Here is a 569,199-nt window from a genome sequence, read left to right as displayed (position 1 = left end):
CCACAGCTGACCCCGCAGGGACATGAAAACGGAGAAAATGTTTGCTTTGGCAGGTCCTGGTCCAGGCAAGAGAGTGGGGAGGGGGCCGAGGTCCCGGCACCAGCAGATGGTGGGGGGCGGGGGTGCCAGCAGAAAGGAGCACCCTCGTGGGTGGGGCCAAGCGAAAGAGGTAAAGCCCACCACGTGCAACCTGGGGGGGGGGGGGGGGGGGGGGGGCGGGTCAGGGGCCGGCAGGGGGGAACCCTGGGTGGGGTGGCGGGGAATCCTCGGTACCCTCCCGCACCGCTTCCAGGAAGCCTGAGTCACAAGAGGGGCCGCGGGGCCAGCAAAGTGGCTGGGAGCACCAGTCCCATGGGAAGGGGCCAGGGCAGGGCCTCCACCGGCTGGACCAGCCCGGGCTCTGGGGTCTCTGCGGCCAGGCAGGCCGTGGGAACGGGCCTCCGCAGCTCCCAGGAGGGGCCGTGGGGACAGAGGCGCTGGAGAGGGCAGCTCAGAGCCCCCCATCTGTGGAAGGGGAAACTGAGACCCCAAAGGAGAACTGGCCCGAAGCCAGGCAGCCAGTGACCCGTCGTGGACTAAGTGTGCTCTGGGCAGCGGTGCCCGGACGCGGAGGCCCAAGGCAGCGCTCACCCTGACGTCCTCGGCTTAGAGCCCCGTCCAGCACATCAGCCCCCAGCCACGCAGCCGAGACCCCAGACCCCCATGGCTGGAGCCGTTCCCCTGACGCTCCCACTTCTAGGCCCATACCTCAGGGACGTCAGCCCTCCAGGCTCTGCTCATCCCACCACCCCTGCTCCAGAACACGCCACAGCTCCCCAGAATCTGAGTCAGGCTGCAGTCTCGGGCTCCCAACCCTCCATCCGCCCGTATTGGCAATGGTGCTTCCTGCCTGGAGGCATCAGAACCTCCTGAGGGACACGTATGAGCCCCTCGAGGAGCACAAAGCCCGGGGGGGTAACTGCATGGTTGGCGATCACTGATCCTGTCCAGCTCTCATTTGCCGGTAGACTCTGGCAACAACGCCCACCCCAAGGGCCACCCAGCAGGACAGCAGGAGCCCGAAGCCCCCTTCTTGGCCCTGCGCCTCCCCCAGCAGGCCGCCCCCGAGCACAGGACACAGGGCCCTCCTCCTTGCTGGCCTGCGGTGACCTTCCACCGTCCCGCACCCTGAGCAGGACCCCGCCAAGCTCGGGCCGGGCACACAGGAGGAGCACAGTACCCACGGGCCGGAAGACCCAGGACAGAGTGAGGTCAGAGGCTGGAGGCCTGGGCACCTGCAGCGGGAGACGGGCAGGGCGGGCACAGGTCTGACGGCTGACAGGTCCCACTGGACCCCTCCAGGGCCAGACCCTCACCCCAGCCATCCCTGCAGATGGTCGCCTCAGAGAGGGGGATGCTCCAGCCACCTCCGTGCCCACCAAGCCCTCATGTCCAGAGGTGCCCACCACCTGCTGCCTGCCTGGGGACAGGCGCCCAGCTTCTCCTTCCTGTTCCCGGGGCTGCCCGCTGAGGCTGGCAGAGAGGGCGACAGAGAGGTTGCAGCGGCAGGAGCGGGGCCCGGCTGAGGCACTTCCCCCCAACCCCACCGGGGCCAGCCTTCCAATTCACCCACAGGAGCAGCTCCCGGCCTACCTGGGGCCTCGGTCATCGGGTCACAGGGTCAGACAGCAAGGGCGTCCCTCCTGGAGCCGCTGGAACCTGAAGGCCACGTGACCTTGGGAAGCGAGGAGCCCTGCGGAGCCCCAGCCTTTTGCTGTAGGACAGGTGGACAGTGCTCCCACCACCCCGAACACCAGCACCGAAGGCAGAGTCCACCAGAGCAGGGCCACGCATGTCCAGATGCCCGTCCTCGGTGCCACATGCCCCAGCTGGCACAGAAGAACCTGGACACACCCCAGGCCTGCCCTCGGCCCCCTCAGCCACCTGCACCGCTGGCCCAAGCCAGAGAAGGGTCTGATGAGACAGGGACACGCCCACGGGGGCTCAGCCACACGGCCTCCCCTGGGCCGTCCTCCCCACCACCTGCCAGCCCCCCACCCCAGCCCATCGTTTCCTGGCACATTTGCCACTTGCACACATGTGAGCTCCCGGGCCATCTCCTTGCACCTGACCGCCAGCTCCAGAGCAGTCCTGTGCACCGCCTGTCAGGGCCCGGCACACAGTAGGCTCTTCAGTTGGCTGGCGCACTGAGAACAGAAGGTCCGCCTGGCTGCTCAGAGCCAGATCCCAAACCACCTTGCCACCTTAAAGGTGCCCGGCCCGCTGAGGACCACCGCGCAGATGGCGAGAACCCTCCCAGGCCCCAGCAAGGAGGCTCGGCACCGTGGCCATGGTCCAGGTTGGAAGGCGGGACGTCGTGTTTCCCGCACACCTTCAGGGTGCCAAGGAGGTGTCCGCCCACGCGCCTGACCCCACACCCTGCTGCTCCCATTTCACAGATGCAGAAACTGAGGGCCAAGGCACGAGGAAGCCGGCAAGAAACTCGAAACCCAGGCCCTCTTGACTCTAGCTCAGCCTCACCTGTTGTACCTGGCGGCACTGGGAAAAGCCCCCGGGGACCACGAGGGGTGCCAGGGACTGAAGAGAGGAAGTGACAGCGAGGGGAGCCAGGAGGAAGCTGGGCAGCTCGAAAACAGTGCCCTGGGGTGGTCTAGGTGGGCTTCGTGTAGGAGGTGACCCCACCAGGCGGCTGGTGGGGAGGCCCGCCCCTCGGAGGGCACAGGCCAGGGCTGGCCGGCAGGGAGGAACCGCAGCGCACCGTCTGGTTACAGCCTGCAGTTAGGCCTGGAGCCCCCGTAACGGGCAAGGCCAAGGTCTCGGGGGGCGGTATCAGCTCCCCCGGCAGCCCCCGGCTCTGCCCCTCCAGCCAGATGCTGCCTGGAGATGCCCGTACCCTTTCTACATGAGCCCCCCCTTGCTGGGGCCGGCCAGCCAGTGAGGCGCCAGTGTTCCCCATCTGGGTGGGAGCCCCCAAGACCCTAGCACAGGACAGCCCACCGGGCAGCAGGGCGGGCTCCCAGCAGCTCCGGCTGACCGCATGCGCCTCCTCCCAATGCCGTGGGCATGAAGTCACACTGGCCAATGCTTCAAGCCAGCACCTGATGGGCACTTCCCAGCACCCGCTGCCCAGTTCCCTGACGGCACTGTTGGGGTTCCCAACCCTGACACCTCCAGGACCCCCTCACCTTCCAACCTGCAGACTCATCTAGAAAAGGAGCCTGGCCACCCAGCGTTCCCCCGTCCAGCCCGGCCACGCCGCTGACTCCGCGTTGGCCAGCCACCCTGGGCCAGGGCCTAAGCCGGCATTGAGGAGACAGAAGGGATGAGCTGGGGCCCCCAGCCCCATCCTGGTGGCCAGAGAAGGTGTCCTGGAGAAGAGCAAGAGCAAGGAGACAGCCTGGAGGTCCCATCCGTTCACCACCTGCCTCCTCTCCCACTGCACTGACCCCACCCTGCGGGTGGGGGGCGGCCCACAACCTGCCCTGCCGCGCTCCAGCCAGTGGGCTCCTGAGGCTGCCCCTCACCCCCACCCCCGATTCCAGCACAGGGCCTGGCACACAGAAGGGCTTGGCAACCGCTATGGGCTGTGTTGGGGGTGGGCAGCTCCTCACAGGGACGTCTGAGGGGCAGCCTCTCCCCCTGAACAGAGGCCATGAGGGTGGAGAGACACCCACACCCGCCTCAGGTTAGGCCCCCCAGGATCAGTGCCTCTGCTGTTTGCTCCCTACTACAGTGCGCTGGGTGGGGCAAATAGCACCCACTCCACAGATGGGCAAACCGAGGCTCTGGTTAGATCTGCAGGTGAGGCGCACCTGACTCCACGTGCCTGGGCCTCCTCACAGCCAAGCGGGTTTTCCCCCTCCCATCACCTCATGGGAGGATCTGAGGTCAGTGAAGCATGGTCTCCTGCAGGGAGCTCTGAAGGGGCCCCTGGACAAGAGGACTACAGGTACCCCCACCCACCCACCTGGTCCACACCCCACCTGCTCCGGCCCAGGTGCACAGCCCCCTGAGTCCACACTGATGCCGGGAACCGCTATCACAGGCAGAGCCGACCGCAGAGCCGGAGGCCAGGAGACCAGGTGCAGCGCAGGCCTCGCGGCCAGGGCTGGGGTGCCCGTGGGCGCTGTGACCTGCTGGCCTGGACGCCCTGCCGCCCTCAGGCCTGCTGTCACGAGTGGGCAGCCTCACCCCCGTGGCCAGGCACGGCCTGAGAGGTCACCCGCCCACACGGGGGCGCGCTCGGCCAGCCTGCAGCGAGCGGCCGCCCTTCCCCACCAGCTGCCCAGCGGAGCCGGGGCGTGCGCACAGCCACCTGTTCATCGCCGCGACACCTGGCTCCGCAGCCGGGCTAGGGCTCGGACAGGTGGCAGCGCCAGGCTTCCAGCCCTGCCAAGGGTGCGAGCCGCGCCGCGCCGGGTCCGGGACCCGAGCTCAGGTCAGCCCTGTCCTCCCGCAGGACCGGGACGCCCGTGGGGTTACAGCGGCAGAGACCAAGTCCCCCCAAACTGTGCCGATGGGGAACGGGGCGCCGACTGGGGCGCAAGACCCAGGGGCACCGGACCCTCGGGGGGAGGAGCTGGGGACGGGGTCACCGCGCCCCAGGCTCGGGAGCGGGCTCCGTCCTTCCAGCCTCCCGGCCGAGCCCCTGCACGTGGCCGCGCCCAGGCCCGCGTTCCCGTTCCCGCAGGAGCCACGGCGGCGACCAGGCCGGGCGCGGGGTCCCGGGTCGCGGCCCGCGCAGGAGGCGGCCGCGCGGAGAGCTGCGCGCCCCCGGCCCCGCGCGCCCCCGCCGCGCGCCCCCAGCCCGAGCGCGCGCCGAGGAGACTGACCTGGCGGTCCCGGCGCCGGCTCCGCGGGCGGGGGCAGCGGCGCGCGCGCGTGCACGGGGGTCGGCGCGCGCAGCCTGCGGGCGCGCGGCCGGGGCTGCTGGGTCACGTGGGTGGCGCGGCCCAATAGGAGCGCTCCCCACCGCGGCCGCGTGCGCGCGCGCGCGCCCCGGAGGCCCCGCCCGGGAGAGAAGGGGCGTGGCACGGGGGCGGGCCCAGGGGTCCGACCTCGGCCCCGGCGCGGGTGGGCCAGCTGCGGGGTGGGCTTCGGTCGCTCGGGGGCCGCCGGGGCCGCTGAGTGAGGATGCGGAGGGCGGGGGCCAAGAGTCCTATGAAACCTGTGGGTGCCTCGACCTCCCCACTTGTCCGCGGGGCTGCGCGCCAGCTGCAGGCGGAGTGCTGGGAGGACGCGGCTGCAGAGCCGCCACCCCCCGCCGCGTTGGGGTCGCACAGGGTTCGGGTTCGAGGCCCCGGGAGCAGGCGCCTGGAGGGGGTCCTCAGGGCGGGGGCCTGGCGCCCCCGGGGGCGGGCGCACGCGCAGAGGTGCCCGTAGAAGCAGGCCCAGCGCCGTTGCTCTGTGCCTCGTGGGCCTGCCGTGCCGGGTGCCCCGTGCAGCCCCAGCCAGCCTCGGGGGAGGTTTTAGGGGGCCCCCGCCGGGGCTGGTGGGGAGCCCCTTGGGGATGGGCACTTCCCCGGAAGCTCGTGGCCACAGGTGGCTGTGGAGGAGGCCCAGGACAGGGGGACCAGCGAGGTGGGCACGGAAACGCCAGTGTCCCCCCACGCCAGTCCATGGATGCCCCCTGGCCCCCCACCCCCAGCAAATGCCCAGCCTCTCCTCCCAGTTGGAGGCTCGCCCTGGCGCTGCCTCCACTGCCCGTTGGGCCACCCACCCTCGGCAGCCACGGTGACCCTGGAAGGCAGGAGTCAGAGCCCTCCCCGCTCTATGCAGAACCCTTCGTGGTGGTGCTTCACCGTCCCAAGGCCATCTGATGGGGCCAGGGCTTGCTCCTTTAGGCTCCCTCCACTTGCTGCTGTCCTGCTGCGGCCTCCAACACGGGCCTGCTCTTCCTCCAGCAGTCAGGGGCCATCCCACCCCAGGGCCTTTGCACCTGCTATTCCTTCTGCATGGAAACTTGCCCTGGACAATCCCTGAGCTTCCTCTTTCACACCTTGTCCCCGCCAGCTGCCTGGCTCCCCTGAGAGCTCAGTCTCCCCTGGCCGTCCCCCCACTCAGCTCTGCTGTCCTCTTAGCTCTACCAGAAACTCCCCCCAGGCAGTTAGGCTCAACGCTGATGGTGGTGTGGGTGAGGACCCCACCTGTGTCCCCCGCGACATTCCCAGCATTCACACCAGCACCTATGCCTGTGGGAGTGATCCGATGGTGCCCAGAGAACCCCGGTTCCTCCCCTAGAGTCAGCAGGGGGCCAGAGGACCTGAGTTCTAATCTCTGCTCACCAGCTCCTCTACTGCCCACACAGCCCCATGAGGTGGCAACTGTCGTTCTCCCTATTTTGTAGATGAGACGTGGGGTGGGGGATCTAACAACTTCCAAAGACCACACAGTAGGTCAGGACTAGACCTTTTCCAGACCTCCCACCTTTAACCACACAGCTGGGGCTCCCTGTCCTTGGTGTAACATCTGGGGTACATTCCAGGCTTGAGGTCCTGGCAAAAAGTACTCCCACTCCGCGGGGGTCTCGGCATCCACCGAGGCAGCCCGTTGCCCCGTCACTGTGGGACTCTCGGGTTAATCTGCTTCTAACGTTTAGCTTGACGCAGGAGCACAGCACCTGTACCCCCCCAGCCCTGACTTGTTTCAGACTCTTCCTCCTCCCCTGCCCGAACTCTCACGGTGGGTCTCTCTCTCCAAGCCCCCTTTGCGGGGGGACAGGGGTGTGGCCTCCCCTGTGGGCTCCCGGGCCCGGGGTCTCAGTCATCTCCTGGTGCCTGGCACCAGGGCGGGCAGGGAGGAGGAGCTGGGGCAGCTCCATCCCCAGACGCTGGTTGAGTGCTGACCCCGGCCAGGGCCTCTAGGGGTGGCCGCACACCGTGCCCCTCAGAGGAAGGACCAGTGTGGCAGTTAGGGCATCGAACTCAGTTACGGCAGAGTCGGGGTTTTAACCCGGGTCTGGGGAGCCCGGGGCGCACACACGGTGATGGGTGGGATGCAGGGGTGAGACGGGGCGTGAGAAGAATCCTGATTTCTCGGTGGGACTGGGCTGGCTCAGAACCGACCTCATTGTGATGCGGGAGAAGAGGTGATGGCCAAGCATGGGACAGAGAGAGTCCGAATCCAGGCCTGAGCTGCAGATGCCCAGACCCCCCGGGATTGAGGGAAGCTGCATGGGAAAGACCCCATCCCCACCACCCCGTCCCCCAAGCTTGGTGAGAGGAGCCCCCCAGCTGGGGAGGGGCACGCACGGGGGTGGATTAGGAGCTGCCAGACAGCACAGGCCCCTGGGGCGGGCAGGATTAGCAGATTAGCTTGGAGCAGGACAAAGATGAGGTCAGTGCTAAGTGGATTTCCAGAAAGCAGCCTCCAGGGCCCTAGGCCTGGCTGTCCCCAGACCCCAGAAGCAGCAGGGCCGCAGGAGGGGCCGCGAGGCCGCCCCGGGGACCACAGGTGGGCTGCAGGTGGCGGCCTCTTCTTCTGAGCCTCCACCGGCAGGCTGTATGCCGTAACCCGTTCTTGCCTCGGTTTCCCTGTCCAGAGAGCGGGCCCATCGTGCTTGCCCCAGCCTCAGAGGGTAAGACGGTGCTCAGTCCGCCATCCTGCGACTGTCCTCTGAGGGTCATCCCCAGAAAGCTTGTTGTTTAGTGTCACGTCCGCGCAGGTACAAATGTACCCGTGACACTGGAGAAGAGCCTTGGGGGCTGACGCCCTGCTGGCCGTGTCCCAGCCCCGCCCCTGCCGCTCAGCCACAGCGACAGCAGCCTGTCTGAGCACCCCCGAACCCTCCTCACCCTGATGCGCCTGACGTGACCCCAGTGTGCACTGAGCCTCGAAGCTGTTAGCCCCCCAGGACAGGCCTCTGTGGGGGCTTCGGGGCCCTTCCCAGGAGGCCCTGGGAGCACTGAGGCACCTCCATAACACCTGTGCGAGTCGGCTGTCCCGGCCGCTCCCTCACCTGGTGTCACCTCTGGTACAACCCGGCACCCAGGGCCCCACCACACGCTCCGCCGCCAGGGCAAGTGAACGAGCAGCCGTGTTCCAAACAGAAGAGCTCGAGCAGCGGCGGGGCGGTCCTGGGGTCCCAGCTCAGGCTTTCAGGTGAGCAGCAGTCACAGCTGGGGGCGAGAGGACCTGCTTCCGGGCTGGCTCCCCATCCCGGCTGGGCCACTGTGCTGGCTGGTGCACCCTGGGCCCTCGCTGTGCCGGGAACCCTCACATGCCGTGGCCGGCTCCCCCAGGTTGAGCAGCTCCGGGAGTCACATGCAGCCATCTCCTGTCGGTCACGGGCCAGCCCTGAGTCCGTGTGGGAAGAGCAGGGCCGCTGACCAGGGGGCAAGGGCAGGACGGGCTCAGGTCCCTGCGGGGGAGACAGAGGGTCTCCCCCCTACCCCGTGCCAGGGTGGGAGCCCTGGGGGGGCATGTGAGCTGGAGTCCCTGCTTGGGGGACGGTCCCCAGCTAAGCCGGGGAGTTCCAGCTGTTTCACCCTATGCTGCCTTAAAATCCTGGCTCTGACCAACACGTGGTGAGTCCTTGTGCCAGGCTGCCTTGGGGGCTGCACACTGCAGCCAGGGAGCCCGCCCACAGCTCCCCAGGGACAACGGGGAGCCCCTGGGGGAGGCCCACCGGGTCTGGGAATCGGGAAGGGTGTGTCCCGAGCATCAGAATTTCAGGGAGGCTGCACCCCGAGCAGATGTCCGCCCAGTGAGACAGGAGTGTTCCAGTGTGTGCAGAGGCCAGGTGTGCCCGCCACCCAACCCTGCAGCCCGGGCCCGCCTGCACCTCCTGCTGCTGCACCTGACAGATTCCAGTTCCCAAGCGAGAGCCCCCCCCCCCCCCCCGCGGGTGGGCCTCTCTGGGATCCAGCACGCCTCGCGGACGCCCTCTCGTGGTGTCTGTGGGAAGAGCGTGGGTGTGAGACCTGGCCGGTGGGGAACACTTCCTGGAAACCCTGGGTCCCGGCCAGGGAACTCTGATGGCCTGAGGGTCCCTGACCACCCTCACCCACGGGAAAGGGCCCGTGGGGGCCACTGCCCGGCCGGCCCAAGCCAGAAGACACCCATCCTCCACGTGTGTGTGTGTGTGTCTGTCTGTCTGTCTGTCTGTCTTCTCCACGGGGCCCATGGTCCCCTCGCTGCCGGGATCCCCGGTATCCCCAACGAAGAGGACCTCAGGGACGCGAGGACAGGGGCCCACAGACGTCGGAGACCTCGGGAGCTCCGGCACTTCCAGGGCTCGGCCACCAGGGGGCAGCATGGCTTGTGGAATCGCCAGCTCCAGGCGGCCCCCCTGCAGAGGTGGGCACCCCATGGCTCATCACACCCACCACCCACAGCGCCTCGGGCCGCTGACCCCTCGCTCCCCGCAGGAGACTGTAGGGGGGCTGAACCCCCATTCCCGGGACGCTGCCGCAGCTGCAAGCAGGGCCTAACAATGTAGTGAGTTCCCTGCCACAGGAGCGTCCAAACATTCAACGACAAACACAGTTCACCAGTCTGCACCCCGACCACCACGTACCAGGGGCATCCACGTGGACATTGGGTGCAGCTCCCTGGCCTGGAAGAGTGCCCACCATCCGCCGGGCACACGCCCCCAGCGGCCCGGGTCCCCGGGTCACCATCTGTAGGCTCTGCAGCCATGGGCCCTGCCCTCCAGGGGAGGCCGACACTCGGGGTCTGGGGGACATTAGGGTGGGGGCTTGCGGGGTGCCGGCAGCAGCCCAGACGGGGGGATGGCACTCACACAGGTAGAGGTGTGCAAGTGCACGGCTCGTTGGGAGCATGTGGGGAGCACGTTGGGATCCCAGCACCACCAGGATCGGAACATGCAACTTGCTGTCCCCGGCGGCAAAGGGCCTCAGGGGTCACGCCGACAGCTGCACTCTGTGCTGCGGGGTGTCATCCAAGGGCTCAGGCCACGGATCCCCAGGCGTGGTTCTGGGGTGGCCGCGGGCAGCTACAAAGTTCTCGGCAGGCCCTGCACCAGGCCGGCTTCCCACCGCGTCCCCTTGTCCCCATTCAGCAGTGGAGCAAACCCAGCCTCAGCGGAGGGTGGAATCTGCCCGACGTGAACAGCAGAGAAATGGAGGAGCCGGGGCACCCGAACCCCCCGGCCTGCTGCTCTTAGCCTCCTCACCTGCTGGCAAGGACACATTCTGGGCGCGCCCCATGAGAGGGGCAGTGGCCCAAGGTAGCGAAGATCCGAGTGAGTCCGGGATGGGGTGCTGGGGTGGGAGACCCCCCATTCCCCTAAGGCTCAGAGAAGAGTGGCGCGTGGACCCCACGCTTGGCGAGGTGGCGAGCACCCTGCTCTTGGAGGTAAGCGAGCCCAGCCTCCAGGGTGGGGAGAAGGCCCCCCCCCCAGAGGAGGCCAGCCTAGAGCCCAGGGCACTGCGGCTCAAAACTGCCCTTGGAGAATTTTCTTCAGAGCAGGTTTACAGGGAAGAGGGGGTCCAGGTGCTGTCCACCTCGCTGGTGCCCCAAGGCGGGTGCCCTCGCCCGGCTCCCAGCAGGGGGAGAGGGGTAGACAGCCGACACCACCTGGGCCCGGGCCCGTTGGGAACAGTCCTCACAGCTCTAAAGTTCTTGAGCAGCAGCAGGTTTCCTCTTGCAAAGGGAACACCCCAGGGGGGCCCAAGCTGTGGCTCCAAATGTGTTCACGGTTCAGGGAGCGTCAGTGGGGCACCCGCGTGTGCCAGGCCTGTGCGCCCCCTGCCCCCGTGGAGGAGACGGGACAGGAAGGTGCCAGGGAGCTCGGCGCGCACAGCTGGAGAGCGCACAACACACCTCACCTCAGACACACCCCGATTACACCCCCACTTCCCCGCAGCGGAGGAGAAGCACAGATCCACTGATGCAGAGAATAACCGTACAGGGCCCCCCAGTGTACAGGAGCCCCCCTAGTGCACGGGAGCCCCCCAGTGTAAGGGAGCCCCTCAGTGTTCGGGAGCCCCTAAATTAAACCTTCTCCCAGGTCCGTGCGTACACAGGGCACAGGGCACGGGACATGCGGGGTCCAGCATGTGCCCAGGTTCCGGCGCCCGTTGGGCCTGGGTCTGACTTAGGACCAAGCTCGGGGATTAAGTGCGGCCACTACCATGAGGGGAGGGTGACACGTGCGCCGCAATCGCACCCAGGCCTGTGCTTGCTCTCAGGGCATGTTGTCTGCACTGGCCCTGTTTCCATGAGGACATGAGAGGATGACATGCCCTGGTGACCAGAGGACGGGAGGCGAGGACGAGCGCCGTCCGCCTGGGGGCCACCGCCTGCACGGGCGACAGAGCCATGCGGGGCGCCACCGAGGTGAGGTATGCGCCCCGGAGCCCGACGGCAGGGCGCCCGCCAGGCCTGCCCACGCCCGCCCAAGTGAGTGCCGCCCCGGGGTCGTTGGTGAGGAAAGGGGACGCGAAGGCGCCCGCAGGGCTGGGGGGGTCCTTTAGGGGTGATGGCTGTCCTGTAACTAGGGAGGGTGGTGGCCTCCAGCGCCTTGAGGGCACCAAGTGTCTCCTGAATGAAAACAGGGCGACGATGCGGGCAGGGTGGGAGAGCTGCCGCTAGCACGGAGGCCCGGGAGCACCCTGGCGGGGGCCACCAAGCATAACTCCTCCCTCCCAGCCTGGGGGTCCTCGTCCCACCCCCGGGGGAAGACGCATGCCCGGTGTGTTCAGGGGCCGTTGGGGAGCCAGTGCGGGTGGGCCCGAGGCCATGGCGGGAGACGCCTGCCCCTCTCGTCAGAGGCACAAAGGGAGGGTGGCTCCAGGCGCCGACCAGACCATCAGGGCTCGTGGGGACTCCCTGAGATCCTCCACCCGCCGTGCTCCGTGGCTTCCCTCCTGCTCATGGAAGGGCTCCCTGGGTACGAGGGCCGGGAGGCAGCATAGACCCCCAGGCCGCCCCAGTGCCCGTCCCTGGCCTGCATCAGCATCCCACGCCCGCCCCATCCCGATCCCACGCTGGCTGAGAGGGAGGGCGGGGGATTTCTGATGGGTCGGGGGGGGGGGGCATGAAACCCCCACCCCGACCCGGCCATGCAGAGCCTGTCGCCCTGGCCCTGCTCAGTCACCCGCCACGGCTCCCACCTGCGCCCCCAGGTGAGGACCTGAGCAGTTGGCACCACCGCTCCCCCCACCCTACAGGCGAGGAAACAGTGCATGTGCCCACAGCGGCCGAGCAGCGGGACGTGGTGGAGTCTGAATCCTCACCAGGCCGCCCCCAGGGCCCCCCGCGCCTCCCTCACCGCCCGCACTCTGGCCGCACCCCTCCATGGACGGCACTGGCCGCTGTCTTCTGCTGGTAATGCCCTTCCCTCCACCACGCACCCGTTCCCTCCTCAGTCTTCACAGTCCCGATTCAGACGTCACCTCCTCCGAGAAGCCTTCCTGGGCTCCTCCTGGGGGCGGGGTGGGGTCAGTGGGGACCTGGAAGCCTGGGGCCGTGTCTCAGGTCTGCCTCTGGCCTGCAGGGTCCCCTCTGAGCCTCAGAGGAAATAATCTGAGGACTCCCCTGTGACGTGCAGATGGTGACGGGGCGGGGACGGTGCAGCCTGAGACCCGTGCGGAGGGCCCGATGGCCGCGCGGGACCCCCCCGCCCCCACCCCCGTCTGAACAGAATAAACTCAGAGGCTTTCCTCCCACACCTGCAGTTTCCGCTGACAGCCCCACTGTAAACACACGGAGGCGGCGGGAGAAGTGTCAGCCGGACTTAAACAAACCTGCGCGCCGGAGACGAGGTGCAGGCCGCGCCGTGGGGGCTCTGGCTGGAAGGGCTGAAGCGGGGTTTAAACAGGATTTGATTTACAGACGGGAAAATAGTTATCTACAAGAGCTTGGACAAAGTAAAGTCCATTTGTTTTGAAGGGATGGGAGGATGGAGGGACAGAGGGATGGAGGGACAGAGAGATGGAAGGACAGAGAGATGGAGGATGGAGGGACAGAGGGATGGAGGTGGAGGCACAGAGGGATGGAGGATGGAGGGACAGAGGGATGGAGGTGGAGGGACAGAGGGATGGAGGTGGAGGCACAGAGGGATGGAGGATGGAGGGACAGAGGGATGGAGGTGGAGGGACAGAGGGATGGAGGTGGAGGCACAGAGGGATGGAGGATGGAGGGACAGAGGGATGGAGGTGGAGGCACAGAGGGATGGAGGATGGAGGGACAGAGGGATGGAGGTGGAGGCACAGAGGGATGGAGGATGGAGGGACAGAGGGATGGAGGTGGAGGGACAGAGGGATGGAGGTGGAGGCACAGAGGGATGGAGGTGGAGGCACAGAGGGATGGAGGATGGAGGGACAGAGGGATGGAGGTGGAGGCACAGAGGGATGGAGGATGGAGGGACAGAGGGATGGAGGTGGAGGGACAGAGGGATGGAGGTGGAGGCACAGAGGGATGGAGGTGGAGGCACAGAGGGATGGAGGATGGAGGGACAGAGGGATGGAGGTGGAGGGACAGAGGGATGGGGATGGAGGGACAGAGGGATGGGGATGGAGGGACAGAGGGATGGAGGTGGAGGGACAGAGGGATGGAGGTGGAGGGACAGAGGGATGGAGGTGGAGGCACAGAGGGATGGAGGTGGAGGGACAGAGGGATGGGGATGGAGGGACAGAGGGATGGGGATGGAGGGACAGAGGGATGGAGAATGGAGGGACAGAGGGATGGAGGTGGAGGGACAGAGGGATGGGGATGGAGGGACAGAGGGATGGGGATGGAGGCACAGAGGGATGGAGGATGGAGGGACAGAGGGATGGAGGTGGAGGGACAGAGGGATGGGGATGGAGGGACAGAGGGATGGGGATGGAGGGACAGAGGGATGGAGGTGGAGGGACAGAGGGATGGGGATGGAGGGACAGAGGGATGGAGGTGGAGGGACAGAGGGATGGAGGTGGAGGCACAGAGGGATGGAGGTGGAGGCACAGAGGGATGGGGATGGAGGGACAGAGGGATGGGGATGGAGGGACAGAGGGATGGGGATGGAGGGACAGAGGGATGGAGGTGGAGGGACAGAGGGATGGGGATGGAGGGACAGAGGGATGGGGATGGAGGGACAGAGGGATGGGGATGGAGGGACAGAGGGATGGGGATGGAGGGACAGAGGGATGGGGATGGAGGGACAGAGGGATGGGGATGGAGGGACAGAGGGATGGAGGTGGAGGGGCAGAGGGATGGGGATGGAGGGACAGAGGGATGGAGGTGGAGGGGCAGAGGGATGGAGGGTGGAGGCTGGAGGGACAGGGGTGACACCCGCCTGAGACCAAGGTGAGGCAGTAACTGAGGTGGCAGGCCCGGGTGGGACCGGGCTCCCAGCTGACACCCGTGTCCCATCCAGCGTGGCAGTGCTGGCAGCCCCAAGGAGCACCCGGTGACAGTGACCGGCTACAGGATGCCTGGGGAGGCCTTGGGTGACGCTGCTCCCAGGTCCCGCCCACTCTCCGGGGTAGAGGCTCTGAGTTTGACCAAAGCTCCCAGGTGACGGTGCTGCCCACCTGTGCCCTCGCCCCCCCCCCGCGGCCGGGAGCCGCACCCCAAGACGTGTCTGTTTTCTCACTCGCTCCTCGCTGCAGCGCCTAGCCTTACTTCCTCATCATACGGAGGCGGGGAAACTGAGGCACGGGGAGGCTAAGTGACTTGCGCGGGACAGGAGGCAGCAGGGCCAGGATTGGAGTCAGTCTGTCATCCTAAAATGTCCCCATCACCCTATGCAAGCCCCACCCCAGTGTCTCCAACCTCCAAGAGACCAGGCTGGACACAGAGATTGCCCTGGAAGGAGGGCCCGGGGTGCGGGGGCAGAGACGCCCCCTGGAGCAGCAGTCAGCCTGGCCTGGCCCTGACCCCGCCCCCGCGTGTGACAGGGGGCAGGAGCGTGCCCCGCCTCTAACCTGCACGGGCTTAGAGACCCTCACGACCCAAACAGGATCTTGCACTCAAATTCTGGGGGCCACAGCCCCACTTCAAGCACCCAGCGCCCCGGATCCAGGCCCTGAATGAGACGACGCTGGGCAGGCCTCCCAGCTAAAAGAATGGAAGATTCTAGAGCTTTCTCCTGTGGCGATTGCTTTTGAATTCCCCGGCGGGCCGCCTGCCCCCACACCAGGAGCCCGGTGCAGGCAGAGGTGGGCCAGGGGCCGGGACCCAGGGGTCCTTCCTGAGGCCTGAGAGCCACACTCGCTGCCCCCCAGGCCATGCCCCCCCCCCGCTGCTGTCCTGGACACGCACACGCAGAACAGAGCAGCACCTGCTTCTGCACCTGCCACCTACCTGAGCCGCCCCCCTCGGCGTCAGGAGGCCCCCCCCAGAGCTGGCCCCCAGCTGTGACTCCTGCCTGAGCACGAGCCCTGCTCCTCCCTCGCCTGCCTCACCAGCGGGGTCTCCCCCCAGCGTGCCTTGGAGGAAGCCCCCGCCATGGGGCAGCCCGGGGTCCGCGGCCGGTGGGGGTGCAGAGGCTGGGAGGGGCTCTGCAGGGCTGTGCTGGGTCCCCAGCAGTGACTGCATCCCGTCTCCCAGGGCCTGCAGGGCACCCCTCTTCTGTTCTGTGCAGTGGGGTCCGTCCGTGGGGCAGTGGGGTCCGTCCACGGGGCAGTTTCCTCCGACGAACACCCTGATGCCGGGCTTTGGGGGTTGTGGATCCCCTGCCCCTGGGGGCGTCAGATCCAGCTCCCGAGCCCATGCAGGGCTCCAAGAAGAGCTGCTCGGGACTTGGGCGAGGTCCCAGCCCTGCCCCGGGGTAACCCTCATTCCCCCACGCTCCATCCAGCCACCCCCGGGCCACCCCCCCGCACCGCCGCTGCCAGCACACACTTTGCGCAGTGTTAGCGGCCCTGGTGCTGCAGGTGCTTGGGGGGTGGGGGGGGGGGCTGTGCCCGGAGCCGCCCCCCATCGCCGTCCCCGCTGCCACCATCACCACCACGCCCACCCCTGTCCACACACCCAATGACCCATCTCCCAGCCGGATCCAAGGCTCCATGCCCCCGCCCCAGAGAAAAGCCTGGAGCGGGGACGGGATCGGCACCCCCTGGGCAGGACGCGCGGCTCACTCCCGAGAGCAGACAGGGACGGGCCGGCACCCAAGTCGCCCCAGCAGCCCGACCGCCGTTCCCTCCGCTGAGCGGCCCCGTCGCCCCCGCGGACGCAGAACCATGCTGCTGGCCGTGGACGCGCACCCTTGACCCGGGCAGCCATCCCCACAGCCTGCAAACAGGGCTTGGCCCGGCCCAGTCTCCCCTCTGCCCCAGGCCTCTACCCTCTCCAGCCCTCCTGCCCACCCGCGTACCTTCCAGCACTGGGCTCTGTCCCCGCAGGCCCCCTACGGTCCGTCCCAGGTGCCAGCAGCTCATGGGAGAAACAGCACAGCTCGGGAAGGGCCTCGGGGGGGCCTCCAGCACCTCCCTGTTCCCCACCAGGAGGAAAGGCCTCCCTGAGGCAGGGGCCGGGCAGGGCACAGAGGCACCAGGCAGTGGTGATGTGTGACATCCTTCCTTAAGAGGTGCCAGAGTCAGATGGTAGCACAGCACATGTCCAGGCTGGATAGTACCCTGACTGCTGACTCCCACCAGAGAATGAGCCCCAGTCACACACTGAGCCTGGATCCTGGTCACACACTGAGCTTTGATCCTGATCACAGGCTGAGCCTAGATCCTGGTCACATGCTGAGTCTCGATCCTGGTCACATGCTGAGCCTTGATCCTGGTCACACGCTGAGCTTTGATCCTGGTCACACGCTGAGCCTTGATCCTGGTCACACGCTGAGCTTTGATCCTGGTCACACGCTGAGCCTTGATCCTGGTCACACATTGAGCCTTGATCCTGATCACATGCTGAGCCTCGATCCTGGCCACATGCTGAACCTTGATCCTCTTCACAGACGGAATCTTATCCTTGTCACACCAAGCTCTGACTCTGGTCACCACCTAGCCTTGATCCAGGTCCCACTCTGAGCCCTGACCCCCCTCCACGGCCCCGTGAGCTTGGCAGGACTGAGGGATCTTGTCTCCTGCACTAGGTGAGCAGGCTGAGCCCAGGCCATGAGGCCCCCGCCCAGGCTCCCACAGCTGGTCAGTTCCCAAACTGGGACCTGAGTCACCGAGGCTTCTGAGGACCTGACCAGGGCCCTGGAGGGGCCACACGAGAGAGAAGGCAGCGTCTCCTGGGCAAGTGCGGGGGTGCCGGGGCAGGGAGGGCCCGTCCCCATCCCCGACAGAGGGCTGCGCCTGGCAGGGGTGAGGCGGCTTACCTCCCCGGGAGGCCTCTGGGCAAACAGCTCAACAGAACAGAGTGATGGGGGGAACAGCTTCTTCCTTGGTGGTGAATGACCCCACCCGCACCCTGTCACCAAGGCTGCGGATCCTGGTCTGGTGGGGACCAGACATCCAGCCCCCAGGACGGGCCCCACCAACCGCAGCTCGCTTCCCCTAAGATGCGGGACACAATCGGATCCGCAGCTGCTTCTGTGTAACCTGCCGGGGCTCCCGCATCCCCGGGGCATATTTTTCAAAGACAATAGACGTATAAGCTGTACATCTGCCAAATACCCCGTGGGGCCGGGGCGGCCCCCTCCACCCAACACACCCGTCGCTCCACCGTGAGCGGTCCCGGGATCACACGAGTGGGAGTCCCCGGCTTCCAAACACCCTTGGGCTGGCTCCGGTCCACGGACATGGGACCGACACACTTTCCCATCTCAGGGCCATTGGGATTCCGGGATCCCGTGGCGGGTGGGTGGCCGAGGCGGCAGTGGGGTCTGGCCTGCTCCCTGACCCTCGGCGCCCGCCAGCCCAGAGAACTGGCACCAGCTTTCCAGAAAGCCACCGTCCTGGCCAACAGAAACAGCATCCCTGCCCATTCCCACCAGCTGCCTGCCCCTCAGGGTCCACCCAGGCTCCTGCCATCCACACCCTGTGCCTGTCAGTGCCGGGGGGGGGGGCTCTGTGCAGAGAAATGGGGCCCCCACCCCGCAGGGCCTTGTTCACATCCTGGCTGCACCTCCTGGTAGCCGGGTGGCCTCGGCTCCTGCCCTCGCTGAGCCTTGGCTCCTCCGATGACGAGAAGGGCGTCGCACCCCACCCTGTGCCCTTCACCAACCAAGAGGAGGCGGCCTGGCCCTTCAGAGGGGAGGGCGGGGTGAGCAGCCCCAACACCCAGCAAGACGAGACCAAGCTGCAGCAGGAGAGAGTGTGGTTAGACACTAGGAAGAAGGGGTAGCGAGGGCGAGACTCTACGCCGCATACAGGACAGGCATACAGCACCCAGGAAGCTCTCTGGGGAACCCCGTGACGGCGAGAGGCCCAAGCGCCCATGATGGGGCCCTGGTAGCCGGAAGCCCTGCCCTGCCTGCCCCACTTTTAAATGAGTGAACATTTATTGAGCTCCTACTGTATACCCGCACAAGTGCTGCGTGTCCGACGGGGAGAAACGAGCAAACTTCTGGCCCTGCCCAGGAGGAATTAACTGAACTTCTAGCTTGAAACAGACCTGCGGGTGATGCGGGTCCACGCTGCTCCCGGAAGGCAGGCTGGCTGAGGGAAGGCAGGTGGTCTTCGGGGAAGAGGCGGCCCTGAAGCGAGGGTGGACTTGGGTCTAGAAAGACGTGGGAGGACGTTCAGGGCGGAGACCCGTTGAGGGGAAGGGACTCGGTCTCCGCGGGCGTGAGGAAGAGGAAATGCCACTGGGTCTGATTCTCCATCTGTGGATGCGAGCGGAGCCGGCGGCCCTGGGCTCTTAGAAGGGACAACATCTTGGAATCATGTGGAATCGTGGAATCTTAGAACCAGTGACATTTAGAGCCTGGGATCTCTGTGTCCCACACCTCGGAGGCCACGAGTCCTCCTGCCCACCCAGCACCAGCGCCCACGCAGCGGCTCTGGGCCGGGCCATCTGGGCTCTGCTCGGAGCATGGATAGTGACAGGGAGCTCACCACCTCGGGCGAGGGAAGGTGGACAGGCTCGTCCTAGAGCCCCGGCTGCTGCCGCAGCGTCCCTGGCGGACACAGCCCCCTCGCTGGCCCGAGGTAAGCCTGGGCGTCCCGGCCGCCCCACCGAGGCCTGCTGAACAGACACAGACAGACAGGGCAGTTCCGGTCCCACGGGGCCGTCCAGAGGCCAGGAAGGCTGAAATATAAAGCAGGTCCCGAGGCCCCGCGGGGGACGCGACCGGCTTCTGGCTTGGTGAGCCCGTCTGGCTCTGCCCGGGGAGCCATGTCCCCCCACCCCCCCCCACGCCCCGGCCCCGTGCCCCCAGAACCTGGGCGTCCAGGGTCTTGGGACAGCACTGTCTGAGTGCGGGGGGGGGGGGTGGCGGGGCGCCTTCTCCCCATGCCCAGGGTGGGTTCCTGAAGCTTCGGGGCTCAGGCTCTGAGGGCCTGGCCCAGCCCCACCGTCCCCCACCGAACTTGTGACCTGGGGCAGGTGACCTCACTGGTCCTCTCTGTCCAACAGGGATGGCGACAAGGGTGCCCCCCGCCGGGGGCTGTTGGTGGACTCCCGAAGTGCCTCAGACCGCGCAAGCCTGGCACACGGCAACCGCTCCTCCATACACGGCAGCCTCGGCCACCGCCGCCTGCTGAGCCACTGACCCCTGGGCCACTCTCTCCAAACCACAGGTCATGCCCCAGCCGTGGGTCAACTGAGCGGGGCCCCAAGTGGCACTGAGCCACCTGGCAGTGCCCAGGACTCAGTAGGGATAAGCAGGGACCCCCCATACGTCCCCAGGCCACAGGAGGCTGTGGGGAGGTGCCAGGGCTCAGGCCCCGGAAGGGACTCCCTACACCTGTCCCCGCATCGCCCCACAGCCCCTGCACTGGACAGGCCCAGAGGTTGGTTCTGCTCTCTCCTCAGCCCCAGGCCCGGAAGGTCCCCATCCTGAGACCTCAGAGAGCCGTGGAGCCCAGGGGAGGTGAGGGGCCCGGCCTTCCTGCCCTGCAGGGATGGGGCAGATGAAATGAGCCGTGCAGGCACAGGCTGTGGCGGGGCACCCGGGTGGCCCCCGGGCAAACCGTCCTCTCTGCCCCCAGGGGGAGACCTGCCACCCTCCCAGCATCTCTGGAGCTGGCCCTGGATGGGCTCTGTGGGCCCGGAAGCCGCCAGTATGCACCCCCACCCCGACTGGCCAGTGGCAGGTGAGGGGCCAGGCCACCAGGGGAGCACCTGCCTGGACACGGGGAGGCCGAGGGGCGGAGGCCACGTCTGAGGCTGGAGAGCAGGGCCCCACTCCTGGCCTTGGTTTGCTCCCCTGTAAGAGGCGAGGCCAACACCGTGGGCTCCACGGTCAAGGCTGAGCCACGTGTGAACCATGGGATGCCCGTGGGTCCCCTGAGGAGCTGCTGCCCTCGGGTAGGCCAGATCTGGCTCAGGGGAGACTCGGTGACCCCGAGCCATCTCCTCCTGCTTCGAGGTGCCCCTTCCACCCAGTGCCATGGCCCAGCTGGATGAATGGGAGGGGCTGGCGTGGGCTCCCAAGAGGACTCGATGTTGGCTGGAGAGCAGCGTGCATGCGCATCTGTGTGTGCACATCTGTGTGTCACATGTGTGCATGCACACGGGGGCTGAAGCGGGGTGAGACTCCTCCAGCAAGCCCTCCTGGATTGGACCCTCCCCTTGCAGACCCGGGCCCCCACCTCAGCCCAGCGCCTCTGTACCTCCTTGCCATTCCTCCGGGCCTCAGGACCTCTGCCAGCACCAAAGCCCCCCAGCCCCACGTCCCACCCTAGGCCCACCAAGAACCAGGCCCACAGTCTCACGAACCCACAAGGCAGGCTGTTCTCACAGTCCCAGAAGTTGAGTTTAACGGGAGGTCGGAACAACCCTGGCCTGGCCCCTCAGAGGGCTATGGGCCCAAGAGTCGGGGCTGCCTTGTGGCTGCTGAGGGTGGCCTGGAAGCCCCGGCCGGGTCCCCACCGGCATCTGCAGTGACCCATTCGCTGTGTGGCTTTGGGCAGGTCTCTAGCCCTCCCCGGACTTCAGTTTCTCCACCTCTAAAAAATCAAAGGTGGGACAAGATGAGCTCTGAGGCCCCTGGGCGACAAACATGGCATAGAGAGTGGTCCAGGGACTTGGGGGGTAATACCCAGGGTGGTGGTCCCAGGAGTCATCTCCGGGATGGCCCCAGAGCTGTGTAGCACGTTCCCAAGGTCACTATGCACTAGGCCCTTGCTAAGTGCCCAGACGCCTCTCCCTCCACGAGGGGGGACGAGGTGGCCGAGGTCTAGTTCTGCAGCCCAAGTCAGCCCCACCCCTTCTGGAGTGTCTCCCAGCCCACCCGTCCTCACGCTCTTGTAGACTCTGCCTCACCTGAGCCTCATTCCCTCTAGAGGGCCTGCCCTGGTGTCTCCAGGTATTCCACTCTGCTGGGAATGCTGGGATGCTGGTGTTGCCGGGGATGCTGGGGTTGCCGGGGATGCTGGGGATACTGGGGATGCTGGTGTTGCCGGGGATGCTGGGGATACTGGGGATGCTGGGGTTGCTGGGGATGCTGGGGATGCCGGGGTTGCTGGGGATACTGGGGATGCTGGGGATGCTGGAGATGCTGGGTTTGCCAGGGATGCTGGAGTTGCTGGGGTTGCCGGGGATGCTGGGGATGCTGGGGATACTGGTGTTGCCGGGGATGCTGGGGTTGCCAGGGATGCCGGGGTTGCCGGGGATACTGGGGTTGCTGGGGATACTGGTGTTGCCGGAGATGCTGGGGTTGCCGGGGATACTGGGGATGCTGGGGATGCTGGAGATGCTGGGGTTGCCAGGGATACTGGGGATGCTGGGGTTGCCAGGGATGCTGGAGTTGCTGGGGATACTGGTGTTGCCAGGGATGCTGGGGTTGCTGGGGATGCTGGGGATGCTGGGGATACTGGTGTTGCCGGGGATGCTGGGGTTGCCAGGGATGCCGGGGTTGCCGGGGATACTGGTGTTGCCGGGGATGCTGGGGTTGCCGGGGATACTGGAGATGCTGGGGATGCTGGAGATGAGCATCCCTGTGACACAGGACCAAGTGCTTCCTGAGAGAAGGGGCACCTGGCCCGGGGCCTTCCACCGGCTGTGTTGTCCCCACTTTCTGGGAATACACGAAGGGCCATGGTCCCTGGCCCCTATAAGCGACTGGTCCAGCCAGGCTCAAAGCCAGGGCTGCCCAGGGGCCTCCCCCTTCCCAGCCTCCCAACACCCCCGCCTGGGACGCTCCTCCCTCGAGGCCACCTTTCCCAGAGAGGGAGAAAGGCCCCACCCACCCTGCCCTCACTGTGGATGACTTGCCCCCCACCAGCGGGTCCAGAGCATGGAAGGGACACGTGGCCAATGACCCCTTAGGAGCCCCTCAGCTCCTGTTCCTGTCTTCCCCAGGTGATCTCCAGGGACACCCCCCGCGCTCCCAGCAGCTCGGGTCCTCCTGCAGAGCTGGCCTGCGGCCCCCACCCTAGCCGCTCACCCCAGGCAGCCTGCAGGACACGCTGCCAGGGCCCCAGCGCTGTTTACACCCTCGAGTGACACCAAGACAAGGGCCACTGGGGACGATGAATGAGGTCTGGAGCCGCAGGCACCAGCACGGTGACGGGACCTGCCTGGCTGTCACTGAGTGTCCCCTGCCTGCCCCCCAGCCCCCCCTCAGTGGCTCGGCTGCTATTTGTGGCTGAATCGCTCCTAATGGCAGACTCTGGTCCCTGTGGCAGAACAAGCCGCGCATGGTGAGGATCGCTGTGAGCCCTGGGGACAGCGCTATAGGAGTTCACAGTGCAGCTGAGAGAGTGGGGGGCTCCTGCGGGCTCAGGGAGGGGCTCCAGGAGGGGTGGCCATGCCCTGACCGCAGCCAGGGACAGCCTGGCCTGAGCCAACCCGTGGAGGTGACTGTGCCTGAACTCCGGTCTCCCCTGAGGGCTATGGGGGGGTCCCCGGAGCCTCATGGGCTCCAGCGCCTTCCCGCCACCGCCCCCAGGAGCCCTGGGCCTCCAGAGAGGAGCCTCCCTGGGGGAGGGGTCCCGGAAGCCCACCCTGGCTGCTCCCCAGGCAGCCCGTGGGCGTGTGTTTTGCTCTAGAGGGTCCCCCCAGGATGTCTTTGGGAACCAGCCTGTGCCTGGCCGGCCTGCCCGTGACTCAGCGGCAGGCTCTAGCTCATAAAATTCGAGCCTCCACTGGCTCAGCCCTCCGGCCCCCGCCCACATCCTGGCGGCTCCAGGCTGCCCTGTACAGAAACAACAGGGCCTGGACACTCCCTCGGCAAGATCCTGGGTGCCCCGCCTTGCTAGCCTGGGGCCGGGCCGCCCTGGGCCAGAGACTCCATCGCCTTCCTGGGCCCCGCTTCCCCTCCCAAGACACAGAGCACAGGCTTCTAAGAAGAGCAATGGTAGCCTGTGGGCTGGGCCCCGAAATAGCAGGGAAGCTGCTCCGGGAACCACCCTCCCCCAGAATCTTCGATGGCTCCCCACTGCCCTCAGGCCCAGTCCACCACTCTGGTTCCCACAGGGCAGCTAAGCCCCGGAGTGGACGGGCTCAGGTCACTCCCTGCTCCACTGCGTATCCCCGCCCTCTGGTCCGGGGACCCTGACCTGTCGGCCCTCTGCCCACCTTGCCCTCCCGGCCGCACCCTTCCCCAGCTGGTTGTTGGCTGCCCTGGTGGCCCCCCCAGACTAAGATCTCAGGGCCCGGGGCCTGGTCTCAGGCAGCAGCGTCTCTGTTCTCAGTGCCCAGCACGCACCAGCTCAGTCGGTGCCTGGGGGAGGGTGCTGGGTGCCCCCCCCCCCGCCCGCATGAGTGAGGAGCAGCACGGGGATGGGAGACTGGACAGGGCACTCCTGGAGAGGGGACAGCCCAGAGCCACCCCTGAGCTCCCCCTGCCCCGCACGCGGCCCCCCTCCAACCGCGAAACCCCGACTGGCCCAGGCTGCCCACGGGCCGCCACCCTGTCCCTCCCGGCCACCACTCCCAGATCAGGCCTGGCTACCGAGATTTTCAACCCGCTGCCCCATCCCGGGGGCCCTGGTCACCTCCAGGTCTTTCCCATGCACCCGACCCCACATGTCCCCACGGGGTGGTAGCGCTTGCAAGGGTCACAGCAGGTCCCGTAGGGGCCCCGGGCTGGTGCTGGCCCCACCAACACACCCGGCATGCTTGCGCCCCTGGGAAGCCACATCCGCCCCAGGGACATGCGGGAGGGGCACCCACAGGGGCCAGATGCTAGGGTGCGGGCCCAGGTCCCGGGTGCACAGACACACCCAGGCTCAGAACACGCCAAACACAGAAAACCCAGAGAGCAGTTCACGAGCCCGCAGAGCCACGGTGGGCAGACGTGGGAGGAACAGTCCCCCTCCCCTGTCACACGGGAGCGCCCTGCACTCTGGGGGGGGCCTGCATCCTCCCCCAGACCGGGCACTAGGAGGACCCAGAGCCAGCCCCAGCTCGGCGCCCCCCAACCCGGGTGCTGCAGCTTTGGCTCTGCGCCCCCGTGCCTCAGTTTCCTCTTCTGTCTGAGCGGGGGCGAGCTGCCCGCTGCTGCCCCTGGCTCCCTCCCCCAGGCCTTGGAAACAGGCTCCTCCAGGGGGCCGGCCCGGGAAAGGAGCCCGCCCCGCCCCCACCCCGCCCCCACCCCTCCGCTTTGCCCAAAAGGAGCCCCGGCGCGGGCCTGACGTCAGGCCCCAGGAAGGCGGGTCGGGCGCGGACCGAGTGGCCCGCAGAGCTGCCCCGAGGAGGTCGCCGGGCTCAGCTGCGCCGCCTCTGTCTCCAGCCGCGGAGCAGGCGAAGGTGCGGTGAGTCCCCCGAGAGCCTGACGGTGCCCGAGCGTCCTCAGTCCCCAGCAGGGCAGGCAGCACAGGGGCCGCGGGGGCCGAGGGGCTGAGGACCTGCCCCCGGACCTGGGGAGGGGGGAGGCCAGAGCCTGAGAGGGGCCTCGAGGTCGCACCCCGCAGGGGGCCATTGTACAGATGGAAAAACCGAGACCGGAGGGCGCGGGCGAGGTGGCTGCTGGCAGCTGGCCGGGCTGGGTGGAGAGAGGGGAGCGGGGGCTCCGGGGGGCTGTGGGGACCTCCCTCCTGACCCCAGAACCCCACCCGTGCTGCTCCCACGCCCCCTTCCCTGGATTTCATTCATCCGCGCGCTCATTCATTCAGCATCTCGCTGCTGGGCCACGGGCGCCCAAAGCTGTGCCTCAGTTTTCACACCTGTCGAGGCACAGGGGGCGGCGGAGGCCAGGCCCCGGGAGGCCCGGTGCTGAGCAGCATTGGGCCGCTGGCCTCCGGGGCTGGGGCAGGGCAGGGGTGCGGCTTCGAGGGCTCGGGCTCCCCGTGGGGAACCTGAGGCCCGGGGCAGCTGGCCCCCCGTCCCCCGCGTAAGCCCCGGAGCTGGCACTGCCCCTGCCTGGCTCGGGCCGCGGCAAGCGCCCTGGGAGAAGGGCTGCGGGAACAGGGTCCCGAGGGGGGCGGGCGGGTTGGGAACTGGCCTGTGGCCAGGGTGCCGGAGGGACAGACAAGGAGCAGCTGTGCAACCTCGGCACGCCGGGGCTGGAGGGCTGGAGGGGTGGTGGGGGAGCTCGCGGCCCTCGGGCGGCGGCTGGGCCTGCCCACTGGCCCCCGCGTGGCCACCCCCAGCTGGTGGGGTGCCTGGGGTGCCCCCTCCCCTCTGACGGCTTCCCCGCCCAGTGGCCGTGGGCAAGTCGCCGCCCCTCTCTGAGCCTTGGCAAAAACAGGGGTGGGGGGTGGGGGGGCTGCTGCCCCTGGAGCCCTGGTGTGTGTGGGAGGGGGGTTCTCCGAGCACCTGCACGTGGCTCTCGGCCGTCCCAGGGCACCTGATGTGAGGGGGTGCGTCTCCACACGCCCACTTCACGGGAGACAGAACCAAGGCCCAAAGGGGCCATCGGGTCATGCAGCCAGCCCAGGCCCTGCCCTCCTGGGACCGCCAGCCCCGCAGGGGAAGACGGGACACAGGAAAGGGAATGACAGCCAGCCGCCAGGTGGTGGGAGGGCAGCGGAAAGACAAAGCAAGGCGGACAGAGAAGGTGGCTGGGGGGGCTGGGCGATCTGGGAGGGCTTCCCTGTGGAGGTGCCCTGAGGTAGGAGGATGAGGATGCCCCTGAGGACACCCCGGCTGAGCCCACTGGCCCCGCCCCGCCCCCCCCACCCCCCGCCAGGGTGCTGCCCTGCAGCGAGCGGAGCCCAAGCTGACCCTCGGGCCTCTCGAGGGTCCCGGCTCCTCCACTGCCCCGAAGCCCTGCTCCCCAGGTCCTCTGGGGCCCCTCCTGCGCCCGTCACTCCCAAGCCACTTTCTTACCCACACCCCCAACCTCATCCCCAGCCGGAGCTCCGTATGGTGGAGCCAGCCCCGCCTGGGATCCTCTGTGCCCTCTGCACCTGCTCCACTGGGGCTTCGAGGTCAGGTGTGACCCCCCACCCCAAAGCTCAGGGTCCTACCCGCAAGTTGGACCCCGATGCAGGGCTGTGGGGCCTGGGGCGAGCTGCTGGCCCCCCAACCCGGGGCTCCAATCCCCCGTCTGCACAGGGGGCTGCAGTCAGCCTTTGGTGGCCTGGGGTAGGCAGGAGGCTCCACGGAGCACAGCTCAAATCGCAGCCTCTCCACCCCCACCCCACCCCCGAGTGACCCGGACACACCGCCTACCATCCTGGAAACCAGCGTCCTCACCAGCAACAGCAACGGCAACGCAGAACAGGAGCATCTCGGGAGGAGTCAGCAGGAGCCTAGGAGGAACTAGGAGGAGTGGTCTGGGGGGGGAGCCCTGAACTGCGGGATCACAGCTCTCCCTCACTGGAGGGGAGTGCAGGGGCTGAGGGAGGACCCTGTGAGCTGGGGACCAGGGGCCTGCAGCAGGTGACACGGGCAGAGACACTTGCTGGGCAGAGGGAAGAGCAGGTGCAAGGGCCACGAGTGCCCGCCTGAGGATCTGCCCCCAGGGAAGCAGGAGTGGTTCACGCCGCTGTGGGCACCCCAGGGTTGTGAGCACCGGCGGGACCTCCACGGGCAGCCCGGCCTGGAGCCGCCCCTCCCAGAGAGACCACGCAGATGGTGGCCTGTGAGCAGGGTCAGGTCCGATGGCGACCAGGTGCCCTTCTCAACAGCGCTCCACCCACCCCCTCCAGTGACCCCTGTCCCTGAGCCGGGTGGAGGAAGCCAGGCCCGGATAGGAACCTAGATTCCGGCTGCTGCCGCCACCTGGGACCTGCTAGGGGACCCAGGGCCAGGCTGGCCCCTGTCGGGGACCTCAGTGGGGACCCAGCAGTCCCTGGATGGAATAAGCAGAGAGGCTCAGACCAGCCAAAAACAGCAGGCGATGTTCTAAAGCAGATGCCGTGAAACCAAGAATAATCGTAAAAATAAACAGGCAGATGGTTCCCCCAATAATGGCTATTTTGGCCTCGGGAGGCTATGAGGGTCACCCCCCAGCAGCATGGGCATGCACAGGTACGTACGCCCCGGCAGTGCCCTGGTGCACAAGCCCCAGGTCCACAGATGCCAGCCGCCGACCCTGGTCCCTCTCCTGCCTGCACCCGAAGCAGTGGACCTGGGTTTGATTCCCAGCTCCGCCAACTTTATGCTGTGCGACCCAGGGCACGTTGCTCACTTCTCGGGGCCTCTGCTCCCTCATCTGTAAGCTGCTGAGTGGCTTTCAGGCATCCTGAAGGTGCCTGGGCCACCACAGATGCTCTTGGCACCTCGGTCAGGGACAGACTGGGCCTGCCCTCCATGCCTGCCCCTCTCCCCCTGACCCCGCACAGACCAAGCTCCGGGCTGCCACCTGCCCCCGTGCCCTACATGGCCGGCCGCAGGCAGTGGGCTGCAGGGTTGCTGTCCCCAGGGGTCAAGGGCAGCCTGGGCAGGAGCCAAGATGGCAGGACACGCCCACCTTGGCCAAGGAGGGGACCCCCTGGGGTCCGCGGGCAGGTCCCAGCTCCTGACCTTGCATGCGTGTGGGGCACGGGGCACAGACCAGCGAGCTGAGAGCCGAAGCAGGGGAGTGCAGCCCCCGCCGCTTGGTGCGGCCACCAGGCTGGGTGGGGAGGACAGAGGCAAAGGACTCCCTGCTCTGGAAGATTCCCAGGGTACGAGAGCGAGCATCACAGAGGCTCTGAGAAGCCAGGCTCTGAGCACCCTGGATGACCCTTCAGGTGGGGACCCAGGTGCCTCGGCGCTAGACAGAGATGACACCCAGCATCTCCGGTGAGGAAACCGCTCCACAACTCTAGCTAAGCCCTGTTTGACCAGCACCAGGGGCGGGGTGACAGGGACGGGCCCAGACCCACCAGGGTAACTGGGTGGGCTCCCTGGAGGAGGGGACAGCCCTTCCTGGCTGGGAGGACCGGTGGAAACCGATTCCAGGTTGGCGCCCAGAACACCGGGTGGGTTGCGAGGGCCCAGGTCAGGGGTGGGATAGGCAGGCGCTGCAGGCCAGGGTGAGAGGCGGCCTCACCCTGCAGGCCTTGGCAGGGCTCGGTGACGTTCCCTCAGCCCCCAGAGAGATGGATGAGGCTCTGTGCTGGGCTGTCGGGTGGTGCCGGAGGCGCAGATGGGAGCGCAGCCCACACTCCCCCTGCAGCCCCACCCCTGCCCTGCAGCCCCACCCCTCCCTCCAGAGGAGCCCCCACCCTCCACCCTCCCCTCCAGGAGGGTTTCCTGTGGAGGGCTGGCCCAAAGTCCCAAAGATGGGAGGGCAGGGAAGCCTTCCAGGTGGAGGAGTAGCTTGGGCAAAAGCAAGAGGTCAGAGGGTACACAGAGGGCCATCAGACTGTTGGGGTGCTGGAGGACTGGAGAGGGGGCCCCCTACCCATCGGGGGCCTCAGGTCCCTCCTGGGAAGGGCCCCGACCACGCGGGCTTCTCCTGGAGCATCTCAACCAAGCTCTGGGAGGCCTGTGATGCCCGGCTGGGGGGGGGAGGGGCCTCCCCACCTGCAGGGGTCAGGGAGGTTGGGGTCAGAAGGAAACACTGCCCTCACCACGCTCCCCCTCCTGCCCCCCTCCCGTCCACCTCTGGCCACACCTGCACCAGGTGCTCTGGGGCGGAGCCCTCCTCCAAGGCTGGCTGGGGCAGGAAGTGGTGCAGGAAGGAGACCTACGAGGTCACCCCTGCCCAGGAGCCTGCCGCCCTTGGGCCGGATCCGGTCCCGGCACCTTGCACAGTGTTCAAGGCCCTGTGAGGGTGGCTCCTGGCCTCAGCCTCCTAGGCTGCTCACCCAGGCTTCCACACCTCGAGTCCGCTGTCTCCTCCAGGAAGCCTTCCCTGATCCCACGGCCCTGTGGCTCCCAGCCACCATGCCAGCTGGAGGCCCATCTACTCCACCCAACGCACCCTGCAGGTGTCAGGGGAACCCTGGGGTGATGGGGGGGTTGTCAGGCCTGGCTCTAAATCGGACCCTGTCCCCCCCACCAAGGCATCAAGTTCTCACCTGGAAAATGGAAGGCCTGGCATAGGGGAGGGAACCCCGGGGCCCCCCACGGAAACACCCCAAGGGCTCTCTGCATGAGAAAGGTTGCCTTCAGGGTCACCCGTGGGGTGGCAAGCCCCAAGGCCCAGCTGGGTGACCCCAGCTTAGTTGCTGAACCCCCCGTCTCTGTGTCCTGTGTCCTACTGTGCTCAGTCCCCGTCCCGATATTGTACCTGCTGTTGCAGGAAGCCAGATGTCCTTTCCACTTGCTCCCCTCTCGCTTCCGGGGGCAGGCGGTGACAGTCAGCAGGTGGGGCCAAGCGGAGGGGCCAGAGGCCCTAGGCTGGGCTCGCGGGGAGCCAGTCTGCACTGCAATAGAGGAAGACTTTGTCTTCCGAGCAGCTGAACAGGCAGCAGGCTAACCGGGTGCGAGCTCCCTGTTCTCGAGGAGAGCAAGCTAAGCTCTCAGGAATCCACTGCTCATCCCCTCGAGGGTTCTGAATGTCTCTGCAATCCTCTCCTCTGCAGAAATTCACGGACGGGCAGGGAAACCAGGCAAGTGGCCAGGCAATGACAGAGCCACGGTGCTCCAAGGGCCCAAAAGAGGCCACAAATGTACTTAGGGCAACCAGGGAGGGCTCCCTGAAGGAAGAGGCATCTGAACAGAAGAGATCCTGTGTGGATCAGAGTGTATTGGTAGGATTATTTCAGCCACAAGCTATGGAAACTCAGTTCAGAGTAATGTAGGCCAAAGAGGGGGAGGATAGTTTCATTTAACCAACAAGCCCCAGGATGCCAGCTTCAGGCAGGGCTGGATCCAGGCACCAGAGCCATCTCCTCAGGACTTGGTCTCTGCGCTTGGTCCTGGTGGCCGTCAGCACCTTGAGTCTCACCTCCGACCGGTGGGCCACCCCAGGGAGGAGAGAGCTGTGGGTGAAAGTCCCCGGGGGACTGGCCACCACAGCCCTGGGCAGCTCATCCCTGGGCTCAGCGCTGCATGGGCCCAAGAACAAGGCTGAGGATGGAGCAGGACCAAGCCACAAACGGGGAAGGGAGGCTAAGCCATCCTGCCCAGGGCCCCAGGAGGCCCCCATCCCTCCTCTGCCCTGCTCCCTGGAGGAGCCGTCTGGAGCACTCCTGAGACACGGACGTGTCCAAGCCCTGGAGCACTTCAGAGGTGCAGGTGCCCACTGTGCGGATGGCAAGACAAGTGTGCGGGGGGGGGGGGAGACCTGGGAGGGTCCTCCCAATGAGACCCCACACTTCCACGAGACAGGCAGGAGCGGGAAGAGGGGAGGAAGGAAAGAGGCGGGGAGGGAGAGGCCCCTGCAGAGCTGGAGCCGGTGAGGGGGAGGAAAGCCCACCAGAACCGGGACTCACACCTGGGGGCCCAATGACGGGCAGAGAGCCTGCTACCGAAGGGGCCCCCTCTTCCTAGCGCTCACCTGTGTCCGCACGTGGCCCTGCCCCCGCCCACCAGGACCCCTCCGGGCCCTGCCCTGCTGCCTCCTGACTCACCGCCTGGGCCCACTTACAGGTGAGGGCACTGGGGTCTGTTCTAAGAAGAACCAGGTTTAGGACGGGTGACGGCCCCCGCGCCCACCCTGCCGAGTCCTTCCCGACTGACCCCAAGCCCCGGAGAGCAGCCTGCCTCCCTCTGTTCCGCCTGGAGAAGCACCTGACGTGCGCCGGCGGAGCCAGCGGGGCAGTGGGCAGGCCAGGGGCTGCGAGCCCAGGACGGTTGCCCTACAAGTTTCTAGGCCCCGGGCCGGCACCGTGCCAAGCACTACGAGGATGTGGCCTCTGCCCACGGGGCTCCAGCCAGCTGGCCCGGCTCTGAGGTCTGCTCCACCTCAGCCAGGCCCAGGACACCTGCCAGGAAGGGGGAGGGGACAGGGCTGTGCCACCGCTGTCAGACTGGCTCCCAGGACAGCCGTGCCTCCCCCCTCAGGCAGTGGAAGGCACTAGTGACCCCACTTAGCAGATGAAGGGAGCCAGGCTCGCGGGCAGGGCCGAGGACAGCCGGAGGTTGCTGGGCCGGGCGTGCCTCGCCCCACTGGAACCCGGGCCCCTGGGCCTCTGCTCGCTCACCGCCCGGGCCCGTCGAGGGCCAGGTCTGTGCCTCTGCCCTCCGCCTGGGCGGGCAGGCCCGGGGCCAGGCTGTCCCCACAGAGGAGCAGAACCTTCTCTCCTTTCCCCTCATTCCAGGCTATATTTAGAGGCCAAGCGGAGAGCGAGGCACGTGGGGAGTGGGTGCCATGGGCCTGCCGGCGGAGGGGGCCACTAGCCTGGGTGCCCCCGTCCTCCCTGAGGACCGGGGGGCTGGCTGTGGGCTCGCCCCAGGCAGACCCCGGTTCGAGTCCTGGCCTGTCCCTCCCTGAGCTTTGGTTGCCCTGAGAGTGAGCACAGGAGGCGCAGAGGCCAGGACAGTTACCCGGCACGGTGAATCCGCTCAGAATCAGTGGGAGGAAGGCTCTGCTCAGAGAGGCTCATTCGCAACCCCAGAGTGGCGGGTGGTATGCGGGACCAACCTCTGCTGGCCACGGCTACTGTGCAAACACTCCCACTACACGACGGCTCTGGCCACCGCCCGCTGGGACACCTCCCACTGCCCTGACTCCCATCTTCCTGTGGGAGCATGCATAGGCCCTGGCCGGCAGGCAGGGTGGGGGCCCTGTGTGGGCACCGTGGGAGAGCGGGCAGGGGGAGGCAAGGGGGAGCCGCAGGCCTGGGTGGCAGGAGCACAGGGGTGCTGGCCATGTGTCAGGTGGAGCGGGACTCTTGGCTGAGGGTCACATCCTTGACCAGAACAGATTCGGGGGTTGGCAGGGGAAGCCACCTCAATGAGGTGTCAAGGAGTCGTGGGGAGGCCAACAGGGAAACTGAAGCCCAGAGAGTGTAAGTCCTTCCTGAGGCCGTGTGGGGGAACGGGGAGAGGGGGCTGCTCAGCCCAGAAGCTCCCAGCCCAGTTCCTCCCTGCCCCAGAGAGGGGTGGGCCGGGTGCCGTGGGGCAGGATCAGGAGACCATCAGCGGGCCACTGCCCGGGGGACCACTTCCACAGACCAAACACGGGGTCAAGAGTCCTACAGTTGAGCTCCTCATTGTTCAAAGCAGAGTGAACAGATGCTCTGGAGAGGGGTCGTTACATAAGAATGGTACATAGAGGTGAGGCAGGGGGGTGGGCTGTGCTGGGGGCAGGGGGTCTAACAGAGGCAGAGACAGAGACAGCCAGACTCAGAGAGAGAACAAGAGACGAGATGGTGCATGTAGAAAGTCAGGGATGAGGGCTCAGGCTGTGACCAGGGTCAGGGCTCAGTGTGTGACCAGGGTCGGGGCTCAGTGTGTGACCAGGATCAGGGCTCAGGGTGTGACCAGGGTCAGGAGTCAGTTTGTGACCAGGATCAGGGCTCAGAGTGTGACCAGGGTCGGGGCTCAGTGTGTGACCAGGATCAGGGCTCAGGGTGTGACCAGGGTCAGGGCTCAGTGTGTGACCAGGGTCGGGGCTCAGTGTGTGACCAGGATCAGGGCTCAGGGTGTGACCAGGGTCAGGAGTCAGTTTGTGACCAGGGTCAGGGCTCAGAGTGTGACCAGGGTTAGGGTCAGGGTGTGACCAGGATCAGGGCTCAGTGTGTGACCAGGGTCAGGGGTCAGTTTGTGACCAGGGTCAGGGCTCAGGGTGTGACCAGGGTCAGGGCTCAGAGTGTGACCAGGGTCAGGGGTCAGTTTGTGACCAGGGTCAGGGCTCAGGCTGCGACCAGGATCAGGGCTCAGTAAGTGACAGGATCAGGGTTTGGTATGTGCCCAAGAACAGAACTCAGAGTCCGATCTGGATCAGGGCTCAGTGTACAGCAGGATTGAGGTTCCTCATATTACTGGGATCAGGGCTCAGCTTTGTTTGGGATCAGGGTTCAGACTGCATGGACACCTCCATCTCTCCTCACCTGTCAGGTCCTGGGGCGTCCTGAGCACCCTGCCCACCGCCCCCCCAGGCCGAGCACCCTGGCAGCCCTGGCCTGGACCCTCGGGCATCTTGAGCCGGCCGCTGGCCAGCGTGTGAGGCAGGCCCGGGGGAGTTTCCTGGAAGGGCAGGATCCCCGGGGCCGGCGTCATCCTGGGACTGTCTCCCAGAGGAAACGTTCTGTAATGTTTATTATTTGTCTCTCCCTGTGACACTGAGTCGAACCTACTGCAGACACATTGGAAAACCAAAAAGCATGTGGAAGGAAATCCAGAACGCTGCTCGCCGTGCGTCCCTGGAGCCAGCGCCCAGCGCTCCTCCAGGCTTTGCCAAGGCTCATTTATTTTCTCGCGGTAGAGAGACAGGCTGGGAGGCATCCGTCGCCTCCACGGGGGCAATCCTGGGGCCCCCCATGGCCCGAGCCTCCGGGTTCCCAGCCTGGTGGCCTCCGGCTCCTGCTCAGTCCCTGGAAGATCTCTCCCCACCCGGACGCCCCTCGGGCCTCCCCGTCTGCCTGAGGCAGCATCCACACACACGGCCAGCGGCCCCGCGTGTTCGGGTCCACACAGAGCCCAGCCCGGCCCAGAAGGACGGGGCGGGGGGCTGAGCCCAGGGCCCCCATGGGGCAGGTGTGGCCTGGGCCCTGGGCAGCTGGGGGCCCAGAGGCAGAGCTGATGGCCTCAGCAGGTGCTGACGTCTCTGAGCCCAAGGGCAGAGGCGCCATCTGACCCCCCAGCCCGCACCTCCTCCAGGCCAGGCGGGAGCCCGAGCCTCAGGCAGCAAGGACTCCTCCGCTGCGCCTCCCCCCCAGGCTGCCCACTTGGTGCCCCCCTCACCCCCAGGAGAACTCAGGATCCCCAGTCCCGGGGCAGAGCTGCCACAGTGAGCCTGCTCCCCGAGGCCGGCGGGCAGCTGGGGGGACTGTGGGCAGTGTCCGGTCTGCTCACAGCTACGGCCCACGGCCACCGGGCCAGGGGGCTGGGGTGGGGGGTCTTCCTTTCCCCTGGCAGGTGGGGGGAGGGCACACTGCGGCCAGGATGCCCCGCTAGGCACCCTTCCTCCCTGCTTCTCAGCTCCTTTCTCCTGAAAAAGTCAGAAATGTCCTTATTTGGAGCATCAGCCTGGCCAGGGTGGGGGCGGGGGGCCTGTTAACCCTTCACTTATAAATAGAGATAAATCTCGGCAAGTTAAACACGCAGCGCAGGAACATAAACAGGGGGGCGGGCCTTGCGCCGCAGGGAGCGCAGCGTTTATTTAACTCACACCCGCCCCACTGCTGCAGGGCAGGGGCTCCGGGGCTCCGGGCTCCCAGCGGGCAGGGGGTGGGGGAGCAGGTGCTTGGACCCCGGGCCGGGCACTGACCCGCCACCAGCCTCAGAGGAGGCGAGGACAGATGGCTGGCCTGGAGGACGGGGTCTGACGCGTGGGGGTGGGGGCGGCCAGGCGGGGCCATCACGACCCAGTTGATCCCTCAGCAGCTCACACTGGGGTTTCTCCAGCGCTGCTGGGCTCGGCAGATCCTCCTGGCGGCTCCCAACCCCAGCCATACAGGTTAGGAAGGAGCCCAGAGAGGTTAAGCGACTTGCCTGAGGCTGCACAGCAAGTATGGGAGGAACCAGGACTGGAGCCTGGGTCCAAACCCCGAACAGGTGGAGTCTCCGAACAGACAATGTGTCTCTACAGCTTACCTGTGCCACCCCCTCATCCTCCCCAGCAGTCGTGGGCCGGGGCTGCACAGCAAGGGCCTTTTCCCTTTTTTAAAGATTTTATCTATTTATTCATGAGAGACACAGAGAAAGGCAGAGACAGAGGCAGAGGGAGAAGCAGGCTCCCCACGGGGGGGCCCAATGCGGGACTTGATCCCGGGACCCCGGGGTCACGCCCTGAGCCAAAGGCCCCCCAGGCGTCCCCAGCGCGGGGCTTTACTTCCTAATACACTGAGGAGTGAGGAGCACGGCTCAGGACACTCACATTCTGCTGAAGCTCCACCCCGGCAAGTGCAAGGGGGGTGGGTCCCGCGGAGGGCAGAGGGCAGAGGGCAGAGGGCAGGCATTTTAGGGCCCCAGCGGGGCAAAGGCCCAACGATGGGAATGCTGGGGACTCGGTGAGCAGGTAAGCAGGCCCAGCTCTGACATCCGGAGGTGACCCGTCTCCTTCCTTCCAGGCCCACGCCGCGTGCCGGCCACCGTCATGTCCTCTGCGTCTCCCGTGGGGTCTTGGGCCCCGGCGGCCCCCAACGCCACGGCGGTGGCCAACAGCAGCGAGCCGGAGAATCCCCTGTTCCAGCAGTTCGCCCGGCTGGACGAGGAGCTGCACGCCGCCTTCCCGGGGCTGTGGCTGGTGCTGATGGCCGTGCACGGCGTCATCTTCCTGGCGGGGCTGGTGCTCAACGGGCTGGCGCTGTACGTCTTCTGCTGCCGCACCCAGGCCAAGACGCCATCGGTCATCTACACCATCAACCTGGTTGTGACCGACCTGCTGGTGGGGCTGTCCCTGCCCACGCGCTTCGCCGTCTTCTATGGCACGCGCGGCTGCCTGCGATGCGCCTTCCCGCACGTTTTCGGCTACTTCCTCAACATGCACTGCTCCGTCCTCTTCCTCACCTGCATCTGTGTGGACCGCTACCTGGCCATCGTGCAGCCCGACGGCTCCCGCCGCTGGCGCCAGCCCGCCTGCGCCAGGGCCACGTGCGCCTTCGTGTGGCTGGCGGCGGGGGCCGTGACCCTGTCGGTGCTGGGCGTGGCGGCGGGCGGCAGGCCTTGCTGCCGCGTCCTCGCGCTCACCGTCCTGGAGTTCCTGCTGCCGCTGCTGGTCATCAGCGTGTTCACGGGCCGCATCGTGTGCGCCCTGTCGCGGCAGGGCCTGCTGCGCCAGGGCCGCCAGCGCCGCGTGCGGGCCATGCAGCTGCTGCTCACCGTGCTCGTCATCTTCCTCGTCTGCTTCACGCCCTTCCACGCCCGCCAGGTGGCCGTGGCACTGTGGCCGGATGTGCCGCACCACGCCAGCCTCGTGGCCTACCACGTGGCCGTGACCCTCAGCAGCCTCAACAGCTGCATGGACCCCATCGTCTACTGCTTTGTCACCAGCGGCTTCCAGGCCACCGTCCGCGGCCTCTTCCGCCGGCATGGAGCCGGGTACGAGCCCAATAGCAGCAACATGGTCAGCATGCACAAGAGCTCCCGGGGCTCGGGCCACAACCACATCCTCGGCGCCGGCCCCAGCGCCTTCACGCAGGACCTGGCCGACGGGCCTGGCGCTTAGTGGGCCAGTCGCCGCAAGGGGACCAGAGGCCGGGGCTGGCCAGGCCAGGGCAAGGGCAGCGGAGACATCAGTTCTGCCCAGGAGGGCGGGCGGGCCGGGTTCCCCCAGATGGATGGGTGACGGCCCCCCGGGGCACCGCAGGGAGGGTTCGAGGCCACACGGCGCGCGTGAGCAGCACCGTCTGCCGCGGGCTTCTCGTGGACGTGGCTGTCTGACGGTGGATGCCGACCATCCGGGGGCATGGTCCGTGTCCAGCCAAAACTCAGAGGGACGGCAGGGGTGCTGCTTCTCCCCTGGCCCCTCCTCACCCTGCAAGGGATTCCCCAGAAACAGGGACAGAGGTCTTTTTAGGTCCTAGGGGATCCCACAGAGGCTCCCACCCCCCCCCACTCCCCGGGCCCCCACCCCGGGCCCCAGAGAGACCCAGGACCGAAGGGGAACGTGGGGATCACACATGTCACTTGAGCAGACAGACGGGGGCGGGGGCTCCGCGCCTCTGGAAGACAGGGCTTGGGGCCCGTGATTACAAGTGAGACGGGGGTGCGTGACTGGTGCCCAGACCCGCGGCACCTCCCGCAGGGGGAGGCTGTGCTCTGACCATCCAGTGCGGGAGGGGTCGAGCAGCAGGTGCAGGTGCCGCTGCGGGGGGAGCCTGGATCGAAAACCCCCTGGAGGCAGCTCTGACCTTCCCGAAGTCCCCACCCCAGGAATGCCCGGGGACGGTGGGGCTCACGGCCCCATACTGTGGATGAGACAACCAAGTGCAAGGACCTTGGGCAACAAAGCCAGGCCTACCAGCGGCCCGCAGACAGAGCCCCTCCTCATCCTCGGGGCCAGAGCGCTCTGACCCTGCTCTTGCCTAGCTCATTCCGCTCCTGCCCTTCCTGGGGCGGGGGGGTCCTGACTTGGGTCTCTGATGGCCTCCTCTGAGCTGGACTCTGGGATGGCCTCCACATGCCTTCTGCTGAGAGCCAAGCTCCCTGAGCCCTTTGTAGACGGCCGTAGGGTCAGGGGCAGGCTGGGGGAGAGGGGCCTCGAGGCTTCCAGGCAGCAGGCCCCGTCCCTGAACAGGGTGCGATGGAATCCGGCCTCAGACCTGCCCACCCCGGCAGAGAAAAGTCCTGCAAGCCACGCTCAGTGGCTCCGGACTGAGTGCCCCGTCCTCCACGCTTGGGGCCCTGGAGGGAGGCCCTCCCGGGAGGCAGGGAGACCGTGCCCATGCTCCAGTGAGGAAGCTGAGCCCAGAGAGGAACGTCCCAGCCAGGGTCACAGCGAGCACCGGGCACTGCGGGGCCAGCGCTGTCTCTGCCACCAGCCCCACCCGGAGCCCCACGTCAGTGGCTCCTCCGACCCCAGGACATGTCGGCCCAAGGCCTCCCTGCTGGAGACCGAGGGGGTCCACGGCTCACTCACAGGGTGCTGGCGCTGCCGGGCCCCCACTGGGCTGCCCCCTGGGCCTGGAGGCCTAGCGCTCAGCATCGCCAGCATCCACGTCCCGGGCCCGGACCACGGCCAGGCTCCGTGCCGCAGCCTCTCCCCGGCCTCGCTCAGTGCAGGCCTGGGGCTCACTGGGGACCCAGAGCTGCCCGACGTGGAGGGGGCACCTGGGAGCTGCCTGGGTGCCAGGAAGCGCATGGCAACAGGGATGCCAAGCCAAGGGCCAGCGGGCACTAGGGGTGGGTTTTGGGGCCGGGAAGCTCCCACAGAGCCCCACCCGCTGTCCTGGCCCCGCATCTGGCCGCCGGGGGTCACTCGGCGCAGGAGGGAGGGCTCTCGTCCTCCACAGTCAGCCGCCCCTGGTTCTCACGCTCATCCACGCTCAGGAGTGAGTGTGTGACACCCACCGGCTGCTGTGTTTGGTGGTGGAGGGGTTGCAATTTTTCTGGAACAATCCCTTCCTCTGGAGGAGGGGTCCCTGTGGTAGGTGAGCCAGTGCAGATCTGGGTCCAGGACCGGGGTCTGTCCCTTCCTGCTTCCGGCTGTCGCCTCCATAAGCCCCAGCAGTAGGAGGGAAGAGCCGCAGGCAGCGCTGGGGTCCACGCCCAGGATGGCACCCTCGGCCCCGGCCCTCGGCCCTGAGCCGGAAATCCCAACATCCAAGCTGGGCGTCTCAGGGCCCCCCGGGTGCAGGGGGAGGCTCCCACCACCCGAGCTGGAGACGGAGCCCACCTGTCCCCTGAGCTGGGCGGGAACTGGGGGCAGACCTCGCTCCTCTGAAATCGCCCCCCCCCCACAGAGCTCTCTCCAGGTGGCCTCAGCTGCTCCCTCCTCTCCTTGGCATCGCAGCTGGAGGTTAGGGGGCGGGGGGGGGACACCCCACAGCCCCCTCGGAGGCCTGCTCCCACCTCTTGAGGTCTGGCTCCCTCCTACCCTGGCCTCGTGGGGACCGCAGGGCTCCCTGAAGCTGACCCCGCCTGGCCTTGCTCCCATTGGGGCCAGGACGGAGGTCTCTGCACCCCCTCCCCGTGGCCTCTCTTCCCCGATTTTTCGAAAAGCCCAAGTGACATGACAGAGCGAGTGTATTTATATCTGATGTAAACAATCTCCTTAGCGAGAAGTCCTCATCCTGAATTAAACCTGTTTATTCCCTCCGTGCCCTCAATTCCGGGAGCCCAGGGCAGCAGGGGTGGCCGTGGGGCACTGAGCCGGCCAGGAGCCCACGCAGTCCTCCAGCCCTGTCACCGTCCCGTGGGCAGCCCGGCTGTGTGGTTTCAGCAGCCCCACCCGACCTGGGCTTAGGGGATGGAGCCCTGCCCCCCAAGGAGGGCGGGGGGGGGGGCGGTGAGGAGCAGGGGCGGCAGAGCTGTGGGCAGGGTGTGGGTGCAGCACCGGGGTCGGGGCACGGAGAGCAGGACGGGTCATCGCCCCATCTCTGTCCCAGCCCTGCCCGCCCGGGGAGAGGACGTGGGTGACATGGGTCAGCTGGTGGGGGTGGGGGGGCAGCACTACCCCTGGGCCTGCAGAGTGCAACCCCGGTGTCCTGTTCTCTGAACCTGCCCAGACCCCGGGGAGGTGGGCATCGTCCTCTCCGTTTCCAGGTGGGGAAGGGGGGCTCTGGGGATGCAGGATGGCCCAAGCCCTGGGGCGCGGGTCCTGGTCCTCCAGCCTCTGCCCCAGCCCTGGGGGGAAGGGGTGTGCCTGGAGGCGGCTCATCACTCTGCTGTCTGGCGCCCTCTGAGGCCGGAGGCAGCCGGAGGTAAATATTAGGGCCTGTTTAGATTAAACTCCATTAATAGCAGAAAATGTCACGGCGGCGCCCGTCCCAGCTTCCTGGGGGCCTCTGGTGCCTGGGGCAGGCGTGGAGGGCCCTGTGGGAGACGGATGTCCCCCCTGATGCCCTGGATCCGACTCCACACCCCCCCCCCGTTCCCTCTCCCTCAGGAGGCTCTGTGTCCCCCCACCCAGCCCGCCAGGAGCCCAGGAGGCAGGTGCCAAGGAGGTGAGGACACTCCACCGGCCAGGGGTGCCCCCACACAGTTCACAGAGGAGCGCACCGAGGCCCAGAGGTGTGAGGGGACCCCCGCAAGGCTGCCCAATGCCACCCAGGAGGAGCATCGTCCAGCCAGACCTCCTGGTCCCAAGGCCAAGGCCACCTCCACCCCGACCAAGGCAGGAGCCAGGGAGGCTGGGAGGGAGGGGGCGGCCCAGGGAGAGGGGAACGGATCCCCCAGCCTCGACCCCTGCTGCTCCCTGGCTGTGTCATTCCCCTGCCCCCATTTCCACATGACCCCTGCCCCGTGGAGCACCCCCACCTCCCCTGCCCTGGAGCCCCTCTCCTACCCTCCACACCCCCTCCACACGCCTTCCCTTCCCAATCTCTGCCCTGTACCTGCCCCAACTGTCCACCGCTCGGGTCCTCTCCCTCCCTCTGGGCCCAGGGCCCGCCTGCCGGAGTCCTTCCCACCCAGGACCAGCCCCCACCTGACCACTGGGCTTGGTCCCTTGCTGAGCCCTCGGGGACCCTGCAGGAGAACCCCCAGGAGTCCGAAGCCCGGTGGCACAGCTGGGGTGCTCAGGGTCCCGTGCTACGCCAAACAGGACCAGCCAGGCAAGGGCATCGGGGGGCTTCCTGGAACGGGAGGCTGGAGGCCCTTCCCTCCGGGTCCTCACCGCGCCCACCTGGCTCACCGCCCCCTCCCCGCTGGGCCTCTCCCCAAGGCTTCAAACATCGAGGGGGGCCCCGGAGCCTGGGCAGGCTGGCAGGGCCAGGACGCTCCACCCCCGTATTGCAGATGAAGAACGGGAGGCCCGGTGGGTGAGGGGCCCCGGGGGCCACGCATATTCCCCAAAGCCACTAGCTCTGGGCCCCCTCCGAGCCTCAGCCCCCCCGTCTATGAGCAGGAGCTCACAGCCTGGTCCTGCTCCCCAGGACTGACACAGCCCCAGTCCCCTGCAAAGGCGATGGAGGGGGGACAGCGGAACCTGGCAAGCGGAGTCCCTGCAAGGGGCCCTGAGACCTCGGCTGCATCCTGCCCCTCCAGGCCTGGTGCTTCAGCTGTAACCCCGAGTTCAGACCCAGTGTCTTGCCAGCGCGAGGCTAGATCCTGGGGTTCAGCTGACAGAAAGGACTTAAATGGGAGAAGCAGTGTCTGTTTATAAACTGGCCTGAGCCTCTGCTCCCTCCCCCTCCCGCTGCCCCTCAGCTCCCACTGCTTTAGCTGGGGGAGGGGTGCCTGGGCAGGGAGGGGCACTCACAAGGCAGGGTGCCCCCAGGCACACCCCAGGCCGGGCAGGCCTTCCCAGGGTGCTGTGCACCAGAGTGGGGGCTCCGGACGGGGTCCCACAGGAAGAGGGGTGGGGCGTGAGCGTGATGGGAGGATTGGGCCAGGTGCACGGTCACCTGCCCTGCACTGACCCAGGCATCGGTACGTCCCCAGGGTGTCACAGGGTGCCCCAGACCCTCACATCCAGGGACTACGGGAGCCGAAGGGCATCTGGCCCCTGCGTGCCCCAACTGTCCAGACGGCACCAGGGGCCTTTGGGACCTGCTTCATGGAGAGTCCTGGGGCGCAGGAGGGCCTTTCTACCCCGCCCACCCGGGTACCTCTCCTTGTGGCCTGCTTCGGGGGGCAGGGGATGTCGAAGGTCAAGCTCTAGTCTCTGGGACTGAGGTCCAGGGGTCTGACCCCAGCTCCAACCTGTCCTCTCCAGACCAAAGCCATGGGGGAAGGTGTGGGAGCAGCTCCGGGACCCACAGAGAGGGCGTCATGGCCCAGCCCAGCCCAGGGTGTGCCTCCAGGGACAGAGTCCAGGGAGGTAACGGGTGTCCCGCCCAGGCCAGGTCCCTTCTCCAACCCGAGTGAGTCACCTGCCGCTTCTGGGCCTCTGTTCCCTCTTCCGTCAAGGGGGGGTCTTTGACAGCCTCCGCCTTTAGGTGCAGTGTGAGAATTGTGTGCATGTGTGTGCGCATGTGTGCGATGTGTAGTCCCGTGCATTTATGGTGTCATGTTACATGTGTGGTGCACTTCACATGTGCGTGTTTGGTGTGTGTACGTATGATGTATGTGAGCATGTTGTGTGAATGCATGTGCCTGTGTGTGCGTATCTGTGTGTGCTGTACGTGTATGCATGTGCATGTACTTGTCGTGTGTGTATGCATATGTACATGTGCCTTGTGTGCGGCATGCATGTGTGCTTTGTACATGTGTGTGTACATGTGTGTGTGCTGGGTGTGCATATGTGTGTGACTGTGTATCTTGTGTGCATTTGTTGCGCGCAAGTGTGCATGTGTGTGTCGTGTACTTGCATGTGTGTTGCATGAGCACATGTGGTGTGTGCATGTGTGTATGACATGTGTCGCACCCCCGCACCCCGTGCCGGGGACTGAAACCCCGCGGGTTAAGCCCTACCGAGCTTCCCGGGCACCCGCACACGCCGTGGGGCGGGCAGCAGTGAGAAAGGCTCAGGCCCGGTGGGGGGGGGCAGGAGTCCCGGGCATTTTCAGGGAACCCCCCAGACCTGCCCAGCTCCTGCCCCGGCCGGGGAGGCCTGCCGGACAACGGCGTCCGTCCGGGGCTGGGGCCACCAGGTGGCGCTGCTGGCCCAGGAGAGGCCGCCAGGGTGCCGGGCACCTGCAGGACTAGGCCTGGGCGGGACGACCCCGGCGGGTGGGCGACCCTGGGAGGCTCAGAGGAGCCTGTCTGGCCCCCCGGGGGGCAGCGTGGCCCCGAGGCAGGGCCCCCCCGCCCTGCCCTGCAGCACAGGCTGCACTGCACGGGTCACTCGGGGAGCTGAAGGCCCCGAAGGCCACACGGGGTTCCCGGGTTAGAGCCTCATTCCCTCTCCTGACCCTGAGGGGGTCGGACAGCGGCCAGGCCGTGGGGCCGTGCATGGCTGGAGAGAGCAACACAGCCGGGCTGCGATGTCCTGGCGCGTCCCCAGCGCCAGCGCCAGCACCTGCCGCAGAGCCGGCAGCCAGGAAGCCGGGCGCCCGCACCGGACGAAGACACAGCACACAGCGGCCTGGCCGCGAGCCCCTCGGGGGTCCGGGCCCTGCAGTCGGCCGAGGGACAGGCCCGTCTGTACTGGCCGGGGTTGGCCTGTACCCAGCTGTCCCCTCTATCCCTGGAACCCGTTTATCTGCGTGGTCAACCGTCGCACTTAGTCAACACTCTCGCTGACGTGTGAGTGGTTGTAAGTTGGAGGCCTGTCCCCTTTCCCTGCACTTTCCTCACAACCACCTGAGAAGTTAGCTTCTCGGTGCGTCACTCATCATTGATCAGTCACTCGACAAGCATTCACGGAGCACCCGCTCTGCTGCTTGGCATTAAACAGGAGGATGCGGGGATGCATGAGGCGCAGTCCCCGTCCCAGAGAGCCCACTGCTCTAATCTGGGGGGGGCGAGGTCCTGCAGAGGAAGTGATGTGGAGCTGGGTTTTGAAGGATGAATAGGAGTTTGCGTCTCGGAGAAACAAGAAGGGACATCTCCAGCAGCAGACACCGCGGGGGTCGGGGCTCAGAGGTGTGGAGGGGAGGCCAGGTTATGGTGAGCACAGGGGGGCCAAAAGCCTGGTGGGATGGCACAGGGACCTCAGGCGGGGTCACTTCTCTCTCTGGGCCTCGGTTCCCTTGTCTATAAAATGAGGATGAAAACACCACCTCCCTGATGCGCTGATGGCTGTGGAAAGTGCCAGGCGAATGCTAATGTTCCCTATTTAATTTTCCATGCTCTTTTTTGAGGCCAGGGTTATTTCTGTCCACACTTAGCTATTTCCAGGCCCAGAGCTCGTCCTTTCCCACAGAGGACTCCCCGCTCCCAGGCCACAGTGGGAGGGCAAGGGTGGGGGCATGAGGGCCAGACACCGAGCCTCTTCCAGGAAGAGCCGCAGACCCCATCAATGGGGCAGAAGCAGGCTGGGCACCACCACCCCATGTCCCGGGGAGCCCAGGGCACCACCGGCCCAGCCTGAGAACCCCCAGGGCACGCAGCTCCAGTCCCGAGCCCCTTTCCCAGATAAGGTGGGACCGAGGCCCAAAAGATGTCAGGGGAAGGGGACAAGAAGCATTTACCAACATGAATGATCTCATCGCCGCCTGCCCGGAAACCGCCCTGCTGCGGCCTGGCCTGCAGATGAGCCTCCCTGTTGCCATGGTGACCCCCTGGTGGGCCCAGCCCCTCCCCCCTGGCCACCCTCAGTCCATTACAGGTCCAGATCCGGATCTGGATCCGGGGGGACTGACCCAGGGGCGTCAATCCCGGAAGGATGAGGTGGGCACGTAAGGGAGGGGCTGGAGTGCAGGGTGCCACTCCTCCTGCGAACCGGCAGCCTGGGGTCTTCCCGGCACCAGAGAGGGCCCACGGGTTTTCTGCTGCTGGCCCAGCGCCCTGGACAGTCTGGGCGACCTCTCCCAGCCCCCGCCACTTGTCCCTACTCTGAGACCCTGCTGGCCCTCCTGGGAGGACATCCCTTGGGCTCCCTCCCTGCAGGACCATCTCCATAGGGTCCTCCCTCCACATCCCTGGGGGTCCCTCCCTGCAGGACTATCTCCATAGGGTCCTCCCTCCACATCCCTGGGGGGTCCCTCCCTGCAGGATCTCCCTGCAGGTCCCTCCCTCCAGGCCCCTTCCTAGCTGTCCAGAGGCCTTGCTGGGGGCAGGGTTGGGGGTGGCAGGAAAGATCTAGGCCCCCTGGGGTTGGCCAGGAGGGAGCAGGGAAGGGCCTGTGGGTGTGCAGAGGGATGCAGAATGAGAGGCCAGGAGGGAGGGAGGACTTGGCAGGAGTAGGGCCGTTTGCACAAGGCGGGGCCCACGGACCTCAGCACAAGGCCCTTGCAGGGGCACTGGGGATGCTGCAGCCCTAATAGTGATGTTTGCAGTTGGGGTGCATGGGGCAGGGACATGTATCCTGCTCAGAACTCTGTCTCCGGGAGCTGGGAGCTTCAAGAATCTTCAGACCCTCCAGTTCTGAGAACTTGGAATTGTGGAACTTGCCAATTTGGGAACATCAGGCAGGAAGGTCCCCTGCAGAATAGCTCATGAGCTCCTGCAGCCTGCAGGGACCGGACACATCCCTGGCTGACCCCTCCCCGGCCCAGCCTGCTAGGGGACTGGGAGCCACCAAGGCCAGGCCCCCAGGCCCACAGGGAGGACAGGCCTGGAGCAGAGAGGGGTTCAGGAGAGAGCTCGGCAAGAACCCCAGAAAGACGGGCTCCAACCCACACGGCTCTGGGCTCCTGGCCGGCCGCTCCGCCCTCTGCTCCAGGACCCCCTACCTGACCACCCGGAGCAGCCACAGACCAAGGCAGCCCAAAGGTCCAAGGCAGCCCAAGGCAGCAGACGGGTGGATACACAGCCACGAAGGAGAGCATCCCCCGACCCGCAGAGGGATGAAGCCCGGGTACCTGGGTCACAGGCCCAGGGCGTGTGATCCCCTTCACAGGAAGCATCCAGAGCAGAAACAGCCACAGAGACGGGGGACCTGTGAAGGGGGCGGCCAGGCGCTGCGGGGTGGCCTGGGTGGTCGCTTAGTGGGCGTGGGGCTTCCTTTCGGGATGATGGAAATGTTCTGGAAGGAGATGGAGGTGGTGGCTGCACAGCATCAGGAGTGTGCCAATCGCCACTGAATTGTTCACTTTAACATGATTGATTCTATGTTACCTGAATCTCAATTATAAAACAAAACAAAACAAAACAAAACCTATTTGGGACACCCGGGTGGCTCAGCACTTGACTGCCTGCCTTCAGCCCAGGGTGTGATCCTGGAGTCCGGGGATGGAGTCCCGCATCAGGCTCCCCACAGGGAACCTGCTTCTCCCTCTGCCTCTGTCTCTCTCTGTGTGTCTCTCATAAGTAAATACATAAAATCTTAAAAAAAAAAAAAAAAACTAAGAAGACCTCCTGAGGGTGCCTGGCTGGCTCAGTTGGTAAAGCGTGTGACCCTTGATCTTAGGGTCTTGGGCTTGAGCCCTGCATTGGGTGTAGAGATTACTTAAAATTTCATTTAACGTTTTTATTTTGATTGATTTTTTTAAAGATTTATTTATTTATGATAGACATAGAGAGAGAGAGAGATCTCAGGATCCCGAGATCATGACCTGAGCCAAAGGCAGGTGCTCAACCACTGACCACCCAGGTGCCCCCTTAAATAAAAAGATCTTATCTAATAAACAGGGCTAAGGCTACCCCACAGGATTGCTGAAGGGACTAAGCAGGTGTGAAGCAGCCAGCCCTGCCCCCCACCAAGGGCAGAGGAACAAGGGTCACCATGGGAAAATGCAATCACAAGGACCCTCACTGCTGGTTCTGAATGCTTCCAGGGAAATCCTTTAAAAAAAAAAAGATTTTATTTATTTATTCATGAAAGACACACACAGAGAGAGAGAGAGGCAGACACAGGCAGAGGAAGAAGCAGGCTCCCTGCAGGGAGCCTGACATGGGACTCGATCTCAGGTCTCCAGGATCACACCCTGGGCTGACGGCAGGTGCCAAACTGCTGAGCCACACAGGGATCCCCTTTCCAGGGAAATCCTAAAGGATCCTAGAGACTGGCCGGTAGACTCAGCCACTTGCTGCATCCCCCCCCCACCCTTGCCATCCCCCAGGGACCCCCACGCCACTTGGGTTGGGAGTGCCACAGCAATTTGCCTTAGAAGAGCGTGGGTGCAGCCTGGGGGGTCGGGGGTCACAGGCCTGTGTGCCAGCCTGAGCCCAAGCCCACCCATCTCGATTGGCCATACTGTGGGTGGGGGCCAGCCAAGGGCTCCTAGTGACCACCACTGAGGGTCCTAGAACCGGCCTGACCCTGCGCTGCCACCTAGCCCAGCGCCTCGGCTGGCCTCTGGCCCCAGAAAACCTGCCTAAGTCTCCTGGCCGCTCCAGAACAGATTTAGTGGCTTAAAACTACACACATTTACTGCGTCCCGGCCTGGAGGTCAAAAGTCCTAAGATCAAGGTGGAACCAGGGCTGCCTTCCCCGGAGCCTCCAGGGACAGTCCCTGCCCCTCCACGGCGCCTTCTGCTCCTTCCAGCGGGGAAGCTCCGGCCTCCCCGGGGCCCACCCCGGGCCCCATCACTCAGGGAGTCCCCCTCCCTCCCTGCCCCCTCGGCATACTGCTGCTCCCTGAGCGATGCTCGGAGGGGCCACACTCCCCGGGCCCACGGCTGCACACGGGTCTGGCGCCCGGCACACGGGACGGACGTCAAGCAGGTGCCTGCCAGGGAGTGTCCTCAGTGTCCTCTCCGCACCCACCCTGCCTCCCTGGGCCCCGCCTTGGCAAGCCTTCCCGTGTTCCAAGGCCTTGGGCACGCCAACCACTCAAATAAATTAATGTTCCCATGGCCGCTGACTCACGGGTGAGAACACCAAGGCCCTGCCAAGGGCTGCCGGCCCCCCGCCCACCAGGAGCAGCCCCCCGCCCGGGAGCAGTGGGCCGTGGGCTGAGAAGCCCCAGCTGCCTGCACCAGGGCCCGCCCGTGAGTCTAGGGGTTCCGCACCCAGGCCTGGGGTTGGGGGGGGACTCCTGTCTCGGGGATGAGGACACAGGCTGATCGGGGGAGAGACCCCAGAGTCTGCGTCCTCCCCCCGCTGTGCCACCCCAGGAGCCAGGCCCCGGCTGCTAACCGGAAGCTGCCCCCTGCCTCCACCCGTCCCCACTCACACCCCTCTCACTCACGTCCCATCCCCTCCTTGGAAGAGAAGCTTCAGCTCACACTTCTGGGCCTGGGGTGCCCTCGAGGACTGCTGTGGTTCCTTAGCTTAGAGGCGCCCAGAAGAGGGGTGCCTGGGGGGCTCAGCCAGGATCCCGGGGTCCTGGGATGGAGCCCATCATCATCACCATCACCATCGGGCTCCCTGCTCAGCAGGGACCCTGCTTCTCCCTCTCTCTCTGCCCCTCCATGCTCTCTCTCTTTGTCTCTCTCTCTCAGATAAATAAATAAAATCTTTAAAAATATTTTTCTTTAAAAAGAGCCCAGGAGGGGCAGCCCCGGTGGCTCAGCAGTTTAGTACCCCTTCAGCCCAGGGCGTGATCCTGGAGACCGGGGATCGAGTCCCACGTCAGGCTCCCTGCATGGAGCCTGCTTCTCTATGCCTGTGTCTCTGCCTCCCTACATGCCCCCCCCCGTGTCTCTAATAAATAAACAAAATCTTTAAAAATAAAAAATAAAATTAAAAAGAGCCCAGGAGAGAACCAGCCCCCAATCCCCCCAAGTCAGGGGGACCTTGGGGACCCCAGGGTCAGGAGACTGAGACCCACACAAGGAAAATGGGAGGGAGGTAGAGAGTCCCCGGGGGGCACAGCCCCCAGGCTCCGTTGCCCCCCCCCACTGCCCATGGGCCTTGCAGGGGGGCTGCCTGCACCTCAGCCCTACCTGGGCGGGAGGGGGGAGAGCCGTGGGAGCGGAAGGCCCAGCACCATGCAAGACACAAGGCTGTGCCCAGCTGTGGCAGGGGTGGGGCTTGCTGGGGCAGGGAGCAGGGGGATCTCGGGGTGCGGTTGGCAGCCGGTCTGCAGCTCAGACCCTGCTCTGGGCCTCGGCAGGGACCACACGGAGCCTGCACCTCCCCGTCTGTAAAACAGGCCGAGCCGAAGCGTGCACCCGGGGCTCCCAGGGCCGGTGGGGGACAACCACTGCCCCAGGACCTTGGCCCCTCGCGGGCAGAAGCCCTGATCCAGCAGGTCAGCTCCGAAGGTGCAGCTCAGGGACTGCAACCCAGCTCTGGCTGGCCCCACAGCCCCCACCGCCTCTCCCCACCTGGGCGTGGAGCTGGGAGACGCATCACGCTCCCCAGGCCACCCAGACCAGGGCCCAGGGACCTGGGTCTTTCTGGACGTTTGGCAGACGAGGTTTTTAAAAGACTAGATTTTTAAAAATTCATATTCTGTGGAACTCTTCGGGACGTGCCCCCCGTTTTCCCCAGTGTTGGAGAGCTGCAGGAGTTCACCGACCTCCGCAGTGCCGGCCGGGGTTATTTTCAGCAGACCTCGGTGTGGTCACCGTTTGGATTAAAGGTTCCCGGGGCGTCGGGATTCGGGGCGCAGAAACGGTGGGACGCAGAGAGGGCGGGGAGTGGTGTCTCCCTCCTAATCAAGGTGTGACTCGGGACACAACAGCTCCTACAGCCCGGAGGAGAGTGGACAAACCGGGAGGGGAGAGGCTGAGACGGGAAGCGATGTTATCGGGGCTGCCGAGATGGTAATTACAGACCTCTCCATTGTTCACAGATCTCAGGGCGCTTTTTATCTCACTCTGCTCACCTCTGCTCTGCCCAGGCAAGCCTGGCTCACGGGGCAGGATGGGGGCTGTTGTCTAGCTGCGAACTGTGCGCAAACAGGCACCGGGACGCGTGGGCCTCAGGAAATCCTGCCAAGGACCAGCTGGACTCTGGGGCCTGGGAGTCCCTGCCCTCCGTTTCAAAAACAAATATCTTGGGGGCAGGGGAGGGGTTCCCAGAAGCCCCCAGAGCGCGAATGGGGTCACCGTGACACCCCAGAGGGCTGTGCTCGGGCGCTCTGAGAGGTGCGAGCCTGGAGCCCGCGGTACCAGGCATCACCTCGACCAAGTGGCCACTGCCTTAAGGCTGAAGAAAGATCGGGAATGCGGCCTCCTGGGGTCTCGCTGAGCTTCCTCTGCTGCGTGACCTAGGGTGCCCGCCCTAGGCTCAGCTCTCTCCCTGCAGAGAATGAGTAGGCCCTGGGGAAGAGTGTAGTCGGCCACTTGCAGCAGGGACCCAGGCCCTTCCCCGCGGGGCTGGGGCCAGTGCAGGGGGGGGCGGGGGGCTGCCTGCCTGATGCACCCCTTCCTGATCTCCGCCCCCCACGCTCGACCCCAATCGCCTCCCACCTCCACACCATGCCTTTGCACTCGCTGTTCCCGCTGCCTCCCATGACTTTCCCTTGATGAGCTCTTCATCCTTGGAGACGCAGCTTGGCTGCCACCCTATCCGGGAAGCTTTCTCCCACTCTGGGCCTCTCCGAGCACACGGCTCCCGTGTCCCAAGCAATCCCGGCACCTTGTCCTCATCTCCATAATTTTGGCCATGCTGGACGGCCACCATGCAGGTTCACCCTCATGTCTCCCAGAGCCCTGTGAGCCCACAGCTGTGGGTCTCGCTCCCACGAGCTGACACAGGGCCCGCCCAGAGGAGCTATTTGTGAAGGCTCCGGGACAGAATGTGGAAGCCTGTAGGATGGGCTCCCAGGAGGAGGGCCCACAAGCAGGGATGTGGGTTCAGACTGTGGACGGTGCGGACACCATTCCCAGGTTGATCTTTGATCATCCACACCAGACCCCCAGGGAGAGGTTATTCTCTATCCCATGCTATAAATGGGGAAACTGAAGCCCGGGGGTGAAGGGTGATGTGACACCAAGGTCACATCAGGTGTCAGTAGTCATGCCCAGTACAGACCATGGGACTACAGGCCACAGGATACATCACAGGCTCTCCTGACCCTGCTCCCCAGCACCACGCTGCTGACAAATGGCTCACTTTGGCAGAGGACCACTGTCCCCCCCGATTCCTCCGACTCCACAGTGCTGCAGCTCTGGTCTCTCGATGCCCAAGTTGGTGTGAGTGCTCAGGTACACGTGTGCACACGTGCACATGCTCCTTGGGTCCCCCGGACACCCTCTCCAGCTGGGTCTGCCCACATCGCGGCCCAGGTGTGTGTGCAAGGGCTGGGATTGGGGAGGCAGCCACAGGACCTGTAGGTTGGGCTGGGTCACAGTCAGGGACGTGGGCCAGACGGCTGACAGAGTGCAAAGGGTTCTGACTTTGAGCAAGAACTTGTGCCCAGATCCCTGCCAGCAAGAGCTTACAAACACGGGTACGAGGAAGACACCCCACGCGTGGCTGGCCCTGCTCTCTGGGTCTCGGGCAGCGTGCACCCACGGAGGTGAAGAGTTGGTTCCAGGCCACCGTGTGCCACCTGGAGATGACTGCGCTGAGACATCTAGCTTTAGGTAGTGCTCTGATGTGTCACTTGCTGAGCCCTGACCCTGGCCACACACCGACCCTGATCCTGGTGCACAACGAATCCTCATGGTGGTCACATACTGAGCCCCAATTCCACTCGCACGTTGGCTATGATCTTGGTATACAATGAATCCTGATCCCTGTCACACGCTGACCCTTGATCCCAGCTGCAGGCTAAGCTTCCATCCTGGTCCTATACTGAGCCATGATCCTGATCATACTCTGAGTCCTGACCTTGCTCACAAACCTGCTGGCCAGACCCAGTCATGTGTCCCAGCCAGTTCAGGGATGAGGGAGGGATTAGGGGAAATGCAATCCTTCTGGACCTAGAAAAGAACAGAACTGGTTCTCTTCTGCGGGGTCGTGTCTGTGAGCCCGAGGACCTGTATCTGCTCCGAGGAGCCTGTTCTAATACACATGGAGGGCTCTAAATCTCGGGGTGGGCCCCGGCACAGCCTCCCAAATGCCCAGGACCTCACTTTGGCCCTCCCAGAACACCACTCCCTGCTCTGTGCCCCCACTGCTAGAAGTGAACATAAAGGCTAGTGCAACGATTTATCATCAACCTAAATAAACAGGTTCCAGACTCTGGCAGGATTTCCCCACTGAATCCTCACAACTTATTTTGTAATTATATCTCAGTAATCCATTTAATAGGGGAGGACACGGAGACTCGGAGAGGTGAAGGAACTCGCCTGAGGAAACACAGCCCATTCACGGCAGAGCACAGCTTGAATTCAGGATCATGGGACCCCAAGAGCAGCCTCCCTCCCCATCCACCCCAGCTGCCTGGCTAATCCGCTCATTCAGCCCCTTCCAGGGTCCTACTGCCCCTGCCAGGGTTGGGGTGGGAGTTCTAAAGATGAATCAGGGTCCTCCCCACCCCATAAGCATGTAGGCTGGTTTCCATACTGTTTCTGCCACCCAGGAGCTCAGTGACTTTGGGCAAGTTATCTAACCTTGCCCTGAGCTACTATTCCTAGTCTGTAAATGGGCTATTAAGAAGATTTATTTTCTGCATAAATAAGAGATCATGCCAAAAAAAAAAAAAAAAAACCCGAAACCTCAGCACAAAGCCTGCTACACAGGACATCCTTAATAATTGTCAGCTGCTGGCAGTGTCTCATAAATGTTTGCTCAACACTGAAAAAGCCAGGAGTGTTACAGGATCAAAACTGTGTGACCCCAATGATGGGGTTTCAGGTACTGAGCTTTCATTTGGAGAAGGGAGCCCTATGAAGGCCCCTGAGGCCCATGTCAGGGCCCCTCACTGTCTGGTAGGTTACTGGGAAGCTGGTTAAGGAGATTATGGGGCCCTCAAGACCAGTCTCCCTCTTCTCACCCTATTAGAACAAGTGTTGTCCTCTGCTCAGGGAATTGATAACAAACTCTCATTTCTGCTAAGCGCTGGCCTGTCTCCAGAACCTGGGATGTGACCATCATCGCAGCTGCATGAGCCCTCTTATATCAGAGTCCTGAGGACAGGAGCAGGTGCTAGCTCAGAGCCCACCACTTGTCCCTCATCTTGCCTCCACTGCCTGTTTTGTCCCCATGCCCGGTCCTTGGCCACAGAGCCCCTTCATACGGACCCGGAACCCACACTTGAAGACTGAGCTAGTTTGGCTCCGCAGCATGGGTGCTGTTCTCCCCGTGTAGCAAGTGGGGAAATGAGGCTCAGAGGGGGAAGGAAGTGATGGGGGCCACCGAGGTACGGAAGGGAGGGCCTGTGGGGCTCCTTCTTCTTCCCTAAACTTTCAGCCCGGCCTGCCTGTGCCCACCGTCCAGCTGCAGCAGGGCCTTGGCGGGAGCCCCATCCCCGCCTCCGGATCAAACGCTGCCCATGCAGACTGAGCAAATGCTTCCTCCTGGGCGGTGGATCCATCCTCCTCTCTCTCCTCCACAGGCCCAGTCAGGCAGCAGGCAGCCAGGATAGGGGCGTGCAAGCGGAATACAGTCTGATGCATTTGAAATGGGGAGCAAAGATCCCAGTCCCCAGAGCTTGGGCAGGGCACACGGCGGGGAAAACGAGGTACAGCCCTGGTGCACCCCTGGACGCCCCACTATGCACCGGCCAAGTGCACGAATCCCGACGTGCAGCATGAATTCTGTAACTCGAGGTGGGCAGCTAGTCCTGGGGTACAACTCCCAGCGCACCTGCCGCCCAGGTGCCCACCTGGACTTTGGCTCCTCCCTCCACCACTCACCTGTGCCCAGCAGGTGATTCCAACCCCCCCTTCCCCTAACTTAATTCTCACCGAGCAAATAAAAGAATAAGGCATATGGACAGTCAGCGGACACCAGAGAGGGCGCTCAGGTGCACGGCCACCGTGGGCGACCCGTAACTCAGCAGCCGGTGCCGCCGCGGAGAGGCTGCGCTGCCTGCGGGCAGGACCCCGGCGCCGCGCATGCGCAGAGGGCACGCCGCCCGCGGGCGGGGCTCCCGGGGCCGGGCATGCGCAGAGGACGCACCGCCCGCAGGCCGGGCTCCCGGGGCCAGGCATGCGCAGAGGGTGCACCGCCTGCGGGCGGGGCTCACGGGCTGAGCATGCGCAGGGCCTCTCCCAGACCCGCCAACCGTGGGGGGGGCGGCCGAGCCCCGGGGGGAGCGGGGTCGCGGGAGCGGAGCCCCCGGGGGCGGTCAGCGAGCCCCCCGCGCCCGGCCGGCCTGGCGGCACACCTGGCGGCACACCGGGGGGTTCAGTGCGTGCAGCAACCACCCACTTCTCTTTCCCGCGCCTCCGCGCCTGTGCGAGCTCCGTCCCGGGGCCAGGCTGATCCTGCAGACCTGCACACCCCCCCACGCCCCGGTTCCGTCCTCTGCCTCGGGCTCCCGTTGCTCCTGCAGGAGACCAACGTCCCCCCACCCCAGGAGGCTTGCAGGCAGTGTCCTGCCCCTGTCCCCAGCCTCCCGTCACAGCCCAGCACCTGCTACAGGACATTTGCACTGGCTGCTCCATTCCCCCCAACACACACTGCTACGTGCTTCCCCAGGCTTCCCCTAGCCCTTCGTCCCTCCACTCTTTGCCCTCCTGATGCCAACCAGCTCCGAAGGCCTGGGCGCTCCGTCTAAGGGATTAATGGCTCCTCCAGGAAAGCTCTTGTCCCTTCTGTTCCCAGCTACACCCCCCAGTGCCTCAGCTGGTGCCTGGCAGGCAGCAGGTGCTCAGTCGATACTAGTGGAGGCCAGGGGGCCGCGGAGATGGACATCCGGGGGTCAGTCCCTGTGGACAGTCCTGGCGGCCGAGTTGCAGGACCTGGAGGGCTTACTCAGAGGAAAGATGAACAAGGGGCCTGATGAGTTCTGGGAGTTGAGCTCAGGGAGAGGACTCCGTGCATCAGAAACTTCTCAGAACGTGGCCATCGTTAGCTGTCCTGTGGGGACGGACACGCACACACATGAGCCCCCCCGAGTTCTCACCCTGGCCCACGAGAGAAGCGACTCAGTGCCCCCATTTCACAGCGAAGCGGCTGGAGGCTGGAGGCTCGGGGAGGCGGATGCCTCACCTCGGCCACGCAGCTAGGATGCTCTGCGGCCCCGAGCCCGGGGCAGGGGTCTGGGCTGCAGAGGAAGCAGGCCTGCTAGCTTGCTTTCATGTCCCCTGAGAGCTCCAGCTATCTCACGGAGCAGCCCTGGTGCACCCCTGGACCCCAGTGTGACCCAGGTGGGACCCAGGTGCAGGCGCTCCCGGCCCCTGAGGCTCGCCTCCTGCAGCTGCTGGGGGCTGTCCTGGCTGAGCGCCCATCGGCGTGTGAAGTGCTTCCCGAGGACTCCCCGGGGAAGCCCCCGCCAGACGCCTGCTGTGCAGTGCATCAAGGAGGAGGCCTTCCTTCCGGGCTCCTCCGCCAGGGCCTCAGGGGTCAGGCCTCGGGTCACCCTCCAGCTGGGACAGGAAGCCTCACATTAGTCTGGAGTCTGGGGTGGGCAGAGGCCGCAGGGCTGAGGACACTAGTTGTCTGTGCTGACTATGACACCAACTGGAGCAGCTCTGCTACGCTGCGACCTGCCCCAGGGACACTTGGCGCTGCCTTCTGTGCAAGCTGGGACCGGCCATTCCAAGTCCCTCCAGTGCCCCGCCTGGGCTGGCACCTGGAGGGGGAGCCCTGGGCCTGCCACAGCTCTCACCAGGGAGACAGAGGCCTCCCGCCAGCCTCCCCACCTCCACTGCAATCCCCACACCTGTGCTGTCCGGGTCAGGGTGGCCGCTGGCCCCTTGTGAGCTCTGCAAGTGCCGCTGGTCCAATTTGAGATGCAATGTATGAAACACGTAGCGGGATCTCCAAGTCCCAAGTATGAAAAAAATAATGTAAAATATCTCAATATTTTTTGTATTAAGGACATTTTGAATAATATTTTGGATATATTTAGTTAAATAAAATATATCATTAAAATAAATTGCACCAGGGTTCCTGGGTTGAGCCTCCAACTCTTGATTATGGCTCAGGTCATGATCTCGGGGTCATGAGATCAAGCCCTGCATCCGGCTCTGTGCTCAGCAGGGAGTCAGCTCCACAGCTTGAGATTCTCTGTCTCTGTCCCTCTCTCCCTCTCCCTCTCCCTCTCACTCTTGCTCTCCCTCTGCTCCTAATCTCTCTCAAAAATAAACAAATCTTTAAAAAAAAATTGCACCCATTTCTTTTTTCTTTTTATAACATGACCAACCAGAGACTTTAAGGTGACTCCTGTGGAGCTGCCTGGGTGACTCAGTCAGTGAAGCGTCTCCTACGGCTCATGATCGCGGGGTCCTAGGATCAAGCCCCTTGTAGGGCTCCCTGCTTAGCTGGAGTCTGCTTCTCCCTCCGCCTCTCCTCCTGCTTGTGCACGCGCTCTCTCTCTCTCCCCCTCTTATTGTCGAATAAATAAAGTCTTAAAAATAAAGAAAATAAAAAATAAAGTGAATTCTGTGGCTCGCATCCAATCCCCAGCGGGGAACACAGTTGACTGAGCTTTCCAAATCTAAATCAGCTCCCTACCTCTCCTGCTCAAAGTCCCTCATGCCCATGGATTGTGGTCCTGACCCAGTGTCATTTCTCATGCTCGCCCCACCTCACGCGCCCATCCCCTCGCCCCTGAGACTTTGCACAAGCCACTCCCTTTGTCCGAATGCCCTTCCAGATTCCCCCTTTGGAGTGTCCCCTCTTCCTCAACACTCCGCTGGCCACCTCCCCCAGCCAGCCCCAGGACCCCTGATGCACCCCGCAGCCCTGGGCTTGAGGAGGTTTGGTAGGAGGCACCAAGGTATGGAGGTCACAGAGGCAGCCACCCCTGGGAACAGAGCAGTGAATTTAGAACCGTTTCCAGAGCCCGAGCCTTGTGCTGAGCTCAGATCCTGCCTGTGCCTCTGTCTGGACTCCTAACCCCGGGCTGCCCAGGGCTCCCTGCCCAGCCGCGCGGGGCCCCGTGAGGGCTGCTTCCCCAGCTGCGGCACCCTGGGTCGTGGCAGTTGTTTTATTTTGCCAAGAATGTGATGTGCTTTTTAATATTAATGCAATCGCCCACACTGAGTGAGGCCCGCATCTGCCAACTGTGCCTGGCACTTCATTACTTGAATCTAAATGATCTGAACAGCCGCCCGTATTAGTTTGCTCGGGCTGCTGTAACAAGCACCACAGGCGGGGCAGCACCCAGGGTTTCCTGTCCCCTGTTGGGGGCGGATCCAGATCCAAGGTCAGTGCCCGGCAGGCCAGCTCCTTGTGAGGCCCTGAGGGAGAGCCCGGTCCAAGCCTGTCCCCTTGGCTAGTGGACAGACAGCCGTCCCCACGTCCACACAGCGGCCCCCCGGCACACCTGCACCCGCATGTCCCGTCTTCCAAGGACACCAGTCAAGGCGGACCAGCACCCCCCCTCCGCAGGAGCTCACTAATACGGTCACCTCTATAAAGGCCACGTCCCCAAATACGGTTCCGCCCCGGGCTCCTGGGGGCTGGGACTTCAGTCTATGAATCTGAGGATGGAGATACAATTTGAGCCATGACACTCCCAGGAGGAAAGCCTCAGCACCCTATGTCACAGCCGAGGAAGGCCTCAGTGGTCAAGAAGTGGGCCAGGTCCCCATGAGGCGCTGCAGGGTCACCTTCAGGGAGGGAGGCTTCGGGCTCCAGAAAAGGCAGATCCCCGGCTGTGGGTGAATCGAGTTCATTAGGGTGGTTGTCATAGTCAAATTTCAAAATCCGGGCCCTTGCAACAGCCTCCTCTTCCTCCTCCCTCTCCTCCTCCTCCTCGTCTAATTGGCTGTGGGTGCCCAGGGTGGTATCGGTTTCTTCCCCAGGTCCCGGGTGACACCTCCCACAGATGGGCGCAGGGCCAGCCCTGCCCGCGGAGCAGTCTTAGCACCTGTCTTCCCGACCGCCCCACCCCGGGGCCACGATGCTCTTTCCCTCCAGGCTCGGGTCCCCAAAGTCCCCATCAGGAACACAGGCTGAGAGGAGGACTGAGCTGGTGCCCCCGGCGCGTGTGGAGCCGGAATCTCGGCAGGAAGTGGCCCGAGGAGCTCTGTGCGGAGCCCGCGGCTGGGAAGCCGCAGTCTTGGGGCTCTGCTGACCTCGGCCCCTCTCTCCGCGGGGGCAGAGGGGCTGGCTGGCTGCCTCGGACAGAGGAGCAGGCTCAGGGCCGGGCAGAGAAGGGCAGAGCCGGGCTGGGCTGCAGGCCCCACCCCAAGTCCCCCTCCCAGCCCCCCAGTTTCAGGTCACCTCTCTCGGGAGCTCCCTGGGCCAGCGAGCATATTTTCACGCTGGTCCCAAACACTGCTCTTGGTCTTGGTGGTGGCGAGGGAAGCCTTTGTGAGTGAGGTTGCGTCTTGGCTTAGTTGGGCCGGCGGGGAGAGCTGGGCCGGGCTGGGTGGCATCCGGCAGGAGATTCTGGCCTGTGAAGCAGCTGGGAGGGTGGCCAAGTGTGGACTGCGGCCCCTCCAGGGCCCCCCCCCACTCCGCACCCCCACCACACCCCACTCAGGCTCCCTCCCTCCCAGGGGGCTGCCTGTCCTTGAGCAGGACTCCAGGCCTCAGTGCCCTTGCACCTGCAGTTCCTTCTGCGGGGACGCTTTCTGCGCCCACTGATGCAGCGGCCCTTCCGTACCCAGGCTCGCCCACTCCCTGAGCCCTGGTCCTCATCACACAAACTGCAGCGTGCTCTGGCCACACCCTCGCCCGCAAGCCACAACCCTGCCCCGTCTCACAGAGGAGGAAGCTGAGTCACGGAGATCGGAGAGCCCACGGGAGCTCAGTCAAGGCCCCAGTGCTGTTCTCTCTGAGTTCTCCACCTCCTGCCGGGAGGGTGGGAGGGTCCGTGGGGCCCACGGGAGGGAGTGCTGGTCAGTGGCAGGTCCCACGCTGCCACATGAGGCTCTGAGCCAGGTGGTGGCGGCCGAGGTGGGGCCGAGGCAGCCAGCTCAGCCGCAGACCTCATGCCTCGTGACCTGGGGGCTCTGGGGCTCCGATCTGGGGCCGCTGTCCTTCCCTCTTGGCTTTTCAGAGTGCAGCGCTGCGGGCCTCCCCAGGTGTGGCCCTAGACCCCATCCTGCCCCCAGGAGCCCGGAGTGAGGCCCCGCACTGGCCACCCCTCCACCCCTGTGGCTCCGGAGGGTGGGACGCTGCAGAGCCCCGGTGCACAATGCTTGAACCTTGAATCAGCCGCAGGGAGTCTGAGAAGCTTCTGGAAGGAGCCTGTGTCTCAGCGGGGGGATGAAGAGTGTAGGTCTCATCCTGGTCTCTGTTACCGTCTTCCTTCAGTGAAGGCGTTCCTTTTCTGTTTTGTTTGGTTGTTTTGTTCTCTTGTTTCTTTTTTTTTTTTAATTTTTATTTATTTATTTATTTATTTATTTATTTATTTATTTATTTATTTATTTATTTATTTATTTATTTATGATAGTCACAGAGAGAGAGAGAGAGGCAGAGACACAGGCAGAGGGAGAAGCAGGCTCCATGCACCGGAAGCCCGATGTGGGATTCGATCCCAGGTCTCCAGGATCGCGCCCTGGGCCAAAGGCAGGCGCCAAACCGCTGCGCCACCCAGGGATCCCCTGTTCTCTTGTTTCTTTGTAGGGTTTTGTTTTTGTTTTTTTAATTTAAACTCAATTAATTTACATAGAGTGTATTATTCGTTTCAGAGGTAGTTTAGTGATTCATCGGTCTTCAACTACACCCGGTGCTCATCCCATCGCATGCCCTGCTCCATGCCCGTCGCCCAGGGACCCCGTCCCCCACCCCCCTCCCCTCCAGCCCCCCTCAGTGTGTTCCCCAGAGTTCAGAGTCTCTCATGGTTTGTCTCCCTCTCTGATTTTGTCTTCTGTCGACGGCCGTACCACCCTGAACGCGCCCCATCTCGTCGGATCTCGGACGGTGAGCAGGGTCGGGCCTGGTTAGCACTTGGATGGGAGTGAAGGTCATTCCGTGAACAACCTCGTACACCCTCCCCTCGGGTCCTGTGGCCCAGGTGGGAGCCAATGTCTCAGGGTGGTAAGTGTCAGACCAGGATTCCAGGTGGTCAAAGGGGCCTGAGGCCGGGCACCCCCTGCAGAGGAGCAGCCTGGTGCCCCAAAAGGAGGGGCCCTGGAGACCCCCCCGAGGGCTGCCTCCAGGCCCAGGGGTCCACAGGGTGCTAGCAGCAGGCAAACCGAGCATCAGCCTGCCAGCAGCTGGCACCCTGTGGGTTTGGGGTGAGGTGGCCTCAGCTTGTGGGGGCCCCCACTGGGGCCCAGGAAGGAGGGCTCCGGTTCCTCTGGAGCTGCCCAAACCCCCGGCCCCAGGGCTGAGTCTCAGGAGACATGAACTCCAGAAGCAGGCCCCCAGAAACGGGGCTGAGGACAGAAAGGCAAAGCCAAGTAAGTGCCGTGCCAGCTCTGAGGTGTGCCTGGGGACTCGGGTGTGGAAGACCTGAGAGGCTGTGCGTGTGAGCGAAGGCCAGGACAGGCGTGCGCACCCTGTGTGGGACGGGAGGCTGCAGGTGCTCCCAGAGGCGCACGGCATCGGCGCTGGAGCTGTGGGCACGTGTAGGTGCGTGTGCGTGGTGGCTGAGGATGGCGCGTGGGTGTGCACATGCTTGTGCATGCACGTGTGTGTTTACCCGCGGGTCTGAGGGCAGAGTGTGCGCATGTGAACAGGGATCCCTATCACGTGCCCTGGGGGACCCCCGACGAGGCACCGGGCTCTCTCCACGGCATCAGAGAATTGAACGCTCCCCACCATCCATGTGAGTGCCACATACCGTGACGGTGGGGAAACCAAGGCACGGAGAGGGAAGCAGGTTGTCCAACTCACGGCCAGCAGAGTGTGGAAGGGACGTGAACAAACGTCTGCACCTGATGTCAGCCCGCGCCCTTTGACCCCCACCCAGAAGTGGGGAGCGAAGGCCCACTGAGGCCAGGTGCTAGCCGGCCCTCACCCCGGTCTCCTGCCAGGCTTCTCGGACGGACGCTCATTGCCTAACGTAGCAGGTGTGGAAACCAAAACACTGGGCAGCGATGTGACCTGTCTACATCGCAGTCGGGGCCGTCTGCACCCCTAGTGGGGCTGCCTCGGGGCTGTGCGGGCCCTGCGCTCCCATCACTGAACACCTGTGCTCACCTACGGGGCTGGCAGCTTGAAGCCCTGCCCAGCTTCTCGAACCTGCGCCCCTCCGGACACCGAGGAGGGTCCCACGGCCCCACATCCACGGTGGCCACGGCGGTGGCCTCAGCAGACTCTGACAGTCCCTGCTCTCGGAGACAGCCATTGGAGAGGGCGGAGAGGGCGGCGGGCAGGCTCCCCAGGCGTGGGGCACTGGCAGGGCCAAACCAACCCAGCAGGTTGGGCGGGAACTGGGTGGGCCTCGTTCCATCCTGCCCCACCCCTGCAGGAGGTGGTAACCCTATTCCTGGCCCTGAGGACAGCCTGGGGCGACGAACAGAGGGGTCAGGGATCTGCTGTCACCACCGCAGAGAGACCAGGCGCCGGCACCACGGCTCCCAACCTTCCTTCCGTATCAGTCGGTGATCAGAACGTGGTCCCCAGACGGCAGGGCCCTGAGGCAGGGATGAAAAGGGCTTAGCACAGAGTAAATGCTCAATAAACGCCAGCTGTTAGATCGGGCTCGGGTGACACTGTGAGAGTGACAGGTCACACTGGTGTGAGGTCCCCAGCAGGAGTGGGGGCAGCAAGCAAGGCCCTCTGGGGGCCTGACAGCGTGCTGGGGGGTGCCCCCTCCATTGCCCAGCCGCCGCTGAATTCACACGTGGGCCCTCCCACCCCCATCCGTCGCCTTGAGCGGCACTAGCTCCATTCTAGGCCCTGGCAGCTCCTGAGCTTCGGAGCTCGGACACTGGGTTCACCGGCCTAGACAGCAGCGCTGGCTCTGGCCACTGGCTGGGCTGCTCTGGGTCACGGCTTCCTCACATGAGCAAAGGGAGGAATGGTCGCCCGGTCCAACAAAATGGTTTCTTGGAGGATGGAACAGGGGTTGTAGTTGTGTGGCCCTGGCCTAAAGTACCCCCATCCTGACTGCACCCCTGGCCTCCCTGCCCTGTCTGCAGGCTCAGGCCTCCCCCTCTGAGCCCTCTGCCTCCCTGCACCCCACCCTGCCTGCACCCCTGGCCTCCCTGCCCTGTCTGCAGGCTCAGGCCTCCCCCTCTGAGCCCTCTGCCTCCCTGCACCCCACCCTGCCTGCACTCCCGACCTCCCTGCTGTTGGGCCTCCAGATCTCCCCCTCCCCTCCGGTCCACAGCCTGGGAAGCAGCCCCTACCCCTCTGCCAACCTGCCTGTCACTCCCAGAGCCCACCTCCCCAGGGGCTGCCTGAGGTAGGACAGGGAACAGTAGAATGGCAGGGGGCTATGCAGGGCCAGGACCTGGTCCCATCGTGCTCCAGGAAGGTGACACTCCAGCTCTGCCAAGGGCGCTGTGAAGTGGGCTGGACCAATGCCAGAGCCGAGGTCTGGGGCCAGGGACCCTGCACACGCCTGCTCTGGGCTGGGGCACAGCAGAGGGACCCCTGCCAGCTTGAGGTGGGGGCGGGGTGCTGGAGGCCAGTGGGTCAAGCGCTCAGACACGGAGCCCTATCGTGTCCCGGGTCCCCACCGCAGGGCCTTTGCTGACTGTGGCCTTCTCGGGCTGGCCGTGCCCTCACCCACTCTATGCCCTGGCCTCCACCCACCCTCCCTCGCCCATCAGCCACGCTTGTCACCTCCAGCACTCATTCCTTCCCCGTGTCTGCTGCATCTGGTCCTCCCAAGGTGGGTGTCCTCCGGGGCAGGGAGTGCTCGCCAAAGCAGTTCTCTGTCACCTGGCGGGAACCGGCTGGGGCCGCCTCCAGGCCATGCGCCGTGACTCCCTGCCCCCATGAGGCTGGCCCGAAATGCTCCCGTGCTATGGCCTGACGCTGGCCAGTGCTCACTTTGGCCGCCTGACCCCTGCGCTCTTGGCCCCCCAGCCCCCCAGCCTCCACTGGAATGGAACCCGGCTCAAAGCCTTCTCCAGTAAGCCTCTACTCCTGGGGCAGAAATATGTCCTGGTCCTTCCTGGGGACTGTCTTGTACAACGGGGACTTGACTGAACCAACTAGGTCGTAGGAGGAGGTCCCTTCAGGGCCAGGACTGCAGCTGACGGAGCCTTGAGTCCGAAGCGTCTAGAACACAGAGCACGTGATTCGTGAATGAAAAGAGAGAGAAAGATGAATGGGGCTAAACTGCAGAGAAGAGACTCATGAGCCCTGAGCTCACCGCAGGCTTAGAGCTGCCCCACCCGTCTAAGAGCTCCAGCCCCCTGCTGAGTCCTGATCCCACCCACAGACTGACCCCTGATCACGCTGAGCTCGGAGTTCTAGTGACACACTGAGCTTTGATCCCCGTCCCAGAACGAACCCTCACCTTGTTCACAGACTGAGGCTTGACCCTTGACACAAACTGCGTCTTGATCTCTATCACACACTGAACCTTGACCCTGGTCACACAGAGTCCTGATCCTATTTACATACTGAGCCCTAGTCCTGGTCACACACTGTAACCTGATCCTGGCCACACACGGATGTTGACTCTGACCACACTCTGAGCCCTCTTATTGGTCACACTCTGAGTCCTGATCCTAGTCACACACTGACTGAGCCCTGATCCTAGTCACATACTGAGCCCTGACCCTAATCATATGCTGAGCCCTGATCCCCATCACACACAGAGCCCCAATCCTGATTACACACTGATGTTGTCTGCACTGTCCCCCACTCTGCTGTCCTGGCCTCCACCCACCCTCTCTCTCCCATCAGCTCCCTTCCCATCAGCCATGCTGGTTAGCCTCAAGCACTCATTCTAACCCTAATCACACTCTGAGACTTGATTCTGGTCATACTCTGAGCCCTGATCCTACTCACACACTGAGCCCTGAGCCCTGTTCACATTTAGAGGTATAACCTCGGTCAGGCACTGAATCCTGACCCTTGTCACATATTAAGCCTCAACCCTACCGTCAATTTCTCACTGGCTCTAGTTTTACTGACCGAACGCTGACCGTTTGCTCCGTGACTGAGCCTGGCCCCGTGCACTAGTCGTGTCATGACCCCCTTATATCTGTCTGCCCCACCCCTTCCTTACCAAGCAGCCTGAAGAAAGAGGTCTCAGCCGAGTTCCACCCTGGCCCCCAGCTCTGAACCCAGATCGGAGGTGGGCCTGGGAGTGGTTCCCCAGGACGACAGGTTAGGGAGAGGCTGAGCCATGCATCTCTCCCTGGCACCTGCTGCCTCCCTCCACCCTTCCCAGCTGGCCCGGCTGCCCCTCCTGCTCCCTCCTCACCTCCAGCGTGCTGTTAGGGGGATGACCCTGGGAACATGGCCCAAACACTCAGAGCTCCTTGGAGCTGGAGGAGTCAGTGAACACCATGGAAAACAGGCCTCCTGGCACCACTGCCTTGCAAAATGGGGTCAGGCCTCTGTGCAGCCTGCCGCTCTTGGCTCTGGACTCTGGTTACCCCCAGCAACCTTGCCTGGACTTTCCCACCTCAAGGTCAGACAATACCTACCCTGCCACAGGCAGCCGCCCAACACCTTGATTCAAATGACATTCCATTAGCACTTCATTGCTTTTGGCTTCAGGATTATTCCCTCCCACTTTTTTTTTTTTTTTTTTAAAGAAACCACAGTTTGTGCAGCACCTATTACGAGCCCAGCCCAGTGCGAGTACTGAGGGGGCCACAGCAAGGCTGCCTGCGTGACCGGAGGTGGACTCCCCACCCATGCTTTCTGGGGTTTCTCATCAGCGCCTGGGCACTGGGGTCCGAGCACCCCATTTCAAAGCTGAGAAAACTGAGGCTGAAGGAGGTTTAGACACACCTTCATGGCGAGTAATGACTCCGCTGCCCTGTCCCATCCCGCAGTCAGCCTGTGGCTTGGGTGTTGATGTAGAATCGAGCCACTGCCCGGCTCACCGTCACCTATGGGGGCCCCCTGCACTGTCACCGAAGCACCCTGGGGGCTCCCTGCCCTGCTTCCCCCCTGCAAAGTTTGCTGTGCTCCTCCGCGGCCCAGACCCCCCTAACCCCACTCGGGGGGCCTTCCTGCGGCTCGGCTGTGGGTGGCAGCTCCCCTCCCCGCCCCTCCTTGGCTTTTTCTTGCTGGTGTTTGGAGCCATCACCGTTGGTTGCTAGGTCTCCCCACCAGAATGGAAGCCCCCGGAGAGTGAGGACTCGGTGTGTGTGCACCACACACACCCGGTGAGACCTGTGCACCTCACGGACAGCCTGTACTATTTGCTGGAAGAACGACCATGTGGATGCACGCGCAGGTGTGTGCGCCCACAGGAGGGCAGCGGGGCCAGGGTGTGCGCATTGGGCTCATTTCTAAAGGGTGGCTCTAGGGATCCCTGGGTGGCGCAGCGGTTTGGCGTCTGCCTTTGGCCCAGTGCACGATCCTGGAGACCCGGGATCGAGTCCCACGTCGGGCTCCCAGTGCATGGAGCCTGCTTCTCCCTCTGCCTGTGTCTCTGCCTCTCTCTCTCTCTCTCTGTGTGACTATCATAAATAAATAAAAATTAAAAAAAAAAAAGGGGTGGCTCTAACTGGTGTGGCCTGGGGGGGGGGGCTGCTTCCTGAAAAGCATCTGAACCCTGCACCCCGGCAAAGGGGCATCTGTCAACAGGGCCGGCATCTGCCCCCTGCCCCCATATCCCCTCGTTCCCTGATCCTGCATTGTGCCAGGCTCAGCCCTGGCAACCCTGGGCCCCGGGGACCAACGAAGCAGGACAGAGACCATCCTGCATGGCCGAGAGGGGTGCAGGATTGGTGGCCGGGGGGAGGGCGAGGGCCCAGCAGGCAGGGCCGGGGAGAGCTGCAGCGGGGGGCCTCCTCGGGGCATGTTCAGGGTGGGGGCAGAGGGGCATGGCCCGGACCCCCATGGGAGACAGTCTGGCTTCGGGGTGGACATCCTTGGGGCTGTCCCTTCCCTCCTTCAGGTTTCTCCAAGTCCCCTCACCTGCGATCTTGCCTGATGCCCCCCTCAGGCTTCCCCCCACTTCTTGGTCTGCACAGAACCTGTCACCACCTCGACTCACCACCTGACTTGCCCTGCATGGTCTCTTCTCCCTAGGACGCGGCTTGCAGGAGGAGGGACTGTGTTGGTCTGTTTTCTCGGTGCTGCTGGCACAGCATCTGTGTCGGCGGCCGGCACAGAGTAGGTGCTCAGTCAATGGTTATTGAGTAAACAACTGTGTGGAAACACAGGGCAGCCCTTGGCACCCAGGCAGTTTTCGGGAAGGGTTGGCATGGGGGCAACTGCACCCTCGTGTGAACTCACACCCTCCCCTTGCCTCCTGGGTCCCCATCTGCAAAACGGGAACAAAACTCATCTGACCCCATTAGGGTTCCTGTGAGGTTCAGTGAGACATGGACAGAAAAATACTTTGTGAAGTGTACACTGCTCTGTAAATGGTGATTCAAGGCACAATCAAAGCCCGGCTTTATTTTTGGTGTGCGCTGGGGGAGAGGCAGGAATTACCATGCTCTTGTGTGGTCTGGAAGGCTTCCTGGAGGAGGTGCCCCAAGGAGGAGAAACGACACTGCTGGAAAGAGGAACAGTGTGAGCAAAGGCAGGAGGTCAGAGGGTTGGCCCAGGGGGCGCTGCCGTCCAAGCAGGAGTGCCAGGGAGAGTCCTGAGTCGAGGCCGGGCTGAGGGCTGCCACTGAGCTGGAGCAGCCCAGGGGCCCACTGTGCACTATTGTCAGCAGGTGGGGCCTATGCCTTGGGCCGTGGGTGGGGTGGCCCCATGCATCACCTGCTTTCACCCTTCACTCCGAGAAGTTCTGCTAGACGCCCCACCCTGCCACCTGCCAGGGCAGCTGGCTCCCTGCCTCGTCTCCAGGTCATCTGGTTCCCGGCTGGGCTGAAGGGAGCCTGGCTCTGCCCCCCTCCCTCCCTCACTGCGCTGGCAGGTGCACTCACAGTGCAGAGCAGATGCCGCAGCGCCTCCCCACTCTGATGGGCCAGGAGCTCCTCGCAAGCCCTCAACCTTGGGCAGAGGGCACAAGAACGCAGAGCCAGGCAGCCTGGGTTCAAGTCCCAGCTTGGTTACTTACCTGCCGTATGACAGCAGGCCTGCCACCTGACATCTCTGCGCTTCAGCTTCCTCTTCCAGCAGAAGTGCACCCAAGTGCCGTGGGCAGGGCTTGGTCGGTGCTCCGTCCCTTACAGTGCCATCCCTCATGCCCCGGGCTCTTGAGTCAAGCCAGACCTGAACTTGTGCACCCATTTTGCAGATGAGGAAACCAAGGCACAGAGCAGCAAAGAGACTCATTGGCAGCTGGGCTCAGCTGCATAATTTTTAAGCCCAGCGTCAGATGAAGAAACGGGGATCCTGGTCCATCAATAAGCTCTTAGTGATTACAAAACAGCATTTGGCAGAGCATTAAACCAAATGTGGGGCCCTTCTGAGTGAGGCGCCCCATGTGCAGCCGGCAAGGAAGGGATGAAGCTGGGGCTTGAGCCCAAGGAGGCTGGCCCCCAGCTGTCCCCACTCCAGGACTCCTGGGTCCCCTCTAAAGGAGGCCGGTGGGCCCAGGAGCCACTTCCTCCAGGAACTGCAGGTAGCATATAAGACAAACACAGAGAAGGCACAGCACAGAGACTTACCATGTGCCCTCTCCTCAGACCCTGGACGGTGGGGTGGCAGGGGGGAACCTGCTGTCCCCTGCAGCCCATCCCAACCTGAGGCCTTCCCCCGCCTGACCCTCCTCATCTGGTCCCGGACAAGCTGGCCAGGCATTCCCTGGCACCTGCTGCTCCCAGGCTGGAAGGCCCTCCCCCATTCTGCGTGGAAACCCTGCAGGTCTGCCCCGGCTGGGAAGGTCAGTGCTGTGCTGAGGGCCACAGCTGGTCTCCCCAGGGTCACAGCCACTCACTGAGCACGGCCTGGCCTGGGTGCCCGCAAGGCCTCTATGCAACCCTTCCTCATGCTCCTCACCACCCTGTCTCCCAGGCACAGATGTCCTGTCCACCGCACAGATAAGGACACGAAGGCTGGGAGGGGGTGGGGTCACCCAGGACACTGGGGATGTAGGATGGCCTAGAAGAAGCCTGAACCTCTTCTTTTTTTTTTTTTTAACGATTTATTTATTTATTTTATGATAGACAGAGAGAGAGAGAGAGAGAGAGAGAGAGAGAAGCAGAGACACAGGAGGAGGGAGAAGCAGGCTCCATGCCGGGAGCCCGATGTGGGACTCGATCCTGGGACTCCAAAGGCAGGCGCTAAACTGCTGAGCCACCCAGGGATCCCCGCCTGAACCTCTTCTGAAGACACACAGTGGCCCCAGTGTCCACATGACCCAGGTAGTTGTATCACCCTAGGTGGACATACGACCCTAGGGCGCCCTATGACCAGGCAGCCATATGACACCAGGTGATTGTATCACTCCAAGAAGCCCTATGACCATAAGAAGCCATAATGACCCCAAGAAGCCATATGACCCTGGTAAGCTGTATGACCTTGGGCAGCCATATAACTCCAGGTAACCAGAAGACCTCGAGAAACCATACCTTAGAAAGCTGTATGACCCTGCATAGGCATATGACGCCAGGAAGCTGCACGACCTCGGGAAGCTGCATGACCTGGAACCTCTGTAGGAGCTCAGGTGGCTGCACGACCTGGACAGCTGTATGACCCTGCATGACAGTACGTCCCCAGGTATCTTTACGATTCTGGGGTGCTGTATGACCCCAGACATCTCTATGGCTCTGGGTAGCCACAGACCCCCGAGAAGCTGTGGGACCCCAGGCACTTCTACGCCCCACGCAGCCTGCTGCTCTCTTGCCAATTCCAGTGCCTGGAGGTCCTGTCATAGACTTGTCCCCCTGGAACTGAGGCTATTCTGAAGGCCACTCACTGCTCAGGACACCTGGGCAGGCTTGGTCCTTTCAGGCCTCACGTCCCATCATGGGCACCTGGGGTGCTCGGCCTTGCTCTAAGGTCTGGGACCTATAGGACCCTGTGTCTCAGGAAGTCTGCACTCCACTCTGGGGGGCCCATCTTCTCCATTTTGCCTGGGGACTCACAGAGATGAGGTATTTCCCCCAAGGCCACACTGCGGGAAGTGGCAGGGCTGGAAATCTGCCCCTGGGCTCTCTGCTCTCTCCATCACACCTAAACTCCCAAGAAAGTGGGGAGCAGGGAAGGAGGGCACCGTCAGGTAGACCGGGAGAACGAGTGGAATCAGGCCCGGCTCAGAATACCTGCTGATAACTGAGCATGCTAATTGAAATACTGGGTTTTGCAAGAGTTTGTTTTAGAAAGTGTTATTGCTCAGGGGTGCCTGGGCGGCACAGTCGGTGAAGCATCCAACTCTTGGTTTCCAGGTCGTGATCTCAGGGTCATAAGATCGAGCCCCACGCTGAGCCCCTTGGGCTCTGCACCCAGGGCAGAGTCTGCTTCAGACTCTCCTGTCCCTCTGCCCCCCCACCCCAAGCCATGCTCTCTTTCTCTCTATGAAATAAATTTTTTTTGTAAAAAAAAAAAAGATTTTATTTATTTATTTCAGAGAGAGAGAACAAGCATGAGCAGGGGGAGGGGTAGAGGGAGAAGCAGGCTCCCTGTAGGGCAGGGAGCCCAACGTGGGGCTCCATCCCGGGACCCTGAAATCCTGACCTGAGCTGAAGGCAGACGCTTCACTGACTGAGCCACCCAGGTGCCTGTCACATAAATAAATCTTAAAAAAAAAAAAAAAGTGTTATTGCTTAAAAAGGAAGGAGAGCTTTGCAAAGGATGGGAGGAAGCATCCCCTGAGGACCGCAGTCTTGGCTTCTACACTCGCTTCTGTCCGCAGGCTGCACTGGCCTCACCCCTGGGGTACACACTGCAGCCTCAGCGGAGGGCTCAGGTCAGATCTCTGAAGGGACTGGCGAGGCCTAGGAGGGGCCTGGTGCACAGTAGGCCCTCGGTGACGAGCCGGGATGCTGTTGGTAACCACAGTGAAGCTGAGTGGTCCCAGGTAGCTGAGTTCCACACATGCCACCTCCTGCCCTGTCCAGCCCTGGGAACTTGAAGGTCACTGCTTATTGGCCACTTAGATGGCGCTCACGGCCTCTACAGATGCAAACTCATCCATTTCCAGTAACAGCCCAGTGAGGCAGGTGCTCTCCCTCTGCCCTTCAGGGGGCTAAGGACACCCAGGTCCAGTGAGCCGAGGTGACCCATCCAAGGTCACCAGGCTGGTGAGTGCCGGGGCCAGGATGTCAGCCCAGGCTGGCAGGGGCATGTCTGTGCTCACAACTGCCACCCTCTCCAGGTAAGGTCCATTCCACTTCATAGGCTGAGGCTTATTTACAGCGAGGTCAAAGTTCAAACCCAGGCCCTGTGACCCCCGGCCCCAAACCTTTCTGCTGATTCCCTTCCATTTCCCCAACCCTGACCTGCCCCAAATCCTGCCCTTCCAGGCTAGCACTCGTGTCCTCTCTGCCTCCTGGTGCCAGGGTCCGGGGTGCCAAAGGTTACAGGGCCCTCGTGCCTTCTGCAGGTGTCCTCAACCTGGTGGGGTCACACGATGACCACGAAAGCTCTGGAGCCATAGAGGCGTGGGACTGCGGGGAACCCCTAGAGTGCTGGGTCCGGCGTCCAGCAAGTGCCTGGCCAAGGTGGCTTCACATGGTTTCAGGATTCTGTGGACGCTGCAGTGGTTCTCCAGGGGCCCTCGTTAAGAGGTGCCTTTTCTCTCTTTCTGTCCCCGCTACCTGCAAACGTGTCTGCAGCCCCACTGTGGGCCACCCTGGGGCACAGCAATGGACCTGACCTGGTGCCAGCCCTGTGGGCAGGGCTTGCAGACTACCAGAGGGACGGACAGACGTGCCCAATTACAGTCAGGAATGATCTATGAAGGGGCAGAGTGCCTCAGAGCTCCTGGGAGGGAGCCACTCACTCCTGTAAGGCGGGCTTCCTGGAGGGGGAAAATCCTGGCAAGTCTCTGAAAATGGTCAAGGTTACAATTTTATCAGTTCTTAGGCCCCAGGGGTCCACGGATGAGAAGGACACAACTCTGCTCCAAGGGACCCCAGGTGAGGTAGGGACAAGACAAGGTCGCAGAAGGGATGGAGATGTCATGCCCTGGCTTCTGGCTTCCCTCGAGTGTCCCAGGGGTCACTGTGCTGACAAATGAGGATACAGGATGGGCTCCATAATTTGTTAGAAATTAAGAATTTTTAAAGGGACACCCCGGTGGCTTAGTGGTTGAGCGTCTGCGCCTTTGGCTCAGGGCATGATCCCGGGGTCCTGGGATGGAATCCCACATCCGGCTCCCCACAGGGAGCCTGCTTCTCCCTCTGCCTGTGTCTCTGTCTCTCTGTGTCTCTCATGAATATAAATAAATACAATCTTTAAAATATGAAAATTAAAAAAAAGATTTATGTATTTTTTCAGAGAGAGAAAGGGAGAGAGAGACGGTGTACTTGAGCGGGGGGTGGGGGTGGATGGGCAGAGGGAGAAGGGAAGCAGACTCTCCACTGAGCAGGAGCCCACACATGGGGGGGTCCATCCCCCAGATCATGACCTGAGCTGAAACCAAGAGTCAGATGCTCAACGGACTGAGCCACCCAGGTGCCCCAGAAATTATTAAGAATTTAAAGACAGGACAGCCTGGGTGGCTCAGCAGTTCAGTGCCACCTTCAGCCTGGGGCGTGACCCTGGAGACCCAGGATCCAGTCCCACATCGGGCTCCCTGCATGGAGCCTGCTTCTCCCTCCGCCTGTGTCTCTGCCTCTCTCTCTCTCTCTCTCGCTCTCTGTCTCTCATAAATAAATAAAATCTTAAAAAAAAAAAGAATTTAAAGACAGTCACAGCAGAGCTTTCAACCAGTCACAGAGTGCTTCTGAGGTTGCACACCTGTGACAGGTATGGGCCCAGGCACGCCCTGCTCTGGAGCCAGGCCAGAGTCCAGGTCTTTCTGAGTCTGGGGCAAGGGGGCTTCCTACAGGTCAAGCTCTGTCCTCAAAGGATTGGGTGGGGGGGGGGGTCTGTGGTTAAGGAGGGAGTGAGGAGAAACTGTAGGGCTTTGCAGCCTGCCCCTCCTCCCCAACCCCCGGCGGTTGGAGGGAAGTGGGCACCAGCTACAGACATATTTTACCCTCAGGCTGCTGTGGCAAGACTACGCAGACCAGGCAGCTCAAACATTCGACACTTAGTTCTCACACTTCTGGATGCTGGGAAATCCTAGATCAGGGTGCCCGCGTGCTTGGGTCCTGGGGACGGCCTCCTCATCCAGCCTTCCTTGGTGCAGGCAAATAAAAGGATAGGAAAGGAGCTTTCTCTTGTTTCTTCTTCTTTTATAGAATTATTTATTTATTCACGAGATAGAGACACAGGCAGAGGGAGAAGCAGGCTCCACGCAGGGAACCCGAAGCTGGACTCGATCCCGGGACCCCAGGATGACGCCCTGAGCCGAAGGCAGACGCTCAACCGCTGAGCCACCCAGATGTCCCTCTCTTGTCTCTTCTTATAAGGGTCCTAATCCATCAGTAGGATTCCAGACTCATAAACTAATAACTCCCCAAAGGTCCCCACCTCCAAATGTCAGCTCCTGACATTTGGGTGAGAGCTTCTCCATGAGTTTTAGTGGAACACAAACATGCCTTCTACAACCGACACCCTTCTTGGTAGTGGCAGCGGGACAAGGGCCCCAGCTGGCGAGGCCAGGAGGGATCTCTGGCAGAGTGGCCCTGCCCCACCCACCCTCATGCACATGTGCACGCGTGCGTGCACACAGGCATACATACCTGCGCACGCACATGTGTGGTGACCTTGCTCTCTGCCCATTCTCTGTGTCGACCTCCAGATTGTAGAAGTAAATTAATCTGATGTTTAAATTTTATTCACATGAAAGCTTGTGCAGACACCTGTGTACACGCATTTGTTTGCTTTTTCAGAAACACTGACCTCGGGATCCCTGGGTGGCGCAGTGGTTTGGCGCCTGCCTTTGGCCCAGGGCGCGATCCTGGAGACCCGGGATCGAATCCCACATCGGGCTCCCGGTGCATGGAGCCTGCTTCTCCCTCTGCCTGTGTCTCTGCCTCTCTCTCTCTCTCTCTCTGTGTGTGTGTAACTATCATAAATAAAGATAAAAAAAAAAAAAAGAAACACTGACCTCCGAGGAGCAGATCCTGTGCTGGGCTCCCCTGCAGCAGCCGCCAGCAAGCATTCCTTTATCATCTGTGCTTCCCGTTCTGCTGTAAGGATCCCTGAGATGGGAGGGTGGATGCTCTAGTCCCAGCATCTGGCAGGGCACATGGCACACAGTAGGCACTCGGTAGTCGGTTGCTGAATGAAAGAAAATAAAGTAGATTTGGTAAGTAGCAGCATTTGATGTGTAGGGAATAACTAAAGTTCTTAAGTCCTTACTCTGTACTCCTTACTGTACCAAGTTTTTAAAAAACGAGTCATTTAATCTCCATGACAACTTGGTGACCTAGGTGTTATTAGAAGGCTCATTTACAAATGAAGGCTCTCACAGATTAATAAAAGATGCCCAACGTCACAGCATCTCTGGGATCGCCTCTGCCTCCATCCTCAGGCCATAGGAGCCAAAAACGCAACAGAGGAGGTAGATAGTTATGAGGCACACACCACGTCTCGGGGGCCACGCTGGACTCTTTATGCACAGCCACTGATGTTCTTATTAACCCCTCGCTGAAGTATGACATGCACACCCATGTAACCAACCCCCACATGAAGAAATGGCATCTTAAGCACCCCAGACGCTCTTGGCTTCCCCTTCCTGGCTCTGGCACATCTCCCTTTAATGTTAACCAGTATCCTGACTTCTATATGAACATCTACCACTTTACATACATGGAACCCTACATGCTTTGGGGTCTGGCTTTTCTTTCTTCAAAATCATAGGTGAGAGTCACCCGTGCTGTATGTGGGTGTAGATTAGCCACAGCCATGCGGTCGTTCACTGCACCAACAGGAGAACGCAATCCAGATATCTGTTCTATGGTCGATGGCCATTTGGGTCCCAGCCCACGTTGGGTTATTACCAACAGTGCTGCTCCGAACAGAAGGAGGATCACACAGGCACCCATCTCGGAAGGGGCACTGCGAGGACCCGGGGTTTGCACGCCCCCGGGAGCGCTTGTGCACAGACTTCAGCAGAGGCATCATCCTGCACCCCCACCAGCGGTGTGAGAGAGTTCCAGTTGCTCCACTTCCTCACCAACACTTGATATCGTCGGATTTTCCCATCCTGAGTGTTCTGGAAGGTGTGCGGCGCTCCCTACACCTCTAGATCCCTCCAGCGGCCCCTGGGGACGGATCCGTGCGTTGCTCTCAGAGGTGCGGTGGTTGGTTCGCAGCCGCTGGCACCCTGGCGAGGAGGGCACAGGGCTGAGGCCCATTAAATCATCGGCGTGTGCGGGTCAGGCTGCCTCCCTCGACCTCGGCTCCCCGCCTCCGGGCTGGGGGCGGGGGCGGGGGCGGGGGCGGGGCCCATCCTTGGGCCTGTAGCCATCGCGCACGAGGAGCGCGGCGGGATCGGTGTCCCGGGCTGGCCTGGGTCCTGCCCCGCTCCCTAGAGGGGGCGCAGGGGGCGCGGGATGGGGTGCGGGGGGACGGCCCACCGCCTGGCAGGGGTTCCAGGAGGGAGACCCGCCGCGGGAGGCCGGGAAGGCGTCCTCCGCAGCACCTGGGGGCGGAGCCCCCCGCCCCCCTCCGGCTCGGAGCGGGCGGGGAGGAGCGGGCTCCGGGAGGGGCGAGGCTGCCGGGGGCCGTCGGCCGGGAGGTGAGCGGGGGAGGGGCGCGGGCGGCGGCGCGGGGAGCCGGGGCTGGGGGCGCGCGGACGCCCCTCCCCCTAGCAGGGAGGCGGGACGCGGCGAGGGGCGGGGCCGGGGGCGGGGCCGGGCCGGCGGGGGCGGGGCCGCGCGGTGGGCGGGGCGCGCGGCGGCCAATGGGCGCGCGCGCGGCCGGCCCCGCCCCCGCCTCCCGCGGCGGCTGCTGCATAGTCATGAGCGCAGGCCGGCGCTGCGTCAGCGGAAGCGGCGCGCGGCGGCTGTTTCCGACCCGATAAAGCGGCGTTGTCCCCGCGCGCCGGCCGCAGCCTCGCAGCGCCCCGTCCGCGCCCGCGTCGCCCGCTCCCTGCCCGCCCGCCCGGCCGGCCGGCCGACCGCAGCCGCCGCCGGGCCCCGCCGCCGCCCCGCCGTCCCGCCGCCGCCCCCGCGCCCGGGGCCCCGCGCCCCCGCCGCCTCCGCCCGGCCCGGCCCGGCCGCCCCGCCGCGCCGCCGCCCCCGCGGCCCCGGCCGGAGGAGACAGGTGAGCGGCCGCCTCGCCCGCCCGGGCCCCACCTGGGCGCCCGCACCTGCCGCCTCCCGCCCCCGCGCGGCCCGGCCTCCAGCTCCCCGCCCGCTCCGCGCCTGCCCGCCCGGGCACCTCGTCCCCGGAGGGACCCCCCTCCTCTGCCCTTCCTCCTCCTCCTCCTCCTCCTCCTCTTCCCCACCCGCCGGCCCCCCCCTCCCCGGGCTGCACCTGCCGGAGCCTCCCGGCCGCCCCCCCCACTCCCCGCTCGCTCACGCTTCTCTGCCCGGAGGGGAGCCTCGCGCCCTTGCCCCGGCCCTGCCCCCGCCCCCGCCCCGCCGGCCTGACCTCCATCCATCCGTCCATCCGTCCATCCGTCCATCCCGACTTCTGAGAGTCCAGCCCGGCCCCTCTGCCTCGGCCTCCCCCCCCCCGCCCCCCTGCACACGCACACCCTCAGCTCGCCCATCCAGTACTGCACACCTCGGCTCCGAGCTGCCCCCCCGCGCCGTGCCTGTGTGTCTGTCTTACGGGCATGGCCCCCAGTCCGTCGCTGTGAAGGCACCTTGAGCCCCCGTGGCCAGGCTGGTGCCTGCAGGACACGGGCCAGTGCATCCGTGCATCCAGGTTGGAGCCCCTGCCCTGCACCTTTCTCTGCATCTCAGCCCCGTTTTCCCTTTACCACCCCCCACCCTCCCAGCAGAGCAGCTCCTCCTCCTGGAGCTCTCGAATTTAACCCATTCCTCCCTAAGGTGTGTTGCTCTTGACCGGGTTATTGGTGAGCACTTTGGCCTTTCCAAGGGAGACCTATCAGAATATGGGGGGCGGGCGGGTGGTTTGGAAAAAGCCCAGGCCTCTCGGTGAGATTATCTGTAAAGATTCTACAAAGTGGTGGGGTGCGGGGGGGAGGGGCAGGGTTGCTAGGGAGAAGTAGGAAGGGGCCCTGGGATCTCCTGGGGAGTGTTTTGTTTTTCCAATGGGGGCGCTGATGGGTCAGACTGAGCCACCCAGCCCCTTCGGGTACCTCCACCAACTCCTGCAAAAGGGGCCTTGGTGCTTGTGGTTATTGGGGCGTCTCCTCGCCCTAGGCTCTGGGAAGGGAGGGGGGTTTGGAGGATGAGTGACTGAAGCAGTTGTTGTGGGGTTAAGTGATTGTGAGAACCGAAGCCTGTTTCTGCTGGAGAAACCCAGGTCGGATCTTGCCAGGGGTCTGTGTATGTGCCCCGCACTTACCTTCTCTACGACCGTCTCACTCCCCGGCCACGGACAGACAGACAGACAGGTAGGGCGTGGGTCAATCTGTCCTCTCTATCATTTTGTGCTTGGAGAGAAAAGGGAAGAAAATGAAAAGCCGGAAGGATCGGTTTATTGATTAAGAGATGTAGTAAGTGGTTGGGTATCAGAAACTGTAATCCCTGACCTCCTTTAAAAAATATGAATAATTTCCTTGCTCTTCTTCTAGATCCGAATTAAGTATGAAAAGAGTTTATTTAAGGCTTGGGGAGGAGATTTTTACAGAATCCGCCTGAAGTTGAGTAGTGGCAGCGTCTGTAGCCTGGAGCTCTGCAGGCCCCAGGTGGAAAGACCCAGGCTTGATCAAGATCTGAAGTGCTCTCGGGTGAGAGGGTGGGGAAATAGATTGTCTTAAAAATCAGGAATTTCAGTAGCATTCAGGCTAATTGTTTTTATGGGCAGCAGCTGTAAAGGAAAGGCGTGGATCTTTTGAGATGCATTTGGAATGCATATTAGGTATTTAGTGGTGGTTTTTCATGGCCAGGGTGCCCCCCCAGGGGAGGCTGCCCACCCGCTCGGTGGGGGTGGTGGTGGCGAGCAAAGTGCCTGCTTCCGTTGCAGACCGGAGTGTTGCAGCCTTGGCCCCTGTCGCATCGTGGGGAAAGCGGAGCAGAGATTGGACTGGGTGAGCTCCAAGGTGGCTTGCAGCTTTCAACATCCTGGGGCTCTTTCTGTTCTTCAACTTTGCTTATTGGAGAGGAGGGGAGCTGGGAAGGGGCAGGAGGAGCCTGGGAAAGGGGCCCTGCCCTCTCCGAGCCCAGAGATCCCTCCCTGCAGGTCTGCAGGGGAGGAGGGGCTGCGGCAGCGGCAGCTCCCCCATCCCTGGTGGAGGAAAGGAGTCCAGGAAGGTATTTTGGTCAGCGATTAGGCTGCTTGATGCCGGACTGGTTTTATCTGTGTTGTCAGAGGGATGGCGGGGAGAAGCGCGGGGGGCTGCGCCGGGGTCTGGGCTCTGTTGTTTCTCCCCGTCTCCGGGGTCCCTGTTCGTCCCTGTCCCCCATCTGCACCCTGTGCCCCGTCTCCCGTCTGCTTGGCCCTCGAGCCCCTGGAGCCCAGCCCCCGCAGAGCCGTTAGGGGCGCTTCTCGCGGCCTGGCGCGGGGTGAGGCGGCTGGCGAGCGCCGTAGGTGGCAGACAGCCCCAAATTGCCGGTGCCCTCCTCGGGAACACCCCTAGCAGAGCCCCGTCTGTGATTTGTGGAGCTGGAATGCGCTGGAAGCCGTGTTCCCGGGGAGGGTGCTGCTCCGCGGCTGTAGCCTCTGGCTCCCCAGATTTCTGTCACAACACACTTGTGTTGATGAAGGTGCATTCAGTGAAGCCCCATTAGGAGGGCTGCCTCCGCCCCGAGCCAGGAAACCTGAGAGCGTTTCGCTTTGCGGAGTGGAAATCTGACCAGAGGGAAAACGCCGCCCAGATGCAGAGCAGCCACATGGAAAGGAGGGGGTGGGAGAGGACCCCGCAGCCCCAGCAGCCAGTGTCCGGGGGGGGGGGGGGGGGGGGGGGGGGGGGAGTGCTCACCGGCGGAGGCCTGGCCCGTCGCACCTCCCCCACGGGCGCCCACACAAGGCCCCCTTGTTTAGATTAGCTTAATCACCCCACCAAAATCAATGAACAAGGATCTTTTTAAACGTGGAACTTTCAAAATGTGCTTCGAGTGGCTTTTTTTTTTTTTTTTTTCATTAAAGGTATCAAATGCTAAGCCTTTGTGAAATACTGCAGTTGGAGGGAACTGGGGGATTGTGGATCTTTTCACTGCGTGTAAAGGAAGCTTCCCGGCCCTAAATCGGGAGGAGGCTTGCCAAAAGTCCAACTTGACCAGTCTGCACGAGAGAGAGTTCCTTCCAACCCGCTGCCGGTGGGGTAGCGGTGACACTGGAAACATTTAGTGGGGGCCTAACGGCATCTGTGAGCCTCCTTCCCTGGCAAGTGACTTTTAGAGGAGACATTTTAAGAAGATTAAAACGTCCACAGACTTCGATGGCAACAGCGTAATCCACTTAGTGTTTTCATGTCACGAATGGAGCTCCTTTGAAGCCCGGAGTTACTGCAGGGGCCCTCGACCGCAGCCCGGGACGGGGGGGACTGGGGGACCGGGGGACCGGTGGCGTTCCCACCTTTGCTGGTGGGCAGGCAGCGTGAGGGAGGCTGTGGGAAAGGACACAGACCCACGGAGTTGGGACAAGGGGGCTCAGAGCTCTGTTGTGCTGATTTGGGGCCTCAGGTGAGTGGTGGACTCTAGGGGACCCCCAGGAGGGTGCGCCTTGGGCTAGGCCTGGGGGTGCCGCTCCCCTCCCCAGGTGGGGTGCCACCGCCCCTGCCACTGGAGGGGTTTGCAGAGCCCTTTCTAGTTACCGAGAGCAGGGCTCCCTTGCCCTCCCACCTCTGCTTGGCCCGAAGCCCAGGTGAGGGAAGCATTGTTCAGACCGAGGTCGTTGGGGTTTTCATCCTCCCAAACCTGTTGAAGGATTTTGCTGGCGGGAGAGGAAAACTGCATTCCTGAACCTGTGCCTGGGGGGTGCTTGCTTTTGCTGCATTCAAAAAAGTACCTCCTGACCTGGGGTTCCACGTTGTGGCTGCTTCTCCGCGGTTTTGCTTTTGAGGGGGGGTTGCCTGAGGGTCTCTCCCCGGGGTTCTGCCTCTGAATCTGGAGCCAGATGAATTGGCCACCGAATGCTTCTCATTGTAAAGACAGGATACAGAGCAGACCCTCAGACCAGCCGACCAGGAGGAGGAGCTGGGACAGCGTGGTTTATGTAGTCCAGATGTGTAGTGGTCACTGTACTTGACATAAAATCTTATCTCCGTTTTGAGCGATCGGTTGGACATTGCAAGGCCAGAAAGCAGCAAATACTCTGCCTCTTGTTGCCAACATTTTAGTCATCGTTGTAGGAAAATCTATTTATCCAAAAGAGTATGATTTTTGCTTTAAAATGGGAAGGAAATATTTTCCCACCAATTATTTTGAGGGAGGGGTTTTGCTGGTTTTACACCAAGACTCTTGATCCAGGGTTCGCTGGACATAATAAGGCAGGGGGCAGGGAGCACATTCTTCATCTCGACTAGTTAGATGATGGGTCTTTGAGAGTTTTATTGCCTAGATCTTCAGGCGTTTCTGCTCTTGTTCTGTAAAATGACTCTGGAAACTGGGTGCATTTCTAAGCGGACATTGAGCTTATTGCTGATTTTAAGTAGCTGAGAATTAGATGTAATTTCTGGTTTAGTGTACACGTGGACATAGACGTTCACGATTAGACCGCTCTTGTAAAGGATCCAGTTCAAGTAAGTACACTACTGATTCGATAATCCACTAATCACCCTTTGAAAAATGAGCATGTTAACGGTTGTAACATGTGCATCTTTTTTTTTTTTTCCTTCAACTTCTATTGCTCCATTTTCCCCTCTTGGACTTTTAGCCTAACATCACACGCCTTTACACGTCAGAGTCTTTCAATGATCTTCACACTCGTGACACAAGTGTGTATAAATCGGAATTTAAGCCGTTTCTGTGGTCATAAGGCTGGCTGTGTTAGCCCCATCCAGAAGCACTTTGTGTCGTTGTAATTATCAATACAAAATTGATCACAGAAGCATGCGTGTGTCTTTGATCTTCATGATTACTAAATGCACAAAATAAAAATACGTTGGAGCGGCATGTCTTAAAGAGCTGAGTGGGGGCGCAGTTAAAGGAATTAGGGATCTGCCCTTGCTGCTGGAACATTCCCTGAGAGGAATGCCTCCTGCTGGTGGGGCCGGAAGGGAAAATGAAGGCTGAGGCTTCCCCCACTGGCCACAGCTCAGCCAGTCGTGTCTGGGACCTAGAGATCTAGAAATTCGGTCTCTCAAAGTCATCCCACCTGGAAACCCACCCCAAAAGTGCTTCTGCTGAGTTGTGTCACTGCGCCCAGTGGGTGGAGCCGTAAAGAGCATTTGCCACTTCGTTAAATTATGACATTAAATGCTGACCCAGGTTTACTATTTAATTGCATGTTTCCTAGACTTAGGTGGTTAAAGGTCAGAAGATGATGCATCTCAGGAACATGTATGTTTCAGCCAGGGGGCATTGACTTTTTATTTGGTCGGATTAAAATTTAAGCCCATGGTATTGTGCCTTGAGTTACATTTTAATTTTCCAGAAAGATGTGTTAGAAGCAGAAAAGACTGCTTGGCTGGGTGTTGGATTCCGAAGAGGTTTTTGTCAAGCAGGAATCCGGTGAGCCTGCTGTGCTGGTCTCCTTTCTGGAAGCTTTTTCGAAGCAATAGTCAGTGTGTTCTGGGAGGAGGAGAAGGGTGTGTTGTTGGCTTTCCTCTACCAGGGTGAGGGCTCTTGGGGTGGGTGAGAGGCTCCTGGGCTTGCAGAGGCGCCTGGGGTTTGCAGAGGTGGGGCCTCTCTCCCTGAGAAGCCTGGATGTGTACCCGAGAACTTCCTCAGACTCGGACTGTTTGAAAGCCCTGGGCTGGTCCTCTCTCAGGCGAGCTGGAGATGCTCTCAAAGCATAAGCGTTTACTGTTGTCAGCCCAGAAACAGAAAGTGCCTTGGATGGAGAACTGTAGAACTTTGTATTACCCGGTGGATTTATGATGCACAGGGAGGCTGCAAGTAACAAGGGGTCTCTGGCTTCATCCAGCTTCATAGGGGAAGAAGGGAAGCCACTGGCCCAGCTCCTGGGATTTTGGTAATGTGTGCTGACCCCAAGTTTTATCTGTTTTCTGTCCTCGGGGCCGGCTGTGAAAGAATGCACTTAAGAATGTCTCACCACGAATTTGGATTTGTAAATATTTGGGGACAAGTCAGGTCCTTAGATTGTGAGGCACTACCTTTGTTCCTAGAGTTAGGTAGAGATAGGAGCTAGTTCCAAGATCAGGTTCTAGGAGCCCTGTGGTTTCCCCTGACCCACCCTGGTGGGGAACAGGGTGGGACAGACCTCCTGTGGACTCAAGCACAGACCCTTGTTGACACTTTATTAACATTTGGGGCCTTGATACTGGAATCAAGCTTTCAGGCTCCTAAAGCAAAGGCTTGGGCTGCTGAAGGTGAACAGGGGCACCCAGGTGACCCCGCACAGAGGGGTTCAGTTCTAGAAACCCTGCAATCACCTGGGGCCCGACTCAGATGCCAGTCTGCTCCCAGGTGGTCACACTGTGCAGAGCTGGAATAACAGGCACTGGTAGTGGTTCTTCGAGTGCCTTCTCTAAAACCCTTTGCAGTAGAAGTTCAGAGGACAAAATCCTCCCCATCAGGCCCTGCACACCACCACCCTCTGCTGGATGGAGCCCGAGCTTCTGGGCGGCCTCTCCGTCGTCCTTCAGCACTCCAGTGTGAGGGAGCTCAGATCTGGTGCGGGATGGATTCTAGAAGTGAAGCCATGGGGTATGGAGTTGCAGCCTGAAGCCGCCTGGTTGTTTGCTTTACCAGCATGGGCCCTGGCGAGCTTAGTGGGACAGGGAAGCTGAACGAAAGCTCAGAACTGTTTCAGACGTGTCTAGCTCATCCTTGAATTATTCAGATGTCTAAAGTGTTTTTTTAATTCTTAAGGGGGAAGGGAGGGGCCCTGCACCTTTTATTCCGCAGAAATGTCGTAGAGCCTGGCGTCCTGTGGGGTGCAGGGACCATTTACATCCCCGGCTGGGCCATCCCTGGCTTTGTGACCTTGGCCCAGAAGCAACCCGCTGCTCTGAGCTTCAATTTCTGTGTTATAATCTGGGAAGCATAATGAGTATTTGTTCCTGGCAAGTAGCAGACCCTGAGAAATGATCCAGGAGGCCAAGTCCTGTGCAGAACACTCAGCCTCATTCTCTGCACAACCCAGTGATGACTGCCTGTTATTACCTGCCTTTTACAGGGAGGAAAAGGAGGCACGGAGACGTTAACTAACTTACTTGTCCAAAGCCACACACAGTACGTGGCTGAGCCTGGAGGTGAGCCCTGGGACCCACACATGGGGCACCGGGCCCCAGAGGTGTGGCACGCCTCCACCCGTATGGAAAGCTGGGCTTACAGGTGTGTCGAGAGTCTCTGTTTTTGCAGTTTGGGGTATCAGTGTTTTGTCTTGGCTTAGTGCATATGAAATATCGGTGATGATGTTTAACAGAAATCAGATGTAAAATGAAATTGGGACCGTGTATTCAAGTGAACTAGTCGCTTGAACTAAGTAAGAAGAGACCGTGCTTTCTGCAGTATCCCGGAAGACGCAGGTGAATAGAAGCTTCCAAAGGGGGGGGGGGAGCAGTTACCAGTCCTCGGTTAATTCCTGACTGTTTGAGCAACCTCTGCAGAAGTGAGGCTGTGTGTGCACCGATAAGAGTCCTGCCAATGGTGTCAGTTTGTGGCTGCAAAGTTCAAATAGGTTTTTGATGAAATCTTGTGGCTCTGTGGGAGAGAGGGAGCCAAGTAGATGCAGGCCGTGGTTTCTGCCTGCGTTTGATATGGTTTTGGAAAAGGCTTGACAATTTTAATATGGATTTCCTCGTGATCCCCTCAGAACCTTGTCTTCCTGGCGTTTTATTCTTGCCCACAGTTCTGCCTCGGCTGAGAGCCCTTCGGATGTGGACTGGGATCGCAGGCCTGCCTCCCCGCAGCACTGCCCGCTCCCCGCCAGATGGCTGGCTGTGAGGCTGCGGGCTGGTCCTCGCCGCTCTGCGGCATCCCTTCCCTGTGCGGTGGGGGTCTGGGGTGCCCTTGGCTTGAATAACCCAGTTGGGGGCAGGGAACAGCTGTGATGTTCACACTTTGTAAAACACCAAATGGATTGTACGGGGAAGAATCTGGACTTACTGAGGCCATCGCTGAGCAGAGCATGTTTCCAGTAGAGTGTGGTAAGCATGGGGGGGGGGTCCTATCTGGTGAACTGAGTCACCATTAGACCCCAGAGGCCCCGCACTGTGAGTGCTGTCGGGCTGGGCCTCCTCTGGCCTCTCTGGGTGTTGGTGGAGTCTTCATAGCCCCATGGCAATCCCGCGGGTGTCTTGGTCTCAGATGGGCACCTGCTGCGAGTAGGAGCCATGGGCCAGGTTCTGTTGTCAGGTGCCACCATGATTCAGAGTTGACTTCTGGATTTCTCTGACCGCTCTGCATGGAAGCAGTGGTACCCACATTTTATAGGTGAGAAAATCGGTGCCTGGAGGTCTTCTGGTCCCTGCCTGGGATTTTCTGACTGAATGCTCTGCTAGGAGACATACGAGGGACAGTGGGAGATGCTTAAGGAGTTTTAGCCTTAGCAGAGAGGGGCCAGCTGAAGATTAGTATGTAGACAAGAGTGATGATGCTCTTCCAACGCGAAAGATAACTAGTACCATCCATCCTCAGGCAGGACTGCTCAGGGAGGGCTTCTTGGAAGTGGAGTCCCATTTAACTGGCTTAGGGAGAAACAAACCTCGATCCCGGGGCCTGAGGATGTGGTTCCTGCTTTGGCCTTGACGGGCTGGTGGCCTGCACTGTCAGGGAGTGGTAAGGCCTTGGGGCCAGGGCTGGACTGTGAGGGCCCCCGATGCCCTGCTGGTTGGTGTGGAGTCCTTGGACCTCTCTCAGAGCCGTTCAGTTTAGGAGATGCGTCCCAGCTCAGTGCCTAGGCTGTGGTGAGTGGCACCCGCGTGAGTGCCCTGGCAGCTTGTGGCTTGCTCGGTAGGGCGAAGACTTCCTTCTGCGCTTCCTACACCAAGGTACACGTGGCTGCAGGTAGACCGTTGCCAGTGTGTGCCCTGCCCTGGCCTGCCCAGCCGCTTTCCCAGCCTCACGGGGGAGAGGGCCTGTGGAGCTGCTGTGGCTGGTCGAAGCCTGTGCAGCACCCACCCTTCTGGACACCTGCGTGGCTACTGATGGAGATGGGTGGTCTGGACCAGCTGTTTTTGCATTCCGCTGCAAGATAACAGGTGGAAGGGGCCCAAGGAAGTGTTCCATTGGGCCTGACTTCTGAGCGTCCTGTAGTTTTCACACACGGCTTCTGATAACCGCAGAGCTGTTTTAAGTTTAAATGTTATCTCCATTTTTAAAACGAGATCTTCTTGTCTTTATTGATGGGATCAAGGGACTGGCTGCTGGTCATACACTTGGAAGGCTGTGCCCCTAGGAATTCGGGCTATGTGCCCTTGGACCGCACCTACCAGCTGGTTTGCGGGGGAGCAGCTGAGGCCAGGAGCAGCAAGGAGGCCAGGGCCACCGGAGACTGGACCCTGAGGGCTGCCTCCCTCAGGCACTCTGCGCCTTGAGAATCACTCATTAACCTGTGAGCCCCAGGACCTCCACCCAGAAACAGGAAGAGGGTCATGGGCCTGTGTCCTAGGCTGCCGGAAGACCAGAGGGTCTTGGAGCGTCTGAAAGCCCTGTGAGCACCTGCATGCCTCCCATAGCAGGTTCACAGTCCGTGGCCCAAGTTTCCTGGCACTTTGTGGGGGTGCAGTAACCAGGTCACTGTCTTCACAGTGCGCAGCTCATTCGCATTAGCCCAGACCCACATTTCCAGTTGACATGGGGGGGGTGCCTTTGGGTTCCATTTCCTTTGCATTGTCCCCAAGGAACTGCGTATACGGGTGTCTCCTACCCATTTCGGTGACTCCTAGGTAGTTGGGGCCCTTAGGGCGTCCAGGCCTCTGGTCTGGAGTGTCTGGAATCCGCTTACCCATCTTACCTTGCCTCTGAGAATCCCTTTTGGGACCGATGGTTCTCATCTTGATTTGATAACTCGAGAATCACCTTCTTAAAGAGTCACTCCTTTATAACTCTGCAGAGGTTTTGGGGTTACTGTTGCCAGCTTCTGCCCCTGTTATGACTGCGCATGTGTGTCCACGACATGGAGGGACATCGGCCACTGTATGTATCATGTCCTGTTTGCAGGAAGAAGATGGGCATCGCAACTAGAATGGTGACTGTTAGGGCCAAACAGGGGTGGGCAGGTTAAGGACACCAGCAAGAAAGGTGACACCCCATGCTGGGCCCAGGGGCTTGTGAGAGAGGGGGGCTGCAGGAGAGAGGGATGGCCTTCTGTCGAGGGGCCTGGTCAACTAGTGGTGAGCCTGGGAGGCCAGGGCCTGCTTTTCACTGCACTTGTCCCTGTGTCCTGCTTGGTTGCGGTGGTGGAGGGGGCATGGATGTGTAACCTGGCCCCGGGCATGGTTCCCTGCTTCGTGGGAGCTGATGCCTATGGGTTTATAGTAACTTGGGATCTTGGTAAGGGGGGTGGAAGGAAGGAACTCGGGTTGGCCAGCTTAGCTGAGAAACCCAGGCCGAGTGGGCTTTGGTAGGTCCAGAGGCTGCTGTGACCATGCTGCCTGGGCCACGTTCTCTTTTCCTGGGCTTGGCTGGTTTCCCGTTGTCTGCCGGGTGGCCTTGAAGCAACTTGAGGGCAGTCTGGACCTCTCTGTGTGGTACAGGGGGAGCACAGTGAGCAGATGGATGAGGGAGGAGGGCCCTGGTTAGATGGGGTGTCTGTGAACTGTGGTCCCACTGCCCAGTGTCTGGTGACACTGGCAGCTAGCTCTCAAGCCAGACACAGCGGAAGGAGCACAGCTGTTGTGCTCTGGATCTGAGGGAGAGAGGTGATGCCCAGACCCCTAGTCTAACTGCAACATGCATGTGATCCATGCAGATCAAATGAAGGTTTTATCTGGAGCCTGGCTCATGTTTTGGTTATGAAACGTGAGAGCGGTGGTTCTGCTTGCTGGCCTGGTTTACCTTGTCCAGTCTTTACCTGGCTCTGTCTGTCCTGGGTTACTTTTCAGGATGAATGAGCTAACACTGTATACGGGAGGTTCAAAACAAGCTCATCATCACCCTCACGAGCCAAGTACATAACATTTATTTATCCAGGACTCCCCACTCCAGACACTGTGGCCTGACTGTTGGAGAGAATGACAGCCGTTTTACTTGCAATGGTTCATACTTTTGTCCATTCCTTTAGGATCGGTTCTAGAAATTGTGGTTTGGCCTTTCTGATGTCCCCAAATGTTGGATGAGCTCTAGAAAATTCTCAGCTCTGGCCCTTACAGTTTTTTCCTAAATTTGGAATTTGTCTGTCTAGTTTTGTTTCTATCTGCCCTTGTCCTCCCCACTTGTATGAACCTAAACTGTCCAACTGAATTCTGAAGGAAACTCTAAAAGGGAGGGCTGGCTTTTAAAAATCAGGAAAAGCTGATGCAGTAACTGTCACAGCAAAAATATTTTTAACCAGCTGTATGACCATGGATACTTCCCATTTCTAACTGGGGTAGTGCTTAACCTTTTTTGGGTCAGGGATTCCTTCAAAAACCTGAAAGTTGGACCTTTCCCACAAAAATGCCAAAAGACACCATTTAGTGTATACTTTCTGGGTCTCCACACCCATCCTGGGATGAGCCTTCTCCGCACCCCATCTCTGGACCTCAGCTACCGAAGCCCCGTTCTGGAGCCAGGGCTGCAGACTCTGCAGGGTGGGTCTGAAATCCCGAGGGGGCGCCGCTTGGCCAGCCATCCGCCTGAGACCTGCATTTGTTGGCTCCGGAAGCAGGCAGGATGGTGCAGGCCTTGGGCTGGTCTCTCCCCCTGAGGAGTGTGCTAGAGATAACCCCCAGGAGTGGTAGTTGGATGTGTTGTGACGAGTGGCAGCACCCGGGGACTCTGAGCACGGTCTCGTGCACTCTTGAGTGTCTGAGGTCCTCTGAGGTCCGGTATGGCATTCGGCCCCCCGGAGTGGCTGTTGGAATCTGTTCTGATGGTGACATTGGGATGCTCCAGTTTACTTTGTGGGGAAATATAGGGTAGTTAAAATTAGCAGCGAGAGAGTCAAGTCAAGGTTGTCTAAAAGAATTAAGCAATGTCACATTGCGATAAGACTGGGGAGCGGCTGGGTGGGATTCCTCACCCCAGGCCGAGCCCCGGTGGAAGGGTCAGGCTTGCAACAGCATGTGGAACCTGGGAGAGGAGCCACCCACTTAGACCTCTGCGTTCACCCCATGGCCAGCTGCGCACTGTGGCATAGAGAGCGCCCTGGACTTAAAAATACAAATTCATTGGACGTCTTATGATATTGGGTTATAATGTAGTATATACACTCTAATTATCAGGTAAAGTTACAACGTTTGTTTTTATTTAACTATATGATACAACGTACTCTGTATAATGTCATGGGGTGCTGTTGTGTCTGATGCATTGTAATACTGTATCATACAGCATAAGGTCTCATAACCTAGATTTTGCTTAATGAAAGTTCTTGGTGGGGAGGACATCTGGCTGCCTGGGTTCAAGTCCTCCACTAGCTCATTTTCTTTTTTCTTTCTTTCTCCCTCGCTCTCACTCTCCCAGATCTTTAAAAAGAGAGAGAGGGATCCCCCCTGGGTGTCCAAGCGGTTTAGTGCCTGCCTTTGGCCCAGGGCGTGATCCTGGAGTCCCGGGATGGAGTCCCACATCGGGCTCCTGGCATGGAGCCTGCTTCTCCCTCCTCCTGTGTCTCTGCCTCTCTCTCTATGTCTATCATGAATAAATAAATAAAATCTTAAAAAAAAATCTAAAAAAAATAAATAAAATAAAGATTGCTTTAAAAAAAAAAAAAGAATGAATGGGGGAGGGGCAGAGGGAGAGGTTGCAGCAGACTCCCCACTAAGGGAGCCTGACATGCCGCTCCATCCCAGGACTCAGACGGTGACCCGAGCGGAAGGCAGATACTTCACCACACAACTAGCTCATTTTCATTGACGTCAGGGACAGTGTGGTTCACAGGAGGACTGTGATCCAGAGTCTGAGCCTGCACCACCAGGAATTCTCAAGACCCTTCCTTGTGCCCTGGGCCTGGTGGGCAGAGAAGGTTCTTGGCTGGCTCCTGGTTGACAGGAGTTCTGGGGTCAGTGAAGGGCCTGGTTTGCCCTGACTCCCTGCTGGGCTGGAATACCCAGGTCTGATGGTTTTCTCTGCAGAGGCCACAGCCACTGGGGGCCCTGCAAAGCTCTAGCACGTGGCCACTCTCCTCTCCTCCGTGTTTTCTCTCTCCCATGGCGGCAGCCAGCCTCTTGGCAGAACAGGCTATCTTTTTTTTTTTTTTTTTTTAAGATTTTAAAAATTTATTTATGAGAGAGACAGTGAATGAGAGGCAGAGACTTAGAGGGAGAAGGAGGCTCCATGCAGGGAGCCCGATGTGGGATTTGATCCTGGAACTCTTGAGATCATGCCCTGGGCTGAAGGTAAACTACGCTCAACTGCTGAGCTACCCAGGCATCCCAGGCTAGCTCTTCTAAGCTGGGAAGAGCCCAGAGTCCCAACTGTTTGTAAAATCAAGGTTTCGTATGCTTTAATCAAATAAGGAGAATGTGGCTTTAGTATGATCAGTTACTGATCATAGCAATCTGCTAACCCCATCTGTGGCCCTAAAGATTAGAATCCTATCTTAATGGGAAGCCACAAGTCAAATGTCATGTGTGTGACTTTACACATTACTCTAATGGTCATGTATTATATATGGGAGGTGAAGTGAAGGATTCTTTTACTGATTTATTTTTTATGTATTTACTTTTTTTTTTAAATTTTATCTATTTATGATAGTCACACACACACATGCACAGAGCGAGAGAGAGAGAGAGGCAGAGACACAGGCAGAGGGAGAAGCAGGCTCCATGCACCGGGAGCCCGACGTGGGATTCGATCCCGGGTCTCCAGGATCGTGCCCTGGGCCAAAGGCAGGAGCCAAACCGCTGCACCACCCAGGGATCCCTGTATTTACTTTTTAAAAAGTAATCTCTGCACCCAACTTTGGGCTTGAACTCCCCACCCCGAAATTACGAGTCCCAAGCCCTAGCCCTACCCAAGCCCTAGCCCTACCGACTGACCCAATCAGGTGCCCCAGGAAGGATTGTTTATTTTTTCTTAGGGAGCTTGCCTGGGGCCTGGGGGGGGGGAGGGGAGGAAGGGGCAGAGGGCAGAGGGAGAGAGACTTAAGCAGGCTCCGCGCTGAGCCCAGAGACCTCACGACCCTGAGATCATGACCTGAGCCAAAATCAGGCATTGGACGCTTAACTGAGCCAGCCAGGCGCCCCAGTAAAGGCCTGTGTTAAACTGTTTTTGTTCAGGCCCGGTTTTAATTTCTTGAGTTAAACAAACACGATCCTCTCTAGAGCCACACCTCTTACCGACAGCTGCTCTGCCCCTTCCAGGTGTGTGTGCGTGCCCCGGTGTGTGCAGGTGCCCCCGTGTGTACGCGTGCTCCTTCCCTCGGGTCAGCGCAGCCCCGGCTGCATCTCCAGGCTGCGGACCCCGATGTCTCACGTGGCCAGGCAGTTCTGGGTGCCCGTGTTGAGCTGCTGACCTCACGGCTCTGTTGGGACGGGGAGGGTTTCCTCTAGAAGTGAAGACCAGGACGGGGCTCCTGCATGTCCTCTGATCCCTCCGCCTTTCCCAGCCTGGCAGTGACCTGTCACTGGGAGGAAGCGCCATGTCTGCTGCGTGCCGGCCACGCTTCCAGTCCCGCATCCTCTGCGCTGGACTTGGTGCTGCGGTTCCCCCTTCTGTAAGTGGGGCTAATGCTAGGATCCCCTGTGTCGGGGTGTTGGAGGGTTTGGTGCGTGTGTGAGCGTGCGCATGTAGCATCTGGAGTCGGGATCGGCTCCTGGAAGGACTCTCAGACTTGCAGCTAGTGAAGCCCCCACGCGAAGCCGTTTGAAGGTGACGGTCTGCAGAGAGACTCTGCGGTTCCTGGGGAAAAAGGGGGTGAGACCACGGGGGGTGGGGAGACTGGAGGCAGCCCACTCCTGTGCTGGAGGGGCAGGGCCAGGCTGGGCTGCGGGAGGCTGCTTGTCCTGGCAGGTGCAGCGGGATCAGGAGGGTGGTGAACAGACGAGGCCGTGCGAGAGCCCGAGGTTCTGGTGGCCATGGTCTCTGCATGTCAGCTCCTCCTGTGGGCGAGCCGGGCCCCTCACGCTGTGGGGCACTAGCTCGGGGTTAGGGACTTGCCTGGGAGAGGGAGTCAGGATCCGGTTGGGGGAGTTGGAATTGTGGGTGCAGCGGGTGGGGTGGTGGTCAGAAAGGAGCTGCTGAGGTAGCCTCGGCTTGGAGTAGCCTCGGTGGTGGAGCCCCATGTGAGCAGGAGAGGGGGAGAGAATCCTGGGGGTCGGGGCCTTGGCATCTGTGTCCTGGGAGGCCCGAGCGCACAGGCTGGCCCAGCCTAGGGACTGCTGTGCCTGCAGGACCCCTGAGGAGGGCAGTGGGGCCAAAGAGGGCACAGTGGCCCCTTTGTGGCCTAGGCGTTTCTGTTAATAGACCTAGCAGGTGCCTCAGGACAACCTCTTTAAATACATCGGTGTTTAAATTAAAATACATCAGTAACTTTGATATTTGTAGTTAACTGCCCTTAACCGGCTGTTCAGCCAGGTAGGCCGCAAGGCCAGCATCCTGGCTGGCTGTGGGGTGTTCCCTGGGGGGGACATTTGAAATCCAGAGGTGCCATGAAATGTTCACGGGGGGGGGGGGGGGGCTTCGAAGGACCTGGAGGAGGGGGGCTGGGGGCATTCGCGGCGGGCTCTCCTTGCCCTGTGCGGAGTTGTGGGCTGTTGCCTTGTGGAAACACCAGCGAGCATCCAGGTGACCTCACCTGTCAGGCAGTCGGGGCAGCTGAGTCATGCTGCTGTAAATTATATCCGCAAGGAAAGGTTTGTTAGCTGCGGTTATGTCTTCTCCCTGTTAAAATTAGCCTTGAAGACAGAGTGAGGTGTGTTGAGTTTATAGCGCGTCTATTACAGGCTTCCTGCCGGCCCTGCGGGCCTTTCTCCTGTGATGATAGCGCCCTTGGTGTGTGGTTTTAAATCGTAGAATCGAAGCTCGTGGAGCGCAGGAGAAGGGACAGGTGCTTGGTTCACGCCCGGCCTTTTTAAGGCTGGTGGCCTGGAGAGGTTCGTGACTTGGTCAGGGTCATGCGGTGCCTGATGCTCGTAGTGTCTGCTGATGAAACACTAAGGGGGGAGCCCTGTGGCTGACCGTGAGCACCCCGCTCCCTCGACCTCAGACTTTGCATTAACTTGGCTGCTCCCTGGAGGTGTGAGCAGCTCCTTCTCGTTTGCCCCATAGTCTTGAACTGACTTGGGGAAGGTGTGGACGAGCTAGAATGCAGTGGTGTGGGTGCAGGGGGGGGGGGGCTCCGGAGAGCCTCCTGGCACCCTGGAGAGAAGGGGTCGTGCTCCCTTGGGGCGGGCTTCTGAAGACCCAGCTCTCAGGCACGAACGAACGCAGTGTGTTTTCAATGTGCCTTGATGGTGAAACACTTGCTTTTGAACTGTAACTGTTACTCCCTGTACGCTCCTTCGCCTTATTCTGGAAAAGATTTAAGACGCTTTAAGTAGACAACCGATTTAAGAGGCACTTGTAAAGATACTAGAAAGATGTGTTTGCAAGCTTGCCGCGTGCTTCCCTGGCTGTGCTTTGGCCTGTTCTCACATGTGCGCGCACACAGCTGCCTCTAGACTGTGCTACCTGGGCCGCAGAGGGAGGGCCTCGGTAAGGGCTGGCTGACGGGCTGTAAACCACCGCCGCTGCTCCTTCTCTGACCCTAAGTCCCTTCTTTCTGGAGGGATCATGAGCTGAAACCCCCACCCCCTTGGGAGCCCGGTAGGGCACAGGTAGAGATGTTGGGGGCCCCAGTGCAGAGGCTCCCCAAGGGCTGGAGAAGGAGGATGTGATTGGGGCTCCCCAGTGAGCGGCAGCTCACCCAAGCCAGCACGGGTGCCTCCCCAGGATACGGTGTGTGTAGTCAGTGACAGAGGATCACCGTGGACTCCGGCGTCACTGGCCTGAGTGACTCCCTCTGGGACCCTCCCCTCATGCTGATGGCCTTAGTGCTTTCCTGAGAAAGAGTGTCTTGCAGATGCCCAGCTTCAGGACTTATGTCAAAGGGGTGTCTCCAGAAGTGTTGTAGGTGCTCCATCTAGAATTCTTGCTAAAATTCATTATTTAGCATCTTTAAGACCTCTGCACAAAGACTAAATCTCAAGTTTGCACCCATCCTGGGGCTGAGAAGCTACCCGGGCAGGGGGCAGGGAGCAGAGGTGGGCCCAGAAGTGTGCAAATCCCTGTGCAGGGCTGCTCCTTCCTCTGCCTCCGGGCTTCCATGTTCTGTATCGGCCTCTGATGGGTTTTCTGCCTCTGTCTGGTCTTGTCGGTCCTTGTTTCTGGGGCATTCTTTTGTACCCAGGATGTGCACACCCTTGGGAAAGGCCTTACAGGAAGGTGGGCATGGATGTGCAGTGACTGGAGCGTGGGCCTCACCGTCTGAAAGAGTGATCCGACTGAGGCAGGCTGCTTTGGTGGGGTTCATGCTCCGGTCTTCTGAAACAGGTGCTTCTGCAGATCAGTGGGGACACTACTGGCCTGGGCCGGGCACAAGGCCTGTCTCTCCCCTGTGGGGACTCGGCACTGGGGGCACTGGGGAGAGGGCAGTGGGGGCTGCCTGAGTCCCAGCACAGGCGAGGGCTGACTGTGGCATGAGGTCCCAGCTCTGCGCTCGAGACCTGGAGGCTATTGGGGTGCCGTGACCCGAGGAAGGCCTGCTGACCTGTTGAGTGGGGGTCCTTGCTTAGTGGCGGCCAGGACAGCAGAGGGGGCCGCGTGGGGCGGGGGAGCTGCTGGCTCCTTCCCACGGCCCAGGCCATGCTGGAAGCCACCCTGGAAGCCGCAGGGTGCAGGCAGGCCTGGAGGGAGCCTTCCTGCGGTGGGGAGTCCTGAGCCCCACACTCAGCCCTGATTCTGGGTCTGCGCAGGCCTTTGCGGATCGCTCACTGCCTTGGAGCCGGCCTTGCTGGGTCGTGGGGGCCGGGGGGGGGTGCTTTTCTCCCACGTGAGGCCACGCTGGGGACAGAGAAGAGTCCCTGGGGTGGGGAGGGGGCTGGCACCCCGAGGACCCGGCTGGGGTGTGAGAAGCGCCTGTGGCCCCGCCCTCCCTACAGAACTCAGACAAACACGGGCCCACTTGGTGTATTGGATTAGGCTTTTATCCCCCAGGAGAGTAACCAAATAAACAGAATAGAGTTTCTTTGGGCTCCTGGCCAAATGAGAAATATTTTGGATCTGGTGACCTTTTTCTTTGGGTCACTATTCACTGTGGAAGGTTTCGACCCGTATTGCATTTCAGAATAGGAAGAACGGCTTATTTTGCCGAGTGGCAAATAAGGAAAAGAATGAAAGTCTCTTGGAGTCTCTGCTTCCAGAGGCTCCCCTGGGAGGAACATTTTTATAGACACCAGACGTCCTCCCCAGCTCCGGCCAACTTTCCATGCCGCTGGCGGGGGCGCGCCGAGGGCCGGCCCCTCCTCCTGAGCCGGCGGCCTGGGTGTGCAGCCTGGGTGTGCAGAGCCTGCACGGCCCGCGGAGCCAGGGTCCTTCCCCCGCAGCCACAGCACCACCGCCCCCTTGTCCCCAGGCCCTGGCCCCTGGCTGCCCAGCTTCCCCTGGGCTTGCGGGCTCTCCCCTAGAACCCTTCCCTCATGGATCGCAGGCCTGTGTTTCCACAGTTGCGTTACAGCAGGTCACCTAATCGAGGGTCGCGGTCCTAATTGAATTGCAGGGTAAAGTGCTTACAGCCGTAGTTAAAAGCCAGTGAAGAAAATCAGACTTAAACCATTGGTTTCGTTTTGTTGTTTAAAGATTAATTAATTAATTACTTTGAGAGGGGGCAGAGACAGAGGCAGAGAGAATCTCTGACGGACACCCCTCCCCCCAGTGCGGAGCCCGACGTGGGGCTCTATCCCATGACCTGGAGATCATGATCTGAGCGGAAAGTGAGTCGGACGCTTAACCAGCTGAGCCACCCCGGTGCCCCAACTTAAGCCATTGTTAAAGCAAGTCCATACTGTTCAGATCAGCATGAAAACATCCTGTCTGACTTTTTCTGTTGTTGTTAAGTGGCATGTGCCGCAAAGGAGTGTGTTTGTGAGGTGCAGCCGAGGCTCCGGCCCAGCAGCAGGTGTGCAGGGCTGGGGTGCACGGACACCCTCTGAACTACTGATATTGGAGGCTGCCCTCTTCCAGTGCCACCCGCCTTCCGTTGCGGGGACTCAGGTTTGCACATGCGGTGCCATGGGTCCTCTGTGGAGTGCAGTGCACGCAGGACTTGGCCTGTGTCTCTGTTGCCACCTGTCCCCTTCGCCTTCCAGTCGCAGAGCCGCCACTGCAGGGAGATCCTCGAAGCCCTGGGTGGGGGTGGGTGATCGCTGAGTGAGCGCAGCCCTGCTCGTGCCCCTGGTCTGGTGGGCCCCTGGCACCGCCCTGAAAGTTCAGGCGGAGCTGGAGCTGATGCGGATGCCTGGGATGTCTGGAACGGTTGAGACATTCTAGGCTGCAGTGTCCAGGGCTTCCTCCTGTGCTCTCCACTCTGCCTTCCTCTCCTGCCTCTCCCAGGGCCTATAGAGCTTTCAGGTGGACAGGAAATCCAGAGAAGAGCTCAGTGCCCCCAGCTTCTCCCAGCACACAGGCCCTTTGGTAGCCGTGGGACACCTTAGGCTTAACTTCTGAGCGGCTTTGCACAGGCCCAAGACGTGGGGTGTCATTTGGTGACGAGGTTGTGGGTTAGGGATAGTGGTGACTTTGGATGGATTTTGGATACAGCCAGTGGTAAAATAACAGCCATCCCAAGGGTGGTTGGGATTGATGCTTCCTACACCCGTGCCTTTGGCCATAAAACACCTGCTGGCCACCTGGCGTTGGGTATGAGGCAGAGGTGGGCCGGTAGCTCTGTGGGTTGTGCCCGTGCCAGCCTGCCCTGCTGGACTGGGTGTCAGGCTCCTGCACCTCTAGTTCCTATCTCATCCAGCTTGTCCCACTTGGAGACACCCAGGTGAGAAGTAATCCTTGGAGCTTTAGGAAGAAAGGATGCTAGGTCAGGCCCCAAGACCGAGGGCCGCTCATTCCGGCACCAGGGGAACACAGCAGACTCTTGTGGCCTTGTCCTGGACTTCAGAAGCGTTGCCATCTGCAGGGGGAACCTGGCTGATGTCGGGGGTGGGTGGGAGGTTGTGGTTTGCAGTCAGGGCCTTGGACGCACAAGGACTTGTGTGGGTTTGCTGTGCTTGAGGGGTGAGGAGGGCGAGAACAGAGGGAGCTGAAGGGGAAGGGGTGAAGGGCGGCTAGCAGGAGGGGCCAACCTGGGACAGAATGTCCTGGCCATACCTCGTGCTGGGGACAAGGCAGCAGGGAGCACCGAGTGGCGCAAACACAGTACAGGGGGTGCATCCAGTGGGGGCTGGACTCCAGGAGGAGGGAGGGGTGGCCTGGAGAGAGGGGCCAGCAGCTGAAAGGGAGCGCTGTCACCGGCCACTGGCAACCGGGCTGCCGTGCACCGTGCAGGCGAGTTCCTCTCGTTAACGTGGTCCGGCAGCCCTGCCGTGGACATGTGGCCAGTTCTCAGGAAGGTCGAGGAAGCCGTGGCAAGGGGGGCACCTGGGAGGGCAGAAGTAGTGTCAGCACTGGCTCTGCTCAGTGTCTTGGTCATCGATGGATCCCTGGGCCATCCTTGGGCCGGGGCCGTTTCTCCTCTGAGGTTCGGGCGGGGCTGGACCATCCCTGAGGGTCTTACCACCGCTGCTGCCCTTTGACCTGCAGCCTGTTATGTTCCCGGATGCTTGCTCTGTTGCCAAAGGAGTTTCAAAAGTGTTCTCTTATTTGTCCCTTGAAGCCCCCTCGGCTGACCTAGGTCACATTTCTACCTGTGCTGGTGGCCCCCTACCCGAGCGCCTGGCCCTCCTGCCGTCGTCTGCTGCAGGCCTGGACAGCATGTCTCCGCTCCCAGGCTCCCCTGCCGATGGTCAGTGCTGGTCCTTTGAGGGCGTCTCCCTGGGCTGAGCCCCTGCAGGGCAGGTCCTGCTGTCGCAGAATGCCCAGCACCTAGCACCGTCCAGGGTGGAGTGAGCCAGCTGTCCTGCTCCTGTGGAAAATCAGGTCTAAAACCCCGCGCCCTGCACTACCCCTGGACCTCTGAGTGCAGCCACCCCCTGGGTTGTCTGGGCCTGCCTGCTGCCCTCTGTTGTCATGTGGGCTGCCTCCCCACCTCTGACACCCTGGGAGGGGTGGGGCGAGGAGGAGTGGAGGGGGTCAGGAGGTTTCACTGACTGGCCTTTAGGTGACGCAGCTTCTCTCCACTCCCCCCACCCTGTTTGTAGGTTCCATGAAGGAGGGACCCTGTCCTAGACCAGCAGTGGTTTCTTTGTGTCCAGTAGCCTGCCTGCTCCACAGGTGACCCAGAGGGGGTAGTCCTGGTGACCTTGTGAACCTCTGGCCTCAGTGGTCGGTGTTCTCAAGCTGTGGAAGGTCCTGGGCCCTCGTGGTGTTCTAGACCTAACCTGTGTACCTGCCTTGACCGCGAAATCGCCAGCTATGCTTACTTTCTGATAGCTGAGTGGAACCACTTCTTAACCTAGATTTTTGTTTTTCCAACAAAGAATTTTTCCCTTTTAAGACAACTGTAGGTAGAAGTTCCCATGAAACCAGTGGTATTGTCATGATTTGATTACTCTTATTCTTCAAGCCGTTCAAACAAAAATTAGACCATGCTTGGTAACTAAAATTCTGAGATGGTTCTCTTTTTGTGATTGATCTCTTTTAGGGCTGTGTATCTGAGTGCCACACTGTGATGTAGGTTGAACAAAGGATTTGGTTTACACAGAGAGCTTTCTTGCTTTCTTCCTTTCTACACAGAGGTAGAGGGAGAAGCAGGCTCCCTTGGGGAGCCCGATGCGGGACTCAACCCCAGGACCCCAGGATCATACCCTGAGCTGAAGGCAGACGCCCAACCACTAAGCCATTCAGGCGTTTTAGGAGTTTTCTTTTTCTTTCTTTCTTTCTTTCTTTTCTTTCTTTCTTTCTTTTTTAAGATTTTATTTGCATAACAGAGAAAGGGAGAGACAGAGCAGGAGCAGAGGGGAATGAGCAGAGACAGGGAGAAGCCGACACAGAACTCGATCCCAGGACCCCAGGATCATGACCTGAGCTGAAGGCATAGGCTTAACAGACTCAGCCACCCAGGCGGCCCCACCCAGGAAGTTTTCAAGACTATCTTATCCAGACATAGGCATAGGCAACCATTGTCCTACTGCAGAGGGTTGAGGGTGGTGGCAGCTGCTCCCTTTGCCGAGAACCTGCAGGGTTTGGGCTCCGTGGTGATCCTCGTACTACCTGGTCCTCTGCATGATCTGGAGGTGTCATTCCCATTGTAGACGGGGACATGAGGGCTGAACGTCTGAGTGCAGTCACGAGCGACCCAGTTAGTGATTGAGGACCTCAGTGATTGGGGACATCGCACGGCCCGTCACTCCACCCCGCTGTCTGCAGGCCTGGGAGAAAGCAGAACTTGTTTTGAGCAGCATTACACGCTGCTCTGTTTCAGAGGAGTGCGAGAACCGAGGGTGGCCTTGAAAGATTAAGGGGGTGGGAGTCAAGGTCCAGAGCCCAGGGCCTGTGGTGGCCAAGGCTGCGATCCACAGGTGCTCAGTCCCTCCCGCCCACCTGGCTCCGCAGAGCCCCACACCCAGCGGTCTCCCTGAGCGGTCTCTTGCTGGGGGGAAAGACTTGTGTGTCACCCGCGTGTCACCTATGTGGTGGCTGGCTTTGTTCTGACTTTGCTTCCAGCTCCTATTGAGTTGCAAGCTACTGTGTTAAAATAAAAAGCCCCCCCCCCCACAGGTGAAGGGTAAGTGACATCTTACTCAGATGTCCGCTGGGGTATTGGCAGCACAAACATGCCGCTTGCCCACCCAGCCTGGCACCTGGGGGCCAGCTGCTGATGGCAGGGCCCGCTATCCCCTGGCTTTCTACAGTAGGCTACCCAGCCGACGTAACTGTCTTTCAGGAAATTAAGTTTAAATCCGATTGAAGTTATGATGCTCCTTGTTCTTTTCCATCCCAACAATTATCTTAAAATCTCTCCTTTTAATTAACTCTATTTTCCAGGTCTTTCTGTATGCCAAGTGGTTTGTTTGTGGAGTGCCTGGCGCTGTGCCCTCGATCTGGAGACAGAGCTGCAGCCCTGCCCTCCTAGGCGGCCCCGGGACGGGTGGGGTACCAGGGGCTTGGCCGCCCTGCCTTGGCACAGCGCTCAACGGTGCAGGGCAAGGGCCCAGTCTCCTTCCCATCAGCCACGGGCAGCTTGCTACCCTGCCCTCTGGCTGAAGCCGCTCTTTTTTTTTTTTTTTTTTTTTAGAACTGCTTCTTTGGCAGCTTTCACTTCTCCTGTAGGCAAGTCTCAAGCTAATATTTATCCTGCAAAGTATCTTAAAAATGCTGGAGGGCGAGTATTTGTGGAGAACTCTATCAATCCCTGAAAGAGTGTTATTGTTGCTTTGATAAACTGAGGCACTGTTTACAATAGCCAGATTGTGTTTGAACTTGCAACCTTTAATTCAACAGTTAGTTTTTGTTAACAGATGGAATTGTTTTGGCTGTCTTCGCAAAGAGATCTTTTATCCCTGTGGTTTTTGTTTTTTACTGGCGGTCCTTTGGCCCCTGCTGGGGGAGGGGAGACCTGGGCGGCTCAGGCTGTAATACATTCAGGTGTTAACTCATTTTATGGCTGGCAGGCTTTTCAGGAATGTGGACCTTTGCTTGGAGCCCGCCCTGCCTCTTTATGAGTTGTCTCTTTAAAACTGGGGGTGCCTCCTTCCACAGGGAACACTGGCCTCACCCGGAGAACAAGCGAGGTAGATGTAGCCAGAACGGGTCGCGGTATTGTTCGCCTGCTCAGGAGATCTCAGGTCTGAGGGAGAACACGGAGAGTGAAACTTCTTCCTTAAAAAATGAAGTAAAATCTTTCCTGTGGGGGTTACTTTTCAATAAAAGGAGCTGCATCCCGGATCCCTCCAGAGCCTGTTTCCTCCTCCCGCAGCCCTCTCTGACTCTGGAGTGGTAAGCACCTGCTGCTGCCCTGGGGGCCAAGGGGACCAGTGCCGGGCCGGGTGGGCTTGGGCAGGAGGCGGGAGGAGCGGTGCCGGAGAAGTCCGGGTCCTGCGGAGTGTCACAGTGCTTCCGCCATGGCCGGCAGCCTGTCCCCGGGGCTGAGGGCGCCCAGGGCGGGGTGTCAGGCCGGTTGGGGCTGGTGCACCTGGCCTTGTGCGGGGGCAGAGGGGCCAGGGTGGGCTGCCCCCGGGGTGGGGGGGTGACATGTACGATGGGCGCCTAGCAGAGGTCACACGGGCGCCCGGGAAGGCCCGGGGCCTGACTCTTGGCGCCTGCGGAGTCCTGTGTGTGCCCCGGGGGGAACATTGGGGAACATAGGGACCAGTACTTCCTCCTCCATCGGCTGACTCATTCTGTCCTGCTGACTTGCTCTTCTCTGCCGGGCTCCGGCTGCCTGTGTCTCTGTCTCTGTGTGTACGTGTGTCTCTGCCTGCCTCCCTCCTGATTCATGCCCTGAGTGGGAACTGCCGGCGGTGGCAGCAGTGCTGGGGGGCAGGGTGTCCTGGGACTCCTGCCGCGCCCGTGAAGCCCAGACATTGGTGGCTGGCCGAATTGTTTGGGGGTGTGCTCTGAGGCCCTACAGGGACAGGAAGCCCACTTCCTTGCTAGTATGACTTCCCAGATCATTTTCTAGATGTGTTCTTCATGTTGCATTATTGTCCTTTTATTTTTGGCAAAATACACCTAATAGAATTTACCACCGTAACCATTGTTGAGGGTACAGTGGTGTGGCCTGAGCGCACATTCACAACGTAGTGCACCGTCAGCACCATCCATCTCCAGAACCTCTTTGTCTTCCCAGGGGGAAATGGTCCTAAGCAGGAAGGTCCTGGGTTGGTGCTGTCACCATCCAGGACTCTGGCTGTGGGAATAGAAGTCCCCCAAGGTCCGAGGGAGATGCAGGGCTGGGTTGCAGTGTAGCTGATCTCGGAGGGAAAGTGACTGTTTTGTGCATTGTCATTTATCTCCAGTAGATGTACAGTCTAATCTGTTTTACCCCATTCGTTTCACACACATGGTGTCTGCCTGTGGGAGCACACCCGGGTCCTCCTCTCGGGCTGAGTTTACATAAAGCAAAATACCATCAGTTTATGTATCTGAGTGAGAAGTCCATTGTGCCCAGAGTAGCTTTTTTTTTTTTTTTTTAAGATTTATCCATTTATTCATGAGAGAGAGAGAGACTGAGACAGAGACACAGGCAGAGGGAGGAGGAGAAGCAGGCTCTTCGAAGGAGCCTGATGTGGGACTCAGTCCTGGGTCCCGGGATCACGACCTGAGCTGAAGGCAGCCGCCCAACCGCTGAGCCACCCAGGGGACCCTGGAGTAGCTTCGTTTTAATGACATTCCTGGGGCTTCAGTTTCACGAGCTCCTGACCAGCCCAGTGGCCAGGTATTCGCCTCTGGGGAAAGGCGTTGGGGATTCTCTCTGCCTCCTCAGTCGAACATTCCAGTGGTTATCTGACTTGAGTCAGCTTTAGGGGGAGCCTGCCCCTCTGCCAGAGTGGTGCAGGGGAGGCGAGGGCCACGTTGGACTTCCTGCGCGTGGATCTGCACTGTCTGCGAGGGAAGATGGTACGCTTGGCCCCGCTGGCGCGCACCTGCATGGCAGGCATCTGGGGAATCTGGGCTTTCCCATCGCTCAGGGAGGCCCGGGCTTGATCCCGCTGCTGTTCTTGGCCACGTTCTCTGCACTGGCTGGAGGCAGCCTTCTGCTGGCTCGCAGACGATAATCCAGTCCCAGAGGGCAGTGCTGAGAGGCCGGGGGACGTCAGCACCCACAGATTGATGAGTGGGAGAGGTGCTTCTTGGTGCTGTCAGCTGAGAAACACACACGAGGCCTGTGGCCTCCGGAGCCCAGTGCTGACTGGGTCGCAGGCAGGGAAGGATGCTCTACATCACCTGGACAAGATCAGAGATTCTTAACCCCACAAGGGCCTATTTCAGACCTTGACACAGGACTTCTCTGTCTTGCCTCTCACCTCAGAAGAGGAAAGAGCAGTCGACGCCTTTCTCCTTGATGGGCGCAGGGCCTGGTAGGCCGGCTGACCCAGGAGCACCCTGAAACACAGAATCTGTGCTGACCAGAGCAGGTGGCTGTGTTGGTAAGGGTGGATGCTTGGCTTGAGTCCGGTGGGGAGAAGGCTAAGTCGGCAGTGAATAGGAGTTGCAGGGAGGGGTAAAGTAGGTGCTGTGTGGACTGGAAAGCCATGGGAATGTGTTAGGAAATGGCGGGGTAGGTGCTCGTGGCAGAGCCAGCCAGGGGAACGGTAGGAACGGATGGTCTCCATGCAACCAAACATGTGAGGGGTCTGCTGCTCGCCTGGGTGGGGTTAGAGCGCAGTCTGCGTCTTTGATGTCGAGAGCAGACTGGGAGAAGCTCTGAGCTGGTTCCTGGTAATTAGCTTTGAATCTGTACTAATTAAGTGGACCTGCCAGTAGCTCTGCATCCATAGGCGGCTCTTCAGACCTGCCTCTGTTGGCACCGCCTGGGCCTTTTGAGATTTGACTTTGGTTGCAAAACAAACACTCCTGAATGTCCCGCCACACGGCAAGGTCTTATTCTGCATTTGGAGAGGACAACCAGAAAATCCATTTTTAAAAGTAATTTACCTTATGTTTGTTGTTTTTTTTTTTTATTGTTGTTCTTTTAAAGATTTCTTTATTTAAGAGAGAGCATGTGCAAGTGGTGGTGGGGGTGGAGAGCGAGGAGCAGAGGGGGAGAGAGAGAAACCCCAGCCAACTCCTGGACTCCTGGTGAGCCCGATGTGGGGCTCCATCATCCCGACCCTGAGACTATGACCTGAACCAAAATCAGGAGTTGGGCATTCAATCGACTGAGCCACCCAGGTGCCCTGTTTCTTTTTAAATTAAAAATACAATTAGGTCCCACAGAAGCAGAAAGACTGTAACTGTAAATCACCCTGAAGTGACTCCTTTTTCTGTGCTTCTGTACCTTTTTAAAAAAACTTAATTATGATCATAATGTGTACTTGATTTATAATCTGCTTTTTGCACTTGATATTAGGTCTATTTCCATCTCAGCAAAGAGTCACGCAGCGTGATTTGTGTGTGGGTGCACCACACTTTATTAATGGATGCTTCAGGTTTCCTAGTGGTGTGATCAGCATGCCTGTGCCTTTGTAGCCTTATGATGAGTTCCGAAGAGGGAGCTACAGGCTCAAAGGGTATTCACATTGTCAGACTTTGGATACGAAGTGACCACAGCTTCAGTTTTTCAGAAGTCTTTTTTTTTTTTTTAATTTTTTATTTATTTATGATAGTCACAGAGAGAGAGAGAGAGAGGCAGAGACACAGGCAGAGGGAGAAGCAGGCTCCATGCACTGGGAGCCCGATGTGGGATTCGATCCTGGGTCTCCAGGATCGCGCCCTGGGCCAAAGGCAGGTGCCAAACTGCTGCGCCACCCAGGGATCCCCAGAAGTCCTTTTAATGGTGCCAGGACCATCATCAGTAATTGCATGGGGATAATCCTTAGGTTGAGCACTTGAGCTGGGGGGAGTCCCAAGGAAGCCCTGGTTCCAAATAGTGGACTTCTCCAGACAGCACAACGGGTAGTCACTTAGATACCAGCCTGGGTTTCTTCGTCACAGAAAATTGGGGGACTTCCAGGTTAAGGGGTCATTCATGTCTGTAGAGGTAGAGTCTGATTTACGCTGTAGAGGAACTGGGGGGAGGCTCCCGTCCCCCCTCCCTGCTTCTCTGAGAGCTTGTCTCTGCTCCCAGCCACTTCCCTGAGCAGGGACTGGAGGGGCAGGGGAAGTGGCTGCCGGGCCCTCCCTGCCCCTGGCCCTCCCACCCCCAGCCCCCGGCCCTCCCTTCCTCTGCTTGTGCCTTCCCTGGGCCTCTGAACTGGAGCCTGGGACCATGTTTTCCTTGATGTAAAACCAACTAGGTGCTGCAAAGGGGTTCAAAGATGGAGGGGTTTATGAAGCGCCTAGACGCTCAAAAGACCATGTTTTTAGTGCCTCAGCAACACATGCGGTCTCATGAATGGTGCATACGCGACCCATCCCATCTGTATACCTGCTGACTTGCATCTCTGGCCTCAGGTGGGGGGACAGAATGCTGGTTTTGTAGCTGTCCTTTTACTTCTTAGGAAATGCGGGTACATTTAACCTCAGGCCACAATAAAGCACATGTAAGGGATCCCCGGGTGGCTCAGCGGTTTGGCGCCTGCCTTCAGCCCAGGGTGTGATCCTGGAGACCCCGGATCGAGTCTCACATCAGGCTCCTGCATGGAGCCTGCTTCTCCTCTGTCTGTGTCTCTGCCTCTCTCTTTCTCTCTCTCTGACTCTCATGAATAAATAAAATCTTTTTTAAAAAAGAAAAGCACATGTAAGTTCTACTCATTAAGGAAAACTTCACCTATTTAAAGAAAGCTAGTGTTCATTTTACTGCTTCTCAAATATGCTGGCCTTTTAGGTTCACCTCCCCTGGCCCATAATTTAAGTAATTCCATGCTGTTAGACAGTCGCTTCCCGGTCACTCCCGTGGCCCTGCCTCCTTTTTTGCCCAAGGATGACTGCAGAACCCGGAGACGCTTTGGTTTGGTGTTAATATAAATGCCACCGGAAGGTTTCATCGCTGCTTGGCAGCTGTAGTGGTGGTGCTCCTTCATTGTGCCTGTCTCTGAGGTCAGTCCTTAATTACATGTATGTAATGGGAGGAGCTTATATTTTTCATTTTTTTTCAAGACCGTTTGGTGCTTACGAGTGTCCGAGGCAGCCCGCGGCCTGCCTGCCTCTCATTTTGCCATGGCCTGGAGAAGAGTTCCTTCATGCCTGGCTCAGCCCTTAGCCGAAGACGGCGCAGATTCAGAGAAATACTACGGGCCTTGGCAGTGGTTGCCCTCCTGGCATTTCAGGCGGCTGGAGGCCGGCTTGCCCTGCGCTCACCAGGGTCCCGGAGCCGCGCGGTGGACGCACGCTTTCGTTGCCATGGCAGCCAGAGCTGCTGGACTCCAGCGGCTCGCCAGGCACACTTAGGAGGAGGGCAGGGGGAAGGAAACCACTTGCGGCTTTTTAATTGAAAAACAAAACCCATCCTGCTGAGTTGATGATGCAAATCTGGGGAAACGGATATAAAAGGTCAGAGGTAAAAAGTCACCTGAGAAAGTCACTGCAGTTTAGCATAAGGCAAATGTCGTGGGGAGTATTATCTGCCTACTGCTGGGGGCAGCCTGTCCTCATTTCAGCGTAATCTCCTAAACGGACCTGTGCTTGCTTTCTGAGGGTTGGATGCTGGCTGTGTTCTTCACGTTAGGTAACAGCTTGTTTTATTTTATTTTTTTTAACAGCTTGATAGTGCAAGATACAGAGGGATTCGGTTTAGAGAGGGGCTTGATGTGGATCCTAATGCCTTGCCCCTTAAAATTTAGGAAGAATAAGTACTTTGATTTGATCCAACATTGAAAATACAGTCACGCAGACTGTTGGTCGAGTCTGCCCATTTAGCTCTAGTGTATCGTCCTGCTGATTCACTCCGGGGGCCTGTGCTGGGAGATGGTGCAGGGTGGCCGCTGCCCCGAGGGAGGAGGTCCTGTTGGGACACACTGCCCTCGGTGGTGCTGGGTTCAGGCACACCAGGGCTTTCCCCAGCAGCACCCTCTCCCCCTACCATGCGCGGCTCCTGGAAATGGGGTCAGGAGGGAGTTAAAGGGGTGCTTGCTGTTTGCTCCCATTTGATTCACTCCAGCATCCTGCTGTGTCTTACTTAAGAGATGTGGGGCCTGGATACCGAGGCAGGCCAGCAACCTGAGGAACCTGTAGCTGTGCCCTGGTGCCGCGGCCCTACAGAGTGGCTTCTGGAATTGGGTGTGCTCAGCAAAAGAGCTCTGGGACCCCGTGAGTAGATAGTGTTTGTCATGTGGCTCAGCAGCTTTTCCGTCAGTACCTTGTGCTGCATCTGGAAGGTCTGTGCCCTGCCAGGAGGACTCTGCTCCTGCTGTCTTGCCCTGCCAACATGTGCATGGTTACACCAGCATGCAGGGTGACGACGGCCGTGAGTCATGGTGCTGTTTGAACCTTTTGTAGGGAGGGCTGCATTTGGGGCCTCTGATTTAGCGCAGAGCCTGAGATGACTTCGCCTGTCCCCTTGCTGTGTCCCCTCGTCCCGATCCCCGCCTACCCTTGGGGGTCACAAATCTTGTGATGGGCCGGAGAGCCCAGTGCAGGAGGCTGCTTCTAGCCACAGTGGAGCTCGGGTTGGGGCAGTGGGAGCCAGCAGTGGCTTGCCTGCTTCTCACAGGGGGACCGGGGAGCCCCTGTGCTGGGAAGGCTTTTTGGTGCCTATGATCTGCTAAGAATGCAGGCCCAGCTGGGAGGCCTCCGCTGGGCTGGGATGAGTCTGCCAGACTGCACGGGCATCAGGCTCAGCCCTGAGAAGCCCCGGCAGGTGGCGGGGTGGTGGTCTGGAGGATGCTGCATGTGAATTGTGGCCGTGCGGTGTTTTATGCTCTGGGAGCCCCTGGACTTGTGCCGTTTCATTAAAGCATAGGAATTCCTGAGAAGTTCCACCTACGTGTGAAATTGTGAGCTGCTGCGATTTCTTTGGAGGGTGTGGTGCTTTTTGTAGAAAAAAAATAACACCTTAAGTAGTGTGTACATTTGAAAGTTTACTTGAATTGCAATATGCCAGTTTTAAGGCATTAAAATCATCTCGACTATTCATTAGCATTGACACACTGGTTTCTGCTTCCTATTCAGAAGGGAGAGGGATTTGCTTTGAGCTCTGCACTTAGCTTGCTCTTTTCTCTAAAAGGGAAGCATTACTAAAAATTGGTTTTCTTTATTTAATGGAGTAATTATAGGTTGGTCTGGTCCTCTCCCTCTAGTGCTCATGAATTCATTTCTTTCCAGCCACTTGAGTGCCTGCACTGGCTAGGTGCTGGGCCACCCAGTGGTGATCTGAGCCATCCTGCCCTCGGGTGGGTGCCTCCTGCCTGCTGTGTGCTCAGGCTGCCTGCCTCCAGGAGGAAATGCTCCTCCCCGGACCAGGGTGCCACAGTGGGGAGAAGGGTCCCAGACTGATGGGAGCTGAAGGAAAAGCAGAGGGGCCTGGCCAGCCCAGAGGACATCGTGCCACCAGGGTCCTGGAAGCAGGGAGCTCTGAGTCCTGCAGGTGGACATGAAAGTAGATGGGCAGCTGGGAACTGTCCCCACCTCTGGGAGCATGCAGTGGGGGTGGGGTCGTGATGTTGAACAGTCAGATGTCCTGGGTGCCTGCGGAGGGAGCATCCTGACCTGGGCTTCTACTGGAGGTGTACGGGAGGGGGGTAGGTGTGTGTTCGAGTTGTATAGGGCCAGGCAATATGGTCCACACAGGAGTGGTCCCGGAGGAATGCTGGAGGTCCAGGGATCGGCCCCTCCTGCTTGCTCTGGGATGGGAATCCATTGAGAAACACTTTAATTAGACTGACTTGTTAACAGTGTAGCAATATTTTCATCCCCTTAGCTCCCAGGGGGGCCTCTTTCCACATTTCCTTTGCTTGAGTCTGTTAATACTTAGAAAAGTGTGTACACACACATCTCTCTCCTCTCCTCCCCCTTGACCGACATCAAGTCACAGCAAGCTGATCAAAAGGAGTCAAATAAAAATTGATGTCCGGTCTGACGTGTGTTGTGTTTGGTCTCAGAAGTGTCCTCAACTGGGTCTTGTGACACAAGACACTCAAAGGCTGGGTTATGAAAAGGTTTTAAGTCCTAGTGAAACTTTTGATCATTTGTCTCCAGAGTGGCAAGGCGCTGCCCAGACCTGGACACTCGAGTGAAAAGGGATGCAGTTAATGACTGTGCCGCATACCCCAGCCGTGGTCCTCGGGCCCACTGAGAGTGTCACACTTGGCTGTCCTGTGAGTGTGTGTCGTAGTGCAGAGTCCTGGGTCCCTCTCCAGAGAACTGGTTCTGTGGACCAGGTGGAGGCCTGCATCGACATTTGTAAATGAGCCCCCCAGGGTGGCCTGATTCCCACTGATGCGTGTGGTCTTGGCCACTGGGGCAGCCTACCAACCCCACAGGCTGCGGTGTCCTCAACAGTGGGCACTTACTCCCTGAGGTTCTGGTGGCTGGGAAGTCCAGCCCAAGGTGCTGGCAGATTGACCACTTGTCTGTCTTCGGGGCCTGCTTCCTGGTTCATACACGTTTTCTTGCTGTGTCATCAACTTGGAAGGAGCCAGAGAGCCATGGGGTGTCTCTTGTGAGGACACTGATCCCATTTATGAGGGCTCCACCCTCATGACCTGATCCCTTTCAGAGGCCCCAGCTCCTGATCCAGTAGCATGGGAGTTTGTTGGGGGTCACAGCAGCCACAGAGGCTGTGTGTTCTTTGGGGATAACCACAACGTCACAAGCCTTATTTATTTATTTTTTAAAATATTTTATTTATTTGGGGGTGGGGAGCACGAGCCAAGGGGAGGGGCAGAGGGAGAAGCAGATGCCACGGGAGAGCAGGGACCACCCTCCCTACGCGAGGCTGGATCCCAGGTCTCGGATCATGACCCCATCTGAAGGCAGACACTTAATGGACTGAGCCATGCAGGTACCCTCCCTCCCCATTTTCAATATATCTTAATTTTATTATCCTTGAGCTCACATTTCCTAGACCATAGAGGCACATTGATTCAGAGGAGACCAGGCTGGGTTTCTGCAGGTGACACCATAATACCTAGAGGAAGGTAATTTCACACATAAGAAAGTAATTCCCCAAGCCGGCACATTCGGGATGACCACCTCTGGAACCCTTTCTTGTCAGATATTTTTGTTTTGTTTTGTTTTGTTTTTTAATGGAAAGGACACTTACTTTTTATTCGTAAACTATTTTTCAGCTTACTGCCAAGTGAGCATAGAGGATGGTGTTCTGCATACCCTCATCCTCCTGCACAGCCAGCCTCCCCCATTATCCACCTCCCCCAGCAGAGTGGGGCGTGTGTTAGAGCTGGTGAACCTGTGCTGATGTGTCCTCACCACCCCGGGTCCATGGTTTAGGGCTCACCCCTGCTCTTGGATAATCTTTGGTTTTGACAGGTGTGTAGCAACGTGTGTCCCCCATTATGGTACCCTCCAGAGTAGTTTCACTGCCCCCAAATCCCTCTGCTCCCCCCCCCCCCGATCTCCACTCCACCCCACTTTACTCCCCATCTTTTTACTGTCTCTATAGTGTTGCCTTTTCCAGAATGTCCTGTGGTTGGAATCCTACAGGGAGCAGCCCTTTGGGATTGGCTTCTTCCACTTAATGATATGATATGTGTTTAAGGTTCTTGCTTGTCTTTTCCTGGCTTGAGAGCTCATGTCTTCTTAGCACTAAATAACATTCCGTTGGGCAGACCACAGAGGATTTAAACATCTACCTGCTGAAGGACGCCGTGGTTGCTTCCAGGTTTTGGCAAGTAATAATAAAACTAGACATCCACATGCAGGTTCTTGTGTGGAGATAAGGTGTTACCTCCTTAGGGTAAGTACCAGGGAACAGGACTGCTGGATCACCTGGGAAGAGCGTGTCTAGATGGTGAGAAACCGCCACACTGTCTTCCCAAGTGGCTGCGCCATCCTGCACTCCCGTGAGCGAGCAGCCCTGTTGCTCCACGTCCTCGCCGGCATCTGGTGGCTGTGCCCTGATTTTGGCCATCCTCATAGGGGTGTAGTGGGATGTAGCTGTAGTTTACGGGTGTCTGATGCCACGTGGCGTGGAGCATCTCTCCACGTGATTCCTTGCTGTCGTGCATCTTTCCTGAGCGGTCTCTTTGGGTGCCTTGTCTTCATTTTCTTACTGTCGCGTGTGCTGTGTGTTCTGGAGAACAGTCCTTTAGCAGATGTGCCTTTTGCAAATATTTTCTCTCAATCTGTGTCATGTCTGTCTCTTGATAGAACATTGATTTTATGTTGGAAGTCCGTGGGATTTCTTAAATGCTTTTCAGGAAATAACCTTACAAACAGATTCGCTGGAATGCTTCTTTCTTACCAGGGATACTTTGAACTTGCTTGATCGATTTTACGTCATTTTAGACTCTTGCTCTAAAAGCTGATGCTGGCCTTCGTTTGGCTTCCCCTGGTTTCTGTGTCGTGTGTCAGGTAGCGTTCTGGGCCGTGGTCGTCTGGTGAGAGGGAGGCGTGCTGCTGGTGGTGATGGAGAGCACTGTGCCCGTCGCTATTCGGCACGCACGTCGGAGGTTAACAATTGATGACGTTGCAAGAGGAATGTTGGTAGTTGCAGTGGATTTTCTCGAGGGTGTGGATGCCTGGTTTTAGATGGGTGCACAAAACAAACAGCTGTGGCCATGAAGCAGCCACCGTCTCGGATTCGCTGTGCGCCCGGTGCCCAGGTGCTGCCAGGGCGCACACGTGTGCCTTTGTGCATTGGGGGGTGTGGAGGCAGCTGGGACGTGTTCGAGGCGTGTCGCAAGCGCGCATTAACGCCTCTCTGACCGATTTCCAGGAGATGGATAGAACCTCAAAGTTGAACTGAAGCTGGTGGGGCCTGAGATTGCTCCGCAGTTAACTTTTTGATGGCATTCCGTTAACAGCCGGCTTTCCACAGAGCAAATTGTAGGAAGTCACATGTTCTGGCATCGGTTACCCTTAAATTAGAAACAGGACAATAGAGGAAGTTGTTGATTGGAACAATGGTAGTTTCACTGGTCTAAGTGCATCTGCAAATCCTACCCAGGTCCTTGTCCCTGAACGTGGCGACAGTCCCCGCGGAGGGAAGCGCGTTTTCTCTGCTAGGGGAAAACCTGTCTGAAATGTGTTTCTGGTCTTCCAGTTGGATAATGCTGGAATAAGTCATGGCTTAAGCTTCACGTTTTTCAACAGCTCCAGAGGAGGCTCTTTGCAGCACATCCTTGCCCGTGCTTTGGGGAAGGAGCAAACCAGTCTTTTCTCCTGAAGCTGTTTCAGTGTATTTGTCAGGGTTTAGCGTGGCCTCATAAGTTAGGTCCTTCAAAAGAATGTTCATAAGATGTTTTATTGTAATGGTTTAGTTATTTTGGTTAATGTTCTACCGTTTACGTAAAATAGCTTCCTCAAAGAAAACAGTCTGCCTGCAATAGGAGCTTTGTGGACAGTGGAAACCTGGTTTGACATCGTCTGATTGCCTTCCTCGGGGATGATGCACCCTCACCCTGGCGCTTGGCTGATGGGAGAGCCGCCCTGTGCACCTGCCCCCTGTGCTCCTGCCTTTTCTTCTCAGCTGCTGCTGCTGCTTCTTCTTCTTCTTCTTCTTCTTCTTCTTCTTCTTCTTTTTTTTTTCCTCAGCTTCTTTCATTTCCTTGTCTTGTGGAGTCTCCATGGAAAGGGCACTAGAAATAGAACAAGTGTGGGGAGACCATCTCAGGTTTGGTACCCAGGACAGGTGCAGCCGTATGCCACATGGGTCCTTGTGCCTCGCTCCAGAACAAGTGCTGTGATTGAGTTCAGTTCACACCGGGAGGGACCCTGGGTTCTGTCTCCGAGGAGCCGATGATCAGGTTCCAAGCAATGCACACGTGAACTTTGGAACATAATCCTGTGTTAGCCCAAGCTGGGGATTATACGTCGCTTGGTAATGGTTGGTAGGTTTGTCGTTAACTCGGTGATAGCCTTTTTGTCCATTCGCAGGCACTTAAAGAATTAGATCACCAAATTAAAATGTAAAGATCATTAGCCTTAATTGCAGGGGAAGGGACACTCGGGGACTTGCCAGAGTACTGGAAATGGTCTGTGTCGATATAAATTTGTCAGAATCGATAGAACGTGGCACGTTTTCACTGCATGTAAGTTACAGCTGAGCAAATGAACAAACAATGCCTACTGGTCTGCTTGTAGGCTTACTAAACAGTTGGAATATAAGGGAAAAGAAAATCCCATATACAGTGGCCACAAATAAAAAGATAAAACCGTTAGGAAGAAACTTAACTAGAAATGTGCAAAATCTGTAAAAAGGAGCATGAAATTTCTTGAGAGACACTGAGGTAGTGTGGGACAAAGAGAGAGCCCTCCTTCCCGGATTGGTGACCCCGCAGTCTATGATGGCAGCTCCCCCAGCTAACCCTCACAATTAATGGAATCACAGTAAGAATAGCAACAGGTGCGCCTTGGTGGCTCAGTCGGTTGAGCACCTACCTCTGGCTCAGATCATGATCCTGGGGTCCTGGGATCCAGTCAGGCCCCCTGTTCAGCATGGAGCCTGCTTCTCTCTCCCCCTGCTTATGTGCATGCTCTCTCTGTCAAATGAGTGAAATTAAAAACAAAACAAAACAGCAAAAAAAATATCTTTTTTCCTGAGCTAGTCTAGCTCTTAGAGCTCATATGCTTATAAACAAACATGCAAGAATAAACAGGGAGATGCTAGGGAATGAAGCAGTGAGAGGGTATGACCTCAGCAGAGTCTAGAACCTCCTGCGCACTTTGTTCTTAGAGCAGTGGGTTACTGGGCGTGAGCAGACAGGCGCGCTGGCCGGACATAATAGGAAGCTGGGAAACAGACCCAAGTACTGATGGAAATTTGATGTATGACAAAGAGGAGTCTCAGTGCTGGGAGTGAACTTAACCAATAAATCCTATTGACATGATCCGATGGCCACTGTGAAAAGAGAACAGTGCGTCCTGACGTCCGACAGCACACACGAGAATATGGATCTGAGACGTGAAAGGTACCCACTAGGTTTTTCACTGGGAATGAATGGCCGAGTTGGCCATCCTATAGCCTGTGTGCATAGCCTGACCTCTCAGTATCAGAGTTGGCTGGTACACCTTCCCGGTTCCATGGACCCCTCGACTGTGGCTTTTTTTTTTTTTTTTTTTTTTTTTTAATGATTGAACTTCAGAGAGAGCACCTGTGAGCATGAGCAGAAGGGGCAGAGGGAGAGGAAGAGAGGATCCCCAAAGTATCTTCTATCATTCCCTAAAAATCTTGTAAACCACCCCCCCCCCGGATTTGCATAGTGTTTGGAAACTGTCTCCACCCAGTGTAAGCTGCTGCTGAGCAGTTGGGTGTTGTCTTCAAGGTGCCTGACTGTAAACCAGGTTAGTCCGATCTTTGGGGAACCCCAGTGTCCTCTAACAGGAGTAGGTTTTGTTAGTTCAGTCTCGTTTCTAAGTTAGTGGTTGGAAAGCGGCTTCCGCTCTGGGAGTTTGTGCTGACTTCTGTGGGCATTCCTGCCGTGGCTTCAGAACGCGAACGTGGGTGAGTCCGTAGAGCTGCGAGATGTCGATGGACTTGTATTTACTAACTGCTACCTAGAGTCAAGCTAACTGAAGATGCTAACGCTATTTGTCATTTTCATCAATATAGATGACAGTGAAGTTGCCTGTGTAAAACCTATTCACTGCGTTTGCACGGCTTGAGGAAGGGAAGCCAGCTGTGTTAATGCCTAGCCTCCTTGAATGACAGGTAAACCCCACGCCACGCTCATGCCATTTCATGCGGGCTTCCCTGCAGCCTGACCCCGGTAGCCGGCCGCCCAGCTTCCCTGGGTGTGACTCTTCGAGAGAGCTTGGCACGGGTGGGGGGTGGCTTTCCAGCGCACACAGCCCCTGGTACATTCTGGTCAGCACGTTAGCTGGCTGTCATTCATTCATTCATGTATTCATTCACTCTTTCTGCGATCTGCCCCGGGCTCCCACCGTGGGGCCGGGGGAGCACAGGTGGTGGCCCCTGCCGTGGGAGCTTCTCCCTGCCCGGGCCAGGGTCGTGTTACCAGGTACGGTCACTGCACGGCCGCAGCGCATCTTCCGGGGAGGGCTGGGCTGCAGAGGGGTCTTCAGACTGGACCCACCAGAACTCGGTGCAGGAGGCTGTGGCAGCGAGCTGGGGGTCTCTGTGGGGCTCCCCAGAGGAAATAGCCGGCACCTTTCTTCTTCCTGCCACAAACCGGAGCCCGGAGGCCACCTCCTCCTGCGCTGGGAGACGGTGGCGTGAGCCCATCTGCATTTTCCTGTCCGCTTTGAGCAACGCCTGGTTTTGGTTCCACAAAGAGGCAGTGATGTGGAATTTGCCACATCTGGCCCAGTTGATGGATTCAAAACGTAATCATGTAAAATGTAGTGTTTCAGCATTTCTGGAGAAGACTTTTTCACATTTATTTAATAATAACCTTCGAGCAGAGTGTTTCGACTTCGACACAGTTGATACTTGCGGCCAGATCATTTTCTACCACGGTGCCGTACTTAGCAGCGTCCCTGGACTCCACCCAAGGAAGTGACAACCAGAAATGTGTCCAGATGCTGCCTGGTGTCCTCGGAGGTGCAGAATTGCCCCCGGTGGAGAACCAGTGCCTTAGGAACAGCTCCAGTGTACTTAGTACCGAGCTCGGCCGCCTGATTCCTGGCTGCTGCTGAGATGGCCTTGGCCTGGGCCTGCCGTTTTTCAGGTGTGGGTGTCGGGACGGCTGCAGCTGTGGGTCGGGGGCGCTGGGACGGAGCTCGAGGGTTGTGTGTGCCCCATAAGTGGGTCACCAGGATTCTTAGAAGAAAATGACTGTCATTCCTGCCCCCCAAGCCCCTGGTCATCAGCATGGGTGTTGGAAACCTGTCTGGATACACGTCCTTCACGTAAAAATGACCCATCTTATTTGGTGGAAGAAAGCATTTAAAATCATGAACCCATATTGTGGTTTGACAGGTTGACAGTTTTCTTCTCTTTTATTTTCTTAGGACAGGAATCACTCCGAACATAGGGATGGAGTGAGAGTGCAGATGTTGGTAATTGTTAATGCTGATTGATTTTGTTTTTAGATACTGTTTTATTTTGTAGGTTACAAGTTGTTTCATAATATGTTTTCTAAAAAGATTTAAGGTTAGAAACCCTGGTTGTTTTTTGTTTTGTTTTTGTCCTGTGGTTCTGAGAGAGAGCCAGAGCGAGCGAGCTGGGGGAGGGTCAGGGGGAGAATCTCCAGTAGGCTCCACACCCAGTGTGGAGCCCAATTCTAGGCCTGATCCCATGAAACTAAGATCATGACCTGAGCTGAAATCAAGAGTCAGACTCTTAACTGACCAAACCACCCAGGTGCCCCCAAACCCCATGTTTTAATTGAGATGTTATATGGTAGGGGCCACTTGGAAAGTTGGAGAGCAGTCTCGAGGACAGGGATTGTCAGTGAAGTGTCGCAACATTGGGGAACATGAGAAGCACCTGTGCAGGCAGGATGCAGACTTGCTGGCCTCAGGGATGCTCGTTGCAGCAAGAAGGGGCCCTGAGGGAGCCCTGGAATGGTGACGTGGTGAGGGAAGGAAGGACCTGCTTTGCCTGAGGCTGGGGCTCCCTGTGGGGGTGCTCTGTGGGAAGGCTGCCCTTGGTTGCCCATCCCTGGGGTGGGGGAGGGAGAAGGAGCTAATTAAGATCTTGTTTGGTCCAGTGACTGTTAACTAGAAATATTTTTGTTTAAACCAGTTGTTGAAAATCCGGTGAGATTGCACTTCACAGGCCTACCTTAGAATAAGTAAGATGGGAACACCATTTGTGTGATTTTCAGGTCCCCTTGTCTAATGCACTTGGGATTGAGGAGAACCCCAGTGCCTGGAGGCCTGAGTCCAGCCGAGTGCATGGGCAGACCTGCATCCTTAGTCCTATCTTGCGTTTTCCTAAAACCTTCTTACGGGGAAATGTCTAGTTAGTTGCAAGGCAGTGGACGCTTTATTGTGATGTGTTCCTCTGGGTAGAGAATGCATCACAGAGCCCAGGACAGTGGAAATGTGGGTTGAGGAGTTCCACCCACCAGGAATGCTGTATGTGGGTCAGGAGCTTGTGAGCCCCTGGACGGGATATTCAGTTTGCGGTGCAGGTACCTTTCCCCTGGAGAGGGGCTGTGATTTTCATTTGATGATCAGAAAGAGTTATAGTTATAACCTGCCAAGGTCAAAGATCATCCCTGTAGATAGCCCGCACGCTCGTACTTGGCTGCTTTTGGGGGGACTTTCAACATCCTTCCCCCACCCCCTTTAGGGTGGCAAGTCACCCCATTCTTGCTCTACCCATCCTCCCACTTCCCACTTCCCAGGCAGCATCCCTGCTCCTTTGTCCAGCCTCCCTGCCTCCCCAGCCTCTCCATCCCCACTCCCAGGAGGCTGACAGCTCTGCTCTTTGCTGGTTCTCGCCGGCTCAAGAGCAGAAGCTGAGCTCTCTCCAGCTGTCTGGCCGTCATCTCTCTGGCTTCCCACCATGGTGTTGTCTTTACCCCCCTGCCCCAGGGTTAGCTCTCTACAAGAAGCCATCTCCAGGAATTAGTGTCTTGTCCACAGCTGACCCCGAGTAAGCACCAGAGAGCCGCGGCGGTCTGAGGTCAGGGTCTCCAGGTGGCCGAGGACCCGTCCATGGAGCGCCTGGACAGCCTGGGGAGGGGGGGGGGTTGGCCACATGGCGGCCGCCCCCGACTGACTCTGCTGGGTTGTTTTCCTCTTTTGCAGATCAACCAGTCACTCGATGGGGAGCAACGGTGGACCTCCTTTTTGTGTCACCTTCCCACCTCTCTGTAGCAAGAAAAGTAACTTCAGCACCTCTTCAATAATAATGATGAAACTGGTATTAACTGAATGGCAATTATGGATTTTTAACTCTAATTCACAGTAAACCAGCAAGCCATATGTTTAAAATCCAACCAAAAATCCTTTTGTTTTGCTGCGTGTCTCACCCGATTGTGAGAAGTTGCGAGATCTCTATTTGTACAAAGAGGGATATAAGCGTTACTTGCCGGAGGAACCCAACTGAAGCAGAAAGAGAAGGCGTTCTAATTTATCCTTAAAGATACACGATAGTAATTATTTATATAGGTAGAGGAAATATATATATATACACACACGTGTATATATATATATATATATATATATATATATACACATATATACACACACACGCACACATATACATATATGCTTTTGGTGGTAATGAGAATGGCCCCGCAAAACGCCGACTCGGAATCTATGCAAGTTCAGGAGTTGCCTGTCCCCCTGCCGGACCTGCAGAAGCCTGGAAGCGCGGACACCCACGATGAGACCATCAGCGAGGGGTCCATAGACCGGATCCCTGTGCGCCTGTGGGTGATGCACGGGGCCGTGATGTTTGGCAGGGAGTTCTGTTACGCCATGGAGACGGCGTTGGTCACGCCGATCCTCCTGCAGATTGGTAAGTGCCCGGTCCTTAGCACTGAGCATCAGTGTTCGTGGTGTGAACTCCCGAGTGGACGTCAGCACACGGAGCTCGTCACTGGCTGGAAAGTGTCAAGAACCTTGGGAACCAGCAACCTGGTCTTTGCTCCCCACAACCTACTCTGGCCATTTTTTTCCCTCTCATTCTGAAGCAGGGCTGGGGAGGCGGGTGGTCCTTGGATGTTGACCAGGTTGCACCTGCTGTGGCGAGTGGTCACGGAGCACTGGTGTGTGTGTAGTCAGCTTTGATATGTGCTAATCCCGGTGTGCCGGGAACCTCCTGCCCTGTTCCTGCTTCCTGGACATGGTCACCAGCCGTGTCCTCCTGCCCTGTTCCTGCCTCCTGGACACGGTCAGCCGCCATGTCCTCCTGGGCAGGCCAGCGAACCTCCCTGACTGTCCCTCAGCTTCCTTCCCCAGAAAGGGGGGATGGTCTGTGATTGCAGACCACCCCCTGGCTGGGCACAAGGAGAGTGCTTGGAACGAGGCCTGGCCTAGAAAACCCTGAATAACATGGTTCTATATTACCAGCTTCTCGTTGTTGAGCACTTAAATCTGAGTTTTCGTGTGGACTTCGGTGGCTGAATGATGAGCACATCGAGAAGTCCTGGAGTGCACAGAGTTACCTTCAGCGGTAGAAGCCCAGTGTGAGAACACACTGACGTGCTAACTTCGGCCCTAAGCATTCTGTCCATGTTTCATTTTCCCTGTTGTTTAAGGAAGTTTGAAAATCTAATTTTCCAGCTGCTGGAAAATTACCCCTGGATAAGGGGCTGAGCGATTTAAAATACTCTGTTTCGTTCAAGGATTCCACAGGTGTGTTGTTTCTGCTTATTTTGGTTGTTTTAGGAATGTTTCCTTCTCCAAACATAATGTTTCCTGTTGCGGTGAACGCTAACTAGGCCCTGTCTGGGGATCGGTTAGTGAAGCCCAGGGGTCCTTCAATTAGGATCAGAACCGCACCGTCACCGTGTTGGGAGGAGACTTCATTTCCCGTCTCAGCAGTGGCAGGTGTCTGGTGGTGGCAGGTGTCCGGCGGTACTGCTGAAGCTCGGGCTTATTTCCGAGTTACAGGAGGCCCTGCGCCCCTGCGTCTTCTTAGCACCTTGATTGGTGCTCTCTGCACTGAGTTACTGTCATGCCACATGTTTTTCTCTCCGCTTTATTTTTCATCTTTAAAAACATCCTTAGAAGGATTCACAAGACCTCAGACAAGGTTAAGAGCATTTTAGGAGAGTTGGGGATGGTGGAGCATGAGCCACATAGGTCACTCTTGTTCTTTCACCCTCCGTATTTGTCATCTCTGCAGTTAAGCTCTTTACAGCCCGTGGGTGCCCACCGCATGCCAGGGCACTGAGGGGGGACAGGACGTCGCGGCTCTGCTCGCACAGCTTGCCCCTGGTGCGGAGGCGGGGCAGCGGCCAGACAAGCGAGAGCCGCTTGGGCACCGTGAGCAGGAGGGAGTAGGGGGGCTGCAGACCCTCCGAGGGAGACTGGGCTGCTTGGGAGGCCTGTCAGTGCGGGGGGCTCTGGGCTGACCTGGTGGAGAGCGAGCTGAGGGCACTCGGGGAATCGGGCTCAGGGAGCTCAAGAAACTGGAAGCCTGGCTTTGTGGCCAGACCTCGGGAGTCTGGTGGCAGTTAACTTTACCAGACGTTTATTTATTTTGTCCCTTCAACATATAAGGACTTGGGTTTGGCACCATGGTTGAGGTCATTACAAAAGCAGTCATAACTAAGTGGGGTGGTTACAATTAGAAATAGGGTGCTATTAGCCAGTTTCTAGACCACTTTGTGGTTAGGATGACAAATGTAGAGTTCAGGAGCTCTGGTTACTGAGAAATAAGTTGTTCTAGAAGTACAGTTTTGGGAGCTGTTATTCCCAAATTTTCGTCATGGTGGGTTATGTGTGTTTTGGCTTAAAACCCTGGCACTAAAGACTCCTTGGAATGTGTCACTTTATAGGTTGGGAGTCTCAACTTCTATACAGCTCAGCACATTTCATTGTTTGGGTGTGAGTGTTTAATATACTACGTGAGACTCGTATCAATTTCGGGTAATCTGGGATCACAAGCACGTAGCCTGTGTTCTACTATAGAACACGAAGGCATGTGCTGTGTGTTCACAGTAGCTTTGGGAAGTCGTGTGTGTGTGTGCTGCATGGGGACCTCCGGAAGTGCTGACTGTGGAGTAGGGGAGGGTGTTGCCCCCCGACTGGGGGGAGCGGAGTGTACTCCTAGAGGAATGGTTCTTCAGGAGAGCCGCGCTCATGTGGCCTGGCGCCGGGTCCAGAAGCCGAAGGCCAGTTTGTTTCCCAGGGTTGGGCTTCACACTCAGGGGTGACATAGTGACTAAAATTTCCTCTGAGTGGAGTCTGACTTCTCAGCAGAGTCAGAGGCACGGTGTTGATCAGTGAGTTTTGTGTATCAGTAGTTACTGAAGCCGATACTGAGACCAGACCATCAGGTTCTTCCTTCAGTCCACCTGATTCGTGTCTGCAGTGACTGCATGTGTTCCTGGCACAGGTGAGGCCGGGTGTGTTCTTGTCACCCCCTAGTGACCCCCCCCATGCAGGGCCCCCCAGCCACCACCAGCCTGCCTTGGTCAGTTGTGCCCTTTTTGGAGTCCCATATAAATGGAATCAGGGTGTGCGCTCCGCTGTGTTTCAGTTAGCATAACGCCCTTGTGATTGATTCGTTTCTCTTCCACACGAATCAGTACTTTGTCCCCTGAATGGACACACCGTCCTGTCTGTCCCCTCATCAGCTGATGGATTTTGGGTTGTTTCCATTTAGAGGCGATTATAAATAAAGCTGCTCTGAGCATCTGCCTGCAAGTCTTTGGATGGACGTGCATTTCATCTCCCGTGCAGGCCTTGGCGTGGGATAGCTGGGTTGAATGGCGGGCGCAGGTTTGCTTCTGTGGGAAGAGACCGGTCCCTCCAGCAGGTGCAGGGGTCCTGTTTTCTACAGCTCCTGGATAGCATTTGAGTTTCCCAAATGAACACTGATGTTAAATGAGTTTTGATGGGCTTATTGGGGTATTCGTTTATCTTCTTAGGTGAAGTCCGTGTGTTAAAACGCTTGGCTGTTACTTTAGTTGGGTTGTCTCATTGTGTTGCAAGAGTTCTTTATATATTCTTGATGAAAGTCCTTTTTCAGGCAGGTATTTGCAGATGTTCTGCCAGAGTCTGTGGTTTCTCTTTTGTGTGTGTGTGTGTGTGTGTGTGTGTGTGTGTGTGTGTGTTAAGATTTATTTATTTATTTGAGACAGCTCCTTGTATGGACGAGGGAAGGGGCAGAGGGAGAGTGAAAAATCCAAGCAGACTCTCTGCTGAGCCCTTGTTTTGGCTTTTGTGGATCTATCACATTTCCTTATAAATTTTGTTTTTATTTTTGTGAGATTTTATATATTCTTGAGGGTCAGAGAGAGGCAGAGACACATAGGCAGAGGGAGAAGCAGGCTTCATGCAGGGATCCCGAAGTGGGACTCGATCCCAGGACCCTGGGATCACATCCTGGGCCGAAGGCAGACGCTCAACCACTGAGTCACCCAGGCATCCCTAAAAGCATTTTTATATTGCGTTAGTGACCATAGAAAAGTTGGTCACTTACTAGTTGGGTAGCTCTTAATGTCTGTAAGGTCTGTAGTGATGTTCTTTTCTGTCTGATAATGGTAATTTGTATTCTCTTTAGTTCTTGGTTACTTTGGTTAAAGATCTATCAATTTTATCTTTTCAGAAAGTTAGCTTTATTTAATTTCTCTGTTGTTTGTCCATTTCTTATTTTAATGGTTTATGCTCTTTTTTTCTTCTGCCTACTTTGGTTTTTAATTTACTTTTTCTGGTTTCTTCAGGTCAAGCTTAGAACATTGGTTTTTGAAGTTCTCCATCCCAATAAAATCATTTCTTAAGAAGTCACTTATTAGAAATGACCTTATTTATGATAAAATTACCATTGCATAGAGGGGTCTGGAGGAGAGTAAATGGGATCCAGAGCCCTGGGTTACCTGCTGTGGTCAGCAGCCTCTGAAATGGCCCCCAGGGACCCCTGCCATCTGGTTTTCTTGGCCCCGTGTAATCTCCTCCTCTTGAGTGTTTTCTTTTAACAAATAGACTATGGCAATAATGAATGGATGTCACCTTTGTGACTAGATTATAAAAGAATGTGGTTTCTCTCTTGTCAGAAGACTGACTCTCATGCCCTGTTGGCTTCTATACTTTGATGAATCATGCTGTGTTCTTGGGGAGATTTATGTGGCCGGGAACTGAGGGAGCCTCCAGCCAAGAGCCAGTGAGGCTCACTGCCTATGAACCTACAAGAAACAGAATCCTTGCGTCAATCAAGTGGGTGAACATGGCTCCAGATCTCCCCTGCCCACCCTCTGAAGCCATGAAACAACTAGAGCTCTGGGAGAGACCCTGAGCCAGACCACCCAGCCAAGCCCCGCCCAGGTTCCTGCTCCACAGAAACTGAAAGACAGTAAATGTTCTAAGCCACTATATGGCACGTGATTTGTTACACGCCAGTAGATAACTAATGCGTGTGCTCTGTGAGGTAGAGTTTCTGACTGCACTAGTCCACTACTTTCAGTTAGAGCATTTAGTATTTTTCTTTTTTCTTTTTTTTTAAGATTTAATTTTTAAGTAATTTCTACATGATTGTGGGGATGGAACTCAGAACCATGAGATCAGGAGTCAGGCGCTTCACCGCCTGATGCAGCTAGGTTCCCCTAGAGCATTTGGTATTTTTCCCACTGCCTAAAATACTTCTCATGTTAGAAGGTATGTAAATGCTCAGCATAAAAGTTTATGTTTTAAGTTGTGTTTGAAGATATCAATGGTAGAGATCTTTCATAAAGTTGATTTTTCTCCAACGAAAACCCCCTTGAAATTCAGTAAACTGAAAGCTACGAAAAAAGTAAGTTAGTTCAAGCTCTGCTATCACAGAGATTAGGAAGAAAGTCATTTTTCTTTTTCTTTTTTCTTTTTTTTTTGTAAGTTTTTATTTATTCATGAGAGATAGAGGCAGAGACCCAGGCAGAGGGAGAAACAGGTTCCCTGTGAGGAGCCCAGTGCAGGACTGCACCCCGGGACCCCGGAATCAAGGCTTGAGCCAAAGGCAGACGCTCAATTCTGAGCCACCCAGGTGTCCCAGAAAGTCATTTTTCATCCAGGAGTAGGTAGCTAATTGAGAATGTGCTCTCTGAAGCTATTAAAGCAGTGTTGTCCTGTTTTGAGTGTGCCTGTGCTCATCGGTGTGTCATCTCCCGTCCTTAGAATGTGAGCAGTGATGGCCTAACTGAAGACACAGCCTGGCATGTGGCCCAGGAGCGGCGATGGCCCCCAGGGAAGAAATCCCTGCTGTTCGCTGTCCCTTGTCTCGTGGCCATCCTGGGGCTCAGTGGCTGTTGACCCGGCCCACAGACCGAGCTGCTATGCACAAGAAGGGCCCTCCACTCCTGGCTGTTGGTGGGCATCCTGAACAGCCGGGTTAGCCTACCTGGTCTAAGGCTGGTTCTCAGGTCCCTCCTCCCAGCTGGCCTCCCTGGAGCTCCTTGAAAGTGCTCTGGGGTTCTGCCGTTCCTCCATAAAATACCAGCCTGCATTACACAAGGGTCTGGGCCTTGCAGCCCAGTGTCCTCTGAATTGTCTACCTTTGGTGCCTCAGCTGTGCAGAGACTGGATGCTCCAGAATTCAGAGGCTACTGCCTGTGCCAGCCCCCAGGAAGGCAAGAAGTGAGGGGCTCAGGGAAGCTAGCTCTAGGCCTCGGCTGTGGGGACATGACCACCTGGTTGCTCTTGTGCTTCATGTGGGCCAACTTTGGTGCTAATGATGGTTTTAGTTCATGGGGCACAGATTTCCTGACCTTTGTGGTGTTGGGTGGGGGAGTTGGGGGGCAGGGCCAGCCTCCCAACCAAGTGTTGGCTGTTGGAGAAGCCTACACTGCTGTTCTGCATCTCTGTAGCCTTATGTGTATCTCTGGGTACCAGCACCTCTTTCTCTCTGAATACAGCTGATGGGGATGAAGCACAGGGATCCAAGCCTGCATGTCTGAGGCCCTAACCTCGGCCTGCTGTTGTCCTGTCCACAACAGCCTGAGCCCCCTCAGCCTCCAGCTCCACCTGCCGGGTGATGCCATCATGCCGGACCACTCCCGGACGTATCATACTCACTTGTGAAGTGGGAGGCAGTGTAGATGTGTCTGGGCCAGGCTTGTAGATCAACTGCTTAGAGTTCATATCTGCAGGGGACGCGAGGCTCTCCTCAGACTCACTGCGGGCAGCCCAATCACATCTCCACAACCAGGATGCTCCTAGGAGTGTCGCTCCATTGCTTGTCCCCACAGGTCACCCCGTCCCCATCCCTGTCATCGTGATTCCCATCGGGGCAGGTTCTCACTCACAGTTGGACCTGGTGTCCAAGGAGACGCTCACCTTGTGTTTGGTGAAGAGGGGAAGCTGACGTGGCTCACACGCCTGCCATGGCCACCTGCTCCGGTCTAAACCCGCGGCCTGGCCCCCTGTGTGTGTGTTGCACAGGTGAAATCACAGGACTCCCTGGGGAAGAGGCCTTTAAGATTGAGATACTACAGTTAGCAGTACCCCAAATGGAGCTTCCTGGTGGCCCTAGGGTGTCCTGGGTATGCCCACTTCAGTCGGGAGCTCACTAGGATGGAGAAGGGACTGAAAGTCTCCAATAGCCCAGTTGGCCTGCTAGGGAGGGAGATGGACATCGTTAAAACGTGGGACGTGTCCAGCAACACTTTTGGGTACATACCCTCGGGGCTGAGCCGTTTGGTCGTCCTGGCAGGTGGAGCAGTGGATTTTGCCACAGTCTTGCCTGGTGTGTGGTCCTAAAGCCATCCATTACCACAGGGGCTCTTCCGTTCTCTTTACTGTGGCTGCTGGGCTGTGTGCCATGCAGAGCCGAGAGGTGGCCTGCGATGGCAGCTTCTGGTGTCGATGGCAGCTTCTGGTGTCGTGTCTCCCCTTTGCCCTGGTCTCTAAATCTGAGCCTGGCCCTCCCTCTCTCTCTGGCATCGCAGGTGTTAGATGGCTGTCTCTGGACAGGGAAGGAAGACCTAATGTTCCCCATCCCACAGCCTCTCAGCAGGGAGGACAGATGGGGCAAGGGTGGCTGTGCTGAGGGTGGACTGAGTGTGCAAGGCCCCAGGGGAATAACGACCCTGATAACTGCGATAAGTTTGCCTGGGGTCCCTAATAGCATGGACACAGCTCATCTCTTCCGTGATGGCTGTGTCCACCATGCAGAAGTCCGTCTTGGTAGATAGGGAGAGAGCCCTGGAGTCCTCTCAGGGAGGTGACACACCGCGATGAGGGGTGAACTACCGTGTGGTCTTGGCACACACACCGCGATGAGGGGTGAGCTACCGTGTGGTCTTGGCACACACACACACGCTAAGGAGCAAGCTGAGCTTTGGCCATCTCTGGGGAGCCGTGCCCCATCCAGGGGCCACCAGAGCATGCCTCAGCAGCCAGCGGCTGCCCCGATGTGCCCCATCTCCCCGTCTCGGGCACCCTGCCTTAACCTTCCTGGGTCTCTCAGGATTGGCATAATTTTGTGGCATACTGAAGAGTAGTGGCTTTATTTTTTAATTTTTAAAAATATTTATTTATTCATTAGAGAGAGGCAGAGACACAGGCAGAGGGAGAAGCAGGCTCCATGCAAGGGAACCTGACGTGGGACTTGATCCCGGGTCTCCAGGATCAGGCCCTGGGCTCAAGGCAATGCTAAACTGCTGAGCCACCCAGGCTGCCCAAGTAGTGGCTTTAAAAAAAAACAAACAAACAAAAAAAAAACTTTCTGTTAGGTTGAGACAGTTATTTCCTAGTGTTCCAGTAGAATCTATACAGCTTCTGCAAGCCAGCCAGCCAGCCAGCTGTGCTTGGCCAATGGGAGGTGCTTCAGGAGACTGTCCAACAAGGACTAGTGTCCTCTCTCGGGAGAGGTTCCCATTGCCTGGTCTGGGACCTAGGCAGCCTGCTGTATACACTCTCTGTGGCCATGTTTTAGGGTACGTTAAGCAATGGCAGTGGGGACCCAGGTTTAGGTTGAAAGCCCCCTTTTAGGCATGGATCTGTGTCCACACAGCTCTGGGATGGTAGTGGCCAGGCCGCACAGATTCCAGGGGAAGGCCGTGTCACCAGCCTTCCTGACTATCTTGTGAGCTGAGTGGGTTTGACTTCATGGGTCAGCAGATGGGTGGCCCCAAAACAGGCCAGGTGCCCTGTCACCTGGGACATCTGACACCACACCATGGATCTCCAGCAAGTGACCAACCAGCTTTTATTTTTATGAGAATCTCACGTTCTCTTCCCGGCTCCTGGTATGGTAGAGTGAGGGGCTCAGTTCTTGATGGTTGGTCCCACAACTATGGTTGCAACTCCCCCCCCCCCCCCGGCCCCACTTCTCAGATTATTTATTTATTTGAGCGAGCATATGAGTGGAGAAGGGGCGTGGGGGGGCAGGGAGAGAATATCCAAGCAGACTTCCCACTGAGCTGGGAGCCCCACTCAGGGCCTGATCTCATGACCCCAAGATCATGACCTGAGCTGTAACCAAGAGTCAGGCGCTGACCCAACCGCACCCCCAGGCGTCCCATGTAGCCTTTTCTTATGTGGACGAGCTTTGTAGGCACGCAGTGTGGAAATCCCCTGACCACTAGCAGCCCCCTCGTGGTGCATGGGGAGGTCAGCGGGGCCGGCCCATTGCAGGCCTAGGTTGGAGAAATCAGAAAGATAATAATAACTCCAGTATGTACTTTGTTTTAGTCCTTAACTTCTGTTTGTTGCTCAAGCTGGGCCCTAAGGAAGAACCCAGGTATTTGGTTGTCCTCCTGCTTGTGATTCTTAGCCACGTGGGCTGGTTTTCCTCTCACAGGAAACCGGGGTCTTGGGGAGTCTTACATTGGGTTGCACGCTGTCTCCCGTGACCCTCAGCCAAGTGCACATGTGACAACAGTGAGACTTGGCAGGATTGGTGTTTCCATGCTTTGGGGATGACGGAGCCCATCTGTCTTCACGTCACTCTGGCAAGGATGGAGTCTCATGTCCCCTTTCTTCTCTGACTCTGGAGCCGCACATTGCTGTCCACTTGGGCTCTTGCTCTGCGGGATCTGTCGGTGTTGCGTTGTGAAGGTTGTTCTTTAAGAGGTGAAAGAAAAATTTGGGGGAAGTGCCAGTTTAAATCCAGTCTAAGCTGTGTGTGTGTGTGTGTGTGTGTGTGGCACTCGAGTGAAGCATGTGCTCCCTGATGCCCAGTAAGCGTAAGGAGTGCCACAGCACCCCTGGCCATCCTCCCCACAGGAAGCTCTGCCACAGGAAAGCTGTCGTCCCTGCTTTACCTGGCCAGGTAGGGACCTGTTGTCAGGCGCCTTGATCCCAAGTGACCACCTCTTTTTTTGAAAGGAGCCTTTAGACTAGAAGCGAGTGTCATTCCTTTGGTAAGAATGCTGCCGAATTTGCCAGGCCCAGGAGGTGGGGGAGGTGGCAGGGCCAGCCCCCTCCTTCCTTCCCGCGGCTCTGGCTGGCAGTGGAGGGGCAGGACGTTGGCACGGAAGGGACACCAGTTCTCCATGGAAGATGCCAGCCAGCAGCCCCTGAGCAGTGTCCTTGGAGCAGGCCCAGCTTAGCCCAGAGCACACGCCCACCGTCTGCCCTCCTCACTCACAGGGGACGCTGGCTTTAAATTTACGATAGAGTTTTCTTCATTGGTAGCATTTCCACCAAGGTCAGAATTCAAAAGTTCTGATCATTCAAACGGTGAGATTTCTATCCCTCTTCTGCCCACAATTTACAGATTCATCCCTAGAGGCAGCCAGTTTCTTGGATCTCCTTCTAGAGACTTCTACAGGGGGGAAGACCCAAGACAAGTGCCTCTGTGACTTGTCACTGTCCCCATCAGCAGCTCCTGCCAAGCGTCCCAAGCAGATAAGGATCCCGATTTCAGGTCAAAGCAAAAAGCCTGTTTGTCCTGGCGTCTCTGGTGCCTGCGGGCTGGTCCCAACTGCGCGCTTGTAGCCTGTCCCCTGTGGCTTCAGAGTCCCTGCCATCCCTTCCTCACCTGTCTGAGGGGCCGCGTTTCTTAAGCACCAGATCCCCATCCCACTTACTGAACAGGTCAGCTTTTGGAGAAGACTTTGAAAACTGCATTCTTAAGCCCCAGGCTTGAAGATTCAAGTCAAAGAGATGTAGGCGGCAACTCCAGGTCCAGGTTCCAGGTTTTTTTTTTTTTTTTTTTTTTTTTTTTGTAGTAGTGCCAAGGCTGCTTCAGCCCTTTCCAAAGAAGATGCTTCCTGGGAGCACCCACCTCAGTGGTCTGAGGGCAGAGGAGGGGCGCCCAGCCCTGGAGGTGAGCTGCCCGTCAGGGCTGTGTGCATGGGTCTGTGCACCTGGTGGATCTGGCGATGGTGAGGATCAAGCAGAAGTAATATGGTCACTCTTGAAGGGCTGGGCAAACACCTGCCCCCGAGCCCTGGAGCAGCCCTTCCTACAAAGCAGGCACCTCTCCTGGGCCTATTCCCCATCCAGCACCCTTTGCTTGGGAAAAGTCTGTGCGTTCCCCTGCCCCTCCTTGGTCCCATGTGTATTCTCCAAGGAGAAAGAGAAGGAAAGCCATATTAAAGAAAAGAGGCTATTTTGTTGAGGTCTTCCAATTTAACGGATTAGAACTGGGTTATCTTTTTTTTTTTTTTTTTTAAGATTTTATTTATTCATGAAAAAGAGAGAAAGTGGTGGAGACACAGGCAGGGAGCCCAAAGTGGGACTTGATCCTGGGACTCCAGGATCACGACCTGAGCCAAAGGCAGATGCTCAACCACTGAGCCACCCAGGCATTCCAGAACTGGGTTATCTTTACAAGCTCCTAATTCATGGGGAAGATTAGATTTCAGCTTGTCTGACTGCTTCATCCAGGATGTGGGGCCAAGCTTGTGTGCATTCCGTGTAGGTCTATTAAGAAAACCCCAGACTTTTCCTCATCCATCGCAGCTCAGCGTGAACCAGGATTTCTGGGCTGATGCGTTGTTACTGGAAGCTCACCTGTTCCTTCTGCGGGAAGAGCCTACCTTTGGGCAGCCTGCCTTAGAGAACAAAGGGCCTGAAGTGCTCGTCACCGGGCTGTGCTGCCTGGATTGTTGGTGGAGGGGTGACATTTGCAGGCGGCTCTGGCAGGGGCAGCAGTGGGACTGCACCCCACAGGCGGCCTGGTGGTGAATTGTGTGGGCTCAGGGCCCTCGGGAGGGCGGGCTCGCTGTCCGGGCCCTCGCCCTGCAGCCAATACCTGCTCCTGCAGCTGACTCTCCATTAGTGGAAATGCATCTGGTGACTCTGCGTGTGCCTGAGAGAGCGTGGGTGGTGTTGACATGGTGGCCTGTTGTGTGGTCAAGTTACTGTTTTTCCTGCAAGATGCTTCTAACTTGGAGCTTCTAGCAGGTGTGTTGGAAGCTGGGCAGCAAGTACAGTGTTACTGTAACTACTCTTGCCTGGGAGGTAGCAGATTATGTTAACTGTACTTTCTGCAATTCACACGCTCTTACAGCCTTTCTTGGAGTCCCCTTACGTATAATGACACAGTCTAAAGGGTCTAGAGAAACCTTTGTATTTTGTCTGAAGTTACTGGTGTTCCCCGGGCCTTCTGCAGATAACACTTGGTTGGTTTTCTTGTTTTGAAAAAGCAGACCCAGCAGCTGGCTACCCTGTTTCCTCAGTACAGGCGGCATTCCTGAGACACACCTGCCCGTGTCGACGCAGGCCCCATGGCACCTCTGTCACAGCATCTGTGGTGCTGAAACAGCCCCTACAGAAATCGACCCAGATGCTTGAACCCAGGGACATGACATGAGTCGCCTCTGGTGCCTTGGTGCTGGCCTGGACTCTTGCTTCTGCTGAGGCATGGCTACCTGGGTTTGCAGAATGTGCACACGGACTGGGACAGGAAGGAAGTGGTGTCATGTAAGGGCTATTTCAAAGAATCAGGTGGCCCTGTTAGCCTGAGGAAGCCAGAGCTCAGGGAGGCCGCGGCCGTGGTCTCTGAATGCCTGGCAAACGGGCAGGTGGCAGAGGTGGGAGCTGTGCCTGGGGCTCAGAGCCCAGAGCAGGAGACAGATGTCGCAGCTCACACCTGACTGCGCACCTGCTCCCCTAGCTGCAGGGATGTCCTCCAGGCCCGTCCCTCAGGCAGCATGAGGACCCTCAGCATCACAGGGGCCAGGAAGCCCCTTCCTTGAACAGAGGGGTCGTTGTCTGGGAGTTTTTGGATTTTTAATTCTGCATTCCATTCTCCTGTTATTATTCTCTGGCAGCTGAACATCAGGCCGGGCGTGGCTGTCTCCTGCAGGCCGTTGAGGCTCATTATCTAACAGTTCTTCCCAGATCAGTGGAAACTGAGGCTGTACAAGTCTGGGGGAATTTTATCAGGCTCTCTTGGGTGGGACCCCAGGACCCCACCCATCCTTCCTGCCACTTGGCTCAGCTCTTGGCTGATCATTGGTCGCTTATCTGCAAGGCCCTGGGGCAGGGGCAGGTCTTCCGTGTTCCCCTGAACCCCTTGACTATTGCATCCTGCGTGTGCACCCAGCATCTAGCCTCAGGCCTGGTTTGGGGGAGGTGTGCTCAGGCTGCATCCAGCTGGAATGTGGGGCACGATTGTTCAGTAGCTGATGTTATCCCCGGGTGGGGAACGCTGGACTCCGTGCCTTTCCCCTACTGTAGGGGCTCCATAGGGTGTAGAGGCAGGTGTACTCCGCATGAGGGGTAGGGTGGGTCGCGGGGCTGGGCCTCCAGGCTGGAGGTCCTGAGGAGCAGGGGCATGGTCGGTGCCCGAAATCAGACGGACCCTCCAACACACTAGTCTCAGTGAGACAATCCAGGTGCAAAATGACAAATCCTGTATGATTCCACTTTGAGCGACCCAGAGGAGTCAAGTTCCTAGAGACCCAAAGTGGAGTGGTGGGAGCCGGGGAGGACAGGGACGAGTGTTTATTGGGGACAGCTTGAGCTTTGCCAGAGGAAAGTATCCTGGGTGGATCCTGGTGACGGCTGTGCAGCAACGTGAATGTCACCAAAATGTACACTTAAAAATGGTTATAGTGGCCAATTTTAGCTTATGTATATTTTGCCACAATTTTTAAAATGTGAAAAAAAAAAAAAAGGACGGGCCCCACAGACTATCCACCTAAACATTGGATTTCCTGCTGACTCGAGACTAAGGAAGCCCGAGGGGTGCCACGTGGCCCAGGCTTGGACACAGCAGACTGCCCGCCCTTGTCCGGCGGGAGAGGCTTCCATGGCCCGCGGGCCTGGTGTCCTTGCCTGGAGTCCCGATAGGAAAGCCCACCGGGGTCAGAGGACCCTCATGGTGCCCTCAGAACACCGCAAAATGGGCTCTGGAGGACAAGCAGCATGCCAGGAGGACAGGCGCACGTTAAGGCAGGAGAGGTGGTCATAATCTCCTGAATTTTGAGCAAAATAATTGAAAAGGTTTGTGTGAGACTGTTTTGTTTGGACTGGGAAGTCTGGATTTCCTTGTGTTTCAGATCATTGTATTTTAAAAACAATGACCTGTCAGCTGTAGTCCTTTTTCCCAAGGAATTATGAAGCCTGTTTTTCTTCCATCAGGCACTGAGGGAGCACCTACCTGCTAGGTGCTGGGCATGGTGCCAGAGTTCAGGTGGAGACGCGACATGTGACCAGGACAGTTGGCTGGGTGAGGTCATGGGTGGGGAGTCTGGGAGTGCGGGAGCCTTTGAACCAGGGATCTAGCGATTCTTCATCTTCATCAGGGAAGGCCCGCGGGAGCTTATCTGTTCCACGAGCCGGCCCGAGGGCGTGCCCGAGCCGGGTGCCCTCCCAGGGCCCAGCTGAAGGTTGTGATTGATGGTCTGGAGAAGCAAGATTACGAGGACAGTTAGGTACTAGCTGCTGGCTGCTGTTGCAGGCGAGCACGGGAACAGCAGACAAGGCTCCCCACCTGGGTGCGGGGAGGGCATGACGGGAAGTCAGGAGGCTGTGTGGAGGAGGGCACAATGGGCTTCCTGTTGCAAAGAGTAAGTAGATGTCCAAAGTGAAGCAACGGTGAGTCAGCGCAATCTAGGCTGTGATGTAGCCGGGAGAGGTGTAGGGTATGGTGCGGCTTGGCCAGTGGCAGAGGGCAGGAGCTCACCACAGTGGTGTGAGTGGAGATCCGGCCTCTGGTAGGAGGGATGGATCACAAGGGGTGTTACATGCCGCTCTAAGGAGGTGATTCCGAGAGAAACGTGGACACAGAGAAACCTTTTTTCAAATTGAGCAAATGAGCATTGGTACAGCAACGGGTTTTTAGAAGCCTTGATAGTAAGCAGTGTATTGTAATAGTTTCCAGACTTCCCAGATCGGTCTTCAAAACTGTGGTGACAAAACATGAAGCTGCTTTCCTCTAAGTTCCTTTTAGACTGTCACCTGCTTACATCTTGCAGTCTTTTATTTTTTTTTTAAGATTTTAAAATTTTTATTTATTTTTTAAATTTTTATTTATTTTTAATTTTATTTATTCATTCATGAGAGACACAGAGAGAAGCAGAGACCCAGGCAAAGGGAGAAGCAGGCTCCATGCAGGGAGCTTGATGTGGGACTTGATCCTGGATCCCGGGATCATGCCCTGAGCCAAAGGCAGATGCCCAACCACTGAGCCACCCAGGCGTCCCTAAAGATTTTTTTTTTTTAAAGAATTTGTTTATTCATGAGAGACAGGTGGGGGGGGGCGCAGAGGGAGAAGCAGGTTCCATGCAGGGAGCCCAATGTGGGACTCATCCGATCCTGGGTCTCCAGGGTCATGCCCTGGGCCAAAGGCAGGTGCTAAACCGCTGAGCCACCGAGGGATCCCTCTTGCTGTCTTAAACGCTTGTCTAAGGAGAGTTGCTGCCTGTGTTGATGGTGATTGTGTTCACCAGCAGCAGCAATTTCATGTTGTGCTCCGCACACTTCCTCTTCCGCCCGTCCCTGGGGAGGCCTGAGCTCAGAACCCTTCCCCGTTCTCATTCTTACCCGTTCTCCTTCTCACCCGAGCCCCTGCCGCCTGGGGCCTTCTGCGGGCGGCCCCGTATTCTCACCTCTGCTAGAAGATGACAGCAGGGCCGACTTGAACCACAGCCAAGCTGGCTTTGCGGGCTGTGTAGGCACAGCTGCGTTGTGGCTTTGAGGGGCTGTTCTCTGCACCACTGACTTCACACTCAGGATCTTTGTTTATTTTTTTCAAAAATTGTTGTTGTTAAAGGTCTTATTTATTTACTTGACAGAGAGCACGAGCAGGGGGAGCGGGAGCAGCAGACTCCCACTGAGCAGGGAGCCCAAGGCGGGGTTCCATCCCAGGATCCCTGGGGCATGGCCTGAGCTGCAGGCAGACGTGTAACCGACTCAGCCACCCGGGCACCCCGACACCCAGGGTTTTACATGGGGCTCCTGTGCATCTGCTGTGTCTTACTCATTCTCCTGCGCCAAGAGGGGAGAGGTGTCTGAGCAGAGGAGGTCAGAGGGGGTCATTGCTGTTGACAGGTGTGGGGCAGGACCCTGGGCCGAGCCCGGTCTTCACCTCCGGGGGTCAGAGTGTGAGGAGCCGGAGTGTGCAGGTCCCCTGTGTCGGCCCAAGCACTTCCCCTTCCTGGGAGGCAAGGCAACATGAGCCCTCCTGTCCTCAGGGAGGCCGGCACTTAGAGGAGGGGACACACACTCAAACAGCGAGTCCCACGGCTGCTGGGAGGAGCACCTGAGTGGAACCCGTTGTGGTGAGTGGGTCAAGGAGTGCCAGCTCTCCTGGGGCAGCACAGAGGTGCTCTGTCAGTGTCAGGGCAGTCACTCGGGTCCTAGTCATGGCCACGTGGAGGGGCATTTTCTGGAGGTAAGCCATTGGTCTGATCGGGACCAAGGGGCCATGTAGAGTGGGCACATTCCCCAACTACTTCTAGAAGCCTTTCATGGTGAACGGCAGGTGCTTGTGGGGAGGCTGGGCTCCGTGGGATGCAGAAGATAATGTCACAACGGGGAGGCCCTCGGACCAGAGCCTGCCTTGCATGCTGGCCCCAGGCCTCACCTGCCACCTTGGCGTCTCCCGAAGGTCCTGAGCTAGGCTGCCCTGTGTGGGATGCAGTTTCCTTTGGTCCTTGACTTCAAAGCAGGCTGCCTCCTGCCTGGGCTGGGCCCAGCAGACCTGAGGCTGCGGGAGGTCAGGAAGTAGGGGTCGGGGCCTGGTGGCCAGGGCCGCACAGGGCTCATCAGCCACGATCCGGGCCTCGAGCCTGGCGTGTGCACCTGTGAGCACAGCTGTGAGCACACCTGTAATGGCTGTGTGTGCCCTTAGCGGGATGCTCGCGGTGGCCTTTGGGGGGTTTGTCCGCCTCCTTTGAGCTGCACTTTGTCCTTCACTGGCCAGCCTCTCTTCACCGTCGTCGGGATGGTCTCTGGGAGCTGTGCTGAGCCGCGTCAGTCTGTGACTCGAGGTCCTGTGGGAGCATGGGCCCCGCCAGCCGGTGCCTGCATCTCCGAGGGCCTGAGCGCCGGGCTGTGTACCTTCCCGATGAGGGCAGGATGCTCTCCGGGCCCGTGTTTTCTGAGTGGCCGCAGCACACGGGAGCTTCCTGGCCCAGAGACCGAGGGTTGTGCTCCTTCCCCCTGACAGAGCCAGACGGCATACGCTCGGCACTGTGCAGAGGCCAGCGAGCCGCCTTTCTCATGCCCCGTTGGCTGGGAGCAGGTGGGCTCCTGGAGAACTTGCTTCTGAGCATGTCCTTGGGCTCTCGGGTTGGCCTCCCACCGTTTTAAACTCCCTGCCCACAGAAAGCTTGATGGCATGATGGCCCCAGTGACACAGGGAGGGAGGCTCGTGTCTTCTAATGGAATCTGCAGAGGCCTCCCCCCGTCCCTGTGTCCCAGTGGGTAGGGTAGGACATCCTAGGCCGGGTGTTGGGAGCTGTGGGGGCTTCTGAGTCCAGGACCTCTACTCACTGAGGGTTTTAGGAGGCTGCAGGCTGGTGGGTGGTGGGGAGGCCCGGGGAAGCGGAGGACCTTTGGGAAGCTTTGCACTCAGAGAGAAAATCCTGCCTGCAAAGTGGTGCCATTGGAAGCTGTGGGAGGGCCCAGGGGAGTTGGAGGCCCTGGGAAGAAGAGGGCCCACCTGAGGAGTGGTTGGGGAGGAGGGGCCTACACTGCTGGGCTCTGGGGCCGCTGGGGTGGCTTCCACCAGCATCATTGGGTGGATGGTGGCCCTTTCTCTGAGTTAGGGGACCCTCAAAGGGATCTCGATTTGGAGCAGCAGATCAGGATATGGGTTCCGCACATGTTGAATTTGAAGAATCGTTAGCCTCCATCTGGGCCTGGTCTTCTTGGTGGGTGCTGTTGGCTTCTGGAAGCCACGAAGCTGTGAAAGGTGACAGCAACTTGCACCTGTCCTGACCCAGGAGCTGAGGCCTGGCTGCAGGATTGGCTATGCGTTTTGTGCACTCCAGGAAGCTTCTGGAATCTTAGGCTGAGCATCTCGTGATTTCTTGTACAACTAAGGTATCGAGCCTATGCCGTCATGAAGACGCTTGTTGCAGTATGTATTTTGGAGCTGTGGGGTGGGTGTTTGTGCTGGTAGGTAGTTGGGGTGAGAGCAGCTGGTGCTCCAGCTGGCTGCCGGCCGTGCTCCCAAGACGCTTCCCGGAAGGAAGGAGCCTGCAGCAGCTGGGCGCCAGGACAGTGGGAGGTTCGCACCCCTGGCTTTGCAGAGGCGCGGTGTCCCACCAAGTGCATCCAACCGGGCTGCTGCGTCTCCTCCGTGGTTCACATAGGACCGGCACCCCCTGCAGAGGCATCGGGCGCCCCTGGTGGGGGCTGCTGGGGGCTGTCTGTGCACATTATGCGCTGGAGACTGCCCCTCTCCAGGGGCCTGCGCGGGCCTGGGGGTGCTTGTTTTCCCAGAAGAAAGACCACTTGGAATCCACCAGAATCGAGTGGGGCCCTCAGTAAGCTTGAAGGACACCATTTCTAAACTGCTCCCCTGTGACGTGGCGCAGGGAGCCCCTGAGAACCTCTTGGGCAAACTTCTTCATGATCCACCCGCAGAGAGCATGGAACGATCCAGCTGACAGCTTTCCCCTCTGTCCCTGACCTCAGGGGGACCCGTGGCCCCCACGGCCCACCCAGGCTGGGGCTGCAGCTCCTGGGTGTCTGAGCCCACTCTTTAACGCTGGGATGGAGGATACACGGGAGCGCCGCCGGGGTGCAGGGTCGCCTCTGAGAGCAGGCCCAGCTGGTGGGGGGGCGTCTGGATCCCTGGGAAGGGCCTGTGTGTACACACGCACGTCCTGTTCCTTGTCACCTGAAAACGCCACTTGCTCCCTTCCCAGGGCTCTGGGGTTCTAGAACATTCTGTGCGGCCCAGTGTAGACCCTCCGTGTGCGGGGCCGCCTTTCCTCCGTGGGGCCTGTGCTCTTGAGCCCGCAGCCCCTACCCGTGCCTCGGGTGCCCGGGGCTTTCCCAGGGACCCCACGGGGCTCGCTGACTTCGGTTCCTCAGAGGGCATTTCCCACAGAGGGCTGGTTCTCACGAGTCGAGCATTATCGTGGAATACTTGTCTGAGAATACAAACATATCTTGATGTGGAAGGCTTTGTCTATTGAGAGAAAGAATGTACGTTCCTATTCCCGGTTCAGATCTTTTGTTAAACATTTATAGGCCGCTTTCCCGCCCCCCCACCCCCCCTTCCCCCGCCAGCCCGTTTGTTGAATGGGAGCCGTGGCGCGTGAGCAGCGTGGCCGCCACCGCCGTGACCTCACGCGGCCTCCGCCGAGGCTGACACACTGAGCATTTCCTGTGAACAGGGAGCCTTCCTGGTCCCACCATTGTTGTCCACTTCTGCCCGGGAGAAAACAAAAATTATTTACTACGTGCGGCGTGGTGTGTGTTGCTCGCCGTGCTGGGAAATGCGCTGCTGGAGGGGTCCCAGCGCGGCTCGAGGCAGCGGGGACACGGGACACTGGGGACACCAGGGACGCCGGGCTCGCTGGCCCTGGGGGCTGCTCGGGGGCACGACGGCACATGCTGGTCCTCCCCCCTGCGTGCGGGGCAAAGATCGCCGCCCCCTTGCCCAGCTCGGGGCCCCCACCCCAGCCGGTCGGGGCGCAGCCTGGGGTCCCGTGTTCCCGAGGCTGCAAGAGTGACCCTGGGCTGGCCCGGCTGCCTGGCCCTTGGGCTCACCCTGCGCTCATCCTGCACTTTCCCACCTTCCCGGGCCTCTGCTCTGTGGGCCCCCCTGTCCCTGTGGGCAGTGTGTCCGCGGGTAGACACTTGGGGTGCCCAGTGAGAGGGGGACTGATGAGGACCCAAAGCCCAGGAGCCGACGGGCCTGGCGAGTCACTCTGCCAGATGCGTGACGCGGCAGGATCCGGCCCAGCCTCCCCACCCCAAGTGCTCAGCTCGGGGATCCCGGCTGAGGCGTCCGAGCACAGGGCTGCAGGCCTGGGGTGTGTCGAGGAGAGCGCCCTGGATGGTGGGCCGGGAGGGAGGTGGGTAGTGGGGTCAGGGACAAGGTGGGAGGCCTGCCCGCGGCCTGGGGTTGGGGTTGGCAGCACAGAAGGGGAGGCAGGGCTGTGCTGGGGCAGGGGGAGCTCCAGGTCCATAGGGATTTGGGGGGGTCACAGTGCAGATCATGGAGGAGGCGGGGCCCCCCAGGGAAGAGAGCCAGCCCCCTGGCCTGAGGTGTGCTCAGGCCCTGGAGTCGGGCTCCAGGCACTGCTGCCCAGCAGCGCCTCCATCCAGCACGTGGTTTTGGCGCCCACTGTATGCACCAGGCGTGTGATGCCAGCACTCTGGCTTTGTGGCTGAGTTGAACACATGAGGGCCCACTCGGTGGGCAAGCAGGTGACATTGGTGGTTTGTGCCAGGGCGGATCTGGGGGAGCTGTGGGGGTAGGCCGGACTGCAGCAGTGGAGGGGTGAGCCCAGGGCAGGGGCAGGGGCAGCCGGTCGGGATTGGCGCTATGGGGAGAGGACGCCCAGCCCTCTGCAGGGCAATGCGTTTTGTCTAGGCACGTGGGTCCCGAACCCCCCTGGAGGGTGGGGTGGCTCCCCACCAGCCCGTTGTCTCTTGGGGACCAGCCTCCTCCTTCCTCGGGCTGCCCAGCGCCCTGTGTGACTAGGACCCCGGCCGGGGCGCGGTGGGGGGAGCTGCTGACCGGTGTCCGCTGGAGCGGTTTCCTTGTGTGTTTCTAAGATTTGGGTCTGAGTTACACGAACGTTCGGTCTCGGTCCCGTGCCTGTTCTCAGAAGGGAGCGACCACATCGTGGTGCTTGTCTGACCCGGTTCTTGGCCACCACACCCGTGTTGTCGGAGCATCTATGGGGCCGTGTCCAGAGCGGGGCCCCCACAAGCTCCAGGGGGGCCTCAGAAAGGCTGCTTCAGCCCACCTGGCACAGGAGACGGCTCACCCGGAGGAAGCCTTGGGGGGCAGAGTCAGTCGGGTGAGCTCAACTGGGGGCTGGGGCAGGTGCACCCTGGCTGCACTCCTCCCATGTGCTGGCCCGTGCCAGGGACAGCACGGGAGCACCAGGGCCCCCAGGGGCGTACACGCCACTTCCCGGCTCATCCAGCCATGGGCCTGTCCCAGACACTGAGGGGCGGTACTGGCCGGAGCATGAGCCTGAGCACACCTTTGGGCGCATCTGCCACCATGCGCCCCCGCCCCCCCGCCCAAATTTCTGGGCATCTGTGGGCACAGGCACCTGTCGGGGGCAGTGCAGGCTTCTGTCCATGCTTTTGGTCCTTCCACGTAGGGGCAAGAAGCCTTGTTTTCCAGAGGGCACCTTCGCTGGAGTGGCTTCCCTGCCTGTCCCCTCGACAGGCCGCTTCTCTGCCCACGTCTGTGTCGTAGCCCGTGCTGGGGAAGGGCACAGGCTTTGTGTCCGCCGGACCCTGCTGTGTCTCACCCTTGCTGGCCTCGAGGAATTCGTGGGGATGCTGTCCCGGCCTCCCATCAGCCAGGGGCGGGTGGGCAGTGGGTTAGCTGACGTGGGTCGGGGTCAGGGCATGCCTCCCACCCAGCAGGCATTCACTGCCCAGGTGGTGGTCTGCACTCCGCAGCCGGTCTTCAGATACTCGTGTCTGCGTGAAGCTGTGCACCTCGGAGATGCTTAAGGATGCCTGTTTAAGTTCAGGAGGGATAATGTGCAAACAGTTCTCTTGTGACCAGCCCGGTGGCCTCTTGGCTCTTGGTCACAGCTCTGGAAATGACTGAGCATGGCCAGAAGGAAGTGCTGGGCTACTGCTTATCCCTCCCCGCCTGAGGCCAAGTCTTTAAGGAACTGCTTTTACTCCCAGCTTCCTCTCTGCCTGTTGGCTGATGCCCGAGTGTGGTGCCCAACATTAAAGACCCATCAGGGGGGCGTGCACAACCATCTCCACTCGCAGGGTGGCTGCCTCCTGGTGCCCTGGGGGTGGTACATGTTGCCACGCATGTGTGCTGGAGCTCTGTACCTGCCCTCCATGTACCCCTCATTCTGCTCTCTTCCTCTGAACCCTGGCTTCCTACCCTGAGGCCCCCACACCCTGCAGGTGCAGCTGGTCACCAGGACCTGGGGGGAGTCGGCCTCCTCCCGTGTGGGGCTGCTTTGCTGCTGGCGCTCTGGCTGGCCATGACCCATGACCCGACTGGAGGCTGTTTGTGCCCAACAGAGTTGTCAGTGTGGCAGCAGGAGGATGTGGGCTCTGGTGACAGTGCCAAGTTCAGGCTTCAGTGTGTCACTTGCCTTCCATCCAGGCAGTTCCCCTCTGAGCGTTGAGTTGAGTCCCTCACCAGTAGAACGAGTTCAGTGGTACAAAGCTCTCTGGCTGCCTGTGAGTATAACTGTGACGCGGCTGTGCTCTGTAAATTGTCACGAGGTTGTGGTCATCAGTGGGACATGAGGAAAATGGGGTGGCCTTGGGGCCCTCAGGACATCGGGAGCTGTCCCCCGCACCAGTCAGCTACCAGCCCCCCAGCTAGACTGCCTGGGCTGTGCTGGTAGCAGTAGCTCACCCACCCACCCATCACTTAGCCCCTGGGCCATTGGTCCCTCTGTCATCCTGCACAGTTGGCCCCTCTCACAGGAGCTCGGGCTGTGGAAGTCCTGGCAGTTCCTGAATGACACCCTTTCTTCAGTAAATAGTGACTGAGGCAGAGCACACCCGGTCCCTTTCGTCACAGGGCTTACCATGCAGGGAAGCCGGCCACAGCTCGGGGTGCGGTAAAGGCACTACTTGGCCTCACAGAGCTGTGCAAGGATCAAATGAAATGCTAGAACTCGACATTACTCATTTTGAAAGCCAAGCAGAAGGAGCGCGGTGACTCGCATCAGAACAACTGTTCTGCCGTTAACAGAATTTCTGGACCAAATGTGAAAGCAGCTCCCCGAAGCCGCTGGAACATTGGGAAACAGAAGGGAACAGTGCTGGACGAGCTCTCGTCGTTTACAGCCTTCACCCTACAGACGGGCCTTGTTTGATGCCACACGGCAGCGAGGTCGGCTGGACGTGTGCCCTGTTGCTGGAAGGACTCGGATAAAGTTTGGAACAGAGTTTGAGTGGGGTACCTTCTGCAGCCAGGGGAACCCAGGGGACTCTGGGGACATCTCTGCTCGTATCTCTGGCTGATTTTTTTTTTTTTTAATTTTTATTTATTTATGATAGTCACAGAGAGAGAGAGAGGGGCAGAGACACAGGCAGAGGGAGAAGCAGGCTCCATGCACCGGGAGCCCGATGTGGGATTCGATCCCGGGTCTCCAGGATCGCGCCCTGGGCCAAAGGCAGGCGCCAAACCGCTGCGCCACCCAGGGATCCCTGATTTTTTTTTTTTTTTTAAGTTTTATTTATCCGTTTTAGAGAGAAGACAGGCAGCTGGGAGGAGCAGAGGGTAAAGAGTTTTGGGCAGGCTCCACATTGAGCACATAGCCTGATGAAGGGCTTCATCCCATGACCCCGAGTTCATGACCTCAGCCAAAACCAAGAGTCAGAGACTCAACTGACTGAGCTACCAGGCGCCCCTCTGATGACTGGTTCTTGAAATGTGGATTTATGGGCCAGATTCCAAGCAGCTCAGTGAAAAGAAGGGAACAGATTTCCTCTGTCTCCTGTTGCAGGGGAAAGTTTTGAGTTTGAGTCCAGCCAAGTTGGTTGTTAAAATGAGAATATCAACACCCTTCAAAGGAATGTAGCAGAATGTAGAGTCTCTACAGTATGTCCTTCATAATGTCTAGGGTACAGCTTGGTATTCTTGGAGATAAGAAACAGGGAAGATGAAAACGTGACCCTTAGTCCAGTTTAAAGGTGGCGGTGGAGACTCATCCCAAGGTAGTGACTCACCTGGGAATCATCAGGCTAGTGTAAGAGTGCTCAAGGACGTGAAGGAAGACCTCCTGGTGGGAAGTAGGAGATCTCAACAGAGAAACTATTGGAGAAAAAGAAGAACCAGATGGAAATTTCTAGAACTGAAAAATATAACACCTGAAAAAATCAGGAGCTGGGGTAGGACGAGACAACATACTGAAAGCTTGTTGGGCAGAAATGATGGAAGAACAGGGAGGACCGAGTTGGAGAACAGGAACGAGTGGGGACAGAGGCAGCGGGTCTGTCCCACCTGTGTTTGGGGTCCCAGAGGATGGGGCGCAGCAGATTGGGAGAACTAACAAAATTTCCCAAGCATGCTGAAAGGTGAACGTGTACAGGCTCAGGGAGCTCAGCAGAGGCCAAGCAGGAGAAAGGAAAAAGAAAACTTTGCTTAGGCTCATCATAGTCCAACTGCTGAAAACCAAACCAGATCGAGAAAATCTTAAGCACCCAGAGGAGAGGAAGACATTTCACATCTCCAGTCACATGAAATGTCACCGCCTTCTCTGCAGACACAGGGGAACAACCTCCTCACAGCTCCTGAGGGCGATGCGGGAGGAGTTACCCCAGAATTCTTTATCCAGCAAAAATACCCTTTAAGAATAAAAGTGAGAGAGATTTTAGAGAGTACTTGCCGTCAGCAGATTGCTGGAAGAAATGCTGAAGAGACTAAAGACAGTCCTTGAGGCAGAAGGGACGTGGTGCCACTTGAGCACTCAGGTCTTCAGGAGGGAAGAAAAAGATGTTGAATAGGAGGTAGAAATAAAAGGTTTCCTTTTAATTCCCTTAAAATAAGCAGGGCTGTTTAAAACGAACAGCACAGCGCAGAATGAGGTTTACACAGTCTGCGGGTATGACGCATGTAGCACCTGTAGCCGGAGGAGGCTTGGGGACAAAGACACAGCCGAGAGGTTCTTGCTTACGTGCTGGGCTTATCATCCACTAGACTGAGGAGTCGGCGTGTGATGAAATCTCTAGAGCAGCTACTCAGGATAATGCTGAAAAGGCGCGTGGACGTGAAGGTGGAAGGCAACACGGGATTCAGTTAGCTTGGCCCAGAGTAGGCAGGAACGAGAGGTGCAGAGAAAGCAAGGAATCCCCTCAGCCAGGTAAGGAATCCCGCTGCGCGCAAGGGGACACGATAGTCCAGGAGAAGGACCAGCAGAGCGATGAGGAGCCGCTGATGTGCGGAGGGCCACACGCTTGGAATATGCCGCGGGGCCGATCGATCTGCCGTGCAGGTGGGAAGCCTGAGCCCCGGGGAAGTCACACTAGCATCCAGGTGGACTCCTGGTAAAGACGGGCGTGGCCTGCAGAAAGGTCAGTGAGATGGGGCACGGGCACAGGGATGCGTGTGCTCCTGACACCGCGCTTGGGGATCCCGAACACAAAGGTGAGCAGGATCCAGGATTTTGCTGCCACAGCCCCGGGGCAGGCCCAGCAGGTCAGGGGTGCGTCGTGTGCTGAGGCGGGGCCTCGAAATGTGGTGCCAGGCTGCGGTGCAGCAGGTGGGCAAGGCCCTTTGCATCTCGCTGGAGGCCGTGAGCTTGTCGGAACTCTGGAAGGGCTTGCCGTCACGGGGTAGATGGATGCAGGCCTGGTAGGGAGGGCGTCCCGGGCCGGAGGGGGCCAGCCACAGCCAAGGACTGGGCCGCAGGGGGGTGGGTGGGCTGACCTCTGCAGCCCAAGCATGGGTTAGTAGAGGGTCGGTGGTCAGGGTCTTCTCGCTGGTCCTATAGGCGCATCTCAGGGTTTGGTGCAGTTGCACAAACATGAGCCCCTCGGCGAGTCTCCTACCACGCGGGGACAAATAAACCAGGGACCACCGTCAGGAATGCATGCTTTGGGGGAATACATACAGGTGGTTAGGACTTGTGGAAACCGAGCAGTGGTGGTACTCGGGCCTTGGGGGCCTCCGGAAGGTGCTCCCCGCCGGAGCTGCAGACGGTGGGAGGTGTGCAGCAAGGCCAGGCCCGGGGAGGGAGGGCAGGTGTGGTCAGGTCCCCCGGTGTGCATGCGTGAGCGTGAACTCTGCCGGGAGCCACGTGTCTATAGGCCGGCCAGTGTTTGTTAGTCACGTTGTGCCCTGTTAAAACCCCAACCAAAGTAAGAGTCCGTGTGCCCTGAAGTAAGGCCGCGTCCCATCCTCTGAGATAGTGACCAGGTCGGGTCACACACGTGGGGTAGGTTTGCCGGCAGTCGTCTCTGAGGATCAGGGCACGGCCACGGGCTCCCGCACGGGGCAGTGCCGGCCTAGCCTGTGCGGTCCGTGTTGCCCCCCTCACCCGCCTGGCCCAGGCCTGCCGTGGCAGCCGTAGCACACCCAGGGACACGCTCGGCACGCCGCTCATTTCCTGGGACATCCGTACGGTCTGCAGACTTGACTAGGAACAGCGCTCCCCCTCCCTAAAGCTCTGTGCTGTGGAGGCCAGAGCAGACGGCTGCGCTGCAGACCGCATCGCTGCAGGGTCCTTCCCTGCCAGGCGCGTGTGGATGATGTGCTGGCCGGCACCCCATGTCCCGGGGCCTGTGGGGTGCGGAGCCCTAGCCGGGGATCGCTGGCCTGCCGAAGCCCTCTCATGCAAGTTAACTTCATTGAAGTACGATGCAGGTGCGTGATGGGCGCCTGGAGTGAGGTGACCTGTCAGCAGTGGCCCGTCCAGATAAAGAACAGAACACATTGGCCCCGGAGCCCCTGCCCCCAAGGTCAATGACAGCCTATGAGCCTTTGTGGCCTTCACACGCATGGAACCCAGTGTGCGCTCCTGTGGCTGCATGTGTGGGTGCAGCCTGCCCCTCCCCCCAGCTGCTGCGTCTTGCTCTGGGGTGTGGGTGTGCCGTTCCACCCGTGATGGGCACGGGGTGTGTGTGATAGGGTGGCAGCATGTAGGCTGAAAGGGATCCTTGCTTCTCACTGTGCATCTCGTGCAGAGTCCCTAACTTCTCTGAGCTTCAGATTCCTCACCTGGAAAATGGGCGCACAGCGATCCCCGCCTCCCTGGGCGGGCAGGGGGTCAGATCAGAGTGTCTCCTGCCAGTAGACACCTTGGCTCCAGCTGAACGCCTTATGATGCCTTCCCTTCTCGTGGGGCCCTCAGTGGTGCCTCGGAAGGCCGCTGCTGTGGGCGTTTAGGACGCCCGTGGCTAGGTGGCCCCTCAGAGGCCCTCCGGGGATATGTTCTGGCCAGTGAGGCCCAGAGTGGCTCCAGTGCAGGTCCTCACTACTCCTGATTACTCCCCTGGTCGCGGGCTGATGCGGGCCTGGTGTCTGCTGCCTGTGGGGTGGCGGTAAGCACTAGTGCAGGAGAGGGCCGTGTGCCACTGGCCCCACGGGGCCTGGTCTCTGCATGTGCGTGGCCAGTCCAGGCTCTGCTTGTCACACCGGGCGCCCGGGTGTGGGTGCACCTGCAACAGGTCCGAGGGGCTGACCCCACAGGGCCTGGTCTCTACTGTGTGTGGCCGGTTCAGGCTCTGTTCGTCACACCGGGTGCCCGGATGCACCTGCAGCAGGTCCCAGGGGCTGGCCCCACGGGGCCTGGTCTCCACGTGTGTGTGGCCAGTCCAGGCTCTGCTCGTCACACCAGGTGCCTGGGTGTGGGTGCACCTGCAGCAGGTCCCAGGTGCTGGCCCCAGGCTGCCTGATGCTTCTCATGGGGCTGTGGTTGGTTCCCAATCTCTCCGCTTCCGAGGGAGGCACTGGGACCCCGCAGCGTCTCCTGCACCCAGATGTGTGTGCCCACGTGCATGCATGCCTGTGCCGGCGGCGCCCATCCCCGGGGTGCGGGGTCTGTGTGTGCCCGACAGCCGCCTGTGTCTGCCGCAGGCCTCCCGGAGCAGTACTACAGCCTTACCTGGTTCCTGAGCCCCGTCCTCGGCCTCTTCTTCACGCCCATCATCGGCTCAGCCAGTGACCGCTGCACCCTGAGCTGGGGCCGCCGGCGGCCCTTCATCCTCGCCCTGTGCGTCGGCGTGCTCTTCGGCATGGCGCTCTTCCTGAACGGCTCTGCCATCGGTGAGTGTCCCCGCGCCCCGAGAGCCCCGCGGGGGGCAGCCTGGCGGCAGCGGCTGCCCTAAGGCTTCCGGGCCCCACGTGGGAACGCAGTGGGGACCTGTTCGCAGGGAAGCCCTTCCTGTTGTGACCCGCTTGTTTTCCTTGCGTATCTGACAGCACGTCCTGTTTCCAGCCTTGCTGCAAAAATTCCCTCTCCGTTTTTCTCCGTTTCTCAGACTTGGTATTGAAAGCGTCCAGACCCAGTTCCATACTTTTTTTTTGTTTCACGTACTCATGGTTTGTTCTGCCTTTGTTGTTGTTGTTGTTGTTTGGTGTTTAATTAAAGCAGCTCTTTGTGGGAAAATAGTTTTTGCCCTGAGGGAGCCCATCAAAACTGCTAAAAACAAAACCTTATTTTCTGGCAATGACTGTTTAAGGCGGAGCCTTCATCTGTGATCTGATGTAAGCGGGCATGCCCCACGTCTGCGACAAGTGAGGTGGAAGCCAGTGATGTGGGAGCACTCACAAGGCGCCCCAGAAACCCTCTGTTTCCCCGAGGCCCCTGCTCCCTGCCGGCCCGGAGTCCAGGCCCCTGTGGGCTGGGGCCGCAGGCTCTCTCAGGTGGTCACTTCCAACCTAGGGGCCCGGCGTCCCCTCCCAACACAAGGACCCAGAGGGAAAGCTGTGGCCTCGAAGGCTGCGCCTGCGCAGGTGGTCCTGCTGGAACGTGGCCTCAAGGGGCAGGGACGAGTGGGCTACGGCCCCCCCCGACGCCCTCTCTTGGGCAGCTCACGCTTCTCCTGGGCTTCTCCCCCACACCTCCTGTGCTGCCGCGAATCTGCTCGGGGCTCCCGTCCCGTTCTGTACCCGCTGCCACCTGCACGTGCGTGGGGACAGGATGCCAGCAGAGCTCAAGCACCCGGCCGTAGCTCAACCATCAGGGTACCGGGTTGCTTTCTGGGTTCAGGGCATACTCGGTGAGACGTGGCTGTGCTCGGAGCTGCTTTGAGTGCTTCCAGCCCACTGAGGGAGGAATGGTGCTTGAGCAGGGCCGTTCACGTCGCTCCTCAGGGCCACGCGTTTCTGGCACCCAGGCCCTTCCTAGAAGGTGCTTGACCGGCCCTGGGGGTGGAGGTGGGTGTCGTGAGTACTTCCCATGGTGTCTCACCTGCGGTCTGACCCTGGCCCTCAGGACAGCTCGCCCGTGGTTCTGGCCGGTGCCTTGCGTGCCGTCTGCCTTAGGAAATGTTCTCAGTGTTGGCCTTAAAATGTTAACTCTTCTTAAAGCAAATTAGAAAATAAACCCGGGGTCACCGTGTAGTGTCAGTTAGACGGATTCAGTCTTTTTTTGTGTGAAACCACAGCGGATGAATAGGGACGTGTGTGTGGATGACCGGGGAGACCCACTGAGGGGGCGCCCCTGCAGGCACTGGGCCAGGTGGGTGCACACGCTCCCCCCCAGGCCCTGGCTGGCAGCTGATCCTGAACCCTGGCAGTGCGTGCACCTCAGGGTGTCACCCATCACCTCTTCTCACTGGTGCTCAGTTAATGCTCCCAACACGGCCCTGCTTCCCCTGTGAGGGTTGGGGAGGAAGGACCATTTTCCCTCTTTAGCTACAAAAGGTAAAGATAAGCGAGCTCCTTGAGGTTCACCCAATAGCTCACGTGACTGGAGAAAGAATAATCCTACAAGCAACAGAAATAGAAAAAACCAAAGCCCATCTTCTGTCCTAGAGTCTGTCCCAAGGGACGCGCCCCTTTCTGACCTTGGCCAGAGCGTCCCCACCTCCCCTTTGGTGGCCGTCCTCTCCTAGGAGCTGAGGCCTGACTGCCCCCGTGTGTTTGTTCAGGCCTGTCCCTCGGTGATGTCCCCAACCGGCAACCCATCGGCATTGTCCTCACAGTGCTGGGGGTGGTCATCCTGGATTTCAGCGCCGATGCGACTGAGGGCCCCATCCGTGCCTACCTATTGGATGTGGTGGACAGCGAGGAGCAGGACATGGCCCTTAACATCCACGCCTTCTCTGCTGGTGAGAGCATGCCCCCAGCCCTTACCCGGTTCATCCCGGGAGGACCAGCGTGGGGAAGGCTGTTCCCGTGGCCCCCTCCTCCCCACCTCGGGGTGGGGGTGCTGGATGGCTGCTGGTGGGCGAGGTGGTGAGCAGGCCGCTGCTAACCTGTCCCTGCACTCGGGCTCTGTTGACATCCGTTGGGAACAGCAGCTTCCTGAGCTTAGGGCTACGCGGTCAGGACTGCCCGGAGTCGAGGGCAGCTATCCATTTCCTTTCCTGGCAGAGAGCTGCTCCCTATTCCTTAGGCAGGAGTCTGTTAATCTCCAAACCTAGGGTCAGCTGTAGTTTCTCGTCTTGTTTTTCCTACCGTTTTCTCATTTTCCATCCCCAAAACTCATCCTGACTCAGGACGTAGCTATGAGTGGTGGCCCTGGTCCAGGATTAAGGGTAGAGGCTCTTCTAGACCTTTCCTAGCTTCTCCTCCTCAGGGAGGGAGTGTCGAGGTGCCCTGCACCACTCACGGGCTCCCTCTGTCTCTCCCACCCAATCAGGCCTCGGCGGGGCCATCGGCTACGTGCTGGGGGGCCTGGACTGGACCCAGACCTTCTTGGGCGCCTGGTTCCGGACACAGAACCAGGTGCTCTTCTTCTTCGCGGCCATCATCTTCGTGGTGTCGGTGACCCTGCACCTGTTCAGCATCGAGGAGGAGCAGTACAGCCCCCAGCAGGAGCGGGGCGGGGAGGTGGCCGACGCCCTGGCCCCCGCCACCCGCGTGCACGTCCTGGACGGTGGCGTGGCCCTGTTCCCTGAGGAGGTGCAGTCAGAGCACGAGCTCACCCTGGACTACCTGAGTGTGGACATGGTACGGAGCAAGAGCGACTCCGTGCTGCACGTGCCTGACGCCGCCCTGGACCTGGAGCCCGAGCTGCCCTTCCTGCCCGACATCGAGCCCTCCATCTTCCACGACGGCTCGTACCCCGGCACCCCCCGCAGCACCAGCCAGGAGCTCGCCAGAGCCAGGCCGGCCCGCCTAGCCTCACTGCTCAGGGAAACCGCGAAGGAGGATGAGACGCTGCTCGATAATCACTTGAATGAAGCCAAAGTCCCCAATGGGAGCGGCTCTCCCCCGAAAGACGGCCTGGTCGGCTACACCAGGGTGGACACGAAGCCCTCGGCCGCGTCCAGCTCCATGAGGCGGCGAAGGCACATGTTCCGCCGCCAGGCCTCCAGCACCTTCTCCTACTACGGCAAGATCGGTTCCCACCGCTACCGCTATCGGCGGGCCAACGCCGTGGTCCTCATCAAGCCGTCGCGCAGCATGAGCGACCTGTACGACCTGCAGAAGCGGCAGCGGCAGCGCTGCCGGCACCGGAACCAGAGTGGGGCCACCACGTCCAGTGGGGACACGGAGAGCGAGGAGGGGGAGGGCGAGACCACCGTGCGGCTGCTGTGGCTGTCCATGCTGAAGATGCCCAAGGAGCTGATGCGGCTGTGCCTCTGCCACCTGCTCACCTGGTTCTCCGTCATCGCCGAGGCCGTGTTCTACACTGACTTCATGGGCCAGGTCATCTTTGAAGGGGACCCCAAGGTGAGAGCCCGGGCCCTCGCTTTTGGCAGCTGGAGGGGTGGTGGCTGGGGGGTGTGTGGCAGCAGGAGGGATGGTGGGCGGGGGCTCAGCGGCGGACGGGCTGCTCCCGAGACAGCATCTGCTGCCCGGTGCCTGTGTGGTGCAGGGAGAAGGCAGACTGGGGGCAGCTGGCCACGTGCACCCCAGATTCTGTGGTTAGGGGTATGCGGTGATGAGCTGGAGAGGCATGAAGGGAGGCGGTGCCCCGCCGCTCCGCACCCACCTGCCCTTTGCTGCTCGGGAGTGCGGGGGTGGGGGAACCCGTGTTCCCTGCGGCCCGGCTTGCCTGGGACCTGCTTCTGTTGCTGTGGCATCAGCTGCCTCACACCTGTGGCCTGAGCACAGACCCGGCCTCCCTCCCCTCCAGGCAGGCCTCCCTCCAACTCCGGCGCAGGGCAGGGGTGAGGCTGTGGGGGCTTAAAACTGCCCGGAGACCAGCCGTCCTGTGGCTGAGGCTCCTGTCCCGTGTAGCACTCAGCACTGTAAACAGCCTGCCCTCGGTTGAGATGGGAAGTAACTTCCTTCGCCCAAAGGGTGTGGCACATGGTCCCTGCCCGCCCCGAACCTCAGTCTCTCCTTTTTGGAACAGGCTCCCTCCAACTCGACTGCCTGGCAGGCCTACAACGCCGGTGTGAAGATGGGCTGCTGGGGCCTGGTCATTTACGCGGCCACCGGCGCAATTTGCTCAGGTAAGTGGTCCTCGGGGCCGGCAGTGGCGTTCCCTGGGAGATGCTGTGGGTTGGGAAGTGGGGCCGAGGTCAAGGTCATCCTGCTCTGAAGGTGGGCCTGACTCTGAACGCGGCTGTGGCTCAAGGGCAGAGGCGTGGAGACTGGTGTGTCTAGAATTGTGCCTCCCGAGCCCCCACGCAGGCTGGTGCTGTGAGCTGGTTCCTGCCCGGCGGCTCCTCCGAGGGAGGCTGGCTAGGGTCGGGCCCAGGGGGATGGCAGGACTGCCCAAGCTGTGCCGGCGAGCCCGCAGAAGGCTCCGTGCATCTTAGCCAGGAACACAGGGAGTGGGGTGCCAATCCCACAGCGGGCGTGAGGTCATGAGGTGTGTTCAGGTTCTGCACTGTCGGGGGGCAGGGGCTGGAAGTGCGGTTTTATCATCGAGGATGGGGGTCCAGGTGCCAAGCCCTAGTCTTGGGAGCAGCCTTCCAGAAATGGGGCTCAGCCAGGGCACGGGGTCTCCTAAACAAGTCTGGTCTGGGTCCTGCCCCGTCTCTACACGAACCATAGAAGGGGAAGGTCAACGTGGTGTCAGCCTGGCCTGGACTTGAGGGTGGCTAAGGTCCAGGCCACCAGACAGCGGGAAGCCAGCCTGACTGGCTGTGTTTGGCAGAGATGTTTCCGGGGGGAGGTGATATTAAGCCGCTGGGTAGAAAGGAGGAGTGGGAGTCTGTCCCTCATTTACTCCTGAGGAAACCAGCTACCCCTGGAGATCCTAAGTCTCGACCAGGTGTGGGCGTGGCCTGGTGGGAAGGTTCTGGGCTGGGGTGGGCTGCAGGGCGGGGAGGGTCCAGGGAGCTGCACGATGGGACCAGGCTCCCGACGGGACCAGGCTCCCGACGCTGGGACCCGGAGGGCTGACTTTTCCCCAAAAGTGCTGGAGCCCCTGGGAGTTGAGCGAGGGAGGCATGGTGAGCTGCAGGTGTGTGGGGGTCGGGGCAGCAGTGCGGCGGCAGGTGGTCAGGTGGTCACGGGGAAGGGCCTCCGTGCCGCAGAGGCTACAAGGGGTAGGAGAGGTGGGCACGCGGCTCAGGGCCTTGTCAGTCACTGTCCTGTGGCCTCGCTCTCTCTGCAGCCCTGTTACAGAAGTACTTGGACAACTACGACCTGAGCATCAGGGTCATCTATGTGCTGGGGACGCTGGGCTTCTCCATTGGCACGGCTGTGATGGCCATGTTTGCCAACGTCTACGTCGCCATGATCATGATCAGCACCATGGGCATAGTCTCCATGAGCATCTCCTACTGCCCCTATGCCCTGCTTGGGCAGTACCACGACATCAAGGAGGTGCGTCCATGGCTGCGGGGGGCAGGGGGGCATGTGAGGGGGGACACCGGGGGGGGGCAGTGGAGGAGGGGCTGGGGTACGAGGTCACCAGCCTGAAATGCATGTCAGGTCAGATCATCAGGCTCCAAAGCCCATACTCATTCTCTGCTCATCTCTAGGCAGAGCTCCACGCCTTCCATGGGGGATACCTGGGGTGCAGACCACCCCCCCTAGGTCTTTGGTTCTGAAGGGACCAACAGAGCCGCCTGCCCGGGTCAGTCCAAGGCACAGGTTTCCTGCCTCCAAAGGCCCTGCTCCTCCCATGGCCTGGCAACTGGCACCCCTGCCCTCTGGCACCTGCCTGGACGCTTCAGTTGCATCTTAGGGATTTTGTTTGGGTGCCCGGGGGGCTGGCTGCCCCTTAATAATCCCTTCACAGGCCCCCGACGAGGGGAGCGTGACCAGCACTGTCCTGTCCAATAGAGCATGTGCCGTCTAGGTCAGGCTACACTTTTGAGTAGCTACCTTTAAATTGGGGTTTAGACCTATAAAATCCCTTTAATGGCATATTCTGCTTATCGCAGCACATTCAAAATACCATTATTTCAAGACACACTCAGTATAAACTATTGATTGATGTGTCCAAGCCTTGAAATGCTGTGGGTATTTCACACCCGTGGTACCTCTCGACTCAGACCGGCCACCTTGCCAAGTGCTCAGCAGCCACAGTGCAGGTGTAGACCGTGGTTCTCAAGCTTCCAACACAGACCCTCGAGATACGAGAAAGCTCGTATTTCTTTCTTCCTACACCTAATCTATGTTTAATCTTCTCTTGTGCAATTACAGAAGCAAAGTAAATCCTGTGTGATTAGGTGCCTACCATACAGCAAACTATTGAAAACCAAAATAAAAGCATTATTTCTCAACAAAGAATAATAACTTTAATAATAATAACTTTTCAGTTAAAGTATAACACGACTACAGGAAAGTACCCAAACTATAAAGGAACAGCTTAGCGGATTTTTCGCAAACGAACGAGAAATTAATGCAGGCCAAGAAACCATAGAAGAGTGGTGCTGGTACTAAGCTCTAGCTCCGTGTAGTCATCTTGCCAATGTTTGAACCTTATGTGATTGGAATGTGTCTGCTTTGACTTCACGCCTGTGCTTCCCTCCTGTGCTTGCAGAGGGCGGTTCTTCATTCCCTTTCGTATTTCACCGTATGGCCACAGTTTATTGCTCCATTCTGCTGGCGGTGGCATTGGGTGGCGCCTTGTCCTGTGCGCGCTTGCAGTCCACCTGGGATACATTGTGCGTGTGTGTGGTTTGAGGTAGAAGAGCGTGACTTTATCATTTTCCCACGGACGGGTAGCTGCGTGACCCAGTGCCACTCACTGTTAAGGGCCACGAGGTCTCCGGCTGCACTGCGGTGCGGGCCCTGTCGGAGTTGGGTGCCCGCGTGTGGGGGTGGTGTTTCCGGTCCCTCGATACTCTTCTCCACTGGCTGGCCGGTCTGTCCTCAGACAAGCGTTCCACTGTTTTGTAATAAGACTCAAAACCTGATGCTGTACGTCCTTCAGCTTTGTTCTTCTGTAAGATTGTCTTGGGTATTCTTGACCTTTTACTTTTCCATCTAAATGTTAGATCAGTTTCTGGGCTTTTTAATTGAAAATGCACTGATTATATAGATCAATTTGGGGAGAGTTAAAAACTTTGTAGTCTTGAGCCTCTCTACCCATAAACGTGGTGTACTCTTCTGTTAATTCTTAGAGCATATCTGTAGATTCTTTTGGACGTCATACACAATCCCATCATCCGTGTATAATGAGATTTATTTTTTTCTTTTCCAATCCTTAATACATTTTATTTATTTTCCTTGCCTTATTGCAATGGCCAGAGTCTCCAATACAATGTTGAATAGAAGTGGGACGGGGTCGGGGAGACAGGCTGAGTGGTCGCCAAGCAGCTGAGTGGAAGGCAAGTTTTGTTTCCAGACTTCTGAGCTAATATTCAAACCACGGGAATGTTGACCGATGGTTTAACTTGCCCTCACAACCCTCACTCTTGTGCTCTCTTCTCTTGCAGTACGTGCACCACAGCCCCGGGAGCTCCAAGCGTGGCTTTGGCATAGACTGCGCCATCCTCTCCTGCCAGGTGTACATCTCCCAGATCCTGGTGGCGTCTGCCCTTGGGGGCGTGGTGGACGCCGTTGGGACCGTGCGCGTCATCCCCATGGTGGCCTCCGTGGGCTCCTTCTTGGGCTTCCTGACAGCCACATTCCTGGTGATCTACCCAGAGGTGTCGGAAGAGGCCAAGGAGGAGCAGAGAGGCCTGTCTTCCCAGCCGACGGGTGACGGGGATGGCGGCGAGAAACCCACCGTCCTGACGCTGTCCCGGAAGGAAGGCCTGCAGGGGCTGGTGGAGACAGAGTCGATGGTCTGAGCCTCATCCCGGTGCACACACATTCCAGGGGGGGTGGCCGGGGGGGGCACGGGTGGCAGGCAGGTTGGTCACTATTGGCTTTGGTGGCAGCACAAACCAGAGTTCTTCACAACACGGTGGGGATGCAGTAGCTGTAGGGTAGGGCTGAGCCACTAGGCAAAAACACCACACTAATTACTTTTTCCACGATTAAAAAAATCATTTGAAATTTTTTTTTAATTGAAAAAGATCTTCTAATTTCAACTTGTATTCTGCAGGTGTATTATTCTGCATGTTTTAAAATTATAAGCCAGATTTACAATCGAGACAAGCAATTTAGAGAAAAATAAGATGTTCATTTCCCAAGGTCATAACCAAACACGAAAGTACTTGCTGTCGTCCGCTGTGTGTGCCCTGCGTACGTCCCGCGGACAGCAGCGTGTAGCCCGTGACTGAGCCCTTTCGTCACCTCTCCGGATGCCCACACGGTCGGGTCGTGCTGTCAGGTGTCCTCACATTCTGTTGGTGCTGCAGTTATTGGAGAGTATTGTTCTTTACCGTTATTTTAGAAAAAATTTTTTCTCTCAAAACTGGTTTTCTTAGAAGAAAACAGCATCACATATTTTCCTCAGATTCTGACAGATGGCGCGTGGGGCAGGCCTGCCTCTGGGCAGCGGTGGGGGGCAGCGGGGGGCGTGGTGACAGGGCCCCCCACCGGGCAGGAGAGGGCGATCTGAGTGCGCCCCACGGGGGCAGCGCCCCGCCAGCAGGTGGGCCCCAGCAGGTGCGCACACGTCCATCCCCGGCCCCCCGACCCCGTCGTTTTCATCCTGAGCTTCCCGGAGAGGTCGTCGACTCCTTCGTTGCACTTTGACTCGTGTTTAAACCATTTGTTGGGGAAATCATGAGGGCAGAGCCCAGGCGCGGCCTTGCCCCCTGGGTTCTGCCGCCAGGCCTACCTCGGGTGTGTGGGACTCGCCCCGGCATGTGGGGACTCCGCGCACCGGGACTCCTCTGACCTCTTCTGACCTCGTCGCCTGCTCACCCCGCTCGACGCTGGAGTCCAAGCAGTGGCAAAGTGAAGCAAGTGTCTGGGACCCAAGGAAGGTCCGCTCCCTGGAGGACTGCAGCGTTTCTGCTTTCAGCGTCTAAGCGAAACTCGGACTTTGGGGAAGCGCAGTCACGAGATGCTGCAGCTGCGTGGGAATGCTCTTCAAAACCACAGTCTCTATAACTGAGCAGTTTCTGCTTTTCTTTTGGAATGGTCAGTCCAAGCTTCCTGATGTCACCTGGACACAGACGATGGTATAACTTCGCTGCCTCAAGTTGTGTCTTTTTTTTTTTTTAAATAAAGAACTTAAGATGCATGAACAATCATGCTGCAATATGATCATTCTAAAGCAAATATATACACATATATGTAATATATATATGTATATATATTTCAAGATGAGACTAAGCAGTTTTTAAATAAATTACTTGAATTTTCTGTGTATTCAAAGGACTGGCTGTCTAGCGTACTTGGCCGGCCTCTGGTCGCGCCGTGTCCCCCAGCCGCTGGTGGCACCGGGCAGGTCGTGTTTCGTGTCCGAGGAGCAGCGGTGCCTGCCCGCAGCGGCCCCCCTTGCACTCAGGAGCCCGGGACCTCCGAGAACCGGCGCCAGGACGTGAGCGTTTTCTGTGTGTTGACCCGTGAGGCGGCCTAGGGAATGTCGAGCTCGGACAGGGACAGTCCTCCTGCTGCTGGAAGCGCTGCTGGCCTCAGTGCAAAGCCCCAGCCTCCTGTGCGAGCTGGGCCGGGCCCCCTCGGCAGGCCCCGGATCCGGTGCGGCCCGTCCCCCTGATGGCTTTGTGACCCTGGGTCCTCCCACTTTGGTTCCCAGGACCCTAGTTGGGTTGGGTCCTCCAGGTCACAGCCTGCCCAGCTGGGGTTACCAGGAAAGGAGATGACAGGAGAGTAGAGGATTTGGGGTGGGGGTGGATCGGTCCCGAATTGAGATACGATGTGAACCGAACACAGGCCTCCAGCAGGAGGGCCGCGGCTCCCTGGGCCCTTCTGTGCCCGGTGCCCCCAGACCTGGAGCCCGACGGCTGCGTGTGCGGGACGCGCGGGGCCCAGGCTGGCGCGAGGGGCTTCCAGCGGGACCACCACCAAAGAAGCATGTCAGCCCTTGCAGCCCTAGCCTCACGCTTCCCCGTGATCTGAAACGACAAGGCCCCGGAGGACACTGTGAGGCCCCTCTTAGGGTCATGACGCCCTGCACCGTGAAAGCAGCCCGGGACGGGGCTGCAGATGCCGGTGGCTGTGCAGGTGTGTGCAGGGCGTGCAGCCCGGTGGATGCTGACGACCGCTCTTTCTTACTCTGTGGGCCTGGTCAGTGTGCAGACCTGCGAGGAGAGGGAGGTGCCTTGTGGTTGGGGTCAGAGTCGTCCGCAGCTGCCGCCTTGGGCTCTTGGTCCGGGTGCGAGCGCGGAGGTGCACCCCAGCCCGCCCCTGCGGCGAGGGGGTTTCAGGATTGTTCAGGGTCGCACTGACTCAAGACCCTCGAGTGTCTTCACCTGTGTCTTAAGAGGTGCAAGGAGGAGCTGGCTGTTTGCAGAACGTGGTTGTGGTCTGTGGCTCAAGTGGGGTTCCCAACGCTGTAGCTCAGTGGGGATGCAGCAGATGGTCCCAGGGCCGTCCGTGTGCAGCCTGGTGACCGACAGGCCCCTGGGTGGCCTTGGGCTTCGTGGGCACAGCTCAGTGGGCTGGGAGCACGGCCGGCGGGCATGCTGTTGGGTGCATGGCTGTGTAGCATTAAATGGGCTTGTCACCAAAATAGGCTAACGGTCTGATTTGCCCTTTTGTTCCCCATAAGTCAGCAAAGTAAAGAATCTGGCAAAGAAATGACCCAAACACATGCAGTTGAAGTCTGGGTTGTGCTGGAGCCTGCGTGTGGGGAGGAGGTGGGGTGCTGTCCGCGTCAGGCCAGGCCCCCGCTCTGTGCCCTTTCGCCCCTGATGTGTTGGCCGAGGGCTGTCATGACCGTGCGGTGGCAGTGGGGGCAGGAGGCTCAGCAGCAGCTTCACACCTGCTGAGCGAGGCGGCCGCTGCGCACTGCCCGACACCCAGCCTTGGGTTCCTGGAGCCCTCGGGAGGGCCAGGCCAGGCGCAGGCAGGGAGGCAGGGTGACCAGGGCCCCCCTCAGGTGTTCACGTGAGTGTCTGAGGTACCAAAGTGTGGGGAAGCAGGTCCCTGACACCCCCCCCCATCCCCAAAGTGGAGCCTGTGTGCCGGGCCGCAGGCAGCAGGATGTGGAGAAAGCCGAGCGTGGGCTAAGGGGCAGGGCAAGCTGGTAAAACAGCTAGTTCACACCGGATCCAAACCCACGTTGGAAAAGACCCACCAAACGTTCCTTTCCCCCACCCGCCCTCCTTGGAGCTCTGCCCACCTCCGGGGGAGGGAGGGAAGCAGGGCCCCGGAGCTGCTGGAACCCCCCCTGCCCTCCTCATGCATCCACAAGCAGCTGCTCTGCAGGCCCAGCATCCGCCGGGCTGCCCTGGAGGCCCCTCCGTGGGGCGCTTGGCCTGGTGGGTCCCATCGGCACAGCGCTGGACACTCGTCACGTTTGGGGGCCCAGCCGGAAAGCCGCCCATTACCTCCTCACCGAAGCCAGCCGCCGCTGTCCTGGCCTGAGCCCCGAGCTGGGCCGCTCCGCCGTGACCTCAGGGTGGCCCGGTGCCCCCTCCCCCGGGCTGCCAGGGCCACCCTCCCTCGTGCTGTGGACTGAGACGCGCTCTTGGGGGCAGAAGGACCCATTTGTTGGAAATGCCTCTTGTTACCAGACTCCCCAGGCATCTCGGAACAACACTATTTAGTTCCATTGTGAACTGGCCACAGGACAACTTTTTTTTATCAACTTATTAAGTTGGGGCAGTATAATAGCTCTTGCTGATTTTAGCAACGATATAAGTGTGTGTTAAACACATAATGTTTTATGAGGAGAAGGGACTATAAAGAAGAGTAATATCGCACATTAACTTTTTTTATTAGGTGGTGAAAAGTGGCCTGGTGTCTGTCCGCAGAGCCCGTGGTTCTGTGGTTTCCCAGGTGACCTTGCCTGCATGTCTGCTGCATTTCTGTCCCTTACTCCGAGGCCAACCTGGCCTCCCCCCAGGGCCTCCCTGGGTCTGTTTTGCTGTAAGTCTGTGGTTAAATCTTAATAAACCTTTCCCTACCAGGTGACCACGTGGGTGTGTCTGAGTCACTTCCCCCCGAGGCCCCTCCCTGTGCCTTCCTGTGCTGGGCTGGGGTGGCCTGGGTGGGTGGGGTGGGGGAGGGCGGCTGCGGACTGGCAGGGGCTCCTGTGGTCTCCCCAGATCTCCCTCCCGACCCTGCAGCCTGTAGTCCCCCCTTCCCAGCCGGTCGGAACCAGCACAGGCCACCTTCAGCGAGGCCCCTCCCGACGCCCCCGGCCCAGGGTGCCGAGGTCATGCTCTGCCCACCTCCCGGTGCCCACGTGGGAGCTCAGCCAGGCTGAGCGGGTGGGGGTGTGGGAGGTGACGCCCAGCCGCCCAGCCGGTAGCCTGTCCCCCTGGTTCAGGGTGGCCACAGAGGGGGAGCTGCTCAGAGGTGGGGCTGCACCTCTGGCCATGCATGTAAAGCAGCTGCAGCCTGAGGCCTGGGGTGCAGGGGTGCTGCGAGGGCCTCGTGCTCGAGGGGCCCTGGAGGCGGAAGCTGCTACCACCCGGGGACTGGAGGAAGCCCAGAGGCCAAGGGGGTTGGTAGGGGCCACGGGCTGGTGACCTCGGAATGGGGAGGGCTGCTCATGGGGAGGGCTGCTCGTTTTGGAGTTTGGAGGCTCCACTGGCTCCACTGGCCCTGGGGCACGGGATGTGGGGGTGGCGAGGGGAGGGACGGGGTGGAGGGAGGAGCCCACGGCAGCGGGGGGGGGGGGGGGGGGGATGGGATGGGGGTGGGGGAGGTGGGGGTGGGAGCTGTGTGGGCACCTTCTGCAGCCTTGGAGCCACAGCGCCCCCTGCCGCCCGCCTGCCCTCCGCCAGCCTCACCTGGGCTCAGCTCACCTGGGGCAGGTGCCACTGGCCAGGTGGGGGTGGGGCAGCAAACTAGGGGCCCCAGCCTGCTAGACCCTCTCCCCTCTCCCCCCCCCCCCGGGCTGACACAGAAACCATGTTTTTTTTTTGTTTTTGTTGGTTTTTTTTTTTTTTTTTTTTTTTACAAAAACGGAACTGCACATGGATGGGTTTGCAATCTGCATGTTTAGCAAAATATTTTTTTTTTTGGAGATTTTATTTATTTGAGAGACAGAGAACATGAGCAGAGGGAGAAGCGGACTCCCCCCGCGGAGCAGGGAGCCCGATGCAGGGCTCGATGCCAGGACCCTGGGACCATGACCTGACCCGAAGGCAGCTGCTTCACCGACTGAGCCACCCTGGTGCCCCAAAATATGTGATCACCATATTCGCAGGTAGAGGTCTCCTACGTCCTTTCAACAAGATGGACAGAGGCTTTCTGTTGGGGGTTTTTCTGTTTCTGTTAGCGAAGTTTGTATCTGTCTACTGTGTAGATCTCATCTATCTTTCTAAAAATGCAGCACTAATTTAATTTTTCTGGATGATGCACGTTAGGATTTTCCTGGGAAGGGTGGGACACCTCAGGTAGGACATAGGTGGACAAAAACTATTTATTTGTTTAAACTCTTCAGGAGAGCTCCCACCTCTGGCCTGTAGCTCAGTCTGGAGAACGCACTGGTGGTAATTACCCGTCTCTTATTTGCTTCCACTGGTTCTTTTACATCATTGTGTTACTTGGTTCTTCCAACAAAATGGAGAGAAGGAGACTGTATTATAATCTTAGATCGGGAAACTACTCTGAGAGGTACCAGAAGGTGGACACATGGTGTTCTATTCCAGGTCCTTAGAAATGATAGGAAACACACACACACACACACACACACACACACACACCCTCGGACAAGAGGAGGGATCCTGGAACGATGGAAACCCGACAATCAGGCTGAAGACGAACCGATCTGAAATGCTCACAGGGTACCTTTGCACAGGGCAGGGCCAGAGGTTCCCTGCGGAGGGGGTTTGGGGCGTCGCACATGTCCCATCCCTGCCTGGAGGAAGGTGAGGCTCTGGGAGGGAAGCCCGTCCCATCGCAGCTTCTTGAATATCAGGCCCAGGAGGCTTTGGACTTGGCCGGCTCCACACAGTACAACGTCGGCAGAGCTCAAGCATCATCTCGATCGGAACACTACATCGGTAAAGTGTGTAATTCCCGATTAATCATGATTTGTTCAATTTCAATTTTTTTAAAAGATTTTATTTATTCATGAGAGACACAGAGAGAGAGAGGCAGAGACACAGGCAGAGGGAGAAGCAGGCTCCCTGCGGGGAGCCCGACGTGGGACTCGATTCCGGGTCTCCAGGATCACGCCCTGGACTGAAGGTGGCGCTAAACCGCTGAGCCACCTGGGCTGCCCTCATCCTTTTTCATTATTGTTGGATTTGAACTTCTAAAATGTCGTTAAAGGGATCCCTGGGTGGTGCAGTGGTTTAGCGCCTGCCTTTGGCCCAGGGCGCGATCCTGGAGACCCGGGATCTAATCTCACATCGGGCTCCCGGTACATGGAGCCTGCTTCTCCCTCTGCCTGTGTCTCTGCCTCTCTCTCTCTCTCTCTTTCTCTGTGTAACTATCATAAATAAATAAAAAAATTAAAAAATTAAAAAATAAAATGTCGTTAAAGATTTTAATGTTTATATTTATGAAGGGAAATAGTATCATATTGTTTTGTTTTTCCTTGGTAATGTCTGGCTTTGGTCGCAAGGTACTATTGGTATCAAAAAATGAGATAGGGAAGCGTTTACTCCTTACTTTTAGGAAAAAAAATTACTGTATAACTTATGCTTTTTCCTTGTATGTTCAGAAGAGTTCATCAGTGAATTTTTTTTAAAGATTTACTTATGAATTTTAGAGAACCGGTGAGTGGGGGGGAAGGGCACGGAGCAGAGGGAGAGAGAGAATCCCAAGCAGGCTCCACGCACAGCATGAGCCCAACGCGGGGGCCCGTCCCCTGACCCTGAGATCAAAATCAGGAGCTGGGCGCTCACCAGACGGAGCCACCCAGAGCCACCCAGACGTCCCCACTGGTGAATTCTATGCGAAATTGTCTTTATGCAAAGGTTCTAAACCATGGGTTGTCTCTTGAATAGAAATGAGGCTGTTGAGGCTGTTTCTTCTGGAAAGAGCTTTGATACTTTGTGCCTTTCAAATAGTGCTTCCGTTCCAGCCAGATGTCAACTTTATTGGCATCAAGTTCAAAATATTTCTTTATTATCTTTTTCAACAGCTGTTGGATCTGTAGTGATTTTTTTTGTTGTTCTGGTTTTTAATTGAGGTGAATTTACATATGGCGACAGGCAGTGTGCATGTCTCTGGGTTTTGACATACGCACCCTCCTCACACAGTCTGTGTAGAACATCTTCACTCCAGAAGGTCCCCCCTTGAGGCCTTCCAATTCAATCCCATTTATGTTGATTAGATATTGGGCAATCACTGGTATGAACTCGGTCACTATGGATTGGTTTTTGTGTGTTTGGGACTAAATATGAGTGGAAACAGAGTCTGTGGCCTTCCCGCCTGGCTGCTTTCACTCAGCTCACTGCCTCTGAGTTGTGCACACTGCTGTGTGCGTGGCCGGCCAGTGTCTTCTCACTGATGTGGAGTGAGGACTCCATTGTGAGGACGCGCCACATCCGCTCTCTGGATGATGGTGTTGCCAATACACGGTTATTACAAATAAAGATGCTGAGCATACTCGGTTTTCATTCCTCTCAGTCGGTTAAGCATCCCACTCCTGATTTCGGGTCAGGACATGATCTCAGGGTCGTCAGATTGAGCCTCACATGGGGATCCCCGTTCAGCGGGGAGTCTGCTTGGGGTTGTCTCTCTCTCCCTCTAAAATAAATAAATCTTTTTTTTTTTTTTTTAAGATTTATTTGTTTATTCATTCAGGGAGAGCGAAGAGAGAGGCAGAGACACAGGCAGAGGGAGAAGCAGGCTCCGTGCAGGAAGCCCGATGTGGGACTCGATCCCGGGTCTCCAGGATCACACCCCGGGCTGCAGGCAGCGCTAAACCGCTGCACCACCGGGACTGCCCTAAAATAAATAAATCTTAAAAAAAAAAAAAAACATAAAACAAAACAAAACAAAACAAAACAAAAAAAAAAAAACCACGAAGTGTAATTAAGTAACTGGCAAGCAGTTCTCCCAAAGTGGTTATGCTGCTTTTATCCAGCAGTGGGCGACTGCTGTCTTGGTCGGTCCATTCCATTGGTTTCATATCCTCACCTATGTTCACTATCGTGACCCTTTAATATTAGCCATTCTAGTGACGATCAGATGGTATTTCATGGTGGCTTAATGTCTTTCCTAAATGACTATTTTAAGCATCTTTTCAAATTGGCCATCCATATACCTTCATTGGGAAAGTATCCTTTACCCATTTTTTAATCGAGCTGTTTGTATTGATTTGTGGAAGCTCTTTATATGTCATGGGTATAAGTCTTTGTCAGGTACAGCAGTGTAAATATTTACTCCCAGGTTTTTCTTGTTTTGTTTTGTTTTTTACTTTCTTAATGTATTTTAATGAGGTCCAATTTATCAATTTTTTCCTACTTAGCTATTATTGTGTTCTCTTTAGGACATTGTTATCTGTACCAAGGTTGCAAAGATATTCTACGCTTGTTTCTAGAACTTGTAGCTTTACATCTAGGTGAACCACCTTGAATTAAATTTCTTGAAGTGAGATTAAGGTTGAGCTTCTTCCTTTTTCCATATATTGGTCCAGTCGTTGCAGCACTATCTGTGGAAAAAAAATTTCCTTAATGAATTGTCCTGGAATCTTTGTTGAATCCCAGCTGACTATATCCTTATGTATCTAGATCCTACATTCTGTTCCATTGATTTATGCTGCATCCCATGCTCTTACCTTCCTAATCACTGCAGCTCTGGGGGGAAGCTTTAAATCACATAGTGTCCGTTCTCTAGCTTTGATCTTTTCCGAGGTTATCTTGACTAGTCAACTCTGCATTTCCATGTATATGTGCATGTGTGCATGCGTGCCTATCACACTGTCAACATACTTTTTAAAAAAAATTTATTTATTCATTCAGAGAGAGTGAGAGAGAGGCAGAGACACAGGCAGAGAGAGAAGCAGGCTCCATGCAGGAAGCCCGATGTCGGACTCGATCCCGGGTCTCCAGGATCACACCCCGGGCTGTAGGCGGCGCTAAACTGCTGCGCCACCAGGGCTGCCCAACATACATATTCTTAAATTGTGTTGGGGGACACCTGGGTGGCTCAGCATTTGAACATCTGCCTTCAGCTCAGGGCGTGATCCCGGGTCCCACATTGGGTTCCTAATGTGATAGGCATTAAATCAGTACTTTGAAGACTACGCTAGTGTTTGATTTTTAATAATTTTTTTAATCGCTGACTTACTGATATAGTTTTCCATATATTTGGGTAATTATCAAGTAATCTGAAACATTTGGCTGAAAAATACAACACTTTTGGCTTAAAAATTATCAACAGTTGCCACAGTAATTCTTACACTATAACCAAAGACCAGTTTTTAAAAGGAAACACCTTTCCAGAAACCTATTCCTGGGTTATTTTTGGTACTACTTTTTCTGTCTTACCTGGAAATAATTTACAAAAATAACTTAACTGAAATTGGCACTAAAGAACAAAAGTGGAGAGGAGTCAGAAACAGGATAAGAAGAGGTATGATTGGGGACCCCTGGGTGGCTCAGCGGTTTAGCGCCACCTTCAGCCCAGGCCGCGACCCCACAGTTCCCGGATCGAATCCCACATCGGGCTCCCTACAGAGCCTGCTTCTCCCTCTGCCTGTGTCTCTGCTTCTCTCTCTGTGTCTCTCATGAATGAATAAATAAAATTTAAACAAAAATCGCATTGGGATTTGATTTAGAATTACATTGAATCTACTGGGTTGACTTGCAGAGAACTAACATCTTTATAGTATTTCATCTAATCCATAAACATAGTATCTTTTTTCATTAGGCCTTTCAAAGTTTCCCTCAGCGGTGTTTCTGAGTTCTCAGTGTACAGGTCTAGCACATCTTTTTCATTAAGTGTATTCCTCTTTGATATGCTTTTAATGCTCCTGAGTCCTATTGTTACACTTTCCAATTGTTTCCTGTTAAAATACAGAAATGCAATGATTATCCTATATTGACCTTGTATCCCACAATCTTGCTGAATATGCTTGCTCTGGTACTTCCTTAAATAGATTCTTTAGGATTTATGTAATCAGTAATGCTGGCGTGAATAAAGGTAGTTTGTCCTTCTAGTTCAATCTTTTCATTATTTATTGTTGCCTTCGTGCTGTGGCCAGGACCTGCAGCGTGGTCTTGAGTGGGGGGGGGGGTGAATGTGAGTGTGCCCGCCCTGTTCCCGCCCCAGCGGGGAGCAGCCAGAGTGCCGTGCACCAGGACTGTGGGTTCCTGGAGGTGCTCTGTGTCAGTGTGAGGAAGCTCCCTTCTCAGTTTGCCAGGATATTTATCTTGAATGATTATTTTATTGTTTTTTTCCTGCATCTGTGGAGGTAACTACTGTGGCTTTTCTCCTTTATTCTGTTAATAAGTGGAATTTGCAGGTTGATTTTCAAATGTTAATTAACCTTGCATTCCTGGGACAAGCCCCACAGGGCCACAGTCTTATCCTTTTAAAATGTTGTGGGATTCAATTGGCTAATACTTTGGTCAGGAATTTCACATCTATGTTCACAAAGGGAACCGATGTGTAATTTTATTATCCTGTAAGATCTTGGTCAGATTTTAGGACAGCATCATGCCCGTCTCCAAAAGGCTTCAGGAAGCGCCCTCTATCCTCCTGAAAGACTTCTATGACTCTTGTAATCCATCCCCAAGAGTTTGTTAGAACTCAGTAATGCAGTCCACAGGGCCTGGGGGTTTGTGTGGGAAGGTTTTTGACTAAAGTCAGTTTCCTTGACAGATGTAGAACTGTAAGACTTTCTATTTCTTTTTTTTTTTTTAAGATTTTATTTATTTATTCATGAGACACACAGAGAGAGGCAGAGACACAGACAGAGGGAGAAGCAGGCTCCATGCAGGGAGCCCGAGGTGGGACTCAATCCCAGGACCCTGGGATCACACCCTGAGCTGAAGGTGGCACTAAACCGCTGAGCCACCCAGGGATCCCCAAGATTTTCTATTTCTTCTTGCATTGGTTTCATAAAGTTGTTTCCCAAGAAAGCTGTACATTTCATCAAATTTATTGCCATGAATTTGTCCACCTGCTGTTTTGGTGTCTAGAAGATTTCAGCCTTTCTGTTTCTGATATTGGTAATTTGTGTTCGCCCCTTTTCTCTTGATTGCTTTTACTAGAGTTTACCAATTACTTTACAGAACCAACTTTTGGCTTTGATTGCTTTCCATTTCATTGATTTTGGTCCTATCTTTATTATTTCCCTCCTTTACATATTTTGGATTAAATATACTTTTTTATTTTTTAAAGATTTTATTTATTTATTCATGAGAGACACACACAGAGAGAGGCAGAGACCCAGGCAGAGGGAGAAGCAGGCTCCATGCTTCGCCACCCAGGCTGCCCCTAAATATGCTTTTATTTTCTTGTATTCTTATGACAGAAGTTTAATTTTAAACCCTTCTTCTAATAGAGGCATTTAAAGCAATAACTTTTCTTCTAATCACTGCTTTAAACTACATCCCACAAATTTTCTAGTTCACAATTTCCTTTTTGATATTTTTATTCGACCTATATGTTATTTAGAAGTAATGTTTAATTTCCAACATTTTTACTTGGGGATTTTGAGGTAATTATTGCTATTGATTGCTGATTTAAGTTTGGTGTAGTCTGTTCACACTCATTTTATGGCCCAGCACACAATCTGGCTTGATGTACACCTCACGGACACGTGGAAAGAAGGGGTATCCTGCTGTGGGGTGTAATGTTCTGTGATGCCAGGTCACGCTGGTGGATGGTGTTGAACCTTTTATGTCATTGGTTTTTGTTTACTGCTTCTATCAGTTACTGAGACAAGGGTGTGAAAATCTCCCAACGACCAGCGTGGGCTTGTGTTTCCTCCTACAGCTCTACCCTGCTGGCTTCACGTACCTTGAATGTCTACTAAGCGCATATCCGTAGAGGATTATTACGTCTTGTGAATTAACAACAGTCTCACCAGGAACTGACTTGCCTCTTTAGCGTGACGCACACCCATCAGTGCCTCGAGTCGGGGTCTGCTTTGTCCGACCCAAACAGCGACGGCGTGACTGCGCCGATGGCATGGTGTGCTTATTTCACCCCTGGGGTTGGTGTACGTAAAGTGCGTCCCCTGTACATGTGTGTGTGTCTGCGTCTTCTCAGGACACCTGTCATTGTGTTTAGGGCCCGCCCTCACCCAGGATGACCTCCTCTCCAGAACTCCGGGGCCACACCACAGGCTCTGGGGTCAGGACTCGGACTTGCCTTTCCGAGGGCACTGCAGCCACGGTCACGAGTTTACAGGCTCTGAGTATGTTCACGAGCGTCCCACAAAGCAGCCTGGCTGGCCTACTCTCCGGGCTGTTCCTGGGCCCAGCAGTCGAGGGCCCTTCTTAGTCACTAGCCCAGTCCAGGGCTTCACAGGCAAGGCCTGGACCAGGGCCCCGGTCCTTGGGCCTCACCCTGGGCCTCGGGCCACCTCTGTTCCACGGCACAGAAACCCAGAGCTCTGGAGTCCTGTGAGTGCTCGGGGTCGCCCTAGAGCTGAGCAGTAGCAGCACAGTGAGAAACTAGTTTCCGAGTGTCTGAGCCTCTCCCCTCCAGGCGATCCCATGGCTTTGCTGCAAGAAATCCAAACAATTCCGGGCAGCAGAGGCAGCAGGGCAACTCTGCCTGGCTTTCTATCCACGCCCTCCCCAGCCATGCAGAGAAAGCGCCCCTTTATCTTCCTAAGGAATCTTCTAGAAATAGAAGCCATCCACTTTTAATTCAGATGCTACAATCACATCTGATTGCAAGGTTGTCCTCTGAGAGCAGCTGATGTGTCCATATCTTCAGAAAGCAAATCCTAAAGATGGTACCAGGCGATCATCTGTGCGACTTCCGCAGTAACAGGAGCGGGGCGAGCTCTGGATTGGTGTTGAGAGCCGAGCCCGCACCCCAAAGCACGCTTTCTCGTCTCTTGTTTGAAATACAGCCGGAGAGCTGAAATCATATTAAAGTAGATTGGCTTCTCGTTCAAGATAAATGCTTTTTTTTTTTTCTGTACCAACTTAATCCAGGTTTCTGAAGCCAAGGCAGGGAAGGCACCGTCTGTCTAATGAATTCCAGCTCATCTGGGGCTTTCCCGTGACAAATCGTTCATCACGGAACCTCTTCAAAGCACAGAGGAAACACCAAAGGCATAAAGCGCCCTTTCCACTCTAACCACCCCCGCTGGCCACTCTATCACCGTCAAGTAAGACCTTGGAAATAATCACCACGAATAAAGGGAACGAAAAGTGCACATTAAAATAACTCGATGGGCGCTGAGAGGGCGTCAAGAGCAAACCCAGCATGTTCCCGTGCTATTCTGCAGCTCTCCCTCCCCTTAATGTGGGTAAAGTAAGAGACAGGACAGCGTTTAATAAACAAAGGAGTTTATTATTGATGAGGTGAAAATACCTGGTTATGTGTGGACTGACATTAAATAATTTATGAGTATTTTTGACAGGATTGACTGTAGTTGTTCATGTGTTTACAAAAGCAGAATTCAACGTCTGTCCTTTGCTGCGGCTGAGTCCTCCTCCTGGAAGTCAGGGACACGCCCTCTGTAGGCACCTGAGGCCGCCTGGCTGTCCCCGGCACCGCACCCCCAGAACACCCCAACATCTGGGTCCGTGATCTGGACCTTGCAGATGCAGACCAAGGTCTGGTCGAAGCTTTCATCTGGGGGTTCCAGGTGCTACTGAAACCTCACTCGGCCCTGTCTCGGGGTGAGTGAGGTCTGGTGCGGCGTCTGTGTTCCGGCAGCCGCCCCCATGCGGCTGAGCTCTGCTGGGTCCTTCGGGGACAGGCCGCAGGCCCGCACACGCTGCTGTGAGGCGGATGCTCCCTCCACATCCGGGAACTATGCCAAAGCCTTTCTCGCTGGACACCGAGGGAGTGAATCTCAATATTGTAGTAAAAATGTGTAAGAGGTTCTTTTTTTCCCCAAATGTTTACTTTAGCGAGTAGGATCGTCTTCAGTTCAATAATACAGCACCATCTATGGAGACACACGGTGCACACAAGCTGCGGACGGTGGAAATGACGTCCCTGTGAGCGGCAGTGACTTCTAGAACACTCGATTATACATTCTGCTATTTTAGGTGGAGCTACAGATGAAACTGTGATCTTTGGGAGAGCCAGGAAAGTCTCCCTGGGTTTCTTCGTCATAAAAACTTGTCATTAAAGGAAAAAAAAAACCAACACAGAGCTTGCCTCAGCTAGCCCAGCCCTGTCCCCTCTGTCCCCTCCGCGGGCCCCTGCTCGGCATGGGCACAGCGAGAGGAGGCACGGATGTGTTCAAGCACAAAGTGGTCATTTAAACACACCTCCTCTTACAGCTTTGCTGGGAACGAGGTCAGCTTAAGGCTGTGGGTCGCCCCTAAACCCGACGCTTACTCTACTTGTGCTGAATGAAGTAGAGGAAACGCAAACCAGCGGCCTGAGGCTAGCGGGTCATAGGTGGTGCTTTGGTTAAACCGTTCCCTGCCCTGGTGCTGGCCCCTGCTCGTGGGCTCCGGAAGGTTCTAGACAGCACGCACCGCAACTTCATAGCAACCTGACCCTGCTGCCTGCCTGCGAAGCACCAGCCCGAAACGCTGTGGGTACAGTTCAACCGGGACAGTAGAGAGCCATGCAGCCACACACCCCCACCCCCCTGGGGCCCCGACTGGCTCCCCGGCCCACCTTTTGGGGGAGCACGGGTGGGGGGGGCAGGAGGGCGGGGCCCGCAGAGCACAGCCCCACTCGGCCCGTCTGCCCCCCGTTTACTCGACCTTCCAGATGGCAATCTTCCCCTCGCCCCCGCCCGACCCGCTCAGCACGTATCTGTCCTCCGCCGAGCAGAGCGTTGTCACCCTGTCTATGTGGGCCACCAGCTCCTTTGCCACCGTCTTCCTCTCGGCGTCAATCACGTAGATTTTCCCTCTGGCCAGGCCCTGGGACAGGCCAGTGCCGCCTACCCAGATCTGCCAAGGACAAACGAGGGTGGTAGGGAAGGGAGGCCCCTGGAGGTGCGCTTGGGGACGCTGGGGGTGCTTGCCTTACCTGCTGCTTCACTCTGATCATGCAGCTGACCTCGGAGCAGTCCTGAAGGGGGACCCGGTGAGGAGGCTGCGTCAGGTCCGCCAGGCTCCAGATGTAGATGCTGGCCAGTCCGGCGCACGCCACCCAGAGCTGCTCCTGCTGAAACACAAGTCACCGTGAGGCTGCTGGCGGCCACGGCACCCGAGCCGTCTTGGACGGTGCTGCCGGGACAGGTACCTGGGGGAGGAGCTGGAAACCCACGAAGGACGTGCTCATCTCCTTGAAGTTCTCGCTGACCTTCAGTTCTTGACAGAGGAGCCCGCTGGTCATCATGGCCACGATACTGGTCCCTGTACCTGTAGACGGAAGGAGCCAGCGTGGGGGACGGGGACGCCCGGGCACAGGGACGAAGCAGTTGGAGCCATCGTCCTGTGCTGGCGCTGGCCCAGCGCTCCCAGCAACCTCGGTGACTGTCAGCCCCACCCTTGCCCCTGACGGGGGCCACCGCCCGCAGCCCCACCGCGGACCCAGCGAGGGCCCGGGGAACCGTCTTGCCCGGTTTGGGATCTCCTCTCCCCGAAGCCACAGCCAGTTCTCCCGCGTTGGGGATGAAGGCGACTGCGCCACATGCCCCTCAGCGCTTCTGTTTTCTCTGAATCCCTCTAAGAAAACGTCTCCTTGTGAACTAAGAGTCGCCATGGTGCCGGGGCTGCAGGTCTGGGGACAGTGGCACGGGGCGGGAAGCCAGGCCGCGGGGCGGACCAGGGGCACACTCAGGCCCAGGCCGGGTGTGTGGGGCTGTCTCCCTCCTGCACTCCCTGCACGGGCCCCCTGCCCCCAGCTGAACCCACCCCGTGTGCCGGCATCGGGGAGACAGGAGGGGCCGGGAGGGCGCAGGCCCACCTCTGGGAGCACCAGCCAGATGCAGAGGGCGGCTCTGACCCCGGGACCTGGGGAGACACCAGTCAGAACCTGCTGCTCTGGCTTCCTGCAGCGGGCGAGCGGCCTGCGGGTCACCCTCTGGCCCCCGGCCACGCCACAGGGGCCCCTTGCCCGCGGCCGCTGGGGTTTCAGTCCTGGACTGTGACAGCTGCCGGCCAGGTACGCCTTCATCCACTTGGGCGAACTGGTGAGGCCCTTGCGATGCTGCCACTGGTTCGGGAAACACGGGCCGCCCTGGGGAGAGTGTCCTGCCCTGGGACCCTCCTCAGCGCACCCGACACGCAGCCCCAGGAAGTGGCCCCAGCAGGAGGGGATGCGGGACAGGGCAGGGCTCGAGGGCGGGAGCTGCAGAGCAGGGCCATGGTGCCCCACGCGCGGCCCTCTGAGAATGACGGCACTTTGCCTCTCGCATCTCGCGGCCGTTAGCGAGCCCGCGGGGAAGGCCCGTAGTCTATCTCACTTTTCAAAGACCGACTCCAAGGGACCAGCCGTCCGGCGACAAAGCCTGGATTTGAACCTGCATGCAGCCACCTGAAGGCCGCAGCCTGGGCCCTGGGGCGTGGGCCGGGGGTGGTGGGCTCCCTCCTGGAAGATGACCCGCACGCAGGCACGGGGGACCCGAGGGAAGACACGGAGGACCGAGGCAGCGCTGCTGGACCAGAGCGGGAGGTTGCGGCCCCTCAGTCAGGCCCTGCCTCCGTGCACAGACGTCCTGCTCTGAGACCTGACCTGGTCCCCACCTCTGCGCTGGGGACATCTGACCAAGGACCGGGTTTTCCGCTTGTTGCTCTCGTTCAAAAAGAGACTCATGACAACACTTCTCGGGCACCTGCTCTTGGTTTTCTAGAGAAACCCCACCTTTCTCGTGATTGTTAAATAGGAGACTACTCAGTGTATGAAGTTAACTTAGAAAATAAACAGGGTTCTGTGCTCTGTCCTCTCCCTCACTGTATGCAACGGGCACCATCCCGCCGGACACACACACCTGACAGCCTGACCGCCCCTCGAGACCGACCAAGCCTGAGGCACGCGGTCCTTGAAAGGAGAGAGGTAAACTTGCAACCTGCACACACTCCCAGGGCTTCCCCAGGGCGCCCCCGGTTCTCACTGACGCTGCAGTCAGTGCCCCCGCTTGAGGGTACGGTGTGGGGCTGCCAATGCACCTGGAAAGAGGAAATACCCCAAAATGAGGGAGCCCACAAATGCACGTATGGATTCTCAGATCCTAGTCTGGCTCCTAAACTGTATAAAGAGCAGAAAGCAGAGTTGTGGCTCCCCAAGCCAGAGAGGCTTCGTATAAAGCCCATGTGTTCCTGGAGGGTGATTACAGCCAGAACAGGTGTTACGTGCTCCAAGACTAAGGTCACAAGTGAAGTGCATTTACCCCACAAAAGCCTAAAACCAAGCCTCTGCACAGGGTTAAAATGACTGGCCAGTAAGTCATTTAATGACCATCTAGAACGAGCCCTAATGGTCTTTACAGAAGGACATGACCCACGTCTCTCCTTGCTGTGTCATCAACAACACCCCGGACACAATAAACTCCATCATGTCAAACGTGAGGGAATGACTAAAGCCCGACGGAAAGAGCAGTGCACACAAGCAGACTCACAGATGAGCCAGGACCCCGCAGAGAAGGGCTTTAGACCAAAACTACGAGTAAGTTAAAAAACTTACAGGAAAAAAAAAAAAACTTACAGGAAGATGCGGAGAGGATGGTGGACATGAAGAATGCAGGAGAGAAATCAGAAATTCTCGGGCTGAAATGAAAATCTGGACAGGTGCAGCCGCAGACAGAGGGAGGAAGGAAGGAAGGAAGGAAGGAAGGAAGGAAGGAAGGAAGGAAGGAAGGGCCTTCACCAAGGTGAAGCAGAGGAGGAGGAGGAGGAAAAATTCTAGCCATGCCTGAGATCTCTGGGACAGTATCAAATAGCCTCCTGTATATATTAGAATATCATTATATTATTTGTTTATATTATAATATTACATAATTCTAGAATAAATACGTATGCATTTATATGTACATACACACATGTACGTGTATATATATAATGAAAATCCCAGAAGATACAAGGGAAAAATGGATGACAGAAATACTAGGAGTGGGGCCCCGGGTGGCTCAGCGGTTGAGGATCTGCCTTTGGCCCAGGGCGTGACCTCGGGCTCCCCGTGTGGAGCCTGCTTCTCCCTCTGCCTGTGTCTCTGCCTCTCTCTGTGTCTCTCATGAATAAATGAATAAAATCTTTAAAAGATTCTCTCCTGCCTTCTAGACTAACAAGAGGACAGGTGGGAGGGAGAAGGAGGTAAGGACGGTGGGCTCGTGCCCACACCTGTCGTAACGGCGCTAGAGCGCTAGAGAGGGGTGAGCAGACCGACGCACAGACATTTCTGCAGACACAGGGACGGGACGGCCACCAGGCCACCATGCGATGCCACCGCACACGGCCACCAGGGCGCTGACGGCTAAAACCAGAACAGGTTTTGGTGAAACAGTGCGGCAGCTTCGGAGGAGAATCTGAGGGTATCTCAGGGTGAACACGGGGTTAACCCCCGGATGACCACGGACCACGAGCTCTGAGACCTCCGCAGCAGGAGCGACTGCAGGCAACATCACGGATGCTCCTGAGCACGGGGGGCTCCCTGAACACCAAGGGCCCCTGCCGCGGGGTCCATGCAGGGAAGGTTCGGGAATGGGCAGCTCCCCCCGCTGCCCCAGCCCCTGATGGGCGCAGCCTTCTGCTGAGATGGAGACATGCCTTGTCTGGGTCGGTGGCTGGTTATGTGGCGTGCACCTTGTCACCAGCCAACAAACACCCACGACTGTGCACCTGGCCATGGGTAAAATACGCTTCCAGTTGAAAACCCTGCCTTCGCGACTATCCCCCTGGTGTCTGGCATGTGCCGGGGAAGAGTCACAGTGCGGGCCACGCTCGTGCCCCAGGACACTCAGAGATGCAGGACATGCACCACCAGGCATAGCCTCCGCGCCTCCTGTCACACCCCGGGCAAATGCCTGGCCTGGGGCCCGTGGTGACGCGGCCCTGCCCCACCTGCGCACCGCTGGGGGACGTGGGCCGCACACCCCATGCCAGGGCCGTGGCTGGAAGGGGCACGATGATTCCCGGGAGCATGAGGGCCAGGTTCACGCTCCCAGCAGGGTCCAGCGAGCGCAGGAGGCTGTGGAGGAGGGGAGCCCTGGAGGAGGGGAGCCCCGGGGAGCTGAACACAGGAGGGGAGCGGGAGCCAGCGAGCACAGCAGGGGCTGGAAGGCTGGGAACGTGCTCAGCGGAGGGAACAGGCCGCCACCTCCCGGGGAGCCTCCTCTGCCGAGAGCGGGGCCCGGGTGGACGCGAGGGCCGGGACTTACAGCACCACAGGCAGCCGTCATGCAGGCTGATGGACGAGAGCCCGCCGCCCGGCAGCTGGAACCTGCTGGTCACGCGCAGGGTGCTCACGTTCCACGCCAGGACCATCCCGTCCGCGCTGCACGAGTACACCTTGCTGGTGGTGCAAACAGACAAGTGTGAGTCAGGCTTCTAAACCCCTTAACCCAGACGAGCGTGACGCTGCTGCGACAGAAAGAGCCACAGCAGGGATGATAAGTGACGCCCAAGAAAGACGATCCATGCCGCCAGAGAGCACATGGCTCCGACAAGACCGACCCGGCAGGAGAAGACAGTGTCCCGGGGATGCCTGGCCTTGCCCCTCAGCGTCTGCCGCCGTCTGTGCAGAACCGTAACAGGGCCGCGGAGCCGAATCGAGCCCCGACCCAGGGCGAGGCCCAGCCGGGCGCCGTCCCCGCCCAAGGTCACCATCAGCACCCCGTGGGCTGCCCACGGCTGCAGGAGGGGGTGGGCGCTACCCGGGGTTGGGTTAACTTTCAGGTTAGCGCCTTATGTTCTGAGCCGGGCCCGACTGCAGACGACAGCGCCCCCAAACCCCGGGGATGAGGTGGCGGGGAGGGTTGACGGAGGGGACAGCGGAGCCGGGGCACCCATGCCCCAGGCCGGGCTGCCTGCATGAAGTTGGCGACCCGCACGGGTCATATGCTCACTGAGCCTCCGCCCCCTTCACCGAAGGAGGGGACCCTCCTCGTTCTCGTGTCTCCCCTGGGCACCTCCCGGGTGCCAGGCCCTGTCCTGACTCGGGACACACAGCAGAGAGAACAGACCGGGTGCCTGCCTTTGAGCGGACGTTCCTCGTACAGTGAAGATGGGGAAGGAAGCAAACACGCCTACGGGCTGAACCACAGCCCCCAAAAAGGTACGCTGGAGTCCTCCCCACCCCAGGCCCTCAGGATTGGAAGGAGGCCTCCACGGGGGCGCCCAAGTTCACGTGCACAGGGAGACCCTAACCCACATGACCAGCGTCCTTACAGGAAGGAAGTCTGGACACAGGAAGCGCTGTGTGGAGACACCACGGGAGTGAGGTGTCTGAAGCCACAGATCTCGGGCGGAGCACAGACGCCAAGAACAGGCGAGGAAGGCCACGTGCCACCTGCCACCGAGCACCAGGCCTTCCCCGGAGCTGGCCTACAGGACAGACCCGCTGCTCTGTGCTCGGGACCAGAACGAACAGGAACATCCTGACTTGGCTCACACAGACCTGGCCCTGTCGGCAGGCGCCCACAGCAACGTCCCGCTAGGGCCCCCGACCCACCCGGGACCGAGCGGCCCCTTCTCCCTGCACAGCCTGGCCGTACCTGGGTGTTCCGTTCTGAGCAACCAGGTCCGTGACACTGGAGCGGTGGTCGGTGAGCTGCTTGTTGCAGGACATGCTGTGGATGTTGATGATGTAGATGACCGAGTCCTCCGAGCCAACCCACACCTGGTTCTGCTCTGCCATCACCATGCAGTTCTGATGGCAGGACAGGAAGAAACGGGAGGTCACAGTGGTCCTAACCCATCGAGTCCCTGCAGACACGGCGCCTCCGCTCTGGGGGACACTCTGGGGGGACACGCACCAGGCTGCTGGAGCCCCGGGCACATGCTGTCCACTGACCCGCACATAAACTCGTCGTGTGTTTACCACTCCATCTGGAAGGCCCGACAGTGCACGGCAGCGCAGCTCCCTGCTGGGGGCCTCTCTTAGCAGCAGAAATCACCAGGAAACCGCAAAAAGGCAACAACCACTAAATAGGCCGTGAGGACACTTGTCTAAGGTATGAGCTGAAACGGGGCAGCAGGGCCACAGCTGGTTGGACCTCCGCTGGGAGCGTGCACTTCCGACGGCCCGTCTCCCCGCGGTGACGGGTGTGCGTGGATGGCCCTGCACGCACCCTGTTTGTTCAGTTACAGGGTAACCTTCAAGCTGCAGAACTTGCCCGCGCGGAGTCTGCAAATAACCAGGACCGTTTAGGAGCTACAAGCAGAACCGCTCCGCAGCCGGGAGGGCTCCGGAGGACTTGGCTTGGCAAGGCCCGCCACCAACGGTCGCACGAAGGCTGTCGGCAACTCGACACCCAGGACACCCAGGACCCAGACGCCGAGAGCGCCGGGCCCGGCACGGAACGCATGGGGCGCAGCCGCCTGTGCGTGAGGGTCGCAGCGTGTGTGGCCGCGTCCCCGACGGATGCTCCTGGCACCTTCCTTCCTGCCAGCTTCCCGCTGCCTCACTTCCTGGTTTATGAGCCACTTTCCCTTCTCCGTCCTCCTGACGTGCTACGCGGCCCTGGTAGCTGAACAAACGTCGGAGATTTTCAAACACAAGTGGATTTCAAAGAGTAAAGCCTGCGTCATGTCGCGGGGTGAGGAGGAGGTCTGCCCGCTGACAATCACGCAGGGGCGGCCGAGGGCTGCTCCTCGTCAGGTCAGGAGACAGAGCTTTGTAGAAATTGGTAGTTTATTTATTTATTTTCAAATATTTTATTTATTGCAGAGAGAGCGTGCGCGTGAGCCAGGGGAGGGGCAGAGAGGGCAGCACACCCCCGCTGAGCGGGGAGCCCGATGCGGCTCGACCCCAGGACCCTGAGATCATGACCCGAGTCAGACAGACGCTTAACCCACTGAGCCCCCCAGGCGCCCTGAAAATCGACAGTTTTAATTTTACCAATGAAATTTTTTCCGATAACCATTCCCGCAAGTTAGGAAAGGATGCTAGCTTACTAATTTCAGTTAGTCACTTGAAAACACCCTCTCTGGGGCGCCTGGGGGGCTCACTGGTTCAGCGTCTGCCTTCGGCTCAGGTGACGATCTCGGGGTCCCGGGCTCCAGTCCCAGGCTCCCTGCTCGGTGGGGTGTCTGCTTCCCTCTGCCTCTGCCCCTCCCCCGGCTTGTGCTCACTCTCACATGTGCACTGTGTCTCTCTCACACAATAAAATCTTTTTTTTTTTTTAATGATTTTGGTTTTTTTTATTTATTTTTAAGATTTATTCATGATAGACAGAGAGAGAGAGAGAGAGAGAGAGAGAGAGAGAAGCAGGCTCCATGCCGGGAGCCCGATGCGGGACTTGATCCCGAGACTCCAGGATCGCGCCCTGGGCCAAAGGCAGGCACTAAACCACTGAGCCACCCAGGGATCCCCTCACACAATAAAATCTTAAAAAAAAAAAAAAGTTTACTTGTTTGGTATAAAAAAATACTAAAAGCAAAAAGCCCTTTCTTTTGAGGCATCTACCTGAGAACTGGTATGATTCTAGTAAAATGTCTTTCTTTAGTGGCCCAAAGATCGCTTAGATGAGCTACTTTGAACTTCCACTTTCAGAGGCGGCGGCGTTTTCTTGAGATAATGACCCCAGCGTCTTCCTTGTCAAACAGTACGGGGAATCTCGGGGAGACGAGCACGAAGGTGTTTTCACACACCCCCGGGATAACTTCCTGCTCTCCCTAACCGTTGCCCAGCCTAGCTGGGGGCAGCAGAGGTCGCCGCACCACGCAGCCTTTGGATTTTCCGTTATTCGGTTATGAGAAAATCTTTGAAACGCATACGACTAAGATTCAACCGGAAAAACATAAAATTTAGCACAAAAACGATTTCCTCCGTTTCTCCTCGTGCTCGGTCTCAAGCATTATTAGACCGTAGTGAATACGGTATCTTGGGTCCTGTCACTTTACCACCTGGGGCTTGCCGCATGGACCCGGGGGCGGGGGGGGGGGTGTAATTCAGTGACCGCTTACTGCCTTGCTCACAGGAGGCTCGCCATTCACGCAGCGGAGGATGAGCCCAGCCCCCCAGCAACACCTGCATCTGAATTCACAGTATTTCTGTTGTTCACAGCGGTTCTGGAAGCCCAGTCTGTGCCTCAGATTGCCACATTATTTTGAAAGGATGGAACGTGGCCACCCAACCTGATACCTGGTGGTGCTGACCATGGAGGCGCCAAACTCCCACGTTAATGGAGGCGGGAGGGCATGAGGACTTCTAGCACTGCCTCTTGCAGCAGCAGCTGCTTTTCTAACCTCGGAGCAGTGGTGGTGGGGGTGGGGGGGCGGGGGGTCACTGAGCTGGACACCAGGAGGAGCCCTGGAGCAGCAGCGCCTCCCCACCTGCAAACTCCGGTGCCCGTGACATGTTCCCACCGTGCAGCTCGCCCCCCTGGCGGCTACAGGCCTCACACAGGACCTTGGGCCGAGGGGCGGGGGGGTGGGGGGTGCTGTTCTGCACAAGCTGATGTAATCAACTTCATTTAAATGAAAAAGTCATCAGTCTAAAAGCTCAAGCCTCCGTATCCTGCCCATATGGTTCGACCTGTTGTTGGTTTCCAACCCCAAATGCGTTAGGATAATGCGTGTGTCTGCCCGGGGTCAGAGATGTACGCGCGAGCTACGACCCTGCCCTCCGCGTCCCTGGAATCCAGCTTCAGATTCCAGGCTAGGGGTGGCAGGAGCCACCATCTGGTCACATAAATAAGAACATTTAGAGGACGGGACAAGTTCACATTTAGTTGAAAACCTCACGATGCCGTGCAATGACACGCATCCCGCTGCCGCGTGCAGTGGACATTTCCATCCTTCCAGAATCCACAACCTGATGTGGGCAGTGGCCTCGTCCGATGGCCCTCTGCTTACTCACCAACTTGGAGGCGCCCACTTTGAAGCACTGCTGGTGAATCGTCCAAGAGGAAGCGTCAAACACGGTCACCTTGCCTTCGTCCAGAGCACACCATAACTTGGGGTGGGCGTCCTCTACTTTTTCTGCTGGGTCTAGATGCCCTGAGGAAGTAAGAAAGCCACACATGTTGTTAGAGGGAAACCCTCTGATGCGCAGCCCGACGGGCGCCCTTCCTCGGGCACCTCTGAGCACCTGCCGAGGGCCGGGCACCAAGCTGGTGCCGGGGCCAGGAGGGGGAGCACATCCTGAACTACCGTGCCCCCGGGAGGAGATGAGCTGGCTTCAGTCAGAGGACCACACAGACGATGACTGCTGACCGGGGACCCGGCCAGGGTGGCTTTGTGGACCCGGGGTCTGGGGGATGGGTGAGCCTCGGGAAGACCAGCGCCCCCAGCAGAGCAGCAGAAGCAGGTGTGGGCCAGGGACAGGGGCCGGCGGGGAGGGTGGGGGCAGAGTGGGGCAGGAGCCCCTGAGCCGTCCCAGGGCACCCCCTCCAAGGGCGCACCAGACTTCCTCTTGCTCCACATCCGCACCCACACTCGGTGGTGACAGTCCTTCATTTGGGCCACTCTGATGGTGCAGATATTCGGGCTTTTGGACCGTGGCTGATTTGGGTTTCCCTGATGGCACATCTGGCTGACGGCCCTGACGGCCACGTGGAGGAGATCTTCGTGGCGAGCTGTTAGGTCCCTTGCTGTGTTTGATCTGGGTGGTGCTATTTTTGATCTGTAGCCATTCTGTACGCGTCCTGGACGCGAGCCCGCCTTGGTTCTGCTGTGCTGCCAGCACCCTGTCCAAGTCTGGGCCTACCCTGTTCACGCTCGGGAAAGTATCTTTTTGAAAAGATTGTATTAGTTACTTGAGCGAGCAAGACAGCAGGGGTGGTGTGTGTGTCAGGGGCGCGCAGGGGGAGAAGCAGCCTCCCCACTGAGCAGGGAGCCCAACACGGGGCTCGATCCCAGGACCCCGGGATCATGACCTGGGCCGAAGGCAGATGCTTCACCCACTGAGGCACCCAGACGCCCCAAAAGTGTCTTCTTAAAGCCCGTAATCTCAATAGTCAAATCCACCAACCTCTTCCTTCATGGCTCGTGCTGCTGTAGGCTTCCTCCTTCACCCCAAGGTCATGTTCCTCTACGTCAGCTACTAGAAGCTTGACTGCTTTTGCCATTTATGTTTGTTCGTGGTTTCCATCGACTTGGAACTGACTGCGTGTGACCTGAGGTGCGGCAAGCTTCGCGTTTTCCATATGGATGCACGACGTCCCAACCGATGTCATGTAGGGTGAGGACTGTCTTTCCCTCGAACCCCCACTCCGTCAGTCACCTCTGTCACAAGTCAAGGAAGCACAAAGGTGTCGATCTCTCTGGGACAGTCACTCCACTGGCTTCCTGGGCCTTGGGGAGATACCGCCCTACACACTCCTCAAGCCCACCAGGCACTGGGATGCTACGAGGCTGGGCTTCGGGGCCGGGGGCTGGCTCCTTATTGTTCGGGGAACCCTTGGAGCCTGGAGCCACCACGAACGGGTTTACCAGCGCTCCCCTTCTCAGCAGGTCCTGAGCACTTTGTCCCTCTCTCTCGTCAGCGCTGCCCAAAGCTCTGCTCCGTTCCTCAGGCACCACTGCCAGGGCTGGCAGACGCTCCACAGGACAAAGGGGGTCTGTCGTTCTTCATGGCGGTTTTCTACGTTGGCCCTTCTAGATGTTCTCGGAGGGAAGTTGGTCTGAGCTACCTAGTCGATCACGACAGGAGGCCCGGGGTCCAGGTAGCGTTCACGTACAGGAAACCAACTTAGGTCTAGAGATACTCATTTATCCGGACACCACGATGAAACTGGTCTGTGGTGTCGCAGTCAACGGGAGCCTTGACCGGATCAATCTGTACGTCTCCAGCGGAGTGGGGCCGCCTATGCTGTCCTCCTTCACACTCAGTCTGTCACTGTGCAGGGTCTTCGGGACGATGGGTGAAGAGAGAAAATGCTGCCCTCCTGCTGGAACACGGCTTTGCCAGCAAGCTGCCCATGTGGGACCAGGTGGCCTGGGGCACAGCTGCGGAGTCAGAGACACGAAGGGCACCCCATGGCGCTCACTGGCTCACCTCACGTCCCAGTGAGTTGAAGCAAAGCTCCCGACTGTAAGGTTCTTTTCTGCCCAGAACGAAGTCCTTTATTTTCCACCTGGGGAGCCCTGCGAGCGACCTTCCCGCCGCAATTCTTTACAAGTCAGGCCTTAAATAAAAACATCTTGGTTCACGCTTAGACCCGCGGCCGCGCTCACTGTCTGTACTTCATCCTGCCGCGGCCTGGAGGGAGCCGGGAGGTCTGCGTGTGGGAGGAGGGATGCGCAGCCGCACCAGATGGACAGGAACCGTGTCGTCACTTGTCCAGATGTGCAAACCCACGCACCTACAATTCCTAAGACAAGATCCCGGGTGCAACCGCTTATGGTAATAGGCCCAGGATAAATGCCCCCAAAGGAGAGGGTATGAGTACGAGCACTTTCTAGACTATAAAGTGCTGTGCAATGTGAGGAACAGCTGGGTTGGAGCTGAGTCTCCATGGAATGTGTGCCCCATAGGAGTCCCTGCAGGCTCCCCCCGGCTCCGGCCTCCACGATGTGGGGTCTCCGTGGGCTCCCCACGGCTCCGGCCTCCACGATGCGGGGTCTCCGTGGGCTCCCCCAGCTCTGGTCTTCACGAGGTAGAGTCTGCAAGTGGCTCCCCAGCTTCCACTCCTCACTCAGGGCTCCGCCTCAACAAGCAGCAGCCCGCCTGGCCCCCACTGGCCGTACATCACATCTGTCCCCTTCACGTGGGGACTGGCCTGGAACACAAACCCAAACTCCCCAAGCGCTGAAGAGAGCAGCAGGAAGCCAGCAGCCCCTCACCTGGAGTATACAGCAGGACGTCCACGGCGTGTGGGCAAGTCTCTCCCGCTGAGGGGTTTATCTTGTGCTTCAGGGTTTCCGAGGTCGTCCTGGGAACTGGTGTGGACACTGAAATGCAAGGCACTGTTAGTGTCACGACCCGGGGACACCGGCATTCTCCCACAGCTGACGCCCCACCTTCCCCAGAATGTTAGTTTTGGGGGAGAGCCTTGTAGGCTTGAAACCAGACCCTACAGTGAGGCCTCCCGCCCTCGCAGTGTGTGCAGATGGCGGGCGAGCAGGACACGGCTCCCTCCCCAGCAGGAGGCTGTGTGGTCTGACTCGTCCACACTCGGCCGGACCTAAGACACTCCTCAGTGACCAAATACTCTCAAGACAAAAGCGAGAGAACTCGCCCACGAGTGGTCTCCCAGCCTGGGCGTGTGGACGTGTCGGGCCACTGCTGTGGCTGCTGTGGGGACAGCGGGCAGCGTCCCTGGCCTCACCCGCAGGTGCCCGCAGCGCCCTGCACAGCCACCACTGTCCCCGGCGTTCCCAAGTGCCTCCCCCAGGGATGGCGTGTGGGATTTCACAGAGTTTCATTTTTAAACCTCCCATCCTGGGAGCTACTGAGGCCCGGGAGCAGCGCTGTTCCCTCACAAGCTCTGCACACCAGAGAGCAGTTCCTCGTGGTCACAAGGGGTCAGGACACCGAGCCTAGGGAGCCGGCCTTTGCCACATGGAACAGGGTGCACAGCGAGAGGAAGTGGGCACGTGTCGGCTGCCACCACGGCGACAGTCGCCCGTTTACGAAGGAGTCGGCTTGTGCGTAAACTCCCGATGAAGATGAGGCGTGTGTGTGGACGGAGACAAACAACTGAACGGTGAGCGACAAAGAGCAAAACAGGCCGAAGCGAATAAACCCGGAACTGAGATTCTGGAGCAACGTATTGAGAACCGAGTCTCCAGCTGTGCACCCTGGAGAGGTGACAGCCCGTTTGCAGCGGCATTACTCACGACAGCCAAATGGTGCAACAGCCCAACCGGTCAGCCGACGACACATAAACAACGGTCCACCCACACGATGGACAGTATTCAGAGAGGAGTGACACAGGCCCCGGCGTCGGGGGCAGACCCGAAAGCCCCGTCCCAAATGAAAGCAGCCACCCACGGGAGGACACGTGTTGTGGGATCCGTGTCTGTCAGCTGCCCAGATCAGGCAAATCCAGACAGGGTGGATCTGGGGGCCCGGGGGCTGGCGGGCGGCTGCTAAATGCTACGGGGTTTCTTGCTGGGGTGATGAGGATGTTCTCAGGTTCACTCTGCAGCTCCTGCCGCACAAGCCCGTGAATACGCCACCGTCATGAGCGCGGCACGTAAATTCTCTCCCGGTAAAGCCCTGATGTAAGGACCACGCACCCAAACAGGACTAGAGACGGTCTTAAACACACCCCTGTGTTCTTCGCCTGCGTGTCATGAACGTGACGCTGCTGGCTGACCCAGCACAGGGCGAATGTGGCTCCAAGGGGTGGTGACAGGTGAGCTGGCCTCTGTTTTTTTCTCCTTTATGCAAACTGCAAAACCGTTGGCTTTAGATCATTTAGAAGTTAAAATGGAGGGAAGTAGCTAAAATAATAAACTTATTCTTACCCATTCGCTATTTCCTAGACTTGAAAAATCCACCCCCCACCCCCCGCCCCATATGGCTCCCAGCATGTGAGAGCCAGATTCAAACCTACGTGCAGGTGACCTGAGAATTCCCGTCTGGGGAAAACTGAGCACACCGGGGGCCTCCACGCGGGCACCAGCGTGCACGCCGGCCGCGCACATGGGTCCTGCAAGCTGTCCTGGGGGCGCGTCCCAACTGCAGAGTTCTGCGAGCTCGCCGCCACCCAGGAGCCACTCCGCCGCCGTCCGCGGACCCCGACTCCACTTAAGCAGCCAGCGGAGATCTGTTGCTGGCGACCAGGAAGCCCGACAAACAGCACCGAGCGTGCAGGGGGTGTCACATGTTGGGCAGGAACAGGAAAGCAGAACGGGTGCTACTCAAAAACAAACTTGAAAGCATAAAAGGGAAGAAGGGGGACGTGGCGGACGCATTCTAAGGTCAAGCAGATACAAGCCCGAGGGCGCGCTCAGGACACCACGGCCCCGTCACACACACTTCCCTTACTTTCGTTCTTCATCCTGTCAAAGTGAGACAACTTGGAGGCAGCGTAGATGGCAGCGGGCGACTGCAGCGTGCCGACCACGGCGTCCATCAGCAGGACGTGCGTCAGCGCCTGCTGGATGTACTGCGGGTCCTGCGGGGGAAGGGGCTCCTTTCAACATGGGCTCGGTGCGTCCCCGTTCAGGGCCACACGGGCAGGGTACACTCGGAGTTGGAACCTCCGTTGCCCATCACAGTTAAACACCGGTTGGTCCTACCGGGGGCCGCAGGCGTGTGCCGCAAGGGGCAGGCAGCTGACCCCCAGGCTCTGCGGACCTGTCACCCCTGTGGCAGCCACTCGCCCTGCAGCCGGGGCTTAGCGAGAGGCGCTGCATGGCCCGTGGGCTTTAGTCTGTATGGGGTGGTGCTGAACAAAGCCGCGGCTGTAAAGTCAGAGCGTACCTGGCCCTGGACGGGGTGGCCGCCCTTGCAGCGGTGGTCTGGGCCCCGGGGCCTGGGGACGCTCCCCGCGTTGCCCCCGTGGACCGTGGGCTGCTCCCCCTTCACGGCCCCTGCACTACCCCATGTGAGCCCCACCCACGCTCTGGTCGTGGCTTCGCTGTCCTGTCCTGCCACTTACACCGGACAGACGCCTCGCCCCAAGGGGCCTCCGTGCGTCCATCCGTGGTGTGCCCTTCATGACCATGAAATCTTAACTCCATGCACTCAGAGCCACAGCACGGCCAAGTAAGCGAAGGCACACGGATCGCGAGGCTGTAAAGCTGCCTCGGGGAGGACGCCAACTGCCCCCTGCCACGACCCTGGTCCTGCGGAGCGTTGGAGGACTCGCCTGGAGCAGGGTGTGCCCGGGAGACCCAACTCAGACCTGAGTCCAGCCCCGTCCCTCCGCGGTGTCCCCAAGCACCACCGGCCACCCGCTGGGTCACGCGAACCACATCGCCTCCGGGGCCGCTGGCAGCACCTCTAGCCCGACCCAGGCTCTCGGAACCAAGCCTGAGCCCCCGAGCTCACGAGAGCTGCGCGGGAAGAGGGAGCCGTGGGCTGGGATGAGCAGGTGCCATGTCCCGGACCTTGTGGTCATCGGCCAGCTTCTTCCCGGCCCACATCTCCTTCACCATCAGGTGCCACAGGTCACACTCTGTTTTCAGATTAGCTTCGAACACTTCCTTCTTGGACACCACTTTAATTTTTAGAGTCGGAATTCTCAGAAGCAGAAACGTGACCGTGGTGCTTCTCACTTCCTGGGGAGACACAACAAGCGGAGGCCGGTCAGTGCCACAGGCCCTGGCAGAGACTCGGGGTCCGTGACAGGAGGCAGCAGGCCCGAGGTTGGGCAGCGGCAGCTACCGTGACAGCAGGGCCTCGGGGCGGAGGGCCCCCGTCACGGGAAGGCAGGCCCGGGAGACAGGGGTGGAGCCGGCTGGCCAGGCTGCGGGCCCGGTCCCGGGCGGGAGGAGACAGACGGCCAGAGAGCGAGGACTCTGTGCCACCCTGCTGTTGGCACAGGTCACAGCAGGTCGGGGACCCAGGCGCGTCCCCTAACTGGTGGGCCGTAGCGGCACCCGTTAGCTCATCAACACATCCCCACGGGGCGATGTCCGCGGGACTCAAACAGGGTCCCTCTGCCTCCTGAGACACCTCTCCCTGGAATTCCAGGAGGGAGTCTGGGGTGGAGGACGGGGTGGGAGACCTGCCGGCCGCCCCCGCCCCCCCACCTCCCCGAGCGTTCAGAGCTGGGCTAACTCGTGTAACCAGCCTGTTGAACGTGAGGCGTGAGGCAAGGACGCAGCAGCATCCCACCAGCACCCCAGGGCAGGAGGGGCGCCCCCAGGCAGCAGGCAGTGCAGGCGGCGCTCACCTCGATGTTCCTGAAGGTGGAGATCTCCACGTAGCCCGGCCTCCCTTCCGTCAGTAGGAACAGGCGCTTCTGGGTCATGGCGATCTTGCCCACGCCGCGGTTGGTCTTCACGGAGCTGGACAGCTTGTACACGCACTCGTTCTTATCCAGATGCTCCGTCACCGACAGCGGCAGGCTGACCTCCTGGGCCTCGGCCTCAGCCTCCTTCCAGCAGTTGTAGAAATCCTTGAATGTTTCCGGGTCAATCTGTTTCTGGTGTCCTGGATTTTGTAAAAAAAAAAAAAAAAAAAAAAAGAGATTTCTTAGGGCCCCGACACAGTGGCCAGCGGAGGATGGCCAGCTCCCCTGGACTGCGCTGTCCGCACTGGCCAGCAGGTGGCGCCAGCACTCAGCGCCCCCCCCCCCCCAGCACCCTCCCTGCTCCCCCTGCACTCTCTCCCCTCTCCCCCAGGGTGGCCACTCCCTCCGGGGGATGGGGACAGGATGGGGACATCCGTGACCTGAGCCCAGCAGCCCCTGCAGCTCCTGGGTCACGCTTGTTATGGTGACCATGCCCCGGGTCACCACTAGACCTGGTGGGAGGCATCCTGGGGCCACGAGGGGAGCAAGTCCTCAGATGAAGCTGATGCTAAAGAGAACAGCCCCTGGGTGGCCCTCCTACATCCCTGGATCGAGCCTTGCCTGAAGCCAGCCCTAAGCGAGCCCTATCTACATATTCTTTGGTCACGTGAGCAAGTGAGTCTTACCACTTGTCACCAAGGCGACCTCAGCAGATACGACAACCTTTCTAAATGCCCAGCGGTCACGGGCTCTGGCGCCAGAGACCTAGGTCCAAAGGCCAGCTCTGCTGGTTAGCGCTGTAACACCCAGGAAGCCGTGTAATGAACCTGCGTGCTGATCCGCAGAGCGCAGATGGGCCCCCGCCTCGCCCCCGACTGCCGAGACGTCTGGCCGTTCTAACCCCACCTTGGCCGGGTTCTGCCTTGGCCCGCATCCTGACTGGCGTGTCCCTCTCCCTGCCCCCCTTACGTCCCACACAGCCCGGCCTTCGGAGCCGCCCGCCCCCACGGCCTGCCGCACCGGGCGCCAGAAGGCCCCAGATACAAGTAGGAGCTCCCACTCTCTCGTTCTAACACTTCAGGGCTCCTCATCTACACCCAGCCCCGAGTTCCCCGGGACTGAGCCCCTCATCCCTCCACACCCCACGTTCCAGTCGTACCACGGAGACTCTGAAACAGACTCTACGTGCTTCTGCACGCACTGGTCCAGAAAACTCCTACGCATCCTTCAAGACCCACATAAAACATTCCTGTGCTCCCTTCCCGGCCAAGCCAGTCGTCCTGGCCAGGCAGCTGCCAAGCCGCACACACGTTTCAGGCCGGCACCGCCACGCTGTGCGACACATGCGCCACCTTACACGGATCCGTCTTGATCCTCCCGCCCCCCTCAGGACGCCGGCTGTTCACAGATCAGGAAACCGAGGCACAGGGAGGGAAGCCCTTGCGGGCAGGGTGAGTGTGGAGCCGAGCCCCGTGGCCGGGCTGATGCTGCAGTGTGCGGGGGGCTGTGCCTTCCTGCCGGTGCCCCGGGAGCGCGGGAGCCCTGTCCTCCCAGCCGGCCTCGCGGGAGGCTGACCCGAGAGGGACGGGCAGCCTAGGCCAGAGTCCTCCCGAGCGGCAGCGGAACCCAACGGCGCACATCCGAGAGCTCCACGCGCCCATGGGGGCTCACTGGTCCCCAACTCTGCACAGAAACGCCGACTGTTCCGTCCCGCACCGTCACCCCGTCACGTGGCAGAGGCGGTGTCACCGCAGTCCCAGGCCCCGCGGCCACGCAGCACACACCCCGGCCCCGCGGCCGCACAAGCAGCCACTTCAGTCTGTCCCACGATGGGAGCATTGAGCTTCGACTCCTCTAACGCGCAGCTGTTAGGCCGGAACGTGCGCGTCAGGAGCTGCCCTGCAGCAGCTTGCACATCCCAGCCCCAGGACTACTCGCTGGTGGCGTTTGCGAAGTGAAGGGGACCAAAGCGACAACAGGAGGTCAACGGCCCCGTCCGCGTCGCCCACGCCCACGGATGCCCTCGGGGCGTCCTCCGCGTCCCTGCTGGGGGGCGTCCTCCGCATCCCTGCTGGCACGAGCCCGGGAGTGCTGGGCACTGGCCACGCGTCCAGCCGTAAAACCATGTTCCCTAGGCGGCCATGTGCTGCGGGACACACCTCTGGCCGCGGGAGCGGGACCGACCCTGCTCCTTCTGCAGGGGAACAGCGCTGTCTGGGGCCCTTGGTGTCTCGTGCCACGGGGCAGCCGTCAGAGCGCGGGCCTCTCGCTCCCCAGTGGCTGGACCCCGCCCCCCTCGGGCCTTCTGCTGACTGGCTGCCCCACATCCTTCCCCACAAAGGGAAGGGGCAGGGGCTCCCCTAAGAGGCGCGTCATGGGGGGTCTGCACTCCCCCTGCCTGGCTGCCCGAGGCTCTCTGTCCCCCTGGACGCGGCTCATCCACCCACACTGTCCGCCCCACGGGTGCCCCCTGGGTGCCCAGCCCGACGAGCTCCACTGCACCCTGCCCGGGCCAAGGCGGTGTCACATCTCTGCAGGGAGGTGACGGGGCCGGGCTGCCTGCACCTGGGTCAGACCGACGGCCTGGGACCGTGGACAAGCCTCCGCTGTGGGAGAAGCAGCACACGTGTGCATGAACAGGGGGGCACGGCCAAGCCCAGGGGAGACGCTGCCAGGCCCACGTTCCACAGAGGACGCGTCTGCCGAGGACACAAGGTGGCCCCACTGTTCTAAGGAGAAGACGACGATCCTGAGACAGAAATGGACAGAAGATGCCGGGACGGCTCCCAGATGCTCGTCCAACCCACAGAACACAAGAGGCAGCACCCAGCGTGGCGCGGGGCGGCGGGAAGTGGGCGTCTTACAGGTGGTGCAGCCCCCGAGGGCGAGGGCAGCTCTCAGGATGGGGGCACCAGCCCCGGGGAGACCCGTCCACAGTCACCTGGGGAAGCGGCTGCGGCACAGGTCACCAAGGCTTCTGACAGGCCACCGATGGCCAAACAGGCAAGCGCACCGTGCTCTGCCCCTGCCGTGCCCTTGGGAACCCAGCTCCATAAGCCAGATGCGCAGGTGAGGGGTGAGACATGATGCTGAATGTCACCGAGGTGCACCGACACGGCAGGACACAAGTCCACGTCACTCGAGACCACACGGACCTACATACCACCTTGGGACACGCCCATTTAGCAAACACAAAAGGACACGGTCAGAAGGGCATGCTCGCGTTGGGGTCGGTGGTCCCCGAGGAGGGAGGGGCAGAAGGTCCCCAAGGGACCAGGCCATGGGGGACGACACGGCATTCTGGTCGTGCCGCTGGCTGCGCGGGAAGCGGTCCCAGTGCGGGAGGGACGGCGCGCGGGGAGCAGGTGCCCCGGGGGGGCACAGAGCCTGCAGCGGCTTCAGGGTCTCCGGCCGCACTCCCCACACCCTCGGGCGGCCCCTCCGTGGACTGGTCCCACGTACCGACACTCCACAGCAGGGCCACAGCTGCCTCTTACCCACGGTCAGCGCCTCGAACAGCCGGTGGATGGTGTTGGTGTCCTTCACGATGCCCGACTCCTGCACCCTCTTCACGAAGTCATCCAGCTGCATGTGCTTCTTGGGCAGCTCGAAGTTCTTCACGCGGTCGTCCGGCTTGGGGGCCTCTCCAGGCTTGTCCACCACCTCGCTGATGAGCCGCCGCAGCTCAGGCACCCGCTCGGCCTGGGCGCGCTGGGGACCCGACAGGGACCCCACCGTCCTCCGAACGAGATCGGCAGGAAAGATTCTGATGTCCGTCTTGTACAGGCTCTGAAAGTCCAGCAGGGCGTCCAGCAGCTGCCCCTGCATCAGGTGCACGGCCCCGCGGAGGTAGTAATACCTCGCCAGGAGCACGGAGCTGTCGGGAGCCAGGAGCCCCATGGCCTTGCTCAGCAGGGCGACGCAGTCGGAGTAGTAGGCCTGCACGCACTGGCTCACCAGCGGGAAGTGGATCTCCGGGATCTTGAACGTGTAGGTCGACGGAGGAGTCACGTTCAGGACTAGAGGGGAAACACACACACCGTCAGCTGACCCTAAATCCCCCCCGCCCTGTGTCCCCGTCATCTAGTCTGGCTCTACGTTTCTGCGCCCCGGGGGCCACGTGAGGTCAGAACCTCTGAGCCTCTTCCAGGAAGCTCCACGTGCCTTGAGCTGGATGAGGGCCCCCTGAGTCCCCCACTTTGCTTCCACGGCACCCTAGGATAATCGTGTCTGCTAAGACATCAGTGCTAAATGGAAACATCTGGTAGCAAGTCTTCAGGGGAGGGTCACGTGGACAACCTAGGCCGGGGAGCGCGGCCGGCCAGCGTGAAGCCCCGTACGCTGGCGGCTTCGTTTGGCTTGACGGCCACACTGAGACACGGCCACCACCGTCGACCAGCCTCACGCATGCGCATGCTGCGGCCTTGCTCGTCCCAGGCGCAGCACTGCTACGTGCCGGAGCCGACCAACTGAGCCATGTCTCATGGATTCCGTCCACGTCACCTAAGGGCCCCCCAGGAGGCCAGGGGGCCAGGCCAGGCCTGGAGGAGGGCCACCCCCCACCCCAGGGAGGTGGCATCTCGGCCGTGAAGCCTGGAAGGGCTGGGGGGCTGTAGATGAAGGTTCAGAGGGCAGAGAGGGCACAGCGCCCGCCCACAGGGCAGTGAGACAGTGACAGGCACCCCTGGCTCGCGGGAGAGCAAATACAGGCCCGGAGGCGAAGTCCCCTGCCCAGGGCACACGGCCTGCACATGCTGTGGGGGGCCCAGACCCAGCAAGTGCTGCCTGGACGCCTGCTCTGACATGGGACCTTCGTCTAGAACACACTGCCACCCCTGAGGCCCCCTGGGTGTGCCTTCCTTAGGAGGCACCCCTGGGACCTGGTGCCTTGGCCCGGGCAGCAGCCACAGGGTCCTCTGGCTCACGGTGCCTGGCCTCGCCCCTGGCCACTGTGGATGGAGCGTGACTCCTGAGGGTAGACACCTGAGGCACACGCGGCACGCGCTGCTGCAGCTTACATGCAAACGAGACACGGGCCTGCACGCGTGCACACGTGCTGTGGAGCGGCTTCACGCCAAGGAAACTGTGCACACAGACCTGCCTCTGAGACGGAGCTGCAGCCCAGGACGGTGGTGACAGGCCCATGCTGTCCCTCCACCTGCCGTCTGCCACCGGAGGGGGAGGGGGGCCTGGCCTCACTATCCCCACTGTCTCTGCTGAAATGCGGCTCCCACACCCAAACCCTATCAGCAGCCCTGATGCTGCTTCCCCCGTGCCAGCAGGGCGCCCACCCGACGCTCAGGCTCTGACTTCCTGCCGGGAGCGTGGCTCCACGAGGGCCGGGGACACTGGGGCCTTTGTACCCCCGGGAGCCAGAGATGGCGCGGCACCCACTGGGGCCTAATGGTTGTCGCGTCCACGTGTAAACATGCATCTTGCACGTCCTTGCGTGTGCCCAGACACCAAAACCCTGTAGAGCGCTGTCTACAGCAGCGTGACCGACGGTTGGAAAATGCAGGTAAGAAATCATTTTCCATAATGAACATAATTTGCAATGTAAATACTCTAAAAATACTTCAAACAACTAAACTGCTAAAAAAAAAAAAAAAAAAAAAAACCCGCCCCACTCCCCTGCACCGAGACAGGCTCAGCCGCGGTCAGCGACATCGGAGCCGGGTGACGGGAGACAGCGCCCCGGATGGGGGCCGGTGTATCACCTACGCTCCCGCAGCCCGTGGAGTCGACTTTCCTCAGCGACGAGTTCCGGGCCAGCAGCTCGGGAACCGCTATGTCCTGCAGGTTGGGCATGCTGACCACCATCCGCCTGTGGACGGCGTGCAGGGCCGAGGATTTCCGCGAGGCCATTTTCTCAATGGTTGGTCTTCTTGGACTTGCCAGCATCCCATTTAACCTGGGGTTAGAGAAAAGCAACACCTTATAGATCCGAGTACGGCCGGAGACCACGTCCCAGCCCCTGAGCGTCCTCTCCGACGCGGCACCCGGAGCCAGATGTGGACACACTTGAGTGGAAAACAGGGCGGGAGCACTGTGTGTGGGTGTCCCCAGGCGCAGCGAGCGGCTGTGTCCCCACAGGAACGAGTCCAACGTGTTATATGTTCCTAAATGTGAGATTTTCTGGTCGAATGTATCATTCATCCACCCAAATAAATCCACACTCCTGGGGCGTCTGGGTCCCCAGAGTCCCGCGCCCCCATCGGTGGCAGCACCTGTCCTCCTCGGACTGCGTGTTGAGGTCCATCTGGGCGAAGGCATCCATCCTCCTGCTGAGCCGGGCTTTAAGGAAAGCGTGAAACATGTAGGTGTCCAACACCTGAAACAGACCACGGGAGGCCAGTTACCGCCGCGCTCTGTGGCCAGAGCGCCCACAGCGCTGCCCGGCTCCCACCCCCACCCTGACCCCCACCCCGGCCGCGGTCTCTCCTTGGACACAGGTTCCTAAGCCAGTAGCTGTCTTTACTGTACCCTCCACATCCTCTCCGAACACTCGGCATTTGAAAAATCACCAGAAGTTCAAAAGCTCAACCACCTTCCCCTGGTGACAACGAAGGCTGGCGCACACCTGTGGCTGGCGCACACCTGTGGCTCCCATGACCCAGCTGCTGGTCTCTTGAGGGAAAAGGCAACCCCAGCTGCCGGAGCTTGTCCCTACCCTGCTCCCTGCTGCAGGCCAACAGCCCGCGGGGGACAGGGCTCAGGCCCAAAGGCCACTGCCCAGCCGAGGGCCGGTCGGCCGACGTGAACGACTGCCATGTGGCCCTGAGGCACGAGAGCCGCAGCTCCGCAGCAAGGCTCGGACGCCCCTCTGGCCACCAGCTGGACAGGGCGCCACCGAGGCAGGCAGCCCAGCTTCCCGCCTGGAGCTCGGGGCTGAGGCAGCTCTGCAAAGGGTTCTAGAAGCCAGCACGGGACGCCCTCTGCCTGGGCTGGGCGCTGCCCTGGACGGGGAAGCCAGTGGAATGAGGCGGAGCAGGAGTGGGGCCGGGGACGCACTGCAGGAGGCCTGCGTGGGGGAGCCCTGCTGGAGGGGGAGCCTGGCCCCCGGGGAGAGGCTGCTCGACACAGCGGCTTGAAACAGACGAGAACGGAAGCGTCCCATGTGCCTGTTAACACATGGACAGAAACACAGGGCCGCCTGCCGCGCCCGACGGAAAGGCCCCGCCTCGATCCCAAGGAGGCGGCTCGAGGCGCACACGTCCCCCTGAACGCATCACCCACGACACTTAAAATGTGTGTCTCATGACACATGACACATACGTTACACTCCAAGGAGCTGACCCCAAAACGGAGGGAGGGCCAAGGGGTCAGAAGGAACCGCGCCACAACTAACTTTCTGGAAACACTAGTCCTTAATAAGATACTAACCGATGCCGAAGAAACTTACCTTGAACCTCGTAAGGACAGAAACGCCCGCGGGACAGAAGACGCGCACACGAGCCCACGCCCTCCTCACCTGTCTGTAAAACTGCTGGTCCCCCGGAGCTCTGGTTTTGAGAAATTCCTCGCTATTAAACACCCTGTGTTCATAATTTAAGTGATTCTTCACGTCCCTGGTGAAGAGAAAGATGGTCGCAGGGCTGAGATATTTTTAAATACAGGAGAAAGTCGTCCGTCTTTGGCGACACACACGACAGGAAGTACACACTCTGCCAGCCCGGGCCTGGACAAAGGGGACCCGGATCCCAGGGGGCTGGGGCTGGGCGCGCCCGCTGCTCTGGCTGCTCCACGACGCAGCCTGGCTTTTCTGTCCCAGGAGGGACATCAGGGCTCTTCCCCGTCCAGACCCGACTTCCTCCCGCAGAGGACGCGGCCGCCACGAACGGTTCTCACTGTTCGCACACAGCGGGCTTGCGGGGGCGACCCCATGGGGCAGGCGGACGCTCGGAGCGTGAACCCACGCGACCGCCTCTAACGGGCTCATGGGCCACGTTCCCTGCGTAGGACACTCAACGTTTTCCACTGTCAGGGGAAAACTATCGAAGGGACATAGAGTCTGATAATCTGTATTTTTGTATTGTCTGCTTCTTTACAAATTTGTCAAAGCTTATAAGGTCTTCAAAAAAACAACCCAAAAAATAAAAAATAAAAAATAAATAAATAAATAAAAATAAATAAAAAACAAACCTGGGACGCCTCGGGGGCTCAGTGGTTGAGCATCTGCCTTCGGCTCAGGGTGTGACCCCGGGGTCCCGGGTTCGAGTCCCACATCGGGCTCCCTGCATGGAGCCTGCTTCTCCCTCTGCCTGTGTCTCTGCCTCTCTCTCTGTCTCTCTCATGAATAAATAAGTAAAATATTTTTAAAAAGAAAAAAATATATTTAAAAAAATAAGTAAAATATTCTTAAAAAAGAAAAAAAAAACCCAACCTTGTTCATAAAAGATTTAATTTCAAAAGGACAAAATAAAAATAACATATTAGCGTCCATACTGATTATACTGCCCTGAGTGGTGGCAGCGTGACCTGCCTATGCTGCCCTTCCCATGTTTTTCCTGGTAAGTTATTTGTTTTAGGGAAACATGTACATCTGGAGTCACTGAATAATCACGAAGAGCGTACTCAAGTCCACAGGCCCCGCTCTCAACCCGGCAGGTCCAGAGGCAAAGCGATCAAGGAGAGAGTGGGGGAAAAAAATCCAGCCTGAAGGCTCTTTCGCTAAAAATAACCCTTCATAGACTTGCGATATAATCTAGGCACATACGTATCGTACACGCCTCGGACGACCACACATTCGGGCCAGAAATAGAGCAATCCCCGTGCTGCACGGCTTCCCGGTGCGCCTGGCCGCCTCTGGCCCCCGGGATGGTGCGGGGGGCACACACAGAAATGAGGACAAAGAGCAAGACCATGTGATGGGGACAGATCCCAAGTGCCGCCACGGGGAGGGCGGACTTCGTTCCCAAAGTGACCCGAGGGTCCCCAGCTGGAGCGATACCCCCACCCCTGCCCTGAGGCCGGAGGGGCGAGGATTCTAGCCGCATCCGCGTGGGGCCAGCGGCACCTCCCACAGACATGGTCTCCGGTACCTGAAGATGCTGAAGAGCAGCTGCAAGGCCACTTGCTGCACTTGGCAGTTGAGCCTCCGCTGCCAGGCCCGCCGGCGGGCACGCCCCTCGTTCAGGTCCGTGCTGGCACCCAGGTGGGCGAGGTCCAGCTCGTGGTGCAGCTGCAGGCTCTGGACCCTGGAAGGGACAGACGGATGCTGACCGCCGTGCACGCCGCGCTCCGGAGGCCTTGGGGGCTGGGGGAGAACCGGCCGGCCGGGGGCCGCCCTCTCAGGCGCAGGAACACTCAGGATGCACAGAAGACAGGTGGGGCGGTCATAAATGCACAGACCTGGAGAGTCGCTCCATACAAACAGCTCATCCGTGCACGACCCACAGAGGCCTCACCTGTGACCATGCATGTTGCACCCAAGTTGTGCCCGCCAGGCGAGGGCACGCACTCCCCAACCCAGGAAGGCCACAGGGTTTCCCGCACCGGCTGCCTCCTGGCGGCAGCTTCCCACCACCACGCCCCGTCCGAGAGGATCGGATGCACCCGACGTCCTGTGTGTCACGGCCCTCACCACCCAGAGGGGCGTCCAACCACGCTGGCCTCCCTGGCACTTTGGAAACCAACCAGCAAGCATGTGGTTTACATGCAAAATACACCAACGCATGCCCACCCCACCCATGCCTCCAGGGCACCTCCTGCACACCAGGCACCGTGTGGGTATGGACTGTGTGGTGACCACAGGCAAAGCTCCAGGATGGGGCTCACGTTCAGGTGGGAAGAAACAGAAGCGCACACCCCAGATAGGAGGTCGTGGGGAGGGGGAGGCGAGGAGGGCGTCAGAGACGGGACAGCTGGAAGACAGCCTGGCTGGTGGCTGAAGAGAACCCCTCGAGGACCTCGGGCCTGAAAGGTGAGGAGCAGACGGACACGGACAGCCCTGAGCGGGTAGGGAGAGCCCAGCTGCCAGAGGCCCCACGGGAGGGCCCCAGGGGTCGGTGGGGCCGGCGAGCACCCTGGATTTGCCCCACGGGTGACAAGAAGCCACTGCTGGACCCAGGCGTCCCAGCCGCGCCGACCCTGGCTGACCTGTTCAGGGCACCGCCACCTGGAAGGGACGGAGTGCGCCCCGCAGAACGAGTCGGTACAGTGCCTGTGGCAGCGGTCCCCTCCCTGCGTCCTGTGCTGGGACAAGCCCTCTGCTGGAGCAGAAGGCTGTCCCTCTTACCTGAGTGCTCAGCGAGTCCACCTGTGAGAGTGGGGGTCCCTGTGCTGCCCTGGGAGGTTGGGGGCAGGGGTGACTGGGGGTGGGGTCTCGGGGGGAAGGGCGCTGCTTCCTGTCCCGCCCCAGCAAAGGCCCCAGGGGACAGCCGAGCACTCCAGGACCCGGGGGACACAGACCACCATGGCCCGGCATGGCCCTCCAGATGTGCGTTAGCGCACGTGGCTGAGACCGAAGGATGGCGCATCCCACCCTCTGAGGGTCCAGCCGAGCAGAGATCCAAGCCGCTGTGTCTATTCTAGAATCCTGATGCCACCACCCAGACAAGGGCAAGAGCCCCATCCCCGGGGATGCTCCACCCATGCACAGCTGAGACCGCACCCGACACTAGCGCCCACCGTGCTACGTCAGATTCTGACCGTCGTCAGGGGACAGGACTTTTGCTCATCAGAAAGTGAACTAGAAACGTAGGTGGTTTACCTCCTAGGTTCTCACAGGGCGCTGCCCCAGCAGGACACTGCTCAGGGCCCCTTCACACGCCCAGCAGTTGCCACAGATCAGCCCTGAGGGCGCCAGGGCGCTGCCCCACCAGGACGGCCAGACGCCCCCCACCAGGACCGCACCACCGTCTGGCAGATGGTGACAGCTCCTCCACCCTCCCCAGAAGCAGCAGGTAAGAAAGTCCCCGCCTCCAGGACGGAGGCTGCAAAGCCTAACGTGGCCCTTCTGGGGAGAAGATGCTGCCTGACGGAGGCCAAGGTGGGGGGGCGGGAGGGGGGCAGAGTTGCAAAGACCATGCAAGGGGCAGCAAGGAGGCAGCCAGGGCGCTGAGGGGGGCGGGGGCAGGCGCCCTCCTGTGAGCTGCTCAGCGGGACACATACCTGCCAACCTGCCCTGTGTGGGGCATCCCTGGGGTCTGAATACATGTTTGCGGGGGGGGGGGGGGGGGGGGAGGAGAAGAAGGAGAGAGGAGGGGAGGAAGAAGGGAGAGAAGGGGAAGGAGAAGGGAGAGAGGAAAGGGAGGAGAGAAGGGAGAGAAGGGGAAGGAGGGGAGGGGAGGGGAGGGGGAGGAGGGAGGCAGGAGGTGGAGGAGCTCAAAAGCTCACAGGCACAGGGCAACGCCACAAGGGCTGGGGGGGGGCACTTGACCTCCTGGGACCACGACTCGACTGGTACGTGGACAGACGACTGTCATCCTAAGACGTTCACAGATCACTCGCGAACCCTAAGACAGGAGCACGGACCTCACAGAACGGCAGGAAGACGCTGGGGACGGGCAAGCGCAGAAGTGGGGCAGCAGGAGCCCCCCTTACCTCTGAATAAACGTCTGTGCCGCCAGCAGGGGGACGTCAGGGAGGTCGACGTCCTCATCGTTAGAGCAGGTGATGGTCCCGTTATCGATGTTTATCAGGACCAGGCCGTCCGCCTCCTATAAGTTGGTAAAGATTGGTGTGAGTCTGATTCACGGACACCTTTGAAAACACAGGAAGATGCACTTGCGCTGCCCAAGGCAGTGTCGCCACGGACGGAGTCCCCGTATCTAACAGGCCGTCCCTACCACACGTGCAGCGCACGCTGCGAGTCATGTTAACGAGCCGGGTGGCTCAAATCCGCCGGGTCTGGTCAGGATTCCACTCGGGCCAGGCTCTCAGCTGCCCTGGTACACACCCTGCCGGCCACTTCAGGGGGCCGGGACAGAAGGTTCCAGAACTCCACCCCTCCTGCAAGTGTGGCTGGGGCCCTGGGCTCGGTGAGCACGCACTTAGGATTTCTGACCTACGTGCCCAGGTTACTCGTACAGCCTGATGCGTGACGTGTGACAGACACTGAGGCCGCACCCAGCGGTCCCGGGAATGTGGCTGGGCCCCCGGCTCTCCCTCTGGACGCCAGCTCTGACGTGCTCCAGGCAGCACGGGAAGCGTGCACATGCCGTCTTCTGGCACAAACGCACGGCACTGACTGGGGAGGTGAGCCGGGCCGCACGCTTGTGAGCCGCAGCACGCGTGCTGTAGGACCGCATCCCGGGCCCCGGGCCCCACGGAGGAAAACACAGGCTGCAGCCTGTCCCGGAATCTTCCAGAACAGGTAAATCCCTGCACAGGCTTCCTTCACGACATCGGACGTGAGCTGTCAGGTGAATGTGCCGGCAAATTCCCCAGGGAAAGGACTGAAACAAGAGGGACTTTTCCCAAATGATGAACAAGAGACACACGTTTTCAATGTCAGAGGATGGGTGGCGCGTTCTTCCTCGTTTGCAAGGCAGACTGGGAGTCGCTTTCGTTCTGAACGTCCTTTCCCCAAAGTGTGTTTGTCACTTGGTGAGTCACTGGCTTTGGCAAGAAGGCGGATGGAACCCGGCTCCTCCCCGGGATGGCCGGGTGGGTCAGGGCCCCTGGAACCTTCCCGGGCACCTTCCCGGGATCCGCTCTGAAACCCTCCAGGCCCCGCACAGCAGCTGGGCTGCAGCCGACGGGCGCCGAGGGCAGGAAGGAGCACCCGGCGTGTCCGCACACTCAGAATGGCCACGGCAGGAGGCGCCCCACCCTGAGCGACGCCGGGAAGCACGTGCGAGGGCACTCAGGTGTTAGCCCCCGGGGAAACCACTGGGATCCACGGTAAGACGCCGCGCTCGCCGGGACGGCCAGCCCGGCAGGGACACACAGGGACGATGCTGGCAGGGAGGGGAGAATCGGAGCTGCCGGCGGCCCGAAGGCCACCGTCTCCCGCGGTGTGGACCCGCGGTAAGGGAAAGCCCAGTCCACGCGGAGCCCGCACGCCCACGCGGGCCCACAACTGCACTGCTCACGGGGGCCAAATGTCCACACAACTCAGAGGTCCATCAACCAACGAAAGGACAAATGAACCATGGCACGGTCCCTCGACGGGATCCTGTGCCGCAGCAGAAGCACGGCTACGTGGCTGGTTGACGCAGACAAACCGAGAGGACGCTGTGCCGAGTGACGGCAGCCACGAGAGGTCGGCTGCCGCCACAGAACCACGTGGATGCAACGGGCAAAGCCACGGGGAGACACAGGGCTGTGGGGCGGCCAGAGGCAGGCGGAGGGCAGCGCGGGGGACGCTGACGCACATGGGGCTTCTGTGTCGGGTGCCGGGAATGTCTGGTTAAGGTGCACAACTCTGCAAAGTCACAGAGAGCCGCTGAGGTGCACGTCGTAATCCGGTGAACTCCGTGGTCTACGTGTTTTCTGTGAACAGAGGCGTCTTATAAAAGCCAAACCCGCTGTGGCCGCTGATGGTCCCATGTTTCCGGCCCATCCACAACGTCGGCTCACCATCCGAACGCAAGTCACGAAGCACTTACGGGATGCCCGGTGCTGCACTAACGGCCCTTTGACCTTTGCTGCGACCGCGGGGCCGGGAGGCCGGCTCACGTGCAGGTGTTACAGGTTTGTGTCCGCGCTGTCCACGGGTCTTGGTGGCGCCACTTCCGAGGAGGAAGACGAAGAATCGTGGGTGGCAGGCAAGGCTTGCTGAGCCGCAGTAACAAGGCTGCCAGACGGGGAGGGGACCCCAGGGGCTGCCACTTTGCCATTCAAATCGGGGGCCTTCACCAGCTCTTCCAGGAGCCGCCCTGAGCATGCCGAGCCGGGGCCCCTGTGGACTGGGATGGCGTGCCCGTCAGGGCTTTGGTCGTGCACCCGCCTACCTGCCGTGTTGAGGGTCTTGTGGTGACATCCAGAGGCGCTCTGCTCAACCTGTGCCAGTGACCCAGGTCCTACAGCTCATTATTCTGCATCCTCATATTCTGCATCAGGATATTTTGTGAAAGTCACTCCTGCAGAGGCTGCTACACAGGATGCACCTGTGGTCTCGTCTGCGTGGCCGAACAGGATGCTGGTGCGGTTGTCCTCGCCATCCCGGCTCCCCTTCTCTCCTGGGGGCCCCCGGCCCTCACTGCCTAAGCGTCCCGTTACCCTCCAACACAGTCTTTTACGACCAGGACACATGAGGACCTAACGCTGCTGCGGGTCCGGCACCGCAAGTAACTGGTCACCGCACATGGCAAGGCCCCCGCCCCCACCAACGCTGAACGACACGCTGCGTGGAGAGGCATCTTCCAGCAGGAGGTCCACGGCATTCCTGAACAACAGAAGCTTCACCGGAGAAGCACAGGATCTGGAGCGGGGGCACCGGTCACCGCGGCCTGTGGAGCCCTGTCATGCACTGGCGGGTGCGGGGTGGCCCCTGCTTGGAGCCCTGCCCGGGAGGATGTGCCCGCTTCTGAGGCAAGCACGCCGAGGTTGGCAATGGCTGGCACCCCACGCGAGCCCACGAAACCAGAAAGTGGCCAAGGCCGGGCCGGACAGTGGGCTCCACTGGCACCGACACCCACACTCTCCTTGCCGGAGCTGCGGGAAGCCCCAGGGAATTACGTGGACTGGAAGTGACACCAGGTCCCGGCACCCAGAGCACCATGGCCTCGAACACGCCCGAAGGCCACAGTGGGCCGTGGAGACGAGTGACAGCCCCGGTGCATGTGTATGTGTGTGCGGCACCCAGAGCACCAGCCCCAGGGCCGCAGTGGCTGCCCTCCCCTGGGGCCGGGGCGCGCAGCCCTCCCTCATGGTCCTTTCAAAGCCACTTCCCACCAGTCCCCGCGGGAATCACGAGGACCCAATGTTCAAGCTGACAGTCGAGGCCTCACCTTGCTGACTTCTTCAAAGTAGTCGAGGTGGCAGCCCATGAGGAAAGACGTCGGCGCCATGACGAAGTCCAGCATCTGGCCCGACAGGACGGGCACGAACGTGTGCTGCCACTGCAGGGGGTGCAGGTAGGCCATGAAGCACTCGGCGACCAGTGGCAGCAGCGCCCAGTTGGAGGAGAAGAACACGATCCGCTGCTCCGTGAGGAGGCACGTCAGGATCTGGGGGGAATCCACACCGTGTGCACACCTCCGGCCGCGCGCCAGGCGCTCGACTCGCGTGTACGTGCGCCACCGGAACCAGATGGGGCCCGGGTCCACGGGATTCCCTGCTCCGTTTGCCAAAGCCAAAGCCCCTTTCACCCTCCGAAAAGCACGCGTCGTGAGCAGCGTGCACTCCCTGCATGCCTCTGCTTGGAGCGGGAAGCGTGGAGGCACGCCGTGGGACAGCAGCGACCACGGCTTGGACAACCCCTAAGCCAGCCTGCCCGGGACGCCGCGGGGCCGAGGCACGCTTACCTGCAGCACCTTCTCAGGCCTGAAGCACAGCAAGGGCAGGTGGAGGTCCAAGTCGATGACAGGGCTCTCGGGGTCCGCGCGCGAGGGGAACACGATCTGGAGCGGCTTCATGTTAAATACCTATGACGACCAAGGTCCACAGTGAGTTCAGGGAGCAGCTCCCAGCAGAGGCCGAAATGCACCGAAACTCTCCATTTAGGATACGTTTTTGAAGACTCGCACTGTCGCCCCGTATGTCCCCGAACAAAACGGCCTCGAGACACACGGCACTGCTGAGAAAGGCTCACGCGTGAATCAGGTTGGGAACGTCGTCATCAGCCAGACCTCTCTAAACTCTTTACTTAATTAGCAAAGCGCCCGTCGGCACAGATAAGCTGACACCGGGACGCCTGTCCCGACCAAGCACGTTCCGGTCAGCCTTTGCTACAACACGTACTGCATGTTACGAATTCTCAGCATTTTCAACCTAACTGTCAAAGTTCCTTAAAGATGTGGAATTCAAGATGCTGCTGAGAAAGATTTGCTTTTCCAAAGTGGGGGATCCCTGGGTGCCTCAGCAGTTTAGCACCTCCCTTCAGCCCAGGGTGTGATCCTGGAGACCCGGGATCGAGTCCCATGTCGGGCTCCCTGCATGGAGCCTACTTTTCCCTCTGCCTGGGTCTCTGCCTCTCTCTCTGTGTGTGTCTCTCATGAATAAAATCTTTAAAAAAATTATATTTTTCTAAAGGATATTATTTTAAAATAACACTTCAAATTCAGCATCTGCAGACTGCCCCTTCTGTGGACAGAGGGGGACGGACAGGGGCTGTCCAGCTCGATGGCAAGTTCGCAGCTGACTGCAGGTGTCAGCCTCGTGGGGGGTGCCCAGAAGCAGCCCCGGAGCCCCGCGGACGAGCAGAACGGGGTGACCCGAGGGTGAGCAGCGCCGGGCAGAAACCACAGAGAGAAGCAACGACTCTGAGGACAGAGAAGCTCCCGCCAGGAAACGCGTGGAAGGGGGAGAGACGCGGAGGATGGGGCGGGCAAGGTCCCGGGACAGATGCTCGCCATCCACGCCTCCTCACGTCATCACTGCTCTCCGGGCCCCCTCGTGTAAAAGAAACCTGACTGTGCCGGGGACGCATCTTGTCACCCCGGGCTGCCCTCTTGTCACCGACTGGCCCACAGAAGCCGGACTCGGCTGAGACCAGGTGGATTTGCTTGTGTGGACAACGACATCCCTTCTGTTTATGACAAAACAAGGTAGAGCGGAGTCAAATGCTCCAGCTGGTGATGAACCACCAGCAACTGTAAAGTTGATGAGAAAAACTCCCCTCGATGTTTCCACACAGTACACGTGTCAACCCGCTTCCCAACTACAGATAAAAACGAGACACAAATGCCGGTCACCCGCCCGGTGAGCCCACAGGACGCGTCGGCCACGGCGCCAGGTCCTCAGGTCCTTCACCCCACCTCGCAGGTGAAGGCTCTGAGCAGGGACACCCCTCAGGTGAACACGTCCCAATTCCAGCTTGACTGCGGCCCCAGGGAAACAACAGGGACCGCAGCACAAAAGAGAGTCAGGCCGAGTGGGAGGGAAACGCACATCTCACCGTGCACACCCAGGAACGCCCAGGCCCCGAAACACGGACACTCAGACCCGCTGGCAGGCCCGGGATGCGGGGTGTCTGCTGCCCTCGGGCCGAGGTCCAGGCTGGGCGCCACCTCCCCTGGCACAGACCGGAGACGAGCCACCGGCACCCACACACTTGGCTCCCCAAGTCCCCACCTCCAGCCACACGGCCTCTGCATCGACATCCATTTGCAGTGGGTTCTGGAAATTCCTGCCGAACCAGCTCCTGGGTTAGAGGAGGACCTTGGCCCCAACCGGAAGCTCGCGTTTTCTCCAAAACACTCCCGAAGACAGGTGGGTCGGGGCCACGTATCAACGGGGGCCCAGAGCCAGTGAGGCCGCACAGGGGACGAGCGCGACGGCAAGCCTGACCCAGGCTCGGCTCCCTCGGACAAACGCACGAGAACCAAGCCGCAGGCCCCACTCTGTGAACACGACGAGCTAGGGAAACACGGCCCATCGTTCACTCATTCGCGGCTGTTGGAGCAGCAAGTGCAGGGCAGCCGTGGTAACGGCCCCGGATATGCAGCTCTAAACGGGGCCTCTGCCCTCATGCAGCTTGGAGGCCGATGGAGAAGATGGATGTTGAACAAAACACACACGTGTGCAAACCCCAACCGCAGACCGTGCTGGGCTCTGCAGGAAGGGCGATGGGCACAGAGAGAGGCGGGGTGGGAGGTCACTCAGAGGCCGTCCCCAAGAACCTGACTTCTAGGAACAGCACGTGCAAGGGCCCTGGGGCAACACCAGCGAGGGACTGAGGGAAACCCAGTGAGGCTGGACAAGAGCAAGCTAGGGGGTGAGGACACAGAGCAGGACAGTGACTCGGGCCAGGGCCGTAGGACAGGCCACAGGTTCACAGCAAGAAGCCACTGTTGGTTCTAAGCACAAAAGGAGAGCCCAGTGTATAGACTTTAACAGTCTTTGCCGCCACTGTGCAAAGGACGAACTGAATGAAGGGTGAAGAGTGGACATGGACAGACCAGCGGCTCCTCAACCCGCGCAGGTGGGAGACGCCGTGGCCCAGAGTGGGATGGCGGCCGTGGCCGTGGGCACCTGGAGACATGCCGGGAGCTGGGTGGTCACAGGTGAATGATGGATTGAATGCAGGCGTGAAGAGAAGAGGCCCCCAGAACGACCCCCATAAACCTTCCCACAGGGTGGTCAGAGTGGAAGAACCAAATATTGATGAATCCAGGATTCCAAGGCACAGAAAATCGGTCAGGGACCATGCGTGCGTTACTCATGTTCGAAGGCAGAACCATAACACACACGGTTGACCCTCAAACTGTCCTGAACTCCCTCCGGTTCACTGCTTAGCCGGTCCTTATACTTGCAGAGTGAACACGGCAAGAACATATGCTTTGATGACTCTGCTGAACCATAAAAAAAAAATACCAATTATCCACATAATAAAGATGAGGGCCTCGCACAAAACAAGTACCAGATAAATGTCCCTGCAAAAGTTCTGGGGGTGGAACCGAGGTACCCGGCCAACCTGCTCTGTCTCCCGGCCTGGAATGCACGTGGCAGGAGTCCCCACCCCACAGACTGTAGGCCGATTATTAAAAATATACATTTTGGGGATCCCTGGGTGGTGCAGCAGTTTGGCGCCTGCCTTTGGCCCAGGGCGCGATCCTGGAGACCCGGGATGGAATCCCACGTTGGGCTCCCGGTGCGTGGAGCCTGCTTCTCCCTCTGCCTGTGTCTCTGCCTCTCTCTCTCTCTCTCACTGTGTGCCTATCATAAATTAAAAAAAAAAAAATACATTTTGGGGCAGCCCGGGTGGCTCAGCGGTTTAGCGCCGCCTTCGGCCCAGGGCGTGATCCTGGAAACCCGGGATCAAGTCCCACATAGGGCTCCCTGCACGGAGCCTACTTCTCCCTCTGCCTGTGTCTCTGCCTCTCTCTTTCCCTGTGTCTCTCATGAATAAATAAATATCTTTTTTTTAATTTTTTAAAATTTATTTATGATAGTCACACACACAGAGAGAGAGAGAGAGGCAGAGACACAGGCAGAGGGAGAAGCAGGCTCCACACACCAGGAGCCCGACGTGGGATTCGATCCCGGGTCTCCAGGATCGCGCCCTGGGCCGAAGGCAGGCGCCAAACTGCTGCGCCACCCAGGGATCCCAATAATATCTTTATATATATGTATATATATACACATTTAAAGTTCATAATCACACGTCTCCCGGGAAATAAAATTAATTTTTCAACTGTGAATAGTAATCCACACGTAGAGAACCCAGATCTCTATGATCTCCCAGGAGGGACTGCCTGGCACAGGGTGGACATTTATACTAATTTGACGGGTGCCTGTTGCAGAACAAGGAAGAGCCCGGTGGTTGTGTCAGTCTGGAAAACGCTGAACCAGACAGGTGTCGTCACGGCTCAGCCGTCCGGCCTGTTACTCGGCCAAAGGGGAATGTGGGCCGCCTTCCTCCCACCGTCCTTGCCTGAAACCCTGGGGGGATGAAAGAGCCAGCAACGTTGTCAGGATGCATGTGCCAGGGAACCCAGATCCGCGGAAGCGCCTGGCCATTCGTTCAACACGGTGGCACCGGGGAAAAAACAAAACAGGGCAGCCCGGGTGGCTCAGCGGTTTAGCACCGCCTTCCGCCCAGGGTGTGATCCTGGAGACCCAGGATCGAGTCCCATGTCGGGCTCCCTGCATGGAGCCTGCTTCTCCCTCTGCCTACGTCTCTCTCTCTCTCTGTGTGTGTCTCTCCTGAATAAATAAATAAAATCTTTAAAAAAAAAAAAAAGAAGAAGAAGAAAAAAAAAAATACGAAGCCAGGTACTTTTCATGAATCGCCCTGGACAGGACAAAACATGAACACATTTAATACAATACCCAATATTCCAGACAGATAAACCAAAGGGAAATTCATAATTTAAGTAAATTCTCTGTGTTTTCTGCAGAGCAAGTAATGAACCCGTGTCTTAGGCGCTAAGGGGGCCGGCCCACCACCAGCTCCACGGTTTTTATCACGGGCCGCCCGGCAAACTCCCCATTAGAAGCAGATGACTCTGTAAGGACCTTGAGAAGCATAACTTAAACATACTAGAACGTAAGAGAGAGCGTAAGACGTTAGAACCATCGTTGTCATGATACTCTTACTATTTGCAAACACAAGACAAAAAAGTCCAGATTCAATTACCAAATGAAGTGGTCCAGGCGGTGGGCTAGGTATCAAGGACAGTTTTGCAGCAAAATCTTTTATGTGATTGTCAACTTCAAAATCTTTACAAAGCTTCAGATGAGTCAATAAGCTAAAATTAAAAAAAAAAAATCAAATCAGAAAATAAGTGAGCATCCGTTTGTCATCCTCGGCATTTCTAATCCAAGCTGGAGTGTATGTGGGCGGCGGCAGCTCCAGGGCCGTCAGAGGGCAGGGCAGGGCTGCCTGGGTTGGGGGTGGTTGGGGGGCTCTGGGTGGGGGGCTGGTCACACGGCCGGGATTCCTGCCGTTTTCTGCATGTGTCGTACTTCAGCAGGGAGTAAACATCTCAGGGGTCCCCACACGCTATATTCTTACAATAATGTAAGCCAGAGAAAAGAAAAGGCCTTTGAGGAAATCCTAAGGAAGAGAAAATACATTTACAGGACTATTGCATTTGTCGAAGAAAATCCATGTGTACGCGGCACCCACACAGTTCAAACCGTGCTGTTCCAGGCACCGCTGCACGTGATTTATCTGTTTATTTATTTATTAAGAGATTTTATTTATTTATTCATGAGAGACACAGAGACACAGGCAGAGACACAGGCAGAGGGAGAAGCAGGCTCCATGCAGGGAGCCCAACGTGGGACTCGATCCGGGGTCTCCAGGATCCCGCCCTGGGCTGAAGGCAGGTGCTGAACCGCTGAGCCACCCGGGCTGCCTGCTGTATGTGATTTAAATGCAGAACAGTGGGACACCCGGGGGGCTCAGTGATTGAGCATCTGCCTTTGACTCAGGGCATCACCCCGGGGTCCCAGGATCCAGTCCTGCATCAGGCTCCCTGCAGGGAGCCTGCTTCTCCCTCTGCCTGTGTCTCTGCCTCTCTCTGTGTGTGTCTCCCATGAATAAATAAATAAAATCTTAAAAATTAAATAAACGTACGACAGACCAGCAGCACCCGGGGGCAGTGGGGCTGGGAAGCGAGCACAGGGCACCTTGAGGGAACCTTGGGGGTGGTGACAGTGTTCTCTATCTTAACAGCATTGATGGTGATGTGGAGTCTATATTCAGCAAAATTCAGCCAAGTGCCCCGGACACCCCGCTGCGGGGCCCTGGGGCGGACCCGGCCTCGCCCACCACAGCAGGGCCTGTGCTTACGTTCTTACTCTAAGTAACAAATCATAGCTCTTCCTGGAGTGAGTCGGGGCACCCAGGATGGTGCACTGGGTTAAGCGTCCAACTCTGGATTTCGGCTCAGGTCATGACCTCAGGGTCATGAGATCGAGCTCCCAGCTCAGCGTGGAGTGGAGACCGCCTGAGATTCTCTCTCCCTCTCCTTCTGCCCCTCCTCCTTGCGCGCTCTCTCTCTCAAAATAATAAATAAACCCATCTTTAAAAATAATAATAGCTCTTCGTGGAGTCAGCGTCATGATTTGGAGATAATTCAATGTTCCTCCATAGTTTATTTACTATAAAAGTAACAGTATCAAATTAAAGGAAAAAAAAAAAAACAAAAAAGAAAGACTTTCCATAACCTAATTCCGCAGACACCACCAGGTAGTCTCTCCCAATTTCGGTCCACACAGAGGCACGGTTGACCTGCTACCATCGCAGCAGAGAAACAGATTTTAAAAATCTATGAATCCGTGTTTATAAGCTGCCTTTTGGATTTCTGTCACTTGTTTTTCTCCGTATTTTATAGTTCCGGTCGTTCAGCAACGACCATTGAGAGCCGACCTCGAGAAGCATGGACACTGGACGCATATTTCAAGGCAAACGCAGGTTTGCCTCAGTGTCCAGGAGGACGGTATCTGCTGCCAGTGACACCGCGAAGGTCCCCTGCTGAATGAACACACATAACGAAGGCCAAGAAGGTACAGCAGGCGCCGCCCGAACCTGCCCCCCGGAGGAAGGGTGGGATCGCCATCCCAGCTTCCCGGAAGCGCACACCGAAGGTGGCTGGGAAAAGCCATCTACCTTCAAGCGCTGAAGATGATCCACAAATTAATAAAAAGGGACCTGCCCTAATTTCTCCTTCCATCGCTGCCCGTGCCCGTTAACGAAGGCGCATACGCCTCACTCAGGCGGTCCTGGAAGGAGCCCGAGCGAGCGGCGCTCTGTTCTGCTCCACGAGGGGGTCCCTCTCTGCGGGGGTGAGACCCAAACTACGTGCAAGGACCCACCATGTTGTGAAAACTCAAATGCTGGGGTGCTGGGACCTGAGTCCTGAAGCTCGTGAGGCTGGCCGGGATGGATTCCTGCCCGTCGCCCCGCTGACCACGGTGTGAGAACCAAAATGACGGTCTTTGCAGAAGCCTGTGACTTGCCAGGGGTGGCTGGTGGGTATTATGACATTGTGGGGAAACCTCTGTTGACCGCCTCTATCTTTAAGCAAACCACCGCGAATTCCGAGGCTACGATTTTGTGAGAATGAAAACAAGGCGGCCAGCGTGCGTGTGGCCGGGGATGGACCGCGTCCACAGGCCACCATCACCCCTGACAGCAGGCGGCCGGCCAGTGCGTTTGACCCAATGCTCTCTGGATTTTTCAAAACTTCTCGACGTGCTCAGGCTAAAAAAATGCTCAGTACCAGCATTGAGGCACTTGAAGATTCCACCCAAAAAAAAAAGAGGATTTGTTAACGGTCCGTGAACCCAACAGGAACGACGGCAGGGGTGGCCTCCGCTAGCCGGGAGGAGCACGCGTTCTCGTGGACGTCTTTGTTAAAAGAACCAGACAAACAACATCCTCCCTACTAATTTTACTTCCCACAGTTTGGCTTCCTCCTCTCCAGCCGGGCGACCTCCCCACACGCTACGGCCGCGGGAAGGATCTGGGCCAAGCCAGGGCCGGCCCCCCCCGCCCCCCCCCCGGGCCCCCGGGCTCACCAGGACAGGCAGTCCTTGAGGGCGTTGTAATAGGGCAGCTTGGAGACCACGCACACCGCAAAGGGCACGAAGCAGCCAGCCGCGCCCGCGGTCGGCCAGGACGGCTCCCAGTGCGCCTTGCCGTTGTAGAAGCAGGACTCGTCCTGGAGAGGAAACAACAGGCCCGGGTCACCTCCCGCCCGCCGGTCCCCACACTTCGACCCTCAGCGAGCGGTGGGAGCACCGCAGCAGCAGCAAGGGGGCAGGGGCCCGGCCAGCATCCTGCTCCCCAACAGCCCTCCAATGTCCCTGCCAGGCCCCCCACGGTGCCTGCTGTCTGTGACCTGCGAGGTGGCACAGACGCTGAGACGCGTCCCAGCCCGGGAGCAGCTCGCCACCCGGCAGGAAGGGGCGCGCGGTAAGAACATGGTAGATGCAGACGGGGCCACGGGCTCTGCTTAGGAGGGAAGAGAACTGCAGCATCTGAGCACGTGTGTGTGTGTGTGTCTCACAGCTGGAGGAGGCACGTGGAGCCGGGATTCCAGAAGCCAAGTTGCTGGGAGCCACGGTCTGGCCCCAGTGCAGGGCTGTCGGGGTTTTTCAACAGGGACAGAAGCTGCGAGAACAGTGTCACACAGGGACGCTGCAGACGTGAGGGTCATGCAAGGCAGGTACGGGGAGGGCCCTGCAAGCGGTGGGCAGGCCGTCTGTGTCACCCCAATGCTGAATCTACACCCACTACTCTCAAATCAGTGTGCCGGGGGCCCCCAGGCGGGTCACCGTCCTCTCTGTGCCACCGTCTGCCTCCTCATCTGTCAAGGGGGGTGACACTGATAGCTCCCTACTTCGCTCATTGTCATGTGGGTGAAACAACCCCGCGGGAGGGTCATGCCCAGCACTGGGCTGCGCACACATGGGCGGCTGGCCTGGGACAGCCATGTGCCGTCTGCACCCCAGGAAGGGCCCAGTCCACGGGCAGACAGGAGTGCGGGGCAGGGCCTGGGTGGTCACTGGACACACGGGGAGGGAGGGGAGGCCGGCATGTGGGGCCCGGGGCACCCCGAAAACACTCAGGCGTGAGTAAACCCCATAGGATGTATTTAACGTAAGCGCCTCTCCTAAGGGTCGCTTCACAGACGAGCTCCCAGAGCACCTTCCTGAATGATCCAGCCACTCATCGTGTCGCTGCTGGAAGTGCCGGCCAGGGAGGGCTGGGGCTCGGCTCCCTCCTCGTCTCCCACCTCTACCTAACCCAGCCGGGCAGGCCGTCAACGCCATGGCACGGCCTCGAGGGGGGCCTCCCTGAGCTGCCACCGCCTGCCCCGGGACCCTGGTCCAGAGGCCGAGGTCGTGCACTCAGACGTCAGCGGAAGGCTGGGCTCCCACGTATTTCTGAAGCCCATCAGGCGTGTCTGTGCCACCCCACAGGCACGAGGGGTCAGAGCCCGTCCAGTTGCGCCTTATGCCCCCCGACACTCAGGGTGACAGCCGTGAGGATAACTGCCCCAGCCTCTGACAGCAGAGTGGGGAGGGAAGTCCGGGCAGCCACCTCCCCTCGCCATGGATTCACAGACGTCCCTGGACAAAGCACCTTCTGCTTCTGGAAACCCTGTGGGCGCCTCTTAAGGTGCGCGGGGGCCCCGTGAGCTCCGCAGAGGCCGGCCAGCTCACACGTGGCCCTGCCTGGGTGGATGAGGGCCGGGTCCCGCTCGCGAGGCCCAAGCCTGTCACCCCACACAGAAGGTGAGGGGCGAAAACCCCCCGGGCCCCTCGGCGGATGCGTGGGTGGGCAAGCCGGGGCGCACACACACCGCACGGTACGACCCGGCCATAAGGATGGAGGCTCTGCTACCCCACAGGGCGAACTCTGAACGCGGCCCATGGAGCGGGGGCAGCCAGACACCGAGGCTGCCCGCAGGCTGGTCCACTGGCAGCAGGCGTCCAGCGCAGGCAATCAGTGGGGGCAGAAGGCAGACGAATGGGGCCGGGGGGCTGGACTTTCAGGGTGACGCATGCCTCTGGACCAGACATGGTGGGGGCTACACCCCACCGGGAGTATACGGAGCGCCCCTGATGCTAAAACGATTCCAATGGTGGTGGTTGTGTGATGTGCATCCCCGCAAAAATAAAAAATACTGGGGCGCCTGCGTGGGTCAGTGGTTGAGCGTCTGCCTTCGGCTCAGGTTGTGATCTCAGGGTCCTGGGATTGAGTCCTCCGTCGGGCTCGCTGCTCAGCGGGGAGCCTGCTTCTCCCTCTGTCTCCGTCCCTCCCCCCAACTTATGTACATTCTCTGTCTCTCTCTCAAATAAATAAAATCTTAAAAAAAAAAAAAGCAAAAATAGTAAGAAATACTTAAAATGAATTCCAGAGGGAAATCGCGGCAGTCACGTACGTGCAGGGGTCGGTAGTACTGGGCAACCACGCCGTACGTCCTGTTCCCACAGACATCCGTCAGCACCAGAAAGTGGACACAGTCTTCCTTCGGTTCGGAGGCCACACACAGGCCCCCTGTGGACAGAGAGAGAAGAGGAGATGTCGTCAGGGCCCACGGCACCCACCTCTGAGCCCGGGGGAGCCGCCCCGGGGCCTGGAGAACCTGTCCCCACACGGCCAGCCGGGGCACGGGGACGGCCGGGTGCCATCAGCCCTGCGCCCCTCGATCCCTCCGCCGCCCTCTGTGCTCTGCAGGAAGGAATGTGAGGCAACTACAGACAAACCCTTTGGGGTGCGCCCGGGGGAGGCAGTGCAGGGGTGTCCCGCTGTCCCCGGGTTGTAACCTAGGACCAGGAGATGGCCCCCACTCCCGACAGAACCCCCAGGCAGGGAATGCCAGACAGGAAAGCAGGGGTTTTGCCATAAGCCACTTTGGTGCTTCTCAAGGACAAGGAAAGCACGAGGGCCGCCGCTGCCAGGACCGGGCCACTCTGGGCTGTGGGGCCCCGGGGTGCGGTGGGGGACCCGGGCCCAAGTGCGCTCCGCGGGAGATGCCACAGGCTAACCTTGACCCACCTGCCAGACGGGACCGAACATCGAGGGTGAGGGTCCTTGGGAAGCACATCCAGGAACCATGAGGCCCGGCCAGCCCGACAGCCCCTCGTCTAGGATGCAGTTTTCCAAACCAGGGGGGCTGTGCTATGTGGTCTACACACCCTGTAGCTCCCAAACCCCCAGGATTAAGAGAACCAAGTCCTGTGGCTGGACCTCAAGGCCGCGAGGGGGCACCAGCCTCCCAGCCTGTCACACTTTCCTGACTTGGTTTCTAGAAAGTGCCGTGGGTGCGGCTGGAGAGCAGAGCAGAGGATACCTGGGAAGCAGAGCTGAGGCAGGGCGAGCAGGTCCACGCCATTGGGGACAGTGATATCTTCGGGAGGGAGGCCCTTCCAGGGCTCGGATTTGGGCTTGTCCCTCTTCTTTCTGAAGGAGCGCCTCCTGGTCTTGCTCAGGGTGGCACAGGGGGCGCCGGCCGTCTGACTGTCCTCCTTAGTGACGAAGGGAGGCACAAACATGGACAGAACCTCCGGTTCGAGAGGAGGGCCGCCCACCCCCTTCCGCTGGGCCTGAAGCAGAAAGGGACACAGTCACCCACGGCGCCCGCCTTCGCTCCGCCGCACCTCCATCCGAGCCCGGCCTCGGCGTGTTCCCCTTCCGCCCACCCCCGGGTGCCCAATCCGCACCTGCCAGGGGCCCCCACGGTCAGGACCACACGGAGGTGGCCTCAGGGCCCTGGAGACTGTGCACCCAGGTGAGTCACACCTTGGCGAGGGACTGGCTCTTCAGTCGCCCCGGGCCACACCACGCAACAGTCAGAGCCCGGGCCACGGGCCGCCTTGACTTCCAACCCAGCTCTGGCTCTGCTAGGCCCCAGCGGCCAACATCGCCTCCTTGGGCGCCCTTCCAGGGGCTGGGGTCGCAGGTGGAGGGCCCAACCCCGACGTCCCACCGGAGGCCCCACAGGCTGTCACGGGCTGGTGGGGCGGCCCGTGTACTGCGCAGCCCAGCGTGGACGGGCTGCTGCCCCACGCCCCATGCCAGCTGGGCCATTCGCCCAGGGGTCCTGTCACAGGCGGTCTGGGGACACACACGGAGGGTGAGAGGACTGCCGGCTGCAGAGGAGACACGCGCCCTTCCTCCCGCAACCAGACGGTCCCCCAGGACCTGCGCATCGGGGTCGTCCAGCCTAAACGCTTTCAAACTCTAACTGGGTGCCAGATTTTTAAAAGACCTTTTGCCTTTTCACTCCCCGCCCCCCAAAGGATAGAAAGAGCACAGGGCTCTGCCGCCGACCTCTGCTCCCTGTGGCCTCGATGCCTGGGAGCTCGTTCTGGGGAGAAGTGTGGCCAATCCCGAGCTCCAGGGAGGGGGTGGGGGAGTCCCCGGGCTGTGACCCAGCGGCAGGTGGTCAGCTCCCAGGAGACAGAGAGCCGGTGGGAAGGGGGGAGGAGGCCGGGCCGGGTGGGCACCGGGTAGTCCAAGATCTCGGAGGGACTCGGCATCAGGAAGGACCCGGTTGTCACCAGGAGAAATGGAATTGTCGTGGGCAGGAAAGGAAGGGCGGGCATCACGGCTTCAGGAGGAATCTTGGGACCCCAGGGGATCTCCTCCTACCCTGGAGAGGATTCCTGCAAGGAACTGTGGCAGGAAGACTCTCTAAACTCAAGAAGCTTATTTTTATGCTGATTGATTCATGAGAGAGACACAGAGAGGCAGAGACACAGGCAGAGGGAGAGGCAGGCTCCCTGCGGGGAGCCCGAGGTGGGACTCGATCCAAGGTCTCCAGGATCACGCCCTGGGCTGAAGGCGGCGCTAACCCGCTGGGGCTGCCCTGAGACATGTCTTAAAATCACACTGATGATGCCTGAAACTCGATCCTGGGACCCCAGGGTCATGCCCTAAGCCAAAGGCAGATGCTCAACCGCTGAGCCACCCGGGCGCCCTATGTTGTATAAACAGGCAACAATTCCTTTATATTTGGGAAAAAAAAGTCTAATACCAGGAGGAGGAACAACGATCAAACACGGGAAATCCATATTAGTGGATTTACATCTCTGTGTATCAGGCACAAAAGGAATCCATGTCTTGAGTTACAGAAAACCTTTCTAAAACCTTCCTATAAAAACCCAGCAGTTCGGACCTACGTACCCATGAAAGTATGCGCGTCCACGCCTTCTCACATAAAACAAGACACCCGTGGAGGCTGGGCACACTTTCCTGCAACCTCCCCTCTGCTCCGTCCCTCTGCCCTAACATCCAGGTGGCCAGAACAGACACCTCCCTCCTTGCAGGCTGTGCTCCCCCCTCCCCAAGTGCTGACTCCCTGCCCCATCGTCCTCAAGTGCCTGGCCTGGCCGGCAGTCTCGACACTCAGACACTCACGTGGTGTCTCCCTTGGGGACAGCGCTCAGAGTCCCGCTGCCAGCTCAGATTTCTTTCCAGTCCCAGACAGGCCACACCCAACTGCCTCCGACATACCTGACATACTCAGGTGGGTCCTTTAAACGTGCAACTTCAAATTATTAAGTTCGTGCTGATTTTCCTAAAACCTGAGCGTTCCACCCATATGCTCCCCTGATAAAGACAGTGCCCCTCGGGTCTCCAGAGCTGCCCTCAGGCCCCTGCTCCTCACTCCCATCTGCAAGCCCACCCTGCAGGGCCACTGGCCTCAGGAGGGCCTCTGAAGGCAGCCCCCCCCCACCCCATCTGCACGTTTCCAAACCAAGCCCCCGCCCCACCTGTGGCTCAGAGCAGGTACAGATTCTCCACGGGCTGATCCTTCAAGGTGTCTGCCCTGAATGACATCGCCTCCTCCCGCTGGGCCCAGGGCGCCCACCTGCACCTCCATCCAGGCTCACACGGGGGGGGGGGATCCCCTTTTGAAAGAGCACATGTGACCTTGTCACCTGCCCCAATGGATAGTGGCTCCTGCCACCTGGCACCAGCTTTTGACCCCCGCAGACCCCTGGATGGCCCCAAACCAGGGTCACAGACCATCTGTCCCTCCACCAGAATGAAAACCGAGTCTTTCCGTACGTCACCGTTATTACTGTGTATTCCACGTACATGTCACACGTGTGCATGTGGCACAGGCAGGATGACGACCTGGACTGTACACCTGAGCAGCAGGCCAGCCTGCTTCCAAAGCCAGGGTGTCCCCAAAGCCGTGCATGACTGACCCTCTCATTCTCCAGACACAAGCAGCCGTGGTCCAATGCGGTGCTCTCCCCTGTGGTGCTGGTCCCTGCCCGTCCCTTGCCTGACATGTGCCCAGTCCCCTCCCCCATCCACTTCTTCATCTTCACCCTCACTGGAGGGGGACTTTCCTCCCCTGCAGCCAGGCCATCAGGCTCCTGACTCCTCACCTCCTGGAGCACCTCCATCCTCCACCTCCCTCCACCTCCCCCCCCATCACCTCCTAGAGCACCTCCTATCACCTCCACCCGCCCTGGTTCAGCACAGAAGATGGCTCTCGGTGGATGCTGCTCATCTATCCGCTCATCTACTCCGGGATCTCTCAGAGTACAGTCTCTAGGGATACAGTCACCACGCTAAGGAATAAACTACTTCTCGCTTATCTGGAGCCACTTAAAGTGAAACGGCCAAGATTCAGCCAACCTGGCATTCAGCAGCTCATCACACATCTGTTTTTCCTCTGAACGTATACCCTTGTCTTTTCTGATCGGATAAGCCATACAGTCTCATGTTTAAAAGCTAGCAACCTTATAGGAAGAATAAAAGAAATAAGAACAGAAAGGAGGACAGCCCGGATGGCTTGGCGGTTTAGCGCCGCCTTCAGCCCAGGGCGTGATCCTGGAGTCCCGGGAAGGAGTCCCGCGTCGGGCCCCCTGCATGGAGCCTGCTTCTCCCTCTGCCTCTCTCTCTGTGTGTGTCTCTCATGAATAAATAAATAAAATCTTAAAAAAAAAAAAAAAAACAGAAAGGAAAGGTCCTCCCAATTCCGTGAAAGGGTGGTTAACACCCCGTGCACAGTGTGAATTTCAGTCTTTTCCTTTCTTATCTCTCTATCAATATGATTTTTCCCCTTTGATACAATCACCCTCTTTTAACAGTGCCACTAGCATCTTTCCCCACCAAAGCCCACTGTGTGGCTGACTTCCGTGTCGCATCTGGACGGTGCCTCGCGGGGACGACTGAGTAGTGTACCTGGCCCACCCCCTACGGAGGAGTGGCTGGTGTGCTCTCAGTTCTTCATCACACCCACACACTGAGCAAAGGCAGCAGCAAGCAGCCTCTGCCATACATACGTGCACATGTCCGACTGTGTAACCAGAATAAATTCCTGAGAGCACAGGCCTGGATTCCAGATTGCAACTGCCCCTCCTCCCCTATGGGGCAAGATAAGGTCCGTTTCCACAGACTCGTGAGTCATTCCTGCTCGTCTCTGGCAGACACCGACTTGCTAACCCCTACACGGTAACAACCATTTCAGTCAAAAAACCAGAGCTAATAAAAAAGTAAGACACACAACACCCTAATTCATAGTGTCACAGATTTACTTCTGTGAGGTTGTAGAGTGGCACTCACACAGGATGGGCCATCATTTGTGAAATAAAACAGAAAACAATAGTTTTTTGTTTGTTTTTAGTGCTGTAGAACTGTGATGTCCAGCACAGGTAATAGCCATGTGACTATTTAAATTGAATTTAATTAAAATTAAATGAAATCAGGGCACCTGGGTGGCTCAGTGAAGCGTCTGCCTTCGGCTCAGGTCATGACCTTGGGGTCCTGGGATCGAGTCCCACATCCGGCACATTGCTCAGTAAGGAGTCTGCTTCTCCCTCTGCCCCTCACCCCACTCCCCCTGCCCGTGTGTTCTCTCTCTCTCTCTAATAAATAAATAAAATATTTAAAATAAATTTAATTTACTTTAATTTAAAAGCCAGTTCTACAGTACCACTAGCTGGCTTCAAGCAGCTGGTAGCCACGCATGGCTAGTGGCTGCTGTACTGGATGGCACAGACGAACACTGGCGCCATCACTCAGAAAGTTCTGGTGGACAGTGCTGCTCTAGAAAGTGAAAGCCAGGATGCTCCCCATTAAAAACAGTTACGATGCGCCTTCACACGCGAGAATCACACTAGTGACCTACTCTATGGACAGTGCTCTTGGCGCTCTCCCACCACCCGGATGGGTTAGTGGCGGATCCTTCCACACCCCACCCCTACTCTCCACAGTAACCAGAGAGTGGAGGGAAATGTAACCAAGCACAGAAACTCACACGGGGACAGAGCTCTCTCTGTCACCGTCCTTACAAAATAAAACCACCCAGGCTAAGAAATGAGATGAAAAGTTAGGATGCCTTAACCACCCTAACATTAAGTAGGATGGTTCTCATACCTCTGGGTGTGTTTTCACCCGTCACCAAGCAGAAATGCCTCAAGGACAGAGACATGGTGATTTTAAAGGTTATTTAAAAAAAAAAAAAAGCCTAGGATGTTGGAAATAGAATTGCTATACAGTAAAAGTAGCCAAGTGAAGTCATGTGTTTGGTTAACTGTAACGCCAACATCACCCTTAAAGGACGCTCACTCCAGGAAGTTGGACCCATCCTGTAAGGCCGCCTTTTTCCCACTCCAAATATTTGCTCTCCACCCTTTGTGGAACCCCTAAGTGAATCAGCGTCTAGGGAAAAAAAAAGGATAATCATCAGAATGCAGAATAGCAAACTGCCCCCCTGGCCTGGGAAAGCCGCAGCCTGCTTGGGTCGGGAAAGCACCACCGTGCACATTCCAGCTGATTCATCCTACTCTCAGGACACGTCTCACGTTGGGGCAACCAACACATGTGTTGAAATCACCCAAGAAGCAACTGAAACCAGGTCATTTCCTATGAGAAGAAAAAGGAGGAAATGCCATTTGGCAAACTAGAGGCAGGGAGACAACTCAGTTGATGAGAGACAGAGGTAAAAAAGATATGCAGACACCATGGGGGCTTGGGGAGGAAAGAAGGGGGAGGGAAATGCAGAAACCATCAAAATGGGCTTTGTATTGAAGTCAAGGAGATGGGGCACCTGGATGGCTCAGTCGGTGAAGTGTCTGCCTTCGGCTCAGGTCATGATCCCGGGATCCAGGTCATGATCCCGGGGTCCGGGGGTCAGGGTCCTGGGATGGAGCCTTGTCTCCGGCTCCCTGTTCATCGGAGAGTCTGCTTCTGCTTCTCCCTCCGTCCCATCCCCCCTGCATGTGAGCTCTCTTTCTCTCAAATAAATAAATAAAATCTTTAAAGAAAAAAGTCAGAGACCACTGAGACACTAAAAGACATTTGTCCAGTTAATGTTAGCACCACGTAGCTTCTCCTGATGACCTCAACCCTTCAACGCTGCAGCCCCAAATACTCAGGTGCCTTCCTGCGCCTCTCCCTGCTGTGGTCCAGAACCAGAGGACCTGCCCAACTATCCGGGCGGCAGAGCCGAGAATCTTGGAGTACTCGGGGCATCGCCACTAACGAAAGAAAAATGCTGGGATCCCTGGGTGGCGCAGCGGTTTGGCGCCTGCCTTTGGCCCAGGGCGCGATCCTGGAGCCCTGGGATCGAATCCCACTTCGGGCTCCCGGTGCATGGAGCCTGCTTCTCCCTCTGCCTGTGTCTCTGCCTCTCTCTCTCTCTCTCTCTCTCTGTGTGTGTGTGACTATCATAAATAAATTTTAAAAAAAAAGAGAAAGAAAGAAAAATGCCACAAACAGTTATATGGACGTCCCAGGCCAGGAGAAAAAGAGAGTCACAACCCAATTCAAAAAAAAAAAGCCTGGGTTGCAGAACCAAGAAAAAGTGAGGGCACAGGAAAGAAACACAGAAAATGAGAATGCCCCAAACTGCTGCTTTCCGGGAAAAGGGTTTGTCACTCTGGCCGCCAGGACACAGAGAGGAAAGGGGGAGGGGGGGGCGATGCTTTTTCTGCAAAGGAGACAAACCGCTAGGTTTCATCGCAGGGCGGCCAAGCGCCGGGCACGTACCAGGGGCCCGCACACCCCACACCCCACACCCCACACCCCAGACCCCAGACCCCAGACGCCGTCCGTGCCTGGAGCAGCGCCCGCCGCGCAGGGAGGAACCGGGGTCAGGACGGAGCCCTGCGTCGGGGCCGCGACCCCAGGCGCCCCCGCCCCGCCCAGGTGTGCGTCCATAACGCCGCACCTGGACGGGCGCCCCGGGAGCCCGCGCTCCTCCCCAGGCTGCTCGCGGCGGCCCCCACCCCGCCTCAGTTTCCCCGCCCGCCCTTACCTGCTCGGGGCCGCGGAGGCTGTCCCGGGAGGGGCCCAGCAGCGCGCACAGCTCCAGCAGCCCCGAGGGCAGCGCCAGAGCCTGCGGCCCGGCCTCCGCCATGCCTGCTCGGCGGCCCGGCCCGCTGGGCGCACCCCGCTCGGGCGCCGACCCGACCCGACCCGACCCCGACCGCGACCCCGGCCCCGGCCCCGGCCCCGGCCCCGCGCCGCCTGGGCCAACACCGCGCGCCGCGCAACCAGCCGCCGGGTCCGCGCAGAGCCGAGCGCGGGGCGGGGCGGGGCCTGCTGGGGGCGGGGCCTGCTGGGGGCGGGGCCTGCTGGGGGCGGGGCCTGCTGGGGGCGGGGCCTGCCGAGCCTGAACGCGGCCTGGTCGGGCGGGACGATCCCTGGGGGCGTGGTCTTCCGGGGGGCGGGGCCTGCCGAGCCTGAACGCGGCCTGGTGGGGGCGGGGCGATCTCTGGGGGCGTGGCCTCGCGGGGGCGGGGTCTGGGGGCGGCCCCGGGGCCGGGCGGGAGGGCGTCATTTCCGAACCTGCTCGCGGGTCCAGGCGCGTGCGCGGTGTGTGCGCGCGCAGCCCTCCCCCCGTCCCCCCCGCGGGCATCCCCCTCCCCAGGGAACGGAGGGAGGAAGGGGCGGGGTCCCCAGGTGGCAGGTGAGGGCGCTCAGCCTGCTGGGCGGAGGGCGTGGAGGCCACCTGTCCCCGGCGATCCCGGGCCCGCCCTATGGGGCCTGGAGAGCCCCGGCTGCCGCGGCCTCCTGGAAGCCCTCCTGGAAGCTCCTCCTGGAAGCCCTCCTGGAAGCCCTCCTGGAAGCCCTCCTGGAAGCTCCTCCTGGAAGCCCTCCTGGAAGCCCTCCTGGAAGCTACTCCTGGAAGCCCTCCAGGAAGCTCCTCCTGGAAGCCCTCCTGGAAGCTCCTCCTGGAAGCCCTCCTGGAAGCTCCTCCTGGAAGCCCTCCTGGAAGCTCCTCCTGGAAGCCCTCCTGGAAGCCCTCCTGGAAGCTCCTCCTGGAAGCCCTCCTGGAAGCCCTCCTGGAAGCTCCTCCTGGAAGCCCTCCTGGAAGCTCCTCCTGGAAGCCCTCCTGGAAGCTCCTCCTGGAAGCTCCTCCTGGAAGCCCTCCTGGAAGCCCTCCTGGAAGCTCCTCCTGGAAGCCCTCCTGGAAGCCCTCCTGGAAGCCCTCCGGCGCCCCGGGCGAGAACCGCAGGAAAGGCTGCTGGGGAAGCCTAGAAAGATCCATTCCTGGTTAATGAATTGCGCGGTGAACCTTGCTGGCCGTGTCCAGCAGGAGGTGGAGCGACCTTCAGCAGGAACCCCGGCGGGGTGGAGCCTGCAAGGGGCGGGGAGGAGCTGTGGGCCTGGCCTGACCCTGCTCCGGGGACCCTGGCCCAGCCCAGCCACAGGCAGGGCCCAGGAGCCTGGCCCCGGTGCAGGCCACCCCCGCCCCGCACTGCCTGCGCCCTGACCTCGCACATCATCCCTTCCCCTCCCTGGACCCCAGGACATGCCTCTGTAAAACCAAGAGGGAACCGATTCCAAAGGAACCCCTCTAGTTCTAATAATCTAAGATTTATTTTCTAAAAACCTCAAATGCTTGATAATGCTGTAAAGCATCTGTCATCAGCCTGGGAAGAAGAGGAACGGAGCAATGTCACATCACACGGGGGATGGGGTGGGCCTGCCTTACTAAGTTACTTATTGGGCATGGGTCACGGAGGCTCTCACGCAGGTCTGGAGGCCGCCCGGCATCCACGGATCTCATCAGTGAGCGTCGCATGGAGTTACAGTCCCTGACTTAAAAAATAAAGGACAGATTTTGCTCATATTAGGCTGTCCGTGGTGTTTTCATTGTGGGTGGCCTCAGCACAGGGCAGAGTGGAGTCACCATGCCCCGCACCCCGTGCCCAGGAGAGGCTCACAGATACAGGCTGGAGGCACAAGCCACTCAGGAAGGCAGCGAAGCCCTGGGCTCGGGGCACCTGGGCTGGAGCCTGGCTTCTGTGTGAGCCGTGGCGCAGCCAAACTCCTCAGCGGGGCCCTGGGCGATTTCCTGTTTGTTCAAATAACGCGGGGTGTGGTCAGGATTGGAGGAGGTAAACACTTGGCAGCCGCCAGGAAGATCCAGCAAGGCTCAGGCAGGAGCCCCGTCGCTTTTCCTCCCAGGGTGGGTTTGAGGAAGGAACTCCAGGGAGAAACGGGTCCGGGCCTGGCTCTGGCCGTGCATGGGGCCGGGAGGTCCTGCTCCTCTGAGCCTCACCGTCATCCCGAGAAGGGCCAGAGGGCCTCCGCAGAGGACTCCTGGCTCCATCCCCACTCTGTGCTGTCCAGGGAGTCCCAGGGCTCACGCTGCAGAGAGGTGCACAGCGCCTGCGGAGCACCCAATCCTCTAGAGAGCACTGGTGGGATGGGACACAGGAGTGCAGATAACCAGCAAAGGCACAGGGGGAAAAGCCGCTTAAGGGTCACCTAGAGGCAGACAGTACGGTGAGGGAGCGGGGGAGTGTGTGGAGCCTGGCCTGACAAGACCATCAGCACAGGGTGTAGCCTGCCCCACACTGGGGTCAGGGAGGGGACAGCGGGCCAGGCCCACTGGTGCCATGCCCGCTGCACAGCGGCTCTCGCTGCAAGCACCCCCCATGCTGAGGAACAGCCTTGCTGCTCTGTCTCACTCTCGGGATTACTGTAAAAAGCAAAGGAGAAAATAGATATGAAAATTGTGAGCCGTAAAGGATAGAGGCAAAAATAGGGGGATGGGTGCACCGTTGTGAGTGTGCTAGACAACGCCCAGCTGTCGACTTCGGGAAGGGTAATTTTACATTGTGGAATTTCACCTCGATAAATTATTATTTTAATTTGATTTTATTTATTTTAAATTTATTTATTTATTTATTTATTTATTTATTTATTTATTTATGAAAGAGAGAAAGAGAGAGAGAGAGAGAGAGAGAGAGGCAGACACAGGCAGAGGGAGAAACAGGCTCCATTTAGGGAGCCGGATGCAGGACTTGATCCCGGGACTCCAGGGTCACACCCTGGGCCGAAGGCACCTGCCTTAGAAGCTGGTTGCAAATTATTTGACTCTTACTTTTATTTTATTTATTTTTTTTTATTTATGATAGTCACACAGTGAGAGAGAGAGAGAGAGAGGCAGAGGCACAGGCAGAGGGAGAAGCAGGTTCCATGCACCGGGAGCCTGAAGTGGGATTCGATCCCGGGTCTCCAGAATCACGCCCTGGGCCAAAGGCAAGCACCAAACCGCTGCGCCACCCAGGGATCCCTTGACTCTTACTTTTAAAACTGTAGTTCTTTGTGTGCGTGTGGCACATGTTCATGAAAAAATACATATGAGCAAAAGGCAAAAAACCGCACAGCACACAGCATAAGCAGTTAAGTTTGTTTTTAAAGATTTTATTTATTCATGAGAGACACACAGAGAGAGAAGCAGGCTCCTTGCAGGGAGCCTGATGCGAGATTCGATCCCAGGACCCCGGGATCATGCCCTGAGTTAAAGGCAGATGCTCAACTGCTGAGCCACCCGGGTGTCCCAAACAGTTAAGTTTTTGATAAACAACTGTATACAGGATCCCTGGGTGGCGCAGCAGTTTGGCGCCTGCCTTTGGCCCAGGGCACGATCCTGGAGACCCGGGATCGAGTCCCACGTCGGGCTCCCGGTGCATGGAGCCTGCTTCTCCCTCTGCCTGTGTCTCTGCTGCTCTCTCTCTCTCTCTGTGACTATCATAAAATAAATTAAAAAAAAAAAACTGTATACACACATGCACGTGCGCACACACACATTTGGGATTTAGTCCTATGTCTGTGAGCTGGTACTAAACAGACTGCTTTGGAACGTGTTGTGTTTTTACTTTACAATATAGGATGAACACACTTTCACGCAGATGTGTGAAACCTTCCAGTGGAACAACAGACCTGAATACAAAATCTAGTGAAATGCTGGTAACAAGGAAAGGACCTAAAACAAAATTCCAACAGATGATTCGAAGCAAAACGAAGGTCAAGGGCACGTCAGAAAACGCTAACAGAAAGAAAGCAGGGCCCGGATTTTAACTCCACACAAAGAAAGAATTCAAGGCACGGAGCACACTGAGGACGGCGGAGGGAGTGTCCTGGCCTCCGATGCGGCATCACAAACTTGTTTCTTTTTCTTCTTATCTCTCCCCTAAGCCTTTGGGACTCAGCTATGCTCTTGTCCTTTCTCCAGGGCCCAAGTGCCCCAGGAAGTGTCCTGTTGCCGCCCCTACCAGGCTGGGTCAGCCTCCAGCAAGGTTTCCCAAAAGCCCTGCTCAAGCCTCGGTTGCAGGTGGAGGACCTCCTTCTGCCTCCCCTGGCGCAGCTTCCAAAGGGCAGGCTGCCTCCGCCTGTGCCATTTCTCCGGATTTCCTTCATTTTCTTCACCAGATGTTTGCCTATGCAGTATTTTTCCATTTATTCCTTTGTATAAATGGAAATTCTTCTGTATAAATTTTCCATTTATTCTTTTGAATAAATTAGTCCTGCTGGGATCCAGGGCAGTTCTCTCCCTCTTTCCTTGCTCCATGTATGTTGGGCCTGAGAGACGAAGATTCCCGAAAGGATCCGGGCCACTTCTCTCCTCCATCAGCACAGAGCTGCGGTGCTATAACTGGTTTTTAAACACATAAATAATTTATCCCTCACAAAAATCCTGAGTTGAGGGCTAGCTGGCTTTGCATGTGAAAATATAAGCCAGGCTTTGCCTTTTCTTGGTAAAGTTTACATATCTGTAAACAAAGAAAAACATGAGTCTGAATAAACAGTTTTCTCCAGGTTGTGAGGAGGCCAACACATCATGAGACCACGTTCACTACGCAGAAATCAGATACGAACACTTCCAGATGCAAGCTGTCTGAAGTCACCAGCTGGGAAGCCACTTTGCCTCCTGCGCCGCAGCATCCTCGCTTCTATTGGGATGTTTATTGAGCACCTACTATATGTCTGGCCTGTGATGATAGCTGGGATCACAGAGAATAAAATACAAGCCCATCCTGGCCCTCACCCAGGGCAGTAAGCGTGTACCCAGGGGGGAGAGGGAAGCAGGGGCGCAGCGGAGTCAGAGCGGTGTTCTGGGGAGGGTGTGGGGCTCTGGCAAGATGAGAAACCCCTGCGGCCCACCATGAAGGTGAAGAGGCATCTTCCAGGGAGAGAGGGCCTGGAGAACACGGCAGGCCGGGCAGAGGGGACTGCAGGGCATGCGCAGAGCCCCACGAGCGAGTACATGGGCCCTGCAGCCGAGGAGTGGGTGAGACAGGTCCGTGGAGCCCACTGCTCTGCGCTGGCCCCGGAACAGGGCCTCCTCGGGGAGGGAGGGAGACAGCTGGAGAGGGGGCAGGGGCCAGGTTGGGAAAGGCTCAGGTGCCAGGCTCAGGAGGCTGGCATCTGTCCTGCGGATGGTGGCAAGTGGCTGAGGACTTGGCCCAGGAAAGAAATGGGGCCAGGGAGGTATTTGAGAAGGCTGCTCCGGGCTTCAGGGCAGAGGCAGGAAATGGAATGCGAGTTCTATGGTCATCGGGAAGGGGCGTGAGGGGTCTGGGTGGGCAGTGGGTGCCGAGTGTGGAGGCCACAGACTGAGACACCCTCAGGAGGCAGGCTGGGCAGCACAGGCCGGGGGCCGGGGGCAGATGTGCGTCCAGGCTCTCCTCTGTGGCCCCACAGTGACGGCCCCCATACCCCTGGACCAGGATCTACGACACAGTCCTCTAGAGGCCTGTTCTGTCCTGCTGCTGGTCCGTCAGTTCCTGGAACAGGGACTGTAGCTGAGACAGCCACTGCTCAGTCCCTGGAGCTGCCACAGAGCCCAGCACAGAGAAGGCCCTCGCTCATAGGAAGATCTCAGAAGGACCAGGCGGGGGAGCAGAGGGGCCAGAGAGGGACAGATGACCTTGACCGGCCTGTGAACATCTCAAGAGGGCATCCTGCAGGCTGTGTGTGTGTGTGTGCACGTATGCACATGTGAGCCTCGGTGCATGGCTTCTGGCTTCGTGCATGTGTGTGTGCACACGTGTACCCTGGTGCATGGCTTCTGGCTTCGTACGTGTGTGTGTGTGCACATGCACATGCCTGCCCTGGTTCATGGACTTTTGGCTTCATGCATGTGTGTGCACACGTGTGCCCTGGTTCATGAGCTTCTGGCTTCATGCATGTGTGTGTGCATACGTGTGCCCTGGTGCATGGCTTCTGGCTTCGTGTGTGCGCGCGCGTATGTGTGTGTGGTGTGTATGCACATGGTTAGCAACTTGTGTACTGCAGCGGTTGGGGCTGGGCCCTTCTTCCCTGCCCTAGGGTGGGGAAGGACAGGGAGCTGTAGGAGAGCCAGGGTGCAGCTCCAACAGGTGGCATGCGGAACAGCTGCACAGCAGGCGAAGCCCAAGCCATCATCCAGCGAGACAGTGTCACAGCAAAGGGCACGGGGGCTGCTGGGTGTCACCGTAGCTATGCCTCTGGCGGGGCCACCTTGCCAAGCGCCTCTGGCCTGCCCAGATAGCCTGCTGCAGCCCTAAACAGCTAGAACCCCACTGTCAGAAATAGTTTTCTCTTTAGAATATTCGTAAATAAGAGGAAGCCACATGTTGGTTAATGCTAACCGCTGGGTTCACTGGGAGACTGCGTAATCTCCGAGCTCAGCATCTCACAAGATTTTGAAGGGTGCATGGGGCCGCCCTTCACGCTGGCCACACGGCCGACAGGCCCTACCCCTGAGCGGTGGAGGACCGCGTGTGTGGGGCCGGGCCCGGGCCCTGTGGTCCTACGGGGATCCTCGGCGATTCTCAGGTCCAGCCAGGCTTCACCACCACGCAGTCAATGCTAAATTTTGTCCTTTGCAAAATGGAAGTAACAGTACTTCCCTCCCCTAAATGGCCACGTTCAGTTCTGCATAGTGAACGTTGAGTGTCTACTGTGTGCGGGCGACTGTCGTGCCTGACAGTTCTGGGGCGGAGGGGGGCAGGATGCACAGGGTTGAAGTGGAACCTGCCCCGACATGGACCAAGCCCGGTGCTGGCAGGCTGGGGGATCCCAGGCAGGCCCTTTGCGCTGTGCACGTCAGTTCCCAGGGCCTAGCCCTACGTCTGGCACGAATTAATAGGTGCACAAGGAGTATTTGAATAAGAGAATAAAGTCCCACTGCCCATTGGTTAGGGTCCAGCTGCACAGCAGGGATTCACCGACCTCGTATTGAGTGAAACAATAGGGTCACAGGAAAACACAGGCTCTGGCACCCATTAGCAAGGGCCAAGCGTGGACAGAATGCACCTCGGTGGAGAAAAGCGTCAGGTGTTCAGGACAGGAGCGGCGGCCGCCTGAGTGTAGGGCGGGGGGCGGGGGGGAGTGGGAGCGCCCGCGTTATGACTGGGCATAGTCTTTGTAAATATGACCAAAGAGAAAGCCAACGGTCTCGTCTATTTCTAGAGCACCCTGTGTTTAAGACAATGCTGAGGGTACTTCCCCAGCTGCAGACACCACGCACCTGTCCAGATGCCAGGCCCCGAGACGGCCGGCGGGCTGAGACAATGGGGACAGAAGGTGACTTCCACAGGAAACAGGGAAGCCAGGCCTGCCTGACGGGTCGGTCGGCTGGCCGCTGGGTACTGGGGCGGGACAGAGGCGAGAACGGTCTGAACCCATCCAGACCAGGAATCAAGACAAGTAAAAATAGCTAACAGGAAACGGGTGGAAAGGAGGAAGTCAGGCAGTCACCTGCACTCGAGAGGGGCCCGAGGTGACTCAAGGTCATTTTCTTCTGCCCCTGCGGTTCCTGCTGCCCTTGGGTGCTCTTTCCTCTTTACTCCCTGATAAGTCTGGCTCACCTTTCATTGGTTCGGATACCACCACCTCCAGGAAACCCTCCCGCACCCACCTCCTCGTTTTCCCCTATGGGGTTAGAGCGACCCTGTGCACCCCAACACACCTCTCACGCCTCATCACTGACCACGAGGCCCGTGTCCTCCGTGCCTGCCCTGGGGCTTCCCACCTGGGAGCCAGCCTGCACCCCGCACTTGCTCCTGGCTCCAGAGTTCGTTTCAGCCCCTCTCACACAGCACGTCCTAGAAGACAGGGTGCTGCCCAAATCCGTCCAGTGCAAAGGGCAGAAAGACCCCCGACAAGCTCATGCCCCACCCTTCACCGGCTACAAGGGGGGGTTAGCCACGCAGACGCCATGAGGCTGGTCTGAGGGTGAAGGTGGACGCTCAGCAAAAGCCAGACGCCCCTGCTCCATGGTGCCCTGGACACGCCCCTCCTCAGGACCCTCCGCGGTGCTGCACAGCCCGGCCAGGGCGGACAGAGGTAAGGGGCTGGCCATGGCAATGACAGCAAAGTCTGCGGACGGCTCGCCCTGTCGGTGCTCAGTGCTCTGTGTACGTGCATGGACGCTCTCACCAACTGCCTCTGCGGCACTAGGTCAGTGGGCCACCCCCCTTGGTAGGTCAGGACCTGAGGCTCGGGCAGGTCAGCCGCCGACTGAAGAGTGGTCAGGGTGGGGATGCACACCTGGGTCAGCCCGAGGCCCACCTGCTTCTCTGAGCGGGGCCGGAGCCTTCCCTGGCTGGACAGGCTCACCCCTGGACCCCTCTGCAGCTGGTTCTAGCATTTGCTTGCGGTTAACAACAGCTCCCTCACTGGAATATTCTATTAGCAGGGATTTTCAGAACATTGGGCAAAGTCAATCAAGTCCGCAGCTCCCAGGACCACGAGGGTTCCAGACTGAGGTCTCACGGTGCTTTGTAAATTCCAGCTGGGGCCTGCCTCCCCACACGTAGTGCATGTTGGCATAGACCCCGGGGTGGCTGGTGGCCTCCCTGTCGTCCTAGCACCCGGGGCGGGACTTCCAGCTGGGTCCTGAAAGAAGCTCAGAGAGGACAGAGCAAGGTCTTGGGGACTCAGAGGGGGGCTTCCAAGGCCAGCCTGGAAATACCACCTTCTCGATGAAAGCACATTCCCAAAAGAGGGGGGATGCATCCTCTCGGGGCTCTAAAGGAGCCTGTGGAGGCCAGTCCCGGCAGGGCAGGCTCTCTCCCACCGGCCAGGAGGGCCGCCCCGCTCCTGCCTGCAGAGAAGGGCTCAGAAGTGCTGGGCTTGCCCGGGCCCCCACAGGGAGGTAGCGCTGGGAGGCTGCCCACAGCCTGGTCCCTTGGGCCAGCTCAGCTCAGAGCTGGGCTCTCCTGCCCCATCTCTGTCCCTCTTCACCTCCAAAGCCAAAGCCAGGCTGACCCCAGGGTCAAGGAGGGGCGAGGCCTGGAGGCCCCCGGCTGCCTGGCCCCATCCCTCCTCCCCCAGCTGCCCCTGATATTCCCAGGTGTGCCCTTACACGTGTGTGTTTGCCTCTTCACATGAGTGAGTGTGCACGTGCGCGTTTGTGCACACCTGGGGAGGAGGACACAGAGCTATCTGGTGGGCAGTGGACTCGCTCGGTCCCTGAGGACCTGGGTCACCCTCCTCCATTCACCCCTGACTCACCGAGACGTCCTTTTCAAGCCCTGGAGCCCTTCCAAGAGCTGTGCGCAGGTTCACGGAAGGAAGGAGCCACTCCCACTTCCCCCGATGCATCTAGGAACACTCCCGGGGAGGGTGGAGGCCACAGGCTCTGAGCAGGGGCTCTGAGGGAGACGCCCCACCCCGCCCGGAGGGACCCCGGACGCTGACACCGGCCTCGGATGAATCACATCCCACGGTCTGGGAGGGCCTGGCCCCAAGAGGTGCCCAGGGTACATCTAGTTCAAAGCAACAGAGGCTTTGGGTCTCGGACGTTGTCAGTACCCGAAACACAGCCCTCGCCCCACAAGTATGTCCAGGAGCCGTTTCCCACTCCCCCTGGGGGGTCAGACCCTGGAGAGTGGAGCTCCTCACCTGCCGCGGCCCTGGGCTGGGGAAGGGGCTGCAAGCAGGTGGTGCCTACCTGCTTCCCTTTCAGACGGTGCTGGAAACCCGGGAGAGGGGGCACGAGATCCTAGGGGCATCCTTGTGCATCCCCCGCCCCCGGAACTTGCCCAAGACTTCACCTATGGCATCCCACACTGGCCCCCCTCCCCTCCTCTGCTCCTCTCTGGCCATGTCCCCCCGGACTGGCCACTCCTGGTTCTGACCTGGGCTTAGGGGTCCGGCCTCGGGGTTAGCACCATAACCTAGGTTCCTTGGACAATGGAACCAGCTTCCACCCTCCCAGGCAGCCCCTGCAGGTGGGGTGCACAGCATACTCTTGGGGTGCCCTCTGTGTCCCTCACCCTGGCACCGGATTGGGGACCAGGCCCAGCCTCCTGCAATGACCCCTGGGCCCCAGGACGTGTCCTCAAGCGCGCTCAGCACCACCTGGTGCCTCTCCTTCCTCCAAACCTTTCTCCACAGAACACCCCCCCACCCCTGGCTCCCCCAGATGCCTGTCCCACGGGCAGCCAGTCTTGGGCCTGTAGGTGCCACTCCGGATGCCACTCACTGCTTCGCCCCAGGATGAGCCCCAGCCTCTCCCCCCACAGCTCTGTTTGTGCGTCAGCCCTGGGGCCCCAGAAGCAAACCTCAGACGGGAGTGTATCAGGGGGCAACTGAGAGAAATGCAGGGGGTCCGTCAGACTCGGAGCCGGAGTGAAGAGGGTCCCTCAGAGTTCATGTCCCCTGAGCCTCGGAATGTGACCTTGCCTGGAAATGGCACATTCAAGGATGTTAAGCTATGGCAAGACGAGGTCATCCAGGGCTGGGGTGGGCCCTAAACCCGATGGGAGGACACGGGTGCTTTTCTGTTTCTCCTGCACAGAGCTGGCCCGTATTTATGCGTCTCTGACAAGGGAATCTAGAGACAGATTCACCAATGTCCTGACAATGGCATTAACTGAGCATCTACTGTATGCATTGGGGGTACAGAGACCAGTCAGCCAGGTCCCCGCACCCCCGACCTCCGCAGGGTGTCAGGTCCCGCTCCAGGCCACATCCCAGGTGGTGGGGAGGTGGGCCTCGGGCCCGGGCCTGGGGATGCTGCTCCACAGGCTGGCCCCCGAGTGCGCTGGCGGAGGGGGGCGCTTGCTAAGCCCGGTGTCCCTCCTCCTCCTCAGAGACAAGCCGCTCAGCCCCCGACGGGCACCGAGCAGCTCGGTGCTCGGAGCCAGCGGGGCGTGGTCTGGCCTGCACGTCTCCCCGCCTGCATGACCCAGTGGCCGTCTCGTGCCACTGCCTGCGTCTAAGTCAAACAGGGCGCTCCTCCCCAGGGTAGGCAGGGGGGACCCCGACACCACGGCACCCTGCCCCAGACATAGACACCAGAGGATCTAGAATGAGGACCGTGGTTCAGTGTGTACCCTGGAGGTTTTCCTACAACCACTTTGAATCTGTTCTAATTAAACCGCTTTTTAAAGAACCGTAAGTGCAAGTGCCGGGTCAGCCGGGAACACTGCTCTTTCCCTGACTCTCAGAGCTGTCTCTAGTCCGAAGTTCATTGCAGAACACGGCCTCCCCAACAGGCCACGTGCATCTGGTGCCCTGATCTCTCCACCAGTCCTTCCAAGCCCCTGACTGCTCAGGAGGCCACCTCGCCACTTCCCCACACTGTTGGGTGACGGCCAGTCCTGGGGCCTGGCCTTCCTGAAAGCATTTTGTTCTCACCCCGAGTTTTCCCGTCGGATCAGGACGTCCAAGGCCCCGCTCTCCCCGCGTCAGTGCTCCGGCTTAAACTTCCCAGCTGGTCCGTGCCCAGTAGATCCGACGAACACTCCGGTGAGGATTCTGTGGGGGAAAAACAAATCCAGCCAGAGAAGTGCATAAACGACACGTGCCAGGAAGTTCTCAGTGTCTTTACAACTCGCAGACCTTAGCAGAGCCCTTTCTAAAATCCCAATATTTGAAGAGAGGGCGGCAGGTTGACGACAGTGCCATCTCTCAAGTCACAACACTATCGACGTGCTTTATTATCTGGTCTCCACCACGCTCCGCAAGATAAGGACGGGCGCCCATGACACACCACAGATCGCCGGGGCCTAGAGCTGGGCGGCATCTTCCAGCTGCTGATTCCTGGAGCCGAGGCTACTGGATGCCCACTCTGTTACAGGGTCTCTGGCCGTGCCTTTCCCACTGACCCCCACCCCGCCCAGCCCACCGCACCCCCCGCTCTGGGCCAGGACTCCCGTTAGACCTGCTTCATAAGCATCAGGCTCAGAGGCGTCCCGAGGTGGGCCTGGGGCTGGGAGCCAAGGCCGCGCCGCGTGCCCATTCATCCCAAGAGGCCCAGGGAGCCTTCAGGGTCCAGCAGAGTGGAGCATTGATCTTCTGCTGCCAAAGCCGATCCCCAACACTCCCCCGCATCCTAACTCTGGGCACCTTTGTTATCCTGGACTTCTAGCAGGTTCCCCCACCTGCCTCCTATCCAGGGCTAGTGTCGGCCACCCCCAGGCTGCCCCCCAATGCCCAGCCTGGCCCTCAGATCTGCAGCCTGGCCTGGACTGCCCTCCTGAGCTGCCTGTTCACCCCCAGCTGGGGCCTTGGCCTGACCTGGACTGCCCTTCTGAGCTGCCTGCCAGGCCCCCCACCCAGGAGCAGTTCCCTTGCTGGACAGCCGCTTGCTGGCAGGGGGTCCAGGCCTCACCACTGCCTCCCACTGCAGGAGGTGGGGCTCGGTGCAGACAGAGCTGAGCAGCAGGCTGGGGTGGCACCAGGGTCTGGCAAGGCCTCCCGACTGCAATGCACACGATCGGATCGTCCTGCACCTCTATGGCTTCCTGGTGCCCTCCAGACCACCTGCAGCCCTCTGCACGGTGTTCTGGGCCCCGCACAGGCCGGCTTGGGCAGCTCAGTTCCTGCTCCCTGCACACCCACCTCCCACCCAGCTAGAAGAGGCTCGGCAGCATCTTATCCTCCAGGCCCTTCTAGACCCTTCCATCCTGCTTTTCCTAACCACCTCCCCACTCAGCGAGCCTCCTCTCTGGAACTGGCCTGGCTGGCCTAGCAGGTGCTCCCTTGCCTATGCCATATCCCACTTGTAACTAGAAAGAGTGACCCTGAGAACAGGGTGCTAAGTTCCTGGGGGCTCTCAGATGTGGAACCAGACCATGGAGGTGCCAAGGTGAGCCAGGCAGGGTCTCCCCCTCCCGGGAGGGGCTTAACTGCAGACCCAGCAGAGACCCGCAGAAGCAGTGCGTCCAGAACAGGGCCCTACACCGGGTGCTTCTGGGCAGGGAGGAGCCACAGCGGGGAGGGGAGTGGGAAGGGAGAGGAGGGGAGGGCGTGTGAGCAGAGTTGGGCTGACCCTGGCCTGGTTTGCCCAGGAATCTTCCTGCACCGAGAGCCCTGCTCCCCAGGAACCCCTCCATCCAGAAGGTCCTAGTGGAGGCCCCTTCTGGGCTCAGAGGCAGGGACAGGCTGGGGACCCTGCAGTAGGTCACGAGCCAGTTCACTGAAATCCTCCAGTGAGCTCGGAGCTGGGTGCCCCCCCCCCCGATTCTACACACCCTCCCTGACCCCACTGAATGGTGAGCACCCCACTGGGTGGGTTGAGGTGTGACCCCCCCAGGACGGCGGGGTTGGGGCCTGGCTGGTGGTCTTGGGTGAATGAGTGAGTATGAGGCTTCTCTCTTGTCTTTCTAGCTGCTTTGCAAACAAAGGACAGAGCCCAGCTGGCCTCGCCCCCACCCCTCCCCTAATGGACCTTGTCCTGGCCCTGCCTGCCCTCGCAGGACAGCAGCCCAGCAGTTCTGGGAAGCCTGGGGCAGCCCTCGGCCCAGAACCCCCGGCTCCGGCTCCCGTCCCACCTCCTCTCTGACGTCCTCCCTGGCTGCTCGCCCCCCCACACTCCCCTGCACCTGCCACCGGGCCTTGCTGGGGCTCTTCCTCCGCCCACTGGGCCGGCCCCCACTTGGGGGCCCGTGCACCTGCTGTTCCCTCCGCCCAGAATCTGCCTGCGTCTCTCCCTGCCCCCTCTTGTCTTTACTCACAAGTCACCTGCTCGGTGAGATCTTCCAGGGTCACCTGATCCCAAGTGTCAACCTCCTCAGGGACACGCACTCCATGCCCCGCATCCCTCCCCGCTGTCCAGATGCCAGTTCCTATCTGGTCCAGAAGCTCAGAGGCCAGGGGTCCTTGCTCACAGCGGGTCCCCAGCACCCCTTCCCCTGGCCCGTAAAACACCCTCAGGGAGAATTTTCTGAATGGTGGCTGAAGGACCCGGGGCTGCCTTGCCCGGTGGCACTGACTGGAACCGGGTAGACCGGTCCTGGCGTGGGGACTCGCCGGTCCCAGTGTGCTCCTGTGGCCCGAGAAAGTCCTCGGTCCGGGAGCCTCAAGGGTCAGCTCCGGGGCTGAGGGCGGGTAGAGGTCGAGGGGTCGTGGGCAGGCCTGAGAACAGAGAGCCCGTGAGCCGGCCCAGCGTGGCCCCCCTCGCTCGGCTACCACGTGTCCCAGGCCACCAGCCGCTGTTCCATCAGGCCCTTTTCTCTCCATGGTGACAAATGTATACGTTTAGAATCAGCCTGTCGGGGATCCCTGGGTGGCTCAGCGGTTTAGCGCCTGCCTTCGGCCCAGGGCGCGATCCTGGGGTCCTGGGATCGAGTCCCCCTTCGGGCTTCCTGCATGGAGCCTGCTTCTCCTCTGTCTGTGTCTCTGCCTCTCTCTCTGTGTGTGTCTCTCATGAATAAATAAATAAAATCTTTTAAAAAATAAAATTTAAAAAATTAAAAAAGAAAGAATCAGCCTGTCATATGTGGTTTTGATGACTCCAACTTTGGCAACATCGGGGGCCGCGGGCGGGAGCTGGTGCACAGGGGCCTCTCTCGGCCAGGGAGGCGGCCTTGGCCCCATGATGCCACGGAGCACCCTCCCAGCCCGGGGGCCCCCGAAAGGACACGGTGTGTGCCAATCTCTCCTGTGGAACCCGATGAGGCCGCCGTGCTCAGGCTCGCTGTCCTGGGAGCTCCCACCCTGGGACACGGGCCGCCCAAGGTGGGTGACACGCAGCCCCTCCTTGCCTTGCATCTGTGATGCCCTCTGCACTGCCTTGGGCCTCCTCGCGCCGTTTGCTTTGGCTCGGGGACCGCTGTGGGCAGGGGCTTCCTTCGTTCCTCTCTGTGCCAGCTTTGGGAAAAGAGGGTCATTTAAAAAAATCTAATTTCATTTTTTTCTGATGTTCAGCTCCTTATACTTGATTAATGGTCACTGTTAATAAAGGACCTTATCAACCCAAGGTTGAGGCAGGTACGTCGGAGACTCTTGGTCTCCCAATCTCCATTATCCCCTTCTTCCTTACTGACAGAACCTTTATATTGCTGGGGATGGCCACATGCCCAGCTCAAAAGACGTTTCCCAGCCCTTCTTGAAAATAGGAATAAGTGCAGAGCCGTTACGTGAGGCTTCCAGGAAAGCGCAGATGCACGACGTTTCTTCCTTTTTTTTTTTTTTTTTTTTTTTTTACGACGTTTCTTCCTTAGTCCTCCTTCCTGTTCCCCAGAGCTGGGATGTGATGGCTGGATCTCTAGCAGCCACTTTGTACCACCAGGTGATGGGATGGCCATGCAGAAGGATCAGAGGCACCTGGCCCTTTGATGACTGTGGAGTTCCAGATTTTTCCAACATGAGACAAAACAAATGCTTGTCTTGCATAAACTCCCATTATTAGAGGATTCTTATCACCTGTTGCCTAGTCTCAATGGCTACGGGAGGTCTAATCCTGACATCCACTAAAAGCAGTGTTAAGCACCCGCTGTGGGCTGGTGCCCCAGCTGGGATCTGCACACACCCTGCCTCGGGAGTCCTCCCAGTGGCTCCGTGAGGCAGCTGTGAGCGTCCCTTTCATCGGGGAGGGGATTGAGATCAAAGAGAAGAGGACTTGCCACGCACTGAACCGTGGTGTCCCTCCTGCTCCAGCCTAGACACCCCAGGGAGGAAACGTCTGATGGGGGAAACGGAGGCACACAACTGAGAAAGCTATTTGGGTAAGCTGAGTTTCCTGAGCCCCCAAACCACAGTACTGGGGCCTTGTCTGTTCACAGCAGTTACAAGTCATCTGAGCAGCGGCTGCTTGAACCCTTGGGGACTGAGCTTCCCCACCCTTGAAGGGGGCGGGATAGGGTGGGCCTGCCATCAACCGCAGAAACCCCTCCGCCGAGAGCCTCTGGGATTTTAGCAGTGTCCCCTCTGGGACCTGCACCTATTTTGTCTGTTTGACCTCTCCGTCCCACAAAGGGGGCGAGCCCAGAAGGGCGACCCGAGCCCCTGTCCAGGCCGGGAGGGAAACTCTCCTGTAGTTCGAGAAACTTCTGGACCAGGCAGGAGCCCTGTGAAGTGAAAGAGGAAGTGTCCTTCTGTTTACCTCCCTCTGGTGACATCATGCTTCCTCGCTTTGTGCAGAACCTGCAGGCCTGCGGCCCGCCCGTCCCCGGGGAGCACCTCACTCAGCTGCTGCTCCGGAAGGGCACATACACAGCCCTTGGCTCTCCTGGAGACAGGAAACGCTTGCGTGGGGCTGGAGATCCTTCGGAGGGATTTCTTTTCTCTCTGGAGGAGATCCGGCCGCCCCTGGGGACAGCTCGTTGACCAGCACATCCCATGGTGTGGGCCCCAGTGCAGGGGGAGGCGGCCAGGCTGGAGGGTACTGCAGACAAGTCTGGGGGCTCCCAAGGGCCCAGGAACCCCGGAAGGGAGGCCCGGACCCCAGCCTTGAATTTAGAAGCCAGGTGACCCCGGGCAAGTCACTTGCATCTTAGGAACCGCATTTCTCATCAGGAAGGTGGGGATGAGGTGATCCCGGGGGGGGGCCCTGGCCCTGCTGCATCGCCCCGGGAAGCTTGCGGCCTTGGTTTCTCCATCTGTCAAATAAACAGGTCAGTTTGGATCAGAGAGAAACTGTGCAGCACGGACCTGGAGGCCCCTGGAAGACCAGCACGCTCTCGCTGAATCCATAGTAAACAGCCACACACCTCTGCTCTGGCGTGCACGCGGCAGGCACACGCGGATGAGGCTCGCCGGGCAAGTGTGCAGGGCTGCACGGCGCTGGAGAGGCCGGGCGCCGAGTCCAACGGGCACGCACTCGCTCACCTGCCGGCCTGCGTCCGCGCGCGCCTCCTGCCACCAGGCCTGGGCTGGCGCTGAAGGTACCGCCCCCCGCCCCCCGCCCCGAAAGGCACGGTCTCCTCTCTCGGATCTCATATCCCCGCAGGTGGAGGCCAACCATCAAACAACACGTCAGTGAGATCGTTCCAGTTTGCATCAGAGGGTAGAGGGACCGAGGGAGCTGGAGCCTCAGCGATGACCTGGGCAGCCTGGCAGGGATCGAGAGAGGATTGTGCGGAGGGCGCGGCCGGGGCAGAGCCGCTCATCATGTCCACTGTGGCTGGAGAGTGCGAGGAGAGGGAAGACTGGGACAGGAGAGGGGGCTGTGAGGATCAGGCCACATGAGGCAGGGTCTTCCTAGTCAGGGTGAGGAGGCTGAGGTTCTTCTAAATCCGCTTGGCAGAAATAGGTGGTTTTCAAGCAGGGGTGGGACGTGAGTCGGGACGCGGCCTCTGACATTTCCTAGCTCTGCACCAGGCTTTCCTCACCCTGTGTGTGCCTTAGTTTCCTCTTCTGTAGGATGGGCCCCACACTACCAGCGGCTTCAGATGGTTTGGGCTGGTTGTGCGTTTACACGGTACCGAGCACAGGGTATGTGCTCAGTCAGTGTCCACACGGTGGGTTTCAAAACGATGACGGCAAGACCTTTGGCACTCGTCCCGCTGAGCGCGAGGCTGCGTGTCCCATCCCCTAGAGTCTGGCCATTGGGCGAGTCCTCCAACACTGTGCTGCGGAGGTCATGCTGCACGGCCCCCGAGGCTGGGTCACCAGAGCCCGCGTACCTTCCGTCTGGTTTCCTCCGACGGCTCCTCTCCAGATGTTTCCCTTCGGGATGTTCCCTCTTGAGTTGTGGCTCCACGGTGAGGCCACCCAGCAGGCTCCAGGCTCCTGTCCCCGCTCAGCCCCGACTGGCAATGGCCCTGGCCTGTGAGTGAGGAAGCCTGCAGGTGGCCTCGGCCTCCTGGCCCTGAACTGTCTCCATCCCAGGTGTCACCCCAGCTGAGGCTGCAGCTGAGGCCCTGGGTGTCACGAAGCACAGACAAGCTGATTCCCCCCCCAAGCCCCGTCCAAACTCCCAGCTCCAGAATCCACGAGCCCAGCAGCACGGGGGACTGGTACACAGCCACAGACAATGGGGACGGTCCGCCACCGCCGTGACATCAGCTGTACCCGCCGCCTTCTCCTGGCACACGCTGTCCTCACCCCTTGGGACACCTGTGGGTCTTGTCTTCTCTAGCACTCATTTTGGTCTCTAACCATAGATAATCTAGGTTTGTGGTTTGAGAACCTGGTTTTTTTCCCCCCCTCTTTTCTAAATTTTTTTTTATTTATGATAGTCACAGAGAGAGAGAGAGAGAGAGAGAGAGAGAGAGGCAGAGACATAGAGGGAGAAGCAGGCTCCATGCACCGGGAGCCTGACGTGGGATTTGATCCCGGGTCTCCAGGATCGTGCCCTGGGCCAAAGGCAGGCGCTAAACCGCTGCGCCACCCAGGGATCCCCCCCCCCTTTTCTAAAGATTTTTTTTAATAAATTAATTTTTATTGGTGTTCAATTTACCAACATACAGAATAACACCCAGTGCTCATCCCATCAAGTGTCCCCCTCAGTGCCCGCCACCCATTCACCCCCACCCCCCGCCCTAAAGATTTTATTTATTTATTTGACAGATAGAAAGTGAGAGCACAGAGGGAGAAGGAGAAGCAGACTCCCTGCTAGCTTGGAGCCCGACTTGGAGCTTCATCCCAGGACCCTGAGAGCTGAAACCAAGAGGTGGACGCTTAACTGACTGAGCCACCCAGGTGCCCTGAGAACTTGTTTTTATTTATTTATTTATTTATTTATTTATTTATTTATTTATTTATTTATGATTTTATTTATTCATGAGAATAACAGAGAGAGAGACAGAGGCAGAGACACAGGCAGAGGGAGAAGCAGGTTCCATGCAGGGAGCCCGACATGGGACTCGATCCCGGGTCTCCAGGATCACGCCCTGGTCCGAAGGCAGGTGCTAAACCGCTGAGCCACCCAGGGATCCCCTAGAACTTGTTTTTAAAATAGAATTCTTGGGGCACCTGGGTGGCTCAGCAGTTGAGCGTCTGTCTTTGGCCCAGGGTGTGACCCTGGGGTCCCGGGATCGAGTCCCTCATCGGGCTTCCCACAGGAAGGCTGCTTCTCCCTCTGCCTGTGTCTCTGCCTCTCTCTCTGTGTCTCTCATGAATAAATAAATAAAATATTAAAAAAAATCAAAGTTCTTTGCTTCAAAAGAAATCTTAAGCAAATCTAAGCAGAACTGGGTGGTGAACCAGGGTGACCTTCCCCTGCTGCCCCCCACCCCTGGCACGGCACCCTGGGCGGCCTAGGAACTCAGGGCCCCAAGGGAGTGGGCCTCCCTGCTGTGGACGTGTGGGTCTCTCTGTGTCTCCCAAATGAGTGCGTGATTAGCAACCCGGGTCGTGGCCACAGCGGCAGCTGCCTTGGCTGGCCGACACCTCGGGGCGCATGTCACGCCAGCCTCTGGTTTGCAGCCTGTCTCGATGCCCCAGGACACAGCACAGGCACGCCACGCACCCATGCCGTCCTCTCCCCTACAAGGAACCGGCCTCCGGGGTCATTGTGGGATTCCGTGAAGGGCTGTAGAGGGTGGCCTGAGCCCAGCCCTAAGTATGCAGCAGGTGCTCGAAAAGGACCGACACAGGAAGGCTCGTAGGACATAGTCGGTGCTTCACAGTGATACAGGAGTCTCGTCTTCCTCGGAATCAGGACCCCTGAGTGCTGGTCTGGCTCTGTCCCCTGGCATGCCTCAGTTTCCCCACCAGAAATGAGGGGCCCGAGCTCGGTGCCCTGGGCACCCCTCTGGCCGCACAGACAGGTCTTACTGGTGCCGCGGCAGCCGGGGTCGGGATGCGGCTCCTGCAGCCTCCGCTCTACTACAGGCTGGCACTTCCCCCTCCAGCTGCGGCTTCCTCCTCCATCTGGCGAGCCTGGAGTCACGTGGTCTCACTGGGGGGGGCGGGGGGGTGTCTGTGACCATCCTGTCTCCTGACTCCAGCCACAGCCAGGGTCACGGGCCCCCAGCCACGACGCCGCGCCGGCCTGCAGGTGACCCCGAGCTCGGGCACGAAACAGACCCTGTGGCCCAGCAGCCCCTCTGGCCTCTCACGCCCTGAATCCAGAGAAAGGAGAGGAGGAGCTTCAGGCAGAGGCTCCCGAGAAGTTCTGGGGTTTTTATTCAGCTCTACCTTGTTTATGGTTCTCTAAACCAGTGGTTCTCAACTGGGGAAATTTTGTCCTCAGGGGACATTTGATGATTTCTGGAAACATTTGATGCCACCACCGGGAGATCTAGCAGGAAGAGACCAGGGGATTACTGAAATCCTGCCATGGACAGGCCGCCTGATGACAAAGACGTCTCCACCCTGGATTTCAACAGTGTCAAGGCTGAGAAGCCCGGGTCTAACCCAAATCCCACCCACTGTGCAAGCCTCACCTCCTCCAGGAAGCCATCCTTAGTCTGCTGTCCCTGATTATTCCTCTTGGCCTTTAATCGGGTTTTCCAAAGTTTTTTGGGGTGACACAGCAGCGCGCCTCTCCCATGAGGGGAGCGGCATCTACCACCTTAAAAATCGTCTTTTATTTGTTTGCTTTTGTAGTGTAAGATCAAGCATCTACAGAGAAACACAGGACACGTGTAACAGCTTAGTGAAGGGTCGAGAAAGGAACCGGTTGGGCGCCTGGGCGGCTCCGTCGGTGAAGCAGCCGCCTTCGGGTCGGGTCCTGATCTCGGGGTCCCGGGATCGAGTCCCACATCGGGCTCCCTGCTCGGCGGGGGAGGAGTCTGCTTCTCCCTCTCCCTCTGCTGCTCCCCCTGCTTGTGAGGTCTCTCTCTCTCTCTCTCTCAAATGAATAAATAAAATATTTCTTAAAAATTTTGAAAAAAAAAAAGGAAACTGCCCCACCCCGCCGTGAGATGGGCCACATGACAGTCGTGCCCACCTGCCCTGACGCAAGCGCCGTGCTCCTCAGAGAGGCCCCCCCTGCGGGTTTTGCTGGACGGTGTCGCCTCCCGGGAGCCGTCTCTAGACCACATAGTTCAGCTGTGCCCTTTGGGAACACTTGAGTCTCTTCCTTTCCTTGCCAGTTTGGGGGTGATGACCTGGCCCGCTCTCCCCCCGACCCCGGTGACCGGGGGATGAGGGGTCATCACGGACACTGTGAATGCATGGATCGTGGTTGAAAGGTCCGATCAGGGGGATCCCTGGGTGGCGCAGCGGTTTAGCGCCCGCCTTTGGCCCAGGGCGCGATCCTGGAGACCCGGGATCGAATCCCACGTCGGGCTCCCGGTGCATGGAGCCTGCTTCTCCCTCTGCCTATGTCTCTGCCTCTCTCTCTCTCTCTGTGACTATCATAAATAAATAAAAAATTAAAAAAAAAAAAAAGAAAGGTCCAATCAGGGACGCCTGGGTGGCTCAGGTCATGACCCTGGGGTCCCGGGATTGAGTCCCACATCGGGGTCCCTGTATAGAGCCTTCTTCTCCCTCTGCCTGTGTCTCTGCCTCTCTCTCTGTGTCTCTCATGAACAAATAAATAAAATATTTTTTTAAAAAAGGAAGAAAGTTCCAATCAGTTGCAAGTACTATCCTTTTTCGAGCTGAACTTGACCATCTTTGGCCAGTGGATGCCTCCGCAAGCTGGACCCAGACGTGACGCTGGTCTGTGGCAGCTTCTTTCTTGCACTGTGGCGGGTCCAGATGTTCTAAGGCTCATCTTGCTGCAAACCCGGAGTCAGTCATTTCTCCAAAAAGCCTTGGTTTATTTTTGTAAGAAATTGCCTTTCAAGACCACAGCGTGGACTCCAGGGACACTGATTTATATTGCATTAGTTTTTTTTTTTTTAAGGCTTTTTTGGTGGACAGAGCTAGAAAAAAACATACCAGTTACTTTAAACTAGAAAGTGCCTTATGAATTCAAACTGATACCTCCAACCCCAAATCCAGGCCTACAACACTTTGACTTAAAGCCTTCTGTCTTATACCTGCTACCCCTTTTCTTCCACATTTATTATTTTCTTAAAGATTTTATTTATTTATTCATGAGACACAGAGAGAGAGGCAGAGACACAGGCAGAGGGAGGAGCAGGCTCCATGCAGGGAGCCCGACGTGGGACTCGATCCCGGGCATCCAGGATCATGGCCTGGGCTGAAGGCAAGCACCAAACCACTGAGCCACCCAGGGATCCCCTATGATCCCTGATCCTATACAATCCTCAGTCCTGTACAATCCCTGATCCTGTACAATCCTCGGTCCTGTATGATCCCTCATCCTGTACGATCTTCTGTCCTCGTAGCTTCTCTTAGCCTTGGCCCTAGAGCTAACCTTCCTCCACGACTTCCTCTGGTTGCCTGAAGCTCATTCCCTAGACAGTTCCTTGGGACCCTCAGACCCCAGTGGGAACAGTCGCTGACTTCTTGCAGGCTGCTCCCTGCGTGCACCTTTCCTGCTGGGAAGTCTGTTTTGCTGGAGGGTTTGGTATTCGACTCACATGTGCTTTGTTGAGTGTCTTAAAACTGCTTCTCCACTTTCTGCTGGCAGAAAGCGTTGCCATTGAAAAGTCTGAACACAATAGAATTCTCATTTCTCTAAGTCCCTTGCTCTTTTTACCTAAATTCCTGAGAGATTTTTCTTCATTTCTCTTTGAAGGATTTTACTAGAACATGTCTTGTGTTGTTTATTCTGGGTGAATATTCTCAAATATGTGGTGTGCGACCAGGGCCTCCTGCTACTCACACGTCGGGTCTTTGCCCACCAACCTCCGCCAGGCAAGGGTTAGCTTTCTCGGGAACACTCTTTACCTGCCTCTTGGTTTCCTTTTTTGTTTTTAAGAACATTCCTCCCATTCACTGTTTTATTTCTCACAAGGCTTTATCTACTGGGTTCTTTCTAGTTTAGCCTTTATTTCCAAACTTGTTTTTAGCCTTTGCTGAATCCTGTTGCCTTGTATCTGGGTTTTTCTATTTCTGGTTGACACTGTTCTTTCCCCGGCTTTTACTCCGTCCATGACACCTGTCGGCTCACCTTGGCATGAATGGGAGGTTACTTTTCTCCTTTTCCATTTCATGTGGATCATTTTCAGGTCCTGAAAACTGGAAGGTCAGCACCTTGATCCGGTTGGCGGTGTGTCTTTCTGGAGTGCGTTCACTGTCTCCCCAGGGTGTTGTTTGGCCTTTTATTCTCTCTTTTTAAGTAATAACATCCGTGTGGGACTTTATCTCAGTACCTTTCTGTTGCTCATACTTGGCTGAAATTAGTTGGTTTCTGAGCTCTTAGGTGTCGCGGTCGGCTTCTCTAATTCTCTGAGCCCGCCTCAGCCGGCCTCTAAGGAGATGCATGGCTCAGAGTCTGAGCGTGGGGCTCGCTTTCTGAGATTTGCAGGCCGTGCTCCCCTGGAGCCCACCTTTGTCTGGTGCTGCTCTTTCTTGTCTCAGCCGTGTCCTGTTTGAGGGCTGTCCTGTTGTCAGGTCTCCCAGCTGCCCAGCCACGTCCTCCTTTTCTTCCCACATGGATGTAGGCACCTGACATGCAGGTCGAGGGTCCTTTGGAAAGGCCTGGCCCGGCCAACGCACCCCCAGGCTGAGCCGCACCATGAAGGCGGAGCCGTGATGGAACCCCTGATGGGTTTAGGGAAACTGAGATCAAAGGGACCTGAGCCCCCTTTCCTGGGAGAGCCTGAGCACTCAAAATTTATCCCCACCTACTTCTATTTTGGGGGTTCACTGGGACATCTTTAGCTGAGTCTTGTCATAATGCTGTTCTTTGGTTTTGCTCTCCAACTGTTCTTTTTTTAACGTGGGGATTCGGGGGTGTTTAAAACTCGGCTGCCCTCAGAACTGCCATCACCAGAGCCCTTGCAAGTCCTGTTCCTGTTTCATCTGCTCCTTCCTCCCAGTGACCCAGGAGGCAGGGGTTAGCGACCACGTGACAGGCCAGGGGGTGAGGCCTGCCGGAGGGCCCCCACCTGGCAGGTGGTCAAGTGGGATGTGTCTCAGGAGATGACATCCTGGGGGGTGACAGCACCTGGCACCTGGTGAGCCACCAGGCATCCCTCAGTTGCTGAGCACCTTCCACGCACCAGGCACTGCATGCGGATGGGGTTGGGGGGGCACCTCATTCTCCGGGCAGCCCAGGCTGTGGCCCCCACCACCCGCTGATTCTGCACCCGGACACCTCGCTGGCTGGCCCCTGTCCCAAGAGGGGCTGCACCGCCACGCCCTGGATGACAATCTCGTGCAGTCTCCACCTTCACAAAAACACCATCCCATGTCCGTACAGCTAGAGCCCTCTGGGGTCCCCACCCAGGAGGATCAGGACCAGCCCCTGGGCGGGGCCTTCTGGACCCTCTTGCCTGTCTTCCTGTCTGTCTCAGTAGCCACCTCAGAGCAGTGCTGTGTGAGGGCCCATATTCATGACATGGTAACCACTTTGGGTTTCCCCTAGACTTCCTGCCACCTGCAGCACTTCCCGGATCTGGCCACAGCCTGGGGGAGTGTCTGAAGCTCCTGTCCCCAGGACGGGGTGATGGGGAAAGCAATCCACAGAGAAGGGGACAGCTGGCTGCAGGCCGCCAGGCTTGCGGGAACACGGATGGGAGGCCTCTGCTGTCCCCTCCCGCACAGCAAGGCCAGCCCACTTCCGTGCCCAGCTGAGTCCCTGTGGTGACAGTGGGGCAGGGATGAGGAAACCCCAGAAAATTTGGGTGAAACTAAGGAGAGAGGGGCCTGGAGCGCTCTCCTGCACCTTCACTCCAGGAGCCTCATGGACGGACATCTCTGCATCTCAGAGTATGAGGGTCCCAGTGGGGACGGGGGTGGGGGTGGAGGTGACCCGCAGGGACCTTGCATTGAACACAGAGTGCACGGTCATTCTCTCCACGGACCAGCACACAGAGGTGGCAGAGAGGGGCCGATGCAGCAGCGTCAGGGCAGAGAGGTGACGCCTTGGAGACTCAGAGACCCCACATCCCTCCCATCCAGAGGGGCCGCCCTGGGGCACCGAGAATGAGCCCCACAGTTGGGAACTAGCTGGCCAGAGACCCATGTGGCACTGAGTCCCAGAGTACGCAGCGGGAGCTGATCAATGTTTGCAAAGCTGGAATTCCCACTAACTCAAGTGGGAGGCTACTCTAGCTCGCAGATCACAGAGCTGAGCAATCTGCTCGGGTCACCCAGCAAGACTGGCGATGCTGAGGTCTGACCTGGGATTCCCTGAGCCTGGAGCCCAGCCTGCCACCCCTTTCTCACGTGCCGGCCGAGTGGGCCTGAGCCCCGGCTACCAGCTGGTCCAGAGGTAGCAGTACGGTCTGGACAGGCCTCAGGGGCCTCGAGGCAAAGAGGGGGTGCCAGCTGCTGCCAGGGAGGGCACCTGTCCGGCCAGGGAGGCCTGGGCCCTGGCTGGAGTGGGATTGAGGCCTGGGTGAGCGCCTCATGGCTCAGCAACCCAGGGTTTTCAGTGGGGAAGGATGTGCTCCGCGCCCTGCGGCACCGCAGGCCTTCCCTCCCCTCCCTCTGGGCCCTCCACGCCACCCAGGCCCCGGAAGAGGAGGAGCCTCTCAAACCGGTTCCCCGGGGTCCGGCCTGGCCCTGGGCCCTGGCTGTCCACCCTCCTGAGTCAATCTGGCGTCCTGGGGGACAGGAGTAGGGCCTGGGGCTACCTGGGTCTCTCGTGCTCTAAATTCAAGCCCTGGCAGGGTGCCCGGGGCTGCTCATCGGCTCACGGAGCTCTGACTGTGCACCTGCTGTGTGGCCCGCGAGCAAGCTGAGGTGCGGCCCTGCCCTTGTGGGGCTGAGGCTCTGGGGGGAGACGGGCAACTGGCCAGATGGGGTGTTGTCAATGGCAGCAGTGCCCGATGCTGGCCTCAGTGCTCTGTGTGTAGTAAGTCGGGTAGAGGCCACCGTGCTCCTCATGCAGGCACATTATTGTCTTTGTGGATGAGAGTCTGAGGCCCAGAAAAGTCGGGTAGCTTCCCAGGGTCCCGCAGCTGGTACACAGCTGTCCTGGACGACATGCTGTGTCACCCCAAATTTCATGGTGACACCTTAACCCACTTTGGGGTCGTATTAAGAGGTGGGGAGTTAGGAGGGGATTAGGGCTTGAGAGGGGAGCTGGCCTCTCTCTGCATGTGGGGGCACAGTGGGAAGATGGAACCAGGAGGGCGAGCCCAGAGCCCCACCGGTTGGCTCCCTGCTCTCGGGCTCCCCGCCTCCACACTGAGGATCCGTGTCCGTGGTGCTCATTACAGCAGCCCGAGCTGACTGAGCCGGGGCCACCCAGGCTGTGAACCTGGGAAGCCTGAACCCCAAGGTCATGACAAATACATGAAATAAATAGTATGTTAGGTGAGGATAAATGCAGAGCGAGTAAAGTGGCAGGGGAGGAGTGTGTGTGTGCACGTGTGTGTACAGGTGTGTGTACCGCTCTGTGTGTGCATGTACACACTTACCTGCCTAAGTGAGCCTGTGGGTGCAGCATGCATGTGCACGTTTGTATCCGAGTGTGCAGGCATGTGTGTCACCGTGTGCATGTGTACACCACGTCTGCCTGCCTGGGGTCTGTGTGTGCATGTGTGTGTGTCACCGTGCGTGCGAGCACACGCACGTGTCTGCATGAGCGTCTGGGCGTGTTGGGGGAGGTGGGGCCGGTCTCGTGTTGGAGCCAGCCGTGCAGCGCAAGCTCCCTCTTGACCTCGCCGGTTTCTGGGGCTGCGGGCCGTGAGGCAGCCCTGTCCCTTGTGTCTGCGCCCCTCCCTGCACCCCGGGGCCTGGTGCAGGGCAGCCTACATGGACAGCTGTCCCCCTGCCCAGGGCTGGGAGGGCTGGGGGCTGGCCGGGAGGGCAGTGGTGCGGCAAGGCCGGCAGCAGGGAGCCCTCGTGGGCTCCCTGCTGCCCACTGGGCACCGCATGGGCCCTTAGCGTGTCGCCCTGAAGCCCCCTGAACCGGGAAACCTCATCATGCCCATGTGACGGAGGAGAACCCCGAGGCCAGCGGAAGCGTCACGTGACCCGGGACCCACCACCTGACCCGGAGGGGGCTCCCCAAGGGCATGCAGACCTGGGAGCCAGTCGCCTTTCTGCTGCAGCTCAGACGGATGGGCCCAGAGATGGCCCGTGCACTCACTCATTCATTCATCCGTCATTCGTTCATCTCCTAGGCCAGGCGGCCGGTGGTGCACCGTGGGCCCCCGGGGTGCCTCGCCCAGACGCAGCAGACGTGCCCGGTCCTGGCTCTGCTTCTGCGGCCGAGGTGTGAAGGGCCCCAGCGCCTCCCTGGCAGGTGTAGTGGGATCTGGGGGGGGGGACCCTCCGGGGCCCCCGGGCTGCCCCCTGGGCGCCCCTCCCAGCCTGCGCTCTCCCACTTGCCAGGCCGTCTGCCCGGGGAAGACGAGCTGCTCCCCCAGAGCGAGCACAGGCCCGGGAAGCGTGTCCGCAGGTGGCACAGCTGCAAGACCCCAGGGCAGGGAGCCAGGCCCGGCCCCTCCGCGCTCACCTGGCGGTGGGGTCACTGCTCGGGCCATCCAGGCTTGTCCCGGCCGCGCGGCCCAGTGATCCCAAGGGGAAGCCCTCCCGACTCGTCTCAACCACACGCATGTGGAGGTGCCCAGCGGCATGCCCTCTCAAGATATGCTGCTCTAGACAGCCCCCCGTGACGTGCTTTTCTTCCTTTAAAGATTTATTTATCGGGGCACCTGGGCAGCTCAGTGGGTGTAGCACTCGATTCTTGATTTGGGTTCAGGTCACGATCTCAGGTCGGGAGATGGAGCCCCGCGCCGGGGCGGAGCTCAGAGTGGAGTCTGCTTGAGACTCCCCCTCTCCCTCTGCCCCTCCCTCACTCTGAAACAAATAAATACTTAAAAACACATAAACAGGGCAGCCCGGGTGGCTCAGCGGTTTAGCGCCGCCTTCAGCCCAGGGCGTGATCCTGGAGACCCGGGATCGAGTCCCACGTCGGGCTCCCTGCATGGAGCCTGCTTCTCCCTCTGCCTGTGTCTCTGCCTCTCTCTCTGGGTCTCTCATGCATAAGTAAATAAAATCTTAAAAAAATAAAATAAAATAAAACACATAAATAAAAAACAAGAGATACTCATATATATATTTTTTAAGATTTTATTTATTTATTCATGGGAGACACAGAGAGAGAGAGAGAGGAACAGACACAGGCAGAGGGAGAAGCAGGCTCCATGCAGGGAGCCTGATGTGGAACTTGATCCCAGGACCCCAGGATGACGCCCTGGACCGAAGGCGGTGCTAAACCTCTGACCCACCCGGCTGCCCGCTGCCCTATTTTGTTCCTTTTTGTACCCCAGGCACATAGTAGGTACTTAGTAAATATATCCTAAATGAACAGATGAACAAAGGACAGGTGCTGCAGGGTGGCAGTGGGATTACAGCTGGTTTTTCTTCTTTTGCCTATTTAAAAAATATTTTTACAGTAATTACATAGAATTTTTAATGTGAGAAAAAGCCACAGAGATTTCAAAACCTCGTCACTGCACATCTGGTGTGGCCACTGGGAAGCAAAAGGGGCTTTTGGGCAAAAGCAGCTCTGTGAGGCCTCTAGGGTCACCGTGGCCACGTGACATCTGCGTGTGGCCAAGATGCACATAGGATTGGAAGGAACTAAGCCGTGGGGGGCTGAGGGCCTCCCTTCCTTTGCTCCTGTCCGCCACTTATCACCCTGCTGTTCCAGGAAGGGAGACAGGGCTGTGGGGTGCCAGGGGGGCAGGGCCCCAGGAGCCTCGGTCTTCTCACCCGTGAAATGGGCGGGTGGCAGGGCCCTCGGGCAGTGGAGAAAAGTGACGGCTGCCATCCCTGGGGCTGGGCCTCTGCCATGTGCTCAGGGCAGCTTCATTTCCTTCCCTTTTCTTGCCCTGCTGTTCCCAGGGTTAAGCAAGCTTTGCTGATACTTGTCACCGTCCATGGCAGAGGTGCCCATGAAGGGCCAAGGAGCGGGGGCCGGGAGAGTCCTGGGCCAGGAGCAGGGCTGAGCCTGCAGCTCCTCTGTAAAGGGGCTGCAGCAGGGCCCACCTGCCTGGCAGAGCTCTGGAGCTGGCTCCCTCACCTGGTGGGCGGGACCCTCTGTCCCCAGCCCTCCCTCCTGCACGACCACAGCTCCGCCGCCAGCCTCTGCCCTGCCGCCTGCCTTTCTCTTGCACCCCGCCTCCCACAGGCCCCCAGCCGGCACTGAGCAGAGCTGGGCCTCTACTCTTCTCTCTCAAAGACAAAACTCAAGGAGCTTGAGTCGCCCCAGTGACTGTTTTGCTTCTCTTGCAGTTTGGTAGGAAGGGACAATGCGAGACGGGCCATGGGAGCCGTGGGAGCCGTGGGAGCCGTGGGGCGCGTCCCTACACTCAGCTACTCGGCACCCGACGTGCTGTTCATGGTGCCGCTTGAGTGCTGGTGGGCCCACCGTGCACGGGGCTCGGGTGGGACCCCAGGGAGCCCCAGGGAAGGCCACCGAGCCCCGCCTGCTTCTGCGGGGACCAGGGAGCGTGCGCTTGCCCAGTGGCGCAGAACCTGTGCGGCCTGTGTGTGCAAGTTTCCACTCTGCTGGTGAGAACCATACGCATTTGCATGTACAAGCCACAGAACGCAGACTGCGCAGTGTGGGTGACTCCGCACGCAGCCGCTGAACACTTGCATTGAAGACTGCATCCCACAATATGAAGGTGAACAACAGAATTCAAAATGTTATCGCCGTTATTTTTTTTACGATTTTATTTATTTATTCATGAGACAGAGAGAGAGAGAGGTAGAGATGCAGGCAGAGGGAGAAGCAGGCTCCACGCACGGAGCCCGATGCGAGATTCGATCCCGGGACCCCAGGATCCCGCCCTGGGCCGAAGGCGGCGCTAACCCGCTGAGCCACCCGGGCTGCCCTGTTATCACCATTATTAACTTTATCGGTGCTCTTTCCACAAACTGATGATGTGAAATTTCAACGTTTGATGTTTCGCTATGCACGACGTTAAGCAGCACGTTAATAACACCGTGACAGGGGCGCCCGGGCGGCTCCATCGGTGAAGCTCTGCCTTCGGCTCAGGTCGTGATCCCGGGGTCCTGGGTTCGAGTCCTGCCTGCGGCTCCCTGCTCAGAGGGGAGCCTGCGTCTCCCTCTCCCCCCTGCTCGCCTCTCTCTGTCTCTCTCATATAAATAAATGCAATCTTTAAAAACACCACGAAAAGTCAGAGGGGATGAGAGAGGCGGACAAGGACCCTCCGAGCACCCCCCCCCCCCGAGTTCAGGCAGGTGGCAGGAAGGATCAGCCTGACCTTGACTGTCACTCGATCAGACCACGGCGTCTGCAGTTATTCCTTCGGGCGGTCTTGCATTCCCTCCGCAGCAGGTACTGCCCGCCTTCGGGGCATCCTGGGACTGGGCGCCGAGGGGTCCAGGTCGACGTGGGGCCCGTGGAGGGCACTTGGGAGAGGTAGCAGCTTGCAGGGCGTAGGGCCTGACGAGGCTCCTGGGCGCTAGTGGGCAGGCCGCGCTCCTTCTCCTCCCCGGGCCTCAGTTTCCTCGCGGGAAAACTAAGTGCTTGGCTCCTGCTCTGACCACCCAGGCTCCAGGCCTCGCCTCCCCAGACCCGACCGGACCCTGGAGGCCTCCCCGCCCTTCCTGCCGCGAGCTGTGCGCGCCCCCTAGCGGAGCGGGAGAGCGGGGCCCAGGCTGTCCCTCCCGCAGGAGAAAACCGTCCCCGTGGTTGGTCCCTTCCCACTCCTCTGGGGCGGGAACTATGCAGCCTCTGTGGGGGGACCAGCGACCCCTTCACGGCCCCAGGAGCACGTACCCTTTGACCCGGCCGCTCGGCCTCCAGGAATTTTTTTTTAAAGAATTTATTTATTCATGAGAGTTGCAGAGAGAGGGGCACCCAGGCAGAGGGAGAAGCAGGCTCCCTGTGGGGAACCCCATGCGGGACTCGATCCTGGGACCCCGGAGTCACGCTCTGAGCCAAAGGCAGACGCTCAACCGCTGAGCCACCCGGGTGCCCCCGCCAGGAATTTTTTTCTAAACCCATCCACCTGTTCGGAGATGGCGAGTGGACGTCCGAACGAGGTTATCCATTGAATAAATAAATAGTGTCAGATAAATACAAGGGAAATCGGGAATGCTGTGCAGCCGTGAGAAGTGATCCGGTTCCTTAGGAACCGACTCGGAGTGAAGGCACTGAGCTGCCCTCTTAGCTCGGCGCCCAGCAGCACCCCCCGGATGAGGGTCACCGCACGTGGGCCGCCCTGCCGAGGTCGGTGCAGAGGGTCAGCTCTGTTCCAGCCCAGGGGAGGGAGGCAAGAGGGTAGGGCTTTCGTTCTCCTCGGCCCCAGTCATTGGCCAAGGACTGCTCTCGGGAGACGTGAATCCCCAGCCACTTCTGACTCCACACGGGTAGACACGATGGTAGCCCAAGGCCAGTCCCTCAAATACGAGCTTCAGATGCCGGCCTTTGAGATAGAAAGCACCCAAAAACCTAACTGAAAGAGGGGTGCACGCTCACTCCCAAAGCCTGAGGAGTTGCAGGCAGAGCGCCCACGCCATCTCCTACAATCACGAAGGGGAGAAAAGCAAGTGCCGAGCAGTGTGCGTAGACCGACCATCTGGGCCCAACAAAGGCTGGAACACGTGCATCATAATCGCTTGTCCCTGTGGAGCCCCGTGAGTCTGAGGGCCCCGGAAGCAGAGGAGACAGAGCAAATGACTTACTTTTCCTTGCCACTCTTCTGTACTTTCTTTTTAGAATTTTCACCACGCACAACTTGTACCTACTCAAAAAATATAATTATATTGAAAACCAATCTTGCCATGTTGATGGATCAGAACACTTAACCTGGGCAGCCCCGGTGGCACAGCCGTTTGGCACCGCCTGCAGCCCAGGGCGTGATCCTGGAGACCTTGGATCGAGTCCCACGTCGGGCTCCCTGCATGGAGCCTGCTTCTCCCTCTGCCTGTGTCTCTGCCTCTCTCTGTCTCTATGAATAAATAAATAAAATCTTAAAAAAAAAAAAGAACACTTAACCTTCTTAGGACGGCAACTCTCTCCAAGCTCATGTACAGACACTACGCGATCTCTACCAAAAAGACCTTGGGGGATGGGACCTTGGACTCCCGGAGCCTGCTTTGTCTACACATGCAGAGAGTCAGAAGTGGCTGGGAATTCACATCTCCTTAGAGTTACCTTCCTGGCAGGAACTGACAAGCTGACCCCAAATTTCATATGGAAATCAAAGGGATCCAGAAGAGTTGAAACAATCTTGGAAAAAGAACAAAGTTGGGGAACTCACACTCTTCCTTTCGAAAGTCACTACGAGTTATGGTTGTCGGAGTCTGTGTGGGACTGGCATCAGGATGGATGAATAAATAAGTTAATGAAACAGAATTAAGCCCTCACATTTATGGTCAACAGACTTTTTATAAGGTTAGAAAGAGGGATCCCTGGTGGCTCAGCGGTTTAGCTCCTGCCTTTGGCCCAGGGCATGATCCTGAAGTCCCGGGATCGAGTCCTACATCGGGCTCCCTGCATGGAGCCTGCTTCTCCCTCTGCCTGTGTCTCTACCTCTCTCTCTCTCTCTGTGTGTGTGTGTGTGTGTCTCAATAAATAAAGAAAATCTTTAAAAAATAAAATAAAAAAATAAAACTCCAGTATAGGGCAGCCTGGGTGGCCCAGCGGTTTAGCGCCTTCAGCCCAGGGCATGATCCTGGAGACCCGGGATCGAGTCCCACGTCGGGCTCCCTGCATGGAGCCTGCTTCTCCCTCTGCCTGTGTCTCTGCCTCTCTCTCTGTGTCTCTCATGAATAAATACATAAAATCTTTAAAAAATAAAATAAAATTCCGGTGTAATGAACATACTGTGTTATATTAGTTTCAGATGTACAATTCAACAAGAATTTCCTCGCTTTTTAAAGCCGAATAATGCTCTGTTGAGTGTCTATATGCCGTATTTTGTTTACCCAGTCGTTGGTCCATGGACCCTTGGCTGCTCCCACCCCTCGGCTGTTGTGAATAAAGCTGCTACGATCGTAGGTGTACAAACATCTCTTCGAGTTCCTGCTCTTAAGTCGTTTGGGTGCCCATTCAGACGTGGGATTGCTGGATCACGTGGTGGTTCGGGTCAGCCTCTGGAGACATCTCCCTCCTGCTTTCCATTGTGAAACCCGAGGAGGCGGGGGCTCTCCCCGGATGCTCACGGGAGGAGGGGGACCGTTCACAGGCCACCTGCAGGGCTGAGGACCCTCGAGCATGAACCTGGGCGTCGGCAGACCCCGGTGCATACCCCGCCCCTGCCACTTGGGCCCAGTCTGCCCCCTTGGGGGGCTCCGGGGGTTCCAGGGAGCTGCTGTGTAGCCCAGCCGGGCCCATCCCCTCCCCACCAAGCACCGCGGCCTTTGCGAAGTTTGAGGAAGGCCCTTCCGAAGTCCCCAAAGCAGAGTTTAAAACCAATCTGTCCACACTTGGCTTCTCATCACCAAACGTGATGAGATGAGACTGGAGGAGACCACGGTTCCCAGACCTCGTCTCCAGGAGCAAAGGGGGTGAATGTGAACAGATCCACAGATCACGCAACAAACGTTACCCTCGGCGGCAGTTGTCCGGCTGCACCACACTGGCTTAGCTGGGGGCCGGCGGTGAAGACCTGGCTTAGCTGTTGGGGAGCCGGCAGGGAAGACCTGGCCCAAACCTCAGCTCGGCACCTGCCAGCTCGGTGCCCCTGAGGCGCTGGTGTGGCTTCATGAGCCAGTTTCCCACCTGTGACCCGAGCTGACGACAGCACCCACCTAGGGGCCTGGTGGGGTGGCGGGGGTGGGGGGTGGGGAGGGTGATGCAAACAGGCAAGAAGCCTGTGCCTGAGCCAGAGCTCCACCCACACGACCCCTCCAGCCTCCCAGCTGACCCCCACCTCACACCCCTGCCCCTTCTGCAGCACCCTACTTGCCCCTCCAGCATCTTCACCCACCTGTTCCCTCTCCTTTACCTCCCGCCACACTGAGCCCCCCTCCCCACTTCCCAAATGTGAACTCATCAACTTTGCTTACCGTCATGGGTCGAATCATGTCCCCCAAAAGATGTGTTAGAGGCCCCATCCCTGGTACCTGCCAGCACAACCTTATTTGGATCCGGGATCTTTGCAGGTGGAAGCAAGTTCGGGTGAAGCCAGACTGGAATGAGGCGGGTCCTGCTCCCGCAACTGCCGTCCTTCTCAGAGGGAAATGTGGGGACAGATGTGCACAGGAGGATATGGGAGGCTGAGGGCAGAGGCAGAGGGGGATCTACAAGCCGGGGACACAGCAAGTGTGCCCCCACCCCCAATATCCCAAACCTAACACATACTGAGTCCTGCCTTAAAGTAAAATGTGTCAGGAGACCTCCGGGAAGGGACGATGCTTCCTTCCTGGAAGAGGTGTCTCTGAACAGGGTTCTGAGGGATGAGTAAGAGTTTGCCTACGGGCCTGGGACGCGGCAGCTTTGTGACAGTCGCTGAGTACGTTTGCTTAGTCAAGTATTCACTCAACAAGCATTTGTTTATGTATTTTTAAAGATTTTATTTATTTATTCATGAGAGACACAGGTAGAGGGAGAAGCAGGCTCCCTGCGGGGAGCCCGATGCGGGACTTGATCCCGGGACCCCGGGGTCACACCCTGAGCCCAAGGCAGGCGCTCAACCCCTGAACCACCCAGGTGCCCCCGCAACAAGCATTTATTAAGTGACAAGTGCGCTGACTTGTTCCCTGGAAGGCGCCTCACCCCCCCCCCAACAGGGGCCCAGGGCAGCACCTCACCGAGCTCTTGCGGGGCCCTCCCACTCCCAGGATCCCCCAGCAGCCCCCGCCCAGGCTCAGCTTGAGTTTCTGCCCAGCAAAGCCTGTGACTCGAGGGCGTTTTCCGGGGCGAACGAAGCCTGGAGGGCAGGAGGCCGCAGAGCCCCGGGTCAGGAGGGACCGCTGGGTGCTGTGAGTGTGGGCCAGGGTGTGCTGGTTCCAGGCCCGGGTGCCGCGCTGCCCCCGCAGTAACCAGCACCGGCCAGCAGGGGGCTCAGAGCGACTGCAGACCTGGGCTGGCGGCCTGTCCACCTGGCCTGTGCCCACCGGCCCCCAGCAGAGCCCCAGGCCGCTGCAGGCCGGCCGGGCAGGGACCCAGGAGACCGGGGTTTCTGCCTCCAGAGGGGGTCTCGCAGGGCTTCCGGGGATGCCGCCCCGGGGCCTCGGGGGTGGAGGGCAGGCCGCGCTCTGATGGTAAAGGCCGGGTGCTTGGTGCAGCTGCCCAGGCCCAGGCAGCAAAACTCATGGGGCGCTTCCTGCAGCTCGAATTCCACGGGGGTCAGTCCAGACACAGAGAGGCTCAGGAGCTTGGCTGAGGTCACACAGCAGGCACGTGGCGCACCTGGGGTGGGAACCCAGGCCCAGCGGGAACGCTCGCACTCTGCCTGGTGGAAGGTGTCCCCGGCTTCCTGATTAGGCGGGGAGGACGGATAAGGACAACCTACCAGAGGGAAAGGAGAGGAAGGGAGTTCCTGCAGAGGGAACCGCGTGAGCGGAGGCCCAGAGGCGTAAGAGTGCAGACGAGCTTCACAGCAGGGCAACTGCAGAAGGGAGCTGCTGTCCGGCTGAACGCAGGGGAGTAACGGGGTCAGGTCTGTGTGTGGGACCTTCCCTGCGGCCGTGGGGTGGGGAAGGGTGGGGGGCTGGGTGGGACAGCAGTGAAGAAGCCGGTGCTGCTTCCTGGAGGGCACCGCTGCAGGCCCAGGACCCTCAGTCAGGCCCTTTTTGGTGACCAGAGACAGAAATCTGCAAAGGGCAGCTTAGCAAGAGGCTCCAGGCGTGCCTCCTCCGTGGGTGGCCATGCTGCTGGGCCCCCCAAACCGAAGTCGGGGTGCAGGAAGCCATCAGGACCCTGTCTGTCTGTCCTGCCTGCTTGCCTCGGCTGCCTGGCCGCCTCCCTCCATCTCTGCTGCACCCGTCCACATGGCAGTGATGCGGCCCCTTCGACTCCCAATGCGAGTGTGAAGTCCCCGGAGGGAAGCCACTGGCCCAACCTGGGGCAGAGGCCCAGCCCAGACGGGCTCTGCAGTGTCCAGGAGCGGGGCTGCGCCGTGTGGCAGGTCACTGGGGACCCCTGTCCTCATCTGTGTCCCCAGCACACGAGCTCACACAGGAGAGTTGCAAAGACCCCCTCTAAACTGGGATACCCTGGGACCCCAGCTTCTGGTTCTCCTCCCCCAGGCCTATCCTCATGCCGGGAGTCCTGGGCCACCACAGCCCCTGTCTAAACCTGTCCGGGCTGTGTCTGCCCACTGAGTCCCCCGGTGGTCACACTGCTGCCGGCAGTAAGCCTCCAAGAGCTGAGGTCAGCCCGGACTCCACGCACAAGGCTTTTGGTAGGGAGGGTGTCTGGGTGCCCACCTGGCATCTGCACCCCTGTGTCAACCGTACTCCCTACTTGCCCTGTCCTCCCAGAGAGGCCTGAGGACTCCAGCCACAGGCAGGACTCGGGAGGCTGCTGACAACACGGGGGAGGAGGGGACAGGGTTCACCGGGGAACCTGGGGCTGCAGGGGAGGCTATGCACCAGGCCGGGGTGTCCAGGGGGGACATGAAGCTGTGGAGAGGTGAGGCAGTATTGGGAGCTGGGGTGTCAGCACCTGGCTGCAGGCCGTTTCTCATTGAGTTTGTGCAGGGAGTCCGTTGGGGTTTTTGCAGAATGCTGAATCAATTTCCTTTGATTTGATTTGAATCAAGATTAAAAGAAAAATCTAGGAGGCAGGCAGGTAGCAGCAAAGAATCAATAATGGTGCAGTGTATTCTTTGCCACAGCTGGGGGGACAGGGTCCCCACCCCAAGACAGTGTGACCCCAGGGAGGTCACCAGCCTGGAGGGGGGAGGGTAAAGGAGAGCAGACGCCCAGATGCCACAGCAAGCAGGTCCTCAATGGGCCCAGACCGAGGCCTGGGGACCGTATTGATTCTGAGCCGTGAGTGGTCAGGTCAGGGACACAGTGCGTGTAAGGGGATGGTGGCTAAGGTGGGGTCATACGCAGCTGGCAGGGGGCCGGGCAGGCGGCAGTGCACTGACCCGGAGGTCACAGGGAGAGGACACCGGACCACGGGCAGGGCGGTTTCCATTTGCAGCCCCGCCGGACACAGAGGCCAGGACGTAGAATTTCTGGAAGGGCTCTAGCAAAGGGGCTGTGGGTGGGCACGGAGCTGAGCTGAGAGCCTCCAAGGGAGGCGGCACCCCGGAAACGGACACCCCCCAGGTCACCCGGGCGACCCCACTTCCCATGACAGAGTGACGTTCGTTCGTCACCAGACACATCAGAGGGGTCTCAGGCTGTGTGCTGCCGCTTCAGGCCATGTGCTCGCCGCTGGGGGTCTGGAGACGGCCGACGAAGGTCTTTCTGGGGGGCCGGGTGCCCGCCTGGCGTCTGCACCCCTGTGCCTGACAGCCTCCCCGGGGGCAGCGGGGCGGCCCCACCAGTGCAGGGGGAGCGGAGGAGGGGTCCCACCCAGAGAGGGGGGAAGGAGCGGGGAAGGTGTGTGGGTTCCCTCTGGGGTGGGGGACCGTTGTGGTGGGGGACCGTTGTGACGGACTGCTGCAGACACGCGGCCTAAAGCTACCCCTGCGTCCCTCGCTGTCCCCCGGAGGACCCCCGGCCAAGGTCAAGCAAGGTCAAGATGCTGGCGGGGGGCGTGCTCCCTGCCCTCTCCAGCATCTGGCGCCGCCTTGGACCCCCTCCCCCCAAGTCCTCCACCTTTGGCAGGTGGCTGTGCCTCAGTGACCCTGCCGTCTGCCATCGCGATGACTCCCACGTCGCTCCCCTCTCAGGACCCGGCGATCGCCTTCAGGGGCCCACCCGGATGGTCCAGGGTAATCCTTTCATTTCAGGGTCCTTCATGGAATCGCACCAGCAAAGTCTCTTCTACAGAGAAGGTACCGTTCACAGGCTTCAGGGTGAGGCCCTGGGTAACCTCGGGGACCCGGGTCCGCGCACCTGCGTCCCCGCCTGTCGTTGATGGGCCGCAGCCCCTGCCACTGAGCCCGGGCACAGCCGCAGAAGCCTCCTTAACCCACCGTCAGGCGCCGTTACCAAGAGGTCGGGGGTGCTTCACAAGCGGAAACTGGGGTGCCTCCCCCACAGCAGGTGTCTGAAATCACTTGATTAGCCTGAACCCTGAGAGGATTCACTGGGCAAGTTCCCCCGTGTTTTCTTCACCATATAAAGCATTTTAATACATTCTTTCAGCAAAGAGTTGTATGAACGTGAAGCTCCTATCCGTCCCGCTCCTGTGAGGAAAATGATCCGACCTGCGTCTTAGGGTCCTCTGCTAGGACGAGATCCACAGCGGGGTGGCGGTGGGGCCTGCAGGCCACTGGACAGAACCGGTCCTGACGGCAGCTCATCTCCTCTTCCCCGCCCGCCCCACGTCAACCACGCTGGGGTCACCAGCTCCGTGCAGGAGCCCACTCAGAAGTGTCACCGCTGGCCCCTGCCTGGGCCCAGGCTGCTCCCCACCTGCATCCTCACCAAGGCTTCTCCCCGCGGGGGAGGCCCCTGAGGGCAGCCCCACACCCGAGCAGGCTGGTGCAGACGCTCAGGGAGTCATGTCCGTGTGTCCGCCCCTGACCACTCGGCCAGGGGAGGAGCCGATGGGTAGATGCTGCTCCCGGAGACAGTACCCGGGAGCTGCCGGGGGATGGATCTCCCGGCGGGGGATGGTGCTCACAGTGGTGGCCACCTCGCGGTACCTGGGCATCAGCTCCTCCTCCGCCCCTGCTCCCTGAGATCAGACTGCATGGCGCTGAGAACGGCCAGCCCCGAACCAACTGCTCCAGGTTCCTGGGCTCGGAGGAATTCTGACCCATCTGAAACCAGAAGGAAGGATGACAGCAGTTTCCCGTTCAGAGTGAGGGCACGGGGTGGGCCTCCCTGCCGGAGCGCTGCTCAGAACTAGGGGACCCCGAGCATGTCAAACATGCGTGCCAGCTGCCGGTCACTGTGTAACAAGCATCCCCCACCGGCAACCCTCCTGTCCTACCTCTCAGGGCCCGGGATCCACAGGCCTCTCACGCTGCTGCACTCAAGGTGGCAGCTCGGGCTGCGCCATCCGAAGGCTGGACGGGGCTGCTGCGCCCTGGGCCAGGCTGTCTCCCTCACCTGGCTGTCCTCACCACGTGGGCCTCCCCATTCGCACACTCCAGCACCCTCGCAGCTGTGGTCTGGGGAGCAGGATGGAAGCCACGTGCCTGTTGTGACTTGGTGCTGGAAGCCACTCATTTCCACCACACCTGTGGGTCACCCAGGTTGGCCTGCCCCGATGGGAGGACACTTCAGGGTGTGAGTCCCAGGGAACGGGGTCACTGGAGGTCACCTTGGCTGCCACCATGGGACAGTGAAAGCCCTGTGACCCGGGTAGTCTGAACCAAACGAAACAAGGTGATTTTTATGCAGCGCTCCATTGCCCTGTGTAACCACCGGAACTAAGTCACCGTGGGCTCCCTCCACCTGCTGCTCTGCTGCTCCTCAGTCGACACCTCTGGGCAAGGACAGAGAGCACCCAGGCCCGGCCTGGTGTTCGCTGGCCCCGGGGCCTGCCGAGAAAGGGTCCCTCGGCCCCCCAACACCCCCGGGATATCCAGGCCCTGGGCCAGGGAAGGCTGAGCAAAGAGGAGTGACATTCAAGGCACAGGAGGTGGCGCCTCCTGCCCACCCTCCTCTTGGATCCTCAATCAATCCTGGAAAGACCTCACCGGAGAGCGCGTCTTCTCCTGGGGGTTACTCTCCTCCTTGGTTCTGTATGAAAATAGACATGTGATGTCTAGAAACTGTTTCAAACCGTTTCACTTGCTTATATTTTGGATTTTTGTTAATAAATGCCAAATATCATTATTTATTAAGTGCATGTGACTTGTTCTATTTTTAAAAATGAGGCATTAGACGGGTGAACCCTCGTAAGAAACCCAGCTGGAGCTGGATGGAGGTGACCAGGGGGGCAGCAACCTCTAGAGCCAGTGCAAATACCCTCAGAGAGGCCCAGCGGTGCAGAGCTCACGTCGCCTCAGGTAGGATGGGGGACTTGGACCAGGTTGGCCTGAGCCCAAGCCCATGACTTGCCCCCACACTCCCTGGGCCACTGCCGCCTGGGTGGGGGACAATCTGCACACAGTACTGGCCCCGGGTGCCACCGCAAATGTTCCCTGTGCCGTTGGGCCCCCAGCCCCAGCCTCCGGCCACTACTTTTGGGGCCCCCGACCTGCTGGCTCACACTCCCCTGGGCCTTGCAACTTGGCTCTCTCCGCGTGTTGTGATCTGGTTTGTCTTTCGTAGAGACTCCAGCCCAGCCCAGTCCATTTGGCCTGAACCGGTCGGTCCCCTCCAGATGATGGAGTCTGGAGACGGCATTTGGCCCCACAAGGGTCAGAGACCCTTGGTCTGGAAGGCCTCAGTGCCGTTCCCAGTGGGTCCTATCCACTCACTGAGCGCCTACTGTGTGCCAGATGCTGCACTGGGCCCTGGGACAAGGGATGCCTCGTTCCTGCTCTCAGGGAAGTTGTGGGGAGCAGAGGGGACGTGCGGAAAACCAGTGACTGCCCAAATACGCGGACACGTTGTTATAAGAGCCTCCTGGCGGGTCTCTGGGCTCTGTTCCTGAGGGCGCTACAGGTGTGGGGGTGGGGGGAGGGCTTTCCAAGGAGGTGACATTCAGGCTGAGATGGGAAGAACACCAAGGAGTCACTGAAAACATAGCAAGGGGAACAAGAGTGCCAACACGGGGGCAGCAGTACAAAGGCCCTGAGGTTCAAAGACTTGGCACAGCGGAGGGAATGGGAGAGGCCAACCAGGTTGGCACCTGTGCCCTGACCTCAGTTCTCTGACCCCAGCCCATCCAGGGAAACCTGGAGGTAATAGTCTTCAAAACTGGAGGTGCCTTGTAAGAAGGCAGGACCTCTGTGTGCTCGATGACCAGCACTAGTGTTAACTGCAGTGTAGACAGGCAGTGGGGCGACTGGAGGCTGGGTGCTGAGGCCGACCCTTCCTTGCTCGAGATTTAGGGCTGGTTTCCAGGTGGCAGGCAAAGCCCTCAGGGTCTAGGAGAGTGGGGCTCAGGGGTGGGTGCACGAGGGGGCCCTGGGACTGGGCTCCCACAGGCCATCCTAGCCCAGGAGCAGAGGAGAGTGTCCTGCAGGCCCCAGAAGCTGTGCCACCAACACACAGGACAGCTGTGGGCCTAGAGGCTGACCGGCAGACCCGGGGGGGGGGGGGCTGTCCCATTGTCACTGTGGGGTAAGTGGGGCCCTGGACCAGGGGAGGGGCATCTGTGCTGGAGGGGCTGGGTGGGGGAGGGCAGGGACACCTGCTTCTACCCCAAGCCCCCGCCTCCCTAAATGAGTGAGGCCCAGGAAAGTTCTGGAGAGCAGAACTGGACCCTGGAGGCCCCACTGTGTGCTGCTCTGTGTCTGCCCAGCTCCATGCTCGGCTCCATTGGGCTTCCATCCTGTTTCCACCCTGGCCTCCTTCTCCCGGTTTTCAAAGCTTCCAGGAAAGGGCAGGAGGAGGGAAGTGGTGGGGTGGACCGGGAACTGCCTGTTCTTGGAGTTCCACTGGGACAACCAGAAACTGGGGCAGGGAGGCTCAGATGGAGGGGAAGAAGACGGGAGCGGACTGGAGGGGAGGGGAGGGGAGGGGAGGGGAGGGGAGGGGAGGGGAGACACCCTGCAAGGGGCTGTTTGCACACTGCAGGGGGAGGGTCTGGTGCGAATGGCTGCCAGGAGGGGTGAGTGTGGGTGTGTGCAGCTGAGCGTATGAGCAGGAGTGTGTAAGAATAAGTGTGTGCTTGTGAGAATGAGCGAGGGTCTGTGTGAGCGTGTGTGCAGCCGTGGGGGTGCCTGTGGTGACAGCTGAGAGAGCCCAGGAGGCCCAGAGACCAGGCCCCCACCCCACCCCCTGCAGGACTTTCCCAAGGTTCTGTCCTCAGCCTGAGAGCTGGGCCCCCCACTCCTGCCTCATCCCCACTCCTCCTGGGGCAGAGAGGGCCCGTCCCGCCTCGCGTGGGGGGACACCCCACGGGCCCAGTGCTGAAGCCACCCCCAGCAGCCCCGTGTGGTGCACCACCCCATTCCACGGATGAGGGCAACTGAGGCCCTGGCAGGGTGCGGCTCCAACGAGGGGGGGGTCTCACCCATTGCCACCTCCTGCCTAGTGGCAGCGATGGAGCCAAGGCCAGAAGCAGGCCCAGGAAGGCCCAGAGGCGCCCGGCAGGACTTTCTGCAGGCCCTGGGTCCTGGGGGAGCCTGAGGGGATGGGCCGTGGCCGGCAAAACTGGGGACATGACCTTGTCCCGCATGCGTGTGTGTGTGTGTGTGTGTGTGTGTGTGTGTGTGTGTGGCTGGGTGGAGCGGTGGGGAACGAGGAGGACTCTGATCTCCTGGCTCAGTCCCCCTTCCTTTGCCGCTTCTCCCCCCCCCTGACCCGCCATCACCGGAAACCCGACCCCAGCCCCTGATGGGACCCCTGATCACTGCTCCCCAGGACCTGGCTTCACCCTGGCCAGCTCCCCCACCCAGCCTGCCCAATGGGTTGTAGTGCGTCCAAGTGCCCCCCAAACTCGTGATCACCCAGAACCTCAGAACATGACCCTATTTGGGAAAAGCATCCTTGCAGGTGTCACTAGTTAAGATGAGGTCCTGTGGGGGCAGGGCGGTCCCTGTGCCCAGTGCCCAGTGTCCTTGTGAGGGGAGGGGGCTCACGAGACATGGGCAGAGGCCCTGTGGACACTGAGGGATGAGGCCACGAGCCAGGGAGGCCTTGGGCCCCGGGAGCTGGAAGAGGCAGGGAGCATCCTCCCCAGAGCCTCAGAGGGAGCCCCACTGTCCGAGCCTGGCCTCCACACTGCGGGAGGGTATGTCCTGATTTTTAAGCCAGTTTGTGGTCATTTGTTGCAGCAGCCTCAGGACACAGACACAGGGCTGTCTCCTCCTTCCCCGTCCCCTCCTCTGCTTTGGCTGAGTTCTGGAAACACCAAAGCCCCAGTACCTTGGCAGAGGACGGTTTGTGCAGCGGGGCGGCCACAAGACCCCCACTCAAACCTCCAGCTACAGGTGGCCACCAGGGCCCTGGCTCCCGGCTCCCGGCGTGGCCCAGGCCACACTGGGTGCTCCTGGGCAGTGACAGGGTGGGGAGGGCCCCCAGCACCTCAGATGGGCCACTTGGCTACAGGACTCCCCGATGGCCTTGCCAAACCCAAAGGGACCGCAGGGCCATCCAGGGTCGCTCCCTCCCACACTGCAGCTCCCTCCCAGACCTCACAGACTCCCCTAGGATGGGGGGCCCTGGTCAGTCCTGCCAACACTGGGACGCTCTCCCCACACTGCAGATGACCACACTGAGGCTCAGAGCAGAGCGGCCTCTTGGGGGTGGGGTGGGGAGAACAAGAGCCCTGGGGGGGGGGCCCAGCTAAGCAGCTCCCTCTTGGCAGCTCCCCCCAGCTGCACGCCTGGTTGCCATGGAGTCAGAGGAGAAGAAAGAGGAGCAGATTCCTGAGCCACATCCAAAAATACACACACACCACCCGCCCCTCCTTCCTCACTCCCTTTCTCCACCGTCAAAGCTCCCCTTTGTGTAGCCAGGGGCCCGTGCGCTTCCTCCCGGACAGCCTGGAACAGAGGAGGTCAAAGAGGCCCAGGGGCCAGGAAGTGAGTCAGGGGGACCCCGGCCCAGCCTGGGCGACTTCCTGAACCAGGGGCTCCGGGTGGCCTTCCCACAGTGAGGGGCTGCCAGCCGCTGGACCTCTTTCCTGCCTCCCGCCTTCGCCCCTGTGGCTGCCTCCACCTGCAAGGCCCTTCCAGCCCCGCTGGGAAACCTCCTCCTGTATCCGGCACCTGCCTCCACCACCGCCTCCAGTGTGTCCTCCTGGGCCTTTGAGGTCCTGGGGCTGTGAACTGCTCCTTCCTCCCCAGGGTCCCCAGGGCCCAAACAGCCAGTTGCTCAGTAAATGCAGATGCAGGAAGGGAGGGGAGGGGGAGCCGGTGAGACGGTGAGACTGAGACGTAAGTCCACCTGGTTATCCTCCCACATTCACACTGAGCCCGGGGGCCTTAGTGCTGCTCTCCATGTGTCTTCCCAGCACACATCTCTGGGTCCAGAGTGGGTGCTCAGAGTGTGTGTGGGAGGAAATGAGGGGGGGAAGGGAGGAGGGGGGGAGGGAGGGAGGGAGGGAGGGGGAGGGAAGCATAGAGAGAAGGAGGGAGAGAAAAGGAAGGAGGGAGGAAGGGGGAGGGAAGGAGGGGAGGAGGGAGGGAGAGAAGGAAAGGAGGAGGGAGGGAAGGAGGGGAGGAAGGAGAGGAGGGGAGGAAGGAGAGGAGGGGAGGAGGGAGGGAAGGAAGGACAGAAGGGGAAGGGGGAGGAGAGGGAGGAAGGAAAGAGGGGAGGATAGAAGGAAAGGAGGGAAGGAAGAAGGGAGGGAGGAAGGCTGGGAGGGAAGGAAGGAGGGAAGGAGGGAGGGAAGAGAGGAGGGGAGGGAGGGGAGAGGGGGAGGAGGGAAGAAGAGAAGGGGGAAGGGGAGGAGGGGGGAGGGAGGGGGGGAGGAGCAACAGGCTGGGTGGGGCTCAGGAGCCCCCTGCACTCACCCTTGCAGCCTCTGGGGCCTGGGGGCTGGGGCAGGGCCTCTGAGCCAGGCGCAGGGCAGGCTGGAGGTGGCATCAAGGTCAAGGCCCGGGGCACCCCGGTGACCCCACCGGGCAGGCGGGAGGCTGAGGGCTTAGAGGTGAGGATGGGTCAGGAGGCTGGACCAGGAGCGACTGGGAGCAGCTTGGCTCAGAAGCCAGCGAGGAACCCAGCTGGGGATACAGGGGCGCAGGGGTGGGAGCATGGGACAGGGGTCCCTGCGTTCCCGTGGGGCGCCCCCTGCACGCTGGGCCCCAGGTCCAGGCTGGGGGAAACCAGGCTCCCAAACTTCCCCTGAAAACAAGAACCCCTGGCAGGGGTGGCCTCTGCCTCTGTGGACAGGGAGGAGGGTGCCACAGGGATGGGGTGCAGGGAGGAGGGTGCCGCGGGGACCACTTGCTTCTCACAATTCTGTGATTATTTGAATTTTCATCAAGAGCACGTATCCTGTAGGTACTTGTTGAAGGAAAGAAGATGAATATCCAACGACCCCAAGGCCTCTGCCTTCCCTGGAAACAGTTGGGACAAAGCCCCAGAAGCTGTCTCCCACTGGCCCTCACCCCACCTGGGGAACGTGTCCCAGGAGCAGTCCCGCACCTGAGGTGGCCAAGCCTTTGTTCGTTTGCTCTTCCCTCCCCTGGCTGCTGCGTCGGGCCCACACCCCGAGAGCAGGAACAGGGAGACAGGCGCGAGGACCACCAGCCACCACACCACTGAAGAATGTGCAGAAGGTGGGCCTGCGGGAGCAGTCAGGGAGAGCTTCGCCGAGGAGGTGACCTTTGAATGGGGCCTTGGAGAGTGAGTAGGAGTTTGTCCGAAGGCCGGTGGGTGGCGGGGGGACGTTCCAGGCAGCAGAGAGAGTGTGAGCTCCAACGTGGATGTGACCCAGACGCCAGGAGGGGTCTGGGACAGATGAAATATGTGTGCGGGGCTGGGGGGTTAGCAAGAGATCAGGCTTCCGGGGGGGGGGGGACCCAAATCGCAGAGGGCCTCAATGCCGGCTCAGGGGCTTGCAGGTGTTCCTTTGGGCCAGTGGTGTTGGGCTCCAGGCTCTGATCCGCAGGTGGCAGAGGGACAGCGCTCGGCTGGTTGTGACAGACTCCGGGGCTGGTGCCCGCTGCTGCGCCTGGAGGTCGGTGACAATGTGAGTGACCAGGTCAGGCTGAGTGCAGTGAGGACCAGGAGGACAAACGGCTCGCGGAGGACTGTGACCTGCCCCAGGCCTCCAAGGTCACTGTGACTCCACGGCCCCCCTTCGTCCTTCCCGAAGCCCCTTTACTCATGTACTCGTGGGCTTCCGGCACCCGGCCTGCTGCCCTCGTGGACCCGAAGGTGCCGAGTCACCTTCCTGGGGCAGCTCCCCATGTCCCTCCCGGCTCTCCCCGTGCAGGATGGGGCATCCTCAGGGGCCCGGCCGCATGAGCCAGACCCACGTTCATGTCCAGGCTGTCCGTGGAGGGGACAGGAGCCTCTCAGGCCAGCACGGGCTCCTCTGAACCTTAGCGTCCCCACCTGCAGGCAGGGGTGAGGGTGAGGCTGAGGGTGGGGGGACCTCCAGCACGAGAGCCTGGGCCCGGGCGAAGTGCCAGGTGCAGAGCCAGGCCTGAGCGAAGCTCACTCCCTTCCTGCCGCCCATAGGTGCACCCGGCTCCACGCCTCCTGCCTCATCCTATTTGGAGCAGGGTCCCGGCCAGGTTTCCATGCGGAAGGCCCGTCTGCTGCCTGTTGGGGTGCCCCGTATATACCACGGGGAAAAAAACAAGCTGCTCTGCCTGGGGGGGGGGTGTTGAAGGCGATCCTGGGGAAGAGGCCCATTTGCCCTGTCACCCTGGATCCTGGGGACACGGTGCAATCGGCGCAGCCAGGGCACAGAGCACTGTGGATAGAGTCCAGCAGCCGATATTCACAGGCTGGTAGGGAGAGACTCCCATGGACTCAAATCTGCGTGTTCATGCCAGCGCGGGTGGGCCCATGAACTCACGTTTTATCATAAGTAGTCAGTCTATACAACAAAAATGGTAAAATATACCCTTGTGAAAAATCGTAATGATGACTTCAACCTCGTAACGTCCCACGGTTTCTTCTCTTAAACCTGGAGGGATATTTTATTTAAAATATCTTGTACGCAGGAACGCTTTATACTGACCTGGCAATTCCATTGGCTTCTCTTTCTTTTTCTTTTGTTAAATTCAAGTAACATTAAATAAAAATAGTATCCGATACATGATTCTTTATAAGTCTTTCCACCCATCTGTCCCTCACCCATCCTTCTGTTTGTGTGTTTGTACCTAAGTCGCCCGAAACAATGTTCACCTAATGCCAATGGTTATTTCTGGCTCGTGGGACTGGGGCTGGCTTCTCACTTCCACTTTGGGGATTTTCAGCATGCTGTGAATTCTTGATAAGGAGCAGATATCCTTTCCTTTTTTTTTTTTTAACGTGATTTTTTTTTCCTTAAAACCTAAGATGGAGAGAAAGCATTCAGATCATTAACCAGAATTCATCCTGGAAACTGAGTACAGAAGCCAGGGATGACTGCTGTAGGTTTCTCTTTTATTTCTAAAATCGAGGGGAAAAAACTCTTTAACTTTTACAATGAGGGGGATAAAGAAATCATGGAGATTGTGACTCAAAAGCAGCCGGTAGAAAAGCATGGTGAGGACTTACTCGTTTGACAAATATTCTTTGAACAACCCAATGCCAGGGTCCCACGTTTCCAGTCCTCTTAGAAGTTTGAGTTTTTAGCCATTGCGTCTATAAAATTTTTCTCTCACACTATCCCTGTAATTATTCTACACTGCCAGTAGGAGGCAGTAGGCACGCCAGGGTTCTGGGCTGCACTGGGCCCCGCTGCTTCGTCCAAGCCTGAGCTAAGACTTGAGTTCGAGCCTCCTGTTATTGATTTATAAGTTCTCATTGGCGGAATTTTTGTTATAGACATATGCACATCCCCACATACACCCGTATATCTCCTTCGGTATCTACACCTACAATCTGCAACATCTATATGCAAATTAGGTATGTTTAAGATTGGAAACCATCAAGGGTGCTCATCTACTGGTCTTCCTCAAATAAGCCCTTCAGACGCGAGCCAAACAAGAGACTAATGCAAACAAACATGATGCTTCCGCACATGAGGCGGGGCGGCCCAGTGGTGAAGCAGCCCGGCTTTGGAAGCAAGCGGATGGGCGTCCAAATCCTGGAGTCATCGCTCCTCCGTTTCATCATCTTGGTCCAATTAGTTGAGCTCTTTTGGCCTCAGGGTTATTTATCTGCTGGGGGATCTAATGGAACCTGAACCGCAGGGTTGTCGTAAGAGTGGAGTGAAACGGGGGAGGCAGAGAAATGAGGATCTAGCAGTTGTTATTATTCCCACTGTCACTTCCACCTGGAAAACTCCTACTCATCCCTGAAGACCCGGCTCGAAGGTGTCCTCCTCGGGAAAGCCCCCCACTAACTCTCTATAGCAGCTATTAGTCGCTGGCTCCTCTGTCCTATTTTTTTTTTAAGATTTTATTTATTTATTCATGAGACACAGAGAGAGGGGCAGAGACACAGGCAGAGGGAGAAGCAGGCTCCATGCAGGGAGCCCGATGTGGGACTCGATTCCGGGTCTCCAGGATCACACCCCGGGCTGAAGGCAGTGCTAAACCGCTGAGCCACCCGGGCTGCCCTCTTCTTTTTATTCTTGATTGGGATTCTTAGAATTTCTTGAATCTGTGGCCTCATGTCTTTTGTCAATTTGGAAACGCTCAGCCATTACGTCTCCAGTATTGCTCCTGGCCGGTCCTCTGCTCTCCTTCTAGGACTGTTCTGTTTTCTGCCCCGCCCCGCGTCTCTCTCCTGTTCTTTTCTATATTTCTCCATTCTGTCTTTTTTTCCCATGCTTCTGTCTGAACATTTCCCACAAACCTAAATTCTAGCTCACTAATCCTCTCTTCTGCGGTTTCCAGCCTCCTGTTCAACCATCTGTCGTCACTAGTTTTTAGCTATTAACACGTTTTGGTCCTATAGCTTCGACTTTGGTGTAAGTTCTCATTTTCTGAACTCCTCCACCTTGATACCTGTATGTCGGACATTTTCGTCACAGTTTCAAATCCAGTATTTGCAGCACCTGCAAGTTTGTTTCCACTGCCTGAATATTTCCTTTGGGTTCGGTCTGGGTTTGGGTTTTCTATCGTTGGCTCTGATGATACGCTTAGCCGCTTTTGCACTCGATGCCAGGCTTTGTGTTTGGAAAACCACAGAGGCTCTGGAGGACTTTAGCTTCCTCCGGGGAGGGTTTGGTGTTCCCCTGCTGGCAGTAGGACTAGGGCAAGGCCACTTGGTCCCCCTCGGGACTTGGGAGAAGGTATGACTGGATGCAGGTTCTGTGGGGACACGTCTCTCCCAGATTTCCCTTGACCTAGAACATACCCCACAGGGGTGTTCGCCGAAAGCTGGGGTGTTGACCAAGGCCCAGCATCCCTGAATGGCTCGGAACTGCAATTGCCTTTTCCCGCAGCGCTCAGGGCTGCCAACAGTTCAGCTTGTCATCGGCCTCTGGGCAGCCACTCCTTGCTGGTTCCTCGGCCTCCCGGCTCCGAGCAGCTCCAGGGGCAGCAGCTGCTGGGTGCAGACTCCCCACCTCCGGCTCGCTTTCCTCGGGGTCTTGGAGCTCGGCCACCTGGGTCCCCCCGAGCCCCAACCTGTGAGACTGCAAAAGCCGCGGGGTTTGGCGTCCGGCCTCTGTGTGCCACACCGTGATCAGCTTATGCCCAAGGGAAGGTGGAGGCCCCCTGGCCTCGGGGTGTCCCTGCCGCGCCAGGACGTGGCACCCCAATCCCTCATGGCCTTCGCTCCTCCGCAAAGCCCTCAGATTGATCTTCTTGCTGATTTTCCGCGGGCCCGTAGGCGTCCTCTGCGGGAGGGCTGCACCCGGGCCACTGCCCCATCCCCGCTGAGAGCAGAGGCGGGCAACGCAGCGAGGCCAGTGCCTGTGTCCCCGCTGGCCGGACTGTGGGCACCGAGGGTGGGCACCGCGGCCTTCCTTCCGTCCGGGCCAACGTGAGCTTCTGGGGAGGAGTCCCCGGGTGCCAGGCGGGTGAGCGCTGCCTGTCGTGCCTGCGGGAGGCCTGCTGTGTGGACGCTGGCCCGGAGAAGGACAGGGCGCTGGGCACCAAGAACAGGGCGACAGGGCCACGTGGCCGGGCCGCCGAGGGCCCCACGCTGTCGCGGACGCCCCCTGAACGATTCTGGAAACGGTCCCCCGCGGCTCGCTGGCCACCCCCGCCCCGGGGCAGCCGCTCAGCAGCCCAGCGTGCGAGCGCGTGTCTGGGCGTGCGGCCTGCACACGAGCGTGCGCAGAGTAGGTGGCCCGGCCATTCAGGGAAACCGTGGTTAGGCGGGGCCTGTGCACCCGCGGCCCTCCCCCCGCCGCTGCCGCTGCCTCCGACGGGTGGAGCAGGCCCCCGCGCCCCCCGGGTCCCTGCCCCTGGTCCTCCCGCCCGGCCTGGTCGTCCTGTCCCCCGCCTCGCCATGGCTGGCGCCTCCTCCGGCTGCAAAGCCCCCAAAGACCCAGCTGCCTGGGCTGTACAAGCGGCGCTATCGCTCCGGAAACCCGTGGACACCGAGGAGCCGCCTGCGCACACGAGTGGGTCCCTGCTGACCCGCCCCGGTGCACGCGCACCGCACGCTCCGCACACGCACGCCTCACGCATACACCACACACTCCACACACACGTCATGCCACACACGCCTCACACTTCTCGCATACCTCACACGCACACCACACTCACACCTCATGCCACACACGCCTCACCCATACACCACACACTCCACACACACGTCATGCCACACTCACACCTCACGCCACACACGCCTCACACTTCACACATACCTCACGCGCACACACCACACACACCTCACACGCCTCACGCCACACGCCTCATACTTCATGCATACCTCACGTGCACACCACACATACACCTCACGTGCCACATGCCTCACACTCCACACATACCTCACACACCAAATGCTCTACACACACACACCTCACACCACACATGCCTCACACTTCACGTATACCTCACACACACCACACACACGCCTCACACCACACATGCCTCACACTTCACACATACCTTACACACACCACACACTACACACACACACACAAGCCTCACACTTCACGCATAACTCATACCCACACCTCACACGCACACCACACGACTCCCCATCTCACACCACACACACGCCTCACACCACATTCAACTCACACCTCTTGCATACCTCACCACACACTTCACACGCACACCACATGCTCCACACATATTACCTCACACCACACATTCCTCACACTTCATATATACCTCACACACACACCTCACATTTAATACATACCTGACACACACCTCACACATACTTCACACCACACACACACACGCCACAAGCTCCACACATGTACACCTCACACAAGCCTCACACATACCATGTACACATCACACATGCATGCCTCACACCACACACACCTCACACACACATCACACACTCCACATACTTCACATCTCCCACCCGTCACATACACACATACAGCACACACTTCACAGACCACGCAAACACACATACACCACACATACACACATATACACACACCACACACACACACACACACACACAGGCACCCACACACACGGAGGCATGACCGTATCTCTTAAGCCAAAGCAACTTGAACTTCCCTTGGAAGCCACCCAAACCAACCTTAACCACAAGATAGTTCACGCTTGATGACATGGTGCTGATTTGAGAACTAGCCCGGCTTCTCTGGGTTGTTTTCTTTGGGCCAAACATGGTGTCATCACATTGTATATTAGCCCCTGGAGCCCGGCTCCCTCCCCTGAGGCACACAGGAGGCCTGCCTATAGCTTGACAGCTGACTGACCCGGGCTCTGGAGAAGGGCGTGCTGGCCCCCTGCCGCAGCCCCGACTGTCTCAGCCTCGGGCCAGGCCGTCCGTCTGCCTGTCTCCCCTGTTTCTCTCCCTCTGTCTCTCTGTTTCTCCCTCTCTCTGTCTCTGTCTCTCTCTGTGCCCGGGACCCAGCAGGAGCTCGAACACTAGGCCTGGCTCCGGCTGGTTCCTGGTGGGCAGCCGGGCTGTGCCCCCGGCCACGCTGGCGGCCACGGTCCGTGTGCAGGCTCCCAGGCCTCGAGCCGATCGCACCTGAGCGGCTGCCGTGTGTCAGGCCCTGGAGCGCAGACTGGACTGTGTCCGTCTGTCTGTGTGTCCGCCTTTCCGTCTCACTCTCTGACTCGCTCTGGCGGCTTCTCTCTCCGTACATAGTTTCTCTCCAGCCTTGTCTCTGTCTCTGCGTCTCCCTCTCATCCAGCAATTCCACTTCTGGGCGTTTACTGGAAAGAATCGAAAGCGGGGTCTGCGGGAGGTACCTTCACACTCCGGCTCCCAGGGGCGCTGTTCACAGTGGCCGGAAGGTGGGAGTGACCCCGGCGTCTGTGCACCGATGCAGGTGACGGTGGGGCACACGCACGCGATAGAGTAGTACGCAGCCCTGAAAAGGAAGGAAACCCTGACAGCTGTTCGAACGCGGATGCACGTCGAGGGCCCTGTGGTCAACGCGACGGGCCTGTCACAGGACAGCCGCGGCGTGACCCCGTTGCTCCGAGAGCCCTGGCATCGCGGAGCTCACAGTGGGGGCCAGGGAGTCCGTGTGTAATGGGCACAGTGTCAGTCTGGGAAGAGGAGGGAGTTCTGGAGGTGGATGGAGGTGACGGTTGCACAACGAGTGTGTGTGCTGCCACGGAGCTGGGCGCCAGACGTGGCGAAGACGGTACGCTTTGCGCTGCTTCCATTCGGCCATCCTGGGAACAACAGGCTTGCCCGTCTGTTATCTCCCAGCCTCTGAGGGTGTGGAGTTCAGGAAGGGCCGGCCGGGTGGTTCTGGGTGGTTCTGGGTGGTTCTGCGGGGTCTGGCCTGGGGTCTCCCACACGCCCTTATCTCCTGGAGTCATAGTCATCTCAGGGCCCCTAGCAAATGTTTGTGGCTGACCGGCTGCTTCCAGAATGTTTATGAGCGCGGGGCGCAGGCCCAGGGTCTCGGGGCGACAGCGAGCCTGGGAGCAGCCCTGGAGCCCAGGCCCCTGGAGCCCAGGCCCGATGCCAAGAAGGAAGTGCCAGACAATGGCCCCCAGGAGGCTGGCCCTCTCAGGGCCAGATTTTTTTCTCAGGACAAAGGAGGCTTCCTCTGCAGGAAGTGATACCAAGGGAGGGCTTCCTGCAGCGCAGGCTGGGGGGGCGCAGGCTGGGGGGGGCGCAGGCCGGGTGGCTGGAGGACGGCGGGGAGGGGCCCTGGCCGCTCAGCACCCCTGCCCTTGCTTCCGGAGGCCGGAGGCCGCGCGGGTGGCGCCTCCCAGGCCACGAAGGCCTCGCCCTCCTGCGTGAGGCCCTGATGCCCCGCTGAAGCGGCTCCCCATTCACAGCTGTGTGACCTTGAGCGCGCCCCCCGCCTCCCGCTCCGTAACGGGGGACAGATGTTATTCAGCGGCCACTGCGCACCCAGGCTCCGGGCATGTCGTGCGTGTCGTTGCAGATGACCCAGGCCCAGGCCTGCCCTCCCTGCGTCCTCGCGAGCTGCGTATCCCGGGTGGGGGAGTCAAGGACCCTGATTAAGCCTGGCCCGCTCCCCTCGCCCCTGAATCCGCTAGGACACAGAGAGGCGGCAGGCGAGGACCGGAAAGTCACCTCCATTGCTGGAAAGTGGAAATGAGAAGCTGATGGAGATGCTCTGAGTCAGAGCCAGAGGGCGTCTTGCTCTTCCTCCTGTGTTCGTTGGATGTAACCAGGGAGGAGAGCCTGCCTGGGAGCCAGCCGCAGGGAGCCACAGGCCACCTGGGCCAGGAGGGGAGCCTGCTGGGGACTGGGGTGGGCTGGTTTGCACCCCCACAGTGAGGTTGCTTACCTCCATGGAACCTTTGGGATTGGGGCCCGAGGCAGGAGGAGGTGGCAACCAAGCCGGTCCCGGGCATGCAGCAGAGCCCAGGGGTGTGCAGGTGTGCATGGGGCGCTTCCGCAGAGAAAGGCAAGGAGGGAGGATGCAGGCTGGGAGCTCCCCCACCCCCCTGCCCGGCACCCCCACACACACAGGGGGCGAGCACAGGGGCTAGTGAGCTCATGAGCTAGTCCCTCCTGGTGGACGCTCAGGACTGGGGGCCTTCCCGGCCCCCTTCACTGCCATCGGGAATCCTCCACAGAGGTGCCCGGCAGATGCCCATCACCCTCTGCTGCAGCGAGAAAGAGGGGGGAGGCCACGGAGAGGAGCCCGGGAGTCCAGGAGGACGGGGAGGCAAGGGGAGGATGTGGGGCCAGAGTATGGGGGGCCCAGGACTGCGAGGGACAAGCCCCAGGGAAGGACGGGAGAGGGGAGCAGAACTCAGCGGCGGAGGAGTGGCTAGAGTTCCTGCACAGCTGCTGCAGGGGGGGGGCGCTAGGAGGGCTCAGGAAGCACCCCAAGCTCTGGTGTCACCGCAGAGACGGGAGAGAAGATCAGCGGGGAGCTCAGGCAGGTGGGGGCTGGGCCCCTGGATGGAGGCTGTCTGGGGGAGCAAGAGCCCCTCTGTTTCACTGCCTCACTTTGTCTTGGGCCCCCTGTCCACAATGCGGGGTCCCCACCACAGTGTCCCCAGGAAGACTCACTCACGCCCCAACCCCAGGTCCTGTAATCGTGACCTTATTTGGAAAAAGCCTTGGCAGATTAAGCAAAGGATCTCAGGATGAGGTCATCCTATTTGGGGTGAGTCCTACATCCAATGGCACATCCTACATCCAAAGTCCTACACTCTACATCTCACAAGGAGAGAGAAGACGCAGGGAGGGGCCACGCGAGAGGGAGGCAGAGGCTGGAGGGGTGCAGCCACCCGCCAAGGACCGCCAGGAGCCCCCCAACACCAGCACCAGGAGATTCAGGAAGATCATCCCCCTGAGCCTGGGGAGGAAGCACTGGCCACACCTGGACTTTGGACTTCTGGCCTCTGGGTCGATGGGGGAGGACAGTCCCACCATCCCAAGCCGCCCGCCTGGTAGTCACTTGCTCCTCCGGCAGCTTTGGGAAGGAGTAGTCCCCGGACAGCAAGGCCCACTCCCCGGTCACGACCAGTGAGCTGGGGACCTAGCCGGGCTCCACACGCAGCTTCCTTCTCTGCACGTGTCGCTGCCCCTGGGGACATCCGGGAGCCCGGGAGCCCGCGGGGGACTGGGCTTGGACAGCACAGGAGAGGCGACCAACGCCAGCTGAGCTCTGCACTGGCCCTGGCAGCTGGGCGGGGACCAGGCCTTTCCTGGGCTGCCTCCTTCCGACCTGCCATCTCAAGGGGAAGCAATCTCCTCGAAAGTGTGAAAGTGCGGTCTGCGGTCGCGGTCAGGGCGGAGGAAGTGGGGAAACGTGGCAGCAGCGCCTGCGACCGGGGGTGTCGCTGTCGGTGCGCCTGTAAGGCCGTGTCCCTTCGCACCTAAGCCGCGACTTCACACCCAAACTAACAGCCGTGATGTCACAGAAGCTTCAGGGTCCCCTCCCTCACCCAGACCACTTTCAAAGCACCTGGGTTTGTGTTCTTTGTCTTAAAGGGGACCCTTCCCCAAATTGTAAAGAAAAAATTGGGGTCCCACAAAGCCTGGATCACTCCCTGCTAACTCCTGCTCACACAGAGCCAGTCGTGTGGAAGTGGCCCTGGTTTTCCGTCAAGTGACCACGCACTCAACCAACCTGAATCATCGTGTCTCAGCCGTGGGCTCTGATCCTGCCCTCGGAGCTCGAGCTCAGGGGGCGGGGAGGACGACATAGAGCAAACTAGGAAGCAGTGAACCCGCTGCGGCAGGGGATGGGCCTGAGGAAGCCACAGAGGGAATGGTTGACTAACAGCCCCGACTTACAACGGCTCAACCTACGAAGACTCGACCTTACAATGGTGCGAAAGCTGTATGCATTTGGCAGAAACCGTACTCGGGATTTTTTTTTAAAGATTTTTATTTCTTTATTCATGAGACACAGAGAGAGGCAGAGATACAGGCAGAGGGAGGAGAAGGCTCCATGCAGGGAGCCCGACGCAGGACTCGATCCCGGGACCCCGGGGTCACGCCCTGGGCTGAAGGCAGGCGCTCAACCACTGAGGCACTCAGGCGTCCCTTTATTTGGGATTTTGAATCTTGATCTTTTCCGGGGCTGGGGATGTGTGGTGGGATACTGTCCCAGTCCTCTCCGGTGATTCTGAGTAGTGGCCGTGGCCGCAGCTCTGGGCCCATCACCCAGCGATCTCGAAGGTCAACGACCCACGCGACGGCAACTGTTCTGCACGCGCACAGCCCTTCTGTCACTGTCAGCAGGTATTCAACGAATCACATGAGACCGTTGACACTTTCTTACAGAACAGGCTTTGTGCTGTGTGGTGTTGCCACCCACCCGTGGGCTCCCGTGAGCGCTGTGGGCACGTTAAGGCCGGCGTGGCACAGCCGTGGGGGTCGGCACATTGGGTGCCTTATGTGCATCTTGGACTTACGATGTTTTCAACGTTTATCGGCGCGTGACCCTGTGGTAAGTTGAGGAAGATCTATACTGGGAAGTCATCACAGCCTCCCCCAAGGAGATGACCTCCGATCTGGGTTTTTAAGGATGAGCAGGAGCATGCGGGCAGACCAGGGGAGGGCGGGTGAGGCAGAGGGAACAGCACGGGCAAGGGTGTGGGACAGCTCAGGTCACCTGGGCACCCACAGGTGACAGCCTGCCAGGCCTGCAGGGCTGTTGGATGAAGGGCCTGGCCTGGGCTGAGGCTGGGCCCTCCAGGGATGTCAGCTTCCTGGGGCTGTCACCACTAAGTGCCACAGACTTGGCTTAAAAGGGCAGCAATGTATGGTCTCACAGTTTGGGAGGCCCTAAGCCTGAAATGCAGGTGTGGGCAGGGTGGGGCTCCCTTGGAAGGCTCTGGAAGGCGGTACTTCCTTGCCCCTTCCAGCCTCTGGGCGTGGTGGCCGTACTTGGTGCCCCTTGCCTGCAGCTGCATCCCGCCAGGCTCTGCATCCGACATCCCACGGAGCTCTCCCCATGTATCTGGTCCTTGGCCCACATTCCTACGAGCGCACCAGCCACCTTAGAGGAAGGTCCAGCCAATGAAGGAACCCGATTATGTCCACAGACATGCTTTCCAAGTCGAGTCTCATTCCCAGGTACGTGGGGTCAGGGCTTCAGCAAATCTTTCTGGGGGACATGACACAAACAGCAGGACTCACTACGACTGGATGGGCGACGTGGACTGAATTGTGGTCCCCTCCACGATTAGGTAGGCCGAAGCCCTAACCCTCCACATGACTGTATCGGACACAGAGCCCTTAGAGAGGCCGTAAGGGTCAAGCTCTGACCCCATAGGAACAGATGTCCTTCCAAGGAGGGGAAGAGACCCCAGAGCTCTCTCTCCCTGCCCTGGGAGGACACCGTGGGAGGGTGGCCGCCTGCAAGCCAGGAAGCGGCTCCCAGCAGACACCCAAGCTGCCAACCTTGATCTTGGATTTTCCAGCCTCCAGAAGAGTGAGAAATAAATGTCTGTTGTTCAGGACCACGGGGTTGGGGCCGGGCGACAGGAGGCAGAGAGGAGTTGAGGAGACGACCCCCCCCCCGCCCCCCAGGTCTGGAGGACGTGGCTGCGGCTGGATGGCCTGGCAGGAAACTGAGCTTCCAGAGATGAGCTGGGCACAGCCAAGGTCTCAGGGAACGTGGAGTCAGCTGGGGAGGCGACCCAGCCTGCCGGGTGGCCATGAGCGTGCCGGGGGACACGGAGGCAGGGTAGGGAAGCTGCGTGAAGGGGCAGGGTAGGCCGCGGGCAGGGCCCAGCAGTGGAGCATGGACACCTGTCGCCCAGCCGTGCCCACGCAGCCCCTCTCCCGAGCTCCCAGCCCCCACGTTGGGCCACTGGCTCCGGTCCCTCCGCCACCGCTGACTCTACATCCTCAGCCAGATTCGGGGCTTGTTCCCCACACAGCTCCTCCTCCCGTCACCCGCTCTTCTAACAGCCCCCATCCTGCCCTGCACCCGCCCCCTTCTTAGAGCAGCCTCCCCCACCCTGTCCTGAGATGAGCTTTCACTTGCTGCCAGTGTCCTCTCAATGCCAGGGGGGCGGGGGGTGGGGGGAGTTAGGCAGCAGGTAGAAGAAAACTCCGTCCGTCCTGCCTCCAGAAGCCCCGAGCCTGTGATTCCACACCCTGGGTTCTGCTGTGGCCTTGGGCTCTTGGCTATCGGGCCTCAGTTTCCTCAGGGACTCTGGCTGGCTGCCCTTATCCACTCTTGGTTCCCAGGGGTGGTCCCACTGGGCTCTCTTCTGGCTTCACACCACTCCTGACACCCCCCACCCCGACGCTGGGCAGCTTCCAGGTAGGGCGGGGTGGCCCAGGAGGCATATTTGGATGCTTCTAGGCCTTTCGTTTCCAACGCCAGGGTCATTCTCAATCCCCTGCTCCAAAACCCCACATCTAATCGGTTTCCACGTGCTGTGGATTGGTCCTCTAAGATGCTTCTTATGGGGCGCCTGAGGGGTTTGGTCGGTGAAGCATCTGCCTTCAGCTCAGGTCATGATCCTGGGGTTCTGGGATCAAGTCCCGTGTCCAGCTCCCTGCTCACTGGGGAGGCTGCTTCTCCTTCTCCCTCTGCCCTCTGCCCTCTCCCCCTTCCCCCTTGTGCCCTGTCTCTCTTAACTAAATAAAATGTTAAAAAATAAAATAAATGCTTCTTCCATTTGGATCTTTCCTACTCTGGGGGTCCCATTCCCAGTGGATGGAGTCGCAGTGCTTCGAATGCCACACATGGGCGAGTGGCTGCCTCTCTGGCGGTCTCTCCCCCACTCCACAGACCACACAAACCAGTCCGCAGAGCCTGCACCTTCTTCCCACCCTTGTCTCCGCTCACTCTGGCAGCTGGTGGCAGGACTCCGGCTTGGAGAAAGGCCAAGGGAGAGGCCCCCGCATGGTGTGGGGAGGTGTTCCTACACCTGGGCCGGCACCGCGGAGTGGCAGAGCCATGTGTGAACGCAGGTGGGCACAGGGAGCTGGTGACCAGCGTTGGCGCAGGCCGCTGCTGCGGTGAAGGATGCCATCGCCACCCCCCCCCACCCGGCTCTCACCCGCGGTGGGCTTGCTCCAGCCCATAACACTGGGTGTCACAGGTCAGTGGTCGAGGCCGGACTTCAACCCTCCAACCCGGCTGGCCCCTGCCCATGCGTGGCACCTGGTGCGAGAGCTCCCCAGGAGGCACGTGAGAGAGCCAGCGCTCGGACCAGGGCACCAGTCGGGCTGCCTGGACCCCTGAGTGGAGGTTGAGAGCTCGTGCCCTGGAGCAGGCCTGCTGAGTTGCAGTCCCCTCTCCCTCCCCCCAGCAGCTGGGGGACCCTGGGCACTGACCATCACTCAGCGTCTTCTCTTACCCTAGTCCAGAAGGTGATCGGGGTGCCTCCTCCGAAGGTTGTTGCCGGGTGCATGAGATGATACACACGGAGGGCTCAGCACCACCCTAGCAGATGTCACACACTCCGTGGGAAAGCCATTACTGTCACTATCAGTAGGATGACAGGCAAGGCTAAGGAAACCCAAGCTCCAGAGGGTTGAATTGATCGGGCCTTGGTCCAGATGCACACAGACCTTTGCCTCTGTGGACAGTGGGCTTCCTAAAGATTGATGGGCGTTGGGGTGCAGGGGGTGGACAGACCCGCTCCGCTCACGAATGACCTAATTCCCATCACCGACTCTCCCTCGCCCGCCAGCTCAGACCTGTCCCTCTGGCTTCCCTTCCACGCGGTCACACCGGGACAGCAAAGTGCACGCATCACAGGGGCTTCGTGGGCACCCGCTGTTTATTCTTACGCCGCTTAACTGTCGCCTCTGCTCTGTGCAAAGCTGGGCCGAGGCGAGCACTCAGAAAAGGTGACATTTGGAGGCTTTGGCCTCGCAGATGGTTGGCTCTCTGGGTTGGCGAATTCCAGGCTGCCTTCCTCTGCTGCTGTCACGCAGTTGCGGTTGCCATGGCGTTTGTGTGTGTGCGCAAGAGGCTCCTGCATCTCGCCAGCTTCTGAACACTCATCCAGAGCCTCGGAGTGAGGTGGTGGGAAGACTGTGCGGAGAATCACGGAGGCTGCGGGGCGTGGGAGGGACTCAATCTGGCTCGGCACCTTGCGCTGATGGAGGCTGGGGGAGAGGGAAGATGCCTCGGCTGCCTCCAAACCCGGACACGTGGATCGAGGCACAGTGCACATTTGGGCAGGGGTGGCTGCAAGGCATGCTGGGACCTCGGCAGTGCGGCCAGTGGATCCGGGAGTCAGGTGGAGGGCCCCGCGCCCGGCTCTCCGTGGGTTCACGTCTGCACTCCCTACCAGCCTGCTCCCCACACGGCAGTCGGGGGGACAATTTTATTTTATTTTATTTATTTTTTAAAAAATTTTTATTTATTTATGATAGTCACACACACACACACAGAGGCAGAGACACAGGCAGAGGGAGAAGCAGGCTCCATGCACCGGGAGCCCGACGTGGGATTCGATCCCGGGTCTCCAGGATCACGCCCTGGGCCAAAGGCAGGCGCTAACCTGCTGCGCCACCCAGGGATCCCGGGGGGACAATTTTAAAGTGTAAATGGCATTGCATCAGTCCCCCATTCAGGGACCTCTTCTGTGGCCTCCAGGTACCTTCCAAATGGAATCCAAACTCCCTCCCAAGGCCACAGACAGCAGCCGAGGCATATAAGTCCAGCATCTACAAAGCTGTGACCCACGCCATCCATTCCCAGAGTTGTGTCAGAGCCAGGAAGGCACGGCCCAGCATTCGCGGGCAATTTCCAGGCCTTAAAGTCCTTTTCCTGTATCTGTCACATACCAGGAAGGTGCCACAGTGCCCTTCCAAAGTCCCTGCTTTGTCCTCACCCTCAGGCGCTGCCACACCGCCTGTGCTCAGCCTCCCCCGCTCAGGGGGTGCTGGCTTCAAGCAGAGGCTGAGAATCCCGTGGGACGAGCCACGTGGCCTCCAGGCCAGGCTGTTTCCTTGACAGGAGGCAGAGGGGCCCTGGGGGAGCTGTCCCCTTCTGCTGGATCATTTTGGTTTTCTGGGTTGTTGTAAGATTTTATTTTTTTATGCAATCTCTATACCCAGTGTGGGGCTTGAACTCACAACCCTGAGATCAGGAGCCACATGCTCCGCCAACCGAGCCAGCCAGGTGTCCGTCTTGCTGGAGCTTCTAAGCTCATGGCTTCTGTCTCTCCCCTGGTTACACGGGATAGTTATAGAATTCGTGATCCCAGTGCAAAATGAAAATGTGGCACTCTGGCCAGAGACAGAAGGTCTACCTCCCCTCTCTGTGGACCATCACCCCGATCATAGAGGACAGCGACCTCCAAGGGATGTGATGTCGGCACAGGGACGTGTTTGGTATTTGGATCAGAGAGGGTGTGGTGGGCAGCCGCTACTATGCCCCACTTGCCAGGGGTGGAGGGCGGCAGCCCCGGGGTGGGTGCAGGAAAGGAGAGGCTGGACAGGACTCAGGACCCTAGGAGGCAGAGAGGCCGGGAGGTGATGGGGGTGGGGCCAAGTGTGAGCCAAGGCCCTCAGCCCCCCACCCAGTCTGCATCACTGTCCCTGGGCTTCACTCACAAAACCCAAAGATATAGTTATTAAGAATTTCAAGGGGCACCTGAGTGGTTCAGTCGGTTAAGCATCCAGCCGTTGACTTTGGCTCACGTCATGACTGAAGTGTCGTAAGATCGAGTCAGGCTTTGCGCTGGGTGTGGAGTTCACTGGAGATTTCTCTCTCTCCCTCTCCCTGGGTGCATGCATGCTCTCGCTTGCTCTCTCAAAAAAAGAAAAGAAAGTGAGAGAGAGAAAATTTCCAGATGGTGACAGCAGGACATTGAACCCCAATCATAGGTCCATCTTCTAAGCACAGGGCCCTGTGTGACAGGATGCCAGCTCTCTGGCCAGTCCCCTCCCTGATGGGCTGGGCCTGGGCTTAGCTGCTTGCCTCCTGTGACCAGAGCCTGCCCAAGCATCAGGGTGGCAGCTGCAGGCCAGCGTCCAGTCTCCAGAGGTGCACCCAGCAGTCTCTTTGAGGGCTTGTTCAGCACGTCCTGGGAGGCGACACTGGTCGCCAGAGAACACGAGGGAGTCTGTGGCTCTGATGGAAATATTTCTCCTGTCCCCGCCCCAGGCTGACCTCACTCCATCACATGGCACAGGCCAGCGCCACCACCGGGCTGCACCCCACACACCCAGAGGAGGGGCTCGTGGCCGCAGCGTCAGCCCACCTTGGCGAGCACTCCTTCACACGCCAGCAGGCCCTTTGCCCCAGACGGGGAGCCGCTGGGACCACAGCCGCTGAGAGCCGGAGCCGGGCCACCCCGAAAGCTGCAGACCTGCAAAGCTGAGCCGCCCCCGCACCCACCGGGCCCCCTCCCGCCCCCCGCCCCCCGCCGGGTGCACAGCCCTCTTCCTGCCACACGCACCCTCACTAACTGTACATTAATTGTTCAAGAGAAAAGGAGCACGTGCCTGTGAGCAGCTGATGTGCTTCCCGGAGCGTTAGGACTTCCACGCATGCCTCCTTCAAGGCAGCCTCGGTCCCGCCGCCTTAGACGGCCTGCCTGTCCTTTCCTCTTTCGGGATGTTTCTGTGCATTTATTAAATGCGTTCGCAGCGGCTGGTGTGTTTTGATATCCGGTTGGTGATTTCCGCCTGCAGGCGCAGAGCACCAGGGAGCCACCCCACGTGCGCCTCTGACCTGGCTTAGGCCTCACCCGCTGCTGCCGTGTCCGATCCACGATGGGAGGGTTGGCCCGACCCAGAGCTCCGGGAAGCACGAATTCCTTATCTATTTCCTCCCAGCCGCTGCTTTGTCTTAAAATAGACCTCGAAGCCTAATATGTTTTGCAGGTCCCAGTGCCTAGTGGACCGAATGAACGGTACAGGGTGCGCTAGCAGAGGCTCCAAAGGGTGCCCGGCATTAAGAGCAGGGACAGGGGTGGGGGGCTGGGCCACCTGAGTCCAAACCCTCACCCCTCCTGCTGCTACCTCTCCGGAGCTCAGGGTCACCCGTAAACCGGGGCTCCCGGTACCACCCCCAAGGCTGTTAGTGGGTTGGGATGGGTGAAGCTATTCACATATTTGCTGAATGAATGGCACTTGCCGCTTCCCTCCCAAGCTCTAGACCAAGGAGGAAGCCCCTGGAGCTGCAAACTGCAGCTTGATTATGAACTTGAGGAGGCTTGACTCACAACCACTACCTTATGCCCCGATGAGGATGCAACCAGGCTGGCCAGGGCCTGTCCTATAAGCTGCCTGTGTCGCGAGGCTGTGACCAGAGGGCAGGAGGGCTGGACCCCAGCCTGCTCAGGTCCGGGCTGCCCACAGCCCACGCGGACAGGGGAGGCACAGAGAGGCTGGGCCCTCCTGCCCCTTCCCTCAAACACCCAGGCAGAGGCCAGGGGGACGGTGGAGCGTACACATTATTGCATGTGACATCTGGTGCATGTTAGGTTCCTCCCTGCTCATGACAGTCTGACAAGCAAGTGTCACTGTCCCTAATTTTTCAAACAAAGCAACTGGGACCCAAAAACATTAGGTGTGTGGGGGGGCTGGCTGGCTCAGTTGGAAGAGTGTGAGACTCTGGATCTCGGGGTTCTGAGTTGAAGCCACATGTTGGGGGTAGAGATGACTTAAATAAATACAACTTATAAAAAAAACCCCCACAAAACCTGACACGTTAGGTGACCTGTCCAGGGCCCCACAGCTAGGGAGCCGCCAAGCCGAGATGTAAGCCCAGCTACTTAGTGCTCAGAAGCCTGTGCTCTTTTCCCTTCACCATGGCAGCCGTGGTTCCACCGGAGCAACTGGGAGACGCTGGTCAGCTCTGGCTCTGGGAAGTGTTGGCAGCATTTGTTAGCTGCTCCTTCTCTTTGGAAGGGAACGTGCTTCAGTGTTGCTGCGTGTCAAGGATACAGACACTACGGGTTCAGATGACAGTGTTTATCTGCCGCCTTGTGACTTAGGTGTGTTGGACTCCAGGCTGGGCAGGGGCGTCCTTGCAGGGCCCTGCCACTGGGCCCCTGAGAGAAGCGGCCGGGAGCTGAGGGAGCCGGTCCCCACCACGGAGCCCACCAGGCCCAGAGACCCAGGGGCCTTCTGCCTCCAAGATCGGGACACAGCATGACTGTCGCTGTTTTGAGGGGAGTCAGAGGAAGGGTAGGGGCAAAGAGTCGGAGCCCTGAATCTGCCGGGTGACCAGCTCTGCACGGGGGCAGCGGCAGGAGGGGGCGGTTCTGGTTAATTGAGCACGAGCCACAGAAATGGACTCTGGCTGACTTGAGCATACAGGGAATGTACTGGATGGATGTAGATTAGCCCTCACAGTCCTGAGAGGACAATGGCCAGGGCAGGCCAGGAACTGGGGCGGCCCTGGGGGTCCAGGTGGGGTTGGAAACAACAGGATGGATTAGAAAAGCTGTGGCCTGGGACAGCAACAGGAACTGGATTGGGTGGACGGGATGGGCAGAGGGAAGACGTGGGAAGGGGGTACGAAGAGGCCTGGGCTCCAGGGGAAAGGACAGCTTGCTGGGAGTGGGGGTCTTCCATTTGGGGTACAGTGAGTTCAATGTGCCTGTTGGACCCCAGTTTTGAGTCTGGGCAGAGACCTGGCCTGAGGTCCAGGTTTGCACTGAAAGAGTCAAGGTCCAAAGGGACAGCAGGGACCCTGCCACGAGGGGAAATGAGCCGGGCATGGGCCCACGCCCCAGGACCAGCCCCCGCCGCCCCCAAGGCCCTTCCTGTCCCCAGTGGGCACCCCCACAGTCTGTGCGGGCCTGCGACACTGCAGCAGCAGCTGCCCATGCTCTGCAGGCCGGCGGGCCTACCTGACCTCCGCTTCCCTGCCCTTCCACGGCACGCAGCCTGGCATTGTGCACGTAGTGGGTACTCCGTGAATACTTGCAGCTTGATTTATCGATTGGAAGGGGACAGCTGGACGCAGAAGGTGCTCCCCTGCTCAGGCCCCGAGGAGGAGCAGCAAGTAGCATCCACGGCGGTGCACGGGGCCACTCTAAGTCGCACCTTCTGCCTCCTGACCCTTTAAGGCAAACGACTATGTTCATCTGAACCAGAGTCCCCGACTTGGCGCATCAGCGGAGAGAAAAGAAACACAGGATGACACATCCCTCCAGCTCCCAAACTCTTATGTTCTCCCAAGAAATACAGACAAATCCGCATATTTCAATACAAGCCACCCCCTTGCTCTGAAGGAGGTGGACCCCAGGACGACAGGTACACACGGTTCTGGCCGGGTTTACATGGAATCCCCTCCCTTTCGGGCGCCTCGGCCTGCCGTCGTCCTCGCGCAGCACCCTGCGTTCTGACGCTCTTGTCAAGTCTGCGTCTGCGGCCTCGCCTCTCACAGGTGCACCCAGGGCTCTGCTCCCATCTACATAAGGCCTCAGCTGGCTCATAATGCCAAGGACCTTGCAAACTGTTTGTCCTCAAAATCTGCCTGCTGCCACATGTCCTTTTCCTGGAGACGGTGGAACTTTCCTAAAGCGTTGTTTTGAAGCAGGCAAAATGATTTATTTATTGAGCACTTGCTGCTGGCTTTGCGATGTGTGTGAGGAACCAGGCCTCATCCTTGCCCTCCAGAGTTCCCGGGGGGGTACTGCTGGTGGCCTGTCCCAGACTAAATGTCACCCTGTGGTGAATTCACAGGACTTCAGAGCCCGCCTAAGTCCCTCCACAGGCCAGGCTGAGCGAGGTGAAGCACCAGAAGAGTAAGCTTTTCCCCAGCTGTGTGGTCTTTCCCGAGAGGCAAGTGAGAACCCACATGGGCTCTCCACTGGGAACCAGACAGCTGCCTCCCGCCGGGGCTGGCCGAGGTCCCAGCTCTTTTCCTGTCCCTGAGGCTTAGGTGGCATTTCCACCCAGCTGAGTCACCAGGGTTTTTTCCAGGTGGGGACGGTAATTACCAGCCCAGCGGAGCTCAGAGTTCCTTTGTTGCTCATGGAGGCGGCCCTGGGCTGCCAATTTAGGAACGAGTCTCTCCCCGTAGGTGTGTCCTTAAAGCCCATTTACGGGATGCACAGAGAGTCCTGGTCACTCGACCCAATGCACGAGATGAATTCCCAACCGCAGATGTGCATTGAGAACGGGGACCACGGGCCTTTGCGGCCTCCCGCATCCGACCGGCAGGCGCTCTAGGTGCCCCCATCAGAGGAGCATCTCTGCAGGAGATGCAGCGTGAGCCCACTCCTCCTAACAGCCCCGTGAGGTAGGCTTTACTCACTGTAAAGACGAAGGGACTCAATGTAGGGAGCTCAGGTCACTTTGTTCCACACCCTAAGGGGTTTACCGAGCAGGCAGGTCAAGAAAGACACCACAAAGCCAGAGGCTCTGAGGTAACACCCTGCACATAATCACAGGGAGAAAGGAGGACTTGGGGGTACCTTCATTCAGCCGTTCAATAAACCCTGGACTCAGCGTGAGGTAACCCCGGTTCTCGGTTGGGTTCTGCCCAGGACTCCTGTGTCCCACACACACCCCTGGTGCTGATTTGCTGATGCTCTGGGTGAGTCACTTCCCTGCCTCTGTTTCCCCCTTTGGGTGACCACACTGGCTTCCAACACCGTTAACAAGGATGCAGTGGGCAGGGGGAGGTGGCAGGCTCGGAGTATGAGTTCCCAGGGGGAGGGGTGCAGGCCTCCCCCTGTGATTTATTTCTAGCTCTGAGGCTGGTGAACTCCTCCTAATCCCACTGCTGAAGTATGTGCAGTGCCTGTGGGTTGTCACATGCATTAATTATCCGCTGAAGGTTATAAACTGCCTCTTGCTTTGGCTCGATCTGTCTAAAGAAAAGGGCTTTATCACTGTCGCAGTTAAATGCGATCACACAGAGCTGGAGAATATGGAAAGGGGATCACTCAAGCCAAAGAATAAATGACGTTTCAGGAAAAGCAGAAGAAGTGGATACGGAGACCAATGGGGATTTAAAGTGACAATACGTGCAGTGACATAATTGGGGATTCTGGGGTGTTTGGGGCTGGAGAGAGGCAGGCACACAGGGAGCCAGACAACAGACCCTGTGGCAGGGAGCAAAAGGTTTGATCCTGGGCGGTGTCCTAATCTCTCTGTGCCTCAGTCTTCTTGCTCATGAAATGGGACATTAACCACATAGAACTTGAAAGTGATAATAAGAGGATACAGATCCCTGTGCCTGGGATCTAGCAGGGCTCAGAAACCACAGCTATCGTCAGTGAGGGTCACAGCAGAGGAAGCAAAAAGTGGATATGGAATTAATACGTGCATAGGATGAGTTTCATTTTGTTGGACTAAAATGGAACTTTGTTTTAAATGTCCCTGTCTCGGGTACCCGGTGGCCCAGTCGGTGAAGCATCTGCCTTCGGCTCAGGTCATGATTCCTGGGTCCTGGGATTGAGTTCTGCGTCAGGCTCCCTGCGCTGGGCTCCGTCTGCCTGCCACCCCCCTACTTGTGCTTTCTCTCTCTCTCTCCCTTCCTCTCTCTGTCAAATAAATAAATAAAATGTTTTAAAAATATAAATAAATGTCCCTGTCTCATTTGTTTCCAGAACTACGCAGCACGTGGACAGACTGCCGTGTGATGGTAAATCTAACAGGCTTGGAGGAGGGGAGAACCCTGACTTGCAGTGTTTGCCCGTTTCCACGGGGCACATGTTCCCACCGCGGCCGATTTCAAGCTCCCAGCGTGACGGGACTGAGCGCAGTCAGGAGGAGGGCTCAGCAGCTCGTCACGTCGTTTCAGTGGATTTCCGCGCTGCTGGTACAACAGGTGAGAGCGCAGATGACAGCAATACGTAGAAAAATCATCAAATCCCCCTCCCCCAAAAAAAGAAAAGTCATCAGAAAGTGATGAGTTGGGACGCCTCAGGGGCTCAGTGGTGGGGCATCTGCCTTGGGCTCAGGGCATGATCCTGGGGTCCCTGGATCGAGTCCTACGTCAGGTGCCCCGCAGGGAACCTGCCTCTCCCTCTGCCTGTGTCTCTGCTTCTCTCTCTGTGTCTCTTATGAGTAAATAAGTAAATAATTTTTTAAAAAAGAGAAAGTGATGAGTTGGGATGTTTATTACCTTTTTTTGTTTTGTTTTGTTTTTAAAGATTTTATTCATTGGGCAGCCTGGGTGGCTCAGTGGTTTAGTGCTGCCTTCAGCCCGGGGCGTGATCCTGGAGACTTGGGATCGAGTCCCACATTAGGATCCCTGTATGGAGCCTGCTTCTCCTTTTGCCTATGTCTCTGCCTCTCTGTCTTTCATGAATAAATGAATAAAACCTTTTTTTAAAGAAAGAGAAAGAGAGCGAGATAGAGAGAGAGAGAGAGACGGCACGTATAAGTGGAGGGGAGAGGGAGAAGTAGACTCCCCGCCGGGTGGGGACACCAAGGCAGGGCCCATCCTGGGACCCCGAGATCATAATTCTACCCGAAGGCAGATGCTCAACCGATGGAGCCGCCCAGGTGCCCCTATTACCTTTGTTTCTGATATAATTTATTTAATTGTAGGGTTATGTGATTTGATTGTTACTGATGTCTGTGTTTGGCAATCGGCTCCAGAGCCTGAACCTCCTGGCTGGTAGGAGCTGCTTGGCTTTCGTAGTAATCACAGGGGCCCTGGGAAGGGGCAGAGCGGAGCCAGCCCAGCGTCTTCAGGCTCCCTTCCTACACCCCCCGGCGCCGTGATCTGAAGCCCCCAGGGTGCTGGCCCCCCGGGATCCTAGGTGGTGTCTCTGCCTGCGGAGCCCCTGGTGTCCGGTCTGGTATTCGGCAAGAGCTCAAGGTGTGGCCACCACTTTTCTTCAGCTCCGACCCCGCCTCCTTAACTATTGCCTTGGTGGCACTGAGAGCATAGAAAAGTCTAGAAAGGGAAGAGGGAAGAGGTGGCAGGAGAGCCCATGGGAGAAGCTAGTGGAAGGCAGAGCTGGATCCAGAGGCTCTGGGCCCTTCTGAGATGGGGACTTTCTCCAGGAGGAGTCCCAGCGGGGGTCCCCCGGGCTGCCTTCTGCGGCTCACCCCTCGCCACTCCCCTCCCCGCAGCAGGAGACTCTCAGAGGCCAGAGGATGGTGGGGATCCCCTCCTGCCCCCCCCCCCCCGAGCTTGGTCATATGACCTAGAGTGGCCGCCTGGGTACACCTGTCTGGGAGCACGTGACTGCAACTCAAGCAAGTGGCAGGGAGATAAGATCTCTGCAGCAGAGCAGTGAGGTCATTGCTTGTCATTTCCCCTGCCCGGTCCCAGAGGGCCCCTGGGTCCTGCGCAGTGTTCATCCTGCTTCTCTAGCTTCGCTTTGGCTCACTGAGCCCCCTGGTATTTTTTTTTTTTTTTGTGGCAGATCCTCTGGGTGACCTTCTCAATTTCATCCATTTTTTAAAAAGAGATTTTATTCATCTATTCATGAGAGACAGAGGCTGAGAGAGAGAGAGAGAGAGAGAGAGAGAGAGAGGCAGAGACACAGGCAGAGGGAGAAGCAGGCTCCCTGCAGGGAGCCCAACGTGGGACTCGATCCCGAGACTCCAGGATCACACCCTGGGCCAAAGGCAGGCGCTACACCACTGAGCCACCCAGGGATCCCTTATCCATTTTTTTTTTTAAGATGTGTAATTTGCTGGCCAAAAGAGTTCATTCCCCAGCCTCTCTCCAAGTTGCTGTGGCCATGAGGAGGTCCCTGCCAAAGGGATGTATGCATTAGTATTGGGTGGGACTTTCAGGAGAGTGTGCTGTTTGGTCATCTCTCCCTCCTCCCTCCTTTCCTTGGAATGTGGAAGCAAGGGCTGGAGCTCTAGCAGCCATTCTAGACCATGAAATGATCTGAAGATGGAAGTCACATACGGTGGAGCCGAAACAGAAAGCGCTGGGGCCTCTGATGAGTTTACGGGGGGGGGGCGGTCTTCAAATCAGTTCTCTTCTTCCAACCCCTGGACTTTGTTTGTGTGACAGAATGAACCCCTGTGTGTTATCCCTTTTGCAGGAGGGTCTCTGCTAATCGCAGTTGAAGCTCTTCCTCCAAGTGTGCCTTCCAGTAAAATTCCTTTCGCTTATGATCACCAGGGTTAGTTTCCATTCTGGTAGCTTCGTAGCTGAGTCCTGACTGACTCACAGTCCATTTGTCCTTTCCCCCACAATCTCCAGCCTCACATCCTTGCCCCAAATGCCTTATCCACCTTATCAGTGACCCACCAGAGCCTGGTTCCTTCCCGAAAGACAGGTTCTCTTACACGCTGTCTATACTGTGTCCTTCCCTGGGATGTCCTTCCCTGACCTTGACTCCATCTAAGATCCCACACACACAAACAGCACCTCTGTGGCAGCATTGCTTGGATGGCTCCATGTCATAATTACCTGTTTATGGCTGTTCCCTCCAGACCCGGCAAGCCGGTGTTCAGCATGCTGTGCGGCACGTCCCAGGGGCTCAGCACAACAAGTGGTGTGAAAGGGGGAGCGAACGTTGCAGACACGGGAGGTGGGTTACAGCTTTCTAATGAGACCCATCAATCTCTTCCCACAGACCTGCTGCCTACCTGGCTCTGTTTTTTGCTTGGAGATTTCTGTGTGTCATCTGGGCTGGTTTCCTGCGGCTCGAATCCATGCCAAACACGAGCCTGATTTTGAATGGATGATGTCAGGCTTGAAGGTATTTTGGACATTCACAACATCCCCAAGAGCAACAAAATAAATCAAGTGGTAGCAGATTATCACCCAAAGCAAAAAATAAATATCTGTGAGTCCATACTGATATAAATGATTGAATGAATTAACACACGGGGAAGAAGAGACAAATATCCCATGCAAAAGAACTCCAAAGAATTTATGCAGACACTCTGTCCTCAGGGAGGGTGATTATGTCTCCCCACTCTCCAGGTGTGGGCTAGACACAGTGAGTTTCTTCTAAAGCATACAGCCTGGAAGGGAGGGTGGGGAGAGAGGCTTTATGGTGGGGAAGGCTGGTGGGTGATCAAGGCCAGTATCAGCGGTCCTGTGTCCTGTGTTGATGGTGCGAGTGATTGACATGACGGCAATGGCTCTCTGTCTCTGGGGTCTTCCTCCCAATAAACCGCAGCCCTGGTCTAATCAGGAGAAAGCCATCCCAGACACATTCCAGTAGTGGGTCTTGCTAAGAAGTACCCAACCAGCACTCTTCCAACCTGTCAAAGTCATCAAAAATAAGGAAAGTCTGAGGAATGGTCACATCTAGAGAGGAATCCAAGGACACGTGATGATGAAACACAGTGTGGGGTCCTGGATGGGGTCTGGATGGGCAGAGGAAAGATGTGAGGTTAAAACACGGGAGATCGGAATAAGCTAGGGACTTTAGTTAGTAACAACACAGCAGTATTGGTTAATGAGTTGTAACAGATGCATCACGCTAATGTAAGATGTAAATACGAGGGGAAAGTGGGCCCAGGGTCTGTGGGAACTCTACACTGTTATCTCCATTTTTCTGTAAGTTTAATACTGTTCCAAAAAATAAGGGCTTTTAAAAAGAAGTATCATATACCCAAGACTTGGGAGAGAAATGACAGTAATAGTTTCTATTATTATTTTTTCAGAGAGGGGCAGGGGCAGAGGGAGAGAGAATCTTAAGTAGCTCCATGCCTGACACAGAGCCGTGTGTGGGCTCGATCTCATGACCCTGAGATCACGACCTGAGCCGTAATCAAGTGTTGGAGGCTCAACCAACGAGCCACCCAGGTCCTCAATGATATCTATTATTAACTGATGTTATTATGTGTCCATATATTCTCTGTGCTTCTCCAGCTAACTGGGGGGCAGCCAGATGGGGAGGACACAGCCTGGCCCAGGGAAGCCAAAGGAGACATGGCAGCCGGCTCAGCCCCGAACAGTCCTGCGACGGGAACCCCCCGGGAAGTTCTGAGCGCTCTCCCATCGCAGCACCTTGGCTCTGACAGGGTTTTCTCTCCGAGACGTACGGAGGTACATTCTGGGAGGGAGCCCACGGCCCAGGAGGGAGAGCACCCTGCGGCCGTGACAAATGTGGGCAGGACGTGTTCTGAGGGAAGAGCGGGGTCCTCAGGGGCCAGAGGAGGGGGGACCCCCGACATTCCAGCTGCCCATCAACCCTTGCCTTCCCTCTGGCACACACTCTGTCGGGTGTGATGTGCTTTGGGTGAGGCTAAGTCTACCTCTAGGTCCATGGCGGGCACGGGTCCTCCCCCTGGCCGAACAAAGCCAGGAGACTTTGTGGACACTTGGAGAAGAGCAGACGTTCCCCAGAGGTTGCTGAGGGGATGAGATGACGCCACTTCGCCATCACAAGCAGAAAACGTGTGAGACTGGAGCCTAGCCCTTCGGGTTGGGGAGCGAGCATCCTCGAGAGATAGGCCTCAACCAGTGAGGTTCCATGAGTGAGTGAGTCTACTGCTTTATTTATTAAAGATGTTATTTACTTATTCATGAGAGACATAGAGAGAGGCAGAGACCTAGGCAGAGGGAGAAGCAGGCTCCATGCAGGGAGCCTGATACGGGACTCGATCCCAGGACCCTGGAGTCACGCCCTGAGCTGAGCCACCCAGGCATCCCTAGTACTTTTTTTTTTTTAATAACAAAGTACGATCCAATGATTTTCAGTATATTCGGAGTGAATGCAACCATCACTGTGACCTCGGTTACCATGGTAATTGGAGCAGTTGCACATGGCAATTAAAGAGTATTTAGTGGGGGTGCCTGGGTGGTGAGGTTGGTTAAGTGTCCAACTCTTGGTTTCCACTCAGGTCGTGATCTCGGGGTCACTGAGTTGGGGCTCCGTGCTCAGCTCGGAGTCTGCTTAAGACTGTCTCTCCCTCTGCCCCTGCTCCAACCCCCTGCTCTTTCCCTCTAAAATAAATAAATAACTCTTATTTTTTATGAAGTACACTTTAAATTTTGTGATGCACAGTAGTCCCAACTGCTCTCACTGTGTGCACATGCAGGCAGAAGCAGCATACGTACACGTGGACAAGAAGCAGCACACGTGAAGGGGGACACCACGCTTGATATTGGTGGCTGCAGGGATAGTGAACACTAGGGGTGCCTGGCTGGCTTGGTCGGTAGAGCGTGCAAGTCTTGATGTTGGGGCTGTCAGTTTGAGCCCCATGATGGGCATAGAGATTAATTACTCAAAATCTTTAAAAAAAAGACTACTAAAATGTATTTATATTTTATACAACTGTAATGAGTTACTGACAACGTAAAAACATGATGTTAAAAATATTTCAGTCTTCTCTAATTTTGACATAAAATTTTGATCTTCGTTGATGAATTAGCTTTCCATTTGATAGAACATTTGAAGTAGAATTCACACAACAGAAACAAAATGATTGCCTTATAAACAAATGAAAATATTATCAATTTTTTTATTGTTTACAATGCCTTTATTGCATACTTTGGTGAAAGCACATTCAAATGTGTAACTCTGGATGCAGTCACATCTTATTTCTTTTTCTTTTTTTTTTTAAGATTTTATTTATTTATTCATGAGAGACACACAGAGAGATAGAGACAGAGACACAGGCAGAGGAAGAAGCAGGCTCCGTGCAGGGAGCCTGACTTGGGACTTGATCCCGGGACCCCGGGGCTCATGCCCTGGGCCAAAGTTTGCACTAAACCGCTGGGCCACCCGGGCTACCCCACATAGTATTTCTGACCTCCCACACCAGTGCTGTTGATGGTGGTACTGGTCTGCACGCTCTTACTGGTCCACAGGCAGATAAGTCCAGGCATTAAGAGCTTAGAGACTTTCATAGCAATTTGACAGTCATTTTATGTCCTTTAAATCTAATAATAAAAAATCAGGGCTTGTATTTCTGTATGTCTCTGCTTTAAAAAAAATCTCATTTGTTTCTAAAAATTCATTTTTATTGCCTTTTACAAAAATACCAGTCTAGAATAGAATGGAAGAAAAAAGAGCTGTCCCTTTTGGACAGGCAGTTTGGAAACCCTGCTCTAGGTCATCGAGAATGGGTGCAGGCTAAGGGCGCGATGAAGCAGAAACTTTGAAACCAGAACGCGGGAGAGAAAAAGCAAAACTGATCAGATAGGACAGGTGGCAAGTCTTCACTGGCCGTCTGTTCACCTTGCAGATGCTGGAACGTGGGCAGCCCTCTGTGCTGAGCATGACCCCCCACAAAAGCTGCCAGGAAGACATTGCTTTAGCGGGGATTTAATACTGATTAAAGCAATGGAAATGACTTTTGTCCAGCCCACCATAGGAACGGGTCTGGGGGAGCCCCTGCGACTGCACCATCTTGGCCAAACCAGATGTGCTGGCTGTTCACCCCAGGGAGAAGGCGAGGGACAGCCTCCCCTGGACTCTGTCCTGGTCGCCCCCACTGCTGTGGGAGGCCAAGGATCTCAGTCACTGAGAACACAACTTGGGAGCTACACAAGCTGGGTTCGAACCCTGTCTCTGCCACTTACTTTGTTGGGTAGACTGGAGCTGGGTAGTCATCACCTTCTGGCCTCAGTTTATCCATGTGGAAAATGCTCTTAATGGAACTTATGCAAAGAGTTGTGACAATTAAATGAGATAAGCAATGGTTTGGGGCAGAATTTCCCAGAGATTGTAAAACTTTTCTAGAGGCTGGTGTGGGGCAGTAGCAGGTGCAGGGTATGTGGGTGCTCTGGAGGGGTGATAATGGAGTCCTAGCTGTTTTCCAGACCAAAGGGGGGCATTTCAGGTTAGGAGGCTGGGGAGTTGTCCCCATCCGGGACCTGCTGAGCACGTACAGGGAAGGGGTTTCCTCTCTGTGTGCTGGGGGAGGGGTTGTGAGTACCGGGAAGTGGGTGTGCAGCCCAGACCTGGGGGCAGTATCCCTAAAAGAGCCCCATAGGTGGGCTCCTGTGTTCGCTGCTAGCCCTTCGGGCTGAGCCTTTGGATGGGGTCTGGAAGAGGTCCAGCTAGTGTCCTCTGTATCAAAGGGACCTGGAACACCATGGTGGGGCGAGGAGTGGGGAGATCTGTGAGAGCAGGAGTGGCCGGGGCATCCCCAGCACCAGCTGAGGATGGACCCACACCTGGGGCAAATTGTTCACATGTCCCCTCAAGAAAGGTGTGCCACTGGGGGAACATGACCCCACCTCACCCCCCCTTGGAGGTGTTAATAGTCCCACAGTCCTACATCCCTACATTAAATTCCAGTGGAAAAAAAAATAAATTCCCTTGGAAAGTGAAATTTCAAACATACAGTAAAACCTGCATAAATAGCCTAGTAATCCTGGAAGTCCAGAATGTTCCCTCTTGGACAAGAAGCACATGGCGGTTGTGGCCCATCTTGCCCTTACACTGGCCAGACATTGAAGGAGGCAATCTGGCTTCCGGTCCCTCAAACTGTCCCTCCTTTGCCCTGCTTCCCCTTTGAGGGTCTTTCCCTTCCCTTCTGTTCTTGCAGCCTCCCCCTCTTCCTCTCCCCATTTTACAGATGAGGAAGTTGAGACTCAGAGAGGTAGAGTGGCCCTACCTAGGCCACCGAGGGAGCTGGGGTTTGCTCCGGGACAGACTCCTTTCTCTCTTCTGCGGCAGCGTGTCTCTCTTCCCTGACCAGTGTCTGGATTCAGGGCCAGCATGCCTGGGGGGCCATGTGGCACGCCCACATCTCCCAGAGGCACATGTTACCGGATCTACAAGTACCCCAGTCACCAGTCTCCTGGATCCTTCTTTTTCTCATTCAGTTTCTCCGTGTGGGTCTGCAGGTTGGTCAGTGCCACGATGCAGGCAATAATTTGGGTTTCAGTATCTCCTCGGTGACATCAGCTTCGTACCGTGCATCCTCCTTACGGTGCCTCCACCCCCAGCCTTAGAGTGTATTTCGGTTTCCACTATGAGCAAGTCCCTCCTTGGGACAAGCCCTCATCAGCCCAGGGAGGTGGAAGGGTGCTTTTTAGGGGGGAAGTGCTCCCAGGGTCTGTGCAGCTGCTTGGCCAATACACAGGAAGCCCTTCCTGAATGCCTCCCCCATAAGGTCAGTGCTCAGCCGGTCTGGCGCAGTGTAGGAAGGGGAGAAGCCACATGCTCTTGTGTGTTTTGTGTTTTGTGGGAGTGTAGCAGAGGCTGCACAGGCAGAGGGAGGAGTGCATGCTTTGCAGCGGGACAGACTGGCTTTGAGTTCCAGCCCTACTACCTGTCCCATGGCTTCCTTCTTTGTCACAGTTTTCTCAACAATGAAATGAGGACAAACGAGGATGTTGACATGTCCGTGCTGCAGGATTGCTGTGAGGTCTGGAGACCGTGGATACAGCATCTGACCCACACAGCCGAGTAAAATCAGCTTTGTTACCACCACGCTCCGGATGGTCCTTTGAATACCCCTTCCATGATCAAGATTAACAATAACCTGCACAGTAATGCCATCGCTAATCAATAACCCTTGTTGAGGGTGCATTGTGCCAAGCACTCCGCTGAGTGTTTTCACAAGAATGGTTCATTTTCTCCCCACAACAACCTGATGTTGGTTCTCTATAAATTCTATTAGCGATGAGCAATGAAGTAATGCAACTTGCTTGGCATCGGACCCCGGCGAACAGTTGTACTTGAGCCTGAACCTGAGCTCCTAGGCACCACCAAGTATGCTCAGGGGGCAAGGGGGGGGGGGCCTCTGTTGGACAACCTGCTGCTCATTTCCCATGTCTACCTTTTCTCCTCTTTGCGTGCTTGCACCATTTCTTTCTCTCGTCCTTTCCAGATTCTCTGCTTTTATTAAGCAGAAGAATGATCAAAGCTGCCCTCAAGAGCTGCAGTTTTGAATGCGCCCTGGCGAGGTTGAGGAAGTCTGACGTACCAGTTACCTATGGCTGTGTAACTATGCCAAAATCCAGAGGCTTAAAACCACAAGTATTTCATTTGCTCATGATTCTTTGGTTGGCCAGTTTGGGCTGGTGTAGCTCCACGGTTGTGCTGGTCTCTCTGGGTCTCTGGTGGCCACGGCTGGCTGAACACTTGACTAGGGCTGGGTGGTCAGGCACAGCCTCACTCACGTGTCTGGCAGGTGGCAGGTGGCAGCTTTGCCAGCCAGGGTGGTTCCGTGCTCTTCCATGCGGCCTCCTCACCAGGCGTGCTTAGAAGGTGATGAGAAAGCCTCACCATCCCCTGCAGCTTCAGCTCAGGAGTCACACAGCATCCGTGGGGACACATTTTACTGTGGCCAAAGCAAGTCACAAGACCCATCTACATTCAAGGAGTGAATGACTAGATTCCCTCTCTAGCGGGAAGCAAGAGAGTTGGTCAAGGAGTTGGTGGCATTTTTGGTCCATCACACAAAGCACCCCCGCCGGCTGCCCCGCAAAGACACCCCCACTGTAATCCCCTCTGTCCCTTGGCTCCCTTCCCTCACTCCCACTCCCTGCTTCTACTTGAAAGATCAGTTTCTCACATCCCAGCACCCAGAGCTGCACCCAGCCTCTCCACAAGTATCTCATCATGTGCCAGGGACCCACAAGTGAACAAAGTCCCTCCTTTAATGAATCTCGCGCTCCGGGAGAGGGACATACAATAAAGAAATAAATGAGTACACAGGGTAGGGCTGTGGACAATAGGCGCTTTGGAGAACAACAGAGCAGAGCAGGGCGTGGGGGTGGGGAGTGTGTGTGAAAGCACTCAGGCTGGTGGGTGGTGCCTATGACATACTGAGGGGTCACCATGCATAGGAGGTGGTGGCCTGTAAGCCTGAACAAGTGAGGGAGTGACAAGTTCCAAGCAGGGGGAAGGGAGCTACCGGTGCAGCGGTAGTGGTGCATACAAAGGCCCTGGGGCTCAGTCACATTCAGAGACTCGCTTCCTCATCAACTTCGATGTCCTTGCGGGGGGGGGAACCCCGTCAATAACCCTAACACAGTTCATTAAAGAACCATAAAAACGAATATAGTAGAGCTCTTGTTAAGTGAAATTGTGGTCTTTACCTGCTTCTGTCCTAAGTAGAGTCAGATTACAGCTTCTGAGCGCGGAACGGTTGGGCTACCTTTTCAGAGCTTCAGGGAGTTCACCTCTCAAAAGGCCTGTGAGCGCGACCTGCCCCCTGCCTTGCGGTGACCATCAAAGGGACACCAGAAAAAATGAAAGTTGCTCTGCTTCTGCTTTCACTTCCTACCGCAAGGTTGTCTTTTTTTTTTTTTTTTTTTAAAGAACACAAATCAGATATTACTTCCTGCCTGAAACCCTGCAAAGCTCCCTGCTGCCTGGAGAGCCACGGCTGGGCCCCCGAGGCACCTGGCGCAGCCCCTGGACGCGTGCATGCACCCTCTGCACCCCCCGCACCCCGGGGCTCCAGCCGCCTTCGCGGGGCGGCCTCGGGGCAGCCCTGATGCCCCCGCGAGCCTCAGTTTCCTCGTGCGCAGGGGGGCCCAGGGCACCTAAGCGCTCGGGGTGGGCGAGGCCGCGGGGGTCCGGGCTGGAGCGCGGCGGGCCTGCGGGGTCAGCGCGGGTCTCCCCGAGGTCGGGGGCCCCCCCGCCCCCCTGCAGAGTGCCGCCGGACGTCCTGCTCGGCGGGCCGCGCCTCCCTCCCGCGACCCCGCGACCCCGCGACCCCGCCCGCGCGCAGCCCCCAGCGGCCCGGGAGGTGGGAGCCGAGCCCCTACGGCGGGCTGGGCATGCGCGGGCCGCCGGGCGCATGCGCGGTCTCCCCCCCCCCCCCCCCCGCGCGGGCGGAAGCTCGGCTCGGGGACGCGGCGGGGCGCAGGCGCGCGCAGGGGCGGGAGCGCGCAGGCGCGGGGGCGCGCGCCTCACCGGTCGGCGCGCACGCGCGGCCCGCGCCGACGCAGCACGGCCCCGAGGGCGCAAGCCCGCCGCCGCCGCCGCCGCCGCCGCCGCCGGGCCGGGACCGCTGTGCGCCCGCGGCGTGAGGCGTGGGAGGGAGCGCCGCCCGGCCGTGCGCGGCGCCGCCTCGCCGTGGTCCGCCGTCGCCTCCCGGCGCCCCGCGCGGTCCGAGTGAGTGCGGGGCCGGGGCCGGGGCCGGGCCGGGGCGGGCGGGCGGGGGGGGGGCTGGGCAGGGCCGCGGCGCGCGGGCGGGGGCCGAGCGGGGCCGACCAGCCGGTCCCGGCGGCGGATGCGGCGGATGCGGCCCCCCCCCCCGACCCCGCGCGGCCCGGGAGCCCGAGGATGCGGGGAGGACGAGGGAGGGGCCCCGGGAGGACGGCGGCGCGGCAGACGGGGGCTCGGGGGGGGGGCGAGGAGGGAGGGGGCGGGTTCTGCGGGGCCTCGGGGAGGCCGGGGGGCCCGGGGGGCTCGGGGGGGCTCTGGGGGCTCGGGGGGGGCCGGCCTCCCGGGAGCGGGCCGCTAGCCTCAAAAACAAAAGGGGGGAGGAGGAGGAGGAGGAGGAGGAGGAGGAGGAAGAGGGAAATCCTTGGGGACCCCGGGGGGGGGGCGGCCGGGCCCGGCCCGAGGACCCGTCGGGGGCAGGGCGGGGCGGGCCTCGAACCGGGCCCGGCCCGCTCGTCTTCCGCCGCCGGCGCCCCACTTAGGGCGTCCCCGCGCTGCTGTGGGCGACCGCCCGGGAGACCGGGTTGCCGACTGCGCCTCCCAAGTTTCCCCTCTGCCCGGCCCAGCCCGCGGCTCTGCTGCCGGCCTTGCTGTTCCTTTCTCTCTCTCTCTCTCTCTCTCTCTCTCTCTCTCTCTCTCTCGGTTTCTTTCTTTCTCAGGAGGACCGTGTGTGTTATTTGCTCTTTTTTTTTTTTTTTAATTGTAGGATTTAGCTTAATGCACTAAGGGTAGAAAGACATTTTTTTTTTCTCGTCCCCTTTTTTCTTCTTGAGTCATTTCAACAGTGTCTCATTCTTGCATACTTAGCCTGCAGCTGGGTTTTTGGCAGCGAGACTAAGATAATAGTAATATTGTAGTAATGATGGGAACTGGTTGAAATCCGTTCAAGCCGAAGGCGGTGTTCAGAATTTGGGGATCTGTGTGCCCAAGACGACCATCCTGGGGGATTCTTGCGTAAAATGTAAACATTTTCACGGTTGGAAAAACAGGCCGTTTGTCACTGTTTGAAATGAAATGCCAGAGCCTCACCCTTCATATTTTATTTGAAGAACGGGTGGTGAAAATAGTCTTCTCTTGGGCACCGTCGGGCTGCGAACAGCTGGCCATCAGTGGGCTCCTCTCTGAAAACCTGAAAGGTGCGGGCAAAGTGATGGAAAGATACATGATAATAAATTAGCAGTCTGCCTTATTTTTGTTGAGGTGCAAGGTAGGGTAGCTTTTTCCTGCACCCTGCAACATTTAAACACAGGAAACTTTCAAAGAAAGTTTGTGTTGCAGCGTCTTTACCAAGTACATTGTTTTATATTTGTGGCTTTCCTTGGAAGGGAGAAATACTACCGAGCCTACCGCTAGTGTCTTGAATACTTTTGTGTACAGAGGTCGTGTACTGATGTTGAAACGGCAACAGCAAATATTACGGGTTCTCTAAGTAGTGTCTTCCCGGTGATTATCAAATCATCCAGCTTAGTCATGAGAACTGGGAAAAAAGATTGTTTAGAACACCTCGTTGTCTTTTAAAAGGTCCCAGACTCAACCTGAGATGTGAGTATGTGCAGTGAGTAGAAGGACCCGCACATTGTTCAGAGGTGATCATCAAGAAGCAAGTCCTTCTTGCTTTGAAGCAAGTTCAAAGACATTGAATCCAAAACGTAGTAATTAGGGTTTGGGGCAAACAGTACTGGGGCAGAGAGCCCTAGGGGAGAGAGGATTGCAGCCTCTTTTCAGGCCTGCAGTCCCCTGAGGGTGAATTGTATTAGATTAGGAACGAAGCCCCATGAGTGCAGCGGTGATGGTGTCTGGGGAAACCAGAAAGTTAGGAACTGCAGTGAGGATCGTTATGTTTCTAACTTAAAAACAGTTTCTTCAGCACTCCATGCTTACTGTTGGAAATTACAGAACTTAATGTCCCAATTCTTAAAATTGGAATTGTGTTCTGGAACAAATCACATAACTTTTCTCACTAGGAAGTTGGAGAAATTATTTAAATAACAAAATTGTGTTGTTAAAGATAGCCCCTTTAAAAAGATACTGATTAGTTCCCACAGAGAAAAATATTCCATAGTGTATTCCGTGTACCGTATATATTCTATAGTGTAGTAAAGAATAGTTTTGAAAATTATGGTTCTATTTTGGGTGTTAGTTTTGAGTTAGAGAAGAAGTAGGATCTTCATATCTCTAAAGATTTTATGGAAAATATTTTTCTTGTATTTTTCAGAGTCTTGATTTTGAGAAAATATTTGTCTTAAGGGTAACACAACAAAAGATGAGATTCAAAGTCTTATTACGTAAATCTTTGACTTTTGAAATGAAACATTTTCAGTTTAGACAGTTTTCCAGCTAAGATATTATTTTAAATTTCGATATAAAAAATTTCAATATAATTGAAAGTACTATTATTTTTATCATTTGTGAAATGAGGTGCTTTTTTTTTTGCTGGAAATCAGTAAAGTTTAGTTTCTGTAGTAGAAACTTATTTAAGGACTTACTTTCATTACTGTATCTCTTTACTAAAATCCCTTAAATAATTAGCAAAAAATTGATGTGGGGGTCTTTGAGAATTTTTACTAATGCCTATATAAATTATTTAAAGTGCAGAATTTAGAAACTTGGGCAAAGTAAATGATCTTATTGGACTCAATAGTAATAAACTCCAGGAAGTGTGTGAATGCAGTAAGCATTCAAGTATGAAGTTGCTTCTCTGTCCTTGGAAGGATCCTTGGTGGAGAAGGATGAGAGCAGCTCTAGCCCATGTTTGGGTGTACCTGTGTTTCACTGCCTCAGCCAGTTACATTAAGAAGTTGTTTTTAGGGATCCCTGGGTGGCGCGGCGGTTTGGCGCCTGCCTTTGGCCCAGGGCGTGATCCTGGAGACCCGGGATCGAATCCCACGTCAGGCTCCCAGTGCATGGAGCCTGCTTCTCCCTCTGCCTGTGTCTCTGCCTCTCTCTCTCTCTCTGTATGACTATCATAAATAAATAATAAAAAAAAAAAGAAGTTGTTTTTACCTGTCTTCTGAAAACCATGTTTAGTAGTGGATTATTTGAACCGTTGATGGTTTTTTCTCTCTACTAACATTTTGGCAAGGTTCCCCCCCCCTTCATTTCATAACTACCAAAAGGCAACCTAGTGTAGGAGAAATGAAATTCCTATCTACCACTTTCTCGAATTCTCGAATTAATTTCTAGGAATTGTGCCAAATCTTACCATTCAGAACTGCATAAATGTGTTTCTGATTATAAAGTAGCAGAACCCCCTCTCTTCCTATCTATAACAATTGCACTGCTTTTTTTGCCAGGCTCTTTGATGGAAATAAAATTCAGATAGGCATATGTGATTCAACTTTTACTTTAGATAGGATTTTTAGCAAATGGTGTTAGTTTTAGTTTGATTTGCATAAACACTAATGAAATGGTTTTTAGAGGAAAGTATGAAATAGATGTTTTCGCCTGAGTGGCACTATTGCCACTTTTTAGCACTTGAAAGCCTCTGAGAAGAAAACTAGTAGCCTCATCACAAAGTTTACCTATTTTTCAGGACATGAAGGTATTTCCTTACAAACCTTGTATTTAATTAAAATAATCCTGCCCAGGGGATCCTTGTGTGGCTCAGCAGTTGAGCACCTGCCTTCAGCCCAGGGCGTGATCCTGGAGTCCTGGGATCGAGTCCCACGTCGGGCTCCTTGCATGGAGCCTGCTTTTCCCTCTGCTTCTCTCTCTGTGTCTTTCATGAATAAATAAATAAAATCTCTCAAAAAAAATAATCCTGCCCAGGTCTTATTGATACACACTGTTATTTATCAGAACGAGAAAAATGACTAAAGTTTTACATGTGAATGTTATCCACTGATAGGGAAGAAATGTAACCTGTGTGGGTACTGTGTGTCGTTAGTAAGTGTCACTACCTTTTTACCAATAAATTAAATCTGGTAGATAAAACGTTCCAGACCTGAGCTGATGGGTTTCAGGCTTTATCTCCTTTACTCCTCACAAGAACCGTAGAGTTATGCTACTTATATCCTCATTTTACAGATGGAACACTGGAAGTTTGGAGTTAAGAGGCGCTTGCCATGGGTCTCTTGGGCCACAAGGGGCAGATCCTGGTTCCCCAGGTCTCCTGGACTTTGTGTAGTTTCCAGGGCTAGGGAAGCAGTAGTCTCACAGATCTTAACCCAGCCTTCTGCAGGGGGAGTGACTAGCATGCAAGTGTAATTACTATGTCTGGGAAAGTTTAAATAATTATATTTTCTATTTGCATCTGACACTTTCATATCATGAAGTTATGATCAGGCTGACGTGGTATAGGTAAACATTTTAATGAACATAAACCAAAATTGTTTAATTATTTTTAATTAATTTAGAATTAGTTAAATAAAAGTATGTAATGCATGGTGCAGTGATTGATGGTTTTTATTTGTTAAAGGATGTGCTTTAATAAACCTCTACATTTACAGTTTTTTCATTGGTGACTTTTTTGGGGGGGGTGGTGTCAATGTTTATGAATATAGTTTTGTGGGAACCAAGGAGTAATGTGAGGGAAAAGTAAATTGTACATTTCTCATACAGGTTTAATCCCCTTGTAGTAAATCCTAGAATTTATAATCTCTAACACATTGCTGCTCTATAAGCATTTCTGAAGTGAATGTGCTCATTCTCACTGATTTAGAATTTTCCATCGTGCTTTTAAGCACTCTGTATTCCTTTATTTGGGGCCAGTGGACCAAAACCAAGGTTCAGAAGAACCTGAAAAGTTGTATCTTTGGGCTGTCTGTGCCTAGGATCTCCTTTCTGCCTCCATTATTCTTTCTTAAAAGTCTTGCCATCTGGTGCTTTGGATTCTGCTGTGAATGGTAGGTGCTTGTTGGGTCTACTTGTGACCAAAGCACCATGTGTTTGTCTTTGATGGATTGAAGAAAGAGCTGAAATGGTTTTATACATTCCATATGGGTAGTGCATTGTGTGTCTTTTTATAGAATATATGCAGCACGAGGGCAGAGACTTTGTTTTACACACTATGGCATCCCCAGTGTCTGACACAAATAATATATTGAATGAAAGAATCTTAGGCTCATTAATTGTTGGAGAACTTACTGCATCAGTCAGCAATCTACTCTTTTGTTTGCCTTGGTAAAGAACCTTACTTAAAAACCAGTTAGGACTTGATACCAGGGAAAGTCTTGGATTATCTGTCTCTCTACCTTTGCTTTATATTAGATTACAAATTACTTCAAATTTGAGCTGGGAAAAAAAGCATTTCTCTGTCCATTTACAGTTTCAAATATTTTTTTCTGGAAATTGATTTTGTGGGAATTGGTCATGTGTTTGTTAGGACTCTGAAGATGTAGGAAGTTGCTCAGGGTGGCACAAAATGAGTGAGATTTACCAAAGATCCTTGAGGACTGACCTAGAAGCTCTAATACATCTTTTACTAATCAGTTGGATTCATCATATACTTTACAGGGGTTTTACATTATGCCCTGAAACGACTTTTTTTTTATTTTAAAGATTTTATTTATTCATGAAATACACATAGAGAGAGAGATAGAGAGAGGCAGAGACACAGGCAGAGGGAGAAGCAGGCTCTATGCAGGGAACCCGACACGGGACTTGATCCTGGGTCTCCAGGATCATGCTCTGGGCTGAAGGCAGCGCTAAACCACTGAACCACGCAGTCTGTCCCCTGAAACTACTTTTAAAAATCTGTCTTCAGAACACGGTAGTGCCAGTTCTACGACACGCCAGGTTTTGCCTTGATCTGCTGAGAGTATCTTTTACTGTTACGTTGTTCAGAGAGAACGTTTTGAGTGACAGGTCACTTACCATCACTCAGGCAAGAAAAGTGAGTATTTGGGTAAGAAAAAAGTAGTTTGTTCTTCCTCAGCAAGTCCCTTTTAGTCTTGCTTATTGTGAAGGGAAACACTTGAATACACACATGCACATGCAGTCCAGGAAACTGATTGTTGGTAGTGGATATCAAAGTACGGCTGCATCACTCTCACTTGGAACTAGTTAGAAATGCGTGTGCTTGTGCCCCACCTCTGACCTCCTGAATCAGACTCTGGGGGTGGGGCCAGGAGTCTGTTTTAACAGGCTGTCCAGGAGCTTTTGTTGCATGCTAATGTCTGTGAACCACTAGTTTAGAGTGTTTTAAGAGAAATGCAAGTCGTAGCAGGCAAAAAATCAGTTGTAAATGGCAGAAGTATGTGTATGGCTTCTGACCACTTAGATTTGCTAATGAGATTGCCGTCACTTCAGTACTCTTAAATATTTTTCAGGATTTTTAGAGTCTTGGGAAGACCTCACGACTAATTTTGTTTAGGGATTTTGAATGTTTTATGTTGAGATCATTTAATGCTTTTAAATCTTGGTTTGTATTTTAAATAGTAATTTTGCATTGAAATAGCAATTTGTATGACCCCTGGACTTGTGGCTTTTGGCAAATAGCAGGAAAGTGTGTACTTGTGGGTGCTTAAGGCATATGTTCCCTGATGGTTTTGTTTTGGTGCTGAGAAATTGGCTTGCTTATACTAGAGTCAGGATGATTTCCAAGTCTTGGGGTGACTACTAAAGCAGTATTGTGTGAGTTGATACTTTGCCTAGCGTTAAAGTTGTATCTAAATTTAATAAATTTTTAAAAAAGGTTTTATTTACTTATAAGAGACACACACACAGAGAGGCAGAGACATAGGCAGAGGGAGAAGCAGGCTACCTGCAGGGACCCCAATGTGGGACTCAATCCCAGGACCCCGGGGTCATGACCTGAGCCGAAAGCAGACACTCAACCGATGAGCTACCCAAGCAACCCTAAATTTAATACATTTTGTTTTGCCTTTGTCCTTTATTTTTTTCCTAAGAGCAGAGCTAGATAAAAGTTAGTGTACGTAGATGGGATTGGTGTTGTGCCTACTTTCTACTGTCTTATGCAGAGTTGGATGCACCTGTTGGCAAATAGAGTATTGTGAGCTCAGGGACAAGGACTGTATTTTTCTGTGGTTATCTGTGGGTCCTTCACAGCTTCCTCCTACTAGGATAGGGGGTTGGCCCTCAGTAATTTGTTTAATGATTGAAGAAGAGTGTGTGTTCCTGCTGAGAGGGCCTTGTGGTCTTTAAGTATATGAAAGTTGTTACAAAGGTAGAGAAGGAGAATCAGGGATACACGGTGGATTTGAGTGTACTATAATCTCAACACAGGGTATAAAGGGTGTTCCCATGTACCTCCTCTGGCCTCCACCAGGCTTGGATTTAATAGTGCAGCTCTGTGATGGAGAAAGTAAACAGGATGAGCTGGTGGGAAAAAGTTATCTGTAACAGTTTCTTTCTCCTTACATTGGTCAAGTGAAGTTCAAGTTATAGTTTACAGTCACAGACCATAACCCCCATTAAATGTATGACAGGACGCCTGGCTGGGAGCAGCTTCTCAGTAACTGGCTCTCCTGTTGGTCTTCTCCACCCTGGGGGCTGCAGCCACCGACCCGCTTCTCTCTGATTACTGCTTCAGCCCCTCTGGTATCACAGCAGTCTCCCTGCCTGGCCCCTTCTGGTGGTTTCTGTCCTGTTGCTGCCTTGTGGTTTAAATAGCCTTTTCCTGGTTACAGTGAGGTTGCACATCTTTTTATACATTTATTGGCCATTGGGATTCACTCTTTTGTGAAGTGTCCATATTTTACTATTAGGTTATTTTTAAATTGATTTGTAGACTTTGTATATTCAGCACACAGGTTCTTTGTTGGTTATGTATTTTGCTACTGTCTCTTCCCACTCTGTCATATGCAGTTTCACTGACTCATTGTTTTTTTTTTTTAATGAATAGAAGTTCTTAAGTTTAATTAGTGCCATTTATCAGTCTTTTTCTTTGTATACTTTTTGTGTCTTTCCCTGCCCTGAGGTCATGAACTGATTCCTCATTTATTCTGTAAATGCTTTTAACCTTTAACTTTATGATTCTCTCCGAATTAGTTTTGGTATATGAAGGGATCTAGCTTCATTAACTTGTGGACATCTAGTTGCCCCAACACTGTTTATTGAAAAGAGCATCTTTTCCCCAACCTGCTGCAGTCCTACCTTTCTTGCAAATGGAAGGTCTGTGTATGTGCATCTGTTTTTGGACTCTCTTGGATTCTGCTGGTACTGCCCAGTTTAAGCTGCCTCGATTATTTTAGTTTTACAAGTCTTATCTTACTGTGAAACTCTTCCCAGTTGGTTCCTTTTTAAGCATCCGTTGGCTACCCTTGACCCTTTGCAGATCTCTATCTGTTTTAGACTCACTTGTTAACTTCCAAAAAATTTCTTCCTGATGTTCTTGGGTTGACATTGAATGTGATCAGTGTGTGGAGAGTCGTTTCTTGTTTTGAGTTATTACAAATAAAACCTTTGAATAATTTTGTTCAAGGCCTCATATGAACATAGGCATTTATTTTTCCCCGAATTGTTGGCTCTAGCACTGTAATGGCTGGATCATGTGGTAGGTGTATGTTTGGTATTTTAAAGAAAGTGTCAAACTGTGTTCTAGAATGGCTGAACCATTTTACATTCCTCCTAGCCTTGTGTGGGAGTTCAGTCACTCTGGATTGTTGGGACAATACGTGGTATAGTTTTAGTCTTTTAGCTTTTTGGCCATTCTAATAGGTGTGTAATGGTCTTTCGTTGTGGTTTTACTTTGTTTCCCAAATACCTAATAATGTTGAGAATCTTTCCATGTCTTTGGTGTTTACACCTTTTGCCTATTATATTTTTTTTCTTCTTGGTGGGTTCTTTATATATTCTGGATACAAGTCTTTATCAGATGCATGCTGTGCTTTTTCCTCATGCTGTGGCTTGTTTTTGCATTCTCTCTCTTTTTAAAGATTTATTTTAGAGAGAGAGTGCATGTGGGGTAGGGAGAGAAGGGGCAGAGAGTAGAGGGAGAAAGAGAGTCCTGAGCAGACACCATGCTGAGCACAGAACCTGATGCGGGGCCCCATCCCATGACCCTAAGATCATGACCTGAGCTGAAACCAAGAGTTGGATGCTGAATTATGTCACCCAGGTGCCCATGTTTTTGCATTTTCTTAAAAGGGCCTTAAAGGGCAGAAGTTCTAAATTTTGATGAAGAATCATTTATCAATTTGTTGTTTTATGGACTGTGCTTTTTTGGTGTCATAGTTCAGAAATCATTGCCTAATCCTAGGTCACAATGATTTTCTCCTGTGTTTTCCTCCACCCCCCTCTAAAAGTTTCCACTTTTACATTTAGGTCTGTGAGTCATTTTGATATATTTTTTATTTGTAGTGTGGAATATTATTTGTAGGACTTTTATTTTTATTTATTTATTTATTTATTTATTTATTTATTTATTTTTTATTTGTAGGACTTTTAATTTAATTCTGATTATTTGTAGGATTCTTGAGGCATAGAATGAAGATGTAGCCCCTTCCAGAGAGCTTTTTTTTTTTTTTTAATTGCTTCAACCACCTTGGGGTCACCTTAAAGCACCTTTTTTTTTAAAGATTTATTTTTTATTTATTTATGATAGACACACACACACACACACAGAGAGAGAGATAGAGAGGCAGAGACACAGGTAGAGGGAGAAGCAGGCTCCATGCCAGGAGCCCGACACGGGACTCGATCCTAGGACTTCAGGATCGCGCCCTGGGCTAAAGGCAGGCGCGAACCCGCTGAGTCACCCAGGGATACCGGACCTTAAAGCACCTTAAAGGCTTGAGGTCTTTTGGACCACCCAATGCTGTAATTTTTCTGTAGAGATGATTCACTTCTGGTTTCTCTTATCTTGAGCTATGTAGCCTTTAGGGTCCTGCTTATTGAGGTAGGGTTTTTGGTTAGACACCCTGGGGGACCCAGCTTTTGATTACTATTCCTCTTTCCCTACATTGTTGTAAAAATGAAAGTTCAAAATTTTCAAAAACAGCAAATGACTTCAAGGCAAAGGTGGATTCTGTTCTTGTTGATCTCTTTGGGTTCCTCATTTTACTTTAATTTTGGCCTGGTATTTCTTTATTTCTTTGTCAGTTTCTGGTTGATTTTTAAGATTTTTAAAGTATTCTGTCCATCTTTTTTAGGTTTTTTTTTTTTTTTTTTTTTTCAGGGGAAGAGTTGGGCCAGATAACATAGCTTGTACCTAAGGAGCCAGGGAAAATTCTTTTTCATTTCACTTCGGTGTTTAGAGTCTAGACTTGGATCTGTGTCTCCTACAGTTGTTGCTAGCCATGTATGGCTATTTAAATTGAAATTAAATAAAATTAAATGTTCTCTTTGACGGTCACACTAGCCCTAATTCAGGTGCTCAGTATGCACGTGTGGCTGGTGGCTTACACATTGGACAGTGAAGAGATGGGACATTTTTATCATCACAGAGCATTCTGTTCCACAGTGCTGGTCCGACTCTTGAAAACCTCATCAGGGATTTGCAATGGTATTTGGGTCCACTTTGGAGAACCGCTAATACAGGTGTCCTTGCCCCAAGTTTGACTTTTATGGGGTCTGCCTGCCTGGAACTGCAACACTGGACAGGTGGTTGACCCCTCTTTGATAGGCTTATCACGAAGCCTGTCTATAGGTGCGGTTTGAGTTCTCAGACTGGTATAGGTGGGATCATGGGATACTCTAGTGCGCCGAGCAGAAAACCACCAAGTGCTGATATTTAACTTATAAATATCTGCCTAGTGCTTAACTTTGGGTGTCTGTTTCATTTATGTTCTGTTTACAAAATAGCATTAACTAGAGAATTATCAAAGTAATATAAATACTATGAAGTGTAGTATCTGTGATCTTTGAGGCTCTGTGTGTAGTTCCTACGTGAGATGGTATACACATGTAAAATGCTAGTGCAGTTGACTCTTGAACAATGGTAGGCCGCTGACCCTTCCCTCATACTTGAAAATCTTTAGTTAACACATATTTTGTATGTGTATTATATACTGTATTCTTATAAAAAGGTAAGCTAGAGGAAAGAGGATGTTAAGAAACTTATGGGAAAATACACTTACTGTGTGGCATGTATATAAAAAAATCTGTATGATTTTTTCATGGTTGTTCGAGAGTCAACAGTATTAAATACCCATTTTGTGTCTAAAGTAGTGTTAAGTCCTCGGGGGCCCAGGCAGGAGGGTAGTGATGTGGTCAGCATGCAATGTGATGCCCACAGTGATAGTGCTGTAGCAGAGTGCTCTGAGGACCTGGAGGGCATGTCCCCAGTCATGGTCAGGCTCAGAAGTCAGCAAACTTTCTCTGTTAAAGGTCGGATAGTAAATATTTCAGACTTTGCCGGCCACACAGGTCCTGTCACATAGCTTTTTTTTTTTTTTTTAAACAACCCTTTAAAAATGTAAAAACCTTTATTAGTCCAGAAACCTTACAAAAACGGGCAGTGGGACCAGGTGCTGTGACCTCTACAGGTCTGGCTGTCTGCAGGGATCTGTAGAAATTGAGTGGAAGGTGGGAAGCAGGGAGGACCTTCCAGAGCACATGCCCCACATAGAGATACAGAGCCGTGAGAGGCTGGGCTTTGTGCAACTGAATGTTTTTGCCAATGTTTAGGAGTACAGAAAGGGCTGGGTAGAGAAGGAGGTGGGGTTGATGCTGTCTGCAGGGTCACAGCCCTGTGTGGTTGGCTTTGACAGGAGCAGATTCATATGGCAGGCGGGTGGTTGCACTAGCACAAGGGTCAGTTGAGGCAGTGTTACAGTGAAGCACTTTAGGAGGGAGAGGAACTAAACCTTTGTCATTAAGGAAATGGCTGCCTGGTGTCTGTCGCTCAGCTAGTAAAGTGACGGGCAAAGTTCAGACGATCCAATTTAACAGCCTGTGTTCTTTTAATTATACAATTACGTTGTACACACAAGTGAAGAAGGCCCTCATTAAGGGCATGACTGAGGAACTGCACAGAGGGTGATTTGAAGGCTGTTTCTGAGTCAGTCTCCAGGCTCTGACCAGGGAAGGGAAGAGGCATGACCGAGAGAAGGGGTGTCAAGAGCAATCCCAGGATGGCTCCCAGATTTCTCCCTTGGTGAAATCCATGAAGATCCTTTTGTTTCTAAGTGCCTACTGATCAGATTGTTGCTTAAGGAGGAAATTCTCTCTCCTAGGTCCATGAACCCCAGAAATGGTAAGCTGAATTGTGTGTGTGTGCGTGCACGTGAGTTGTTTTCCTGGGGTAAGAGCGCTTGGACTTTCATCGTATTATCAAAAGTAAGCCTAACCCCAAGGGAGGGGGTGCACTCCTTGTTCAACTGTAGACTTCTGACACTCTGCACAGGTGTGAGGCTGTAAGAGAAGGTTAAGCATCCAAATCAAAGGACTTTTACTTTAACTGTAATACATCTCAGACTGTTACATCACGTACAGACACATGGAGCTGTCACCTAAGCCCAGCTGTACCAACCAAACAGTGCCAACCAGCAACGGAGATGTCTCCCCTGACCTCCCCCCCACCTCCAGAAGACAAAACAAGGCACAGTTTTGGTACTTAGAAGGTCAGCCAGATGTTTGGGACTCTGATTAGCATGGATGTTTCAGTATGCTGTTGTGCATTAGGTGAAGCTAAAGTTTATAAACTATTAGGCATATCTTAACAGTTCTATGGCTATGAGAGATGGACCAGTGTCCCTTTTAGTTGGCTCTGTCAGCTCCAAAAATGAGTGTAGTTTTTCTCTTTACTCAGAAGTGTGTTAATAGTTGTAAGACAGGGGCTCCTGGGTGGCTCAGTGGAACTCCTGGGTGGCTCAATCGGTTAAGTATCTGCCTTCAGCTCAGGTCATGATCCCCAGGTTCTGGGATCAAGCCTCTGCATCAGGCTCCCTGGTCAATGGGGAGCCTGCTTCTCCCTCTTCTCTGCCCCTCCACCTACTTGTATGAGTGCGTGTGCTCTCTCTCTGTCAAATAAATGAATAAAATCTTAAAAAAAATAGTTGTAAGACAGTACCTAACTCATATTCTTAACGGTTAGCTCTCCTGTGAACAGATGCAGGAGGAGCTGGGAAGCTGGTGGTTAATGTTCACACCAGGCAGGTTAATGTGGTATTATTCTGGAGTCTAAACTGGATTGGTTCATGTTTGACATCAAGATTATATGTAATTTAGGAATTACAGACTACAGATTATAAGCAGTCCCTGCAGAGATACGCTGTTTTGTGGTGAGATATGGCTGCCCTATGGAAGAGGAATCTTAGAGGGGCGAGTTTGGAAATGGGTTTATGTCTGAGAAAGTGTCCCTTTTCTTGTTGAGAAAAACCGTGACGTTAAGGGCCAAGTGTCATGAATGGCAAAGACATAAGAAATGATGGAACACAGTGATAGTGTAGACGTTATAAGTGAAAAACCCTAGGCTGTTTACGATACCACCCCTAAGAATTCAGGCTGGGGATGATTGTGATTCCAGTGAGGGCAAAAAGTTTGGGAAAAAAAGCAAAAAAGCTTTGCTTTTTGCATTGGAAAAAATACACTAGTTGTGTTCTAAGGAACTGACTGCGTAAAACAGGTAGCAAGAGTAACTTAGTTTAAATGCAAGTGGTCTGCATATGAATTAATTTTTGACAGGTTACGAGTATTTGGTTAGCGAAGAGTTGATGTTTGATTTTCATCTTGAGTCTGCCCTTTCAGCCATTTCATTGGAAATTTTAAACTTTGCCACTGGGTATTTGCCTCCTTTATTCTTATTTAGGTAGTCTGGGATTTTAGAGGTTGATCTAAATTTAGGGATCATCTGGTCCAGAGCTCCCAGTTTAGAGATGAAGAAACAACCTGGAAAGGATAAATGGGTCCTTAATATTGACGGAGGAGAACTCTCTAGAGACTCCTAATTGTCTCGACTTTTAGCTCACTGGTGTTCTTTTCAGTAGATGAGAAGGGTGTGAAGACTGCTTATAAAACTCAAGTTTCCTATTAACTGTCAGGAGATTGAAAAAAAATTGATATAGTTGTCGAATCGATAAGAAATGGATGCCATTGAATCTATCACCCAAACTGTATCAAAGTAACATGTGGTTTGCATTCATTTCTTTCCACATTATCTTAGATATTTGAGAAATGACAAGACAAATTTCACACATTTACATATTCTAAGTTTTAGGAGACTAGTAATGCCAGTTCTTCTCACTTATTTACCAAATTTAAGGCATTTTCATGAGGCATTCTTGACTCTTGAGCCTCTACCCTGATGGGGATTCATTAAAAAGAAGACAGTCCTGGGATGCCTGTCTGGCCCAGTTGGTGGAGCATGTGACTCTTGTTCTTAGTGTCGTGAGTTTGAGCCCCATGTTGTGTGTAGAGATTACTTAAATTAAAAAAAACAACAACAACAGAAAACTGTCAGTGCCTCAGGCAGCTTTTGGGTATGTCAGTGGTCCTGAAAGTAGTGTACATAAGATCACCAAGGAGGGCAGCCTGAGTGGCTCGGTGGTTTGGTGCCACCTTTGGCCCAGGGCCTGATCTTGGAGACCCGAGATCGAGTCCCATGTCAGGCTCCCTGCATGGAGCCTGCTTCTCCCTCTGCCTGTGTCTTTGCCCCCCCCTCCCCGTCTCTCTCTCTCTCTCTCTCTCTCTGTGTCTCTCATGAATGAATAAATAAATCTTAAAAAAAAAAAGAATCACCAAGGAGAGTATATTAGAAATGCAAACAAGGGCACTTGGGTGGCTTAGTTAAGTGTTCTACTCTTGCTTTCAGCTCAGGTCATGATCTCAGAGTCATGAGATCCAGCCTTGTGTTGGGCTCTGTGGGCCGTGTGCAGTCTGCTTGGGATTCTCTCCCTCTCCTTCTGCCCTGCCCCATCCCTTCATTCTCTGGCTCTTTTTCTTTCTCAAATGAATGAATGAATGAATGAAATGCAAATGCCTGGTATCATCCCACAGAGATGTTGGATTATCATTTCTGATGTAGAAGCTGGTCACCTGCATTTTTTTAAAAAATTTTTTTAAATTTATTTATTTATGATAGTCACAGAGAGAGAGAGAGAGAGAGAGAGAGGCAGAGACACAGGCAGAGGGAGAAGCAGGCTCCATGCACCAGGAGCCCGATATGGGATTCGATCCCGGGTCTCCAGGATCGCGCCCTGGGCCAAAGGCAGGCGCCAAACCGCTGCGCCACTCAGAGATCCTGGTCATCTGCATTTTAAACTAGCATCTCCTCATACTGAAGAAACACTGCTGTAGTGTTGGTGAAAATGCATTATAAGTCATCAAGACCTGGAGTTGGGAGGCCCCCAAGACTACCTGCAGGTTCCATGGTTCCTTCTAGTCCACTAGAAGGACTTACAGAACTCTGAAAAGCCATTAGACTCATGGTTATGGTTTATTACAGCTCAGGGATGCAGACAGAAATCAGCAAAGGAAAGGCACACAGGGCAAAGTCCAGGGAAGACCAAGCATGAGCTTTAGTTGTCCTCTCCTTGTCCTGACTTCTCTCAGCAGTGACGCTGTCAACTGGGGAAGCTTACTTGAGCCTTGGTGTCCGGGATATTTGCTGGGGGTTGTCCCACAGGCACTGCCTGTATGGCTGAGTTTAGTCTCCAGTCCCATTGGAGATCAGGCCGATGTTATGTGTAGCTCAAGGCTCCACCAGAAATCACATTGTTAGTATAGACTGATGGGTGTGACTCAAGGCCTGCAGCTAAACAAAGACAGTCTTATCAGGCAGGAGATTCCAAGGGCTGGGAGGTGACTTCCCAGGAGCTGGGCAATGGCCGAATCTTTCCAGGGGCAAGCTGAATCCTTTACTGCATGAAGCTTAAGAAGTAAATTATTATTTGTCATTATTAGAGAATTCAAGAAATTATTGCTTTTAGGTAGAAGATATGTTGCAACCACATATAGTATAATTTGCCTCAAAACTAAAATACCAGAATTTCTGCACACAGGTGAAGATGTCTCCAGAAGTGTGTCTTACTTGACACCTGTCGTAATGTTTTCATCAGGAATTTAAAGATCAGGAGTTAATGCCAGGAGATTCGTTTTTGAAATCAAAATTTTAAAATATTTCGACAGGTTGTAAAGTGCTAAAATCAACAAGGTAAAATTTATAAGGAATAAAGGTAAAATGGCAGACTTAAGTTAAAAAAAAGAAACAACTGAGAAGTTAAAGATATATGAAATGTGCCTTAGCTGTACCTGTGTGCAGAAGATCTGGGAAAGTTGATTGAGAGGAATCGGCAGGCTTCTCTATGAAGGGGCAGATGGTAGATATTTTGGGTTTTGCAGACTAGTGGGCAAAATGATGGATGTTATGTAAGAACTTACATAACGCAAGAGAACACTAATTTCTACGAAATTTTTATTGGCAGAATTCCAAATAATAATTGGACAGGTATATATAATACAGGTCTACTAATAAGAATGGAATTCTTTTTCAAAAGGAGGAGGGTTGGATAACATTTTTTTTTTTAAGATTTTATTTGTTACAGACCACGTGCGCATGAGAGAGCAAGCACAAGCAGCGGGAGGGGCAGCAGAGAAGGAGAAGCAGACTCTGCTGAGTGGGAAGCCTGATGCAGGGCTTGAATCCAGGACCCTGAGATTATGGCCTGAGCTAAAGGCAGAAGCTTCACCAAACTGAGCCACCCAGATATCCCCAGATAACATTTTTCTTAATGGGAGTTCAAAGTTAGTGTTCCCTATCATCACAACCAATTACAAATGTTCATCTCTTGGTGCTCATCTGCATGGAAATTTTACATATGTCATCTTTGACAGTGTCTTTATGTTGGTAGGTGCTCTTGGATTATTGATACCATTTCGGAAGTGTCCATATCATTTCAATTTAATGTATTCATTGTTTGGCAGATGTTCATAGAATTCCACTAGATTCTTTTTGGTGTTTGCCTTTCAGAGTATCATTCCAGTGCAGATGAATCTCTTCCAGTTAATGGTTAGATGGAAGTGCCTCAGTTGCACTGTTAAGTGGGTTTTGAAATGCAGGAATTTCCACTGCATTGAGGTTTGAGAAATGCTGCTGGAACTGTAATTTGAACTCAGAAAACATGTCTGCTGTGGATTTGTGCAGAGACAGAAGTCCACTTCTCTCTTTAGGTTTTTATTTTTAAGTAACCTCTCTGCCTACCGTGGGGCTTGAACTCGTAATCCTGAGATCAGAAGTCACAGTCTAACTGAGTCAGCCAGGCGCTGCCCTCTTTCTAACTTCTGGCAGCATGGGAAGTGAAGAGTGGCTGCATCTGATGTTACTTGTGATTATGATGTTTGCAGTCACTGAAATGACTTCACTTCCGAAGTCCCTCATGTGAGCGCTGCTGTGCCTTGTACATTTATGTTGAGTTCATGAAGGAGTGTTAACAAGTATGAGCAAAAGCTAATTTCCAAAGTGATTCAGTGTTGGTAACAGAGATGACTGAAAGAGGGTCTTTTTGTTCAGAAAGATGTCAGTCTTGGCTCTGAGGTTGAAAAGTCACAAGAAAGCCTTGCGTAAACCATGGAACTGCTGTGTGGCAGGCCAGGTCAGGCTGTTTGAATGAAGTTTGCTGTTGATGCTCTTGGCTAACACACGATGTGTTAGAATACTTTCCACAAAACACCTGCTGGTGAATAATACATTGAATAACCATATTTTAAATGCTTTAAACTTATATTTTTATCATCTTTGTAAATTTTCCAGCTAACCCTTTTTCTGCTCTGCATATATTTTTACTGTCATCAGATTCCAGTCTAGGTTGTATTAGTGTTTTCTCAGTGACTTTGAAAGTCTTACAACCGGTTCTCCACCGACCATTCTCAGAGGCCACTTCTTCAGTCCCATGGAGTCCTTGAACAAACAGCCGAGCAGTGTGGGTAACATCTGCTGGCTCAGCAGTGGCCAAGGAGACCCACTCTGTCCTTCGGCCCTTCCTTCACTGACTGTTGGTGTTAGTCCTGACGTCCTCCCCTCCCAGCAGCTGTTCTTTTCAACGACTTTACTTTTCCTCAAGATGATTCCTCCACTGTTCCGTCCAACCTTGTCATCCATGTAAAGGGAGGGATCGTTTTGGCTTTTGAACGGAGGAGTAGTGCCATCTGATTTAGGTTTGGTCTGTCCGCCGTGGCTAGCATGTGTGCTAGGGTGACGGGTGGGAGTGGGGAGGCCTGCTCTGTAGTGCTCTGGCCATTTGGGTGAGTCATGATGGTGGCTCGTGTCACAACAGTGTTGGTGAACATGATGGCAAGGGGACAGCGTCTGGGCCTGTGTTGTGGGCAGAACTGGATTTATTTTCTGACAAGACTGGATGTGGAATGTGGGAGGAGGACAAGAGGCTGGGATGGTATCTGATGTTTCTCATCTCAGCAGTTGGAAGGCGGGCATTGTCAGAGATGGAGAAGATTGTGTGTAAGGGGGTTTGTGGAGGGGGCAGGTCAGTCAGTGCCTGAGCTTGGAGGTGTTGGATGTTTTATTCAGTTGTCTTCAGTGATGCTCCACTTCTCCAAGGGACCTAGAGGCGGGTCCCAGCATAGCGTGCACCTGCCAGGGTTTGGTCAGGCAAACACTGGCCACTCTAGACTCGTAATACAGGGAATTAGAACCTATCACTACCGTTGGGAGGGCTGGCAGGGTTAAAGAGAACAATATTTCTTTTCAATTTGCCGGTCTTACCTCTTAATTAATGAACTCCAACCCGGAGTTGTAGCTGGAAGAGGTTTTGGGACCCGGGGATCTGCTTTCTCGGGGGTGCGCAGGGGAAGGCAGAGGCAGTGGCTGTGGTGCGGAGTTGGCGGCCGTCAGTCCAACACAACAGCTGGGCAGTGGGTCTGAGCTGCAGGTGCAAGTTTTAGTTCTGTTAGCGTGGAAAAGGCATTTGAAGTGAGCTTGCCTGGGAGGTCAGCATAGCTGAGAGGAGAAAGGACAGAGCCCTGGGGGACTCTGCAGGAAGAGGAGAGAGCATCTGGGGGGGGTGATATTCAGGAGAAGGGTGGGGAGACCCGCTCTTATTAGTTGTTGCCAGAAGGTTGAGACCTGAGCTCTGATGATTGGATTGAGTCGTGCAGAAGTCACTGGTAGTTTTAGAGGGAGAAGTTTCAGGGGGAGGGGAGGAAGGCAGGGCCAGTGGGTTTAAGAGATAAAAGGAAGAGAAGAATTTGTGATATCGAGTATGTTGTGTGTTTGCTTATTTGTAGAATTATTTGTACAGTAGCTGTCTTAAAGTAGTTGTGGGCTGATTCTGATATTTGTTTCCTTCTTGGTAGAGGCTTCTCCTGATTTCCTTCTCCCATAGGAATTAACATTTTTCGGGTTCTCCCTGTGCTGAATAAAGTTTGGGGTGTGTCCTCCACATTTAGGGTATTATGTTAGGAGACTCTCCATCGTACTTAAATCTGCTGACTCAGTGGTGGTTTGAATTCCAGTCTTGCTTCCTTTTTTTTTTTTTTTAAGATTTTATTTATTTATTCATGAAAGAGAAAGAGAGAGAGAGAGACAGAGAAGCAGGCTCCATGCAGGGAGCCCGATGTGGGACTTGATCCCCGGTCTCCAGGGTCAGGCCCTGAGCTGAAGGCAGGTGCTAAACCGCTGAGCCACCCCGGGATCCCCTTGCTTCCTGATCCATGCTACAGTTTACTTTTCACAAGTTGTCAAGTAGCTTCTGCAGCTATTATGTCCAGCTTTTCTAGTTGCTCTTTCCAGGAGGGAACATTCTTACTCTTCTCTACCTACATCTGGGACTCTGCTTTGCAAACTGCTTCCAATTTCACAGGTGATCTTCAGTTTCACCCAGGCCATTGATACCCACATGACTGTGTCTCTTGATCAGTTACCGCTCCCAATCCTTGCGGGAGATTTCTTTCTAAGAACTTCATGAATTTGATTCGTAGGTCCTTCTTTTGGTGTCTCTCTCAGGTAGACAAAATGATCCTTAGGTATACTGTAATAGCCATTAGTTCTTTTGTGTACAATTGAAGGGTTGCCTAGTTTTGAATGTTAACTGTACTTGTTAATTAATTGGAGTAGAATAGTGTTTCATATTTTTAAAGCTTTGCACAGTAGAATTTTCTGGGCATATTATTTACAGCGTAGAATAGAATGGAGATTAAGAGGATGGGTGTTGGACAAGTCTTGCTTTGAATCTCAGATTTGATCCTTGTTCCCTGCTTGTTGACCAGGTTACTTAAGCCTTAAATCTCTTTACTTATCTGTTAAGTAGAGATTATCATAACTCTTTTACAAATGTGATAGAACACAGTTCTTAGTACATGACTAGTTAGAGAAGGATCAGCCCGAGGTTCAGCAAATACAGTTCCTAGTGATGTTATTTCTGTTGTGGGAATTTAAAAGCTAATCTTAATCATTCCCTGCTGAGTTTGACCAGCATGTCTAAGAAGTTTGTATTCTCCATTTACTCTGCATACAGAACAATTTATTGTTGCTGTTGTTTCTAATATTATGTTTTCAGAAATTAGTAATATTGCCTCTTCTTTTCCCTTAATGTATTCACAATGTCAGTAGTTTACTACCAGTAGGCAGACCTTGTACCACGTGCTGGCACCCAGATGAATGGGTGCAGTGACCTATGACCAAGAGCTACTCCACTGTCCAGTATTAGAATATTTTTGGCTAGAAAATTATTTTGAAGCATGAAGAAGCTTTTATTTGTCCAGATAGTTCTCATAATCATGTTCACATTCTTTATATATTTTTAGTTTTTCAGGAAGTTACTTCTGACCTGTGTTCTTCAGAGAGTACAGGTTACCACTTGCCTGAGTGCAGAAGTCATTGGTACGCTGAGCTGAGGTGAAGGGACATCTGTGTGAAGGGCTTGTATAGTTTGGACATTGGAGACTTTCACAAATAATTTAAATTGTTAGGATGTTATGCATTAAGAAATAGCGGGTTTGGGCTTTATTTGGCAGTTGGCATCAAGCAGACCATTTCTTTGCCAGGGGCTTGGCCTACACGGTTGATTGAAGCCAGATATTTTAGAATTTGTCAATATGTCCTGTTGAATGTTACTCAACTTTAGAAAGAATTTTTCTGTTGTGTTTGCTTTGGAAAGCCCAACTCATGTCCATTATTTTAACATTAATAATATCTGGTTAACTTGGGAAGCCAGAATAGCATCATGATTCTAAGATAAGTTAGTGTTTGAATGCCTGATCTCTTTCTCTCATTTGCTTTGTGACCTTGGAAAATTTCTTAATTTTTTTTTGACTTTGTTTTCTCATACGTAAAATGGGAAAAGAGTAATAGTAAGTTAGGGCCGTGAGGATTCAGGAGCTGGTGCTTGTACAGCACTTGGGAGAGAGTGCTATGACACCACACCCTCTACAGATGGCAGGTTGTCACTGTTGTTGGTGTGAGTGAGAGGCGAGTGTCAGGGACTGTCCAGGTTGGACCATGCACTGAAATGAGAACATTGTAAGCAAAGTGGTGATGCAGAATATGTTACGAGGTCAGGAAACACAGATTCAGAGTGTGTTGTGACTGGTGGGAAATTGTCCTATGCATGTTAGAGGGGAAGAGGGTTCAGAGCAGCCTGAGCATCTTTGTGTATGTGTTTTAAAATGCACCCACTCAAACAAAAAAGGTAGAGTATCCATCTTACAAATATCTTCAAGGAGCTGACAATATATTTCCTTGAATAATGAGCCAAATTTAATTTTCTTTGGAGCAAAGGAATTTAAGCATTTTTATTATAGGGTTTGGGAAGTATCTAGTTTTCTGCCCTATTTGAGCTAATTCAAATTTTTATGCTTATATTTTAGCAATTCTGTAGCTAAAAAGCATAGATTGATATTCTCAATAAAGATAAAGTCATGGGATGAATAGGAGTGCTGGATGTGCCATGCCAGAAGCTGCCTGCTATTCTAATGGCAGGCATGCAATAGGCCCAGTGTAGATAAAATTCAGTGTTGCCATTTGCTTGAATTCTTCTTAAAATACAAAGTAAAATGAGGAGTAATTACAAGTCACACAAAGCCAGTGCATACACTGTTTTAGTCACCATTAGATCATTCACATTTCAAGTACATGTGTTGTGATTATGTGTCTTAGGTGTTTGCTACAGTGCACACTGTTGGTTATAGAGTGGTGAATGGAGACCGGACATGGGGAATAACTGGGTTGTCTTGCACTTAGCAAGGAGAATAAAGCCAGTTCTAGCAGACTTGCAAGATTTCCCTGAATGACATTTTCAGGTTTATACTCCTAACAGAAAAGAGGCAATAAACAAACAGATAAAGACAATAGCAAAAGAGGGCTTCTAAAGAGCAAATGTTACTCACCTGCTGCAGCCACTAGGGCTTTTTGACTTTCACTTTGGTTTTATTTAATAGCGCTTAAATTATTTATCCAGGATGTAGGTGCGCTGAGGCTGCAGAGCTAAAAGAGCTTGTCGTCTCCAGAATCTTGCTGTTTGGGTTGGAGAAGACACTGGCAGGCCAAATTTGACTTCCACTCTAGTTTGTTGAACAGGAAGCTACATCACAGTAGTCCTTCAGGGCAGGGCTTTGTCTCTCTTGTCTGCTGCCATGTGTCCCACGGCCTGGTTCAGATACCTGTGGCATGTGAAGGAGTACTGAGGGGGTACAGGAGAGAGGTGTCCCACCTGAGGAAAGGTCACGGCACCCACCACATGTGTATTCATTTTAGCCCGGGAAGGAAGGTCCTGGTGTGAGAGAGGACACAGGTGGTTCTGTAAACTGGAAATAGCTTAATTTTTCTGCTTTGTAGGATTCATAGGAGATAGCATGAGAGACAGACTGGACTTGATCATTCAGGGCCTGACAGGTCATATAAGGGAGTTGGGATTTTGTCTTCTTCAAAAGTAATAATTCTAAAGTACTAGAAACTAGATGTCCTGATACCCAGGCCGGCACTCTTTTCATATGACACAATGCGTGTAATGTCAAAAAAGTGTCATCAGGTCTTGGGTTGCATATTGGTGATAGCTGGACTATTAAATTTCTATAAGCTTCTGGTGAACTTTTCATCTTTTGAGGAGAATGAGGATATAGGGTATTTTTTCAGGTGTGAAAAAATCTAAACTCTTTAAAAGCAAGCAAGGTCCATATGTCTTTGAATTCTAGTTCTCTAGAAGGATAGCAGGTATGTATAGTAGATACTCAGCACATGACTAAATGCAAAAACACTTCTGCTTTTGTGTATACTCTTTTTCTTTTTTAAAAAGATTTTAGTGATTTATTTGAGATAGAGAGCATGAATGACAGGGTAGGGGAAGGAGCAGAGGCAGAGGGAGAAGCAGACTCTGCTGAGCAGGGAGCCTGATTTGGGGCTTGATCCCAGGACCCTGAGATCATGACCTAAGTCAAAGGCAGATGCTTAACTGACTGAGCCACCCAGGTGCCCCTTGTAGCAGGCATTGTACTGGATTCTGAAAGGTGAAAGGTGATACCTGGATGAGAAATGATCCTCCTCAAAAAGGTCTTTCCAGCAGAGTGAGGGAGAGAGAAGTCCTGATGAGAGTATATTGGTTATGGGTAAGTCCTGTGATAGAGGTGTGCACAGAGCAGTGTGACAGGTATTCATCTTTGTTCAATCCTCCACATTCTTAACTCTTTTTATACCTATTGTTTATTTTCCCCATGCTTTCCAGTATCCTCTTAGTAATTTTTCTGCATAGTCATATAGACTCATCTCTTCTTCACATTTTATTTCTGGCAGTTTCCTAGAGATCTCTCTTCTTTTCTGAGCTGCTTGCTCCTTAGGCCTTTTATTGTGTTGTCCCTGTATGTTCTTCTGTTCACATCCTTTGGCTTTTGTCCAGAGTTGGATTTTTTTGTTTGTGGTGACTCTTTGTCTTCACTGACTCTATTTTGGTGGAGTTAATCACTTTAAAAAGATGGTACAGTGTCTTTGAACAAGGTGAAGTCAGTCTTCAGCATTCCCTCCTCTTGAGCAATGCTACTCCAACTCCTAGTGCACAGCCACCATTCTGGAATCTCTCTTCATCATCATCCTGGGGATTCCCATATCCCTTTTTCATGGAAGCTCATGCCTTGCTCATTTTTTATTGATGCTCATGTTTTGGTGGAGGACTTTCTCCAGTGACTTCCGACATAGGATGCTTAGGAGGCAAACTGGGACCATGTGATTGAAACGATTGATAGTTTGGCTGGGTATAGAGTTCTATATTGGCTTTCATATTTGTTCATAAATTCAAAGATTGCTCCATTGCCTTCTTGTTTTCATGTTACTGTTTTAGAATTCAGAAGCAATTCTAATTTATCCTTTGTATATAACTTTTTTCTCTTCCATCTTTAGAAGCTTGTAGGAGTTTTAAAAATTGTCCAAATCTTTTGAAATGTCATGATGATATACTTTGTGTGGGTCGGTTTTCATCTACTCTTCTGCATATTCAGCGGGTCCCTTCTTTCTGGCAACTGCTATTTTTCAGTTCTGGGAATACTTTTTGGCATTATTGTGTTGAGGTTTTCTCCCTTTCGTTTCTTTATTTTGTCTTTCTGGAAGTCCACAACTTGACTGTCCTGGATAGAAGTTGTAATTGTCTTAATATTTTTTTCTTCTCCTTTGCTCCTCTTCCTCTTCCTTTTTTTTTTTTTTTTTGGTCTTTTTATCCTACTTTCAGGGAGATGACTTCAATTTGACTTAACTTTCTTTAGTTTATTATTTCTGATTTCAGAAAGGTTCTTTAGATTTCCAGGGGCTCTTTTTCTGTTCTTTCACAAGAGCATCCTGTTTTTGTTTATTGATTACAGTGTTGTCTTACCTCTAAATTTTTGATAGTTTGTATAGTCTCTGTTTCTTTCAGCTTGTTTCCTTCTTTCTCCTGTCTGACACATGGGGCTGTTTGACTTTTACAACAGGATATCCTGGGTGGGCCATTTGCTTGGGGTCCCTAGTGTTATTATCTTTAGGTCTGTCTTTTTGGGCTGATCAGATTCCCCAGAAATAGTCTCCATTTCTTTTCTGTAGAATTGGGACTTTGAAATCTGGGAACCGAGGGTGTGTGTGCATGCATGCGTGGTCTTAAAGGAGAGCTGGAGAATTCACCATTCACTGTATATACAGTCATTAAATCCATCTCTGTTTAGTGCAACGGGGCAGGGTGACTTTAGTCCTTAGATGGCCTCTGCTTTTTCCAGGGAATGGACCCTGCCCCCTCTCCCCCTGCCCCCCGCCTTCTGTCAGAGTGAGGGAGGGTCTCACGTAGTGCCTGATATTGAGGTTCTGGTTTCAGCTTCTGTGGCCCTCCTCAACTCCTCTGTATTTAAGACTGAACCTTTTTTACCTCTGTCCTGTCTGCACTGATGCTGCCAGTTCTAGTCTTCTCGGACTGCTGTGCAAGCAAAATTGGTTCTCAGTGTGTTCCACTACTGAATTAGAATCTGGCTTATTTGGACCTGCTGCCTAGTTTACTACAATCTTTTATAGTTTCTGTTTCTTCCAAGTTTCTTCTTTTACTCTTTGTTTGGGTCTTGATCTTCTCTGTTAGAAGATTGTCCCAGAGCTTCCAAAATCTTGGCTTTTTCTCCTTTTAGTTCTCCCTGTGCTGTTTAAAATATATATTTTTATAGATTTGATTGATTGACTTGAGAGAGAGTGTGCATGTACACACAAGAGAGAGCATTTTTAAAACATAGTTTTAGTGGTAGGCACTGGAGTAGATGTCTGTATTCTGTCATTGTACCGTACACTTATTAGCTAACTTTACACCCTATTAAGCTTATGGTTTTTTGATATGTTTTAATAGTTTTCAATTACTTCACATGTATTTCTTAGCTAGAAGGTAAGTTTGAAGACAGGGAGGGACATGGTGCCCTGTTTTTACCCCTCATCCCACATGTCACTCAACAAGTGTGTATGGGAGGTGTTGGAACTGGCTGAGGTGGTGAGTTCAGTAGAGCTTTGAAAAAGTGAAAGGAAGGTGTTTTAAACGTGCATGTTGTTGGGCAGTCCGGGTGGCTCAGTGGTTTAGCACCATCTTTGGCCCAGGGCGTGATCCTGGAGACCCCGGATCGGGTCCCACATCAGGCTCCCTGCATGGAGCCTGCTTCTCCCTCTGCCTGTCTCTCTCTCTCTCTCTCTCTCTCTCTCATGAATAAATAAATAAATACATCTTTAAAAAAATAAAAAAATAAATGTGCATGTTGTCTCTCCTTGTCAGGTTTTCTGAGGACTATGGAAAGAGGAAAGAGAAATTAGGAGCATTTCCTTTAGACCAACGTTTGACGTTTGATTTCTTCACAGAGTTAGTGTGGCCTTCAGAACTGTGAGTATAATTCTCTTGCTACATTTGTGTGTCTTGGTTTTTTGTTTTGTTTTGGTTTTTCTTTCACCTTTCTTAGGGCTTCTTTGACATATTCTAGAAACAAATAAAAGCTGGTTGATTTTGCAGAGTAGGTGAGGGAAGAAATATTAGTTGTTTAGTGCCTTTTGTGTGGATAGAGACAGATAAAAGTAATGTCAGTGATTGTAGTAACGTTAGCAGCATATGCTCTAGAAGAATGCCTGGATATGGTAAACAGTCGGAGTTCTCCAGTAACCCCAGGAGGAAGGTTACTCTTTGCCCCTGTTTCACATTTGCATAACTGAAACAGGTTAGAGGTTACTAAGTCAGTAAATGGCAAAGCTGGGATTCAGACTCAGTCTGGCTTTGGAGTGTGTACTTTTTACTTGTGTCTTACTCTTAGGGGCTCTGGATTCGGATGTTGGCTTGGCTATTTATTTACTAACTCTTCACTAATGACTGAAACCTAGCTTTTTCTCCATGCTAACTCTACTGACTGCCTAAACTTAGCTCTCTCTTCTGACAAGGGTGCTGATAACAGGGCCGCTCTCCCAGGGTTATGGTGAAAGTGCCATAAGAAATGCGTAATGTGCTCAGTGGTCAGGTTAGCAATTGATAGTTGGTGGCATTTCCCCCACTTTAATGAGAGGAAAAGTGAGCCCCATAGATTGGGTTATTTATAATTTGTTAATTTGTAACATTGGCACTTGTGCTGCACTCCACAGTTGGGATGTTGTAGAACTGAGATTCTATCTCAGTTTGTCTTATTTTCAAAGACTGCTCTTTCTGGGAGGCCTGGTGGTAAATCGAGGATAGATGATAGAAGATTCATAAATCTCTCTTGGGGAATAAGCATTGGTAAACATTTTATTTTACCTCTATGTTGCTTTGGTAAAAGCCTCCTTCAGAATTCAAGATAATTTATAATTATGTTGAATTTGACTTTGGCAGGTGTCTATGTCTCATATGTCCAAGGGTCAGGGCCCTGGATTGTTTTTCCGTTTCCTTCTGGGGGTCAGTTCACTTTCCTCTTTGTTCTCCTTTCTCCTCTGAACCCACTTTTGTTTCTGCCAGGATTAGGTATTAGGGAAGGGAAATTATGCCATGCAGTTTCAATTTCCAAGTAAGGCGTGGAAGTCTTGCTCCTTGTCTCTGATTCCTTCTACCCTTTCTTGGCTGTGAGAGGCACCTGCTCAGTGTGCTGTGCTCTGCCAGGTATGACTGTGCTACAGTTTGGAGAGGGCCGCACCTAGCTGTTTACATCTCTTGTCCCTTCCCACCCCCCTGTATATTTGATGTCTCTTCCTGTAACAGTGCGCTATACAAGTCTATTTCTATGTCTTTAAGGGCAAAGATTTTGTTATTTTTCAACTCTGCATGTTTTCTGCTCAACCCATAGGTCGTTTTCAGTAAATGCTGGTTGAAGGAGTATTTAATGCTTGCCACAAAATAAGTTCTTTTTTCTGAGTGGGTTCAAAGAAGAAGGAGAATATCAAACATAACTTTTCAGCAGCATTAGCTATTAAAAATATTTCATTGTGGTAGAGCACAAGTTTCATATTTAGCAGAAATTATACAACATATTTCTTCTTAATGAGATGTGCCATGGGTTGAAGGCCTGACAGGACGTTGGGAGCCTGTTCATGGCTCTTTTGAACTTTGGGCACTGGGATGTAATCTACTGCTTCTAGTTTGGCACTCCCCTCTACCTGTTTGAAAATATGTAAACCCAGGAAAATAACCTTAAAACCAGTGTTCCTATAATTGTTTCCCCCAATTCTGGACAAATGGTGAGGTCACATGCGTAAGCCTGGCTTTGTGCAGAAAACTTAATGATGTTCTGCTGAGATCTGGGTCCCTGGTTGTACCCGAGTGCCCTGGTCCACTCGAGCCCCTGTGGGAAAGATCAGGTTTTTGGTTCTTGCTTTGTTTTGAGGTGTTGCATTAGAAGCCAGAAACTCGGGGTGGGAGTGTTCTACAACCAGAATTTTAGGAAAGTGAAGAAATGTTTTGGAGGAGTTGAATTGCTGGAATATGTGTGGAGATTATTTTCAGGGTTATTGGGGTGTGGGGAGGGAATAGACAGAGAGGAAGGCTGCCTGGAGACCCATCTGAAAAACTCTCATTTTGTGAATGATAGCTTTTTAGCATCAGGGCAGCTGAGAACAATTGACAAAAATTGAATGCTGAGGTTCTGGGTCTATTTATCCAAAGAGTCACTAGGGTCAGGCAGTGCTGGCTGTTGGCTGCAGAGGGCAGCTGTCCCCTCAGTGTTCAGCTCCAAGATTCGACTGAAGTTTGAAAAGCTGGTGTGTTGGGAATAGACGTGGGTTGGGGGTGGGGAAGAGTGGAGGGCAACTAGGAGACCTGTCGGGAGGCTACTGTGGGAATCAGGTGAGCAGCAGAGGAGGCTTGGATGGGAGCAGGAAAGCTAGAGGTAATTGGGTCCTGGATGTATTTAGAAGGTAGAATCAGTAGGTTTTGCTGACAGATTGGGTGGAGGGGTGTGAGGACAAAGGGAGGAGTTGAGTTGACTATAAGGCTCTTGGCCTGGGCAACTAGATGGGGGGAAGGCTGTGGGTAGAACTTGGTTTAGAGGGGCAGATGGGGAGCTCACTTGTAAGCATTTTAAGTTTGCGATTCTGTTAGGGATCCAAGTAGAGATGTCATGTAGGCAGTTGTAAATAGGTATTTGGAGCTTGGAAGAGAAGTCTGAGCTGAAAGTGGCAGTGAAAAATACATGACACCCTGTGATCACTGCAGGAGTAAGCACAGAGAAGACAAGCGAGTCTGAGCCTTGGGTCACTGGTGTCAAGCGCTCAAGGATGAACGTGAGCAGTGGTTGGCACAGAGCAAGTGTGAGGAAAACCAGAAGCGCTGGCATCATGGGAAGCAGGGAAGAAAGTTCCAGGAGGAGGATGTGATCAATTCTGTGTCAGGAAATGTCAAATGAAGATTGAAGTTTGGCCTTCGGGTTTGGCAACTTGAGGGCACTCGGAGCCATGTGGGAGAGTGGTCAGAATGAAAGCCCACCTCGATGATGTGAAGGGGGAGAGAGTAGTGAGGTCGATTACATCCAGGTCATCCTCACACTTACTTGCCATCTGGGTACTGAGCAACCCAGCCTAGCCAGGTCCCTGAGGTCCGTGGTGGCATGTTCATGGTGCAGGTAGGAGAGCTCAGGTTCAGAGCTTATAGCAGCTTTCTCAAGAATACGGAGCTGGCAGGCAGTGACGCCAGGGCTCAGGCCACGCATGCTGTCTTCAACTGCCCAGCCTCCTGAGGGTTTGGAGAGCCACTGTTGAAGGGGAAGAGGGAGTAGCGTGGTTGGAAAGTTGTTGGAAAACACTATGTCTTGCTTGAAGTGCTCCTATTATAGATTCTGTTTCTCTTTCTTACTTAGAAATTCCACTTCTATCAGGTTGGTATACACATGTGTTCCAAAGTAAAATAGTGTTGAAAGGTTCATGCAGAACACAGCGGGCTCCTGGTCCTGCCCTCCACCATCCACCTCCCAGAGGTGCCTTTAATCCTGTTCAGCTGTTTCGTCTAGCATTTATGTCCACAGTGCCCAGCAGTAACTGTGTAGAGGCAGGGTCATCTATGTGTCAGTTTTAGAAAAAGTTACATTTTGAACTCCCGCCATCCCCATGTAGTTGTATCATCATTTTTGTTTAGATCCATAAATTGGTTAATTGTTTTGTTTCTGTTAACGTTACTCATGCTCACTATTGAGCATGTTAATGTAATATGATTACATTTCCTTTTTGTTCAACTTTTTGTTTTCTTGTTTTCTTGAACTTAATAATTGCCACTTTTTTTTTCTGTTTGCTTGATATTCTTAAGATTTCTCACTCTCTGACAGCTCTATAAGTAAGGCCTCTTAATAACATTTTCCATATGCTCAGCATATTACTTCTGTCTTCACCCCCAGGGATATCTGTTTTCTTGCATGCTGGACAAGTTGCTCTCCCGGCCCACTAAAAATGGTACCAGGGTTGAGGTGCACAGGGCAGATCCTGCAGGAACGGGTGAGACCAGGTAGAGAATACTGATAGGAAAGACAGTGATGGGAAGCTCAGAGGGAGGGGAACAGTGTCCTCCTGAGGGAGCAAGTCTGGGATGGGTGAAGGGTTGGTGGTAGTTGAGGAAGGGCATTCTGGGTGGAGAAAGTGAGAATAAATAGAACTGGATGAGGTTGGTTACTTTTTGTTAACTTTTAAAAAGTCTGTATTGTGGCGCCTTGCTAGGCAGTATATGTTAACTTAGTTATGTACTTTTCCTTTAAGAACTTTAAGTAGGTTTACATGGGAGATCTGACGTTCAGATTTTAAACATTTGTCGTAAATTTTTTATTTTTATCAGACCCTGGGCTGAAGGCAGTGCTAAACCACTGAGCCACCCGGGCTGCCCTAAAGATTTTATTTTTTATTTATTTTTTATTTATTTTTACATTTTTATTTATTTATGATAGTCACACACACACAGAGAGAAAGAGAGAGAGAGGCAGAGACATAGGCAGAGGGAGAAGCAGGCTCCATGCACCGGGAGCCTGACGTGGGATTCGATCCTGGGTCTCCAGGATCGCGCCCTGAGCCAAAGGCAGGCGCTAAACTGCTGCGCCACCCAGGGATCCCAAGATTTTATTTTTTAAGTAATCTTTTTTTTTTTTTTTTTTTTTTTTTTTTAAAGATTTTATTTATTTATTCATGAGAGACACAGAGCATGAGAGAGAGAGGCAGAGACACAGGCAGAGGGAGAAGCAGGCTCCATGCACCGGGAGCCCGACGTGGGACTCGATCCCAAGTCTCCAGGATCGCGCCCTGGGCCAAAGGCAGGCGCCAAACCACTGCGCCACCCAGGGATCCCCCTTAAGTAATCTTTATACCCAGTGTGGGGCTCAAACTTAACTCCAAGATCAAGTCTTATTCTCTATGGACTGAGCCAGCCAGGTGCCCCTGTCATAAATTTTTAATGTTGTCTTAAAACCTGAGCATAGGAGATATCAGGACACTTAAATCCAAGAGGTAATCTCAGACTGTTGATTTCATGTATTGGTTCATGGAAAAATCTTTATGGAACATCTGTCACAGAGGCAGCCTAGCCAGTCATCATGCAGGAGTGAACACTGCAGCCCCAGCTACGGTTGTCAGGCAGGAGCAGGATGAGCAGTCACAGGACGTTTAAGAGGCTGCCTCAGGTCTAGCTAGTTTGGCGAGATGGTGTGCAGGAAGGCTGGACAAGGTGTCATGGAGGTGTGCAAACATAGCCCTCGTCTCTGTGGCACAAGTATGGGAGCCCTCGGGAAAATAAGCCCTCGGTAATGAGAGAGCACAGAACCAAAAGTGATTGGATTGGCTTCTTCTGAAAAGAAACGTCTCTCAGTTTGAAATACTGAGGCAGAATTGTAAGAGATAAAGTCCATAAATACCTTTCATGACTGCTAACTCCAGGGCACCTTTTATATAAATATGCTCCACCTTTTATGTCGATGCCCGGCTGTTCTCATGGATGGTCAGGACCCTGTGTTTAGTTTGGTGGGTCTGCTGTGTACAAATATGACCTGCTGTCGGAAACTTCCACTTCATACTCAAAGCTTTGGGAAGAACACCCTTTATCTGTTCAATATTTTTTTTAAAAATTTTATTATTATTTATTTATGATAGTCACACACAGAGAGAGAGAGAGAGAGAGGCAGAGACACAGGCAGAGGGAGAAGCAGGCTCCATGTACTGGGAGCCCAACGTGGGACTCGATCCTGGGTCTCCAGGATTGTGCCCTGGGCCAAAGGCAGGCGCTAAACCGCTGCGCCACCCAGGGATCCCTATCTGTTCAATATTAATCACATTTGTGATTCAGGAATTAACGTGAGGGAAGACATCAGAATTGTGATACCTGCCATTTATGTGTGTCATTCATTGTTTGTGTTTGAATTGTATTTAGTTTTTAAAATAATGCAGTAGTGATTACTGCCCCCCTGCCATAGAGGACAGACTGGAACCAGGTGCCAGACAGTCTGCCTGAGGTTCCCTGGGGGAGGGGGTGGTGGTGGCGGCAGGCTCTCATCTTCCTTTATATGAGAGCTGAGCCCTTATTCTTAAGTGCCTGTGGTACCCCTGTGTGTGTGGGCCCTGCCTGTGATAGGGAGGGGAGGGCTGCTGCCCACTGCGCAGTCTGCAGACCCTTCCTCAATATTGTCACGTGCCAGCCACACCTTCACTAGGTAGGAATGCGTCATCACTAGTTCTGCCAACCATTGCCCGTGTTCAGTCATTGGTGTTCCTACTTATACTGAAGAAGGGTTGTAGTTTCTTCAAATAGTTGTAAAAAATAGGAAAATAAGTCTGTTCCAGACCCCAGAAGTAGACAGGCAAGTTTTCTTACACTCTGAATAAGGGAGAGAGGGGAATGTTTCTTTCTACTTGCCTTGGCATAGCATATATATTTGGGTGGGGGCAAACCGGGTGTCGGGAGTGGGGATGGCAAGGAAGCATTTTAGATTTATGTCTACTGCTCATGAATACTAGATGATTTAACAAAATATATCCACTCTTCTGTCTATTAAAAAGGATAGGTGTCTCAGCAAAAAATTCAACTGAAAAAATGGCCGAAAGATTTGAATAGATATTTTATCCATTTCCTGTAGATAACAATAAGCACACAAAAAAGACAGCATCATTAAGCTTAGGGAAGTGCACATGACAGCCACAGTGAGGGAGCACTGGAGTCCTGTGAGGAGGCCTCACAGTCACACAGAACAAGACAACAAAAGGTGATAGTGCCCAGGTGCAGGGATGTGGAGCAGATAGAGCTAGATCATCCTTTGCTGGTGGGGATGCAAAGGGTTATTATAACGTCTTAGAAAAATTGGCAGTTTCTTATAAACTTGAATGTATACTTCTCATACAATCTAGCGTTCTTACATGGAGGCCTTTACCCAAGACAAATGAAAATTTATGTCTACACAAGGGCCTGTATGTGATTGTTTATAGCAGCTTTATTTATATTTACTTACAATGAAAAACAACTCAAACGCCCATCAAATGGGACATGGGTGAACAGGGTGCGGAGCACCTATATGGTGGGCTCCTGTTGAGCTGCAGAGAGGTACTGACTACTGACATCTTCAACAGAATCGACAAGTCTCCAGAGTGTTCTGTTATGGGCAGACACAGCTCTGTACAACTGTGGTTTCACCCTGATAACATTTGGTTGAAGACAAAAGTATGGGAACAAATCGGATCATTGGTTGCTGGGGGCTGAGGTGAGGAGAGAAGAGAATTGAGTACAGAAGGGCATGAGGGTACTTTGAGGGTGATGGAAATAGTCTACGTCTTTCCTGTGATGGTGGTTATATACCAGATGTGTTCGTCAGAACCCAGCAGCAGTGTTTGACTGTAGATTTTACCTCAGATTGTAGCACAGACACTTTGTGAAAACGTGTTCTTGGAGTCTTTGGTTGATTTTTTATATTATTCATGACCTGAAGGCTTTATCATGTTTTTGTATAACACGATTATATGTTATAGATGTTATGTAATTAGCATAAATAAAAGATGTTTGAAATGTTATTTTGAGATTCCTTCCATGTTGTTCAAGCTCTTGTAGCTGTGGAGAAAAATAGTTTTTACTAGCTTTAAAAATTAATGAAAAATGTTTCCTGTGATTCATGACAAACTTAATTATACAGTCTTTAGCTTTATCTTTAATCAGCTATAATTGTAGGGTACAATTATATTTTAAACCACTAGGTATAAGAATGTACACAGAAAATAATACAAGTTAGCTTCATTAAACTTCAGGCTTAATTGTGATTGTAAATCAAGTCTCCTTACAGTATGTAAGAGGATTGCTTGCTATTAATTACTATGTGGTGCTTTGTGATGGCCTGCAGAGCAGTTGTTTCGCATTTTTTCCTAATAAACTCTTCATAGGAAAGCCACAACAGTGGGCAGGGAGGGGGGGAATTCAAGTGGAAAGTTGTATGTGTGTTTAATTTTCATTTAAAAATAAAAATTTGTTTGACTTTAGAAAACAAGAAGGCCATTCATTTAAGTGAGGAGGTCTTCATTCTTGTGATCTGAGGATATTACAGTGTGTGCAGTAAGGTGCATTGTAATAGGACCCCCCTGACCCTCACCCCCACGCCCACCCCGCCACGAGCATTTTGGTGTTATTGCACGTGCTGCTCTGGGTTCTTGGGGCTGGCGTCTCCATCGCCCATCACCTGTGAGTTTCTGTGTGCCCAGACCTGTGTGTCATGGCCCCGGCACAGTACTCTAAGTGGTCATCACACAGGAAATCTGCACTAATGGCCTCCTTGACAGTTGTGTTTGGGAACAAGAGAGAGTAGTAGGATTATTCTGCCTCGCATTTTTTATTGTCTGACTATGTCCCTGTGTTTTGCTGTGGGAATCTCTGTGTTAACTGTTTTTGAAGGTTTGGACCTGTGCTAGGGGGCTTCTTACCATTGGGGACATTTCCAGCTGCTGCCAGCCAGGTGGCAGTCCTGGTGCACTTGTCATTGTGCAGCCGCAGGGGTGCTGTGTGCATGCCGGTGTGAGCAGTATGTGCTGCTGTTGCGTCTTCAGACAGGTTACAGTGTGACTCACTGCAGTTGACAAGTTATATGTGCAGAACAGAACAAAAATAGACATGGAGGATGGAGTTTTAAAAATATTTAACCGTGTTTATTTTCTCATAGTTTTCAAAGGAGTAGTGAACGGGTCTTCTTAAACAAAATGTACTGAAAGGTATTGAACTTAGTTTTATTTTTCTGGATGACTCAGGGACATCTCAGCCTGAACATCTGTCATTTGCAGTGTGTGGTAGCATTGCTTGTGCTTTTTTCCTCATCAGGCTGTGTGGTGGGCAGCCTCTGGAATCCCTTCCACTACCTTTTCTAATATGCTGCTCCTTGTTTTGTTTTTTGGTTTTTAATGAAACCATGTTTTCTTTTATGGAAAAGCTGTAAGTAGTAGTATAGCCCACTTCCAAATAATCTTTACCTAGATTCATCCATTGTTAGCATTTTGTAACATTTGCCTGCATGCCCCCCCCCAACTTCTGGATGTAGATGCACACACGTTTATTTTTGAACTCTTAGTAAGTTGTGCACAATTCATGCCCTTCACTCTTAGATACTTCAGTGAGTATTTACTAAGAACAGACCTTTTTACATAACCAAATATATCAGTATAGTCCTTAAATTGGCAAAATTTCACATTGCCGCATTACCTAGTACATAGTCCAAGTTAACTGTTTTCCAGTTGCTCTCTTAATTACAGCAGTTTTCCCCCATACAGGATCCAATCTAGAATTACATGTGGTATTTATTGATGTCTCTGTGGTCTTTTTAGTCTGGATATATTTCTCGGCCTCTGTCATGTCATTGACAGTTCTAAAGGACATAGACTGCTTGTTTTGTAGGTCATTCTTCATTGGGATTCCTGTGGTGGTTTTTCATGATTAAACCCAGTTTATGCATCTTGGGGCCCAGGTCATCAGAGAAATGATACTGTGCCTTTCTCAGGGCATCATATCGATTCTCATATCCGTTATATCCATCTCAGGATGGCACATGATGCCGGTTTGTTCTGTTATTGGTGAGGTTAACGCCTAGGAGTTTGTGGAGCTGCAGATTCTTGGACCTTACTCCTGACCCGCTGAGTCAGAAACTTTGGGCTTGGGGCTAATGTTTTTAACAATCCCTAAAAGTAATTTTGATGTATTCAAAAATTTGAGAATTCTTGATCCAGGTGGTCAAGTTAGGATGGCATCTGCTTAGTGTCTGTACTCTAAAATTAGCATTTATCCTATGTAATTAATGAGTAATCTACAGGGAAATATTTGAGGCTGTGTGACCTTTCGAATTTTGATAGTTTGGTCCCCCACTGATGATTCTTGCTTGAAATAGTCATTACTAGGTCATGGTGCGTGGAGGTGCTGTCCCTTCTCACCTGTCAGCTGGCATTCTGCCCTAAGGAGAGTTTTCCCTCCTTTGTTCACTCGCTGGTACCTTACAGTGGCTTATAGCCCTTGACTCTGATTCCTCTTGATGGTGTAATACAGAATGCTCCCTGATTTAGCCTTCTGCAGGATCATCTCGTGTTTTTTGACACGTCCCTATTATTTTCTGAGCATTTCTTTCCTTTTGGCACAGTAGGGTACTTCCAGCGTTCCTTGTTGTTTCTCTGCCCCATCATGGAATCAGGTATTTTTCCAAGTATCCCTGGTTTCTGTTTAGTGGGGAATGGAGTTTAGAGATCCAGAACTCCAAGATCTGAGTTGTAGGGTGTGCTTATCACCACTAGGTGTTGTTGCTGCTTCCCATTGCTTGCTCTGTGTATACATGTGCATGCACACCTGTACTCAAGATGCAAAAATCCAGTTCTTAGGAGCTGATGAGGTCTCTGATCTGTTTTAGTGGCTTCCAGTTGATTCTTTCCTTTCCTTCGCCTTCCCTTGGGCCCCTGGGGAGCGGTCTCACATGCACCTTTGTACCTTGGTGGTCAGTCAGAGGTTGGAGTAGAAGGTATTTTCTGATTTGGGGATTTATCTCTGGGTGCCTCTGCTTCTAGCATCCTTTTCCTAAATTTTGGTTGATCCATTGGGCCCCACCATTTCTCTCTTCTGAGATATCATACCAGTAAGACTTTTGGTTTTTGCCACTGGAGCTCATCCTGGGTCAGGAAACACGTTTAGTCAGGGGTGGGTAGCAAACTGGCAGATGTCACTGAGCAACTCTGTATTTCACGGGAGTGTTTTCACCTTTCCCATGTGCCTCTGGCTTCCTGGGTTGTCCTGTGCATGGTTTCACTGTCTGCCAGGGATTTGGGCAGTGTACTTATATTCAGATGCGGAGCTCAGCATTTTGCAGCCCTCTTGTTTCCAAAATTTTCCCCTTAAATTTCTAGCTGCTCTGCTGTACAGTAAGATGGTACAGTAAGGCTTCAGTCCTGTCCTGCCAGAGGTGGGGCTCTTGGCATTGCCAGGCAGGAAGGTGACAGACACTGATAGTTTGTACCAGATGCAGGGCAGTTTTGACGGTAAATTCTTCTCAAGTTCTTGCCTGTCTTTGGTAATTTTCTAGTTCCTTCAGATAATTGATTTTAGTGAATGTGTCTGATTTTTTTTTTTGTAATGTGTCTGATTTTTACAATTATCTATGGGAGAAATTGCTCCATCATCCTCATGTAACCATTATGGAAGGTTCACGCTCCCTTTGTCTTTTTATTTTTTTTCCTCTGAATCCTAGTTTCATCTTTATTTTTGTATCCAGTGTTTCATTATGGTAATTTTCAAACAAGCAGCAAAGTTGCAAGAATTTATAGTTAATACCTAGAGACTCCTACACCCCTTGGATTCTACCTATAATGTGTTACGATTCTTGCTTTCTCACATAAATAATTATCCATCACTCTATACTGTAATCTTTTGTTTTTAAGGGTATATTGCAAAGTAAATTGTGGATGCCAGTGTACTTCACCCTGTGTGTTTCTGCACGCGCGTGTTGTTTATGAGAGTTCGTTATTTGTTTAGGGTGTTTTTCGTTTAGAGTAAAATTTATGTACCAGCTGCACTGAATTGTGGCAAATGCATCTACCTTTGCCTCCTAACACTTATCAAAACATAGGCCATTATCACTTACCCCCGAAGGTTCCTTTGTGCCCTTTGTGCTCACAGTCCCTGCCCCAACTGCTGACCCCTGACCACTGTTTATCCTCAGCCCCCTCAGATCAGTTGTGCCTGCCCAGGGATTTCCTGTCAACAGAATCCTGTTGTGTGCATGGTGTGTGAGGCTTGTCTTAGTATAGTACTGCTGAGGTTCATCCATGTTGTTAGGCGTGTCTATAATTTGTCCTTTCTTAAATTATTATTATTATTATTTTTTAAAATTTTTATTTATTTATGATAGAGAGAGAGAGAGACAGAGGCAGAGACACAGGCAGAGGGAGAAGCAGGCTCCATGCACAGGGAGCCTGACGTGGGATTCGATCCTGGGTCTCCAGGATCGCGCCCTGGGCGAAAGGCAGGCGCTAAACCGCTGCGCCACCCAGGGATCCCAAATTATTATTTTTTTGAGAGGGAGTAGGAGACAGGTAGAGGGAGAGTATCTTTAGTAGGCTCCACACCCAGTACAAGGCCCAACGTGGGGCTCAATCCCACAAACCTGAGACCACAACCTGAGCCAGAACCAAGAGTTGCCTGTTCAGTGTCCTGAGCCCCCCAGGCACCCCCTTATTCCTTATACTTGCAGAACTGTACTTCATTGTAGGAGTCTATCATACCTTGTTTATCCATTCTTTTCTTGATAAACACCTTTATGGAAGAAGCGATTGCTAGGTGTGTAAAATTCTAGGTTGACAGTTTATTTCTTTCAGCATGCTATACCTAGTGTTTCATTATCTTCTGGTCTTTGTGCAGATTTCTGAAACTCGTTTTCTACAACTTCCTCATCTCTGATACTCTGGCTTGCAAATTTTGACCACTCAGCTTCCCAAGACTTGAAGCTTTCTCTCTTCAACCACCTGAGGCTGCTGTACTGTGCTTTGATTCCCTTCCTGTGCCCTGGGCCGTGGTTGCTCCCAGCTGGACAGATGGGGGACGATGGGCCTCACAGCCTGTGCTGTTCCCTGTCTCAAGATCTGAACAAAGTAGTGTCCTGGATTTTGACCATTGTTCTATTTGTTTACCATGGGGTTGGGTGTGTTTTCCATACTGGCTACTCTGTCTGCAGCGGCTGTCCCTGGGTCAGTGCTTTTTAATGGAAAACTGTTCCTGTGCTCTATTACTAAATTTTAAATTTTCTGGAAAGTATTATCACAGAAATTTACTTGCTTTAATGTGAATTTAGCTACTGATTTTACGATCTAGAAAATCTCAAGTAATTTCCATTTTGACAAAAAAGAATCTATATTTTGGCAAAACTTTCATTTGATTTATTTTGTTACTAAGCTAGCTTAAGATAATTGGTTTATTCTGCATTATATTTCATAGAAAGTAGCATTTCTTGCCTGGCTTACCAAATACTGTGCTGTTTGTCATGAGCATAACAGTTAATCCCAACTCCAGGCAAAAGCCTGTTTGTTCCAGTCTCTTGCCCACCCTGTTGGTGCTGTGTTAGTGTGTGTAAGCAGCAGGGATAGCTGGGTCTGGTTATGCGTGAACGTGAATAGAAGGAAATGTGGGAGGATTTATTCACTCATTCAGCACATAGTTGAGCTCCTGCAGTGACCCAGGCCCTGTACAGAGGTACTGTTCATTTTTCCTCTGATCTTTCAGATGATTGGATAGAGATTGTTTCTGGCTTTAGTCCTAGTTTTTTTTTTTAATTTTTATTTATTTATGATAGTCACAGAGAGAGAGAGAGAGAGGCAGAGACACAGGCAGAGGGAGAAGCAGGCTCCATGCACCGGAAGCCCGATGTGGGATTCGATCCCGGGTCTCCAGGATCGCGCCCTGGGCCAAAGGCAGGCGCCAAACCGCTGCGCCACCCAGGGATCCCTAGTCCTAGTTTTTGATACAAATTTTAGTAACAAGTCTATCTCTTAAAAAATATCTTGTGAAACTGAGATTATAATTAATAGTGCTAGGACTATGTATTAATCAAAATGATTTTTTATCATGTAAATATTTTATGAAATGATATACCATAAAATGAGTGTGTATTTATACTGCATACTTTTTACCTACTAGTGATGGCTGCTTTGAAATAAAAAGCCCAGGAGAGGGGCACCTGGGTGGCACAGGGGTTGAGCGTCTGCCTTCAGCTCAGGGCGTGATCCCAGGCTCCTGGGATTGAAGAGTTCCGCATTGGGCTCCCTGCAGGGAGCCTGCGTCTCCCCCTGCCTGTGTCTCTGCCTCTCTGTGTCTCTCATGAATAAATAGATAAAATCTTAAAAAAAAAAATAAAGCTCAGGAGAAATAGTGAGTGCTTGGGTGTGCATATGACATCTGTTCATAACCTCAGTGCTACATTGATTAGGGCCTTCAAGAATGAGGGACTGACTGTGATTTCTGGGCCCTGTGGCTAGACTAGTACTTGAAAATGGGGAAGGATTTGGGTACCTGAAAATGATAGTTTTGTTGTGGATCTGCGGTGTTGTTGGAGGTCTGCTTGTTGCATTTATGTGGAAACTGTGGCTCCTACATTTATCATCTTTTGATGGAGTGAAGGCAAATGAGACTCGGTTAGCCCTGAAGCTGAACTTTACCTGGGAAAAGTTTAATAACTCTTGTGTGCTTCATTTTGTCATAAATCCTGATACAAGTTTCTTGAATGAAAAGTTCTGAATTAGTGAATATATAAGATTTTTAAAATTAATAGTTTATTGGTTCTCTTGAATTTGACTTTTAAGCTTTACTGTAAACCTTTAGATTTATTAAAGATTAGGATATACTTTTATCTATTAGGCAACGATGGTCATTTTCTGTTACACTGTATGCATCTGGAAGATTGTTCAGACAGTTGAAGAAAATGTGTCCTCCTTGCTGTTTGCCCCTAACCCCTCACCTTTCTCCCCTCCTTACTTTTATTCAAGTGAGAAGATGTGAAAGGGAAGGAAGGCAGTGTGTACCTTTTTATGCAAAAAAAAAAAAAGTTGATAAATGGATTTTATCAAGAAAAGGAAGATTAAAAAGGCTGGTCAGATTTCTGCATGGCATTTATGCACTAATCATGATGGCTGTCTTCCTATTAGAACCTCTTGTGCCCGCTGCCAGGAGTCAGTCCAGATGGCAGTGCAGAATTGTTTCCTTTGCTGCAGTTTGTGGACTTGGTGACCAGGCTTTCTGTCTACAGTGTGTGCTTGGGGGTCTGTGATAGGCGCACACGGAAGAGTGCGCTGTCTTCTCTGGGAACTGTGAGCCTGAGGCTGGGCTCAGCTGAGCCAGAGGATGTTAAAATGGGAGTGTACACAGTGTCGTGTAGATCATGTTGTACCAAGGATGGATTGTAGCTCTGAGGTCTTATGTAAGCAGCTGTCAATGTAGTGTGTAAGTTTTGGGACTGGGAATATGTAGTTACATTTTCCATTAAACTCTGGTAGTGATGCTGTTATTTTTGTGTTCTCTTATTCTTGCTAGATTAATTCACGTTTCTAGTATTTACTTAAAGATGGCATTTGATTTCCACAAAAAGTTTGGGAAATATTGTTAGGAAATTCTTGTACTCAAAGGTGGTTCTTAGGCGGGAATTCAAGGATGCCAACGAAAGGAGTATGCCTTAAGCCACCTGTGATTCTATCCAGACTTTGTATGTACTTACAGCAAAAAACAAACATCCTTTCTCTCATAAATAATGTAAATGCAGTTTTTGTAGACAAATTCATTCATGACTTTATTTTTAGCAAAATGAGATGTGGCAACACTAAAGTCATAGCTGAACTAAATTATAGTTTCCCCAGGAAGTAAATATAAAAGTATGCAATAATGATTTCAAGAAGGAAATTTAAAGACTTTTAAATATTTTTTTTAATTTTTATTTTAAAGTATTTTTGCAGTTCCTTGATCTTCTACCCCCAGTCATTTAATGGGAAGTAAAATAGATTTTTTTAAAAAAATGTGCAAATTAGGTATATATATGTTTTAAATAACTCCTGTATTATAGGAGATCCACGTTCCTCTCTGTTATAATTAGGTCTTACTGTTTTCCCCTAGGATCAGATTTTGAATGTGTTCAGTTATTGCTGCTTTTTTTTTTTAAGATTTTATTTATTTATTCATGAGAAACACAGAGAGGCAGAGATGCAAGCAGAGGGAGGAACAGGCTCCATGCAGGGAGCCTGATGTGGGACTCAATTCCTGGACCAGGGATCGTGCCCTAGGCCAAAGGCAGATGTTCAACCTCTGAGCCACCCAGGCATCCCATCAGTTGTTGCTGTTAATTATCTTTCTATCTGTTGGTGATGTTTAGTTTTCTTGTTTTTAGTAAACAATCTTATTATCCAAAAGATGCATGGGAAGACTGCATCCCAGAAGAGTAATAGTATTAAAATGGCTTTATTTAATTAACCAAAAGTTTTTTTTCTAAAAGATTATCTTTCTAGGAAGTTAAAAAAATATTCTCTAGAGTACCTTCTATTTTTAATGGATCGAAGGCTGCAATACAGGTAATTTTTTAGATTTCTCTAGAAAACTAGGTAATGTTTTTTTTTTAATTTTCTAATTTTCCCATTTTTAATTTTTAATTTTTTTTGAAATATTTATTCATGAGAGAGAGAGACAGAGACCTAAGCAGAGGGAGAAGCGGCCAGCAGTCTAGCTAGCATCAATGTTGGGGGCAAGAATACTTGCTTTTGGCTTCATCTCCCCTCTTAGGGACAGGGACATTAACCATTTGTACAGAAGGTGTCCTGATTCTTCCACCTAGTGGCTTTTGCAGGCATTGATGGTGGTTGCCTGAGTACTTTGTATCAGAATTGCAGAACCAGTGATGATCTAGATGATTCTGCACCTTCTGTGCTTTTTTTTTTGCTGGAGCTTTCTTGATTGTTATAACTATTTGGGTATCCTGAAACAGCACATACAGAAAATGTAGGAAAATATGTAATTCTTGTATTTACTAGTTTCAGATTAGTTTGTTGGCTAAGTGGCCCCTTAGCTAACAAACTCCAGTGGTGACTGATAGAACTGAGAATTGTTTTTAGTATCGTAAGTGCGTAGATTTCAAGATGACCTATATATATGTGTGTGTGTATACATACACGTATATGTTAATTTATTGCAGTCATTCTTTTTGATGATCAGATTGCCCTTCGTAGATGTCTTCTATGGTCTTTGGAAATGGCTCCAGTAATTTTTTATAGTTTTCTTGTTTATGGACACTATAAAGTAATTCCAGGCTCATTTCGTACCCTTGTTGCCACAGACCTGAAATCAGCCATCCCTCTAAGGAGTCTTGACTCCTTTTAGTGGGAAATGGTATTTTGGGACTATAATCTGGATTCTGTGATAGGTAATGCTGGGATGTTATTGCTTCCAGGCTTTTTTAGAGTACAGAGATAGGAAGTATGTATTTTTTTAGAAAGAGAAAATAAGTCATGAGTTTATCTTAGTACTTCCAACTTAAATTTTAGATTAAAATGGTTTATTTTTTTGATTTTATGTATCTCATTTCTCTTTTGCTTACAGTCTTGATTCTTAACACTAGCCTGTTCATGTCATTGCTTTGTCATTCGTGTGTGCGAAACTTGTGTGTCATTTCAGAATAATGGTGCCAAGACCTGTGAACACATTAGGACATGGCTTCTCTGCTTTATCTTGGTTTCATTTATATTATTATTAAAAACAGTGTTAGGTTTCCTTATAGCTCTTGTATTCCATAGGTCGTATCACACTTGGTATGTGCAGTCCAGTTACAGCTCCTCTCTGAAGTTATACCAACACTTTGAAGGTTAGGCTTATTTCACTTTTGTTTTTGTAGGTGAGGGAGTATTGGGAGCTCACAAAACAACTGGTGGGAGTATCCACTTTGGATAGTAGTTGGCAGCACTTACTAAAGTGGAACATGCACCTTGACCTAGTGGTTCCATTTCAGGTGGATACACAGCAGAAATGTATGCACATGTGTACCAGGAAATGAGTGATTTGTAATAGCCTCAAACTGGAAATAGCCTGCCATTTGAGCATAGAACGAATAGAGAATTGTGGTACATTCATATGATGAAGTACTAGGAAGCTCCATACCACAGCATGGATGCTTTTCACAACATACTTTTTAAAAAATGGCTAAGCCCCAAAGAGAACATGTGATTTTCTTGTAAATTAAAAAAAAGTGTGCTTTTGAATTTCCATATTCTAATGTCTTTGTGTGTACATTTCTCAGTGTGGCTCACCTTGACCACTTTATTTATTTATTTATTTATTTTTGACCACTTTATTTAATGCTGGTACCTGCATTTCCCTATGTGCATACTTCTTATCCCTCCTACCCTGCTAAACTTAGTAATTTTTATTTTTATTTATTTTTTTTAGTAATTTTTAAAATAACAAATTGCTTGACAACATACTGTATAATTTAGTTATTTATGATTTTATTATTGTCTACCCTGATAGAATGTAAACTACATGAGGGCAGAAAAAAATTGTGTTTGTGTCTGTGTGAGAGAGGGAGATAGAGAGTTAGTGGCGGGTGGTTGAATATTGGTAGCTTGAAACCAAATACCATGGGTGTATTTATACCATAGAAATCAGCAGATGCCACAAATCAGGGCTTCTCCATTCACTCCCCGCAGATCCAGTTGTTAAGTACTTACCAGTGTGTCCTGGTGTATATCTCTATCTTTGTACATACACTAAGGTATTCATGGTATCTGAACAGTGCCTGGCATATAAAAGGTGCTCACTAAGTTCTTAGGTGAATTTTATCATTGCAGTTTTGAGGTGCGAATGGCAGACTCACACCAGCTAAAGTGAAAAAAGGAATATATCCTTTTATATAATTTGGGATGTATTTAACAAATAAAAGCTACCAGCTGGTATCTGGAAATAAGTCTCTAGGAAGTCAATGAAGAAGAAGAAGTACCAGTACATTCTAAAGGAACTGTAACTGCTGTGGAAAATAAATGATGTCTAATAATTCTTTGATCCGGCCTTGTTTAAAATGACAAGAAATTGAAAATCAACTCCTTATCCCCACACAAGCCCCACACCCATTGGTAGTCAATTCCTTGTTATTCCCAGCCCCAGGCAGCCACTGATCTGACTTACAGATTTGCCTGTTGTGCACATTGCATATAATTGGAATCATACATGCAGTACGTGGTCTCTTGTATCCAGCATCTCGCTCAGGGTCCCATCCATGTTGTGGCAGGTGTCGGCACCGTTGCTTTTTATTGTGGATGATGCATGGCAGTAAATATGCTGTGTTTGCCTCTAGGTGCCCAGCCTGCCAAGCCTTGTCTTGTTGCTGTGGCCGCTGTGTGTGTTCTGTGTGTGTGCAGAGCCTGGGTTCCCAGCCTCTGTCTCATCCCCCGAATTGACAAATAGATGGCAAAGATGAAAGCAGCCGTGCAAGCCCAGCCCAGCTTCTGGGCTCTTCATCCTTCGAAGCTCTCACAGCTTCTCCCGTTCCCACTGCCTCAGCGGCTCTCTGATGAGTGTGTTTCTGTGCTTTTCACAGGTTCCTGCTGCCAGGTGTTGCATTCTTCCTGGATTCAGAAATCTCACCTCTCTTTTTTTTCATTTTGGTTTAGAGATTAATTTCTTGGTTTAAAAGAAGAGGGAAGGAGGAATCTGTTAATAAATAAGTCAGCCATTTACAAATGGTCTTGTCCCGCCGAGGTTTGTGTGGCTTGTGGAGTTGAGGTGTTGCTGCTGTCAGGCCCTTTGGACTAGAGTAAGAAGGAAAGAATGTATGATTTTTGCCACGTCATAGGACACGGCGATATCCAGAATCAAGTATTTATTTTGCTAACAGATTTTTAGGGCTTGCCTCCTTTATTTAAATTCAGACATTTATAAATCAAGGAGTTTGCTGGTCCATTGGAAAAAATTCATTGTAACTCTTTCAAGTAAGACAGATAAGGCTCTGACAGGAATTACTGTGGTTCTGGTCCTTGAAAAAGAAGCATTAAATATCCTTTTTGTCCTCAGAAGAGAACTTCTAAAATTGAGTGATTGTATTTAACATGCTTTGGGCAGAAATGTTTCTAGTTTTACAAACTAGGGGATAAGGCCTGGGTGTGGGGAGCCTTGGGGTTGAGGTGGATGGAACCCCTGGGAGAGAGTGGAATGTGGGGAGGGCCAGGATTTTGGTGAGGCATTGGTGGGGCCACTGAAAACCTCAGTAATCAAGTAATAGCTTGATGCAGTGTTTTCTTTGTTTTGTTTTAAACATTAATGCAAAAAAAAATCCACAATGAAGAAGATACCAAAATTTTAAATAAAGTTAGGGTCAGTATTACTCATTTTCCTTTAGTAGCCTTGTGTGCTAATGTGCAGCATTGCTCCTTATTCTGTCTTTATTTCTGTGTAGAGTTTAATTTCCTCTTATTTTTATTATTTTCTTAAGGTTAAAAACATAGACAATTGATGTTTTTACCTTTTAAATATAAGCACTTGAAATTTGAAATGTCCCTGTAAACACTCTCAGCTGTGTTCTTAAAGATTTTGATGTTCTAGTTTTATTATCACTGTGTTCTGAACATTTTCTCATTGCTTTTTTGATTTGTTATTTGATGCATGTGTTACTTAGGATTGCTTTCTTGGGAAATATTGGGGACTTCACTAGATACTGTTTCTTTAAAATAGTTACTTTTTATGTGTGCTTATTATTTTGAACAGAAATACACATGGCACAAAATTCAAATTGGTGGGCAGGGGATCCTGAACCTCCCCTCTGTAACCTGATTTTCTTCCTGCTGAATTCTCTGTAGGGAAGAGTCATTGTTCATAATTCTGTAAATGTCTGTGGGTGATATGTGCATATACCAGGAAGCACATATGTGCATGTATTTTTCCTTTGCAATGAAATACCACAGTCTACATAATCTTCTATACTTTTTTTATTTTTAAAAATATATATCTTGGGGTGCCTGGGTGGCTCATTTAAGCATCTGACTCTTGATTTTGGTCATGATCTCAGGGCCATGAGATGGAGCCCTGCATAGGGCTCCACTCTGATCATAGAGCCTGCTTGGGATTCTCTCTTCCTCTGCCTTCCACCTCCCAGCTCGTAAGTGCTCTTGTGTCCTCTCAAAAAACCCTTTGAGATATATATATATATATATATATATATATATATATATATATATATATATATATAAAATGTATAGATTGTGAAAATCTTTGCATTTTAGGAATGGGAGTTAACATTATTCTTTTATACTATGTGGGCTTTTATCACTAATGAGTGTTTTCCATTGTCAGTGAAAAATTTTTGGCAAATACCTTTTCCCAGACTTTATTTGCTCATTTCTCTTCTACTAACATGTAGGCCATTCCTGGTTTTTCAGTATTGTAATAAACTTATGACTCATGTAGGCCTCAAACTGCCTTAAACCTTCAAGGGGATTATTAGAGGTTTCTTATGCCAGTCTGGCAGGAGCTGGACTTGTGGGTGCAGTGACTTAAGTGCTTGTCTTTTCGTGGGCTCTGAACTCCTTAGGGGCCAGAACTCTGTCCCTATTTTTGCAGATCCCCAGTGCTTAATTCACGGTATCAATAGTGAATTGGAGTGAACAGTGAACAGGAGATGCAGAATAGTGCACTAGTCATGCTGTACTCTCAAAGCCCTTTATACTTATAATACTTAATTCTCATGACAACTGTGGAAAGTGAGTGCTGTTTTGAACTTTAACTGATGGAAAAACCAAGTTCTACAGAGAAGTTTTTTAAAAAGTGCCCAGGGTCATATATCTAGTATGTGGCCAGGTGGGGATTCAGGGAATACTTGACAGTAAGCTTGGGTGGATGGCATCAGGCTCTCAGGCTGAGGGTGGTGGAAAGATGAATTGATTTGAGCTTTGTAGTCTCATGAGGCTTTTTACAAAGTCCTATCGTAACCCCAAGTCCTTTACTCTCAGTCTCAGCTCTCTCTTTCTTGAAAATAGTTTTGCTAACCTTAAAAATAAAACTGCTAGTTATTTTATCAGCAAAAATGAGTTTATTCAGTAACAGCAAAAAATTAGAAACCCTGGCAAGCAAGCTAGGATAGAACTGTAGACAGAACAAAGGAGAGGACTGCTCTTTTATAGAGGAAAGGGGGTAGTTGGGAGGGAAGAGGATCCTTCCCTCTGCGGGGTAGTATAGCACTAACTTATTTGCCTGTGGGGTGCATCTCTCCGTTGTTGGGCCTGCAGTTGAGGAGGAGAGGTAGGGCTGAGGGCACCCCTGCTGGCCTGCAGACTCCATTCTAAGTGAGGGCTCCTTTTATCAGTCTTCACAATGTGTTGGTGATGATCTCAGAGGTCATGATGGGGTTAACTTTTTAAAAAAGCCACATGAAGCTCCCTTGAAGTATTGGACTAGATCATGCCCTCACTCAAGGATTGGTGATTGTCTTTGCCCTTTCCCACCTCTTGTTCTTAACATGTAGAGGGTTTTTCCTCATCTACAAAAGTAGACACGATTATATTCATGTTTGTTGTAAAATAAATGAGAGACACTCCTTTAAAGTGGTTTTAACATTCTTTAAACATTTTTTATTGTGATAAAAAACACATATTTGATCATTTTAACCATTTTTAAGTGTACAGTTCAGCAGCGTTACATTTATTCATGTTATTGGGAAACAGAACTCTAGAACTTTTTAATCTTGTGCATCTGAAACTCTGTCCCCATTGTTTGTTTCCTTCCTTCCTTCCTTTCAGATTTTATTTATTCATGACCGAGTGGGAGAGGACAGAGAGAGAGAGAGAGAGAGAGAGAGAGAGAGAGAGAGAGAAGCAGCCTCCCCGAGGAGCAGGGAGCCCGATGTGGGAGTTGATTCCAAGACCCCAGGATCATGACCTGAGCCAAAGGCAGCTGATTAACTGACTGAGCCACCCAGGCACCCCTTTCCCCATTGTTCCCTGAGGTGATAGCACCATGGGTCACACCATTTTACATTCCCACTCATGGTGCACAAGGGTTCCAGCTTCTTGACATCCTGGCCAACACTTGTTATTTCCTGTTTCTCATTAAAAAAAAAAAAAAAAAGGTAATCATCCTGATAGGTGTGGGGTTAGTTTTTAACATTTTTTGATGATAAAAAGTTTTAGAGAGAATTGGAAAAATAACTCTATAAATTAAAGGCTAAATCGGAATAATATCTGCTGATACCAGTGTGACAAAACCAAAAGCATAGAAGAGGGCCATTGACAAAGAAAACCCACCATTGTGTAAGCTGTTTGAGAAGAGAAACCATCTTCTTCAGGGCTCTACTTAGCGTACGGCTAGAGGAAGGACCGGACACGTACGATGCTGCTGATACTTCTGAAAATGGACAATGTATGTGGTAGAAGGGACCCATTTGCCAGCAGGGCCCAGTGCTGCCCTTGGGCCTTCCCGTGTAGCTGTGTGGGTGTCACTGCACAGCCTGACTGCCCTTGAGCCACAGCAGGTTCTCTCTGCCGCAGTCCTTCAAACAGAGCACTTTGCTGCTCGATCCATCAAGTGAATGATCACACTGTAGGTAAACTAGATTTCCCCAGTGAAAAGAGTCTATGATGACAAAATGATAAAAGTAAGTTGGCTGTATATATGCATGTTCAATAAAATAGAAGTTGGAAAGTTTATTCGATTGGTGTTAACATTAAAATGAATAACTACTTGATTATCTTTTGATATTTGTTATTTGGTTAATATAAGCCCAAAAAAACCCACTCTGTTTTATAATACATATGGTTGGGTTGACAATTTTGGTGATTTTTTTGCCCAAGTTCTGTGTTACCATGCCTCTACTAGTATATTTGGAAAACTCAAGTGACATCTTCTTTCAGATTTCAGGAGCCTTTTTTTTCCTCTTTTAAATTTGATGGCAAGTAACCTCCCACTGTTTCTTTCTCTCTCTCTCTCTCTCTCTCTCTCTCTCTCTCTCTCCCTTCCTTCCTCCCTCCCTCCCTCCCTCCCTCCCTCCCTCCCTCCCTCCCTCCCTTCCTTTCTTCCTTTCTTGATTTTATTTATTCATTCATTCATTCATTCATTCATTCATTCATGAGAGACAAAGAGAGAGAAGCAGAGACACAGGCAGAGGGAGAGGCAGGCTCCCTGATGTGGGACTTGATCCCAGGAAGCTGGGATCATGACTTGAGCCAAAGGCAGATGCTCAACCACTGAGCCATCAAACCGTCCCCTCCCAATAGTTTCTAAACCTAGATAATTTAGCTTTCATCTCCTCTGTGGCAAAATACATGTGAAATGTCTGTGTGGTGAAAATACTCCAGTTGAGTATTAACTGAATTGAGGATAAGTTCACAGTTTTCTGCCTCTTTAGAGTTGCGGTTTCTCTATTTTATACATCTTGTATTTTATAGATTTCATGCTTAATTCATTGTTATGTTTATTACTTGGTGATTGTGATGCATCTTCCCAGTCCCACCTACATGTCCAGCAGGTACACTGATGGCTAGTTATCCATCCACGGCTGGGGTCGGGATCACAGACTCCAGAGGACTGTCATGGGAGCCACAGAATTTGGTGAATCAGAGTGTTGTATGGGGATGAGAGCAGCCTGTCTGTCTCATATTCTTTGTGTGGTTTAGGCATCCTTTATAGGCCTTTGTAGGCTGAGTGAGGCCTGTTTCCGGGTTCTCTGGAAACCTTTGCAGCCTCCGGAGGTGGTGTCATTACAGGTGGTGGCTAGGGTGTGTGCACTGGCAGGTGTCCCAGTGCTGGTGCCAGTTCTGCCACTGACCAGTTAGCTGTGACATCAAGCATGTTGCTTCATTTCTCGGTTCCTCAGTGTGCCTTTTTGTCACGTGTGGCTTGTGAAGTTGTTGGTCTTTGGAATTATTGATTGAGAAAGTGGGTGAAGGGGCACCTGGTTGGCTCAGAGGTTGAGCATGTACCTTCAGCTCAGGTTGTGATCCTGGGGTCCTGAGATTGAATCCACATTAGGCTCCCTGTGGGGGAGGTCTGCTTCTCCCTCTACCTATGTCTCTGCCTCTCTCTCTGTCTCTCATGAATAAATTAAAAAAAAATCTTAAAAAAAAAAGGAAAAAGAAAATAGGTGAAGTTCTACAGTAGTTAATGAAGGAGCACACTCTGGAGTCTGACTGCCCAAGTGTGATGTCCAGCTTTGCTATGCAGGAGGTCTGTGAACTCAGACAAGTTGCTCAGCTCTCCATGTTTCTGTTTGTCACCTGTTACACGGGGGTCATAGAATCTACCTCATGAAGTTATTTATTAATACCTGAGTCCATATTTTTAAAGTATTTAGGATGGGGCTTGGCACAGAGTGAGCGCTGACTTAGTATCCCCATTATATCGGTATCATAGTCTCATTGTTACTCGTATTGCTGTTACGCTACTTGATGACTGGCATGTAGGCAGTACTCAGGTGATAGGTATTGCCATTGTCCTTGGACAGATGAACAGACAAATTCAGGATGGTGAAATGAGTCTTTCCTTGTCTCACAGTATTGGGGCTCCTGTGTATCTTTCCAGATGCAAATGTAGTGCCTTCCTCAGCTTCCCCAGAGTTCCTTCAGAGTAACAGAAGGAGGAGGTATAGTAATTGTTAGACACTTTGCAAGGACAGCAAGTAATACCATCACCTTTTGGAGTATGTTGTATTTTGAGACCTATTATTTATTTGTCTTCAGAACATGATTCTATCCTTATCACTACATTTCTTTTGTCTTTATCAAGTCTTAATTTATGTTGATAGATTAAGATTTTTAGAAAAGTTATTTCTGTTTTCTGGTGGAAACAGTGAGGCACATAGAAGTGATAATTCTGTGAGTCTTAATAGAATTAAATTTAGGATACCCAGCTTTTGGAAGTTAGGGTATGTTGTAATGACCAGCTGCTAATTGGAGCCACTGTAGTATAACAGTGTTGATTTTATTTAAATCTGTAATTCTTGATTAACACAAACATAAAAGAAGTAAGAGAGGTAAATTTTGAATTCTGTATGTATAATATGAGTTACGGTTTTCTTTCACATTCTTCCTGTTAACTGACTTGACAGCATTTACCATGGCTTTTATTCTTCTAAGTACTGCCCTTAAGTATTACTTAAGGCCAACGAATAAAACTGTATAGCTGTATTAGAAGTGTGAGAATCAGACTTGCATTTGTGTGATCTGCTTTGGTGACATTTATATTTGGCTTCTTTCTTTGTAGTCCTTTCCAGTGACTTTCTCACCTACAGCCAGGTTTCTTTAGGGAAGTTGTATTAGCTGCACAGTATATGAAGGGTTTTGGAATTCCCTTTTCTGCTTCCTGATCCTGCTCATCACCTTGTTTGCTAGACTTCTAAGGACTTCTTTCTAGTCTCACACAATATTTTCATTTTTGTTCTATAGAAATTTGTAATGGTACTCATAGGAGTACCAGAATACAATTGTGTGACTTATTTTTCACGTGGGATGGGGAGAGGCAGTCCACATGGGTTTCCTAGATTTTATGTCAGTTTTTCTTTCTCCATTTTTTAATATTCTTTTTATATGTCTTGAAACTATATATTCATATAGTTTACTTCACGTATTCAGTGAATACTTAATCAGGCCCCTGTGCTGAGTGGAGTTTCAGAGGTAAAGCAGTGCCTGAGATTGAGGCAGGCCATGCCATCAGTGAGCTTAGCGCCAAGTCCTGACATCTAGAACATCTCGATGCCCTTTCTGTGGTCGTGGCCTCTAAAAGAGAATAGAAATTCCCTCTGCCATCTCCTTGTTACCTGTAGGTTGTACACTCTGGATGTGCAGAATGTGGCCTGTACCTCTTACCACTTCAATAATAAGGCCTGTAAGATGATATATGTAAAATAGACCAGATTCCTTCCTACCATGGTGATTAGATTGTGGTGGGGGCAGCCTGACAATAAACATACTGTGTAAGTCAGTCACGTGGTATTGAGAAGGTGTAAGTGCCATGGGAAGTGAAGCAGGGAAAGGGCATGGGACAGGCCTGGTGTGGGCAGAGGACAGCAGGGAGGTCAGTGTGTTGAAGCCCAGGAAACTGGAGCCAGGCCACGGTGAGACAGAGGGTGTAGGTGGGAGGGGAGCCACATGCACAGGACCTCACGGACCGGGCTGAGTACCTAAGCACTGGTCCTGGCAGAGTTGGGGAACTGTGGTGAGCTTTAGCAGAGGAGTGAAATGGTGTGATTGGCATCATGAAAGGGCTGGTGTGGCTGCTGGTTGGGAACAGAGCATAGGGTGGCGGGGCCGGTGGGGGCACCTACACCGTCCGGATTTATTTTAAAGGCAAGGATGTTGGGTTTTGCTAATGGATTGCTTTGAGGAAAGAGACAGACCGGAGTCCAGGATGGCTGTGGATTGAGGTCCAGGAAAATAGTAGCATCTTTCTTGTAAATTTTAATTAGGAGTTTACCTGTGAAATAGGACTTCCCTGGATTGCTCTTAATTATTACTGATCCTATAGAATTTTCTAAAGAGACCATAGAACTTTTTAATGAATGACAGCCTTTATGTTAGCTTGTAGAGTTTCTTATTCAGAGCACATAAAGGGACTGCTCATCTTTTCACTTGCCCCACCATTAACTGTAGGCCTTTCCTGCTCTTTTCAGGAATTGGGAATCTAAGAGCATAATTGGTTTTTCCTGTTTAGCTGGAAGAAAACGGAGTGATGCTGTCCAGAGTGGCTAGTCCTCGTGTAATCTCTCAGCGGTTTGACCTTAGGCCTGTGCCCCACCACCTGAACTGCAAACTCCTCTTTGGTACTTGCGGGGAATGAACTGCTTTGTTGGGGTTGTGTCAAGAGTGAAGGGTGATGGTTTTTCTCTTTGAGAGTGCTGAGCACAGTAGCTTTTCCTTTGCTTGGCACAGACCCTTCCTCTTCTGCCTGTCTGTTCTTCTCAGCAGCCTTATTGCTTCTCGGCTCTTGTGTGGCTGCTGCTTCCAGTGGGGTTCTGCTTGGTGGCCTGGAGGGGTCTTTGCTTCTTGGATCTTGTCATCTTTTCTACTGTCAGGACTTTGCACATGAGGAAGTGATACTTGGATATTGAAAGCTTGGTGGGGTGGGAGAGAAAGCTGCCACCCACTGGTTACTCTGCAGTTAGAGACTTGACTCTGTCCTCTCCTCCCCTCCTCTACTGAGTGGAGGCTCCAGGCACTGCCACCACTTGCTTGCACCAGCCCCTCTCTCTTCTGTGCAGGTGGTGCTGGGACATCTATTCAGTCCGGCTGAAAAACCCTTTCTGGGTGTGTGTGTATACGTGAAGACCCCTGGCTTCTTGGGTGACAGGTGGGCTCAGTGAAGCAGTGTCACTTCCTAGATATTTGACTCCATCTTTAATGCATCTTTAAAAGATGTGACAGCAGTGTTTTTGCTTAGAAGATGTGAAAATTGGGTGTGATCAATATTTGGTATGTAGAATATTGTTGGCAGCTAGTAAAGGTAGCTTCTGTTTTTTAACTTTAGAGTCCTAAGTTCCAAGAGAGACTCATTGTTTGCTTGTGTTGTTGATACATCTATTATTTGAAGGTTCAAATTAAACTGCAAGCCGTTCTCAGGGGCCTGTGTCAGACACCGGACTTGCTTATGGGATGTGCTTGGATTTCTCCTAAGATGGCCTTTTTGTCCTGAGGGTCCTCAGTAATGGTGATCTATCTGATTGTTTCTTCTGTTTCTTTCCTAGCTTGCTCGCCTGTGTTTTTCTGGAGCCTCTTTTCTTCCCAGTGTTGTCTGGGGTCAGAGTTCACTCTGGTGAATGATACGTTTTCACCAGGGGCATCCAAGAGGTTATTCGAGCTCTGACTGCTATTAGGAGGCTGAATGTAATGTCTGGAGACAAAGCCATCATCGAGAGTAGTGTATCAGAAATGAAACTAGCTGTCCTGGGGCATCACGGGACACAGATAGGCCTCTTGTTCCCCTAGCCTTTTTCAGCTCTTGTTTTCACAAGTTAGTGAATTCATAAAGTCTTGGTCATGTTCACAGTTAAGTAGAGGACTTGATTTTTTTCTTAGTGTATGGGATTTACTACTAACAGAATTACCCACGTAATAGGATAGCTGAACTGGGTAGAGCTTGAATGCGTATTCCGTGTACTCAGACAACAGAGGCTGTAGGAGCCCAGTTTCTTACTGTCTTACTGCCAAAGTGGAAGTGTTTAAATAGCTAAATTTTAGAGATGACAGTGACTGTCTCTCGGTTTGAATGGAAAAAGTGTAACTAGCTCTGCATTTTTTTAAAAAGTTACTACTACAGATTGTTAGAGTGTTTTTTCTGTCCTTCAGTATAGGTTTAGTACTCACTTGTGTTTTCAAATTAAGAAATCGGGTATCTCGGATTCCTCAGTATTCCCTAAGCTAATTTTAATAGAATCTTGCAACTTCAAACTCTTGTTTTTATGTGTTTTCTAAATAGTTTTATAAATTTGCAAACTTACTTTGAAAAAGTAAGTCAATCTGAAAAAGATTTTTTACCTTTGAAATATCTGGGTTCCTGTAGACATAGTCTTTACAGACTTCTTAATGTTGATCAAGCTTTTTTCCCCCAATATTATTTACTTTTCATCAAGGCGGTTACCTTAAGGCTTAAGGTCAGAATTAGGCTGGTAATAGGCCCGAGGCATGACTTTGAAAACAAAAATAGTTGGAGGAGCCATCTACAGACATGATCTGGGTCAGACTTGATTTGCAGCGTACTTACTCAATTTTAGAATCGCCTGTTGGTTTTGTGAGCAGAAGCCTGCCAGATGAATTGAGCAGAAGGGCGGGATTAGCATATTAATCAGGTCCTGGCTGCTGGCCTCTTTCCCCTCCCTCCCTCTTTCCTTCCCTGAATGAATCTAGGCACCCAGGCCGGTGGGGTCACATTACTAGCTGGTTTCATTCTGCTCAGGAGCTCAATCTAGCCAGGATGGTCTGTGTTTCAGATTGCGGAAGCAGGAGAAGATTCTGTAACTGAGAGGCATTCTGCGAGCTGCTGGAAAATATTACAGAAGGAGCACCTCCCAAATTTTGCTTCAAGCTCTGACAGAAGGAGCGCACAGGGGAAACTTAGTGTGGCTGTGGATCGAAGCGAACCCTGTGGGAGCGATGAACGGGGACTTGGTGCGCGGACGCCTGGCCTGATCTTGAGAGGCCTGAGTGTATGTTGCTGGAACTGGCGGGCCGAGAGGCCCTGAGACCAGCAGGTGCCGTCTGTATGGAGAAGAGCGGCTGTAGTCCATTTCCAATGTGTTGGGCTAAAGGTATACATAACTTAAAAATCTATTTGGTTTAAATTTTACTCAGACTCATGCTTTTGCACTAAAAAGGTGGATAAGAGTTTTTCAGACTTTATTTCACATAGATTTACAATTAAATTTAAAGAAAAGTAGAACTTGATGTGGTATAGGTTTGCAGCTCTTGCATAAAATGACTGACCTAGATAGCTTCTAGAAAAGTAAATACAAATATTTTTATGGAAGTGCATTTTAACTAAGTTATCTTTTTTTAAGCTTTGTCCTGTCTCTTATAGTTTTATGTTTTATTTTGTGTGTTTTAATTAAGGCACCCATATCTGTTCTGTGATGTGGAAGTTTTTAAAGAATAAAGAGAGACTAATTTTATCTTAAATAGGACTGAAGGAAAAAAGTGATCTGGTTTTTCTTATTTCAAAAATTGGTTTTCTTTACTTACCATAAAGACTGTGTATTTAATTTGAAACTTTGTATTATTGTAAGGTGGGCTTATCACTTAGGGTCAGTAATACTGTGAATAAACATTTTCTAGTTTAATGTTGTTAGGGTTTTTATTTGCATAAAAATATAAATATAAAATATATTTTCATTGTAACATTCAAGACAATGTTTGGAAAGCATGTTTACAAGTCACAAATGCTGTATAATCCATGTATGAATAAGACCAATAATTTATCTGCTTCTTTTAAAGTACTAGTGAATGTTATCCTTAGGAGATGAAATCCATAATAAAGAATTTAATACAAATATTTATTATTACTTTAAAGAATGTATTCAAGTATCATGTTAACCAACTCAGGAAAGATTTTTAAAAGGAAGAAACCTCTGCGCTGGGTAAAGACCTGCAGTATTATAAGTAGACCTTCAGACTGATTCAGGTTAGTGTCTAGCTTAAAACTTCTAAAGCCGCCAGGACATTGAGGTGCTAGTGCCAGACCATAGTTTCTCTGTTAGATCACTTTTCGTTTACCAAGTTGTCAGCATTATCTAGTAATTCTTGTCTAGGCTTTTAAACATTTCTTTCTTTTGTTTTTTAAAGATTTTATTTTTAGGTAATCTCTACACCCAGCGTGGGGCTTGAACTCACAACCCTGATATCAAGAGAGTCACATGCTCCACCAACTGAGCCAGCACCCCTTTTAAACATTTCTAAAACTTGTGATGTTAGAACTCTTAATGTGATGCTCTCTTTCTCTGAACAAAGCACCTGTCACTTTATTTCCTGATTTAGGTATTTAAAGTAAAGATGTTGCTGAGTTTTAAGTTAATTTCAAACTATTGATTTTTAAAGGGTGTTGGGGATGGGAACTTTTAAAAACTGTAATTTCTCACTGGAGGACTGCACAGTATAATTGAGCTTGACTAGTAATGAGTGCTCAGAGGCAGAGAGTTCTGTACTATACTTGTTGAAGATTTTGCCCTCCCCCAGACTTGTGGGGACCCATTATACAATGCCACCTCCATGGTGTGACAGCCCTCTGTTAGCACTGATCCTTAGCAATTAGGCTCTGATTTCACTAAGTCTAGGTTAGATTCAAGTCTATGAATCCAGTAACAATGGGATTTTAAATAATTGCTTCCTGGGTTTTTAAGTAATTCAAAGTGACTTTACAAATATGAACTTCAGAAGAAAAGAGAGACTGAGGTGTTTTTGCTCATTCCAAAGCAACTGATGGAAGCAACTTATTTTTCCCATTATATTTGCTGACTGGCAGAGCAAGTGATTCTGGATCGTTCAAGAGGAGGTGTCTGACGACACTAAGGAGCTTGTCACCCTATCCCCTTCTCAGGGCTGAGTACGCCACCTCCCCAGGGGGTACACAGTGTGCCAGCTTCTCAGCACACTTCTCTGTACCAGGCCAGGAAGGCAGGAAACTCTAGGTTTTATTCTGGTTAATTTTTGCTGTGTGATAAAGACAAAGATATTGATGTATAGGAATTGGCTGAATTGGTTATTTTCAAGTATAAAAGTTACTACTTTTAGATAAAGACAAAATAAAGCCCTCAAGTCCGGAGACTGTTAATCTCTGTTTGCAGTTAGGCATTTGAAACCTCACATTTGATTTTATCAGCCACATTAACCTCAAAAACAGCAGTGTCCCAATTTAAGAAGACACAAAATACTTAGTAGAACAGGCTAAAAATAATAGAACAGAGCTATATTTGTATACTTTGAACTGAAAACTCTAAGGTATCCTTAAGACATCTGTGGCTGTCTCTGTGATACAGTTTATTGTACCGCAGAGTTAGGGTAAGGAAACCCCCCCCCCAGGTCACTCCCACAGCTGATAACATTTTCATGTATTTAAAATGACTTTGTTATGACATGTGTTGAACTACATCATGATTTCCTAGGCTTAATAAAGGCAGTTTTAATTCAGAGTGTGGAAGTAAATGTTTGCAGTGCTGTAGTGCTGTATTTGGTTGCAAGGTTATTGAATGCAGAAAGCCCTGTTTGGAAAGTTCATAGATGACATGAGTGTGCCCTTTATTTGTTTCGTCTCTCTGAGAGACTGGAAAGGATTCAAGAAGTGTCAGGACTGTGCTTGTTAGGACAAGTGTGCGTGCCGATTTTTTTTCTAGATCTTTCAGTAGCAGATGGAGATTGAGTATACCAGTAATTGTTTATGTATGTGATTCTGGGTCCTGTGGTTGAAGTCATGCTTTTTTTGTATCCATATTTTAAACTCCCTCTCCCTCCCTCCATTCCAGAGAGTTCTGTGTGCAGCCTGTCTTCACGTCTCTGTCTTGGATTCCAGTGGTCAGCTTGCACATACATGCACATCTTGATGAGAGAGCTTCTTAATTGTTCCCCCTGAAATCTGTTCCTCCCCAAGTCCCCCCATCTTAGTTAACGTGCTGGACCCTCGTGCGCTTAGTCGCTCATGCCACAGGCCCAGGCCTCTGTGATGCTTCCTGCCGCATGGAAGGACTTCATCTCGGTACCCTTACCATCCTGGCTCCAGAACAGGTGTGGAGTTCCTCCCCCTGCCCCCTCTCTGCAGCATCCACTCTGCGCCAGGAGACCTTCATCTCTCTCTGGGCTGTGGGAGTGGTTTCCTTTTGGATCTTCCTGTTTCCTCACTCCTCATCCTTCTTCACACAGCTGCCGGAGTGAGTTTATAAAAACACGAATGCAGTGTTACTCTCCTAAAAACTCCCTGGTGGCTTCTTCTTGGATAAGATTGCAAATCCTTAACGTGGCCTGCAAGGCCTCACCTGATCTGGCCTCTCCCCACCATCCCCAGCTTCGGGCCTTTGGCCTCTGGCTCATCAGTAGTGCAGTTGTTTTGACATGGGAGCCCCTCAGACACCCAGAGCTCTTCCCTGTCAGGCCTCTGTGCCTCTTCCTCCCCTGCTTGGCCTGCTCCTCCTGGCCTTGCATGTCTGAGCCTAAAGCTTCTCTCAGCCCTGTCTGTGTAAACGACGTTCTCCCTGATGTTCCCTCCCTGAGCCTTGTCTGCTGGTTTTGCACAGCAGTGACCGGCATTGACCGTTACATATCATACCTGCTTGCTCTCTTGTCTTCTTTGCTGGGTAGTAAATGCAACATAGTCGGGGACAGCGTCAGGTTTTCTTCTGCTTGACAAGGTATTGGCAGAAATGAATATTCCCTTAATGAATGGATAAATTATAGACTTAACTAATCCACATGCTCGAAGAACAGTTGGGTGAGAGGAGTAGATTGGTGTTTGAGTCTCTTCCTGCAGCAGCGCACACACCGAATTCTAGCTCTCTCAACAGATGGGTCTCAGTCGGGCTCCCAGGACCTGATCGCTTCCCTGGGAATTATCTCCCTGGGCCTCTGCCACTCCTCTGGGATCGTGGCCATCCGGTCTGACAGCTTGAGTTGCTAATTGACTCGTGGGGAAAACAGATTAGAAATATATTTATATGTAAGTGTGTGAATTTATTTTATAATTGTACTTATGTAAATAGTCTAGATATCTACCTTTACAGTAAAAGGTGTTAAATGCTTTCCAGAAGAGTGACTAATTTATATGAGTGCCCAGCATGAGGGAACCCCTTGTGGTGCCCGGCACACACTAGGCCCTCAGTAAGAATGAACGCTGAGCTGAGTTCCAGTCTGTTCCCTGCCTGCCCCCCTCTCCACCGGCCTCTCCCCCCGGCTCTGCCTCTGATGGACTCCGCCAGGGCACTGTGTGGTTAGTTCTCTGATAGGCCCCTGCCGGGTGGTGCCCCTTCATGCCCTGTTAAGCTCGGCTGCTCCTTCTGCTTGGAACATTCATTCTTTTTGTTTTTATTTTTTTATTTTTTTTTAAAGATTTTATTTATTTATTCATAGAGACACAGAGAGAGAGAGGCAGAGACACAGGTAGAGGGAGAAGCGGGCTCCATGCAGGGAGCCCGACGCGGGACTCCATCCAGGGTCTCCAGGATCACACCCTGGGCTGCAGGTGGTGCTAAACCGCTGTGCCACTGGGGCTGCCCCATTCATTCTTTTTAAATGGGAAACCTTCAGGATTCTGCCCTAGGGCATGGCCGTGTGTGTGTGTGTGTGTGTGTGTGTACACGTACGTACGTACACGCATGTGTATGCGTGTGCGCCCGTCTGCCCATCTGTCCCTCTCATCTGGACACCTGGTTGGGCTCGGGCATCTTTGTGCATCAGCTCTGCACACACTGGCATAGCTGGTAACTCATTCAACTTTGTTTATTTGTTTTTCTCACATTCCTTGGTTGTAAACTTCCTTTGGGCCAGGTTCAAATGTTACTGCTTTTTGAGTCCATATGGTCTGGCATATTATCAGCACTCAGTGATTGTTGAGTGAAAAAGCCCCCCAAAGTGGTGAAATCCGGGGCATTTTTCTTTTCTTTCCTTTTTTTTTTTCAGAATTTCACTAAAGTCCATGTTCAGTGTGTTTTATTAAAACACCTCTTCCAGCTAGTGCTTTTCCATCTATCATACTTAACATTTAGCCTCAGTTTCATCCTTTATTACAAGCAACTTACTACTTACCTTGAAACAAATGTTTACTTAGCACCTACTATATTCATGTACTATGGTAGGTGGTATTAAAGAAAGATTTAATGCCAGTGTCTCTACTCTCAGGCAGCTGAGAGTTTTGTAGAAAATGTACAAATGTTTTCCACTCTCCTATCATTATTCCAATAGCCAATTGTCCATTTGCCTTAGGTTAAGTAAAACCATTAATTTGTACGATGGTTTGACAATTTGTCAAAAAAATGTGATATCTCCAGTAACTTTAGAAAATAGGTACTAAATTACCTACACTTTATAGTTGAAGTTAAGGTAAGCAATATACTTAACCTCCAGCTAGGAAGTGGGACGGGGCATTTTTCTAAAGGCAGTGCTGTTTGATGCCAGTGGAGAAGGTGGGGATTCTGAGGGCAAAGGCACTGAGAAGTGAACTGTGGAGTGTTTAGGGAAACCAGGATGGGCTTTCCTGCTGATTATGGCCAGAGGCTGCATTAAGGTTCCTGGAGAGGCGAGTAGGGAAGGCTTGCTCCTCCACCCCCTTTCTCTGAGGGGTGAGAGCGGGACTCTTGGAAGTCCTCACTCTGCCCCTCAGGATCAGTGTCCCCACGAGGGGTCCCAGCCTTCTGGTCTTAGCCCTGCCCACCGACCTGGCCCTGCTCCATCTGCTGCCGCGGGTCTCCGCACACCTTGCCTGCTCCTGTGCCTCGCTGCCGCCTCGCCAATGCCTTTCCCTCTCCCTGGGGGCCCCTGGAACCACTAGGGCCTTGTCGCCTAGATTCCTAGCACTCGCTCCTCAGCACTAGGAGGCATCCAGGGCAGGGCGGGGAGGGTGGGGGGTGGTAGGGGACCAAACACGTCGTGGAGGCTGAGGCCGCAGCAGGTGGGCAGTGCTTGGGCAAGGAGAGGAGCACAGCCCCGCCAGGGTGCTCTCCCTGCAGGGCTCCCTTTTGCTTCTGACGTCTTAGCCGAGAGAGGGCCGAGAGCCCCCCTTCATGCCTGGTGGGAGTGTCGTTAACGTCAAGTTCCTTGCGGACAGAAATTATACGGGGGCTCATCATTTCTTTGTCTCCCAGGTCCTCTCCCTTTCCTCCTTGGAGAAGAGGCTGCCCGCTTCCCGTGTTCTCCTCAGGGGCAGTCTGAGAGCTCTTCAGTTCACTGAGGGCCTTCTCGCCAGCACGGGGAGGCGTGTGCACCAGCTCCTGTTGTCTGTCTGTCTGTCCCCCAGTCATTATATGAACCCGTGTCATGTGTCCCCTCCCCCCGACCACCCTCATGCCCACACCGCTGTCCCCATCTGTTCCCGGCGCCCGCTCCTGCTGGCCCTTTTCACCAGCTCACACGCTCTGGGGTGCACTGCTGCTGCTGTCCTACAGTCCTGCGGTGAAATGCACCCTCCCCCATCCCCCACATGCGAGGAACCGGTCAGTCCTGCTTATTGCTGCCCTCCCAGGGCCTCACACCTGCTGGACTCCTGTAGGGAGCACATGAGTGGATTAATGAATTCAGTCACCTTGTCTTCTTGCAGCGACAGAGGTTCAAAGCACTAGAGGCAGATGGGAAAGGTCGTGGAGGTTTTTGTGAAAATTAGAAAACTTCTTTCTAATGCCTAAATGGTCAGTGACACGGTTTTTAAAATGGTGTTCACACGTCTTTGATTTCAGATTAATCTGTAATTGTTCAGGCTATTAAGAATTTATTGTAAATTTAACAGTTTTCTGTATTTCATAACTTTTATCAGTTTTCAGTTGAGAAAAATTAACTTTAAAACAATTATCACTGAGTATTTTTGCTTTGTTTTTGAGTAATATTTGTATAAATTATATAGTGTTATTGACTATAGTTCATAGAACTGGGTTTATGTACACGTGTATATTATCTTGAACTTCTTCAGGTGATACATGTTTGCATCTTTATACCTTTCTTCCTAGAAAGTTGTAGAAAATGAGTCCTATTTTATGTGTTTCATAGGAGTTTGATGTTGAAAACCAACCGGTGGTCACGGTATGTTGTTCCTTTGAGTGAAAAGACAAGCACGCTGTTGGCTGCTTTCCTGTGCTCTGACGCTCTGGTGGGGGTACTTTCGTGTAGCCTGTGTTGCACAGTCTTGTTGAGTCTTTGGGCTTGCGGGCAGGGTGGGTGCTTTGCCAGTGACAGCAGCTTCTAGAGCTGACAGACTTTTAGTTCTCTTCGGTTTTGACTGGGGCTGTGTCTAGTCTGTGCATCAGTTTGGGAGAACTGACCTGTGAACAGTATTGTGACTTCTGGTAGACCTGTCCAGGTTGCTCGGTCTGTGATCTCCCTTAGCCGATCTTAGTGTGGAGAGCTTCATGCTTTTCTGATGCTATTGTAAAGGACAGTTTTCTTTTTTTAAAAAATATTTTATTTATTTATTCATTCATGACACACACACATACACACACACACACACAGAGGCAGAGACACAGGAGGAGGGAGAAGCAGGCTCCATGCAGGGAGCCCGATGTGGGACTTGATCCCGGGACTCCAGGACCATGCCCTGGGCCAAAGGCAGGTGCTAAACCGCTGAGCCACCTGGGCTGCCCTAAAGGACAGTTTTTTGACTTGTAGGGTTAGTTGTTCAATTCTTGGCTTAGTATGTAGAAGTAGATTATTTTGTTAGTTTATCTTGTGGCCTTACTAGTTCTGGAGGTTTACCTGAGCAAGTAGAAAATCCAAAGAAATCTTTCTTTTAAAAATAGATTTATTTATTTATTCATGAGAGACAGAGACAGAGAGGCAGAGACATAGAGGGAGAAGCAGGCTCCATGCAGGGAGCCTGATGTGGGACTTGATCCCAGGACCCTGGGGTCACGCCCTGGGCTGAAGGATAGCACCAAACCGCTGAGACACCCAGGGATTCCCCAAAATCCAAAGAAATCTATAATCATGTAATCTGAAAATAACTTTTTCTTTCCAGTCTTTGTCTTTTATTTATTTTTTTAAAAAATTGTTTAAAAGATTTTACTTATTCACGAGAGACACAGAGAGAGAGGCAGACACACAGGCAGAGAGTGCAGCAGACTCCATGCAGGCTCCATGCAGGGAGCCCGATGTGGGACTTGGTGCTGGGTCTCCAGGATCACACCCTGGGCTGAAAGCATCCAGTCTTTGTCTTTTATTTCTCTGTCTTGCCCTCTTGCCTTGACTAGCACCTTCATTACAGTATTCTTTTCATACGCTAACCCCATGGAGGGAGTTTTCACCTTAAATAGCATTTAGTTCTAGTTTTGTCTTTGTTTTTTTAGATCTCTTCTATTGAATGTAAAACTTTTCCTTTTAAGTCCTGGTTTTCTGAGAAAACCTTCCCTTCCCTTCCCTTCCCTTCCCTTCCCTTCCCTTCCCTTCCCTTCCCTTCCCTACCCTACCCTACCCTACCCTACCCTACCCTACCCTACCCTACCATGAGAAGGGGGATCCCTGGGTGGCGCAGCGGTTTGGCGCCTGCCTTTGGCCCAGGGCGCAATCCTGGAGACCCGGGATCGAGTCCCACGTCGGGCTCCCGGTGCATGGAGCCTGCTTCTCCCTCTGCCTGTGTCTCTGCCTCTCTCTCTCTCTCTCTCTCTCTCTCTCTGTGACTATCATAAATAAATAAAAATTAAATCATGAGAAGGTATTGAATTTTATCAAGTGTTTTTTTTTCTGTATCGATTTGATTGTAGAAATTTTGTTTTTTCTTTTTTTTTAAAATTTTCTGTTTTTTAAAATAATGGGTGGATTGCGTTTTGATTGTTGAATCAGCCTTGCATTCCTGAGGTAAATCCCACTTGATCATGATGTATTAACCTGTTTAGATATTGTTAGATCCAATATGCAATATTTGGTTGAGGAAATCTATTTGCATGAGGGATATCAATCTAATTTTTTTTCTTGTGACCTTTTTTGTGGCACTTTTATATCAAGAACTGCCGTTCTCATAAAACAAGCTGGAGATGTCCTCTTATGTTTCCTTTTTGTTTTTTAAAGATTTTATTTATTCATAGAGACAGAGAGAGAAGGGCAGAGACACAGGCAGAGGGAGAAGCAGGCTCCATACAGGAAGCCTGACATGGGACTCGATCCCGGGTCTCCAGGATCACACCCCGGGCTGCGGGCGGCACCACCGGCGCTGCCCTCCTTTTATGTTTCCATTGCATGACTGTGTATGTAAAGTTAGGAGGCACCAGTCTCTGGTGGCAGTACTAGGAGTCATAGTCCCATTTGGTGGCGCTGTATTTGTCACAAAGGGCCAGAAAGCAGCAGCAGAAATGTTTTCTATCTTGTGTAGTAGTAGTCCAAGGATGGGGACGCACACATGCTTGTATGTGTTTGCTTATGTCAAAAGCCGTGGAGCTCTGCACTCAAGATTTGTGCATCTTACATGTTAGACTTTGGTGCAGAGCTAGTGGAATTGGACCATAAGTGCAGCCCCCATGCAGCATTGCAGCTCTGAAGGTCTGGCATCATGCTCAGTTTGGAAAGAGATCATACACATCAACACAGTAACTTTAGCCTGGTTCCGAAAACCTGAGAACTGAGGGGAAAGACTATATACACAAAATCTGAAATAGGAGATTTAAAATGCTTAGAATGCTGTCTTTTGATGACCAGACAGTATGGTTAACAGTTGTTTGTAGGTGGAAAATATTCATGCTGTTCCCTAATATTACATATATAATAAAGTGGTACCCCGTTAAAGGAATTTGTTAGAAAAAATGCAGACAAAAACACATAACAGAAAAGAAGACAGCTTCCTAGTATCAGGGAGGAGGGAGGAGAATGGTGGGGAAGGATAGCCACCTTCCATCCTTCGAATGTTGAGGAAGGAGGCTGAGAGCGGCTGGAGCAGAGGATTTTGGTGATGAAGGACAACTCCTGCAGGGTCAGACTGGAAGAGTGCAGACAGACACAGTCCTGATGTGTGGCTCTGCCGCCAGGAAGGTCTGAAAGAGGTTAGTTGGTGGCTCATGCTCTAGGTGGAGACATTTAGACTGGAGCTGTGTTGTGACACCCCCATTGCTTAGTACTACTCCGGTTGTCTTTGTGTGGTGCTGTGAGAGGTGTCAAGGTGTTGGCAGAAGAAAAAGCCTCTAGCTGTCACTTCCACAGAGAGGGTTCCTCTAATTTTCAGACAGCTTGCTTTCCAAACTCTATAGGTGGTTTCTGTGTTCTACAAAATTTTATTTGGATTGCAGCTTGAGACTTTTTTACACATACTTTTGTTTAATGTTATGTATTCAGTTTAGGGGATGTGAATATAAATTTTCCTTATATTTATACTTGACAGAAAAATATTGTATTGATATTTATTTTTATATATTTGTACATATTTATAAATATAATTTTTATGAATATAACACATATATTTGTATATATGTTCATATATATTTAATACAGATTTTATATATATATAGTCTGAATTAAAAAAAAAAACAAAAACCAAGGAAAAAACCCAGGGCCTTGTAAATCAGGGTGAGGCCAGTATGTTGTATCTCCCCAAAGGTCTGTTTTGTTAACCTTCTTAAAATTTTTTTAGAGAAGCAGAATACTGCTAGAATATCATATACTAACACTCCTTTTTTACTATGAAAATCTTACCATGTTGTAAAGTTGACAGAATCATTGAGAAGATAATACCAGACTGTTAGGTATTCTTTTTTGTTTTAACTTTTATGTGAGATCATGATGGAATGGTATACTGCTGGTGTATCTTCAGTTTAGAAAAATGCGTATTGTTTTTTTATAGGGCAAGGTTTAGGGGAAAATTCTATGGGACACTTGTGCTTCATTTGGTCATTGGATTTAATTACACATTTCAAACATACCAGATGTTACCATAGTAGGAACAATAGTCTGTTTCTTCTTCTTTTTTTTTTTTTTGACAGGATTCATAGAGCTTTGAAGGGTAACGGGAAAGATGCTTTTTAGAGCTATGATGGAACTTTTGAAGTATTAAATGGGGGGGGGAGTCGCATAGGATTTCCATTTAGAGAACAATCTTAGCATTTCCCTTTCATTGGCCTAGAGAAATCAGGTTAACCCTTCTAACTACTCCTGCCATGAATTGAATGTTGACTTTGTCTCTAATATATCTTACTAATGAACACTCTACATTTGTGATCTCAACCACCAGGGTAGGTATTACTACTTGTGCTCTACAAGACAAGGAACCTCTAGTAATTTAAGAGTTACATAGTGGGGAGTGCGGGAGCCAGGCACAGTCCTTAACATTATTAAGCAGCATGCACTCCTTCTCAATCAAGTTGCGCAGGGAAATAGAACACCAATAAAAAATTAATTTATTAAAAAAAAAAAAAGATCTTACGCAGGGGGCAGCCCGGGTGGCTCAGCGGTTTAGCACCACCTTTGGCCCAGGGTGTGATCCTGGAGACCCAGGATTGAGTCCCACGTTGGGCTCCCTGCGTGGAGCCTGCTTCTCCCTCTGCCTTTGTCTCTGCCTCTCTCTCTGTCTCTCATGAATAAAATAATAAAATATTAAAAAAAAAATATGTTGCTCAGAAGTCACTATCTGTGAACCTTTTGCTGAGACCTGTCTTCTGTAGAATTTCCAGCCTTCCTCAGTTAGAGGCTCAGGGATAAGATTGGGCTGTATTTCTGTGATTTAAGTGAAGTTTTAACTGTCCTGTAATCTCTAGGATGTCTTGCCCATAGAAAGTAAGTTAATAGCTCAAGGTTGAGATACTTTAGGTAATCTGAGGGATGTGTCTAACCAGTGAAAGTAGTAACAGTTGAAATGCTATTGTAGTAAATTATTTTCCCCATTGTGGGTTGTTAAAAATTTTACTATGGAAATTGCATTCTCGCACTCAAAATTGGGGATTAAGTGAAGTTAGCCATGCTTTCTTTCTTTTTGGCTCCCAGAATCCTGTCAGGAGGCTTTCACTCGATCCTGGCAGGAGGTGGAAACATTCTTTTCTAAGGAGACTGGTCCAAGAGAAAAGGCCGACTCTGACATTTTGAGATCTCTAGCCAAGTGGCTGATTCTCTGCTCACCACACAGATTGCCAGATCACCCGCATGTACAGGGTTCCTCGACAACTAGGTATTTAAAGACAGGCTCTGCAGGAGAGTAAAAATAAACAGGTGGCACGACATCAAACTGAAAAGTTTTTGCACAGCAATCAACAAGAGGGCAAAACGGGTAGCCTGCAGAATGGGAGACCCATTCATATATCTGATAAAGGATTAATATTTAAAATACATGAACAGCTCATACAACTCAATACCAAAAAAAAAAAAAGTTTAAAAAATGGGCAGAGGATCTGAGGATCTGAATAGATGCTGTTCCAAAGAAGACATCCAGATAGCCAACAGATACATGAAAATATGCTCAGCATCACTCAACATCAGGGAGATGCAAATCAAAACCACAGTAAGATATCACCTCACACCTGTCAGAATGGCTGTTATCAAAAAGACAAGAAAAAACAAGTATTCCTGAGGGTGTGGAGAAAAAGGAACCCTTGTGCACTGCTGTGGGAATATAGACTGGTACAGCCATTATGGAAAACTTTATGGAGATTCTTCAAAAAATTAAAAATAGAATTAGCCATATGATCCAGCAATTTCACTATGAGACATTTATCCAAAGAAAGTGAAAATACTAATTTGAAAATACTAATGTGCTGCAGCATTATTTCCAATAGCCAATCATGGAAACAACCTAAGTGTCCATTAATGAATGAATAGATAGAGAAGATGGTTGTGTGTGTATGTGTGTGCGTGCATACACACACATATATGTACATACATACAATGGAATATTATTTGGCCATTAAGATGAAATCTTGCCATTTTCAGGAACCTGGATGGATAGTGAGGGCATTATGCTACATTAATAAGACTAGTCTTTTAGAAAAAGACTAATTCTGTATGATCTTACTTAGTGTGGAACCTAAAAAACAAAACAAATGAATAAACAAAGCTACATCCAGAGAAAGGAACAGTGGGTTGCTAGATGGGGGTGGGGAGGTGAATGAAGAGGGTCGAGGTGCAAAATTCCAGTTATATGTAAGTTGTGGGGATACAATGTACAGCATGGTCACTATAGTTAATAATATTAAAAGTTGCATGGAGAGTAAATCCTAGAAGTTCTCATCACAAAAGAAAAATTTTCTTATAACTTTGTATGGTGCCAGTTGCTAACTAGACTTATTGTAGTGATCATTTTGTAATATATACAAGTATGGAATCAATATGCTGTACACCTAATACTAATGTGTTATATGCCAATTATATTTCAATAAGAAGAAAATAAAGACAGCCTTTGCTTCCCAATTTGAGGCCAAAACAGAGAGAAAACAGTTTTGAGTAATAAAGATGAAACCACAAGCAGAAGGAAGCTAAAAGAAGATAAAACATTTAAATCTCAGTAGAAGATCTCCAGAAAGCTAAGGGAAGATATTGGATCCATGAAAGACCAACAGAATCTATTTTTTTTTTCTTAAGATTTATTTATTTATTTGAGGGGCCAGGGAGGGGAAGAGGAAGAGAGAGACCCAAGCAGATTCCACTGCCAGGTGCCTGATGCGGGGCTTGATCTGATCACCCCCTGAGATCACACGACCCCCTGAGATCAGACCTGAGCCAAAACTGAGAGTCACGTGCTTTAACCAACTGTACCACCCAGGCCCCCCAGAATACTTTTTTAAAGTACAAAGAACAGGAAAATTAAAAGTACCAAAGCAGATATAAACTCAGTAAAAGTAGTGAGAAGTAAGGTGGAAGATACCTCTCAGAACGTGTGCATAGGAAAGAAAATTGGGTAAGAAAATAAAGAAAATAGGGATCCCCGGGTGGCGCAGCAGTTTGGCGCCTGCCTTTGGCCCAGGGCGCGATCCTGGAGACCCAGGATCGAATCCCACGTCGGGCTCCCGGTGCATGGAGCCTGCTTCTCCCTCTGCCTGTGTCTCTGCCTCTCTCTCTCTCTCTCTCTGACTATCATAAATAAATAAAAATTTAAAAAAAAAGAAAATAAAGAAAATAGGGTGATGAATTCAGGAGGCCCAACAGAAAGAGACAAAAGGATTAAATCATCAAAGACCTGATGCAAGAACATTTTCTGGAAGCAAAGGATAGGGATTTTCAGATTGCAGATTCCTGAAGCCCTGTGGCTGCCTCTTGGGCCTCTCCCTCTCTGCCCTTTCATGGAGAGAAAGCCTCCCTTGTGGCACCTGTGCATCTGTGATATACTAACTGTGGAAGGGGCGAGGACTAGGCTGAAAGCTCTGCAGGGTAGGAATTTTTTTTTTTTCTCACAGGCGCCCAGGGGGTTCCCACCTGCCCCGCCCCACGCCAAACCGGGGACATGGGGGGAGGGGGAGCGCGGTGACCCCCCCCCCTCCCGCACGCCCCACGGGGTGGCGGGGCCCGAGGCGGCGGAGTCTGGGGGAGGGGACTGACTCCTCTCTCCCCGTGGGCCCGACCGCCCCGACCCGAGGCGGACGGGCGACCCCCAAAGGGTCTTTAAACCTCCACGCCGGGACGCGCTAGGTACCTGGACAGAGGGTGGGGGGGACGGGCGAGGCGGGGGAACGAGGCCACAGGCCGCCGCCGCCGCCGTAGGGTAGGATTATACATATATTCACACATCTGTTTCATTGCCTAGCCTAGAATTTGGTGAAGTGTTTTTCGACTTAATTAATCTAAGGGCGGTGTGGCACATTGCTTTGCTCATAGGGGACAAGCATGAATGGACGAATTCATGAAGCATTGTGGCCACAGAAGAGTGTGTGGTAGCAATTCCAAATCCAGCTGGCCTTTAGTCCAGGACAGTGGGGCGTGGTAACAATAGATGATGGGCGAGTACCTGGTGACACTCCACTGTGTGTTGCCATGCAGGAGTGAAGCCTCTAGTGACAGCATTTTCAAGAGAAGATGGGAACCCAGCAAACCCAGCTGTAGCAGGGCTTGGTGAGCAGGAGCATGGTCTTGAGGTAGACTGCCTGACCTTGAGTCTCATGTACTGCCTGACCATGAGGACTGCCTGACCATGAGTACTAGGCATGTGGCCTTGGGCAGGTCCCTTCTCTCTGTTTCCACATCTGGAAGGGGAGGGGGATAAGGTTATTATGAGGATTAAATTATTTCATTTTTTAAGTGCTTAGAATAGTCCTTGCATGATAATGCTGCACAAAAAATTACCTAAAGAAACCTCTGGAAGCCCTCAGTCTAGATACAGAGAAGCAGCTTTTACCATAAGGCGGTCCAAATCAATCTCTGCATATAAGGGAAATCATTATTTTATTATGCACAGTAGTTTAACTCCATGTTGTCATTACGCTGTTTTGCTTTTGCGTAGTGCTCCCCAAAGAGAACCCATGGAGATATTTTCCCAAAGGTAAACATACATCTTTTTCTTAGGAGTACAAAGACTCAGTTACAGCCGTGAAATTCTAGGGTTTTGTAAAAGGCTTTAAAGAGCCCCAGACAGAATAGCAGATGCCTCCTCTCCACCCCCAAACCGAGAGCAGATGGGGCCCACCAAGGCTTATTCCCCTTCCAAAAGTCCAGCTCCCTGCTCCTTGACTCCAGGCAGGAAGCATCTCCGTTTGCACGAGTTCACGCGTGTGGGCCTGTGTTGTTCCTGGTAGCAAATACCAAACTGAAGTGACTCTTCTACTGCTTACTCATCCGCCTTCCGCAAACAGTGTCTGCCCCTCTTGTGCTCTATGTCTCTGTGGAATGGTGCCACTTTCCCACTCAGTTACCTGAGCAAGGAAGATGGCTGCTGACTTTCCTTTAATCTTATATGTGCACCTTAGTCAACCCCTGTCCTCTTGACTTTTTTTTTTTTTTTTAAGATTTTATCTATTTATTCGTGAAAGACAGAGGGAGAGAGAGGCAGAGACACAGGCAAAGGGAGAAGCAGGCTCCATGCCAGGAGCCCGACGTGGGACTCAATCCCGGGTCTCCAGGATCACGCCCTGGGCCGAAGGTGGCGCTAAACCGCTGAGCCACCCGGGCTGCCCTTAACTTTTTTTTTAAAAAAAAGGTTTTATTTGAGAGCAAGAGACTGAGAGCAAGTGAGAGGGAGTACAAGCAGGATGAGAGGCAGAGGGAGAAGCCGACTCCAGCTCAGCGGAGAGCCCAATGCAAGGCTTGATCCCAGGAGTCCAGGATCATGACCTGAGCCAAAGGCAGATGCTTAACTGACTAAACCACCCAGGTGCCCCCCCCCCCCACTTGACTTTTTTTTACTGCTCTTAAGTCTTTCCATTTCTTGGGTCATAGTTAGTGCTGTCAGAATTATAACAGAAGCTTTCTGATTGGGTTAAATGGGCTTACTTGCTGCCCAGGTGCATATCCTAACACCAGTCATGCTCCCCACTTGCGTCTGGAGCTGGGCCTTGTCTAGCCTCTCTGCTGTTTGAACGAAGGCCACGTTGGCCTTTGCATGGACTCCCTGGATCATTGACCTACACCTGTAGCCGTGTCTTTTGCTGGATATACCCATTCTCAAGATCCCAGCTTGGAATTCATATTCTGTAGGAAGTTGACTGTGCCCTAAGTCTGGACGATACCGATTTTCCTGACATCACCCCCTAACACTTTTTCATGTACTTCTCTGTGATTGTCTTCCTAATTAGGGCCATAGGGGCAGGGACTGTCTCCTGTGCACTGTTCTATTACCAGTCTGTCTCTTTCCTAATACCAATCTCTCCTGATATCCTGGTGCCCAGGAGAACACCTTTTATATAGTCTACTATAATACTTTTTGGTTGGAGCGAGAGGATGAATTAGTGGGTTGGGAAGTAAATAAATACACTAAAGAAAATTTTAATATAACTTGGTAGTTTTGATCCAGGTGTCCTAATGCTGTGGTTTCCAGACAAAACTTGCATAATGATCACGTGGTGATTTTGTTAAAACACAGATTCTTCCTAAGTAATTTGTGGTGGGGCTCTTACAAACTTTAAAATTTTTTTTTTAATTTAAATTCAATTTGCCGATCTTACAACCTCTTGATGATGTCTGTGCTGCTAGTCCGTGGACTATACTCTGATTGGCAGGCGTCTAGTGTGGAAGTGGAAGCACAGACTGTGGAGCCAGCACACATAGCTGTGTGATCTTGGGCAAATCATTTAGCCTCTCACTATCTGTGCCCACAGATGAGGCTGATACCAGGAGCTGCCATGTGGTGTGGGTTTGCAGGTATTTGCTGCTGAATCATTGGCGTCAGCTTCCTCACTATGTGTGTATGTAGCATGTTCTAGATCACGTGGTCTTTGTACACATGTTTATATTTAATCCCTGTGATACTTGTGTGAAGTGCAGTTCAAAACCTAGGTTAAATGTCTTGTTGTCCTGTTAATAGGGTGTTTATAGAGCTGGATTTAAAGCCGCCCAAACTCCTATCTCAGCATCGTGATACCATAGCTACTCCTAATTTTTCAAACTAAGTTTCTGGAGTTAGTTTTAAGAGACTAAAATGTTAAGATGATGATCCAAGCCCATTTAAAATACTATTTTTTTCTTTGTGAACCACTAGACAGGACTGTTTCTTTAAAAAAAGACTTTATTTATTTCATTTTTGAGAGAGAGTATGTGTCTGAGAATGCAAGCAAGGGGAGCAGCAGAGGGAGAGGGAGAAGCAGGAAGCCCAATATGAGGCTCAGTCCCGGACCCTGAGATCATGACCTGAGCCGAAGGCAGAGGCTTGACTGACTGAGCCACCCAGACACCCCAGTTAGGACTATTTTCATGAACTAATGAATTCAAATGCCCAGATGTTCAAGAGGAGCTCCAAGGAGAATTTAGAGCTTTTTCTCTGCATGACTCCTGGCAAATTCTAGTTGCCCTGCCTCTCTGCTCTTCCTGAGCTCACCAGGCTCTGTTTGGGTTGCCCTCCCTGTGCTGCAGTCTAGAAACTGCCTCCTGGCAGAGAGCCAGGTCTCGTTTCCTCTGTTCGCCTCTTTCAGAGGTCATGGTTAGGTACTGCCTGTGTCAGGGTGTGAAAGCATTTGCTTCCTATGTTTTGTGCAGTTTTCTCATGTTGGGGGAATGGCGGCCAATCCAGACCCTGCTACTCGCTCATTTTTAGTTTTTCTCTGCTGTATGGTAGGCTTGTTGTGTACTTGTTAGGATTTGTGTCAGGATTAAATTAAATGAGATAATGTATATAACAGAACTGCTTAGGTAGTTAGCACATTGGCAATATTCAGTAAAAGGCTTTTTATTTTTTATCTTGTAATACAAGACTCACTTTTGCCTTTTCTTTTTTAAGTAAACTCTACACCCACCGTGGGCCTTGAACTTTCAACCCTGAGATCGAGTCTCCTGCCCTACAGATTGAGCCAACCAGGTGCCTCAGTTTTGTCATATTTAATGAAGGCTAAGTATATACTATCTTTGAGTAAAGTGGGATTTTAGTCATGTATTTAGTGAACATCTGCAGAATCGCCTGCCCTGGTTTTCTAGTCAGTGCATCAGCTGTGTGGCTTTCATGTGCCACACGCGGGGCCAGTGGGAGGATCCTTGTCTGCCGGTGGGTCCCGTGTCTTTGTTCTCCTCTGTAGCAAAACGCCGTGAGTTCCTTATGATTCCTTTCTGCACCCCTGTTCTTTATACACTGTTGGACCGCCTCTCAGGCCACCCCCGCCCCCGCCCCATCACTGCACCATGACCTGTCAGGGCACCAAGGTTCTTCCTCCTACCAAGTTGTCCGTTTGGCACATGCTTCCTTGACTTGGTCTCTTAGCCTCTCTGTTTCCCTCCTAGCCCATCGGCTGTAGCTTCTTCGTGTCTTCTGGTAACGAGCAGCTTTCTCTCTTCTGTCTCTAAACATCACAGAGGGCTAGGCTCCGGTCTCACACCTCTTTCAAGTTGGAAAGTGCTTTCAGGGGAACAGACGTGACTCTTTGCCATCTGTAACCCTCCCAGGGCTCAGGGACTCTGCACAGGGCACACAGTGCCTAGTGGGGCTCATCGGAGGGGAGCCAGGAGCCAGACTCAGGATTACTGAGAACAGGAGGTACTGAGGAAGTGGGGGCTGTGGAGTATGGCTGTGGAGCATGGCAAGGAGAACGTGGGCGCTTTGAGGTCAGGAGGAGGTTCAGGAGGAGCACCATGGCCCCCAGCTACAAGTGTGATTTTTCTACTCTTTGAAGGAATCTTACTGAGATAGTCTCTGTAAGGAAAATGTTTTGATGCTGTGTGCAGTATGGGATGTAGAAACTCAGCAGTGTTGAGGGGCCTAAGGGATTAGTGTAGGTTTTCCACGTGGATTTTGAACATCTACATTAAACTGTTTTCCTTTACATCTTTAAATATGTAGTTTAATTATAAAGTAATATTATAAAAAATACTTTAACCATGTTTTCTTTCATCTGGGAAATTTGCAGTTAATAAAGACGTGTTCAAGAATGTGTATCATGATTAATGTGCTCAGTAGAAGTGATGAGGAACCATGCATGGACTTCCTCAGCCTGGCTTCAAAGGGACGGTCCTTACTGTGATTTCCAGGAGAGTGGCGGGTCTGCCGTGTGACACAGACATGCATCCAGCCTCCCTCCAGTCATCTACCCGCTCCATCTAGCTGCACTTACTCCACTTCTTTTCATGTTAGCTGTTAGCCACCATTGATTGAATGATAAATCTCTTCCTGCCTTCCTCTTCCCATTGCCAGTCAGTCCCCAGGGGACTGCATTGGAAACCTCCTTTACAAGATGTGCCAGACCCACCAGGTTTCTCTGGCCTTTCCTCCTATATGTGTGATAATATGTGGCACATCCATCAGCATGTGCTTACTTTTAGTACGGGGACTATGGTAGTGCGTGTGTGTCCCTGTGTGAGTACTGAGTAAAGTGAACTGAGGATCTCGGGCAGAGGATCTTGGGCAGAGAACATTGTTAGGTGGGGCTAAAGGGGCTCCTTGGTGTTTAGATGTATGGTGTACCTTAACTGAAAGGGCTTCAGGGTCACTCTGTCACAACCTGGCCACTGAGGAGCTTTGTGTCCTTGAATGTGCAGTGTCTTTCATCTTAGACTTTTATATCGGGATAACCAGGCAAGCACCATCCACCTCTAGCAGTTGTGGTGGAAATGAAATTAAACGAGGTGACCTGTGTCGTCCCATGCACCAGAAGTGATAATATTAACTATTTGTGATAAGTCTTGGTACTGGGCAGACATTTGTCTACCTTGGGGGGACTGCTGGTCTTAGAGCTAGGGTCCAAGTATGAGTTTTAGGGGATCCATGAACTTTGCAATGACATACAAAATTTCGTGTATTTTAGTATGTATACATTTTTCTCTTGAAAATGTTTACATTTCTTAGCAAATTCTCAAATATCTCTGTCATCAGTATGTACATAGGTGCATATGTATGTCCATTTGTGCATAAAGAACTCCTTTCATAGAAAGTAGTAAATGATCAGTAATTTGGTATTTGCAAGCATCACTGATTGTACGTGTTTTGCAAAATGGCATGGTTATATACAGTTAGAAGAGAGGCCTAAGCAGAAATGTAAAAATCAAGAACAGCTGGCATTTATAAAATGTGGCCACCTGAATTGCTTTTTTGCTAGGTAGGTTGGTAACTGTGGCTCAGGCAATATATTTAGCCAGTGTGCTTTGGTGTGGCATATTGCTTTTGGCCAATTGTTGCATAAGAGTCTTCTGACAAAAATTTTTGTTCTTATTTTGTGCAAAAAGGTACATAATTGAAACATAGCACATATACTGTAAAATGCACACATCCTGTGTAGGTTTAACTACTACCTTCCCTATCAGTGTTTACTGACCCTAGCAGCTTCCCTCATGTTCCTGGCAATCAGCATCCCTGAGGAGGTGACCCACCTTGATCTCTGTCACCTTGACTCAGTTTTGCCTGTTTATCAGAATGTCCATTAGATTCATCCATGTTGTTGCATGTAGCACTTAATAATTTTTCATTGCTGTATGGTATTCCACTTAAGAATATACCACAGTTTCTTTTATTATTGATGGATGTTTGGGCTGTTCCAGTTTTGAACTATATGAATAGTGCTGCTGTGAATACCACATGTGTCTTTTGGTGACTGTGCGCCTGTATTTCTCTTTGGTGTGTACTTAAGAGTGAAATGGTTGGTCGTAGCGTGAGGTGCTCTTCAATTATATCAGAGATCATTTCCAAGATGCTTGTATCAAATTACAGCCCACCTACCAGTGTAGAAAAGCTCTACAAATTAAATTAAAATTTTGGAGCCATAGAAAAATTACACTTAAAAATTATAAAAATAGAAAATACAAATATAGATATAATATTAAAATGTAAATAGAAACAAATTTTAAAAATTGAGAAAATTCACATAGCAAAAATTTCACATAACATGAAATTCTCCGTGTGATTTTAAGTATACACACAAGATTGCATAACCATCAACACCATCCAGCTCCATCACCCCAAAAAGAAACCTAATATCCGTTGCCATTCACTCCCCACCTTCTTTGCCGCAGCCTCTGGCAAGCACTTACCTACTTTCTGTCTCCTGGGATTCGCCTGTTCTGGAGTTGTCAAATAAATGGATCCCACAACATTCAGTCTTTCATCTGGCTTCTTTTACTTACCATCATCTTGTCAAGGTTTATCCATGTTGTAGTGGCACCAGTACCTTGTTCCTAGTTATGGCTGAATGCTCTTCTGGGCTGATGTATGGATAGGCCAGTTTGTTTCTCCATTCATATTATTAAATGTTACTCTTCTGTTAGAATAAAGAAGATGGAGATTATTAAGCATTATCTTTTACATTTGTGTCTTGATACGATCTGTGGTTGATTGGCTGCAACTTATCAAAGTTTACTTTGAGCATGAGGATGGCTGTCTGGGGAGGCAGCGTCAGTTACCTGCGGGTGCTCCTAGAAATGGTGCAATGTGTGTGACGTGCTTGTGTGTTGTGTAACTTTGGCTAGTGCCTTCCTGGAGGCCTTTCTTTAGGCCACTTCTGGGCCATTTTCCTTGTCATGGTTTCTCTAAACCCCCTTTTGATCCATTTCAGTTTCTTTTGTTGCTCTAGCTTTAATTGGATCTTAGTTCCATACAGTGGCTTTCTTAAAATGTTTACATACCTAGCTGCCCGACACAGAGGAAGATGCTAACACAACAGTCACGAGGAACTGTGGGAATCCTCATTATGATGGTTTTCTAGTTGGTTCAGGCCTTAGAGAAAAAAGTCCTTTGGGTCAGGTTGGTCCCTCTTGGCTAACAAAGAGAATTCTTTTTTTCTTGGGTGATCCAAAAATTATTTTCCCTTTCCTAAATTATTTACCCAGCATACATATTGTAGAGTTTCCACCTTGGCTATCCAGTGAATAGTTGAGAATAACTATGGCATATAAGACTATGAGCTAATGAGTTTTTGCTGGTGAGGTGAGTCCTTAGAGCTTGTGCTGGTGCCATAGCTGCCTGTAATGTATGGATTCTGTGCTCTGGATTGGAAGCTTTCTAGCCAGCATAGAAATTCTCACGCAAACTGGTGAACCACAGGTTTTCAGACCCTTCCCTGCAAAATGTCACATCAGGCTATTGATAAATACAAGTAACTGAAGGTCATTTTGATCCGTAATGCAGGGGACAATCATCTGATTTCACAAAGAATAATTGAGTGGTTATGTTCTGAGAGGATACAGATGTATTACATGTGACACCTGGCTTTTAACAATTAGTCTGCACTTAAATTGGCCTGGGTGGGGAGTACAGGTACCTTGAGAGAAGTGAAGTAGATCCATGCTAGTGTCTGTGTAGTTTTCTGAGGAAGGCTGTCAGCCCAGACTGTTGAACTTCAGGCTCATGTTTTTTCCTGTTCCCCAAAGTCCCTGAGCTCTCTTGCGGTTCAAGGAAATACCAGTATCCTTGGTTAGTTACTGGGGCCTGGAGCCTAGTTTAAGTGTCTTGGGGTTAATAATATTCTGGTATTGAAGGTAAAAGGAAATGTGATTCTCAGTTTTGGGATGAAATATAGTACCATTTGGGTTCATAGCTTCAGTTCTAAGGTCCTTGCTAGAAAGTTTTAGGTAGAGAGAGAATCACATGGGCAGTTGGATAGATGATGTCCACTAATGTGCTTGTTGTGGAAAGATAGGAGGGCAGAGACGACTGGAGCTCAATGTAAAATAAAGATGTCTAACACCTATCACTTCTGGTAGGGCCAATTGGGTTATCTGATTTAAGTCCAAGCGGATTCATTAAATTGAACTGGACAACTGTCTTCATGATACCGGGAATACTAGAGTAGAAACATACCTGCTTGTTGTGTGGAGGACCTCCAGGATTCTTCTTTTACCTTTACAGGTGTTTGTACATGTTTCAGGCATCATCATTGTGATTTTAAGACATGTCTCAGGGCAGCCCCAGCGGGTTAGCGCCGCCTTCAGCCCAGGGCGTGATCCTGGATCGAGCCCCCTGTCGGGCTCCCTGCATGGAGCCTGCTTCTTCCTCTGCCTGTGTCTCTGCCTCTCTCTCTCTCCCTCTGTGTCAGTCATGAATAAATAAATAAAATCGTAAAAAAAAAAGACATGTCTCAAATAAGATATTATTTCCCTCCCAATTTCTTTTTTTTTTTAATATTTTTTCTTTATTTATTTATGATAGAGAGAGAGAGAGAGAGAGAGAGAGAGAGAGAGAGAGAGAGAGGCAGAGACACAGGCAGAGGGAGAAGCAGGCTCCATGCACCGGGAGCCCGATGTGGGATTCGATCCCGGGTCTCCAGGATCGCGCCCTGGGCCAAAGGCAGGCGCCAAACCACTGCGCCACCCAGGGATCCCCTCCCTCCCAATTTCTAATGAGAGATGTCTACAGAGAAAACCACCTTTGTTTTCATAGCATGCTGAATTCATACACAACCATGAAGGCCTGTCTCCTGTTAGTATAGATTTGTAACAAGTAAGCTTTAAATGGGAGGGCATATGCCTGTTAGAGCTGTCAGTGCAGCCACTTCAGCACACAGAGGTGGCTTCTGTAACACAGGGATCAGAAGTTTAGGAAACCTAGAGGCACCTGGGTGGCTCAGATGGTTGAGTGTCTGACTCTTGGTTTCAGCTCAGGACGTGGTCTCATGGGTTGTGGGATTGAGCCCTGCGATGAGCCCTGCATACTGTGTAGCATTGGGCTCCACTCAGTAGGGAAGCTGCTTGAGATTCTTTCTCTCACTCTGTCCTCCACCCCACTCATAGACACGTGCTATCTCCCTCCCCCCTCAAATAAATCAATTTTTAAAAAAATTTTAAGAAATCCAGCACAGGATATACCTTAATTATTTTTAATATTCTAAATTGACAAAGCACTTATGTATTTTTTGAGCTTTTTTTTTTCAAGTCCAAAAAAACGAGAAGGGTTTTTGGCAATGTTAGAAATATCCAATGTAGAAAGTTATTATAATATCAAGAAAGGAAAAGATCCGTTTTCCATGTGGATCCCAAGACAGAATCTCTTTATTTTCAGTCTTTAGCTAATTAGATGTATGGAAAAGATTATTTCTGATTATTTCTAGTTTTTCCTTGTTTCATAGGATAAGGAAACAGATCATGATGTTGGCCAGTGGCCACCTCTACATTTCTGAGTTTACATATACACAAGTAAGGGGGTATCTGGGTGGCTCAGTGGACGAGCGTCTGCTTTCAGCTCAGGTCATGATCCCAAGGTCCTGGGATTGAGTCCTCTATCAGGCTCCCCGCAGGGAACCTGCTTCTCCCTCTGCCTATGTCTCTGCCTCTCCCTCTGTGTCTCATGAACAAATAAAATCTTTAAAAAATGTATACACAAATAGAGGTGCGGGATGGCTTAATCAGTGAAGCATCTACCTTTGGCTCAGGTCATGCTCTGGGTCCTGGGATCGAGGCCCGTTTCTATCTCCCTGCCAAGTGGGGAGTCTGCTTCTCCCTCCCCTTCTAACTCTCTCTCTGCTCATGCTCTTTCTCTCTTTCAAATAAATAAAATCTTTTAAAAAAAATAAAATAAAATCTTTAAATAAATACACACAAGTAGGCTATGATACACTTAACGCGTTTAACTATAGATATAAAACCTATTCATGTTAACAGCACTTTGTTAGTGTGGGTTTTATAAATAACAGATATGTTTAAATAGGCTGAATGTTAGTCTGTATGTAACTCAGCACAGTTGTATTCTTTATATTTTGCCATTCCTCATTTCCTTAGGATTTTTTTAAGTCTCCAAAAATTATTTACCAATTACTTTCAAGGTCTCAATACTAGCAATCTTAGAAATTAATTTAAAGTTGATATTAAAGACTAATGTTCAATATTTTCATCAGAAATATGGCATTAAAATTTTTACAGTGATACCTCAAATAAAGTGATTTACATAATTTGTCCTATTATCTGAAATCCAAAAAATGATCCGTTTAATAAAGATATTAGTTGAATTATTATTTAGGTAGTCCATGCTTTGCATGGTTCCAATATGCACAAATATTAATTTCTGTGGCTTGGTTAAGTAATACCAGTCCTCAACAGAATGGTTCAATTTTAGTTAACACATATAGCGACTAAGTAGTTGCATAAAGTACAAACTCAGCTTACAAATCACTACATAGATAACAGATGTGAAGTGTGACCACTCACGGTACCTCTTTGTCAGTGTGTTGGTGAGTGGCCACCAGGCATCTGTTACTCAGTTCATACACAGACAGCAAAGTGTATAGTCGTGGTGCCTTGTTTGCTAGTGACGTTTTACTAAACTTCTGTGACATTTTACAAATATGGATAATCATAGGAGGGAATTGGGCAGTAAAGGTGAAATGCAGAGTTGAAACAGGAAATGGTAACACTAAAAGTGAAATTGAACGAGCTGAGGACCTGTGAAGCTGGTGAGCAAGCAGCAGGAGCCGCAAAGCCCTCACTTGCATGAAACAAATGTAGGGACCAGTAGGCATAGTTGCATTCATTTGGCCAGTGGACCCGGAGTTATTTCAACTTTTAAAGCCTGTGCTTCGTGAAGTTTAGACAGGCTCTAAATGCTATGGCTGGAGACAATGGAGACCCAGGAATCCCAGCAGCATGGCAGGAAATAATGAAGAGTAGTAGTGTGTAGTGAGTGTGTGTTGTGGCAGAAACTTGCCACACCACATGGATCACTTTGCTCTGAGACAGTCACAGAAACAGAGAGCTGACTGTAGGAATGTTGACTTCGCTGCGGGGCCAGTTGTGTCGTCAGAGGAGCTTCATAAATAAAGGTGAACTTACTGACAGGTGAAGAAAACAGTTCTGACAAAAAAGAGGATGTCCCGGAGGAGGTGATGTGACAAAGCTCCTATCAGAGATGCTCTCAGAGATGGTCTATGACACTGAACAGACCAAGGATAAAATGTTGGATGCTGACCCAGAACTTTGAAAGGAGTATGGCAGTTTGCCGAGGTGCTGGAAAGATGCTCACTCTGTCTTTAGTCGTTAGAGAGAGGTGAAGAAAAGGCAGATGCTGTTCAAACCACTTCTGTCAAGTCATTGTATGGTTGTCTTACGCTCGTGTGCAAAGCGAAAACCACTGGTACTCGCTTTAGTTGGAACACGTGATATTAGTTATCTGTTGCTGATAACAAGTCATCCTAGTGGCTTAAAATGGAAAGAATTATTTATTTTGTTTAGATCTGTGGTCTGGACAGGGCTCAGCAGGGACATCTGTTTCCATGTGGTGGGAGCCAGGGTGGCACAACCAGGAACCTGAGGGGCCACTTGCGGGATGGTGCTGCCACATGTCAGAAGTTGATGCTGGGTGTCAGTGGGAAGACGAGCTCAGTTCTTGGGCTTCTTGAATTTCTGGATAACATGGTGGTTGGATTTCATGAGCGAGCATCCCAAGAGAACCAAGGGAATCTAGTTTGCCTTTTAATACCTACTGTGGGTTGTTTCTTAGGCTAGTCAGAAGCCCCCCCTCCCCTCCCCTGAGTTTCAAGGGGAAGGGACATAGCCTCCACCTGTTGAAGAGAGAGTCGGAGTCACACTGGAAGAAGAGCATTGGGAGCAGCAGGTACTATTAGAGCTAGTTTTGGAAAATTCAGGCTGTTACACAGTGATATTGTAACATTAAATATTTAAGTAATATTAGCTCTTTATTAAGTAAATCAGTATAGGAAATATAGTAAATTCAGGTTAGACTTTTTATGAGAAGAGAAACTCAAGTCTTGTGTGAAAGAACAACATTTGGGAGAAGAAAGGTCTTTTTTTTTTAGGATTTTACTTATTCATGAGACCGAGGGGTGGGGTAGAGACATAGCCAGAGGGAGAAGCAGGCTCCCTGAGGGGAGCCTGATGTGGGATTCGATCCCAGGACCCCAGATCACGACCTGAGCCAAGGGCAGACGCTCAACCCCAGCTGCCCCGAGAAGAAAGTTTTTACACCAGTCTAGTTTGTTTAAGGATTTACTATCAATAGAATCATCACCAACTTCTTAAAAATTCTCCAAACTTGTTTATGTTTTAATTTTTTAAAAAAAACTTAGCTGTATCAGTTTGCATTCTTTGCTGCTTCTCTAATATTTTGGCAAGCATCTCAAGTTTTATTAAAGGGCCGGCATATTTCAAGCATGATCAGTTTGCTGTCTTGGTGGGATCTTAGTGTGTATAGTGAATATCATCTAGGGAACTTTGGAAGGTGTTTGTTTCCTCTCTCTTTCGTGCTGTTTTATGGAACATTTATATCAGACTGGGTGGGGAGGCTCAGTATGAACTCCAGTTTTCGTCAGCACCTTGTTCCTCACACCCTGACTTGGGATTGGCCTACTTCTTTCAAGAGAAGAAAAAGTGTCTGCCTTCCATGTTAAAGAGAGAGCCAAGGCTCTGATAGCAGCGAGGTCAGCATCCCAGTTGTAGGGCTGCAGGCAGCCTGCGCCCTGGTGCAGGGCTGTGTGAGCCGGGGCAGTGTGCTGAGTGTCAGAGCCCCCTGCTGCCTGAGCGGCCCTGCGGCAGGCTGGCCTTGGTGCTGGAACTGTTGATAGTCTAGGACAGAATAAGCGTACACCTGGGGTGCACATCTGGCTAGAAACTTTGATAGTTTGGCAGTAGTTTTCTGTTAATTAATCTTGATGATAGAAGTTTTGTGCTTTTGTCTTTCATATTTAGATTTCATTTTCTTAGAAGTTCTTTTTCATTGTATTTTACACAGCTGTTGATCTAGGACAGATTGGAAATTAAAACAGAATTTTCACCACAGATAGTTTCAGAGCTATGGATCTGTGCCATGTCAAGCCAGCTTCAGTTTTTAAAATCTTTTCATTTCCTCCTCTTTGACAGGTGTTTGCAAAAGATACTTGGTAGTGCACACAGGTAGCAGCTGCCGATGGCTGATTAGTCTTGGCAAATTGTAAAAAGTAGAACTGGCCACAGATTATAGAGGACTACAGTTACAGAGCCCTGCAAAGCCTACCTCTCTGCAGTGAGGATGGTGGAGGGCTTGTTTCATTTATAGCCACAGAGAGTGGCAGCCCTGGTTGTACGGCGTTAGCCATGGGTTAAAAGCAAATAGAGAACCCCACAGACAACACAGGGAATTCTCTCAGTTGTTAGAAACACAACGTGTACCGAAAAGCATCGTTTGCGACTTCTCATTCCATTGTCGAGACCATCCCTCAAACTGACTGAACCAAAGTTTTGTGACTTTTTTGTGGTTTTGTGACTACTAAAGAGATGACAGAGATGCCAAGATCTCAGAATCTTCCAGACCAACAAAAAAGACAAACGTGAATGCTATCAGAAGGGGAGGTGGGTGGTTCTCAACAGAATCTGATCCAGAACTGTCTACAAGAGTCAGGGAAGGCTTAGTGGTGGAAATATTGCCAATTTGAGAATTTATAATTCAAATCTCAAATAGGATTTTGACAAGCAGATGAAAGCACGAAACTGGGAAAGAAAACCACATTCTGTCATGGAGAGCTGCTTCACTCTGGTAATGTTGTAGCAATGCTTTATCTTATAAAAAATGTTTTGGCCTACTTCTTGAAGACTTACAAAGGATTTTGCCATTAATTTGGGCCATGGACGTGTATTTGCATAGTGTTTTTGGTTTGGCTTCTCCCCCCGCCCCGGCACACTCAGTAATACAGGTAGTGATTTTCACTGCTGGGATGTCAGTTCCTCTGAGCACTCCAGAGACACTGGGTTGCTTCTCAGGACACAGTTGGCACTGTATTAACTCATCCTTATTGCCCAGCTTGGGGAGCAAATGAGATTGCCGAAACAATCAGAAGTATCATTGATTATATTTGATCATCTAGTAATGTTGCTGAATTCATGTATTAATTCTAGTAGTTTTCCTATATAGTCTTACAGATTTTCTTCATACATAATCATGCAGTCTGGGAATAATGATATTTTTATTCCTTCCTTCCCAACTCTGTTTTATTTCTCTTTTTTGCTCAGGGAACCTAGTTAATAGGACTTCCAGAGCAATATCAATTAGAAGCAGTACTTGTGGATATTCATGGACTCGCTTCTGTTCTTGGAGGCATGGCAGGGGCTCTTCCCACCAGTATTTAAGTTAGGTTAATGTAAATACTCATCATCAGTTCAAGGAGTTTCTTTCTGTTTTGTCTTTGCTAAGAGTTTTTATCGTGAGTAGTTGGTAAATAAAAAAAGCATGCAGATGCTTTTTCTGCATATATTAAGACAGCTATGGTTCTTCTCCTTTCTGAAATGTGGTCAGTTATATCGATTGCTTTTTTAAAAAATTAAGACAGTTTTTTTTTTCTAGAGCAGTTTTAGGTTCACAACAAAATTGAGGGGAACGCACAGAGATTTCCCATCTGCCCCCCTATTCTTTTAATTTTAAAGATTTTATTTATTTATTCATGAGAGACACACAGCTAGAGAGAGAGAGAGAGAGAGAGAGACAGAGACAGAGACAGAGACAGAGAGACAGAGACACAGGCAGAGGGAGAAGCAGGCTCCATGCAGGGAGCCTGATATGGGACTCAATCTCAGGTCTCCAGGATCAGGCCCCGGGCCTAAGGCGGCGCTAAACTGCTGAGCCACCCATGCTGCCCTCTGCCCCCTATTCTGATGCATGCACAGTCTTCCACATTATCAGCATCCCCAGCAGAGGGGTACGTGTGTTTATAACTGATGAACCCGTGCTGACACATCAGTATCACCTGAAGTCCATAGTTTACCTTAGGGTTCACTCTTGGTGGTACATTTTGTGGTTTTGGACAGATGTATAGTGACATAATCTTTTCACTGCCCTAAAAATCGTTTGTGCTCCACCTTTTCATCCCTGTTCCCCAAACTCTGCATCCACTGAAATTTTTACTGTCTCTATGGTTTTGTCATTTCCAGAATGTTATATAGTTGGAATCACAGAGTATGATCAACTTCTCTCACTTAGGAATACACATTTAAGTTTCCTCCAAGTTCCTCCAAGCATTGTTTGGTAGCTCATTACTTTTTAGCACTAAATAATATTCCGTTGTCTGGATGGCCCACATTTTGTTTATCCATTCACCTCCTGAAGGGTGTCTTGGTGGCTTCCAAGCTTTGGCAGTATGAAGAAGGCTACAGTAAACATAGATTGCTTTTTGAATGCTAAACCAGCTTCGCATGCCTCTATTGGAGCCCTCTTGGTCATAGTATGTTATTTTAAACATTGTGTGATTAAATTTGCTGATGTCTTGTTAAGATTTTTGCACCTGTGTTTATAAGAAAGATTAATTTGTACGTTTTCTTGTATTTTCCTTGTCTGGCTTTGTATCATTGTTTTGCTGGTCTCATAGGATAAGTTGGGGAATATACTCTATTTGTTCAGTAGAAGAATTTCTGTAAGATTAATATTCTTCCTTAAATTATTGGAAAAATTCAGATATTCCTTTGTGGGAAGAATTTTAATTATGGATTGACCATTTTTAACAGAGCAGGTCTATTTAGGCTTTTTATTTCTGGTTTTGGTTTTGTACAGCAATAGTTTATAATGGCTTAAGTTGTACTTTGCAAAGAATTGTGTATACATCTTAGGGTGCCTGGGTGGCTCAGTTGGTTAAGTGCCTGCCTTCAGCTCAGGTCATGATCCCAGGGTCCTGGGATGGAGCTCCACGCGGGGCTCCCTGGTCAGTGGGGAGCCTGCTTCTCCCTCTCCCTCTACTGCTTCCCCTATTTGTGCGTGTGCACACATGCTCTATGAAATAAATAAATAAATAAAATCTTAAAAAAAAAGAATTGTGTATGCATCTCAACTTTCATGTTTACTGGCATAAAGTTGTTCATGATATTCTCTTATTACCATCTGATATTCTATCATTACCTCCTATTACTAACATTCTCTTATCGGTTCTGCTTGGTTTTTGATGTTGTTCGTTTTTGTCTTTTTTCCTTGATTAGTCTTGCTAGAGGTCTATCAGTTGCATTATTCTTATTAAAAAAAGTATTTGATTTTATTCAGCTTCTAAATTGTATAGTGAGATATGGATATTTAGATAATTAATTTCCAATCTTCATTTCTAATATATGCACTTCATTTCTAATATATAGCTTTTAGGGATGCCAGACTGACTCAGTAGGTGGAACGTGGAGCTCTCAATCTTGGGATTGTAAATTCGAGCCCCAGGTTGGGTGTAGACTTTACTTAAAAATAAAGTCTTGAGGGGATCCCTGGGTGGCGCAGCGGTTTAGCGCCTGCCTTTGGCCCAGGGCACAATCCTGGAGACCCGGGATCGAATCCCATGTCGGGCTCCTGGTGCATGGAGCCTGCTTCTCCCTCTGCCTGTGTCTCTGCCTCTCTCTCTCTCTCTCTCTGACTATCATAAATAAATAAAAATTAAAAAAAAAATAAAGTCTTAAAAAGATTTTAATCTAATCATGTCTCTGCTTGCATGTAGTGTTGATCTTTCTTTTAATTGTATCATCGAATTCAGAATACTTTGAGTTTCTTTTTGGCTAATGGATTACTTGAAATATGTTGCTTAGTTTCCAAATAATTGGGGATTTTCTAGTTATTTTGTTGTTGTCCAGCTTTAGTGTTAGACACAGAATATATCCTAAATAATTTTTGTCCTTTGATGTTTACTGAACCTCACTCTTTCATTTGGCACATGGTCAATTTCACCGATACCTCATGTGCATAGTTAGTGGTATTTCCTTTGCTGAGGGGACTTGAACTTGAGTGTAGTGCTTTCTGTTAGATTGAGTTTGTCGGTCATGCTGTTCTTGTCTTGTTTACTGGGCCCAGGTGGACTCTAGTCCCTTCTGCCTGTCTTCAGCCTCACCTAGCTTCTAGAGGCTCCCTCTGGGCTTGGTTTCAAGATTGGTGACTGTCTTAGGGAACAACTAGCAGAGTGTGTGGCTGGGTTCTCCACCACGTCCCTGCTCACCGGAGTCCTGAGGTCCCCATGCTCATAACTTGGTCTCTCATTGCCAAAGGTTCAGCTGGTTTCTCTCTCATTGGTGGCTTTTTCTTGGATCTTCATGCTCTGGAAGGCCCAGAATTGGCAAATGCCCTTTGGGAAAAGGCAGCTGTTCAGTGTCTCTTCATGTCTCCATCTGTGTCCCCTGCTGTCCTGGTTGCCTCACAACATCCCGGACTCCAAACATTAGGCTGGTTTTTAATCTGACTTCTGAGTTTTCTCAATGGGAGTGTTAGTCTCTCTAGTCTATCCCCCCACATTCAAATGGAAGTCCTCTTGTACACCAACAGACATTGGTTTGTTTATGCTTTCTGGTTTAGTTTTGTTTCCAGTCTCCTGCTGAGGGACTGGCTAAGTGGGAGGACTTGGTCTAAACTACATGGTTTTCATCACCAGTGCCTAGTATGTGTCATGACCACATTGAGTTTCATGTATGAAGAAAGAACTTGTGTCTCCTGTAAAAGTTTTCAAAAGAAGCAGCAGAATTAACATATTTGACTTTCCTGTAAGGTTTTTCCACAGATTTTAAAGGCTGTGATTTTATTTTATTTTATTTTATTTTATTTTTTTTTTAATTTTTTTAAAATTTTTTTATTTATATATGATAGTCACAGAGAGAGAGAGAGAGAGAGAGAGAGAGGCAGAGACATAGGCAGAGGGAGAAGCAGGCTCCATGCACTGGGAGCCCAATGTGGGATTCGATCCTGGATCTCCAGGATCGCACCCTGGGCCAAAGGCAGGTGCTAAACCGCTGCGCCACCCAGGGATCCCTTTTTTTTTTTTAATTTTTTTTTAAATTTTTTTATTTATTTATGATAGTCACAGAGAGAGAGAGAAAGGCTGTGATTTTAAAAGGGGGGAGGATTAGATGACATTGTTTATAGATAATATGGTGAATTTTTGACAGAGCTGAAATAGGCCTCCTGGCCTTGTGATTTGTTAATAAAAATTTAACATATTTATTAGTGATGATGAATTAGATACTGCTCTGGGTGGGGAATACAGTGATTATCTTGGTAAGTCAGGTCTCAGTTCTGATGTTCACCTTCTGCACATGACATAACCATCGAGGAAGAATATAGAACAATGTGTTAATACAAGGATCAGTATGTCACATTTTCATAGATTTTAACCACATTTCATAGATGTCAGATATGGTACACTGACAATTTTTTTTTCTCTTATAGAGTATGACAGATACATAGCATCTAGCAAAATAATGGCAGCTGCTTACCTCGACCCAAACTTGAATCACACACCGAATTCAAGTACCAAGACTCACCTGGGTGCCGGGGTGGAACGCTCCCCGGGGGCAATGGAGCGAGTGTTGAAGGTCTTTCATTATTTTGAAAACAGCAGTGAGCCAGCTACTTGGGCCAGTATTATCAGGCACGGAGATGCTACTGATGTCAGGGTAAGTACATTTTCCTAGCAGACATTCCTCCATGTGTATTTAGGTCAAAAAGGAACGTAGGTTAATGACATACCAAAAATAGATAAAAACTTTTATTACCACATTACAGTAATGTTAACTTTTCCTTTATAATATTTATTCAGTTAATATGTGACTGACCAGAATTTTCATTGTAAAATCTCTTAGGAAAATAATAAGAGAATCATATGTCATTCATATAATGTTATTGACATTCCTCTCTCTCTCTTTTTAAACTCTTTAGGATACAAGGGAACAAAGCAATTAAAATAACCTCTAATACTTAGGAAATAAATTATTTTCTAGAAAGTGAATCTTGAGGGTATCTGCATGACTCCAAATTGGATAGATTCTTCAAAAATTGATTGGTTCTGTGTATCAGATGCTTGTCATGGTTCTGGGGATATGAGGGGTCCCTGCTTCTGCTTACTGTCTATTGGCGGGGAGACACCCACAGCCCTAGTTGCAGTGCAGAGCAGTGTGTGCTTCCCAAGGCCCTCCTGGTGGCGAGGAAGCCTGCGTGAGCGGTGTTGGGTGTAGGTGGTAGTCAGTGGGCGGTCAGTGAGCGTTGTGGCCGAGAATGGGGAAAGGCTCCTCATGGGCCACAGTTGCTGAGCGGGGAGGGTGCAAGGGTCACACTGTGGTTTTAGGAAACTGAGTGCAGGACATAAATTTTCAGCAAGTGTTTACTTTGGCCCAAGTGTTACAGAACCACTGCTCCTTCCTTCCCCTCTACCAACTCCATCTCAAGGGAGGATGATGTCCAGTGCCAGGATGAACAGAGGTCTTTTTTCCCTCTTCTTCTTATAATAATGAATCTAATTAATCTATGTTTAACTTATATGCCTTAGTTATTTTTAAGCAAATTGAAGAGATTGGCAGAATTTAGATTGAAGAACACAGTGTTACATTTGAATTCTGCATAATTTCCCATTATCTCCATAATACTGCAATACTTACTGTTCAGATGGACTATTCAAAGGCACATAATTCATTCAGAGTTTTAATATGTATTAACATCTATTCATGTGCTTTAATGGAAATATAGTAGTCTCTTTTTATAAAGCTTAATGGGTTTTTCTAGTTTTCCTATAGTTTTGTTTTGTATTTAACCTTATAAACACAGTCACTCGGTAGAAAGGCCAACAGCCAGTGTTCTACCTTAATATTAATTGGAGGATTCATGGAGAGAAACCTTGCAAATGTAAAGTTTATGGGAAGGCTCTTAGTATATGTTCTAGTTTTTGTGAATTTCAGTTACAGTAAATGAGGCAGTTTCTTAAAGCATTGCAGCAGCCTTAATAAACTTCAGAGTATTTGTATGGGAGGGAACCTTTTCAGAGATGTGAATTTGACAAGATGTTTAGCAAATATTCATGATTGATTATATCCAAAAACGCACCTTGGAAAGGCTCCACAACAAAAATATTTTGGTATCAAATTTATTGCACACAAGAGGATCAATATCCAGGAGAAAACCAGTGATCACTGGGCATATGTCACACCTTTAGCCAATGTTACAAATTTGCCAGACATGAAAACATTTATATCGTGAAGAAAAATTTAAACTGGATTCATACACCTAAGTTATGAGAACCTATTTGCCGAACTTCTATGAAGATCAATACAAGCAAATCCATGCGACTGAGGACCAGGTGGTTTTATTTCATAGTAATTGATAAATGTTTAAAATTTAATAGCTCCCATCTGTTGATAATTTTCAGCTTGAGGCAAAGCGCTCTCAATTGGCATTGGTTCACCACAGCTTTTCCTGTGATGGAAGGTGGGTCTTATTCATAACCCACTTTCGTTTAATGCTATAACATTTGAAAATGCAGTATTTTAATTATAAATTAATTACAATTTTTGCACAACTGAACAAAATAGTCCCAAAGCACATGTCCATGCAATCTTTCTCCCCAAGAAGCACCAAACAGAGGAACATTACAGATATAGGGACTAGCATACATTGTTTAGGCAGGAGTAGTGGAAGGACCATGACAATGTTTGAGACCCATGGCCTACAGCAGGAAATGGGGTGGGAGTGAGTTAAGAGTGGAAGGTTAGGCACTTGGCAGAAACAAACAGACCATTTAATAATGGTAGCAAAGAGGATGCCAGGCCACCCAGTTTCGGAAAAGAGATAGCTTACTGTTAATCCACAGTAACTGGATAACTAGATTCAGACCCTGCCTGATACAGTAGTGCGTGAACACTAGGATGTAGCTGGGCTCAACTGATGTTTTGTCAGTGTAAAAATACAAGGTTTCGAAGATTTAGTGTGAAAAAATAATGTAAAATATCTCATTAGTAACCTGTTAGGATTACCTGTTGTAAAGATAATATTCATGACACAGTGGGTTAAATAAAATATATTATTAAAGTTGAATTCCTCTGTTTTTTACTTTTTTTTTTTTTTTTTTGAATTTTAAAGTAACCTACAGCTTGCCTTTTTATTTCTGGTAGACAGTTGTGCTCTGTAGAAAGTAATTATCAGAGAGACTGCTTGACTCAGAAGAATCAACACATTTGGAGGAGTTGAAAGATTTATTTTCCACAGGAAAATACATGGATTCTTCTTGTAATTCATTACAGAAGGCTTTTTTGTTCATGCTGCAATTAATTTTACTCTTTTTACATACATGTGCTTATATCTTAATTAAGTGTTTGATTATTAAAAGGATTCGTAGGATTCCACCATTTGTAGGCAAAGTGTACAAAGCAGCAACAGTACTCCTCTTTGAAGGGACCTGCGAGTCTCAGGTGGAGGCCTTACAGCCTCAGACACTCATAGGTCATGGCCACACCTGTGTAGGGGGAGGCCCAGAACTTTCTTGTGGGGGGATCTGTGAGATGGGCATGTAATAAGCACGTTCTGTCTACATCATCAGCCTCGACCTGTGTAACTGCCCAGGCACCACCAAAATAAGGGGCAAGTCATGATTTCTAAAAGTGCTGGCAGGCTGGTGCATCCTGCCCCTAAATAAGCAGCAGCCTATGAATGCAGACATCATTTACCTTGGGCGTAGCTTTGGCCTGCCCCAGGCAACCCTGGAGCTCAGTATGGGGTCAGCCCAGAAGAACCAAGGTTAACCCGTGCTGGACTATACTGAGTAAGGTTGGTCATCTAGGAACCTTGTAGTGGCACTTCAGAATAATAAGGGTGTACAAAAAATTCCAAATTCTACCAGAGGAATCCTCCTACTTGGGAAAAAGAATGACATTTACATCAGACTTGTCATCAGCAATGCTGGGTGCAGGGTAGTACTAGAAGAGTATCTCCTCAGGGCTCAGGGAATTGAGTTGTACGTCAGAAGTCTTCCAGACAAACTACCAGTCATGAAGACATGGGAGGAAGGTTTCTGAGAGAAATAAAGATGTAGAACGTAATACCACAGGCTCTCTTTGAGAAAATAATTAGGAGACATGATGGAGCAGAACCATGAGCCCAGCAAGAAGTGCTGTAGGGATGCAGGAGGCAGGTGGCCAGCACCGAGCAGTGGCCTGCACACAGCCCCCTGGTACCTGTCCTCTATCTTCATGGTCTCTTAAAGCCATGACCAGGGTTTAATCCAGCTCTGCCTTTTCCATATATGTCCCCCATTCTGATGGGTCTCCCTCTGACCTCGGGCCTTGGGTGCCACCCAGCTGTATCTGTCCTTCTGTCTGTACGCTTCTGATGCCAAAAGAAGTGTCTGTGTCAGGCACTAGAATCCTCTGTTGCTCCTCCTATGCTTGTGCCTACATTCAGTACATTATCTAGTTCTGTCCACATGGTTTCCCAGATACATCTAGAATCCACTCACTTCATCTGACCTCTGCTGCTACACCTTCTTTGAGTCACATGGTCTCCTGACCTCCCACTGTCCCCCCGGGACCTTTCAGTCTGTTCACAGCCCAGCAACCAGGTGATCCTTTGAAATGAGAGCCAGAGCATATTACTCCTCAACTCAGAGCCTTCCTGTGGCCTCCTGTCTCCTTTAGGGTGAACATTCAGAAGCCCGTGACTCCCTCCTCTCCCTGCCCCACCCTGTGACCTCTGTCCTCTGGCTTGCTCCCTTTGACTTTCTGCTTCTTGGACTGTTTCTCTGACATGCCGGTCTTGTCATCAGTAATTTGCTGAGAACCTCCAGCAGCTCCCCATTTCTCTCAGAGGAAGGCCAGATTCCTTCGGCAGTCTGGGAGGACCTACGGGACCTGGCTTCTTGTTGCCCGTTCTTACCTTGTTTCCAGTGACTGCCTTCCCTCTCTTGGGCTCCTGGCCCAGGAGTGCTCCCTCTCCTCCTCCACCTTTCCTGTTGCCCATCACCCCATTTTGGTGATGATTTCTCCTTATTGAGATTGTCTTGTTTCTTGGTTTGTTTACTCTTTTATTCTCTGCTTTCCTCCCCTAGACCATAAGCTCTCCTGGTATTGTCCCCAGCATCTTCAGGGCCTAGCAGGCACACAGTATGTACTTGACAGATCCCTGTTTGAGTAACTACACGAAGTCCTAGATGAAGTGGAGTGTTCTGACAGAAATGTAAATTAGGAACGTTGGTTGCAGAAGTAGAAAGTAGTAGACTAATAACCATAAAAGAAGTTGAATCGATAATCAGAGATTACACCTATCGCAAACCGCACCTGGCCTGATACTTCTGTCAGACCTTCATTCCTACCTTCTTACTATTTTCCTTAAATCACAGGGCCTAGACCAATCCATTTCATACCCAGACACCAAATCTGAGCAAGTACCATATAATGCCACTGAAGACTAAGTAGCAGTTGTTGGACAATATTGGTGTCCTGCTCAAAATATCTTCAGGTTTACTAACAGGCTCAGTGCCCTTTTCTGACTACATAGCATACTATGAGGTTTCCGTGCTTGTCACGAGTTTGTGGAAGTTAGGAGCTCTGTGAACAGAGCTGTGCTGTGCTAAGAATGGCTGGTGGCTATAGGGGAAGGCATTCGGCAGGCCGTTTTCCCTGAGTTCAGCCACAGACGGTTGCGTGGAGGAGTTTGTGTGCAACAGTCCCATGGTCCCCAGTGTTTATTGTTAGGTATCATCACTGATGCCTTATGTGTATCTCAAATGTACACTTTTTCTCTCTGATAGAGGATCAAGTGAATGTGCACTTAAAATCTCAAACACTGATTACTGTGCAAATACTTTTAGTGCAAGAAAAGACTACAGAGATTTTAAACTGTGTCTTTAATGGAGGGAGAGTATCATCCAGGAAGAAACTTGAAAGAAAAACCTTAAGGAAAAAAATAGGGTCAAAAGCAGTGTTAGAAAGAATATGGGACAGCAAAAACATGAGAAAGAATTCTCTGTCACTAAATCCTTAGAGATGGTGGCTGTGGTAGGCAGAATGTCCCCTGAAGAGATCCACATCTCAATGCAGAACCTGTGCATCTGTGACCTTCCATGGCAGAAGGGACTTTGAAGATGTGAGCAAGATTAAGATGACCTTGAGATGGGGGAGACTGGGAGCCACAGACCTTTTCTGGCTGTGGTCAGAGGGAGAAGACTGTGGAGGAAGGGTTGTTGGATGCAGTGCTGCTGGCTTTGACGATACACGGAGGGACCTCTAGCAGTGGAAGAAGCCAGCCTAGAGCTTCCAGAAAGCAGCACATCCCTGCCAACACCTTACCTTGATTTTAGCCCGGTGAGACCCCTTTCATACTTGTGATCTTACGGAACTTAGAAGTATACATTTATGTTCTATTAAGCCTGTAAGTGTGTGGTGGTTTGTTATAGCAGCAATAGGGAGCAAAGACACATAGGTGTGCTTTGTCTCGGAGGACTTTGGGGCTGACTTCTCGGTGAGTGCTGAACCAAAGGAAGGGATGAATTACTGTTGGAGAGCAGGATTTGGATTTCCATACCTTGTTTGTGGTAACCGAATGACGGTAGGCTCCTCCTGTGCAGATGGGAGCAGAGACAGTAAGAACTGTTGGTTTTCTTAAGGTGAAGAGCATCTGAAAGGCACAGAAAAATAGCCAGTGGACATTTTAACAAACTGATCAGGAGTAATTTCTAACTCCTGGGAGGAAGTAAAGAAATGAGCATTGTAAACACGTGTGATTGAGGTCTCTCTCATAGTAAAGAGACCTTGCCAGTCACTGTGAGAAGACATCTAGACACAGCAGATGTCTCTTGTGATCTTGTTGTCACCTGCCCCACAGACTGGCCACTCTCGCGCATGTGTTCAGCATCACCTCTCTCTTTCTAGATTAAGGCTGTAGAGGATAAGGTTCTGTCTTATTCATCACATGTAGGCTAGATACACACGTATCTATTCACTGACCGGATGAGTGAATGGGCATTCATAAGTGAATGAGCATGAAGGAAAGGTTTGCAGGATTTCTTTCTACCAGTGGAAAGGTCATCATTTCTTCCCAGAGCATTGTCTAAAACATAAATGACCAAGTTAAACCAAGCAAAATCATAAAAAGAACTTTTAGGAACAAAATTACAGTGTCATTGCAATAGTATATAATCAGGGAAATGTAAATTACAACAACAATGAAATGCCCCCCTCTTCTGTGGTCCATCACACAGATAAATACTTTAAGATGGATTTTATCCAGCATTGGCATGAGATGAAGGACAATCTCTAACATTATGTGCCAAATATAATTGGTATAGTTTCCCTGGTGGCCATATTTACCAAAATGTCAGATTTTTAACTAGCTTTTGACCCAGCATGTCTGTGTCTAAGCAGTGCTGCTGCATATGTCAGCTAGAAGCTTGTTCATAGCAGTATTGCTTGCATTTCCACTTCCCTTTCTCTGCCAGAGCAAGGAAGCCAACAAGAAAATAACTGTCCTCCAGTAGTGGAATGGCTCTAGACGCTGTGTGCTGTGTTCCTGATAAGATAGAAGCATGGTCCACACACTGCCTCACATCTTTTCATCCTCAAGAAGAAATCTTTTCCTGTGACTATCTCATGTGAGAATTAATCAGGAAAATTATATATTTCCAAATTCAAGGATATGTAGATGAGTAAAGGGATATTTCAGAGTAGCTAAGTGTAGGTTTATATACTATAGAGTAGGATTGCTGTAGGACATTAAAGCCAGGATAAGAAATTTAAATTTAATTCAGCTGCTGTTAGTGGCATATTATAAATCCTTGTCCTGTTATCTCCCTAGATACCCTTTTCTAAATGTACATATTCCAGAAATACTATGTGCATACATTTTCCTGTGGTAGCATTGTCAGGGTTTTTTTTTTTAAGTATGCATTCCTTACTAAATATTTAGTTCTCCAAGTTATTTTTTCAGTTTTGCAGAACCAAATATGTATGTCCTGAGCACCAAATAGATAAGTCCTTGTATATTCATAATCTTGGCTTCCATTCAGATTGAGTCAGCAGTGAGATTTACAGGAGTTCTAGACAAATGGGATAGGACACATTATGGAAGCATAATGAAAACTCAAAACATAAAGGGAAATGTCTCTGTGTTCATTGCTTTTAATTTTTTAGTGGAAAGTGAAAGTTGCAAGCTTGATTAATTAGGAGGTCCTACAGGATGGGAACTCTGTTTACTTGTATTTTTTAAAGATTTTTTCAAAAAATTTATTCATGAGAGAAACACACAGAGAGAGAAGCAGAGAGACAGGCAACAGAGGGAGAAGCAGGCTCCATGCAGGAGCCCGGCGTGGGGCCCGATCCTGGATCTCCAGGATCACGTCCTGGGCCAAAGGCAGACGCTCAACCACTGAGCCACCCAGGTGTCCCTTTTTTTTTTTTTTAATTTTATTTATTAGAGACAGAGAGAGAGAGAGACATACACACACACAGGCAGAGGGAGAAGCAGGCTCCATGCAGGAAGCCTGATGTGGGACTCGATCCCAGGTCTCCAGGATCATGCTCTGGGCTGAAGGCGGCGCTAAACTGCTGAGCCACCAGGGCTGCTCTGGGAACTCTGTTTAACAAAACCAAACATGAGGTCATTCTGGTGTCTTCAGGTAGTGTGATCAAGAGAATGGACTAAAATTATATCTATCCCATTAGGAGCCTACTTTTCCTCTGGGTTCCACAGCTCTGGACTAGGCCTCTGTACACTTGCCTCTCTGCAGGTGGGTACCTGTGTGCCCATTCCTTGAGAGGTCATGAAGATAACCTTTACTCAGGGTCATTAGGGAAGGCATCCAGAAAGGGTGGGATTTCTCCCAGATTGTTGATGGCACATACAGTAGTAAGAAATGGATTGTGCCCGAACGGTAGACCCTGCCAAGACAGATGGTTGGGTACAGATATGAATATGAACTGTGGCCCTAAAAGGAGAGAGGTGGCTCTGGAATCTGTGCTAGCAGTGAGCTGCTGCAGAGTAAAGAGAAGATGTACTGAACCCAAGCTACAGTGAGGGCAGCTGGTGTCGGTGTGCACTTGGTAGTGAATTGGCAGAGCTGGGACAGCAAGACAAAGCACTTTTGTGGGAATTTGAAAGAGGTGCCAGCTTCTGTCCTGTGCAGCTCAGGGATTTGTGTGTTGGCAAGGAGAAGTTGTAGAAGTTGCCTCTGAGAGAATTACTAGAAATGGATGTCCCTTCCCCTAGGCAGATCCCCCACCCCAGAGCACACAATGTGAAGACTAGAGGGTGGGCTGGGTTTTGGCTCCCGCTGCCCCTTGGCTGGATGCCCTTGGGTAGACACAACCTGCAGAGTCCTTCATGGTGGCCTGTTCAGAAATTCTGGGCCTTGAATCCCAAAGCCAGGAAGGACATTTATGCCTATTCTGTAGGTGGCACACATCCTTCCTGTCCCACAGAGAACTCCTCTGTTCTATGGAGTGGCCTTTGACTCCTCCAGCCCAGTCCTTTGTCTGTGCTTTCTTCCTGATACCATATTTACTCCCTCCCCTTCTACTCACCCATGCTTGATATACAACCTTTTCCTGGGATCTGGTACTCTGAAAGGGAGGCAGACCATGTGCAGGTGCCACATGATGCCTTCATTGTGGACACAATGGGTCCTTGACAGGTTTTGCATATATATAGTACATGTTACTTATCTTTTCTCATGAATAGGGATGGGAACATCCTTAATTGTATTACCAATAGCATCATGCCCTAATACAGAAATACTTAGTGTGTGTAATGTGTCTTACATTACAAGTAGTATTATTATACCTTCAGTCAATTGCTAATTTTTTAAAAAAGTGATGATTTTCTTTAGCAGTCATTTTCATGTTAGTATCAACATCATTAAAAAATTAACTTATGAATGGCCTGAGGGATTAAGAAAATTGCAGTGGATTGTGATTAGCACACCCTCTTGTAAGGGCAGCAGGTGGTCTCTGTTATATTCCCACGTGAGTCATCCATATGTGCTGCCCATTTAGAAACATACGTACATGTAACTTCCGTAGCCATGCAGGTACAGGTCAAGATTCAGGGCTGCCCTAGTCCTAGGATAAGCTTCATCTTTGTGCAGCAGCCTTCCCTGACTCCTTCCCTCAAAGGCCACCTTCATCTCTGAACTCATGGGCACATGTCTTAGGAGCATTAGATTTGGGAGCTATTTTAGATTGCTGCATTGTAATCTATAGAGAGCACATAGCAGATTGGGTAGGCCCAACTGGAAGTAACTTCTCATATATCATCGATATTATCAGAAGCATGGCCTTCATAGTATGTTCCTAAGTATGTTTCTTAAGAAATGATATTAAGTTGCAGTCTGGTGTAGAACAATATGCTGTCCTGGGTTCAGAAAGTGGAAGCCTCTCCTCAGGTCTAGTTCTCATCAAGTGACACCCAGAGGGTGGCTGGAATGCTTTGTCAGGTTTTGGGGATGATGCAGAGGTATAGCTGGCAGAAATGTATTTTAAGTATCCATGCTTTGTTTATCATTAAAGAAAAGGGAAGAGCTTCTTTTTGTGTTTTTTTTTTCCAGAACTTTTCCTTGTTCATAAAAATAGTATTTGAGAAAAAGATTCCTGAGAAAAATTAAGTAATTTATTTAACTTGATACTCTTTTTACCAAAGATTTCTGATAACTAACTAAAAGAAATGAACATTGCATTAATTTTAGCCTACAATTTTTTTTTTGTTTATAACAGTCATTTTTGTGGGGGGTATGTTTTAGGGCATCATTCAGAAGATAGTGGACAGTCACAAAGTAAAGCACGTGGCCTGCTATGGATTTCGCCTCAGTCACCTGCGGTCAGAGGAGGTTCACTGGCTCCATTTGGATATGGGTGTCTCCAATGTGAGGGAGAAGTATGAACTTGCACACCCACCAGAGGAGTGGAAGTAAGATTACATACCTACTTTGGTGTGACTCACCCTTGATTTGTTTTGCATATTAAATCACACACAAGAGGATGAATGTCTTTGCTTCATTTCATACTGATTGTAATTACGTCTCCTGTATAAATAAAATGGCTGGTAATGATTAACCAGTGATCTCTTCTAGACTTCAGTCTGTCTTTGTGGCACCAGCGACTCTGGACTGCTGGAGCTTCCGGTTGGGGTCTGTGGGGATGGCCTTTGGCTAGTCACACTTCTCTTGTCAGGACTACTTTGTGTCAACTTTGGCTCTAAGAGCTCAATTCCTGGTTCTTTTCCTTTCTGGCCTGTTAGCTTCCTTTTGTGCAGCAGGCCTTCCTGAGCCCCGAGGAGACCACACCTGCTTATGTCACTAATGTGCAGCAAGGCCTACCCCATCGGGCCTGGTAACCTCTGGCTCACCCAAAAAAGAGTGAGTGTGTATTTGATGTTAGGTAGCCACTCGTCTGACCTTACCGAATCTGAAACAATTCAAGGTGAATTAAAAGAGTTCTCTATAATTGTCCTCTCTCTGGTTCTCTCCGAATAATTGTTTCCACTCATAAGCAGAGTAACATGTTAGCAGGAAACTACAAGTAAAACACTTCCATGTGAGAGAAGGTAGGCCCCTTGCACAGGCGCCCTTGTGTTTGTAGCTGCAGCCACAGAGACAGAGGCGCTGTGGACTCTCAGTGGTGGGCACTCTCAGTCCAGCTGCCTAAATTGATTAGAGGAGACGTTTGAAAAGAAAAACAAACATGTGAAGGTTAATAAATCTCTAGTTGAATACAGCCTTGTCCTAGTTTACAAGAAATATACTTGTATTTTCAGGTTGATCAAACAGCTGGAACTGACTGAACTACTGGGATATTCCATGATGATGTAGTTTGGTTGGGTTATACCAGTGGCTAGCAGAGGTTTGACCTCCAGCTATTTAGCCAGTCAATCAAATAAGTGCTTAAGAGTTAAGAATATTGAAAAGTTAATTAAAAATACCTGCAGGTATGTTTATTCAACACACTTCTTTATTTACATGGACATGTCAGAGGCACACTTCACTATGACAGTCTCCCTGTTGCTCAGTAAAACGTCTGTTGAATGTAGACCTCTCAGTATACAAAGCTCTGTTTCTATTCTTTTAAGCCAACTTATTTTGCTTCATTTCAAGGAAACTTGAGCGGGCACTACCCTATTTTGTGGAGCCTGAACCCTCAGAAGTAAGACTGGGTGAGGTAGAACTTGGCCAAATGCAGGGTTGAGTCTGACGCTGACAGAGGGGGTGAACAGGACGCCCCTGTTGTCGTCACCACGGAGTGGGTCCACAGCCAGGTGCCAGGCCAGCTGTGTGCTCTTTATAATCTGTACATTTGCAGTGTGTAAAATGTGTATGTCACATAGCTCTCCCCATTCTTATGAGGTAAGGTTGGAGGAAATGGGCAACAGACTTGATTTAAGTTCCTCTTACAGAGAGAACTCAGGACACAGCTTTGACTGGAATGTAGCTGACTTCATACTGCAGGCTTTTAAAATGAACATACCCATCTCAGGAGGACTTCTGTAGTCTTAGCTCTGAGAGGAGCCTGGCGAGTAAGGTCAGTAAAGGCGCGTGGACAGTGGGGTGGAGGGGATGAGACAGGAAGTGGGGCTGGAGGCACAGGTGGTCCCTGTGGATGTTTCTGGGAGGGTCAGGCTTCATGCTGCCCCTCTGTGCATGCCGAAGGAGGCAGAACTTAAAGTGTCAGTAAGGAACAGGATGGTATTTTAAAAAAGAACCAAGTAGATTTGAAAAAGGATCAAACACAAGTTCTAGAAACCACTGGATGGATGAAACAGGAAATCAGATATACCTGAAAAATTAGTTAAGCAGAAATGTGGATCTGAGACAATTTACCCAAAAGAAAGCACATAGAGGTCAACATGTGGAGGGTGTAAAAGCACGTTGTGTAACATGAAGAATGAGAAAGTCAACCCATTTCTTGTAAGGGTTCTCAAAGAGAATAGAAAGAATGAAGAAAAGGAAATACTCCAAAGAAATAATGACTGAGAATTTCCTAGAAGTGGCGAATACCATGAGTACTTAGGTATAGGATTAACATAAAATCCCAAATAGGGTTAATGAAATAAATCTATACTTTGGTGGATTATAGTCAAATCATGTACAAAATAAAAAGATGATGCTAAAAGCAACCAGGGAAAAATTCACAATTCTCCACAGTGGGAATATGTTCCAAGTGGTGAGAAAAAGTAATTGGCAACCTGTATTTGTTGTTCAGATTCAGTTACCATTCAGGAGCAGGTACTTTCCTCAGAGAGTTTACCACCAAAAGAAACTTCCACAAATATACTTTAGGAAAAGGAAAGTGATTTCTGAAGGAGGTTTCAGATTCAAGAAGGAATGCTAGGGAAAAAATTGGATAGATAAAAAGAAGCATTGGGTCTAAAAACAAATAATGATTAGAATGGATTTTTCATATTAAAAAACCAGAACCCAAATAGTGGGTGCATGTCAGAAGACAGCTGCTCAGAATTAAAGTTGTCACCCATCTTTTAAAATTATATATAAAACAATTAAAAATAAAATTGTATATTAGGACAGTCATGAAACATTAGAAATAGATTTTATAAGCTTAACAGGTGGGTGAATAGGTGTTGGGGAAATGCAGCAATCAGAAGGAGGCAAGAAGTGGAGAAGGAAGGGATTGGAAAGCAGGACAAAGAGGAATCACAGACTAGACTTTGGAAATAAGCTCAAGCAGACTAACAGTAACTGGTCAGATTGTTAGGTGTGATTAAAAAATAGAGCCCAGCTATCTGTTTTTTATGACAGGTATCTTAAACAGTGATGTTGAAGACATTCTTAATGTGACTTACAGGAAGAAACATTTTACCTTAAGATGCAGTACACATGCACATGTATGTATCTCGGAACTGTTTACATATGTAAACATATGTACTTCACATACTCTACATATGTACTTCACAAAACCATACCCAGCCTCACTAGTACAGTGAAGTCTAAACTTTTCATCCAGGGGCAATCAGTTCTGTTCAACTTCATTTAGATACATAGATGGTGGATGGATGGATAGATGGATGGGCAGACAGATGGATAGAAGGATGGATGGATGGATACAGAGAGGGATAGATGAATGGATAGATGGATGGATGGTTGGATGGAGAGATGGACAGAGATGGATGGTGGGTGGGTGAATGGATGGGTGGATGGAGATGAATGGATGGATAGATGGATGATGAGTGGACGGAGATGGATGGTGGGTGGTTGGATGGGTGGATAGATAGGTGGATAGAAGGATGTATGGATACATACAGAGGGAAGGATAGATGGATGGATGGATAGATGGATGGTGAGTGGGTGAATGGATGGATAGAAAGATGGATCGATAGATGGATACATACAGAGGGAGGGATACATGGTGGATGGATAGATGGATGGTGAGTGGGTGGATGGATGGATGGATAGAAGGTGAATGGATGAAGAGATGGATGGTAGGTGGGTGGATGGATGGACAAATGGATGGATACATACAGCAAGAGGGATGGATGGATAGATGGATGCTGGGTGGGTGGATGGATAGAAAAATGCGGGGGGGGGATGAATGGATAGATAGAAACCATTTTCCTACCTACTAACCAGGGGGTGGGGTGGAGGGTGGGGCAAGGGGATTGGTCTTGCTTTATTAATATCCTATGAAAAAAGTTTCAAGGCAGAAAAGCATTCTTAGGGATATGGAGGGTAACTACATGGTAATAAAAGGCTCATTTCACAAGAATTGATGAAGAATAGAAATAGATGGAACTATTTAACTTATAAGTTCCTAAAGACATTTCTCAAAATATATAAAGCAAAATCAGTAATAAAAGAATAGAACTTACCTCTCTTAATAATTAAAAAGAAAACAAATAGTAAGTAAACAGTTTTTAAATTATGTTTTCCACTGTCCTTTTTAATGTGGAAATATAGAGTCCTGCACATGGCTAGTGTGTTAATCAATTTGAAAACACATTCCTAAATAATTGATGGTTCAAAGTAAAACTGCCAGTTTGCTCAGGGTCTGGCTGTGCTCCCTTGTTGTCCACCTCCCAGGGCTCTTCCCTTTCGCCCTCCAGTCCACCTCCTGTAGGAGCGAATGCTGTCAGTCATTTCTTACCTAATGACATTCTTCACTTCACCTCTTGCTTGCCCAGCTTTCCTACTTTACTGACCGTTCACTGTCATCTCTTGCTTAGCACTAAAATTTGGGGCTGCTCCAGTGACCTCTTCCTCTTTCTTCTCTCTGTAGACCTGCCTTTGGCATAAAATCACACTTTAATTGGACAGACACAGGGAACTAATAAACCAGTTATTGCCCGACCCAGACAAAAATCCTAAGAGCTAGTGGCTTGGGGGAGCAGTAGTAGGAGTGAGAAGCAGTTGTACAAAGATTTTTTTAAAAGGTAGAGCTCATAGGATTTGCTGAAGAGTCTAAAAATATATACATCCAATGAAATATGCCATACGTTCCTGTAGAAGCTTCCAGGGTTCCTCATCATCCCCGAAGCCAACTGCAGAGCTGCTGATCTTCCATCTCTTAGCCCCATCTCCTCTTGCTCTTACCCTCCTTCCTGCGCTCCAGCAGCTTGCACTCTTTGACGTCTCCATGTTCTCCTTTCAGAGCTACCAGATCAGGATCTAATTTGATAGGATCTTCTCTGCTTTCAGCTTTCTTGCTTGGTCGATGGTACAGACTTTTATTGTTGAGAACTTTCCACTTGCTCCACCCTAACCATATGGTTCTCTTATTGGTTCTCGAACAAGCCAAGTATATTGCACCTTGGGGTCCTTGTACTTGGTGGGACTCTGGTAGCTGTGCCCCCTCTGCTGTGTCCAGCATGGCTTGGACTCCCCATCATTTAGGGCAAGCACTCCACTGTCACCTCTTCTGTGGTCTTCTCCCACTGTTCTATCTGTAGGGCTCACTGCCTACCCACCTGATGACTCCCTCAGGGTCTTGGTCTTATTCCCTGCTGTGTTACTGGTTTCTGGTTTGTTGTGCCTGCTACATAGTAGGCACCCAGTAAAAACTTAAGTGAAAACTGAATTAGCATCAGTGAGAGTGTAAATTAAGCCAAGAAGCAAAACACTATGATGGGATAATAACTTCTCTTCCACTAGGGATGAACACCTGTAGTTTATGTTAATAACAGTGTTTCACACTAACACGTTGCTTACTATGTGGCAGACATTGTGCTTGCTTTATCAAAATGAATTCTTACCATAGTCTCATCAAGTGGGTGGGTACCTTTTAGCCATTTTACTTGTGAGAAACCTCAAGATAGACAAATGGATGGGTGGAGGGTAGAAAGTGGAGTCTATGTGCTCAGCTCATTCCTCTTTCCTCCTGTGTAAATACAAGAAATGGAAGCATCTTCCAGCAGGCATCTTCTTTTTTTTTTATTTTATAAATTAATTTTTATTGGTGTTCAATTTACCAACATACAGAATAACACCCAGTGCTCATCCCGTCAAGTGTCCCCCTCCGTGCCCGTCACCCATTCACCCCCACCCCCTGCCCTCCTCCCCTTCCACCACCCCTAGTTCATTTCCCAGAGTTAGAAGTCTTTATGTTCTGTGTCCCTTTCTGATATCTCCCGCACATTTCTTCTCCCTTCCCTTATATTCCCCTTCACTATTATTCATATTCCCCAAATGAGTGAGAACATACACTGTTTGTCCTTCTCCGACTGACTTACTTCACTCAGCATAATACCCTCCAGTTCCATCCACGTTGAAGCAAATGGTGGGTATTTGTCGTTTCTAATGGCTGAGTAATATTCCATTGTATACATAAACCACATCTTCTTTATCCATTCATCTTTCGATGGGCACCGAGGCTCCTTCCACAGTTTGGCTATTGTGGACATGGCTGCTAGAAACATCGGGGTGCAGGTGCCCCTGCGTTTCATTGCATCTGAATCTTCGGGGTAAATCCCTAACAGTGCAATTGCTGGGTCGTAGGGCAGGTCTATTTTTAATTCTTTGAGGAACCTCCACACAGTTTTCCAGAGTGGCTGCACCAGTTCACATTCCCACCAACAGTGTAAGAGGGTTCCCTTTTCTCCGCATCCTCTCCAACATTTGTGGTTTCCTGCCTTATTAATTTTCCCCATTCTCACTGGTGTGAGGTGGTATCTCATTGTGGTTTTGATTTGTATTTCCCTGATGGCAAGTGATGCAGAGCATTTTCTCATGTGCATGTTGGCCATGTCTATGTCTTCCTCTGTGAGATTTCTCTTCATGTCTTTTGCCCATTTCATGATTGGATTGTTTGTTTCTTTGGTGTTGAGTTTAAGAAGTTCTTTATAGATTTTGGAAACTAGCCCTTTATCTGATATGTTATTTGCAAATATCTTCTCCCATTCTGTAGGTTGTCTTTGAGTTTTGTTGACTGTATCCTTTGCTGTGCAAAAGCTTCTTATCTTGATGAAGTCCCAATAGTTCATTTTTGCTTTTGTTTCTTTTGTTTTCGTGGATGTATCTTGCAAGAAGTTACTGTGGCCAAGTTCTAAAAGGGTGTTGCCTGTGTTCTCCTCTAGGATTTTGATGGAGTCTTGTCTCACATTTAAATCTTTCATCCATTTTGAGTTTATCTTTGTGTATGGTGCAAGAGAGTGGTCTAGTTTCATTTTTCTGCATGTGGATGACCAATTTTCCCAGCACCATTTATTGAAGAGACTGTCTTTCTTCCAGTGGATCATCTTTCCTCCTTTGTCGAATATTAGTAGACCATAAAGTTCAGGGTCCATTTCTGGATTCTCTATTCTGTTCCATTGGTCTATGTGTCTGTTTTTGTGCCAGTACCACACTGTCTTGATGACCACAGCTTTGTAGTACAACCTGAAATCTGGCATTGTGATGCCCCCAGCTATGGTTTTCTTTTTTAAAATTCCCCTGGCTATTCGGGGTCTTTTCTGATTCCACACAAATCTTAAAATAATTTGTTCTAAGTCTCTGAAGAAAGTCCATGGTATTTTGATAGGGATTGCATTGAACGTGTAAATTGCCCTGGGTAGCAATGACATTTTCACAATATTAATTCTGCCAATCCATGAGCATGGAATATTTTTCCATCTCTTTGTGTCTTCCTCAATTTCTTTCAGAAGTGTTCTATAGTTTTTAGCGTATAGATCCTTTACCTCTTTGGTTAGGTTTATTCCTAGGTATCTTATGCTTTTGGGTGCAATTGTAAATGGGATTGACTCCTTAATTTCTCTTTCTTCAGTCTCATTGTTAGTGTATAGGAATGCCATTGATTTCTGGGCATTGATTTTGTATCCTGCCACGCTACCAAATTGCTGTATGAGTTCTAGCAATCTTGGGGTGGAGGCTTTTGGGTTTTCTATGTAGATTATCATGTCATCGGCGAAGAGGGAGAGTTTGACTTCTTCTTTGCCAATTTGAATGCCTTTAATGTCTTTTTGTTGTCTGATTGCTGAGGCTAGGACTTCCAATACTATGTTGAATAGCAGTGGTGAGAGTGGACATCCCTGTCTGGTTCCTGATCTTAGGGGAAAGGCTCCCAGTGCTTCCCCATTGAGAATGATATTTGCTGTGGGCTTTTCATAGATGGCTTTTAAGATATCGAGGAAAGTTCCCTCTATCCCTACACTCTGAAGAGTTTTGATCAGGAATGGATGCTGTATTTTGTCAAATGCTTTCTCTGCATCTAATGAGAGGATCATATGGTTCTTGGTTTTTCTCTTGCTGATATGATGAATCACATTGATTGTTTTACGAGTGTTGAACCAGCCTTGTGTCCCGGGGATAAATCCTACTTGGTCATGGTGAATAATTTTCTTAATGTGTTGTTGGATCCTATTGGCTAATATCTTGTTGAGAATTTTTGCATCCATGTTCATCAGGGATATTGGTCTGTAATTCTCCTTTTTGGTGGGGTCTTTGTCTGGTTTTGGAATTAAGGTGATGCTGGCCTCATAGAATGAATTTGGAAGTACTCCATCTCTTTCTATCTTTCCAAACAGCTTTAGTAGAATAGGTATGGCTTCTTCTTTAAACGTTTGATAGAATTCCCCTGGGAAGCCATCTGGCCCTGGACTCTTGTGTCTTGGGAGGTTTTTGATGACTTCTTCAATTTCCTCCCTGGTTATTGGCCTGTTCAGTTTTTCTATTTCTTCCTGCTCCAGTTTTGGTAGTTTGTGGCTTTCCAGGAATGCGTCCATTTCTTCTAGATTGCCTAATTTATTGGCGTAGAGCTGTTCATAATATGTTTTTAAAATCGTTTGTATTTCCTTGGTGTTGGTAGTGATCTCTCCTTTCTCATTCATGATTTTATTAATTTGAGTCTTCTCTCTCTTCTTTTTAATAAGGTTGGCTAATGGTTTATCTATCTTATTAATTCTTTCAAAGAACCAACTCCTGGTTCTATTGATCTGTTCCACAGTTCTTCTGGTCTCAATTTCGTTGATTTCTGCTCGAATTTTAATTAACTCTCCTTCTGCTGGGCGTCGGGTCGATTTGCTGCTTCTTCTCTAGCTCCTTTATGTGTAAGGTTAGCTTTTGTATTTGAGTTCTTTCCAGTTTTTGAATGGATGCTTGTATTGCGATGTATTTCCCCCTCAGGACTGCTTTTGCTGCATCCCAAAGATTTTGAACAGTTGTATCTTCATTCTCATTAGTTTCCATGAATCTTTTTAATTCTTCCTTAATTTCCTGGTTGACCCTTTTATCTTTTAGCAGGATGGTCCTTAACCTCCACGTGTTTGAGGTCCTTCCAAACTTCTTCTTGTGATTGAGTTCTAATTTCAAGGCGTTATGGTCTGAGAATATGCAGGGGACGATCCCAATCTTTTGGTATCGGTTCAGACCCGATTTGTGACCCAGTATGTGGTCTATTTTGGAAAAAGTTCCATGTGCACTTGAGAAGAATGTGTATTCAGTTGAGTTTGGATGTAAAGTTCTGTAGATATCTGTGAAATCTATCTGGTCCAGTGTATCATTTAAAGCTCTCGTTTCTTTGGAGATGTTGTGTTTAGAAGACCTATCAAGGGTAGAGAGAGCTAGATTGAAGTCACCAAGTATAAGTGTATTATTATCTAAGTATTTCTTCACTTTGGTTAATAATTCGTTTAAGTATTTGGCAGCTCCCACATTCGGGGCATATATATTGAGGATTGTTAAGTCCTCTTGTTGGATAGATCCTTTAAGTATGATATAGTGTCCCTCTTCGTCTCTCACTACTGTCTTCGGAGTGAATTTTAGTTTATCTGATATAAGGATGGCTACCCCTGCTTTCTTTTGAGAACCATTTGAATGGTAAATGGTTCTCCAACCTTTTATTTTCAGGTTGTAGGTGTCCTTCTGTCTAAAATGAGTCTCTTGTAGACAGCAAATAGATGGGTCCTGCTTTTTTATCCAGTCTGAAACCCTGCGCCTTTTGATGGGGTCATTAAGCCCGTTCACGTTCAGAGTTACTATTGACAGATATGAGTTTAGTGTCATCATGATATCTATTTAGTTCTTGTTTTTGTGGATTGTTCCACTGAACTTCTTCTTAAAGGGGAATTTTAAGAGTCCCCCTTAAAATTTCTTGCAGAGCTGGTTTGGAGGTCACATATTCTTTCAGTTCCTGCCTGTCTTGGAAGCTCTTTATCTCTCCTTCCATTTTGAATGAGAGCCTTGCTGGATAAAGTATTCTTGGTTGCATGTTCTTCTCATTTAGGACCCTGAATATATCCTGCCAGCCCTTTCTGGCCTGCCACGTCTCTGTGGAGAGGTCTGCTGTTACCCTAATATTCCTCCCCATGAAAGTCAGGGACTTCTTGTCTCTTGCTGCTTTAAGGATCTTCTCTTTATCTTTGGAATTTGCAAGCTTCACTATTAGATGTCGAGGTGTTGAACGGTTTTTATTGATTTTAGGGGGGGATCTCTCTATTTCCTGGATCTGAATGCCTGTTTCCCTTCCCAGATTGGGAAAGTTTTCAGCTAGGATTTGTTCAAATACATATTCTGGCCCTCTGTCCCTTTCGGCGCCCTCGGGAACCCCAATTAAACGTAGGTTTTTCTTCCTTAGGGTGTCATTTAATTCCCTTAATCTGTCTTCATGGTCCTTTAATTGTTTGTCTCTTTTTTCCTCAGTTTCCCTCTTTGCCATTAACTTGTCTTCTATGTCACTCACTCGTTCTTCCACCTCGTTAACCCTCGTCGTTAGGACTTCTAGTTTGGATTGCATCTCATTCAGTTGATTTTTAATTTCTGCCTGATTGGATCTAAATTCTGCAGTCATGAAGTCTCGTGAGTCCTTAATGCTCTTTTCTAGAGCCACCAGTAGCTGTATAATAGTGCTTCTGAATTGGCTTTCTGACATTGAATTGTAATCCAGATTTTGTAGCTCTGTGGGAGAGAGGGCTGTTTCTGATTCTTTCTTTTGAGGTGAGGTTTTCCTTCTAGTCATTTTGCTCAGTGCGGAGTGGCCAAAAACAAGTTGTATTGGGAAAAGGAGAGAAAGAGAGAGAAGGAAAGAAAAGAGAAAAAGAAAAAGAAAAAGGAAAGAAGAAAAAGGGAAAGAAAAAGAAAGAAAGGTAAAAAAAAGGGGGGTGGGGGAAGCAATCAGAAATCAAAAAGAAAAGAAAAAAGAAAAAAAGAAAAAAAAAACACGGGGGAGTATTTCTGTAGACTTTAAGTCCCTTGACTTCCCCTGGAACTGGTCCGTCTAGCTGGTCTTCTGGGGGAGGGGCCTGTTGCACTGATTTTCAGGTGTTAGCACTTGGGGGAGCTGCTCTGCCCCTGCCTGCTGTAGGACTCAGCGGGGGTTGTTTACCCCGTGTGGTCTCAGGAGGAACAGTTGCAGTTGCTATGGCAACTCTGGAAGCCTGGATTCAGCCTCCGCTGGAACTACGGGGCTCGGGGCTCTCGGCTCTCCGTCTGCAGGGCCTGGAGGCTCCGGGGCGGGGCCGCTGATCTGCTCAGTTCAGGGCAGGAGCGTCCTTGCTGTCCTGGGCCCTCCCGGCCTCTGCCTGTCCCGGGGGGAGGCCGGATCCTGGGCTGTGTCCCGGCGCCCTGTGCTCCGGGGCCTGCGTTGTTGGATTTGCGCTCCCGCCCCGCAGCTCCCTCCCTGGAGCCGCTCCCTAGCCCCTCCGAACTGTTCCGGTGCGTGCGTGCTGCAGCCCTTAGGGAGCTCGGAGCACTCTCCTGCGCTCGCAGGTGTCTGTTAGTGTCCCTGGGAGCCCGAGGGCATCCGCGCCCTCCTGGGTCCTGCTCCAACTCCCTGCGAGCCCATCAGGCATCTTCTTAGTTCATAAGTGGTTTGTGAGGGCAGCTGCACTCCTGGCTTTAGTTTTGAGAACTAAGATCTTATTCAAATGGAAGTGCCAGGACTCATCAGAATAATTGGATGTTAATTTCCATTCTCAGGTTTTTGAACATGGATGTGTGTGTGTGTGTGTGTGTGTGTGTGTGTGTGTGTGCTATCTGCTATAGGATCTGTTCATACTGTCCAATAATCCTGATCTAGAAGCTTGCTTACCTAAGTCCTCAGCTCTTCAAACACCTCTGTAAGCTAGCTTGCAGCACACAGTGTGATTGTAACTGTGTCAGGCAGCATGACCTTACAGAGGTGTCATTCTTGCCACTGGGGAAAGGAAGGGCTGGTTTGATAAATGGCTGTCCTTGTGGGAAGAATAACAAAAAAGTTAGATCCTAAAAAATAAAAATAAAAAAAATAAAAAATAAAAGTTAGATCCTACCTCAAATAATACACAGAAACCCACTTGAGGTGGATCAGGTGAGAAAAAAGTTTAATGGAAAATATAGTTGAATGTGTCTCTGGTCCTGGAGTAGGAAGATTTAGTCCCCCAAAATGTTCACTGTAAAAGGAAAGAATAGCAGGTTTGAGTTCATTAGAATTAAGAACTTCTGTATATCAAAAGGTGTATTTTTAAAAGTGGAAAAGCAAGTTGCAACTGAGATATTTGCAACATCTATAATGAACAGAAGATGGTGCTAAGAGTTCTTCTGATTGATAAGAAAATTGCAGACAACTCAGTAAGTGGGCCAGAGACAGGAAGGTATTGTCATAAAAGAGAAAACAAGTTTGACCAGTAATCATAGGCAAACACTGTCAGCCTCAGTAGCTATCAGGGAGATGGGAATCTAGACCATAAGATCCATCTTCTACTCCCTGGTTCGCAAAAAGTAAGTTGTCGGCAGTATTGGTAGCTGGAGAGGTGAGGGATCAGACGGGGTGTTGCCTACACTGCTGGTGAGAAGGTAAATGGGTAAATCTATTTGGTGAACAGCTTGAAAATCAAGGCATTATACACTCTTCTACAATCCTGCAGTTCCACTTCAGATTTGTCCTTGAGAGACTCTTAGGTTTCTGTACCAGGCTAGAGATGCAAGAATATTATACACAAGTCAAAATGATTGAACTGTAGGGATGTGCAGCGGTGGGGGTGAATCTTAGCTACGTAAGCTCATGTGACAAAACGGAGTCTCCCAGGATGGTGGTGTGAATACACTAAGTACCACTGAACTGTGCACTCTATAATGTTAATTTTTTGTTATGTGAATTTTACCTCCATTAAAAAAAAATAAGTCTCAGAAGACGATATAATGACAAACTTTTATAAAGTGAAGAAAAAACCCTAAAAGGATGTTGGGAACATATTAGTTGGGTAAGACAGTATGGCTCATATAGGTAAAGGACCAGAGGGAAATCATTCAGAGCCTCTGCAGGTGGAGCAGCCTGCCCCCCCAGTCTCCATCAGGCCCCCAGGGGTGTGTGCGGAGCCCTCAGGTTCTGATGCAGGCTCGGAAAGCCAGGCCCTTAGGAGACACATGCCCTGCTGCCTGCCTGGCCAGCCACCATACCATCCTAATCGATACTGTGGCAGGCGGTGTCCTGCAGCTCCGAGAGGTTTCTATCAGATTTCAACTTTAAAGTTTTTTGCACTTAGATCTTTCTAGTGAACCAAATTTTGGTAATTAAATTTCGCTTATCTGAGTCAACCTATAGTGGAGTGGTGTGTTTGGCTTGCAGGTGGGTTAGTCAGATATAGACTGTCAGAGCTGTGAGGGAAATGGCCCAGTCCTTCTGATGTCGAATTCAGGGCTTGGAGGGCCAGGCCTGAGAGATGGCTCTCGGCCTTTGAGAAAGGATGTGGGGCTTTGCAAGTGAAGAACCTCCTCGTTGTTACTAAGACGTGGTTCCCATCCCCCTGCTTCTTGCTGTTCTCTCACTGTCCTGCAGCAGCCCCTGGCTTTGTGAGGACACAGCTGTTTTCAGACCTCAGCAGGAGAAAAAGTCTTTCATAGAGAGGAAAGGTGTGCCATTTTTCAAAGATGGTAAATGAAGATGAATAATGATCGTTTCGGAAGCTTTCGATTATTTTTGATAGTTTCCTATGTTGCCTTGAACTGGCACTGCCTCTACATGTGCCTTCATTTAAAAGCAAGTCTTCCATTGTAATCCTGCATTCAACAAGAGATCTTTCAGGGGTTTAAAGCAGAAAGACAACAAATAGAGGAGCGCTCTCACATATGGAGATGAAACCTTTAAAATGAGGATGGACTTTTAATTTGCTGGTCTGTTAATTAAACATTTACTGGATGCTTCTGCCTCAGACGTGAGGAGCGTTGAAGATAGGTGAGTTTCCAAGTTTCTGGCCAGGCTGTCTGGCTGTGGACTGACTCTGGCCAGGCTGGTTGAAGAGCAGCTCTACTGGGTGTTGTGACCATGGTTATGGAACAGTCTAGTCTATGCCCGTGGAGATTTCTTTTTATTCTCTGTATGTATCAAAAGTTGCAAGAATAGTACACAGAAGCCCTGTGTATCCTTCACCTAGCTTCCCTAAAACGTTCAAACTTTCATAAACATGGTACAGTAATTGAAACCAGGAACTTACATTGATACAGGATTGTTAACTGATGTACAGATGTTATACACATTTCCGCAGTCGTCCCGCTTAACATCCGTTCCCGCTCCAGGGTACCATGTGGCTCTTCACTGTGTCCTTAAGTCTTTGCTAATCTGAGACAGTTCCTCAGTCTGTTTATGTCCATCATGACCTTGACACTCTGGAAGAATACTGGCTGCTTATTTGTACCATGTCTTTCAATTTGGGTTGGTCTGGGTTTGTTTTCATGGTTATATTGAGGTTATGTGTTGTTGGCAAGAATACTACAGCCAAACTATTGAACCCATCACAGTGCATCTTATTGGGAAGTCTGTAATGATGGTGTGACTCCGTTTTACAGATGTTTTTAACTTGGATCATTTGGTTTAAGGTGGTGGCCAGGTTTCTCCACTGTAGAGTTACTGTTTTCTCCTTTGTAATTAAGAAATACCTGCCTTGGGGGGGGGGGGGGAGAGGGATATATTGAGACCTTGTAGATATTCCTGCTTCTTATTGTATTTTCACCTACTAATCTCTGTACCATTGATGATTCTTTCTTACAGCTATTGCTGCTATAATTTTTGCCTAATGATGAATTTCTTTTTCCATTCTTTTGAGGATTTTTAAGTGGAGTCTGTTGTAAGAAGGAGCAGTCCATACTATGTTATTTGTAAGGCCCATCAAGAAACAATATCTGTGTTGTTTCTGGAAATTGTACTTTATTTCACTACACACAGACTGGCTACCTGAACCTTCTCTGTATCAGGGTTAACAGGTTCTTTGTCCAAATACTTCCTACTCCTCCCTGCCGTTAGTTGGTTAGCTTTTGGGTATCTTGGTGCTCGTTGTTGGTAAGACTGAAGGGGTTAGTGTCGGTGGCCTTAATAGGAAGCTACTACTTAGGAGAAGCACAAGGATTATTTTATTTGGGGTATGTTGTATTTAGCTGCTATTCAGAAATCCATGGAATGGCATATAGCAGAATAGTGGAAATATGTTTCAAGATGAGGCCAGGCTCTTAGAAGAGTAGCACAAGGGTAAGGAGGATGGTGACTTTCATGGAAGAGGGGGCAGTGGGGATGTCAGCACTCATGGGCCAATAGGCTGTGGGTGTTGGCTGCTGTGGTTTAAGGACTGAGACAGGGTGATGGAAGGTGATTAAATCAGGCGACCTTGGGCAGTTTAGCAGCGCTATCGGGGACATACACTAGATTGTATGGATTGAAGCAGGGACCAGAATCCTTCTCATGATTGAAAAGCTTGCCTGCTTGCACACAAGATCAGTTCCTCTTCCCCTGTTTCTGAGCCATAGCATCTTTTGGTTTCATTCTTCTTTGCAGCATTCGTGCTTGTGCTTGCAGAGGGATCTGTGTCTGCCTCTTTATCACCTGTAAGACCTGGGGCCACTTACCCAATTCCCTGAAACAATTTCCCCCATCAGCGAAAACAGGGTGAGATATTACCCTCCTCATTACTTCTCAGCCAGGGCACTGCACTCGCCTCCGGCCCTCCTGCTTCTCCCCTGGGCCCTGTTGTCTGTCCTACACACTGTCGCCTTCCTAGTCTAAGAAATGTACATCTTGCCATGCTCACAGTGCTCCAAGCCCCGTAGTCGTGACATGCAGGGGCCTCTGGGATTTGCCACCTCCCCATCTCTCTCTCTCTCCCTGCAGTCCTTCCACTCAGTGCTTGTGCTCAGTGGGCTTGAGCTGCATTTACCTTCTCACTCCTCCTCTAGCCTCAGGACCGTCATCCATTCTCTTCCACCAGTTTAGAACTCTTGTCCCTGCACATGATGGCGTCATGACTCCTTTCCTCCCCTCAGATCTTCATTCAGATATCACTGAATCAGAGTGTCCTTCACTGGCTACCCCGCACAAAATAATACTTCATCACTTATCATGCCCCATTACCTTGCTTCTTTGTCTTTATCGTATTTCCTGCCACCTCATAGATATTTGTGTATTTGCTGTCTGACTCTCACCACAAATTGTATAGAAACTTCTGAAGGCCAGCTCTTGGCCTGTTCTATTCACTGGTGTCTTCCCAGCCTCTGGAGCTCTGCCTAGGATGGAATTGGTGCTGGAAATCAGTATCTGTAGAGTAACTACTAATGTAGTAAGAAGCTGTGGAGCCCACAACAATTGTGTGCCAGTGAGTGCGCTCGCTCATTCATTGATTTCCACCAAGGACTTTGTGAAGACACTAAGGCAGAGGCGATGGCAGACTGTGGATGGCCATGGAGCCAGAGGCCACAGGAAGAAGCCTTCCTGCTTCTGTCAGGACCATTGCCGACTACAAGGAGGCTGTAGTCACGTGCTTATCCCCATCTCTTCCAGGACCTGAGTAGTCATGAAGCGTCCGTTGAGGCCATTGTCAGCATCATCAGGGTGCTGGCTGGTCGCAGCAAGGATGTGCAGCCAGGCGGCCCAGTGTTTGGTCTGAGGTCTGTTTCCTTATCGTTACGTGCGATAGTGTCTGTAGCAAAAGCTTCCTGTGTCCTGTTTGATCCCGAATGTGCAGCCTTGGGACCATTTGCTGCTGCTTGCAGAGCACCATATTCCTAGTCTGCTACATGTGAATCACTCCACTTCTGTTCTCTGGCTTAGGAGAAATAGTGCATGTAAAGTGCCTGGTAAGTCCTCAGTTCAGAATAAATGAACTCTAGCGTGCTTCTACAAATGACTGCCCCACATAGATAATCTGTGATAAATTATTGACCTCGTTCTGAGAGTAGAAGTAGAAGGGAACCTAATCATTTGGCAATTATGTGTTTTAATAAAGATGGACACTTAAAAATCTTTGCAGAACTTGTGTGTGTTTCTTAGATTTTTTCCACCTTTAGCTGAACCAAAAGAATTGTATTTACTACTTTGTTTACATGTCTTCCTTATGAGCCTATTACATTTTTGTAAACATCAGTTAGTAAAACTTCAGAAAAAAAATAGATCTTCCTATAACCTTTGGGTAGGCAAATATTTTATAAATAAGACACTAAAAGAATTTTCTAAAAAGGAAAAGAATAAATAGAGCTGCATAATATTATGAACTCTTTTCCTGAAAAAATAACATTAAAATAAAAACATTTTTTAAATATATTTTTTTAAAGATACCATTAAGAGAGTGAAAGGCAAGCCTTGCGGTAGCAGAAGATAGGAGTCTAATGATGGCCTCACACCCTGACCATGTGAGGAATGCCTACAGGTCAACTGGGGCTTGGGGAGGGGAGATCAACAACCCTTTAGAAAAAACAGATATTTCACAAAAGATTTCCAGAATGGCCAGTCATGAGATGAGAGTGTTCCCAGTCTCATCATCCATCAGGAAGTGCCAATCCAGTCCTTTTGACACTCAGTGCGGTAAATATCAGTGACTAGAAAGAAAGAGAAATGCTGGGCAGAGGTGAGGGTGGAGAGGATCCAGAACACCCCACGGTGGGGGGACTTTGAACTGGTGTGGCTTCTTTGGCTCATTGACGAAGCATCTGCTAAAGCAGGTGTGTGTGTGTTTTTGTGTTCTGCTGATTCTACTCCTAGTCTGAGCCTCTGTGCCTAACAGAAGTGTTCACCAAAAGACCTGCACAGTAGAAGAGAGATACAGAGAGAGAGAGCCTTCTGGTGAAAATGTTTGTTTCGACTACTCTGGAAGCATGGCTTCCTGAACAATTATTTTATGCTTAGAGGAAGAAGAATGTTTATAGCAGTATCTACATAACAACCAAAACCCAGGAATAACACTAATGGCCCCTAGTCGTGATGTTGTATATCATGTAGTGCAGCATCTCCCTCTACGTGCAACCATCAGCTACCAGATAGGCTGAATCTCACAAGCATGTCCGTGACTGAACAAAAGCCAGGCATGAAAGAGTACGTTCTGTGTGATTCCATGCATATCAGGTCAGCCGTCAGGCGAAGGGTGAGGAGGTGCTGCGCCTGCTCTGTGGTGGACAGTGAGTGCGAGGACTGGGTGCCTTCTGGGCTTCTTTCCTGCTCTGTCTCCCTGCTGGATCATTGAGCTCTAGACACTGAAACTTTGTGCTGAAAAGTTTGAAAATTTATGTTGAAAAACTGATTGTATTCTAGCTTATTTTTTCAGTGGTATTTCAGAATAATTGGTTATGCCATATTTACGATAATGCTGTAATTGTAGACTGTGAATTGAGGATTATTTATTTCTAATTGTTCTATTTTTGTGAATTATTTTTTAGATACGAATTGAGAATTCGTTATTTGCCAAAAGGATTTCTAAACCAGTTTACTGAAGACAAGCCAACTCTGAATTTCTTCTATCAACAGGTATAGGAGGGTGCCTTAATATACTTTTTTCTTTGTTTCTTTGAATCCTGCTTACTGCATGGTTTTATTTTAGAATTAGATTAAACCTAACATTTAGGAGAATGTAGATCTGTCACAGTATGGCAGTGAGAGACCTCTAACCAATGAGAAATTTGAATTTTTGACACTGTGAATTTTTGTATGCTTGGGAAAATCTTAAAAGATACTTCTTTTATGTGGAGACAGAAATCCTAAGTGACACAACCATTGGTTTATCTTTAATTCAAGTATAATTGCTATGCCCAAATATCAACAGATTGGTCAGATAGTGAATTTATTGTCAGAGCCAACTAATACTTACATAATCTCAAGAGCACTATGCATAATAAAGCTAGAATTGACTTTTTTTTTTTTACACTAACTTGCATTCTACCCCTTAAAATATTAGTTAGGCAGTAAACATGTGTCATAAATGAACCAATACAATTTTATGGCCATATCCACTTGGCTTGTTGATTTTATTTATTTATTTATTTGTTATTTTTATTTATTATTATTATTTTTTGGCTTGTTAATTTTCATGAAGAGTGCCAGAAAAACAGGTCTGAGGAATATCTGACACTTGCACACATGTTCTGTGGCCAAATGCACTTGGTAATACTTTGTTTTATTTTTTTATTTATTTTTTTTTAATTTTTATTTATTTATGAGAGAGAGAGAGAGAGAGAGAGAGAGACAGGCAGAGGGAGAAACAGGCTCCATGCACGGGGAGCCTGATGTGGGATTAGATCCTGAGTCTCCAGGACCAAAGGCAGGCGCCAAACCGCTGCGCCACCCAGGGATCCCAATACTTTGTTTTAATAAAAATATTTATTAAATGTCTGCTGTGGGTCAAGGATGCAGAGGAAATAAATGAGATAGTGTGCACCCTAAATTCCTGACCTGGGTGAGGAATTCCTGTAAACTGGTACTTTGCACTCGGTCCTTTGCTGTTGGGAAGCACAGAGGATGTGGCCGTGCAGGAGGGTCTGCTAACCCTGTGGAGGTTCTCCTGGAAATTGTCATGTGAGGAGTCCCCAGCTTTGTAGATGAGAAAGAATTGTACTTTAGGAAACATGGTGCACTTAAATCTGAGCTAAAAAGTTCTGAGAAGCCAAGGGAGAGGAGATAGGGCCCACATTAGGAAAAGGGAAGGTTGCAGGTTTTCTCCTGCGGAGTATGGGGAGCTATTTAGGGAATGCAGTTAGTGAATGTCATGATGAGAATTTTTGTTGTTAAATAAGACCACATTGATGTGATGGCAGCGTCCGTTATGGACTGGTGGGTCTAAAGGATGCAGGCAAGTTAGGAGACTCTCCAGCCATTGAGTCAAGAAAGGTGGGGGATAAAGCTCTAATTGTGGTAGTAAGCACATTCAGTGGTGGATTTGATAGGACTGGGACACTGATCCAAATGGAGCAGGAAAATAAAGAGGTGGATTGCTTCAGTCCAGGTGCCTACTGTCAAGGGAAGAGGTAGGCTAACTTCAGAAGGAAGGTGCTAAGAAGGTAGGTTGTTTTATTTCCCAGTGTGAGAAAACTGGATATTCCTGCTTATAAGATCGAAGCTGTGTGAGCAGGAAGCCAAGGACACTGTTCCCAGATATTGGATCTATTTTCTTGACTAGGGGGTGGAAGTGCCATCAGAAATGTGAGGTGTTAGGTATGGAGCCTGGCAGGAATTTGGGAAAGTTTACCATGATTCAGAGGGAGTTTAGGTTTGGCAAAATGGAACGAGAAGTCATCTTTGGATTCCAGCTGAGATTGTTGGAGGCTCACTCATACTGCAGAAATGATTTCCGGTTAACAAACTTCTCGTATGTGTTTCCCCAGCTCATCCTTAGTCATCTGATGGGCTTCGTGTTGAAGTGAAGGAGGGGACAGGAGAGTTTGGTTAACTGATATGTTTGCCTTGTGTTTCTCTCTCTTGTAAATGATCTTTATCACTCTTAGCATAACTTCTTTCAAAAAATCCGCCCTCCCTCCCCACCGAGGAACTGTATGCTACTTTAGTGACATGAATTTCTGGAATTCATACTACAAGCCTCATTAGCTTGCAGTCCCCTCCCTTTCATAACTCCTAGGCTGACCTCACTGTTGGCCGCGTTCTTGTTGCTTCCACACAGCTGCCAGGTGTCCTAGTTTTTCCTTTTCTGGGACCTTGCTTCTGTCTCTGATTAAAAGCACTTCACATGCTTGTGTGGCCCTAGTTTTCTCTTACTCACAGGACATGGGTCACTGCGGCCTTTGTCACTCTGTTGAATAGAGGCAGGGAATGGGCAGCCTGCCACACACTCACTGTGCATGTAACAGCTCTGCAAGCTTCCCTGGGCCTCACTGTCTTATCTACTAAAATAGACAGGTGTGAATACCTATCCCAGCTACGTGAGGTGGAACCGTCTGGCATACAGGTGCCCAGTCATGAGACTTCAGTCTGTAGGCAGCACCAGCCTCCTGAGGATTCAGCACTTAGCATCTGCATATCCATGACACCAGTGTGAGCTGCATGTTCTGGAAGGGTACTTACCCTTCCCCTCCTGTGTGCCTCTCCCCCACCCTCTGCTTTCTCCTGTTCCTGCACTTCTTCCTCAGCTTGATCCTTTTTCATCTTTTATAGTCATTCAGCCACATGGCACATTTTTAGAAAGTCTCGAAAGTATTCTAAAACATCACTTAAAGTATCTTTATCCTAACAGTCACTTTCATTTTGTGTATGATTTTATTATATTCTACATCAAGTATTTTTATTTTAAAAGAAATACAAGTGCAGTCATGATACCGCCCCATGTCGATGGCTGATCCTGCCAGTGTCTCAGGCCCCAGGGAATGGAAACAGGAAGGTAAAGGTGTGTGCAAACTACAAGGAGGAGGGAGAGAAGGAGGAGGGAGAGAAGGAGGAGAGGACTGTTCTTGTCACAACCAATGAGTTGGCAGCTATGCTCAGAGCCATGAGTGTGTTCATATCCTTCAGGTTGGTATGTGGCACTGTTGGCAGTTTGGTACGAACAAAATGGTTGAATATTGGCAATTTAATATTCAAACTAATAATTCTGCTTCCAGGGATTTACATCCAGAGGTCTGTACGTACAGGATGCTCATAGAAATAGTGCAATAACAAGAGGAATTGGAAGCATTGTGTCAGTAATCTCAGTAAAATGTTGGTTAAATAAATTCTGCTGAGTATAAGATGTGTGCAGCTGTCCTGACGAGAGAAGTACGTCTCTGCTCCTAATGTGGAGGCATTGTGTTAAATGCTGGTGTTTAAAACGGGGCATGTATAAAACATATATAATGTAATTTTCATTTATGTGAAAGAATGCTTCTATTTTTATTTTCACCCTGACCTACCAAAGTTTGAAAATAGTATGATTTTTGCATTGCTGCTTTGACAAGTGCCTATATATTTATTTAACTTCTCGGGGTGACTGTAAAGTGCAGAATCCTGTTGCACGTGTGGAAATTCCAGAACTATGATAGGTGATCGTGTGCTCTGCTGCGCAGCCATTACCCAGCTTGGGAACAGGCTTAATTCCATCGTTAAGAAATCAGCTAGGAATTCAGAACTTTCTCCTATTTAAACACATGCACATGTGCACACACACACACACACACACATACACACACACACACAACCCTTCAGCAGCTTTTTATAGCCAAGATCTGTTTAACTGAGAACGGAACTGAGATATTTTGTAAGAACTTGAGTGCGGAAATTTTCACTGACTTCAGGGATAAGTTATTTAATAGAGGCTTCAGAGTTAAATGACACCCATTCTATACTTTTTATAAGCTTTACTACTTGATGAAAATGTGTAAGATACCTATATGCGTATGTATATTTTTACTGAATTCTAAGCCATTTTTATGGGGCTCAGAATTGGATGACCTTGATTCTTTTAAATTGTTAGTTTGGTAACGCCCGATACATGTATGCTTTTGTGAGCTGTAATGTTAGTACAGGGGTGAGTGCCCGTGATCCTATGGCCCAAATGAAGAGAACACGCCCAATATCTCGCAGTCCCTTGTCCTTGTCACATCCCCCCGTCCTTTCACTCCATGCAGATGGCTGTGGTCCTGTGTGGCCAACATCCCCCTGCTTATTTCCTTTGCAAGTTGTCACATTTTACAGTGTGTGTGTGTTTGGTTCTAGCCTAGGGTAGAAGCTGACCCAAGATCTCCTCTGAGCCCTCTGCATTCCCTCATCAGCCTGACTAGGGTTTAGTATTGTTTTATCACCCACCTCATCGAAGCATTCTAGAAGACTGGAAAAGAAAAATGTGTTATTTATCATTTTTTGTTGTTTTCAGTGAGCAGATTGGTTGGGACATTTGACTGACTGTTGGTAGAAATGGAAGTTACCATAAAGTGATTTAAACATGTTTCCCATTTGGTTAATTTCTAGAATAATTTTGAATTGTGGTTAGAGACCGTGGTTCATTTGATCCTAGTTGTTCAGGCTTGGTTTAGACTTGTTGCAGCACCTCACACCTACTGAGCTTTTTGCTTGAGGAGAATGTGTCTTCTGTGATTGTTGAGCACAGGGATGATGAACACCCACAAATTCAGGGTTGCCTGCGGTGTTGTTCAGGCCTCCTGTGTGGCTAGTATTCTTTTTCCTGCTTTGGGTACAAGTCAGGAGGGACCGTTTCCTCTCGGAACTTTGATGTGTATTATTGCTGTTGAGAAGTTGGCTGCCATCCTGTCTTTGAAGGGATCCTTTCTCTCTGGGTGCTTTAAGGCCTTTTGTTCATCTTTAGTGTTTAGCAGTTATGTTACAAACTAGGTGTGAATTTCCACTCATTTTTTTCCTGCTCGATCTGTGATGTGCACCCTGTACCTGTGTACTTATCTCTTTTCATCAGTTCTGGAAATGTCTTTTGATAGTGACTCAGACAGACCTTGCCTTTTCTCCCTTCTTTGTGACTTGGCCTAAGGTCTCCGTGTGGGTCTGCGTCACAGCTTCTCAGGCTGCTCTAAGTGTGCACCCACTTCTTTCTCCTGTCTCGGCTTCTTGTTCCCTGGGATCTGTGATCCACGTAAATATGTCACATCACTGCCAGCTCTCCTTAGCTGCAACCACTTTGATGTGTAATGCATTTGCTGAGTTTTTATTTGGTGTTTTTTTTTTATTTTTTTTTAATTTTTATTTATTTATGATAGTCACAGAGAGAGAAAGAGAGAGAGGCAGAGACATAGGCAGAGGGAGAAGCAGGCTCCATGCACCGGGAGCCCGATGTGGGATTCGATCCCGGGTCTCCAGGATCGCGCCCTGGGCCAAAGGCAGGCGCCAAACCGCTGCGCCACCCAGGGATCCCTTATTTAGTGTTTTTTTAAGTTTTGTGCCCCTTTCCCATTTATGAAAATCTGCCAGGGCATCACTTATGGCTCTTATTGTTTTCTCATTTTTCTGCCTTTTATTTCTCTACCATTTTGTATAGAGGTAATGTCTCTTCTGAATCTGAATTATTACATCTGAAATTCTTGGTTTTGACATCTGTTGGTGCTAGCTTACACTGACTTTTAGTGATTTGTTTCCTTGTTTGTTTGTTAGGAACTGTTACTTTGTTGAATTTCACATGTGGGCATCTTAAAGTCTAGCTGGGGGACTAATAGACACTTTTGAGTGTTACCTATTGTGATCTCTATTTTAGAAGAAAACATATTTTTGTTATTTTGGCTCTTTTATCAGGGTAGAAATAAAAGAATTATGTTTAGATTTTCTCTGTCACCACTCTGATCTCATGAAACAGAGAGCACTTAAAATAAACTACGTTAATTTTGTTATTTTGAAATTTAATCTATGCCCAGTATTCATTTTGTCCATTGTTTTGAATGGTGTCATGCAGAAAACAACATGTCATGGATGTATTGAGTGTCTGGTTACTGGTTGGAGATTATCTTGTGGAGGCACAGTTTCATTTAAAGATGTCCTAAATGTGACCAAAGTGAGGTGTTGCAAATGATTCACTTAGTGTTTTTGACCCCATTTTAGAATATTCTGAAAGATATTAATCAGCACACTCTAAAAATAAACTTGAATCTTGTTAAAAACCTTATTCATTGTAGAGCAGAGGTTATAAAACTAAATTTTGATGTTAAAGCTAATGGCTCATTAGAAAGCAAGGGAAGTATGTGTTACCTAGAAATCAAACTTTTCCCTTGCCATGTAACATTTTATTCTTCTTCTTCTTTTTTTTTTTTAAGATTTCATTTATTTATTCATGAGAGACACACACAGAGAGGCAGAGACACAGGCAGAGGAAGAAGCAGGCTCCATGCAGGGAGCCCGACGTGGAACTCGATCCTGGGTCTCCAGGATCACACCGCGGGCCGAAGGCGGCGCTAAACCGCTGGGCCACTGGGGCTGCCCCATTTTGCTCCTCTTTATCTCTCTGAAATCTCCTTTGTATTTGATTGGCAACCTTTTGCAAATAATGGTGGCCATTAGTTTGAAGAGCCATGCCCATGTTTGGTCAAGAAGTTGTCATATTAACTAAATTTAAATTGAGGCAGAACTTGTACAGAAATTATTTAGCACTCAAAATTTTCAGCTCTTGGGATGTGTGGGTCAGACATAGGGTTCCCATTGTTTTTTCCTACAAATATTTTAAGACTAAAATGACTACAGTTGACCCTTGAACAATGTGGGGATGAGGGGCACTGACCCCCGACACAACTTCTGACTCCCCAGAACTTAATACTAATAGCCTAGTGTTGATCAGAAAGAAGCTTTACTAATAATATGAACAGTCAACACATATTTTGTATGTTGTTTTATATACAATATTCTTACAGTAAAGCTAGAGATAAATATTATTAAGGAAATCATAAGAGAAAACATACGCATAAGACTGTACTGTGTTCATCAAAAAAATCCATGTATAAGTGGACCTACACAGTTCAAACACGTGTTATTCATGTGTCACCTGTATACCTGTCCACCCTGTCCTGAAAACATGGGCTGTAATGTAATTGTGATTTACTTGACAAAAGGAGTTCCGGTAGGAAGTAGAAAGAAGTTACCAAGGGCGGGGCTGGGGAATAGAATCTGAAAGTGCCTGGTGAAATACTGAGGTAACAGGGCATGCACGGTTTCTTGTTCTGCGATTTTTATTCAGATTTTTTATTTTTAGAAGTTTTTATTCAGGTAATTATATTATCAGAAATTGATTATTTGTATTTTCTTGGCTGTAAAGCTTTGTCAGTTAAAACATTTTGAAATGGCAGCTCCAAGTGAGAAATTCTTTTAATACTTCATTGTTTTAATACCTGATATTTTCAGTATGGAAATTATCAGCTGTCCTTTTCTAGGAAAAAAGGTAAAATAAATATAGGTCTAAGTCTGACTTATACAAGGTCTGTTTTCTATACTTATTTACTTGTACATATCTTCTTTTTTTCCCACTCCTGTATATTTTTGTTGATTCAAGAAGCACTTATGTTATTGAGGGTGTAGGTAAACCCTGCATAGTTACTCTATTCAGCCCATATTTCTTGGTTATCCTTCTGTATGAAAGATTTTAGAAATGGGAAGGCATTATAAATTTGCTGTCAGTTCACTTCAGGGACTTCAACAGACCCTCACAGTGTTAGGAACGTGGTTGTGGGGTCCCCAGAACCAGCTTCAGGCTCAGTCACTCACTAGGAGGATTTATAGAACTTGCATTGATTCTCTTGCAGTGTAAGAAGAATAAACCTCATGAATATAAATATAGTACTTGCCACAGAAAGAAGTCTGAAAATACCCTGTTTCTTCAAGTAGGAAACTTGACATCAGCTTGGACACAGATTAATTTGAAAAACCAACCACCAAGGGCACCTGAGTGGTTCAGTCAATTAAGTGCTGACTCTTGGTTTCGGCTCAGGTCCTGATCACAGGCTCACTTTTGGCTCTGTGCTCAGCATGGTATCTGCTTGAGATTCTCTCTCAAGGGCACCTGAGTGGTTCAGTCAATTAAGTGCTGACTCTTGGTTTCGGCTCAGGTCCTGATCACAGGCTCACTTTTGGCTCTGTGCTCAGCATGGTATCTGCTTGAGATTCTCTCTCTCCTTCTGCCCCCTCCCTGCTTGTGAGTTCTCTCATATACTCTTTCTCTCTAAAATAAATAAAATCTTTAAAAACAGACAAACCAAACATCAGCTTTCAGAGGTCTTTTCTTGGAAGACTGTTACACATGTGCTGGAGTTGGGGTCAGCGCACAGTAGTTGTCTCTGGTGTAAAGAGAGAACACATCATGACAGCAGTGGTCAGGCGGAGCAGACAGTGCGCAGGAAACCATTACATCAGCCCCTGTGGGCAGCCGAGTGACAGGATGAGCTCCCTACCTGCCCTCCGTCTCCTTGTGGAGGAAGACTGTGGTCTTGCCTGTGAAAGACTTTGGAGACAATGTGGGCACACACTGAAGCCTAACTTGTAGGGGTCGGTGGACTGGTGCTTGAGTGTTCACTCTTACAACACTCGGTGTGTGACTTTGGGTGAATTAACTTCTTTGGTCTTTATGTATAAAATGGGACTATTAACTTGAAGAGTTATTGTAAATATTTCAAAGAACATATGTGAAATAATTAGCACGGTGCCTGGGCCCTGTTATCACCTTCATTCTTTTTAGGCTTGTTCTAAGGCTTTAAATTGGAGGTGATAGTACTATCCAACTCACAGTGATGCTACAGGGATTACAGGAGATGTTCCATGTAAGTCTGCCTGCCAGGATGCTCTCACACACATACACACCCTTAAACGGTCAGTAAATTGCATTTATTTCACAAATGAAAGCAATGAATTCTACTGGGAGTTAGTAGGAGATGAAAGGTAGTAAGAAATGTCTTACAAGAGAAATGAACACTGAGTACATAGAACCCTGAGTCCTGAAGAATGCCTGAGCACAGCATCAGTGTGTGAACGTGCACAGTGGTTTCAGAAAACACCCTCTCCAGGGACCATCAGGGATCTCGGATGGGGTTCCTGTCTTTGCTCCTGCAGAGGCAAGCTCCTGTAGGACTTGGAGTAGGGATGTGGAGAGCTGAGGGTCTGTTGGGATGGCATCACGTGGGGTCAGTCCACTCTGCAGAGCACATTGATCACTTCAGGCCATGGACACACATCTTTGAGAGCCAAGAGCAGTAGAGTGTTGCTCTAGGAAAACAACTCTCAGAGCTTTTTTCTTTTTTTTAAGATTTTATTTATTTATTCATGAGAGACAGAGACAGAGAGAGGCAGAGACACAGTCAGAGGGAGAAGCAGGCTCCCTGCGGGGAGCCCGATGTGGGACTCCATCCCAAGACCCTGGGATCACGCCCTGAGCTGAAGGCAGATGCTCAACCACTGAGCCACCCAGGCGTCCCAACTCTCAGAGCTTTTAAGTCATGTTCATAAAGGGATTTTCTACAGAGATTGTCAAATTATAATTTTCTCTGTTTGCATTTTTGCAACTAATGTGATTTGATTTTGGTTAATGAAATAAACTGTGTGATTATGTTTTCCCACCTGTGAAAAATGCTTAAAAATTATAATAATTAATTTTTAAGTTAATTTTGTAATGATGAATTTTACTAAGCATGTAATTGATATTATGCTGTAGTTTTTTTGAAGTCTTCACCAAACCATAAACTAAGATTGACTGTTTCAGTTAGAATAATGGTGGTATTTCTCTAACTCATAGAAATACATGTCTTAATGTATCTTTTGTGGTTTTATTTTTGTGTGCAATAATAAACCTACTTAAGATGCAAAAACTTAGTTTTTAAATTTGGATTTATTTTTTGCTATATAGGAGAAAGGGCCAGTTGAAGTGTAAACAATAGAAATTATTGTTGCTTACTTACTTGGAAAATGATGTTTACAGAGGTACCCAAACCCCAATATGGAAACTTTATTTAATTTGTTTGTTTGCTTACTCATTCTGTCAATACATATTATTGACCACCGAGATCTAGGTACTAATGCAGAAAATAAGACAAAGATTTTGAGAGGAAATCTGATGTTCAGATCAGAAATAGCAGATGGTTGCCTACTGGGCTAGGTGAGTGGTTATTGCTCCTCCTGTAAGAGGAATGAGTAGGTGAGTACAGTTCACATCGGGTTATAGATTTTTGGTATGTTGAAAAGGATATTCCCATCTGAAAACTTTTATTTTCACCATAAGAAAGACATGTTTATTGACTGGAGGAAGTGTGAATCAATGTGTTGGAGTTCTTGCTAGACAAGCATTGTTGAGTTTCTGGACAGTTTCAGCCAGCCATTTGAGGTTTGCCATCATGAGGCAAAGTTTATATCGTCCTGTAGTTTCTCCAGTTGCTTAGCAGTAAACATGGAGAAGGAGGTAGGTGGTTTGTTTCAGTGGCACTGGTTTTGCCAGGCAGTTAAAAAAAAAGGGATAATGAGAGATTGGGAAGTTGAGGGTCTTTGCAAGGGAAGGTCATGATGAGGACATGTATGATATAAGGCAGAGTATTTAATAGGGGAGTAGAAATATTTTGAGCAGGTGAGCTAACAGGCTAGGAGATAAGAGTTGAAGAGCATGATCTTTGGAATTTTTTTTCCAAGGCAGAGGTCAACACACTTTTTCTGTGAAGGGCCCAAAAGTCAACATTTTAGAGTTGAGAATTAAGAGGCAAAATCAGGTGTTTTTGAAATACTTCTATAAGAGACAAGACATATTTCCACAAAATTTTTATTGGTGAAATTCATTATATTATAATTGAGTGTAGTTTTTTATAATACAGTTCTAATGAGAAGAGTGGGATTCTTTTTTGGGGGAGTGATAACATTTCACTAACTGAGGTCCAGAATAGTGTTCCCTCTTGTCATATCAGTTGTAGATGTGGATCTCTTAACACTATAGGAGATCTTATATATTTCATCTGGGGAAGTGTCTTCACACTGACAGGTGCTCTCAGGTCCTACTAGTGGTCCATCAATTACCTTAGTTGAGCATAATCATTACTCAGAAGGTGCTTATAGAATTCTTTTGGATTCTTCTCTCTCTCTCTCTTTTTTTTTTAAAGTACTTAACATATAGTGTATTACTAGTTTCCAAGGTAAAATTTAGTGATTTATCAGTTGCTTATAACACGCTGTGCTCATTCCAAGATTCTTCTCTTTATATTAGATTTTACACGTTATGACTTTGTAGATTAATCACTTAGAGGTGATGGTGAGGTGGAAGCATGTCAGTTGCAGGGGGTTTTGAAATGTGTAAATTTTCTTTGCTTTTGCCATTGGGGTCCAAAGAATGCTACTAGGACTGTAGTTTGAGTTCAGAAAATATATGTCCTGCAAATTTGCTTGAAAGTGGAGATCTGGGACGCCTGGGTGGCTCAGCGGTTGAGCGCCTGCCTTTGGCTCAGGGTGTGATCCTGGAATCGAGTCCCACATCGGGCTCCCTGCGTGCAGCCTGCTTCTCCCTCTGCCTCTGTCTCTGCCTCTGTGTGTGTGTGTGTCTCTCATGAATAAAAAGATAAAATATAAAAAAAAAAGAAAGAAAGGAAATGGAGATCTTCCTCCTTGCTTTCACTTGTGACAGTGTGGGGAGGGTCTAAAGCAGCTTGCGATTCAGGTGATGAGTTGCTTCTTAGAGTTTGCTCATGAATTAGATGAGTTCTTATTAAGAGCCTGCTTTCTTTCTTTAGCTGTTTTTGGTATTATTCATTTTTATATCCAGCATCTAGCATAATTATTGGCACAGTGTGTGTAATGTAAACGGCACCCTGGAAACCGTCATGGAATGAGTGACCCGACAATGTGCTCTTTTAAAGCAGTATTATTTCCCCTATTCCTTCTGATTGCAGGTGAAGAGTGACTACATGTCTGAGATAGCTGACCGCGTGGACCAGGACATTGCTTTGAAGCTGGGCTGTCTAGAAATACGGTAAGGTGGTAACTAGGCATGGAGGGCTTTGCTCATCAGTGGTTTCATTAGTTTTGGAAATTATTGAGGGATTTTCCTTTTCCTCATAAAGATTTTTGTTAATAAAATATTGAATAAGATGCAAGTAAAAATTTGAGATTTTGAATTAGGTTGTCAGTGCTACTTTTAGAAATCTTAGGATCTCTTAAAATGAGATTTCATTGTATTTAGAATGGAGTGATTGGTGAGAGTGCACGTATGTGAGCAGGTCTGAGGGCGCTCCCCAGTAATCTCCTGGGATGATGGAAGTGTGCTGTATCTGTGGGACCCCAGGTGCTAGCCACCAGCCACAGGTGGGTACTGAATAATTAAATGTGCTAGGGCACAGAATTTAAATGGAAACACAAATAGCCACAGATGGCTTGTGGTTTAAGGGATGCTGCAGGTTTAAGGGAAATGAAAATCTGAGAATATAGTTCTTACTGCTGATAACATTTATCATCATGTATCAGATATTATGCTACCATTTTAATTTTGAATAAAAGAATATTTTACCTTTTTCAGGTGTGATTTCAATTAAAATTTACTTTGGGCTGGTAGTTTAAGATAAATTGGTTAAATTAGCCAAAATTTGATTATGTGTTCTCAGAACAGTTAGTGAGAATTTCCTCCAAGGTCACTATTTTTTATATTACATAAGGCAGTTGTTATATACCAGTACCTATAAGAACCCAAGGATGGTTAAGGTATAACTCTCAGCTCTTCACTGAAATTTGTGTTCACCCTTAATTATATTTCCCTCACTGGTCACTTTGTGTTCCTGTCCTGCTCCTCACCCTCACAGTTTTAGCATAGAAAGCATATTGGTTGCCCCTTTCTCACTGCAGATGGTGCTGTACTGGGTTATCTGGAGCAGGAGTCAGAAAGCATGAGCTATTGTGCAAGTGGCATGCTACCCCCCCTTGGTTCTAGGTAACTTTTCTGCTCCTTCCCATTCTGGCCTCCCACGCTGTGTGCATCCTAATGCCCTGTGCCCTGTTCAGTGTCCCTGACTTCATTATGAAGTAAATGCACTACAGGAAAAGCCTGACACAGTAGTCTTTTCCTTCAGCTGCGCCCCCCCCCCCCAACATAAATAGAATGCAGGAAAACAAACTAAGTGACCCTTTTGGGGCCCTTTTGGAATTTTTCATCTAAATCTAGTACTTTCATTTTAAGTAGGCCAAAGAAAAAGGCAAATTTAAAAAGCAAACCTGGTATTTATATTACTAGAGACAAGTTTGAAACAAGGTCTCATTCTCCTAAAACATTATTTGAGGTGATGTATATCATCAGTGTGCCCCAAAGCACTCCAGCCAGAGCTTCCCCTTCTGCAAGTTACTATGTTTGTGCAGATAGAATCCTGCCCCCGGGTGGCAGGTACTGTAGAGCAAGGACCGGAAACAACTTGAATAGGTCATCTGGAGTTGAGACCGTACAGATCAGACTTTGAACGTTCAGAGTGTGCAGGAGCCTGGCACTCTGTCCTGCACGGCCTTCTCTGTTCTGTTACAGATCTGTGCAGTTATGCTTGGTGACATGCGCGCCCCTGCAGGAGGGGGTGTGCTCGCCTGGCCATGGCAGCAGTCTGCTGGCCTGCAGCTATCCTGCTCGTGTGAGCAGGATGAGCATAGCAGGCAGCAGTTGTACCTGTAGTCTCGTGTCTTGTCTTTACAAAGAGCCTTCCCTGCTTCACATTGAAAGAGAAAGCAAGATTGTCCAGTAGGACAGAGCCTGTGTTACCTGATCTCTGCTTCACTGCGGTGTGGGAGTAATGCTGAGGTTCAGCTTCGGTCTTTATTAATAGCATATATTAGGATGTCTGTGGCTGAGCCACAAAGTAGTTACCATATGGCAGCATAGACACTCCTCACACGTGTGTGTAAATGTATGTGTTCCCTGGTTTTAGGCGCTCATACTGGGAGATGAGAGGCAACGCGCTGGAGAAGAAGTCTAACTATGAAGTGCTGGAGTAAGTATCGCACCCCTGAGCTGTATCACATTGAGATGAGCCCACCTGCAAATCCGAACTTTTGTTAGTTTACTTAAAGTTAAATTCAAAACCTGAAACACGGGATCCCTGGGTGGTGCAGCGGTTTGGCGCCTGCCTTTGGCCCAGGGCGCGATCCTGGAGACCTGGGATCGAATCCCACATCAGGCTCCCGGTGCATGGAGCCTGCTTCTCCCTCTGCCTGTGTCTCTGCCCCCCTCTCTCTCTCTCTCTCTCTGTGTGTGACTATCATAAACAAATTAAAAAAAAACCTGAAACACTACTGTTTCTAAAACAATTGTGTTTGGAAGAAGAAAAGTTTTTTTAAGCAAAGAATTCCTAATGACAGGAACTGTGTAAGCAGACATTTCAATTTGTTGACAGATGTCTTAATAATGGTTGATAATGTCTACGGCACGTCATCACAGACTTCTGTCTCTGTAGATTTAATCACATTGGGGTGAAGTTTTGCTTCTAGTTTGCATTGAATTCAGAATTGCTGGTTCAGTTATTATATAATCTCTATGCATTGTTGAAGGGTTTTTCACAGGTGGCGATATGTGAATTACTTGTTGCTCAGGTTATCAGGATATTTAGAATAACTGAAAAATTTTCAGATAATTCAGGAATACAATTTTCAGGAATCAAATTTTCAGGAATTAATTTGTGTATTAGATTGTCGTATTAGGTTGTATTAAATGCATCTAAGCCATGCTGGAGCTTATGTCTGGGTAGGCTAGAAGTTCTGTTCTTCATCTTTTTGATAATGAATGCAGCAAAAGAGAGTTGATATTTAAATATCAGCAAAGGTCCATTTTAATTTCATTAAAAATAGTATCACATCTGGCCAACATTTATTTTTTCTGGCTGTATTATTACTGAAATCCTTCTGGTATTTGGGAGATGTAAGATAAGTTGGTAAAATAAAGTAAGAGGTTATCCATTACTACCCTGCTGTGATAACAACTTTAACTGGCTTCAGATTTTGCTTGAACTTTCTTAGAGCCCAGCTATAGCCATAGTATGAAAGTGTAGTGCCCCACCCGTTGGGAGGCAAGATTTACAGGGGAGGTGTAGTCATTTAAACATAAAAGTAGAAATAACCAGTTTGCAAATTGGTTACGGTGCTGCAGGTACAACCATTTGGAATAATAATTGGTCGTAAGAGATGCAAGTTATTTTTCATAACTGACATGAGCCTCCTTTGTGCCAGGTCGTGAGGGATGAGAGTGGCATCTGGGGAGAGGCCCTGAGAGCCAGCTCCACGCCTGACTTCTGGATGTGACATGTTAGCATAGCCTAGTGTCTGGGGCCGCATGCAGCAGAGGACACTCGCCAGAGGCTGTGCCTGTGTTAATCTGAGTGTACCTATACATAGGCCCTTAGCAGATCGGCCAGGGCAAAAACAAGTTGGTTGGAGATGAATGAGATTAGCTAAGACATGTTAGCAGGTGGAATTATCTTGAGTAGAGTGTTTCCTGACCTTCAGTGGATGGTATAGAAGTAGTGAGACCCTTAATAACCTAAACAAGAAAATGGCTAGTGTTCACTGTGCCATAGATTTCTGTTTACAACTGTCACAGTCTTCAGACTCCGGGACTCTTAATGCTTAAAATACAGATCAGAATTGAGGGGCTCACTGAAGATCTCATCTGAGATGATGTTGAGCTTGTCCTGAATTCCAGTGGAGGTCTTAGGGAATAACAGGAATAGTTTTAACTATTTGGTTATTTGGTCGATTATCTATTTCTTGTGCTTTGATTTCTTTACTCGCTAGTTCACTTAACAGACATTACTGAGCATGTGCTGAGCCACTGGCAGCCTAGTGCTGCACTCTCAGAAATTAATAATACAAAACATTCTCCCTCCAGAAGCTTATAGCTAGCAGGGAGACTCAGATGAGAGAGCAGACCTGTAGAATAAGGTCCTAGGAGCTGAAGTGGGGGTGCCTGGAGCGTGTGTGTGTGGGAAGTGTGGTACTTGACGTCTGAGGTGGTTTCATTGGGAGATGCAACATGCCACATACTGTCTTGCCACATGCTGTCTTTGAGTCCCAAAGACAGCATGTGGGCAGGTGGGGATAGCTGGCCGGGAGGAGGGAAGAGACTTCTTGAAGGCACAAAAACACAGGAGGCCAGGTAACAGCTAGGAAACCACCTGTTGGTTGTGAGGGCCAGGTCACCAACACAGTGAGCTCTGCAAAGGGCTGAGGTCCTTGACGCCATGGACTCCTGAGCCATGCAAACGAGGACCATGGTCTGGTTTAGAGCTCCATGTTACTAAGGAAGGTTAGAAAAGGGAAGTGAGGAAGCAGGGCACCACTGTGTCTTTCCTGCCCACTCGAGAAGGAGTGAGGCTGTGTCGCAGGCACCGTAGCACTGGCAGCGGGGTGGAGGTGGCTGGAGCCGAGGTCTGTCGTGGGCTGCTAGGGGTGCTGCTCATAGGAAGGGTTTCTGTTTGAGGAGGAATCATATGAACTATTACAGCATATTGATTTTCAGTTCTGAAGGAATATGCTTGTTTTTGAAATGAAAGGAAGGAAAAATGTGGGTTTATTTCATATGTTAAAAGATCACTCATATCAATAGCATTAAAATCTCCAGTGGTACCCAGGGCCTGGTTTCTAATGTCATTTGTCAGTAAAAGGAACCAGGGCTCCTTTGAGAAGTGCCTGATGCCAGAGAGAGGCGGGGAGGGGAAATAAATGCAGGCGGGGCCTGGGCATCTGGAGGTGCCAGGAGGGAGGAAGTGCTCTGCCCACGTGTCGCAAGAGCCAGCTGAGGTGCCTGAAGCTGAGTAGTCTGAGCTACAAAATGAGTGACAGTTTTAGATCATAACCCAGAGCATAAAGTAGACATCCGTGAGTCCATACTAATATAAACAATTGAATAAATAAATGAGAAGTGATAGGTCTCCCATACAGAAGAATTACAAGTAATTAATGTAGATATGACAACAAAGGGGGCAGAACACAAAATCCCACCTCAAAGAGTGGCCTGTACTTAGTGACTTGTACAGTGCAGTGCAGAAAGGGGTGTGGGGAGAAAGTCGGCTGGCAGTGAGGAAACCTGCAGGCCCCACCTGAGCTGGATGCTCAAGGTCAGCATGAGCAGTGATGAGCCGTGTTGATGGCACGTGCCCCTGGTAGGATCTGTTGAGAAGGGCACTTCACCTCTCTTGGCTTCCTCCCCTAAACCTATAACCCCAGTCTCATCATGTGAAACAGATAATTCCCAGTTGAGAGGCATTATACAAAACAACAAACCAGTACACCTTCAAACTGTCAAGGTTGTCAAAAACAAGGAAAATCTGAGAAGCTGACACAGCCAAGAAGAGCCTTTAGAGTCATGATGATTAAGTTGGATTCTGAAACAAAAAAAATGATACAGAAAATAATGAAATCTGAATGAAGTATAGACTTTGTTAACAATAATAAATCGATGTTGATTAGGAGTTGTGGCTGGTGTGCCATTGGCAATGTGAGCTAGAAGCAGTAGGAACAGCTGGGCATGGGGTATCCGTGGGACTCTGTACTGTCTTTGCAACCTCTGTAAATCGGAGACTATTCTGCAGGAGTCTGTCTCCATGTAAAGGGAAATGATGAGGGAGTGGAGCTGAAAAGCCAGCAAGTAGATAAAGATGACGATCTTAAGAGGTCCAGTCTGAGGTGGACGGTTTGTGAAGTCCAAGGAGGACCAGGATTATTAATCACCTGGCAGTTAGTGGCAGGGTGCAGGAGCACCTGTTTGTGTCCTTCGGGTCACTGTGGAAGCCCGTCCTGTTGTAGGGACTGGGGAAGGATGGTGTGAACTGTATCCTGCCCTGTCTCTGCGAGGCCACAGTAGGAACTGTGGTGTCACAGGATGAAGTGAGCCAGGTGTACTGGAAATACTGTAAAAGGGCCAAAGTCACAGGACACCAGGGGCCCAAAAAATCTCCATGGATCATGCATTGACATGTTCGTAGCAGCAAGAACAGGCAGTTAAAAGAAGAAAAGGAAGAAGCAGGTATCCATCAAGGTGGGTTGGAGAGAGGAGTTTTCAGTTTAAGATCAGTTTGCAATGAGGGGCACCTGTCTGGCTGATGGTAGAGCTTGCAGCTCTTGATCTCAGGGCCTGTTTGAAATGACAATTGAAGATTACAGTGGAATCAGTGTAAACTGGGCTCCTTTCTAGAGATTACAGAAATTGAGACAACAGGACAGGAGGCAGGGGGCAGAGGACAGTCTGGGGCTCTGATGAGTGGGGGGTCAGTGAAGTGGAGAATGTGGGGATCACAGTCCACAAGGGAGGGCCTGTGCTCGTATTGTGGGAGAAATGGGTGCAGCATGGTGTGGTCATCACGGGCCTTCTCAGAGGGTGAGGGTGAAAAGCTAAATTCTCTGTAATCTTGAGGCAGCTGTTGTGAATCCTTTTAGAGATATGCTTTGTGAATTAAGCAGAGATGCTAGAGAAGGAAAAGGGGTGGATTTAAGCGGCTTGTGTTCCAGGGTATGACCAGGCGGAGTTTCCCCTGCCCACCCTCTGCCTCCTGCTAGGTTCTGTGTAGCTGTAGAAGTCGTGTGACTCTGCCCTCTGGCAGCAGGGTATCTGGGTGTGGGTCCTGGTTGCACCATGGCCTGCCCTTGGGGTGTGCTTCTAGGGGTGTAAAGTGCGGGCGGGGCTGCTGCCTGCCTTGGTGTGCAGTTAGGGAGGTGGTCCGCCCAGAGAGCTGAACGTAGCACCGGGCCCTGAGTGAATGTCTGCCCATGATCTTTGCTGTGATCCGGATCCAGGGGACAGCTTGTCACTCTTGATGAAACCAAACTGTGTAGCGTTACTTCGCAGTGTTACTTGAAAAAAGCACATAAAACAATGTCAGAGTTTATCTGTTAACTTAATGTTGAGCCCTTTAAAATAGTTTTCATTTGTTTACAGAGGTCGTAATACAGTCTAGCTGGAGAAGATTGAAACGGAGTTGTCCAATAAGATAAAAGTCTTCAAATCCCAACAGTTAGTGTTAACCACCTTCCCAGTCTTACCGTTTCCTAGGCCCCCTTTTTCCATGTTTTCGTACAACACAGTACAGAGCTTAACGTGAGAGTGGTGGCGCTGTACATGCATCCTGCTTTTTTCCGGCAGCCTTATTCTGGAAAGAGGTTTCCACTCACTGGATGCACATCAGCACAGTAGTCCCTCACATCCGTGTGTGATGCCACATTTAACCAGTCAGGACAATGACAGTACGAGGCAATGTCACCATGTTTTCTTGTTTGTTTTTGCCTGTTGACCTGCAGATAATAGCTTGTTTTATTTGCTTTAGCTTGATTACTGTTGGTATTGAACACTTTCCCATATGTGGACCGTTTTATATTCCTTTTTAAAAATTAGCTATATTTTTTTTATCAATTTTTACATATATTTGTGTTTTTTCTTGTTAATATTAAGAGGTTTTTGTCATATTAACTGTGTTTGTAGTATTTGTTCTGCACGTTCTTCCCAACTTGTCTTTGTTTGTCAACTGTGCTTATATGGCTTTTCATCATACAGGACATGTTCTTTTTCTTGTTTTTTCTTTAATGTAGTAAAATCTGCCAGTTATTTTCATTTTGGTTTTGAGTTTCAAGACCTGATGTTTGTTCTGAAACTTTTGTTCTAAAAGTCTTGTGTATTTATTTCTATTTTTACATTTCCAAGTGTGCAGATATTTTTTAAAAGGTTTTTTTGGTAATGGTCCGTGTGATAACAGCTTCTTTAGCTTTCATGGAGACTGTCATTGCAGGCTTGTGTAAGATCAGTTCCCTGCAGTAAGTAATTTATTATGAAAAAATTCAGACATACAGAAAGTTGAAAGAACCATGCAGGAAGCACACATGTATCTGCCACCTAGATTCTGCAGTTAATATTCTTCTGTGTTTCCTTTATGTGGACAGTTTTTATAAGTGGTTCAGTGTGATTTTAAAAATGTATTTTATGCTCAAGCTGGTTAATGTCTGTCTTTCCTGGTATTTTGTCTCTTGACAACTCAGTAACTGAGAAGGCATGTCTCCCACTGTGAGAGCAGCTGTGTCCGTATCCTCCTGTGGGTCAGTTCATGTTTGCTTTGTATTTGAAGCTTTTTCATATAAACACAAACAGAATGTTTTTATCTTCTTGGTTAATTGAATCTCATGTCATTATTCAGTTACTCTCAGGGTGCCTAATCATACATACTTTCTAGTTTTGGGGGGGCTTCTCGTCCTGAAGTCTGCTTTGCCTTCTTTAGGTTAGCATTGGCCTAGCTTTCATTTCCTTTCTTTGTATCACTTCTTCTGTTCCTTTATTACTTTTCTTCTATTACTTCCCACCTCATTACATCTTTACACTTTTATAGTGTTTCTTGTAAGCATCATAGAGTCAGATTTCTTAAATCCAGAATGTCTTTCCTTTAACTGATGGCTTTAATATGTTCGTATTTATTAGAATAAATGATCTATTTGGACTGGCTTGTGTTGTCTTTATTTCTACTGTGTGTGTGTGTGTGTGTGTGTGTGTATGTGTATTCATTCCTTTTTTTAAATGTTTATTTCTTTTTTTTTTTTAATTTTTATTTATTTATGATAGTCACAGAGAGAAAGAAAGAGGCAGAGACACAGGCAGAGGGAGAAGCAAGCTCCATGCACCGGGAGCCCGATGTGGGATTCGATCCCGGGTCTCCAGGATCGCGCCCTGGGCCAAAGGCAGGCGCCAAACCGCTGCGCCACCCAGGGATCCCTAAATGTTTATTTCTTAATGGGTTTTCTTATTCCAAATTTTCTTCCCTAATGATTTGGATATGTATAAACTACTTCTGTTCTTTTTTTAGTTACCCTTACATTTTAACCTTCTATATTAACCAAATCTAGATCTTAAAGTTACCTTCACCCTTCTAGTAGTGCAAAGACCTTGGGACATCCTCACTCTCTGCATCTCCTTCCAACTTCTATGCCATTTCACTCATTATGTTAGTTCTGTCTTTGCTTAAACCACACGTTAGACGTTATATGATCTCATGCAGACATTGCTGATTTGGCAGCATGTGTACCATTTTATCTCTTAAATGCTCTTGTGTCACCTAAGCGCACCCTTCCAGCATCCTTTTCCTTTCAGACATTGTATTTTCCCCACACTCAAAAGATAATGTTCAGTACAGCTGTTGACAGGTGTGCTGCCATTTCTCTGATTGCTCTTCCCTTTAAGATCTTAGCGTTGCTCTTCCAGCCTCACTTGTGTCTCAGGCTTGCGTTTCTTTGGTGACCCAGCTTGGAACAAGATGTGCTGCTTGGTTCTGTGGATTTGTGTTTTCATCTGGAAAGTATATGCCATCAGCTTTGGAATTGTCAACTAGATACATTTGGACTTTTGTAGCTCCTCATGTGGTTCATATTTTCCATCTCCATTTCTCCCCGTGATGGTGTGTGTGTGTCTTCTAAGCATCATTGGCTCATGTTTCATTTCACCATTGATACTTTTCAGTTCTGCAAGTTCATGTCTTGGGATATGATCTGCTCTTAGTTCCTAGTAACCTTTTGTTGCGTGCTTGTGCCCGGAGTGTGTTAGTCTGCTGTTCCTCTGACTCACTCAGGCCTCCACGTGGCTTGAATCAGAGACTGTTGGCCTGAAGTTGGGCATGTGGGGCTCCAGAGGGGCTTCTTGGAGATCCGAAGGGTGGATGGCACAACTGCAGCCTCCCTTGGGTCCGGACCCAGCACCAGAACACTTGGTCCTTCAGACAGCATCCTGTCCAGAACCCCAGAGCAGGTGCCCGAGGCCAGCTGGCCCAGCACTCCTCAACCACAGTGCTCCTCCCCAGCACTCCTCAACCCCAGCACTTAGGGCATGTTGGGCCAGGACTGCAGGCCTGCCTGTTTGTTACCAGGCTGCTCAAACTGACCATGCTGGAGCCCAGGCTGGACCCAGCCTGTCTTTGGATGTCAATTTCCCTTCATTTTTAGGATATAGTATTTAATTCTTTTGTATGCATCTTTTCATGGTAAAGTTCTGTTCCTGACATCTTGAAAGGTGGCTTTACTCCATGAACAATTCTTGACTCATCGTGGTATTTTCTCAGTACTTTAAAAATCTGTGAAGCTGCTCTTCCCATTCCATCTTCCCACACAGCTGTCAAGAAGGCTTTACACGTGATGCCTACTGAGAGGATCATCTAGCTTGGAGCAGACTCTGGCCATCCTGCCCCAGAGACCCAGCAGTCCAGATCCTACAGGGGCCTCGGCATTTCTCTCGGCATTTCTCTTTCCTTCTGAGGATTGCTGGTGACTTGAGTCCACTTGGAAGGATGTAGATTTTCTAGTACAGAAAAGAATTCAGCATGAATGCAGAATATCACTCGTTTCCTCTGACTTTATTGTATGGTTCTTTTTCCCTTGGGGCGGCCTTGGTGGCCTGCCAGTAAGGAGATAAATTGTGAAATAATCCATAGGGTTGCTTAGTTTCTGTCCGAAAATTTAGACAATCTTGATTGTTTACAGCCTGATAAAGAATACCCCTTCCACTTTACCACGTTTCTAAATAACTATTTTAAAATCATGCTGGGGATCCCTGGGTGGCGCAGTGGTTTAGCGCCTGCCTTTGGCCCGGGGCGCGATCCTGGAGACCCGGGATCGAATCCCACATCGGGCTCCCGGTGCATGGAGCCTGCTTCTCCCTCTGCCTGTGTCTCTGCCTCTCCCTCTCTCTCTGTGACTATCATAAATAAATAAAAATTAAAAAAAAAATAAAATCATGCTGAAGATAACTGGGCCAGCTTCTACGAGTGGGGAAAGTAGTACACAGGAAGTTCTGTAGCTCGTTAAACTAACCAGACCTAGTCTTTCCCTGTCTTTCCCACTGTGGTAGAACCGGTGTGCCTTCTTTGTAGCCTAAGGGAAGATGCATGGCGGTGACACCCCCCCACAGCCCCACCACAGCCCCAGAACCTGTCCTCCCAAGGACATGCTTCCAGGGAGTGGCATGCAGCTAGAGACCTGCACACATTGATGAGCAGAGCCGGGGGAGGGGGGGCGGGGAGGCAGCCTCTACAGGAGGGCAGATCAGAGCTTTAAGAGAATTGTCTTGTCCTCAAGCATTGTGACAATGACAGATTTACCAGAATCAGCTAATAAAACTGTGTTTCAATTATGGTTCCCACTCTGATCTTGTTGAAGGAAGGATTTCACATACCAGTGATTCTTCTTTGAACTACACAATTGTGTCATGAAATTATTTTATGTGAACTACTTTGCTTTTCAGTTCTGCTCATTTCCTTATTAAAGTGGTTTGCTTTTTAAAGAAATTTGTTTTTAATCATCTTTGCATGTCATGTATTTTCTGTAGTTGTTTGTGTACTTGTATCTGTTCTCTGCTAGAATGTCAGCTTCCCTGAGGGAGGACCTCCCTCCCCCGACCCACCGCTATTCCCAGCACCTAACAGTGTTGGACATTCATTTGGTATTCATCCATTGGGATTTCTTGAATGAAAAAAAATTCATGAGTTAAAGTTAACAGAAGTTAATTATGATTTTGCATTGTTTTCATTTTTTCATTGTCTTCTGAATAGTAATCTCATGGTTTTTTTAGTTGCCTATGTTAAAGAAGATGCTGGTGGGTTTGGCATGAATTGATAGTGGCTTAACTAAGACGAGGTCATTCTTCTTTCATACGAAGCAAGTCTTAGATGGACACTGCTCCTCATTAGCAGAGTGCCGGGCTTCTTTAATCTGGCCATTCCATCATCTATAGCATGCCACTTCATGACCTAGGATGACTAGTGGACTTTACCATCACATTTGTATTCCAGCCTCACAGAGGAGGAAGTGGACATCCTCTTTCTTTCTCCTCCTTGCAAGGACACAGGTGCTTTCCCTTAGAGGGACATGGACTGAGTCATAGTCCTGTGGCCACCCCTGGCTACAAGAGAGCTTTTCCTGGCCAAAAGACAGCTTCTTATTACCAGTGAATTGCTATTCACTTATTCAGAAGTGAAAATCTGTCCTGCATTTAGAGAATTTTCATATTTATCAGTTTTTAAGAGGTATTATAGAGGTTAAATATCTGTCGTATTTTTACACTAAAGATACTTGCGTCTGAGAGTTTTGGAGCAAGGATAAGATAAGGGTGCTATATGAAAAATGCACATTTTTCTTGTATTTTAACATAGTTTTGGTTGCTTTTTTTGCCTGGATTTTAAATCTTTAGGGAATTATGTCCACAGAGTATAAGTACCCCAAGCTAACAGACAAAGTCAAGGTCTTCTTAGAAGTAGTGCCAAAGGGGAAATAAATTTATCTTTGACATAAGAATTTACTTATAATGAAGCTTATTTCATACCCAGGTCTCCCAAAGCCTGCTGTGTTAGGGATCTGTAGACTTGGATGCACCTGTTCAGGACAAGGCCACACGCTGGGCTACCTAGGCAGGAGCTGGTGCATTCTGGGGCATTCATCCTGGTGTGCAGGAGACCCTGGGTGTCAAGGAGATGCAGCAGGTGCTGAGGACAGCTGGTGAGGACAGGTGGCGAGGATTGCCACCTGCCAGGGGGAGGGAGTGTGTCTTAGCGCCTGGACTGCTCTGGGTAGGGAGCTGGGTGTGGCGGGTGTGGCAGATGGGCAGTCAGCCCTGACACCTGGAGACACAGAGCAAGAGAACAAAGTCCTCGTTGGTCAGCAGTGGTTTCAGTATTTCCTGTGAAAGACAAGAAGTAAATTAAACATTAATTAAAAGGATTCTGGCTTAAAATTGATCACAACTATAAATTTAAACTCCAGAAACTCTGAATGTCAACAAACAGTCATATTGGTGTTGGAGCCTGGTGGTCTGACTGCACCTCTGCCAGTGGGTTGTTGAGCCTGTGTCTCCCCCGAGGAAAGGGGATTGTTCCACCCCAGTATCCAACATGGTGCTGGTGTGAGCAAGCAGATGAGGGCAGCCTTGCTTTCTTTGAGGCTTCACATCAAAATAATTTGAATTTTAGAAACTAAATGATAGACACCCTTTTCTGCTAATCCTTAGAGAATAAGTAGGAAGAGTAGCAGTTGGAAGCTCCCTGCTGCACATGGATGGGCAGTGCCAGCTGAGGGCTTCTGTATGACCCCAGCCCTGTCCTGTAAGATTGGCTGCATGGGATGCTCTCCTTCTGGCTCCAGGGCTTCGTTCCAGAGGTTCCAGTGCTGCGTGGTATCCCATGGTCACTGTCCTAGCTCTGTGTAGCTCTACCCAGCATCCATCTATTCCACTCACCCCTTCCCTTACCGAGGAGCCTTTGATCCAAGCCCCAAGCCCTGGAGAGTCAGGGTCCCTGATGTCCTGGATTCACTGCTGCAGCCCAGTGCAACGTCTTATAATGATGGAGATGCCCTCTCTGCCCTGGCCAGCATGGCAACCACACTCACTATGTGAGGTCACTAAGCACCTGAAATGTAGCTGCCATGACAGGGAACTAGATTTTTAGATGAATTTTAACTAATTTAAGTCTATATTGCTTCACATGGCTCTGCAATGGACAGTATAGTTCTTACCTAATATTAATATCTTGTCAGCTGTGTATGGGTTTGGAGGTTTCCTTTGGACTTATGTGGAAATCCAGCAACCTAATGCTTGAGTTTGGGAATTGCAGTTTGGCAGTATTCTAAAAGTTTCATATAGCTAGATTTTTGTCCAATGAGTTTGCATGAATTTAGGATCTACCCCTTGACAATTATTTGTAAAGAATTGCCTTATAATAAAAGCCAGTAGTTGTATTTTGTTGAAATGTATAAGTAGTATTTATTGTTTGATTCACATAATTTCACACTTGTGTAGAGTTTGGGCTCAGATGAATTTTAGGGCACAAGAAACTAAAAGCTCAACTGCTATGCAGCTTGTAGAGGCAGCCTCACATTGAAAGTGGGACAGGCTGCCTGTCCCCACTGGGTGTCCTAGGAGAGGGTTTAAATTTGAATGATTGTAATAGGCCCTCCCTAAACCTGTGAACGTAGTGCCTGAGCTGCTCCTCCGGGTTTCTTGGTGCCCTGCCAGGTGTCACATTTAAAAGAATTGTAACATACGGACAAATGTTACAAATCCATTGCTCAAAAGTGTTGGAAAAACTAAACTGTATTACTTGCCAGCATTAGTTGGCCTTACGGTTTTTTGTTTTGTTTTCTCTCAGATGAAATTGTCTTCATCTTGGAAGTAAAAGTAACACCTAGAAACGGGCTTTATTTTCACCAGGAAGTATGCCCTCTCATTTTTCATGAAAAATGAACCCTTTGGGTCCATCTGTAATTTCCCCATTTGTTACAGAATGAGTGTGATAAATTCTTTGCTTTCCAATTGACTCTAAAAGTAGATGCATTACCTGGTTGGCTAGGGGTGATACTGGTTTCACGGTCAGGAAGAGGACGTCCCCTGCCCTGGTCTTCCCCCTCAGCCAGAGACATTGGTGGCCAGCTGCCTCCTTGAAATCCCCACTAGGAGGCCACATACACTTTGCTTGCACCCACACATCTAAAACAGAACCCACCCCGGCTTCCCCCTCTCAATGCATGGAGTCCTTTCACATATGTCCAGTCATTGGGCACTCTTGACCTTGTGTCCACAGGTCTGAATCTCTTCCCTTCTCACTTCCTCTGCTGCCTACCCTTCCACCACCTCTTCCCTGAGCATCTGCCAGCCTTCCTCCTACCTGCTCTTTTATCCTCCCCCACCCCCACCGTGTGTTCTGCTTGTGGCGGAAAAGGGTCATACCTCCCTGTGCTCAAACAGCAGGCAGTCAGGCGTGTGGACCAAATGCTCACCAGACAGGAGGGGCATCTACTGTATTTCTTTTTTTTTTTAATTTTTATTTATTTATGATAGTCACAGAGAGAGAGAGAGGCAGAGACACAGGCAGAGGGAGAAGCAGGCTCCATGCACTGGGAGCCCGATGTGGGATTCGATCCCGGGTCTCCAGGATCGCGCCCTGGGCCAAAGGCAGGCGCCAAACCGCTGCGCCACCCAGGGATCCCGCATCTACTGTATTTCTGAAGAAAAGAGTTGTAGGAACTTAACACACTCTTTTTTTCATCTTCAGCACCACTGTTGGAGTAGGAATTAGCATTCCCAGCTTACAAACAGCCTCAAGTTTATAGGTGTTTGGTTATAGCCAAATCCATCCTGTGGCCATGTGAAGATTCCAGCCCAGAGCTCTCTGTGTGAAAAGTGCCCGGAAAGGAACATAGGGGAGAAAATACTCAGAAACAGTGCCTAAAGATTCTAGACTTTTTCTCTTCACCTGTTTATTGTGCTACTTTCCATAGTGGTTAACACCCAAACCCCTAAATACAAAGACCTTGTCTGTTTAGGAGGCAGCAAGAAAGGGAAGACCCTGGGGGGGGGGGGGGACACTTCTCCTCCTTTGACACCCTGTAATCACAGTAGATGATGCAGATCTGAAAAGATATGGAAGGGAAGTCACAAAGTGAAGTAGTTAGAAAAATAAATGAAAAGCTAGGGTTATATGAACTAATTGGTAGATAGAACCAGGAAACAGAACATCATGGAAGTTGAGAAAGAATTTAGAAACATGTTGTGGACATGATAACAACGAAAAGGAAATGAGAACTGAGACCAGTTTTGGATTTAGCAAGTTTATTGGCTTAGGTGCTAACTAGTAGATTAAAGAATAGGGGATTGGAGTGTTTGGATATTGGATCAACCATATAAACTCTGTGATTTCTATAGTTTTATTTATAATGCCAGCTAACTTACTACAATCATAGATAAAGAAGTCATCCCTTTTGTATTTTAAAATATTTCTTATTTAGCTTATACTTAAGGTAATTCTGAAAGGATACCATTGTCTAGTTTTCTCCTTCTGGATCCTTTGATGTCCTCTGTTCCTTAATGTCTGCAGAGGCTGTTTCATTTTACTAGCACACGAGGGCCATCTAGTGGCCCAAACTCCTGGTGCACTCGGTACCAAGGAAAGAGAACCAGCTGGTCTTTTTGGTCTGTGCTCTTGGCCAGAATGTTTTGACGCTCGTGATAGTAATGATCAATTCTGTAGCCTGATCTAAAGAAAATCACTGGGACTTATGACCTTTTCACACTTTTAGCTTTCTGACTTTAGGCAAGTCACCTAATTTCTTGCTTTTTGTTTGCTATGTGAAGCTAAGATGATACACTTGGGTTAGGTGAATGAATCCCTTAGTCAAAAAAAGTTTACTTAAAAAAATAGTCTACACTTAGGATTAATTCAAGTAATTTTAATGGTATATCCCACACGTTTTCCTACTCTGGCCAGTCTACTTTCTCTACAAATACAATGTCACCCAGTTGGAACTGGTATTTATAAGGCTAACTTTCAAACAGTGTTTACTCATACATTGCCCTCTTGCCAAGAGGCACACTTTAGAAGGGTTTTTAACAGTGAAGGTTAAAACAGGAAAAAGATGTTCTTCTGAAAGCAACTCATATTGATATTTTCTACTCATATCTAGAAAATGACTTGTCCCACCCCTTCCCTGACTGCTGGTAAATTGGAGCTTTATTATACTTCCTTCTTTCCTGAATAATAAGTGGAAGGATAAATAAATTGCATTTATGTTCTTGCAACAATGTCATTATATTAATTGATTTGGTGGTGTTATTTGTTAATACGCTTCTTTTTATGTTTCAGAAAAGATGTTGGTTTGAAGCGATTTTTTCCTAGGAGTTTACTGGATTCTGTCAAGGTAATTAGAATCTGCTTTATTGTAATCAGATGACCACATTATGTAAATACCTCCCTATGGTATATGGTTTTCTCTCTTACATGTAAAAGTTACAATGTAAAAAAGCTGATAGTTATTTTGCTCCCGTTAATGGCAAGTAGATTTTTGCAGGCACAGCTTTCTCCCACAAAGCTATGGTTTCACTTGTTTATTACATGTGACACTCAGCTAAGTACAACATTAAGAAACTTGAATGTACCCGAGGCTTTGTCACCTAGGTCTTTATGGTCTCAGGTATTTTGATACATGTAAGTGAAGAAGCAGTATGTAAACAGATCATAGTGGTAGCTGAATGTGTGTCTGTGCACACCTGTGCACATATAAGTTGCATTGTAAAGATCTCTCTTCTCTTATTCCAACCATGTGGACACTCCTCCTCATTAGTAACTTTTGCAGAGCATCATCTTCTCTCCCTCCCTGCAGAGGAAACTGCAGGGGAGGAACACCCAGGGGCTCTGAGGTGTCCTTTCCAGCCAATCTAGAGCACATGCCAAGACGTTCAAGTGAGGGAGGGCTTTGGTCAGAATAGAGTCCGGCTGATACGAGCTTTCCCATTTATGAGCCCCATAGTCTTGGACTGTTTGTTATTTCCACAATGAAGAAAATAGCATTTTGTAGGGTTGATGTGAATATTTACAGATTGTTATATACATTACTTACCATGAGATCTGTAACAATGCAGTTTATATATAATGGTGGCTGTTACTGCTCTTTTTATCACCAAAGTGCTGTTCTGTACCAGAATAGTCACATGGAAGACCATCCAAGCAGGCTAAAATGTATGTTATGAGAGAATGTAACATTGGTCCAGAAAACTGGCTCTGAAGCCACACTGCCTTGGTGCAAATTTGACTTCATCACCATGAATTGCATGGAACTTTAGCCAAGTTACTTAATTTTACTGTATTTTAGTTTCCACATATGTAAAGTGGGGATGAAACCACTTTCTAACACTTGGGCTTCATACAAGGATTACAGATTCATAAAGCCTAGAACAGTGAACACAGAACTCAGTATGTAGGGGCCCTGAATGGCTCAGTCAGTTAAACATCTGTCTTAGGCTCAGGTCATGATTTCTGGGTCCTGGCATCAAGCCCTACATGGCACTCCCTGCTCAGGCGGGGAGCCTGCTTCTCCCTCTGCCTCTGCCCCTCCTCATGCCCCACCCCCACGTGCATGCTCTCTCTCTCACAAATAAATAAAATCTTAAAAAAAAAAACCCTCACTAGGTGTTATCTAACATTAAGAAAAGGAACACTGAGCTCATAATGATAAAATGCCAAGTCCATCAGTTTTTATTGCATTAAACTTTCTTTTCCTTTTTAAAGATTTTACTTATTTATTTGAGAGAGAGACAGAGAGCACAAGCAGTAGGGAGGGTCAGAGGGAGAGGGACAAGCCACTCACCTCTAAGCAGGAAGCCTGATGTAGGGCTTGATCCTAGGACCTTGGGATCATGACCTGAGCTGAAGGCAGATGCTTCACCAACTGAGCCACCCAGGCACCCCTGCATTACTTCCTTCTACACAAAAGTTTCTTGGCCATTGTGCTATTACTGTTTGCCGACTATGTCCCATTGCCTGTTATTGGGTCATAGTCTGGGTATACTTTACCAAATGCAATCTGTGACAAAGGCCCTGAGTCCAGGCATCTGGGTCTTGCTTGCTTGAACCTCACAAAGGAGGTAGTAGTGGTCCTCCTTTTCTCACACAGCTTCTCAATAATCTAATGGGAAATGGATACAGAAGTGTTTGTTATAAAGTACTCTACAAATATAATGAGCACAGTTAAGAAGGGAGAAGTATACTCTTCTGTAATGTTTCAGGCTCTTTTTCTAGTGTGGCTATCCTGCTGTTTTATTTTCATTCAAGTTACCTGATCTACTCACAAAAGGCTGGAGTGAATTGGTAGGGAGCTAGCTCTTGCAGCGCACTCCAAGCAGGTGATAAAGGCCAGGCACAGCAATGGATGGGACAGGTAGTTCACAGACCAGCTTTTTTTTTTATTATTATTATTATTATTTTTTATTTATGATAGTCACACAGAGAGAGAGAGAGAGAGAGAGGCAGAGACATAGGCAGAGGCAGAAGCAGGCTCCATGCACCGGGAGCCTGACGTGGGATTCGATCCCGTGTCTCCAGGATCACGCCCTGGGCCAAAGGCAGGCGCCAAACCGCTGCGCCACCCAGGGATCCCTACAGACCAGCTTTAAGTGAAGTTTGGAATGGTGGGAGGGTGGTGTAGCAGGAGAAATCCAGCGTGTTTAGAGTATGTGAGAATGATGGAGTTGTGTCCTTCTGGAGGGTTATTAGGTGTGGGCTGGTGGTATTTCTGGGTTTGGGAGGATGGGAGACTCAGTTTGACCTGGAGAGCCGTGCTGTGGTGCCAAGAAGGCCTAGGAGAATAGAGCCTCCAGTGAAGAGATGTCTTTGTGCATGAGTCTGCAATTTGCCGGTGGGTGGGGTGGGGAGGGAGGCGTTCACACAAGTAGAAGACACAGTTCTTTAGCAAATTTACATTGTCACTGAACATAAAAGTGCACTAGCCAATGTGGAATTAAAAAGCAGGGAGGTATGTGGAAATGACTGTGTCATATCAGTAGTGTCTTAAGTGGCTCTCTGATGTGAGCCCCAAGGCCACTGCAGAGTTTCTGCAATCTCCTCAAAGCTGTATGCAGATAAGCAGTTGTCACAAGAGGTATGACTGCTGTCACTTGGGAACCCCAACAGATAACATTTAAAAAGGATGCTCAGACTCAAAACTGAGGGGGGGGGGCGCTGGGTACAGGTCACAAGTACCCTGGCTGCAGGTATCCAGGTGACCCGCAGCATCTGAGGAGGTCTACAGGGGGACTGGTCTGAGCCTCCTGGTCCTCATTGCGAGCTCTCCCAGACCTGGACTTGCTCACCCTCGCATGGTCTCCTCGGCATGCCAGGTACAGACAGAAGGCAGAGGACTGCGCTCCTCTCTCAGGACTCTGCTCAGGGTCTTTACTTTATTTACTTTCTCAAATTCTGATTCACAGTTATTTCCATCTGCATTTTGTCTGTCCGCCTCCACTGTATTTTAAGATCTACGAGAGCACTGATAATGCCTGTTGCATTCTCCACCATGAGTGCTGTGTTTGGCCTGGTGCCTGGTAACTTGGTGACGTTAGGCAAACCTAACTCAGATGACAGAGTGGACAGCTTGAAGAGCAACTGGGAAGATGAGTCAATGTAGCAGGCAGCTGTGTAGGGAGGTGAGCTGTGGAAGGAAGGCCCCCTTTAGGAGAGCAGCACCGAGAGCCTGGTGTGCTTGCTGCTCCACGTCTGCCTCACTGAGCACAAGCCCCCTTCCCTGACTGCACTCGTCCCTCCAGGCCTCTTGCAGGCTGTCCCTCGGATCTGCCCCGATGATTGCCTTCCTGTCCTCACTGCTGCTGCCTCCAGTGTTGGGGCAGCACCTGGAAGGTATGAGGCCCCCACGGCCTTGTGTGTGGAGATTGGGAGTGGTGTGGGCTGGGACCTGCAGCAGCTCTCCCTGTGAGCTGCGGGTGTGATCATCGTGCGGATTTCGGAGTGTGAGCCCAGCAGCAGCCCAGAGGACAGGGTGGAAACAGGCAGAGCTGGGGCGGGGAAGGGCGGGATGTGCAGTGATCCGGCCTGGGCACCGTGGCTTCCTCGGGAGCAAAAAGGAAGGCGCCGACTGTAGGGAACTTGAGAAAACTTCCTGAACCATAAAGAGCAGTTGTGTTTTGAGAAGTTCAGTCGCTGCTATTTTGTGACAAGCAGGGGAAAATAGAATTTTTAGCTGCTGCTTGGTGTAGGTATAGATTCATCTAGTGGTTCTCACGCAAGTTCAGCAGAACTCACTTCCCACCTGCTCTCTAATGTGATTTTATAAACCAAGTAAAGTCTGTTTGGCTTCTTACATAGTTTAATCAGTAGTTCATTTCCATAGGCCAGCATTGTTTACCTTCTGCATAAAAATCCTCAGTGTTGCACTGATGGCCACCCAGATCCATGGCACCGTCCTCAGCAAGTGCCCGTGTGGCGTGGAACAGCTGCCGTACAACGTGCATTGTGTTTGCACAGTCCCTTCTTCAGAAGTATTGCTAACGAAGCTTCAGCTAACACGAAATTTATCTCAGCTTCCTGTTTCATCCAGAACAGTCCTCTGGTGGCCAGATCCACGCATACTTGCTTTCCCACACATAGGCTGTGTGGGTACATTTGTGTTTCCTCAGGCTGTTCCAGAGGCTCACACTGAAGGTTTGGGAGAGTACCTTGTTGTATTGGGTGGGACTTAAGTGAGCTCTGATGGATGACAGAACAGAGGAGGGGACATATGTACCTCAGTGACGAAGAATAATTACAAGATATTTTAAGTTTCTGTGTCTTTGATCTTAGTAGCAGCAGAGACACATCTATAACAACATTGTACCAGTAAAGTCAACAAATCTAAGCCAACCTGAGGAATGCTTTTCAGTGGTGACAAGAAGCTGTCCCAGCTGAGGACACTGAGGAGGACACTGAGGACACATGAGGAAATGCAGAGTGAGGCCCAGCAACAATGTAAGAGGGGCTTAGTGGACAGGGAGAGTAGATAGACAGATGGACAGGTAATGAAGATGTGGTGTGTTACTCAGCCAGAAAAAGGAAGGAAGAAATCTTCCGTTTGTGGCAACATGGATGGACTTCAGGGCATTATGCTACATGAAATAAGTCAGAAAATAACAAATACTCTATGATCTCACTTATAGAATATAAAAACAAACAAAAAACCTGAGCTCATAGGTACAGAGAAGATAATGATGGCGGGTGGTAGGTTAGTGAAATGGGTGAAGGTGGTCAAAGATACAGACTCCCAGTTATAAGTCACGGGGATGTCACATACACGTAAATGTAGAGAGTAATACTGTAGTGCATACTTGAAAGTTGCCAAGAGAGTAACTCTTTAAAGTTCTCATCACCAGAAACTTGGTAACGATGTGAGGTGATGGATGGTCACTAGGGTTACCGGGGTGATCATTTCACAATGTGTACAAATACCGAGTCACTGTGTTCTACACCTGAAACTAGCACAGTGTTATATGTCTGATGTGTCTCAGTTAAAAACACAGTCTGCATGCACTGGTAATACATCTATGTTTAGCATTTGGTGGGTGGGTGGATGAAAGTATTCAATTAATGTATTCTCTACCTATTCTTTTATTGCAGATTTTCTTGTGCATTATATTATATAACCTTTTCATCTGGGAAGCCCTGCAAGTTCATTGCTGCTAGCAGCATTTGATAAATATTAGGGTGACTAATGTAGAATTAACTTTTGTTATTCACAGTGGCTTAATAGAAGCGATTTCTGATGATCCAACCTAATAACACTGCTTCATTCTGAAGAAGTATCACATGCTGAGTAGTTTTCTCTGTAGAGGGATTGGTTTCAAATTGAACAGCATTCATAGATAGACGCCTTGTTTCCTAAATCCAGGCAAACACAAAGCGGGAGTTGAAACTATAAATAGGGACAGAATGCGAATGCACAGCAGTCTTGCCTGCTCCGACAGTTCTGGAAGTGTATTGACTAACATTCAGAGAGTCCAGGAGGTTAGATCTTGGGGGATTGTTTCCTCACTGACGCAGTAGGAAAGAACTGGTGCTGGCTCCAAGATCCTTCACATTAAAATGAATCCAGGGCTCCTATCAGACAGCAGGGTTTTCTAGCTTTTGTCTGGCACTGGACACCGTAGCTTTGGAGCAACGTGGAAGTCCAGACCGTGGGAAAGTGGCGGCACTCCCCCCTGGCCAGGTGCCCTGGGAGTCGCCGGGAGCCAGAGGCTAGTCCTGAGTGGAGACTGGGGCCTGCTGGGGCCGCTTGAGCCCACGGACAGGCTGCCACTGTCATCCTGAGACTTCTGCCCAGACGAGCATGAGAGCAGTATGCAGGCCAGCACATTCCCGCAGGTTTGGCTGCAGGAGGGAGACGCAGGAACCTGTGCCTCAGACTGTTGGTCAGTCAATACCGCACAGTAGGTGCCACTTTCAGACATTTCCCAGCTACTCGGAAATTCCCAGCAGGTGAATGCTGAGGTAGGGGGTCCATGGCCAAGTGTTGGGCATGGGGTTGAGGGCGGGGCAGGAGCACGGGGCTGATGGCTCCCATCCTGTCATAGAAGTGCCCGCACTCTTTTGTGTTCCTTGGTCCTCAGGACACACTGTTGTGAGCGTGAGTAGCAGGGTGAGCGGAGCGCTGAGGGTGTGAAGCCTGATGTGGGAGGAGGGAGGGGGAGCAGGGCCTGGCCTGCATTTCTGCCTCGCATACTCAAGCGGGCCTGCTGCTGGTGGTCGAGGCGCAGAATAGGGAAGGGGAAGCAGGATGGGGAGCTGTCGTGGCTTGGGATCAGTGAGACGGGATCCACGGGGACTGTGAGGTGGTCTTAGGTTTTATTTTTTACACACATGCATGTATTTATCTGTTACATGCAAATTATTTTTTTAGAACCAGCTTTGTAATGTTAGGAAAAAGACTGGAAAACAGGAGAGCTATGCACTAACATCACTGAAGTTGCTTTAATAAAGAGCCAACGCCAGTGAGGCTCCTGAGCACACTTGTGGCCCTCCCTCATAATTTCAGGTCTCTCTTCTGCTGCAGCTCCAGGCTGCCATTGTCAGTGCTGCCCCGAGGGTGAAGGATAATGGCAGGGACAGTGTCCTTTCTTTTTTCTTGAAGCTGCTCATCTCTTTAAAATGTTTGTTGAGTGCCCAGTGTGTGCTGCGTGCCCGGTGCTGGCCAGGCTCCTGCCCTAACCAGGAGTGGTTTAAATGCCAGGGTGGCACTTAAAAGGCCGACGGCCTCCAGGAGGCTGATGGCCTCCAGGAGGGGAAGCGATGCTCTCATCAAGAGCACAGACGCTGGTGCCAGGCTGCTTGGCCTTCAGTCCTGGCTCTGCCATGCAGCTCGGAGATTTGGAGTCTTTGTTGTCTTTGTGCCTCCCATTTCCTCGTTTGTAAGATGCAGGTAATAGAAGAACCTCTCTCTGAGGGCGCTGCGAGGTAGAGGGAGCTGGAGACGAGAGAGCAGCTGTGCCCTCCCTGAGCCTCCCTACACGGCCATGATGATGTGGCCCTGACTTGGCTGCCGAACCTGCTCGTCCACCCTGCTCTTCCTCCTGACCCCTGGGGCCTTGAGCCCTCTCATGCTCCACACTTGCAGTTAGATGAGTCCGTTTCCTAAGTACCCAAGGGTTGAGGCTGCAGAGTGAAGTGATCCAATTCATGTTTTAAAAAGTGCCTGGCGACTGTGTAAGGTACGTAGATGGTAGCCCAGGCGACTGTCGCAGGGGTTCAGGCAAGAGTGGGGCTGGTGTGGTGGAAAGCATTAGGGAACACGGTATGCTTTTTGGAAAAGTACTTGCAGGGCTTCGTTGGGGGTGTAGTAGGTTTGAGGGGTTAGGGAAAAGAGCGGTCGGGGCTGCCACCTGGGTCTCTACCTTTAAGTGGCTGGGAGATTGGCCGAGCTGGGGGTGCCGAGCCTGGAGAGCAATCATGAGTCCTCTTAGGGAACTGTCAGCTTTCAGATGTGTGAGACGTCCCATGGAAATCTCAGGCGGGCGGGCAGATGCATGTGAGTCTGATGCTCAAGCCAGGACTTGAGCTGCTTGACTTAAAAGAGAGACTGTACCACTTCAGAGAGGAAGCTCATTTGGGTGACTCGTTTTTGAAAGCATTGCACAAATGAGCAGGTTCAAGTGGAGGATTGTCCAAGCAGCCGGTTGGGGATTGGATACAAGGCAGAGAATTGGCTTCTTTTCTGGACCTCTTTGACATGGTTTTCATCGTTGCGTGCCATTACTCATCTGTCCTGAGTTAAAGTGTTCCTCCTGGAGGCACGAATAACTATATCGACTGTTTATTAATGTTAATGAAAGTGATTTGTCACAGTGCTCTGGTTCCCATGCTCCATGGACACCATCCTTTGCAGCTGTTACCGTAATCTAGTTTGCGGTGTCCTGCACTTGTAGGAAGAGTTGGAAGGCATTCTAGGGCGTTCTGTGCACTGGTTTCCTCCTTGGATGGGCTCGTGAGCGCCCGGCAGCAGTATGCCCTGTCTCAGGCTGTTGAAATCAAAGAAGTCAGAGCTGCTCTGCTTACATGCTAGGGAGTGAAGTGTCATTGGTTACAGGACAGACGGGATTTTATTTTCATTTTGTCTATTTAAGCACTGTTAGGCTAGAGTTGTGCTCTTCCTCGGTCTCCATGGCCAGTCCACATGCTCCTGGTGGACAGCCAGACCCAATAGGCCACAGGAATGTTTGCAAAGCCTGAAGTCAGAACAACTATTACGTTCCATCTCAGCCCATGATAGGAGTGGCCTTTGCAGTCCCTTGGCCTATGGCTGGTGCTTAGATGGGCATTCTCCAAAATATGTTTCCCAGATTTTTCTTTACTGAGCATGCAAGGCTGACCATTGATATGTGAACGTCTGATAGAGAAGCCTTGCTAACCTCAAGCCTGTTTTACTCCTCTTCAGTTTAGATTATGTGATCTATGTCTGCAATTAATCCTCTTCAGAATACTTGCAGTTCCACACTGTCCTCCTCACCCGTCAGAGCCCCAGCTCTTGACCTGCTGACCTGGCTGTGGCCCTCTCTCCTTTCTCGCCTCCGTGTGATTGGTGGGAGCCATCTGTGAAGCTGTCAGCCACTGCACTCTGACAGTGCCGTCCCCAGCCCTGCCCTCTCCTAAGCTCCACATCTCTATGCAGCTGTCTGCTTGATGGTTCAGGTCCAAAGACGTAAGGGTCTCCCATGTCCAGAATTCGTGTGACTTTATTCTCACCAAGCCTGCCCCTTCTGTTTGCCGCTCTGTCCCATCCAGAAACCTCGTCCTGCTTGTTTTCCTACCGTCCCATATAGTCATCCGAGTGTCCCAAAGTTGCCTGGCTGCCTGGCTCTCTCCTTCGCCACCACCTCAGGGCCTGTGCCACTGGTATTTCTCGGGTGGCCTATTCCAGGAACCTGGCTGCTCTCTCTGCTTCTCACACTCTCCCCGACACCCTCTGTTCCAAGAGCAGCACGAGCCTTTAAAATGAAGGTCACATGCCATTGGTCATATTCCAACACCTGCTCCCTCGGGTCTTTGAACCCTATCCTCTGCCTCTCACACTGTTTTCTTCGTTCCCAGTAACCATAGGCGACTGTGACTATGCCCCACTCTTTGACCATAGCTCCCAGCTGTCAGCTCACTCTGCAGTGTCCCAGATCCAGGAATCCCTTGACCACAGGGGGACTTGCAAGCCACTGCAGGTGGGTGGTCCCTTCCATGTGCCACTCCCCAATGGGTCATTTCTTAGCTGCCTGAGCAGCCACAGCTCCCTGACCTGCAAAGATGAGCGTACTCTGTAGGATGAGGCCCTTTACCGCTTCTCTGTCCCCCCACCCCCAGCCTTCTCCAGTTTGCTGGGTCTGAGTCCTGTCTGAGTATGCCTCACACTGAGCTTCCAGTTGGGCCTCTGGTCTCCTCCAAGACCTCCACCTGCCACCCTGCTGCTCCCACAGGACTACCATTTCAGTTCATGTTAACACCGGCCTCTCAGTACATCTTGGTTCTGTTTTTCAGAATAAATCTATTTCTTACACCTTTCTGCTTCTATACTTGTGTAGGCTCTGCTCAGCTCTTGCCTAGATTACTTGGGCAGCCTCCTACTTGGTCTTTCCTGCTTCCTTCATGCTGTTCACAGCACAGCTGTGCCACTGTTCCTGTTGGTGCCTGCGTCAAATCACATCACTCTACGCAAGGTACCCAAGGACTTTCTCTCTCCGCACAGTGAAAGCTGACTGGCTGGCTGGCTTCCCCAGCCCTCTTGCTCAGACCTTGTCATGCAGCCTTTGCCCACTGGCCTCCCCGGGCCTCCCCCTACACACTGTAGACTATGGGCTTGCTGCCTATGGGGCCCTTCCCTCCACCATCCAGATGCTCATGGTACATAAATAGAACACTCAGTTGTACAAAAAAGGCCTAAAGACCACCTGTGATCCCAGTACACGGAAAAAGGGGCATAGTTGTTCCGTCTCCTCTGTGTGTTGATGCGTGTGTGCGTCCCATCTCTGGTGCTCCCCTTTTGCTCCCCTTTTAAAGGCAGCCGTACTGTATATACAGATTGCTTCACCATATTTTTCCACATAACACCATGATAATGGATTTTAACGTCAGTATGTTAGTTCCAAACCATAGTCTTTAGGGCCGCGTACAACGTAGGCAGACACAGTATGATGCATGTAACCCAACTGCTACTATATAGAGTTCTGCACTCAACCTCCTTGTTGCTGAGTCCTTGTGGAGTTCTTTCATCATTTCTAAAGAATAATGCCTTGGAATTTAATTTCTGGATCCAGAGTTGTAGTTTTTTTAGAAGGTATTTTTATTTGTGCTGCCAAATTGCTCTTCAGAAAGATGGTGAACTTACCCTCCTAACAGTGGGATATGTGAGGGCCTTCATATCTAAGCCTTAGGCAGCTCCCTGTTGTTTGCATAGCTAGTATGTGTTTTTTATTTAATTTTTAATTTTTTTTGGATAGTATGTGTTATTTTAATTCCTAACTTTTTACTATATATTCTAGTAAACAAACTATTGTCTTATACACTTATATCTAAGAAATGAGTCTTCGAACCACTGAACTGTGTATTTAAAAAGGGTCAGGATGCTGTATATTATACCATGTGCATTATGTTATGGCTACTTAAGAAAGGAAATAAGGCTTTGACGAATAATGGCATTTCATAGTAATGTGAACATAGATGGGAGGTAAAGATACCTTCTTTGATGTTATTGTTGCTGTGTGGTGTCAACTCTGAAATGATTTTTGTGATTTTATCATGCAGGCCAAAACACTAAGAAAGCTGATCCAACAGACATTTAGACAGTTTGCCAACCTTAACAGAGAAGAAAGTATTCTGAAGTTCTTTGAGATCCTCTCCCCAGTATACAGATTTGATAAAGAATGTTTCAAGTGTGCTCTGGGGGTAAGTATGGGGACACAGGAGATGGTGGATCGGGGTTGATTTCTTTTGCTTTTTCTTAACCATGTATGTCTAAATTTCTGATTGAAATCTGATGTGTCACATTTTGAACAACATGAGAATGTTTGTCACTTTACAGTGGGGAAAAAATGCAAAAAGAAAATGTATCAATGTGAGGATGAAATCTTTTTTAAAAGAATGCCTTTAATAAAAAAAAAAAGAATGCCTTTGTTGATAATTAGTTTTTTGTTTTTTTTTTTTAACTCTAGCCCAATGATTTGTTAATTATTTGTTGTCTCTGGGCTAGTTTACCTATTCAAATCATCTTTCCAAGGAAATTGTTAGCTTTAGACCTACCAATTACTGGGTCGGTGAAGTTACAGGTATTTTGTAGTACTTGGTTGGGTAGATGAATCACAAGCTAAGCCAGACCCCACCCCCCTGCCTTGGTCTTTTCATATGTCCATGTTTTCATCTAAAATATTTTCTTTTTTCTTCTGGGACCTTTGTCATTACCTGTTTCACCTTCAAAAGTCAAGCTGGATTATTTCAGTGGAACTGGCAATCGGCCCAGAAGAAGGAATCAGTTACCTCACAGACAAAGGCTGCAACGTAAGTCTGCTTTGGCAATACCCCTCATGCAGGACCTGAGTGTAGACAAAGTGAATCATGCCCCTTCCCAGACTCTAGCCCCAACCTGAGAGAGGCCTCTGTCCTGAGTTCTGCGACATTGATTAACTCTTTAGTTAGTGCTGCAGAGTCAGCTGGATATTTGCAGAGAAAAAGCAGGGAATTTTGACCCTGTCACACACTATGACAAAACCCATTCCAGATAGAGTATTGATCTACACGTGGAAGATAAATGACAAGAATCGTAGAGGAAAACATAGGAGGATATCTTCATAAATTTGGGGTAGGCAGAGATTCCTTAACAAGACTTTAAAAGTGCTGACTCTACAAGACAATTCTGATAGAGTACATCGAAATCAAAAACTTCTTTTCTTCAAAGATAGTAGAAAGACAAGCCAGGGACGCCTGGGTGGCTCAGGGGTTGAGTGTCTGCCTTTGGCTCAGGGCGTGATCCCGGGGTCCTGGGATCGAGCCCTGCATTGGGCTCCCTGCAGGGAGCCTGCTTCTCCCACTGCCTGTGTCTCTGCCTCTCTCTCTGTGTTTCTCATGAATAAATAAATAAATAATCTTTAAAAAAAAAAAGAGAGAGAGAGAAGCCAGATGTTTGCATTAATATATTTGACAGTAGGTTCCTAAGCCAGGATATAGATTGGCAATAAATCAGTAAGTAAAGGGCAGATGACCCAAAAGGATATCCAAATAGTCTATAGGTAAATGAGGAGGTGTTGAGCCTCGGAGTCATCAGATACATGCTATTATGTATCTACTGCGATGGCTAAAATGAAAAGGAGCTGTAATACCAAGCGTTGGCAGGAATGCCCTGTTGGAGCTTTCCTCCACTGATGGCAAGAGCAGCCATGGTGTGACCTCTTCAGCACAGTCTGTGGCATTATCTGTTTTCACGCCTTCGGATTTTTGTAGTCATAGCTTTTAGGCTTGATTTGTGGTCTCCTGTATTTTCTTACAACATTTTCTTTGTCCTTTTTACATGTAAGTCTTTAGCCCATCTGGAATCTACCTAGATTCCTCAGGTGAGGTCACAGGTAGGGCCCCCAGAATGTGGTCAAGAGGGGCAGGCTCTGGAGGACATGGCCGCAGTTTCCATCTTGACTCACTTTCCTGTTAGCCTCATAACTTTGAGTCCATCCCTCCACAGTTGGCTTGTATTTCCTCATTGGTAAAATGGCCATAATAATTTCAGTTGGAACCTAACAGGGTTGGTAAGAGAATTAAATACTTTGACGAATTAGATCATGGCCTTGCACAAAGGAATTACGTAGAAGTTTGGGTGTCATCACTGTCATGTCATCACTGTTGTTGCTGCCCTGTTGCAGGTGAGCAGCCAGTGGTGTCAGCGAGGTTTATCAAGTCTTGTGCACCTCCGGGTCTTCCATTCTGTAACACGGGTCCTGTTGTCTCTTTCTGTGTCGACTCTGTACAACTTGATGTGCGACAGCACAAAAATCTTATCTTTTCTTTTTAGTATAGGTACTGTCGAAATGAGCACAATCTAGTCTTGTCTTTTTAATGTTAACTTTATAAGGACGTTAAAGGATATTGAAAGTTACATTAATTTCGTCAGGTAAATTGGGGTCTTTTTATGATTTTATGTAAATCCTGAATATTTGAAGCAAGAATGGGAATTGGGTGTTTTTCAGGGAAGGTAGCCCGGGTCTCGGTGACAGGCCTGCCAGACCCTTCCCGCCCCTCCTGCCCCTCCCGCAGAGGCACAGCTGCTCAGGCTGTCCACTTCTCCTCGCCTTTCATAACTCGTGTTCCATCAGCATGTCCTCTGCCTCTCCGCATCTCCAGTTTGTCACCGTGGAGCCATATCTCAGTCTCTCTCATCATCTCTCCAATGACCTCAGTTCTGCACCTGCCCTCATGCCCCCGAGCGTCTCCGGGGTTTGGCCCTGGCATACGTGTGGAGGGCTTGTCTGTCGTAGTGGCCCTTCATGGGCGAGCTCAGAAATCGGGGTCATGGCAGGCCTTTCATGTTCCTCAGTGCCGATACGGATCTCGGCCAACCCCCTCTCCCAGTCCCGTTTGATTGTTTTAGTCTTTATCCTGCTGTTCCCTTTGGGTGTTTCCTTACAACCTATGCTCGTTTACGTCGGAGGCCGTTTTCTCGTACAACTTTTAACATCTTACCAGTGTTGGTAGGTGGTGTCCTCCTTCCGTTGCATTTCTCTACAGCTTGAAGTTTTGTTTCTTTCATCATAGGATTATTTAGGAGGATGTAAAAGTAGCTCTGGGGGTTTGGGTCTCACTGTTATTTCTAATGCTACTGGCTGATGAGCAGAGAACAGGTTTGGGAGTCTATGAGGATCTCTGTCCTCTGAAGTGAAAGTTGCTTGTTGTGTGAAGTAGAAGGGGACTAGCACGGGGGCAGTTGGATAGAGCCCGGAAGGCCCTCCTGCTCCCCTTCTGCCTGCCACAGCCACCCTCCCCGACTCCGTGCGTGAAAGCAGGCTCCTGGTAAGACTGCCCCTGGCTGTGGCGCGGCCCCCGTCTCCTCTTTCCTGCACAGCAAATGGTTCCAGTCTACTGGGCTATTCCATGAGCAAAAATGTGTAATTTCTCTCGCCCGAAAAATATCCTCCCTCGAGCACGCGGCTAGTTCTGTGGCCTCACCATTTCCTCCTTCCCTGCCCCAAACAGCATAGATACGGCGTTAGACAATACCCTCAGAGGCTTTCTCATGTTCCTTATCACATTTGTAACTACATACTTGTGTGATTGTTTATGTCTGGATTCATGTCCTCCTTGTCCACTGCTGTGTTTCTGGCACTTAGAGCCCAGCACCTCGTAAATTCTCAGAGGCCTTCGTTCACTCCCTCACACCCAGGGACAGCCCTGCTTCCTTGTGGTGATGGTGGACAGGATGGGTGCCTGCCACTAGATCACCCTCAGGGGGCTTTTAGTCCAGTTGTGAGAGTGGATGTAAGAAAGAAGATAAGCAGCAGAAATAATCCGATCGGAGAGAGGGCCCCAGTAGGGTGTTGTGAGAGTGTCTGGTGTCCAGTTTAGAGTGGGGTCAGTGTTGGCCCCTCCCAACCTCGTCTTCTGTGTAACAGATACTTTTAAAGAGCCTTTTGCTAATTTGAAACAAACTCACAGAATATGCCATGCACATAAAATTTCATAAACTCTCTTTCAGTATGTCAGTGCACAGCACAGAGACAGGCAGACGTTACAGGCGAGTCAGAGCTTAGTACTTTGTATGTTCATCTGAGAGAGGACAACCGGAAGTAACCCCTTGCAAGTAGTATAGGAAAGTGACAAGAGGAAGGAGCTATGTGACTGACCTTGGGATCATGTCAGAATGAGGCAGAAACACAGTGTGGTTAAAAAAAGGAACACAATAATTTCCATGACTTAAATTTCTCATTGTGCTTTGGAAATAACTTTTTTCATTAACAGATGGCAATAATAGGAATACTTTAATATAATCGTTCAGTGAGACTAATTGAGATGTCCCTCACTTCATGCATCAGCAGCTTAATCACATTTGACTCCTGGTCTGCTAGAAGGACCCTCATCTCGTCGGTTACAGATGTGTGTGCTCGGGGTCAGCAGATCAAACACCAAACAAGTATTGCCCCCTGTAATGTCGTTTCTGAAAATGGTGAGCAACTCAGCATCCAACAATAGCAAAGTCCGTATTCTCAAAATTACCCATAAGTTGCATTCCTGGAAAATTGAGTGCAGTGCATACTTTGTTTTTTAAAATAGACTTGGTTTCAGGATACCTGGGTGGCTCAGTGGTTGAGCGTCTGCCTTCGGCTCAGGTTGTGACCCCGGGGTCCTAGGATCGAGTCCAGCATCGGGGTCCCTGCAGGAAGCCTGCTTCTCCCTCTGCCTGTGTCTCTGCCTCTCTCTCTGTGTCTCTCATGAATAAATAAATAAAATCTTTTAAAAAAAATAGACTTGAGTTCTAGAATAGGATTTTTCACCAATATGAGCACCAGGACAGTTGAACGCTGTTCAGTACCCAGGACAGTTTTCATTGTGAGGGAATTTCCTGTGCTTTATGTGACATCTCACAGCCCTGGTCCCCATTTAAATTCCTCATTCTTCGGCCACCCCAAAACAACCCTCTGGAGCATGATTCTGCCCCTGTAAGACTAGAGTGCATCCAATCAGGATGAGCTCATGATGAGAAATTAGGCCCAGGAGGCAGGCAGAGGGAGGACCATGTGGGTCTTTGCTTCCTTTTGCAGGCATCATACCTGTTTAACAGGGGACTGTCAGACCTGACTTACACTTTCAGGTACCTCCCTGGCTTCCAGGTAGTGGGGGGGGGGGGGGATTAAGGGAGGCACAGATCAAGGGAAACAGCTGCAGGGTTGATGCTCTAAGCAGGATACCAAATGGTGATTGCACTAGAGTGGCAGCTGGGAAGGTGGAAGGAAAAAGGAAAACACACAGACTTCGGGTGTAGAGCTGGGCTGGTGTGGGCGAGGGAAACAGGGGCCGGTGATAATGCCTCCGTGTTTTGGCTCAGGAACAGAGTTGAACAGCAATGCTTGTTGCTGCACTGGGGAGGCCTGGGAGCAGCAGGTGTTGAGGGCGGATCCTGTGACTGTGCTGTTCACAGGCTGTCCCCGACGTCCGTGTGGGGGTGTTATGTGGGTGGTTGGATAAGTGTCCCAGTTCAGGGGCTGGGTGGTATTTGCTGGGCCACCAGAGCTCAGGGCAAGGATGGGGCCCAGCACAGAGTCCTGTGGCCCTTGATCACTTAGAGATGGAGTAGAGGGAGAAGCCACGGGAACTGCGGAAGACAGCCAGAGAGGTAGGAGGGAACCCCATGGGGGCAGATGACACAGAGGTGGAGAGGGGAGAGTGGGCATGGGGCCACTGTGTGCTGCTTGGAGGTCTCAGAACAGGAACACAGAGGGTGTCCCTGTTTCCCATCTCAGTGCCTCACGGAGGGCCCCCGTGCCTGAGGGCAAAGCTGTCAAGGGGTTTTCATGGGAAGGGAAGCTGGCTATGAGTCACTTTCTTTCTTTCTTTTTTTTTTTTAAGATTTTATTTATTTATTAGAGAGAGCATCCACGCGTGCACAAACTAGGGCGGGGGCAGAGGGCAGAGGCAGAAGCAGACTGCTGAGCAGGGAGCCTGACGCAGGACTTGATCCCAGGACCCTGGGATCATGACCCGAGCTGAAGGCAGATGCTCAACCGCTGAGCCCCCCAGGTGTCCCTATGAGTCACTCTCTGAACAACGATTCCAGCTCAGTCCCGGTGGCAGATTCTGGGCTGAATGGAGCATTTGGTGGGAGAGGCCAGTCCTCCCCACGCTGTAATCAGGGTAACTTGTGAATAAATGTGGAGGAATCATCACAGCAAAGTGATCGTTGTCATGAAATGCTAGAAGGATAAGGGACAAATGGGCATTCTTTTTTTTTTTTTTTGTCTTCATAAGAAGAAAAGAGTTTATTCTACTTGGAAAAATGAAGGCCCTCTTGGCTCATCTTCCTGGGAAGGGGCCTTTGGACACCTGCCAACTCCCTGGTGCCAGTGCACTCAGACTTGCCTCTAATTTAGGGAGCACTGGGAATGCTCCCAGGTCCCCCTCTCTGTGGGAGGGGGAGCAGGTTTCCACGCAGTTCCCCCCGAGGCCAGTGAGTGAGTCAAGTCAGGGACTTTCTTCTACTTCTTTCCTTCCCTGGTGCCAGTGATTCACTGGTCCAGCTCTGACAGGTGGCGTGCTCCTGGTTGGCCATCAGGAGCACAGAGCAGGCATGTCCCTGACCTCGAAGTGAGTAGACAGTTCCTGGCGGTTCCAGGACCACTCCAGAGGAGAAGGAAACCCCACCAGGGGCTGCATGGACGAGCAGCCTCTCCCCAGATGCAGTCATTGGGGGGAAGTCCTCGGAGAGTGGGTTGGGGTGGGCACTGCGGGAATGTCACAGAGTACTTGGCAGGAGTCTTCATCTGGGGTCCAAAGTGGTTGCCTTTTCCCTCCGCAGCCCACACACCTGGCTGACTTCAATCAGGTGCAGACCATTCAGTATTCGAACAGCGAAGACAAGGACAGGAAAGGAATGCTACAGTTGAAGATCGCCGGCGCCCCCGAGGTAAGAATGTGCTTTTCATGGGTTGTCAGAATCCCAGCTTTCTCTTATTACGTGGTGGGTGTTCTGTTTGAAGTAGTAATGAGTGTGTGTCCCCAAGAGTGGAGCAGGTGACAGGTGGAAAAGTCATTCAGGAGCATTATTGTCAAGATGATTGAAGATTCTTGTGAACTACCAAGAACATCAGCTTCTTAGGATTAGGTAAATACACAGGTACCTTCAGTAAGTGGCATCATGTCCCAGACTGCTGTACATGGCAGTCTCTGAGCCGGGTCATCGTGCTGGCAACAGGGCCATCGCAGCAGGGCTTCTGCTCTCCTGACGCTTAGCATAGGCGCCAAGAGCTACATGGTTCTCAGAACCCAGGGAAAGCAGTTCTTTGAGATACTTTGTTCCCGTTGTACAACTGAGGAAGCCAAGTACAAGTGGCAGAGATGGGATGCGTCCCAGAGCCTGTGTTTTTAATCCTTACGTAGCATGGCACAGTCCAGACAGGGTGTCATTTGGCAAATACTGCATCAGGTGGCCCTCTGAAAGACAGGCAAAGAATACTCACGTGTTGAGGAATCCAAACAACTTGGCACGAGCGGTCATGGCTGTGGCACACAGCATGTTTTCAGACCTCTGTCATCTGTTCCGAGATGCATACAGGGCTCTTTGGTGGCAGCAGCCTTTTCTCAGATGGAGTTATCTGCCACACTCCTCACTTGTTCTTTCTGCCTTGGAAGTGGTGGCATTTCTGAGGCTTTAGGAACTGCATTTGATTCTTGGAGGTGAATAAATGAAACCCTAAAATTTGGAGACTTTATTGCCAATTAAAATTTCCTGACAGTATCTCTGTAATATTCTTGTTCAGCCCCACCATTTTCAGACTCCTTCACACGCACACAAACACACACACACCCATAACAGGTAGCTGAGTGCAGGGAAGGTGTGTTGTTTGTGGAGGAGGAGGTGAGGAATACTCAGGACAGCCCTGTGTCTGGAAGGAAAATACAGCTCTGATCATCTCCCAGATAATCTTTGATGATAAATCTGTAGTAAGTTTATCAAAATTGCAGGTTTGATAGTGAAAAGAGTGATTTCTGACCTCATAGGCCGAATATCCTGTGCATGTTAAAAATAATGACATTTTAGTAATTTTCTTTAATGTTAGAAAAATTATGGATAATTGATAAAAATTTACTCCATGTTTAGTTTCTAAAATAAGCCATACTTGAAATATACCGGTTCTCTAAATTCTTCCCTTAATTAGATGTGCCAGAGGGGCCAGACATTCTGGAGGGAAATATTTTTTTCACCTCCTTTAGTTCTAGAAAGTGAATCTCAGTTTAAGTGATTTTTCTGTTTTTGTCTGGGTCGCCTTCTGTCACATATTCCAGGAATAACGTCCTTAAATATCAGACTTCCTTTTTCACACCAACCTTATGACAAATCTGTGTCGCTGTCACTCTTCTCTGTTTCCAAGGGTATCTAGAGATCTGATGTCATAGCGCAGCTGCCCCTTTGATGATTGCAGAGAACAATAACGCCTCTCTCTTGGTCTTTTCCCCTTTTAGCCTCTGACAGTGACAGCGCCGTCCCTAACCATCGCCGAGAATATGGCTGACTTGATAGATGGGTACTGCCGGCTGGTGAACGGGGCCACGCAGTCTTTTATCATCAGACCCCAGAAAGGTGAGGTCCTGCTTCTGCTTGAGCAGTCCCACTGGGAGCTGTTAGGCAAGCTCACTCCAACAGCCTCTGTTCCTTCTTTTAGGTGACTCTGAAGACCGACCGAGTAATTCGGGCCACTATGTCTGTGGTTGGTTTTCTGGGGAAGTGGGGTGATGTACAGCCTCTGAGCCAGGTTTGAATAGAAGAGCTTCAGGGAAACAGTGTTGGTGTTCAAGTGCTGGGTTCGAGCAACACACTGGGGTACTTTCTAGGCAACTGTCAGTGTTTGTAAATAAAATTTTCAGATTATGTCCTGGGTTGGGGTTTTTTTTTTCTTTAGGTATCCTTTGTAATTCTTGTTAAATAAAGTATCTTTCCTGTTTTTTCTGATAGATCTCAAAATCTTAGTGTAAAGAACAAAATTAGTTCTAAGTCATGATGTAAAATCAGTGATTAGAGTGAGTAATTGTCCTAGAAACAAGGCAATATCACTTCGGAAGTGTTGTGGGTTCTTGCAAGTCCATAAGAAGGGTGGTTTCAGAAGATTTAGATTTCTGAAATAATCAAACAGAATGTTCCCAGCAAGATAACAGCATAGTGGTAGCAGGAAAAATCTGGGCTTTAGAAATTGTATCCGTTTGTGTATTGAAATCACAAGTGCCCGGTGCTGCCATCTGTAAATTGCTTGACCTTTCTGTGCCTCGGTTCTCTAGCTATAACACTCAGTGGCACCTATCTTTTATGGTTTAGGGAGGATAAATGACTTCATTTATACATAGAAGGCTTAGAACTGTGTCTGGCATATACAGTGGCCACAAATGTTATTATTGTTCCCATTGCTGCTGCTAGCTGCCCTGTGATCCTGACATACTACGTGAAGTTTGACTTTGACTGTCCTTGTCTGTAGAAGACACGGTGAGTGGGTTCATAGTGGTGCCCACAAAGCAGCCAGCTCTGTGGCTGGTAGACATAGGATCCCTTGTAGCGCTCCCCTCCGTGACCAGGACGATAACAGAGAAGTGGTCCTGAGGGGCTGAGGGCTATGTGGCCAGGCAAGCGGTCTGAAGAGGAGATAGGAGAGCAGATGATGAAGTACCGACTCCGGTAGACATGCAGCAGAAAGCCCTGCCTGCCCAGCAGCCGAGTGTCTTGTGTTGACAGAGTGGTTGGAGGGAGCAGTCGGGAGGGGGGTGCACTGTGAAGCAGAGGGAACATTGGAACCTTTGTTTAAAAGTTAGGGTCATGATGTGCTCTGAAAACAGTAGCTGAAGCCACAGCCAGAGGCCAGTAAGTGTGGATTCTAGGATATGCCTAATCTAGGACACCTCTTTTTAGCACCATGATCACACCAGTGAAACCTCTTCATTTTTATTCTAAAATATAGTGTATATTTGTACTTACAGTAGCTTTCTTTGTGTGAAATACAGTAATGAAGTTGCTTTTCGAAAGCTCTAAAGGCTACTCTCAGTAAAACTGGTACAGACATAAACTCTTAATTTTTCATGTTCACCTTGCAAATATGATTTAAATGCTTTGGAAAAGTTTCTTTCCCTCAAGACAGTGTTTTGTCAAAGTGTTCAATGTTACATATTGCCCGTCTCACATATTGCCCGTCTCCTTTTTAGTAAATTATGTTAAAAATTTTATCCTAATTTACCAAATGTTTATCAGTTTGTCTGTACACACAAAAAAATAACATTCAGACATTAAGCATTAAATAAGCCAGCCGTTTCACTTTCAAAACTTAAACACCTTCCTGTGTTGGCTTTTAATTGGCTTTTTTTTTCTCCTTAGGGATAAACATTTTGATATCACATCTTGTGAACTGAGATGCGTTACGTTCTCATGCATATGACAAGAGCACAAGTGAAAATGCTTCTCATAAAATCCTAGTAGGGCGCTGGCTCTCAGCAATTTTTTGGTGTCTTTACAGAATGAGATCCCAGAGTGGATAATTTACTTACTTATTCTCAGTTGCAGCATATTCTTTTATTACACAGCTATTTTGTAATAGATACCTAAAGTTAGGATAAATTGCCTAATGGAAATACTACTTTAAATCAAATATTTTTAATGGATTATAGTCAGAAATATATGTGCACAAGAGTACATGGGCATGTTTAATTTCTATTTTTTTGAAATTTCTAATAAATGTAAAACACGTTTCTATAATCCAGTGCACCATTTTCCTGGCACTGTGCTTTTAATAACAGTTACACATGTACCCATATGTCTTCTCTAGATTACAAACTGTTTAACAGTAAGCAGCATGTACGTGTTCTTATGCGTACCAGAGGCACCAGTTCTGAGTGATCTGTAGGTTCTCCACGTGAGCTGAGTATGCTCACACACACCTGATTAGATCTGTGATCTATAACAGTAACTTTGCATTTATAAAGTGCTTTTAAAGGTGGTGTTTCCTGAGATGGAAAACATAGTAAGAGTCATAAGCAAGGGAGGTGAGTGGGGGATGGGGTAGCTGGGTGACGGGCACTGAGGAGAGCACTTGATGGGATGAGCACTGGGTGTTATACTATATGTTGGCAAATTGAATTTAAATAATAAATAGCCACAAGCAAGATGTCTTGAACTGAGTTCCACCAGAGTTGCTGAGTGGCCTTGGAGCTTTCTGTGGGGCCTCAGCTCACCTATGCCTTACCCACAAGCTCAGTGGCAGATTTTCAATTTTAGCAAAATTTTTCTCAGAGGAAAGAATTATGCAGATTAGTATAGGGTCATAATTTCTCATTCCTCAGGAGATTTCCTGTATGCAGTATGATGATAAGCCTGTGCCTATGAGGGAGGGGGTACATGCTTCTAAGACATCATGACCCACAGCGTACAAAGAACAGAAATGACAGATTTGGTTATGTAAATGAGAAAGTACTTCTTTCAGTAAAAGAAACATTTTTTAAAGCTGAGGTACAGGAGGGATACAGACAACAAAGAATTAAAATTCTTTTTTCTCACATGTTCTTCTAGCTCGTTAAGACAAGCCAGTATGAAAATAGGCTCCCTACAGAAGAGCAGACGTGCAAATGTCCCGCAAGCGTTGGCCGCCAGCAATGATAGGTAGCATTTTGTGGTTGAGTTTGGTGAAGTGAGTGATCTTTCCTTCCTTTCTTGGAAGGGCTCTCACACTTTGTTGGTGTCTGTGTAAGTTGTCGGAGGCCAGCAGAGCGGTGGCGCCCTGCCTGTTGTCCCCCCTCCTAGAAATCCTCCTGCAGAACCAGACAGACACAGGATTGTCACTCTGCACTATTTGTAAGAGCTCCAAACCAGGACCAGCCTAGGCGTCCACACGGTGGGAAGTAATCACTAGTGAGGGAGCATGCACCCCTGAGGGAGTACTCCACGGCTGTGAAAAACCATGAGGGGGCGCTCTTTTGTGCTGAAAGCCTACATGTGTGTACATACATATATATGTAGCTAAACCTGTGTGTGTGTGTTCGCACATGTAAAAGGAGTGTGGAAATGTGGGCAGCTAAGAGACCACCATGGACAGGGAGTACTCCTGGGGAGGTGGAGATGTGTCTGAAGCAGAGGGGAGCCTTCGGCTTTTCCACTTCCTTTCCACGTTATGTACTTTTAGGACTTAAGATTTGTTGCAGGGTATCTGCATTGTTTAATTTGAAAAACAGATTAAAACTTTTATCCTGAAGTTAAAAGTCAGATGTAGGTTAATACAAAGGGATTTATTCCGGAAATAAGATATCTACTGTGGGAATGATACAAGAAGTTGTATGGTAGGCATTCGGCTTATACCTTAAAGGAATGTTAAGAATTAATACCTAGAATCGGGCCTTTCAGTTGGTGAGTACTGAGTTTTTATAACTCTGCTGCTGACTGTGTGTTGCCATTTTACTCAGTGATCTGTAACTCTCTTGCTTCTTGAAAATGTACTCTCCTAAGATCCTTCAGTTGTTAGTTCTTTTACAACCTTCTTTCGACTCCTGCCCAGCTGCTGGGAAGGCTCTTAGTCAAGTGTTTATTAACTGATCTCTTTCTCTCCAAGGAAGCAGACATTGCAAGAAAGAGTGCAGACAGCTAGTGGCCACACTAGTGTGTCACTTAAAGGCCGTTATTAACTGACGGTGGTGGGTGTGGGCAAGATGTGGACCTAGCATTCATGGGTGGTCAACTAATGATAGGATTTTCTAGTAACTCCACATTTGGGTATAGCTTGGCTTATTTTGCTTGAAATTTGGATGTCAAAAAGAGAGGAGATTTCTTTTTTTTTTTTATGAATTAATTTTTATTGGTGTTCAATTTACCAACATACAGAATAACACCCAGTGCTCATCCCGTCAAGTGTACCCCTCAGTGCCCGTCACCCATTCACCCCCACCCCCCACTCTCCTCCCCCTCCACCACCCCTAGTTCATTTCCCAGAGTTAGAAGTCTTTATGTTCTGTCTCCCTTTCTGATATTTCTCACACATTTCTTCTCCCTTCCCTTATATTCCCTTTCACTATTATTCATATTCCCCAAATGAATGAGAACATACACTGTTTGTCCTTCTCCGGTTACTGTGGCCAAGTTCAAAAAGGGTGTTGCCTGAGTTCTCCTCTGGGATTTTGATGGAATCTTGTCTCACATTTAGATCTTTCATCTATTTTGAGTTTATCTTTGTGTATGGTGCAAGAGAGTGGTCCAGTTTCATTCTTCTGCATGTGGATGTCCAATTTTCCCAGCACCATTTATTGAAGAGACTGTCTTTCTTCCAGTGGATCGTCTTTCCTCCTTTATCGTATATTAGTTGAGCATAAAGTTCAGGGTCCACTTCTGGGTTCTCTGTTCTGTTCCATTGATCTATATGTCTGTTTTTGTGCCAGTACCACACTGTCTTGATGAACACAGCTTTGAGGTATAACCTGAAATCTGGCATTGTGATGCCCCCAGATATGGTTTTCTTTTTTTAAAATTCCCCTGGCTGTTTGGGGTCTTTTCTGATTCCACACAAATCTTAAAATAATTTGTTCTAAGTCTCTGAAGAAAGTCCATGGTATTTTGATAGGGATTGCATTATACGTGTAAATTGCCCTGGGTAACATTGACATTTTCACAATATTAATTCTGCCAATCCATGAGCATGGAATATTTTTCCATCTCTTTGTGTCTTCCTCAATTTCTTTCAGAAGTGTTCTGTAGTTTTTAGGGTATATTTTGAGACCCATTTGAATGGTAAATGGTTCTCCAACCTTTTATTTTCAGGTTGTAGGTGTGCTTCTGTCTAAAATGAGTCTCTTGTAGACAGCAAATAGATGGGTCCTGCTTTTTTATCCAGTCTGAAACCCTGCGCCTTTTGATGGGGTCATTAAGCCCATTCACGTTCAGAGTTACTATTGACAGATATGAGTTTAGTGTCATCATGATATCTATTTAGTCCTTGTTTTTGTGGATTGTTCCACTGAACTTCTTCTTAAAGGGGAGTTTTAAGAGTTCCCCTTAAAATTTCTTGCAGAGCTGGTTTGGAGGTCACATATTCTCTCAGTTCCTGCCTGTCTTGGAAGCTCTTTATCTCTCCTTCCATTTTGAATGAGAGCCTTGCTGGATAAAGTATTCTTGGTTGCATGTTCTTCTCATTTAGGACCCTGAATATATCCTGCCAGCCCTTTCTGGCCTGCCACGTCTCTGTGGAGAGGTCTGCTGTTACCCTAATATTCCTCCCCATGAAAGTCAGGGACTTCTTGTCTCTTGCTGCTTTAAGGATCTTCTCTTTATCTTTGGAATTTGCAAGCTTCACTATTAGATGTCGAGGTGTTGAACGGTTTTTATTGATTTTAGGGGGGATCTCTCTATTTCCTGGATCTGAATGCCTGTTTCCCTTCCCAGATTGGGAAAGTTTTCAGCTAGGATTTGTTCAAATACATATTCTGGCCCTCTGTCCCTTTCGGCGCCCTCGGGAACCCCAATTAAACGTAGGTTTTTCTTCCTTAGGGTGTCATTTATTTGCCTTAATCTGTCTTCATGGTCCCTTAATTGATTGTCTCTTTTTTCCTCAGTTTCCCTCTTTGCCATTAACTTGTCTTCTATGTCACTCACTCGTTCTTCCACCTCGTTAACCCTCGTCGTTAGGACTTCTAGTTTGGATTGCATCTCATTCAATTGATTTTTAATTTCTGCCTGATTGGATCTAAATTCTGCAGTCATGAAGTCTCGTGAGTCCTTAATGCTTTTTTCTAGAGCCACCAGTAGCTGTAGAATAGTGCTTCTGAATTGGCTTTCTGACATTGAAGTGTAATCCAGATTTTGTAACTCTGTGGGAGAGAGGGCTGTTTCTGATTCTTTCTTTTGAGTTGAGGTTTTCCTTCTAGTCATTTTGCTCAGTGCAGAGTGGCCAAAAACAAGTTGTGTTGGAACACGGGGGAGTATCACTGGTCCGTCTAGCTGGTCTTCTGGGGGAGGGGCCTGTTGCGCTGATTTTCAGGTGTTAGCACTTGGGGGAGCTGCTGTGCCCCTGCCTGCTGCCGGGCTCAGCGGGGGTTGTTTACCCCGTGGGGCCCCAGGAGGAACAGCAGCAGTTGCTATGGCAACTCTGGAAGCCTGGATTCAGCCTCCGCAGGAACTACGGGCTCAGGGCTCCGTCTCGTCGCAGGGCCTGGAGGCTCCGGGGCGGGGCCGCTGATGTGCTCAGCTCGGGGCAGGAGCGTCCTTGCTATCCTGGGCCCTCCCGGCCTCTGCCTGTCCCAGGGGGAGGCCGGATCCTGGGCTGTGTCCCGGCGCCCTGTGCTCCGGGGCCTGCGCTGTTGGATTCGCGCTCCCGCCCCGCAGCCCCCTCCGCGGAGCCGCCGCCCGAGCCCCTCCGAGCTGCTCCGGCCCGCCGTGCGCGCTGCAGCCCTCAGGGAGCTCGGCGCACTCCCCAGGGTCGCAGGTGTCTGTTAGTGTCCCAGGGAGCCCGAGGGCATCCCCGCTCTCCTGGGTCCTGCTCCACCTCCCTGCGAGCCCCTTTCCGCCCGGGAAGGTTGGTGCAGCTCCTGCTCCTCCGGGACGGGGCTCTCCTGTCCTGGGGACACTCGCCCTGGCCTCAGCCCGGCTCCTCGCGGGGCCCCTCCCCCTCGGAGGCCTTTTGTTCCTTTATTTCTTTTTCCCCGTCTTCCTACCTTGATAGAAGCGCGGACTCTTCTCACTGTAGCATTCCAGCTGGTCAAGAGAGGAGATTTCAATGGAATTGCTGTAGTGCATTGGGCATTACCCAGTAGTTGTATATATTCTGTGTTACTCACGCCTCGCCACCGTCCCTGCAAATCAGGCAGTCTGATTTCTGTTTATAGGTCAATAAACAGTTGTTCAGAGTCATTCGTGTGGGGTCCAAGGCTGATTCAGTTCTTCATTTACCAAGTGGTGGTCTGTGAACTTTCTGAGCGCAGGGGACCCTGCTGAGTGTTAGAGACACCTGTGTGCAGGTTAAGTCTAACCTCCACGAGTCTGATACATGGAAGTGCCCTGTAATGAGGCAGAAGCACAGCAGGGCCAACCAGAGCCACCTGGGCTGCCACAGAAAGGGCTCCTTAGAGTTCAAATTGTGCTTGGATGGAGCTTTGGTTTTTAAAGAATATGTCATTTATTTATTTATTTTTAAGTTTTAGGTAGTAAACATACAATGCAGTGTTGGTTTCTGGAGTAGAATTCAGTGAGTCATCACTTCTATACAATACCCAGTACTCCTCACAAGTCCCCCCACCTTTGGTCCCCATCCCCCATCTAGCCCATCCCGCACCAAATTGAGCTTTGAGAAATTGAGGAATGGTGCTTCTACCAGAAGGAAGAGCATCTTTCAAGGGTTGAAATGTGTGAAGGCAGCATGATGTGTTCAGGAAAATATGATGTGCAGCCACATAGGACCAGGGAACAGTAGAGAATGAGACTGGGGAGACAGGACACAGGTAACTTCTGGGGACAGGGAGCTCTTGGGGCTGAGTTCTAGGGCAAGTGCAAGGAGCAGGATTCTAGACAACAATTGTGACTGTAGTGGGTGACACCAGTGGGCTGCCTGGGAAGGCAGCAGAGAGATGGGTGGTGGGTGGGCAAACACCTCGAAGTGGGAGATGGAGTGGGGTTGTGTGCCTGCAGGAATGAAACAGTGCTCTGTGGGTTAAGCAGATGTGCTTAAATTTCATCTCAAAAGTCATTGACTCTTGATCTCAGGGTTGTGAATTCGAGCCCCACATTGGGTATAGAGATTACTTAAAAATCTTAAAAAAAAAAAAAAAGCCGATGAGCGACACTACAATTTTAAGCAAGGGAATGACTTGAGTTTGTACTGGGGGGAGATTATCCTGGTAGTGACTTTTAGCTCAGGGATGGATTAGAAGAGAGGATTAGTTAGGGGCCTGTTAGATTTAGACAGATGAAAGACATTGACCTGGGGGCTCTGAGCTTCCTTCGAAGCTACTTCTCAGAAGGAGGTGGGGACAGTGTGTCTCCCCCACCCACCCACCAAACCAAGTCCTACACTTTGCTGTGATGAGACCAACAGGAGCCAGTGCCCCGAGCGACAAGCCCATCGCCATCCGAGTGGGAGGTGACCCCTCTGCTGCTCTGCTGCATCGATCCCTCTGCTTCCACACATCCCAAGGACTTGGTTTTCTTGTATTGGTGTTTCCTGGACAAGCTTTGATGTCACGAGTGAGCGTTTTTATCAAAGTACAAAATATCCGGTCCTTTGGTGTAAAGGAATGTTGACTTTGACCATAAGAGATCCTTCATCTTTCAGTCTCCTGGGAGAGATGTCTTTCACTAGTTTGTCACCTTGGGGGTTTGTTGTGATTGGGCAGTACCTTTAAAACAACGCACACCCCCCCCCCCCGTCAGTTCATGTGGGTTGTAAATACTGAAAATGAACTGTGAAAGCCTAAGATACACAGTGTGATGACCTCCTTATTAAAGGGTTATTGCTGAAATCTGGACTCAGACTTACCCTCGTTCTCTGATTTCTACACATAACCTTTTCAAAAGAAATAGGGACCTCATCTCTCTCTCTCTCTTTTTCTCCAGAAGGTGAACGGGCTTTGCCATCGATACCAAAGTAAGTGCTGCTTTGTGCATTTTGTTACTTTGTGCATTTTGATACAGTGTTAGAAACTGTAAGGAAATCATCATGCTTTCTTTTCCATTTGCCTGAATAATCAAATTTCCGTGTACACGACTAGGGAAGTAGAAAATAAGTATTTCCAAAAAGAAGTCAAATCAATTGTAAATCATGTTACGTATTTAGTTTTTTTATTTATTTATTTATTTATTTATTTATTTATTTTTTAACGTATTTAGTTTTAACCAAAAGTTTAAGGTGGGCAGCTGGAAGACTGCCCTAGTGATAGCACCAGGGAGACCTATTGGTAGTTTATAGTCAGCACTCACCTTTATAAGAACCTGAGAAGTGGTGCCATTCTGGCCATTTTATAAGTGAGAAAAGTAAACATAAGTTATTTATGTTCACTTTTTAAATTATTTAAGTCATGAATTTCATAGTATATGTGTTGATCTATATGATGAAAAAGAATTGAACAGTGATGCCAGCCAAAACTTAATAACTGCTCTGTTGTCAGCCAATCCCCAGTGCTAAGGCCTGGGGATCTAATGAAAGTTAAAATTCAGAGATGTAGACATGTCGGTAACTAAGCATCACATCTGAGTGCTGAGTGCTTCCAGGTTGGAACAGAGTCTCCTGGTACCTGCAGGCATTTCTGCTGCTCTGCATGTAAATGCCAGCATCAGTGGGCCAGCGGGCCTGACCCCAGCCACTGGCCCCTGCAAACCCCTCCAGGCTTGCTTAATCACGACTCGCATTCATCTTCAGCTTTGTTGAACTTCTGAACTTCTTTTAGTTACTGGAATAAACTGTCCTTTTTTCACCTCTAGGCCATTGTAAATGCTGTTCCTTCACAGGCCCCACCCTTCCCCCAGCCTCCTTGACCTCACTTAGCCCCTGGTCATCTTACTAGGCTCATCCTGCATCACTTTCTCTAGAAACCTTCCATGCTCTCCTAGTCCTGGAGAGCAGCTCCGTGTGCTTCCCCATAATACTTTTTCCTTGCCGGAGTACTTATCACACTTTAAAAACTGCCTCTTTGTTGATCCACACCCCCATGGCCTCGTGGATGGCCAGGTTCATGTGGCATTATAGACCTGACCCCAGGGTCTATCTGGCATGTGGGAGGTGCACAGTAGCTGTGCAGGTGAGTGGAGGGATGGGTGAAAGCAACTTTCTTTCAGCTTTCAGGCAGTGTGTTTCACAAACTCAATAATATTTAGTAGATATTTATTAATGTCCCTCATTAGGCCTGGAGCTAATGCCTAGAATATCGGCAACTGTAGAAAGTCCATAAGCGATGACTTTGAAGATTGAAATATGCAGAATCATAAACACAGGTTAAAAGTAGATGAGGTAGGTAGTAGGGTAGAAACGGTAACATGCTAGAAACAGTGAATAAAAAACCAAACTTTAAAAGAGTGTCATTACCACAAATCAGAGCAGCAGACACTGTGGCTGCTGTTGATTGGAGAGTGGTGAGATCCACACAGTGGTGATCTGCAGCAGCACCTGGATACACGGCGTGGGAGAGGAAGAGCCCACCGCGTGGGCAGCACGACGTGGACGCAAACAGCCCGACCTGCTGTCGGGAGCCTGCACGCCGTCTTCCCACTGCATGTGCTGCAGAGAGTTGTCGGGAGTCACGTAGCTGCGGTGGAGGAGAAAACGGCAAAACGGATTTGTCACACTGCAGCTCTGGTTCAACTTCAGAGATCTCAGATAATGTAGAGAACTCAGTAAGAGGAACTCGGTCCCATGGCTTTATGCTGTGATCACTGATCATAGAGGGCGCACAGCTGCATACTGAATCTTCCCTGTTCTCAAGAGGAATCTACTCTTCAGTTCTCGTATTTCCTGGTGTCAGTTCTGTGTACTAGACCCATCTTCTGTTCAGTACTTCTAGAGCACATGCTTATGTATCTGGGAGAAGTTTTCTTCTATAAAAACATCAAAGTCCCTTTGGACTCTAAAGAGTCTGGGGTTCCTTTCCTTTCTCTCCGTTTTGTGCTTTCCAAAAATTTAAAACTGAACCATCATGGTATTTTTTAAATGTCACTGAGACTTTTGGCGAAAATTCTATGTAGGTAAATATGTAAAACACACCTGTTGTTGAGCTAGTGGGTTTTTTTTTTCAGATTTTATGTACTTATTCATGAGGGACACACAGAGAGAGGCAGAGATGTAAGCAGAGGGAGAAGCAGGCTCCCTTTGGGGAGCCCCATGTAGGACTCAATCCCAGGACCCTGGGATCACTACCTGAGCCGAAGGCAGATGCTCAACCACTGAGCCACCCAGGTGACCCTTGTTGAGCTATTTAGTGAAACAAGTAATCAGATCATTAGGCTTACATTTTTTTTTCAGTATGTAAATAATAAAAATAGGTATTAATGTCCTGCCTGCTTTTTCAAATGCTCTAAATTTAAGAAGGATCAGTTATACTCCAGTTTTTCAAATTCTGTTTCAGAGTGGAAGTTTCGGTTCCAGGTGGTTCTTTTCCCTCTGCCTTATATATTTTGAGCAATCCCTTGCTGTATAGCATTGAAATGTAAAATTCAGTCTGACCCACATACCCACCGAGTGGTGGGTGGTACTTTAGGGCCAAAGCTCCTGTCACGAGTGGCTCTCAGAGCAGCTCAGAGCCAGTCTTCATTCCCACTGTTAATACAGGAAAGCAGTCTGATTATTTTAAGTGCCTCAGGTTGTAAAGTTTAATCTTTTAAAAATCATCCTCTAAAGTGTGTGGGAAATGGCATGGTCCTAACTATAGGCACTTCCTGTTTGTAAGCACAGCGCTCACAGCTTTGCTCATCTCTGTTTCAGGCTGGCCAACAGCGAGAAGCAAGGCGTGCGGACACACGCGGTCTCCGTGTCAGGTGAGAGGCTCCACCTGGAAAACCCCAGACAGTGGGCTGCCAGGCAGAAATGTTCACAGTGCTGTAGAAGGAGCGGGCTCTTACTTGTGATTGCTCTCTCTAGAACAGCTTAGGAAGCCAAGCAGTCTGACTACCCAAAGCTCCATAGTTTTAACATCATTAGATAGGTTTAAATATGGCTCACAGATTTGTAGATGAGACATGTATAATACCAGATTACTTTCAAGACTGTATGGAATTCCAAGTTATTTTTCAGTTGTAATGTCATGTTGATCATATTTAGAGTGAACCTTTTTACTTTTGAACTTGCCATTATAATTTATCTTTGTAATTTAGAACATTAACAGTATATACTTTGTGTATGTATTGTTTTGAGTTCAGGAAGTGCAAAATGTTTTTAAATGGTTTTTGTCTTTCACAATATCAAGTGGTGTTCAAATATTACTTTTTTAAGAGATACAGTTAAGATACTGGCACAAGCAGTATGGTAACTATTTTTTTTCTCTGGTGTCATGAGTACAGTGTGCTTTCCTTGGTATGTTTTCAAAAACTATGTGCCTTTTTTCCCCCCATTTAAAATGTGGGAAATAGAGGAAAATGGGAACGGGAAGCATCTTCTGTGGCCCCAAGGTTGGTGTCTTTTACATGTACACACAGATATGCATGTGTGTGCACGCATGAACGCATACCACACACATATGCATGCATGTGCACATTCATATACACACATGCATACATGTGCATCAGTCTGTTCTGGGCTCTGTGCTACCTTTGTACAACAGTAGCTTCCTAATAGCTCCAGTGTCTGATAATCTGACTCAGAAGAAACCTAATTGCTATAGTTTGATTTCCCTTGAGTTAATTTTTCCTGAAATTTAGTTTTGTGCTTTTGCCTAGTTGATGACTATATTCTCTCTTAGTGTTCAGCAGACAAATGTGACTGCTTATTTTTTATTGTGGACAAACCCCGCAAGTATCTCTCAAGAAGTGTACATTCACACCTTTATACTTTATACGGCAAAGATGCTCTAGCGATGAGCGGTGTGACAGACGTCAGAGCACTGCAGTGCAAGGAATCAGGGACCACTTCCTGACCAGGTGCAGGACGTTTTGGTACTCGAGCTTGTACGCTTGACTGGCATTAGATGCCTGGTGGGCTGCGGGGTTACTGATGTGTTCTGCAATAGGAGTCCATCGTGAGGGTGTGCTCCCTCCACCCATGGGCTCTCCTAACCTGATGGTGGCACCGAGGCACTACCTAGTGCTTGGCATTTGCCTTGTTGGGCCCATCCCTTGTTTAGGCCAGGTTTTGGGGTCTGAGAGATTGGGCAGATGTAAACCAGGCCCTCAAGGGGTTTCTAATCTTTTTGTTGGAGAGACAAAAGCCACCCTGTGGTGAAGGATCCTCTCTCTGAGCAGGCCTGGGGCGCCCCAGGCTGTGTAGGACAGGTGAGACTGGGGCCAGCTCTGTGCGACTTGCAGAGCTCCGTGGCACCATCCTGCGACCCACAGGTGGCTTCACAAGTGAGCCCTGGGGAGTGCCCCTCTGCGCCCAGGTCCCACACTGAGCAGAGCGCAGAGGTGCCCCTGTTAGGTGCGTCCGGACTCTGCAGCTCACATGAAATAAAATTAGGTCCTCAGAGACCCGTCCCATCTTGCTCCTTCTCCTGTTTCCATAACTCTCTTCAAATTGGTGTCCTCACTGCTTCAGGCTTTGAACCTGAATTTTTAGCAGCTGATCATCCTTGATCATCTGGGTTTTATGTCTCCCTACCACCCATCCTTTACCATCCTGCTGTCACTGTTCTCCCTAGCGATCCTATAGCCAGCGATCCTATAGGATCCTATAGCGATCATATAGCTGACCCTCAGTCCCTTCTCCATGTTAATTAATTGGATTGCCATCCTATGTATATCATTTCAATAGGCAGCTCTCTGATCAGAGACTTTCAGTTACAAAGTTTAGGCTCCAGAGCTCAGCCCTGAGAAGCCTACTCCCCCACCCCCACATGCATACACACACACACACACACACACACACACACACACACACACACAGGCACTCAGCCTCAGAAAGAAGCAGGGACCTCTCCCCCTCCACCCATCTTTTTACTGTCCCTCAGCTTGCTTGAGCTATTCCTTCGGCTGGGACATTGTTGTCATCATCATGTGTTGAAGTCTTTCATTCTTACAATGACTCTGTTTCTTGCATGGCTGTCACTTTGGTGATTTACAGGTATAGGAGAGCATTCCATGTTTGGGGGATATTTAGCAACACCAACAATGTTGACCCTTAGTCATCTCACCTACTACTTACTTCAGTGAATTGGGCTAACAGGTGTGGTTTATTTAAATCTTTCTCAAAGACTGTAACATAACATCCGGCCAGCCAGGAGCCTGCCTCACGCTTAATCCAGAAGCTGTTACATTGATACCTAGAAAACCAGTACTGTTGCTAAACCCTGAGAACGTGTCTTCGCCAGGCAGCATGGAAACCCTGCACACCATGTGGGTGTGATACTGGCACACCGAGGGACAGATCCAGCTGCCCTGAGCCCTGCAGACTCTATCTGCTGCCCCCACAGTGAGCCCATTCTCTTTCTCCCAGCTCCTGGGGTGAGGCTGCAGTCCAGTGGCTGGCCAGCCATGAGTGCATGCTTTCCTGTTAATGCTCCATCTCATTGAACCCCTTAGTGAGCCTTGTGAGATGAATATTATTCCAGTTTTGCATTTTCCACTTGGCAGCAAATACTATGTGCAGGCACTGATCTGGGTGCTGGGGTGTGAAAGTGAAAACAAGGCCCAGAGTTGACATTCTGTATAGGAAACAAACCAGAGACACTGGATTAAAACCAAGCAGGTAAATCAAGAGCAGTAAGGAGGAGGTTATTTAAAATTGTGGTCATAGGGGTGCCTGGCTGGCTCAGTCAGTGGAGTGTGTGACTCTTGATCTTGGGTTCATAAGTTGGAGCCCTACATTGCAGGTAGAGATTTCTTTAATAAGTAATAAAATAAAATTGTGGTCGAGAAAAGTATCTCTGAGCAGGTAACGTGTGGGCAGGTAACTGAGTGAAGTGAGAGATGGAGCTGTGCAGATGGGGAGTGCAGAGCCCCAGGCCCTGGAGCAGGAGCTTGGCCAATGCAGGTGGCAGCCAAAGTCACAGGGAACAGGGAGAGAGGCCAGGAGATGCAAAAGGCACAGCAGTCAAGACTCGGGATCTTGGCCCAGGTCCCACACGGCGAGGAGGTAACAGGCCTCTCCTTAGTGTCAGAATGGTTTCACGGAGTTGAAACCTTCACATGCCTTAGATATGATCTGGTTCAGTCTCTACAACAACCTTACAGGGTCTTTTACATCCGTGTTTCACAGATCTGAGGGGAGAAATTCAGAAAGTAAACAAATGTGTTAGTGTCACATTTGACATTGCTGGAGCTAGGACTGGAACTCGGGTCATTATTGCTGCCTAGGCTAAACTGTCTTTCAGTGCCAGTCTAGAGGAGTTTCCCCCAAGTACAGATGAAACAGACTTGGAGGTGGAGAAAGTGGAACTTGTCTGACCGCCCTGTTTCTGAAAAGTTCTTACCTGCTCTTCAAGACCAGATTTAGATGTCACCACCTCCTAGAAGCCTTCCTGGACTACTCTAGGACTGCTCCTCATCTCAGAATATTCTAGCCCAATGTGCATCTTTCTGTTATGGAAAGTCTTTTTTTTTTTTTTGTATTTTTTATTTATTCCTGAGAGACACACAGAGAGGGGCAGAGACACAAGCAGAGGGAGAAGCAGGCTCCCTGTGGGGAGCCTGATGTGGGACTTGATCCCGGGACTCCAGGATCACACCCTGAGCCAAAGGCAGACGCCCAACAGCTGAGCCACCCAGGCGTCCTTCTTTATTTTTTTTTTTTAAGATTTTATGTATTTACTCATGAAAGACACACAGAGGCAGAGATATAGGCAGAGGGAGAAGCAGGTTCCCCACAGGGATCCTTGGACCCTAAGATCATGCCCTGAGCTGAAGGCAGACACTCAACTGCTGAGCCACCCAGGCGTCCTGTCATGGAATGTCTCTAGAGAGTCTCTACAAACCATCTTGTCCCCTGGACCATGCTCTATCATAAGCAAAGACATGTTCTATCTGCTTATTGACTGGGACACTAGTACTTAGTAACTATTTTTAGGTGAGTCAAGGGATGCCTGAGCAAGGTTTGGAGACAGGCTGGGACTTAGGAATGCAGTTCCAGGAGCAGGAGCGGAAGGTAGAAAGGCAGGAACACTCAGAGCTTGCAGGGACATGAGAGTCATTGGCTCTCGGATGATTGCCCATAAGCTCATCACTGTAAATTGTTCTAGATGCTTTCTGTGGAGGTTTTGGGCAAAAGGCATGGAAGCTCACCAACAGAAGAGTAGGCTCTAGATAACTTAAGACCATTTTCAACTCTTGACGGGTCCCTGGATGGGAAATAAAGCAGAATCCTGACTTTCAGGGGAGGTACGAGGCACTCATTTGTATTTTGTTCCAAAGTAAATGTCATTACTTGATCATTTTCATTAAGGTCACAGTTATAACCCATGTTGAATATATGAAAGTTTATGTTTGAAATCTAGACAAAGTTTCCCTACAAAAATAAATGTAACATTGAAAGATTTAAAGAATGACAGCACATTTCCCTGGGCACGTTATTCTGAGGGCCTAAAGTAATTTTCTTAGCCTGATAAGTATTTAGGAAACATGCATATTACAGAGCTCAGTTAGAACTCAGAACCAAGAGGCCTGTGCTTGCAGGGAGGGGTATGGCCTGCATCTGGGACACGGCTTGAGGGGTGAGTGTGTGTGTGTGTGTGTGTGTGTGTGTGTGTGTGTGTGTAAATCCTTCAGGAACACAGATATTTCCAAGGAAGAGCAGTGAATAAAACTGAATTTTAAATGTTTTGAAGATATAAACTCTGTTTTTTTTGTTTGGTCGGTTTTTGTGTTTTAGGGTTTTTTGGTTTGTTTTTTAATAACCAAGCCATAGGGATGCCTGGGTGGCTCCGAGTTTGAGTGTCTGCCTTCAGCTCAGGGCATGATCCCAGGGTCCTGGGATCGAGTCCCACATTGGGCTCCCTACAGGAGAGCTGCCTGCTTCTCCCTCTGCCTGTGTCTCTGCCTCTCTCTGTGTATCTCATGAATAAATAAAATCTTTAAAACAAAACAAGCCATAAAACCTTAGTATGACCAGAAGTACAGGGCCACATGTGATGATGATGCTACCACATTATAAGCAGGGCTCCTGTTGAATGTTTGGATTATATGAAATAGGATCAGAGATTGTGAAACATCTTTCTCTTTTGTACCTCTGCCACGAAAACCAATGTAGTGACCTTTTTCTGTCAGAAATGTTTGGTTTGATGGTTTCTGCTGAGTGCTATATAATGGCATTTTTTCAGCATTTATTGCAGTTTTAAAAATTTTAACTTTGTAACAGAGTCTTTTGGTTTAGTTGTTAATCATACATCGTCAATATTTCCTTGACTACTTTGACATTTTTCAGGTCAGTGACTAAAAATTATTCTAAACTAAAATATATTTAACAAAATAAAGTTTTTTTTCCACCTGCTTCATTATAAATTTTACAATTCACTTAGATATGCAAAAGCAGTTTGTAAATTGTAAAGCTCAGTAAAATACAAGGTGGTATGTACATAGTCCATAGTAATTATTTCACTTTTCCTCTTTTTCCCATGGCTTCTGAAATATCAGGTCTGTGATTCATTGGTTACTGTGCTGTGGCCTTTAAACATAAGCAGGTATTTATATGTGAATAAGGCCCAGAGATGATGTGTGGCATGTTTTTGTGCGTTGTCTTATTTAAACCTCAGGACACTCTTCCTCATATTGTTCCCACTTTACAGGTAGGAAATTAAAACTCACGGTTGAGGTGACTTGGCCTGGTTCACAGAGTAATAGAGAACCTGATGAAAACTCATGTCTTAGACTCCAGAACCCATTGTTTTTTTTATCGTAGACCACACCGAATTGTTCAGAGGCTCAGTGGTTTTCGTACGTAGAAGGGAGGACTAGTTTGGAAGAGTCGGAAGGCATGGCATTGTTTATTCCTCCATTTGTCAAGAACAGCATAGTCCTGACTCCTTTCTCCTTTCTTTTTTTTTTTTTTTATTTTTATTTATGATAGTCACAGAGAGAGAGAGGCAGAGACATAGACGGAGGGAGAAGCAGACTCCATGCACCAGGAGCCCGATGTGGGATTCGATCCTGGGTCTCCAGGATCGCGCCCTGGGCCAAAGGCAGGCGCTAAACTGCTGCGCCACCCAGGGATCCCCAGTCCTGACTCCTTTCTGACACTCTTCTGCTAAAATTCAAAAATCTGCCCTCTACTCAAGTTTGAAAGAGTTTCCTTTGTCTCGTTTACATGGTAGCTTCAGTTTTGATAGTGCTGTGATTTACAGGGTACTCTCTTTCTATTGCTGAAAGCTTGGTTTTAACAGTAGCTTTTGGGAAAAATTTTCAGTGCTCTAATTTAGAGTATTGGCACCTAGTAGATACAAAGTTAATTTTTGTTAATTAAGTGCTCAGTGACATAATTTAATCAAATCACTGCTGATTATTTTTATGTGTAGGAAGTGTAAGGGTTGGATGTCATTGACTTAGTCCTAGTCCCTGGCTTACTGGAAATTCTGATTTCTACGATCACGATAGGGTTCTAAAATCAATCTTACGTTAGGAGAGACTTTTAGCCATGGAGAGGTTCACAGTTTTGTCTCCCTGGGTATGGTTAGGACGGCTGATGGTGCTGTGCGTGAATGGCCAGGGCACCCCCACTGTGCTGGCTTCCTTCTACCCCCAGTAGTACTCCACTGCCAGTTGAACTCTCTTTGCCTCTGCTGAGATTTGGGCTCCTGAACCCTCTGCCTCTCCTCTCTGGATTCTAAAGGAATTGAGAAAAATACCCTGGAGCCTCATGGGTACTGAAATATTGGGTCATATTGCAACATAGTATCCGGAGCCAACCAGCCCTCAGCTACAGACAGGTAGAGACATCCCTGTGGCCCCCCCTGCAGGGAGCAGAGTGAGAAAAAGCCCACCTGAGAAGCAGAACAAGGAGTACGACAGCAAACTAAATAGGATATTCTCTTTTCCACAGTCTTTCCTGGCCACACACATCTATTACCTTAGCCTGTGCACCTGTTTCCAGCATGGAGCATATGCCCACCTTCCCCCAATCACCTCCACATAGTCAGGGGCAATGTAGTGCTTTATCTGTTGAAGAAATTGTGTCACCTACGCTGCATCCCCACCGTCTGGGTCTGGCTGGGTACAGCCCTGTGATCAGTGCTGAAGGAGCTCCTCCTGGGCCCCTGTATTTCTGTATTCCCTAGGTGCTGCTCATTAGGATCCAGGGAAGTTTGGTCAGATTCAGGTGCAGTGATTTTGCTTTACAAGAATACACCGCCCACATCTGCCTGTGTCTCTACATGACACTAAGACTGACCAGTAGATTTGGTTGTGTGTGACCCCCCATCATGAGGTTCCTGTGGGCATTACACCCAAGAGCCTCAGCGGCCACGTGCCTGGATTATGTCAGGGGCCGCAGAGTGGCCACATGTGACTTGCGCTGTGCTTTCCGTTATTTAGCTCTTATACTTGTAAAGATAGCTTTTCCTGATCGGCTGTTCAGTTGCTCTGAGAAGACGAGAAAACTGCTTGTTCCCTGTATTTTCTAGTTTTTAAAATGATGAGTTGCCTCGCTAACCAGATCTTGTGCCTCTGTGCTTTCAAGCATCAATACAAATTTGTGGGGTTTTGGCATTGTCAGGGGCAGGGGGCTCCCACGACTGAGCCGGGTTGGGTGGTTGCTAGGGCTGTTTCCCCCCACATATCATCGGCCCTGACCTGTACTGTCTGAGCAAAGAGGTGGGCCTGAGAGGCATGGTCACAGGGACTGTTGTTTCACTTGTGCAGCTAAAGATGAGCGGGAAAGTGTTGATCCCCTCACACTGACCCCAGGTGTGCCAACTCCTTGAGCAGCCCTGTGTGTTCTCTCCCGCCCTCACCTGCATCTTCTCTGAGCCCCTGGTCGCCTCCCCTCCCCAGCGGTGGCCCCTGCCACCCTCCTAGCCACAGCCATGGCTTCCCCTCCGAGCTGTCGCCACACCTGGACTAGAGGTGAACCCAGTATCCGTTGCTTCTTGTTACCCCTTCCAAACTGTCCTTCCTCAGAACAAGACTGTCCTGCATTCCTGGCTCACGGCCACCCCCTGGCGCCCTCCAAGTCCTGGATGATCTCCATGTTCGTGCTAGAGGATTCTTCCAACCACTGGCCCCTGCCGGTGGGGCTCTGGCCCTCTTCTTGTTGGCCTGAGAACGGAACTTGGCATAGAAGGCGTTGTGGCCCCGTCATCCTGCTTCTGAAGATTGCGCTTCCCTGGCTTTTTGTCTTCCTTGCTGCTACAACCCCAGTCTCCACGTGGGATGACCCCAGCTCTCAGTCTTCGGGCCTCTTCCCTGCCGGCAGTTGCCTCCTTGGGGATCTTACTATGTTTCATGCCTTAATTATGCTGGCGACTCCCAAATTGTCATGTTAATCCCAGAAGCTTCCCTGAACTTGACTCTTGCAGCCAACTACCTCTTCAGCAGGTCCACTCTGAGGTCTCATGAGAATCTCATGCTTAACTGTGCTCGTAAGTGAACTCCTGGTCTCCCCACCAAGCACACACTCCTCAGTCTCTCCTCTTATTAAGTGGTGGTTCCTTCCTTCTTGCTGATCAGACCAGAGACTTTGGGGTTGTTCTGGTGCTGTGCTGCTTCTTCCTCTACATTCAGTTGATTGGCACATCCTAGGGGGCTCCGTCCTCTGAGTGTATTCAGTCCAAGCTTTCCACGCATCTGCCCTTGTTCAGACGCACATACTCTGTGCCTTGTTTCTTGCAGTAGCCCGGCAGTTCTCCTTACACCCTGTGACAGCACCCCAGGAAACCTTTATAGGCTAAGGCCAATCCTCTCACTTCCTTTTTCACCTGTGTCCACTCCACATCATTCACAGTGACAGCCAGAGCCCTGACATGGGCTCCCAAGTGTGTATCATCACACACATGCGCGCGCGCACACTGACTCTTGCATCGTCCTGCCTGAGCTCCCTGCCCCTTGGCGTGTGGCCCAGGCTCACTTCTGCAGAGGAAGTGCTCAGCTGCTGCTTCTTCTGCCCCGATGTTTGCACCGCCCTCTCCCTCTGCCCCTCAAGGCGTTTTACAAGCAACTCCTTCCATATTTAAAGTTGCAGCCACACTAGAAAATAAATACTCCATGCCCACCTCTGCTCTGTTTTTCTCTATAGCTCTTAGTATTGACACACCAGGTAATTTACCTTTTTGTTTGTTTTCCCCCCATACTAGAACTTATAAACTGAATAAGGTAGGAGTCGGGGGACTTGTTTGCTGTAAACACAGCGTCTATATACAGTGTGTCCTGCTCACGGTAGGTGTTCAACAAATGTAAAGTCATCGTCTTGAATAAAATAATTACCTACATAAATAGAAGAAGAGTCCTAATAGCATTTTTAATGATGTAGGGTAACCTTGGTATTACTGAAGAAAAGTTAAATTTTTTTTGAAACTATTTGCTTTTTAAGTCAATATAAAGAGTACTCAGCTCTGTTTAGAAAGAAAATAAACAATAGAAAATGGGACCAGCTAGCACTTAGGCGGTGGCTGCCCCAGGCCAGGTGCCTCGGGAATCCCTTGGGGCCTTCTCCACGGCTCCACTCGAGGAAGCCTCATTTTATAAATAAAACACAAACAAGCACGGTTAACTTTTCCAAGGTCAAGGAATGAGTGGTGAAGCCAGCATCTCAATTCAAATACCTGTTCTTTGTATTTGTTATGTCTCCATAATTCCACACGTAGAAGATGGGTTTAAGAGCAGTAAAATGAAGTCTCTCATATTCTTTATCAAATTCACTATGTTTATATTCTGCCCCACTTACCTTCGTTCATTTTTTCCCCCTTGAGCCATTTGAAAGCACTTGCGGACATGGTGGGTCCCTTAGAAATGCTCCAGTGTGTATTTTCTGAGACCAAAGATGTCATCTTACATGCTCATAACATAATTACGGAAATGAGAAAATGTACTCCTGACGGAATGCTGTCACCTTCCCCACGGTCCATGTTCCTGTCTCACCTGGGCACGTCCCTGCCCTCATACCTGCCCTCCTCCTCGGCCCCAGGCCTGGGCTCCATCCAGCCTGACAGTGCATTCAGTCTTCGCACCAGGCCCCCGTTCTTCCCCGACAACCACGGGCACCTGATGGGGGGAGATGCAACCCCCATTACTTGGGGCTGGGGTCCTGGCCCAGCATCTGAAATATCGCCACGTGCTATGTTTCCATTCCTCTTGCTTCTGTTCCTGACACATTGATACCGTCTGTAAGTCTCTGCCTTCGGTGGATCTGGGTCCCGCTCTCCCTGGGTCTCACCTGAAGTACTAGCCTTTCTTGACGGGACCCCCGGGAAATGCAGTTGAGTGTTGCACGTCTCCTGCGTCTTCTGTGTCACATGTTCTCACCACTGCATCTTCAAGAGCCATATGTGCCCTGTGCTGACCTCACCTTAATAGATGCCCACTGTTCCCCATACCACACCATAATTGTTGCTTCTTGGGGCTGCTGTGCGGCGTGCTCCTGGCAGGCGAGGATGCAGCTCGTGTCCAGGGCAGAGGGGACTGGCTGTCACAGGAGTCTACAGTACGTGAGCGAGGCAGCGAGTGAGCAGATGACCCTAGTGAGTAGGGGGCTCTGCGGCCTGTGTGTTCAGACATCCCCATCACAGTTTTTATGTTTAGGTCATTTATATAGGGTATACACTTAAGGTCTGAGAGTCTGTGTCTTTGCTGATGATTTGGGAAAAAGTGCTCATAAGACTCTTTCGCAAATTGGGATATGCTAGGTTCTGGCAATTTTTCTTTATGGCTGAATGTTCACAGGATCCTTGAATTATTTACTGGTCTTGTTTATTGTCTTGTTTCGTTTTGTTTTAGTTTTGTTATTTGTAAAAATATCTGTGACACCTACACTTGGCTGGCTCTGCAGAGCTGGAAAACTCATGTGTCTGGCTGCAAGTTTCGATACCTAGTGCTAATCTTTGCTAAAAGAGGAACTTGTATTTTAAAATATTAATATGATTTTTAAAACTAAAGTCAATCATAGTAAGAGATAAAGTGTGCCAATAGTCAAATAAAAGCATCACAATTTTGTATTTGCTTTTATACATCTGCCTTAAAATGTAACATAAGTTTTCTTTTGTATTTTTGTATGAAATAATGTGTTTCTATTTTTCTCTTTCTTCCTCTTGCCTCTTTATAAAGGAGTCAGTCCCTGCCAACATAAAGTTAAGAAAGCTAGGCGCTTTCTCCCTTTGGTCTTCTGTTCCCATGAGCCTTCTCCTACGGGTACTGCACTCGCTCGCGCCAGCTCTCACTAACTGCCGCGCCCTGGCAGCGGGCCTAACGGGACGCTTGTAGACTGTCCTGAACAGAGTGTGCCTTAATTGGGTGTCAGCGTATGTGCTGTCTGCTGCTCAGCAGCCATACGGGGGCGACGGTTCATGTTGACCGTCTTTGGGCTGCTCTCCAAGAGAAGACTTGCCTGTTGGCTGGTTTTTAAATGCATGACAGGGCAAGGCGTGGCTTCCTGGTTTCGTTTATGGGGTCTTCATGTTCTACCTCAGCAGGTACCTACCTCAGCAGGTACCTCGTTTTCCACTGCGGGTTTCCTAAAGTGGCATGCAGCTGAACAGAGAATGGTCAGAGTGAGTCCCAGGCTGCTTTTCATGCTTTGCTGGCAGATACTCAGGGATGCCTCAGAGCAGAGGCAGCCAGGCCACTTGGATCATTTTCTGGAAAGTGGAGATTATTTGTATCATCAGAATAGGAATTTCTCCAAACACTGCATAAATTTAAGTGGAAGCTTGACTTGTACAGCTTGTGTGCTGGGCCTGGCCTGTGGCTTCATGTAATTGGACCCCATGGCTCACTGGGGGAGGCTGGCCTTCACCAGACACATTAATGACTGGTTATCTTCATTTTTATCTGACAGGACGCTTCCCTTTGAGGGGATAAAGGCTATTTTTAGCATTTAACCGCGAGAGCCTATCAGATTAATTTTGCTCAGTATGGTAGAAACCAGCTTTACAGAACTTCTGTGGAACTTTGTATGATGTGTGGATAGCTGGAAACTCAGCATAATGCCCTTACACCGAGTAAACGCACTCACTACTGCAGTTGCTCTTTCATCTTTTGAATTAGACCTGGGGGGTGATTTTTTTGTTTTCCTTGTGCTTTGACTTACTTGTCTTTTTAATAGTGTGTCTCCTTCTCTCCCCTCCCTGCCCTCCTTCCTCCCCCACCCTCCCTTTCTTTGCATGCCACCTGGATCTGCAGATGAAATTAGTGGGGACGGTAATATTTATTTTCACGTTTGTGTTACTAATAGAGTTATTTAACCGTAAAAATGGTTTGGTATTTAATGAGAGGTAAAAAAACTTAGTATTTCTGGTTTTGATCCAGAAAAGCACATATGAAAAACTAATGATGTGAACAAATGATCTCTTAAAAATTGTTTAGGGCTTTGCCAGTTTCTCTGTCATGTCTCAGTGGTAAATTTGAGTTGTGTATACACATAGTGAATTTTCTGGATTTCAGTATTAACACTTTAGATTTCTAGAACAATTGTCAAAAACAGTACTAGTCAATAAGATAAGTCGCACTTAAAAGCTTTAAATAATAGAAGTCCATAGAGCATTTCCCAAGGACTGTGTATATATACATACACATACATACATGTATATATATATCATAATTCTTAGCTTGAGAGTAGATAGCAGAAAGGAAGGAATGAAAAGTGATTTTTAAGAATCATACAAACTAGAGAAATATCAGCAATAGTGATGACTGTTCTTCAAGCGCTCGAGGGTAGTACTTAAAAAACTAGAAATTTGAAAGTCAGGTATTGTGTTTTATGTTCCCCGCTTCATGTGCTGCCTGCATGGAACTTCATACTCTTTACACTAAACTCAAATTACAGGGAATAGCATTTTTCCTCATGATCACATGAGAGAGTGCTTTTACTGAAGGTTTCAGCTGTGTCATCTTCGTGGTAGGACTGATAACTCGAGTAGTGAAGGATCTTAACTAAACACGACTTTGAGAAAGCGTGTCTGTTCCAGGGACTGACAGCATGCAGATCCAGTCCTTGGTACTTACAGTTAGTTAGCAGTCACTGCTGGCACGGAGCCCCCTGTGCACAGGCACTTGGTGTGTGACTCCAGCATTGTCCTCTCTGCAGAGCCCAAGGGGGGCCTAAGGAGCACAGTGTGGACGCTCCAGCCTCATGCTCCCCCACTGTCCCATCATGTCACCAGCAGCCTGGTTGAAATTGCTTCATCTCGTGTCTTCATCCGTAAAAGGCCTCAGCGGTTGTTGTGAGGATTACTGTAAAAGCATGAGAATTGGAACAAGTGTTTATAAACATGAGCTTATTCCCACGTTCTATGTGATGAAATCATTTTCCTCACATTTGACTTTCCCAATTCTAGCAATCAGTTGGGGCAAGTATTTCTGCTCCCATTTTACAGATGAGTAAGCTGGACTTCAGGCCTTTAGTCACTTGGTCTAGGTCAGGAGGCCACACACTGAGGCCCATGGGCAAAATACAACCTGCCTCTTTCCAATTGCCCCTGGAGCACAGGATTATTATTACTCTTTCTAATGATTGGGGAAAAATAAAAAAAAGAATAGTATTTGTGGCATCAGAACTGCATGAAATTCACATTTCAGGATCCACAGGTAAGACTTTATTGCAGCACAGCCACAGCCATTGTGGTAGAGGACTGCCTACCCGCTGGCCCGCAGCAGCAGGGTTGGACAGTTGCAGCAGACACTGACCAGCGGAGTCTAAGAGACATGCTGTCTACCCTGGGACAGGGGAGAGCAGCCGACCCTGGGCTGGGTCATAGAGCCATGAATACAAAAGAGCACAGAGGAGCCCTTCCCGGCTTCCAGGAGAGAACCCTTCCCTGCTTTCTGGGGCTCTGTGCTAGCGGCCCCTGTCCGTCATGCAGGTGGAACAGGAAGCTGGGCCATGGGCCAGCCCCGCTGAATTGCCCGAGTTGTCTTGTCCACAGAGATGTGGCTCTTTGGGATTGGTGTCCCATTCTGACTTCCCGAGGGCAGCAGGGGGCGGCGGCCAGGGGAACGAGTTTTCAGAATTACAAGTGTCCAAGCCATGGCCCAAGCACCACAAGGGGAAAGGGGACCATTTTCCGTCAGGCGGTTGGAGGAGGTGCCCCTGAAGCACCCTGTCTACCCTCTCTCCCATGGACGGTGAGCACATGGTCTGCACTGGACAAATTTGTGAGCCTGAAGGCTCTTGTGCTATTGCACTGACATGTGCGCCTCGGGCTCCAAAGGCGTCAGACTGCATGACAGAGCATGAGGCTTGGACGCTGTGCAGCCGTGTCCTTGTTTTCAGTAGCAGCTTGACTCCACCTGTTCACCTTGCTCTAAGAGGAGAACTTCATTCTTTTCTCCCCTAAGTTCTGAGCTGTCACTGTCCTCTTTATGTGTCTTCCTCTCATTTTTATTTTACTACATATTGTAATACCCAGCCTTTCAAATTATTATGTTGTACAAGGTTTTAGGAGTCTCCATTTTTAAAAATGTTTGTTTTGAAATATTTAATTCATGGAAATAGTCTCCCAAATACACAGGTCCCCATCCTTTGAACATTCCTGGAGCCAAACTGTGCTCATGTTGGAAGGTGGGGAGAGATCCCCCCAAATATCCTAGAGGAATATTCCATAGTTTCATAGCATAGGGTACATGGTCTCACAAAAGTCCCCAGGGGCTTTTTGGTGGAGCGTGCAACTCTTGATCTGGGGGTTGGAGTTGAAGTTCCACATTAGGTGTAGAGATTACTTTAAAAACTTTAAAAGATATATAAAAGTCCCTATAAACGTTGTGGAAGATAAGAAAGGATGAGGCCCGGGACAGCATAGCCCAGGCTCTGTGCCTGAGCGCTGCTGTGAGTAGCAGCCTGCCACTGATTGGCTTTGGGACCTTGAGGAAGTGACTTGTGCCCTGGGAGCCCCAGTCTCCTGTCTGTGAAGTGGGACGATGCTAGCAGTACCCCCTCCCTGGATCAGCGTTAACAGTTTCTAATAGCGTCTGCGGTGTGGTGAGCTCAGGAATGCTGCCATCATCGTCAGTAGGCAGATCTGGCTTTCCTTATTGGTGCTCAGATCTTCAACTTGTTTCCTTTCTTTATGTTTGTTTTCCTTGTATCATTGTTTGGGGAGACCTGGCAATTTCAAGTCAGGCTCCAATTTTTCAGGGGCCCTTAAGTGTGTGAAAATGCCTCTTGTATCAGTATCATATCCTGTAACGCTAAAAACCGGGTAAGGAAAATAGAACCAAGTCAATATCAAGCATTCTTGGGGAAATATGCCACGTATTACAACCTGAAAGCTCCTATGTAGAGATTACGATGAAACTTCTATAGGTCTGTGTGCCTTCAAGAGCAGTGACTCTGTTCCTTAGGAACCAGCTCAGAGGCCACTAGTACCGTTCACTGCAGCGAAAAGTCTCTAGTCATGGTACAGCTCAGTACACATATCTACACCTCGGTGTCAGCCTGAGTGATTCCCAGATAGCTTTCCAGTCCAAAGAGAGGAAGGAATTACAGGCTCTTTCGTGATTGTGTCAGTTAATTCAGGTATCTGCAACTTGATTTTTCCCAAATCAATTTTGTATGCTAGCCTGATGTATATCAGCCATTTAATTTTTATGGCTTCATAATATTTTCAGAGGTTAGTATTTCTAGTGAGGCTTTTCTAAAAAGAGACAGTCTCAGAAGACATTGCAGTCAAACCAGGAGGGCCAACTGAGAGTCTCAGCAGTCAGGAACCCCTCTGCTGCCAGATTCTTCCCCAAGAGCACTCAGAAGAAGCAAAACCACACGGATCATCTATCATGCACAGGTCCACACCTCGACTTTGTATGTATCTCCTGTAATCCTCATAACAACCCCGCAAGGTGGATGTGTTCCCATTTTACACACGAGGGCACAGCTACAGCAGACAGGTGAGATGACCTCGCGGGGTGGAGCAGGGTATGTGCCCATCCTGGGCGCTGCAGCTCCACCCCGTATGGTCTGCAGGACCCTGCATGGACCACATACTTCTTTGCCTCAGCTTTAGTCCGATCACTTTGTGGTCGCAGTGAAGTTGTCCTCTCTTCAGCAAGTACGTGCCTCACCCCTTCTGTGTGCCAGGCACCATGTTGGGTGCTGAGATGAGTGGAAGATGCACGAGGGCTCTGCTCCCCTGGGCTCTCTTTGTGGAGCGGGCAGACAGTTGACAAGGAACAAGAGGATTGCCAGCTGGTTGGTAGTGATGGCACTGAGGAAAGTAAGCCGGGCAGCGTAACTAAGAGTGAGGGGGTTCGGGGGCAGGTTAGTTTGAGGCAGGTCTCTGGCTGGATGACGCTTCAGCTGACACCAGAATTGGCTGAGCCAGCATGAGCTCTACCATGGGGTAAGTCCTGGGTGAGAGGCCTACTCTGATATCGTTGGCAGCTTTGTGCCCTTCTCCGTCAGGCAGGCAGTGACCCCCCCAGCCATGAAAGGAATCATGCCAGGGGGGTTGATGGATCTGTGACGTCTCCTTAGTAGAGCAAAGGGCCAGGTGCAAGGGTCCCTGAAACACTTCTGGTAATGGGGCAGCAAGGGTAGCAGAGGCTGGGGGTCTGGCACCTGTCACCGCCCGGATCCTGCCACCCCCGGGGTCACCTACTGTGTTCGGCCTCTACAGGTGTGTGCTTTGTAGGAAAGAAAGCAGTGAGGGTAGAGCCTGTTGTTGGTGGAAATTCTGCCTTAGTTAGCTTCCTGAGGGAAGGGCACAAATCACAGAACAAAGAGGGAAAACAATCCCCAGATGCCATGTGTGTGACGTGTTGCTTCTCTTGTCTCAGCTACTTGTGTAGATTCCTCCCCTGCGTGGTCCTTTTTCTTAAAGTGCCTTAGAAGCTCCCTTCTGTCCCCAAATATCATCTCCCACTGTCCTTCATTAAGCCAGCCTACACAAAAGCAAAGCTGCAGGCCGAGGACATGCCAGCGCACTGAGAACAGGGTAAGAGGGAGCAGTAAAGAAAGAAAAGAATGTAAAGTTTCTTTAATCTTGTAAGTAGTGTTACTGGTAACATGTAAGAACCATACAGATTATCCACCTCTCAGTAGGATTTAGGAATAGTTTACATTTACTAAATGCTTTAAGGAGAATTGATTTATTGATGTTGCACTCTGCTAGCTGAATTTTTTTTTTACTTTAATCACTTTTTTTATTTTTTGTTTATTTTTATTTTTTATTTTTTTATTTTTTTATTTTTTTTACTTTAATCACTTTTAATTAAGAACTGAATTCTTCCAGGAACTGTGAGGTCTGATCTCAGTCATTACCATAGCAATATGTGGAATGATTGATCTCCTAAAGAACGTAGACTGTGTATTCTCTCTTTTCTATAATTTTGATATCTGAATGAAGTAGTCATGGCAGCACAAAGGAAAGAACACTTAGTTTTTAGTTTCTCTGGGGTTAAAGGTAGATGCTTGGTCAGATTTTCTCTTTGAAGAGCTCTCCTCAAAGATAATTCAGGAAGTGCTGCCCCTCCTTCCCTGGCCCAGCAGCTTACATCCTCAGGCTGGAGGCAAGGCTTAAGTCAGCATAATTGTTGTTCAAGTGAGGGCTGTTTCCTTCAGATGAGTTTTCCCCGTTGATACGGAGGTGGGTTTCTAAGTCACTGTATTACTGAGAGGAGTAGTGGAAACACTACAGCTCCTTGACATCATCTCAAAGAAGCCTCCTTTTACTATGCCTCCTCTTCCCATTCCATTCTTTCTGCTAGACCTTTTACCCTTCTGACATTAGCCTGTACGCTTCAACTACCTGAGCATAGCGTGACAGGAGATGCCTTCCTGGGTTCCTTCCACCCGGAACAAATGAAACATGTTACCCAGTTAATCTCCTCAGCAGTCAGGCTATCACTTTTGTTTTCCAAGAGGCCAGCGTTCAGATTCTGCTGTAGAGTCTACTTGTGAATAATGTCAGATTCTCGGTTTTTGAGATGCCAGTCTCGTTTGGAGAGCTCCTGGGGGACAGCAGTGTGGCCTTAAACACGTATTTGGTGTAGTTGAGGGAGAGTTTTGCAGTTGGTACATAGTTGCTCCCTGTCTTTCCGTTCTGCACAAGGGCTTTCTGTGCCAGCTCTTTGCTCCCTGAGAAACAAGTCTGTGTGTTATAACAGACTGCACCATGATGTCACTTTATTTCCATAAATGACTCATGTGTGAGCAAAAATTGAGTAATAGTGTTTTAAGAATATGTCGGCATAGTAGGAGATTTAGGCAAATCATTTTGCCTTTTCTAATGATATTAAAGGCCAGGAGGTCAAATATTTAACCTTTTCCAACATATCTGCTTCCTTTCCTACAGAAACAGATGATTATGCTGAGATTATAGACGAAGAAGATACCTACACCATGCCGTCAAGTAAGTAGGCTTCTGGTTTTATTCTTCAGATTTGACAGTATTTAACTTTTCAATATCTCACATTTAAATTTTAGTTATTGTTTTCTTAGAACTCTCTTTAATAGCTCACTGAGTGCATGACAGAAATATTCTCTTCAACCTTTAGAATCCTATTTTGTATTTGGCTAGTCTCAGGTCAGAAGCCTAAAAGTTCAAGTATCTATAGTAAGTTCAGCTTAGTTACAGGTTTTCCGTAATCTTGTGTCCTGGCTCTAGGATGATACAATGGTTATTGATTACAGAATATCCTCTCTGTAGATGATTTTTTTGTTTAAAGTTAAATATATATACACACCTATATATTCACTTCAAAGAAATACTCATATTCACTTCATTGCATTTCAATTAATTGTGTTCCGCCAGCATTCTGCTTCTCTCTGTTGTGTGCTGCTTCTTGATTTCAGAGAACCTGGAAGCCAGATTCCATGTTGGAGGAGACAGCCCCAGATCTTGAATTGGAGACACACTTGAAATTTCACTCACATTAAAGAAAATGTTTTAGGGGCACTTGGCTGGCTCAATCATTAGAGTGTGTGAATCTTCATCTCAGAGTTGCGAGTTCAGTCCCCACGTGTGGCATAGAATTTACTTAAAAAATTTTTTTTTTAATTTTAAAAAACATGTTTTTTTTTTTATTTTAAAAAAAACAGTTAACTATATCTTTTAAAGAAGCTCAATTAGGATCCTACCTTACAGCCCCAGAGGCCTTAATAATTTAATATCTGATGTCCTGATTTCAATAGAGCCATACATATTTGTAAAATAAATGTTTCAGGGACTTTATTTACCCTGTTTGAATTTTAAAAGATGCTATTTTAAAAGATGCTCTCATTTGGATTAACGGTACATGTTGAAGAGGCATTACCAACATCAGGCCTGCATTATCCCAGGTGCACTCTGAATCCCCTTATAAGAGCTCCTGTATTAGAGTGGTTCAAAACAGAAGGAAGAGCTGAAACATGCATTTTGACTTGCAGTAGCAACATGGAAAGATGTTTAAATTTAGGTTAGCCTTTGAGTCCCTTACACATTCCTACAGAGAAACCAAATTTGTATTTGTGTACTTACCATTCAGTGTTGAGTAATAAGGTCCAGACCCCACAAAAATGAGTTCTCATGCAAGAATTTACGAAATGGAGATTAATAATCATTGTTGACATCACATCGAGTTAATTTGAGGAGATTCATAGTTTGCTTGTGTCTAGTCCTCTTTTTTTTTTTTTAACTGATGTTTGTGGTTAAAATATGTAGCAAAGTAAATGTTGAAATGTACTCTCGGAATTTGTTGTTGTTAACCTAATTGCTATTAGTTATTTCTAAGCAAGGTCTTCAATTTTTTTCTCCCTTAATTGCAATACAGAAAGCTATGGAATAGATGAAGGTAACAGGATTCCTTTAAAATAACTGCATTTGCTTGCAATTGCAACCTATGGAATGATGTGGGATGTTTCAGTCTTCAGTAACTTTATCTTTAAACTACTTTCCATTGGTTTATTCATGCTGTTAAACCAATGGAACTACTAGCTAAAGTGATTTTAAAGAGGAAAAGAACTAGCTAAAATTTGGTTGGGTTTTCTGTGCAGTTTAGAATTTGATAAGCCAGGGGTTGAGTTTTGAAATATTTGGCTATGGTTTTATTCCATTGGCAACTACACTAATGGAATGCACACAGTGTGGGTTGTGCAGACAGGCTTCCCTGCTGGAGAGAATAAAAATACTAAGCAGTTAATTGGATTAGAACCAATTGACAAGGTTTCTAGTGGGTATCTTATTTCCACGTGCCTCAACAGCCTACTAAATAATTGGTTTTGTGTAAAATCACAATGACTTAATATATTAATTTGAGGCAAATGCTCTGAAAAATATAAAATATTCATAATTTATAATGTGATATGTTCAACCTTGATTCCAAGTCACCTGATTTTGAAATTAGTTTTTAGAAGTGACCTCTTTAAACTCTTTTAGCTCCATGAATAATATAGATAGGATCGTCAGAAAGTGGAAAACTCTTAAACTTTTAAAACGTAAAGTTTCTCATGACAGTTTTTCTGTTGCCTCCCGATTTTCAAACTTCAGTTATTCATTAAATAATTGCTTTAAATAACTGTGATTTTTAGCCTTTCATATATTAATACCTAAACTAATAGCACTGATTACCTAAGCATATAATTTACTACTTGGAGAAACTATTTAGAAAACTATCAGACAGATATAAACTAAATCAACATTAAAAAATGTGAAAAAAATCTACGTTTAATAGAACTCACATGGTTTTGGTAGTTCATGTGATGCTGTAACAGTTTATATAATTCCTTTTAAAACAGTGTTTAAGAGAATTCCACTCTATGTAAAGCATTTTCATAGAATGATGTGCCACCAGTGCAATTGGTACTCATGGATGATAATGAAACAAAATGTGTCAAGTGTCGTTTCTACATTTGGAATGTTGTACTTACATATATCCTGTTTTGCAGCCAGGGATTATGAGATTCAGAGAGAAAGAATCGAGCTTGGACGCTGCATCGGGGAAGGCCAGTTTGGAGATGTCCATCAAGGCGTCTATATGAGCCCAGTAAGTCCTCCACGGTGACCAGGATTTGGCATTCCTTTTGACCCTTGCCTCTTGTTTGTCTTCATGAGTCCTCGGTTCTTTGCACATGTCTTTTACAAAGCTCGTCATACATATCAACCTACTTGGTATATATATTCAGAAACAGAAAAATGGCACACTTAGCTCTCAGAGGGCTGGGTCGGTCCATTGATTTTACTCTTCTTGCAGCCTCTCTCCTCAGTAGATTCCACAGTGATTGTCCATTGCACGGAGTTGACAGATGACCAACATTGACAGCAGCTGGCCAGTATTCCCAAATTAATGTTCTCAAGGGAAGAACATTAATTTACCCCACACTGTCCTCCAAAAGGGATCAACAGATTTTTAAAATTAAAAAAATTTTTTTAAAATTATTTCTTTAATAATAGTTTTATTGAGGTATAAATCACATACCATAAAGTTTACTTTTTTAAAATGTACAATTGAGTGGTTTTTTAATATATTGATAGAGTTGTATATCCACCACCACAATCCACCCTAGCACATTTTCTTTGCCCCCGAAAGAAGAAAGAAAGAAGAAGAAAGAAGCCCCCACATCCCTTAGCATTCACTCCCATTCCACCTTACCTCCAGCTCCTGGCAGCCACTCATCTGCTTTCTGCTTCTGTAGATTAGCCTTTTCTGGACGTTTCATGTAAATGGGCTCATATGATATATGGCCTTTTGTGATGGACTTTCAGTTAACATGTTTTCAGGAGTCATCCATGTTGTAGTGTGTATCAGGGTTTCATTTCTTTTCATTGCTAAATAACATTCTATTGTATGGATAGACAACTTTTTGTCTGTTTTTCATTTGATGGTCATTTGGGTTGTTACCATTTCTTAGCTGTTACAAATAATACCTCTGTGAACACTCTTGTACAGGTTTGTGTGTGAATAGTTTCCAGTTCTCTTGAGTAGATATCTGGGAGTGGAATTGCTGGGCCACATGGTAACTGCTCTTTGACTGACTGCTGAACTGTCTCCAAAGAAGCTGTGACATTTCTATTCCTAGCAGCAGTGTATAAAGAGTGCCCATTTCTCTGCATCCCTACCAACACTGGTTATTGTATCTATTTTTATTAGATCAGTAATTTTAAAACATTTTAAAATAATAGTACAGAGGCACCTGGGTGGCTCAGTTGGCTAAATGTCCAACTTTTTTTTTAAGATTTTATTTATATTAGGATGCCTAGGTGGCTCAGTGGTTGAGCGCCCGCCTTCGGTCCAGGGTGTGATCCTGGAGTTCCAGGATCGAGTCCCACATAGGCCTCCCTACATGGAGCCTGTTGTTTCTGCCTTTCTCTGTCTCTCTCTGTCTCTCGTGAATAAAATCTAAAACAAATAAAAAAGATTTTATTTATTCATGAGAGACACACAGAGAGAGGCAGAGACATAGGCAGAAGGAGAAGCAGGCTCCCCACAGGAACCCTGAACTCCGTCCCAGGACCATGGGATCACAAACTGAGCCAAAGGCAGATGCTCAACCACTGAGCTACACAGGTGCCCCTAAATGTTTAACTCTTGATTTTAGGTCTTGATCTCAGGGCTGTGGGTCCTAGCCCCACGTTGGGCTTCCATGCTAGGCGTGAAGCCTAGTTTTAAAGAAAGAGAGAAAATAAGAGTACATACTTGCTCAAGAAACTTTTTAAAGAGGTGTACACAGATGGTGCTAATAAAGGTACACAGATTATCCCCATCTTAACGATGGTTGTATATAAGGGTGGTTCAACTTAACAGTTTTTTTACTTTATGTGTTACATTTGGTATGTATGTTATGCACACTTTCAACTTAGGATGTTTTCAACTTATGATGGGTTTATCAGGACGTAACTCCCATCTTCAGTCAATGAAGGTCTGTAGTAACACAGATGATTGACCTTTTGTGTGACCCCTGCTTTGGAAACTGCAAATGGCATTTTCCCCAGTAATTCCATACATGTCAGTTTTTCATATCCTTTGTACATGCACAGGTGACATAATGATTACTAGTTCCATTATTTTTGGAACTAGAGAGCTAAAAGAGTTTTTTTTTTGTTTTGTTTATTGTTTTTGTCAGGAACAATGGACAATTGCCATCATGTCCCTAAACAAATGAGAGGTTTCATTTTTTTAAACTTCAGTTTTGAAAGCCTTTACCATTTTTTTTTGAAAGCCTTTACCTTTGTACTTACATACAACTCTGTCATTTATTATGTATTTCTAGCTGTTAACTCCTCTTCCAGTTGTTGTTGCTTTTTCTTGGGGGGGGGGTTGATGGTTTTTTGTTTTTTTTGTTTTGTTTTTTTTTACAATATCTGTATTATCTTCGTAATTCTCGTAACTTTGTTCTTTGAGGCAAAATGCAGTAGAAAGAGCCCTGGATCTAAAGTTATTCAAAGACCAACTAACTTTTTGACTTGGCTACACCCAGCTAGGATGTGGGGGAGGTGAAGTTTCCTGACTGAATTACTCCATTTGAACTCAGTCATCTCTGAGCTCCCTGCAGTCCATAGATTGTTGATCGGCAAACATTCTGAAGTTGCCACAGTAGAGCGACTTACTAGGACCACACAGATAATGGCAGGGTTAGTGGGCTTTATTTCATGCTTTTTTTTTAAGATTTATTTATTTATTCATGAGAGACACAGACTGAGAAAGAGAGGCAGAGGGAGAAGCAGGCTCCTCACAGGGAGCCTGATGCATGACTCGATCCCGGATCCTTGGATCACGACCTGAGCCAAAGGCAGGTGCCCAACTGCTGAGCCACCCAGGCGTCCCTATTTCATGTGTTTTTAAATACTTTAAATAGTTTTAAAATAACGAATCCATTTTAGTTGTGAAAATACAAGAGAACAATTTGTTTAATATCCATTGTCTAATGTTTATTAAATATTTGTTGAGTGAATCCCAAACACAAGAAAAATACCAGTGTTCACACTTTTTTGTTGAGTATCTTCTGGATACATGTTGTACATGACTGTTTGTTTTTAATGTGGGTGTCTAATTTTATAGTGCAAAGGAGTCCATTCATTCCTCTGGGCTCCTAGTAAGTCCTTTTTCTGGGTTATGTTCTTTTTCTATAAGATCAAGTAACATTTCATCAAGGATTTTTAATAATCAGTCAAACAACAGCTCAGCACACACATCACAGCTAGAAACCTGCCACTGTTACTTTGAGACTCAAGTAATTATTTCAGCAACAATTTCTCAGTCATGTACCACATAACAGCGAAGTGGCTAAGATATAAGAATGAACAAAACAGGCACAATTTCTGCTCTCACAGAACTTAAATTTTCTCTGAGACAGAAAGGGACAGGCAAATATACCAACTGTCGAGTGGGGAAGAAGTACTCTGTGGAAAAAGCATAAGTAAGAGGAGGTTGAGGTGCTCTCCCCATGAGGTGGTCAAAGGAGGCCTTCTGATAGGTGGTGACACAGGAGCAGAGCCCTAAAGCAAGAAGGGTATAGTCTACAGAAGGCCAGTGTGGCCACAGAGGTGTGCAAGGGGCGGACCATGAAAGGAGAGGAGATACGGTCGGGTAGACCATGCATGGGGACCTGAAGTTCATTTTAAGAGCCAGTGAACACAGAGTCTGTCGAGACCTTCGTTCACACGCACTGTTGTCTTCATTTGGTGAGGTGATGGGGCTTCTTTCTTACTATTTGAGCATCTGCTGATCACCTGCACATTCTTCCATCAAATCTCTTTTAAAATTAATCCCAGAATAGCCCTTCTCTGGATTTCTTAAAATCTTTTAAATGTCTCCTAGTTGTTAATAATTCAGAGCCTAATCATATCTTTTATGGAGACATAGTGGGCACCAGTGTGGTACTTTCATTGAACATTGAAAGACCTCTCTCCCGTAAATATTGCTTGTATTTTGAAGGTTTTTAAAAGCCATACCTTGAGCAATTACCTCAGTGTGTTTGAATTTGCCTCTTTTAAAAGGTGTTTTACGAAAAATTAAAAAAGAAATGAGGTTCAGTCTTGCTTGCTTTGAATTGACTTCTCCCACATTCTGGTGTCTGTGATGAGCCCCTTGATAGTTCAGTACTCTCCAGGCTTCTGCTGCCCCATGTGGGGGCCAGTAGCCACAGGTCCTAATCCTCGGACTGATGGCGAGCCCCTTGCTCTGTTCATGTGTGGCCGTGTGGAATCAGGTTCAGCTCCCGTTGGAAACTGTCAGTTTTTAGAGAGCAGTACTTTCTTTTTTTTTTTTTTTAAGATTTTATTTTATTTATTCATGAGAGACACACAGAGAGAGACAGAGACACAGGTAGAGGGAGAAGCAGGCTCCATGCAGCGAGCCCGACGCAGGACTTGATCCTGGGTCTCCAGGATCATGCCCTGGGCTGAAAGCGAGAGAGCAGTACTTTCTTTACACTTCTTCACATTGTCTTGCATAAAGCACCATGTCCAGTATGTGAGCACAAATTCACAAGTTGATGATGATTTTATGGTCTTACAGAATTTTCTATTGTTGTTACTCAGAATTCCTGTTAAAAAGGGCATTTGGGGGACACCTGGGTGGCTCAGCGGTTGGGCACCTGTCTTTGGTTCAGGTTGTGATCCTGGGATCTCAGGATCTGGGACTGAGTCCCACATCGGGCTCCCTGCATGGAGCCTGCTTCTCCCTCTGCCTATGTGTCTGCCTCTGTCTCTCACTCTGTGTCTTTCATGAATAAATAAATAAATAAATCTTTAAAAAAGGGGGGGGGCATTTTGTGTCATTTCTAGAGTATACCATCTGGCCCTATGTTTAGATGGAGGTAGAATTCATGGTCCTGGTCCTAAAGGAGTTTCCCATCTGGTTAAGGAAAACAAAGACTAACTCAAAGCAAAGCAGTTAGATCTTGGCATGGCGTATGGCTAGCCATTCTAAGAAGGCCCTCAGATCAGACATTTAGCAGACAGTTATTTGTGCTCCTGTTCACGTTCTGCACCAGCAGCGACTGTCCTGCAGGGACCAGGCTACCATTACGACCTGGAGTCCTGCATGCTTAAGAAAGGGGACCCAAGTTTGCAGCTTAAGAAAGGGGACCCAAGTTTGTGTTATAATCATTTTGCTATTTATATTTCTTCTCTTGTTTGAAAATGTTTAATATTCTGGAATCATATGGTGTGCAATTAGTGTGAAATCTAAAATTAATGCAATCTAAGATATTTTTAAGATACGCCACAGCTGACTCATAAATGGCATCTGCATTCAAAAGAAAGGTTTTATTTTAATAGCATCCATTAACCGCAAATATGTATTGAGCACCTACTAGGAATTTGGTACTGTTGTAAGGCAAACTTTTTTGGCAAATAAGACAATAAGGTTACCTACTGTCTTGAAACTTCTATTTCAGTGAGTGAAAATAATAATGTAAGTGACAGTGTATGCTATGTGTATATTGGAATGAATAGTAATAATTTGTAGAATAATGACATTCTAATAACCTGAGAAGTGGTGGTAATGTAAAGTGACTCAAGGAAAATTCTGTGCTTGGAGCTTGTGGTGAGGGTTGTGCAGAACAGCAGGGAGCTAGCCTGTGGGGCAGGCAGCTGGGCACTGTTTTAGACAGGACAGTTTGAACAAGGATCTCAGCACAGATTTCTGGGGGAGGAGCTGTCCAGTCAGGCAGAACAAGAAAGGCAGCTGCAGGAAGTGGTGTTGCAGCCTAGAAACTGAGGCTAGTGTGAGAGGTTTGGGTGAAGAGGGGCCCTGGGGGCCCACACCAGAGGGCTGGGCTTTTACTCCTAGTGTGTTACTGGGGACAGGAGGTGGTGGTGGTGGCGGAGCCAGTGAGTGAGCCTACAGCAGTGGCGAGAGCTGGGCAGCAGGTTCCAGATGCACTCTGTAGGTGGGGAACACAGGTCTTGTTCCTGGATTGTTGGATCCATGGAGCTGAGGGAAATTGAAGAATCAGAACTGGCCACTAGGTTGTTGACTTTGAGCATCTCTGAATTCTGTGTCTTAAGTGAGGCGAAGAAGGCTAAGGAGGAAATGTGTCTGGTGGTGGGCATATGTGAGGGCTCCCCAGGAAAACAGAAGCCCTAGGCTGTGGGTGTCTTCAAAACCGATTTGTTAAGAATTGGCTCATGCGATCATGGAAGCTGACAATTCTCAGATCTACAGATGGCCAGCTAGAGACCCAGGAGAACTGATGGTTTCTTATTTCCAGTCTGAGTCTAAAGGCCTAAGACCCAACATAGCTAGTATACTTGTACTCCAAGGGGTAGAAACAAAACAAAACAAAACAATGTCCAGCTCAAAGGTAATTGGACAGGAGGAATTTCCTCTTATTTAGGAGAGGATCAGTTTTTTGTTCTACTCAGGCCTTCAGCTGATCAGATGAGGCCCACCACATTAAGGAGGGCAACCTGCTTCACTCAGTCTATCTATTTGCTTATTAAATCCATTCCAGAAACACTCAGAATATGCTTGACCAAATATCTGGGCACCCTGTCGGCCCCATCAACTTGACACATAAGATGATCCATCATAGCGGGATATCAGGAGTTCTGTTTTGGTGTTACCAAGTTTAAAATAACTTTGCTACATCCTCATCAAAATAGGCATGGATATCAGAGTCTGAGCTGAAAAGCAAAGTGAGGATGACAGAGAGAATTTGAAAGTTGGTGTAGAAGTAGGACTGGACACTCAGTGAGGTCACCTTGCATCGAGCTGGCCTGGGGATCCAGCTCTGGGATGTTCCAGCCCTGAGAAGACAGGAACCAATGTCTTGTCTTCCCAGTGTCCTCCTGAGTCGTGTTTTCTGCCTGAGGCTGCTACTTCCAGGAATAGAGACTCAGAACCCAATAGCAAGGACTCTTCCGAGGGAGCTTGGCAAATTAGGCTTTGTCAACACAGAGAATCTCGCATGGGCACCATTTCAGAGCCAGATCTTGTGACGAGCAGCCACTCCATGCCGAGCTACCGCCACTCCCTGCTGCTTGTCACATGTACACACTGCCCCAGTCACTCTGGAGGTAAAGCTCTGTTGAAGAGGGGACATGCCACTTAACAGCAGGGTGACCTTGGGCAAGCAGCTAAACCTATTCACCTCTGGCTGACCTGGCTGTGAAATAGGTAGCCTGGAGCCTTCTGTATCTTGTCAGGCTATCTTACCTGTAGGCCCAGTGAGATAATTTATAAAATCTATTGAGAAAACTAAAGAAATCAAGATGACACAGCCTTCTTCTGGGGCCTTGAGGCTGGATGCTTCTCACACCTGTGTGATGGCACCTTCATCTGATCTTGTCCCCTCTTGGGAGCCTCTGGTGAGGACCAGGAGCCTGAGGCAGGGTGGAGTTTGGGACACAGCAGCCGTGGCCAGGAGACCTAAGGCAGGGCTTCTTAAACCCTTGTCCATTTGCCGTGTTCTCCTGCTTCTTTCTCTCCCATCCTGTCCTCTTTGTCTTTTTTGCACCTTACGAAAACATCCAATGTGAAGAATATGTGGTGCTGGCAGAGACAACGTAGGGCCAAGGATAAGATGAGCACTTAAGTTACTAATTAAAATCATGTATGGTATTCCATTAAGCTTTGGAATGGCCTCGTTTCTTGTCTGTCTCAAGCTCTGTCTTTTGAACTTGTTCAAGAAAACATCATCTTCTTTGGCAGACAGGAGCTGATGGTTTCTCTTGACCTTGCCTACCACCCTCTTAGCCTACTGTGTGTCTTCTCTTCTCACCTACTTCCTGCGCTGCAGGGTGTCCGGGTGCAGCACTCATGCCCCTGCCCCACTGAGGATCTCCTCCAGCTGGATCTGATCCTGAGCTCACTCTGATTCTCCTTCCTTTTTTTTTTTTTTTTCTGATTCTCCTTCCTGCTCTCCTGTGCCACACTGGTCCCTGCCATCTGACGCCCCTCACCCCACCCTGCCCCGCCTGCAACACCCCACACTTGTCCCAGCTGCATCCCATCACGACGCCTCCCCTCGGGTCCCGGAGCATCCATGAACCTGGCTGTGCCTCTGGCCAGCTCTCGGCAGTCCCTCCCTCCCTCCCTTTTTTTTTTCTTTTGTCCTGGTCTCTGCCTCGCATGTCTTGGCACACTCCTTCCTTGTCCACAGCGCTGTTACCTACTAACATACTCTGGGATTCACTGGTTTCTTGTGTGCATTGTTCTTAGCGGGAAGGTAACCTTGAGTAGAAAAGGAAACTTTACTGCCTTTTTGTTCACTGGTGTATCCTGAGCACCTGAAAGGCCACCTGGCACATGGCAGAAAGTGAATGCTTGTGGAACAATGAGTGAATGAATTACCTATATTGTAACATGTCTGGACATTTTTTCTGGGGATTTTGTAGAGTATTTGACATGTTCCTCTCTTGAGATTTTCAGTTCTGATTCTGTCTGGCCCAGAATCCACAGAGTTGCCATACAAACAGCTTGTCATGAATGTGTCCATTGATTCATACAGAGCTCTTTTTGCATGTGTGTGTGATTCTGAAATTTCCTTAACACAGGAAAATCCAGCTTTGGCGGTTGCAATTAAAACATGTAAAAACTGTACTTCGGACAGCGTGAGAGAGAAATTCCTTCAAGAAGCCTGTAAGTTTCTAGAAATTTCTGTGGAACTCCATTTGACTTTTTATTTGTGAAATATAAGCTATCTTTGAAGAAGTAAGAAAAATAATATTCTGACTTGTATGTGACAACCACAGTTACTATCTTGCCTTGCAAATTAATACCTGTATCTGTAGGGGAATATATCCACATGTTCCAGGTAAGCTGTGATGTTTAGGGGGTAAAGGTAGACAGATTTACTGTCCCTGATCCTTTGGTACCTGTAGTGTTGGACATCCTGGAACTGGAATTGGGCAGATGTAGAAAGGAGTCCAGCCTGGTTGCCACCAGGCCCTAGGGTTGGGGGTGAGCAGGACAGACACTGTCCCACTTGATGGAGCTCACAGACTGGGGAAGAGCCAGGACCACCACCAGTGCCCTACTCCTGCTGCAGCACCAGCCCATTGGCTCTCCGTTCATACATCCAGGGATGACACTGCTGGGAGGGTCAAGGGTGGGTAGATGTCCTCTGCTGAGTGCACACTTGTGGAGAGCCAGGATTTCATCCTGTTTGTCTGTACACATCAGGCTCTTTCTGCCTGCCCTCAGGCTAGGATGTTCTTGCTGCTTTCATAGGGCTTGTCCCTTCTCATTTAACCATGTGCTTAAAGTAGTTTGACCTCAGAAGATGTCACAAGACCATGTTCTCTCCTTCCTAAGTATTTATAACTAAATAAACATGGCCTAGAAGTTATTATTGCCCCTCTCTAGGCTTTTAGCTCCATGGGCCTAGGACTGCTCAGACCCCATTCCCAGCACTGGACTGAATCCATCAGAGGCACTTGGTAGACACTGGTTGTGTGAATGAATCTCGGTGTCCTTCATTACATGGACATCGGAAGAATGCCTCTATTTGAGGAAAGATTTAGCACCCAACAGTCCAATAAATTAATAAGTCATAGAGTAAGTCATATTGACTTTATCTACATATTATAAGTTTCATCAAAATACATATTATACTTTCATCAGAAAAAGTCTGTCTTTAATACTGTTCCTGTATCTCTGTATCCTATATCCTAAGGAGATAAAGCCTGGCAATGACTTCTGTCTCAACTAGTTTATTTCTACAGAGCATCTAAGCCAAGAAACACAGCATACGTCAGCCACCCTTACCTAACACTCTATCAAAAGAATGACTGTGGACAACTGTTTTTCCCTAGTAACAATGCGTCAGTTTGACCACCCTCACATTGTGAAGTTGATTGGCGTCATCACGGAGAACCCCGTCTGGATAATCATGGAGCTGTGCACGCTTGGAGAGGTATCCTGACCCCCAGACCTGGCCCATTTGGGTGCATTGCCAGCCCATTTGTCACAGTGACAATGAAACGATGGTCTCATGCTTGGCAGTTGTTCAGCCTACCTTGAGTGTTTGGTGTCCTTTGTTTAAGAAAGGGGAGTATGTGAAGGAAACCCTTGTGTTTTGGGTTCAGAGAATATAACATCTTCATCATTAAATTCCCAAGTAACACCCTAACTCAGGGCCGGCAGCAGTAGTGACCAAGTGGTTCTTCTTTCCTCTCTGGTGCTATTGCCAAATGCTAGCTGAGGGCTCTGAGGATGGAAGAAGCACTCTTAATGAGGATTCATTTACCTACATTTAGGTAAATCTGCAGTTCCTTATTCTGCTCAAGAAATCATTTTATGGTGTCTTCCTATCCAACTGATATTAGTCACAGTTTCTTTTGAAAATGTGAGTAACACATGTGGACTTTCTCCAGAACACAGAAATTCCTTACTTAGTGTGTCAACCATCACCTGGAAATTTGTTAGAAGTCAGATTCTCGGGCCCCAGTGCAGGCCTGCCAGATCAGACCCTCGGCAGGGCACCTGCTCCCCGGGCCACTCTGTAGCCTGCCTGCTTGAGGATGAACACAAGTTGTTTTTCCTCGTGTCTGCATTTCACTTCCTGGTACTAAAACTCAGTAATTTAACCTGAGACATGACATACAGTCCTCTTTTAAAGGGCACCAAACACGGTTTTGCTTTACATGGAGACGAAGGGTTCCGGTTAGCGGGAGTCAGAGCAGTTTGGGTCCTTCCTTCTTTCTAGGACAGCCTCAGCCTCCCTTCCTCTGAAAGACCCTGCCTGCTGGCTCCCCACTGCTGTCTTCTGCTTTTGATAACCTAGTTTGCTGGATGAAATAACTTCAGCCCTCCACGGTGCCCCTTCTTCCTCTGCTCTACCTTTCCAAAAAAAGCAGTGCTTATGTATATTTTTTGTTTACAGTATTTTTCTACTTTTGTTTTTGGAGAATTTGCTAATTTTTCTGGCTTAAACTGTTGCTCAGTCTTTCTCTTTTATGTATTTATTGATTTTGTAGAATTAGAGTTAAATTCATCTGTCTGCCTTCCTGTGCAATGCTACCATTTAGCTGAATTGATCATGACAGTAGCAATAAGGACTGAAAAGCCCCATGGGGTAAATCCCCCACACCTTTCTGCACCCAAAACTTCCTGGAGGAAGGTGTGAGAACTTCTTGCCTCCCCTTCCTCCTCATCACCTTACCCTCAGGTCTGCCAGGGGTCCAGTGAGGTGAGGGGCACAGCTGCTGGCCATGCTTGTGTGCGAGGCTTGTGAGGGTGGTAATTCCATCTGTTTGTCCCCCCGGCTCCTATCTAGCAGTAGCTCATACTTTTATTCATTTCCTGGCAGCATCTTTCTGTATTTTTTTAGAAATTTGTCTATAATCATGAAGATTTCAGTTTTATAATAGGATTCAAATAAAGAATGATTAACCATTATTTCTGAGCTGGTTTCATTCTACCCCTTCGTTTTAGGGGAGAATTGAAGCCCTTCTCATAAAAGTGTGCTTGGAAATGGGTAGTATTGTTGAATGTAGCTCCTTTGTAGTTTGATTTCTGTTCTCTGTCACTAATTATTTTTTATCTTGGTCACTGTTCCAAAAGCTGAGGTCATTTCTGCAAGTAAGGAAGTACAGTTTGGATCTAGCATCTTTGATCCTGTATGCCTATCAGCTTAGTACAGCTCTCGCGTATCTGGAGAGCAAAAGATTTGTGCACAGGTAAGATCCAGTCATAAAGCTGGTAAGCTGCCCTCTGGGCAGGTGCTGTGGGGATGGGCAGTGATAGTGGAGGAACCGGAGGTGAGACTCTCACTGTGCCCCATGATTCTTTGTACCACTGGACTGTGCTGTACAGGGGCAGCACCAGAAAGTCACACCGCATTTGTGCTGGCCCAAGGAGGAACCATGGCCTGTTAGTACTCAAATTTAGAGGGTTTCCTCACATGGAGTTTGAAACATTAGTTTGCTTTCAGGCCTGTTCTCTCTTCCATAAATACTGTTGAGAGCCTGTACATGGCACTAGAACAGCGAGCATGTGGACCTAAAGCGGATACCATCCTGGGACATCCCTGGACCCCAGAAGGTCATGAGTGACATCTATTGGCGTTCTATGGAATTTCGGTTTCTCATCTGGGTCCCTAGTTTGAATGCAAGTGAAAGCCCTTACAGTTTGCCCACTACTTTGTTAACCTAGCATGGTAATAAATTACATCAGCAAAATCATTTGCAAGGGTTTAGATGATGACTTTGATTTTATGCAATTAGATGTCTTAGTAGCAGGAGGGTTACAGATCCCAGTCATGCATCACTGTCTGTCCATTAATGCAGTTGGTAATATGATTGTATGAAAAGTAATAATTCACTTTTTATTCATTATTTGAGAATATACTTTGCCATCATTCAAGATATTAATCATCATATTAATGCGTAAATGTCTGCCAAAAGGAATATATTTGAAGTAAAATCATAAAAGTGTCCTTTATTTTCAGTGTGTAATAAATATGTTTGCATTGCCTATAAGCTATTTTTCAAAGTACGTATCAGTGTTTCTTTATGTAATGTAGATGAGTTTGTGGGTTTGTTTTCATTGTATTAAAATTTATTCTCCCGAATTCTTCCTTATCAGGGACATTGCTGCTCGGAATGTTCTGGTGTCCTCAAACGATTGCGTAAAACTAGGAGACTTTGGATTATCCCGATATATGGAAGACAGTACTTACTACAAAGGTAAGGAATCAGAACAACAAAGAGGCAATAAACTCAAAATCTTTAATGATTTTTATTTCTTAACAGGTGTGTCCTAATAAGCTCAGCTGGTTTTTGACAGAGGCATAAAATAAGTTCAGCAGAAGAAAGACAGCCTTTCAGTACATGGAGCTGGAGCAGTCAGACATCCAAAGACAAAAAGTGGACCTCACCTCGACTCACCTCACATTAACTCAGAGTGGATCATAAGCTTAATTATAAAACATAAAGCTTATAAAACTTTTAGGAAAAACATAGGAGTAAATCTTTAGGATCTAGGACTAGAAAAAGGGTCCTTTGACTTGACATGAAAAACACAATCCATAAAAGGAAACACTTGATAGATGGGACCTAATCAAAATGAAAACTTTGAGTTCGCAATAGACCCTGTTAAGAGAGTGGAAACACAAGGTGCAAACGTGGAGGATATTTGCCATGCACAGTGCCCATCCACAGCCATGAGCCACTCCACAAAGGACTAGTATCCACAGTGTACGATGAGCTCTCAGAATTCAGCAGGGAAAACAGAAACCAGGAATACAATGTGGACAAACGATGGGAAGAGGGGGTTCACTGAAAAGGCAGAGAAGCCTGGGCAGAGGCAGTCAGGGTCTCTACCCACTGGGGAGATGTAAACTCAGACTGCGATGAGCTACCATTGTACACTTGTCAGAATGGCTAAAATCTAAATAGTGATTGCCAAATGCTTGTGAGAATGTAAAACTGTACAGCCACTCTGAAAGAGTTTCTCAGATCCTTTAAAAATTAAATATGCAGGTACCATACAATCCAGCAGTTACACTCCTGTGTACTTCTCACAAAGAAATGAAAACTGACAGTCGCACAAAATGCGCATTTGAATTTCATTGCAACCTGCATTCCTGCATTTGAATGTTCATTGCAGCCTTATTTCCAGTAGCCAAAAATTGGAATCAGCCCAGATATCCTTCAACTGGCAGACATAGTTAGACATCTTACAAAGAGGCACTGGGTGCCTCGACTTGGTGGAAGCAGTCGGACAGAAAAATCCCCAATCTACTAACTCCAGAGACTTTGATCAGTTGGTTTCAGAGCTGAAATCCAGCTCGTGTGATATTTTGCCAATTTTGGAGTTGACTTGGTTCTTTAAATTATTACTGAAATAATAATTTATTTTTTAAATAAATATTTTTATTAACAAATGTTCACATTCCAAGTATTTCAGCTAAGGCTTGGATTACAGATCCATGTTATGCTCTTACTGTATTTTCTGATTCCTACTACCATTTTAGGAAGGCCAGTTTCTTTCTCCTTTTTTTTTAATTTTTATATTGTGGCAAAATGAGCCCAGATTTTACATGTAAAATGAGTTTCCTTCATTTTATGCCATGGCTCATGACAGTTCTCTTTCCCCATGCCTTCTGTCTACTACAACCTGAAACAGTTTTAACAGAGATACTCTGTTATGTGAAAAGAAAATTCTTAGGTGGTTCATTCATTTTGGTCATTTAACTTAAAAATGGCCAGGCCAGCTTTCTACTATTTTAAAATACATTTCCTATCCTGCTCAAGCCCTGACAGGTCCAGGTTCTGGCCTCCCAGTAAAGAGCTGACCTCCCAAGAGCGTGCTGGTCAAGGCTTCATATCGCATTGACAGCATTTAAAATGAGTAGTCGATCAATTCATGTATTTATTGTCATCTCAGATCAGTAAGTGCAGATCCACTAGGCTTCAGAAAAACCATAAGATCCTAAAGGTTGGGGAGCTTTTATTCAGAACACAGGTGTAGAAAAGTTTGTTTGCAAGGAATTGAATAGAGGATATGACGTCATTTGTCATGAAAGTGCTTGAAGTTAAGTGAAAAAAAAGAAATGACTCAGATGAAGTTGTCTCCTGATTAAGGTACTCAGGCACATGTTGCTCCTAGAAGGAAGTCCAGATCCTCGACAGGGTTGGCAGAGCACAGGCACCTCCTCAAACCAGGGCTCCCGGCCCTGTGGACTCCCACTCCCCCACACCGCTGCCGCCTTCTCTGCCACACCGCTCAGCCGTGGGCTTCCTCTGCTCCCAGGGCACCTGGCATTTACTCAGTGTCTGTGTCACACCCCATTCCATATTCAAGTAGACATGTCTACCTTTTAGAATTAGAATTCCTTGAGGAAAGGTATTCTGGGCCATTCGTCTTGTAACCCAGCAATTGAAGGAATGTTCAGTGGGTGGTGAGTTGTTTCCTTTGTGGCACAGAAGGAAGCTGTGTATCCTTCAAGAGAAGGACGATTTAGACTCACCTAGGAGGTATACTTTTTCATTCTGTCGCATGTCCAGCTCTTCACATACCCATGAAGATGTGGTTGTCAGTCCTCGTTACATATTACGTGTTTGTGCCTTCACCTAGTCACTTAAAATTTGTAACTCCCAAAGTCATACTCACAGTGCTTTGGTAGTCATGTACGCACATGTAGGGAGCAGTGGAAAACGAGCCTGTCTCAGCGGGAAGATGGAGACGGGAGGGGGTGGCACAGGACAGTGAGCCCCTCTGGCTCTGGGCCAGGGCCTGGCCTTAAACCCCAGCTCGGGCGCCTGGCAGTGGGGCAGCTTCAGGCAAGTCACCTAACATGTCTGAACCTCATTTTCAGAAGGAAAAAAAACCTACCACGATTAGTTGTTTTCAGGGTTTAAGATTATGATCTTTGTGAGATATGTATGTGCATGTACACATCTCCCCTGGGAACAGTGGTTCGATGTTTAAAGACATTCACTACCATAGACGAGAACCTACTGGGTGTCATCACCAGTGGCTCCAGCCAGCGGGTCAGGATCTGTTGAGGAGACTGCAGAGCTCCACATCACCAAGCTGCAGACTAAGAGCACCAGCTAAGGGGGCCCACTCTCACTCCCTCATCTCCCGCCTCTCCGCACAGAGGAGGGCTTCAGTGTTTTATTTCCCTGCCACAGTCTAACCAGGTCTCTCCAGACAACCTCACCACACCAAGGAAACAAAAAGTAGTTCTTCCAAATAAACAGAAAGTCCAAGGAGTCAGATACTTGAAGCTTTTTATTTTGATACTAAAAATCTCAGCTAGCTGTAACTGTTAGATCCTTGAGCAGATAACAAGGAAAATTCACTTTCTAAAATTAATCTTCTAGCTTCCAAAGGAAAATTGCCTATTAAGTGGATGGCTCCAGAGTCCATCAATTTTCGACGTTTTACCTCAGCTAGTGATGTATGGATGTTTGGTGAGTATTTTGAAAAGTTTTGTGTTTTTAAAGCATATTTCATATACTCTACAACAGACATAGTGTTGGCTCTTTTCAGGGTGTTAAGCTCATTTGCCTTCCCTTGCCAGACCGCTCCTTCACAGACGTCCTCTTGGTTCATTCGACAGCCACTAGGCGCCTGCGGAGCGCCAGCTCTAGGGTGGTCCTGTGAGGAGGTCCCACTGTCTGACCCTCCCTTCTCCACCCCTCTGTCTCCCTGTGCCATCTCTGCAGCCCTCCTTGGGAGCAGTCTTACCTCCTTCCTTCCGTCTCTCCTCTCTCTTTCTTCCACCTCATTCGTTCCTTCTGTGTGGATGACCTTAAATGGTTGGCCTGTCCTCTGGTTCTGTTCTGGGTCCTCAGACCCAGAGTATCTATTGCTGTGCTTCCCTCGTTGTCCTAGAGTCCAACCGCCTCTGTCCTCTGTGGCTTCCCGCCTGCCCCAAGGCCATCGCCCTCCTGCCACTCTGGGGGTTCTGGTGGTGCCTTCCCACTGCTGTGACAGGGGGGCCCTCACTCGTTCTGCACTGCTCACTTCAACTACTTCATCCAGATTTCAAACCACTCTTCCTTCTCGATCAGATGGTACTCCCCCGCCCCCCTTCTGCTGTAAGTCCTTCCACCTGGAACATGTTGTCCTAACACCCTCTTGTTTAGGTGAAATGCTGTCTGACCTTCGAGGTCACCTGAAATGTCTCCTCTTCCATGAAGCCTTATGTAGCCTGTGTGTCCTCCAGACATACCCTCCCTTCTCTCTGTGTTCCTGCACTTTCTCTCTCTGTTATCACACTCACACATTGATCTTATGAACAGTCTTGCGTGTGTGTTTTCTCTGCTAGATTTTCATCTACTTCAGAGGAGATGCTCTGATGGGATTATGTACCTTCTTCCCCTATCATTAAAAAGACCTTCATATATCAAGTGTGTGTTCTTATTTTTTTTCTTCTGTTTATTTGCTATTGGTTTTATCTAGTGCCCTAAATGATAACAGGTGAAGGAAGGAGCTTTTCACTAGAGCAGGAAATAGTGTGACACACTTTAGAAAGGGCTCCAAGGTCCGACAGACATGGCTTCATGTCCCAGGACCTCGCTTATCAGCCATGTGACCCAGAGAGCAAGTTCCTTACCCTGCCAAGGAAATTTCAGTTTTCAAAGGTTCTCAGATGCCTGTTTTTTCACATATTAGCTTCTCTAGAACTGGAGTGTGTTGTAAATCAGTGGCATCTTATGGTCAGTGTTAGTTGGGGGGCGTATCTTCCGTGGTTTCCTTGCCTACACTCGTGTGGACTTTGTTTTGTTCATCTTGCTCATCTGAGTGGGTTTGGAAGCGCTCTTCGGTAAAAGTAAAATTATAAGCAGTAACAAAGGACGGTGCCATAACTTAGTTGGCAATATTTTCCCCCATTTTTGGTCACATAAAAATAATAGTGTATTTCATAATAAGTGGCATCTTAGATTTGATAAAATACAGTATTTAAAGAAATGTAAGGTATAGGGATTAAGGATGACGTATATAAATTTCAAAGAGGGGTGCCAGAAGTATATTAAGATATCAAGAAATGACACCCGGCGTTGTTGTTTCTGATAACGTTGTCAGAATTTCTGGTGAGAAATGCAGAAGTAAGGCATTATTTCTGTCATCCACTCTTCACTTTGGAATGACTAGAATTTGGAAAACATCAAAATGTCACTCACATTGGTAGGATGCCGTGCCCCACTGCCTGGGAGGCACGCCCCCTGTAAGTGCTGTGACTCGGTGTGCAGGTAGCAGAGGCCCCACAGGGTTCACGGTGGGGGGGGGCAGCAGGCGGCACTTACACAGAACGAGGAGCGTTCGCAGAGAAGATGGAAGGGGCACCAAGTGCAGAGGCTAGCAGTGTGCGGCGTGTTCGGGTTTGGCAGGGCCTCCAGAGCAGCCCCGGAGACGTGCAAAGCCACCTGCTGTCCCCGCCAGCCCACTCTCCTGGTTTCCCGGCCAGAGCGTGTGGTCGTCATTCTCTGCCTTAGGCTCCGTTTGCTTGTTTACTGTTTTAGTGGGCTCTCGGGTGTTGTTCAGAGGACACCGAGAACGCGTCTGCAAGGGTACAGTATGAGTGAGGGATGTGTGGGCAGGGCCGCTGCAGCCCAGGGAGTCCAGAGCTTGCCCATGGGGACAGGGACCCTGTGACCAACTCGTGCATGAGCCAGGTGATGGTGTCAGCGTGCACCCTAGCCACGCGCGGGCTGCCTTGTTCAAGGAGCCTGTGTATTCTAAAACTGTAAGGCTTAAATTGTAGCATTTTGTTAGGCCTCAGATCCACTGCCGTGATCCTCAGCAGGCTGGGCTGCGGTTGAGGGGGGCAGGGTAAAATTCATTCAGCCTGTTTTGAACTGGTTCGTTAAACCATGAAGGATCACTGACCTGGTGGGCCACTTTCTAATACAGAATTTTTAGAGAAGTAATCCTCCTAGAAAAACTTGGGAGTTTTTTGGATAATAACTTAATATTTCAGTATTTGAATCACAGTACATTAATATTGCTGTTCTTATTTATAACAGAGTTTATTGAATGCTGCTTTATTTAGCTGACTTGCCCAAAATCATACCACTGGTCCTGTCTTGCCAGCTGTGAAGTTCCTCCTGCCAGCTGGGCATCCTCCTCTTGCCAGCAAGCTCACGGCTTTGTTTTCATTCCCACTTCGCAGGTGTATGTATGTGGGAGATACTGATGCATGGTGTGAAGCCTTTTCAAGGAGTGAAGAACAATGATGTGATCGGTCGAATTGAGAATGGGGAGAGATTACCAATGCCTCCAAATTGCCCTCCTACCCTCTACAGCCTTATGACGAAATGCTGGGCTTATGACCCCAGCAGGCGGCCCCGGTTCACTGAGCTCAAAGCTCAGCTCAGGTAGGAGTGGGGGGAGCAAGGGCCGGGCTGGGGCAGGCTCACGTGGCTTCTCCTCCCATGCAGTCATAGTGTTTCCAGGCCATTCTATCAGGACGGCTAAGGCTGACCTATTCTCCAGCAGACATAATTACTTATTAATTGGTTTGCATTTATTTACAGCTTGCTAGAATCCTCAGGAGATTCTATCTTAAAGTCTTGTAAACTGCAAGTTATGATCACATCTCTCCTCCCCTAACTTCTGACTGACTTAGCATGGCTTACAGGACCCATAAGAATGGAGTCCCTAGTTGCCCCTCCAGTTCCATCTCCCACTCCTCCTCCATCTCCAGCGCGCTCCTAACTGCTTACACTTCTCCTGGCCTGGCCCACCCACTCTCACGTGCTGTTCGCTTGCCCGGAGATGCCGTCCCTCAGCTATGCCACCCACTAACCGCCCATTTGGTCTTCAGAATCCAGCTCAGATGTTATCTCCTTCAGGGGACTTCCCTTGTCAGCCCTGCCCCCAAACAGCCACTCTGGCACTTTTTCTTGTGTTTGTCATCATCCAAACATCCACCTTACCATTTTATGGCTCCTGCTCTGTGCCAGGCACTGCCAGACCCAAACCTCTGGTAGCTCCTGGTCCCGCAGAGGGAGGGCCCATCAGCTGAGCCCCACACGGTGTCTGCACAGAGTTGACTGTGCCACCTGGCCGGGAGAATTTCTCGTGTGCGTGTCTGGGTCACCACCAGGCCCTAAGCTCTTGATGGGCATCACTGTGTCTTACTTCCGTGGCCCCAGTGCAGGCATCTAATACATGCTCAGTAAATTGTTGTTGAATTGAAGTCTAGGTTGAGACTTAATACTGTGATAAATAAGGTATTTGAATGTGATACATATTCATAGGGAGCTTTACTGTAACCAACACCATAGTTTAATGTGTGCTGAATCACCTGTCTTCATACTTCCCTGATTTTATGTGGGATTTTTAAAATTTGGTGTATTTTCATCTTTTTTCATAGAAAATTACCAAATATCAGGGCCCAGAAGACCCTGGTGGCTCCTCGGGCCCATCCTTGTCCCCCAGAGCTTAAAGCCTGTCTACATGGCCTGTAGCCCAGTCTTATCTCCAGGCAACTCAGCTTACTAGACAAGGCTCCTGGCAAGTGCATGTTTCACGGACGAATGAGGCTGATAGGGAGATGGATACAAGATTCATCTGGCAGGGGATTATTGGCTAAGCACCTACTTTGTTCCAAATTAGGGTCTGTAGGTTCAACAGTGAACAAAATACAACCCTGCCCCCCAGAGTTTTCAGCCCAGTAGAGGAGACAGGTCAGCATTACTCACCACATGGTGAACAGCACACTGTGGAAGGGGGTCTTCTCTGGATCCCATGCTGCACACCTGCCAGCCTGGCCCCGTCCTGTCAGGCCCCATCGGATAGCCCAGCTCTGCCTTCCGCATGACAGCCCTTCAGGTGTTTCTAGACAGCTTTCTTCAAGCTAAATGCCAGTTTCTTGATTCTCATACAATTAATGAGACATGCTCTCACTTACTAGAGCTGGATTTTGAACGTCCTTTATTTCATGTTTTGCTCATACATTTTTTTGTTCTTCCTTGATCTTTCCCCAGAATTTGACAGATTCTATCCTTGAAATCCCCCCGCCCGACACCATTTCCATCCGCCTGCCTCCCCAACACCTACTCTTCCCCCCTGAACTGCTGCTCTTTTGCTGCCACTATGAGTATTGACCAAATCGTCCACCCCGGCCGCCCTCCTTTCTCTCAGTGTGCTTCCTGGGCCATCTTCCACTTCTGTCAGCTTCCTGCCTCTCCTCACAAGGCCCAGAACCGCATTCGCGTTGCTACTGGGCATCGCATTCATCCTAAAGCAAGTCTGCTGCTTGGCCTCCCGGGCAGCCCATCCCTCGCCTGCAGTAGGCTCCAGAGGTGCCTCCGTGTTCCTCTCCATTGGGGAATGGGTAGGAATTCCTCGCCACCCTGTCTTGTGACCCCTGCTCCCTGCTCTTCCACCTGGACTGTCCCCTGCTCCTCCACCTGGACTGTCCATCAATCTGGTGTAGCCCCTTGGTTGATCTTCAGAAACATCGCTGTGGATGAGCAGCTCCTTTGCTCCAACAGCCCTACAGTTGCGGGGGGGGGGGTCCCTGTGACTCCCATGTTAGGTAGAGGCTTCCAGAGTAGACTGGAGATCCCTTCCATCGTGGCCTAATGGTGTATTCCCACCCCTTTCTCACACTGTGGTTGTGCTAATGCCCTGGGCCTGGAATGCCTCCTTATCCTTCTGGGGAAGCCCTGTCCATCTTTCTTAGCTTCTCTCCCATGCCCACTCCTCCCGGCTCCACAGCCTGTGAGCCTCCGCCCTCAGAGTCTCCAGAGCAGTTTGTTCTTCTTGTGCTCAGCCTGCACTGCCCCAGGTGGCTGCACCTGCGTTCAGCCCGGTCCACAAACACTGTGAGCACCACTAGAGCTGAGCCTGGGGCCGATCTCTGGGGCAAGAGGACTACAGCACCTTTCCTGCCCTCGAGGAGCTCACAGTCTAGTATGTCTCAGCCCTACTAGACTGAGGCTCCTTGAGGGCAGGGATCGTCATACTCGCCTCGGTGCTGCGTGCACCCACAGGCCAGGGGCCTGTGCTCAGTGGGGTCACACAGCCGCTCGAGTTATGGCTTAGCGCGGGAAACCTCATGTCAGTGTTAATTGAAGGACTATTTCATTAGGTAAAGTAGTTCCAAAAACTATCTAGGTGAATTTTTAGAACTAAATATGATTTCATACACATATGCATACATGAATGTATAATGTATCTAGACTATGATTTATGGATCTCTTGTGCACAGTTAGCACAGCTCTTGACCATTAATTTGTTTTGTGTTTTAATCCGAAGTGGTGTTTGACTTTGCGTTTTGAGTATGTATAATATGGCTGCCAAAGGGGCCAATAAAATACAACTTTATGATAGTTTACTCAGACATTTATATGTAACAGTGGGTCTTAATGATTAAACAGATTTTTCTATTGAGTTTCACAAAATGTTTACTATATCGGAGATTGCTTAACAAAAGAATAAATTGCAGATAGTCTACCCCAGCTCAGTTAGTAACGTTTCCTAGATCCTTCTCTCCATGTCTGCCTTAAAAGAAAATAATTTGAATGGTCTCAGATCACTGTGGGATCCCATGTATGTGTGTGTGTTACTCTTAGTTGAGAGAAGTGGCTCTGGGGATGCATCTTGTCCAACAGCATCAGACAATACTCAGGTCAGACTTCCATCGGGGGAGCTCCATGACTCCAAGCACCTGTTCTCCTTAAATCCCACTTTCTTGTTCACAGATGTGATTCCACAGAGAAGGACAAGGAGGTCAGCTTGCAGGTGGTCTGGTAGCAAGTGTAAACACTGTGGGCTGCTCATCCTGTATGACAGGTTGTAAGGGTGCCACAAGTAGTTTTTGAATGAAATAAATCATTGAACCCCGGTTAATTCAGTCAATTCTTTGGTGGATTCTGTGCCAAGGAAACCACAATCAACAGCTTTAGTATTTGCCCTTTTGGAGCTTCTCCTGCGTGTTTGTGCCACCATAAAGTAAGGTTGTCTGTTTCATCTCAGTCTAGGGAAACATGTTAAGTTAATGTGTGATTTCTTAAATCCTTTTTAGACTAGTAAGGCAAATAAACAATAAAGTTTATCACCTTAAAGTTTTATACCATATTTTTTTTATTTTTTAAACTTTGTATTGACCTACAAAGATGTGAAAATATAAATATGCCAGGAAGTAAACAACTCATTGGACTGTCACAAATTGGGAACACCCATGTAAGCAGCATCCAGCATGAGAAAACAACACTGCCACTGTTCCTGAAACACATCAGATGCCCCTTTACAATGACTGTTCACCCTCTGAGGGTAACTGGTAACCATACACTGGTTTTGTCTGCTTTTGAACTTTACGTAAATGGGTATCACTCTTTGTTCATGGTTTATGTGGTTCAGCATTTAGTTTGAGATCATCTGTAGTATCAGATAATCACACCTCTTTCTCCTCGCTCTGTGCTGTTCCCTTTGTCACTATCCCGTAGTTCATTCATCCTCCTGGTAGAAATTTAGACTCTTTCCAACTTGGAGCTGTCAAGGGCACTGCTGTGTCTTTTTGGTGAACATAGGTACAAGAATTGAAGTTGGGTTTGGATCCAAGAGTCAACAGGCATGCATCAGTAGTAGGCCCTAGGTTTTCCAGAGTGTATATACCAGTACTGCTCCCAGCAGTGAACAAGAGCTCCAGCTGTTCTAACCATAGTGGTTTTTAAACCTTTAGAAATTAGTCCTTGTTGTAAGCTCACTGTTTTCACATATGAAGGTTAGGTAAAAGAATATAAGTGATGAAGAATATCACAGTTCCCCTGAATGTTTCTGTTCTAAAGAAATTCTGTTCTAAAGAATGCCAAACTCAGAAATATCACTTTGGAAGGCACTCTGTGTGAGTTGGTCTCTGCTGCTGTGCTTCTCAGGAAGACCTGTCAAACCAATCCCGTCTTCCTTGACAGCCAGACTCTCTGCCCTCTATAGATGGCTTTACTAGGTGTAACGTTGAGAACCAGGACTTACTACGTACCTTCTGTTGCCGGGCCGTGGGCCATGAACTTTCCCATGTCATTTCGCCTTAGTCCTCACAGTCCTTGGAGATGAAGGTGGTATCCCCACTGTCCGTTCATAAAGGAGAACTGACACTCTGAGGTTAGGCTCATCTGAGGTCCCACAGCTGGAACTTGCAGTGCACCCACCAGAGTCCAGGGCACACTCTGGGCCTTGACTTGAGACACAGCTAGATGTCCTGTGCTCCATCTTGTGATTGGGACTGATGAGCACATTGTTAATGCTCAGTTAAGAAGGGAAGAGAGGGAGATCCCTGGGTGCCTCAGTGGTTCAGCGCCTGCCTTTGGCACAAGGCGTGATCCTGGAGTCCCGGGATCGAGTTCCACGTCAGGCTCCTGGCATGGAGCCTGCTTCTCCCTCTGCCCCCCCCCCCCATGTCTATCATGAATAAATAAATAAAATCTTTAAAAAAAAAAAGAAGGGAAAAGGAGGAGAAAAAACAGCATTACAAGGAATTCCTGAAGCTGGCTTTCTTAGATTTGTTTTGAGTATCAAAACAGTGTGTTCAGGCTGGGGCCTGCAGCATGGACCTTGGGGGCAAGGGGTTGTTTGTTTGTCATTTTGAGTTAATATCGTCATGTTTGCTTTTTAACTTTATCAAGCAAAGCTGGCCTTTGAGAGATGCTTGGTTTGGAAGTAGCTTGGAGTGACTGCAGTCACAGATTAATTATACATTTTTCACACTACATCTCAACATCATACTCCGGTGAAGTTTCAGAGCTCCTCAGGACACACACTGTGTTTCAGTTGGTCTGTGAGGCCGTCAGCACCTTTAGAGGAAGTGGGGGGTGGGGCAGGTAACCTGTGAAAGTACAGGCACAGACAGCACTTGAGTTGGGAGGAATTTAATCTGCTGTTCAGAGTTATGTGTGTTGTGTCATGAAGGTTACAGTTTAAAAAGAAATTTGAAAAGGCTGTATGACCTTGGGCAAGTGACTTCACCTCCCTGTAAGAGCAGCGTCACACAGTCTGGTTTTCAGGGTTATATGAAATGATATGGAATGCTTCCAGTTGCATGTATTGTAGCTTGGGCGAGGGGAGGCTCAAACGGCTCACACACTGTTAGTAGTAGTAACAACGAAGCTTTTCCTGAAGACCTGGAAGGGACCTGGCAGTCTTAGGGTACAGAAAAATTATCAGTTACTGTTAAAGAAAAATCTGGTTATTTGAATTCAAAAGTATTAGCTATCATTATCCAGATACCAAAATACAAAGGCATTTTATAGACACATTATAGAAACAAGGATTTTTTTTAAAAGATTTTATTTATTTATTCATGAGAGACACACAGAGAGAGAGGCAGAGACACAGGCAGAGGGAGAAGCAGGCCCCATGCAGGGAGCCCCGTGTGGTACTCGATCCTAGGACTCCAGGATCACACCCCTGGCTGAAGGCAGGCGCCAAACCATCGAGCCACCCAGGGATCCCTAGAAACATGCATTTTAATTTTTTAATTTGTGAACAGCACTTTATACAAATCTTTTTAATCCTTTCTTATTCTTCATTTATCCTAATATATGGACTCTGAATTAAAAGTTCTAGGTTTGATTGATGATATGAGTTATTTGTGCTGCTTCTCTGTGTATTTTATTAAGTGATTTGTATTTGCTTCCAAAATTCCATTCAAAGGTGGTGTCTGAATTCCTTCTTAGTCATCATGCCAGTATTTTCCATCTACTTGCTAGCCTGTTGGGTCTAGATAATATCTAGAAGAGTAATCAGTTTCTCATTTAGTCCTATATACCTATTAAAAACATTCACGGCATCTGAGGGTGCCTGGCTGGAGCAGTCAGAAGAGCGTGCAATTCTTGATATTGGGGTCATGTTCACTGGGTGTAGAGATTACTTAAATAAAGCTTTTAGAAACTTTTTTTTAAAAGATTTATTTATTTATTCATGAGAGAGACAGAGAGGCAGAGACACAGGCAGAAGGAGAAGCAGGCTCCCCACGGTGAGCCCGATGCAGGACTTGATCCCAGGACCCTGGAACCACGCCCAGAGCCAAAGGCAGATACTCAACCACTAAGCCACCCAGGCATCCTGAAACTTTTTTTTTTTTTAAGATTTTATTTATTTATTTGACAGCACAAGTAGGCAGAGCGGCAGAGGGAAAGGGAGAAGCAGGCTACAGTGCAGGGCTTGATCCCAGGACCCTGGGATCATGACCTGAGCTGAAAGCAGACACTTAACTGACTGAGCCACCCAGGTGCTCCATTTTTAGAAACTTTAAATTAAAAATTATTAAAAAAAAAATTCATGGCATCTGAACATCAAGGGTTTTTTTGTTTTTCTGTGTTTTGTTGGTCCTTAGCCTTGCCAATAATTAAAAATAAAGAGTAAGTTGAAATTTAAAAGGAGGGGATCCCTGGGTGGCTTAGCGGTTTAGTACCATCTTCAGCCCAGGGTGTGATCCAGGAGTCCCAGGGTCGAGTCCCACATCATGCTCCCTGCATGGAGCCTGCTTCTCCCTCTGCCTGTGTCTCTGCTTCTCTCTCTCTCTTTCTCTGTATTTCTCATGAATAAATAAATGAAATCTTTTTAAAAAAATGTTAAAGGGGGGATCCCTGGGTGGCTCAGCAGTTTAGCGCCTGCCTTTGGCCCAGGACGCGATCCTGGAGTCCTGGGATCGAGTCCCGCATCGGGCTCCCGGCATGGAGCCTGCCTCTCCCTCTGCCTGTGACTCTGCCCCTCTCTCTCTCTCTCTCTCTCTCTCTCTCTCTCTCTCTCTCTCTATGTCTATCATAAATAAATAAAAAAAATCTTTTAAAAAAATTTTTTAAAGGAATTTAATATAACATTTACATTCTTCCCACTAGGGATTATGTCTTAACTGTTTACATGGGGATCCTTCTGACCCGATGTTGGGTCCCACTCACACATAGGTGTTCTCGGCTTTTCTATGTGCATCTGTATGGTTACACCTCCACAGTTTGGTTTTGTGTGAACAGATTTCCAGGGAGATTTAAATATGCATTTCATAAAAATTAGTCCTTTGCACTTACATGGCTTTACACATCATTTTCACATGTATTACCTTCTTTGACTAAATAGCAATTCTTAAGAATGAGTTACTACTCTTTTCACTAAAGGAGCCTCAGGCTCAGGAAAGTCCTATGACTCACCCTGGACCATGCAGCTGACAGGGGGCTGATCTCAGGCCCTAGGGCCCCTTACCCTGCCTTTAAGACTAGTGTTCATTCTCACCTGACAGCTCCCTGTATTTCTCCACGCACTATTCTCCTCTCATTTATCCTACCTATGAAGAGATGCCTCTGACCAGGTGAAGCTGACCTGTCAGTCGTATACTATTTATGATCCGAGTGCCACTCTCAGAGTGCACTTGGAGACCCTCAGACTTAGCCTGGTAGCCACCAGAATCCCTTCTCTACAGTTCTGTTTCTGTGACCCATTTTGTTTTCTCTGTAGCTGTTCTTATTCCTCTTCACTGAATTTTGTCTCCACGGTTATTATCACTAAAAACATGAAGGGAGAGTGGAGTAGCAGCCGTGAAGGTCTCATTTCCCCCTGGACAGCTAAGGGCCGGGGGCTGCACGTGGCTCTCGCTCGATGTCCAGTCACAGGGACAGGGAATTGTGGCTGGATGGAGAGGTGTAGGAAACAAATGGAGGAACACTGGCTTCATAACAGTTTCAGGTTAACATGTACCTCCGGTGCGGCGAGAGGGAAGCAGAGTGCTGTGTGCTCAGGCCGTCAGTGCTTGGCTGAGAGTGTGGCACTAAGAAGCCAGCAGCCTCTCTCCCACCCCGCCCCCACCCCTTTTCTCCCTCTGAGCCCCAGATCTGCATTTTAGCGATAACCTTTTGCATTATAATTTTAGCGATTGCTCTAGAGACTACAATATGCATGTTTAACTTTTCCCCGTCTCCTTAGAGTGAATGACTATACCGTGCTTACCATGTCGGGTTCTTGCATCCAAGAAGGTCCATTTGCCACCACCTCAGTCCTTTATGCTCTAGGTGTCATATAGGTTACATTCGTGTATGTTAGGGACCTCACAAAATAAAATTTTTCTGTGTGTTTTAAATAGTATTTTAAAGAAAGTAAAGAAACAGTCTTTCATGTTTAACCCTGCACAGCGCTCTTTATTCTTTCCTAAAGAGGCTTCTTCTTTTCAGTTTCCCACCCACCCAGAGAACTTTTGAACATTTCCTGTGTTCATCTATCGGTGGTGAATTCCATTAGTTTTTTTGGGTTCTTGTCTGACAATTAAATGAACTTAATTTCACTGGAATAGAGTTCCCACTTGAGGGTGGTGCTGTATTTTTTTTTTCAGCACTTTAAAGCTCTTCTTCCACTGTCTCCTGACCTCTGTTATTTCTAATAAGCAGTCATTGGGCTTTCAAATCATTGTTCCTCTGTCCTTGCTTTGTCATTTTCTACTGGCTGCTTCCATCGTTTTCTCTTTGTCTTTCAATTTTAGCAGTTTTGCTAGAATGTACTGGGGTGTGGTTTTCTTTGTATTGACCATATCTGGGGTTCACAAACCCTCCTGAATCTGTAAATGTGTGTCTTGCATAGTTATCTACTCAGGTATTTTTCTGCTCTGTTTTCTCTTTTCTAAAATTTCAGTTCCCTGTATGTTACGCCTTTTGACAGTGTCCTTCAGGTCCCAGGGACACTGTTCTTTTTCTGTTTTCCCCCAGTCTTTTTCTCAAGTCCTTCAGATGGGATCACTTTAATTGACTTGTCTTCAAGTTCCCCATTTTGTCACCTCCATCCTACCAATCATCTGATCCTGCAGAGATTTTATTTCAGATACTGTATTTTTCATTTGGCTCTTTCTTATAGTCTCTATTTCTTTGCTAACATTTCTTATCTTTCCATTAATTATGAACAGACTTTCCTTTATGTCTTTGAATATAATATAGCTCCTTCAAGTCCCTGCCTGCTAATTCCAACCTCTGGGCCATTTTTGGATTTGCCTTCCTTACATTGTTTTTTTCCTCGCGAGAATGGATCACGTTTTCATGTTTATTTGTGTATCAAGTAATTTTAGATTATGTCCTAACATTGTGAATAATAGATTACAGAAAATTACAGAAACTCTGGATTCAGTTATATTCCTCTGAAGAGTGGTTTGTTTGTTTTAGCAGGCAATCAGCTCAGCTGGTCTCAAATCACAGATTCTTTCCCCGTGTTGGGGGCAGCAGCCCACATCTCAATTCAGTTCTCTTTGCCTTAGTTGGGCTACTGGGAGCTTGTCCTGTGTGTGCATGGTTCCAGGTTCAGCTAGAGATTTGGGTAGATTTTATAAGACTAGGGTCTGCTGTCTGACAAATGGCCATTAAAAAATGGGGACTCATCCAGGGCTCCTCACTCTCATAGTGCCAGCACCCCCTCAGAGTCCGGCCATTGTGAGTTGCTCTCCTGTGCTGCCACAAGGTTGCTCCTTATGTCCACAGTCAATAATTGCTATCTGCAAGATGGTTTGTCACATAGTTGCTACACAAACTGGCCAGAATAGAAGTCACTATTTTTAAAGAAAGATTTTTAGTAGAAATCACTTTTTTAAATAATTTTGAGATGGGTATCACCACAACCAATCAGAAGTACATTATTTCTTGCAGTTTGAGATACATACAGAGAAATGCAGTTTTGGTGCATTCATGAAACTAGATGCCTGCTTGTAAGAGAAAAAGAGCAGAGACGTCCGCTGTAACCCTGTGGTTATTTACATTTGCATTTAGCCACAGGTCAGCCACTTAGATACACCATCCGCGACTGCATCTCAAGGCTCCAGACTTGTTTTCTGCAAAGATATCAGGCGGGGTTTTTTTGTGAAAAGGTCAGTTCCATTCCTTTGTGGTGAGGCAGTGTTGGGTAATTATAAGAGATCATGTTTCAAAACTGATATTCCCGTGAACTTGCCAAAACGAGCTCTTTCCCTCTTGGCTTTTTTCCCTTCCAGTTTCTTGCTGCTCTTTTTCTGGATGTTTTCCAGATTTGCCTAAGTAGCCTATAAACCCAGGCTGATTTTGTGATGTTTAGGTGATCAAAGTCCAGTCTTTAAGAAACTGTTCTTCAAACAAAACGGATTTCTTATATTTAAAAGAAGAAATGGTTTGTAGTTTCAGAGAAAAGAACAGTAGTGCATCAGTCACAGGGGAAACACCACAGAAATGAGATCAGCAAAATACCTTTCTTTCCCAGGGGAAAAAGGTCAGGTAAAAGTATGGAGCTAACTAATATTTACTTCAAAGTTTGACTGGTTTTTTTTCTCATACTTTATTTTTCACCCTAACAATGGGTAGGGTAGACAGGATTATTCTCATTTCTGAATGAGCCCACACATTGAAGTAGGCAAGGCAGCCTGCTGCCACAGACGGTGACGGAAGTGCAGCGTATAGCTTGTTGCCCTTCCTGCTCCCACAGCTTGGACGGCTCCGTTCTCAGCCACGCAGGCCCATTGCCCTGTTCTACTCTAGGCTGGTCAGGGTTGAAGGTTTGTTTTTGTATTTAGCTCAGTACTGGAAACGAGGAGCCTATTAAACCCCTTTCTTACTCTCCATGAAAATACCTTAGAAGTGAAATCACATTGTGTCGCTCCAGAACGGAAATTTCATCAGACCTCTCCATGCTAGCTGGTGGAGGGCGTGAGACCAAGTTCCCTGGAAGCGCTGCAGGCCAAGAGCACACAGTCAGCAGCCCCTACACGCTCCGCGCCCTCGTACTCTCCATCGATTACTTTGAGGACTGTTTCTGTTGATGTGACAGAAATAAGGGGGAAAAAAGAAACACTACATAAAGTACTGCTTTCTCCCCTTTCACACGTCTCACCAGGTGGGACTGGTGGGTGAGCAGAGGCTGGATGACCATGTGTTCTCACGTCTGTGAAGCCCAAGCTTTGACTGGTTCATCTCCTTGGAAGTTAGACCTAGAAGCTGCCGTCCCAGGAGAAACGATGGCGGTTCATTGCCAGCTCACATCAAGCAGCCAGACTCTTTCACATGGAATGTATTGCTACTAAAAATATTTGCTGTTTGGGAAAGTATGTTTAAATTTGACCTCCTTGACCCTCTGCACATTCTAGTTTATTGCTCTGGGTCCTGCAGCAGCTTTAAAGAGAAAAGTTCAGAAATGTCTCCATGTGTACTCTTGCTCGGAATAGTCCTCCCATTGTGAAAATAGATCTTTTATGAGTTATTTATACTCTTGACCGCTCTGAGCAACAAACGATGGTTTCTCAGAAGCATTTTGACTTATTACTTTCGGTATGAGAACCAAGTACTGAGATCAAAGTACCCCCTTCCCCATTACCACTGGTCTGCCAGGGGCACGACTAGCAGGTTTGGTGGAAGAAAGATCACAGTGCATGTCGTGTGCACACACTGTGTATTGGCAGGGAAGCTGGGTTCACGCTGGACAGCGGCCGATGCGTCCCATCTAAACACCACAGGGCGCAGAAGTGGCGTCCGTGGTTATGTGATGAAAGGGCTGCCGTGAAGGATTCGGACAGTAAGCTCAGTAGGTCGGACAGCAGGGGGAAGGGACCGTGGGTGGAAGAACCAGGGAGGACGCAGCCTGAGAGGGTCTCCCACAGCAAGGGACCTCACGGGACCCTTTGGAGGTGTTTGTGGGGAACAGTAACCTTAAGATCAGGGTGGCCCATTTCATAAAACAACCCTTGTGAGATAAACTGCCTTCATGGGACCGATTTCAAACGCAGTTCCCACTTGGCCTTCCCAGAGCTTGCCTGTATTTCAGTTATTTGAAGAAGTTGAAAAAAAGATAAAACAGCTGCTTGTGGGGTTTTTTTTGTCTTGGCTTATATGGATTTTTCAGTTGTTAAAACTATAAGGTGTTTGGAAATTCAGATTCCGGGTCTGTTATTTATTTTGAGGGCCCCGAGTGAGAGCAGGGTGCAGAAAAGCTGCTGAGCAGGGGCAGCTCCTGTCGCAGGCCCGAGAGCTCAGGCTGGACTCCTGCACCCCGGGGCCGCCTCAGGAGGTGGCCCGCAGGCCTTCCTGGACAGGGCGGGCGGCTCGGTGACGGCCCTCCCTGGCCCCTCAGCGGGTCGAACCCTGCTGGTCGTGGCTCACACACCCGGCCGGGATCCAGCCTCGGCACCGACGGCCCGCGGGTGTGGGAGTCTCTGGGGCCCGTTCGGGGGTCCCGGGCCAGGTCCCCGCGGGGCTGGCTTGCGCCCCTTGCCAGTCGCGCGCCGTCCCAGCGCCGGGGACCAAGGAAACCAAAATCATTGTCAGGAGGGAGTGGAATCTTTTGGCTGAAAGCTTCCTCCTGAGGCGCTAATGTCATCACTGAGCAGAACATTCCCGTGCCTTTAAAAGAAAAAAAAAAGGAAAGAAAGAAACACCCTTCGGTCTGGTCTGTAGTAAATGGGAAGGGTTTGCTGACTCAGAGCCGCCGGGAGCCGTGAGCCGGGGGCGCACTTAGCTGGTGTGGGAAGCAGCCCGGCCTCCCGTCAGGCAGGAATGTCCTTCCCAAGCAGTTGAGCAAATTCCCAGATTAGAAGGGGCCACGCAGCTGACCTCGCTCTTCCGCGGGTGGCTCTGGGCTGCTGGCGGCGGCTCCCCTGGAGGCTCAGGAGCTGAATGAGCCGCCCTCCCCGAGGCCGCGCGGTGAGGACCGGGGCGCCGGGGGGCGGGGCCGGGGGGCGCCCGGGTCGTCACCCCCGGGTGAGATGAAGCCCTGGGCAGCGAGAGGGCAGTGAGCCGTGCCCGGAGGCCGTGGGCCCGAGGGTGAGGCCGTCGCCCGGCGCGCCGAGGCAGTCACAGGACGTGGGCGCCCGTGTGCGTGTAAGAGCCCGGCCCGGGACTCCTCTCCGGTGCCGGACAAAGCCCGGCTTGGGATTTCTCAGGGCAGTTCTCTTTGGCTCCAAGTAAACTGGGAGTACAGACATCCTCCCGCCCCCCAGCTCGTCTGTGATTTTCCACAAGCTCCCCTTGTCTTCCCAGCTGTCTTTTTCTTACCTAGGGCTGTGCTGCAAACGGACTTGCCTTTGGGACCGAGGCTATTCTAGAGTCCTCCTGTGCACAGTTAGAAACCTGATCCGCTCTCCCTTTCCTTATTGTTATCCTCTAGCTAGCCAGCTGGTGCTCCTCAGATAAGCCGGGTGGGGTCTGGTGTGTGCTCGCTCCCTCTGGCTGTCAGCTCCCCTTAAACCATGTATTGTCTCTCTAGCACAATCCTGGAGGAGGAGAAGGTGCAGCAAGAAGAACGGATGAGGATGGAGTCCAGAAGACAGGTCACAGTATCCTGGGACTCCGGAGGGTCCGACGAAGCTCCACCCAAGGTAGCAAAGGCCCCCGCCCCAATTTTGGCATCGCTCCTGCTAACTTTCCGGGTGGATGGTGTAGGCAGTGCTGTGTGTGGGAGGCAGCCAAGCATCAGGTGGTTCTAGGGGTAGACATTATAGCTCCTGTGCTCCTGCCCGTTTGCCCGGCATGTTAACCCTCTCCTGCACTCATTCCCCAGTTTGCATTTCAGCTGTCTCAGCCTCAAGGCGTTAGGTTAGCTGTGGTCAGGCTCTCCCTGAGCTCCCCACCCCCATCCTCAGACTTCAGAAGGAGTTTCCTTTGTTGGCTGTCAGGGACCTCGCTAAGGATCGAGTCAGGATGAACACCGCAGCTGGACTAACAGCAGCCCCCTGAATGCTTTACTCTTGCTCTATTTCAAATTGAGTCACAGTGCACCTAACCCCATTCCTTTTGGGGTGGGTCTGGTTGAGAGCTTTGTGCATTCTCTGCCTGTCTGCCGTCCGTGGCTGGCTTCTAGGTATGGGAACTGGAGGCACGTTGCATTTGCGTGTTAAGATCTGCTGGCAACATCCCCAGGCCTTGCCTATCCACTGTCTCCACATCCTCAAGCTCTGGGAGGTGGCCAGAACCTTTCCCTGTTGCTCAGCCACACTGTGGCTGGGGTTTGGGACATAGCTGGCCCTTAAACACTCGTGAGATTAAGAATTTTTTATACCCTTTTGCATTTGACAGAGTGGTATTTTCACACAGTGGCTTACTTGCCATGAATAATCCAGTTTACAACATTTTCTGGAATATAAATAGATAATAGGCTTTACCTACTATTTAATGAGCTAAAAATATAGTAAGAAGCTGATAATTCTTTATTTGAATTTCTTTTTTGAAAAATAATCAGAAGTCTGTTAGTACAAAGTACTATTTAAATATTATACCTATTTTTTTTTACAAGGCCTGAAAGCTTGTATTTTCTTGGTTGATGTTTTCAACTGTGTAGTAGTAACTCACAGTAGTAGTCACACATTTAAGGTGACTAGAGGTGACTGACGCAGTTCTTCAGAGTTTTAGAGGTGAAGGGTTCCCTAATCCAGCCTCCTGAACGGGTAGAAAAGCTGGGGCCCAGAGGAGGATAGCCACGCCACCTGTCAGCTGGTGTGTCTCCTGGTTAACAACAACCGTAAACCCTTAGTTACCCACAGAAAAACTGAGAGCTCCCCGTCCCAACATGTAAGGCCCTCCCCTTTGTATATACACATTTGCCTGTTTCTTAACTTGGGGGGCAGCAGGACAACGGGCAGGGCCTGGGAGGTGGGAGAGTCTCAAAGCAAGTTCCTCGGGCCTAGGGGCCAAGCGAGTCTCTTCACAGAGACTCTGATGACTGGGCGGTCCCTCTACCAACGGCCTCACTGTCCTCACTGTGAAGCAAGGATGTTAACATCCCTACGCCTCGGGGGTGTAGTGAAGGCCATGTGAGGTCCTGCATCTGCGGTGCTTGAGGGAGTCACAGAGGTGTCAGGTACTGCACACACTTGGTGATGAGCACCACACCTTGCAGCACTCCCCCTGAGCCCACAGAATTCAGGAACTTGGTCTATCTCAGTGTTCTTCTGTATCTCAGTCAGTAGGATGTTTAAAATTTTCATTTGGCTAAATTTTAGAAGCTGTAGTATGAGGTTAGATTTTTTCTGATTTAGAATACCAAAGGCATTTCTGTCTGGTTTTGAGAGGTTTTCAGAGTGCCTATTTTGAGGCTCTTCTCTATAATCAGAGATTGTTCTGCCCTTTAAAGTGGATCAGCAAACTATCACCCACTGCCTGTTTTTGTGATCAGAGTTTTATTGGAATGAATTGTATGCTTCATTTGTGTCTTGTCCCTGGATGGCTTCAGCCTGCACAGGCAGGGTTGAATAGTGTCACAGATTAAAATATTTGCTCTTTGACACCTGGAGGAAAAAGTTGACAACCCATGGATTAAAAGTTTCCATGGCTAGGAAACCATCTACACTAGTATAAATACACAGATGCTTGATGGCTATAAACAAATACGATAATTATTCGGTACCCTTGCCAGTCAGAATTGGGTCTGGATGAAGTTTTTCCCTTCTCCATGGTAATCCACAGATTCAGACTCTGCTTTTACATAAAGTTACTGTATTTGACCCATCTACAAGTGAGTCGCTTGTCTCCAGGATGCTAACCCGGCATTGCATCCTGGACTTTTCTCCACCCTATGAAGTGGGAGCTCTTGAGCCTTCTCCGTTTATTTAGTTCTGACTGTGCTGTCTTTTCACAACAAATTCCACTTAAATTTCTTCAGTTTCTGTAGGATCTCGGACTTTATAGATGAATGTTGTGTACTAATAAAACTTGTAATGTAAAAACTTGTAAAAAAAAGTAATTAGGTTTTTAAAGCGAAATATTTTTCTCCCCCACATTCAAGATTTTAAAATAAAAGCTTAGTCTGCCTTCGGCTCAGGTCACAATGCCAGCCCCACATTCTGCTCCCTGCTCAGCGGGGAGTCTGCTTTTCACTCTCCCTCTGCTGCTCCCCCAGCTCATGCTCTCTCTTTCTCCCAAGTAAATAAATAAATAAAATCTTTACCAAAAAAACCCAAAAAACTAAAAGCTTAGTTATACTTAATGGCAAAGGCATTATAACCACAAAGCTAATTATTAAAGATATGTTACCATTTTTTTTATGATTTTATTTATTTATTCATGACAAACACCCAGAGAGAGAGAGAGAGACAGAGACACACAGGCAGAGGGAGAAGCAGGCTCCCTGCAGGGAGCCCGATGTGGGACTCAATCCCGGGTCTCCAGGATCAGGCCCTGAGCCAAAGGCAGGCTCCAAACCACTGAGCCACCCAGGGATCCCACCAATTTCTTCATGGGTACTTAGTACTAGTTTTTTTCTCACAATAATAATCTTCAGAGAAATTTGTCCAAGAGGTGTGCAGCCCAGGGAGCCCCACTTTGGGTTCATTTCATTGCTGCAAGTTGTTCTGCACGTTCCCATCAGATCAGTGGAGAGCCTCGAGCTAAAAATAGCCTTTTCCGCAGTATTTGAAATGTATTTCTTGGACCTCTGGGCCCCTGAGACCATTTCAGAAGGCCGTGAGAACAAAACCGTTTCATAATAATGTCCACATGTCATTGGCCTTGTCCACTCTGCTAACATTTGCAGTCCCGTTGCAGACATAACAGTGGACAAAGCTATGATCACCTTGGCACACGCCAGGGCAATGGCGCCAGGCCGTGCTGGTCACCACTCTATTCTTTACCACCGTGCTCACGCAAGAAAGAGATGCCAGCGTGCGGAAGAATGACCCGGATGAAGCAGCCACAGGTCTTCTGTGGGAGGAAACAGCAAGTCAGGAAAGACACTTGCTGTGCAGCTGAGTAGTGGAACTAAACACTTTTCTCACAGAAAACCAGTTTTTCTTGAAAGTAGGGTGGGCAGACACTGTGGCTGTTCAGAGTTGTGCATTTGGCAGACATCCTCTCAAGAAGGAAAGAAACAAGACCGTGTCATCAGGGAAAGTAACTGATAGTGTTTGTTGCTGATGATAAAATTCAAGTTTCCAAGCAAAATTTAGAATTTCAAAAAACATCCATCACCATAACCTTGACAGCTTCCCAATTTGGAGGCTTTTCTGATGAGCTCAGAGTGATATAAACAAATGTGATTTCTTTGCATGTGTAGACTGAAACGGGTGGGCATTGTGAAGGTCCACATAAGTCAGTGACTCGTATTTTCCAAATGATCACTGCAGGATGTCACAGAATCACACATGGGTAGACGATCCATTCACAGTACAAGACGGAGTCATGGGTCTGAACGTAACAGATAATGATAGATATGGTTTCAGATTCCACACTTTCAGAAACCAGCACTTTCTGAGTTGGGGTATAATGTCAGAAGCCATGCCCACAACAGTGCCAAGAAACTGTTAACGGACTCCTCCCCTACCCAGCTGCACGGCTGTGTGAGGCTGGATTTTCTTTGTGTGCCACAGCGAGACAGCACAGCAGACAATGCAGAAGCCAGCGTGAGAGCCAACAACCTTCTCCCAGGCCCGCCATTAGAGGAATTTACATACACACATGTAACGGGTGCCACTCTGCTCGCTGATTTGTTTAATTTTGAAAAAAGTATTTTTTTAAACATGTAATTAGTTTGTTGTTATTTTTAAGTGTTTTAATTTTAATAGCATAAATATGGGTAGATAAATTCCCGATAAACAAAAGCCCTTGGAGTCCTCAGTAATTTTTGAAAATATAAAGGGGTCCGGAAGATAAAGTGTTCAGAGTAGGTGCCTCAGAAGTGTTTCTCAGCCCTAACAGGAGGCAGTGCTCCTCTTCTGTAGGAAGCATTTATGATGTCCCACTGCTAGCTCTCAAGTAAAATACATAGGCAGTAAAATAACTTAACACTAATTTCAAAATGCCAGTTCTTCCAGGAGACCACTAACTGTACCAGAAAGCTAAAACAGCATGCACCCCCCTGGGGGAGCCGCTCAGGTGGGATTACACCCCCAGGAGTGGTGAGGTGGCCAGGTGCTTGCTCCCGTGTGTGGACACACCACATCGGCAGCACCTGCAAATGCAGAGCCTATGGCCACAGCCGAGCACGAATTTCACTGGTCATGTGATGTGATTTTCTAGAATGGCAGAAAATCTTGGTAAAGTTCAAACAAAGCAAATTAACATTGTCCTTCCATATACATGGGAGTTGTTATTGTAGGAGGTTCAGTGTCTGAGAAACTCTGCCAAGTGTTACCTGGGTTCAGATCATAGGACTTTATTGTTGTTTTACCTCCATAGGGTTGAACGAGGGTCTGAGGGGAGAGCGGGCCCTGTTGCTCTCACCTTGGGTGCCGGAGGTGTGGTGCTCAGCAGCTGCGCCCTCTCAAATGGCCAATGTACACTGAACTACGTGCTTTACATACAGTGTGATAATTTGAAGACCAATGCCCTTGGGACCCCTGGCCGGAGCGCCGCCACCTAATTCAGGACCCTTGGTCTAGGATGTCTTGGTTTTTCCTCTCTTCCTCCTCACACGACAGGACTTCAACAGCTCCATAGTTTGCTTTGTTAAGAAATATTACAATCCAAGTTTGTGTGTTTGAGAGGGAGGGAGCAACCCTGCTGAATCGTAGTATTTAGTAGGAATTGACACTTTTGGCCACTCGCGCGGAAGCCATCCGCAAAGCATGACATGTTGTTCTACCTTCATGAGAGCCCTGTCCCCAGCTCCCTGTTGAGAATGTGGAGGCAGAGCAGTGAGTCGCCCTGACCCCAAATGCTGGCCCTCTGGTCCCGAGCCTGCCCCCGCCTACCGTGCTGGCTCCCCGTTTGTGGAGAACACAGGCAGAGCTGTGTGATGGCACGTGCGCACTCTGCACAGCCACTAGTGAGCAGAATCTGGCTTTGTGGTGTTCTTTGTGCAATAGTTTTGTCTGACACAGAACTTGTTTTCATCTTTTTACCTGTTGTTTTATCTTGAACCTTGTAAGTGCTCTCTTTGGCTACCCACAAAGTATTTGAGTCCCTCTGGGATGTTGTATGGAGATTTTGCCAGTTTTTGATCAATCCCTTTCTGTTTTTTCCTTTATTATTTGTTGAGTCAAGGTGTGCTTGTCATAGAGTGGCATCATCACATAGCAGAGTTTGGAGTCAAGCAGATCTGCCAGGAGGCACTGTGCAGCCTGTTCACACTGCCTGACTTCTCTGAGGCCTGGTTTTATCCTCTTTAAAATAGGGTGATAATATTCCTGGGTGGCATTGGTCTTCAGATTGTCACACTGTACGTAAAGCACGTAGTTCAGTGCACATTGGCCATACTGAGTAAAAGCTTTTAATTTTGCCTGTGTTATTTACATGCCACCTCCAGAATCTAAGCTAGCGGACACAACTATATAACTGTCAGATAGCTCTGTTTCCTGTCCTGATTCTTGGCTCTGCATCCTTCCATGCTTGGGCCCCGGGAGCCTTTCCCATACCACCATGGCAATGTGTACATGTTAACACATACCTGTGCCACGAGTGCTGCCACTCTATCAGAATAGAGATAGTTGAATTTTGTTGTTTTCCTTGACCTCTTTTAACCACTTGTTTAAATGAAACCTTTAAAAATACAAATCTGAAGGGTAGTCCCTTGGGCTTCCTGGAACGTACTTTGGAAATTGCCACCCTGAACACAGTAAAGTCTGTGACCCTTGGTGCCCCTTTCCTGTTACTGTCTTGGGGATCCATCCTCATGCTTGGTTAAGTTTGGGGTGAAATGGGGCATCTGGGTTTCTCCGTGGTTGAGCATCTGCCTTCGGCTCAGAGCATGATCCCAGGGTCCTGGGATCAAGTCCCACATTGGGCTCCCATTAGGGAGCCTGCTTCTCCCTCTGCCTATGTCTCTGCCTCCCTCTCCCTGTCTCTCATGATTGACTAAGTAAATAAAATATTTTTTAAAAAGTTTGGGGTGAGGGGATCCCTGGGTGGCACAGCGGTTTGGCGCCTGCCTTTGGCCCAGGGCGCAATCCTGGAGACCCGGGATCGAGTCCCACGTCGGGCTCCCGGTGCATGGAGCCTGCTTCTCTCTCTCTCTCTCTGACTATCATAAATAAGAAAATAAATAAAAAAAATAAAAAGTTTGGGGTGAATCGCATCTGGGCCACCAAAGTGTAGGCTGCATCTTCCACCCTCAAAAATTGAACAGCCCGGGATCCCTGGGTGGCGCAGCGGTTTGGCGCCTGCCTTTGGCCCAGGGCGGGATCCTGGAGACCCGGGATCAAATCCCACGTCGGGCTCCCGGTGCATGGAGCCTGCTTCTCCCTCTGTCTGTGTCTCTGCCTCTCTCTCTCTCTCTCTGGGACTATCATAAATAAATAAAAATTTAAAAAAAAAAAGATTGAACAGCCCCACAGTAGCAGAGTTAGAGCAAGGACAGAGGTAGCTGCATCCATCAGGGTTTGAAGCAGGGCTTTCAGCAGTGTTGCAGAGGATTTAGGTGTTACATCGGGTGGGAAAAATCAGGAGATTTCAGGAAATCGCCGTAGAAGACTCAAAGGATGGGTGGTGCTCCCCTAAGCTTGTTGAGATACAGTAGTTCTTTGTGTATTCTGGATATGACTCTCATACATGATTTGCAAGTATTTTCTTCCATTCTATGGGTTGTCTATTTCTTGGCGGTGCCATTTGCGGCACAGAAGCTTTTAATTTGGATGATGTACAATTTTTCTCTCTTATTGATTGAGCTTTTGGTTTCATATCTACAAAACCATTGCCTACCCAGGGTTACAAAGACTGGCCAGTTCTCTAAGAATGTTTTTGTTTTGTTTTGTTTTGTTTTTTAAGATTTTATTTATTTATTCATGAGAGACACACAGAGAGAGGCAGAGACACAGGCAGAGGGAGAAGCAGGCTCCATGCAGGGAGCCCGATGTGGGACTCGATCCCGGGACTCCAGGATCACGCCCTGGGCTGAAGGCAGGCACTAAACTGCTGATCCCCCCAGGGATCCCTCTAAGAGTTTTACAGTTTTACCTCTTATGTTTAGATCTGTGACCATTTTGAGTTCTTCTGTGTGTGTATTGTGAGCTAGGGATCCAGCTTCATGTTTTCACATAGGAATACCCTGCTGTCTTTGATGTTTATGGGAGAGTGTCTCCTCCACTGAAGTGTCTGGACACTCTATCATTCTTTCCACCTAAAGTCTTTTGGAGAAATGCCTTTTTCAGTAAGACATAGAACAGAATTTTCAAATACTCATTCATATGCTCTGTTGATTTTTGCACAGCCCAGCAGACCCGGTTACCCTAGTCCAAGGTCCAGCGAAGGATTTTATCCCAGTCCACAGCACATGGTACAAACCAATCATTATCAGGTATGTGTGAGACATTCTTTTATTCTCCACGTTTGAGGGTGGAGAGGGACATTGTATGTATTTATACTCTTTATTTCTGTACTTAGGAGTATGATTTGTCAAGCAGAAAGCTAAGAAAGTAACCCACTAAATAATTGTCTAGGTAGGTGTCATGTCACCAGCCCAGAGGGCTGTAGTCGGCCCCTCAGCCTTAAAGCAGCAGCTGGGCAGGTGCCCTGCCCCACATTCTCCACTCCATTCCTCTCCTCCCTTTGTGCAAGGTGTAGGGTGAACCTGGTGGCTCCTACTATACAGAAGTAGTAATGAACTGGACAGTTTTTCTGGAAGGCAAGAATAACACTCAAATTTACCTAAAAAACTAGACAAGATGCCTATGGACAGATGTGGAAAGAATGTCAAATACCTTCTTACAGGGAAATATCTTCTACAAGTTAGAAAAGAGGATCCTTGAAAGGAAAGGACTAGAAGCAAAGTCAGTAATGTTTCTGGTTTGGAGGGAAGAGTATTTGCTTTTTGGAGGCATAACTTACTTAAGGTGAAATGCTGAGATCTCAGTTCTGATGAAGGGCACAGCTGTGTCCCCCACACCACACCAGGGCAGAGAACATTTCTGTGACCCTGGAAGCTCCTCCAGGCAGCCACCTGCTGTCTGGGCACAACTGCTTTCTGACCATAAGCAATGATTGGCGTTGCGTGTTCTGGACTTCCAGATGAATGGATCAAATAGGGTCTACTCTTTCATGCTCAGCTGCTTTTACTTGGTGTGATGTCTGTGCATTGACATCCCAATGAGGGAGTCAGTAATTCACAACTTTTTAATGCTGAGAAGTATTCCACTGTGTGACCATACCACAGATCGTGTACCCATGGTAATGTGATCTGGATAATAGGCCAAATCACTTCTAGGAAATAAGATCACCTCTCATAATTTGTGTCGACTGTGGCTCTTTTGTAGCCGTACTTTTTATATAACTGGCTGGTACTCCTAGCTGGCTGACAGGGTCAGTTGTGATATCAGCCTTGAATGGAAAGCACTCAACTGAAGAAGATAGCTCAAACACAACACAAGCAATGGGGAGTCCTTGAGTCTTTGTCCGGAGAGGAAGAAGCTAAAAGTTCCCTTCACTGCCATCTCCTTTCACATGTTTCTCCAGGAGCAAAAAGAGAGGCTCACTTACCATGCCTCCTTTGCAGGGTTGCTGAGGGTCAAATGAAAGCATTTTTATTCCTTTACATGCCTCTCAACTCTGATTTAAATCCAGGCCTCTTAGATCTGTATGGACAAGCACTTCGCTATTAGCATACGGTCCCAGGGAGAGTGCCGTCCCTTCCACACTGGAAAGGATGATGGTACTTTGGAACACAGGAATGGTGTCTACAGCAGGCTCTTCACCTGCTTTACTGTCTCCAGTCCCACTGTACTAATTCTGAAGTGGGGCCCAAGAGCACCAGGCTGTTGACCAGCACCCGAGGTGATGCTGAGCCTGAGAGACCCGTCTAGGGAGACACTGTTGTGAGACACCCCCTTGCTCCAGGGAGGCAAGAATCACTGGGGAGCTCCTCAGCCAACAGGCTGGCCGGGAGTACTCATGCCCTCTGCCTGGCACTGTCCTCGGCCCTGAGAGCATGAAGATGAGTGAGGTGCCAACCCCCTTGAGGGAGGAGCTCACAGGACCGGACCCTCCTCTTGCTATAAGTCTAGGTTACTGGTTGCCTTGGGCTGTGGTTCATCCTTGGGGAGCCAGCACCCTGACCTAGGCTAGTGGTCAGAGCAGCGGGAGGTGTATGGATGGCCTGAGGAAGGAAGACAGGCACTGAGCAGGACTCGGACACCAGACTTGTTTAGAGTAAGTGTGACAGCTTCCGCTGATGCGGCAGAGAGAACACAGGCCTCCATGGGCCCTCCACAGCGGCCCGTGCCCCTTTTGCTACCTGGCTCTGGTACTTGTTCATCTGTGGCTCCCCCCACCCCAAGTGGAAGCCCATGAGGACGGGCTTGTCTCTGCTTTAAGTGCCTACCACAGTGTGTAGAACAGAGTTAAGGTTTCAGTGGATAAATTAAAACATTCTTATTTTCATCAAACGAGTGATTAAGTTCTCCCAGGCCCCAGGTTTCCTTATCTTGTAAATGAGAACAGCTACAGGGCATCACCTGGTGTTATGTCGTGCTCTTCTTGGCTAAAATGCCCGTCAGTCCTTTCACAGGGTTGGTGTGATACAGGACATTTGAAATCTCTTTGTTGGGCAAACTGCTAGAAGTTCTTTGGCAGTAATACGACCGAGAATGGTAGTGATATGTCATTTTATGTTTAGTAGAATTTTTGTATTGAAGTACTTGCATTCAAGTAAACTGTGAGAACAATTTGTACATCTTACTTGAAAGTTCATTAGTTACATGTTGTCGGTATGCAATTTTGGTATAAATCAATGACCAGAGACCTAACAAATACACAAAGTCTTTGTTGAAGAATGTGTTGATGTATGGAAATATGGCTTTAGCTATCTCTTAACTCATTACAAAATTAACTGACCACCCGGCCATCCAGTACTAACCCAGTGAGTTATGGAAACAAATGCTGGTTCTGGCCTCTCGTGATTGAGGGAGAATGCCACATAAAGAAACTCCTCTCGTTTTCCCTCTGCCCTGGGATTTTTCTCCTTGTGCACCTGAAAGTCTTTTCTTTGCCATAATCATCATAGAACCTGATGCCTGTGTCTCTCATTGTCAGCCCTAGCTTGTTAGAGAAGAGGTGCTCTAAAGGAGCACCCACAGAGCCACATTCATGGCTCCTATTGCTTTTGCATCAAGGTTGCAGAGTAAATGATTTCTGATTTCTTGGTGTATATTTGCACTGCTTTTCTACATGACCTTCATAGATTACCTTTCCTGAGGCTTTTAGTTGAGAATCCATTTCCTTGCCTTTACCACCCTCCAGAGGCCACCTGCATCCCTTGGCCATGATCCACCACCACCAATGGTGGTGCCATATCTCTGACCAATGGTGCCATATCTCTGACCACTCTTCAGTAGCCATTTCCTCCCTACTCCCCTGCTGCTCCCGCTGGCACTGGTAAGGAACCTGCTTATTACATGAGGTCCATTGGGATAATCCAGGATCATCTCCCCATATCAAGACTCCTAATTTATAACCGCATATGTGAGGTCCCTTCCCGTGTAAGGTATCATAGCCACAGGCTCCAGGATTCAGACTTAGAGTCTCTGGGCATCATTGTTCTGTTTGCAGTGTTTTTTGTCATCTTTATTGCTTCCTTACACAAGGAAAGTAGAACTGTGCAGAAGCACGCTGTGTCAGAACCTGACCCTGCTGCGCCCCATTCACAGGTCTCTGGTTATCCTGCTTCACATGGGATCCCAGCCATGGCCGGCAGCATCTACCCAGGTCAGGCATCTCTTTTGGACCAGACGGATTCATGGAATCATAGACCACAGGAGATATCAATGTGGCAGCCCAATGTGGAGGTAAAATGGGTGTTCTTGGGCTTTTGTTTGTTAGCTGATGAAGCTTGGCCTAAAGTACCTTTTATTTCTGAATCCTAAGAGTTACTGATTTTGACGGCCTAATTTTAAGGTCAAGGCACTCCCATCTGCTCAAATTCCTCCTGGTTCTTTGAATCCTTTTTACTAAAAGAGACACCGCCGCCATCATTAGCCCACTCACCTGAACGGCAGCACTTCAGGCTGAATGTCATCAGCATGTGCACCAGCCGTGTCTCGGGAAGGAGCAGGGAGGCAGAGCCTCCCACTCTGTGGGCCATGTTAACTGTCATCAGATTTGCCTGGTAAACAAGAACCACTCCTGTAATAGTAAATGTTGATTCTTGGACTCCTGGAGGACCTGGAGTTGGCTGCTCATGCCCTTGCCCTTGCCTGAGCATGTTTGACGATTGCTTGGTGCTCCATGGCATATGTGTACTAAGCCTAATCCAGATCATTTTCACTTCTTCACTGCAGCCAGCAATGTATTCTCTGCACATACCTTGGATTCTTTCTTTCTTTCTTTTCTTTCTTTCTTTCTTTCTTTCTTTTTTAAGATTTTTAGCCATTCATTTGAGAGAGAGAGCACGTGCATGGGTGTGGGGAGGGACAGAGGGAGAGGGACAAGCAGACACCCTACTGAGCAGGGAGCCTGACACATGGGGCTCGGGGCTCAATCCCAGGACCCTGAGATCATGACCTGAGCCGAAGTCAGACCCCAGCCAACTGAGCCACCCAGGTGCCCTGGACAATTTCCTTAGAATAAATCCTGCAGGTGGAGCTGAATGACCTTGTACTTGTTAAAGATGCATGGCAAGTGGTAGCTTGGAACCTCCAGGAAAGTTGCTCCCATGAGCAGAGTATAAGAGACCCTCTTTCCACCATCCTCTATTCTGCTTTATTTACTTGTTTATTTTTGGAAAAACACAGAAAACAGTAAGAGCATCCTAAATATACTCCTGAGAGCGGATGTGCTGTTTTATTTGCTCCCCTGCCAGGACTCTGCTGTGCTGGACCTGCGAGGGATTGGGCAGGTATTGCCGACCCACCTAATGGAAGAGCGGCTAATCCGGCAGCAGCAGGAAATGGAAGAAGATCAGCGCTGGCTGGAAAAAGAGGAGAGATTTCTGGTAATTGTGTTTCTGGTTAATTCTGGTAATTCGGATTTTTTCCAGTTGTGAAGCTCTGCCAGAGTGCACTGTATCACGGATGATTGGAAGAGTTCATCTTTTTCAGAACAAGAGAGTTCCTTTTACATCTGGTCCCTAACACTTGGAATAGTGGGTTATTTGCTTTTTTGGACTTTTTTTCTGGCCAGATATCCAAGGTTTTAGTAGTGGCATTACAGGCTCAGAGGTGTAAGTATTTCTTTGGTTTTTGCAGAAGCAGCTCCCCCTTAAGGGTCAGCTTACCTTATATCTTGCTCCTGTAGCACGTGTCACTAGATAGCTGAGAACCTGTGGTCTGCCCTCGCGGCGTTCCTCCTCTCGTGGTCTGATGGGCGCAGGCCTCCTCCCACATGTATCTGGACCGCCCGAGTCTGCAGCCCCCTTGAGAAGTCCTGCGGCAGAGGGAAAGTAGTAAGGCACAGCCATCTCCGTGTGTCGCTTGACACAAAGGCCCTTTGGACTCATGGCCGAGCACTTCTGTGCCCTCGGCCTCAGGACCCACTCCCTAGTCAGCCCGCACAGCTAGTTCTGTCTTCCTGGGGTAGCCTGAGAAGGATGGCTGCACAGAGCCAGGACTCCTACTATTTCCACACATTCTTGGTCAGTACCTTTCCCTGGGTAGTCCACAGCCGGTCCCTCATGCTCTGATTCAGTAAACATTCCCTGAAGCCACGTCTGTGTCAATCTGTATGCTGGGGGACTAGACACCGGTGAGGGTGAGGGATAGTTCTCAAAAGGCTTACAGCCTTCCGAGCAGAGAAGCATTGAAACCAACACTTACTGGTGATATGCCACAGTGGTTTCAGCCTTCATAAGTGGCTCTCATTTTTTTAAAACTGTAGTTTAAAATTAAAACACTCAGGCTGGGTGAGGCGTGTTTTCCCCATTGGTGAAGCCAGTGCCCCCAGCACAGTGGGCTGCCCTTAGCAAGCCTGCCATCCCAGTGCCCACAGGAACTGGGAGCATGCTGGGAGGCCTGCAGACGCCGCACACACCCCACACTCGGTTACTGCCAGTTGGCATACACCCTGGTCACAGATGCCCTTCACCACCAGATGTATTTCTCCTATATGGAGTCAGCTGGTCCACACAGCCACCCCAGAAAGAAGAGACAGGTCCAAAATCCTTTACCCAAAGTTCTTGAAGGTTTTATGTGCTTCAGAATTCAATATTTTTTACTTTAGAAGGATAGTGTAGTATAGCACACATGCCATGGAAGCGGTCCTGTTCCATTAGCATCCTGGAGGTAAGAGCACTAATCTTCATGCACAAAACCTTAATGTTCACAGGTATGAATGCAGACTTCACGTCAGTTCAGGTCAGGTCAGTTCAGGTCAGGTTTTGTCATGAAATTAACTTGCTTCAATTCCAAATTAAAATAAATTTCCAGTCATTGGTGCTTGTTAAATTTTGGAAACCAAGATAAAGGAGGGTGACCCTGTTCCTGTATCACCCTCACTTTACAGCAGAGATTTCCTGAGGTCGCCCAGCCAGCATGTAACAGCCCGAATTCAGCCCAGAGTCCTGCCGCAGGGTCTGTCCTGGCTGCTTTGCAGGGCTGCTCGGCGCACACGAGGTGCAAGGCACCATCCTGCTGTGGGTACTTTGAACACTTACTCAACTTGCTAGGTGTTCTTCTTGCAGACATTTACAGCAAAGTACAGGAAATGTTGATAGGCACCATGAAGGATTTACTTTGGAACAGAAGTTTCAAGCTATCAAAAATCTAAATGATTTACTTTGAAGCATATCATGATGTAGGCAAGCTGCCAACACTGGTGATTGTTTGCTGTAGTAATCTGAGCGGATCCATTTGGATCTGGAATGGGCTCCAAGAATGGCTGTTCCCTAGCACATCTTAGACTTTTGTCGGACAGCCTATTTTTCTGCATTGATATGGGATTGAAAAAGCCCATATTACGAATTCTTCAAATTCCAAACTGATGTACCTACATACCATTGTCTTGGGTATGACTGATGGCACGTGAACAAAGGGTTTTCTCAGGGTTACAGCGTGCTGGCCCATGCTGCTGTTCTGCCCTGCTCTGTGCACAGCAAGGGCAGTCAATGAACCCTCAGGTGCTTGGAAGAGTCAGGGATGGTGCCAGAGTCCAGATATGTTGAGCCAAGGCTGAGAGATCCATTGGAATTTGCAAAGCAGACAAGTTCCGGAAACCCCACCAGGCAGAAGGAATGAGCATGACTAATGACATGGGTCATAAGACTGTTCTCAGAACTCCCCACCCACGCGAGATGTGACTATAGCCTGGGGAGTGGAAAGTAGCTTAATGAGTTCAACACCAACTCAGTCTTCTGAGTGGTTTCAGGTGTTTATATACAAGGCTCAGGACCCGGCTAGTTAGCTATTGGGCTTTCTCTTGTCACTGAGATCATTTATAGACCGTACACTGAATGAACCCTAGAAGAGGGTACAGTAGGGTGAGCTTTTTTTTTTTTTTTAAGATTTTATTCATTTTTCATGAGAGACCGAGAAAAGCAGAGTCACAGGCAGAGGGAGAAGCAGGCTCCCTGTGGGGAGCCCAATGCATGACTCCATCCCAGGACCCTGGGATCACGCCCTGAGCCAAAGGCAGACGCTCAACCACTGAGCCACCCAGGCACCCCTGGGCAAGCTTCAGTAAATGGCTAAGTCTGTGTAACCCATACCCCACACACAGGACATTTCCAAGACTCCACATAGCTTCTTTTTTTTTTTTTTAAGATTTTATTTATTTATTCATTAGAGACACAGGCAGAGGAAGAAGCAGGCTCCATACAGGCAGCCTGATACGGCACTCGATCTGGGACTCCAGAATCATGCCCTGAGCTGAAGGCAGGCGCTTAACCGCTGAGCCACCCAGGTGTCCCATGACTCAACATAGCTTCCAGGTTATGTGCAAAGTCCACTTACGAAGCTGTATAATATGCCCCCAGGGGTCTGTGGTACCCTTGGTGAGGATGTCTCCATAGCCCAGGAACTTCCCTGTGGTCTGTTCCCAGCATCTTTTATTACTCCTGTGCAGCTTTTAATGATTTTTTTTTAAGTATGTCTTCCCTTGCTAAATTCCTGCCTATCCACTTAGAGCTTCCTGCTGCTGCTCTAGTGGTATCATTTTCATTGAGCTCATTGGTTGTGCATTTTCCATGTGTGCATATGCATTTGATTTTTAGACACTTGTCTTGTATTTTCCGGTATCTATCACATGAACTCTGATTTCCGTGGGTTTTCTGTTGCTTTTAAAAGCATTTTTTCTTCATTTCAACATTTGTTACATACTTCGTATTTCTATTCTGAAGCGTCTCTTGCCAACTTTCATATTAAATAGTTCCTTGTCTGCTTTTATTTTTAAAGATGTTGTCTGTAATAGTTTTTCCATTAGGTATAATGCTGGCTCTATATTTTACATACACACACACACACACACGTATGTATTTTACATATATATATTTTTTTCTTTTTAAGAAAAACCTGTAAAGACTTTGACATGATGAACAATGGGGTACATTTTGCTTGGGTTTGGGCTAGCCTTGCATTCCAGAGTCAAGTCATGAGTGATCATTCTTTTAAGATCATGGCATAGGTCATTGGCATCCCATTAGAATTTCGTATTGCTGTCCTTAAATGAGAATGACTTACTTAGTCATTGTTGGCTTCAAGATCAAATCGGTACTAGTGTCATGGGGTGGAGAGTGGGGGGAGGTGGATAATCCCTAACCTATCTTTGGTTTGGGTGTTCGTCAGGTAGGCGTTGTAGGTAGTAGGGCTAAGAGCAAGTGTATAGTCAAGATGGGGGCCTGCTTCTAGCAGGAGTAGCAGGCAGAGATACAAAATCAAGGAGACTGGAGTAACATAAATGTCAGGTCACTGTTTCCTGCCAGAGCCACAGTGATATTTCTAAAATCTGATCCTGTTGCTCTCTGACCTAAAATCTGCCAGTGGCTACCATAAGATGACCACCAGGCCTATGAGCTGACTTTTCATCTTTCCTGTCCTCAAGATCCAGCTGTCCTCAGTCAGCCCCTGACTGTGAACAGAGAGGACTGGGCACAGGAGGGGAGGCCCAGCACACACAGCCTTTGGGGAAGGCCAAGCGGCTGAAATGACAAGCAGGGGTCACCCCAGGAACATTTGGGGAAGAGTGTTCCAGGAAAAGAGCCACCAAGCACAAGGACCTGAGGCAAGGCAGGAAGGGGCCAAGTGTATCTGAGCACAGAAGGGCCACGGCAGTGGCCAGAGTGCAGTGGATACAGAAGACAGACAGCGCAGGGTCCCTTAGGCCATTGCAGGCTGGGAGGACCAGGGGCATGAGATGTGGTAGGAAAATAACAGACTACCTGTTGGCACTGAAGATGATCATTCCTGTCTTTGATTCTCATTTGTTTGTTTTGTTTTTTTAAGATTTTTATTCATTTATTAGAGCAGGGGGAGGGACAAAGGCAGAGGGAATAAGAGAGGTAGACTCCTTGCTGAGTCAGGAGCCTGATGTGGGGCTTGATCCCAGGATCCTGAGATCATGACCTGAGCCAAAGACAGACGCTCAACCGACAGGCCCACCCAGGCGTCCCTGACTCTCTCTTTCAAGAAGGCATTACTAGAAAGAATCTAGATTCTGGACTCAGCCAAATGAGAAATAAAAATCCTAGTTATTATGACACTATATAAATAGTTTAATCTCTATAGTTTTATTTATTAATCTGTTAATCTGTAAGATAATTACATTTTCTATAAAGTGTGGGTAATATGTTTCTCCTGGGGCTGGGTTGAGGATTAAATGTGTAGCGTGTATACAGTGGGGGAAGTAGGGAATACACATGGATTTCTCCAAGGGCTTTCTCTCTCAGTTTGTTCTCCATGGCAGCTGTGAGAGCTGCATTGCTGAGACTCTAAAATCCTAGATCATATCCCACATATGACATAGAGTTCCCAGAGGCCATCTCAGAATACCTTCTGGCCACTCCTGACCAGAAACTAATATAATAGATCAAGTGAGAGATTTAGCCACTTGCAAGGATTCTGCAAAGGAGCATTGCTTTTATTAGATTTGCTTGTTATTATAAATAAACCTTAATTCCATTTTGCTGTTGCTGGAGCTCCCGAAAGTGGATTATTTTTAGCAGCTAGCTAACAAGGCCCCTGCTTTAACTGGACCCACGTGTTCTCCCAGGATGTGGAGTCTCTGGGCAGGAGGCCACCTTTTAGGCCAGGGCTCTCCACTGCAGGTCTCTCAAGCTGTCAGTGAGGAAGGTCGGTTTCTGGGTTTTTTTCCTAAACCATTATAGACCTGATACCCTTGTAAAATAAAGTAAAAAGCAATTATTAGAAAAATAAATTTTTAAGAAAATATATAAAATATGAGCCAAACTTGTTTATTTGAACTCTAACAGGTCTAAAAGTTACTATTTCACATTGCTCTATAAATTTTTTTTAATTTTTATTTATTTATGATAGTCACACGGTGGGGGGGCAGAGACATAGGCAGAGGGAGAAGCAGGCTCCATGCACCGGGAGCCCGACGTGGGATTCGATCCCGGGTCTCCAGGATCGCGCCCTGGGCCAAAGGCAGGCGCTAAACCGCTGCGCCACCCAGGGATCCCGCTCTATAAATTTTTAAAGTTGCTTATCTTCTGTTTCTGTCTCATCATGACCTGGTGACAAAACATCCCTGAGCCTCACTGGTTCTTGGACCATGCTGGGCAAAGCACTGCTACACCCTTCCATGGGGTAAGCTTGTGCACCTTGATAGAGGAGCTGTATTCTGGTTTGGAAAAATTAACTTCAGAGTTGCTTTGTCAGTAATATTGCCAAAGTTTTTTTCCAGTAGAGGTGAAAGAACAGCTGTTAATTGTAATCTTCTGTTGTTCAGACTTCCATTACAGTGGTTTCTGTTGTTAAATATGGCTGGCTGCTACCTTTTCTTAAGTACTTTGGGGAGTCAGGACTCCTTGGGGAGTCAGGACTCCTTCATGTCATCTCCACTCTGGTGCTTGCCCGAGGCCACACGGCCCTGACCTACAGCACTTGGTCCTTGTGGGGGACCCTCTCCTGGTCCAGCTCATGACCTCTGAGACGGCTCTGTGCTGGCGAACCCCGTTACACAAGCTCTCCCACACGGGCCAGAGAGAGCCAGCAGCCTCGTGTGCACCCTCAGTCTGTTCAGAGGACCTTGCTTCATATTAGGGGCACTGCTTATAGACAGACTGACTTTGTTACTCATTTATTTTCCTTACAGTAGTCTTCTAACATAGTACTGTGCTAAAGACAGGATTTTAATTTTAAAATGAGAAAGTCCTGTCTATATAAAGCCTACTTTGTGTTCTGAAAAAGGAAATGAATGTTTGAGCTGCTTCTCCTCTCATACAGACGCAGCCAGCTGAATGAATGATGAGTGCCAGGACCGGGGGCCCCTGGGGGCAGGAACAGGGTGGGGAGACTGCCTCTGGCCCTTTGCTGCTGAGCCAGACCATGGCCCTCCTGTGTTCCTTGCATATGCCACATTCTGGATTTGAAGACAGTGTGGCCCAGTTCAAGGAGAAGGGACTCCGAGTGGAAGCTTTCTAGAGCAACAGCACACGAGGGTTGAGACCACTGTTGTTTGCTGTGTCCCCAGAACCTGAAGCAGTGCCTTCAGCCTTCCCCCGCTGCCCACGGGGACACCATGCACATGCCCACACAGCACAGTGCTTACAGCAGGTTTCTTGCTCACACCTGGTTTCCAGTACCAGGAACTGGAAATAACCCACCTGCCCATTCCTACAGAACAGATACATTCATGGAGTGGAATACTGCATGACAGTAAAAGTGGGCGAACCCCTCCACACATCCACAAGGGCGGGGCTTACAGAGATAATGTCCACAAAAGATGTTGGACATGGGACAGTGCATGTTATGCAGTCCACTTATGTGAGTCCTCTGAGGCTGGAGGTCAGAACTTCAGCCCCTCAGTGAGGCGAGGCAGGTCTAAGCTGGAACCCACTGGGTGGGTGCAGTTATGAAAATGCATTAAGTTTTTACACTTAAGGGATCCCTGGGTGGCGCAGCGGTTTGGCGCCTGCCTTTGGCCCGGGGCGCGATCCTGGAGACCCGGGATCGAATCCCACATCGGGCTCCCGGTGCATGGAGCCTGCTTCTCCCTCTGCCTGTGTCTCTGCCTCTCCCTCTCTGTGTGTGACTATCATAAATAAATAAATAAAAATTTAAAAAAAAAAAGTTTTTACACTTAAGATTTGTGTACTTTACTGTATATGTCATACCTGAATTAACAAAGAAAGTGAGGGAAGGAGAAGGCATATGTGACAAGGGACATAATGAATAGCTCCAAACATCCTTTATGTTTGTGATAATATTGGTGTAAGATTTCAAACATAAGTTTCCTCTTAATTTTACTATCTTCAAATCTAGAGTAGTTTGTAAGAGGGAAACCGAAGAATTTGGCTTCCCGCGGGAGCAGAACCAGTAACAGAACCCCTTCTCTCCGACAGGCTGGCTCTGGCTCTCTCGAATTCTCCGAGTTGGCACTCATCTCTCACTCAGACAGCCTATGGCGACCATGTGAGGAAAAACCTTAAATATTTCCATTCATAGAACACAAGGGGACTTTATATAGACAGGCTTTTTCATTTGAAAATTGAGATCCTGTCTTGGGGAAAGTCTAACATGAGGGAATTGCTGTGAAAAATAAGTTATTTCATATGGAAATATAAGTAGATAATTAATGTAAATACGTGAAACACAGCACCTAATTCTATAAGCAAACAATAAATGTCATTTGCTTTTGTTTAAGTAAAAAAGTAAAGTTATTTCCTACAGTTAGGGGCGCCTTGCTGGCTCAGTCAGAAGAGAGTGTTTGACCTCTGGGTCGTGGATTTGAGCCCCACATTAGGCATAGAGCTTCCTTAAATAAGTAAATAAACTTTAAAAATAGGGCAGCCCCAGTGGCTCAGGGGTTTAGCGCCACCTTCAGCCAAGGGCATGATCCTGGAGACCCAGGATCAAGTCCCACATCAGGCTCCCTGCATGGAGCCTGCTTCTCCCTCTGCCTGTGTCTCTGCCTCTCTCTCTCTCTCTCTCTCTCTGTGTATCTCTATGAATAAATAAATAAAATCTTTAAAATATATATATATATTTCCTACAGTTAGAAGATACTGAATTTTTATTGCCTGGTTGAATGCAACCTCATGTTGCTTCAAAGAATTACAGGCATAACCTCATTTTATTGCACATCATGAGCATTGTGTTCTTTACGTACCAAAGGTTTGTGGCAAACCCTGCATTGAGCAAGTCTGTTGGTGCCATTTGTCCCACAGCACTTGCTCACTTCGTGTCTGTGTCATTTTTTGATAGTTCTCACAGTACTTCAGACTTTTTCATTATTACATTTGTGGAGATCTGTGATCAGTGATCTTTGAAGTTACCATTGTAATTGTTTTGTAGTCCCATAAGCGACAGCTATGTAAGATGGTGAACTTAATGAACATTGTGTGCTGACTGCTCCAGGGACTGGCCGTTGCCTCATCTCTCCATCTCCTCGGGCAGCCCTTGTCCCTGAGACACAACAATATTGAAATTCGGCCAGTTAATAACCCTACAATGACCCCTCAAGTACAATGAGAAGTCATACATCTCATTTAGGTCAAAAGCTAGAAATGACCAAGCTTAGTGAGAAGGCATGTGGAAAGCCCAGACGGGTGGAGAGCCAGCCCTCTTACACCACATGGCCACACTGTGAACACACAGGAGACGTTCTTGAAGGAAATCACAAGTGCTTCTCTAGTGAACACACGAATGATAAGAAAACCAGCCTTATTGCTGATAGGAAGAAAGTCTTCCTGGTCTGGATAGAAGATCACACCAGGTACAGCATTTCCTTGAACCCAGGCCTAACCCAGAGCAAGGCCCTCACTCTCTTCAATTCCAGGAGGGCTGGGAGAGATGAGGAGGCTGCAGGGGAAAGCTGTAAGCTAGCAGAGGTTCTCGAGGTTGAAGGAGAGAAATGAGAAGTCGTCTCCAAACAGGCAAGTACAAGACAAACCAGCAGTGCTGACATCGGAGCTGCAGCCAGTTCTCCAGAAGATCAGGCTCAGATAATTACTGAAGGTGCTGCACTAAGCAACAGATTATCTACTGGAAGGAGTTGCCATCTAGGACCGGTGTAGCTGGAGAGGAGAAGTCACTGCCTGGTTTTAAAGCTGCCGCTACAAGCCAACTCCCTTGTTAGGGGCTAATGCAGCTGGTGACTCAAAGATGAAGCCAGTGCTCACTGACCATTCTGAAAGTCCTAGGGCCCTTCGGAGTCCTGCTCAATCTACTCTGCCTAAGCTCTGTCAGTGGAACAAGAAGAAAGCCTGGATGACCATCATCTGTTTACAGCGTGGTTTACTAAATATTTTAAGACCCCTCTTGAGACCTACTGCTCAGAAAAAAAAAATTCCTTTTGAAATATGACATGTACCTGGTCACCCAGGAGCTCTGACGGAGATGGGCAAGAAGGTTTATGTTGTTTTCACGCCTGATTACACAGTATCCATTCTGTAGCCAATGGATCAAAGAGTAGTTGTGACTGTCAAGTCTTATTGTTTAAGACCTACATTTCACAAGGTGATAGCTGCCATGAATAGAGATTCTTCTGATGGATCTGGGCAAAGTCAACTGAGAACCTTCTGGAAAGGATGCACTATTCTAGATGACATGAAGAACATTCATGATTCATGGGAAGAGGTCAAAATGTCAACAGTAAAAGGAGTTTGGAAGAAGTGGATCCAACCATCATGGATGATTGAGAGGTTCAGGACATCAGTGTAGGAAGTCCCCACCGATGTGGTGGCCACGGCAGGAGAACCAGAATCTGAAGTGGAGCCTATATGTGGGACTGCACTGCCACGATCTCATGCTGGAACTAAGGACGAGGCGGTACTGCTCAGGGAGGAGGAAAGAACGTACTTTTCCTGAGATGGAAGCTGCTCCTGGTGAGGATGCTGTGAAGACGGGAAGTGACACAAAGGATCTAGAACATTCCGTGACTCTAGTTGGTTGGTAAGGCAGCAGCAGGGTTTGAGAGAACTGACGCCAGTTTTGGAGGAAGTTCTGTGGGTGAAATACTATGAAAGAGCATCACATTCTACAGAGAGGCCGTTCAGTGAAAGGAAGAGGAAGAGTCAGTCGATGTGGTATTGTTTGGCAATAAAATATCGTTTAATTCAAGTATATACATCGTGTTTTAGACCTAATGCTGCTGCAGGCTTAATAGGCTAGAATATGATGTAACCATGACTTTGATCGCCACTGGGAATCCAAACATTAATCTGACTCGCCTTATTATGCTGTTGGCTTTGTTGCAGTGATGTGGAGCAAACCTGCACTATCTCCAGGATGCGCCTATAATTCTGCCTTCTAAGCTTTGGGTTCTTCATCTGTGAAATCTCTTTTCTGCCTTGCATTTTTATGAAAGCATTCCTTGAGCAAGTATTTACACAATATCTCATATGTGCACATATTTAATCCTTAAAGTCACTGTATGAGGTAGCCAACCCCTTGACCAGCCGAGAAATGGGTTCGGAGAGGTTAAATGCCTTCTCCAAGGGGACACTGTTCACAGACGGCGATTCATTTCTTCCCTCCTGTGAGTCCTGTTTTCTACCAAGTCATGGAGATAGTGGGGGAAGCTGACAGCCCATGGCCTCTGTCCTCACGGCGCCTGGCATCCAGTAAGAAGAAGCAGAAATGTTCTAACATTTAGGAAAGGAGGGTAGATTTATACAGTATTTTGTTTATTGCATTGGCTCTGTTTTAAATGGCAGTGCAGTGGTGGTAGGGCCCAGAGAGAGTCTCCTCTGACAGAGGTAAATCCGGACAGTGCAGCAGTTGGGCAGCTTGTTGTATATACCCAGGATTTTTCAGATGTTCAAACCCTCCGACTCAGTAACTCCATCCTCAGAAATCTATTCCAGGGAAATTATCAGGGATTTAGTCAAATATTTGTATGCAAAGGTCTTTGTCCGTAGTCTATTACACAATCAAAATTTTGAAGATGGCCCCACCATTCAGCAGACAGAACTATTCATTTTACTTGACACTCTTGTGGCACTGACTTTGCAGCATTAATTCATTTAATCCTCCCATCAAACCTAGGCTGTGGGTACCATAAGTGCTCCATTTTGGAGCTGAAGAGACTGAGGCCCAGGTCACACAGCTCAAAGGGGTTGGAGCCTCATCAGAACCCAGGCAATCTGACACCAGTCCATATGCCTCACTTTGGTTTCTGTTTCTGCTTATGACAGCCTTCATGGGGGGATGTCATGCAGCTTTTTAAGCACAGTTTTTACCAATTTCTACTATATTATTGTTACTTAAAGGCTATAAAATTATATGGCATGGCTTCATTTTTGTAAATATACATTTATATGAAGAGAGAGACAAAGCTCCTTTCTTTCTTACCACCCCACCCCACCAGTGCTTATAGGTTCTGTGCTTGGTGCTCAGCACTGGATCCTTGCAAGCGTAGGGCATACAAGTACAAATCAAACAGTGGGATGTTCTCTGTCAAATGAGGGAAGGAAGTAATCACTGCATGATTCCTGCCACATAGAGGATCTCTGTAAGATACAGCAGACTGGCAAAGACCAAGAAAGGAACAGTCCTCTCCGGAGAGGCCGTGGGAAATGCACAAGAAGGGGTCTGCGGCCAGAGTGCATGAGCAAAGAGGGAGGCAAGAATCACCGTGGTGTCAGGCAGGCAGGAAGCCCCCGGACAGACTGGCCTTCTACGACACCTTCTGCCAAGCTCGGCACGGTGATGGCATGGAACCTACTTTGCCTTCTTTGAGAGATTAGTGAAATTTACATATTCCTATCTACATTAAATCCAGATTTATCCATATGGCTTCTGTATCGTGGATGCATTGGGTGGGGAAAAGGGGCGGTGTATTGCTTTGGCAATACAGCCAAGTACACAGAAGCCTTCCTCTGCCAGGAAGCGGAAATGGGTACCTGCTCCTGGGGCAGAGAAGCCAATTACAGGCTTTCCTGGGTTGTGCAGGGCCGTGGTGCGCTCCTGATTGCCATGCACATGTGACTTTGCTGAGGCAACTGACCTAGGTTTGTCATCACTGGGTTTGAGAATTTTTCTGAAACTTGGGAGCTTTCAACTTCTCTTATTTAGAGGATGATGGTGTCATATAAGGAAGGAACTTAATGCAGAATATGTCTGCGATTTTCAGACCAAGAATGAAACTGTCTGGTTTTGTTTGCTTTAGAAACCTGATGTGCGGCTCTCTCGAGGCAGCATTGACAGGGAGGATGGAAGTCTCCAGGGCCCGGTAAGCAGCTGCCGAGTTTTCACCAGGATGTAGGCTGTCACTTTGTGTCATAAGTTAACCACGCTCGCCAATCTTTGCAGCATGGAACATGGGAATCCGTTCTTTAAGTAAAGTGAACATTTTGGCCAAGATCATTAGAAGCTACAATGCACAGCCCAGCATCGGATGCAGGTCCAGGTTTCTACTCCATTACACAGCTTCGTAGTAGCAGCAAGCCAAACTCTGCTCTATAGAAACATACATACCTACTGTTGATGCACATAAGCTGTCTTTGCCACATTTTTCCACTCTTAGTGCATGGTTATAAGTTTCCACGGTCACAGGAAACTTGTCCAAACAAGATTTTTTTTCCGTCTGTATGTTGTAGAGGGGAAATGCCTGAAATTCTCTTTGAAGAGCTAGTTTCATGATGATTCCAGATATGTTTAAAGCTTGCTTGAAATATTCCCTAATCTTTTAAGGAGAAGAGTTTAAATCATCTTATTAAGATTTCCATCAGCATATGTCTGAGTAAAAGAAAAGCAGATTTCTCTAAACACGAAAGAGAAACCTGTGCCTGCCAGGTAACAGACCTACAGAGATAAAGCTCCACCCTAATAAGGCTTCTGGATTTACTTGTAGACACACATGCATGCATACATGAGACTGGGGCATCACCCAGCTCCAGGATGCACAGTACAGAATGAACAACTCTAATCTGTACTGTGAAATCCAGCTGCCCCCAAGATTTGGTCCCTGAAAGATGTGCTCAGTCACCAGCATGGGAAGATTTGGTATCTTCTGTCCAAATGTGCTGACGCAGTGGGCTCTGCAGATGGAATATGGGACATTGCTATTTCACGAGCATGAAGTCACATCACCTGCCATTTAACATCTCCACACACACAGCTCCTTCCTTATTAACATTAAAAAATTAGCACATGGCAGGTAGTCTGTCCTAAGTTGTTAAGACTGAGAATCGGCATGAAGGTAAACCCTACTTGAGGGACTGGCTGTTCACAACACCGCTAATAGGGCATTTTATTACAAAAGGGAAATCTTTTGTGTTCCAGTATGTGGCAAATGGCAGTCCCCCAGAAAGCATGTGGGACGGGGTGAATTAGACCTGGATAGAAGCATTCTTCAGAAACACTCTGTGGAGCCAATGACACAGGACAAGTCCTCTAGCCATCGTGTCGCCCAGGCCTAGGTGACAGTGGAAGCACTTAATACCGATGAGAAGGTACATAGTGCTACAGGGTGCTGTGCTGAGTGCTGTTCTCCTGCCACCTCCCCGAGACCTCAGCACTCCCATCAAGTCAGGCCTGTTGCCGTCCACACTCCACAAAGGAGTAAACTGAGGCTTGTAGAAAACTTGCTCAAGGTTACCCGTCATAGTGCTAGATGCCAGACTGCACCAGCGAACATGATGGCTCCCTGCAAGGGATGTGGTTCAGGTTGTGGGTAGTTCCTTCTGGGAGGCCAGTAACACCATTCCAGTTTTCCCTCTTCCATCCTTTGCTAAAGATAACAATCTGATTTGGCCCACTTCTTGGAATGCTCCAACTTAACGCTTTTGAAAATGCACCATGTCTTCAGGGAGAACACTTGGGCTAGAAAATTGCGGATTTTAAGTAGGCATGAGCTAGTGGAAACCCTATCCACTTGCATAAAAAGTAAAAACCATGTGGATTTCAAAATATAAACAATATATACAAAATTATATACAAGTTGACCACACGTTCATTTTGTGACAACACCCCTGTGTTAGATGTATGTCATCAGCCTATTTGTTAACAAATTGGAAAACAACTCCCCCAAACAGTTGAATGACTTCTCCAAGGCCCAGGGCCCATAGCTAGATACGCGGCAGACCCAGAATGTAGCCTGACCACACACTCGTCTGTCAGACTTCTGGAAGCAGGCACTTTTCTGTGCCTTCCCTCCCAGAGCAACCTGTGGAATTGCCTAGCATGGTACATTATATGTACTTCTGCTGAATTAATCTAGGATGTTCTTAGAATAGAATTTTCTAGTTAATGGACCTTTCTTGCAACCTGGGTATCAACCAGAAAATTCTTTGTGCTGTAAGTCTTTTTTAAGTGTGTGTATTTTACTGCCTGGATCCGTGAATACAACACAGCTCACAGACTGTGTCTACTTTAGAGTTTGGACCATGTTTCCGGTTGTTTCCTGCCCTCCAGCAGCCAGGGCAGCTGTGCTGTTTGCCCCTACTAGGGGATCCCCTATCTCTGGGCCATTCGCCTCCCAAATTGCTTCATGGCTTCCCCCACCCAGTGTGCTCCACCCAGCGTGCTCCAAGGCCCCATTCTCAGGAGGCCTGAATTTCCCACTGAGACCTGCAGCATCCTCACTGCCTGTCCCACCCCCATCTCCCTTTTCCACGGGGCTTGGCAATATGTGTGAACCTGCTGTTACTGTCTCACTCCCTGTGTTACACTATCCGCTACACAAGGGTGGGGCTTGTTTTGTGCCTAGAGCAAAGCAAATGTTCAATAACTGTCAAGTGTGGTAGGTTAACTGTGAAGTACTGCACAAACTCCGTTGTGGAGGAGCCCTTGTTCTTCACACTGTCCAGTTCTGAGGGCTTTGTGGGTATGAAACAGTATGTTGACAGTAGATGTGTTCCCGGCAGAGGAAGTTTTCACTGTGCACACTGCAGTTCTTGTATTTCACAGAGGTGGCTCTCTCTCCTTACAACTAAAAGTAAAGCACCTTTAAAATATGTATTTTTTAACTAGTTAATTATTTCAAATAAGTCTCTTCAGAAGTAGAATGTAGTTCTAAAAAGACTTCTTTGCATTTAGTTATCCTAGGACAGGTTGTTTGCAGTGTGATGGCAGGGCTGGCCTTCAGTGGAACAGTCTTTTGTCCTGTCCTGGGGGTGGAAATTCTGGGCCTGTGGCTTGGTCCAGAACTGATGGCGCTGTAGCACCAAGTCCTGACACACACAGACTTCGGGTGACAATGACATGGGACACGGAATGTCTAGACACCCCAGTGCCACAGAGGAGACACCTCCCATTGTCTCTCTACCCCTTATACCTCTCCTTGTAAGGAGAACATCTGGGCTGTGAGGCAGCTTCCTGAGCAGAAGGCCCAGACACTGGGAAGGCCTGGATTTCACAGTCCTGGAAGGTGAACTGAGGCCTCCATGGATGTCACTTTTTTAAAGGAAATTCTAAATTGGCTGTGATGACTCCCTGTCTATGTTCCCATACTATCCTGTGCTTGCTCCCGTCACAGCCCTTTCCCCACAGCCTGCTGGCATTTTTGCTTTTTCCAAGTCCCCCCACCCCCAATTAGGCCTTGAACCCAGCACTTCACACAGTTGTACAAGCAGATGGAGGGTGATGGGGAGGCCATGATGCCCTTTAGTGTATGCTGGTGTGGTGATGGAGCTTTTCTTTTCCCGCAGCCTGGAAACCAACACATATACCAGCCTGTGGGTAAACCAGGTAAGCGAAAAAATGATCTGTCAAGTTTTTATAGTTTAGGGGTGGGTTGTAAATGTACATAGTGTCCTATTTTTGGAGTACCTCATGATCCTTTTAACACTTTCCCCTCTACGGATCAAACCAAGTATGATGTTTAGCAAATTCAGCTGATAACTAGACCATTGGAGAACAGAACTTACTGCTGTAATGCATCAGAAAAGCCTCAGTAGGATGCCCTCTCCGAGATCAGTGTATGTTGTAGTAACATGAATCCATGCTCGGTGTTTATCTGGGTGTTTCTGTTCTGTGTCTTATTATGCATCACTTACTGGGACACCTTCCCTTTTACCAGATCCTGCAGCTCCGCCAAAGAAACCGCCACGGCCTGGAGCCCCTGGTCACCTGGGCAGCCTCGCCAGCCTCAGCAGCCCCGGGGACAGCTACAACGAGGGCGTCAAGGTGGGCACCTGAGCCCGAGCTCTGCTCAAGGCTCTGTGGAGCTTCTCGCTCCGGGTTAGTGGTCTGTACCATGATGTGGAGTCAGTGCTGAGGACGGAATGAGCAGAGTGGCACTGCCATGGGCTCCAGGCGTCCATTTGGTTGGGCTCTGATCCCCTCCAAGAGTCAGGATCAAGCTTGCCAGGAAGCCTGTCTTTTCCAGTTTTCTCTCACATGGTGGAGTCTTGAGCCTCAGGCAGAGAGAGGTTTTCTTCTTCACAGGCAGAATGTTTCTTGGGAATAAAGTGCTGGGATGGCTTCTGGTTTAAAAAATTAATTAAACCAGGACACCTGAGGGAAGCAAGACCTTCTGTGGGCTCACTGTCTCTTAAGTGTGGAGCCAGAACTGCGTGCATCTCAGGCCACACAGCCACTGCCTCTCCTTGGCTCGGGAGCCCTTCACACACAGCCTGCCCTGCTGCGTGTGAGTGGGGCCATCGGGGTTCCTGACTGCCCCCCGCCCCCAGCCTCCACCAGGCCCTGCGGCGTTGGGCTCTAGGTCCCTTGGAAGCCACTCTCCTCCCCAAGAGAAGCAAAGCCAAGGGTTTTCCTCTTTGTTCCCATTTAATGAGAGGCCCTCTACTTTGCATTAGAGATGAGTTACCTCTCAAAATGTATCTTGTTTCCCAGTTCTGATACACCAGAGATATTTTAGAGATATTTTAATATCTCTAAAATCAGGGTGACATGTTAGTTTAATTGGCAGCTTTTTTTTTTCCTTAGAGGAACATAAAGAACAAGAACGCCTCCTACAGTGGATGGGGTCTTAGAATCTAGTAACTCTGTTGCCAGTTAGTAGAAACATTTGTTTTCTGACTAACCAGGAATGCCCTACCTTACCGTGTGCTGGGACAGAGCTGTGCTCACATTAGCCTCAAGGGTTGCTGGTGGTAGGATTGTTTCCACCTTTCCCATGAGACAGCAAGGCTACAGAAATCAAAGGGCATTTTCAAGGTTACAGGCTCCCCAGCTGAGCCAGCATTTAGCCAGCGGGCTGATTCCTGGAGACAGGAGAGGTAGCCCTTGGCAGAGAAGACGCCATCTCCAGCCCAGAGGAGCGGTGAGCGGGGAGTGAACGGGCTGGCTCTGGCTGGACCCACCCACTTCCTATGGGACACAGTACAAGTCCCACTAGAGCCAGAGGCACCCTTGCTCTGAGGGCCGGCTCCTGGAGCACGTGCTGGCAGGTGGTCAACCCCTGGAACTCAAGAGTGCTGGTCCTGGAGCTTGGCCTGGGGCTGGGCATCCAGCAGCTCCCCCCAGCTTGGGATGTGGGGCCTCCCCAGCACGCTGCTGGCACCACACGGGGTATTCTCTGAGGAGGAGCATAGGGGGACACAGCTCTTCCTAATGTGGTTTCTTGACATAAATTTAAAAAGGGAAGAGGGAAAAATTAGGTTAATGAAGTTTGACGTTTACATGAGCCACAAGAACAAATTCTCTAAATGGCTTGTATTATAAGGAAAAATCTACTTTAGAGGTAGCTCAGATACCACCTAAGGATTCTGACATGTATTTGGCCTCCTGTTTGTAATAACATAAGTGAATATAATTGGAAAATACCCTTAAAGATGGTGTTAAGCAGGTCAGAATCATGATGGAAATAGCATGCTTAATTAAAAATGTATCAAGTAAAGATTCCTTTAGTAAGAAGTATGAAGTAGGGGTGCCTGGGTGACTCGGTTGGTTAAGCATCCGACTCTTGATCTCAGGGTTGTGAGTTCACCAGGCCTTGGGCTGGGTGTGGAGCCTGCTTTAAAAAAAAATTAGCAAGTATGAAGTATGTCTCTAGCATCTTCTTTACCCATCTGTTCAGTAGAGGTTACTGAATCCAGCCTAACAGAACAATACTGTTTAGCACTGAAATGCTTATCTCTAGCTGTCACTAACGAAATTCATCCAGGTAACGTTCAGTCAGAAACCCATCTTGCTCTCTCCTTGGTGGCTTTGTTACGATTCTGGATTCTCTGAGGCTTTAAGCACCCACCTGAGGTTGGAACTGTGTATGTCTCTGGGGGGTGGCACCTTTCCCAGCTGCCTTCCAAGGAACCCCCAGGTTGGCAGGCCCCAGAAAGTAGGAAACCAGTGACAACGATCCTCCAAACTAAGCTTTGGCTTTGGGAGTGTTACTGTGAATGGTGGCTGGAGGCACCAGGGTACTGCTTCTGTGACCCACCTTGGTTGGGCACAGGGCAGATACAAAACAGAAGCTTTAAGTAGATTAGCATAAAGCAGCCTTTGCCTCCTGGAATCTAGGATGGCGGCACCTCTCCCTGATGGAGCCCTGCCTGCAGCCCCTGTTCAGGAAGTTGTGCCTTTATGTTGATCCTATCTGGTGGCACATTTTGCCATGTGAGTCACAGGGCCCCGTGTGACTCTGAGTGCAGAAGGGAAGAGGCAGGGATGTCCTCTCTTGAAGTGATGCAGTTAGGAATGATCTCCCTCTTTCTAATGCAGGGAAAATGCACTGTGGCAGGTTGGACCTTGAAATTTAATAAGATTAAAAAAAAAAAAGAAATTTAATAAGATTCTACTGAACTCCTATACCAAAGGGTACACCTGTTTCAGACCCGTTTGAGGAGGGGTCAAGATGGCCACCTTTTCCCGATTTACATGGTCTTTTTACAGTAGCGTAGCCTTGGTGTAAGCTGTAGAAGAAAAAACATTAAATAAAACTTCTAAGTTTAAAATAAAGGAGCCTGAAACATAAGACTTGGCTCAAAAGGATTTGTTGTTTGTTTTTTTAGGTTTTGTTTTTAAAATAAACTCCTGATGTCTTTACGCACAGCCCCAAGCCAGGGATCTTTACTATGGCGTCATGGCTCATGACAAAGCCTGTTTCCAAAGACGTGGGGGGCTGGGTGTGGGGAGTGAGGGTTGGACAGTCTCTCCTGACGGCCCAGAAGTCCGACAGGCCATTCTCAGTGATGTCAGGTGCATTTCATTGCCCTTTCTTTCTGAGGACCCCTAATGCTTTGCTTCTTGCATGGCTGCCAGGTTGTCCCTCTCGGGCTCTGTGTGTTGCTTTCTGCATTTACTTCATGAAAGCAAGCATGGCGTGTGGCAGGCCTCCTTACCGAGTGTGCGGGCACCCTGGACTGACGGCCCAGACGTCGTGCGTGGATAACTGGGGAACCAAGGGCTCCTGGGCAGGCTTCAGACTCGCTTCTTTTGGTTCTGCTCATGTGTTTTTGTGGGGGGTTTGTCTGCCACCTTTATTAATATTGTTTTTCTTTTTTCCCTTTCTCTGATAAATTTCTCTAACTTTTCCTCACCTCCCGTTCAACAATAGCCATGGAGGGTAAGCACCTTGTGTCTGTGTGTCTGTCCTGCTTCTTCACACCTAGCACTTTGCATGTGACTCTGCAGCAGAAATCAGGAAGTCTGGGGAGGGCACTTTTGCTTGGCTTATCACCAAAAACAAAGTTTTATTTGCCAGAGAGTGAGGCATGCACACCTTTTCAGGGACTGAACTATTCCTGTCCGTGTCTGTCTCGAGCCAGACTTGAATACCCGGGCTCCAGGTTCCCAGACAGAGTCGGCCCAAGGGTTCAGAATGGGCACCGAGAGGTTTAGACGGAGCGCTGGCAGCAGCCCCATCGGCAAACAGCTACTACTATGTACTGCAGCTTAGTTATCTTAAAATACACACATACTGCCCTTTACGTGCCTCGTGTTACCAATTTGAATGTTCAAATGCCTTTGGGAGACTTTCCTCAGGCCCTGCGCTCGCCAGCCTCCAGTGCTCGGCTTCTCTGGGGTAATGGTCATCGGTGTCTCTGTGCCACTGGCTCTGGGGTGGGCATCTGCTCCTTCATATCACCCTCACCACAATGGCCAGGTGAGGAGCCAAGGCCATGCCACTGGCAGGTGCATCCTGGGGCTCTTGGCGGCACCGCCACGGCCCTCATTTGCACAGTGTGGTGCAGGCAGATGTGTCCACTTCACAAGACTTGTATCCAGCTTGGTGTAGTCATGAAGGGGTCACACACGTTTCCATGAGGTGGTTTGAAGGCAGCCACGCTGAGCCATACAGTTCATACTGCAGAGGTCAGACTAAGCAGGAATTCTTTAGAGTCTTAACATAGAATGCTTGACCCCCTAGCCAGCTTCCTGTGAAATCCTCAGAGAGGCGTAAAATACATGAATTCTTTCTCTTAGTGAATGATTCTGGGGGGGTGTTGAATCACTACTCTGAAAGAATCTGGGGCTTTTAGTGTCATGTGTATGATTCCACTTCATTTCCTTTAACTGAGCTCAAAGTTATAAAAAATTATTGTCTCATTCACTCGTCACTTGGATGAATTACTTTACTGTCATCCTCAAATCGAGCTGTAGCCGCACAGACCAGAAAATCAATTGTGATCTGCTTTGATCTCTTTTAAAGACCCTCTCTAACCTAGTGCTGCAGTGGTGTGCCGCCACCTTGTGGGGCCTGGGGACATAACGGCTTCTGTGTTGCAGCTTCAGCCCCAGGAAATCAGCCCCCCACCCACTGCCAACCTGGACCGGTCCAACGACAGGGTGTACGAGAATGTGACGGGCTTGGTGAAGGCTGTCATCGAAATGTCCAGCAAGATCCAGCCAGCCCCACCGGAGGAGTATGTTCCCATGGTGAAGGTAAAACCCAACCCTGCGCCAGTGGGACATGTTCTTAGAACCGTGGAAGCCATGGTGCCCCTCAGAGTCAGACCCGGTGCTTCAGAAGTTGTGCGTGAAGGCCATACACAGTGACTGCGTTAAGTCAGACAGAACTGCTGTCCCTTACCCTGACACTGGGAGGGAACGTCCAGGAATCCCACAGCCTTTAACAGTTAGCATTCGCACATATGGTCTTGCTTGAAAAAAGTGAGCCACAAAATGGCATCACACAGGCTTATTGGTGTCACGCCACTTACGTGAAGTTTGACAGCATACAGAGCAGTGCTATGTGCAGCCTCCGGGACATGCGGCTCTGCTGAGGAAGCACCAGCGCACGCAGGAGAGCACTTGGCCTTCAGGTGCTGCCCCGGGGAAGGGGCCGTCGTGGAGAGGGACATTCAGGGACTTACCTGTGCTGTTTTCTTCCACTGAGGGGTGGATGTATGGGTGCTCACTGAATCTTTTTTAATAAGGGTCAAAGACAAGAATGAAAATGCCATGCCCTAGTCTAACCTTCCCAAGCTGCATTCAGGGGCTTGGTGTCCTGGAAGAACATGCCAGAACTGTGTGAGAGGCACGCCGGTGTTCGCAAGCTCAGAGGTGTTCTGCAGTTCAGAGTGCTATGAAGCTTTGCTCTGAGCCTGTATTTCTGGAACGTGTACTTGAACACACTTTTTTGGAGTGTGGTACAGTACGCAGAATGTAAAATTGACCGTCCTAGCCATGGTTAAGCCTCCAGCGGGGTTACGTACATTCTCCTTGTTAGACACCTAATCCCCAAAACTCCTCTCACCTTGAAGCACAGACACTGTGTCCCCATTAGCAGCGCCCCGCCCCCGGCACCCCATCCACTCCCTGTCCCCGTGATGTGGGGGCTCCAGGGCCCAGAGGAGAGGAGGAGGGGCGCCATGCCATATCTGTCCTTTGGTGACAGGCTCATCACGCAGGACAGTGGTCATCAAATGTGTCCACGCTGTGCAGGTGCAGAATGACCTTCTGACTGATAACTCCCATCAGGGGCCACATTCTGAGCCTTCGGGGATCTCAGTCTTGGGGGGAAACCCCTATTAACTTCAGATCAGGCTCAGTACTGAGGAAAAGAAATACAGAAATTTCCATAAAGTGTTGAAAAGGAAACAAGCCCTGGAACTGGGAGGAGGCGCCGCTGCCGGTGGGGAAGCCCTTCATGTGTGTCCTGATATCCGTGTTGTCTTGTCTGCTAGGAAGTTGGCCTGGCCCTGCGGACGTTACTGGCCACTGTGGACGAAACCCTTCCAGTCCTGCCAGCCAGCACGCACCGAGAGGTAAGACACGGCACCCCCTCCTGTGCTGACCTTACGGGCGGGACGCGCCCGGGCTCTGGCCTGGCTGTTATGCTCCCTCCGGCTGCTCTGAGGTTGTAACCCTCCAGCCACGGAGGCTGGTGGGTTGTGTCTTGCCTGCCAGGAGCAGCCGTTCACCGGGGAGGCGGTGAGGAGTGGCACCCTCTGGGGTTGCTTAGGTCCCACTTGCCACTGCCGACTGTGGGGATAGCAGGGAGCATGGGTGCGGAGCTGGGCAAGGGCCAAATCCTTCAGCACTGACTCAAGTAGAGGCCAAAGGACCAGAGAAATGAGCAGGAGAGGCAGCCCGCCCTTCTCCTCTCCCTTGCATTTTTCTGAAAAAAAATTAGTTTGCAAATGACGCTTGTTTTCCACATAGAGCAGTGATTTTTAAAATGCCCTTTAAAGTAATACATGAGTTTTGAAATTTTTTTTAAAGACATTATTTAAAAAATTTTTTTTTTAATTTAAAAAAAAAATAAAGACATTATTTATTTATTCATGAGAGACACAGAAAGAGAGGCAGAGACACAAGCAGAGACACAGGCAAAGGGAGAAGCAGGCTCCATGCAGGGAGCCCGACGTGGGACTTGATCCCGGGTCTCCAGGATCACGCCCTGGGCTGAAGGTGGCGCTAAACCGCTGAGCCACCTGGGCTGCCCCAAGGGTTTGTTTGTTTGTTTGTTTGTTTGCCCCGAGTTTTTTTTTTTTAAGGAATCAAAGTTCACCCAAAATACTGTCTCTTATCAATAATCTCATTTTTGCCATTTTTAGCCATTTTATATCATATGTTGACCAACAAATGAGCAGACATACCTGCATTGTTTTAGTAATGCTCCCCGACATGCCAGCCTACAGAGGTGCTCCCTGACCTCCACCAGGGGTGCCTGCTGATCCAGGGGTGCTCCCCAGCCTCCCCCAAAGATGCTCCCCGACCTCCTCCAGGAATGCTCCCTGATCTCCTCCAGGGGATGCTCCCAGACCTCCTCCAGGGGGTGCTCCCTAGCCTCCCCCAAAGATACTCCCTGACTTCCTCCAGGGGATGCTCCCTGACCTCCACGGGGTGCTCCCTAGCCTCCCCCAAAGATGCTTCCCAACCTCCTCCAGGGGGTGCTCCCTGACTCCTCCAGGGGGTGCTCCCTAGCCTCCTTCAGGGGTGCTCCCTAGCCTCCCCCAAAGATGCTCCCCGATCTCCTCCAGGGGGTGCTCCCTGACCTCTTCCAGGGATGCTCCCTGACCTCCTCCAGGGGGTGCTCCCTGAGCTCCAGAGGTGTGCAGCCCGGGCCACACTTGTACATGCAGCTGTGTCCCTTGGAGTCCATGACTGCCCTGGCCCTGCTCGCCCTTCCCACTCCTCTTCCCTCCTGGCTCCTGCACCAACTTTTCTATTCTCTCTAGCCCCACAGCCCCCAGGGCTGTTCTCCTGTGTTTTCTTAGTTTATGAAGTGATATCAAACTTAGAGAAGAGTTATAAGAATAGTACAGAGAATTCCTGAATATCCTCGACCCAGTTTCACTGCCTTTTAACATTCCCCACGTTCTCTGTCTATGTACACGCGCAGTCTCCTTCTCTGAACCGTTTGAGAACAGGTGGCATGTGGCACACTTCTTACCTTCCATGTTTCCACTTGCATCTCCAGTCAGGAGGCTGTTCTCTCACCTGGAGGGTTTTGACACCTGGGCCTCAGCACCCCTGCGAGGAGGAAGTTTCACCTGTAGTTCAAGGCCAGCAGGGCTGTGTGTCCTGCCTGATGTCACGGCCAGTCTGCTTCCCGCTGGAACAGGTCCTCAGGCTTCACCTTTCTGCCGGCAGCATTTTGGAAGAATATAGGCCAGTTACCTTAGACAGTATTTATACCTAAAGTGGAACTGAGGGATGTTTTTTTTTATTTTTTTTAATTTTTATTTATTTATGATAGTCACAGAGAGAGAGAGAGGCAGAGACACAGGCAGAGGGAGAAGCAGGCTCCATGCACCGGAAGCCCGGTGTGGGATTTGATCCCGGGTCTCCAGGATAGCGCCCTGGGCCAAAGGCAGGCGCCAAACCGCTGCGCCACCCAGGGATCCCCTGGAACTGAGGGATGTTCTGTGGAGATTGAGATTTCCTCCTGACGAGACTGAGGCTCAGGGTCTCTCAGGACAGTGTGTCCGAGGCTGCTGGTGTCCCAGTGACGCCCGTCCTGAGGAAGCTGGCTCAGCTCCTAACTAAGCTTCTTTCGTAAAGGGTGTGCGTTCACCTACATGAAACCACTGAAACTATTCTCAAAAATGCCTATATGCTTAGAGTAATTTTATATTCCTTGCCAGTTAGGGCATTAGCTTCTTCATCTGCTTCACAGCAACTTTATTGGGTCTTCCACAGTGAGCAAGAATTTTGCCAAAAAATGATAGTTCCATATGCAAGAGGCGAGAAAATGGTGTCCTAACAAGTAAATGTTTGCTGATAAATCCTGAAATAATCTCTCCATCTCCCCTGATTCTTCTACACAACTTGCTTTCCTGTATATATTCTTAATTATTTTTTTAAGGAGGGGCAGAGGGATCCCTGGGTGGCGCAGCGGTTTAGTGCCTGCCTTTGGCCCAGGGCGCGATCCTGGAGACCCGGGATCGAATCCCAAGTCGGGCTCCCGGTGCGTGGAGCCTGCTTCTCCCTCTGCCTGTGTCTCTGCCTCTCTCTCTCTCTCTCTCTCTCTCTCTCTCTCTCTCTCTCTCTCTCTCTCTCTGTGACTATCATAAATAAATAAAAATTAAAAAAAAAAAAGAAGAAGAGGCAGAGCTTTCTTTGACTTTGCTTCCTTCTATCCCAGTCCCTCCTCCCACCCCCTGTGCTACCGAAGGGGCAGCCCATCCTGGGCCAGCTCACCCTCATATCTCTACTACAGCCGCCCTGGGGGCCACCTGACTTCTCAGTGAGACCCCCTGGCTTCAGAGCCTTCCTCATTCACTGTCAAGTTCAGCAGGACCGAGGTGACTTGGCACGGCTTGTGAGGCCCTCCACAGAGGAAGCCAGCATATTTGTACAGTCCAGGCCAATTTCAGACAAATTCTCTGTGAAGTCTTCTGACCTCTCAGAGCAAAAGGATCGCTGTGTCTCTGTTGGAGGATTCATCCCAGTGGTTATAGGTAGTTGTAGGCAGGCTTCTCCACCCTAGACTGAGCACAAGTGCGTGATCGACTCTTGCGTCCACACCATCACGTGCCTCTAGGTAAGTGCTTAGTGATCATTAGAAGATTGAGGGGTTAAGGCCTTACCGATTGAACGAACAGATGAGGGAGGTCCTGAGCCACCTGGACCAAGCATGCCGCTTCCGTAGGGCAGCTCCTTCCAGCTCTGCTGCCCCTGCTCCCACCTCACAGCAGCACGGGAGCATCACGGTGGGACATCCTTCAGCCACTTCATGCGCAGCAGAGGCAGGTCCTGAGACACGGTTGGGGTTGTAGAAAGAGCCCTGGCCTGCGAGTCCAGCCCCAAGTGTTTGCATTGAACTGGAAGCCAGGAGCTGGACGACCTCAGCCAATCTCTTCCTGTCCCAGCTGTCCCCTCTGGTGGGGAGGGCTCTGGACTGGGTGGCCTCTGAGGTTCTACCAGACTGTGATTCTTCTATGATTGTTTCTTCTAAGAAGCAAAAGCCCTACTGGTCGCTGATTAATAGTCACTGAGGGCTTTTGTGGAAGGAGCAGAGGCTGCTGGATGTGTGCACACACACACACACACACACCCATGGGCACTCTGTTGGCCAGTTTCCTGGAGGAAACCTTGGTCTTACACCCTGTTGTCCGGCGGGACAATTTGTTTAAGGGGAAGAAAGTTTCTTCTCCGGGAGGCAGCCAAGGATCAGTCCATGGAACGTGCCTCTCCTGACCTCTGTCTTGTCCTTCCAGATTGAGATGGCCCAGAAGCTGTTGAACTCCGACCTGGGTGAGCTCATCAATAAGATGAAGCTGGCCCAGCAGTACGTCATGACCAGTCTCCAGCAGGAGTACAAAAAGCAGATGCTGACCGCTGCTCATGCCCTGGCCGTGGATGCCAAAAACTTACTCGATGTCATTGACCAAGCGAGACTGCGGATGCTCGGACCAACAAGGCCACACTGAGGGGCCCTCCTTGAGGACATCTTCCCGCGTTCCACCAGCAGCGAGGGCCCCCGTGGTCCCCGGCCGCCGGCACTCACCACGCCAACGGTTGTGACTGACAGCTGGTTGAAAATCTCTTTCATATAAGTTTAACCACATTTGATTTGAGTTCGTTTTTTTGTTTTTTTTTTTTTTTTTTAAGTCATGGTGTTCAGAAAAGCCCAGGATCCAAAATGTGGCATTTTTCTGAGAATGAAAATTGTTTGTGAGAAGCTTTTAAGAATCCTGAAGAACAGACCACGTTCACATGAGGGTGTGTTTCCATGGAAATGGCCGAGGTGGCAGCGTGTGGATCCTCATCCAGCCCAGCCGCATGTCAGGAGACGGGACGAGACAGAGAGTTCCGGGAAACCCCAAGGGCTGAGAATTCTCTGGCGAGCCGCAGGGTCATGGCCCAGACTGGAGTCTCTGTCGTGAGAACACTCTTGAGTTGCAATATTGCTGACACCACTTTACAAGAAAGAATATCAGAGCTATATTTTGAAGACTTGAGTCATTTCAGAAAAAAACAACCACCCTTTTGTCTTTCCTGCCTTTTCCTTTCCTGTTGGATATGTGAAGATTTGGTTGGAAGCTAGCTGTAGAACACACTTTGTCTTTTTTCACCAGAATAATGTGCCAGTTTTTTGTAGCGATGTTATTTCTCTTGGAAGCAGAAATGCTTTGTACCAGAGCACCTCCAGACTGCACTGAGAAGGGGCTCTGCAGCCATCCCTGTTTCCAGTTTTATATAATTTATAAAGAAAGATTAAAGCCATGTTGACTACCTTGCAGCCACTGGAGCTAACGAACCCTTCATTGCGTCTGTCTTCCCAGGAGAGAATTCAGCAAAGCAGAGAGATTTGGTTTTCTTTTGATGTGCAGTTACACCATCCATTCTGTTAAATAATTTTGAAAAATATACCCTCCCTTTAGTTTGTTGGGGGATATAAATTATTCTCAGGAAGAATATAATGAACTGTACAGTTACTTTGACCTATTAAAAAGGTGTTACCAGTAAAGTTCGTGGTGTAATATCCTTTCTTTTGGTTCCTTCAAACCGTTTACGATTGTTCAGGTGATTTGCCAGATAAAATACTGTACAGGAAAGTTCTCAATAACTAGTGGTGTCTCTTCTTTCTCTGTCTTCGGACAAGTCAAGGATATTACCACAGCCGGATGGCTGACGAGTCAGCCCTGCTGTTCCCTCTGCAGCCGCCAGACCACCCGCTCCAGTCGGCTGAGGTCTCTGAGCACACAGCCCTGGGCTCCGCAGGCAGGGACGAGCCGGAGCCGGCTCCCGGGGGGGAGGAAGGGGGGCGGATGTTCCCCGGACAAACACATTCTCCCAGGGCCAGAGTCCATTCCCCCGGTGCCTAGAGGACGTTTGCTTCCTCTGAGAAAGAGGCCAGGGGGTGTTACCCTGAGCTCCTCTCACTCTCGGGTGTCCTGCAGCCTCTCAGGTCCCGGTCCCTCACTTCTGTGGGGGTGACCGTGACAATTAGCTAAGACCAGCCCAGGTAAGGGGTGACGCCTCCGCATCCCCCACAGAGGGGCTTGCTGTCGGGCCAGTGGCCCTGGGGAAGGGGGTCCAGCAGCCTCGAGTCAAGAGCCACTGCCTCAGATGGAGCGTCTACTTGAAGTTGATAGCTTTTGCCTCCTGATCGGACTTTTCCTCTAGTGTGGAGAACGGCAGATCGATCTCGTGCATCCTGAGGATCAAAACGGTGTCAGCGCGTGAGCCGGGGGCCAGGCAACGGCGGCCCATGGTGTGCTAGCTCGGGGGCCCAAGGGACCGTCAGAAGGACCTCAGGTGACTCAGCCGTGTCATCCCGCGGATGATCCATGGGCAGCATTTCAAGGCCGGGCCATGTTAGACAGGAGCGGTGCTAAAGAAAGTGAACATCCCCCTGTGCACAACTTCAACCTCTGTTTTTCTCCCACTGAGTATTTTTCTATATAACATTATTTTAATTAAAGAGTACTTTATTTTTTTAAAGATTTTATTTATTTGAGAGAGAGCGAGCAGTGGGAGAAGTAGATGCCCACGGAGCAGGGAGCCTGACGTGGGACTCGATCCCAGGACCCTGGGACCACGACCTGAGCTGAAGGCAGACACCCAACGGACTGAGCCCCCCAGCCCCCCCGAAGAGTACTTTAGATGGAGTAAAGGCCACAGCCACGCGGAGCTTACTGAAGTTTCACAGCGCAACACACTCTTGTCACTGACGCCTGGAATCAGAAACAGCATCGTGCTCATGTCCCCGGTGGCCGCTTGCCCAGGAGGGCGGCAGGCACCATCTTCTGTCCACTTACTGAGACCTAGTCCACATACGGTAAACCCAGGGAGGAGACCGCTGGGTGACCTTCGGCAGGTGCATCAGCCCTCCCGGGACCAGCACGGAGCCGGGGAGACTCCCTCGGGACGCCCTGCCCCCCGCTGGCCCGATTCCCCCTCCAGTGCTACACCTCGAACCGCCTGTAGCATGCGCCGCCCGCACTCTCTCCGGGTATCCCATGTATTTGTCACGTCCTCCGCGGCATGGCTGGGTCACAGCCAGTTTCCCTGGGGGCACCTGCTGATGGCAGCACCTTGGAGCTGTTCTCAGCAGGACTGAAGCCGCTGTGGGCACGTCTATGCGTAGCAAACCTTCCTGTTCCTCCGGGGCAAACCGCGATTAGTGGCGTTTGCGTTTGTGGAAATTATGGTCAGTGTATGTGTAGCTTGATGAAAAACTGCCAGGCCGTTTCCGGAGGGCTGGTGCCCTGCCCTGCTCTGGCCAGCGGGGGCCAGACCTTCCCGGTGCCGCCCCGTCACCACCCCTGGTCCTCCTGCCCTCCCTGGCTTCAGACTCCGCGGCGGGCGCGTGTGCGGCCTCCTCTGCCCGTGTTTCCCAGGGGCCAGCGACGTTGAACCTTTCTGTGCCTGTGGCCTCTTCCTGAACTCTTCTGTGAAACATCTGCACAAATATTTTGCCTTTTCTGAAATTGGGCTGTTCTACGTTTCCATTACTGAGCAGTAGGACTTCCTGACGTGTCCCGGATGCCGGCCTTCCATCAGACACCTGTCTATTTTCTCCCATTCTGGAGCAGGGCTGTTCATTTGCCCCCTCAGAGTCTCCAACCACCTTTCAGTGCCTCGATTTCGGACTTCCAGCCTCCAGAACTGGGAGAAAATCAATTTCCAGTTCGGGGTTCTTCGTCACAGCAGCCCCAGGACCTTCGTCCCACCTCTAAGTACTTCAGCACCCCTCTCCTGAGAGTGAAGACATTTATTTCCATAAATACGGTACGGGTATCACACTCAGAAAATGTCACATTGTCTCACAGGCCATCAGTCGTGTCCTTCATATCATATTCCCCAAAATCCAAAATCCAGTCGAGGAGCAAGCTTTGCATTTAGTTGTGCTGTTTCCTTGGTGGCGCTGGTGTCCGGGAATTTTGCAAGCTCTTTGTCAAACACAGCGTCATTCGAAATTAAGTTACATACACTTACAATTAAATTCTATTTCACAGATGATGAACTCACCCAAGTCCGCACTTCCTCGCCACGGTTCTGCATCTCGGTGCTCATTCCTCCGGGTCGCATGTGTCGGCCTGACCATATGCTCTGTGCGTCTCTTCTTGCGGCGGCGTCCCCTGACATCACCGTGGCAGCATGACACTGGCCGGCTGGGTTGGGGGACATTTCTGCCGTGGACATGGGCAAACACTGCAACTCAGGGCTTCTCT

General features: G+C 51.8%; 4 protein-coding genes and 1 long non-coding RNA gene across 15 annotated transcripts; 3 read left to right on the top strand and 2 right to left on the bottom strand.

The window, feature by feature from the left end:
• Positions 1-24,636: 24,636 nt before the first annotated feature.
• Positions 24,637-36,562, top strand: GPR20 (G protein-coupled receptor 20). The gene is made up of 2 exons (XM_055314391.1): positions 24,637-24,702; positions 35,451-36,562. Exon 2 carries the CDS (start codon positions 35,477-35,479, stop codon positions 36,545-36,547), a length of 1,071 nt encoding a protein of 356 aa, XP_055170366.1. The 5' UTR covers positions 24,637-24,702; positions 35,451-35,476; the 3' UTR covers positions 36,548-36,562.
• A 61,951-nt stretch (positions 36,563-98,513) lies between these two features.
• Positions 98,514-152,896, top strand: SLC45A4 (solute carrier family 45 member 4). Its single transcript, XM_055314128.1, has 9 exons — positions 98,514-98,790; positions 112,124-112,222; positions 115,234-115,948; positions 143,183-143,371; positions 145,201-145,380; positions 145,914-146,950; positions 147,579-147,678; positions 148,791-149,002; positions 151,066-152,896. The coding sequence occupies exons 3-9, from the start codon at positions 115,696-115,698 to the stop codon at positions 151,420-151,422; spliced, it is 2,328 nt and encodes a 775-aa protein (XP_055170103.1). The 5' UTR covers positions 98,514-98,790; positions 112,124-112,222; positions 115,234-115,695; the 3' UTR covers positions 151,423-152,896.
• A 12,183-nt stretch (positions 152,897-165,079) lies between these two features.
• On the bottom strand, positions 165,080-216,151 carry DENND3 (DENN domain containing 3). Of its 5 annotated transcripts, none has more exons than XM_055313996.1 (24): positions 214,466-215,627; positions 214,262-214,371; positions 209,039-209,291; positions 208,127-208,242; positions 205,755-205,897; positions 202,864-202,975; positions 198,089-198,208; positions 197,573-197,791; positions 194,220-194,335; positions 191,717-191,872; positions 190,147-190,243; positions 188,903-189,006; positions 188,393-188,586; positions 186,173-186,694; positions 182,616-182,875; positions 181,828-181,998; positions 180,761-180,890; positions 178,609-178,716; positions 175,682-175,821; positions 172,374-172,528; positions 171,039-171,172; positions 166,967-167,085; positions 166,751-166,888; positions 165,080-166,671 (listed from the first exon to the last, which is right to left on the bottom strand). In XM_055313996.1, the coding sequence occupies exons 2-24, from the start codon at positions 214,295-214,297 to the stop codon at positions 166,471-166,473; spliced, it is 3,744 nt and encodes a 1,247-aa protein (XP_055169971.1). In that variant the 5' UTR covers positions 214,298-214,371; positions 214,466-215,627; the 3' UTR covers positions 165,080-166,470. The 5 variants fall into 5 exon arrangements, with proteins under 5 accessions (XP_055169971.1, XP_055169966.1, XP_055169970.1 ...); XM_055313991.1 differs by having other exon boundaries at positions 214,262-214,575; positions 214,760-215,627; XM_055313995.1 differs by lacking the exons at positions 214,262-214,371; positions 214,466-215,627 and adding an exon at positions 215,969-216,151.
• Positions 216,152-226,449: 10,298 nt separating this feature from the next.
• On the bottom strand, positions 226,450-228,301 carry LOC129502353 (uncharacterized). The gene is made up of 3 exons (XR_008662948.1): positions 228,107-228,301; positions 227,581-227,700; positions 226,450-226,623 (listed from the first exon to the last, which is right to left on the bottom strand). It is a non-coding gene; the product is annotated as an uncharacterized LOC129502353 (long non-coding RNA).
• A 66,260-nt stretch (positions 228,302-294,561) lies between these two features.
• PTK2 (protein tyrosine kinase 2) lies at positions 294,562-566,489 on the top strand. Of its 7 annotated transcripts, XM_055314393.1 has the most exons (34): positions 294,562-294,677; positions 320,771-320,875; positions 350,382-350,699; positions 384,176-384,402; positions 394,497-394,663; positions 412,797-412,884; positions 424,689-424,768; positions 426,696-426,758; positions 441,408-441,462; positions 452,364-452,504; positions 453,036-453,113; positions 459,106-459,213; positions 460,770-460,887; positions 469,864-469,894; positions 472,721-472,773; positions 491,307-491,363; positions 492,763-492,783; positions 493,877-493,974; positions 502,431-502,515; positions 503,691-503,791; positions 505,441-505,556; positions 506,464-506,564; positions 509,709-509,798; positions 512,504-512,708; positions 526,525-526,636; positions 534,394-534,480; positions 537,824-537,961; positions 538,975-539,106; positions 551,394-551,456; positions 554,875-554,914; positions 555,246-555,352; positions 559,856-560,011; positions 561,256-561,336; positions 565,237-566,489. In XM_055314393.1, exons 3-34 carry the CDS (start codon positions 350,600-350,602, stop codon positions 565,447-565,449), a joined length of 3,312 nt encoding a protein of 1,103 aa, XP_055170368.1. In that variant the 5' UTR covers positions 294,562-294,677; positions 320,771-320,875; positions 350,382-350,599; the 3' UTR covers positions 565,450-566,489. The 7 variants fall into 7 exon arrangements, with proteins under 7 accessions (XP_055170368.1, XP_055170367.1, XP_055170370.1 ...); XM_055314392.1 differs by lacking the exon at positions 492,763-492,783; XM_055314395.1 differs by lacking the exons at positions 350,382-350,699; positions 492,763-492,783.
• Positions 566,490-569,199: the final 2,710 nt, after the last annotated feature.

The sequence above is a fragment of the Nyctereutes procyonoides genome, unplaced genomic scaffold (genome assembly GCF_905146905.1).
Source record: "Nyctereutes procyonoides isolate TBG_1078 unplaced genomic scaffold, NYPRO_anot_genome, whole genome shotgun sequence".
NCBI lineage: Eukaryota > Metazoa > Chordata > Mammalia > Carnivora > Canidae > Nyctereutes > Nyctereutes procyonoides.
The sequence above is the reverse complement of the archived record's forward strand: the minus strand, read 5'-3'. Positions and strand labels throughout refer to the sequence as shown.

What these genes read in the sequence shown, in the direction of transcription:
- GPR20 (XM_055314391.1), top strand. Translation starts at nt 35,477, where the DNA reads ATGTCCTCTGCGTCTCCCGTGGGGTCTTGGGCCCCGGCGGCCCCCAAC.
- SLC45A4 (XM_055314128.1), top strand. Translation starts at nt 115,696, where the DNA reads ATGCTTTTGGTGGTAATGAGAATGGCCCCGCAAAACGCCGACTCGGAA. An exon ending in CCTGAACGGCTCTGCCATCG is followed by an intron (nt 143,372 to 145,200) that starts GTGAGTGTCCCC and finishes GTGTTTGTTCAG; the next exon opens with GCCTGTCCCTCGGTGATGTC. An exon ending in TCTTTGAAGGGGACCCCAAG is followed by an intron (nt 146,951 to 147,578) that starts GTGAGAGCCCGG and finishes TTTTTGGAACAG; the next exon opens with GCTCCCTCCAACTCGACTGC.
- DENND3 (XM_055313991.1), bottom strand. Translation starts at nt 214,477, where the DNA reads ATGTGCACGGTGGTGCTTTCCCGACCCAAGCAGGCTGCGGCTTTCCCA. An exon ending in AGCTGGCCGATGACCACAAG is followed by an intron (nt 180,891 to 181,827) that starts GTCCGGGACATG and finishes CTTCCCCCGCAG; the next exon opens with GACCCGCAGTACATCCAGCA. An exon ending in AAGTGGGCGCCTCCAAGTTG is followed by an intron (nt 172,529 to 175,681) that starts GTGAGTAAGCAG and finishes TCCTGCCATCAG; the next exon opens with AACTGCATGGTGATGGCAGA.
- PTK2 (XM_055314393.1), top strand. Translation starts at nt 350,600, where the DNA reads ATGTTGCTGGAACTGGCGGGCCGAGAGGCCCTGAGACCAGCAGGTGCC. An exon ending in TCACAGACAAAGGCTGCAAC is followed by an intron (nt 453,114 to 459,105) that starts GTAAGTCTGCTT and finishes TTCCCTCCGCAG; the next exon opens with CCCACACACCTGGCTGACTT. An exon ending in TACCTACACCATGCCGTCAA is followed by an intron (nt 491,364 to 492,762) that starts GTAAGTAGGCTT and finishes ATTGCAATACAG; the next exon opens with AAAGCTATGGAATAGATGAA.